The 507717-nt window shown below is 42.4% G+C and overlaps 4 protein-coding genes across 27 annotated transcripts; all 4 read left to right on the plus strand.

The window, feature by feature from the left end:
- The first annotated feature begins 27505 nt into the window (after positions 1 to 27505).
- EOMES (eomesodermin) lies at positions 27506 to 33751 on the plus strand. Its single transcript, XM_073333410.1, has 6 exons — positions 27506 to 28337; positions 29615 to 29769; positions 30314 to 30435; positions 30879 to 31037; positions 31135 to 31196; positions 31909 to 33751. The coding sequence occupies exons 1-6, from the start codon at positions 27607 to 27609 to the stop codon at positions 32642 to 32644; spliced, it is 1965 nt and encodes a 654-aa protein (XP_073189511.1). The 5' UTR covers positions 27506 to 27606; the 3' UTR covers positions 32645 to 33751.
- A 17187-nt stretch (positions 33752 to 50938) lies between these two features.
- Positions 50939 to 53641, plus strand: LOC140906029 (uncharacterized). Its single transcript, XM_073329522.1, has 2 exons — positions 50939 to 52373; positions 52963 to 53641. Exons 1-2 carry the CDS (start codon positions 51791 to 51793, stop codon positions 53502 to 53504), a joined length of 1125 nt encoding a protein of 374 aa, XP_073185623.1. The 5' UTR covers positions 50939 to 51790; the 3' UTR covers positions 53505 to 53641.
- Positions 53642 to 147465: 93824 nt separating this feature from the next.
- On the plus strand, positions 147466 to 309187 carry SLC4A7 (solute carrier family 4 member 7). Of its 11 annotated transcripts, none has more exons than XM_073333411.1 (27): positions 147466 to 147696; positions 226080 to 226161; positions 244133 to 244276; positions 247848 to 247986; positions 250091 to 250251; positions 254090 to 254278; positions 258716 to 259072; positions 270748 to 270863; positions 271646 to 271705; positions 272352 to 272509; positions 274020 to 274107; positions 277429 to 277575; positions 278925 to 279028; positions 280718 to 280892; positions 284346 to 284479; positions 285792 to 286037; positions 287682 to 287787; positions 288824 to 288985; positions 290717 to 290830; positions 292298 to 292459; positions 292782 to 293033; positions 296009 to 296077; positions 296645 to 296818; positions 297235 to 297366; positions 298177 to 298277; positions 300446 to 300553; positions 307651 to 309187. In XM_073333411.1, exons 1-27 carry the CDS (start codon positions 147649 to 147651, stop codon positions 307730 to 307732), a joined length of 3810 nt encoding a protein of 1269 aa, XP_073189512.1. In that variant the 5' UTR covers positions 147466 to 147648; the 3' UTR covers positions 307733 to 309187. The 11 variants fall into 11 exon arrangements, with proteins under 11 accessions (XP_073189512.1, XP_073189516.1, XP_073189519.1 ...); XM_073333415.1 differs by having other exon boundaries at positions 254090 to 254239; XM_073333418.1 differs by lacking the exon at positions 307651 to 309187 and adding an exon at positions 298569 to 298620 and having other exon boundaries at positions 300446 to 300535.
- A 4446-nt stretch (positions 309188 to 313633) lies between these two features.
- On the plus strand, positions 313634 to 487271 carry NEK10 (NIMA related kinase 10). Of its 14 annotated transcripts, none has more exons than XM_073333424.1 (37): positions 313634 to 313740; positions 323740 to 323851; positions 324211 to 324271; positions 327323 to 327471; positions 329216 to 329314; positions 337394 to 337478; positions 338663 to 338704; positions 345548 to 345626; positions 346032 to 346099; positions 347464 to 347543; positions 356620 to 356706; positions 358476 to 358700; positions 359529 to 359668; positions 360809 to 360870; positions 365690 to 365767; positions 369763 to 369827; positions 371405 to 371507; positions 371618 to 371746; positions 372386 to 372523; positions 373509 to 373554; positions 374231 to 374352; positions 374546 to 374648; positions 394102 to 394177; positions 425372 to 425501; positions 426093 to 426163; positions 431142 to 431355; positions 439636 to 439819; positions 439911 to 439997; positions 450919 to 450967; positions 460182 to 460219; positions 460336 to 460476; positions 466134 to 466234; positions 473001 to 473111; positions 475461 to 475569; positions 477217 to 477269; positions 477361 to 477416; positions 486529 to 487271. In XM_073333424.1, exons 2-37 carry the CDS (start codon positions 323778 to 323780, stop codon positions 486575 to 486577), a joined length of 3504 nt encoding a protein of 1167 aa, XP_073189525.1. In that variant the 5' UTR covers positions 313634 to 313740; positions 323740 to 323777; the 3' UTR covers positions 486578 to 487271. The 14 variants fall into 14 exon arrangements, with proteins under 14 accessions (XP_073189525.1, XP_073189527.1, XP_073189532.1 ...); XM_073333426.1 differs by having other exon boundaries at positions 327341 to 327471; XM_073333425.1 differs by lacking the exon at positions 313634 to 313740 and adding an exon at positions 320133 to 320274.
- Positions 487272 to 507717: the final 20446 nt, after the last annotated feature.

Below are 507717 nucleotides of genomic sequence, written 5' to 3' on the forward strand. Positions count from 1 at the left end.
CTGCAGCCAGGGACTCCAGTTAGCTGGATCTGGTGCTCATGCCACCCTCCCACCTGGTGCTCCAAGCCTGGGGGCCATGCCACCTATCCACCCGGCACTCTGGGGCTGAAGGGGGGGCTGTGCCGCCTGCCCACCCAGCACTCCTTGACTGAGGGGGGCCACGCCTCCTGCCTGGGACTCCGGGGCTGTGGGAGGGGGACATGCCACCCACCCAGCAGCCTGGCACTCCGGGGCTGGGGTGGGGGCCACCCACCCAGTGCTCCGGGGCTGGGGTGGGGGCCACACCATCCACCCGCCCAGCACTCTGGGATGGGAGGGGGGGCTGGTGGCCACAGTGGGGAGGATCTCACAGGGGTAGGGGGGTGGGAGGGGCGGAGCCTTGGACAGAAGGGATGGGACAGAAGGGTTAGCCTCCCTGAGACCGCAGTTCACCCATCACCCATGTAGTGAGGCCTAAGACTTTATTGCAGCTTATGGCCAGATGAAGTTTAAAAGAAACAGTTGTAAATTAATACTGCAAGACTTGTTCAGTTTGGGGAACATGCATTCTTGTCTTGAGGGCTGTTGGGAGTTTTCTTTCAAGCTGTTCCAATTCGCTTCTGTGACTTGTCTTCAACCGAACAACATAAAATGAGCTGCATTCGATATTTCCAGGTGCTGGATGCTTCCTTCTACTTGTGCTGGCAGAAAAGAGCAAGAATGAAAAGGATTGGTCTAAGGAGCATGGAAAAGGGGGAACAGTAAACTCCATGGCCTGTTTGCGCCCACCCCCCGCTTTCCTGAGCGTGAAAAGCTTCTCCAAAGGTAAACCCAGGGTGAAGACTATGGTGTGTTTGCAGATGTAGAAAGGAGACAAAGCTGGAGAACAGCTGCTGTCTGTGGCTGGCTTCCCTGGTGGGTTTCTGACAGGAAATCTGTGTGGGAGTTAAAGCAACTCCTAGAGCAGAATTTCCTCTACACTTTCTGTCCTGTTGCAGGGGGATGGGGAATGGAAACAGTGTGGAGAAAATCCAGTGGAGAAGGTAGGGTCAAGAGATCAAAGTGGCTCTACCTACTGACACCAAGGTTTTTGGACTTACAGCCATGTGTTCTCTAACCACTGTGAGTATGTGTACACAATGATCAAAGGGAGCCTGGGCTACGACACAACCAGCTAGCATGATTGTAAACATATTAAATTGTGTCTACACTGGAGTTGGCGCGAGGGGGAGTTCCACTTGTGTTAAGCTAACTTTGCTGAAAAAAGTACTTTTTGGTTGTTGTGTAGAGAGGGCCAGCATGACAGTATCACCAAGCTACAACCAATACAGTTGTGTCCACATAGTATGGTTTTTCTACAACTGTCTGCCAGCTGTGTTTATTTCTTCTCCTCTACCATCCTGCCTCATTGTGTTTGGGTCATTGCATTCGAGAAAATGTGGGCAGCTATCCCATACCACCTCACCAGAGAAGAGAGTGCTCAAGAACATGCATGCAAAGCTGTACCTGCAGCTTATGATGCAATGGACTCTGAGATGTCCTAACACACAGAGATCGGATAGGAGGAAGGACCGGCTGAACTGATTACAACAAAGGCATAGTTAGTTGGTCATAGATTCATAGATCATAATAGAGAAGGGACCACTGTGATCATCTTTTCTGACCTTCTGTGTAACTCAGGCCATGGGGTAATTTCTATACAAAAAATAGGGTTTCAGCCTGGTTACAGCTGCCTGCAAAGGTGACATATAGTTAGCTGCCACACTTACTAACAAAGTATTTACACACAACGTGGATGACACAAACTAAATTAAGGGTATGTTTACAGTGCCCACGTTACAGCATGGCCGCAGCAGTGCTGCAACATGGGCAGCGTAATCACGTTTTTTTCGCTCAGGGAGAGGTCTCCTGGCGATAAAAAATAAAACACTCCGAACGAGCGGTGGTAGCTTTATTGCCGGGAGATCCATCAGCTTCAGCCAGGTCTGTAATTTTCTATAAGTCAAAGAATTGGTTGATGGCAGCAATTAACACCTGCCAGCATAACAACATCTCCCATCTCAGCTCTGCCCATCCTACCAGTGGAGCTTAAAATGTTGAAACTCAAAATGACTTAGCTTCCAGACAGAAAGAAAGGAAAGAAAAAGGGCTGTTGAAAAATGGGTAGGCTAACGCCTGGTATATATTTAAAACTCAGGCTATGGCTACACTACAGATTACTTCGGTATAACGTATGTTGCTTAGGGGTGTGAATACTATAAGTTATATCAATCTAAGCGCCGGTGTGGACAGCACTATGTTGGTGGGAGAGCTTCTCCTGATGACATAGCTACCGCCTCTCGCGGAGACAGGCATTAGTAAGCCACCAGGAGAGCTCTTTCCCATTGGCTTAGAGCATTTTCATCAGAAGCGCTCCAATGGTGCAGCTGCACCGCTTCAGCTGCTGTAGTGTAGACGAAGCCTTAGACCGACGTAGCTACAGCACTCAGGAGTGGGAAAAACCCACACTCCTGAGCAACATAGTTTAACCTCTAGTTTAGACACAGCGAGGTTGACAGAAGAATGTTCCCATTGACCTAGCTACTGTCACTCAGGGAGTGATATACCTACAGCAACAGAAAAACCCCTTCCGTCAGTACAGGCTGTGACAAGTAGGGGTTAGCTATGGCACTGTAGCTATGCCACTGTAGTCCCCGTATTATAGGTATTGCCTAAGACAGGAGCAATCACAATGGAAAGGAGGGACACAGAGCCCTTAGCATGTGGTAGAGGGGCAACTGGGGAGGGGGACCCAGGGACTTCATGATACCAGTTAGCAGAGGGCACAGAGAGCACTTAAGATTTTACAGGGATCCCCTGGGATGGATATGTGCATAATAATTCATTACAGGGTGGCATGTGAGGTCTCTACTGAGAGCCAGTAGCCCATGGTCATCATATTCATTGTGAATTGTATGTACAGATCATAATATACATTTAAGGAGTTGGGTGTCTATACTGAAAATTATGCTCATAAGGCAGGTGACCAGGAGGTGACATATCTTGGACAGGTTCTTTTCACCCTGTGGGGGTCACAGACACTTATCTCCCTGTCTGGTCATTGTATATTGTGTGCCTCACAATGTATGCCTATTTGCACACTCAGACAGATGCTGATTAACAGATAGTGAAATCTACAAGAAAGGAGTATACAGGAAAAAACAATCCGCAGGGGGGCATCCTGCTTATGAATATGGACAATGGATTGTTCTGAGATATCTGGGAGTGTAGACTGGGATCTTTCATCAAGGAGACAAGTTGACTGCATGACGCATACGAAAGATCACAGCCAAGCGTGGCTGTAAAACACCGGAAGAACTTTGGGTGAACACTGCTCTCTAAGGCTATGTCTACGCTGCACTTTCATCGGTAAAACTTTTGATGGTCGGAGTGTGAAAAAACACACCCCTGCCAGGCAAAAGCTTTACTGACGGAAAGCACCGGTGTGGACAGCACTTTGTTGGTGGGAGACGGTCTCCTGCCAACCAAAGCTACCACCCCTCATTGGGGGGTGGTTTTATTTTGTCGGCAGGAGAGTTCTCTCCTGCTGACAAAGAGTGGCTACACTGCATACCTTACAGTGGCAAGGTTGTAGTGGCACAGGTGTGCCACTGTAAGGTGCGCAGTGTAGACATAGCAAAAGACAAGAAAGTATCTAAGTAAGTCTAGGTTCTAGAATGTGTGCTATGATTTTATTTTATATGTAACCATTTGTTTCCAATACTTTGACTTGCTATCACTTGAATCTCTATTCTTTGTTAAATAAATTTATATTTGATTTCTCTATAAAAATGTCTAATTGCTGTGGGTTAAACGGAGCAGTGATCTGAGGTGGAACTGGACAGCTGGGGCATACTTTTTCTTTGGAAGCAACGGATCTGTGAATACTGTGAGTGTCCAGGGGACCAGGGGCTGGACACTCTCTGGAGACCCTCAGAGCAAAGGGGTTGGAGTTTGCCAATCACTAACCTGCAGAGTTACAGCGGGGCCTGGTTTGGAGGTCAGAGAGAATGGAAAGATGCAGGGAACCCATGTGTGGGAAACATGCTTGGACTACAGAAGCAATAAAGTGTGTGACCCTCTATTTCTAGAATACGTGGGCCAAATTCCATTTTTGATGTGATTCCATTGGCGTTAGACCAGGGATTAATTTGACTCACTGTTATTGACCATATTACTGAGTTTATAAAAACTTGTTATAAAAGCCACCAAAATAAAAGTTTAGTCGTTGGTTTATTTTCCTGTGAATGATAGAAACAGTTCAGCCTGCAAAAGCTGATGTGATTGTCAACTATTTTTTTCAGCTGTCACAGTTCAAATGCCCTTTGCGTTTATGTTCTGTACAACATTGCTTTAACAGCTTTAATTCTCTGTCATACTTTGTTTATTATTTAGGGTATGTATTTAATCTTCCTCTAACTTGATTTTTTAAGAATGATATTATATTAATGAGACAATCTCCAAGATTGTTGGCACAAACTTTCTTTTATCTTTTCATATCTGATGTGTATTTGCAAAACCTATATAGTTATATTTCACAAAAGAAAACAACTATTAAAAACGTAAGTATTCTATGAAATGTTCACACTTCAGTGGCTGTAACCCTGTTCTCTCTTGCCTTTTGCTGTTTTTCACTTGTACCTTTGAGGGACTGTCTATATTAATTACACCAATTCACATTTTCCCTAATGAAAACAGGTCAATTCAGGTTTTCAGTATAGAGACCTGGCCCTGCCCAGAGGGTGGACTGAACCCATATGCAGCGAAATGGTTGACCATTACGGAGGCCACAGCAATTTCTGTAAAATTAGGACTCTTTAAAAATAGGAAATGTTTAGGTTTCATGTTTGCAAAGAAAGGCTTTAGAATATGGAACAAGTTTAAACTTATACTGTGCTCTCTGACTGAGCCTTTAATTAGTCAGACAGCTGCATTAAGCTTGATTTGCCACAATGATTGCACAAGGTGCAAGGCAGTAGATAATCAGGCCCAGAGGCTCTCAGAGGTGAATTGCCTTACTGTTTACTCTGAAACCTAATGGTGGCAACTGGCAATCAAACTTTATTAACTTTTTACTGCTGATCATTTTAGTACAAATATCCAGCAACCCTGGAAATTTGAATAGAGTTCAAATAGAATACCATCACTTAATTTGTTCCTGTTCGAGCTCTGTTGACAGCACCATATACATTTACAACATTATGGGCCTGATTCTCAAGGGTGATAAGCAAGCAACTGCAAATCTCATTTTAGTCAGGCCCTGAGAAAACAGATATCACATCAAGCATGGCAGTGCTCAAAAAGCACCTGATCCTGCAGTCCTCATGAAGACAAACCGCTCTGTGTAATCCAGGGAAGTATTTATTTCTATGCATATCACTGGGGTATATGAACATCTTACACATTTTAAAAAATATATACAGAAGGGTCTCTGTGTATCTCTCACTCCTTTCTCCTATGGGAAAGGATTTTATTGGCTTCAGTGAGAAATTGCATTAACGCGCACACAGATTTCTTGCATGCAAATCCAGAGGCTGAGAAAGAGACAGTGTGATGAATATGCTAAGCATGGAAAAAGTGGTTTATCCTTTGGCATTACGTTAGAGTGTGTTTAAAAAAGAGAAAAAAAAGATCAAATACAAGTATTATACGGTTATAACATTTAAGCAACAAGAGATAGGAGAACAAAAATGGGAGGCAGCAGGGTTTTTAAATGCCACTGAAAATAACCCATTGTAGCTTGGTCTGTATTTTAAAAGCGGTCACATAGTCCCTGGTTTGGAGGACGAGAGGTTTGATGGGGTGAATTCAAAATAAAAATGTCAGAAAGGTCAGGAAATTGTCATCCTGGTGAGATCCAGTCAGCTGGAATATTGTCTCAAAGGAACTGATGAAAAACCAGCTAAGCCACTTGAACCAGGCTGAACAAAACGCTAGGGAATATGCTATAGCCAGGCTCTCAACATGGGGGTCACAAGCAGCTGTCAAGAAGTGGCAACAATTCCCATATTACTAATTTGGAAGTGGGTCTGAGCTTAATTGTGGCTAGATAGAAGGGAGAAGCTGTGCTTGGAAAAGGTTAAAAACGATTGTACTACAGTGACCAATCCTGCACTGGCTGGAGATGGACTAGAAGGCCTCTGCCAGCTATAACTTCTGTTCTATCCAGCCACACGGGATAAACCCATTTCTGCTAAAATGATCTGCAGTGAAAGAGATATCAACATGGATATTTAAATTATCCTTTCTTCAGGTTTAACTCACCACTGAGATAAGTTGTGAAGTTCACCTCTCTGAGCACTATTATTTCCAGGCTGATTGTCTATTTACAGAATAAGTACAGTAAAGACCTGATCCAGTCCCTATGAAGTCAATGGAGATACTGCCATGGTCATTGGATCAAGCCCTTTAGGTTACATCTACACTGCAGCTGGGAGTGTGCCTCCCAGCCCAGGCAGATGGACTTGCAGCATGGGCGGCGGTTCAGGCTAGCTGACCAACTCCAAGCACATCTAACCCACTGAGTCCACACTGAGGCAGCTAGCCCAAGCTGCCTCCCATATCGCCATGACCATGCTGCTAGTCATAGCGCATTACCTCGAGCTAACCTCGTGCGAGTCTCGCTACCCAGGCTGGGAGGTGTGCTCCCAGCTGCAATATAGACATGCCCTAAGGGCCTGAAGACTCATTTTAACTGCAATAGACTTTGATTCGGGCCCTAATTACACTGCACTGGTTCTTGTCTGGAAGGGTCTATTTGCAACTGGAGACCTTGTCTTCAGTGGGACCTAGGACATTTGTAACTACGTTTCCCACCATTGCTACTCCTAATAGGAGCATTCGTAGAGACAGGGCCCACTGGCACTTGCATTTTAGGTAAACCCGCTTTGAGCAGGGCTAGATCACACAGTGCTTTAAAGTGCTTGTTGCTTCCTGGAGCACTATCTACAACAGCGCACCCACTGTTGCATTCTTCCATTGGAGCTGATGCATTAATAGCAACAGTGGAAAATTTTAACCCGAATTCCCTAAATGTCACTGTAGCCACAAAACTTATTTTCTAATCAATGCTTAAATTTTTACAGAAACTGAGGAGGCCACTAAGGAAGTGCAGGGACAGTGATTTGGACCATGCCAACTCACTGCAACCCCAGCCTGTATTGTTTTTCTTCCAGTTCCTTCCCTTCCTCCTCTAACACTTGCTTTTTTTCTTCTCCTAGCTTTTCAGTGATGCTACTGGAAAATGGAAATGAAGCTATTTTTAAAAGATCACACCAAGGAATGTAGCTTCTTTTTTAAGCATTCTTTGACATCAGTTGACTAACAGCTGGAGAGTAGCTCTTCAAGGCACAGATTGTGTTCTCTGTCAAGGGACACTCGTCTGCTTTCTCACACAAGTCCTGTCTATTTTGTAACTTTTTTGAAATTGTATTGTTAATTAAAAACACAATGAACTCAAATTAATAAAAAGAACTGTCCATCTCTCACCTCACTGTATAGTTTTCAAAAAGAGATGAATTACGGACAGGCTATTTAATTAAAAAAAGACATTTCCTTTCTCTTTTCAGTTTAATCCCTAAACATTATTTAAAAATATTTTTTTCTTCAGATTGTTTGTCTATGGATTGAATAATGAAATCAAGCCTTTCTTATTTAGGGCCTGATGTAAAGCATGTTGAAATCAATGGGCTGTGGACTAGGCCCTTACAATAGGATTTTTGCCTGAGTAAGGGCTAAAAGATTTTGCCCATATTGTATTGAAGGAGATACAATATTTATGAATGAATATATTTTGTCCATGAACATACATATTTTTCTTGGCTCCTTCCTTGTGCAATTGGGAGCTGAGATGTGGATATGCAGTGTGCTTACTAGCTCATCTTTAATGAAGAGGTGTTTCCTCTCGCTCAGCTGTCATTCTTGGCCACATCACAGATTCTTTCAGACAGAAAAATAATTGGCCATTTTCTTTGAGCTTAGAAGCAGGAAAGCCATAGGGAATTGTGCAGTGTGTACAAATCTGGGACGATTATTATAGTGGCACCCACGAGCATCTCCTCAGACATAGGGATTCAACTTTCCATTAGCCTCCCGTACCTCCCAGGCCTTGTCACTCAGCTGTAAGCACTTGCATGACGTTTGGCATACATTTTCATGAAATTTAACATACAAGGTCCAAATCCTCAAAGGAAAAACATATCCCTTTCTGAGCTGTTAAACGATGGGACAGACATGCCAGTCTCTCCCACCCCCCAGTCTTCTTTAACTGAATTATTTTGGGATATCTGTCCAGACTTTGAATTGGCTTCTTTTGCTGTTTCTTTTAAAGAAGCATTTTTAGACCTACTGGGCTGTTTTACTTAGGAGTGCCTGCACATTGTGTAACAGCCACCTTCATCAAATATCGCACAGGACTATTCACGATGCAAAAATATTCAGCATGTGTAAAATGTACCCCTTGCTAGCTCCTAAACACCCAAGCACATGTGATGTAGCTATGCTGGCAGTCTCCATAGTATAGATATACCCAAGGATGGTAGCTCAAGCCAGCCTCTCAGGTACATACCCAGGGAGTCTGGGAGGGTTTGTGCTCAGGCAGCTAACCCCAGCCGGCATCCTTGCTACCCCCAGCTACACTGCTATTTTTAGTGCACTAGTTCCAGCAGAGCTAGCACCTGTCTGTCCTCCCAGGCTGGGAAGCATGCTCCCAGCTGAAGTGTAGACATTCCAGAGTGACTATGCAGCTGTATGACCGGTGCCCAAGTTGGAGATGTATTCTGTTCTGCTTCTCGGCCCCCTTCCCCTTTATCCTATCCTCAACTTTATGTGGTCTGGACTTAATATTTTGGAAGCCATACCCTTTAACGGTCCCTTTAGGGGAGCAGTCAATTAAAACTCCATCATATGAATTTAGTTAAATATTCTGGGCTGTTTTGATGGGTTTTACAAAGGGAGAGTATGAGATGGATATTTTTAATACCCAAAAAAGTCTAGGTTAAGTTGACACATAAAGGAAAAACCTTGTCTTTTTTCGCTTCTTTAGAATGTAAAACAAAGTCTTGAAAGGTTGTTGCTGTCTCTCCCTCACTGTCTTTGTTTTTATATTAGATTAGAAATATCAGATCTTTCTCTACTCTACTGTTGCTGGAGGACAGCTGGAAAACTAGTGAGATTATAATGTCTTAAGAGACTGAAACCTGAATAGGTGAGACGGGAAGGAACATTTAATCAGACTATTTACAACCATTTTTTGGTGGGTTTTGTTTTGTATCCTCTATATAATTCAGACTCCTTCAGGGGGACAGAATTCCCACTCCAGTTATCTAGCCCTTTGAAGTTATCCAGTAACATAAAGGAAGACAAAACTTAATATTTCCAAGTTAGAAAACAAGCAGAAATAAACTTACTGTGTGGGGAGCAGAAGGACCCTTTCAGACAATCTTTCCATGTCATGGAGGAGTGAAAAATGGCACCAGCATAACAGTTGTTCCTCTGTAGGTCACATTTAAAGTGACCACTTTCTTCATAATGTAGCTCACTTCATTGTACTAGGATATTGTACCCTATATACTGCATCTACATGGGGAAAAATCAGATGTGTATTTCTTCATTGGCGGTCGCAATAACAGAAACCATAGTATTGACAGGGCTCAGATGTTTTATCACTGTGTTGCCTAATGTCTGAGGGCTTGTCTACTCTACCAGCTAGATCGATGGGCAACGATAGATCCAGCGGGGGTCAATTTATTGTGTCTTGTATAGAGGCGATAAATTGACTGCCAATTGCTCTAGCGTCGACTCCAGTACTCCACCTCAACGAGAAGCGCAAGGGGAATTGACGGGAGAGCATCTCCCATTGACACACTACAGCGAAGACACCATGGTAAGTAGATCTAAGTACATCGACTTCAGTTACATTATTCACATAGCTGAAATTGTATAACCTAGATAGATCTCCCCCACCCCTGTAGTTTAGACCAGCCCTGAGTCCTCTTGGCAGTAGAATTTCCTCCAGATGACTGACGTGTCTGATTTTTGCCAGTATAAACACGCCCGCCTTGTCTACACTAGGATGATTAGGACCCCTAATTCTCTACTAATGCATCCCCTCTGGTGGTAGCACAGTAGAATAGACAAGGCTCTTGACAAATATTTTAAAACCTGAGAGCCAAAGTTGGATTCTTAAATCTTTGTCTGGGCACTTATGTAGAGCTGACTTGATTCTGAGTGCCCACAAATGCCAGTAAAGTAAATCGGAGCTGCAGGTTCTGTGTACATTTGGAAATCAGGCCTCTTAGGTGCCTACATCTGAATTTTGAAGCTTAACTTTATGTAACCAGGTGTTTTAAAAAATGGGCCCTTGTGTTTTTTCCCATACTAGCCTCTTTTGCCTGGGTCTTGCAAATACTCACATGAGTAACTTTGGAGCTATTTATATACATAAAACTACTCTGGCGTGCAAGTGTCTAAGGAATTGGGTACTTAAAATGCATTCTTTAAATTAACAAATGAATGGCACCAGGAAAGTGCACTACCATGATCATATACAATACAGTAACTTCAAAGTCTCATGTTTAATCATCCCAACTGTCTACAAGCAGTCATTTCAAATTGTATGACCATTTCAAGGTGCTTTTTTATAACAGTCTCCTCTGTGATCTTGCTAAAAGTTTTTATTTGTTTACTTTTTACATGGTTGAACTATTTAGGAATGTATAAAACAGGAGTGAAGTATACAGAATCATTAATATAATCCTTACGTAATACAGCAATTGAATATAGTTATCTATTAATGGAGATTCTCTATGTCCTAGTAAGGAGGAGAGGATGGACGATGATAAAATGTGAGTAGACTCTGATGAGAAACAGTCAAATAAAAAAGAGTCCCGTTCAATATTATATAATGGCAGAAAGCTAAAAAGTGGCAATTTTTTGAGTGCTTATATCCAAATGCTGGATCTAAATAATAAGATGGGTGAACTAGAGTGCCTCGTATTAAATGAGAATATTGAGACAGCAGGCATCACAGAAACTTGGTGGAATGAGGATAGTCAATGGGACACAGTAATACCAGGATACAAGGTATATCGGAAGGACCAAACAGGTTGTGCTGGTGGGGGAGTGGCACTATATGTGAAAGAAAGCACAGATTCAAATGAAGTAAAATCTTAAATGAACCAAAGTGTACCATAGAATCTCTATGGATAGTAATCCCATGTTCGAACAATAAGAATATAGCAGTAGGGATATATTACTAACCACCTGACCAGGATGGTGATAGTGACTGTAAAATGTTCAGGGAGATGAGAGAGGCTATAAAAATAAAAAACTCAATAATAATGAGGGATTTCAACTATCCCCAGATTGACTGGGTACATGTCACCTCAGGACAGGATGCAGAGATGAAGTTTCTTGACACCTTAAATGACCACTTCTTGGAGAAGCTAGTCCTGGCACCCACAAGAGGATAGCCAATTCTTGATTTAGTCCTAAGTGGAGCACAGAATCTAGTCCAAGAGGTGAATATAGCTGGGCCGCTTGGTAATTGTGACCATAATATAATTAAATTTAACATCCCTGTGATGAGGAAAACACTGCAGCAGCCCAACACAGTAGCATTTAATTTCAGAAAGGGGGACAACACAAAAAAGAAGAAGCTAGTGAAACACAAATTAAAAGGTACAGCGCCAAAAGTGAAAACCCTGCAAGCTGCATGGAAACTTTTTAAAGACACCATAATAGAGGCTCAACTTAAATGTATACCCCAAATTAAAAAACCATAGTAAGAGAACTAAAAAAGTGGCACCATGGATAAACAACAAAGTAAAAGATGCAGTGAAAGGAAAAAGGCATCCTTTACAAAGTGGAAGTTAAATCCCAGTGAGGAAAATAGAAAGAAGCATAAACTCTGGCAAGTGAAGTGTAAAAACATAATTAGGAAGGCCAAAAAATAATTTGAAGAACAACTAGCCAAAGACTCAAAAAGCAATAGCAAACATTTTTTTCAGTACATCAGAAGCAGGAAGCCTGGTAAACAACCAGTGGGGCCACTGGCCGATCAAGATGCTGAAGGAGTCCTCAAGGACAATAAGGCCATTGCAGTGAAACAAAATGAATTCTTTGCATTGGTCTTCACAGCTGAGGATGTGAGGGAAATTCCCAAACCTGAGCCATTCTTTTTATGTGACAAATCCAAAGAACTGTCCCAGATTGAGGTGTCAGTAGCGGTTTTGGAACAAATTGATAAAATAAAGAGTAAGAAGTCACCAGGACCAGATGATATTCATCCAAGAGTTCTGAAGGAACTCAAATGGGAAATTGCAGAACTACTATCTTTGGTTTGTAACCTATAATTTAAATCAGCTTCTGTACCAAATGACTGTAGGATAGCTAATGTGATGCCAACTTTTAAAAAGGGCTCCAGAGGTGATCCTGGCAATTACACGCCAGTAAGCCTAACTTCAGTACAGAGCAATCTGGTTGAAACTATAGTAAAAAACAGAATTGTCAGACACATAGATGAACATAATTTGCTGGGTAAGAATCAACCTGGTTTTTGTAAAGGGAAATCATGCCTCACAATCTACTAGAATTCTTTGAGGGGGTCAACAAGCATGTGGACAAGGGGGATCCAGTGGAAAGAGTGTACTTAAGATTTTCAGAAAGCCTTTGACAAGATCACTCACCAAAGGCTCTTAAGCAAAGTAAGCTGTCATGGAATAAGCAGAATGGTCCTCTCATAGTTTAAACACAGGAAACAATGGGTAGGAATAAATGTTCAGTTTTCAGAATGGAGAGAGGTAAATAGTGGTATCCCCCCAGAGTCTGTATTGGAACCAGTTCTATTCAAAATATTCATAAATGATCTGGAAAAAGGGCTAAACAGTGAGGTGGCAAAATGTACAGTTGATATAAAACTACTCAGAATAGTTAAGTCCAAAGCAAAGAGCTACACAGGGGTCTCACAAAACTGGGTGACTGGGCAACAAAATGGCAGATGAAATTCTATGTTGTTAAGTGCAAAGTAATGCACATTGTAAAACATAATCACAACTATATATGTAAAATGATGGCATCTAATTTAGCTGTTTCCACTCAAGAAAGAGATCTTGGCTCAGTATCTGAAAACATCCACTCAGTGTGCAGCAGCAGTCAAAAAAGTGAACAGAATGTTGGGCATCATTAAGAAAGGGAAAGATAATAAGCAGAAACTATCATATTGCCACTATATAAATCCATGGTACAACCACATCTTCAATACTGTGTGCAGATGTGGTCGTCCAATCTCACAAAAGATATATTGGAATTGGAAAAGGTCCAGAAAAGGGCAACAAAATGCTTAGGGTATGGAAAGGTTTCCATATGAGGATGGATTAATAAGACTGGGACTTTTCAGCTTGGAAAAGAGACGACTAAGGGGGGTTATGATAGAGGTCTATGAAATCATGGCTGGTGTGGAGAAAGTAAATAAGAAAGTGTTATTTACTCCTTCTCATAACAAAGAATTGGGGGCCTCTTCAAATGAAATGAATAGGCAGCAGGTTTAAAATAAACAAAAGGAAGTATTTCTTCACACAACGCATCTTTGTCAACCTGTGGAACTCTTTGCCAGAGGATGCTGTGAAGGACAAGACTATAACAAAAAGAAGAAGCTAGTGAAACACAATTTAAAAGGACAAAAATTCAAAAAAGAACCAGATAAATTCATGGAGAATAGGTCCATCAGTGGACCAGGATGGGAAGGGATGATGTCCCTAGTCTCTGTTTGCCAGAAGCTCCGAATGGACGTCAGGGGATGGATCACTTGATTATTATGTTATGTTCGTTCCCTCTGGGGCACTGGCATTGGCCACTGTTAGAAGACAGGATACTGGGCTAGATGGACTTTTGGTCTGAGCCAGTATGGCCATTCTTATGTACAAATTCTGATGGAGGCTAATCATTGAGGGCCTGATCCAAAGTCCATTGAAGTTAATGGAAAGCTTTTCTGAACACACTAGCATTGACTTCTCATCAGGTCAATAGGAATCTTTCCAGTCATGGTTTTATGCTTTTAGCTAGTATCAATAAACATTGTAAATAGATTTTAAAGGTTCATTTGTTTGGCTTTCTCATTTTCTTCCGCATGATCTCTTTCAGTAGCTAATAAGCATTTTTGTGAATTTGCATAATATCTCATTTAAAAGACAGAGAACAAATGTGCTGTTCTGCTGCTATGAACTACAAATTCCTGATCTGTGCCCATTTAGTCTGCACACTGGAAATAGTCTGCGTGCATCTACTGGATTGTAAACAATGGGGAAACCTACAGAAGAGGAACCACCTGCCTCCCCAATGTGTCATACAGATCAGAAAGTTCCATCCTTCAATGTAGAGACTAACCAGTTTATTTGAGCATAAGCATAAGCATCCGATGAAGTGAGCTGTAGCTCAGGAAAGCTTATGCTCAAATAAATTGGTTAGTCTCTAAGGTGCCACAAGTCCTCCTTTTCTTTTTGCGAATACAGACTAACACGGCAGTTACTCTGAAACCTATCCTTCAATGTGAAACCCACTCAGATCTCTGAAATTTAGCAAAGAGCTCCCCATTATCAGCTGATTTACAAGAAATGCACTTGCCTGAGGCTAACAGGAACGCCTCACTCAGCTCCCCCTCCTCCTTAACACTGATCACAATACAGCACCCCAGTAAAGTGATGGTCCCTGATTCATGTCATCCCTGAGAAATAAATATGTGTCTGTGAGTAAATCTTGCAGATCATGAACTAGCTTCCGATATTTAACTATTTAAATTGTTTTCGGTGTTATACAGCTCAGTCCTTACAAGCATATTGTTTCTCACGGACACACACTGCCCGGGAATAAGACGCTTTAAAGAGGCTCGCTGCGTGATGTGAAACTGGCAGCAGATTATTGTCAGTCTTCCAGAGGGAATGCTATATAGTCTTCCAGAGGGAATATATAACATTATGCACGCACAGGGAGCCAAAGCGTATGTCTGAGTACGTCTTGAACGATATATAACATGTTCTCCCCTCAGTTCTCTCTCTATGCCCGCTACATACATGCCTTGAGAGAGCGCTAGCGAAAGGTGCGAGCACTAGGCGCCCTGTAAGAAGACGCTCTGTAGAGAAACGTGTCCAGTCAAGAGCTCCATAATCATATATCTGCTGTGAGCCACACGCCCAGCGGACTATAGCTGCGGACCCCTAGGCCGTGTGCACGGGCTGTGGGGCGGCACGGGGGCGCACACGCCCCGTGTCTGTGGCCAGTGTGGGGGGAGGTGGCGGCTGTGGGCGCAGCCCTGCGCTCCGCTCTCTCTTGTGAGACTCCTAGTCAAGTCCGTGGGCAGCAGGACAGGATCGGGCCCTTAGCCCGGAGACTTGGACACGTGCGTGGCTCAAATGAAGGCAGCCCAGGGGCTTGTCAACGCCTCGGCCGCTTGGGCTGGGGGGCGGCCGCGGCGCACGCAGCGAGCGAGGCTCCAGCAGGGCCGGGGCTTGACGCTGCCGGGGGCGCGCTGAGTGTCTGCGCTCGGCGGGGGCGGGGGGAGGAAGAGGCCCCGGGCCGCGCTGGACAGGGGGAGCCCGGGGCGCTCCCGAGCCGTGGGCGGAGCGCGGCGCCGGCCGGGCTGCGCGGGGAGAGTGAGGCGGCCGGGGCCATGGCAAGCTCTTCAGCCGGCTCCCCCCCGGGCCGCGCTGGGTGGCTCCAGCCCCAAGCCAGCTGCGGGCCCCTGGGCCGGACGCCCGTGCCCAGCCCATTGGAGCCGCTGGGTCTGTGCGGGGGCGGGCTCAGTTCCCCTCCCTCCCACCTCCTGGCCGGCTCCCCAGCTCACCTTGTAGGCCTGCCCCATGTTCCCACCCCCTGCCTTCACAAATCCGCACACACGCCCCTGGAACCCCCACCTGGGGTATTCTGTCTGCTACCCAAGATCCATAAACCTGGAAATCCTGGGCGCCCCATCATCTCAGGCATTGGCACCCTGACAGCAGGATTGTCCTGCTATGCAGACTCTCTCCTCAGGCCCTACGCTACCAGCACTCCCAGCTATCTTCGAGACACCACTGACTTCCTGAGGAAACTACAATCCATCGGTGATCTTCCTGAAAACACCATCCTGGCCACTATGGATGTAGAAGCCCTCTACACCAACATTCCACACAAAGATGGACTACAAGCCGTCAGGGACACTATCCCCAATAATGTCACGGCAAACCTGGTGGCTGAACTTTGTGACTTTGTCTTCACCCATAACTATTTCACATTTGGGGACAATGTATACCTTCAAATCAGCGGCGCTGCTATGGGTACCCGCATGGCCCCACAGTATGCCAACATTTTTATGACTGACTTAGAACAACGCTTCCTCAGCTCTCGTCCCCTAATGCCCCTACTCTACTTGCACTACATTGATGACATCTTCATCATCTGGACCCATAGCAAAGAAGCCCTTGAGGAATTCCACCATGATTTCAACAATTTCCATCCCACCATCAACCTCAGCCTGGACCAGTCCACACAAGAGATCCACTTCCTGGACACTACGGTGCTAATAAGCGATGGTCACATAAACACCACCCTATACCAGAAACCTACTGACCACTATTCCTACCTACATGCCTCCAGCTTTCACCCAGACCACACCACACGATCCATCGTCTACAGCCAAGCTCTACGATACAACTGCATTTGCTCCAACCCCTCAGACAGAGACAAACACCTACAAGATCTCTGTCAAGCATTCTTACAACTACAATACCCACCTGCTGAAGTGAAGAAACAGATTGACAGAGCCAGAAGAGTACCCAGAAGTCACCTACTACAGGACAGGCCCAACAAAGAAAATAACAGAACGCCACTAGCCATCACCTTCAGCCCCCAACTAAAACCTCTCCAACGCATCATCAAGGATCTACAACCTATCCTGAAGGACGACCCATCACTCTCACAGATCTTGGCAGACAGGCCAGTCCTTGCTTACAGACAGGCCCCCAACCTGAAGCAAATACTCACCAGCAACCACACACCACACAACAGAACCACTAACCCAGGAACCTATCCTTGCAACAAAGCCCATTGACAACTGTGTCCACATATCTATTCAGGGGACACCATCATAGGGCCTAATCACATCAGCCACAGTATCAGAGGCTCGTTCACATGCACATCTACCAATGTGATATATGTCATCATTTGCCAGCAATGCCCCTCTGCCATGTACATGGTCAAAGTGGACAGTCTCTACGTAAAAGAATAAATGGATACAAATCAGACGTCAAGAATTATAACATTCAAAAACCAATTGGAGAACACTTCAGTCTCTCTGGTCACTTGATTACAGACCTAAAAGTGGCAATACTTCAACAAAAAAACTTCAGAAAAAGTCTCCAAGGAGAAACTGCTGAATTGGAATTAATTTGCAAACTTGATACAATTAACTTAGGCTTGAATAGATACTAGGAGTGGATGGGTCATTACACAAAGTAAAACTATTTACCCATGTTTATCCCCACCCCCCACTGTTCCTCAGACGTTCTTGTCAACTGCTGGAAATGGCCCACCTTGATTATCACTACAAAAGGTGTCCCCCCCCCCCTTCCCCGGCGCTGTTCGGCTGGTAATAGCTCACCTTAAGTGATCAGTCTCGTTACAGTGTGTATGGTAACACCCATTGTTTCATCTTATCTTTGTATATAAATCTCCCCAATGTATTTTCCACTGAATGCATCCGATGAAGTGAGCTGTAGCTCACGAAATCTTATGCTCAAATAAATTTGTTAGTCTCTAAGGTGCCACAAGTACTCCTTTTCTTATTGCTGCTAAGGGATTCCACAGGCCACCAGCCTCTTCAGCTAGCTAGGTGCTTTGCGGGTATCAGACCATAAAACGGCCAGACTGGGTCAGACCAAAGGTCCATCCAGCCTAGTATCCTGTCTACCGACAGTGGCCAGTGCCAGGTGCCGCAGAGGGAATGAACAGAACAGGTAATCATCAAGTGATCCATCCCGTCACCCATTCCCAGCTTCTGGCAAACAGAGACTAGGGACATCATTCCTGTGCATCCTGGCTAATAGCCACTGATGGATCTATCCTCCAGGAATTTATCTGGTTCTTTTTTGAACCCTGTTATAATCTTGGCCTTCACAACATCCTCTGGCAAAGAGTTCAACAGGTTGACTGTGCGTTGTGTGAAAAAAATACTTCCCTTTGTTTTAAACCTGCTGCCTGTTCATTTAATTTGGTGACCCCTAGTTCTTGTGTTATGAGAAAGAGTAAATAACACTTTCTTATTTTCTTTCTCCACACCCGTCATGATTTTATAGACCTTTGTCATATGCTCCCTTAGTCATCTCTTTTCCAAGCGGAAAAGTCCCAGTCTTATTAATTCTTATTAATCTATCCTTGTATGGAAACCATTCCATACCCTAAGCATTTTGTTGCCCTTTTCTGAACCTTTTCCAGTTCCAATATATCTTTTCTGAGATGGGACAACCACATCTGCACACTATTCAAGAGGTGGATGTACCATGGATTTATATAGCGGCATATCATATTTTCTGTCTTATTATCTTTCCCTTTCTTAATGATTCCCAACATGCTGTTCACTTTTTTGACTGCCGCTGCATATTGAGTGGATGTTTTCAGAGAACTATCCACAATGACTCCAAGATCTCTTTCTTGAGTGATAACAACTATTTTAGACCCCATCATTTTATATGTATAATTGGGATTATCTTTTCCAATGTGCATTACTTTGCATTTATCAACATTGAATTTCATCTGCCATTTTGTTGCCCAGTCACGCAGTTTTGAGAGATCCTTTTGTAGCTCTTTGCAGTCTGCCTGGGGCTTAACTATCTTGAGTAGTTTTGTATCATCTGCAAATTTTGCCACCTCACTGTTTGCCCCCTTTTTGAGAGCTATGTTGAATAGAACTGGTCCCAGTAGAGACCCCTGTGGGAAACTGCTATTTACCTCTCTTCATTCTGAAAACTAACCATTTGTTCCTAACCTTTGTTTCCTATATTTTAAGTAGTTACTGATCCCTGAGCAGACCTTCCCTCTTATCCCATGACAGCTTACTTTGCTTAAGAGCCTTTGGTGAGGGACCTTGTCAAAGACTTTCTGAAAATCTAAGTACAGTCTATCCACTGGATCCCCCTTGGTCACATGCTTGTTGACCCCCTCAAAGAATTCTAGTAAATCGATGTGGCATGATTTCCCTTTACAAAAACCATGTTGACTCTTCCCCAACAAATAGCATTCAACTATGTGTCTGACAATTCTGTTCTTTACTATAGTTTCAACCAGTTCACCAGGTACTGAAGTCAGTGAATTGATCCCCACTTACAGCTGTAAGCATCATTTTGATTGTCCCCCCAATAATCTGTACTCAGCTGAGGTGCCTGCAGAAGCCTAACACAGAACAAACCGTTAAAGATGAAATCCTGACCCCACTGAAGTCAATGGTAAAATCCCGTTGATTTTAATGAAGCTGGGATTTCACCCTAAGCAGGGTCGTTCCTACCCATACGCAAAGTACCCAGCTGCGTAGGGCACCAGAAAATTTGGGGCAGCACATTTACTGGTGCCCTGAATAGCTGCGTGCTGCTCCAGCCCTGCCCCGCCTCTTCCCAATAGCCACCGCCCCTGCTCTGCCCCAGCCCTGCTCCCATTCCACCCCTTCTCCAAAACCCCTGCCCTGCTCCGCCCCACCCCTTCCCACCCCCGTCCCCTGAGGACTCCAGCAAGACCAGGCCTGCACTCACCGGCGGCAGGAAGTGCAGCGACCCGGCCCCAGCCATGCCGCTGGTGAGTGCTGGGGGGTGGTTCCCCCCTGCTGCCCAAGCCAGCCCCTGCTCTGAGGAGGCCTGCCCCCCTCCACATGGGGGGGGCTGTGTTGGGGCCCAGAATAGCTAGGGATGGCCCTGACCCTAAGTGTTTTCTCTGTGGGTTTTCCACCAGCCTTTTTCTTCCTTCACACTGCCCACCTTCATGATCATCTAATGTAGACTTGCCACTGGTCTTACAATCGGGGGGGCTTCCACCTTTCTCCATGCAGGTCTAGACCAAATGGTGAAAATGCTGGCACCTTGTCTACCTTAGCCCATTGCTACCACTGGGGGCAGTAATGTAGGAAGTGCAAAAGGAAGGGCTGATGTGAACAAGGACCAAGATGCAGTGAGGCTGACCCATCTCTATTATTTGCAAGTGCTCCTGTAGTATGTACCTAGCTTTGGTTCTAATTTCTCCATATTTCTGTAGTTGACTTACTCTTTATTGCTGCAGTTAAGTAATATCTGGGTACTCACTAAACTTTCTTGTGTGATGGTTGTCATAAGTGGTACTGGAACTTTCTTGTGTGATGGTTGTCATAAGTGAACAGTTACTGCTTCTGATATTACCATATCCCACTGTTAATTATTTTTTCAACCCACAGAGTTAATTGTTTTCCCACTGTAAGCCTCAGCTTGAGTCCACCTGGAGCAAAAATATCAAAAATGTAATATTTCTCTACTAACGTTGTCAGCAGGAAATATTTGATAGCTCTGACATGAACTCCAGTTATGCAAGCAGCTCAGCATGGGTTTTATCAGGGCCATCAGGATGAAAGTTTACTTTTTAAAGTGCTAGGGGAAAAAACAAAACATTTACAGAATTTAAACTGACAACTGCAGTAAGCAGATGGAATAAAGTCAATGATAGAAAGACAGAACAGCGGAGCTATTTCTGTTATCACAATCCAAGCATATTACAGTGAGCTTGTCAAAATTGTCTTGAAATCAAACAGAGTACTTCAAAGTGTATCCTTCTAATGGCACTGTATTCGCAACAGGGATTTGTTTTAGCTATCAGTGATTATTTAATAGAACAATATTTCCTTTTATAGTGAGACTGAGAATTTCAAAAAATCTATGTAGTAGGTAAGTTTGCCTTAAAAAAGTTTCTCCGAATTGTCTAGGCTCTCTTAATTACAGGTTATTGGAGGAAAAAAGCAAGTACTTGACGGAGTACTACTTTGGGAGCTCACAATAGGTGTATAATATATAATATGAGATGTTATATTATTTGTGGTTGAGGTTTGTTCTGTGGTTATTCAATCCTTACTCTAGTCTTTCTGCCCCTTCCTTTCAACTTATAATATTCCTTTTGGAGAAAAGAGAGCCACCAAACTGCTAATTCAACTTAATTCTGTTGTTATCCCTGTCCCAATCCTCTCTGAACCTCCCCTGATGCTTGTTGAAACTATACTGGCATCCAACTTGCAAAACCTTCTACCTTCTGCCAGTGCAATGTTTCTTGTCTGTTTTTATAGCCCAAGGTTGCTAATTAAATTTGCCTTGCCTGTACAGATGGAACCAAACTACAGCTTTATCTACATTAACCAAAGTATCTTTTGCTGACAATACAGTAGATTCAGCTGGACCTAGTTTTCTCTCTAGCTAACCCCCACTTATGCCGAGCCTGGTTTAGCCTTCTCCATTGCTTACACCTTGAACTTCCCAGAGTGGGATGTGGGATCAGACTCTGATTAGCAAAGATCATCAAAGAAATCCATAGTTTCTAGTTGCTGTGTTCCATGTAACCTTGTAGGTGCGGGGAGAAGGAAAAGTGAATGGTTGCAATTATTTTAAAGTTGTTGAGAAGATTATTTTATTTTCAGACACTGAGCACTACTCTACAATAGATTCCAGCTCTTGATTCCTTAATTTTTGCCTGTTTGTTCTTTTCATTTGAGTTATTCCTGGTAGTCACTGATTTTTCCCATCTGTTGCTGAATTTTCAGGTAAGCGTCTTTCTTTTTAGTGTATGGTTTAGTTTAATGTTTATGCCCTGCCTTCCGCTATTTAAAATGTTCATGTTCTAACCTCTGATTTAAAGGACTAAATGGCCTATTCATCCCATTCACATTTTCCATAGCTCTGGGTCCAATTTTATCTTTCAGTAATTATTATAAAAAGGTAAATCTGATGATAGCCTAGTGAATGTTAAAGACAAAAGAACTTCAGTTTGTAGGAGTATTGTTTGCTTCTCTTTAAAAATAAGTATACCCTAGTTCTGATGAAGTCCAGCTTCACCTTTTAGCCCTAAAGGAATGCAGATTTTAAACTGCTACATATGGCAGCTTTTAAAAAATGTACATTTCAAATGCTCATCGAATATATCATTGTTTAATCTGACAGATTGGCCATCTTGATTACCATATAACACCACTTTGTACTTCTTTCTCTCTGGGGATCTCAAAGCACTTTACCAACACCCAGAGGAAGTAGGTGAACAGTTTCAGAGTAACAGCCGTGTTAGTCTGTATTCGCAAAAAGAAAAGGAGTACTTGTGGCACCGTAGAGACTAACCAATTTATTTGAGCATGAGCTTTCGTGAGCTACAGCTCACTTCATCGGATGCATACCGTGGAAACTGCAGAAGACATTATATACACAGAGACCATGAAACAATACCTCCTCCCACCCCACTCTCCTGCTGGTAATAGCTTATCTATTAGCTATTACCAGCAGGAGAGTGGGGTGGGTGGAGGTATTGTTTCATGGTCTCTGTGTATATAATGTCTTCTGCAGTTTCCACGGTATGCATCCGATGAAGTGAGCTGTAGCTCACGAAAGCTCATGCTCAAATAAATTGGTTAATCTCTAAGGTGCCACAAGTACTCCTTTTCTTTTAGGTGAATAGTATCATCCCCATTTGACAGACGAGAAAATGAAAGCAGAGAGAGGTATGCAGCCAACTTTCAAAAGTAGCCATTCAATTTCAGTGCCCAACCTGGAACAGCTGGGCCTGATTTTCAGAGGTGTTGAAAGCCGACAGCTTCCTCAACTGCTGCACAGGGCAAGCTATAGATGCTCATTAATTTTGAAAGTGAGGACCAAGCTATCTGAAGCAGGGCATATGTAAATGGAAGCATCCAAAATCAGTAGCCACTTTTGAAAATCTTGGGCTTAGTCACTTAGAAAATGTCACACAGAAAGTTTAAATATAGGAAAAAAATAAGACCTAGAACTCCTGACTTGAAGTCCCCATGCATGAACCACAAGAGCATCCCTACCTCCTTTGTTTGACCAGGTTATTTTTATTTGTATGTAGTAAAACGGACAAACTAGGTGAATAGAGCACCTATGACTTCCTATTTCAAATATGTAGTATATATAAAAGCCTCCCAGCCTTTGAGATGGCATCTGTGCCAACCAGGCAGCAGGAGTTTAAAAGGGAGAGGCCAAGATACATTTAAACAAAAATAAATCCAAAGATAATTAGTCAAAGCCACAGATAATTTGCATATTTATCTAGGGTCCAAGAGAAGCCATGATTACCTGTAAATCTTGAGATGTTTCAGCAGAAAATGAACAAAGTGTCTGACCAACATAGAAAGTGATTGGATAACATTCTGTTAGTATGGATGAAAGTAAAAGTTTTCTTAAACTATTGATCTGGATCCATTGGGATGTGCATGAGAGAATCATGGAAGCTAGATATGGAAAAGACCTACTGGATCATAAGGTCTTTTCTTTAGGAGACCCGGTTCAGCAAAGCACTTAAGTATGTGCTAAAGGGCTTTGCTGAACTGGCAGCTGTATTTTGATATACAGATCTCATATGAAAGAGGTAACAGTTATTCCACTTAATCTTATCCAGAAGGCAACAAGTGTAATGTACATTAATGATACCTTACTGTAAATAAAACCGCATAAACAGGGTCTCCTTGAATAAATATTGCTTTTGATTCAGTGAGATTCATATATTTGAATTAAGTCGAACAATTCATCATTCTATGAAACAGTCTGAAACCTCAGATTTCCTTCCCCCCCCCCCAACATTTATTTTGTGGTTTGGGGATCGTTTTAGTAGCTGTACTTTTTTGACACTCTTCTTTTTCTTTCTGGAAAGTCTGCACGTACCGTAATTTTATTTGAAGAGTTCAGTGATCCAGTTACAATCCCATATGCGTTATCCAATACGCGACTAAAATATGGCTCAGGCTTGCAGTGTAGTTAGGACTGAACTGCTACAGTTCTAAATCCATCATTCAAGAACATGGTTCATTCCAGTATCCAATAGAAGGCTTAACTTTGCTTTTACTATCTCTGAGAATTACTGTCTTGTAACTGGATTCCCCTGTAATATAGATTTTTTTACAGTCTAGTTGGAATTAGAAAGTCTAGAAACAAATTGTTTTGTGTTAGCAAAGAGTTACAGAATAGATAACTCTTAATGTAGAGTGGGGCAAATTATTTTTCAACCATAGGGACTGTCTGTCGATTTCCCATGCAAAGAACAAACAAGTGTAAAAATATGTGTGTGTGCTCAAACCATCATACGGCCAGATTTCACCCGTGTGTATTGGGGGGAGGGAAATAAAATGTTAGTATATTCTTTATGCAGAGTCAAATCCTGCAGCTCTTACTCTGTCCAAAATCACATAGATTGCAATGGAAATTTTGCCTGAGTAAGCACAGAATTTGACCCATGATGAATAAGCAAGTTCCTAGCTCTCTGCTTCTTATTTCCCCAAAAGCCATATACTGTCCGTAGGTGTTTATACAACCTCCTCGGACTGCTGTGGGAGTTCCATGTCAGGATCGAGGCCAGCATATGTTTCTCGAAAGGTGATCTGAAATCTTAAAAGAATACTGAAAATGTAAAGAATCTGATTAAAATCTTAAATCATTAGCAGAATCCATGTGTAATCTTCATTACAAATATATTTGAAAAAAAACCGAAAAGCTTTACCTGTCATGGGTTTTTGTCTTCTCTACAGAAAAATCCCTAAGGGGATATGGAGTTGGAGTTGTTCCTGATTAGCTGATCCTGATAACTCCACGTGTGGTGTGGACAGAATATATTCTGGAATAACAGTGCCTTGTTCTTGCTTTTAGTTTAACTCACTTGGAAAGTTAATCAGATACAATTATTCGGGAACAACTCCATGGGTAGACAAGCCCTTTCAGGATCCTATTGAAACTCATTGGAGGCTCCAGATGAAATCAGTGGGGAACTGCAACTAGTTCGTAAAGCAGTACAAGGAGCTAAGCCTGTCCAGGTGGGATGTTCTCCGATTTTGTAGGCGAACTAAGGTCTGGGTAGATAGGTACGGGAGGACCCACTCTGCGACGCTTTGGATGACAAAGTGTACTTGTTATATAGTCTTTTAATGATTTGGCATTTAAAATACTTTTTAGAATTAAACTCAGTTCACCTAGGTTCAAGAGCATGTGAAATAGAAATGTTTGTGCAGCGCTTAGATAGTGGGGCTTATAGGCGCTATATAAAAACCTTTGCTAGCGAGACGTTTTTCAGTATCTGTCGGGTGCGCTGCAAGTTCCACACGCCGGAGGAATTTTGATCACAGTAACGCCCCCCTTTCACGAGCGGTGGTCACTTCGCTATTGAATAGTAAATGGGGTGAGGTCTGCAGATCGCTTTGCCGTCCACTACTAGTGAAGATCCGGCTGAATGGTTTGTATCTGCGCCGCTCTTCTCCCCCCAGAACAAACCCATCCCCTTGCCGAGAGAAATAGCCGCGGTCCCAGCGCTCAGGACCTCAGCGCAGGCAGGTCTCCGCTGAACGCCCGGGCTCCTGACTCGTTTGTCTTTTTCGTTCGCACCGCAAAAAGTGAGGCAAAACTTTACAAGAGCGAGACTGGACGAACCGGGGTGGCAGATAACAGTGATAACTGCAGGCTGTGAGCCGACCTGTCCTGCAGCACCAGCGGTCGCTTTACCATCTCCCCGTGCGTTTTGTTGCGCTGCAATTTAAATTTAGTGCTTAAGTATTTGCGAGCGTTTCGCTTCTTTCTTCGGCTTCTGATCATTACATACTAAGTGCACATCAGCTGCCCTTTAAACTGATCATCTAGCCTCTTTGCCTACCGTCCTTTAACCAAACCTTTGGCTAATATTTACAAACAAGCCCGGCACCAAATAGCATCGGAGTTCCTGTAACTGCAAAAGTTTTGTAAAGCTGGACAAATGTATTTTGATCCACGGGGATGCGCGGGTTTGGTTAATTCTGAGCGCCTTATCTTGGCTTCATGTGACCTTGTCAACCTGTTATGTTAAAAAAAAAGTCAAAATCCCGAAGGAGTTGCTCAAGGCAGTCAGACAAAGCGTGGCTGGAGTTTGGACTATTATGTATTAGTAACTGTTAATTCATAGTGAATATGCTTCCGTCGCTTTTTTTCAGCAACGAAATATTGGGGTTTTTTTTTATAATTTGCTTTAAAAATTGGATGTTAGGAATATTCACTCTGTTGAAGTCATGGCAGATTTAGGCATCTGCACGAAGAGAGGTCGAAGGGGTTCAGTCATGACCCCATGCTCTGACTTTTAAAAATCAGAAATCAATCTAATTCTTCTTACATTCTAGCTCTTCGTCTGTCGGGGTTAAAACAAAACTACCCGCTGTATCAGTGATGGGGAGACATATAAAATTCTCCATCTGGAATTGTTAAAACAAGGAATCTATCAGACAATTAAAATACAATTCCGTTTTGCAGCACCGGATTATTGAAGCAAATAAATTTTATTTATTTATTTTTGGGCGGGGAAGGGTAGAATTGAAATAGCAAAACAGCCCTTACAGTTGCTTGAAAGAGAAGCCCCTGATAAGGTGTAAAGAGCTCTGGGTCATCCTGATGTAAATGATGCTCTGATCTTTGGTATAAAGGCGTTTCTACCCTAGCTGGCATGGCTGCAGAAAGGCTGAATTGTTTCAGGGGCGAGACCGCTGTTGAGAGCCTTTAATCTCGCCCATCAAATTTAAATGAAATGTGGATCTCGTTTCTTGGCTGGCAACGATAATCGCAGATGTCTCGCTTGCTAAATTGTTAAACACCGTCTACGAAGGCACTGGGGAGCAAAATCCGTGGATCTTTAAGGCTATATAACTACATGGATTTCAGGTTGCATCACTGACATTTTGTCCAGATCTTCTCTCTTTCCCCTCTGAAAGTTGCTTTCTTCCCATTAAAGTCTTCCACATGCAGGGTCCTTTTCTTTATACCCAAGCAGCTGTTATCTAAGAGGCCTGCATCATCTTTATTAAGAGATCGTCATTTTGCTAACGCCTGGCGGCGGGGTAAAATCCAAAGTAGATCACCCTAGCCACCAGGAAATCCACTTCAAGTTCCTGCTTCCTCTCTCCCTTTACCAAAGCAGGACACGAAGGGATTTTGATCTCCCATCAGGAGCCAGTTAAAGGGGGGGGGGCGGGAATGGAGTCACAGGTGACTTGTTCCAATTAGTAGCTGTCTAATTAAATTAGTGTCACAGAAACCAGCCAATGGGCCAGCCAGGATGACGGGGGCTGCCACGAACTAGACCTCCCCAAGCCCCTCCCCGGCGGCCCGAGGAGCCCAGCGTGCCTATATAAATAGTCTCCGTTTAATTCAGCAGCAGAGGTGGCTTGTTTTCAGTGGGGAAGGTAGGAGTAGGGAGGGGGGGGCAGCGAGGGGGTGGGGAAGTTGCAGGGGAACTTTCCGGGCGGGGGGCCCTTGCGGCTCGGCACTTTCCCTCCCTGGGAGGAGCCGCGCTCCAGAGCAGCCCCGGGCTCCCTCCCGACTGGCGCTGGAGAGGATGCAGCTCGGGGAGCAGCTGCTGGCCAGCGCCGCGAGCCTGGCCGGGCCCCCCTTCTACCCGCCGGAGAGCGGCGGCGCCCGCGGCGGCCACCGCAGCCAGCCCAGCTCGGGCTCCCCGCAGCGCCTGGACTTGGACAAGGGGCCGAAGAAGTGCGGCAGCGCCGGGCCGGGCATGCTGAGCGAGGCGGAGGCCGGCGAGCCCTTCCCCGGCGCGGGCTCCAAGCAGGGCGCCCCGGACGGCCGCAAGGCGGCCCCTTGCGGGGAGGCCGAGCTGCCCCCGGCCGCCGCCGCCCGCTACCCGCTGGACAGCCTGAGCGCCGAGCGCTATTACCTGCAGTCCCCCGGGCCGCAGGGGGCCGAGCTGGGCGGGCCCTGCTCGCTCTTCCCCTACCCGGCGGCGCAGCACGGCTCCGTCTACCAATCGCCCGGCGGGGCGCGCTACCCCTACGGCTCCGTGCTGTCCCCGGGGGGCTTCTCGGCCGCCGTGTGCTCCCCGGGCGGCCGGGCGCAGTTCGGGGGCGGCGGCGGCGGCGGCTACCAGTACGGCCAAGGGGCGGCGGGGCCCCTGTACAGCCCCTACCCGGCGGCGGGCTCCTGCGGCGGGCTGGGCGCCTTAGCCGTGCCCGGCTCGGGGCCGGGGCTCCGGGCGCAGGTCTTCCTCTGCAACCGCCCGCTCTGGCTCAAGTTCCACCGGCACCAGACCGAGATGATCATCACCAAGCAGGGCAGGTACGGAGGGGCCCGGGCCGGGCGTGCGGGGATCCCCAAGCCCCACACCGGCTATAACCCCCACGCCACCGATTCCTTCTGGGCCCCCGGTGCCAGCCCTGGGCGTCAAGGGGGCTCCGGGTTCGCCGCCCGCTAAAGCGGCTTGTGCGGGGGGCTCGCCTGGGGGGCATCGGGCTCTTCCCGCTTCGTTTTACACGTCCCGTTTCTCGAGGGCGATCTGGAGCCCCGAGCTGCCTCTTGCTGCCCCTGAGCCGCGGGGGGGTTAATTTGTTGCCACGTTAAAAATCAAACCAAACCGACGCTCCTTTTTTTTTTTTTTTTTTTTGGCCAGCGAAACTCGACGGGAGCCGGAGAAGGGCCATTTAAACGGCGCCTCCCCGCCCGGAGCCCGCTCTGCCCCCGGGCTCGGGCTCTCAGCCCACGGGGAGGATTTGCGCTAATTCGGGGTTGCCCTGGGCTTGGGCGAGTGTGGCGGGCAGCGAAGCCCAGCAAGCGCCGCGGTTTTGCTGCTGGGCCGGTTTTCTTTTCTAAGCCGCCGACCTGGAGGACCGGAGCCCGTCCCCGTGCGGGGCAAAACCCCCGGGGCTTCGGGAAGGGTTTGGCGGAGGTGGCTGGCGGGGGAGCAGAACTCGCGGCTCCCGGGGAAGCGAATCGGATGGGGGGGGGGTCAGTAAGTGTAATTGTGTGTGTTTGGCGGGGGGGTCCCGTTAGGGTTTCGGAAGGGCCAGTCTCTTAGCCGAAAACTCGCTGTCCGCGGGGCAGTGGCGGGGGTTGGGTGGGAGGCGGATGGTTTCTTGCTGGGGGGGGAAGGAGCCAGAAATGTGGCTCTTGCTGAGGTTTTCTTCGCGCCGGGTCCTGTGAGTAGCTCGCCTGTTGTCGGTGGGAGACTGAGGGGAAGGGAGCAGCGCCGTGGGGGCTGAAATCTAGCCGACTTGATAACGAATCCCAAGTGGAAATGGCCGGGCCCTGGCGGGGCTGGTTCCCCCCCCCCCCCCGCAAAGCCGAGGTCGATTTGGACCCCAAGAGCCGCTGAGAGACCCCCTGGCCGTGACCCTCCGAAGGCAGCCGGCTGGGACAATCCAGTCCCTGCCTCAGTTCCCCCCCCCCCCCCCGCAGACTGCTTGGGCTCCAAGCGTCCCGGTGCCTGGCAGAGCGCCCCGAGCCGCGCCCCAGCGGGCAGACCCGGAGCCGGTCCCTGAGCTCTGGCTCGGAGCCCTTCCTTGGCATCCCCGGGCGCGCCGCTGACTTGCGCGGTCTCCGCTTTTTTTCCCTCGCAGGCGGATGTTTCCCTTCCTGAGCTTCAACATCACCGGCCTCAGCCCCACGGCCCATTACAACGTGTTCGTGGAGGTGGTGCTGGCCGATCCCAACCACTGGCGCTTCCAAGGGGGCAAGTGGGTGACGTGCGGGAAAGCGGACAACAACATGCAAGGTACCTTGCGGCCCGGCCCCTCCAGTCAGGCTCTGGGAAACCGGCTCCCGATCGGCCCCGGCCCTTCCCCTTCCCAAGCCAGCCCGGCCACGGGGCGTGCTCCCCCCGCTGGCTCTTCCCTGTGGCCTGTGAGCAATGGCCAGGCCCGCAGGCGCGTCCCTGGGACATTTGCAGGGCAAACCCCAAATGCTCAACCCCCTTTCAAGGGTGGTGAAGGGTTTTAACGCGCGTGAGAAACCCCTGGGCTGGAAGATGGCGCTGCCATGGCCTCCCTGCCCCTCTGCAGGCGGGGCCAGGTGCTGTCCCCAAGCCGAGCTGGGCACTAAATGAAATTTCACAGCATTTAATATACAAAGATGTACGCTTGTCCTTCCGGGAATCTAGCAGCACCCAGGGACTAACTTGCAGTGCATCTGCCTCCCCTCCCTTTGTCCCATGGCTGGTGCCAAAGATGATCCCTGTCACTCCAATATCTGCTTCCTGAATTTTGTGTACAGGACTGCTCTTGTATTTCTTACATTTGCCTCTCTTCTCTCTCTCCTAGGCAACAAAGTGTATGTTCACCCTGAGTCCCCAAACACTGGAGCTCATTGGATGAGGCAGGAGATCTCTTTTGGAAAACTAAAACTGACCAATAACAAAGGTGCTAACAATAATAATACTCAGGTAAATAACTGATAAATAGCCTCTAAATCAAAAAAGTAGCATCAGATAGTGATTGGATTTTCAGGGCTTCATGACCCTATCTTGCAGATCTATACTAGCCTCAGAAAATCGAAAATCATTTGAATCTGTTTAAGTTCAATGGTCTTAACAGATATGGGATGAAAAACTTCCCCCTTCTGTTTAGTCAGTGCATAATGTAGTCTATATGTACTCTGTTGTTCTCTCAGAGCAGTGAATTTTGTGCCACTGTACTCCTAAAGCTATTATCCAGTCTGGTTAAATTGAGGATCACACCTTGCAAACTCCTTGTGAGAGTCTGAAGGCTAAATGATCAGCTTCCAAACATCTGATTGATTTTTCTCCCCTATGGTTAGCACTTCAGTTTTAGGTGCCTTTTATCTGAACAATATCCTAGACTATACTTTATGCATTGTTTCTTCTAGATGATAGTACTTCAGTCTCTACACAAGTACCAACCTCGACTTCATATTGTGGAAGTGACTGAAGATGGGGTTGAAGATCTCAATGACTCTTCAAAGACTCAGACGTTTATTTTCCCGGAAACCCAGTTCATAGCAGTTACTGCATATCAAAACACTGATGTAAGTCATGAGGGGGTTTAAACTTGGGGAAAACTATGGTGGAAGGTGCTTGAGTTAAATTTCTAAATTGCATCAATTCCATCTTCCCCCCCCCTAGATCACTCAGCTTAAAATTGATCATAATCCTTTTGCAAAAGGCTTCAGGGACAACTATGATTCGTAAGTATAATTTTTATTCCTACCTCAGTCTAATCTGCCTCCATTTAGGAGGCATATTTCTGGCCTGTTTGTAGAAAGATTTCCATTTTTTAAAACAACTTAGAACCACTGCTTTTATTTTTGGGGATAAGCTATATCCACAACTTCAGTAGATGGTGCAACTCTTTCCTAGCTTTCATTAGATTTTTAAATGCCTTTTGTATGTGTACCATGTCTGTCTTCTGGTGGGTGACTGTAAATTTTGTCTAAAAGGAGCTGACCAAACCCTACACAGAGTAGGTAGGACCTCTTAGTTTTAAAGTCTCACCCAAAAGATCCAGGGTAGTGTGTGGTATTCATTTAATCTATCTTGGCACAAGGGAAAGGTTCATTGTTTACTTTACTCTAAAAATATTTTTAAAAAATATCTATAGATACCTCTTGAAAAGGTGCTGGTCACATTTTTGGTATGTTAAGAATTAAGATTTGTGAAAAGTTGTTTTTTCAAAGCATTGTGTATGCTATATTAAAAGGAGCTGTACTTAGAATTTAAGGCTTGGAAGTGTGTCCTGAGTTGAGGTCCAAGGTGAAACTGGACTTTGATCTTGCAGAATGTATCAAGTGTCCTAAATCCCAGATTTTTATCCTTGGCACATAGTTCAGTCCCTGTCTGTTTTTAATAGTACATGGAATTGTAAAGACCAACACTTAGCATTTCTCTTTTATATTGTAGCATGTACACAGCTTCAGAAAATGACAGATTAACTCCATCTCCCACGGATTCTCCTAGATCCCACCAGATTGTCCCAGGAGCCCGGTACAGCATGCAACCATTCTTCCAGGAACAGTTTGTCAACAACTTGCCACCAGCCAGATTTTACAATGGTGAGAGAACTGTACCTCAGACAAATGGCCTGCTCTCTCCTCAGCAGAATGAAGAGGTGGCCAATCCTCCCCAGAGATGGTTTGTTACTCCTGTACAGCAGCCTGGTACCAACAAACTGGACATGAACTCCTATGAAACAGAATATTCTCCTAGCACCTTGCTCCCCTATGGCATTAAATCTCTTCCCTTGCAGACATCCCATGCTTTGGGATATTATCCTGATCCAACATTCCCTTCCATGGCAGGGTGGGGAAGCAGAGGTTCTTATCAGAGAAAAATGGCAACTGGGTTACCTTGGACCTCCCGAACAAGTCCCCCAGGTTTCTCCGAAGACCACCTTCCCAAGGAGAAGGTGAAAGAAGAAATCAGCTCATCCTGGATAGAGACCCCACCTTCCATAAAGTCTCTAGATTCAAATGATTCTGGCGTCTACACTAGTGCTTGTAAGAGAAGACGACTCTCTCCTAGCACTTCCAGCAATGAAAATTCTCCAACAATGAAATGTGAAGACATGCATGCTGAGGACTATAGCAAAGACACTTCAAAAGGCATGGGCTACTATGCTTTCTATACTACTACTTAGAGCATTATTTCATCCCGATTTGGCTAAATTTTCAGGGTGGCTTTGAGTTTTGTTTTTCTTTCATTTTGTTTTTTCTACATAAAAGTTGCCAAAAAGGCTCTTGCCTTCCACCTTGAATTGTTTTTGTGCAGTTCTATAGAAGGTGCCAAAGCTTTTTGACTACTGGAGGTAATTGGGTGGGGAAGGAACTGTATTATAATTTGATCTTAACTTTTGGAAGGAACAGTAAGGGGGTTGTTAGCAAGATCCTGTTTTTTACAATGTGGATTATTTATTGGAGACACTAAAATGTACAGTTTGGCTGGCTCAGTGGTCTAGGGGTAAGTGCTATGCATTACCAAACAGGAGCTCTGGGTTTTTTATCCTAAACTCTCTTTGCGTCTAGGTCTCTGAGAAGTGTCTGCAACTGCTACACTGTGCTTCAGATAGAGTAGGCCTCATCAACACACTCAGCTGCCCAATCAGAAGCATCTAACTCAGTGCAGTTAGGGCTGCTTGGACAGAAGATAACACAAGAAGGGAGGATTACTTTTAAAAAAAATTTATGAATGGAAAGTTTTGACTTGAACACCCTGCTGCCCAGGCCCAGGGTTTGATCAAATCTGACTTTCTTTAACTTGGGTGGGAGAAAATGACTTAATTGTGGAGGGGGAGGGGGGGGTTATGAGAAGTGAACTTTATGGAGGTGGCCAAAAAAAGACAGTGTACAGCTGTATTTGTCTAGGTACACTGTAGAGTACTGTGGAATACATTGTATAAATAGTCTACATATAGAGGTCTGGTTGGGATCATATGAAGTTGGTGCTTTGGCGTTCTAAAAGCATTTTTGATTATTCCAGCAAATTTAGCCTCTTGGAGCATTTAAAAAATGCATTGCTGAAAGTATATCAAAAGGTATCTATATTGACTTGTAGGTAAAGTGGTTTTTTCAGCTGCCCTGTATTAACTTGAAAGTGATGTAATTTATCCACTCTTCTCGCGACTAGTTTCAGATGTTTCAAAATAATGCAAACCCTAAAGCGCTGGCACACAAATTTCTGAAAATGTTTCTCTTGGATTTTTTTGCTATGTACATAGTAGTAATTTTTAAATAAATGTGATGTGTGCTGGGGCAAGACTGGGTCTTTTTTCGCCTTTTTTTTCCCCCCCACCCTCTCCAAAGTTATTGCGGATGGAGGACTCTTGTTGAAAAATGCAGTGTAGAGTTGTTTCTCCTAGCAGCTGGGGCGGACCCTCGGGCGGGATGCTTTTTGGGGGGAGAACTAAGTCTCCTAAGGATATGGGGTCAGTCATGCTATTTTTACCAAAGGTCTTAATACCGAGGAGGGGGTAATTTTGCGTGGCCTGCCCCCTGAAGAACTTGCGGGCGGGGAATCTCGAAGGTGGACGTTCTGTCTCTTCCAGCCCAGGCAGTGGCAGTCGGAGAAGTCGAAGAAGGTGAACCAATAGCTGGATACTGCAAAGCCTACGGTTAATGCAGATGTCAAGTGTGTTTTGTTTTGTTTGTTTGCGGGGGGAGGGGTAGTTATTGTTCTTACAACTTAGCAGGGGCTGATTCTGTAGAGGCCCGATCCCCCTCCCACTCATGGGGCGGGGGAATTTTAGCGTTTCACTGACAATGCTGAGACGTGGACTGGCGGCTCAGATCTTCTCCCAGGGCCCGTAGCGCTCGTTCTCCGCACGCCTCGCCCAGGTGGCAGCCTGTGAAGCTTAACTACAATCAAGGAGCCCTTCGCGGGGGGGGAGAGACGATTCTGCTGTTGTCTCTGAAATGAACAGCTGCAGGTAGGAGCCCACCCCTTCGCCACGTGAAGGAAGGGGGGAGGCTATCCCCTTTGCAGCGCGGTGCTCTGTCACATTTCCCCCCTGCCCCGCTTGGGCTAAAAGTGCCCTCTACACCTCCAGGGCCACCCCACTGTCTCTGTGAGCGAGGTGCAAACGAGCACGCTCAGCTGCAGGCCGGGGCTGAGCAGCGCCCCCCCTTTGCGGTTGTACCCTGCTCCCTGCAAAGTTACACGCACTCAGCCGCCCGGGGTCCCTCGGGGTGGGGCTGGCCCACTAGCCCAAGCCCTGTGCGTGCTGCCTTCAAAGCCCTCTCTTCCGATAAAATGTCATGCCCTACCCACAGCGGGGGGCGGCTGAGGGGGCGGCGAGGCATTAGCTCAGGCCAGGTCCCAACTGCGGGGAGACTTGTGAATTTCACTTATCACCTTCTGTGAGCTTCTCAACGAAGAGGCGCCTTAGCAGCGAGGCTGGGTGCGAGATGAGGCAGGAGTTCCCCTGCTCAGAGCGGCCCTGTACACCAACGTGGTGACTGCAGGGGGGTATTCTCTCGCAGGGGGTGGCAGTAGGTTTGGGGGATGGTATCGAGCAGCAGCCAAGTTTCCAGCGCCCTTTGAGACCGCTTTTCAACTGTTTCTTTGGAGGGAACAGCCAGAAGCCTCCTTCCCTGATGTTGTTAGTAGAAAATCCTCTTTTCTGCAATAATTCGTAGGGAGGGAAGCCCAAAGAACAAGACAATCTAGCCCAGACTCCAAAGGCAGCACGTTTTGCATGAGATAAACTTTGAAAAGGGACGATCCCTTTCCTTAGGAAATGCAGTTAGTAATAGGATTAAACTGTTAGCAATGCCCCAGTGGAAACAAAATAAAACAAACCTTCAGAAATGGGAACCTCCCTGACTGCATTAACGCAATCAAAGGATCATTTGCATCAAGTCTTTTACATGGACCGTGCAAATGTTAGCATGTAAAAAGCGTTAACGCTTCTCGTAAAGCTTCTGAAACGGGGCCAACAGCTGTCATCAAACCTCGAGCCTGCGTTTCTTTCAGGCTAGAAAATAGGATCAAAAAGCATTGGAGAGAGATTCGTTAGTTTGGAGGTTTGAGGGCAAGTCTACGCGTTACCATGAGTGGTTCCACTCCAAAGGAAGTCGCGGTGCTCAGGTCTCTGGCCATCGTTCTCCCGAGCTGTCTTAAAGGAGTTTCACCTTCCACCGGCATGAGCCTAGGGTGATCCAATCGCGGGGGAGGGTTAGAGATGCCTGACGCTGTAGCAGATCTGGAAGAAATGATCCGGAAGGAGGGGTGGTGGTCTGATTTTTTTTTCAATGAGGTGCGTTATAAACACCATAAACCTGTGCCCGTATTTCTGCCTCTGTTTATTGACTGGCTCTGCAATGGGATTTTAACGAAATCGCTTCCATACTCTGCCTTCTCACAGTTGCAAAATGCCAAAGCTACTGACTTTAGGAGCCCGCTTCTACTGTAGTGTGGTTAAAATCTGTATATTTTTGCACTGCACAGTAAAAAGAACTTGTGAAAAGTCCTCACACTGTTTAATAGAAACATAAGTGCCTGGCTGGCCCCAATTAACACCTTGTGATTATAAGGCATTCCTAAAATGGGGTGTCAGACACCAAATTGTGAATAAATGCATCTAATTAATCTTCATAGGCTGACACGGATAAACAAGTCTATATTTAAATAAAGATCAAGGGGCTAGATGCTGCTTATTTGTTTACATTAGCAGTAGATAAAGTTAGCTACCCCAGCCTTTGCTTCGTAATGTGATTTACAAAGACAAACACAATAAATGGGTAAAGGAATTCAGTCCTCTACAGCTACACTGCTGATTATTTAACATGTGTTCCCTATTTTTTTAAAAAAAAATCTAACGATTATTTTTCCTTTCATGTAACTATCAAAACCACCCCAGGGAGGCCGTGGCATAGGGCTGCTGCGATCCATGCCGAATTAGTCCAAGATAGCTATGCTGAATCCGGAATCCAAGGTGTGATTTACAAAGAGCTCTTTTTTCCCTTCTCTCTGTCATTCCGGGGTTTGGGAGGCCATGGTATTAATATACCTTCAGCCAGTCCCTAGTACGTTTCAATCTACTAAGGTAGGGGGAGAGGGGATTTAAAACCCTTCTTAAGCTAATAGAGAATTAATGAAAGGCTCGCCCGCCGTGAGATCGCCGAATGGGAATTCGGATTAAACAGACTTTGGTGCCTCAGTGTTTGAATTCGTTTGCTGGTATTTCCTTTCGCTTCGTATAGGCTGCTGAGTTAAGAAGGAGGTGATTCGGTCTGTTGCCAATTATTGGGACATTTCCCTTTCCCACCCAAGTGATGGTGAACGATTGTTTCTTTAACGCGGCCATTCGTCAAAGAACAAGCTGCCCCCGGAGGGAGAGAGACACTAGTTTGTGTGGCCTTTTGAAACCACCTTCTAATCCTGCTGTAGGGCCACATCAATATTTAACTTTGTACCCCCTCCTCTCCCGCCACCTCTCAGGAGAAGGGTCTGGGGAGGGTCGCTGGCTGCCGTCAGCCCTAGGGGCATCACTTTTGAAAGCCATCACAGCGTCCCTGTCGGCTGGCTCGCCAGCGCTGGGAGGGGATGAGTGCAGCGATCCCAGCTGCGGCGACCAGCTTGCTGGGTGTGGGCTCGGTCCTATGCAGCCCAGAGACGCCGAGGAGGGGCGTGCTTCTTTTTGTTACCCTATTGCTTCCCTTTTCTGCTCGCAGCCGGCGGGGTTCTGGCTCGGGATGACTTCTGGCAACAAAAGGAAACGATTTATTTTGGGGCGCTGAATTTACGCTTTGTCGCTAGTATTTTTTGTCAGCTACTGTCCTGTAATGAATGAAGCCTTCCTCTGCTTGACACGCTTTCCTCCTCCTCCTCAATCTGAATAGGACAAAGATAAATCTACCGCACGTGTGAACAGGATGCATTCTTTTCAGATTAAAAGCAGCACATATGATCCTTACTATCTATTTCTTTGCAAATGAGATAATACGTGCTCCTCTGAAAAGATCTAGATTTTAAAACGCTGTAGAAAGGATCTATAATAAAGAACGTTAATGCTAAAGGTTAGCAAGTTTTAAATATTGAATCAGAGGTGTATCAAATCCAATCTGCAGGTGTACCAAAGCGTTTTCCTTTCACTCTTAATTTCTCCATTTCTTTTATTCCACAAGCAAAGCAAATACGAATTATACCAACTCCGCTTGAGCTAGGGTTTTGTTTTTGTCATTCGATTGTGTTGTGAGTTTTCTGCCCCCGAAGGGGTGCACACGTGTGTTGTGTGTCAAGCGAGCCTTGCTCCTGATATAATGAACTTCCTGTGCAAATGTTGCCTTGTTGCAACTGGGTATCCTTGTTTATTTCGATGCCACACCGGCGTAATTAAAGGCAGGATTGCGTCCCGACCCCCAAAATGCCCCTTAAAAATGGAGCAAACCCAGCGCAGGCAACTGGCAGAATGGGGAAGCTCATATTCTACTTGTTATAGATTTGGTTCGATAATAATACACAAGCCCCGAGGCATCATGGTTTTTGTTTGTTTGTTTGACCCTCTTGCCGCTTGACCCATTTCCGTCCCTTACAGAAGCAAGTCAAAGAGTTACAAATTTTCTGCTAGGTTCAGCGCTGATACACGTCTCTCTCTCTCTCTAGCTTTAAATTTCCTTGATAATTAGCAAGGACGTGACCCTTAGAAAGACCAACACTTTGTGGGCTGCTTCTGCAGCATCTCTCCCTCCGAGCTCAAGGGAGCTTTCCGAGGCACTGGTGGTTTACCTTAACTTTCGTCTGCATCGTCTGGCTCTGCCAGACAGCCCGCCCCCCCGGCCATCCCAGCCGCTGCCTGAGGCTCCCCTCCAGAGACTCACTCAGCTGGGAAGCGCTTGGTTCCCTTGTGTCTTTAGGGAAGTTGGGAATAGCCCGGAGATCTCTGTCCCCCTCCTCCCTGCTGCCTGGGCTGGGGGGGGGGATTGTCCTGGGGGAAGAGGGGGCTGCGGCGACTGTCCTGGGGGAGGAGGGGGCTCCCCCTCTCCCTAATATTCCTGCCCGCGCTGCAATCTAGTTTAGCTGAACTGCTCCCTTCCCAAACGGAGCGCCCCTGGCTCAGGGGGCAGAAGGCAACTCTCCGGCCTCCCCACGAAGCAGCAGCCCCGGGGGCCCAGCCCGGCCCTGCCCTAGGGAGGAGGCACCGCCGGCCCGACAGCTCCCTGAGCCTCCGGTCCGGCCTCTCCCGCCCGGCTGCGGTGAGGACCGTGCTCCACCTAGCGGCGGGCTGCCGCCTGCCTGGTGCAAGCCGGACCTGCGCGCCGCTCCCAGCCGCCTGACCCCGCCCCCGCTCCCGCGGGTTGGAAGCAGGCCCGCGCTGGGGCCCGCGGAGCCGGCGCGGGGCTGGGCCCGCGGCCCGACCGGCCCACTGCCCCGCCCTGCAGCCGAGGGGAGTTCAGCCCTGCCAAGTCCTCCTCGCCCTGCTGCGCGGCCTGGCGGGTCCTCTGCGAGGGACAAGGTGGGTGAGGCGATAGGCCCGGGGCTCTGTTCGAGGCGAGAGAGCCAAGCTTTGAGTTTACACACGGCTCCTCTTTTCCAGGTTGGGTTTCTTCTGAGGCGTTTTATTCCCCTTCTACCCCGTTTTCAACATTCCCTTTCCAGGCGGAGATTTATTTCTACCTGCAGCCTCCTTCCCCCCCCCAAAATAGCCACAGTACTTGATGGCTAATATAAATACTCCTCTCCCCTTTCCTGGAAGGATTTTTAGTGCCTGCTGGAGATCACAAAAATATAATCCAGAGGAGAATGACATTAGACTGAAAGTGTGGAGTGCAAAATATGATTTGAATAAAGTGAGCGGGTGGTATCTAATATTTCCTTTGGGGAGTACTAGACTCTGAGCTGTCACAACAGATTGTGTAAATAAACTAGACTGAGGGCTGTGATCCTAATCATATTGATGAAACATTCATCTGAAAGATGGAGTGCAACCAGAAGAGACTCACCAGGAATACAATTAAATCCTAATCTGGGGAGGGGAACTCCTCTAAAGACACCACCTGGCTCTCTCCCCCCTCTCCCTTCCTTCACCCCCCCACCCCAAAAAAAAAGATAGAAGAAAACTAGAAGGAGCAGTGTTTGCCTCCTTCTCATCAAAGGAAATGGAGCCTGGGTGATTTGCCCACCTGAAACTAATGAATGATCTCACTGGGTGATGTGGAGGGAGGGGAATAAAATCGATGGACCTGATCCTGCAAATATTACTTATATTCATGCCTAACTTTACTCATGTGAATAACTCTGCTGACTTAAATGGGACTCCTCACATGTGTAAAAGTATGTGCCCAAGTGTTTCCAGGATTGGGCCCTATAGGACCCTGAACTGGCAGTCAATTTAACCCTAACCATGTGAACAAGAGTCACCATTAAATGCCCTTTAGGTTCTGTCAGCAATAGGAAAATGATTTGTTGCTTGTAACAGTTATCAGCAATGGGTTTGCTCTATTTTGTGTAGGTTCTTACACTGTACTTGTCACCGTAATATCTAACTACCTTCTAGTAGTGCATTACCCGTGTTAACTGCCATCCCTTAGTTCCCCTCTGTCTTTTCCCAGCCCACTTCAAATGGTATTGCAAATGGATTAGCTACTACTGTAGATGGGGCAACCCATTTTCAACATAGTTACAAGAAGTGCGATCCATATCTGATAGAACATGACCTCTCTTATGCTTTCGCAAATGGTGCTGAAAACAGTTTTGACCTAGTTAATAGTGTCTTTCTCATCACCAGTTGAGGAGGGAGGGGGCATGAATCAGCGTTCACTTCGCACTCCCTCTCAGTACCCGGCCCAAGCCATCCAGTGGACCAAATTCTGTGATTAATCCTGGTCATGTGCCACCTGAGGCACGTTGCACATATTCTAAGAAGAAGACCAGTTGAGGGGGCCAGGTGGGACCCATTTTTTATTATTGTTAATAGAGGTCTTTTCCTCATGCAAATAAAGCTTTTTATGCCCAAAATATATATACCATATTAGCGTCTGATCTAAAATGGCAAAGATTTACAGCACAGTTCCTCTCTGAAAAGCAATCCTGTTTCAAAGGATGACTTCAGGCAAATGGCACCAGGGTTTTTCAGTGACCACATCACATGTGCTCAGTTTACAAGTATGGCCTTTATTTTCAGGAGTAACTTGCTTCTGGGTGCCTCAGGTTTTGGGGTCCCAATGTGAGACATTTTGAGGTAGCCTGATTGTCAGAGGCTGGATGCTGAGCATTTTCTGCAATTAGCCATCTTTAAGGTGTCTCGGCTGGGCATCCAAAAACTGAAGTTCCCCAGATCATGTCACTTTTGAAAATACACGACCACCCTTTCTAATTGCCAAACCAAACCTAGCTTGGGGTTTGACAGCCAAGTTGGATTGATTCCAGCTAGTGTATGCTCACCAGTAATAAAGATCCTGAAGGATAAATTCTGCCTTCATTTCACCTCTTTACACTTTCAGTGGGATTGCACAGATGTCAATGAGGGAAGAACATGTCCCTGCTATTGGAAATTAGCTCATAATTCTGTTGATGTATGAGCAAGAATAAAAACCAATGAGTTGTCTGCCACAGATATGTGGGCTCTGCAGAGCCCAATTTTGAAAAAAGTAAAACATTAATTTTTATCACAAATGTGGGCAGATCTTCAGAACAGAATGATCGTGAAAGAAGGTGCCAATTTCCAGAAGAGAACTACACTTATGGCTCATCTATGCTATAATTATTATCATGTTGTCACAAGGTCGGGGACCCACTTATAAGCTGGCTATTCCCTGACCTACTTACAGCATGGTTTGATTTTTTAGTGTAGACAGGACTTTTATTGTTAAAGTCCACAAAACAGTTAACTTACTAAATTCTGTAATAAAATATCAGGTCCACTGATATGCTTGCAATTGCAAAGCAGACGTAAACCATAATCCTCAAATGTACTTAGGCTCCTAAATTCTATTGTTTTCAATGGGAGTTAGGAACCTAAATACCTTTCAGGATCTGGGCCTTAGTCCTTCATGTCTCATCTATACTACTAAAATTAACAGGTTTCAGAGTAGCAGCCGCGTTAGTCTGTATTCGCAAAAGAAAAGGAGTACTTGTGGCACCTTAGAGACTAACCAATTTATTTGAGCATAAGCTTTTGTGAGCTACAGCTCACCTCATCGGATGCATAAAGTTAAAAATACAGTGAGGAGATTTATATACACACAGACCATGAAAAAATGGGTGTTTATCATACACATTGTAAGGAGAGTGATCACTTAAGATGAGCTATTACCAGCAGGAGAGTGGGGTGGGAGGAGAGAAAACCTTTTGAAGTGATAATCAAGGTGGGCCATTTCCAGCACATATCTATTCAGGGGACACCATCATAGGGCCTAATCACATCAGCCACATTATCAGAGCTTCTTTCACCTGCATATCTACCAATGTGATATATGCCATCATGTGCCAGCAATGCCCCTCTGCCATGTACATTGGTCAAACTGGACAGTCTCTACGTAAAAGAATAAATGGACACAGATCAGATGTCAAGAATTATAACATTCATAAACCAGTCGGAGAACACTTCAGTCTCTCTGGTCACTCGATTTCTGACCTAAAAGTGACTATTCTTCAACAAAAAAATTTCAGAAACAGACTCCAAGGAGAGACTGCTGAATTGGAATTAATTTGCAAATTGGATACAATTAACTTCAGCTTGAATAGAGACTGGGAGTGGTTGAGTCATTATACAAAGTAAAACTATTTCCCCTTGTTTATTCCTCCCCCCACTGTTCCTCAGACGTTCTTGTTAACTCCTCGAAATGAGCTGGAAATGGCTCACCTTGATTATCACTTCAAAAGGTTCTTCTCTCCCTTCTATCCCACTCTCCAGCTGGTAATAGCTCATCTTAAGTGATCACTCTCCTTACAGTGTGTATGATAAACACCCATTTTTTCATGGTCTGTGTGTATATAAATCTCCTCACTGTATTTTCCACTTTATGCATCCGATGAAGTGAGCTGTAGCTCACGAAAGCTTATGCTCAAATAAATTGGTTAGTCTCTAAGGTGCCACAAGTACTCCTTTTCTTTTTACTAAAATTAACCATGTTGTGGGATCTGTATAAAGTGAAGCTGTCTCACAGTATCAAATCATGTTTGAATGCTATCTATATGCATGCTTTAACAGTGTGTGTGTATGGGGGGGGGCACGACACATGGAAACTGGAAGCCTCAACATTGTTGTTTTTTAATAGTGTAGATAGGAATTAAAAGTTGATTACTCACAGAAGGGCAAAAGAAGGTTTGTTTTGTTTGAGTTTCCATGAGTGTCCAACACCCTTTGGTTATAATTTGATGTGTTTGCAAAACTAAAGGGGAATCACAAAAAAGAGTACTTGTGGCACCTTAGAGACTAACAAATTTATTTGATCATAAGCTTTTGTGAGCCACAAGTACTCCTTTTCTTTTTGCAGATACAGACTAACACAGCTGCTACTCTGAAACCTGACAAAAAAGAGTAAGGATCTGTTCAATCAAGCAGCAGTGCTCTGAGCCATCGGCTACTCCCGCAAGCATCTAGACATATCTAGGTGAAGTAAACTAAATACATATTCTCAGTCACAATAATTTATTCTTCTGACAAACCTCTCCTATCCCCAGTAAGGATTTAAGAAGTTGAAGAGGACATTCCTACTCTGACAAACAACATAGCCAAAGAGAGCTTTGCAATGGAGGCTAATAACTTCCGAACATGGGTAGATTGTATAATATTGACTCACAGGCACATCCAAAATCTCCTTACAGGAATATTTTATGCTTTATCTGACTGCAAACACAGCAGTTAAAGCCTCTCCTGCCTAACCTAAGGAGCCTCTGGTGGAACAACTGTACACAAAGCAGCTTACTTTGCCAGTAGCTTTCTGTTTTATGCCTTGAAGATTATTGTTCAACAAGAAATTTCTTGCTCTTAACCTTCCAGCTTCTTGATCCTGCAGCGAGTCCAAATTCTGCTCTGATGTCACTGCATTGTTAGCATTTTGACTTAATGGCAGGATCATTTGAGAGAAAAAATTGGGCAAAATCCTGTTTAACTAGAATGTCCTTGATACAAAAATGGCTAGGAAGGTCATGGAAAACCTGTGACAGTTGAATGGATCCATTTTCAAGTACAGCAGGAACTATTTTAAAATTTTCCCCAGTTCCTCTATATTCAAAAGAGAGATCTGAGCCACAAAGCTCGCATCCAAATCTGAACTTTTCTATTAATCTATTTTACCTCATACAACTGTGTATTTCTAGTTCACTAGTAAAAATCCTCACCTGGCAGGAGTGGAAGGATAGTTCAGTAGTTAGGACAGAAGTTTGGCAGTTGGTCCAATTCCTTGTTCTACCAACTTCTTATGTGGTCTTGGGCAAGTCACCTGGACCAACGTCCATGAAGGTATTTAGGCTCCTAGTGTCCATTTAAATTAATGGAAGGAGCCTAATTACCTTGGTGGGTCTGGGCTTTAATCTCTCTATATTCTGTACAATGGGAGGCTATTGCTTCCCTTGCACTCATATACGGGGGCAATGGAGGTATCTTCGTAGATGTGCTATTAATTCAAGAAACTGTTAGCTCAAGTGCTTGGCTGATCTCAGCTTGCATATTACCACATGAGGAGAGAGGCATTTTCTAGGGTATTAAAAAATGTGCATTATGTATGGATCTCCCAGTTCCTACTGTTACAACAAGTTAATCAGTAGGGTCATTTAAGAGAGTTTGTGCAATAGCCTAAATCTGACTAGCTCAAAAACAGTTAGGATCAAGTATGGTGTTCAGCTACTGTTTTTGATATCCCCCTTGAGTAGATGATTGTAAGAATACTTAGGGAATTATGATTCCTCAGAATGGGACTTAAATATTCAGAACTCCAGTGTGTAGGGTTTTTGATCCCAGAGAATATCATGGGTACTCGGCAACAGACATTTCCTCACTCTACAGAGTGGGATTCCTGTTAATGAAGGGTGTCCCACTTAGTGTTAGAAACAGCACGGTTTTGTAGGGGTTGCTTTCCCATTCCTACACAACAGTCCGTACTCGGAGAAAGATTACTCTTGGGGTGTTTCACTAGAGAATACCGCAGCTTTTTTAAAAAAACATTCTCTGGTGGTTTATTGAACTGGAGGATGACAGTGGCTAGAAAATGTTTCTGAAATTTTTTTTTAAGTGACCAATGAAGTTGCATTACCAGAGATGACACCTACATGGGGCCAGGGGAGATTTGATTTAAATCACTAGTCAGGAAGAGTCGATTTAATCATAGATTGCTACATAAAAGTGCATTCTGGGTGATTGTTATAACATTAATACATATTCTTCACAACTCAAAGATAGATGTAGGTTTCATTTTTAGAAGGTACACACTGTACATTTTTAAAATGATTTATTTTGAAAACTTTACAAATTAGTTTTACAGCTATATCAGAAAATGAATGATTGTTTGGTTATTTCATTTACCAAAGGTAATTGAAGCAGATATTTATGAAGTCATTGGGTGGTGAACTATCTCTAATTCAACAGGTTAATAATTAATATTTGGAGGATTTTCTTGCCATGCTGTATTAGGAGGAGAACATCACCAGACAGACATTTAAATTGTTTTATTTAACTAAAACAACAACACTATGTATTCTGGACTTTTTTCTTCAACATCAAACATATAATATTTTAACAAAACAAGTATATGAATTTTTGAATTTAGTTAAACATTCAAGTTTTTTAAAATCAGGTTTGTTTTTGTTAAAATTGTTTTTAACTAAAATAGTTAAATGAAATATTAAAAAAAAAAATTAAATAGACTATGTCAGCCAGGTCAACACGAGAAACTTAAATATTGACTTCTGCAGCTAATTGAGCTGTCTTTCTTCATTTTCCTGTTTGTTCATAATCTGGAAAAGAAAAACAAGCTTTCCTGTTTTTTCAGGTCCCAAACGATTTTTCAATTTGGAATGAATTAGTCCAAAGGAAGAAAATATTCTTTCTACACTGGCAGAAGAAGCTACTGCTGTTAAAAGTGAGATCATCACTTCAACAGTCTCTGAATCCAAGTGCTTAAGTGACTTCCACCAGTTCACTGGTGTGACTTTCTTTAAAACATCATCAGCAAACATATGTTTCTTGAATGGTTCTTATTCCCAAACTGGGTCTCTTTTACGGCCTGCTGCCGTTGTAGGTTTTCCCTTCTACTGAGAGAATGGTATGGTATATCTCAAATCAAGGAAGGCTACACTCAGAAAGACCTCAAGACTTCTGGAATATGCTGCCCAAACAGTTTCACTTTTGTTTCTACTGCCTGTCCCTCCCTTCTCACATTTATGTCCAGACTTTTTCTCCTTGTCCAGATCTATTCCGCCCCCAACAATCTTCTATTCATTTAACTTTTTGAAACTTTATTCTTTTAGAGAGAGGTAAGGGATTGACTCTGTACACAAATTTGCAGAGGGACAATAGGGTTGAGGTCTGTTATTTCTCACCTCTCTATATTTATTTATTTAAAAACATTTTTGCTGTTAACAAGCATGTTACCTCTGGAGACACAAATCCACAGTTTGAGAACTGCAAAACTAAGCATCTTTGATGGTATCTTCTAGACTGAGCCCCATTGGGTAGATCGAAAGATTAACCTAAATAATATATACAGAAGCCCCTGGAACCTATAAGATTGGGTCCCTAATCCATGAACTATTGGAACTCATTTACAAAACTTTTCTTAAACCTTACATGAATATATTGTCTCATACTATAGAATTAGAATTTATAATCCCTATTCCATGATGAGATATCTTTGAGCTATAATGTATCTTAATTAAAAACTATCTTTAGATAAAATGCTTTTTGAGGAAAAAAACTTATCAAAAAATCCAATTGAAATAAACAAAAAAATCGGATTTTTTTTATATCATTTATTTTCATCTACCCTGCATGGATTCCAGAGAGCGTGGATAGGGGGCAGGGTGAGTGTCCTCGGGTACCTCCATCACTGTCCTAGTGCATCACCTCTCATTCATAAACACACTTGGGCTGTTTTCCTTCCATCACATATACCTTTTATTCCTCTGCTGTTTTACATACACAACAGAACCCAGGCATCTTGTAGCAGAAGCTTTCCACACATCCTCCCTCCACAGCACAGCTCACTTGTGACTAAGTTTCCCCTTCCTTCCTGCTCCTTCTACTTCTTTCCTCCCAGTTGCATCATTAGTCCAGTGGTTACCACCCAGGTGCGCATAATCCCCGAACAGAAAGTCTTCAGTTGCTCACAGCTGAACCTGCAACCCTCTTCAGGCTGCAGCAATGCACTGATCAGGGTGCTGCTGCTAGCACTGTGTAGCTGTGGGTCACAGAGGCAGCTGAGCCCCCTTCTGCATAGTAGGAGGGGGAGCAGTGCAAGGAGGGTCTCTTGCATGTATGAATCTCAGGGGGGCATTTGGGCGATAGCAGAGACTAAGATGGGCACTTGGCCTTCCCCCACCCTGTTCACCTCAATGAGTTTTGAACTGCATTGCCCTCCAGCCCCTTCTCAATGAGGCATTAATATTGTTATGCTGAGAGCTGCTAATGGCTGGTCATTAGGGGTCATTTATGTATAGAAACAGTTAAAGATGGCATGTTACAACCGCACCCAGAGAGACTGAGTGAGACTCATTTTCTTTAGTATGAGAGACAAGGTGGGTGGGTGAGCAGAACAGTGTGTACAAATTTACTTTCTTTTGTCTAACCTTGAAAGCTTTCAGGCTTCTTTTTTTGGCACAGCTGTCCAAAGAGAGGAAGGTGGCCAGGGCAGTGTTAGGTGAGGCAGTCTCCTTGAGTTTGAGCAGTTACAGTATGTCTTCGCTTCAGACTTAACTTGGGCTCTTGCTCATGTTGCCCCTACCCTAACTTGTCTCCTGAGCACCCACAAAGCCCTCTCACCCAAGTTTAGTAGTGCTTTCAACCCAGGTTGACTGGCACAGCATGGGGTTAGAGACTGGGTTTCACTTGGGCTGGTAACATTCCCCTTTGTAGTGAGGACACAGGCTGAGTCACTTGACTGCTGATTGTCCTCGAATGCCATTGCCTACCCACAATTTCCCCCATGTGTGCAGCTGGGAAAGAATGATAGTGGCTCAGCTTACAGTACTAAAAAGAACCATGGGATATGCCCCCAGAAGTCCGAGTGACACAAATGGGGGAACACAGCACCGGTGAGAATGTGATGACTCAGGCATGGCTTTGCAGACTGGCTGCTCACTGTTGTGGTAGGGTAGCCCCAGTGTTGACCAATCACTCAAGTTAACTCTGTAGTGAAGACCTACCTAGAGGGGGTTTTCCTAGGTTAGCTGATCTCAATTTGCTTGTTACCACAGGAGGAGAGAGGCATTTTTTAAGGTATTAAAAATATGCACTATGTATGGATCTTCCTCTGAGACACATTGTGTGTGTTAAACAGTCAGATAAGTGCAGTGAAGGCACTTAAAACCACCCCTCCCTCCCCAAACCAAACAAACATTAGGTCAATCTGCACTACAAAATATGCTTACTGACTAATTGATATGGTTGGACCTATTTATTTAGAAGGTATTAAATCATGAGCCAGATACTATGATCCTTAGCTGAATAAAACTTCCATGGGCTTCACTGGGAGTTTTGCTTAAGTAAAGATCACTGACTATGGCCCTATGGTATTACCAGGTTTTTAAAATAAGCTTTTAATGGGGATAAAGCTATTGAACTCCTTTGTAAAGTGATTTCAGACCTAACAATGAATAGTGCTATGTAAGAGCTAGGTGGTATTATTATTAATTATTATTGGCTTTTACTGAACTGTAGACTGCAAGGGGCTAGAAAATGTTTCTAAAATGGTTATTTTAAAGATTTTAGGTTGAAGTTTTTAATGTTTCCCGTGGCAGCCCTCTTTCCATTGTCATTTCCAGGATCCAAGGTCTATAATATAGACAGAACACATATATACTATAGATCTATGAAGTCTGTCCTGCCCGTCACGGGACTTCTATTTATGGAGAAAGCTAAACAGCTGTTATGTGACTTAGGGTTTTCAGATTTCACAGCAGTTAAGGTAAGCTGGTGAGAGATGGAGATCATAACATGCCATCTAAGCAATCTGTTTAAAGAAATAAAAAAAAGACCGATGAATGTACAGTTTGAGCAATAGCATGGATTTCTCTGTCATCTCTTGGAAGAATATAAACCCTAACTTGGCTTCAATAAAAATGAGATAGCCATGTGCAAATGTGCCATTCCTGACAGTACATTTGCCTTTATGTGTCAAGGTATCGCTGGTGCAAAGAAGGCAAAAGACACATGAACACAAATACCGCCAGTAGGTATGGATGGAAATTAGTCCGAAGTCTGAATCCATGCTCTTTGAATAACAAAAAGTCATCACTGCTGCAATATAATGCAAAGAAAAGTGCTTGGATGAGATGGGAGACCTGTTTTTAGAAAAGAAAAAAAATGTTATGCAGCAGTTGTATAGCCTATGAAATAATTGTAAGTTTACAAACAAGTTATTTTTCTTGCTGCAAAGAGGAGATGACCAGTACAGTCACAGGCTGAGGATGTTGCCCTCACTAATGTTAAAAAGCAGTGTCATTTCTTTGTTCTTTGCTGGGTTCTGCACATTGTTGCGGCAGAATGTGACAAATACACAAGACAAAAACTCTGAAACTATTTTTGTTCTTTGTGAAGAGAGGTCTGGAACCTGCAACATCCACACACACCTCCAGCTTCTATAGAATGGCAGGGTTTCACTCAAACAGCACAATCTGCAGTGACTCAGTTGCTGACACTTAACAAGAAGTTTGTTCTTCCCAAGATGGAGAGAAAAGATTTTGACCACTGCGAACAACTTGACGCTGGGATCACTATGGGAGCAAGGAAAACGTGATTCACAGCTGTGTACTGAACTGCAGCCCATACATGGAGACGTTTCATTTAAGGATATCAGCAAGTCAAGCACCATCAGCAGTTATGCCAGCTAGAGGCAAAATTCCTACCTTCCAGTAGGCAGTGGTGTGCTGGGGAAAAGGGAGAAGATGAAAAGCCTGAGTGATGGGGCCTGGAAGTAGTAGTCTTTGAAAGGCATAAAGCTTCCTATGGCACTGGGAGAGGTGGCCTGGAAGTGGTTCTTGCTCTGCTTTTGGAAAAGTATAGCCCAGTGGTTCTCAAACTATTGTACTGGTGACCCCTTTCACATAGCAAGCCTCTGAGTGCAACCCCCCCTTTAAAAATTAAAAACACTTGTTTATATATTTAACACCATTATAAATACTGGAGGCAAAGCGAGGTTCGGGCTGGAGGCTGACAGCTCGCAACCCCTCATGTAATAACCTCGCGATCCCCTGAGGGGTCCCGACCCCCAGTTTGAGAATTCCTGGTATAGCCAGTGGACCCTATTATAAAGCTCTGTTAGGTCTCAGTCCTGCAAGATGGTGAGCACCATGGCTCCAGTCCAACAAAGCATTTAAGCATGTGCCTCACTTTAGGAATGTGGATAGTCCCATAGAAGGCAGTGGGGCTACTTTTGTGTTTATAATTAAGCACAGTTTAAGAGTGTTCCTAAATTAGGCCCAGAGTGCTGCTGAGCACCTTGCTGCATGGCGTCTGTAGTACCTGAATGGACGAGGGCCTGGTCTCTTTGCTCTCTATTTTCCTCTTCAATCACATATCCAGGGGACAGTGCAATGGAGCCTTAGATACCTGATGTTTAGGCACAAATGGTGTTAATTTATACAAAAGCTTTCATAATCCTCAATCACTTGTTTATCAAGTTCACAATCAGCAAGTTTCTTTACTGTGCTGTGAAATTTGAAAGTCATCATCATTTGTAATAACCAAGGTGCACTAGCCATTTGTTATTTTTTAGCTACAATGTGCAGTGTCTGTGTGAGGGGAAACACCACATGGCACTCTGGGGTTTGTTGTTTGTTATAAGCCATTGTCTGATATGCTTTTTGAAAATTAAGGGTTAATAAGCACGCATAATTTTAAAGGCAAATCAATGTGCAGTAATGTTGGGAAACAAAAATCTTTTTGTGCAATAATATTTAAACATGAAAAGGTACCATTATATTGAACAAAGTCACCCTTATTGAAAAATCCCATTAAGTTTAATAGGTTTCTCTAGAAATTTAACACAATTCTGTAGCAATTGCTCTAAAATGCCATTCAATATAATTCATAGTGCATGATATCCTTTCTATAGAATTGAATTATATAGAGCAGAATAGCCTTGCTTCCTGAATTCTGTAGGTTGCATTAAAATTCTTTGGAAATGTTTTCATTCTCTAGTAAATTATTCTGACTTTTCTAGAAGGGTAGGAAACATTTCAAATGGAAGAATTTTGACTAGTGGTTTGCTCCCTTGCAAAATGTTCTGACTTCTAAATGCTTAACTTCGTTAGAGCATATTTAGCTTGTTGTTGTCTCATGGCTGTGCAAATAAGCAATATGCCTTATGGGTTCAGTCCTGTTCTCACTAACAGCACAACTACCATTAATACCAAAGCTCCCAATGACTTGAGTGAGAGCAGGAACTGGGCCTCGTAGTTATATTTTTGTGCAGTGAAGAGAATGTGTTGTTCTCACTGCACTCTTTGCTCAGTATTACAGCCCCTTGGAAGGGAAATTCTGTCCTGTTTAAGTTTAGTACGATCCCTGAAGTCCTCTGCTCTCCTCAGCTTTAAACCAAACTATTTAGCAACTGAACTTTAAAGCCCTTTTATGCTTTTCCCAAAAGAGACAAATTTTATGTTCTTAATGAACTGTTTGAGTTAGCAGTTCCTGGCTGCACATTTAGGGCCAGACTGTAGAGCTCTTGCTCGCATTGGTGAGCACTTAGGCCTTTTCTACACTGACAAGTTGCTGGGCAGTAAAGCAGCTTCCTGCGGCTGTAACTCCCGAGGTGCACACACGGCCAAGCCACTTAGCCCTGGTCTACACTAGGACTTTAGGTCGAATTTAGCAGCATTAAATCGATGTAAACCTGCACCCGTCCACACGATGAAGCCCTTTATTTCGACTTAAAGGGCTCTTAAAATCGATTTCCTTACTCCACCCCTGACAAGTGGATTAGTGCTTAAATCGGCCTTGCCGGCTCGAATTTGGGGTACTGTGGACACAATTCGACGGTATTGGCCTCCGGGAGCTATCCCAGAGTGCTCCATTATGACCGCTCTGGACAGCACTCTCAACTCAGATGCACTGGCCAGGTAGACAGGAAAAGAACCGCGAACTTTTGAATCTCATTTCCTGTTTGGCCAGCGTGGCAAGCTGCAGGTGACCATGCAGAGCTCATCAGCAGAGGTGACCATGATGGAGTCCCAGAATCGCAAAAGAGCTCCAGCATGGACCGAACGGGAGGTACGGGATCTGATCGCTGTTTGGGGAGAGGAATCCGTACTATCAGAACTCTGTTCCAGTTTTCGAAATGCCAAAACCTTTGTCAAAATCTCCCAGGGCATGAAGGACAGAGGCCATAACAGGGACCCGAAGCAGTGCCGCGTGAAACTGAAGGAGCTGAGGCAAGCCTACCAGAAAACCAGAGAGGTGAACGGCCGCTCCGGGTCAGAGCCCCAAACATGCCGCTTCTATGACGAGCTGCATGCCATTTTAGGGGATTCAGCCACCACTACCCCAGCCGTGTTGTTTGACTCCTTCAATGGAGATGGAGGCAATACGGAAGCAGGTTTTGGGGACGAAGAAGATGATGATGAGGAGGAGGTTGTAGATAGCTCACAGCAAGCAAGCGGAGAAACCGGTTTTCCCGACAGCCAGGAACTGTTTCTCACCCTGGACCTGGAGCCAGTACCCCCCAAACCCACCCAAGGTTGCCTCCTGGACCCAGCAGGTGGAGAAGGGACCTCTGGTGAGTGTACCTTTTAAAATACTATACATGGTTTAAAAGCAAGCATGTGAAAGGATTACTTTGCCCTGGCATTTGCGGTTCTCCTGGATGTACTCCCAAAGCCTTTGCAAAAGGTTTCTGGGGAGGGCAGCCTTATTGCATCCTTCATGGTAGGACACTTTACCACTCCAGGCCAGTAACACGTACTCGGGAATCATTGTAGAACAAAGCATTGCAGTGTATGTTTGCTGGCATTCAAACAACATCCGTTCTTTATCTCTCTGTGTTATCCTCAGGAGAGTGAGATATAATTCATGGTCACCTGGTTGAAATAGAGTGCTTTTCTTCAGGGGACACTCAGAGGAGCCCATTCTTGCTGGGCTGTTTGCCTGTGGCTAAACAGAAATGTTCCCTGCTGTTAGCCACGGGGTGGGGGGAAGGTTGAGGGGGTAGCCACGCGGTGGGGGGAGGTAAAATGTGACCTTGTAACGAAAGCACATGTGCTATGTATGTAATGTTAACAGCAAGGTTTACCCTGAAAGAGTGTAGCCACTGTTTTATAAAATGTGTCTTTTTAAATACCGCTGTCCCTTTTTTTTTTCTCCACCAGCTGCATGTGTTTCAATGATCACAGGATCTTCTCCTTCCCAGAGGCTAGTGAAGCTTAGAAAGAAAAAAAAACGCACTCGCGATGAAATGTTCTCCGAGCTCATGCTGTCCTCCCACACTGACAGAGCACAGACGAATGCATGGAGGCAAATAATGTCAGAGTGCAGGAAAGCACAAAATGACCGGGAGGAGAGGTGGCGGGCTGAAGAGAGTAAGTGGCGGGCTGAAGAGAGTAAGTGGCGGGCTGAAGAGAGGGCTGAAGCTCAAATGTGGCGGCAGCGTGATGAGAGGAGGCAGGATTCAATGCTGAGGCTGCTGGAGGACCAAACCAGTATGCTCCAGTGTATGGTTGAGCTGCAGCAAAGGCAGCTGGAGCACAGACTGCCACTGCAGCCCCTCTGTAACCAACTGCCTTCCTCCCCAACTTCCATAGCCTCCACACCCAGATGCCCAAGAACGCAGTGGGGGGGCCTCCAGCCAACCAGCCACTCCACCACAGAGGATTGCCCAAAAAAAAGAAGGCTGGCATTCAATAAATTTTAAAGTTGTAAACTTTTAAAGTGCTGTGCTTAAAGTGCTGTGTGGCATTTTCCTTCCCTCCTCCACCATCCCTCCTGGGCTACCTTGGTAGTCATCCCCCTATTTGTGTGATGAATGAATAAAGAATGCATGAATGTGAAGCAACAATGACTTTATTGCCTCTGCAAGCGGTGATTGAAGGGAGGAGCGGCGGGTGGTTAGCTTACAGGGAAGTAGAGTGAACCAAGGGGCGGGGGGTTTCATCAAGGGAAAACAAACAGAACTTTCACACCGTAGTCTGGCCAGTCATGAAACTGGTTTTCAAAGCTTCTCTGATGTGCACCGTGCCCTCCTGTGCTCTTCTAACCGCCCTGGTGTCTGGCTGCGCGTAACCAGCAGCCAGGCGATTTGCCTCAACCTCCCACCCCGCCATAAATGTCTCCCCCTTACTCTCACAGATATTGTGGAGCGCACAGCAAGCAGTAATAACAGTGGGAATATTGGTTTCGCTGAGGTCTAAGCGAGTCAGTAAACTGCGCCAGCGCACCTTTAAACGTCCAAATGCACATTCTACCACCATTCTGCACTTGCTCAGCCTGTAGTTGAACAGCTCCTGACTACTGTCCAGGCTGCCTGTGTACGGCTTCATGAGCCAGGGCATTAAGGAGTAGGCTGGGTCCCCAAGGATACATATAGGCATTTCAACGTCCCCAACAGTTATTTTCTGGTCTGGGAATAAAGTCCCTTCCTGCAGCTTTTGAAACAGACCAGAGTTCCTGAAGATGCGAGCGTCATGTACCTTTCCCAGCCATCCCACGTTGATGTTGGTGAAACGTCCCTTGTGATCCACCAGAGCTTGCAGCACTATTGAAAAGTACCCCTTGCGTTTATGTACTCGGCGGCTTGGTGCTCCGGTGCCAAGATAGGGATATGGGTTCCGTCTATGGCCCCACCACAGTTAGGGAATCCCATTGCAGCAAAGCCATCCACTATGACCTGCACATTTCCCAGGGTCACTACCCTTGATATCAGCAGATCTTTGATTGCGTGGGCTACTTGCATCACAGCAGCCCCAACAGTAGATTTGCCCACTCCAAATTGATTCCCAACTGACCGGTAGCTGTCTGGCGTTGCAAGCTTCCACAGGGCTATTGCCACTCGCTTCTCAACTGTGAGGGCTGCTCTCATCTTGGTATTCACGCGCCTCAGGGCAAGGGAAAGCAAGTCACAAAGTTCCATGAAAGTGCCCTTACGCATACGAAAGTTTCGCAGCCACTGGGAATTGTCCCAGACCTGCAACACTATGCGGTCCCACCAGTCTGTGCTTGTTTCCCGAGCCCAGAATCGGCGTTCCACAGCATGAACCTGCCCCATTAGCACCATGATGCATGCATTGGCAGGGCCCATGCTTTCAGAGAAATCTGTGTCCATGTCCTGATCACTCACGTGACCGCGCTGACGTCGCCTCCTCGCCCGGTATCGCTTTGCCCGGTTCTGGTGCTGCATATACTGCTGGATAATGCGTGTGGTGTTTAATGTGCTCCTAATTGCCAAAGTGAGCTGAGCGCCCTCCATGCTTGCCTTGGTATGGCGTCCGCACAGAAAAAAGGCGCGGAACGATTGTCTGCCGTTGCTCTGACGGAGGGAGGGGCGACTGACGACACGGCTTACAGGGTTGGCTTCAGGGAGCTAAAATCAACAAAGGGGGTGTCTTTACATCAAGGAGTATTTCAGGCAGGACTTCACGGAGGGTTCCAATAAGAAATGGTGCACCTAAGTTATTGTTCTTATTGGAACGAGGAGGTTAGCCTGGCCTCTGATTGATACATGGCTAGATTTACCTCGCTGCACCTTCTCTGTGAGTGACTGCAGTGTGACCTAGAGGAATGAGTTCCCTAGACAGGGGAGGAGGCAAATGAGTACAAAACAAATCTGGTCTATTTCTTGTTTTGATCCACTCCATCTATCTTTTACATCTTTGGCTGGCAGCAGACGGTGCAGAAGGACTGCATGCCATCCACATCTCATGGCTGCTCAGCAGAAGATGGTACAGTACGACTGCTAGCCATCCTCATCTCTTGCCTGCCTGGCAGAAGATGGTACAATACGACTGCTAGCAATCCTCATCTCTTGCCTGCCTCTCAGAAGATGGTACAGTACGACTGCTAGCAATCCGTATCGCCTGCCTGCTCACCATAAGACGGTTCAATAGGACTGACTGCAGGACTAAAGAGAATGACCTGGTCAAGTCACTCCAAATTTAGTCCCTGCGCCCATGTCTGCCCAGGCGCTCCCAGCCGACGTAGCCAGGAGCACCTCGGACACGATGAGGACAGCTACCAGTCGTACTGCACCGTCTGCTGCCAGAAGGCAAGGGGTTGCTGCTACTGTGTAGCAAAGCCGTACCGCGTCTGCCAGCACCCAGGAGACATAGGGTGACGGTTACCTGAGCGGGCTCCATGCTTGCCGTGGATGGCGTCTGCACAGGTAACTCAGGAAAAAAGGCGCGAAACAATTGTCTGCCCTTGCTTTCACGGAGGGAGGGAGGGAACGGGGGCCTGACGATATGTACCCAGAACCACCCGCGACAATGTTTTAGCCCCATCAGGCATTGGGATCTCAACCCAGAATTCCAATGGGCAGCGGAGACTCTGGGAACTGTGGGATAGCTATCCACAGTGCAACGCTCCGGAAGTCGACTCTAGCCTCGGTATGGTGGAAGCACTCCGCCGAGTTAATGCACTTAATGCACTTAGAGCATTTTCTGTGGGGACACACACACTCGAATATATAAAACCGATTTCTAAAAAACTGACTTCTATAAATTCAACCTTATTCCATAGTGTAGACATACCCTTAGTGCGCAGAAATTGCACAGTTGCAGCACTGTAAAAGAAACCACCCCAATGAGAGGCGTAGAGTTTTCTGCGCCAGGGCTACAGCACTGCAGTGCCAGTGTAGACGCTGTGGTGACTGGCCTGCAAGTGTCCCACAATGCCTGTTCTCACCTCTTTGGCCATCGGTTTGAACTCTACTGCCCTGCCCTCAGGTGACCAACTGTCATCCCCACCCCATATATTCCTTTGCAAATTTGAAAGTCCCCCTCCTGTTTGCTCGGTGATGCGTGCAGTGGTCTCAGTGCATCTTTCCAGGTGGCCATGCCTGCTCCACGCGCCAGGCAATCCACCGTTTCGAGCAATGCCGAGCTGCTGGACCTCATCGGCATTTGGGGAGAGGAGGCTGTGCAGTCCCAGCTGTGCTCCAGCCGCAGGAGTTATGATACCTACAGACAGATTTCACTATGCATGATAGAAAGGGGCCATGACGGGAGGACACTGCAATGTAGGGTAAAAGTGAAGGAGCTGTGGAACCCCTGCCACAAGGTGCGGGAGGCAAATTGCCGCTCTGGTTCTGCGCCCACGAGCTGCCAGTTCTACAAAGAGCTGGACGCGATATTCGGTGGTGACCCCACCTCCACTGCAAAGGCTCCTGTGGATACTTTGTTGGTTCGTGTGCCAGTCAAGAGTGGACTGAGCCAGGAGGAGGAAATCTTGGATGAAGAGGGGGAGGGGGACCCAGAGGCAGAGGATGATTCGGAGGCCAGAGAGGCATGCAGCCAGGAGCTCTTTTCTACCCCGCAGGAGCACAGCCAGTCACAGCAGTTGGATCTTGGCAAAGTGTAAACAGGAGAGGAGGCCCCGGTAAGTGGATCTGATTTGGGGAATCGCTGAAGCAAGTTGTTGGGGGCAGGAGGGTTGCAGGAAGCAGGCTTGTCTCCCACCGCATGCCTCGTCTGAGTGGCTGAACAGGCTGTTGATTGACTCCCTCACTTCACGGGACTCTCCCTCAGAGATCTCCAGGAAACTCTTGTGGAGATACTGGGCAGTGTGGAGATACTGGGCAATCCGCTGTCACAGGTTTCTCGGCAGTGCTGCTTTGTTTCTTGCCCTATTAACGATAACTTTCCTGCGCCACTGTGCTGTGTCAGGGGGACAGACGGACAGGACCAATGCTGCACACAGGTGAGCCGCATAGGGGCCAGGGTGGAAGCCGAAGTCTTGGAGAAGACCCTTTCTTGATTCCCTGCTCACCCTCAGCAGCGAGATATCTTCCATAATGAACACATCCTGTGAAAAATGTGGGGACAGGAATGATTATCAGGCTCCCACTACAGTGCTGGCTCTCCCCAAGAGCCACGTGTCCAGTGTACAGTAGGGTCCGGGAAGGGTGATTTACCCTGCCCGTGTGGCTACTCACCATTTTGGGGGTCTTGTGGCTCATGTGTGCTTGCCTGGGGTCAGACAGTTAGTGACAGGTGTGAGAGTACTGGCTGGGTTTTAAAGCACTAAATCAGTGTTGTCTGTTTTGCAAACAATACTGCTTCTGTAAAATGTTGCATTTAAATTTCACAGAAATGACCTTTGGTGCCCAGCTTCCCTCTTTGTTATTGGCGGCAGAACGGCGGTGCAGAATTAGAAAGCAGCCAAGAAGAACTAAAGAGGACTTTCTCTGTGAGGTTGTGATGCACTCCGCTGCTGCTGAACAGGAATTGAAGGAGTGGCAGGACAGTGAGAAGAGGGTTCGAAAGGAGAATGTGGCACACCAGAAAGAAGCCATGGAGCGGCTTTTAAACATTATGGAGCGCCAAGTGGACATGCTCCAGGTGATATAGGTCTTTAAACTGAGCAGCTCCGTGCCCACCCTAGCTTGCAGCTGCTGTTGCAAAACTCTTTCTCATGCGCTTCCCACACACCGCCAACACAGTGTTATCAACCTCCTGGCTCCACTCTCTACCTGCAGCATTCCACTCCTCCCTCCTCACAGTCCAGCACTGTGGGCTCCCAATACTCACTGCACTCAACATCCAACCCTCTGTAGTTTGGCCCTGCTGAAGTACAGCACCCACTGCACTGCACTCCAAAAGGAGAAGGTTGGGTATGATCCCTGGATATACACAAATTAGTAGAGGTCCCAGGACCCCTCCTCCTCTTGAGACCTTCTCTTCCCCCATCCCCATCCCTGCTGATGATTTTTTTCATTTGACTCTCTCCTCTGGTTGTTGTCTTTTAATAAAAGAATTGTGTTGGTTTGAAAGCAATCTTTATTCTATGAAGTGAAAGCAAAAAGAGCACTGAAAAGCAACATACAAGTATGTTAAGCCCCCTTCTTGCATCATGTGCACCAATCACCGCCTAGCATTACAAGCACTGCAGTCCCGAGCATAGCAACGAATATTAGTGGCTTTCCGCTTGAAATTGATGCCTTAAGGCATCCCTGATCCTTATGGCCCTGCGCTGTGCCCCTCTAATAGTCCTGGTCTCTGGCTGTTCAAACTCAGCCTCCAGGCGCTGACCCTCTGCGGTCCAGCCCTAAGTGAAGCTTTTGCCCTTCCCTTCACAAAAATTATGGAGTGTACAGCATATGGCTATAAGCATAGGAATATTGTCATTGGCCAGGTCCAGCTTCCCATACAGGCATCGCCAGCAGGCTTTTAAACCGCCAGATGCACACTCAACTCATTCTGCACTTGCTCAGCCTGTTGTTGAACCACTCCTTGCTACTGTCAAGTTGCCCTGTGTATGGCAACTACGGTGATCTTCTGGTCCAGGGAGAAAGTTCCTGCTTGCAGCTTCTTGAACAGGCCAGTGTTCCGAAAGATGTGTGCATCATGCACCTCTCTGGACCAGCCTGCGTTAATGTCTGTGAAATGCCCACGGCGATTCCTCTGATGAGGTTCAATAAGGATAAGTGCAGAGTCCTGCACTTAGGACGGAAGAACCCAATGCACAGCTACAGACTAGGGACCAAATGGCTAGGCAGCAGTTCTGCGGAAAAGGACCTAGGGTGACAGTGGACAAGAAGCTGGATATGAGTCAGCAGTGTGCCCTTGTTGCCAAGAAGGCCAATGGCATTTTGGGATGTAGAAGTAGGGGCATAGCAAGCAGATCGAGGGACGTGATCGTCCCCCTCTATTCGACATTGGTGAGGCCTCATCTGGAGTACTGTGTCCAGTTTTGGGCCCCGCACTACAAGAAGGATGTGGATAAATTGGAGAGAGTCCAGCGAAGGGCAACAAAAATGATTAGGGGTCTGGAACACATGACTTATGAGGAGAGGCTGAGGGAATTGGGATTGTTTAGTCTGCAGAAGAGAAGAATGAGGGGGGATTTGATAGCTGCTTTCAACTACCTGAGAGGTGGTTCCAGAGAGGATGGTTCTAGACTATTCTCAGTGGTAGAAGACGACAGGACAAGGAGTAATGGTCTCAAGTTGCAGTGGGGGAGGTTTAGGTTGAATATTAGGAAAAACTTTTTCACTAAGAGGGTGGTGAAACACTGGAATGCGTTACCTAGGGAGGTGGTAGAATCTCCTTCCTTAGAGGTTTTTAAGGTCAGGCTTGACAAAGCCCTGGCTGGGATGATTTAGTTGGGGATTGGTCCTGCTTTGAGCAGGGGGTTGGACTAGATGACCTCCTGAGGTCCCTTCCAACCCTGATATTCTATGATTCTATGATTCACAAGCGCCTGGAGAACCATTGTGAAATACCCCTTGTGATTAATGTACTTAGTGGCTAGGTGGTCAGGTGCCAGAATTGGAATGTGCGTGCCATCTATTGTCCCGCCGCAGTTAGGGAAGCCCATTTGTGCAAAACCATCCACAATGTCATGCACGTTGCCCAGAGTCACGGTCTTTCGGAGCAGGATGCGATTAATGGCCCTGCACACTTGCATCTACGCAAGTCCAACTGTTGATTTTCCCACTCCCAACTGGTTAGTGACCGATCGCCACAGGGCAATCACCACGTGCTTCTCCAGGGGCGGGGCAGCTCTCATTCTCGTGTCCTTGTGCCGCAGGGCTGGGGCGAGCTCATCACACAGTCCCATGAATGTGCCTTTCCTCATCTGAAAGTTCTGTAGCCACTGCTCATCATCCCAGATGTGCATCATGATGTGATCCCACCATTCAGTGCTTGTTTCCTGAGCCCAAAAGCGGCGTTCCACTGTGGTCAGCAGCACCTCTGTGAATGCCACAAGCAATCTTGTGTCGTAGCTACTACGCGTGGCGAGATCAATGTTGAACTGCTCTTGCCTTTGTAGTTTAAGGAATAACTCCACTGCCACTTGTGACGTGTTGGTCAGAGCGAGCAGCACACTGGTCAGCAGTTCGGGATCCATTCCTGCAGCCCAAAGAGGCAGGGCACACAGTACACAAGCTGTTGAAAGATGGCGCCAAATGTGGATGGAAGTACAGGGATTGCTGGGATGCGAAGCAATGCATCACGGGGCACTGGAACAGGACCCAGGATGCCCCGCAACCCCCTCCGCCTCCCCACAAGTTTTAGCAGTAAAAGAGAAAGAGGTGCTCTGTGAGATAGCTGCCCAGAGTGCTCCTCTCTGAATAGCGCTGCAAGTGCCACAAGTGTGAACACGCTCTTGCACAGGCAGCTATCAGTGTGAACACGCCACAGTGGTTTTCGTTCTGCGCTCTCTGAGTGACGCTGTAACTGCCGGCTCTTAACTTTGTCAATGTATAAGTGCCCTTACTCACATGGCTAGTCCTATGTTAAGTGCTCCCCAGGGCAAATGAAGGTTCCCCCATCTAGTGCTTAGATACTATGCTTTAGTTCTGTCAGGGAGCATCAATTCTCAGCTTCAGTGTTGCAACCTATGGTGGTTTGCAAATCTGTTTTCTGGGGTGGCGGCACTTTCTCTACCAGCTCTGGCTGCAAACATAATACTTAGAATATAAATTGTTGAGGTAATAGAGGTTATGGAATATCTAGCACATTACTAATTACACACAATTAAAGGGAATTTATGAAATGACTGACACAGTGTACTATCTTATGTATAAAAATCTGAGCTAGGGGATTGAAGGAGTCTGCGTTAGGTTATCATAGGAGAAAACTTGGGCGTTTTGTGGTCATGGGCTAAAGAACTCCTGCTGTCAAAGCAGAAAATCAAAGGGGCTTTACAAATATACAGAAAGCCAGGGTTCATGTTGACAAGATATGAGAGTGACAAGGGCCAGATGTTGTAACCTTTGGACATGCAAGTGGTTTCATTGAGTAGTACTAATTCATGCGTCTTATTGAAGTCAATAGGAGCAGAAGATGCTGAATTTGGCCGTAGGTTAGTGACCTAAAAATCTAGCCTTTTAAAATGGATGTGAAATGAGAGGCTCAGGCTAATGCCACATTGGCACTGACAGTATTTTTGCTCAGTTTTCTTATGGTGCTAATACGAAAATAATCAGTTTAGAGGTGGATAAAATTAGAATTTGTTCCCTTAGATATAGTCTGAGGTACTGCCCAAGTCCTCTAACAGCTAGAGCTTTTTGTGTGTTTATAGTCAATAGCAGCCCCCCAAAAGATACATTTCTGTTGCCTGGGGTTAACAACTCCTGAGATTTCTGAACTCAGGCTAGTACATTAACACCTTAGATTTAGGTAGTGCATGGCTACAAGCAAGTGTCTTTGGATGATGGAAGCAAATCAGACACTGCTTTTGTACATCACAAGGGATTATTCCATTTTACTGCTATGCCCTTTGGCTTTACAAATGCACCTGTAATGTTCCTGAGGGTAATGGAAAAAAATGTCTTGGTAAAATTAACTTACCATAGTTGTTTTACCTCTGTCGATGACAAAATATTAGAACTGACTACATACAAGAAGTATTGCCAGACCCACGTGCATTGTTTGCTACAGTTCAGAGTACGGAATCATTTCATTAATGCCAGCAGTGCTTTAATCAATGTAGCTTTATATTAATAAAAGAAAAACCATTTTTTTCCCCAGTAAATTTGCTATGATAGCTGATGTGATGGGGTGAACTGCCCACCACAAGCCCTGAACTGGTTAATGTGGGTAAGAGCAGTATATTTCAAACTTTGGGTCGTGACCCACTATTGGTTCGAGGGATGTGAGGTGCTGGGTTGCGGCGGCTCTGGTCAGCACTACCAACCAGGACTTAAAAAGTCCAGTTGGCAGTGCTACCCAGCTAAGGCAGTCTAGTGCCTACCTTTTCCAACACTGTGCTGCACCCCGGAAGCGGCCAGCAGCGGATCCGGCTCCTAGGCGGAGGGGTCATGGGGATCCGTGCACTGCCCCCACCCCAAGCACTGGCTCTGCACTCCCATTGGCCAGCAACTGGCCAATGGGAACTAGGGGTGTGTGTGTGCCTGTGGGCAAGAATTGCGCGGAGCTGTTTGTGCGCCTCCGCCTAGGAGCCAGGGTGTTATCTACCCTGGGGGTGGGGGTGCTATTAGTGCAGCTTTGTCAGTGTAACTGCCCCACCAGTGTAAGCCCTTGTGCAGACACACTGTGCAACTGTAAGCTGTGACTTGTACCTGTGCAGCTTGGAACTGGGGTAAACTGCTCTGGTCACTCTTTGCAGCAGAGCAGCACATCTGCACTCGGGGTACCAATGCAGCTATATCGTGATGGCTACTCTGTCAGCTACTAGTCTGTGTGGACAAGGCCTCGCACTAAATTGTTCTGCTGAGTTTGCTTCTGTAGTGAGTCGCTTGCTGGGCTCTAATGCAAACTGCAGTGATAGCTGTCGCTATACTGCCACCTTGTGCAAAAGAGAGCGGAATAAAGATGGCTGACTCAGAAGTGTTGTAAGTAGTGCTGAGGCCTGGTCACAACTTAAAAATTAGATAGTCCTAGCTACATTGCTCAGGGCTGTGAAAAATTTTGAGCCCTGTGCGATGTTGTTTGGTCAGCCTACCCCACCAATGGATTTTGTCTGCTGACCTAGCTACTGCCTCTTGTGGGGGTAGAGTAACTAGAGCAGTGAAAAAACCTCTTCCATTAGTGTTGGGAGGGAGCGTCTACACTGTGGTGCTGTCGTGGCACAGCTGCAGCGCCATAGCTGTGCCATCATAGCAGGCTATAGTGTAGACCTGTCCTGAGAGTCAGAAATGAAACTAATCACCAGCAATGTGCCTGGTTTTCTGTAAGATGCAAATATAGAGACAGTTTTTGGTTTGGGGCTCTTTCAATCTAAAACTGGTCTGCTATTCAATATACTGCTAGTCATTCTGATATCAACTGGGGGAGTATTTCCGTTGTGATAGTATGCAGAGGCCCTAATACGGACTAGGGCCCCATTGTGCTAGGTGCTGTACAACCCCTAGATATTGTTCCTGCTGTACTGGAGACCTTATATCTTAGCAAGAAGGAAAGCTGGTCACCTCTGGGCAGGACTAAGAAAATGGTTTTGCCCTAAGAATCTTGTCAACTACACTTCATCTACCTCAGAAACTACAGAAGCTGAATGAATACATCTTGCTGAAAGAGAGGAAAATTCCAAAGAAGAGAGGGATCAAAACTAAGTGAGCAGGACAGACCCAGGAGGTTTTTTGACATGTTACCTTTAGAAAATGGCAAAGTGGATACATCTGCTGTGATCATCCTGTTTGAAGATTATTGCAAGGCAAGAAAAACACCATGCTTGAGCAACATGTGTTTAACAGTGACAAACAAAAATCAGGAAATATTTTCCTACTGTGTAACTGACTTTTCATCACACATCAGAAATTATATCAGTCTTTCAGAGAATATAATTTGTGATTAAAATCGTTGAGGGGTTGTAAAAGATGACCAAGGGAGATGACAATTATATTAGCAGAATTAATTTATCCCAAAGTATGTGAAACTGTGGAGAGTATCAAACATCAAAAGTAAAATCAAGACAGTAATTGTACAGTAAACTCTTAACAAGAGATCAAATAGCATCAAGTGAATAAACCACACTGTGTTAGAAGCATGTAAGGCCTGATTTTCAGAGGTGTATTCCTAATACAGCCCGTGGGAAGTTCTCTCTGCAAAATCAGGTCTATTCTAACCTAATATAAAAAATGTTGAAAGTTCAGTTTTAATGTGATTTGCTTTGTAGTCCAAGCAGGAGAGACTGGGAAGGTACAAAGTGAGGGCAGAGAGAAAAGAATCAAATAAAAATGCGAGGAGAGAGCTGGCAGAGTGGAATACAAATACCGAGAGAGACTGGGGTAGGGAGGAGCAGAGAGGGAAGAATGAGGAATTCTAACTAGAGCAGTGGCTCTCAACTTTTCCAGACTACTATATCCCTTTCAGGAGTCTGATTTGTCTTGTGCACCCCAAGTGTCACCTCACTTAAAAACTACTTGCTTACAAAATCAGACATAACAATACAAATGTCACAGCACACTATTACTGAAAAATTGCTGACTTTCTCATTTTTACATGTAATTATAAAATCAACTGGAATATTATTATTATACTTACATTTCAGTGTATACCATATAGAGCAGTATAAACAAGTCATTGTATGAAATTTTAGTTTGTATTGACTTCATTAGTGCTTTTTATGCAGCCTGTTGTAAAACTAGGCAAATATTAAGATGAGTTGATGTACCTCTTGGAAAACCTCTGCATACCCCTGGTTGGGAACCACTGAAGAATTTGGCCATTATATAGCTGCTCAACTACTCCCATCTTCAGTTCCTCTTGCTTGTCCCATTCATTCTCCCATCTGTTGTGCAGTTGGACACATGGATTGTATCTGTAAATACCACCACCTGTCCTTATGCTAGGGCAATAAGAGACTGACATGGATTTCGGATGATACTCACTGTCCTCTCGCATATTGAGACAGACAGTTCACTTAGAATAGTGCCCTTCATCTGAATGAAAGAGTGTGTCATAAACTTAGCTCATTCACTAGTTATGCCTCAATGAAGAAAGATGTAATATCCCCTGTGACAGTCAGTCCTGAGAGATATAGAGAGTCGGGGCCTAGAATGGTGAAAAGCCTGTTCCCTGTGAGCTGAAAAGGGTTACCTCAGGTTAACTAGAGACAACTGAGGCCAGTTATAGGCTGCCAGTGACCTTTTAAAAAACCCATCTTCTGGTGAGAGAGGGAGGGGAGACAAGCTTTGGAAGGCTGTTCTTCCTATGAAGCAACCATTGCTAGTAGACTGTTTGGGGAAGGACTGGCACCCAGAGGCCAGCATAACAAGGCAGTGCCCCAGATTGGGGGCAGGGAAAGTTATTCTCCTTTTTGTGTTATGAGCTTGTTTTGTATGGCTACAAAGTATCCTTGAGGCCAACCTTGTAAATATGAAGGAATAAAAAACCCAAGTGAGGAATAAAAACTCTCCACTGTGGGACTGATTTGCCCCCACCACCACAGGAGGAACTGCTGTGCCTGGCGAGGTGAAGGAGGTGCCCTGCCACGCTACCCATGGGGGAAAGTGATGTAGAGATATAAACCAAAGTAACTATTTATATTTTAAATTAGGTTAATTTTCCCTTTTCTCACATTTTTCACCTGAGGACCTTGCAATGCTTTACAAATATTACTTAACAAGTGGATGTGTAAAAAATGACATGATGGTATTTCATGCTTATTGTATCTCTTTTATTCCACAGTAGATGTGTTCACTTTACAAATACAGGCCTCAATTAAAGTCAGTGGGATTCCTTGCAGGTGCAGGGATCTGATTGCAGGACTCAGGCCATAAAGATATTTTTTCCTTTAATTGCAAATGCTGCCTAGGATCTGAGATCCAAGCTGGTTTTCTTTCCTTTTTCTGCATCATCACTAGTACTAAAGATTCTACAGGCAAAATTATGGCCTCTGTTTCCCCTGTGCAACTCCTATTTTCTGTCCAAGACTGGCTATTGGGAGTAGGAGGAGGAGGGAACAAGCAAAAAAAACATTGTATGAAAATATGATATGGAATCGGTGCAAAAAAAAACGTGGAACCCTTCAGTACTGTTTTCACAGGGTCACTTTTCAAAAGCGAGACCCCCTTTAAAACTGTCAAGATAGATCCAGTGCAAGGCCCTGATCTTCCCAAAACCTATACTTCTGCTTAACTTTGAGTACATGAGTAGTCCCACTGAACTGCTTGCAGGCTCAGAGCCCAAATTAGGGAATGGCTACACTGATAAAACCTGTGTCAGCTGACTCGGGCTTGTGGGGCAATAAAATTGCAGTGTAGATACTAGAGCCTGGTTTCTGGGATGTGGGGAGGGTCTCAGTGCCTGGACTTCAGCCCTAACCCAAATGTCTACACTGCAGTTTTATAGCCCTGCAGCTCAAGCCCCACAAGGCTGAGTCAGCTGGCAGGGGCCAGTCAGGGGTTTTATTGCTGTGTAGACACCCTGAAGGTCAAATGGGAGTAGACAGCCCTGGTGAGGCGATCAGCAGTGAAAGAGAGAGTGAGAATTAAAGGAGAAGATAGGTCACTCGGCATGCAGGAAGAGAGGCTCTTCCAAATGTAGGTGGCAACATGAAAATAGGAATGAAATGAAGATTAGGAGGAGACTGAAGAGAGAGGCCTGACTGGAAAATAAATCCTTAGGAGTACATAGGAAAGTGAGAGCTGAAATGGAAGCAGAATCTATTTGGGCCTTGCAGATGAGGATGGGGAGATAGAATTTATGCTGAAAGAGAGAGTAAACCAAGAATGGGACATAAGGACATGCTGGTAAAAGTGAATACTGCACCCCATTCACCATGCAAGGACATACGGGTTGCAGTTTTTCTAGACATAAGCACAGTAACTTTCCTTATTTCAACTTCAAATGCAGTAATACAACCTGGTTTGATCTGATATCCTTTCCTAGTGAGAGTTTGAGGTCCTGGAGTGTTGCCTCCCCAAAAGCCGTCTCTGTGATAAGAATATTTTCTTCTTCAAATAAATGAAATAGGTTAAAGTGTTTCCAGTTTCAGAATGCTCTTACTCCAGTAGATGCCGATAAACTTGTAAATTAAGATTTCTCAAAGTGCTAATTATTCCTGAGTCATCTCTTGTTTAGCAGGTTTTCAGATTGCTAATTTATGGTTACAATAATTTGAAAAATCTAGACTGTGTGTGTGTTGTGCAGGGGTGGGGGATAAAGAGAAGCCTCTGTGATTTTCCAGCTTCTAGATCCACCGATGTTTAAAGTCCCAGCTACACGGTAAAATTGTCATATTAGGGAATGTAACAGGTTAGCTGGCCCATTTAGTGCAACTGGGCTCAGAACTCCTGTTCCAGCCCAGGGGCTCCTGGTTGGGCCAATCAAGAGGGTGGGGCATCACCAGTGGAGACAGCTGAGGCCTGGTGGAAACCACTCTCAGATCTAAGCCAGCCAGGAGAAGGGTGGGAGAGAGTACTGCGAGAGAGAAGGTGGCTCCTTGGGAGAGGGCTGAAGGCAGGAGAGCAGCAAGGGGGGGTTGCTGGTTGGTGTCTCCAAGCCAGAGAGTTGCCTGCTGGCTCTAGGTCAGAGAGCTGGAACCAAGGGCCGGAAAGGGCTGAAGGAAGAGGGAGCAGTGGAGGGGCTTACCTGCTGGTGTCTCCTTGCCAAAGAGCTGGGCCCCAGAGGACCCATGAAAGGGCTGAGGAGCGAGGGATGCTGGCAAGGATGCTCCCAGCAGTGGGAATTCCTGCTGGGAAAAGCGGGTTGTACCCCAAAAGGAAGGCCTGGGGTGGCTTTCCTGGCAGAAGGCTAGAAGAGGACTGGCAGAGTCCGGGCATGGCAGAAGAAGCCAGAATGGGGTAAGTGTTATGTTAATGCCTAAGAGGATATGTGATTTTTAAGGACTACATGCAGTGGGGTAATATGGACCATGTTTTGGGACTTTTGTTATGGGTTGCTGGCACAATGCTTATCCATAAGCTGTTGTTGGACTCGAGGACAAGATCCTCTGAAGTTATTGGGGATCCAAGAGGGAAACGGAGGTGAGGGGCCACTTGCAGGTCTGCACTGAGGCCACTGCAGGGTGCCCAAGAGGAGGCTCTCGGTTACGGGGCACCAGGTTACAGCATAGTAGTCTCCCGATATGGTTACAAGCTGTCTTGTAGTCTCTGGGATCAAAGCACATTGAACCATTCTCAGTGGCTCAATTACAGTTATAGGCTATGAGTCTGCAACTGGCTCTATGCAGGCAGATCCCTGCCTCTGTGCAAGGCCCTCTGATTGCAGTGGGTTTCTGCGTGGGTGCAGGGGTCTGCCTGTGCAGAGACAGTTGCAGGACTGGGGCCGTAGTGCAGATGAGCTCTGAGCTCCTCTCTTTGCCCAGCTTTTCCTCACTCTCCCTGTCCCAGTAAATACGATACTTGTATTGTGCACTAATAAAATATCACAACGATGGCAAATTTGCTTGGCAATTCTACGGTAATAAACTGGAGGATCCGATTTTAAGAATCGGCCATAAACTAACGTTAAGGTGGAGAGTGGGCTACTTCTGGACAAATCTGCTTTTCTTATGAGTATGTGGTATCTAGTTTCTCTAATGATGAGAACAGTAGGGGCTCAGGCTTGCAAAAGTGCTGAGCACCTTCAGCTCCCATTGACTTCAGCAGAGTAGCAGACCTACGCCCTATAAAAGCAGCGATAGATTGTATGTATTTTATCTGATGAGCCTTTACATCTTTACTTGTCAGGCAAATAACTGGTTTTTTAGACAATTGAGATGAAAACAATGATAGTCTTATATGAGGAACAAGCAGATTTTATAGTGTAAGGTTACCATTTCTGGCGTATGGCCAAAATAAATATACAGATAACACTGAGGCTGAAAGGAGTACTTGTGGCACCTTAGAGACTAACCAATTTATTTGAGCATAAGCTTTCGTGAGCTACAGCTCACTTCATCGGATGCATCCGATGAAGTGAGCTGTAGCTCACGAAAGCTTATGCTTAAATTGGTTAGTCACTGAGGCTGAGCAAATACAAAAGTGTTTCTTAAAAGTGATAAGTACAGGGGAATCAGCAGAAGTAGAACTGCGTGGATGATTTCCATAAGAAGGGAGTTGTAGAGCAGCTGATTATTACTTACATGATTTAGAGAGAAGGGGGAAAAACAACAGAGGAAGAGGAAAACTTCTGGAGGACCTGATACATGGGTATAATACCATGAAGATGAGATGGAGTAGCTAATTATGTTTTGACAATGAGTGCTGCAGCCTATTGACCAGACCTTCTAAACCAGTATTTATGGACTAGAAAGGCCTTCTAAACTCGTATTGCCAGAAGCTGGGAATGGGCGACGGGATGGATCACTGGATGATTACCTGTTCTGTTCATTCCCTCTGGGGCACCTGGCATTGGCCACTGTCAGAAGACAGGATACTGGGCTAGATGAGCCACTGGTCTGATCCAGTCTGGCCGTTCTTATGTCTTTGTGTGGTTGCTGTTTAGAAATCTGAGGCCCTCTTGATTCTTTGAAGGTTAAATAATATATTAGTAGGAGAGAGATGGAAATTGTTTTTAAAGTTATGGATGAGATTTATTACTATGTGGAAATGTGAATTCATTAAGTTAATGTTAAGAAGGATAAACATCTATATAATGCATGGGTTCTCAAACTGGGGGTTGTGACTCCTTGGGGTCATGAGGTTATTATGTGGGGGGTTGTGAGCAGTCAGCGTCCACCCCCAAACCCCGCTTTGCCTCCAGCATATATAATAGTGTTAAATATAAAAAAGGGTGTTTAATTTTTAAGGGGGGTTGCACACATAGACTTGCTGTGTGAAAGGAGTCACCCATACAAAAGTTTGAGAACCACTAATATAACGTAAATGATTAAATCTTCTTTTCATGTATGTTAATGACAAAAATAACTTTAAAATCCCCTGTTTTAAAAACAAAACAAAAAACCTTAGCCTATATTTGGATTCTGGGGTCTATTTAATATTCCCTTTTATTTCCAGCAGAGGGCAGATTTGTGTCATAAACCTTCCATTTGTTCATTCTATCAGAATTGAATTCTGAAGTACATCAGTCTGTTCAACCATCGTTAGAACATCAGTCTCTTCCTTTGGTAATTTTACTGTTAGGGTATGATCTTCTCTCTAATGTACCTTGCAAGGAAAACAAACAAACAAAATCCCAGTAGCAACTTCTCATCTTGTTAAAGGATTTGGTTAGTCTGCTGTGCACAGAGGAAATGCAAAGTCTTTCATCTGATTCCGAAAATCTCCACTGGATTGTTTCTCCTGGTGATTGTTTGCGTATTTACCCCGTGCATTAGTATGGAATATTCAAAACATTTTCCACACTCATGTCAGCTGATGATGATCAAATGACACTGATCCTGTTGCAGAAACATAACTTTTAAAAAATGCTACTTATTTTATACTAGTGAAACCCAAACATAATTTACGGCCTGGAGGCTAAAAGTGGGGGAACCTCTGATATGGTTCTGTCATGCAAAATACTCTTACAACAACCTGAGCGCTTTTTTTTTTTTTATTATGGTGACAAGCCCTGACACAGTGTGCTGCATGCTCATGTTTGTATAAGTCATCTGAATGCTTAAATGCTCCCCTAGTTCCAAAGCAACGTGTTGTGGCAGTGCTGGCTGGGGAAATTCTGAAGCAAAGATGCATGCTTTGCTAATTTGCATGTCATCGCACAGAATCCTCTTTTCCCTTACGGCTATTTCATATATCAGTCATGGTGTGGGAACCAACAGGCATCAAGTTTATGCATATACTTACTGCTTTAGTGTCTCATCACAGCTTCCTTCAGCTTCGCTGTGTTTTGCGTCTCATTTCTCAGTTGTTGCATCCTGTCCTGTGGCCAAAATAAGATTATTAATGGAAATGCTCTCATTTTATAGGCATCTACACACACGTTAGCAGTTGTTGCTTTCACTTTGTTCTCTCATATGTATGCCCAACATGTCCTTGCTGTTCTAGGCTTGCTTGGCTTTTTCTATATATTCCTTTTTCCACCCTGACTTTCAGCAGTGTAAATGTTTTGTGAAATATTACATGGCACTGCAGACAATACAAGTGCAGTATTACTGTACTCCAGTAACTGTAGTATAGTCTAATGATTACAGAGAAATACACTGAGTATAGTGTAGAGTTGACAAATTTTAGCACTGCTCCATGACTCCGTGAGGGACATTTTTCATGGACGAGTATATTGCATGTTACTTGTCATGGGGGTGTGGCTGCTACTTAATACCCTCTGGTACTCCCTGCTTCAGTTTCCCTCCTCAAGGCTGGTGTCCTTTGCTTCCCAGAGACTGGTCTGTGCTAGAGATGTGGCTTTAATCCTTCAGCAAAGTCACAATAAACACAACCTTTTTCCAGGGTACCAAGGTCCAAATTAAAAAGTCCCAAACAAACAAAAAGGTTCCCCTGCCCTTCAGGGCTTTGCTTCAGCCCAGCCTTTGGGCTCTGTTCCCAGCTCCATTCTGGGCTTTGTGCCTCATGTCCTTCCCAGCTCGAGTATAGAACCCTGGGTCCCCTGGAGTAACCTTTTCCTTGCACACCTTGGCTCAGGGCCTTCCAGAGGAGAGACAGCCTGCCTACTCGCTGTAGTTTACAACCCCTCCTCCACTGATTTCACTTTGTCTTCTTATAAGGCCCAGGTATTTCTTAATCTATCACCTGGCCCTCCTTAGTCTGTCCCCCTTGGGCTGGAAGCCACTAATTAATTATGCCACAAATGTGGCTGCCCCCCGCTCAAAAAAGGGCCAGTCACCCTTTTACCTTTTCCCCCCTTTCCCTCACATTTGGGTCTGTCTTTGTCTGGTCAGATCATGCACTATTCAGGGTAGGGTCAGTCTCCTCCTCTGTACTTGAAAAGCATCTAGCACATTTTGGGCACTACCCCAATCTAAATAACAATTCATAAATCATCACTGTCCAGGGTGATGTGATGTAGTATCCAGAGAGAGCCTGAATTCATGAAAAATCAGGGAGTTTGTTTTAAGTGTCCTTCAGTTTGGTGGTCAAATTTCAACAAGGACCCCTGCATGTCTTTGGCACAGGAGTGTCCCTAGCCATTTTGCCAGCCAGGGCAGAAAATATTTTCGGTGGCCCCTACCCCTCTCCAAGCAGCTGAAGAGCAGGGAGGGGGAGGGAAGCTGAGTGGCATGGTTGACAAGTGCCTCCTGGAAGTTGGCACCTAGCCCTGCTTGCCCGCTCCTAGAAGTGGCCTTGCTCTGGCACATAACTGAGTGGGCCAGTTTTGAACCCGGGTCTCTAGAAGTGAAGGACTAGCATATGAATCCACTAGAAAACCTGCTCCCAAAGAAAAATACCTTTTCTAATTGCCATCACATTTATGATAGTTACTAGGGCAGAATGATGTTTTGTGACCTTTGGATTGTCCCATTATTACTACATAATCTTGCAGTACAAGCTTTGCAAAGGTCACTATAAGAGTTAAAAAATCAACTGTGGTATATACCCTTAAACACAGTGAAAAGTAAATATCCTGACAACTGTAGTGACATTTGCACCATAGGGCACAGTGCAAAGGTTATGAACCATTATTCAGCACTAGTAGCAATGTTATCCTTTTATTTTTGCCTGGCGGATACTGGATGACATTTGTGCTTCTGGAGGAAATTCCTGTGAATATCAATACCTTAAAACATGCTGCCTTGGGGGATCTGTCAATCTCCCACTGAAATCAATGGGAGTTTTTGCCTTTTATTTTAATGGGAGCAGGATTGGGCCTGAATTTCCCATGACACTTCATCAGAAGTGAGATGATCACATGGTTGAAAAAAACATTTTTAATGAAGAAATAGAAACTATAGCTCACCTTACCTACAATATAGGGTAAAACACAGCAAATGTAGTATTAGGAGGATGGCTTTTATCATTGGTTGTCTTGAAAGGCTTTTGGATCATACCGTTTAGCACTGATACCATGCTTTACATCTTCACTGCACAAACATTGGCTGATTTATCTTCACCACGCTCCCACGAGGTAGGTAAAAAACTATTCCCCCATTTTACAGAGAAACAGAGAGATTTGAGCCAATATTTTCTGAGTTGGATGGCTAGTATAATGCTTCTAAATCCATAGATACGTAAGCTTCTAAAACAAGTGGCCTGACTTTTTCAGAGCTGTGGGAATTCCTGAACCTCATAGACTCTGGCCCTCTGCTACTTGTTTACACATGTTCAGCAGCAGAATTTTTAAAGCAAAGGTATATGACAGTCTTCTTCACCAATCTAATCTGAGATTATAATGGAGCCCTCAGGGTGAGGGAAATTCTGTCTGCAACTGCAATACATGTTGGCCCCTGTCTAGAAACGCACCTTAGCAATCAAAATGGTGGATAAGATATACAAATCTGAAAAGAACACCACGCCTCCTCCTGTATTCCAGGACAAACCTATCTGGATACAATGAACTATATGGAAGTTAACACGCATGACTAATGATGATAGCTCCTGTTTACTCTTTACTTTCAGCCATGGTGTGCCAGTCCCTAGTGTGGGTGCATGGTCAGGGAGACATAATGAGCCGTTCCCTCTCCTCTTTTTGCTCTTGCCCAAGAATCAGGCATAATGACAGTCTTTGCACTTTGGGAAGTGCAGGGGCTGCTCCCTCCTCGCACCCCCAGAGAAAAAAAGCACCCCAGAGGGTGTCTCTGGTCCTTCTTCATGCTGACCAGAGGCGCTAGCTAACCACATGAGGAGGGGAAGGAATCAAGCTGTACTGTCTGGGAGGATGATAGTGCAGTGCACATTGTTACCCTGGGCTTCAGGAGGCTGGGGGAGATACTGGGCCTTCTGAGACACAGTCCCCCTCTGGATCTTCCTCTTGGGGGGCAGTGCCCATGCTGACTGCAATTTGGGCTAGTAACTAAAAGGCACCATCTGTCTCTTTGTTTATTTTGGTGTTGTATAGTAGGCAAAAATGTCAAGTGTGATTTTTTTTTTTTTCAATGAGTGCTTCCATTTTCTGTGGGCAGTTTTGCAGCTGGAGTGGACTGTGCCCATAATTTTGCATTCATCCTTTTCCTGGCAATTCACCTGCGGGTGTTAACTTGTGGGATCCTCATTAAAGGTGCAGAGTTGTGACCACAGAAATGGACTGATCTGAAAAGGGGACCACGAATTTGCTGTTGGCTAAAAACATACATAGTTGTCCTCTGTTAATTTTATGCATCTTATAGCTACAAAGAGGTACAGCATGTCATCATGAGGAGCTTTTCATGAATCAGTTACAGAGAATCTTGCCAATGACTGCAATGGGTCAAAGATTTCACCCTCATCATTTTTAAATTAAAAATGACGTGTTACTCAAACGCCGTACTACAAAGGACTAAACTGGTGTTAATTTCACAAATAGCAGTTTAGATTTGCATGCACATCAAGAAAGAGAAGCTAAATCCATCATATGGCTTTTCACTGATTTCTCAAAGCTGTTGAGTGACATTGATGGCAGACATAAGTGTTAGCAGGAATGGCTTGGCCATAGACTCTTTGTGAGAGCCTCTCTGACTTGCTTTCATTTTTCAGCCATAACATACTTCACAACCCACAGTGTTTGGAGGGTGGCTGTCGTGGTATATTGTTGTGGAAAGCAATTGCAAGAGTTGTTCAAATGAGTGAATAGTTACAATGGGCAACATTTTCAAAGGCACCTAAATCACTTAGCTTCCGAGTGCCATTTTCAAAAACTCACAAATCACAAGTGATTTTTGAAAATTGTACCCACTCTGTCTATAACAGTGCCCCACTAATAATCTGAGCCCTCAGCCCAGAGCTTTTGGGATCAACTTCATGAGCAAGACAAGTCAAGCTTCTGGTTGGATTATGTACTTTTAATTATGAAGGACCAGATTCTGTCACTATTCCATATAGCAGTTACCCTACACTGTAGTAGTCACATTGAAATTAATGGGATTACTCACAGAGTAAAGTATGAGTAATAGTGAATAACATTAATACTCAATATGAGTAAGAGTGGCAGAATAGAGCCCTAAATATGTAGTTAGACAAAGGAGGGTCTGCTGGGAGCCAGCATCTCATTCACATGAACTTCCTATTTTCAGTCAAGTCAGGTTGTTGCTTGATCCTCCCAAAGCACAGGCTATAGAATTAATGCACTGTTTTACCAAAGACTTCTCAACTGTATTTTGGTCTTTTTCTCAGGGTGTAGCTTACACGCTCAACAGAAAATGTGTCATGCACACAGCTGGTCCCCTGACCTCTGTTCTATTTAATTTTGGTACAGTTTATATCCTTACAGAAGCTTTTACTTGAGGTTCGTATTTCAAAAACTTTTGACAATGTCCCTCCGAGGAGGTGATTTGTAGTCACAGAGTGAGCGGTGAAATGCTGCCATGAAATCAGAAACTGGTTAAGAAATGGAAAACAAAGTGTGGAAATGGTCAAATTTCCCCATGGTTAAAGGTTTATAGAGAAGTACCTTAGGCTCTGTAGTAGCACAAGTCATGATTTTTATTTATTATATATATGCTTATTATCAGAAAGAAAGGAAAAATTGTTGATACACAATTATTTAGGCTACTGAGGAAGAATATAACAAATCTAAGCAAATGAGTAACACAATGGTAGATGAAATCATGTTCCAACGTACAAGGGAATGAACTATGGCAGGAACAATTAGAACTACGCACTACGGGTTTCTTTTACTGAGTTTTAAAGTAACTCTAATAACACAAGGCAAAAGGGCTGGGTGTCGTTGTGGACAGCTCAGTGTAAATATTTCCTCACTGGACAGTGTTGGCCGTGTCCTTCTCCCTTACTGTAGTGGCACGGATAAGGGGAGACCGTTACAATCAAAGTTTTGCTGGGGTGGGGAATGAGGAATTCAACACTCCACTCCAAATATAAAGGTTTCAGAGGAGCAGCTGTGTTAGTCTGTATCCGCAAAAAGAAAAGGAGTACTTGTGCACCTTGGAGACTAACAAATTTATTTGAGCATAAACTTTTGTGAGCTACATTGGATGCATTCAGTGGAAAATACAGTGGGGAGATTTATATAGACAGAGAACATGAAACAATAGGTGTTACCCTACACGCTGTAAGGAGAGTGATCACTTAAGGTGAGCTATTACCAGCCAGGGGCGGGGGGGGAACTTTTGTAGTGATAATCAAGGTGGGCCATTTCCAGCAGTTGACAAGAACATCTGAGGAACAGCATGGGGGGGGGAGGAGGAATAAACATGGGGAAATAGTTTTACTTTGTGTAATGACCCATCCACTCCCAGTCTTTATTCAAGCCTAAGTTAATTGTATCCAGTTTGGAAATTAATTCCCACTGTTCCTCAGATGTTCTTGTCAACTACTGGAAATGGCCCACCTTGATTATCACTACAAAAGGTCCCCGTCCCCTTCCCCGTGCTCTCCTGCTGGTAATAGCTCACCTTACCTGATCACTCTCGTTACAGTGTGTATGGTAACACCCATTGTTTCATGTTCTCTGTGTATATAAATCACCCCACTGTATTTTCCACTGAATGCATCCGATGAAGTGAGCTGTAACTCACAAAAGCTTATGCTCAAATAAATTTGTTAGTCTCTAAGGTGCCACAAGTACTCCTTTTCTTTTTCCAAATATAAAGTAAGTTCTACTCCTGCTCTAAAGTGGGTGGTGAAGAAGAGATGTGCCCTTTCCTCACTCCCCAAAGCCTCAGCTGCCTCCTCTTTGCCAACCCTCCAAAACTGATTCCTTCTTGGGTGCGAAAAGCCCCAGCTCCCTACCCAGCTGTTAAAGCTTCAAGCTTTTGTCCAGCACCCTCTGTGGTGATATTATGTGTTGCCATCTGCCGATAAAAAAAATCTGTGGAACAACCATTTGCAGGCAAAATAAACAGATTTGATTTATATACTAAAGATACTATTGATTTGGCTGGGCTGAGGGAAAGGGAATGAGAATGAGAGGGTTTGGGGAGAAGGCAGTGCCACATAATTCAGGGATCAGGCCCTGAGGCATAATTTAGGTCATCTGTGCCACACACAGCTAGTATGGCTTTGACTAGAGTAATACACTAAGGCCAGTAGGAGCTGTGGGTGCTCAGTAGCTCTGTAAATCAGGCTACTTTTATTTAGGTATCTAAATATGGACTTAGGAATCTAACTTTACGTCCCCTTAGTGGAAAATGTTGACCTGGGGACTAATGCCTGACCAGAACAATATTGAATGGTTTGACCTACTATAAGAATGGCCATACTGGGTCAGACCAAAAGTCCATCTAGCCCCGTATCTTGTCTTCCGGCAGTGGCCAATGCCAGGTGCCCCAGAGGGAATGAACAGAAGAGATAATCATCAAGTGATCCATCCCCTGTTGCCCATTCCCAGCCGCTGGCAAACAGAGGCTAGGGACACCATCCCTGCCCATCCTGGCTCATAGCCACTGATGGACCTATCCTCCATGAATTTATCTAGTTCTTTTGTAAACCCTGTTATAGTGTTGGCCTTTAAAACATCCTCTGGCAAAGAGCTCCACAGGTTGACCGTGCGTTGTGTGGAAAAATACTTCCTTTTGTTTGTTTTAAACCTGCTGCCTATTCATTTGGTAACTCCTAGTTCTTGTGTTATGAGAAGGAGTAAATAACACTTCCTTATTTACTTTCTCCACGCCAGCTATGATTTTATAGACCTCTATCATATCCCCCCTTTGTCGTCTTTTTTCCAAGCTGAAAAATCCCAGTCTTATTAATCTCTCCTCATATGGCCATTCCATACCCTTAATAATCTTTGTTGTCCTTTTCGGAACCTTTTCCAATTCCAATATATCTTTTTTGAGATGGGGCGACCACATCTGCATGCAGTATTCAACATGTGGGCGTACCATAGATTTATATGGAGGCAATATGAATTCGTTGCTTAAGAAAAATTACATGGTCCAAGGTATAAAGTGATTAGTATAGGCAGAGAATTAGTATAGGCAGACACAATTAATGTAATTATAGTTCAAGTCAGAGCAGACTCTGTTATGACCACATCAAAGGCTACAGTCAAATTTTGCTCAGTAATGATTTTGTAATGTGGATAAAAATTTACCAGCACCTCAACTAAGGTCATTAAATCCATTTTATTTTTGCTTTTAAATGTCAGTCCAGGTATTCAGCTGCAGTGGGTTACTTTGCTGCTGCCTAGCCCAAATAGAGGATTTATCATCATTTGTGTTGATAAAGAAGCTGATTTGGGTACAACAAAGTAATATAATTCCAAAGTGTTCAGAACACTTGTTTTTATTGAGAGGAGCACAACTAATCTGCTTTAAAATTTAGCCCTTGCTCAAATTCACACCCTGTAAATTACTTGTGTAAAATCAGTGTGATCTAATCAGTAAAGTCAGTGGAGTTTGACCTGTGTAAAAACTGGTGTGAGGAGAATCAGGTCCACTATGTTTCAGCTGAAGTGTCACCCATGGCTTGGTTTGGTAACTGCAGCTGTAATTTGTTTTGGTACCTACAACATATTCTATTGCATCCTGCGAGTTGGGTGCATTGAAGACAGACGTAGCCAAGCTGGCAACAGTAAGTAGCATCAGTTCCCGCAATCTGTCTCTAGTGTGATCTTGGAGTTGACGGAGTCCATTACCTCTCTCCTTACATTTCTCAATAGACTAGAGAGACAGAAAGGATTTTTAAGTTTGTTTAAAACAGACTTTTTGTTACCTAAGACAACTTAAGTGGCAAGAAAAGGGAGACATCCAAGACTGATGTCTGATCTGTGGGGCTTTTATACATGGGTCATTGAAATCAACAGGGAAGGCTCTCCCTGATTTACAAAGGCTTTGGATTGGGCCCCTGAGATTTCCAGCATGTTACAACAAACTAGAAACATCTGCTTAAAGCTGCCAGCTCTACTAAGTATTTGCATACATGTGGAATGTTCGTCAGCTTTCACCAAAATAATCAAAAGTGACTTGAGAATTCTGTATCTAATTTATACTTAAGAGAGAACTTTTCACATATCCTGGAGAGTTGATGTGAATGCTGTTTGATATGAGCTGCTCTGGATGGGCTGGGATGCCACCCATTGGAAAGGCTACATTTTATCATCACCCAAAAACGTTTAAACCATTGAAAAATCAAGGTTTCTTTACCCTGCTTTCCTTTTCAGCAATTTGAACAGGTTCAGGAATCTCCACTGGAGAAGAAAAATCTCAACCATTGACCTGCCCACCATTGGAAGCAATGGAAGACCGAAAGGGGATGTGTACAACAGTAAATGGGTACCTCCCATTGTTGAATGACAGTTCTCAGTAACAAGGTGTCATCATGACCTGAGAAAGAACTCTGTGTCATCTTTTTTCCAAGCTGAAAAATCCCAGTCTTATTAATCTCTCCTCATATGGCCATTCCATACCCTTAATAATCTTTGTTGCTGTCAAGGTTCCTCCCCCACTCTGAACTCTAGGGTACAGATGTGGGGACCTGCATGAAAAACCTCCTAAGCTTATCTTTACCAGCTTAGGTCAAAACTTCCCCAAGGTACAAAATATTACCCCCGTTATCCTTGGAATGGCCGCTACCACCACCAAACTAATACTGGTTACTGGGGAAGAGCTGTTTGGACGCGTCCTTCCCCCCAAAATACTTCCCAAAACCTTGCACCCCACTTCCTGGACAAGGTTTGGTAAAAAGCCTCACCAATTTGCCTAGGTGACTACAGACCCAGACCCTTGGATCTTAAGAACAATGAACAATCCTCCCAACACTTGCACTCCCCCTTTCCTGGGAAATGTTGGATAAAAAGCCTCACCAATTTGCATAGGTGACCACAGACCCAAACCCTTGGATCTGAGAACAATGAAAAAGCATTCAGTGTTTTACAAGAAGACTTTTAATAAAAAATAGAAGTAAATAGAAATAAAGAAATCCCCCCTGTAAAATCAGGATGGTAGATATCTTACAGGGTAATTAGATTCAAAAACATAGAGAACCCCTCTAGGCAAAACCTTAAGTTACAAAAAAGATACACAGTCAGAAATAGTTATTCTATTCAGCACAATTCTTTTCTCAGCCATTTAAAGAAATCATAATCTAACACATACCTAGCTAGATTACTTACTAAAAGTTCTAAGACTCCATTCCTGTTCTGTCCCTGGCCAAAACGACTACAGACAGACACACAAACCCTTTGTTTCTCTCCCTCCTCCCAGCTTTTGAAAGTATCTTGTCTCCTCATTGGTCATTTTGGTCAGGTGCCAGCGAGGTTACCTTTAGCTTCTTAACCCTTTACAGGTGAGAGGAGCTTTCCCCTGGCCAGGAGGGATTTCAAAGGGGTTTACCCTTCCCTTTATATTTATGACACGCCCCCCAAATCTCAGCTAGGGTGAAACACTGGCTGGGATTTCTTCCTGGAGCTCTAGGAAAACAGAGTTAATAAGACACATGCATCTCTAAATATACTACCAAGTACATAAAGACTAACAATATTTTCCACATCTCAAGGACGATTTTAACCAGTTGATTCTGGGAAACTTTCACGGGAGAGTGCATCAGCCACTTTGTTAGAAGCTCCTGAGATGTGTTGGATGTCGAAATCAAAATCTTGGAGAGCTAAACTCCACCGAAGAAGTTTTCTGTTAGTTTCTTTGACGGTGTGAAGCCACTTTAGTGCAGCATGGTCGGTTTGCAGGTGGAAACGCCGTCCCCAAACATATGGGCGTAGCTTTTCCAGAGCGTAGACAATGGCATAACATTCTTTTTCAGTGACTGACCAGTTGCTTTCCCTCTCAGACAGTTTTTTGCTGAGAAACACTACAGGGTGGAATTCTTGATCAGGTTCTTTCTGCATTAAAACTGCTCCCACACCACGCTCGGATGCATCTGTGGTTACTAGGAACGGTTTGTCAAAGTCTGGGGCCCTTAGTACAGGGTCAGACATGAGTGTCGCTTTAAGCTTGTTAAAGGCCTTCTGACACCTTCCGGTCCACTGAACAGCATTTGGCTGTTTCTTTTTGGTTAGGTCTGTCAGTGGGGCAGCGATTTGGCTGTAGTGCGGTACAAATCGTCTGTAATAACCGGCCAAGCCTAAGAAGGATTGAACCTGTTTCTTTGACTTTGGGACAGGCCACTTTTGGATAGCATCCACTTTGGCCTGTAGGGGGCTGATAGTTCCTTGACCCACCTGGTGTCCAAGGTAAGTCACTCTGTTTAGGCCTATTTGACACTTCTTAGCCTTAACAGTTAGTCCTGCCTCCCTTATGCGCTCAAGGACTTTTTGTAGATGTTCCAGGTGGTCTGCCCAGGAATCCGAAAATATGGCCACATCGTCAAGGTAGGCGACTGCATATTCTCCTAATCCCGCTAGGAGACCATCTACAAGTCTTTGGAAAGTGGCGGGTGCATTTCGCAGCCCGAAAGGGAGTACATTAAATTCATACAGCCCGAGATGTGTGATGAAGGCTGACCTTTCCTTGGCAGATTCATCTAGCGGTACCTGCCAGTACCCCTTGGTTAAGTCCAAGGTAGAGATGAACTGGGCCCTTCCCAGTTTCTCTAATAGTTCATCTGTGCGTGGCATGGGATAGTTGTCTGGGCGAGTTACAGCATTTAGCTTACGGTAGTCCACGCAAAAACGTATTTCCCCATCTGGTTTGGGAACTAGAACCACTGGAGATGCCCATGCACTTTCAGAGGGGCGGATTACACCCATCTGTAACATATCCTGGATCTCCCGTTCTATAGCAGTTTTAGCTTGAGGAGACACCCGGTAAGGTTGGACCCTAATTGGGTGAGCATTACCTGTGTCAATGGAGTGGTATGCCCGTTCAGTCAGTCCTGGGGTGGCTGAGAACGTTGGCGCGTAGCTAGTGCACAGCTCCTGGATCTGCTGTCGCTGCATACGCCCAAGGGTCATGGAGAGGTTCACCTCTTCCACACCACCAGCACATTTCCCTTCGTAGTAGACACCTTCAGGCCACTCAGCGTCGTCTCCTCCCTGGGCTGTAAACTGACAAACCTTTAATTCTCTGGAATAAAAGGGCTTTAGAGAATTAATATGATACACCTTAGGCTTTCGGTTGGAGGTGGGGAATGCTATGAGATAATTAACAGCTCCCAGGCGCTCCTGGACCACGAATGGCCCTTCCCACGATGCTTCCATTTTATGGGCCTGGAGCGCCTTTAAGACCATGACCTGGTCTCCTACTTTGAAGGAACGCTCTCTGGCATGTTTATCATACCAGGCTTTTTGCTCTTTTTGAGCATCCTGTAAGTTTTCTCTAGCAAGGGCTAAAGAGGTTCGGAGGGTGTTTTGTAGGTTGGTTACAAAGTCCAGAATGTTAGTTCCTGGAGAAGGTGTAAATCCCTCCCATTGCTGCTTCACCAACTGCAATGGCCCCTTAACCTCACGGCCATATACAAGTTCAAATGGGGAAAACCCTAAACTGGGATGTGGTACAGCTCTGTAGGCAAAGAGCAACTGCTGCAATACTAGGTCCCAATCATTGGAGTGCTCATTTACGAATTTACGTATCATGGCCCCCAAAGTTCCATTAAACTTCTCCACCATGCCATTTGTTTGATGATGGTAAGGAGTGGCAACCAAGTGATTTACCCCATGAGCTTCCCAAAGGTTTTTCATAGTTCCTGCCAGGAAACTAGTCCCTGCATCTGTGAGGATGTCGGAGGGCCAACCTACCCTGGCAAAAATGTCTGCTAGTGCCTGGCACACACTTTTAGCCCTGGTGTTGCTTAGAGCTACTGCTTCCGGCCATCGGGTGGCAAAATCCATGAAAGTCAGTATGTACTGCTTTCCTCTGGGTGTCTTTTTCGGAAAAGGACCCAGAATATCCACAGCTACTCGCTGAAATGGAACTTTAATGATGGGGAGTGGCTGGAGAGGAGCTTTGACCTGGTCTTGGGGTTTTCCCACTCTTTGGCACACCTCACAAGACTGGACATAGGTAGAAACATCCTTGCCCATTCCCTCCCAGTGGAATGACCCCCCCAAACGGTCCTTGGTCCTGTTCACCCCAGCATGGCCACTAGGGTGATCATGGGCTAAGCTCAAGAGCTTGGCCCGGTATTTAGTTGGAACTACCAACTGTCTCTGAGGATGCCAGTCTTCCTGGTGTCCCCCAGAAAGAGTTTCCTTGTATAAAAGTCCTCTTTCTACAACAAACCTGGATCGATTAGAAGATCTGAGAGGCGGTGGGTTGCTCCGTGCCGCCGTCCAAGCTCTCTGGAGGCTTTCATCTGCTTCCTGTTCGGTCTGGAACTGTTCCCTTGATCCTGGAGACATCAGTTCCTCATGGGATTGTGGACCTAGGCTTGGTCCCTCTGGAAGCGATATAGGGGATGGAGCTGTTTCTGTTGACTGTGAACCGCTCTCCGCTGGTGCACTATGTTGGGATTCAGGCTCCGGCTGAGCCTCTTGTGTAGGGTTATCGGCTGCTGCCAGTTCAGGTTCGGTGGGGCCCTCTGGTGTTGAGGTTGCAAGTACTGGATTCAGTGCTGACACGGGGTCTGGTGTTGGTTGTTCGGCTGGTTCCGGTTCTGGGACTGGTTCCGTCTGGGTCTCTGGGACTGGATCCACTACTGCTGTTGCAGACATTGGCCTGGGGTCCAGGTCCATCACCTCTGACTGGGTCCTGATAGAAGTTTCCGGAACAGAGCTAGGCCTCACGGCTTGTTTAGCCTGGTTGCGGGTGACCATTCCCACCCTCTTGGCCTGCTTCACATGATTGGCCAAGTCTTCCCCCAACAGCATGGGGATGGGATAATCATCATAGACTGCAAAAGTCCACATTCCTGACCAGCCCTTGTACTGGACAGGCAACTTGGCTGTAGGCAAATTGAAAGAGTTGGACTTGAAGGGTTGAATCGTCACTTGGATCTCTGGGTTGATTAAATTGGGGTCCACTAAGGAAGCATGGATAGCTGACACTTGTGCTCCGGTGTCCCTCCACGCGGTGACCTTCTTCCCGCCCACACTCACAGTTTCCCTCCGCTCCAAGGGTATCTGGGAGGTATCTGGGCCTGTGGACCTCTGGTGTGATTCCGGTGCAATGAACTGTAATCTGTTGGGGTTCTTGGGGCAGTTGGCCTTTACATGCCCCAGCTCGTTACACTTAAAACATCGTCCAGCTGACGGGTCACTGGGACGAGGAGGGTTGCTGGAGAACGGGGTGGTGGGACGATAAGGGGTCTGGAGGGTTCTTTGGGAGGTAGGTGGGGCTTTGGGCGGCCCCCGGTAATAGGGTGTGGTCTGGGGTGGTCCCTTCTGGTCTCCGCTCCAACTGCGACCAGTTTTCTTCTTCTCTGCCACCTCCACCCATCTGGCTCCAATCTCTCCTGCCTCGATTACAGTTTTGGGTTTCCCATCTAGGATGTATCTTTCTATTTCCTCAGGAACACCCTCTAAGAATTGTTCCATTTGCATTAGGAAGGGCAAATTTACTGGAGATTCAACACTTGCTCCTGATATCCAGGCATCCCAATGTTTCACAATGTGGTAGGCATGTCGGGTAAATGACATGTCTGGTTTCCACCTTAGGGCTCGGAACCTCCGACGAGACTGCTCGGGTGTTATCCCCATTCTGACTCTCGCCTTGGATTTAAACAGTTCATACTTGTTCATGTGTTCTTTAGGCATTTCAGCTGCCACCTCAGCTAAGGGTCCACTGAGCTGCGGCCTCAGCTCTACCATGTATTGGTCAGTAGAGATGCTGTACCCAAGGCAGGCCCTTTCGAAGTTTTCTAAGAAGGCCTCAGTATCATCACCTGCCTTGTAGGTGGGGAACTTTCTGGGATGGGAAGTGGTACCTGGAGAAGGATTGCTAGGGTTTGTTGGTATATTCTGCTGGGCCTTTATCCTCTCCATCTCCTCCACATGCTTCCTTGCCTCCATTTCCCTTTTGTGGGCAGCCTCCTGTACCTCCTTCTCCAGCCGCATGAGTTCTATCTGTCTTTCATGTTCCCTTTGTTTTTCCTCAGCCTGAAATTTGGCTAATTCCAGCTGTAGTCGAGCTGAGGATTTGGTCATTCTAACCTCTCTGTTTTTAACTAACTTTACACCCGAGGTTTAGAAATAAACAAACAAAACTTGGCTGTAAAATTTTGCTGTGCTGGAATAGAATACCTATTCTCTGATAGTGATTGTCAGCCTACAGAAAAAGACAATTCCCTTGTCTCTGCTCTGGGCCCAAATTAAAGCAAAAAACCTCCAACTACTTGGAAACCTGCTTACCCAGCCCAAAGAAAAAAAAAAATTTCTTTTCAAACCTGTGCTCCTTGTAAAACAAAAAAAAAATCAAAATCCTAAAAAAAACCCTGCCACTTTTGTCTCCAGGCAAATGGGTAGAGCACACACCCCCTATTTACTTTTAGGAAGAAAAGAAAAAAAAAACAAACCTCTGGGTTGGAAGACTGTGAATTTCCCTGCAGGAGTTAAGTACCCTGCCTCCAGGCAAATGAAACCTGCAATTCACAAGATAATCCCCTTTTGTCTCTGCTTGGCCACAAAGCAGAGAGAAACCAAGCTGCTTTCAGTTTCAAAGCTGCCTTCTGGACTTCCTAAAAATTCCTTTTTAAAATCTGTATTTCTAGTTCAAAAAATCTCAACTGGATCTCAAAATGATTTCAGGTTAATCCCACCACTGTGCCACCATGTCAAGGTTCCTCCCCCACTCTGAACTCTAGGGTACAGATGTGGGGACCTGCATGAAAAACCTCCTAAGCTTATCTTTACCAGCTTAGGTCAAAACTTCCCCAAGGTACAAAATATTACCCCCGTTATCCTTGGAATGGCCGCTACCACCACCAAACTAATACTGGTTACTGGGGAAGAGCTGTTTGGACGCGTCCTTCCCCCCAAAATACTTCCCAAAACCTTGCACCCCACTTCCTGGACAAGGTTTGGTAAAAAGCCTCACCAATTTGCCTAGGTGACTACAGACCCAGACCCTTGGATCTTAAGAACAATGAACAATCCTCCCAACACTTGCACTCCCCCTTTCCTGGGAAATGTTGGATAAAAAGCCTCACCAATTTGCATAGGTGACCACAGACCCAAACCCTTGGATCTGAGAACAATGAAAAAGCATTCAGTGTTTTACAAGAAGACTTTTAATAAAAAATAGAAGTAAATAGAAATAAAGAAATCCCCCCTGTAAAATCAGGATGGTAGATATCTTACAGGGTAATTAGATTCAAAAACATAGAGAACCCCTCTAGGCAAAACCTTAAGTTACAAAAAAGATACACAGTCAGAAATAGTTATTCTATTCAGCACAATTCTTTTCTCAGCCATTTAAAGAAATCATAATCTAACACATACCTAGCTAGATTACTTACTAAAAGTTCTAAGACTCCATTCCTGTTCTGTCCCTGGCCAAAACGACTACAGACAGACACACAAACCCTTTGTTTCTCTCCCTCCTCCCAGCTTTTGAAAGTATCTTGTCTCCTCATTGGTCATTTTGGTCAGGTGCCAGCGAGGTTACCTTTAGCTTCTTAACCCTTTACAGGTGAGAGGAGCTTTCCCCTGGCCAGGAGGGATTTCAAAGGGGTTTACCCTTCCCTTTATATTTATGACAGTTGCCCTTTTCGGAACCTTTTCCAATTCATCTTTTTTGAGATGGGGCGACCACGTCTGCATGCAGTATTCAAGATGTGGGCGTACCATGGATTTATATGGAGGCAATATGCTCAAGCTCAACAAGCTCAAAAGCTTGTCTTTCCCACCAACAGAAGTTGGTCCAATAAACTATATTATCTCACCCCCCCCACCTTATCCCTCAAATCTCCTTTTGATCCAAACTTTGCAGCACAAAGGAGCCTCATTAAGGTCTAATGGCTCAAATAAAAAGGCTTTAACCCACAGAATACCTTAAATGAGATTCTGAGGGTGATTACTGCATATGTTGTCTCCAACTCTTTCTATAGGTTTCAGAGTAACAGCCGTGTTAGTCTGTCTTCGCAAAAAGAAAAGGAGTACTTGTGGCACCTTAGAGACTAACCAATTTATTTGAGCATGAGCTTTCGTGAGCTACAGCTCACTGCATCCGATGAAGTGAGCTGTAGCTCACGAAAGCTCATGCTCAAATAAATTGGTTAGTCTCTAAGGTGCCACAAGTACTCCTTTTCTTTTTGCGAAGACAGACTAACACGGCTGTTACTCTGAAACCTATAGAAAGAAACAGCCGTGTTAGTCTGTCTTCGCAAAAAGAAAAGGAGTACTTGTGGCACCTTAGAGACTAACCAATTTATTTGAGCATGAGCTTTCGTGAGCTACAGCTCACTTCATCGGATGCAGTGAGCTGTAGCTCACGAAAGCTCATGCTCAAATAAATTGGTTAGTCTCTATGAAGTGAGCTGTAGCTCACGAAAGCTCATGCTCAAATAAATTGGTTAGTCTCTAAGGTGCCACAAGTACTCCTTTTCTTTTTGCGAACTCTTTCTATAGAGAGTTTCACCCTGGGTGCTTATGCATCAATGACATGCAATGTGCAACCATTAGCATTTTCCATCATAACATATATTGGCACTTGCACTTCCAATTCAAGCAGGAACTCAAAAGTCCAGAAGTGCATATACAGAACCAGGGGGAAATGAATTAAGAAAACATGTGTGAACTTCAAAAAGAGTTTGTTTCAGATTCAGATATGAATGATTCAGATTCAGGGTGAATGTCTGGGAGCTGGGAAGATTTATCTGAATCAGTTTTTCCATTCGTAGTAAGCACTTGTTTACTAATTCCTCTAACCTTTCTAATTCAAGCAATTTTGCACATTCCACATTCTTCATAGCCAGCTGTTTAAATCTTCTTGGCTGTAATCATCATGGTTTTTTTTTTTTTTTTTTTTGGTTTACTAGAATGAACATTTGGAGGTGGCTGCAGCAGGAATACTGAGATGTTCTTGTGTTGTTTTAATCTCAGACTCTCTGGAGCAGTAACTGCAAAGTGTGGATCTTAGACTTACACATAAAAAGAGCGCATGGCCAGATGCAGGTCAGTAACAAATACTCCTCCTTTATTGTTTTTCTGCAGAGAGACATACTTAAGATGGCTGCTGCCTGCTCAGAATTGTTAAGATTGACTGTTAAAGTGGACTCTTCTTGATACTGGGACTATGCAAAACTAGACGAGGACCATTAACTTTGGACAGGAACCAAGAAATACCTGGAATCCTCAGCATTCCTTGTTCCCTTTCCTTCTAGTGTTAGGTGCAATTGATTGAAACTTTCTGAACATTTTTTCCACCAAAATTGGCTTTTTTTAAAAAAAGAAAACTTCATTATAACAACTTTTCACTTTTTTTTAAATTACATTTTTTGACAAAAATGAAAAATATTATTTTCCACTCCCCCAAACACTTTTGTTTTTAGTTTTTCCTTCCGTACCACCTCCCCTCATCTCCAACCAATCTGTTTATATAGGTTTTTACCAAGAGGATGATTTGAGAGGCGGTTCATGGATCAAGGATTTGTGTATGTTTGTTTTTGCACACTCACCTATACGTTAAGGGTGCATTTTTAAAAAAATGATAGAAACACATTTCCATGTAGATCATAGAAAAACCACCTCACGGCAGTGACTTTCACTACTTATCTGAGTTGGAGTTGAACTGGTGGTTTAGATGTGAAAGAACCCGTGTTCAGGTACTATTCCACTGTACAATCCCTTTTTATTTACTATAAAACTGATGTAATTGGTGAAACATGAAAAAACAACATTGAGCTCACACAACTATCCATCAATAACGTGAACCAAGGTCAAATCTCCTGACCTATACATGAGAACTATCCACTTCCAGCTCTTTTGCTTTAGGCAGTAGCATTTGATTTTCCTGTAATGTTCATCACATAATTCTTCAGCTACGCTAGGTGAGCTTTACCACTATATATATATATTGGCAAAGCACTTCTAGTGTGATCGCAGCTACACCAGCAAAACTGTGGTTTGTACTGGTGTAGAACACTCCCCCTCCTCCCATGAATGAAACAAGCTATATCAATAAAAGTGCAGTTTTTCTGGTATAACTTCATCTAGTGACAGAGGATGTGGAAAAAGCTAATGTACTCAATGCTTTTTTTGCCTCTGTTTTCACTAACAAGGTCAGCTCCCAGACTGCTGCGCTGGGCATCACAAAATGCGGAAGAGATGGCCAGCCCTCTGTGGACATAGAGGCGGTTAGGGACTATTTAGAAAAGCTGGACGTGCACAAGTCCATGGGTCCGGACGAGTTGCATCCGAGAGTGCTGAAGGAATTGGCGGCTGTGATTGCAGAGCCACTGGCCATTATCTTTGAAAACTCGTGGCGAACCGGGGAAGTCCCGGATGACTGGAAAAAGGCTAATGTAGTGCCAATCTTTAAAAAAGGGAAGAAGGAAGATCCTGGGAACTACAGGCCAGTCAGCCTCACCTCAGTCCCTGGAAAAATCATGGAGCAGGTCCTCAAAGAATCAATCCTGAAGCACTTGCATGAGAGGAAAGTGATCAGGAACAGCCAGCATGGATTCACCAAGGGAAGGTCATGCCTGACTAATCTAATCGCCTTTTATGATGAGATTACTGGTTCTGTGGATGAAGGGAAAGCAGTGGATGTATTGTTTCTTGACTTTAGCAAAGCTTTTGACACGGTCTCCCATAGTATTCTTGTCAGCAAGTTAAGGAAGTATGGGCTGGATGAATGCACTATAAGGTGGGTAGAAAGCTGGCTAAATTGTCGGGCTCAACGGGTAGTGATCAATGGCTCTGTCAAGGTTCCTCCCCCACTCTGAACTCTAGGGTACAGATGTGGGGACCTGCATGAAAAACCTCCTAAGCTTATCTTTACCAGCTTAGGTCAAAACTTCCCCAAGGTACAAAATATTACCCCCGTTATCCTTGGAATGGCCGCTACCACCACCAAACTAATACTGGTTACTGGGGAAGAGCTGTTTGGACGTGTCCTTCCCCCCAAAATACTTCCCAAAACCTTGCACCCCACTTCCTGGACAAGGTTTGGTAAAAAGCCTCACCAATTTGCCTAGGTGACTACAGACCCAGACCCTTGGATCTTAAGAACAATGAACAATCCTCCCAACACTTGCACTCCCCCTTTCCTGGGAAATGTTGGATAAAAAGCCTCACCAATTTGCATAGGTGACCACAGACCCAAACCCTTGGATCTGAGAACAATGAAAAAGCATTCAGTGTTTTACAAGACTTTTAATAAAAAATAGAAGTAAATAGAAATAAAGAAATCCCCCCTGTAAAATCAGGATGGTAGATATCTTACAGGGTAATTAGATTCAAAAACATAGAGAACCCCTCTAGGCAAAACCTTAAGTTACAAAAAAGATACACAGACAGAAATAGTTATTCTATTCAGCACAATTCTTTTCTCAGCCATTTAAAGAAATCATAATCTAACACATACCTAGCTAGATTACTTACTAAAAGTTCTAAGGCTCCATTCCTGTTCTGTCCCTGGCCAAGACGACTACAGACAGACACAGACCCTTTGTTTCTCTCCCTCCTCCCAGCTTTTGAAAGTATCTTGTCTCCTCATTGGTCATTTTGGTCAGGTGCCAGCGAGGTTACCTTTAGCTTCTTAACCCTTTACAGGTGAGAGGAGCTTTCCCCTGGCCAGGAGGGATTTCAAAGGGGTTTACCCTTCCCTTTATATTTATGACAGGCTCCATGTCTAGTTGGCAGCCGGTATCAAGTGGAGTGCCCCAAGGGTCGGTCCTGGGGCCGGTTTTATTCAATATCTTCATAAATGATCTGGAGGATGGTGTGGATTGCACTCTCAGCAAATTTGTGGATGATACTAAACTGGGAGGAGTGGTAGATACGCTGGAGGGGAGGGATAGGATACAGAAGGACCTAGACCAATTGGAAGATTGGGCCAAAAGGAATCTGATGAGGTTCAATAAGGATAAGTGCAGGGTCCTGCACTTAGGACGGAAGAACCCAATGCACAGCTACAGACTAGGGACCGAATGGCTAGGCAGCAGTTCTGCGGAAAAGGACCTAGGGGTGACAGTGGACGAGAAGCTGGATATGAGTCAGCAGTGTGCCCTTGTTGCCAAGAAGGCCAATGGCATTTTGGGATGTATAAGTAGGGGCATAGCGAGCAGATCGAGGGACGTGATCGTTCCCCTCTATTTGACATTGGTGAGGCCTCATCTGGAGTACTGTGTCCAGTTTTGGGCCCCACACTTCAAGAAGGATGTGGATAAATTGGAGAGAGTCCAGCGAAGGGCAACAAAAATGATTAGGGGACTGGAACACATGAGTTATGAGGAGAGGCTGAGGGAGCTGGGATTGTTTAGCCTGCAGAAGAGAAGAATGAGGGGGGATTTGATAGCTGCTTTCAACTACCTGAAAGGGGGTTCCAAAGAGGATGGCTCTAGACTGTTCTCAATGGTAGCAGATGACAGAACGAGGAGTAATGGTCTCAAGTTGCAGTGGGGGAGGTTTAGATTGGATATTAGGAAAAACTTTTTCACTAAGAGGGTGGTGAAACACTGGAATGCGTTACCTAGGGAGGTGGTAGAATCTCCTTCCTTAGAGGTTTTTAAGGTCAGGCTTGATAAAGCCCTGGCTGGGATGATTTAACTGGGAATTGGTCCTGCTTTGAGCAGGGGGTTGGACTAGATGACCTTCTGGGGTCCCTTCCAACCCTGATATTCTATGATTCTACGCTGGGGACTTCTGCCGATACACTGTGTAGGTCAGGGATTTCATCTCTTCATAGCCCTGACTCACAGAGCTATGCCAGCAGTGTCTGTATCAGATACATAGCTTTCAAAAATAATCATTTGGGTCTGCTTGCCCATGCTGTCCATGTGGTATTGACCCATGACGACATGCTGTCCTGAATCACTATGTACGTTAGAATTTTTGTAAAAGTAAATATGCCTACAGAGGTCAGATTAACCACTACCCTTTTATTGTGCCATAAAATGTTCTTTCAGTTGCAGTATTGAAGTAATTAGCACAAGTAAAACAGGAAACCATGAAGGTTAAACTTTTGATCCCATTAAAGTAACCATTTCTAAAGAGTCAGATAAATTAAGCCTTAATGAGACATTATCCTTATCATCTGGGGACATGAACAACCTTGAACTCTTTGCAGCTAACTAATGGATTTATTTGAAATTAATGCCTATGATCTGCTATACTTCGAAGTTTAGTATGTACTGAACTGACTTTTAGTGCCAAAACCTTACCCATTTCTTGCAAAACTTGAAGTGAGTAGGATGGTGCCCGATGCTAGCTGTAGCCTGCAGTATGTAATAATCTATACCAAAAATGGACCTACAGAGAAAGCAAAACATGCTTGGAACTCCATTGCATCACTAAGATGTGGGTGAGCCCTGGAGCTTGCAACTCCAGAAGCCTATGTCCTGAAAGAGGTTCAGTGTCTCTCTGAGCTCTGTGGGGTGCAGTGTCAAATCCCTCTGTACCCGATGTCCTCTGCTGGCCAAGAGAGACAAAGCACCATGCAGACCTATGGCACTATATAAAAATGTTAATCAGCACTGTTTATATGCGTGCCTACAGGCCCCAGGCAAGATCAAAGCCCCATTGTGCTGGACACTGAAAAGAGGTGTAGTCAGAGACTGTCCCTCACCAAAGAGCTTCTAATCTAAATGTACAGGACAGGCAAAGGGTGGGACTCATGAGAGAGGAAATATCATTATCCCCATTTAACAGATGGGGAAGTGAAGCGCAGAGAGACTAAGTGAAATCTATGGCCGAGATGCAAATTGAACCCAAATCTCCTGCGTCCCAGTCCTGTGGCTTACGCATGAGACCATATTTCCTTTCTATCGTTGTTGATGAAAAGAATATTTACGCAGTATTAGATATGGGGCTGGGCTGCACATCCTGCTGGAGCTCTGCACCCTGTTCATCCAAGCCCCAGCAGCCGGCACTGACATACGCAAGCTCCCTTTCCTTAGAGGAAGCCATGGAGGATGCAGCCTATCTGTGGAGAGTTGGCATTTGTAGGTAGTGCAGACAGAGTCACGGGGTTTCTTCTCCTTCAGGGCGGCAAGTTTGTTTTTTCACTTATTTACCGTCCAATGTGTGTTCGGAAGCTTGCAGCTTCACCAGGCACTTATCTCATGGCCAAGGAAGGCAAACAGCCAGCCTCTGATGCTGTGTTAGAAGGCTACGGTTGGTGTAATGAATGAGCCTCCTATAATGATTACTCCTTGTGAGGAGAGTGGGGTAATATAGAAGGAGCAACGTAGCATGGAAGAATACACATGGTTAAATGCATTTGATTGCTAGGACTCAGGGACGTGTTGTCTGTACCAGCTGTGCACGCCAGGGTGCTTAATACAGATAGCTTAGCCGTTAACATGGTGAATTCAAGTCTTGTGGTTTTTGCTAGAAGTCTGGAGGCCAAGTGCAGTTCAGACACTTGGAAGGAATAAGTCTTTGCAAATTCGGACATGTACAATGCTTTGGCCTTTCTTCCCCTGGCCAAACTGAGAACCTAGTTATTTAAAAAAAAAAAAAAAAATGCTCCCAGCACCAATGCACCCTTTTGACCTCGTAACGTGCCAGGTATGGATGCATGCATGTCTACACACAATCAGATGAAGGGAACTGGGGCTGGGAGTAACTTCTTGCAGAGGAGAAGTGCCTACATGCTGGAGAAAGCATGCATTCCTGAATCAATCCATGATGTTGGCAGAACTCTTGTGCAAGGAAGCAAATGTTAAAATTAGTAATTAATGTTTCCCCTTTTTTGATCCAAGTGGTTAGTCAAAGTGTAGGTTGTTTCAGCTGGGAGTAGAAATTGATGATGGAGTCTGGTATCTTCTTTGATGTAGCCTTGTTTTGTTTACAAGGAACGTACAAAGTGCTGCTTGTCTGAATGCAGGAGGACACAGACACAAAAGTAGTTTCTTAGCTTACGGCTTTCAGCTGGCACCCCTGACAAAGAACCTCTCTCTTGGCTTCTCTTTGGGCCACACCAGGCTTCCACCCTACTGCTTGGTTTTCTTACTGAGACTTGTTGTTTCTGTCTGTACCCCAGCTTGTCTTTTTACACACACACTCCAGCAAAAGCCATAGTGTAGACACACAGTTATGCTGGGGAAAAATGTACAGGCTGCTCTGTCCCTTTTAAGGGCCAGGTGGCCAGGGGCCAACCCATCCAGTTGATTATCAGACCCAGCTGGGAAGAGGTCATGTGATTTTTATAAAGGGCTTGGTTGGAGGGGAAAAAAGGCTGCAGGAAAACCGTTGGCTACTGGCTTACTCGAAGGGAAAGGTTTCTGGGTCCCTGCAGCCTGTTTTAGTCATGGAATAACTTTGTTTGCATTACTTTGTGAGTAGAGGTGATCAGAGCGCTTCCAGTTTTTTGGGAAAATGCTGATGTTTTGAACTCAAAATACTCAGTGCAAAGGGATCAAGTGCAATGAATTTTTGTTGAATCTCAGGCAGAGTTTTGATGCCACCCTGTCTGCCAGGCAGGTCGCCTGGGGGATCCCAGAGCTTGCAGGTCTGTTGCTATGAGGCAACCCTGCCATGTCAGAGCTTCCAGGCTCTGAGACTTCTGAGCTGGCAGCCTCAGGAACCAGCTGGCCTGCGAGTCCAGAAGCCCTTGGGTTCCTGGCCCTGGGGCCTTCCACATGATGGTGATGCCCAGAAGCTGCAGACTTTGGGAGTCCCAGTAGCTGCTGACTGAAACTGGCACTTCTCTCAGTTTCTTGACTATTGTTCAGATAGCAGCAATAGAGCAGGTCACACACTGAGCTTGGGACACTGCAACCCTGTGGCCCATCTGTATGGCTTTGCAGGGACTGCCAGCTTTGCTTGAATAGGTCTTGGATCTTGAAGATGAAAAGTGCTATGTGAGGGCCAATAATTATAGTAACAGTAATAAGATGCACTTGGAATCAGTCTTAGAGCTAAATTATGTGTGCAGCTTCCCCAGGAGAGGCTACAAGAAACCCTGGCCCCCAGTGTTCTAATACATGGGGTAAACTTAATCTGTATCCCAGCATGGCAAGAAAGGGGGCTGACTAGTACTGTCTGTGCCACTGTCCATCCCCTGAGTATCTGCAGAATTTAATAGGACTGAGAAACCTACAGAATGAAAACCTTGCTAGGCAATCTTTAAATCAGGTTTTCTTTCTCTAGTCGCTTCTATCAGACTTTTCTCCAAGGGTGAGGAAAGTCTTGCTCCTCTATGCACCATGTCTGTGCTGAAGGTGCAGCAAGATCCACAATGCCCTGTGCTTTTCTGCAACATCTGCGAGGCCTTATTTCTTTTGATGGCAATAGTGCCTTCAGGCACTGCACCTCCACCTCCCCACAATTAGGCCTATAGTCAAATTGTTGTTTTCCTGAACGGTCAGAGTACCAACAGTTCCATTGACAAATTGATTATAGTAATTTCTCTTGCTTTCTCTATGCCAGTTGCCAGAGGACTGGTAATTTCCATTAGTCTCTTCCCAAGGATGTAGAGGTGGGATATGTTTGTTTTCCTGTGATGAATTCTGCATGAGTGCTTTGTTCCTTCACACAGAGGACATGGGGAGGAGAAATAAAAATACCCCACCAAACAAGAGAGAAATACACAGAGAAGAAGGGAAGTGCTGTAAATCGGAAGGAAGGGGGAATTTAATAAGCCCAAAGGGGTGGGAAGTAGGAAAAGAAGCAAAAAGAAAGGAAGGGGATGCATTTCCCTGGTTATATAAACATTGTTTTTTCTGTTACACATTTTGTATGTAGTTATTTACTAGTGTGGGGCATTTATGGCAGAAAATATTTATCATTGAGTTATCTGTTGAATTAGTGTCTTCCATTGCACATAACTGTATAGCAGGGAAAGCTTGAACACAGGGCTAAAGCTCAGGGCTAGGGCACGCGGGCGGCCACCCAGGGCCCCACTGGTCAAGGGAGCACCGTGCAGAGGTGCTAGTGTCAGAAACTGCGCCCTGTGGAGCGCCGCTTGGGGGCGCACCCAGAGTTCTCCCTGCTTCCTCCTGGCAGAGGAACATGGGGCAGGGTGCAAGTGGCCACACACAGATACTGCTCGCACCCCCCTCAACATTCCTCCATGCCCCTCCCATGGGGCTGTGACGGGGGGAGTGAGGAGCAGCATCAGGGTTCCCTGCATTCAGCTCGCTTTCCCTATCTGGGCTGTGCTGTGAGGCATGAGGAATTGCTGCTCTCTGCACTCCCCTTTCACAACCCAGGTGGTGAAAGTGCCCTGGCTACAGGGAGCCCTGATGTTGCTCCTTGCTTCCCCTACCACATACACAGCGTCCTGGGTGTCCACGGAGGAGCAGCAGTCAAGGTGGGGAGCGAGCAGCAATGTCAGCTGCTCCGTGCATCCAGGACAGTTTCCCCACGTGGGCGTAGGAAGGGGTGCAGGGGCTAGCGGCAAAGGGGGCACAGTGCAGGGCTTGGGGTGCAGGAGAGGGGCAGGGGTCAAGGGCACATGGGGTGCAGAAGAGGGTGCAGGGTTGAACGGGGCACAGTGCAGGGGTTGGGGGTCCAAGAGGGAGGTGAAGGGGTTGGGGTGAAGGGGAGAGTGGGGAGCCCACCTGGGCTGTGCCCATGGGGGACAGGGATACCAAAATACAAGTTTGCCCGGAATGACATTTTCCCTAAGGTTGTCCTTGCTTGAACATATGTATGTTGTAGCTCAAGGGTTCTTGATCTTTCTCATAGCCTGGACCACATCACACCTAGACTCTCTCTAGCTGTCTCACAGGCTATCCTCCCTTCCATTTACAACTGAATGGCCCACTTCTCTTCCCTTTCATGATCACATAACAACATCCTTGTGGTCAGCTGCGGCAACTGCTTATATAAGTAGTATTCAGAGTCTTTTTCCATCCATCCACCCACCCACTGTTTCATGTTACTCTGGAAAGGCAGCTCTATTGCAGGGATTGTACTTGGTGGCTAAGTCTTTACCAGCAAAAGGCAACACCGTAAGAAATGAATGTGAAAAGCATAAGAATCGGCCCAATTATACTGTAGAAACATAGCACGGTTGTTGCAGCTGGCAACAAGGAGGGACCCTGCAGCAAGTGTCCAAGCAGCTCTACACAGGCTACCAATCAGTGCTCTGCAGGCTGCCACCATCTCAGAATGTAGAAGGTAGAGAAAGGTCGGGTATCATGTGATCAGGGGTGAAAGTAACTGAGGCCACTTACTGGTACGGGGCGGCTCTGGCCCCCGGAAGGGGCGGGGCCTCAGGTGGAAGGGGTGGGGCTGGGGGGTCAGCGTCCCCCAGCCAGCCCTTCCAGTCCAGCTGGCCCACGCCGCCCAGGGCTCCCGTGTTGATTCAAAGGGCCCGGGGCTCCGGATGCCGCTGCTGCCATAGCGGCAGTGGTGTCCGGAGCCCCAGGCCCTTTTAAATCACTGGCCCCAGGGCAGTTGCTCCTTTTGTCCCCCGGTGGCGCCACAGCAAAGCGCCACGGCGGCAAAGGACCATCGTTAAAGCGCTGCCGCGGCAGTGCTTTAACTTTACTGCCCCTTCGCCACGTCAGCGGCCCTGCCGGTAGGATCCGTCCTGCCAGGGCCGCCGACGTGGCGAAGGGGCAGTGAAGTTAAAGCGCTGCCATGGCAACGCTTTAAGGATGGTCCTTTGCCGCGGCAGCGCTTTAAGGTTGCTGCCCCTTCCCCCACCCGCCCCCGTCGGTGGCCAGCAGGGCCGCCGACAGGGGAGGCAAAAGGGGCAGGGACATTAAAGCGCTGCCAGGGCAAAGGACCGTCCTGTGGGCTGGGTATGGGCTTTACTGTGGGCTGGGTATGGGGTGGTGCAGGGTCTTACCGGTACGCAGTACCGGCCCATACCGGCTAACCTTCACCCCTGCATGTGATAATCCTAGAATGCAGGACTGGAAGGGACCTCGAGAGGTCATCTAGTCCTGTCCCCTGCACTCAAGGCAGGGCTAGACCTTTCCTGATGGGTGTTTGTCTAATATGTTCTTGAAAACCTCCTGAAGACTGGGGCCATATGTTGTGTTTTGTGACACCTTACTAGGAGAATATTCCAGGTTTGCCCTGGCATCTGAAGCATATTTATAGATTAGGAACAAGACCCAAAAGGGACTTTGGCATCGCAGCACCTAACTTGTAGGCACCCTGTCACCCAGTGGCATCCTCAGCCCTGAGTTAGGTGCTCAAGCTCCCTGTACAGTGCATAGGGAGAGGTAGGAGCCTAAGACAGAGCTTAGAAGCCAGCAAGCTGAGTGGCTAGCTACCTAAGCTAGCCAGTAGGAAATGCTGAGGAGCTGGGCCTAAGCCCCACCTCTCAAAGGTAGGTAGGCACCTAACTCTGCTCAGGATTCACAGATGTGAACCCTCTCCTGGAGTTAGGGCTGACCTGGCTCAAGTGACTATCTCGCAGTAAAAACCCAGACATCCCCATCTTTTCATAGCCCATAACCCAGTAGTTGGCGCCCTCACCTGGGATACAGGAGACCTATTTTCAAATTCCTGCTCTGCTTGATTTGGAGCAGGGACTTGAAGTTGGGTCTCCCACATCCCAGGGACTGGCCACCGAGGGCTGTCTGTTGCGCAAGGTAAGCATGCTCAGAGCGTGCCTGGCAAGTTGGGCCCTTCAGGCGAGGTAGTTGGAAAATCCTGTCAGGGCTTAGGCGTGAGCTCAGGTGCCGAGCAGCTTGGTAGTATCAGAACTTAAGTGGTATTGCACATGCACACTGGTGGAAATATAGAAGCCTATGGGACTTTACAAGCAGAAACTGAGATGCCTGCTGGGTTAGGTGGCAGCTGAGCAAAGGTTTTAAGGATCTCAGTGGTGCTTAAATGGGTGGATTTAGGTGCCTCAAAGGGCAGATATGCACCTAAATCTCTTTGTGGATCTAGTCATAAGCCATACTGGGTCAGAACAAAGGTCCATCTAGCCCAGTATCCTGTTTCTGACAGTGGCCAATGCCAGGTGCCCCAGAGGGAATGAACAGAACAGGTAATCATCAAGTGATCCATCCCCAGTCACCCATTCCCAGCCTCTGACAAACAGAGGCTCGGGACACCATCCCTGCTCATCCTGGCTAATAGCCATTGCAGTTTTCAGTCTAAAAGTATATTAAAACCACATTTCATAGGCACTGATAGTGCAGAGAGTTTGCAGATGCCCTTATGCATTTCAAAATAACCCACACAGCCTTAGACTTGAGAACTGATTGCTGGTAGTGGGAGCATAACAGTTTGAAAACATGCCATATTTAACTTCTAGACTTTGGCCAGGCTAGAAGATATTTTAGACTCTGACTTGGACATGCTAAAAGAGATTGGTCCTGAATTCAGAGTTTCAGCTGAAAGTATTGCTAAAAATGCAATTAACGTGATCATATATAAAAAAGTGTGTGTGTATGTATGTATATATACACACAAGTTCAGCAAAATGTTCCCTGTTTAGTCTTAACCCTGGATTCCTGAACACCCCACAATATACCCAGAGAGCCTGCCTTGACTTCAGTGGTTTTCTGTAGGGTTACGTGTGTCTTCTAGTAGGATCAGAGACTTGTGGTGCAGTAGATCACAGGTGTAGTGTGGTGCCCAACCACAGAAGATATATTTTAGTTTTGGAATTCTCTCTGCTTACAGCACATATTTATATCTTAAGGATGTAATTTTAACTTATGATTCTCAATTCAGAAACACAGTTTTCTATCAGGTGACCTAAAGGAGCAATTCCATTAACTCAGCCACTAGAGGGAACTGTCATAAACATACAAGCCAGTTATTTAGTGTGGCTCTTTTTTAAAAAAGCACACACACAGAGACCACTGAATCACAGCATGCCTAAATCCAGAACTTTAGGGTTGAAGTCTTTTTCTTCCACACGCAGTGCCAGGTTTACAATGGCACCATGGAGCCGGGCCCGTGCTCAGAAGGGGCCCTGACCTGCTCTGCTTGCACTATGCCCTGAGACCCCGCCAGTCTGCTGACTTCCCACCCCCACCCCCACCCCACCCCACCCTGCCCACCACTTGCTCCTCTCGGCCTGCCCACTGTCCAGCCAAAGGCTCCTCTCCACCACCGGGCCCCTCACAGTGCACCTTCTCTGTGCCTCCTGGCCAGACCCCAGTGCACCTCCGGCTCCAGGCAGTCTCTGCTTCCCACCATCTGTGGGGCCCCACCTGCCTCCCTAGAGCTGAGCCACCTGGGACTGATGCAGAAGCCCGGCCAATCTTGGCCATTTGTGGGGGGCTTGGCTGGGCCCCTTCAGGCAAGTGGGTCCTGACGGGGGCAGGGCAGGCCCTGGCCTCACTGATCACACCACTTCTGAGGGGTCGGAGTGATTCCCCGCCCTGGCACCAGCTCTGGCTGCGCTGGCGGCTCAGCCCGGCAGACACAGTTGCCTTCCAGCAGGGCCAGTGAGCAGGGCCGGGAGGCAGGGTGTGGGGGAGTGAGTCTCTAGAGGGCCTGGGCTGGGTGCTGTGCTGTGAGGGGGCGTGGAAGTTCTCTGTGTGTTGGGGCACTAGGGAGTGGGAGTTCTGTGTGGGGTGCGGGGCAGGTGTGGTGTTATGCAGGGTGCTGTGCATTTGTGGCAGGGTCTGGGGGGGCTTTGGCCATAGGGAATTGGGGGTGGGCAGAAGTTCTGGTATTGGGCAGGGGGGCTATGTGGCACAGCATGGGCCCACCCACGAGTGGAAGGGGCATGCTGGCAGCACAGGGCTGGGCAGGCCATTGTGCGTCTGGCAACTACCGGTTTGTAAATAGTGCCCTTGCACTGGGCTGGGTGGAGCGGGGCCACCTCTGTCATGCCATATTGCCCCTGGCTGGCCCCTCGCTCTGGGGACCGACCTCTCCGCGCCATGCTCCATTGCCCCCATGGGGGGCCCACAAATAAGTTTGGCACCAGGCCCACAAAAGGTTAATCCGATCCTGCCCCCATGTGCTAGATCCTTGGCTGCCATGAAGAGAAAGTAAATGGAATTTTGAAAAATACATTCATGGAAAAAGCTGAAGACATTTTTAAAGTTGACGGTGTTCTAAATATACACTTAGAAGAGCAAAAGTGCATTTGCACCTGCAAAATGAGTACTTGTGTATGCATTGCATTACATGAGAATATTTTGTAGGTGCAAATTACATGGCCTATTTTTATTAATTTTTTTCTGAGAATACTGAAATAACCATTGCTACTTAATGTTAAAATCATTAATAAACTTAATGCTAATACTGTTCACTTCAGAACATGCCTATAATTAATTTTTCTGAGAAAAGAGGTATACTAATATTTTAAGGATAATATAATAACATTATAGCTGCGTAGATAAAAACACTCCCCCTGTCTATTCCTCCGCCCAGGTGCTTGGGGTGCTGTACAAATTATGTTTTAGTTACATTTTAATAAATACCTTCATAAATTCAAACACATAAAATGAATGGAGATGGTCCATGCAAAAAGAAGAAAAGAGGGATGATAGGAGATCAATGATAAATACCATGGGCTTGATTCTCTGCTGTGTTTGAGAAGAGCTCATGTGTAGTGGAGATGGGGAGCTAAGAGGGATCACAGCTCCTTGATTCTCAGCCACCTAAAGTTACAGAGGGGCAACTTTTGACTTGTGGTGCTGGTGTGAGGGACCAAAGGCTAATCTGGCACAGTAGAGTCACTCTCCCTCAGGCCACTTTCCCTGCAGTGCTCTCTTCCTGCCTGTTCTTGTGCTGGGTGGCCAGCTCCAGGGGGTGGAATTAGGTAGCAGAGCTGGTGCAGGAAGAAGCAGAGCCACCTCTGCCAGCATTGGGCCACTAGAGTTTCCCCAACACCAGGGGACATCACTACAAATCTCTAACCACTTTTGGTTCACTTTGCGCCACAATGTGGAGAATCCAGCTCTACCTGGGGCCAGTAATGGTGTCACTAATCATGGCTGATGTAAAGGTTAATTAATCTAAATAACTTTGGCTAGATTAGATCAGTTATTATTAACACACACAAAGCAAACTTTAGACCCCATTCAGATAAACCTTATCCATGGGTATGTCTACACAGGGATAAAAAACCCATGGCTGGCCCAGGTCAGCCAACTTGGGCTCGCAGGGCTTGGTCTCTGAGGCTGAAAAATTGTTGTGTAGGCATTCGGGCTCAGGCTAGAGCCCAAGTTCTGTGACTCTTCTCCCTCACAAGGTCACAGAGCTCGGCTGCAACTGGAGTCCGAATATCTACACAGCAACGTTTAGCCCTGCAGCCTGAGCCTCGTGGGCCTAAGTCAGATGACCTGGGCCAGCCATGGCCATGCTGGAAGGTTTTGATCCCTGTATAGATGTACCCAATGCAGCGTGACTGACTTACTAATGCATGGGTTTTATGGACTGTAAGTACGCTCATTGCATTCACGTTTGAAAATGCAGCCCTCGATTTCTGCCTAATTTTCTAGTGCTATTTAAATTTGGAGTGTTTTATGGTTCAGTTCTTGAGTAGTGATTTATGGCTCTCTCTTTTCCAAAGGAAATAAATAGGAAAACGGTCAAGTACTGCCTGCCTTAAGCAAAACCCCCTTTGATCTTGGTCAGAGCTCTGCCTGAGTAAAGACTGCAGTATATGGCCCTTCATCATTATATTTTGTCCTAAACATTCCTGCTTCTGTGTTGATTAAATTAAAAGGTTTGTCTTTGGGTGTCTTAGAATTTTTTCCTTTGTCTTGTAGATTGTTGTATGCCAACTTAGTTCAGCAAAATTATCACAGTGGGAAATGTCTGTATGTAGAAGTCTGGCAATTAGATTTCAGCAGTTCCCACACCAACTCTCAATCCTACACAGTTACTATATATATTTTGTCCTCATGTTGGCAATGTTGGATCATATTAAAGAAGTTCTGTATTAAAATCACAAATGAGTTTGATTCCCTATAGTTTAAATTCCAGGGTATTACTAATTAAGAGGTCTCTTGGTTTTTGGTACTGTTTCTCTCCCTCTATGTGTGAAACTTGCAAGCTGCTAATTGTGTTAGTACATTCTAAGACAGAGTCTGTTCTCAAAGCAATTCTTTGTAACACAACTACTCCCACAGAGAGAGACTCAAAGCAATACTCTGTAACAATAGAAACAGCACCCAGAGACTCCCCGCCCTTTTGTTGTATTCATCTCGCTTTGTTAACAATTGTGATTAAAATAGAGATAGAGGATGTATGTGGATGGATGCTTGGTGTGGATAATAACTGAATGATCAGGGAGGTGCCAGCCTAAGAATGCAGTGTCCATCAGCTGAAGAAGGCGTCAAGTGGAAATAACCAGAGGATCCCCAGAGGGTAGACTGGAATCCACCTAACAGCCTCAAGAATGGGAGAACCAAAGAACAAGATAACATCTAGCAGCACGGAGCCGTCAGGAACGTGCTATCTGCTGATTGATTCAGCAACAGCATGATGAAGCAATTCCCATAGACTGGCATAGGAAGAAATTCCTATAAAAATGGACTCTAGAAAGTGAGAACTTTGGTTCTGCAAACTGATTCTGCAAACGAACTTTCAGGAGCATCAGATGTGCATCTGACAAGGCCCTGCTCCCTCCTCATGTCCAGGCCACCTGGCCAGTGGCTTGGCATGAGCGACTCTAAGGCTGGTAACTATGATAACAACCTTGCAGAAACTGTGTGTGTGTGTATGAACGAATGTATGAATAAATATGAGATTGAATGGAATGTTATAGCTAAAACTTACTAAAGCTTACTATGATTCTGTATTCACAATAAATGTGGTATTTTGCCTTTTCCTCTTTAATAAGATCCTGCTGGTTTTTATTTTATTGGTAACAGCAAAAAAAAAAAAAAAACTTGATTGTTTTCCCATTATGACTAGATTGAAACCTTCTGCTTGTTTTTGTTTCATGTGGAAATGGTGGATTCTGGCTACCACAGGGTAGAGGGACGTGTCTGCTTGTACATGGGATCCTTACCCTTATTAGAGGACATTATCCAGCTCAGTTTAAACAAAGTTCAAACACAAGGTAAATGAGACCCTGTGGCCTGACTTTCAAAACCCTGTTGGAAGCCAGTAGGCACTGCAGGTCCTTGGCACCTCTGGAAATCAGGGCCTTTGAAGTGTGCAAAACTCTCTATTATGTTGCACTGGCAAGGGCTTGGATTGATGGGGAGCTAAAAGAAAACAACTTGTCACCGCAAAATGAGAGGATCGTTAACTTATTTCCCTCCTGAAGTCCATTCACTTGGTCTTTTTCTTTTTCTGCATGAAGTTCAAGCTCCTCATCCTGTTTTGTATTCTTTCAAGGCCCTGCACAAATCCATCCCTGCCCGCACAGTGCTCTCCTTTTTCTCTCATGTCCCTCGTGCTCCACTTTGCTTTCTTCTGTGGCAGTCAGACCTGGCAGCTAAGAGAACAGAGGCGCTGATTTTCTGAGTTCCCAGAAGGTGCTTGACCCCCGCTCCGCCCCAGGCCCTACCCTCGCTCTGCCTCTTCCTGCCCCTGATCCTCCCATTCCCTGCCAGCGCTTCCTGCATGCCGCTGAACAGCTGATCACCAGTGGGCAGAAGACATTGGGAGGGAGGGGGAAGAGCTGATCAGTGGGGCTCCAGTGAGTGCTGAGCACCCACTGTTTGTTTTTTTTTCCAGGGGTGCTCCAGCCCAGGAGTTGGCACCTATGTAGGAGAGAGAGGGAAGGTAGGTATATCAGTCCTAGAATGGTGAAGGCCCTTTTCCCTATGAACTGAAAACCGGTTACCTCAGGTTAAGTAGAACCACCTGAGTCCAATTAAAGGCTGCTGGTGACCTTTAAAAAGCCACCTCCTTGTGAGAAAGAGGGAGGAGAAAGAAGAGGTAGCAGGGAGAAAAGACTTCTAGGTGGAAGGCTGTTCTCCCTATAGGAGAAACAGTAACATTTTCTTGTATTTGTGGAAGGACTGCAACCAGAAGCCAGCATAATGAGTCCATGCCTTCCTCCAAACTGCCCCCTTTGAGCTTGATCCAACTGCCATTGACCTTTATGGGAGCTGGATCAGGCCCCTTCTCTCGTCACTCTGTTTCATGTTGTCTTTTATGTCTCCTCTCCATCTGGAACTGTCTGTGAATTCTCATCACATCAGTGACATTCCTGGCTCCCTTCAAATTTCTCCTTAAAATACACTTCACTCAGGAAACCTTAGTAACAGCTACACTAGAGAGTTTACAGTGGTGCAGCTGTTCTGCTGTAAACTGTCTTTGTCTTTGGAGCTGTTCTATGCTGACAGGGGAGAGCTATCCTGTTGGCTTAACTACTCTAGCCCCCGTGAGAGGCAGTAGCTATGTTGGCAGGAGAACCTCTCCCGCTGACATAGCGCTGTCCACACTGGCACTGATGTCAATTTATGTGTAAAGTGTAATTTATGTCGCTTGGGGGTGATTTATTCCCCATCCCCACCGCCCCGAGCAACATAAGTTGCTGACATAAGCTGTAGTGTAGACATAGTCTAAGGAGATCTCAGTTTTGCCAGCAAGCACCATGTGCATGGAATAACCCAAGTCCCAGACCTGTGCACTGTGCGGTTTAAGATTTTGTTGACATTCATTTGGGAGGACCTATATGAGTCAATCATGATTGAATCACTTGTGAATAATGCAAATCATCCCCCACTCAGAGGAACATAGGACTTGCCAGACTGGATCAGATCTGAGGGCCATCTGTCTGTGCCAGATGCTTCAGAGGAAGATGCAAGAAACCCTGCAGTACATACATGTGGACTAATCTGCTCCCCAGCGGAGTCTCCACTTTACCCCATAAGAGTTAGAGATTGGCTTAAATTCGGAAGCATGTGGTGCCATATCCCTCCTCTTTTACAAGTATTTACTATGATGCTTCTGAATATTTCTGATAGCCATATAAATGTCCAGTCCCTCTCTGAATCTTGCTAAGTTCTTGGATTCAGTGATATCCTATGGCAATTAGAGACACAAGATGGGTGAGGCAATATCTTTTATTGGACCAACTTCTGCTGGGGAGAGAAACAGGCTTTCGAGACATACAGAGCTCTTTTTCAGTTCAAATCAAAATAACTGTGGGGCTTGAAAGGTTGTCTCTCTCCCCAGCAGAAGTTGGTCCAATAAAAGATATTACCTCACCCATCTTGTCCCTCTAATACAGTGGTCTCCAAACTTTTTAGATCACGCACCCCCAGGGCCAGCTCTAGGGAAGCAAAAAAAGAGAGCTGCCACTGGTGTGCCACCGAAGACGGAGCAGGGAAGGTCTTGCACACCCCACTTTGGAGACCACTGCTCTAATATCCTGGGACTGACACGGCTACTGCTACACTACATACATCCTATGGCAATGATATTCAAAGCGTGATTATGTATTGTGTGAAGAAGAATTTCCTCTTATCAGCTTTGAATTTGCCACCTTTCAGTTTCATTGAATGTCCCCTTGCTCTTGTGTTACGAGTCAAGGAGTACAGAAGTTCTTGATCTATCTTCTCTATACCGTTAATTATTTTACTTTTATCATGTCTCCTCACTTATCTCCTCTCCAAAGCAAATAATCTTTATCTTTTCAGGTTTCAGAGTAGCAGCCGTGTTAGTCTGTATTCGCAAAAAGAAAAGGAGTACTTGTGGCACCTTAGAGACTAACATTTATTTGAGCATAAGCTTTCGTGAGCTACAGCCCACTTCATCAGACGCATTCAGTGGAAAATACAGTGGGGAGATTTATATACAGAGAGAACATGAAACAATGGGTGTTACCATACACACTGTAACCAGAGTGATCAGGTAAGGTGAGCTATTACCAGCAGGAGAGCAGGGTGGGGGAGAACCTTTTGTGATGATAATCAAGGTGGGCCATTTGTCAACTGCTGGAAGAACGTCTGAGGAACAATGGGGGAGGGGGAATAAACATGGGGAAATAGTTTTACTTTGTGTAATGACCCATTCACTCCCAGTCTCTATTCAAGCCTAAGTTAATTGTATCCAGCTTGCAAATTAATTCCAATTCAGCAATCTCTCATTGGAGTCTGTTTTTGAAGGTTTTTTTGTTGAAGTATTGCCACTTTTAGGTCTGTAATTGAGTGACCAGAGAGATTGAAGTGTTCTCCGACTGGTTTTTGAATGTTATAATTCTTGACGTCTGATTTGTGTCCATTTATTCTTTTACGTACAGACTGTCCAGTTTCACCAATGTACATGGCAGAGGGGCATTGTTGGCACATGATGGCATATATCACATTGGTGGATGTGCAGGTGAATGAGCCTCTGATATTGTGGCTGATATGATTAGGCCCTATGATGGTGTCCCCTAAATAGATATGTGGACACAGTTGGCAACGGGCTTTGTTGCAGGGATAGGTTCCTGGGTTAGTGGTTCTGTTGTGTGGTGTGTGGTTGCTGGTGAGTATTTGCTTCAGGTTGGGGGGCTGTCTGTAAGCAAGGACTGGCCTGTCTCCCAAGATCTGTGAGAGTGATGGGTTGTCCTTCAGGATAGGTTGTAGATCCTTGATGATGCGTTGGAGAGGTTTTATTTGGGGGCTGAAGGTGATGGCTAGTGGCATTCTGTTATTTCCTTTGTTGGGCCTGTCCTGTAGTAGGTGACTTCTGGGTACTTTTCTGGCTCTGTCAATCTGTGACCCACATAAACACCACCCTATACCAGAAACCTACTGACTGCTATACTTACCTACGTGCCTCCAGCTTTCATCCAGACCACACCACACGATCCATTGTCTACAGCCAAGCTCTACGATACAACCGCATTTGCTCCATCCCCTCAGACAGAGACACACACCTACAAGATCTCTATGAAGCATTCTTACAACTACAATACCCACCTGCTGAAGTGAAGAAACAGATTGACAGAGCCAGAAGAGTACCCAGAACTCACCTACTACAGGACAGGCCCAACAAAGAAAATAGCATTAATGCCAACAGCTGAACAGCTCATTATTCTGAGATGGATTTAGGCATTGCCACCAAGTGAAACAAAGGCCACGGACAGCAATCAAGAATGTGCCATGTCAGAAACAGTTGCTTTATTGAATTGATGTTCTTGGACTACTTTGGCACGTGTGCCCAGAAAAAAGACAGTTTCTCTGACAATACAGCGCTAAGAGTCATGAGATGTGCCCTCAGATGTCCTATCACCTCACGCTACTGAGTGCAGCACCAGTGTGAATGCTGTAATAATAGCTTTGAAGAGTGGTTTATGGAGGCCAGATCAACTCAAGGGGTCACACTTGAGCATCAGTCACTCAAATGAGTTGTGAACTGAAGACTAGGCCTTAAAAACAGGCCCTTGTGCCTTTCTTTTTTCACAGAATGGCAGGCTTTTGTTGGTATATGTCACACCTCAGCATTATTCAATGATAATTCATTTAAACAGGCCTCCCAGTTTCTTTTTTCTGTAAAGCTCCCACCAGCAAATAGTTTGAAGTCCTGGTGGCTGAAATAAGTTCTCGATTCTGAAATGAAGCCTGTGATACAAATAAGTTATCATATGACAGTGTAATCTTACCTAACAATGCACTGAGCTGGTACATTATGTACATGCCTGTCAGCACAAAGAGTCTATCCTTATAATTGTGATTGCTTAGAGGTTGACAGGATTTGTCTTCACCCAGTTTTAGTACCAATTTAACTAAACCAGTTTAACTTTGTGTAGAAAAGCCTTTACAAGTACATTATCTGAGCACTGATCCTTTGATTAATCTCTTTGAAGTTCCTTAGGAGGAGAGGGCAGAAAGAAAGGAGAACCATACCATCCAATAACAGCAATAGTTTTGTCTAAACATAAAATTGAACCACTTTAACTATGGGTGTAGATAAAGCAGGACTTATCAGTATCCCAGATTTACAAATGTGGAAGGTGAGGTCTACATGTGATTTATTATTATTATTATTATTATTTATTATTACTATTTTTTTAAGTGCCTCACATGTTGGTTGCCCCACTAAAGATTCAATTAAAAGAGCTTTCTGAAAACCAGTCCCTTTTAGAGTGTCATAAGTGAGGCACCCAAAATCATGAGTCACTGTGACCCTTAGAGCATCCCCATGCCAGAAAAGCAATGGGCTTCCTGGTATCTAGCAGTGAGTTTCAGATAGGGTTGCCAACTCTCCAGGATTGTCCTGGAGTCTCCAGGAATTAAAAATTATGCCATGTGATGAAACCCCCAGAAATATGTCCAACCAAAATTGGCAACCCTAGTTTCAGCTGGCCTGGCCAGCTCAGTGAACCCCAACTCACTATTTTTATAATCTGTATTTAAAAGGTGTCATGTAATATGTCATTGGAAAACTAATAACCCATTGATGATTAATATTCTGGTGTGATGTATGTACGATCAACCCACAAAAATTATACAGATGTGCTGGAATTTCAACTAAAATGTGTTTAAACCAGGCATGACGGGGGGGTTGATAAAGTTTTTTGTCCAGACAAAGGAGTGTGGTTCTCCCTGCTTGAATGTGTCTCCCATGTAAACTGAGCAAGGTGTGACCAAAGACACACACAAGCACATTTGCGTGTGAGGCAAACAAAGTCATCAGGAACGTAAGTGTGGAGAAAGTGCTCATTTAACAATCTCAACAGGCGTGGAGACTGCAAACCCAGGAAGTCTTCCTGCTGCTTGAATCGGGGTCAATGAACTTTGAGAGAGAGACCTTTCGAAAGATTTATTGGTCTGTAAAGAGAGGGCAGAGAATCCCTAAATTATCTTTCACCTGAGGAAACAAGGAAAACCAGTACCTTGGACTCTGTGGGGATCCTGACTAAGGGCATGGCTACACTTGCGAGTGCTTAAAGCAGCCCCATGCGCTCTAACTCATGACGCGTCCACACTGGCAAGGCACGTAGAGCACCCTGACTCTGCGGCTAGAGCGCTCTGGTAATCCACCTCCGCAAGAGGCATAATGCTTGGTGTGCCCTGGCTGGAGTGCTATGGCGCTAGTGTAGATGCCCTGGCCTGTTAATGCACTCTGATCAGCCTCCAGACGTGTCCCACAATGCCTGTTCTAGCCACTCTTGTCATCACTTTGAACTCTACTGCCCTGTCCTCAGGTGACCAACCGTCAGACCCGCCCTTTAAATTCTCTGGGAATTTTGAAAATCCCCTTCCTGTTTGCTCAGCAAGGCACGGAGTGCTCTTAGCACATCTTTCCAGGTGACCATGTCTCCACACGCCAGGCGATCCCCAGTATGGAGCAATGGCAAGGTGCTGGATCTCATCAGTGTTTGCGGGGAGGAAGCTGTCCAGTCCCAGCTGCGCTCCAGCCGTAGGAATGATACCTTCGGGCAGATATCAAGGGACATGATGGAAAGGGATCATGACCAGGATGAACTGCAGTGCAGGGAGCTTAAAGTGAAGGAGCTGCGGAATGCCTACCACAAAGCGCGGGAAGCAAACTGCTGCTCCAGTGCTGCCCCTGCAACATGCCGTTTCTACAAAGAGCTGGATGCGATACTTGGGGGTGACCCCACCTCCACTCCGAGTACCACCATGGACACTTCAGAGCCCAGTTCAACAAAGCAGGAGGAAGAGGCGGAAAGCGGGAGTGAAGGTGCTGAGGAGGAGGAAGACACCCCGGCATCCCTAGATGCATGCAGCCAGGAGCTGTTCTCAAGCCAGGAGGAAGGTAGCTAGTCATGGCGGCCAGTGCTTGGGGAAGGACAAACACCAGAGGAGGTTCCTGGTAAGCGGCTTTTATTTTGGGAATGAAGTTATTCGGTGCGGGCTCTTGGGGCGAGGAGAGTTAGGGCTGCATGCATGCTTAGATGCGGAACAGGGTGTTGATGTGCTCTCTCACATCGCAGAAATCGGCCTCAGTGATTTCTTCAAAGGTCTCATGCAGAAGCTGTGCAATGCGCTTGTGGAGGTTCCTTGGGAGCGCTACTGTACTCCTTGTCCCAGTTAGGCTAACATGTCCATGCCACTGTGCCGTGAGGGGCAGGGGGACCATTGCTGCACACAGGCAAGCTGGATATGGGCCAAGGCAGAAGCTGCATTGTAGTAGAAGACCCTCCCTTGCTTCCCAGGTCACCCTCAGGAGCGAGATATCTTCCAGGACAAACTCCTATGGAAAATGTGGGGACAGTGTTCAGTATAGGGGCCTCCTGCAACTGTTGGCTCTCCCCAAGGCACAGAACCCCAGAGGGGACAGTACAGCAGTCCCCCTCGACTGTGCTTACTCACCATTTTGGAGCTCCTGTGGGTTATGTGTGCTCGCTTTGGGATGGCCAAACTCTGCTGTTTAGACTATGCTCATCTTTAAGTACGGGCGAATCATTGCTCTGTCTGTCTGGTGTGAACAATGCTGCGTCTGTTAAGTGTTGCATCTGTAAAGGCAAAATGCAACCTTGAGATCTCAGCCATCCGTGTTATCACTGGCCGAAAGACTCCAAAGAATTAGGAAGAGGCCACGTAAAAGCAAAGAAGGCATGCTGCATGAAGTCATGCAGCAGTTCCTTAATGAAAATCAGAAAGTGCAGGAGCGGAGGGAGAGTGAAAGGAGGATCCACCAGCAGAATGTGGAGTGCCAGCACCAATGTGCGGAGCGGCTGCTAAGCATCATGGAGCGCTAAGTACCCACTGCACTCAACCCCCGTCACCATGGATTTTAGCGAGCCTGAAGTGCAGCATTCTTTGCACAGCACCCCAGACAGGAAGGCTGAGTATGAGAACAGGACATACGGAAATCTGTGATTGAACCATTCCCCACCCCACCCCCTTGCCCTTTCTGTTTCCCTGTTTTTCTTTTCAGTAAATGAATTTTATTTTAAATAAATGGCTTTTTTTTGGCTTTGAAAACATTCTTTATTATTGCATTAAGTAAAAGATACCTTAGCTCAGGAAAGCAACAGGCACTGCAAGTCAGTGTAGCAAACAGATTCTTACTAACACTGGCACCACTGTACTTCACTCCCGTTCAGGGCACCAAACATTACTGGTGGCTTTCAGCCTCAAATTGCTCCCTCAAGGCATCCCTAATCCTTGCAGCCCCGCGCTGGGCCCCTCTAATAGCCCTGCTCTCTGGCTGTTGAAATTCAGCCTCCAGGTGTTGAACCTCCGAGTTCCATGCCTGAGTGAATCTTTTTCACCCTTCCCTTCACAAATGTTATGGAGGGTACAACACGCAGATATAATCGCGGGGATGCTGTCATCGGCCAGGTCCAGCTTCCCATACAGAGTGCGCCAGCGGCTCTTTAAACGGCCAAAAGCACACTCCACAGTCATTCTGCACTGGCTCAGCCTGTTGAACCGCTCCTTGCTGCTGTCAAGGCTCCCTGTGTAGGGTTTCATGAGCCACGGCATTAAAGGGTAAGCAGGGTCTCCAAGGATCACAATGGGCATTTCAACTTCCCCTACAGTGATCTTCTGGTCTGGGAAAAAAGTCCTGGCTTGCAGCTTCCTGAACAGGCCAGTGTTCCGAAAGATGCGGGTGTCATTCACTTTTCCGGGCCAGCCTGCGTTAATTACCATGAAACACCCACGGTGATCCGCAAGCGCCTGGAGAACCATAGAGAAATAGCCATTTTGATTAACGTACTTGGAGGCTAGGTGGGCTGGTGCCAGATTTGGAATATGCGTCCCATCTATCTCCCCTCCGCAGTTAGGGAAACCCATCTGTGCAAAGCCAGACACAATGTCTTGCACGTTACCCAGAGTCATGGTTCTTCTGAGCAGGATGCGATTAATGGCCCTGCAAACTTGCATCAACACGATTCCAACGGTCGACTTTCCCACTCCAAACTGGTTAGCGACTGATCAGTAGCTATCTGGAGTTGCCAGCTTCCAGATTGCAATAGCCACCCGCTTCTCCACCGGCAGGGCAGTTCTCAATCTCGTGTCCTTGCGCCGTTGCGAGCTCCTCACACAGCCCCATGAAAGTGGCTTTTCTCATCTGAAAGTTCTGCAGCCATTGCTCGTCAACCCAGATTTGCAGGATGATGTGATCCCACCACTCATTGCTGGTTTTTGAGCCCAAAAGCGACATTCCATGGTGGTGAGCATGTCCGTGAATGCCACAAGCAAACTCATCTCATATGTGTTACGAGAGTCTATCTCATCCTCTGACTCCTCACTATCAGTTTGTAGCTTAAGGAGCAACTCGACTGCCAAACGTGACATGCTAACGAGACCCATCAGCATATTCCTCAGCACTTCGGGATCTATTCCCATAGACTGAAAGGGAAGATAGAGCGCGCAGTACAAAAAACATTGAAAGATGGCGCCAAATGTGGATGGAAGCACAGGGACTACTGGGATGTGAAGTGATGCATCACAGGGCGTTGGGACAGGACCCAGAATGCCCCGCACCCCCCACGCCTTTCCACAAGCCACAGCGCCAGAATGGGAAGAGGTGCTCTGTGGGATAGCTGCCCATAATGCACTGCTCCAAATGCCGCTACAAGTGCCGCAAATGTGGCCACGCCAGTGCGCTGGCAGCTGATAATGTGGACAGACTGCAGCGCTTTTCATACTGCGCTCTCAGAGGGCTGGTTTTACTCACAGTGCTCTACATCTGCAAGTGTAGCCATTCCCTAAGAGCTAGTCATTTATTGCTGGAAAGAGAAGATTGGTGAGGTAACTACGTGGAACAAAGACTGTAGCTTGTTAAGTTAGGCCTTAGCCATTAGAAAGCATATTCTTACTTTGCTTTGTTTGTAACCCTTTCTAGCTTTATTCCTTGTACTTGAACTCATTTAAAACCTCTCTTCAATAACCTTTTTACTTTTTATCTAAACCAACCCAGTGGTTTGATTGAATTGAAGTGATTGTTAACTCCAGTCAAGATAACAAGCTGTGGTTTCTGTCTTTTGAAAGGAGCAGCAAACTTATTATCTGCTGTGAATGCACAATGAGGGGGCTGTGCATTGCAGAGAGAGATCTCTGAGGAACTCAAGGACTGGAGTTCACGGATTGTTACCTGCTAGGCAAAGTTTAGGCTGGGAGAGCCCTGAGGAGTTTGCTGGCATGGCAAACAAGCTGGTGGGTTAGGGAGTTATCACACAGTTTAGCAGGAGCAAAGCTCCCATTTGCTGAGGTTGAGAGGGTAGCACAGTGTCTCACAGCTCTAAGTATCCCTAGCAGCTTGTTGCAATCACTATTGAACATTTAGGCCAAATTAATAGGTCAACATCTCGCAGCATATTTGCAGCAGAGTCAATAATAAAACTCCTATCTAAGTACCAGTCCTACTCTATAACCACGAGCTCACCCCTCCTCAGATCCAGCAAATTAAAGAGCAGAACATGCACTCAGTCAGATTTATTTTGAATTTCCCAGTCAGAAATCTGTTTTGGAATATATGGTTCAGTCACCTTTAGAATTTGATGCGTCACTTCATGTTATAAAATAATAAAGAAAACCAACAGCTGATCTTAATAAATTGTGACAAAGAGCCTGTGAATGGGAGAGGCCCCACAATTTGGAGCCTAGCCCTTCCGAGACTGCAGACCTAGCTATTCATTTGGCTGGAGGGCTGGAAAATACTAGTATTGTAAGGGTTAAACGGTTAGTTAAAGCCTCTGTGATTTTATTCTCAGCATGTGTTTTCATTGTCCATGAAAACACAGCATAATATTTAGTGTCTCTGAACTGAGCAAATGACTTTCAAAAAGCCAATAGATTTATGATGAGCACCAAATGCAAGAGTGCTACACGCACCCAGGAAAGACCTAAAAGCAGCTTAAAAGCTGTGTGCTGGCTGCACAGGTGCGGGGGCAGCAACAACAGAGACTGACACAGTGGAACTCTGCCCCACCTGTGCTATGACGATTTCTAAAGTGGGTGTTACAGAGTGGGAGATTCCAGGCAAAGCCAGTGAGCGCATGTATTTCACAGACCTATTGGACTAAAACCCACTTTAGATGGGGGAACATCTGCTACATCCTTTACTTCATCCAGTGTCCAAATTAGGCCCCAGCCCTACAAACGTGCATGCACATGCTTAACTCTACTACTGTGAATAATCTCATTGAAAACAAAGAGATTACTCATGGTAAAAATGCTAAACAGATGCGTAAGTGTTTGCAGAATGAGTGGCTGCAGCCTGGTTGCTGTGCCATTGAGGGCTGAGAATTCTGTCCCTTAGCTCCACAATGTTTTTGTGTGGAATAAACCTATTTTATGTGGGCTTTGCTCCATTTCCCAAGTTTTGGGCCTTAGTATTTGTACTACATTAACACTATTTACCAGAGGTGCTGACTCTGTAAAAAAAAAAAAAAAAAAAAAAAAAAAATTTAGCTGGTGCTTAGCACCCACTGGCAGCCCAGCTCCCGTACCTCCCTTCTGTCGGTGGCCTTGCTGATCAACTCCTCCCCCTCCCTCGCAGCGCCTCCCACCCACCACGGATCAGCTGTTCCACAGCATACAGGAGGCGCTGGGAAGGTGGGAGAGGAGTGGGGACAGGGCGCACTTGTTGGAGGAGGCAGAAAGAGGGGGGGAAGAGGTGGGGGTGGGGCCTTGGGTGGATGGGGGCGGGGGTGGTGTGGGGGCGGGAAGAGGCAGGGCAGGGGTTTGGGGGAAGGAGTGGTGTGTGGGCGGGGCCTGGGGCAGAGAGGGGGTTGAGCGCCCCCTGGGTAAAGAGGAAGTCAGCACCTATGCCATTGACCACTGATATTTGTGAGGTACTGCACCAAATCAACACAACTTTTCTTTATTTAAAAAACAAAAAAAATCAAACTAAAAAACCCACAAATTCCTATACATTATGGTCAAAAGTATTCAGCACATTTTAATCCCGAATAACCCTGTCTTCTGCTTGGCCTGTGCCTAACAGGAGAGACCTGCCTGTTGTTAATTTGTAATACGGTAGCACCTATAGACCCCAACCAGGGATTGGGGCCCTACTGCATTAGGTGATATCCAAACTTGAGGTAAAAAGACAGTCCCTGCCCCAAAGAACTTACAATATAGATTAATGACAAGATGCACCTGCTGGCTGAGACAAACGTGGGAGTTTGTCACGTTGGGGGAGGAAGAGGTAAGGCCCATAGGAGCATAATGTAGGTAGAACAGCCTTCCAAGGGGACCAGTGGGGGCAAAAAAAAAAAACCTAACTGGCTTCAAGACTGAGCTTGATAAGTTTATGGAGGGGATGGCATGATGAGAATGCCTAGAATGGCATATAGCCAATCTGCAACTGCTAGAAGCAAATTTCTCCATTGGCCAGTGATGGGACACGAGCTGGGGAGGGCTCTGAGTTACTTCAGAGAATTCCGTCCCAGGCGTCTGGCTCACATGCCCAGGGTCTAACTGATTGCCATATTTGGAGTCAGGAAGGAATTTTCTCCCAGATCAGATTGACAGAGACCCTGGGGTTTTTCGCCTTCCTTTTCAGTATGGGACACAGTTCGCTTACAGATTTAAACTAGCGCAAATGGTGGATTCTCTGTAACTTGAAGTCTTTAAATCATGATTTGACGACTTCAGTAATTCAGCCAGAGGTTATGGGTCTATTACAGGATTGGGTGGGTGAAGTTCTGTGGCCTGCAACGTGCCCTAGGTCAGACTAGATGATCATGATGGTCCCTTCTGCCCTTAAAGTCTATCTGAGTCTTATGACCTGTTTATCAGTTGGCAGTGTACTGCCTAGCAAAAGTGAAACTTAAGGCGGGATCTGAAGACGGATAAGATAGTGGAGTTGGTGCTATGCATAAGTGGTTGCATGGAAGTGTTGACCGAAACAGGAGCTAGAATTAACAATGGCCAGGAGTCTTGGTCTCAGGTTCGCCTCCTTTCCCGTATCTATCACCGGGGGTTTATGTTCCCAATCTATCACCGGTGGTTTATGTTCCCAGATATGACTTAGATAGGATAAAGGTACAACACGTTTATTAATGGGGTGGCAAGGACTCCCCAAGTAACAAGGTGAGACAAATAAAACTAGGCAGGCTGTATCCATAAGGATTTGTATACAGGATTTAAAATGACAATGACTCTACTTCTCTAGCAGCTTGATCTGACGATGTCTTCTCCTTTTCAAGATGGATGCAGCACAGCAGGGCAGCTGGATCCTTCAGATGGGAATAGGACCTCAGGGCAGGAACAGATGAGCGTCTTCTCAGGTAAGATGAGAGTATTCGGGTAATTGAATCGTTCCCCCTCCCTTCACCTGCGTTGTTGTGCGTGGAGCAAGCGATCACTATAGGAGATGAAATAGGTGCATATAGGTGAGTATATCCCCTGCTAAGATGACCCTGGTGGGGTGAATGGCCTACCCTCAGTCACGTACTTTATCTCAAACAGACAGCAACAAGACTCCGCCACTCAGGCGGGCAGCCCCGATCTAATCTGAGCACCGCTTTATAAAGATTGGGTTGCTAGGCAAATTAGCTGATTGACAGTAACTACCTTTTCCCGCCTAAACATAAAAAGGCGCCAGACTTGGAGTGAGGGGGGGGACAAGAAGGGTTTACAAAATGGATGCCTAGTTGTCCTTTAGAGGATCCAAGATGGCCTTAGGATTTTTACCTCTACAGAAGTGCTCCTTGACAAAGTAGACTAAAGAGCAGTTAAACCCTGACAATGTTGGGAGAACAAAGGCAGCAATCAATGACATAAGAAACTAGGAGATCTGATGGATAGGGCACAGAAAAGTTGCGAAGGGCCTTAGGAGTAAAGACAAGGAACAATGAAGATACTATGTGATGTGGTAGGGAAAGGGGAACCATTGGAGGGACTCAGTTACGGGGTTGTCATGATCAAAGTGACAAGCTCAGAAGATTATTTGGCCAGCCATATTTTGAATGGAACTGAAGGCATGAAGGCCAAAGAAGAGTAGAAGGCACTTGTAATTGATATGATGAAACTTTTGGCCATCTATACAGAGAGGAAAGGCAGTATTTAGGAGAGGTTATTAAAACAGCGGCAAGATTTGGATATGGCCCAGTGTGAAGGTTCATAGAGACAGTTGCATCAAAAAATGATACCCATGTTAAAGGCTGAAAGACTCGGGCCATGTCTTGCATAGAAATATGAGTCTCATATACCCTAGGTAAGCGCCAGTGATTGACCATGACCAGTTAACATGTTTGTAGAGTAGTTAAGTCATGTCTACACTAATGATAAAATTGTGTTAAAATACGTTAGCTAACACATTATATACATGACCTGTTTTCCCAGTTTAGATATAGCCTGAGCAGATAGTGGTGGTAAACAGTGGTGACTGAGAATGGGGGAAAGGGAAAGAACTGGTACAAAGAGCGCTATATAAATGCACACACTATTAGGCATGAAATTATTCTTACCACATTTTCTTCTGTCCAGTGTAGAAAAAAAAAGTTAACAATCCTATGGTTCAGACCTGCAAATTCTGCCTCATTATGAATAGTCCTTACTCACATAAGTGGAAATGAAAGAGATTTCTCCTGTGGAGAAGGGTTTGAAGGATCAGGCTTTCAGGATCATTTATTATGTGTTTAACCAGTTTAGCTGTATGAAGCCTTATTTATCCAGATTATCTTTTTGCCTAATATAATTTTACATGAAGTAAAATTATTTTCAAGTAAGATCCTCTCTGTTTCTCTAGTTGCTCATTGCCTTAGTAAAGGGATACAGTTACAGATTAATTAGAGGTCTATATCTAACCCACTGACAAGAATAAATTCAGCTTTGAACTTGTTCTCTTCAGAAAGAATGATCACAGACAACTTGGAAAGCTAACCCCCTATAACCCAAATATATTCAGAATCTAGGTACTTCTGCATATGTAATTTTTAAGATGAATAATGTATTGCTCTCTCTGTACCAGGTTTCAGCTGTCTGGGGTATGGACATTTTTGCTAATTTTTTATAAAGCAGTCTAAGGTGGCAGGTGTAGGGAAATAGGCACACAGTTTATTATTATTCAAGGACAAAGGCAAAGTGTAACCTACACACAAAAGATTTCCTGCTAAGAGAAAATATTACAGATATTGACAGAGTTAAAAAGAATGTTTTCTCAACATTAATAGTTTTAAAAAGGGTAGATTCTATTATGCTTTGGTGCCCAGAATGCTCAGACTAAATTGTATTCTCAAACTAGTGTCACTGACCTCATTGAGAGAGATTCTCTGTGTTGATTACCTCCTGCATGCTCAATATATTGGATTAATCAGAGAGGTCACTAATTGTTGTTCTCAGGCTCCCAAAAAAAGAATGGAAGGCTTAAGATTAGATCCGCAGCAGCTGAAAGACATCTGGCAGCTAATTGGTTTTCTAGTGAAGATCTTCCTAGACTGTAACAGCTAGCCAAGGTTAAAGAGAGTATTTCGATAGGCCAGCGGAATACTTAGATTTTAATCTCTAGCAGTGAGAAATATTTAAGTAGTTACTATATAAACTTTTAAAATCTTCTGCATCCAACGCCCAAGGTATCTAAAGGTAGGACTGCACACTTCTCTCAGTGGCACGTAGCAGCCATAGGTAGCTATCCCATTCCCCAACATGGGTATAAATAGCAGCATAGCTGGTGAGACATGGCTTAGGCAGGTAGGGTAAAGACCCACCTGAAGGGTGTGGGTATGTACATCAGTACATATCCCACATGTGTCTCTACTCGCCCAAGCCGTGCATCTCCATTTATGCTGCTATTTGTAGCAGGGCAGTGTCCTGGGGAAAGGCTCTGACAGGGCGGTTTCCTCACTGCCTCCCCCTTGCCAGAGCCTTTCCTCCCCACAGTGATAGGCTCCGCCAGGGGAAGCTGCTGAAGCCTGTCCTTGGTGCCAGAGTCTTTCATTGACACACATAGCTACATACCACAGTGTAGATGCAATCTGCATTTCATTATATACTGTTGCCAGTGGTGTGTAATGATGACATAGCCGAAGGGTACGTCTATACTGCAATTAGACAACTGCAGTTGGCCCATGCCAGTTGACTCAGGCTTGTGGGGCTTGGGTAAAGGGGCTGTTTAATTGTCGTGTAGATGTTCAGGCTTGGCCTGCAGGACCCTCATACCACACAGGGTACTAGAACCCAGGCTCCAGCCCTAACCCATACAATTAAACAGAACCTTAGCCTGAGCACCATGGGCCCAAGTCAGCTGGCATGGACCAGCCGTGGTTTTTCAATTGTAGTGTAGCCATACACTAGATGTCTTAACCAACGGTAATTAGAAGCAACAAGCTCTTTTATCCCCTCTACTTTGGGGATACAGTGAGGGTGAAAAAAAGGCAGAAAACCTACTGAAATGGTGCAAAATATGGTGAGGGGAAGGGAGCCAATGTCTCATCTTTCCAATTTTCACCTCTCAGAAGACCATGTGAAGAAGCATGGCGCACTTGGAATTCCATGAGCAGGAGGCTTTACTATTCCGTGTCCAGTCTACATAGCATCATCTCCTGAGAAACCCACAGAGAAACAATATATGAGAACTGATGCTGACACCATCAGCCTAAATTCTTGCGGGTTCCCACCATATGCTATGAACTCCTTTCAGAGAAGCACGGGCAGCTCTACTCCAGATAGAGCCACGCTGGTTGCATCCACTTTACACTTCCCGCAGCCTCCCCCAGTACACTTTATGCCACCAAGAGCTCCGTCCTTTGTCCTCCTTTACTCCAGCAGAAGCCAGAGTAAACCAGGGGCGAATTTGGGTGTCAATTACAGACCAGGAGATGGCTGCAGTTAGAATGTTGTTTGCTAGGGGTAAACTTTTCAAAAGTCTCTGAGTCCCATTGTCACTTAGGCTAAGTCACTTGACTTTCAGTGGAACTTTAGACTCTCAAAGGCCAGATCTTCAAAGGTATTTTGGTGCCTAACTCCCATTGATTTAAATGGGAGTTAGATGCATAAATACCTTTGAGGATCTGGGCCCAAGTGACCTAGGTGTTTTTAAAAATGGGACTTAGGGTCCTAAATTATTTAGGGACTCCTTAAAATTTTGACCTTGGTGTCTGATAATTGGCTTACAGCAGAAATTCACTGGGAGGGTGAAAACAGAGTGACACCTGTTTGTCTTGGCCAGTGGTATTTGAATGTGGTGTGTTTTCTTTGTATAAGAGGTGTATTCTTTCACCTGCTGTCTCTTGCAGTACAAGTATTACTGTACTTGGCTCTGCTCATTTTTTGTCTGTGGGATGACTATTACGTGACATGGTGAAGGTAGGGTAGTTTTGCAATGTATGTTAGGGAGGTAATTGAGGGCATTCCATGATTTCTACCAAAGTAATACCAGCCAGAGGCATCTTTTCTTAATGCCAGTCATTAGACTCTGAGCCAGAATTTTAATATTGCAGACTAGGGAATAATCAGGTAATCCCATCTCCTTTAGACACTACAAGGACTTAAAAAGTCAGTAAAGCCCAACAAAAAAGGCATACGGATGAAATTTAAATTTAAGAGACAAATCACGCTTCTGTTCTGCAGGTAGAACTCTGACTGGTAGCGATGAGAATTTGATGTAAAAACAGAGGGACAAATTCTACTTTCAGTTTACACCTGTGTAAATTTGCAGTAACTCCATTGATGTCATTAGAGTTATTTTGGTGTGAATGCAGAATTTGGCCCAGATTGTAAAATATGTCCCACAAAGCCACTCAAGCTGTCACAGATAGCTGTAGTTCATTATTATAAATTAGTAAATTGTAAATGTACCACATTTAAATGTTTTAGGTAGTATAAAATATAGAAAATATTAACTATATCTATATATCGGTAGGATGAAATTTTCAAAGAGCCATCCCATTGAAATTCAATGAGACTTGTGCTTCTGAGTTACTTAGGCACTTTTGCAAATTCCACTCTTAGCTAATGTTTTTTTTCTCTAGTTAATATCAAGTTAGCATCCTTCTGTCCTATTTAATAGTCTTAAATTAAGAACCCTTCAGATTATCTCTGATTGTTGCATAAGTCTAAGTTAGAGAGCCCAAGGTACTGGAAGACTAACCTTTTCTCTTTTCCCGGTCCAGGACTAAAAATATTGTCTTTGGCTTTCTCCATTTACAGTAGGAGGTAAAAACTTGCTCCTCCGAATCCCTGTAGGATACTGGTGCCTGATTTGGCAAAAAGAAAACATTTCAAGTATATGCAAGAGCACTGGACCCACTGTATCCAGCAAAGGACACAGTGCATTTGTTCATGGAGCTATCCTCAGGCAATAACTGAATACACAACTGAACCAAATGAAAATTTACGCAGAAATATTTTATGTAAAGTCATCCGAGTTGCTTCCCTCTTGCTATTGTGACTGCCAGATTTTGCTCCTCATTTACTGTTGCTGTGGGCCTTCACCCATCTGTCTCGTAGGTAAACACAGCATTGCCAAATATATTTTTAGAAAGAAGTCGTAATCACAGATTCATGGATAATATTCTATCTCTGTCACACATTGGAAACATTTTGTTATGAGAATCTAAATGTTTATAGTGTGATTGCAGAGCACATAGGTCTGCTATGTTTGCTTGCTCTAGCAGTATGTAAGGTGTTCAATATTTAAAGTGTATTGGGATCTCTTAAGTGTGAAGGTGCTATATAAAATCATTCTTTACAAATACTAATAATGCTGGCATTTAATCATGGGATAGGAGGGAATATATTCTAGTTATATGGTGGCTTAGTTAGGAAATCATTAAACTTACAGAAATCAATTGTAGAGACTTTCATGGGTGTAGGAACAAAGAAACAAACAAAACATCCATTGTGAGTCAGATTTGTGTTTCACAAATAATATCTTTTGCTAGAGCAACAGGAAGATTGGATTGAACCTAGCAACAATGGTTTGTGTCCCACAGGTTTATGCTGTCATCATTAAACCAACTGACATGGATTTTGGTACAATGCAAAACATAATTAAATAGCAAATGCAAGATAGGAGAACCAAAGTGAGAGGCTACAGTAGCTTTGCTAATCCTCAAAGCAATGGAAAAGATCAGTTGTTTATATTGATTCTTTTCGATTTGTTGGCAGTTTTGGATACCACTAATCATGAAGTTTTGTCACCTTGACTATTGACAAAAGACCCTGGCAGGAGTGGACAGGACTGCATTTGGGTGCTTCCACTCCTGTTACTTGGAAAGATTCCAGAGGGTATTGTTGTGTCATCTCTTATCTATCCTGATAAGCTTTCTTGTGCAGTGTTCTGTAGGGATCTCTTTTGTCACCTATCTTGTTCAAAATGTATGTGAAGCTACTGGGGAGGAGATGGAAGCAGTTTTGGCTGTGGTGCCATCAGTATGCAGATGACATACAGCACTCTTTCACCAAAGCTGGGAAGTGAGGCATTTGCTTTTTCAGTGCTTGGTTGAGATTGGAACCAGGGTGAGAACAAGTTTGTTGAAACATAATCGAGATAAAACAGAAATGGTTAGCTGGAGCTTAAGAATCATGGTAAGAATGGTTTCTGCTCCCTTTATGGAGGGGGTTTGCTCACTCTATGGGGTTTTTTTTTTGTTCTTTTAGTTGTAGCCAGCATTATTAGTCAGTTGACTTTCGTATTTATTAATGTCTGTGCATATGCCCTGAAAACATGTGGTGCACGTTCCCAGTGGGCCTGATCATCAGCTGGTGTAAATTCGTAACTCCCATTGAGCCCATGATGATACTACCCAGAGTGTGTCAGAACAGAATCTGATGTTGCGAAATGGAGTGGTTAGGACTAAAACCATGGTGCTATCGTATTGAACAATCATGTTACAAAAGCCAACTGAAACCGAGCAGTCACATATGCCAGTGCAGTTCACACACTTTACAATTTCTTGTACCATATACTTTATCATATCATTTATTATTATTTATTTATCATTTATATTGTAATAGCACCTAGAGGATCAACCAGGTCAGGGCCACATTGTGCTAGACACTGTACAAACATATAGAAAATGCAGTTAACAATGAAGCAGTCTGAAGGATGAGATGCTGCCTGGTGTTGGACTCTGAATGGTACCCTCCTAATAGAATCCACCACTCCAGTTCAAACCAGCAAGTGACCATCTCCTCATGCAGGTGAACTGATAGAGGCCCAGAGATCATATGATAGATTTAAATGGTGAAAGCCTGGCCTACTGAAGTCAAGGTCCAAAGTTCCATTGAGTTCAATGGGGTCAGGTTTTCACCTAGTTTTTAATTTCCTCCAAAGTCTCACTTGTTCTGTCTATAGGAGCAGTGGCCATCAAAAAGGCAATTTTTCAATCTTCTCCTGGACACTTCGAAGAGTCCAGAACTCTTCAGCCAAGGTGTTTCAACAAAGACTACTGCCTGTCAGTAGCACTTCAGTAATCAAGCAGATCACAACTTGCCACTGGCTTAGCCATTTTGAGATGGCAGTAATATGGCAAAACAAAAATCACCAATGGTAGCTTTTAAGGAAAAGATCAAATTCTCAAAAAAAATAAAAGCAGTAGGAAGCAAATCCTCCCCTAAACACACAGTCCAAGTATGTGACTTGTGCTCTCAGGTACAGTGGCTTACTTAGAGGAAGGAATCCTTTTCCTCAGGGCATAGAGTAGTGATGGAGCTGCTCAAAAGCTGCTATTGCAGCCCTGAGACTTTTGTAACTACCATGGCTCCTTTTGAATCCATTCTGTGGGAGAAAATGACTGGTAGATTTATCATCTTCACCCCACCTCTGCCATATCTCCATACCCATTCTGCATCAGCTCCTCAAATGTATTGTCTGGTCCTATCTTGTGCAATGGAATCACATAAAGAAAAGGAGTACTTGTGGCACCTTAGAGACTAACCAATTTATTTGAGCATGAGCTTTCGTGAGCTACAGCTCACTTCATCGGATGCATACCGTGGAAACTGCAGCAGACTTTATATACACACAGAGAATATGAAACAATACCTCCTCCCACCCCACTGTCCTGCTGGTAATAGCTTATCTAAAGTGATCATCAGGTTGGGCCATTTCCAGCACAAATCCAGGTTTTCTCACCCTCCACCCCCCCCACACAAATTCACTCTCCTGCTGGTGATAGAATCACATAGTTTCCCCTTCATTTGAGAACCTCTACATCTAAAAATGGGGAAGTGGCAGAGCACTATTTACCCTTAAAAACTAAGCATTCTAGTTCTAGCAGAAGAAAATAACTAAATTCCTTGGAATTGTGTTAGTGCTAGAGTTCTTTACTGAACTTTTTTCTAAGATCCAGTCCATAGCAAATTATGCTTTCTAAAGCTAAGTAATAGGGTTAATCTTTAAGCTTAATTTTTATCTACCGTTTCTTAGCAAATTATGAAGCTTGAGATTTGGGTCTTATTACTATCTACAATCTTCTATCTTTGTTCTGTATTAAGCTTTACAGAGTTTAAAGTTTATACAGGGTTTAGAGTGGGTGCTATAAATTTTAACAAGTTTCTATATAACCTAATTTATAAGATTAAAAAAAAACCCCATATCATCTATTAAAGGCTTGTGAGACTCTGTGCTGGGCTGATTTTAGTGACAAATAAAAACTTTTATTGAGGTTTTTTGTTTGTTTTTTTTTAAATGAAACGGTGGTAGCGAGGGGCTTATGGAACAACGGCTATAGAATGCTTAGTTCTTTCATTATTGTAGATTTTTTTTCTTTAAAACAACTCCAGCAATATTTATTTTGCAATAAGCAGATTCTTGCTTCAGAATGCTTGCTCTCTCCGTTGCAATACCAGTGGTTTTATCCTACAAAGATGAGGTAATGAGCTGGTGTAGTGAATTATAGTAATACTCTGTACTGCTATAGTGCCTTCCAACTAAGGATCCAAAAGCACTTTACGAACATTAATGAATTAGGGTGGGATTTTCAAAAGTGGACAGTGTTGGCCTAACTTTGCTTCCACTGATTTCAATGGGAGCAGGGCTGGGTCAGTGCTGAGTGCTTCTGAAAATCCCATCCATTAACCACACAACACTCTTGCCAGGTAGGGAAATATTGTCTATGTACTTTTGTTTTAGTTTTTTAAAGTAATACAAATAAAGGTTTAAGGTAAGCGTTTCAATGTAGAGGAGATAACGTGGACATCAAGCCATGGCAACTGACTGTTGCCACAATCAATTTCCCAAAATAACAACACTCACCAGGTGCTTAACAGAGTTTAATTGGAAAGGTTCCCTCAAACTTGAGTTGAATATATTTATGGAATTACTTTCTGAACAGATTCAGAAAATTAGGAAGAAACAAAATAAGGGTCAGATTATGGCTGTTCACTTCTGTTGGAGGCAGTGAAGAGCTGCATCACCACAGTGGTCACACCTGTAGTCTTTGTGCTTAAGCTTCCTTTGACTCCCTGCACACTTCGGCTAATCAAGTGCTGCTGCGCTAGACGTGCACAGACCAGACCATTGAAGTCAAAGGACTTTATGCCAGCTGAAAATCCAGACTGCACAGTCCTTGTGCTCAGAGATAGTGTCTAGCCCAAAGGAGAGGTGCAAGGGAAGAGGAAAGGCCTCCTTCATCCTTCTGTCCCCTTTACATATCTGGGCCAAAATGTTTCTCTGTCAGCACTTAAATGTGGACCTTTAATTTCAAGCGTAGAAGTGCCAGAACTAGGGAAATAATACATGAGAGGGACCAAAACAAGAAACGGAGAACTCAGTAAAGGGGTAACTAGGTGAAATTTAAGGGCCTGTGATATACAAGAGGTCAGACTAGATGAACCCTGCTGGCTTTGAATCTATGAATATGAATCAAAACAGTCAGTGTTTAAGTTCCTTTTCAAATTCAGAAAACAGAATATATTGTTGCAAGATAGTCACAATTTGTAAATAATGAGGTATTTACTGTGTATGTACATGATCGTAAGCTTAAACATTCATTCTAGATCACTGGGAAATCGAACCGGACGCCATTCTGGGAAATCACCCTAGAATGTTTGAAAAAACTCTAATGAATGTTGTGGTCTTCCAATAGATTGTATTGGTTGCAACAGAAGTACAAGAGCTTCTGTTGGTCCTGAAAATGGTGAATTGTCCTTCAGAGATGCTTTTTCATCAGTTGATGAAACCTTTAGATCTTTATAAGGAGAAGATAAAGTCAGGCTTTTTTTACATCTTTACTTTTATATTGTATTATTTACAGGCATTCCAAACACTCAACCCAAACTGAAGTCATTCAACATGCCATACACCATACAAAGTTTCATCAAACCCTGAGTGCCCAACGGTGGAATCCTTATTCACTTGGAAGTTAATGGGAATACTCATGTAAGAGCTCATCTAAGTAAGCACGAGTTCCACAGCTGGGTAATGAATGAATAAAATGAATTAGGTTCACATGTTAATTTTAAAGTTTGTCTAGGGCCCTACCAAATTCTCAGCTATGAAAATCGTGACACGGACTGTGAAATCTGGTCTTTTTTGTGCTTTTACCCTATTCTATACAGATTTCATGGGGGAAACCAGTGTTTCTCAAATTGGTGGTCCTTATCAAAAGAGAGTTGCAGGGAGGGCCACAAGGTTATTTTAGGGAGTATTACCACCCTTACTTCTGCTCTGACTTCAGAGCTGGGCGGCTGGAGAGCGGTGGCTGTTGGCCGGGCACCCAGCTCTGAAGGTAGCGCCCTGCTAGCAGCAGTGTAGAAGTAAGAGTGGCAATACCATACTATGCCTAGCTGATATCATGACATTTATTATTTTAAAAATCCTATGACTGTGAAATTGACCAAAATGGACTGTGAATTTGGTAGGGTCCTATTTATGTCAATTGGCCAATTTTTTTTTTTTTTTTTCAAACATGGGTACCTAAAGATTGGCACTTAAACTCATATTTAGGCACTAAGTAAACAGCCTGATTTTCGGAGGTGCTGAGTACCCGCAGCTCCTATTCAACACATTTGAAAGTCAGGTTATTTAAATAGGTATCTAATTATGGATTTAGATAATGAACCTTTAGATAGTGTAACTTTAGGTATCCAAGTTTGAAAATGATGTACTCTGTACATAGTACATCTATTTTCTGAGTCATCTATTCTCCTAAATCCTACCCTTTTTGCTCCCTCCCTGCCTCCTTCCCTTCTCATTCATTTCTTTTCTTCTTGCTATCCTCTTTCTGTTGCTCCTGTGTTAAGCTTTATAAAGGAAGGAAACTCACCAGTATATTGGGCTTTTCACATATGTATTGTGTGGAGCATACTCAGTAAGTGGTAATTAGTTCCTAAAATATTCTATAAAGTATCTTTCTAATGAATGGATTTCACTGAATCCACTCTGGATGTATTACTAAATTAATATAACAGATGAGATTTTCTGGTATTGCCCAGATGCAACATGAACATGACTAGAATTGTTTTGTGCTAATACTTAAAAGAACAAGCCTTTTAAGAATCTGTGACATCTCCAATATCAAACCCAAATGTAGAACCTCTTCCATCCACATGCAACCTCAAAATAGGCAGTATTAAGGAAATATTCTTATTCAGGATGTGAAAGATCATGTTGGCAGATGAAGGATAGAACAGCCTATCTAGTGTTTCCCTAGGAAGACAATTTTTGGGGATGACGAATGGCTGATTTATACCTAGTTAGACAGAAACCCAAGATGCACCTACCTTCAGAGGTGAATGGGATGATGTGAATATAACCATCAGATTTTGAGATGCCAGATAATATTTTATGAGAGTGAGATTTGGTGAAATTTTAACCCACACCCTCAACCCCAAGTGGCTTATTTGTGTTGTGGCTGTCTTTATTGGCTAAATTTTGACACCGAGCTCAAGCTTGTAAATTTTCTGTGTAACCAAACTTGAACAACCATTAAAGAAAGAATACAAAAATTACTAGTCTACTCTAAATTACTAGTCTACACTACCGTGCTACATTGGTGCAGCTGCAGCGCATCTGGTTAAGATGTGCTATGCCAACAGGACAGTACTCTCCTATCGGCATAATTACTCCATCTCAACAAAAGGCGGAGGCTATGTCAGCAGGAGGGTGTCTCCTGCTGACATAAAGCGCTGTGGACACAGCTTTAAATCAATGTAACTTACATGGCTCGGGGGGGGGGGGGAGTTTACACCCCTGAGCAACATAACTTATATTGACTTAAGTGGTAGTGTAGACAAGCTAAGTTTGTGCTATTTAACTAAGAAGTTGTCCTATCTTTTTAAAATAAGATCCATGTGTTCTAATTGTAGCATTAAACCCTTCATTAAACAAGTGGTAACTGCTTTGTAATAAAGTCTGTCTGTTTTAAACTATAGCTCATAAATCAAATTTTAAACTCTTCAAGGGAATTCCTCCATAACTGAAGTGCAGTGCCTGTGGTGGTGCACAGCTGTCTATCAGGGTCACAGCTATTTGTATCTCCTCAAAACCCTCACAAACAACTTGGTTGATTGTGCAGTCACAAGGGAAAACGTAGCTCCTCATTTGGCTCTTGGGATGTAATCCGATTCCATGCTAGACACTTGTGCTACAGAAGCAGCATGTTCACTTTGTTGATAGAAATTTGTTCTTGGTAGCATTTAATTTCAGGTTAGCAACTTATTCTTCATAAATATTAAAAGAATTATAATACTTCTACTTCAAGTGTAGATAACAGTTTTAATTTTCACTATGGTGGAGTAAGCAAACTGCCAGCTGAACCTGTAACTCCCATGAACAAGGAACGTGGGTGCCTTAGGAAACCAAGTAGAGAGTGCATACTGTACCTAACCTTTCCTTTTGTTAGCTAGCCATTTCCATTTCTGGCTGTTCCTCCCTGCCCCTCCCCACACCTTTGTCCATCACAGTTTCTAAATAGGAAGGGTTAGTTCCATATTTGGATAGCTGGGAGCTAGAGAGCCACCACTGGAATAAAGAAGTATAGGTGGGTGTATTCTTACTGATATAAGGACACATGCAAGTGCACATTTTGATAATGGATTGGGAAAGTTTTTCTTAACTGGGATCTGGTTCTCTTGATATTTGGGAGACCTCCTGACTTCTCAGAAGAAACATGTTAATAAATTCTTCATTCATTGTCTTGTTTTTAATTATTTCAGGCCCTGATCACTATTGTTAGTGCGCAAACTTAATAGAAAAGGAGTACTTGTGGCACCTTAGAGACTAACCAATTTATTAGAGCATAAGCTTTCGTGAGCTACAGCTCACTTCATCAGATGCATATCGTGGAAACTGCAGCAGACTTTATATATACACAGAGAATATGAACCAATACCTCCTCCCACCCCACTGTCCTGCTGGTAATAGCTTATCTAAAGTGATCATCAGGTGGGCCATTTCCAGCACAAATCCAGGTTTTCTCACCCTCCACCCCCCCACACAAATTCACTCTCCTGCTGGTGATAGCCCATCCAAAGTGACAACTCTTTACACAATGTGCATGACAATCAAGTTGGGCTATTTCCTGCACAAATCCAGGTTTTCTCACATCCCCCCCACCCCCATACACACACAAACTCACTCTCCTGCTGGTAATAGCTCATCCAAACTAACCACTCTTCAAGTTTAAATCCAAGTTAAACCAGAACATCTGGGGGGGGGGGGTAGGAAAAAACAAGAGGAAACAGGCTACCTTGCATAATGACTTAGCCACTCCAAGTCTCTATTTAAGCCTAAATTAATAGTATCCAATTTGCAAATGAATTCCAATTCAGCAGTTTCTCGCTGGAGTCTGAATTTGAAGCTTTTTTGTTTTAAGATAGCGACCTTCATGTCTGTGATTGCGTGACCAGAGAGATTGAAGTGTTCTCCGACTGGTTTATGAATGTTATAATTCTTGACATCTGATTTGTGTCCATTTATTCTTTTACGTAGAGACTGTCCAGTTTGACCAATGTATATGGCAGAGGGGCATTGCTGGCACATGATGGCATATATCACATTGGTGGATGTGCACGTGAACGAGCCTCTGATAGTGTGGCTGATGTTATTAGGCCCTGTGATGGTGTCCCCTGAATAGATATGTGGGCACAATTGGCAACGGGCTTTGTTGCAAGGATAAGTTCCTGGGTTAGTGGTTCTGTTGTGTGGTATGTGGTTGTTGGTGAGTATTTGCTTCAGGTTGCGGGGCTGTCTGTAGGCAAGGACTGGCCTGTCTCCCAAGATTTGTGAGAGTGTTGGGTCATCCTTTAGGATAGGTTGTAGATCCTTAATAATGCGTTGGAGGGGTTTTAGTTGGGGGCTGAAGGTGATGGCTAGTGGCGTTCTGTTATTTTCTTTGTTAGGCCTGTCCTGTAGTAGGTAACTTCTGGGAACTCTTCTGGCTCTATCAATCTGTTTCTTTACTTCTGCAGGTGGGTATTGTAGTTGTAAGAAAGCTTGACAGAGATCTTGTAGGTGTTTGTCTCTGTCTGAGGGGTTGGAGCAAATGCGGTTGTATCGCAGAGCTTGGCTGTAGACGATGGATCGTGTGGTGTGGTCAGGGTGAAAGCTGGAGGCATGCAGGTAGGAATAGCGGTCAGTAGGTTTCCGGTATAGGGTGGTGTTTATGTGACCATTGTTTATTAGCACTGTAGTGTCCAGGAAGTGGATCTCTTGTGTGGACTGGACCAGGCTGAGGTTGGTGGTGGGATGGAAATTGTTGAAATCATGGTGGAATTCCTCAAGGGCTTCTTTTCCATGGGTCCAGATGATGAAGATGTCATCAATATAGCGCAAGTAGAGTAGGGGCTTTAGGGGACGAGAGCTGAGGAAGCGTTGTTCTAAATCAGCCATAAAAATGTTGGCATACTGTGGGGCCATGCGGGTACCCATAGCAGTGCCGCTGATCTGAAGGTATACATTGTCCCCAAATGTGAAGTAGTTATGGGTAAGGACAAAGTCACAAAGTTCAGCCACCAGGTTAGCCGTGACATTATCAGGGATAGTGTTCTTGACGGCTTGTGTGGGGGGGTGGAGGGTGAGAAAACCTGGATTTGTGCTGGAAATGGCCCACTTGATGATCACTTTAGATAAGCTATTACCAGCAGGACAGTGGGGTCGGAGGAGGTATTGGTTCATATTCTCTGTGTATATATAAAGTCTGCTGCAGTTTCCACGATATGCATCTGATGAAGTGAGCTGTAGCTCACGAAAGCTTATGCTCTAATAAATTGGTTAGTCTCTAAGGTGCCACAAGTACTCCTTTTCTTTTTGCGAATACAGACTAACACGGCTGTTACTCTGAAACTTAATAGAAACTCACAAGAACAGAGTACTAACAAGAATCTACTACCAATGTGTGCATTAATGGTAACCTGAAAAGGAAAAAAAAATTGGGTCCGTGCCCTATTTTTGCATCTTTATGATAAGCACCTTATAGCAAGTAGGTAGGAGACATACTCACATAAACACTTCAACTGCTTAGATTTTCATTGAGTATGTTAGGAAAGATTGAAACCTTGAACCAAAAATAACACTTTGGGCACTAAGCTGAGTCAGTAACAATCCCCTCTCCCTTCCATGTGTTATCTTATCATTGCACTTATATCATCTTGTGGTATTTGCTCTGCTCATTACAAGTCTCAAAAGAAAGTCTTGAACTTTCTAGAAGTTAGACTCACATAAGGGATTTTGACAACAACAATCCCCTTGTGAGGAGGTGATAGCCTCAGTAATTCCTAGCCTGATATCCTTCGGGGAATACAGGCTGTTCATTAGAGGTGCTATCTTCTTAAGTTTATTATAATACAACAAAACTTGGGGTAATCATCTGTGAGTTTTAAATAAGTGATCCTCACACCCATTCTTTTCTGCCAATGCTGTGTTTTCTCAGTTAGCCTCCCTGCTGGTCCTCTCTTTGCTATTTAATGTAAAGCGGTGAAATTATCTTTTGTTCTTACCTCTAGAACAAGGGCACATTTACATCCTGGACAATCTCCATGTTGCTCTTAAAGGAGAGACTAAAACTAATTCTCCTTCAAACTTATTTTTTAATGTACAAAAGTTTGTTTGTTTGTTTGTTCCTCTGTTCTAAGAGTGTATTGGTGTACAATTTCCTCGCAGATTGGATGAAATTGTGAATTTACTTGCATGCTATGCCTACTCGGTGTGGTACTTTATCCCCCGATAGTGGTGGCTCAACCCACTAGAGATTGATGAATCTGCCTCAGCCTTGACTGAGAGAGGTCCTTCAGGTCAGGCAACAGAGGCTCATGCATTAAAATCCAGAGGTCAAAGATTTGATCTCTGCTGCTGCTGACCCACCCAAGGGCGTCTGCATTACATATTCACTGCCACTTACATTACTTCTTGGACACGCTGTCCTTATGGCGTGCTTCTGAGAACATGGGCTACCTGTATAATAAGAAGTGAAAGCATTCACAGAGGTGCATTCAAACCTAATTCAATAGGATAATTTATGCGACTCTGAAAATACAACCTCTGGTGGTTGTTATGAAAGCTGACAGTAATTAATGAGAACCTTTATTTATCAGCTCTGATGGAATATGGACTTTGATAAATGCCACTTGTATGCAGCCATAATTTGGGTACTTAGTCCCCTGTAGGTTATGGTAAGCAGGTGGTTATTGGCAATATTTAAGATATGTTATCACTAATAATTAAATACTTCCAAAAGCTATCTTCTACCTTTATATTTCTTGTTGTCTCTGAGATACACAAAGTGGAATTGTTGTTATGATTTCCATTAGTGCTCTAATATACCTTGTGGCATTCAGTGATCATAAAGGAAATTAGATCCTGGCTCTGAACTGAGTCTGAGGTGCAGCTCAGGAGTAGTGGCAGGGTGACTGTAAGCCACCTTTACAGACCCAGCACTCCAGGGCTGCCCACGGACTGGTCTAGTCCCTAACTTAAGTTAGGCCTGGTCTACACTAGTAAATTAGGTTGGCTTAACTGCATCATTCAGGGGTGTCAAAAATCCACATTCCTGTGCACTGTAGGTAAGCCGACATAAGTCCCTGTGTAGACAGCGCTAGGTCAACAGAAGAAATCTTGTAGATTATATACACAAACAGAAGAACCTCCAGCATAGGGAGTGTCTACACTTGAGCGCTGCAGCTATGCTGCTCTAGTGTTTCAATGTAGACAAACCCTTCAAGTAACCCATCCCTTTCTCCAGACTCCATTGTTGGGGAGGGGTTGGGTTGTTGGCGAGGAGATGAAAAGAGGGTGGTCCTGTTGTGGGTGGATGGGGCAATGTTGGGTGGAGGCCGATCAACCCTGTGAAGATTATTTTATAAAGGTATTACAGCTTGAGCTTATTACTTTCCCTTAGCGCTCCCTTGCAGTGGAGAAAGTCCCTTTAAGGGGGAGTACTAGAGCAATTGCAGCCAGGAAGATTATATCAGGGCTCCAAAGAGAACAGGGGCACAGGGACTCCCCATAGATACCCTTGGCATCAATCTCCTGTCCATTAGTCATAGGACGAGCTATGTCTCTGTGTGCTTATTAAGTTGAGGGTTAGGCCTCATGATCTGTATAATGGTGCAATTCACTGGCCAGTGCTCCACAATGCCTCTTGCAGAGAGAAAATATGTAGTAACGTTCTGTGGAGTGCTGGGGATGTAAAGTCCATCTGCACAGCATTTTCATAGTTTTATTCCCCTAATACAGCCACACAATTTCCACTGTCCTTGGGGATTTTAATGCCTTTAAAGGGGCAGAATGCCACTCTAGGCCCTCAGTATGGGAGAAGGATTAAGCTGATTGAGGTCTCCCCTTCTGTGTGTGCACTTTGGTGTGGGTGAGGGAATTGATTCTGAATGTTCCTTCTTTCAGTCTTGCTTTTCCTTATGACTGTGTATGTGATGTATTTATGCTGAGAGAATAATCTTCTTCTGTATGAGTGGAGAAGAACAGACCTGGGAATGACAGCATGGTGGGACTACATTTTTTGGGGAGGGGCCATAGAAGTTGGGCGCACATGACACTTAGATGCCACAATAAGAGGTGTTTTAGCAAAACCTCAGGTAATGTGGGAGGCAGCATACTTAGCAGGTATTTCCAAGGAAGATGTGGGAGGAGGGTAAGCTGCCAGCCAGCATTCTCCCCCAAAATATCAAATAAAGAAGAGCCTGACGGTGCATGTAACCTCATGTGTATCAGTCATGTCCTTCATTTGCAGACAAGTTTTTAATTATTCATTCTCTGCTCATCAAGGAAACAACATTCAAATCGGTTCCCTATGAGCTGGCCTCAAGCTAAGGAGCTACCTTCCTGGCTGTCAGTTTGTCAGTTCCTTTGTCAGTTCCCTTTTCACCCTCTTTTCCAAATCTCCCTTTCGAAGTTAAGTTTTCCTAGTTCTTTCAAACACAGAATGCCAATGTACAGTTTGTTCCTCAAACACACACACACGAGAGAGAGAAGGCAATGTATAATCATAGAATCATAGAATATCAGGGTTGGAAGGGACCTCAGGAGGTCATCTAGTCCAACCCCCTGCTCAAAGCAGGACCAATCCCCAACTAAATCATCCCAGCCAGGGCTTTGTCAAGCCTGACCTTAAAAACTTCTAAGGAAGGAGATTCCACCACCTCCCTAGGTAACGCGTTCCAGTGTTTCACCACCCTCCTAGTGAAAACGTTTTTCCTAATATCCAACCTAAACCTCCCCCCCTGCAACTTGAGACCATTACTCCTCGTTCTGTCATCTGCTACCACTGAGAACAGTCTAGAGCCATCCTCTTTGGAACCCCCTTTCAGGTAGTTGAAAGCAGCTATCAAATCCCCCCTCATTCTTCTCTTCTGCAGACTAAACAATCCCAGTTCCCTCAGCCTCTCCTCATAAGTCACATGTTCCAGTCCCCTAATCATTTTTATTGTCCTCCGCTGGACCCTTTCCAATTTTTCCACATCCTTTTTGTAGCGTGGGGCCCAAAACTGGACACAGTACTCCAGATGAGGCCTCACCAATGTCGAATAGAGGGGAACGATCACATCCCTTGATCTGCTGGCAAGGCCCCGACGTATACATCCCAAAATGCCATTGGCCTTGGTAAACCATAAGAAAAACAATATATTTTAAACTGTCACTAAATAATAATTTAGGATTAATGGTCAATTTAACTCTTGCATGGTTAAAAGAATACAATCAAGGTATTTTTAATACAGATCTCCTACCCAACACACACATTTTTCCAGAGACTGAAATTTCACAAACACTTAAGAATAGATTTTGGAAATGAAGTATGTGGTTTTTACCCTTGTGTCACCCATTGACTTTAATGGTCAAAGCTCCCACGTAGGGTATTGGAAAATGTTGGTTTTAGTCAGTGTTCCCTCTAATTTTTCCCATGCATGTGCGGAATGAATTTTGTGATGTGCACCAATATGAAGGTGATGTGTGACACACCACCTCCATATTGGTACATGTAACAAAATTCATGTGGCGGGGGTGGGGCCTGAGGGGTTTGGAGTGTGGGAGGGGGCTCAGGGCTGGGGCAGAGGGGTGTGGTACGGGGGTGAGGACTCCGGCTGGGGGTGCGGACTCTGGGGTGGGGCCAAGGATGAAGGGCTCAGGGCTGGGGCAGAGGGTTGGGTGTGTGTGTGTGTGGGGGGGTGAAGGCTCCAGCTGGGGGTGCAGGCTCTGGGGTGGGGCTGGGGATGAGGAGTTTGGGGTGTAGGCTACCCCGGCGCTACAACAGGGGAGAGAGGACTCCCCCCCGCTCTCTCTCCCCACAGCAGCACCTGGGCTGGAGGGGAGAGGTGCCTTTCCCCGCCACGGCAGCTTCAGGGCTAGGACTGTGGGATAGGCGCTTCACCCTGGCTGCGACAGGTCCAGGCCAGGGCTGGGTTAGGGCGAGAGGTGGGGCACCTCTCCCCTGGCCACAGTAGGTCCGGGGCTGGGGGAGAGGCATCTCTCCCCGCCGCAGCCTTGAGCACCTTCACGGAGCTTAATAGGCTGCTGCGCAGCCACGCAGCTTAAAGGGCACTTAGGTTTTAGTACCTACTCAAAACTGGTGCCTTTGTTATTTTAAAAAAGATATTTAATTTGGAAACATGGTGGTTGCACAAGTAGAATGGCTACTTTTAAATATTTTTAATTTATTTTTACTATGTATATAACACAGAAAAAATAATTAAGCTATTAATCATGTATTGCAAATGAAGGAATTATTCATCTGATGTAAAGTTCATGGCAGTATTGCAAGCATTTACATTAATACTGAACAACTGAGAGTGAAATTAATGAAAATGAGATTATGATGACTGTTACAGATTACGAGTTCTAACTATGTGCTGGAAACCTTTAGAGGTTAACTCACCCTGGAAATACTAACTCTGAAGGCATTTTTCTTTTATATTTAGAAAATTGACACACACTTAATTGGGAGTTTGGCAATGAGCCCAGAGGGTGACCGAACACATTGCAGCAACAGGGTGTGATCTAATTCCCTGGGGTAGGGGAAGGAGATTGTGTGGGAAGAATATGATCTGCCAAAACAGCCTTATTGGAAAGGATTAAAGCTCAAGTTGCACAGTTCCTTTCAGATACCCTATATCTTTCCTTTATGGATCTACAGACACTTTACAAATGGAGCTCAGATTTATTATTCCTATTTTACAGATGACGATATTGAGGCATAAAGGGATTACGTTATTTGCCCAGAATTTTATGATAGGGCTGTAATGTAGAGGATTAATGACTTAAGTGCAGAGAGCTGAAGGTGGAAGCCACCCACTGGAAGTGTTTGGTTAAATGTTAATTGGATGGCAGATGTATATAATCAGGGAGCACAGATGTTAGGTGGTTGGGGTGAGAGTGAAGGACTCAGCAACATGAAGGTGAGACTTGACGATCACTTCCTGTGATGAGTTGGGGGTCAATCATGATCCAGCAAAGCACTTAAGTCTATGTTTAAAGTTAATCATAGGCTTAAATTCTTTGGTGGATTGAGGCATAGCAGACAGCAAGTGGAAAAAACAGAAATGACAGTTTATATTAAAGCACTGTTACAGTTAAAGAAATCTCTACTGATCATGTGCAAACCTCAACTTTTCAAATGCTTATAAATTGGTCAAGTTTGGGCAAATTTTCATAGGGATGGCAAAAGGCACATGCTTGACACAAACACCACCCCCTTGTAAAATTTCAAATTTCTGCTCCAAACAATGGGAGCACTAAAGCTGTTCAAACAAAAGATTGTCAGAATTTTTTAAAGTGGGCAAAACATCGTATTTTTTCCTGCCCTTTTCTTGGAAATGGCTGAATCATTTTGGCTGAAATTTTCTCCAAAAAAATTCAGCCTGAAGCAGATATCTGATACAGAAAATTTCAGCTCAGATTGCTGCTCAGATATAATGTTGGAAAAATTATAAGCAACTGAAAATAGTTTATTATAATGGAGGGGGTCAAGCAACCTTAATAATTGATAGAACTACCAGCCCACCTAAAACAATGTCTTTTCAGTGCTTTAATGCATGCTGGTGTGAATGCTCACTTATCTCATTTGCATTCCTCTAGATCTTTTTATCACCCTTGTTAAAGGAACACTAATGTCACAAATTATAGTGGCTCTGAGAATGACCATATTTGAAGGAAATTTTCAAAATTTGAAGTACAGTGCACACACAGACCATCTAATGGATTTTGGATCACAAAGGTAGGGAACATTAGAACCCTTGTTATGAAGATGGTTAATAGTCTGTGGGCCCACATGGAAAACCCTGCCTAAATTTGAAATTTGTAGCAACCCTCCTACAGAAAAGGCTTCATGCATTTCAGTTAAGGGATTTACCTCCAAGAGTGATTTTTGTTGGGAGGGAGAGCATTATGCAGTGGTAAATATGAGAATGATGGATGCCTTTGTAAATCATGTCAAATTTGCCTTCACAACTTTCTTGAAAAAGTTAAAGTAATGATTTTCCTTTAACGTGTACAATTATAGATTTAATTTTATATTGATTTCATTATGGCAAATTTACTTTAAATATGTTATCTGCTTGTTTTGTACATACGTGTAATTTATTATTTGCTTATCTCATTTCTTAAAAAAAAAGCTATAAAACATGAGGTTAAAATAAGCCATAAAACATGGACAAAAGGTGTTTTCATTTTAGCTCGATGTTGAGGCTTGTCAACAAGCCACCAACCTTGATCTGCAGTGCAAAATTCTAGGATGTTGCACACCCAAGCTATTTGAGGTTGAATTTGAAATTGGGAATGCTCAGCAAGTACCAGGATGGACAGTTTTTAATGTGATGATTTCGTCTACCATACCAACAGTAACATCTATTGGGTATTTCTAATGCTGCCAGCATCATCTACTGAATGGAGTATAGATTTCACTGTAATAAAGAATGTCCACAATATATCTAAGACACTTTGCCAAGATTATAGCATCTTGACATTTGATGAGACTATCTATTGTAAGGCCAAAGAGATTCAGTGGAGATGCCCAGGTGAATTTCAGAAAACAGTCCTGAGAATGGGTGGTTTCCACATGGAACAGACATTTCTGGCTGTAATTGGAAAGAAGTATAAATAGAGTGGTCTGGAAGACCTCTTCAGAGAATTGCAGGTGTATGGTAGCAACACATCAAGCAATCTACGTAAAGGCAACTCATAAAACTGTGGGCCCACAAGCTTGTAATGGAGGGTCTGTGCATATTACGGTGGCAGACATTTTGTAAACGGGTACAAGACAAGGAGATTGACTGTGATGTAGACCTCGCCAACAACAAGCTCCAGGAATGTCCAAATGCAGTATCAAACAATGATGCAACAAATCTAACGGCAACACTCTTCCCAACTCTGATACCCTCAAGCATGTACAGGATGTATTGCACAGATTCCACAATTTTGGGACAGCAACTTTCCAAACCTCTCTATTATGGGATGATTACATTAAAACAGTTAACACCCTAATATGTGTCATTACAGCAGAAAATAAAAGCAACTGGGACCTGCATCCTGTGACAGTTGTAGAGATGCTACCACTGGTTTTTTTACTACATCTGTTGTGTACCTCTGTACGAGAGTGATATGAAGCTTCTGCCTGATTATGCCCCTGTAATTCATGAGCATGTAATTCAATGCTGTGGGTAGAAATAAATTCAGCAAAGTCTCCACAGACATGGCACTTGAACACATGGTAATAGTAAAATAAAAGGGAGTATAGTGAGTTTCACTTTGAAACCAGGAGCCTTGGCCAACTAGTTTCACTGCTTATGAGCGCTCAGCATCACAACTTCCGTGAAGGTAATGTGTGATATGGTAGATTCGGATGTTTCACAAGGAAAACAGAAGGAGGCTACACCACGTTCACATCATCACTGTCTCCATGACAAATCCATTCGATTTGAATGCTGATTTGATAGCAACTGGCATTGTTGTCCCCGCAGAGGTTACTGCCAAGGTTGTTACTGAGAATGATATAAGAATAAAACAAATGAAACAGTTTGTGGAAGACAGATTAAATTCAACTACCACTGGATTCTTTGAACCACTGCACAAGTTCAACCTCATGACATTTGCAACTCTATGCAAGAGGTTCAAATCAAAAGTTGTCAGTGATAAGACAGTGACTATCAATGTAGTTGTTCCGCTGTCTTGTAGCAGAACAGATGAGAGATTGATCCGAAGGAAGTTTTAACACCTGAGCTTTCCACAGTTCCATATGCTCTAGCACACTCTAATGGTACACATTTTGGGGTGCAATCCAGACAGTGAGGGGTTGCCCTGTAACCCCAACTGCTTCAAATGCTCTGTTGCTGCAGCTTCTAGCCAGGGAAGCTCACCTTCAGCAACAAGCATGCATGTCTGTATGCTGTGCAACCCTGATCCAGTACTCTGACATCTGCGATTTGCCTCCTGCAGCAACACAGTCACTCTTTGGTTTCCACCAGCGTTGGTTACAGCTGGCAAGATGACCCCAACACCCTGCTTTCCTGAATTTTCCCAAAACCGTGTGCTCTCCACGGTCCTGCCCTTTCCTGGACTATTCAGATGTTGGTTGTTTGCTCCTCTAAAGAGACACTAAAGAGACAAAATGCACAGCTTACCACTTTAACTGGAGTTAACAATCACTCCAATTCAGACACAGCAGTGGATGGGTTTAGATTAAAAGTAAAACAAGTTTATTTTATTACAAAAAGAGAGGTTTTAAGTGAGATCAAGTGTAAGGGATAAAGATTGAAATGGTTACAAACAAATAAGTGAAAACACTTTCTAATGCCAAGACTTTAACAAGCTATTGTCTAGGTATTGGGTAAGATTCTTACCACACCCTTCTTTCATCAAGATGGCTGACCACACCTCTGGTCAGGAACCCCCCCCCCAAAGACAAAGTGCTTAGTTTCTTTGTCTCTTAGGTGAAAAGATAACTTGTTTGCCCCTCTCTTTTATAGTCCAGTGGACCTTTGAAATGGATTCTTCTAAAGCTTATCCCCCAAAATAAAGTTCATTCAAGCTATGATGAGGGAGACAGAGTGTCTGGTGATGGAGGAAGTGCTATGCTGGTGCCTGCTATAATGCAAATTGATCTGTTCTTGTCCCCTCTGATGCAAATTAATGGCCACTTAACATGTGATTGCCAACTGACTCTGACACCTGGCTGGAGGCATTTGCTTGTCCTTTGCATGGGGAAACCTGTTTACCCGCTCCTCAGACTTGTTTGGTAAACTCTCATTTTAGTTCCACATTTCCTTCACATTTGTATGGCTCCTTGGATGTTTACCATACATACACCACACAGTAATATTAATGATCACTGTGTTGTTATTTTCCCAGTGATACCTTATATGACACATATCACATGTAGTTTGACAATGAATAAAGGTATACTGAAGTGGTCAGGCCAGCTGAAACTCTCTACCAATTATCATGGAGCCCTTGCCCTCTGGCATTGAGATGCTCTTAGGTTACAGATGGTACCCTGAATAAAACTAAGATGAATAAGATTTTGCCTCAATTAGAAAAAGAAACAGAGTCAATATATCAGCCTCCAGCATCGAACATGACCACAGTTTGAACAGTAGGTCAGGCAAGGAGGTGCAACCAGATTTGCAGAACTTGCTGAACTGGGCTTCAGAATAGTATGCCAGCCTCTACAAAGCTAGGAGAGTGGCAAAAGAGTGGATATTATCTTTGATCGATATGATGTCAAGGATTTAATTAAAGCTTTTGAGCGTGCATGAAGGCAATTCTCACAAAGCAATTAAGTCAGATTCCATGGTCCCAATACACCCATCTCAATGCAGTGGAATAAGTTCACTGGAAATTCCAAGAATAAACCACATCTGGTAATTTGTTTTGGTCAGAATCGTAGTGTGATATAGAAGAAATATTACTAGGCCCAGATCAGAAATTGGGTATTGCGGGTGGCTTCATGGATGGCCTCATTGCTTAATGGTCACTTCAGCTGGAGTTATAGGCCAAGAAGATCCATTATCATCACATGAAGCAGATACCCAGCTTGTATTTCATGTTGCACATACTTTACAAGAATACCCTCATGTAGTGGTGTGGTCTGCAGACACTAATGTTCCAGTTCTCTGTGTACGTGTTATTCACAAGTTGGAAACAACTCCAGAGTTTTGGTTTTGTACTGGTGTGAAAGATAAAATCAGGTTCATACCAACCCACACCATAGCAACTGAACTTGGCCAACAACTATGAAGAATGTTGCCAGCAGTACAGAATCATAGACTTTAAGGTCAGAAGGGACCGTTATGATCATGTAGTCTGACCTCCTGCACAACGCAGGCCACAGAATCTCACCCACCCACTCCTTTAACAAACCCCTAACCTATGTCAGAGCTAATGAAGTCCTCAAATCATGGTTTAAAAACCTCAAGGTGCAGAGAATCCTCCAGCAAGCGACTCATGCCCTACGCTGCAGAGGAAGGCGAAAAACCCCCAGGAAAAACTTCTGCCAATCTGTCCTAGAGGAAAATTCCTTCCCGACCCCAAATATGGAGATCAGCTAAATCCTGAGCATGTGGGCAAGACTCACCAGCCAGACACCCAGGAAAGAATTCTCTGTAGTAACTCAGATCCCACCCCATCTAACGTATACACACTGACTGGGCGTCATTTAACCAGCAGTCTGGCAAGGGTTGACAAATTGGGCCATGGAAGCTTGTCAGGAAGAACACCACAAATCTAGAAACCTTGCTAATTTTGGCAGTATGATGAATAGGTCATCTGCACAGTTGAAATCAGTAGAACTTTTTATGACCCTTTTCTCAGACCCAATGGCTAACTCAGTGGCTGTAAATGGTGTGTGATATAAGCTTTTCTGTTGCAAGCAGGCCCGGAACGAGGCCCTCACCACAACTTATGATAGTCTTGTGCAGCATGATGATGATATCTCCAGCTGATTTCAATGGAGGAGCTATAGTAATTTTATTGTGGGACCTGAGATGAGATCAATGACCAATTTTGGACCTGTAGCCCCATCTGCAAGTGCCTCAGGTGAACACAACTGTGGATGAATGTGTGCTGCTTCTGGCTTCAATCTCTCCTTGATTGCAGCAATCCACAAGCTCTCAATCTTTGTCTGAGGTGGCAGAGCTGCTCCCATTGGATCCTGTGTGGAGCTAAGAGCTCCTAGGTGTTGAGGTCAAGACTGGAGGTTGGCCTTGAAAGTATCTCTGTAACGTTTTCTTGGTCTGCCCCTAAAATGAGTTCCAATCTGCAATTCTCCGTAAATGACAACTGTAGTGGGGCGGCTTCCCCACTCCTGGAGAAGGTGTTAAAAGCAGCCCTGGAGAGGGATGTGGCTGGGAAAAGCTAGGCTGATTGGGGGAAGCAGTCACAGCTGTGGCCAGCTCAATTAGGGCCCAGCTGGCCCTGATAAGAGGGCTGGGGGGCTAGAAGCTGAAGAAGTCTCACTCTAGCCCTGGAGTGGGAAGGGCTAGCTGCCTAAGAGGAAAGTATCTGAAGCTCAGGAAGGGTAAAGGGAGCTCGGGAGCTCCAGCCTAGTAAACTCCCAGGCTTGATGAAGGCTTATGAAAAGGTACTGGGGCTGCAGAGGGGCAGCCTGGGCATAGATAAAGGCAGCAGGTCCTAACCCCTTGCCAATGATGAGTGGCCATTACAGACTGCAGTCTGCCCCAGTGAGTGGGTGCTAGATGATGACTGGCAGTAGCCACTGAGGCAAGGTGGGTGTAGAGGGTTGGGGGTTCCCCTGGGAGGGGAGACCCAGAGTGTGGGGGTACTGCTGGGGCAGAACCCCAAGATAAAGGGCACTGGGGTCTAGGAGGGGCACGGGGGCCTGAGGCTGGTGAGACACCGGCGGGCAGAGGGCGCGCCGTACGCTGGAAAAGAGCTAATTCTCAGATGACCAGCAGGAGGGGCTGCGGATGTGAGTCTCAACTTCATTACACAACCTTTGGTATTCTGTTGTCAGACGTATGGACCACATGACTGCACCATCTCAGCTGTGCTCTCACTATAAAAGCTTCAATGCCTGTGATGTTGCAGCACTCAAGAACCTTGGTGTTTGGAACCAAATTTTGCCATTTAATTTCCATTATCCACCGCAGATGTCGTAGGTAGAATTGATCCAGTTGTTTTATGTGGTGTCAATAAGTAGTGTGGTGATGACAACAGTATGGTAAACATCAGATTTTGTTTGCAGTCTGAAACCCTGTTTGTTCCGGAGATGATGCTGAAGTGTTCTGAAGGCATTGCTGGCTGCAACAATGTGCTTTGTAATGTTGTCCTTGATCATTGCATTTTGTGACATGACACGACCTTGGTAGCAAAATTTATCAATGGCCTTGAGTGGTAAACTGTTGATGGACACATCTGAAGTAGTTGCATTACTTTCCAATCAAGGTTGTGCCATGACTTCTGTCTTCTTTAGGCTCATTAAGCCAAAATGTTTTGCTGCATGTGCAAAGCAGTCAGTGAGCTACTGAATGTCCCAGAGGTTATGGGTCAATAAAGCACTATGAAGCATAAGCATCGTGAGCAATAATTTGCAAGTAATTGTCTCAATAACTTTTGTCTTTGCATGCAGGTGATGCAGAGGCAGGACCTCCATGCATATGTACTGCATATAAATGCCACACTCAAAGGTATGCGAGTCACTTCAGAGTGCCAGAGTCTGAGAGCATCTACTAGAACAGCTGCAAACATGATGCTTGATAATGTTGGAGCATGAACATAGCTCCCTTTGTTGTCACCAGTGGAGTAAAAGTAGGCTAAGAATGCAGGACATGAACTTGCATTCCTGCATGAAAAGATTGAATAATGTTGACAAAATTATGGGGGCAATTGAACTTGCGGATGACTGTCTACAGGCCATCTCGATTTACAGAGTCAAAGGCTTTAGTAAGATTGACACAACTACATATAGGTTTTGATTCTGGTCACATTTCTCCTGAATTTGCTGCAGTGCAAAGATCATGTCTGAAGTACCACTCCTAAAACAGAAGCCACAGTGGCTTTCAGGCAATATCTTCTCTGCAAGTTGATTGGTTAGCAGTGGCAAGGAGCAAGATGCCATGATGGTTATTGCTAGAAGTGTGTCTGCCTTTCCTTTTCTAAAGGTGAATAATTTTGGTATCTTTAAATTCCTCCTGTTCCCAAAACCTCGTATAGAGGCGCGAGAGCTTCCTGATTAGTTCATGGCCCCACATTTGAAGATCTCTGCAGGAATGCCATAAGGATTTGCTGCTTTGCTGTTTGACATTGCCTTGACAGCTTTCCATACTTCAGAACTGAGAGCTAGAAGTTGTTCATGATCATTAGGTGTTGATGCTGATGTGGTGGAGGGGCAGGTCAGAACCTTATTGAAGTGTTTACCCTATCTTTTCAGAATTTTGTCCTTGATCAGTCAGCAGCAATGACACATGCACATTCTAGATAAAGGTGGTACCGTTAGATTGCAGGCTGTACATGGTCTTCAGCTCATTAAAAGACCATTTGGAGTCGCTTTGGTCTGCCACTGATTGAAACTGCTTGGCTTTTATTTTCTACCCACTATCCTTGATGTGGCAAAGCTTAGTTTGCACATTACCCTTTGAATGTGAATAGGACATCTTTTTAATAGACGAGTTTTTATAGTTTATCCAAAACATGTGAAGAGGCAGGCATGACAACAAGGATGGACACATTTCTCCAACACTGATGACACAGGCACTTGCCCTTGAAGTACTGCTGGAACTTATTACATGCAGGTGTAAAAAGACAAGTGTGAGCTCGACTACAGTTGTTCAAGACAGATCAGGGCATGCACACAGTCTTGCTTGTGCAATGGTGGTGAGTACTCTTCTCATCATATAGTTGCCCATGTGGATCCAGATGAGTGTGAGACTACAGACGGTTCAGATTTTTACATGTAGCATATAGCAAATGTATTGGAAAAAGCCTAGACACACATGTACATGGCCATATTTCCCATAGCTGAGAAGGAGTCCATTGGCTATTAGTGTTTTGCTCTTACCATGCAACAGTATACCTGACCTCTATTATAATGAATACTTTATTTAAAACTTTTATCCCAATGAATAATATGTGCATTTATCAATACAAAATACAAGGCCCACATTCTGTAAGTAATGAGCCTTATTAGTAATTTGTATCGAACAAATCATTCGTATGCGTAAAATTTATTTTTTTCTTGAAATAAATTGATGACACTGCATCAAACCTTTTGCATGACTAAAATTTGCTTTTGTCCTTAAACAATTTATTTTAAAATCCCACTTCATTAGTCATTTTTTCTTTCAAATTTGTATTGACAATTTAAGTACAATTTTTGTGCTCTTTTCACTCGCACAAAAGGGTGTTTTGACATGGATGCAAAAATCTTGCATTGACATACCTTGCTACCTCTTTACAACTCCACACCCACCCAGGATAAGTATGTAAGCGATGTGTCTATCAAAATAACATACTTGTTTTTTTCTGTATGGGGTGGGGGTGGAGATACTACATCACCTAAACTGTCCAGCCTAGGGCTCCAGGCTATAAAGTAAAACACAAAATATAGCTTGTGCAGTTCTGCCATTGTCTCTCTGATTGCGCTCATTAGGGAGCCATAGCCTGCAGAAATCTTAGGTTATAGCATAATGTAATGAGTCCATCTTGCTCCCTTTTGCATGTACCCTTCCTGCCAATGTGTGCAGAGGTAGTGCGAGCCTATTACGGACCCTAAGATGGAATATTTTGGTGGCCCTCCCAAGCAACATATACTAAAAAAGCAAACGGGCCTTAAGCCCTTGCTTAAGTCCGCTTATGCCTAGCGCCGACTCTGAACGTCTGCCTCCTTCGCATCCTTCTCAACTTGCAGCGGCCCCAATGGGCATGCGATGCCAACCGTGACACAGTCTCACTATGCGGGGGGCAATGGGCAGGACCCTTCCAATGCTTTAGTGCAAAGTGCTGCCTCTCCCATCCCAGCTTTGTGCCGCTGCTTCTCCGCTGTGAATGGCTTTCAGCGGGGGAGGGGAGAAGGGGCCCTGACCTGGGAGCTGAGCTCTCTCCTCAGGAGAGGTCGGTAGGTCCCCGCCTGCCCGTGGCCTGGGTCGTCGTCGTCTTCTCCTCCTCCTCCTCCTGTTGCTTTGGGACAGGGGGGCGGAGCTGCCTTCTCGCTCCGATTAGCTGGAGACGCTGCCAATCGGATTGGCGGGGCGGGGCTCTGCTGGAGCAGCGAGGCGGGGGGGGGGGAGGGGGGAGCGAGCGTGTGGCGGAGGATTAATGTAGCCTCGTCCTGGGCCCGGCAGCGGCGCTTCCTTCGTCTGGCTCGGTCGCCCACAGCGAGCCCCTTTCCGCGCGCTCCTCTCTGCCGGCGGGCGGGTGGGCGCGCGTGCGGGCGGGCGCCGCCGGGGCGCCATGGAGGAGGAGCGGGCGGGCGAGCAGATGAGACCGCTACTCACCACGGTAACGCCACGCGCCGAGCCCTGCCCGCTTTGTGTGAGCAGAGCAGCCGGCCCGGCTGGGGAGGGGGCGCGGGCCCGGCCCTTTGTCAGCAACGGCCGGCCGGCCGGCCGGGGAGGATGTTGTTGCCCCCCCCGCACCCCCGCAGCCGCCGGGCAGGAACACGGAAGCGGCGCCGCCGGGTACCCGCGTGCCTGAGGCTGCAGAATCGCTTTCCTCTTCCCCTCCCCCCTCCTCCCCTTGCCGGTAACGGCCGTGGGGTGAGGGCTCCTCTCGCACAAGTGCCAACCCCCCCCGCGCCCCGGGGCTGCGCGTTCGCGCGGTGCCCTCCTGGCCTCAGCCCGCCCCGGCTCCGCGGCCGGCGCAACTGGTGTGCGCGCTGGGGGGCTCTCGGCTGGCAGCCGATGCCCCCCTCCCGTAGCTCTGCCTGCGCCGTGTGCGGCAGGCTGCTCCCTCCCCTGTGCTCCCCGCTGGCTTTGGTGCGGACGGCGGCGTGGGACGGGGGAGGCTGGTTCCTTTGTTCCAGCCTTGTCTCTGTAATACCCGCTTCAGGCCCCTGCAGCCCATGCTCTTGTATAAGAGAGAGGGTAAGGAACAGGCTCAGTAGTTCCCATCCTTCACTTTGGTGAAACCATGGCTGGGCTAATGTACCCGTTGGGCGGGCAAGGGGTGATCCGCTCTTCCCTTTTCTTAAGGCGGCTGCTGCCCCTCTGCCGGGGGGCGAGAAGGGAAGTGTGCACACATGGTAGCTAAAGATTTTTATTTTTCCTCTTGTTCTCATGTTGCACAGCCTTATACTCCGGTCAGGTGGATATGATTCCCAATCAGGTGTGTCTCGCCAATATCTGTGAGGGAAGGATTAAACTACATTGATTTGGTTCATTTCCTTTCATGCTTGGTGGTGAAGGGAGGCAGACATGTGTTCCCTTACTTCCTGTGCTACTGAAAAATACATGTGGCTCCATAGTTGTAATTTCCTCTCTCTTTACCCCTCCCTCCCTTTTAGATGACTCAAATTCAGGGTTTTATTAATAAGCCTCTCTGACCTTATTCTGATGTCCCTTTTTAATGCCTTCTCTAAGTAGGTGCTGCATAGTAATATATTCTTAGTATCAAAAGAGGAGGGATGTGTGGTTTCCAACCTATGTAGTATTCTGATTGCCAAAAGAAACTTGGACATCTTTATTTTGTTTTACTCAAGACTGTTCAGGTATTTTTCCTTACTCCTTAAGAACTAACTTTAGTCATTAACGTGTTAGAATCAGTGATGTGCTAATTTGCTGTTGATATACCTACCTGTTTCTCATGGTATTACAACAGTGTCAATAACTTGATATGGTTCAGAGGTCTATGAATGTTGTATTTTCTCTGGATCCTGTCATTTGTGTTGCAGGTCCGCTTCGGTTTAAGAAATTGGTTTAATATCTCCCCCGTAAGAGTTCAGCATAAAAAAAGTGCATCACTTTTCTATGGCCTTGTCTTCTTCAATTAAGAAAAAAGATGTTCTTAACTCCTGTTAGCTAATATGTAGTGACTAACATGAGGCTCATATCAGTCACTACATATTAGCTAACAGGAGTTAACACAACTTTTTCTTAGGATATGTCTACACTACAAGTTCTACAGTGGCACAGGTTAGTGCTAAACCATATGGATTGAGAAGCTTTGTAGGTTGCAAATGTATTGGGCTACAATACTGGAGACAGAAAACCAGGAGGGGGGCTTGTGAACGTGACCTGGAGAGGAAGCAGAAAGACAGCGCTTCCTGGGCACAGAGCTTGCTAGTAGTAGACTTGAGGATTTCTCAGTAAGGAGACTGCCTGGTGTTTTTTTTTTTTTCTTCTTCTGTGAGATGGAGTAAAGAAGGGATTCCAGACATATGGGGCTGCGGGGAGAGAAGAGTATGCAGAGGATGTTTGTGTAAATTAAGCAGAGTGAAAAGGGGTGGGATTATGTGAAAGAGACCAGCAAAAAGGTAGGCAGAAGCTAAATTATACATGTCCTTAAAGGCAAGAACAAGTAGCCGTGGTGAAGTAAGTGACAAGTAAGCAGGTGAGCATCGATGATGTGCTGATGCACAGGCAAGCTTAATGGCTCTTGGACCAGGTGTACGCTAGAAACTTTTGCTGGTACAGGTTGGTTAGGGATATGTCTCTTCTTGAGATAATTCTGTACCAGCAAAAGTCATAGTATAAACTTAATAATGCTAGTATAAAAGTGCTTTAGCTGGTATAGCTTATTTTGGTCAGTGAAATGGTGTAAGCTATACCAGCAAAAACACTTTTTTTTGTTTTTTCCAGTATCAGCTGTGGCCATGTCTAAACTACAGTAGTACAGCTACAGTGGTGTAGCTGTGCCACTGTAGCATGGTAGTGTAGACACTTCCTGCCTCATGGAGGGTTTTTTTCTATTCATATATAGTACATCCTCCTGTCTGGGGGGGTAGCTAGGTTTAATGGAAGAATTCTTCTGTCAGCCTAGCTGCATCTACAGTGGGGGGTTAAGTTAACCTAACTATTGCACAGGGTGCAAAAGTATAAAGTTATAGAAAAGTATGTCATAGCATGGAAAAGGTTGAGAATTACTAGTATAATTCATTTTCCTGTTGAGAGGCTTTCCACTTATTTCCTCTGTGTGATGGCAGAAAATGGGGAGTCTTGTCTGAATTGTCACAGCTGGCTTCCCAAAGAAACTTATTTGGGCTGTCAGGTAGGCATCCTTCTGATATACTGTTCTCCTGCAGGGAATCTTAACTAGCAGATTTCCTGTCTCTTTAAGGAACTGTAGGCTATATAAAAGTTCAGATCACAAAGGTTTATTATAAGGTGGACACCCTTCCTCTTTTGCTACTGGCAAATGTACTGCTGAAGAATGTTCTCTTGGAGAGGTTTCAGAGTAGCAGCCATGTTAGCCTGTATCTGCAAAAAGAAAAGGAGTACTTGTGGCACCTTAGAGACTAACAAATTTATTTGAGCATAAGCTTTCATGAGCTATAGCTCACTTCATCGGATGCATGCAGTGGAAAGGGATGCCTTTCCTTCAGCATTCTAATATGCTTAGATTCCACCCGCGTGAATGCTGAGTGAGACTCAGGTGGAAAACTGAATAAGAGTTCTAGAAATCTGTGCAGAATTTTCTTTCTTTACAGGTTGGAATATCTACTGTTATTGGAGAATCTGTTAGTGAGATAGGAGGTGAAGTCTGTTTATGTTCGAGGCCAGAGTGGCAGGGAGTATCTACAAAGAGAATTTGTGGAAGGGAGGAAAATACCTGTCTTGCATTCTTGCCCCTTTATTTTAGTGTATCTGCCTTCTAAAGGAGCGGTCTCTATTGCACCATAAGGTGCCTGAGAGGAATACTTCTCTGAGTGCAAGAATTACCCTACTGGGTCTGATCAATATCCTGGTTTTGGTATACATGCTGTCTGATGTACTCTTGTATACTGGAAGAGCAAATCCCTCCTTTCTGAGGACAGTTTTAGATTCTCTGGGTAGTAAAAACAAATATCACTCAACTCAGATATACATGTGCATTTTCTCATTTTTTTTTTTTTTGGCAGCAGTTACTAGTAAGCGTTCCTTTGGTGGTTGGACCAACTTGAGGCCAAAGTTAATCTGTACGGTTTCCTAGCATTTGAGGGCTGAGACCATGTTCATCTTGCTGATTTAAACTAACAACTCTTCTTCATACCCATTCACTGCCTCATTTTATGTGTTGGGGTGGCTTATATTTCTATATCAATAACTTTTGATCATGGCCCATAGCTGGGCAGCCGCTAGCAGTCCAAGTGGGATCCTCACAAGAGTTTCATGTGCCTTGATGTTATGTCAAAATCTGGGGAAAATGAACTCTGTAACATTCTGCTTAAAGGTGCTTGCAGTTATTTAGGTGATGTCTTAATCACATCTCCTAGGACTCAGCAGTGTGGCTTCATTATGGGGGCTACTTGAGTTTGAATATCTTCTGCATTAGTTAGGGGGTGACCTTCTGGTCTTTTAAGTCTCTAAGAATGTAGGAGGCATAGAGTCCAGTGGCTTTGTTTCCTCTCCCACTCCCTGTAAACTATTGAATTTATTTTTGTGTTTGCTGAATCTGTTCCCTTCCCGTACGCTGCTGTGGAAGATGTTGGGTTTGAAAGTGTTCTTGTTGGGGCACAGAGAGAGTGAGTTTGAGGATTCTCTGGCTGGTTTACTTGATTTAAAAGACTGCAGTAACATGCCTCACCTGATTTTATTGGAGTATGTGTCTGCAGCTTTTCTGTAGTGGCTGCATGGGTGGTTACTACTCTTTTTGAATAATAGCTTTGGAGGTGACATGGGGGGCAGGGTGGGTGAGTCCTTTTTCAGTGTTGGATCCTGTTGCTAGAATAACTCCAAATTTTTGAAAGCTATGTTTATGTTGGACACAGGCTCATAGATTATTTCACTGACACCTCTAATATGGACAGATATTTTTCAAGACTTCCTTTTCTTTTTCATCAAAAATATGTAAATAAAAATAAAAAACGAAATCACTAGGATTACAAGTCTTGAAGCCTGTGACAAAGATTTTAAGGGCTTGGGAGGGTACAATATTCATACAATAACAGTGAAAACTGGGTAGTTGACCAATATAACTATACATGTGACAAAAATGCTACCTAGAAATGACATAACTATTTAATATCATTGTCTGTCTGAACTAATCAAATATACTTTCTTTGGTTGTTCTTCCTTCCTCAATCATCTTCATCAGTCTCTATTCTAGAAAGTAACTTCTATTGGTATGTCTAACTGCATATCTTGATTGTTCTTGGAAAGTGATTCTGATACTAGGTTTATTGGGATATATGAGCTCAGACTCAAGCTTTCAGCCGGATTATCTCATTTTGAAACCGTTCTGGCAACCTTGTATCACCGGTTTTGATACATAATGTTGATTTATAGTATTTAGTTACTGAAACAGTTACCTTTTAAAATAATTTATGGCTTTTGGGGGTGGAGGGTTAGTTTCCTTTTTTGGGATTTAGTTTTGGCAATTTGAGTTCTAGGCAGATGTCAAAGAATTGGGGGTTTTGGATGGCCTTCCCTTTTGTATATACTGTAGTGCAGTGGTTCTCAACTGGGGGTCTGTGGCCGCCCAGGGCTCTGCAAGCCCTTTCAGGGGGGCCGCGGGACACTGTGGCTGAAACCCAGAGCCTGAGCTCCGGCACCCCATTGCCGCAGGGCTGAAATACTGAGCCCCAGTGTCACCTCGCTGTGGGGCTGAAACCCCGAGCACTGGTTTTCTCCCCCACCCTTCCACTGAAGTGCCAAAGTGGGGCAATTCTGGGGGCAGCTCCACACACTCCCAGCCCCCGAGCAGGGTGGATTTGATTTAAATCACTTGTCAGGAAGACTCCATTTAATCATGGATTTCTACATAAAAGCGCATTCTTGTTGGTTGTTATAACCTTAATACATATTCTGCACAATTCAGGGATAGATGTAGGTTTCATTTTTTAGAAGGTACACACTACACATTTTTAAAGTGATTTATTTTGAAAACTTTTCAGATTATTTTTAAAGCTCTATCAGACAATGAATGATTGGTTATTTCATTTAGCAAAGGTAATTGAAGCAGTTCACCTTCCAGTGACTTCATAAATCTATCTCCAATTCAACAGGTTAATCTTTAATATTTGGAGGATTTTCTTGCCATGCTGTATTAGGAGGAGAACATCACCAAACGGACATTTAAATGGTTTTATTTAACTAAAACAACAACGTTATGTATTCTGGATTTTTTTCTTCCACAGCAAACATATATTTAAATGAAGCATATGAATTTTTGAGTTTAGTTAAACATTCAAGTTTTTTAAAACTTTTTTATTTTAAAATCAGATTTGTTTTTGTTAAAATTGTTTTTAACTACACTAGTTAAAATATTTAAAGAACAAAAATTAAATAGACTGTCAGCCAGGTCAACATGAGAAACTTAAAATATTGGCTTCTGCAGCTAACTCAGTCATCTTCACCTTCATTTTCCTGTTTGTTCATAATCTGGAAAAGAAAAACAAGCTTTCCTGCTTTTTCAGGTCCCGAACAATTTCTCAATTTGGAATGAATTAGTCCAAAGGAAGAAAATATTATTTCTACACTGGTGAAGAAGCTACTGCTGTGTAGTGAGATTATCACTTCAACAGTCTCTGAATCCAAGCGATTAAGTGACTTCCACCGGTTCACTGGTGTGACTTTCTTTAAATCATCGTCAGCAAACATATATTTCTTGAATGGTTCACCCATAGCTCTGAAGTTTGTTATAGTTGGCATTCTGGGGGGATGATTATTAGATGTCCATGTCAAAGCCAGCCCCTCTTCTTCAACAGTTAAGCTTTGACCCTGGTACCGAGTATTAAGAATATTTGCAAGAAAATGAGCTGGAAATTGTTTGTCCCATTCATTTTTGTAATGCTTGTAATTTAACTCTGTCATTGCGTATTTCTCTTTTTAAGATCTCACTCAGTTCCTTCCAAATTTCAATAGCGTCAGCAATAAAACAGCTATTACCCTGCATTTCATAGAATATCAGGGTTGGAAGGGACCTCAGGAGATCATCTAGTCCAACCCCCTGCTCAAAGCAGGACCAATCCCCAATTAAATCATCCCAGCCAGGGCTTTGTCAAGCCTGACCTTAAAAACTTCTAGGGAAGGAGATTCTACCACCTCCCTAGGTAACGCATTCCAGTGTTTCACCACCCTCCTAGTGAAAAAGTTTTTCCTAATATCCAACCTAAACCTCCCCCACTGCAACTTGAGACCATTACTCCTTGTCCTGTCGTCTTCTACCACTGAGAATAGTCTAGAACCATCCTCTCTGGAACCCCCTTTCAGGTAGTTGAAAGCAGCTATCAAATCCCCCCTCATTCTTCTCTTCTGCAGACTAAACAATCCCAATTCCCTCAGCCCCTCCTCATAACTCATGTGTTCCAGACCCCTAATCATTTTTGTTGCCCTTCGCTGGACTCTCTCCAATTTATCCACATCCTTCTTGTAGTGTGGGGCCCAAAACTGGACACAGTACTCCAGATGAGGCCTCACCAATGTCGAATAGAGGGGAACGATCACGTCCCTCGATCTGCTCGCTATGCCCCTACTTATACATCCCAAAATGCCATTGGCCTTCTTGGCAACAAGGGCACACTGCTGACTCATATCCAGCTTCTCGTCCACTGTCACCCCTAGGTTCTTTTCTGCAGAACTGCTGCCTAGCCATTCGGTCCCTAGTCTGTAGCTGTGCATTGGGTTCTTCCGTCCTAAGTGCAGGACCCTGCACTTATCCTTATTGAACCTCATCAGATTTCTTTTGGCCCAATCCTCCAATTTGTCTAGGTCCCTCTGTATTCTATCCCTGCCCTCCAGCGTATCTACCACTCCTCCCAGTTTAGTATCATCCGCAAGTATCATTTAGTATCATTTTGTTCAAGGCTACAGAAATAGGCTTCAGGGTATGCAGCATGTGTTCAACATTTCTCTTAAGCTCAATGTGGATAACTTTGGCTGTGACAGTGCCATCTATTTTGTTCACAAACTGTCACCAGATTAGGCCAGTTCTTGATATAGTGCTCAAAACAGTCCACTACTGAGTTCCATCGCACGTATTGTCGGGGAGTTACCTTGGTTCCTCCCACTTTTTTCAGAGCAGCTGCTGCAAAGTGGTTATTACAGAAGTATTTTGCAATTTCAACAACATTAGCCTTTATTTCTGGACCACTGAAGTCTTTGGCTAGGAGGTACATCAAATGAGCACTGCAACTGTATGTTAGCTTGGGACTCTTTTTTCCACCGTATTCTAAATTTCTTCTCATCTTGGGTACATTTGCAGCATTGTCTGTGACCAGGCTGCGTACTAGACATTTGAATATTTTTCACAGTTTGTTATAGCTTTTACTGCTGCTACTTGTAAGTATTCTGTTGTGTGTGCATTTCCCGATGTATCAATTGGCTGTGTAAGGAAGACATTCCCTTCATCTGTTTTCACACAAGCACATACAACAGGATCATTGTGGACATTGCACCCATCAAGACTCAAGTTAACAATTTTACCCTCTAGACCCTTTGCACACTGCTCAATTTCTCTTTCATACACTTTATCCAGCAATTTGCCTGCAATATCTGCTGTGTTGGGTGGACTGTATCCTGGTCTTAACATGGTTCAGTCATTAATGAAGTGTGGGTTCTCAATCATACGGAAAGGAGAGTTTGTTGTATAAACAAACGACAATTTTTTCATCAATTACCTCTTTGTGTAATCTGCTGGTTCTTATCACAAATTTATCTATGGTTGTTTCTGGATGATGGAGATTTTTCTTTCTTTTTGCTCCATGTGATCTACTGTGGCTATATGACATACATAATGTGAGTGAAACACTATCATTGGCAGATAACTGAAACTGTAGAAAATGATGGTGATCTTGAAGGTGGAGAGTCTTCAGAATCCTGTATGTTGAGGATGGATTCTCCTAAACAGAATAAGTCAATGCAGTTATTTAATTATTATTACCATACTGTTCATTTTAGTATTACTCATTGCGTTCATTGACACTCGGTACTACTTTAAAGGTGAAATTGTAAAAGGAAGATCTGCCTATTTCACCTATTTTATTTTTTTTATCACAACTGCATCTGAGCCAAATATATATATATATTTTTTTTTTTTTTGCTCAAATGTGAAAATTCAAGAATAGTCCAGACGGAAGATAGGCAGTGTCCTTAAGAAAGAAGTATGAAATAAAGAAGTTTACCAACCTGAAGATGCTGCATGTTCAGACATGTTCCTTTCATCATCTTCAACACAGCTTCCTCCTGAGATGAAACACTTCTCATGATGTTGTTTCATTTGGGCAACCAGGCCTTGCATTTCTTTGTTGCACTGTTTTTGCATTTTGCACGCATGCACAAGTAGAGGAACTTCATTAAAATATTCCCAAACTGGGCCTCTCTTATGGCCTGCTGCCATTATAGGTTTCCCTTGTTATGAGAGAATGGTATGGTATATCTCAAATCAATGAAGGCTATACTCAGAAAGACCTCAAGACTTCTGGAATACGCTACTCAAATAGTTTCACTTTTGTTTCTACTGCCTGTCCTTCCCTTCTCACATGTATGTCCAGACTTCTTCTCCTTGTCTAGATCTATTCCACGCCCAACAATCTTTTATTCACTGAACTTTTTGAAACTTTGTTCTTTTAGAGAGAGTGTAAGGGATTGACTCTGTACACAAATTTGCAGAGGGACAATAGGGTTGGGGTCTGTCATCTCACCTCTATTTATTTATTTATTAATTTAATTAAAAACACTTTTGCTGTTAACAAGAACGTTATCTCTGGAGACACAAATCCACAGTTTGAGAATTGCAAAACTAAGCATCTCTGATGGTTTCTTCTAGTCTGAGCACTGAGTCCCATTGGGTAGATAGAAAAATTATCCTAAATAATATATACAGAAGCCCCTGGAACCCATAAGATTGGGTTCCTAGTCCATGAACTATTGGAACTCATTCACAAAACTTTTCTTAAACTTTACATGAATATATTGTCTCATACTATAGAATTAGAATTTATAATCCCTTATCTTTGAGCTATAATGTATTTTTAGATAGCTTTTTTCCTCAAAAAGCATTTTATCAAAAAAAAATCAATTTTAAATAAAAACTTTTTTTTAAAATTTTATTTTAAAATAATTGATTTTTAGCCACCCAGGGTGAGGTATCTCTCCCCTACGCAGCCCTGAGCACCTGTGCGGTGCTTAACAGGTGGATGTGCAGATTAGAGGGAACTCAGCTTGTTTTTGCTGATTTTTATCTTGCTTGGTTTAAATTGGGTTGTGATAATAGCAACTCAAATGAGAGGCCTCTGGATCAAAAATTATTCCATGCTACCTCTTGAGAAACATGTCAATACTTTCAAATTCTCCCTAATTAACATTTCCGTAATATTTGTGCTTGTCCACTTTATGGAAGAATAAGGATTCTTTGGTCTCTTCTGGACTTGATTTACTGTAATTTACTTCTGTAGAATTTGTCCCAAACTATCTCAGGGACTAACTACAATGTCTTGGCTTATTACTTGATAATTTTTATTAGTTAGGTGTTCTTAAACATATAGTTTCATTTTCTCTCTAAAAGGTATTGCATGACATAAGTCTTGATTAACTCGAACTATATGTCTACACTGCAGCTGGGAGTGTGTCTCCCAGCCTGAGTAGCACATGAATGCTGGCGAGCTTGAGGTAGCATGCTAAGCAAAGCAGTGTGAATGTTGCTGCTCTGGCGGAGATTTGGGCTAGCCACCTAGGCTCAAGGCCACCCAGCCTCCCAGACTTGAGCTTGGGTGGCTAGCCCGAGTCTCCGCCAGAGCTACAATGTCCACTCAGCTATTTTTATACTGCTAGCTTGAGCCCATCTATCATGAATCTGTCTACCCAGGCTGGGAGGTTTAACTCTGTATTAACTAAGGGGTTTGGGGGTGTGTGTGTGTGTGTGGTGGTTCCCCCCCCCCCCCCCCCCGATTTAATTGTTACTAAGTACTAGCTTGGTTTCAACATAGTTGTCTGTCTGTGTTGTTGTAACATACTATGAGTTACTATGCAAAATAAATGACTGGTACAGCCTAGATATATAGGGTTTTTTTTTTTAATGTTAGGGTTTGTTTTTAATAGGTCTTTCAAAAATACAGCGATATGTAAGTATACTATTGTATAGTTATGCAAGTTTGGAAATAATTCTTAATCTGCTTCTTCAAAATAAGCTAGGACTCAAGCTAATGTTTTGAGATAGCAATATGAGCTCAACTGTTAAAAACAGCTTGATCCATATGAGGCTCCTAGTAATCTGTTGGTTTATAAAAGCACTACAAACAGGCAAAGTTGCTGATCCACGTGGCTTGGTAGGGTGAACATCTGAATCACATAACTGGTGCTTAACTTGGAGCTTTGGAGTGCATAGGACCTTTAATAACTGAGTTTGCAAACTGCCAATGTGCTGACCCACCTCTTGCTTTGAGTTACTGTCCATCCAGGGATTTAGATGGAAAAGTGAGAATATCGTTTGTTCATAAGTGAACATTTCACTATTTTTTGCTACTCAGTTACTTTATTACTGTGGTATATTTTAAACTTAACTTTACACCTCTCTATATTACTTCTGCCTAATTTGGCAGAATCTAGAAAGTCTGGGGTTTCTCTACCTAAAGACTAAGGAAAATCTTAAAACTTTTCTTAAATGCGAATTCAGTGCTTACAAAAATTGTCAAATTCTTAGCGTATGTCTAAACTACAGGTGCTACCGTGGCAGAGCTTCAGTGTTGCAGTTAGGCTCTTGATACAGTGATGGAAGGTGTGTGTTTTTTTTCTTTTTTTTTTCCCCCCAAATTGTAGTAAATCCATTGCCTTGAGATGTGATCGCTAAATCTACAGGAGGATTATTTCATTGACCTAGCTGTGTCTACTGTGGGGGTTAGATTGACCTAAGTATGAATTTTTTTTCATAGCCCTGAATGACGTAGCTATTTTGGCCTAAGTTTTAGATGTAGACTCCAGCTTCTGGGATGGAGTTCTGTATTAATTTACAGAAGAGATGAGGAGCAGTAGCAGTGAAAGATTCTCAGATCTACTCTGCCAATCTGTACAGCTGATTTACTTTGCTCTCTATGCCTGTTCAGTACTTTGCCTCATTTTAAGATGGCATGTAAGAGAATGCATTACCTTTCTTGAAGCTTCTGAGTTATCCTGTTTGGCTTCATTTCATTGCTGATTGCTTTTGTAGTGTTAAAAATCTTCCTACAAAAACAACCATATAAAGTTATTGCAGTTAATATTGTACTTGTGCTGTCATTACAGTTGTAGCATCATTATTGCTGAGGTTTAAAAAAATCTTCAGTGCAGATGCAACATTACACAACTTATCAAATGTCTCTCATATACTTGTGAGAGTGTAATGGAAGCATTATGAACAAGAGTAAATATTCAGATTTAAAAAGTCAGTAATTATGGAATTTATAATCTCTATACAGATGTCTCAAATTATTGTGTAAATATGCAATCATATCTGATCCGATAGATGGAGCCGTTTTGGTACTTTTGTCAACGCACACTTGTGTAATGGATTTTTAAAAAATCAGTTTTCTTTTTAGTTCAACTTTTTTTCTTTGGTGGCATACTCCATCACTACTTAGTCTCTTCCATAGGTAAGGAGAAGATGAAATGTCCTATAAGCTCCATAGCAGTGTAGATATACTTAGGGTTATACTGTGGGAAAACTGTGTCTGTCAAGCAAGCTAACTGCCCAAAAGAGCTTTCATATTATGAGCACCTACTGGTTTATGCTACAGAAATGTTAGGATTCAAATATGCTGCTGCTACTGTTAATTAGTATATTAACTTGGGATTCTTTCTAGAACTGCAGTCTCTTCTATGAAGAATAAAGTAGAACCTCAGAACTGACCAGTCAACCACACACCCCATTTGGAACCGGAAGTACACAATCAGGCAGCAGCAGAGGGCCCCCCGGCCTTCCCCCCAAAACAAAAACAAGAAAAGCAAATATAGTACTGTGTTAAACGTAAACTGCTAAAAAAAGGGAAAGCAGCTTTTGTCTTCTGCATAGTAAAGTTTCAAAGCTGAATTAAATCAATGATCAGTTGTAAACTTTTGAAAGAACAACCATAATGATTTGTTCAGAGTTATGAACAACCTCCACTCCCAAGGTGTTTGTAACTCTGAGATTCTATTATACTCCTAACTGTGATTTCGTAAGTGTTCAGGCACCCCCCATCTTTCCATATTTTGCACTTGAGCATAATTTTTTCCCATTAGGAGGACAGAATTCTGCTCTATTTGGAGCCTACCAGTGTCTAATATAGTGGCTTCCAAGATTTTCTTTTAGGATGTTGTAGTCTTATTTCCATCCTTTGAATGACCATCTTCATTTGGGAGATTGCTTATACTAGAACACTTAGATTTGTTTACATGTATAGGTATAAAATGTGTGCTTTTTAAAACCAACAAAGACACAAGATTACAGTATTTCTAAGGAATTGACCTGAAATCACACAAACAAGGTAATTCAGAATGAAGTGTTAGACTGGACTTTTTTAATTCAAATCATTCTATATATTTTTAGAAAGTTATGGTGTTTGTCTGAATTGAAAGCCAGCTCTACATGGATTTAAAATTCCATTCCACAGTGGGTATGGCTACACTGCAGTTGAAGGTGTAATTTCCAGCTTAGGTAGAGATATATGCGCTACACCAACATTCCACACAAAGATGGACTACAAGCCATCAGGAACAGTATCCCCGATACTGTCATGGCAAACCTGGTGGCTGGACTTTGTCCTCACCCACAACTATTTCACATTTGGGGACAATGTATACCTTCAAGTTGGAGGCACTGCTATGAGTACCCGCATGGTCCCACAGTATGCCAACATTTTTATGGCTGACTTAGAACAACGCTTCCTCAGCTCTCGTCCCCTAATGCCCCTACTCTACTTGCGCTACATTGATGACATCTTCATCATCTGGACCCATGGAAAAGAAGCCCTTGAGGAATTCCATCATGATTTCAACAATTTCCATCCCACCATCAACCTCAGCCTGGTCCAGTCCACACAAGAGATCCACTTCCTGGACACTACAATGCCAATAAATGATGGTCACGTAAACACCACCCTATACCGGAAACCTACTGACCGTTATACTTACCTACATGCCTCCAGCTTTCATCCAGACCACACCACATGGCCCATTGTCTACAGCCAAGCTCTGCGATACAACCGCATTTGCTCCAACCCCTCAGACAGAGACAAACACCTACAAGATCTCTGTCAAGCATTCTTACAACTACAGTACCCACCTGCTGAAGTGAAGAAACAGATTGATAGAGCCAGAAGAGTCCTTAGAAGTCCCCTACTGCTGGACAGGCCCAACAGAGAAAGTAAAAGAATGGCACTAGTTGTCACCTTCAGCCCCCAAATAAAACCTCTCCAGTGCATCATCAAAGATCTACAACCTATTCTGAAGGATGATCCCTCACACTCACATATCTTGAGAGACAGGCCAGTCCTCGCTTACAGACAGCTCCCCAACCTGAAGCAAATACTCACCAGCAACCACACAACAGAACCACTAACCCAGGAACGTATCCTTGCAACAAAATCCATTCATAGAATCATAGAATATCAGGGTTGGAAGGGACCTCAGGAGGTCATCTAGTCCAACCCCCTGCTCAAAGCAGGACCAATCCCCAATTAAATCATCCATTGCTAACTCTGTCCACATACCTATTCAAGGGACACCATCATAGGACCTAATCACATCAGCCACACTATCAGAGGCTTGTTCAGCTGCACGTCTGCCAATGATATAAACCATCACGTGCCTGCAATGCCCCTCTGCCATGTTCATTGGCCAAACCGGACAGTCTCTATGCAAAAGAATAAATGGACACAAATCAGAAGTCAAGTATTATAATATTCAAAAACCAGTTGGTGAACACTTCAGCCTCCCTGGACACTCAATTACACACCTAAAAGTGGCAATTCTTCAACCAAAAAAAACTTCAAAAACCGACTCCAACGAGAAACTGCAGAACTGGAATTAATCTGCAAACTAGACACCATTAAATTAGGCTTGAATAAAGACTGGGAGTGGATGAGTCATTACACTAACTAAAAACTATTTCCCCATGCTAATTTTCCCCCTACTGTTACTTGCACCTTCTTGTCAACTGTTTGAAATGGAACATCCTGATTATCACTACAAAAGTGTGTGGGGTTTTTTTGTGTGTTTTTCCTTTTTCTCCTGCTGATAACCTGTCTTAATCATTTGGTCTCGTTAAGAGTTGGTATGGCAACCCCCATTTTTTCATGGTGTGTGTGTGTATCTTCCTACTGTATTTTCCAATGTATGCATCTGATGACGTGGGCTTTAGCCCACGAAAGCTTATGCACAAATCAATTTGTTAGTCTCTAAGGTGCCACAAGTACTCCTTGTTCTTTCTGCTGATACAGACTAATATGGCTAGCACTCTGAAACATACCTCCCTCAGAGAGTGACCGAGAGGGACCACAACACGCCCCTGGTGGACCGAACCAGGAGAGCCATGTCTGCCCCACTGGAAGTGGAAGGGACAGGAAGGGGAAGTACAAAAGGCGGGCCCTGCAGCTCAGTGGTGATAGAGCCACCACAAGAGACAAGCACATCCTGCCTATTGTTGGAGTCTGCAGAGGAGCTGCCGGGACGGCCGACTAAGATGCTGAAGAGTTGCTGGGACTGCCACCTGAGGACTAGATGGATCTCCGTGGGCTGCCGGCTGACCGAGATGCTGAGGAGCTGCTGGTGCTGCTGCCTGCAGACTGGCTAGAGCTCCCCGAGATGACAGACGTAGATACACCCGAGGGGGATATTAAGAAGAAGCCCAGGGAAAACAGACAACAGTCTGTTTGGGATACAAGGTCAGCGTGTTGTGGGTAGATCCCCACTGACCCAATTGTGGACCACTCTGCCACTGTTAGTGCCCTGGGCTGGGATGCGGTGGAGTTGGATGGGTCCACATCCCACCTGCCTCCCCACCCCTGAGGTGGTAATACTCTCCCTCCTTAGGCCAGGAGGCCTTGTGCTCATCAGGCAACCCTTACCTGAGCCTCTAAGCTTTATGGTGCTCACCCCTTATGGGGCTCCTAGACTGAGCTGCTCAGCTTGGAGTGCAGGTCGGAGCTTACCCATTGCTTTGCTGCCCCGCCCTGTTTGGGCCTAGGGCTCATAGACTGCTGTACTGTTCTGCCTGGCTGGAGGACCAGAGCACGAGAGAAAGCTCATTCCCCCGTTTGAGCTCCTTTATAGGTACGTGACAACAAGGAGGCGTGGCCTCCCTCAGAGACTGACAAAGAGGGATGGCCACGCAACCTACAGTACGAAAAAGAGCAGTGTTGCTCTGGTGGCTCAGACTAGCTGCCTGTGTACGAACTTAGGATCTCAGACAGGATTGTAATTGGGTGCCTAGCCTGAGTTGCCATGTGTGCCACTGTGGCTATACTGCCATTTTGAGCATGCTAGTTTGATCAAAGGTAACGTGTGCACATCTGCCTGAACTGGCGTGTGGACAGTGGCTGCTCCAAAACTGCTGATCATGCACTGCATCTCACCAATTCTGTAATAGCTTCAGCTGGTATGCAATGGTAGGTTGGGATGGAGTGGGTTAAAGCACTTTTTCCAAGTCTCATTTTTGCAGTCAGATTTTCTAGTATAAAGTTCCTTCAAAACCGTTAGACTGTTTGTCTAGAATGTGAAATTTGGTTGTATTTTACCTGGAAATCAAGCTAACTAACGCAATTGTAAATGTTAATGCAGGCACTCAAAACTTTGCTCTTTGAGGATTGTTCATGTGGATTCCACTTTTGGTGGGAATGTGTCCCAGGCGCTTGAAATCAGATTCTTGTGTCCATTGAGGCTGTGCCTGCACCCTCGAGGTCCTATGAGGGCGCAAAGGGTGCAGTGATCCTAGCTGTACCTCAGTTGTTTCTTACCATCTGGTGGCAGTGGGACAGAACCGTTGCTGATGTCTGCCTGCTTCTGTACAACTCTGCAGTTCATGTTAGTGACAAGTTAATTTTTAGGTTACCATTTGGTTTTATAAGAGAATATTTTTACTAATTGCTGCAATGGGCCTCAAAGACAACCGAGAAATCCACACTTATTCCAACTCATAGCAGAGAGTTCATGGTAGCTCTATTAGATTCCAGGTCAGCGATTGCTTATCTTCCACAAGAAAGATTCCAAACTATAGTGGATTTCACCATCCAGCTTTAAACTCACCCAGAGATATAAAGAGCATGCTTCAGACACCTGTGACATATGTTCTCATGCACTGTTGATTCAGTTTGTCAGATTTTGCTTATCCTTATTGCAAGGGTGGTTGAAGTCAGTGTCTGCAAACACTGTTTGGTCATGGTCCTGCAAGAAGTCCTCTCATCATTAAACTGGTGGAAAACCTACCACTTGATGGGTACCCTTCTCTGTAGCTTTACTAGCAACCTCTGGTGACAGATGCCTCCACTAAGGGATATTGTGTGCATGTGTCATCTAGTTCACCCTCAGACACAGGGCTAATGGTCACCTCAAGAAATTCATGGGCACATAAATATCTTGAAACTGGGAGCCATCCATTTGGCATGCAAAAGGATTCCTGCCTCTACTCCAGGGCTCCATAATCCAAATTTTGATGGGCACCCTCCCAGTTATGTATTATGACAAGCCAGGTCATCCCAGGTCTGTCAGGAAGCCATTTGGCTCTGGGCTTAGTGTATTTGTCACTGGAGCACACAGCTGGCTCTGCATCTTTTGAGCTTTCAGAGCTTGCTAGCAGATAATCTCAGATGACCATGAGTGGTAGATCAAGGATGCAGTATTGCAGAGTATCTTATGCAAGTGGGGATATCCATCCACTCTATTTCCCACAGCCTAGAACAGAGATGGGCAAACTACAGCCCGCAGGCCACATCCAGCCCATGGGACCGTCCTTCCTGGCCAGGGAGGCTGGTCCCCGGCCCCTCCCCCGCAGTCTCAGCGTGATGCAGCGCCAGCGCTCTGGTTCGCTGCTCCTGCCGGGCAGTGTGGGTGGTGTGGCTGGCTCTGGCATGGTAAGGGGGCGGGGCGTACTGGGAGGGCAGACAGGGAGCAGGTGGTTGGATGGGGCGGAGGTTCGGGGAAGGGGGCAGTCAGGGAACAGGGGGGTCGAGGGGGAGCGTGGATAGGGCATGGGAGTCCCAGGGGGCCTGTCAGGGGGTGGGAGTTTGGATAGGGGTCGGGGCAGTTGGGACAGGGAGAAGGGGGGGGGTTTGAAGAGGGGGCAGGTTCCGGGGTGGGCAGTTAAGGGACAAGGAGCGGATGGGTTGGGAGTTCTGGGGGGGCAGTTGAGGGTTGGATGGGGAACGGGGGTGGGGGTGGATAGGCGTGGGAGTCCCAGGGGGCCAGTTGGGGGGTGGATAGGGGTCGGGGCCTTCAGGGACAAGGAGCAGGGGGATTGGATGGGTCGGGGATTCTGAGGGGGGGCAGATAGGATGTGGGGGCCAGGCTGTTGGCGGAGGCACAGCTTTCCCTACCCGGCCCTCCATATAGTTTTGCAATCCTCATGTGGCCCTCGGGCCAAAAAGTTTGCCCACCCCTGGCCTAGAACAAGAAATGCCCAGTGTTTTTGTTCTAGGGTGGATGCCAGTTAGTGTTCCTTGTCAGCTGTGGTTTATCCCCTGGACACTGGGACTGATGTATGCCTCTTCTCCCCCTCCCCCCAGTTTCCATAATGCTGAGGGTCCTGATAAAATCGAGGTGAGATGTTGGATTGATCGTAATTATGCTAGTGTGGACTAGACCGTTCTGGCATTTGGATCTGGTGACACACTGAACACAGCCCCCAGTTTCTTTGCCTACCCTGCTCCACATTGTGTCACAGAATACAGTTGCAGCCTACAGCCAGACCCGATATTGTTACTTCTGACATCCTGAATGGTGGCTGGCTGATCTCCATGGAGAGAAGCCATTCAGCTGAAGTTCAGAATATTTTGCTCCAAGGCAAGAAAGTCTCAGCTAGATTGAAATCACTCGAGGAAATGGTTTCTCGAGATGTGGTGTCCACATGGATTCCATGGCCTGCCCTCCTTCCCTAATACTAGAGTGTCCTACTTCTCCAGGATTCTTTGTTGATGAAAACTAAGTGACAGCTGGGCCTGCTCCCTTTAACCCTAGAGTAGGGGTGGCCAACCTGAGCCTGAGAAGGAGCCAGAAATTGCCAAAGAGCCACAGTAATATGCCATTAGCTCCCCCCATGCCTCCTGCCCGCTGGCAGCCTTGCTGATCAGTGCCTCCCTCTCTCTCCCCGCACCTCTCGATCTGCTGTTTCATGGTGTACAGGAGGCTCTGGGGGGGTGAGGGGGGGAAGAGCAGTGAGGGCATGGCAGGCTCAGGGGAGGGGGTGAGAACAGGTGGCGTGGGGGCAGGGACTGTGGCAGAGCCAGAGGTTGAGCAGTGAGCACCCCCAGCACATTGAAAAGTTAGCGCCTGTACAAGGAGCCGCATATTGACTTCTGAAGAGACGCATGTGGCTCTGGAGCCACAGGTTGGCCACCCCTGCCCTAGAGCGTGTGTTGCGTGTATGTAGCTGAGGGGCATGAGGATGTGTAGGACATAGGCCTGGCCCCAATGGATACTTCAGGCTAAAATTATTCCGAGTTGCTGTGCACATGTAACATGAGTGGAATCTATACGGGCACATCTCTAAGAACCATATTTATTGATGTGGTGCCTATATAGAGTAGGGCACATTAGTATCAGGGAAAGAGGGTGGTGTGTGGATTGTTTTCCTAGCTGTGGTTCTCCTTCAACTGAGCCCTAGTGTTGACCACAACTAGAAGTGTTTGAGTGTCTACGTCAGGGACGGGCAACTTTAAGGTAGTAGAGGGACAAAAAAAATCCACTAAAATCCTTTGGCGGGTCATACAGAAAAATTTGTTTTTTAAAGATTTGAGCTGGATTCCTAAGGGGTGCAGTCTTTCAGTAAAGCTGCTGCTGCCTCATACTGCTCATCTCCACTTCCACATTAACGCAGGCTCTAACTCCCCCCAGCTCCAGTTACTGCCTCTCTATTGGCTGATTGGGAACTGAGAGCTAATCTGGTTATGGCTGTGTTGCCTAGGTAGTGCCTGGGGACAGGGCACACTTCCACCAATGGGGTAGTAGTAATCGGAGCTGGTTGGACCGGAAGGAGCTGAAGCCTGTGTTGATGTGGAGCCTGGCACAGGGACTCCACACATGGCAGAGCCTGCCTCCATGGAGGAGCAGAGGCAGAGATTAGGAGCAGCAGGACCCCATGCACCAGGTTACATTGCTTCTCAGATTTGACCCAGCCGCCCCTCTGTCTTTCCAGCAGGGAAGACTGCAATGGCAGAGGTTCACACACCTACCCAGGGAGAAGGTAGTGGTGCTGACCACATTCAGATTGGCTGTGGAAGCTTGGAGCCAATGGGCAGGCAGTAGCCAGAGCTGGGTGGTGTGGGGTAGAGGAGCCCTTCCCCCTGTACAAGTGACAGAGAGGTGATTGGGCCAAAGAGTGGCATTGTGACCTGGTGCATCGTCTTCTGCTCAGTCCCAGGCTCCAATCCATATCCCCTGCAATCCCCCTTACTTTAAACGCTGCCTGGTGCTCAGGCATTACCATGGCTACACTCCTCCTCAGTCCTCCCCAAAGACTCTTCACCAGCTGCTCATGGATGCATGTAATTAAATGATCTTGGGGGCCAGATGTCCATTCTTGGCCTGCCTTTATAAATGCCAAAAATGTTTTTGAGCAGAATAATTTTCATGATAAAAAATAAGGTGGTGTGGTGATAGAGGAGTGAGGATATTGGTCAGTGTAGGAATGGTGGTGGTGTCCAAAACTTTGTCAAGCTGCAAAACACTTGAAAAAAAAATGCTGAGAAGGGGGCGCGGACTTTGCCTCAACAAAAGTGCCTAATCAAAGCAGCTGATATTAAGATGCTTATTATATCAACACACCACAATCTTGAAAATCTCTGCAGAAGCTTTGAAAACCTCTGATCAACAGCTCTTGCTCAAACAAGCTCCGCTCACATGAGTTTTGATACTTCCTGTACTTCAACTATTTAATACCTTGTTTTAAAAAGTTGTAATATAACAACCAAATCTCCCTTGATGTCCATTCTGTAGTGATGGTTTCTCCCTGATCCTAGAGATTGACCCAGTGTGCTAAGATGGGTGCCAAAACAATTGCTAGAAATAAAATTAGTGTCTGCTTCATCTCCTCAGACCTGATCATGCATAAAAATACAGCTATATCAATTAAACTTATTTCTGGTTGATCTATTATTACTTCTCAGTGGAAAAAGTCATCCATCAAGTAGTCTCTCGGTCTGGTATAAATTCAGCTTGCATTCCAAGGAATCTCTTGATCTGTTTTGTTCTGTGATCTCAAATGGGCACTTCACACACACATTCCGTATTTGTACACAGTCTCACAAGGTGATGTAAAGGCAAAGAATCATTTGCCAAAATCAATGATTTGGACTGTGCACTTCCTACCATGATTTGGGCAGGGGAAGGAACAGTGCTGCTCCAGAGCACTACTGTCATCTCCTGACCCTGTGGAAATTCCCAGAGAAATTAATACAGCCCTGGTTTAATCAGTTTTTCTTTTTCTCTCTCCACCAGACCTTTACCTCTTGATCCCAGAGGCAGTCACTGCTATGTTAAGCTCCTGGTAGCAAGGCTTCTGTAGTGCTTTGCTCATGAATCCCTGGGAATTTGGTGGGTATGGGAACAGGCGTTGTGGCTGATTCAAAAGGGACGTAGAAACTAACTCTGTTTCTGAATAGGTGTGTGTATGGTTGAGATTTCCTTTCCCTGGAGCTGCCTCTGGTAGGTTTTACCATGGGAGGGGATGATTCTGAACCAAGTTCCAGAGCCAGAGTTGTTGCTAGTTCCTGAACTCTTCATTTAAAGCAGGGGTGGGCAAACTTTTTGGCCTGAGGGGCACATTGGGCAATATAAATTGTACGGTGCGCAATGAATGCTCACAAAGTTGGGTTTGGGGTGCAGGAGGGGGTGAGGGCTCGGGGTGGGGAAGGGGATGAGGAGTTTGTGGTGTATGAGGGTGCTCCGGGCTGGGATTGAGAGGTTTAGAGAGTGGGACGGGGATCAGGGCTGGGGCAGGGGGTTGGGGCATAGGGTGAGGCTCAGGGGTGCAGGCTCCAAGTGGCGCTTGCCAGTGCTTCTGGGTATTTCCCTTCTCCAGCTCCTATGTGGAGGCGCGGCCAGGTGGCTCTGCACGCCTGCCCCATCCACAGGCACTGGCCCTGCAGCTCCCATTGGAGTGTGTAGGAGCCAGAGCGGTGCTGTGCTGCAGCTTCTGGGAGCCACGTGGTCTGGCCCTTGACCCAGTGCCCCGGGCTGGAGGGGGGCCGAGCCGTGGGGTGCGGCCCCTGACCCAGCACCCTGGCTGCAGCGCCGGAGCAGGGCTGAGTCACGTGGTGCTGCCCCCGACCCAGCGCCCCGGCTGGAGTGGGGCAAGCCCCAGATCCCGCTCCCTAGCGGGAGCTCGGAAGCCAGTTTAAAACTGCTCATGGGCTGTATCGGGCGCACGGGCTGTAGTTTGCACACCCTGATTTAAAGCTTAACTAATTCTGTTGCCTGACTTTAGGTCGTCTTAGCTTGAGCTAGTACTATATTTCACTTTCTTCTACGTAAACTCAAAATTGCTGGTCTAAAACTATGAATAATTCTCCTGTTTGGAAGGAAAAGCATACGAAATTTAAGACTAATAAACCCTGAATTTATAATGGTGAAAAATCAAAGTCAATAATGGCAGGTACTAGTTAAATGAGCACCGTAAAACTTTCTTATCCAGCACTACAGATAGTTATTTGTGACATCTGGCATTCTTGCTATTCAAATCCCTGTTTTATTTTGTGGTGAAATGAAGAATTACACTAAATTGTCTCAGATTACGTGACTGTTTTATGAAGTGCACAAATGAAAAATCTGATCTCATTTTTGTCATATATAACCAAAGACAGGATGTTGGCCCTTGTCAGTCTAAATCCTAGTCAGTTAACTCTCTGTAGCATCTAGTTTTTTTTTCATAATCTACACTAAAAATCTGCAGGTATGTAAATATTCTGTTATACAAAAAAAGTAACTATTTCCTTTTTGCCTTGCATATTGTGTATGTAAATATTAGATTTGGACATACAGATGTCTGCAAACAGACAGTAGGAAATACTGTGATGACTGATACTGTCCATGTGAGTTGGTACATTACTGGCTATTACTTGTTGGTGTATCAAGATCAGGAGTAGCTCTAGGTATACCAAATATAGCACAATTCAGGTTCCGTGTTTTGGGAAGAGGGAGGCATCCATAATGACTTACAGTATCTTTCTTCAGGGCTTGAAATATTCCACCAGATATCTACTAGTCAGATGCACTAGTATAGGTGGGGGAGGGTGCCACTCTGTTGGGGGAAATGTTCTTGTGAAAAGTCAAATCCTCTGCCCCCGGTTCCTGGGAATCAGGAATGTACTGAGATTTCTGCATGGGTATGCTATCTATGGAGTGTGGTCAGGCTAATGTAAGATGATGGAACCCCATCTATAGTAGTTTCCCCCTTCTAGGTGCTAGAGGGAGTATTTTGCAATCTATAGTGCATGTGCATCCCTTCAGTCTCAACCAGAGAGTGTATTCTGGGAGGGAAAACAAATTCTTCCTATTATCCCATCTCCCAGTTTGCTGCTGATGTGGTTTGTTACTCTGTCCTTCTTCTTTCCAAGCTTCTTTTGATCATTCTCTCTAATGAATTGGTTTCCTTTGTTGTTGCTATTGATACCTTTCAGAAGCTGTATCAGAATGAAATTAATGCCATTCTTTGTCCATTTCACTGCTGCTCACAAAGTTCTGAATAGTAGCCATGAAACTGAGAAATCTATTCAGTTTTCACACTTGCAGACTAGAAAATGTCTTAGAAGAAAGTCACTGGGTTCATCTACACATGTAGAAAAACAGCACTACACATCAGTTTACATTCATTTCACATTCAGGAGTTTATTTTTGCAACCATAAAGGATGGAAGTGCAATAATAAATGGTTTTTCAAAATTAATGGTGCTGATTTTCCCTCTCATCCAAGAAAGCTGCATATGCCTCACGAGTAAGTAGGCAAATTTAATTTTCAAATCTTGCATTAAATTATCAGATACTATTTTAATAAAAATCTCAAGATACAAGTATTATGTACCATAAATCTGGGATGGAAGTCTGACCTTCATTTTTCTTTCGTGTAGAGTTCTTCGGCTCCTCAGGCCTCTTCCCTAATTTCGGTTTTTCAGCAGCCTGTGAATTCTAAGCTGGGACTTGAGAGATCTAGGTTTGGTGCTTGGCATTTTTTTGCACCTTCCTATCTGGCCTTGGGCATGTCGCTTTCTCTCTGTTTCCCTATTTGTAAAAAAATAGCTTTTGTTCATTAAATGCTGCAGTAGTGCTTAGAAGCCACTTTTTTGACTTCATAGGAGTGTCATGATATGTGGAATGCAGAGGCCAATAATGTTTTTTTTTAAAGCTGTAGTTTATAAAGTAACCCTTTTTATGTCTTGCAACATTAAATCTGACTGATAAACATATTTTTCATTTGAAGTTTAGCTATTATGGTGTTTTCCTGTGCTGACCTATTTCTTTATTATTCTGTTAAAGATTTTATTAATATGCCTCTCTTAGAAATTCATGTACCCTTTACTTTGAAGCAGGTTCTGTAGGTTTGAGTGTTTCACAAATGCTACCCAAATTATTTTCCATTGTTGACGTACTGAAATGCTCTCTGATTTACCCCCCGACCCCCCCCCAAAACAAACACACCCCTTCCAACCCCTCTCCCCCATTTCATCCTATTGGTTTGGTGTGTTGTCTTTGCAAGAGCATTTAAAGCCACTTGCAGCTGTGCATTGAGCATTTCTTAATTATTTAATCCTGTCAAAACATATTTAGAAGCAAATGGCTGACAATATAAAGTACTGGAACCATTTCAGTTGTATAAGAAAAGAGTACCTGAAGGCTAGTCTGTAGGGTCATAAAGCATGGCTCATTGATGTCCTCTTCTTGTAACTGCTGGCTGAGGACAAAGCTGACTAATTGCGTCTGAATTTCAGACAAGCTGCTTCTTTTTTACAAAGGAACATATAAATGTTCATTTAAAAAAAAAATCCTATATTACAGATGGGGAAATAGAAGCTACGATGTGCCTAAGGCCACAGAGGAAGTCAGTGTCAGAGTGCTCTGTCCGTGCTCAGGTGTCTAGTAAGTTAGGAATATCTGTTTTCTAAAGTGTTCGTTTTTACGGCTAACTAAAAATAATTCTATAATTGTTTTGATCCATCCACGTTATAAACAACAATAAAAAAAGTTGCAACATGGATGCCCTTGGTTAGTATGTACATATTTATAATTTGTTTGGTGCTTTGGACAGGTGGACTTCTGCCATCCTGCTAGTAATGCCCTCTTTGTCACCCTGGTAGAACACACATAACTAAAATATTGTTGGAAATTTTAATATGAAGATTCATTCTTAACCATAAGTTAGAAGTAATGGGCCACTTGAACTGAGAAATCCTAACACTTGTGTAGTTATGTTTTGAACTCTGTATGGCTATACAGCTGTATAAAGACTGATATCACTTTCCTTGTTTTGGCCAAAGGAGGAATATCAAGTTTCACAAAAACTCCGGGTTATTAAAGCAATTTTAAAAATCTAAATAAAACAAAATCAGTGCTTGTGTTTCAAAACAAATGCTTAGATGTTTTTGTACTTGACTAACTAAAAATTTCATTTTGAAAGTTATTTTAACCACCCCAATGTTCCCAATAGGTGAATGGGTGATTCTTTAGCCTGATAGTGCTCTGTATTGTCTCCATGCTAATGGCTCTAAACTGGGAGCACAGGATTTAGGGGTATTGGCCCGATCAGATAGATGCAGGAATGAAAGTCTGCCCAGATTTAACATGTACACAAGCAGTTTTGGGATGTAGAAATGTTGCTATTTGTGGCAACCTGTGGCTGTCATTTTTGATAAGTTTTCCATACCTTTCATTTATATTCATCTTTCTTCAAGAAACCTTCCTGATACACGCAGGGCATGCAGAGTATGCCTACCATATCTAAACTGTACTCCATTGATATACAATGATCATGAAAGGTGTTTGGATTTACAACTCTGAACAACAAAGTCTTTTATCAACAGTATAAATATGACCACCTCCATGCTACTGAAAAGTGTCAGCCATTTAATGGAAGGATCACCTCTTGCAGTGAGTTCAGTCATCTGTCTCGCTGATGAGTATGAAGGTGGTGTGGTTCTCATTAAGAATTAGACCATGATCACCAGTTTGTCACAGGCCACTGAACAGCTTTGACAGTGATGATTTTTGGTCACTATTAATCGAAACCAGACTTGAAGAGGTTTCCTAGCAGTGAAAGGTTTCTTATCCAGCTATCCCTGACCCATCCAATCCCTCTTCTTGAGGAAAGTGGCTTCCTTTTAGACTCATTAGCTTCAAAGAAGAAAATCCTTTGTTGGAGAAAAGCTAGCAACTGAAGAGCATGTATACATTGTGTCCTCTGCATAGTTCCCTTAAACTACTTCGTTCCTGACCACAGTAATTTATTTGATGCTTATAAAAATTCAAAAGTGCTTCAGAATTCTGTTTTTGACATTTAGACGTTTTGTTTATATCTGTAATGTGAAACCACGAGCAGGATGAGTTAGTTGTATGCTTTACTTTGGTAGCTTTAAAATGTTTCATCATAATATTCTGGAAAAAATTGAAGTTGAACCATTTCCATAAAAGTACAGTCACAAAAATGTTAACAAAGACTGGTCTTGTGGTGGCCCTTGAAAGCAACAATTTAAGCCAGAAGAAACGGGGAAGATTGGAGAGTTATCATGGTGAAAAGCAGCAAAACTTTTGTAATAAGCTTAAGTTACTGCCAGTGTTCGGTGCAGTTGATTATGAATTTCTTCATAAAAGAAGGGAAAGCTGTTCTTTGTTAGCTTCATCAGCTGATTATGTAACTTAAACTCATTAGAAACAAGTAATTTGGCAGAAGCCTTAAAGAGAGGAAATGGTTTACGTCAAAGTTGTTCAGAGACTAGATGAAAAGATTTTGGAGGGGTAGCCGTGTTAGTCTGTATCAGCAAAATCAACGAGGAGTCCTTGTGGCACCTTAGAGACTAACAAATTTATTTGGGCATAAGCTTTTGTGGCTATAACGCACTTCATCAGATGCATGGAGTGAAAAATACAGTAGGGAGGTATAAATATATAGCCCATGAAAAGATGGGAGTTGCCTTACCAAGTGTGTGTGGGGGGTCAGTGCTAATGAGGCCAATTCAATCAGGGTGGGTGTGGCCTATTCCCAACAGTTGACAAGAAGGGGTGAATATCAACAGAGGCAAAATTACTTTTTATAGTGACCCAGCCACTCCCAGTCTTTATTCAGGCCTAATTTGATGGTGTCAAGTTTGCAAATTAATTCCAGTTCTGCAGTTTCTTTCTGAAGTCTGTTTTTAAGTGTTTTTTGTTGAAGAATGTGTAGAAGCTCTCTACACCAACATTCCACACAAAGATGGACTACAAGCCATCAGGAACAGTATTCCCGACAATATCACGGCAGACCTGGTGGCTGAGCTTTGTGACTTTGTCTTCACCCACAACTACTTCACATTTGGGGATGATTTATACTTTCAAGTCAGCGGCACTGCTATGGGCACCCGCATGGCCCCACAGTATGCCAACATTTTTATGGCTGACTTAGAACAACGCTTCCTCAGCTCTCGTCCCCTAATGCCCCTACTCCACTTGCGCTACATTGATGACATCGTCATCATCTGGACCCATGGGAAGGAGGCTCTTGAAGAATTTCACCATGATTTCAACCATTTCCACCACACCATCAACCGCAGCCTGGACCAGTCCACACAAGAGATTCACTTCCTGGACACTACAGTGCTAATAAGCGATGGTCACATAAACACCACCCTATATTGCAAACCTACTGACCGCTATACTTACCTACATGCCTCCAGCTTTCATCCAGACCACATCACACGATCCACTGTCTACAGCCAAGCCCTAAGATATAACCACTTTTGCTCCAACCCCTCAGACAGAAACAAACACCTACAAGATCTCTGTCAAGCGTTCTTACAACTACAGTACCCACCTACTGAAGTGAAAAAACAGATTGTCAGAGCCAGAAGGGTACCCAGAAGTCACCTGCTACTGGACAGGCCCAAAAAAGAAAGTAACAGAATACCACTAGCCATCACCTACAGCTCCCCACTAAAACCTCTCCAGTGCCTCATCAAGGATCTACAACCTATCCTGAAGGACGACCCATCACTCTCACAGATCTTGGGAGACGGGCCAGTCCTTGCTTACACACAGCCCCCCAACCTGAAGCAAATACTCCCCAGCAACTATACACCACACAACAGAAACACTAACCCAGGAACCAATCCCTGCAACAAATCCCGTTGCCAACTCTATCCGCATATCTATTCAAGAGACATCATCATAGGACCTGATCACATCAGCCACACCATTAGGGGCTCGTTCAGCTGCACATCTGCCAATGTGATATAGCCTATCATGTGCCAGCAGTCCCCTCTGCCACGTACATTGGCCAAACCGGACAGTCTCGAGACAAATCAGACATCAAGAATTGTAACATTCAAAAACCACTAGGAGAGCACTTCAATCTCCCTGAACACTCAATAGCAGACTTAAAAGTGGCCATTCTTCAACAAAAAAACCCTTCAAAAACAGACTTCAGTGAGAAACTGCAGAACTGGAATTAATTTGCAAACTGGATACAATTAATTTAGGCTTGAATAAAGACTGGGAGTGGCTGAAAATTACAAAAAAGTAATTTTACCTCTGATATTCACCCCTTCTTGTCAACTGTTGGGAATGGGCCACATCCACCCTGATTGAATTGGCCTAGTTTGTGCTGACCCTCCCAGTTTCTAAGGCAACTCCCATCTTTTCATCTGGTGTATATTTATACCTGTCTACTCTATTTTTCACTCCATGCCATCGGCGCCAACTTTTGTTGGCGCTGGTGGGTGCTCGTGCCCCCTGGCCCTGCCCCGAATCCGCCCCCTCCTTGCTCCTATTGGACCCCTCCCCAAATCCATGCCCCGGCCCTGCCTCCGCCTCTTCCCCAAGTGTGCTGCGTTCCTCCCCTTCACTCCCCCGAGTGCTTGCCACGCAAAACAGCTGTTTCACGGTGCAAGCACTGGGAGGGAGGGAGGAGAAGCAGGACGTGGCAGTGTGCTCAGGGGAGGAGGCAGAGTGGAGGCTGAGGTGAGCTGGGGCATGGCGGGGAGCTGCTGCACCCACCAATTTTTCCCCATGGGTGCTCCAGCCCTGGAGCACCTATGGAGTCGGGGCCTATGCTCCATGTATCTGATAAAGTGGGTTATAGCCCATGAAAGCTTATGCCTAGATAAACTTGTTAGTCTCCAAGGTGCCACAAGGAGTCCTTGTTTGTTTTAATTTTAATTTTTTTAATAGATAAAAAGAAACACTGCCAGAATATTTTGATTTTCAAATTGAGTCACTGGGACATGGTCTCTTTACAGTAGTCTAGTACCCTATCTAAGGCATTGAACAGTATGCAAAATCATGGGAAAATGCCATTGATCACTTTAGATAAGCTATTACCAACAGGAGAGTGGGTTGGGGGGGGGGGGAGAACCTGGATTTGTGTTGGAAATGGCCCAACTTGATTATCATACACATTGTAAGGAGAGTGATCACTTTAGATAAGCTATTACCAGCAGGAGAGTGGGGTGGGGGGAGAGAGAACCTTTTGTAGTGGTTAACACCCATTTTTTTCATGGTTTGTGTGTATAAAAATGTCTCCTGTACTTTCCACAGTATACATCCGATGAAGTGAGCTGTAGCTCACGAAAGCTTATGCTCAAATAAATTGGTTAGTCTCTAAGGTGCCACAAGTACTCCTTTTCTTTTTGCAAATACAGACTAAGACGGCTGTTACTCTGAAACCTGGTAGATTGTCGTACTAACACAGAAGAGCATGGAATTAGGCATTTAAGACATTTTAAGGCATTCATTTAACATTCATTTAATAGCTGAAGGCTTGTGAATTGTCTGGTTATAACTTCTCGCAGGTGATCTCTGACTTAGACAAGATAGGTGAGGTAATATCGCGCTGCTTCTTTTTTTTTTTTTTTTTTTCTTCTTTTTGGGCAACTTCTGCTGGTGGAAAGGACAAGGTTTTGAGTTTATCAGAGCTCTTCAGGTCTGGAGACACTGGTTACCTTTCCCAGACTTGAAGGGCTCTGACACGGCAAAAGCTTGTCCCTTCCACCAGTAAGAGTACTTCACTTGCTTTGTGTGTCTCCTCCTGAGACCAGCCTGGCTACATCAAGGTTGCAAATATCTCACTGAGCAGTTAAGCCCTTTAATCTAAATACAAAAGCACCTGATTCTGCAGCCTCTATTTGGGCAAAGCACCTATTGAAGCCAATGAGAATTCTTCTAAGGATTACAGAATTGGGCATCTAACTGTGATCTGCTTTTTTTTAAAAAAGATTACATCTTTCTTCTCAGTACATGAATTTAAGAGGTGGTCAGTAATGCTTTAATGAATGGACTCTTTTATATTGTATCTACTAGCAAAGGACTCAACACTTTAAACCTCTGCCCCGTCTGTAAAAAGGTTCTCTTTGAGACTTCTGAATGTTGTGAGCCTTTCTAATTTCTATTGCTGTGTGATAAAATTAATACAAATAAAATTTTACAAGTAAATGTGCAGACATTTCTGTTCTGAGACAATGTAGAATCATCTAGAGGAATATTAGTCTCTGTTCCACTGTTTTAACCTGATTTCACAGTTCACTTACTATTTTCATATTTTCTCATTATTTATGAATCTTTCCAAAATCCCAAAGAAAACTTGTCAATATTTTCCTATATTGCTTCTCTATCTTTCTCAGGGCTTTTTTAAGTTCAGGCAAGTTGATGAGTCAGTAATTGACTTAAGCGTTACATTTCATCTCAGTGTGTGTGTGTGTGTATATAAGGACACTTCCATTCTTCTAATGTTATGGTGTGATCACAGATATACTTCCTATACACTTTTTTGGTGCTGTCTATTTTCTTCGTTACATTTGACAACTGTATTAATAAGTATGAGCAAGAACATCACATGTGAGGTGCATTTAGCTTGGGGTATTTTTTAACATTCAGTGAGGAGTGGTGTGTTTGATTTTTAGATGTAATTTATCAATTGCCTACAAAACATGGAGTGATTTCCACATTACAGAGAAGAGAGGACTTTAAATCCTTTCAAAAACTTAAGTCTCTGATTCAAAAATCAGTTATGAAATTAATACTACTTGTCATTCACTTAAAATGTGAATAAATATAAATATGGTATTTAAAGTTTGATTCCAGAGGGGAATTTTCGGCAAAGTACTGGACTGGACATATTTGGACTCCTCTCGCCACTATTATAAAACTGCTTGGCAGGTATGAGTTGCTATGGCATCTTTCTAAATCTACGCAGTCTATCTTTGTCTTTTAATGCCACTTAATTCTTCTAGAGCTTTCAGCCATATGGGCTTAGTAGGTTCTGAGTAAGACCTAGCATAGGGTGAAGCCTGCTGTCCCAAATAACTAGAAGAATCTGGTATTTTGATACTGCACCTTTTCTATATGAAGACGTTAACCTCATTACTTTGCAAAGACCCCCTTTTTAAAGTTTCTAACTGTAGCAATTTGTTATAAATTGCATGTTCTAGTTTTGTTAAGGAGGGTGGGGATTGTTCAAATTCTCTCCAGTTTATACCATTTTTGTTTACCGCATAGGTTTTTTGTTCTTGGCCCACTTTCACTTTTTTCTGGATTTGCAAAAATAGAAAACAGTTATGACTATCTCAACATTTAATTTTTAAATAATTTAAGTGTAACTGTGCTTGGACTGGTCTCAAAACATTAAACTTTGTTATACAGTAAACAACTTTGATTTGAAATCTTCCTCAGATTAATAGCCTAGCCATTCAGCTTTTTTTTTCCTTGAAAAGAAAAGTAAAGGGATCCAGGAATACTGGACATGTTGGCTGTAGTGTATACTAACATGTTCTGAGTACTGTGTACTCTTCTCCTCCTCCCCCGCCCCCGCTTGTCAAATGACATGTTTTTTCCTATTAAGTAATTAGTGTGTTCTTGTGAATACAAACAGATTTATTGTAGGCTTTAGCTTTTATTCCACTTCTGTTTGCCGCAACTGATGGATTTACTTTTGGGATTTGGATTTACAGGTGTGTGTGTGTGTATATCTGAGTTAGTGTTAGTTACTCCACTTGCTTGTTTCGTGTGCCTCTGAATCAGAATACTCCAGTAGTGTACTGTTGTATGTATTGCCTCTGGAGGGGGGGAAAAATCTTTTTAAAAAATTTAATTGGGTGTTAATTGCTGTATCTTACACTGCAGTTTTTCTGGGTCTTCTGAGAGGTGGCTGTTGTCCTTCATTGTGGTCCCAAGAATCCTGCTGTTCCTTCCCCTCTCCCCAGTCCTTGGTTTTTATGCTTCCTATCATTCTGGGAAGGGACAGTAAATTGACTGTAAAGGCTTTTAATTGGAATAATCATGAGTATGTTGACCTTTTGGTGAGCTGGTGACCACATGAAAGTATTCAAATAAAAGGCTCTTGCTTGGAAGAGCAACGAATCTACTGGGCCGTGGACTCGCAACTGGCTCTGCTGTTTTAGAAAGCTGGATGCTTCTAATGGAGACTCATGAATACAGCAACAATACTTCAGGTTTATATCCTTTAATGTGGTGGTTGTATATTGTCTGTGTATGATTACAGATAGGCTTGATAGAATTTGATTTTTTTTCATCTTATTATTTTGACAGATAATATTGACTATTTTAAAGCATTTTTTTATTTTTCAGTTGTGGGAAATTATGGAGGTGGGGGTCAGGCAACATGGGGGGTCAGACAATTTTTTAATGACAATAGACATTGGTTCAAAAAGTTAAAGCTTCATATTAGTTAAAATATAAATTATCGTTATGTCAAGATATACACAATGAATATCCTTAACTCAGACTCTTAAGGTCTTAGGCAAAGCAAGAAAAATGTTGTTTATCTGTAAATTTCAGTTATCAGTGGAAATACTGTTCAGTTGGTTTGCGTGTGCACGATGAAATCAAGTTTTACTGACATTTACCAATAAAAATCAAATCCTCCCAAGTCTAATTATAGAAGGCTGGTTCACTGGATGAGTGAGTTGTACCCATCCATACTGAACTTTTTGATGTAGTGCAAGGTGTATCTTCAGATATTGTGTGCCAAGGAAGCTTAGTGTTTTAACTTTTTCTTAATCTTGTTACTTGAGATGCTTCTGCTCTTGCTACTTTATTGGTGTTTCATTGGTAGCAGTTTCTTTTGTCACTTATAGACAGGAGAATGAACTGGGAGAGGAGACGGTGACTATTCGGCTACAGTAGGACTGGCGATTTAAAAACTTTAAATTAAAAAACTGCACTTGAGACTGTCTCATTTTTACTCTCTGAAATGTACCATTGTGTTGCTTGGAAAGTCTGTAAGTGTGATAGCTGTGTGACTTTGTCACCAATGTTTAATCGTATATATTGGAGGACATAATTGGGGCCTTAAGATGATTGAGAAGAACTAAGGACTGGAAATTTTCAAGTCTTTTGATATGGTTTATAGGAATGCTGGCAAAGACAGAAATTGTGTGTTAAATTTTGCTTACAGGTGTCTTAATACCATGGTTCGTGGGAATGAGTTTGTGACTCAGATTGACTTTTCTAGGGAATCCAAGTTAGAGTTGTGATACAGTATATCTAGCCTGCTTTGGAATGAGTTGAGGTTTTTGCTGCATAAAGAATTGTTTCAGATGCTGCTCCACTTAGTATACAACCAGATGTGCCCTTAGTGTTGTATGTAACATCTAGCTCAGACATAGGTGAGAGGTTTATTGCAGGAGTGGGTGGGTATGATTCTGTGGCCTGCACTGTGCAGGAGGTCAGACTAGATGATCATAATGGTCCATTCTGACCTTAAAGTCTGAGTCTGAGTGCACTGAAAATGTACAACTGCAACAAACTGTCAGGAGCTCTTAAGTTCTATTTTTAATTGTCTTAGTCACAAGGCAGACTTGTAATAGTGTTAACCACGAATATACAAAATGGGCCAGGTTCATAAAGTTGCCTGAGGCCAACATTTAGAGACCAGCTGTTCTTAAAACCTCTGCTCAGCTGCTGTCTAAACTTGAGTCAAGTTAAGCTCTTACGTTTCCACTGTTAGAAATCTGCAAAGCCCCACTAAGTCCTGATTCCATCCCCAAAATAATGGGTTGCTTGAAGGCTTTACTTGAGCCGAAGGCCCAGTGGGATTCTCAAATTTAAGCATCCTTGGTCTGTCTTGGCAGTGGGGCCTGATTTTGCCTGATTTGGAGCAGGGACTTGAAGCCTGGTCTCCCACAGATCAGGTGAATGCCCTAACCGTCACTCTGTTGGCTGTAATGGAGTTGGTGGTGATCTAAATTTTTGTTTTGCAAGAAAGGTCTGACCTGGCTTAGGCTCCTGACTGACTGGTCATAGGGAGGTGCTTATCTGTTTTTGGGATTCTCCGCCATGAACCTGGAAATTAGGTGCCTAAAGCCCAGATTAATAGGAGTTAGGCACCTAACTACTTTTAGAGGATCTGGGACCTAAGCCCCATTCCTTTCCTCTGAATTCCACTCTTGACTAGCATAGCTGGCTCCCTGCTCAGCTTGTCTGCTTCTGAGGATCCCTTTTTTTTAGTCACCTAACTTTCCCTGTACAGGGGGAGGCCGGGTAAGGAACCTGGATCTGAGAATTTCACTAAGTAGCAGGCTACTGGGGGGTTAAGCTTTGCAGCGCTCAGTTTTGCAATGCCTAAGTACCTTTGTGAATGTCTAGACTTGCTTGCTGGAGACACTGTCCACTCAGTTTTTAAAAAACTATATATCTAATTTTAGAAGAAACAAATTTCTGATTGCCCTTTAAACAGCATGTAGTGACACTGCTGAAACTCTTAAAAAAAATAAGTGTTCTGCTTTCTTGTTTTTATGAGGATCTATTCAGTGAGGGAGAAAGTTTAGTGACTTTATTTTGTTCGTTTTTCAGTTTGTTCTATAAAGAAATTATTTATTTTTAACTAGTTTTGTTTAGGAGCTGTAACAATAGTAGGTACAATTTTTTTTCCCAACACAAGTCATTTTTTTTCCAAGTTAGTGTCCCAATAAGATAACATAAAGGGTACTACTGAAATAGAAGTAAATATTCAAAGGAAAAATATTTACTATATCTTGATTTTAACCACACATGTAGGAGTACAGGATGAATTCTGGATTTTTTGAAAGACTTCTTTGTAGAACAGTGGTTTCTTCTATATAACACGGGTTCTCAAACTGGGCGTCATGACACCTCAGGGTGTTGCAAGGTTATTACATGGGGGGGTCATGAGCTGTCAGCCTCCACCTCCAAACCCCGCTTTGCCTCCTTCATTTATAATAGTGTTAAATATATAAAAAAATGTGTTTTTAATTTATAAGGGGGGGGGTCACACTCAAAGGTTTGCTGTGTGAAAGGGGTCGCCAATACTAAAGTTTGAGAACTACTGACACAACATTTATAACATGGGCTACAGTGTGTGTATATTTTATTGCCCTATGTGGTTCTTTACAAAAATAAATATTTTAGTAGACTGTCTTCACAGGAATTATTTTCCCCCTCCTCTCCAACTTTAGTAGTGCAATACTGCTTTGTTCCTTTGTATGATGGAATATGTCATGTCTAGGTCATTTAGCTTTCTGTGCCCACAAGTTTCCCCCATGGTATCTTTTCTCATTGCAGAGAACCACAGCCTCTCTGTTACTCTGTGGCAGAGGCTGTCACTCCTACTGTGTTATCTGAGTACAAAGAGAATCTTTTTGAAAGGCCCCACACACCTACCTTTCACCTTCTGGATGAACTATATCAGCCATTTTTGGTGTTCTTTAACAAATTAGGGGGAAACTTTCAAATGGGAATTGGATATCCAAGACCAACTGATTCTCAGTGGAAATTGCATGCCTCTCTTCCCTTTCTGTCTCTTGAAAAATCTCCCTGTTGGCTTTTTACAATGACATTTCTGGTCCTAGAAAGATCTGGTGAAGCTTTGTGGTTTTTTGTGTGTGTTTTTTGGTTCGTTTAAAAAAAAAATCCCACAAAAAATAGTAGTTCACTTCATCCTTGCTCAGTAAGACTGTCCATGAGTAAGCTTGTCAAATCTTGGCCTGTCCAGCAGGAGCCTTCAGCAAGGGATTAATAGCAAGGTGGATTTGATTTAAATCAAATTGATTGATTTAAATCACTAGTCAGGAAGACTCTGTTTAATCATGGTTTTCTATATAAAAGTGCATTCTTGTTGGTTGTTATAACCTTTAAAACATATTCTTCACAACTCGGAGATGTAGGTTTCATTTTTAGAAGGTACACACTATACATTTTTAAAGTGATTTATTTTGAAAACTTTTCAGATCAGTTTATAGCTATATCAGAAAATGAATGATTGGTTATTTCATTTACCAAAGGTAATTGAAGCAGATAGTTCACCTCCCAATGACTAAATATCTCCAGTTCAACAGGTTAATCATTCATATTTGGAGTATTTTCTTGCCATGCTGTATTAGGAGGCGAACATCACCAGAGAGACATTTAAATTGCTTTATTTAACTAAAACAACAACGTTAAGTATTCTGGAGTTTTTTCTTCAACAGCAAACATATAATAATTTAACAAAACAAGCATATGTCCCTCCCTTCTCACATTTATCTCCAGACTTCTTCTCCTTGTCCAGATCGATTCCGCCCCCAACAATTTTCTGTTCATTGAACTTTTTGAAACTTTGGCCTTTTAGAGAGAGGTAAGGGATTGACTCTATGTACACAAATGTTCAGAGGGATAATAGAGTTGAGGTCTGTTATTTCTCACCTCTATATATTTATTATTTATTTTAAAACATTTTTGCTGTTAACAAGCCTGTTACTTCTGGGGAGACAAATCCACTGTTTGAGAACTGCAAAACTAAGCATCTCTGATGGTATCTTCTACTGAGCACTGAGTCCCATTGGGTAGATAGAAAAATTAACCTAAATAATCTATACAGAAGCCCCTGGAACCCTATAAGATTGGGTCCCTAATCCATGAACTCTTGGAACTCATTTACAAAACTTTTCTTAAACGTTACATGAATATATTGTCATACTATAGAATTAGAATTTCTAATTCCTATTCCATGATGAGATATCTTTGAGCTATAATGTATCTTAATTAAAACTATAAAAAAATCCCATTTAAATAAACTATTTTTTAAAATTATTTTTTTAAATCATTGATTTTTATCCACCCTGATTAATAGTGAAAGTGGGAAACACTTACTTTATGGTGCCTCAAGGCCTTTGTTTTTAAGGACTCTTCCCGCGTACGAGGTCCTCTAATTGTCCTTTTTCCTCTTTCTGACTATGGAGTTTGTAGAAGTTATATCTGTTCTGTTTGTCATCTCCCCTCACTTGTGCATCTCATGTGTGGTGGCCCCCACAGAAAGAATCTTCTCCCCTGAATACTTGAAAAATCTGTGGGTGAGTTACGAGAATCTTGATTCTGCATCCAAGAAGAGAAAAAGACAGACAAGTGGAGGGAAATTCTCTTTGTGGAGAGACTATGGAGGATAGAGAATTGACTGGGGAAAGTGGAGAAAGATAGGGACATGCAGAAATGACTGCAGGAGTTGATGCAGAGGCACACAGTCCTGCTGAAGAACACTTCGGTGCAATGTTCCCTCCCAGCATCCTGGAAAACGCATATTGAGAGCAGCACTACATTTCCCCCACATTTTAGCTACAGTCACTCGCCTCCCTCGCCCCACAAGATAATGTGAATAGGGGATACTAGGACTCCACTGGCACTCTTACAACTAAAAGTGATGGCTTCTTCCCTCATCCTTCTGTACCTGAGGAAAGAGCAACAGTCAGAAACCCCCACCTACACACTTGTGACCAGAATAGCATAACTAAGTATGCACTGTTATGACCCCTAAACATTGCACTGTCTTTTGTTGTGTTTATGTTCAATAAAATATTTTTGTTTGTCAATATACGCTCTAGTGAAGATAAAATAGTGCAAAATTCAATACCCTTTCATAAAAGTACATGCGAGAGGAGAATAATGAAATATGTTCTTATGCTTTTTTGTTTTGTGCAACGATTTTATAATAAAACTTAATGAAATCCTTACTTAACACACAATAAAATTTCATTTCAATTTTAGTTTGTAGCCTCAGCCTGGGATCACAAGGCATCCCTGACTGTGGCTGTAAGGATTTGCTGCAGTTTGTGAAGTCTGTTCATAATATTAAGAAACTCGTTATGTCTCCTTTCCACCCATTAGTGAGATGCTCTCCCTTGATTTTGCAGATGCAAGCAGTTGTCGCATAAGGCAGGTATTGCTCAGCAGCCTCCACATTAGGCACCTGCACCTCCCTTTTTGGCCTTTCGATATGCACTCCAGTGCCATTCTGCAGCTATTTGGGATATAATTAAACAGCTCCTTTCTCCTCTTCACATGTCCAGTAAATGGCTTCATACATCAGGGGAGCTGAGGGTAAGATGGGTCTCCTAAAATGACAGAGGAAATCATGGTGCCATTGATGTCCATAGTAGTCCTGGGGGAGAGAGTCCCCCTTTTCAGTGTAGAAAATGCTGGGTCTTAGTTTCTAAAGATCCTAGCATCATGGGTCTTTCCAGATCATCCCACACAAATATTGGTGAACCTTCCACGGTGGTAAGCCAGGCCTTGGAGAACCATGGAACAATACCCCTGCCTGTTGAACTCTGAGGCTTGCTCTGTGGGTGGGTGGGTGGTAGGGTGAGGAGAGAATAGGTTTATGGAAACGATCAGCGGAACCCCTACCAAGCAGATCCATCATTAACCTCCTGTGGATTGCCAGGGTTTATGCCCCCATCCTCTTGGTTTCAGGGAGGTGTGTGCTGCTAATAGCCCCAACAGTTGATTTATCTATACCAAACTGTTTAGCTATTGACCAGTAGCAGTTGGTGAATTTCAGATGGTAGTGGCCCATATTTCTCTATGCTGAAGAGAACTCTCATGTTGATGATCTGCTGCTGCATCTCCAGGGTGAGCACTGTGTAGATCTCTGGCAGAGCAGCCTTTGTAATCCTGAAATTTTGCTGCCACTACTGGCCATCCCAGTCTGCATCACTATCTTTTCCTGACAGTCAGTGCTAGCTTCCCATGTCCAGAAATGGTGCTCCAAGTGAAGCTGCTCCAGGAAAAGTTCATCCAGAAGAAGATGCTTGATTTCATCTGCTGCCCACTGCCTCTGTTACCCAAAGGGAGAAGCGGCTCACTCCTGACGTCATCTGCCTGTGTGAGTGCAAATAAAAGTGCAGCAGCCTCTGTGTATTAACAGCTTTCAGGGATGTGGAATACAGCAGTGTTCCCTTCATGCTGACTGCCAGCAGATTGGAAAAATGTAGGAATCAGGTGAATCATGGGATACTAGGAGAGGAATCATGGGAATTTTCCAGTTTGACCCCCAGGTCACAGAGTGCATAGCGCTCAGTAGCAGAACAGTGCACTATGGGATATCTTCCAGAATGCTATGTGCTTTTTAAAAAATAAACAAACAAAAAACCCAGCCAAACAAACTCAGTGCTGTGTGGCTGCATTATTCAAAAGGAAGTAGGTTAAATCATGTGGACAGAAGTATTTTGTGTGTTCCGCAGAAGTTCATATGCAAAAACATATTCTGCAAAAACCTCCATATGTAGACAAGCATTTACTCTTCTTGTGGACAACTCTATTTTATATGTAAATGGTAGGTAACTTACCAAATTCTCTATCTTTTGGTGAGGTAAAATGAGTGGAAGAGTTAAATATATTTGGGAAAGAATAGCCTCCTGTTGTAACGTGTGTCTACAGCTTCCAATTCAATAGAAACACAACACAAATGCCTTCTTACTCAGTATATGGTACTTGTTAAGAATCTGTATGCTTATGTGCTTCTTTTCCTCCTCGTATCTTGATGATGTTTTTTGGTGGGAAAAGATGAAAAATATTGGAGGAGCTTCTTTTGAAAATTATTTTACTATTTTGAGTACTTTTATCTACTCTGGATAGATGCTCTGGCAACAAAAACTTTAATATTTATTACTTGAAGCATGGTATGTTTGAAAATAAACGTTGCTGCATAACCTACTCAAGAAGAAAGGAAGCAGTGAGCTTGGCTCTTTGTTGTGTTCCTGAAAAGGAAAAATAGCTTTAACTTAGGAGTTATAGCCAATTTGAGACAATGCATGTGTTGTATTACTGGTTTGCAAAGGACATAAAATGTGATGCTGTTCATTTTATGTACACGGCTGATGTATTGACAGTGATGTATGTTTCTGTAGGCTGAAGTATAATCCACTTTTTATATTTTTAGTAGTCTAGTAATAAAAATTAACATGAAAGCTATTTTTTCTAATGTATTGGATCAGCATAGAACCCCTTTCTATCCTGATATTTGTTTGTGAAGAGAATGGGATTGCTGCTATACTAAGGTCCAAATGAAATGGAAGTTCTGGTGTCAAGGTTCCTTCCCCACTCTGAACTCTAGGGTACAGATGTGGGGACCTGCATGAAAATCCCCTAAGCTTATTTTTACCAGCTTAGGTTAAAACTTTCCCAAGGTAGAAACTATTTTATGTTTTGCCCTTGGACCTTTTTTGCTGCCACCACCAAGCGTCTAACAAATATATAATCAGGAAAGAGCCCGCTTGGAAATGTCTTTCCCCCACAAAATCCTCCCCAAACCCTACACCCCCTTTCCTGGGGAAGGCTTGATAAAAATCCTCACCAATTTGGATAGGTGAACACAGACCCAAACCCTTGGATCTTAAGAACAATGAAAAAAGCATTCAGCTTCTTAAAAGAAGAATTTTAATAGAAGAAAAGTAAAAAGAATCACCTCTGTAAAATCAGGATGGTAAATATCTTACAGGGTAATCAGATTCAAAACCTAGAGAATCCGTCTAGGCAAAACCTTAAGTTACAGAAAGACACACAGACAGGAATATCCTTTCTATTCAGCACAGCTTATTTTCTCAGCCATTTAAAGAAATCAGAATCTAACGCATATCTAGCTAGATTACTTACTAAATTCTAAGACTCTATTCCTGTTCTGTTCCTGGCAAAAGCATCACACAGACAGAGAGCCTTTGTTTCTCTGCCCCCACCCCAGCTTTTGAAAGTATCTTGTCTCCTCATTGGTCATTTTGGTCAGGTGCCAGTGAGGTTATCCTAGCTTCATAACCCTTTACAGGTGAAAGGGTTTTTCCTCTGGCCAGGAGGGATTTTAAAGGTGTTTACCCTTCCCTTTATATTTATGACAACTGGTTTCTCAGCTGACTTTTGGAAAACCTCCTCTGTGAAAGCTAGTACTGCATGCACGAAGGTCATGTATGATGTATTTCTTACCAAAGTATTCAGTCACATGTGAAGTACTGAAAGCCAAATATGTGTCTGTCTCTTCCATTTGCCAAAAGTTTTGCTGCAGTTAAAATTTCTTCTTAAGATTATTATCCTCTCTTGAACATGCTTTCCAAGAAAATACCACTTCTGTGACTAGGGGTTAGTTGAAATTTAATCGTGTTTTGGTGGGAGGAGGAGGAAGAAAGATTGGCTAGACTGAAATGCATGTGTTATGTGGAAACTAATTCCTGTGGTTGATTTTTCAAAAATAAAAAAAGCACAGTTTTGTGAGAATGCTGGATAGTATTACTACATGTGGTTAAAATGTTGCTACTGCACAAGATGTAGTAGACTTTTTGTTTTGCTCGGAGTTCTCACAATGTTCTCACACACACATCAAAAACCTTTAGAAAAATTTTGAAGATATTTGCTGGACTTCGTTTTACAAAGTCAAGGGTAGTGACCTCAATAGTTAAGGGTGAATCGGTTGCCATTTTGAACTTGATACTTCATTCCCATCTAATGTTCTTGAAAAAGCTTTTTCCTCTGAAATTTATCATGCCCACCTTTAGGCAAGAGTAGACTTTCTCCAAAAGTTTGAGGTTCATTTTTTTTTTAATCAGACCAGCCATTTTATGATGTCTGAAAAACTGGAATTTCTTTTACTGTTTGAAATGTCTTCTGTGGTGTTCTTTGCAACATGGGATCTCAAGTTTGGCATAGCTTCAGAAATTCACTGTTTTTTTGTTTTGATCTACCTTGAAATCTAGTGAATATTCCCTACAAATATTTCAACCTCGGCAGGCTCAAAGATTTCAGCAGAGTTGTTGAGAGCTTGGAGTTTACAAACTCAGCAAGAGTAGTTTCTGAAGCTTATAAAAATCCATAAACTGTTTGTTCAGAGGCTAAAATGTCATCAGGATCAAAAAGTCCGATGCAGGGACTTATCATTGCAAACATGCCAGATGGACTTTATAAACTAGAAGAGTCAAACAGCTCCTATTGAAAATATTGTCATAACCAGCCTGCTGTTGACTTCTCTAGCTCAGCTTGCCAGCAGTTCCCTCAGGTCATGAGAGTTTGCATGGGTTTACCAAAACAGACCAAATGTTAATTTATATAAAACGTACCAGGATGCTTGGACAGGTGATAAGCGTCTGACTTTCTGGGACACATTGGTTATATGTACTACAGTGTATAACTATAGGCAGTGTAGATGGGCAGCCTTAACTGTAAGTGGCACTAACACTTTCCATTATAAGATCCTGTTAGTTGCTTATTAAACTGTTTCAGGCTAAAACTTTCCATGTTGGGTGTCTCTCTCAGGCTGAAATTTGGGGGGGGGTGGGGAGACAGGTCAGACATTTCTCAGAATGAAGTTAGGGGAAAAATGCATTCATTTAAAAAAGAATTGACAACCGTTTCACTGAAAAACTCTAGTGTTTCTATTTTTTGGGGGAGGGACTGGAAATTTTGCAGGGTGTTGTCTTTGTGTCAGTGAAGTATCTTTTGCCACCCCCATGAAAATGCACCCTGATTTCGCCTTGTATTGCTGTCAGTTACACTGTTAACTCAAGTGGTAGAAAACTGTGCCGTGGATCTAACGATCTGAGCCAGTGTGTGTGGGGGTGTCAATATGGTTCTGCAGGATAAAATTGTTTTTTAATATTAAAGCTGTTTAAAAACATAGTTTTAAAAATGTAACTTGCTATGTTAACTTTTGAGTGCTTGACTTTGCAAATTTATGGATTGACAGAATTAAGATTGTATGGGCAACCTTAATTCAGCCTCTTTGAGTATTTATTATGATCGTAGTACTCATGTAATTAATAATATTTTTTCCAGGGAGACTCTGCCTCATTCAGTGCTCTGGGAATGAATCAAAGATGTGTAGTGAAAGAGATTTGTAAGATCCTTTCCTCATTTGTTGCAGGAGTTGGAAGATGTATAGTGAATGATGTGGGATGACAAGATAGTACAGGCAAGTGAATTCCCTCTTGGAGAACTGGAATCTATTCTTGCCTCTACCACAGGATTTTTTTTTTTTTTAATGAGAAAAGCAAACTTTTCACAGGTGGCCGTGGTGTTCCTCAGTTTCTGGGTGCCTGCTTTACACCTCAGGTATGATTAGCACTGAGCACTAACAACAGTTCTGAACATATAAATACTCTAAAATGCCAAGTACTTTGAAGAATCAGGCCCTAGACTTCTCATATTGGGCACCCAAAGTTAGTTGACACTGAAAATTTAATTGGAAGGAGGGGGGTGGATGGACCAAACATGAGTGGCATTGCAATTCCTGTGCTAGGTCACAAAGCCATTCAGATTTGGTCAATCTGCTTTTCTGAACATGGAGTGGCAGATGGGCCAAACCTGAGTGTCTCTACAACCCTATCAGGTTGCAATGACCCACTCAGTTTGGAGGCTCCATCAAATGTATTTTTATGGCCACTTCCAAGATTTAACATATTTTTTTTTTTTAAATTCATGATTTCTGTGACCTCCATGATAAAATCATGGCCCTAGAGATAGGTGGGTGATGAATCATGAAGCTTGTGGCTGATAGTTGGAAAGGTGGGAAGGTGGGGTTTGGATTTATATGATTAAATTGGGGAGGGGAATTTAAGAACAAATTTTCTCACTTTCAGATATTTTTGTTTCAATAATATGAATGAATTAGTTATTGTTATAGATATCTTGCTTAAAGGTTTGTCTGGCTATTAATTTATAGCCTGTAAACAAGACCAAATTAGTTACTGCTAATGAAGTGTGCTTTTTTATTTTTTTTTACTCCAACTAAACAACGTCAGTTACTTTTAAATTCACCTACACTAAGGAACAAAATATAAAGATAATTATTTTAGAAATCCTTGGTTTATGTTCCCTAACAAGAATGTTTGATTTCTGAATTTTATGTATGTGGAAAAAGGAACAGTCTTAAAAATGAATATGCATTGAAAAGGTCAATAAGAGGAGTATAAACACACTTAGATGATGATTAATATCTGAGTTTCTCAGCTTTCATTTTATAATGTTATTGAAGACTTGAATCTGAGCAAAAATAATAACCTTGCAGTCTGAGAGCTGTTTTTAGCAGTTGCTTTTACAGAAAACGTTAAGTCTCAAATTGCATAGTTTCAGTTCCTTTTTTGGTGTTCTCTCTGTTGGAATTGAAGGCATGCTATGTTCCCTAATTCTCCTATTCTGTGACCCTGTGGTAGTTGCAGTTATTGGCTTGGGAGTTTAAGTAGTCTTTCATGATAGTGATTGGCTCTGGACTAGAGAACAATTTGAAGGAGTACATATGTGTAAAGCCCAGTGTTCTAAATCAGTCATGTGTACACAGTCTGAGTCAAAAGACTCATTACATTACAGTGTCTTGCACAAGGACGTTCACTGCTTCTGCACATCAATATGGAAATAGCTCACCCAGAGAAGAAGCTGCTACCTGTATGTAAAATGCTATGGTATAACTTTTTTTTAAAAACAAACACTTTTTTGAATGTATTTTGATAACAGGCTAAGGGAAAGCTGGGGATATTTATCAGCACTGTCTTAGAACAGTATCATATCCTTGTGTCTTTGGTTGTGCAAGTAATTTCCTTTGAAAGAACCACGGCTGGAAATAAACTTTTCTAGCATAGATATCTGTTCAGAAGTTTCTGTGTAACTGGAAGTTTTTTTGATTGAATTGTTAGTTGGCCTAATCTGGTAAAAGTAAATCCTTTTGGTTTGAGATAATCTGTTTATAATTTTGAGTAAGATTTTTAATCTATTGTTAACAACTCAGTTTTTCTTCACGGAAGGCTGTTTTGACTATGGAGTAAAAATAAGTAATTCTGTGTAACTGTGTGGTAGGCAGTTTCTGGTGAGGGATCTTAGGAGCTTGATTATATCCTACCAATCAAACTACTTTTTCAGCAGTGTTCTGCCTATATTGTGATTATCATAGAAAGTTCAGCATCTTTGTAAGTAAATTGTTCCTTTGGGATTATTTTAAAAAAAATTCTTTAAGTCTTTAATAGTATGTTTATAAATTCCCTCTGGAGTCTCTACATTGAAGTAATGAACTTATGCCATTAGGGGCTCTTGCTTTTTGTCTGTAGATGTGTAGCATTTATCTCCGTGACGTGTTCAACAGGGATTACAGTTTAATTAGAACCCGATGGAAACAAAAGATGATGGGTGAAATTTCCCTGAGATTTAAGTTAAAAGCCCCCTGGAGCATTTAGCAGGTTTAGTGGACTTTTTGATTTTAATTGCATTAATCCATTACTACTGACACTACAATACAGTTTAAATGAATCTGTTTAAAAAAAAAACACACACACACACACTCACATATCGTAAAATGTACTAGTTGCAGTGGTCTTATTTGCTATGGGAGCTGTATAGTAGAGTAATTAATTTTTTTTGGGGGGGGGGGCGGGGAATGCCGTTATGCAGTTGCCTTTAACTCTGGATGCAGAATTTGTATCAGCTTTAATTATCTCAGTCATCCAAATATAATTGGGGACTGTTACTTTTGGTTAAAGCTGATTTGATTTTTGAAGGGAATCTGCTTTAACTTTAAATGTCCAGGCATAGATTTGTTTCCTGCATGTTTAACTATAATCTAGATTTGCCTCTCCAGCTGAAGAGATCTCTAAAAGATCATGTATTAAAACTCCCATGATATTGTCGAATAACTAGCATTGAAAAGGTCAAGGATGATCCCATAAGTTAAAATATTACAAAACGTTTGTGAGTAATATATTGAGGGCTGTTTGCCCTGAAGGCCTACAAATCACTTGGTGTTGGTTAGGGCCAGTGACCACCTGTGTCCAATTCTCTGTGTGCCAGCTTACTGCACCTGTGTATCATGTTATCTTATCCTCCTCCTTTCCTCCCTCACTTCTCTTCAGATTGTTTTACGGCTTATCCACCTGTTGCATATTGTCTAAATTCTAGATTGTAATCTCTCTGAAGTGTGGGCTGTCATTTTGTTTGTATGATAGCGCCCTGATTGGGATCCAGAGGTGCTGCCAAAGTAGTAGTAATACATTACTTAAAAGTAGTGTATATCCTGCAGGGTGGGTGGGTGGGTGGGTGTGTATGTGAAAATGACCTGTTTTTTAAACCTTTCTAAAAATTATTATACATCTCCTTATAAAAACAAGTATTTTTTCTCTTTTAGTGTTCTTACTCTGCTTCTGTAAAAAAATAATGATCTAAGATGCTGCTCTGGAGTCTTCATTGAAGTACTGCTGCAGTCGTTCTAAACTAAGTGAAGGATTTTAAAGTGTGAATCCTATTGGAGCAAGATAGTAGTTTGAGCTGCTGGATTTTGCTGGGACAAACGGAGTCAGAATTAAGGGATTGTCTGGTCAGAGAAATCTCTTAAATATTCCTAATGTCTTTTGTGTATCTGGAGTCAAATTAATGGGGATGAGCCTTAAAACTCAAGTCTTAGAATCATAGAATATCAGGGTTGGAAGGGACCCCAGAAGGTCATCTAGTCCAACCCCCTGTTCGAAGCAGGACCAATTCCCAGTTAAATCATCCCAGCCGGGGCTTTGTCAAGCCTGACCTTAAAAACCTCTAAGGAAGGAGATTCTACCACCTCCCTAGGTAACGCATTCCAGTGTTTCACCACCCTCTTAGTGAAAAAGTTTTTCCTAATATCCAATCTAAACCTCCCCCACTGCAACTTGAGACCATTACTCCTCGTTCTGTCATCTGCTACCATTGAGAACAGTCTAGAGCCATCCTCTTTGGAATCCCCTTTCAGGTAGTTGAAAGCAGCTATCAAATTCCCCCTCATTCTTCTCTTCTGCAGGCTAAACAATCCCAGCTCCCTCAGCCTCTCCTCATAAGTCATGTGTTCCAGACCCCTAATCATTTTTGTTGCCCTTCGCTGGACTCTCTCCAATTTATCCACATCCTTCTTGAAGTGTGGGGCCCAAAACTGGACACAGTACTCCAGATGAGGCCTCACCAATGTCGAATAGAGGGGAACGATCACGTCCCTCGATCTGCTCGCTATGCCCCTACTTCTACATCCCAAAATGCCATTGGCCTTCTTGGCAACAAGGGCACACTGCTGACTCATATCCAGCTTCTCGTCCACTGTCACCCCTAGGTCCTTTTCTGCAGAACTGCTGCCTAGCCATTTGGTCCCTAGTCTGTAGCTGTGCATTGGGTTCTTCCGTCCTAAGTGCTGGTCTTCCTTCCAGTCTCTCCCATTATACTCTTAAGGTGGTTGTGATTAGCAAGAAGTTTCTAAATATAAAGATAGTTATGTGACCACAGGATTCTTATATACCCACAGGTAGAATTCCTAAATAAATAAATAAATAAATTTTGGTATACCGTAGACTTTTCTCTAACTCTTGGAATATTGCCTATTGCAGTGTTAGTGAGGTCTTCTGCGTGTTTGGAAATAGCAAGTGGGATAGAGAGGAGAGGAGGTCTGAAGTAAGTATATTGTCTTGATAATTTGAAAATGGAAAATTTAGTATGCAGGTCTGTGGAATTGTAGTGCATTTTATTCTCAGTAGGTATGCTTACTAGAGTTCTAAAGGTTGAAAATGAAGGTCTGTGTTGAAAAGTGATAAAGTATAATAAGTGCCTTATTACTCCCAGTTATCCATTTGTGTATTTAGTTACATCTGCTCACTTTGGTATAAACAAGGTGTTTCGTGTTTTTACTACTGCTAGTCCTGCAGAAACAGTGCTACTACACTGAGTGAACCGGACTCTCTTGGTCAAAGTTGAAGCACCTGACTTATGCATCAACAAACTAGTTAAGTATATTCCTCTTGCAGGACCTCCTTTGCACCCCTGTTTAAGCTGAAAAGGTTGTACAGGTGTGAGGACAGTAAAACGTACTGGTGACAGTACACTTGCCAGAAAGAACTTATTTTTGCTTTTCAGGTCCAGGCTTAGTTGTACAGGGCTAGTTCCAGAAAAAAATCTTTCTACTTATAAACTGAGCAACATTAATATTTAAATGAGTAAATAAATGTGGAACCCCACAATGCCATTATTACCTAGGCACTCTGAGAATAGAACCTTACCTAAAGGGTATGTCTACTTTAGGTTTTCTTACCTAAAATTTCTTTCTTGTAAAACTCCACTGGTGGTAATGGTAGAGTTCTAATGTAGACTTAGTGCTGATGGCTGCCAGTGGTATAACTGCCATGACATCAAACCCTGCTTCAGTCTGTCCTGTAATTAGGACACTGTAATTAATAAAGCAAAAAAACTCCAAACCACTAGTGGTTGCTGGACCCTGATCTATCCTAGAGCTCCCACGGATGCTACCACTGGTGGAGCAGTACCAGTAGTAAGTTGGGAAATTATGGAGGAAGAAGTCTTGGGATAGACAAGGCCTGGGGTAATATCTGATGTTTGTACCTACATGACGGTTCTGGGAGACTGGTTTCCTAAACTGCATGATTCTTGAAAATGAAAGGAGAGGGGGAAAAAAAAGAAGCCTGAGCATTTATTACAATAATTGGTATCATTTTTTGACTTACGGGCATCTCCGCATATGCGGGATATGGTGTGTACATTGATGGATGTTTTGATTCAGATATCTAGCTTTCTGAAGGTTAAAGATTTTAGGAAATGGAGGGAAAGTGCATTGTAAATGATGCTACTAATTAAAAAAACAGTAGTAGCTGTCTGAAGAGCACATGAAGCAAATGAGACATTTTTAAAAGGTAGCTGAAAATAGCTTAGTTGTGAGTTCAGTTTTCTTGACTTCCTCTTACGGTTTTTAGTCTTGTGAATTGTGCAGTCAAAATGAAAGTTCAGATAATGTCAAAACTTGCACTTTTTTCAAAATAGGGGATATTGTATGTAATGTTCAGCTGTCTGCTGGATTCTTTCTCCTTTTGTATTCTGCTACCAAACTGTATTGATTAAAACAAAAAGGTTTTAGAGATATGCCTAAAGGGCCATTTTCTCTGTTCTTTATAGTACCAAGCACATTATCAACACTCTACAAACACAGATAGTAAACAGGGTGACTGAATTAATTACATATTCTCGTTTGAGGTATGAAATATACTGTTTAGGAAACACGAACTGACTGTTCTGCTCTTCCTGGTGATCACATATCAGTGGAAACTAGGGTGACCAGACAGCAAGTGTGAAAAATCATAAGAAAAAGACCCAAAAATCGGGACTGTTCCTATAAAATCGGGGCTTCTTGTCGCCCTAGTTCAAACAGCCTGAAACTATGAACAATTTACATTTATAAGGAACAATTTACATTTATAAGGAACAATTAATGAGGAGGAGGTCCTAAACGCATATATTTTTAATTATTTATATATGCACCCATGAGCTGTTCTGAGTGTTTCAAATTATTAAAGATCAGTGTTAATCAGTGTCAGCATTATAAAAAATCATGATGTAGAAGATGAAGAAAAGATAAATGTCACTCAACTCACACTAGGAAAGGAATGATGAAAATAAGGCCTTTCAGCATATCCTAAAGGTCAGGAACAAATTTGAGTTCTGTCAGAGTAAGGGGAAGGAGACAAATTCCAGAGTTAAGTTAAGGACTTTTCATTGAAAAAATCTTGCCACCTACCACCACCTTCCCTGTAAGGTAGCAAGGACTGAGATCTTACAGCTATTTAGTAGAGCTGGCTGAAAAAAATGAATTTCCATGAAATTTTTAAAAATATTTGTTTTTTTAACAATGTGTATTTTGTTGGGAGTGGGATGGAGGGAAGTTTTCAACATTTTATCAACTAAAGTAGTGATTTTTTTTTCCTAACAAAAATTTCCATGTAGTCAAAAAGCCATTTTTGTGTTAGAATTCATCTAAAAGATTTTATCTTTTAAGTCAAAGCCAACATCTTGAATTATACTGAATAACTTACTAGAAAATAGAGAGTTCAGGACACAAGAACAGTATTCTCTGTAGTAAGCAAATGGTTGCATTCTGCACCAGCTGAATTGTCAGATTGGTCTATGTCAGATCCCAAATGTAGAGTATGACATTAGTCCAGTCTAGAGGTGATAAAGGCATGAACTATTGTAGTGAAGTCACTACATCCAAAAGGAAAAGTTATAAACTCCTTGCAAGTGCAGATGGTAACTGCTGCTGCCTGAATATCTGCAGGCAGCTCAGGATCCAGTGAGCTCAGAAAGCTGTGAACCTGAATTGACTAAAGGTAAGCAAAGTCCCTCTCTGGGAGGGGATGGTCTGATATTTTGTCTAGCTTTCTCTTCCTCAACCATACTAATATTACCTTTTGCTTGGTTTGAGCCTCAGTTGCCCAACTCTTATACAGGCCCTGAATCTGTGCTGTAGGGAAAGGAAGTCAAACACACTGCCTGTGCCTGATTAAAATGTAGATGTAAATCTGTGTCATGCAAATACTGAAAGCACTGCAGCCCAAACCAAGTCCCTTTTGGCTTTGTGGAATCATATAGGGCGCAGATGAGCATTGGTTCAAATTTAAAATGGGGGGGTGGAGGTTGCTCAAGCAACTGAGTTTGTCTCTGCCAGGGTCCACAGTTATGTAACGAATAACTCAAGGTTAACGGTTTCGAAAGCAGGTGATGATAATTGTCAACCAGAATGAGATATTGATTTATTATATTTCATTAGATATAATTGGAATGTTGGAATAATACTTTTTTGTGAGTTGCTGCTGGCAATATGTATTATTGCTGGCAAGTTGTTACTCTGCAATGTGGTTTGGGCAATAAGCCCACTTGAAATCGGTCCTGAGTATGAGACTGCATAACATTAGACCAGTTACACGGTGAGAAGAGATTGTACAGATGACAGACTGGAAAAGTTCACTTCAGATTTAATATTCTGTGCGTCATTATTGTCTGTTGGGCCAGGGTATGTATTAATACATGTTGGCTGTGGATAGCTGAGCTTGTTTAGGAAATGGCTAAAGTCTGCCAAGATGCATGCTACTCTGGATTAGTTATTTTTAATCACTGTGTAAATATAACATGTACAAACACTATATCTGAAATATTCTTTAGATAGAAAAGTATATAATGTTTAGGTAGAATTAATCTTGGTTTAGTGACTACTTCGTTAAGTGTTTAGTTTTAAGAAGACGAGTACATTGAAAAATCAAAAAAAAAAAATCCTGGTTATAGTCTAAACATTAAGCCCTGGTCTACACTACGAGTTTAGGTTGAATTTAGCAGCATTAGATAATTTAACCCTGCACCCATCCACACGACGAAGCCATTTTTGTTGACTTAATTGGCTCTTAAAATTAATTTCTGTACTCCTCCTTGACGAGGGGATTAGTGCTGAAATCGATATTGCAGGGTCGAATTTGGGGTCGTGTGAATGCAATTGGCTGGTATTGGCCTCCGGGAGCTATCCCAGAGTGCTCCATTGTGACTGCTCTGGACAGCACTTTCAACTCAGATGCACTAGCCAGGTACACAGGAAAGCACCGGGAACTTTTGAATTTCATTTCCTGTTTGGCCAGTGTGGCGAGCTCATCAGCAGAGGTGACCATGCAGAGCTCATCAGCACAGGTGACCATGCAGTCCCAGAATCGCCGAAGAGCTCCAGCATGGACCAAACGGGAGGTACTAGATCTGATCACCATAGGGGGAGATGAATCTGTGCTATCAGAACTCTGTTCCAAAAGACGAAATGCCAAAATATTTGAAAAAAGTCCAAGGGCATGATGGACAGAGGCTATAACAGGGACCTGCAGCAGTGCGGGGCGTGAAAATTAAGGAGTTCAGGCAAACTTCCCAAAGAGGCAAATGGCTGCTCGGGGTCACAGCCCCAGACATGCTGCTTCTATGATGAGCTGCATGCAGTTCTAGGCGGTGCCCCTACCACTACCGCACCTCTGTCTGTGAACACCTGCAAGGGGGAAGTCTCATGTAACAGGGATGAGGATTTTGGGGATGAGGAAGATAGCGCACAACAGGCAAGCGGAGAAACCTGTTCTCCTGGACAGCCAGGAACCGTTTATCATCCTGGAGCCAATACCCTCCCAAGATGGGCTCCTGGGCCATGAACGTGGAGAAGGCACCTCTGGTGAGTGTACCTTTTGTAAATATAATACATGGTTTAAAAGCAAGCATGTTTAGTGATTGATTTGCCCTGAAGACTTGGGATGCATTCGAGGCCAGTACAGCTACTGGAAAAGTCTGTTAACGTGTCTGGGGATGGAGTGGAAATCCTCCAGGGACATTATTAAGGGGACATTCAGAGGTGACTATTCCTGCTGGGCAGTTTGCCTGTGTCTGAAAAGAAATCATCCCTGCTTTTAGCCATGCGGGGTGGGTGGGTGGGTGCATTCACGCTGGGCTGTTCACGTTTGGCTGGATCTTCCCTGTTACTAGTCACGCGGTGGGAGGAGAGGTGAAGTGATCCACCCAGAGAATTGGGTGGCGGGGGGTGGGGGAGGTTAGTTGGGTTTGTGCTGCACATTAACCCGAAAACCACAGCCCCTCCTTTTAAATGGCCAACCCAACAGGTGCTTGGTATGGGAAAGGGGGCCCTGCTGTTTGAAACCATTCCCAAATGTTACGAAGGTTGAAGAAGCCAAAAGACTCTGGCTTACCATGGCTGCCTGCAAGCCGAATTCTGTTGCCTCGCCCTGCCTGTGTGATCTCTCACACCAAACCGGCAGGCCCTCAATATAAGAGGCAAAATGCGACCTTGTACCAAAAGCACGTGTTAAGCTTGGTTCACTGTGAAAGAGTCTACCCATTGTTCTCTAAAATGTCTCTTTAAATACTACTCTCCCCTTTTTTCCCCTCCCGCAGCTGCAAATGTTTCAACGCTCTCCCTATCGTCTCCGTCCCAGAGGCTAGGGCAGATAAGAAGGCGAAAAAAACGCCCTTGCAATAAAATGTTCTCTGAGCTCATGCGGTCCTCCCGCACTGAAAGAGCTCAGCAGAATGCGTGGAGGCAAACAATGGCTGAGTCCAGGGAAGCAGAAAATGAACGCAAGGACAGGAGGGACGAGCAAGAGGAGAGGTGGCGGCAGTGTGATGAGAGGAGGCAGGATGCAATGCTGAGGCTACTGGGGGATCAAACTGATATTCTCCAGTGTCTGGTGGAGCTGCAGGAAAGGCAGCAGGAGCACAGACTGCAGCTGCAGCCCCTGTCTAACCGCCTGCCTTCCTCACCCAGATGCCCAAGAATGCATGAGAGTGGGGGGGCTCGGGGCACCCAACCACTCCACCCCAGAGGACTGCCCAAGCAACAGAAGGCTGGCATTCAATAAGTTTTGAGGTGCAGTGTGGCCTTGTCCTTCCTTCCTCCCCGCATCCACCATCGCAGCCGGTGCTTCCCTCCTCCCACACCCCTCCCCGGCTACCTTGGCAGTTATCCCCCTATTTGTGTGATGAATTAATAAGGAATGCATGATTTTGAAGCAACAATGACTTTATTGCCTCTGCAAGCGGTGATCTAAGGGGGGAGGGCGGTTGGCTCACAAGGAAGTAGACTGAACCAAGAGGGCGGGTTTTCATCAAGGAGAAACAAACAGAACTGTCGTGCCATAGCCTGGCCAGTCATGAAACTGGTTTTCAAAGCTTCTCCAATGCACGGGGCGCCCTGCTGTGCTCTTTTAATCGCCCTGGTGTCTGGATGTCCATAATCAGCGGCCAAGCGATTTGCCTCAACCTCCCACCCTGCCATAAGCGTCTCTCCACTGACTCACAGATATTGTTGAACAGACAGCAGGCAGCAATAACAATAGGAATATTGGTTTCACTGAGGTCTAAGCAAGTCAGTAAACTGCACCAGCGTGCTTTTAAATGTCCAAATGTACATTCTACCACCATTCTGCATTTGCTCAGCCTATAGTAGAGCAGCTCATTGCTACTGTCCAGGGTGCCTGTGTATGGCTTCACGAGCCATGGCATTAAGGGGTAGGCTGTGTCCCCAAGGATAACTATAGGCATTTCAACATCCCCAGTGGTTATTTTCTGGTCTCGAAAGTAAGTCCCTTCCTGCAGCTGTTCAAACAGACCAGAGTTCCTGAGGATGCGAGTGTCATGTACCTTTCCCGGCCATCCCACGTTGATGTTGGTGAAACATCCTTTGTGATCCACCAGTGCTTGCAGCACCTTTGAAAAGTAGCCCTTGCAGTTTACATACTGGCTGCCAAGGTGGTCCAGTCCCAAGATAGGGATATGCATTCCGTCTATCGCCCCACCACAGTTAGGAAATCCCACTGCAGCAAAGCCATTCACTATGACGTGCACATTTCCCAGAGTCACTACTCTTGATAGCAGCAGCTCAGTGATCACGTTGGCTACTTGGATCACAGCAGCCCCCACAGTAGATTTGCCTGCTCCAAATTGATTCCCAACTGACTGATAGCTGTCTGGAGTTGCAAGCTTCCAGAGGGCTATCACCACTCACTTTTGAACTGTGAGGGCTGCTGTCATCTTGGTATTTTTGTGCTTCGCGGGAGGGGAAAGCAATTCACAAAGTTCCATGAAAGTGCCCTTGTGCATGAGAGAGCTTCGCAGCCACTGGGAATCATCTCAGACCTACAACACTATGCGGTCCCACCAGTCTGTGCTTGTTTCCCTGGCCCAGAACCCGCGTTCCATGGCCTGAGCCTGCCCCATTGCCACCAGGATGTCCAATTTGCCGGGGCCCGTACTTTGAGAGAAGTCTGTGCCCATGTCCTCATCACTCTCCTCACCGCACTGCCGTCGCCTCCTCGCCTGCTTTTGCAGGTTCTGGTTCTGCACATTCTGCAGGATAATGCATGAGGTGTTTAAAATGCTCATAACTGCTACAGTGATCTAAGCGGGCTCCATGCTTGCCATGGTATGGCGTCTGCAGGAGAGCAGAATTGCAGCGGAAGCGGTGGTTGACGACGGATGCCATGAGAATACATATTTATTCACTAATTTCGTAGTGTAGACATACCCCAAGTGTGAGAGGAGATTCAAAGAGTAAATGTCATTATTACCATAGTACCTAGGAGCCCTAGTTACGGGTGAGGACGCCATTTTGCTAGGGACTGTACGAACAGAAGGACAAGATAGTGACTGTCCTAAGAATCTTAGTCTAAGTATAAGACAAGAGGTGTATGTAGACACACTGGGGAGTACAAGTGAACAATGAATTAGTATTGGTTAGTAAAATAGGCTTTGGTCTCTACAAACCAGAAGCCTAATAGTTGTAAAGTTTCGTCTTCGTCTTCATGTTCCTGTTCTTTTTTGGTAGGCATCATGCAAAGTAGAATTTTGAGGCAGGATTTGAAGGTGAATAATGAGGTAGCTTTGTGGATATGTACAGGGAGCACCCAAGCATGAGGCAGCTTGAAAGAAAGCATAAATGTGTGTGTGTGTTTGAAAATTTAACAAGTAGGGAATCGGTGCCGTTGTACGAGAAGTGTGAAATTAAAGAATTAGGGTTCGTTTAAGTTTGACTAAGGAATTATATATGTGTTGTAAAGAAAGGCCTAACTAGCAAATGGAAGAAAGGGTCTTGAAAATAATGTCATGTATTGGATGTCTGTTTCAAGGAATAACTAACAAAATAAGGGGAAGTTTCTGAAAAGAAGGCCGCTCCGATTGATAGCGGTGACTAGTCTTAAATAAGACGGAGAATCTGTCTTCAACTAAGCCAACATGTTCCTTTTCACCTTGTATACAAGTGTTATTTCAAAAATTAGGGCCTATGTGAACCCAGGTACAAAGGAAAAACTGTTGGTCAGCAAGAAGAGGAGGAAGAGGTAGGGAGGAAAGGCCGTGGGAAGAAAGATTGTAAATCCTAAGGGGGAATTGCCTCATTGTTTTTTAGCTGAAGTCAATTAGCAATGACCTCATTTGTTGAAGGGTATAAAAAGAGTTATGAATTTGAGTGTTCTTTTTCAGACCTTACCTGATCATGCTATAGCATGCCAGCAGGGGACTATTTTCCCTACGTGTCGCCTATTTGTGAGTACACTGACCATACGCTTTATAAATATTTTGTTACTGTATTGGATATAGTGACTACTATTTTTAGGCTGTCAGGCATGTTTCGAGTAACTGTATAAAATACCATTTCGTCTTTCGACTCAATAAAGAAATTTATGGTTAAATTAGTGTCTCCCATATTAATATTAATTTCAATAGCTGGTGTCATGGGCCAATTGGAGGTGAGCATCAACAGCTCGATAGTGAATGAGAAATGATAGGTGGGGTGGGTAGGCCATAAAGGGCCTTGGAAGTGAATACAAGCAGTTTATGGTTGATGCAAAAGAGGAGGAGGGAGCCAGTGGAGGGAATTAAAAAGAGGGATAAATGGTCAAAGTGACAGGTTAGGAAAATGATCTAATCAGCAAAATTCTGAATGGATATGAGCTGGGCAAACTGCATTTGTTAAGACCAGAGAGAAGGATGGTGAGAGTTTTAGCTGTATGGATGGATAAGGAAAGGCCATATCTTGGAGACGTTATATAGAAATAATTGGCAAGATTTAGCCCTGGCCTGAATATGAGAACCAAGAGAGTTACGAGTCAAAGATGATGCCCAGGTTACTGGCTTGAGTGACAGGCAGGATGGTGGCCTTGTTCACAGCAGTTGAGAGAGGAGGTGAAAGTGAGGAGGATATGGGGAGGGAGGGGGGAAGATTTGGAGCTCTGTTAAGCCATGTTTACCTTGAGCTTGATGGTTAAACATCCACAAGGAGATGGCAGAAGAGACAGGCCAAGATTTTAGTTTTGACAGAAGGAGATAGGTTTGGTGTAGAAAGGTAGATCTGAGAGTCATCGGCATAGAGATCTTGTCACAGGGTCTGGTCTATGCCCCAGCCTGTAACCAGTCTCCTGGGGTGACTTGGATAGTGTGTTGAGCCCCAAAGACCAACTCAGTTCCATAGGGGCAGTACCATGGCCTCCAAGGCTCTTAAGATTGCATCCTTCGGCACCAATGATTTTGTCTCTCTCCATGGCTCCCTGCAGTGAATCCAGCCAAGCCAGAGTCCTATGGGAGGCTTGTACTGTTCCCTCTGAGGGCTCAGGGCTCTCAATGAGTATTTGCTGTGACGCAAGGCAGCTTTTTTTCAAAACAAGTTAACTATTAATCACCTGGCATACAGAATCTAAAGGTGCATAAGTTAACAGAGAGAGGTGGAAGTTAAGCCAAAGTTCCTCCAGTGCCATCAGCTAAACCATGATGGACTCCATTCCTGGCTCCCTTCTTTGTCCCTCTTTGTCTCCACAGGTCAGAGCTTCCTAGTCCCTCCAAAAGTGCCCATCTTATTCCAGTCACCAGATGTTTTTGTATTCTCCAGCTCAGTGCAAATGTCATGTATGCTGGGGTTTCCTGCTGTTAGGTGTTTGTGTTCAGTCATTGGGGCATTTTTAACTTGTTGGATCCTCTGTTGATAATGAGGTTAGTTTCAACCAGTTCTTTAATGATGTTGTTTGTTCCTCTCAGACAGCTAAGTCACATGCATACCTCATGCCTTCTATGCTGTTCTAGGAGCAGATTAAAACCTTATAACAATGCAAAATGCAAAGGGAAGCTGAGGCACACAAGGGTCATAAAAATATTAAAGAAAATTCCTGATTTGACACACATGGTAGTTGAATTTGTGTTTGTAGATAAGATTACCCAGATACAAGGTATAGCCGGAGAAGAGAATGGGCCCAAGGATAGAGCCCTGTGGAATCCCCACAGAAAGTTGAAGTGGGGATAAGGAGGGCCCTCCAAAGGGTATGCTGAACAAGTGATTAGAGAGGTAGGAAAACCAGGAGAGGACATACCATCTCAGTATTCAAAGTGGGTGGGTATCCTAAACTTTTTCATCTTTATTTACTTGTGTTCTGATACAGTGCCTAGGAGGCCCAGTCATGGACCAAGATCCCGTTATGCTGCTACAAGCCACTCATTCTGCTACAGAATGTCTCTACTAGCCTGCAGTACTGGGTTGTCTCCTTGCTGCAGTGCTTCTGGGGTCATTGCAAGCTGTGGCCTAAAATCAATCTTCGTGCTGCCTCTTTTCCGTGCTGCCTCTTTTCCATGCTGCCTAGATATCCTGCCTACAGCAGAAATACCAGACGGCCCTGGCTTCCTTTCTAGAAGATAATTTTCCTAGCATTAGTTAGCAAGTAGTGAGCTTGTAAGGGTTAAACCTCCTTTCTTCTAAGCTTTCCGCCTTGGGGAAGGAAGTGTGTTTGGTGCATTTGGTCTGTGCAGACACCTTTCTTATGTGCACTCTGAGACTTTCCATTCCTCCTCTAAGTGGGAGTATTGTTGAGCAGGCAAATAAGTGCTCCGAATTTAAGGTATGCACAGTTTGTGGGCAGCAGAATGGGACTTGTACCTTGCCTATTCTCATCCACAGTCTGCTGGAGAAAAGAGCTCTGTATCTTAAAGGCAAGAAGGTGTCTCAGTCCTACTCCTCACAGCCTGGATTCCACCATTGAGAGCAAAGAGCTCTGGGAAGTCCATACTGTCCAGAACAGAGAGATAGTAGGACTCAGTTTCTCATAGTCATATCATTGGAACATACTTTGGGGAAGGAGAGATTAAGTCTTTCTGGGTGTACCAAATGCCATCTGTCTTTAATGAATACAGATCTAAGGGGTACCTCCTACAATACTCATATGGGTGCTCAGCAGTCTCGGAAAGCAGGTAAGCATTCTTTCAGTTTTCTAGGGCTCACCAGCAGAATCTTCCCACGACTACAGGAATTCATCCTAGGGTCTGTCCTAGGTCATAGTATCCACAGATAAAAAACATGCTGATCCCCTTTTAGAAATAGCTGGTAAGAAACATGTCAGAAGAGCACTAGACCACCCTGCTGCTCTCCCCTCCCTCCTTTTTTTGGGACAGCATAGTCATTGCTTATTTAAAAAAAAAAAACAAAAACAAAAAGAGTAAAAAGACTAATAAAATACAAAGGAAGAAAAAAATCTCCAAAGCATTTAATTCCTATTCCTTAACAAAAACAAAAACAACCTGAAATTTTAGTCTATTGAATTTGTCCAGAATGAGTTTTAACTTTTGCTTTTGTTTTCTACCCCCACTGCTCTTTCTTCCTTTCTTTTTATGTGTCTGTAGGATCAGCGCAAGTAATATTTCACACATGGAAACCACTGGAGACTGCAAAGGGACAGTTGGTAACACTAATCAGTTTATTCTGCGCTGTTTACATGGGATTGCCAGAGAAGGGAAACTACATAGGTTCACACAATCCTAGTTAGTTTATTCTTTATCCATGTAAATGAAAAGAGAAACCAACTAGAATGCAGGCTTATGCCTCGTAACTTTTTTTTTAAAAAAATGTGAAGCTATAACAGCTGCCTCTTTATCTTTATGCCTAAAACTGGTCTGGCAGATTTTATATGATTATTGAAAGCCTATACCCTATATATCTATCTTTAGCAAGAGAGATGCTTGAAGTTAGTATTATAGTTTAACTGATCAGTTAGTTACCTTATGTCTGACCTAGGTTTAAAGTATCTGTTTTTTGGTTCTAACTGTATTTTACAAATGATATGAAAAAATGGTGCCCCTAGTGTAGTATTGTCTTTCCAAAGAATGAAGGTTATGAATGATGTGCTTTTTGGATGTAGGATGTTTGTGGTTGCTAGTAGTTTATTCTTGGAAGAGTCTCTGCATAAATTGGATACACTGCTATCTCAGTGTAACAGGAGGGTTTACAAGGGCATGCATGCCTTTCGGTAATCTAATCTCAGTAGATGTGCCGCTTTCACATGATGGAGATTTAAAGGCCACTTCTGTATGTGCAGAATTGGCAATGTACCTCTTTCATTTGTCCATTAAGAGCAAAGGATGGTAAATAGTAATGTCAGCTTAAGTGAACCTGCAAAATACAGGTTCAAAATGTGGTGGTAAAAATAACCTAAAAGTGGAATAAGTTTCTCAACTTGTTCTATCTGCCATTACACCAGGGGTGGCCAACCTGAGCCTGAGAAGGAGCCAGAATTTACCAATGTTCGTTGCCAAAGAGCTACAGTAATACACCAGCAGCCCCCCATTAGCTCCCCGCCCCCCCGCTCCCAGTGCCTCCTGCCCACCGGCAGCCCTGCTGATCAGCGCCTCCCTCTCCCTCTCCATGCCTGCCAATCAGCTGTTTCATGGTGTGTAGGAAGCTTTGGGGTGGGAGGGGGAGGGGACAGGAAGGGGTGGAGTGGGGGCAGGGCTTGTAGCAGAGCCAGGGGTTGAGCAGTGAACACCCCCTGGCACATTGGAAAGTTGGCGCCTGTAGCTCCAGCCCCGGAGTCTGTGCCTATACAAAGAGCCACATATTAACTTCTGAAGCGACGCATATGGCTCTGGAACCACAGGTTGGTCACTCCTGCAATACACTGTGGACTTTCACAATAGTTTTGGCAAAACTCTATTTAATTGGTTCTCTAAAACTTTTCCTTTAGGACAGTTGACACAAGCACCATATTAAAGCAATGTAGCTGACTTGAAAATCAGTTTTCTCTGAAAATCTTATACCCAATATAGTTAAAAGTAACAGCTCAAATACTGTAACTGAAAGAAGTTAATAGGGGGAGATTTATTTTCAGTTTAATTTGTGTTTTTTGATACCGTAGCGTCACATACTGGACTGTTGTGTCCTTAAGCATACTCAAGAGGCATAATTTAAATTTTTATTCATTTGTAATACTTCCTTTATTCCTTCCTTCTAATAATTTTTCTTTCAACTTGTCTGTCTTTCTGATAATGGGTTGCCCAGGATTTAATTAATATGATGTGGTTGCACCAGAGTCATGTAAACCCTGATCCTGCATCATGAAAGTCAGTGGGAGCTTTGCCATTGACTTCAATGGGTTTGTATGATGAAGTTCATAGATAATTACTGTACTTGTCTCCATGCTTTTGTGATGTTATACCATTGTCTGTTTAGCTCAATATTACATTGGGCTAATTTGCAGCCATATTGAATTGCAAACGTGTCTTCACATGATCCTGTAGGTCTTTTTCAACACTACTCTTTCCAGGCTTTTCCTTCCTGTTGGATCAATGCATTACATTGTTCTTTCCCCTAGATATATTACCAGGGTGCACTTTTTTACACTACATTCACTAACAGTGCAGGTTACATCACAAAATGAAATGAAATAAAAATGAAAGCCCCCCCCCCCGATATTTCCCCTGGGAATTGTGGGAGGAAGGCGAGAGTGTACACATGACAGATAGCAATCACATGGTTAAGTGTACTTCTGGAATCTGCTTAGCTATCATATGGATGGGAACAGTATGAGAACTTGAATGGAACAAGTTATTTAACCTTTTTTCAAAGTTGAACTTCTTTAACTATGGCATTTTCTTGACTCTGAACTTCTGCCACGTCTCTTATGTTAATAAATGGCTGTTGTCATTTCCACAACTTTGCCCGTTAGATGCTACTTTGCCTAAACCTCCTCAAATCTTTAATCTATGCCATCGTAATTATACTTCCTTTTCTCTCTATCTTCCCCAAGACCATGCTGTCCAGACTAGTATGTACAGAAAACTGTACATCCAGAAATGCCCTTGAATACCACAGTCTTCAGGATCCTATTCTGAATTGCCTTTTGTTTATAAACCCATCATGCATTTGCACCAGCCTGCATTGCAGTTCTTTCTACCTCTACTTTTCTCTCTGCATAACTAGCACTACCTCTTTCCCCTTTGTGTATTAACAGTGGTCAGGTTTCAGAGTAGCAGCCGTGTTAGTCTGTGTTCGCAAAAAGAACAGGAGGACTTGTGGCACCTTAGAGACTAACCCATTTATTTGAGCATAAGCTTTCGTGAGCTACAGCTCACTTCATCGGATGCATACTGTGCAAAGTGTAGAAGATCTTTTTATACACACAAAGCATGAAAAAATACCTCCCTCTACCCCACTCTCCTGCTCGTAATAGCTTATCTAAAGTGATCACTCTCCTTACAGTGTGTATGATAATCAAGTTGGGCCATTTCCAGCACAAATCCAGGATTTAACAAGAACGTTTGGGGGGGGGGGTAGGAAAAAACAAGGGGAAATAGGTTACCTTGCATAATGACTTAGCCACTCCCAGTCTCTATTCAAGCCTAAGTTAATTGTGTCCAATTTGCAAATGAATTCCAATTCAGCAGTCTCTTGCTGGAGTCTGGATTTGAAGTTTTTTTGTTGTAATATCGCAACTTTCATAACTTTCATTTTTCTCCCCTGCATATACTTCATAATTTTTCTCCCACTGTTAGTTAATGTGCATTTCTTTTATTATCCATAACTATACAGCAGTTTGGAACACTGTTAATATGAAATATACTATACAAAAATGTGTCCTGTCTGCGGTAGAAAGAGGTGCAAGTTTACTTGGTATAGTTTCTCTGTGTGTGTGTGTGTGGTGTTGAACAAGAAATTAAAGTTATTGTAAATGCTATAGTTGGTGTGTAGCTATGGAAACTTGGGATGACTAGCTTGGCCCTTGTTTACAGGAAAGGAATTTGATGTTGAACAGTGGTTGCAAATTGAAATCTGATTTGGGTAAACTTGTATGTTGGGAACAATTAATTCTGAGATTCTAAAGAATCAGAAGAAGATCCTGAAATAGAATCAGATACAACCCAAAAACTAGAACTAACTTGGCTCTGAATTGGATTGTATTCTCTAACTAAATCTGCAGTCAAGCAGGTTGTGCACTTCTTGCAGGGCAGAGGTAGCTTCCTGATTCAATGGACGCATTATACTAAACTGCAGAGGGCACTGGCCACCTACAATAGAACTGTCTGCCCTGGCACAGCAACCCTAATTTTAGACCGGATGAGAGGGCTGGTGGGATGGGGGAGGGAGAATTCACCTGATCTTAGTTTCTTGGGTATGTCTAACAGGGGACTTACCACAAAGGTTTAAAAAGTGGATGAAAACTTGTTTCTTCAAAAGAAGGTGAATATACCATTTTCACTCACTCCTGTTCCTCAAATGTTCCAAAAATGAATGCTTAGATTACTTGACTGCTAAACAGAGGGCTTGGTTTGCACTAAATGTCTAGGAAACCCATTAATACATTGAATGTCAAAACGTGACATAAGAGTAGCAGCTGTCATCTCTTAAGATGGTAGTGCACAACAAATATAGCGTTAAAAGGCTGGTCAGAAGGAAGTCAAGGTTACAGGGCCCAAAACACAAGTGGTATAATCTGAGAACTAGGGACTATTTGAAGTTGTCTAACCCTAACAGATAGTTTTGACTTTCACCACAGTTTTGATCTTAGCATTTTCAGATAGCAGAATGCTGTCAAATAAATGTAAGATATAAAACATAAAATTAGTATTCCCTCTGAGTGAGAGGATTGTGGGGTTTTTTTGTTTTAATTTTTTTAAATTTTGCCTTAGCCATGTGTTCTCTCCCTTAATATGTTGTAAAGAGGAGGCATGTTCTGTAGGTATGCATTTCTATGGCAGTGTGTAAATCAGCGTTTTTCTTCAATACTATGAACAGTATGAAATTTGAGGTAGCATTAGCAGTGGTAGAGAGTATGGGTGTAGACCCTTGATGGCCTTGTAACCACTGTGTGACAAGGTGGACTGTCCCCTTAAGGGCTTAGGCATTACCCCATCCCTTTCACATGGCATGGCCTCTTTAAGGTTTGTTACCCAAGAGTCTAGGAAAATGACAAAGGCAGATATGGGGAGAGAGGAAGCCTCCCTGAGGGCGTAGTCTGTGTTTTTGGAAGACCTGTGCTTCTATTCCTCTAAGGGCCCAGAACCAGCAGCCTTGTAAAGAGGGTTAGGCTCCTCTCACTCCCAGCCAGCCAGAATCAGCTCTGGGAAGGAAGGCTGTATATATTTTTCCTCTTCCCTCAGAATAGAGCAGAGGTCCCCAAACTGTGGGGTGCGCTCCCCCAAGGGGGCACAGAGGAACGTTCGGGGGAGGGATGGGGAGGGAACGTCACCCAGCTCTGCTCCTGGCCACGGCTGATGCTCCCAGCCCTGGCCACGTCCACTACTCTTCCCCTGGAGCCGCGGTCCCACTCCTGGCCCTGGGAGGGGACGGACAGAAGTAAGAGGGCACATGACCCTGGAATAGAGAGAGACCAGTGAAGGAAGATTGCTGTCTGCTGGAAAAGGGGCCAGCTGGAGGAAAAGCTGGTTGGAAGCCACAGCTGGCCTGAGGTCATGAGCACAGACCAACAAGGCGTGCTCTGGGCCTCCTTGGCCAGATAGGGAGAAGCTTGACAGGAAGTCCCATTGTTCCCAAGAAGGAGGGTTGGAAAGACCCTGGAACATGATTGGAGAGTGTGTGGGCAGCAACACCAGGACTGAAATTCGCCAGCCCCAAGAAGGGCTGTTAAGACCCCTGAACTTCAAGGAGGGCTCTTCTGGGGAAGTTGTATAAGCTTCTCTAGAAGAAATTAAAGTATAATTTATCTGTATAATAAATTAGACCCCTGTAGGGAAAACATTGTTTAAAGACTCTGGAAGTGAGTGTTTGTTGCTGAACCCCACTAGAGGGAGGTGAGGTCAGTGTACCTAAAGGGGCCTTGCTGTGTGACAAGGGGATGATCTGTGATGGCATCCTGCCATACACGGTTATCTAATTCTGCTCAGAACACGTCTGGCCAACATGGTGGTAAAAAGTCAAAAGCCCATCTACAGTTGTGGTCCCAATTATTGATATTAAGATGGATGTTCAGTTTTTGGAAATTCAAAGCCCATTGCTGGTCTAGAGAAGGCCTTGATGTAGTTGTCATCAGTGATCTCTCGATTCGAGGATGATCTCTACCATGGATTTACATATGGGTCCTGAGATGACTCAGGAATCTGATCCTGGAACCACAGATCCGCCTGCAGTAGGTATGGACATTTCTTCTTCTTCAGGTCCTTGTTCATGTCCATTCCAATCTGAGGTGTGTGCGTGCAAGTGCATGGCAGCCGGAAGATTTTTCCCATAGCAGCCTGTCATGTTGGCCTGGATGCCCCCGCTCAGTTTAGAGCCCTGCCGACCCATCACCCCCTCAGTTTCTTCTTGCCGCCAGTGACAGTTAGCTGGAACGTCCCATAGCCCTTGCTTAGCAAGTGTCTTTATCTCCGTTTTTGTATATATAGTTTTTCTTTAGTTAGTATTGTATAGTAGTTAGTTGGGGGTTCTCCACCCCTTCACCTTTCCAACTCCCTGGAACCAGGGTATGCTGCGGTCCCTGGGGGTTCAAAACCTGTGAGGTGGGCGCTAAGCACATGCCAAAGAATGACCCCCACGCTTCTTGTTTAAGGTGCCTAGGGGAAGGTTACCGAAAGGAACGGTGTAGGATCTGCCACAAGTTCCATCCCAGAACTATTAAAGAAAGGGAACAGCAGCTTCAGGTTCTCCTAATGGAGGCAGCTCTTTGCCCCCACTCAGACCCTGGGTCAGGGAATCCCACACCCAGCACGTCCTTGTCGGCACAGTGTGTCCCAACACTGTTATCCTGGGAACTGGTGCCGAAAAAGGTCTCCTCCTGAGACGCTTGGCATCGGCATGGCTTCTCCCGTGGCCAATTGGTGGACAGGCACCAGTTGCTGGAGAGGGGGTGTTCTCCCCTGGCTAAATCTAAGGAGCTGGTGGCTGAGAGACCCCAGTTGGGCCACAGCACCAGGTCCCTGGTCAGGGCTGTCGACTCCTGCCCAGGTGAGGCAGTTGAGTCTGGGCCCACCGTGATCGCTGGAGCCTACTGGCCAGCAGCTGCCGCTCCCCTCAACATCAGAGGCTTTCAAGGCAGCTCAAGACTTGCTGTATCTCATGGCGTCATTCTCGCCCCCTAGGACAGGGGTGACTTCGGCCCTGTCTGCCCTACTGCGGCCATAGGTGCAATCAAGAGGGAAGCTGGCGATGATGTCCTGGCACCCTCCAGCACCAACAGCTCCGGAGAGAGAACCTAGTCAGTCCCCAAGTTCCTGACACTCTGTGCCCCGAACCATAATTCTTCTGTCGTCTTCCTCTTGGGAGACCTCAGAGTTGGAGTCAGACTCCTACCGCTCCAATAAGAGTAGGAGGTCCAGGTTGCGGCGGGAGAGTCAGGCTTGTCCGGTGCCGTGGCCACCATTGTGGCAGAACCTTTCTGAGTGGCCCTTCTGGACTCCCTGGGCCTTTCACCAGAGCCAGGGAGGGAACTAAGGGTCTGGCTCAGCGGCAACTTTGGTGGCTTTGGCCTCCTTTCTCCCACCAGCTGAGCGACCAGCCACTGAACCACTGACATGAACACCATCGGCTGCGGCACTGTCGCCGGCACTGGCTTTGGCACCAGCTGTGGCTTTAGCACCGGCGCCAGCAGCACTGCTATTGCCGGCACAGGCTTTGACAGCAGCTCCTGCGGCACCAACAGCGACCTTGGCTCTGACAGCGCCACCGGTGGTGCCACCAATGCTGATCCTGGCACTGAGTTTGGTGCCGACAGCCCCAGCACTAAGCACCACACCATCTGTGTCTGCTCCTGCATGGGATCCCCGAGAGTCACAGAATACTTTGGGTGCTGATGGCCAGGAGCAGCTTCCGTTCTTTGGGGCTTCCTCCTTGTCATTGCTGGAGGAGGTGCTGGCTGGCACTGCCATAGTCCCAGCACTCAAAGACAATCTGGTGTTGCAGCAGTTGCTGTGCTGCGTTGCCCAGAGACTGGGCACTAAGGCAGAGGTGGTGGTGGAGGACTCCGATCTCATGGTGGATATCCTCGCGCCCTCTGGACCTTCCCGTATTTGCCATACTGCTTATAAAAACTATTGCGGACACCACCAAAACCCTGTGGCAGATGCCAGCATCATTGCCGCCCGCTGCCAAGCGCAATGAATGGTGATATTTTGTGCCCTCTAAGGGTTATGAACGTCTTTATTCCCACCCGCAGCCTGAGTCCCTTGTTGTGGAAGCTGCTCATCAACGCGAGCAGCAAGGTTTTCGAGGCCCCTCTGGGCCCCCCCCCCCTTCCAAAACAGGGAGGCTAAAAAACTTTACCTTTTTGGGAGGAAGGTCTATTCCATGGGTGGATTGCAGCTCCACATTTCCAGCCAATAGGCCATTGTCAGCCGGTACTCTTTTAATACCTCTATGGCAATGGCAAAATTTGTGGAGCTGCTCGCCCCTAAACTCCTGTGCCGAGTTTTCGGTCTTGGTTGAGGAGGATAAGCTAATTTCCCGAGCTTCACTCCAGGCTGTGCTGGACAGTGCTGATGCAGCCACAAGAGTCATGGCTACAGAGGTGGCCATGAAAAGGGGCTCCAGTTCCAGCAGACCATACAGTACTTCCCCTTTGACGATGTGATTCTGTTGTCAGAAAAGACAGATAAAAGGCTACACAGCCTAAAAGACTCTAGAGCCACCCTCAAATCCTTGGGCCTACACACTCCCGCCATGCAGCAGAAGCATTTTAGGCCTCAATCTCCTTTTGCGGTTCTACCGACAGGACAGCTCCTGGAGGAGGAATAGGAACATCAGAAAAAGGCTGTACCTGTCCTCAGGCCAGGACTCTGGCAATCCTAAACCAACTTCCAGCCCCAAACCAGCCTTTTGAAGTAGAGGATGGTGCACCAGAACAAAAACTGGATCTACCCCGCTTTTCCTTTTCCTCCCGACTGTCCCCTTTCTATCATGCGTGGTCCTGTATCACTTTGGACCGCTCTGTGCTCCTCACAGTAAAGAGGGGATATTCCATCCAATTCTGTGTCCTGCCCCGTCCCTCTTCAGGGACCCCTCTCAAGAGCAACTCCTGATACAGGAGGTGCACTCACTCCTTTCGCTAGGGGCAGTGGAATAGGTTCCTCAGGAGCAGAAGGGCAAGGGTTTCTAGAAGCTCAAGTTCTGCATGGTCTCTTTGGCCTCCATCATCCCTTCATCAGATCCAGGAGACTAGTATGCTGTACTCGACTTGAGGGATGCGTACTTTCACATAGCAATAACTCTGTCCCACAAAAAATACCTCAGGTTTGTGGTGAACACCCACTACAGTTCATAGTCCTCCCTTTTGGCCTGTCAGCAGTGCAACGTGTTTTTACCAAGTGCATGGTAGTCATGGCTGCATTCCTGCGCAGATGGCAGGTACAGGTGTTCTTGTGCCTCCACTTGAGACCTGGAGCAGCCCTTGATGAGCCAGTCGTCAAGGTACAAGTTGACTTCATAAGAGCAACGTTCAACGAACTGGGCCTCTTCTGAACGAGGGGAAATCAATGCTGTCCCTGGTTCAGAGGATAGACTTTATAGGGGTAGTACTGGACTTGACACAAGCCAGGGCATACCTCCTGGAAGCAAGGTTTTGGTCCCTCAGCAGCAGCGATGTATGTGGTCTCAGGCAGTTCACCACCACAGCAAGGAATTGCCTGAAACTCATGGGACACATGGCGGCTTGTACCTACGTAGTACAGCATGCCAGACTCTGACTTCGACGTCTTCAGTTGTGGCTAGTGTTAGTGTATTGGCCAGTCCTGCCTCACAGGGTACTTGACTCCCTCCAGTGGTGGCTCGACCCACAAATAGTATGTGCAGGGGTTCCCTTCACCAGCCCTCAGCTGTCCCTCTTGCCAGTGACCGATATGTCAGCTCTGGGCTGAGGGGGAGCACATTTGGGAGCTGAGAGTGGTACATCTGGCGTGCCAGGCTTTCCAAGCCACTTGATAAGGAGATGTGTTCTGTATCAACAAATGTGGGTGCACATTCCTCTCCCCTGTGCCAGGAAGCGCTCATGTTGTGGGACTTTTGTGTAGAACACTTGATATATCTGCAAGTATCATACCTCCCCAGAGTACAGAACGAATTGGCGGACTGTCTCAGCAGGTCATTCCACAGCCACAAGTGGTCCCTTCGCCCGGATGCAGCGAACTCAATCTTCCATCAGTGGGGCTTTCCCCAGAAAGACCTGTTGACACTTCCTGTTGCGTTGCGAACAGTTTTGCTCCTTCCTCAATCACAGTCTGGGTTCCATCATGGATGCATTCTTCCTCCCATTGGGAGACCATCTCTTTTATGCGTTTCTGCCCATTCCACTTATTTACAATGTACTCAAGATTCGGAGGGATGAACTTTGGTGATATTGATAGCTCCAGCACATATCACTCCTGGAAATGTCTGTGGAAGCTCCAGTCACCTTGCCGCTCTTCCTGGACTTAGTCTCCAACACCCAAACCTCAAGTTGCTGTACCTCACAGCCTGGAAGCTCTGTGGCTGAATCTGATGGAGCTTTCTTGCTCAGAACTGGTTAGACAAGTCCTCCTTGGCAGTAGGCAGCCTTCCACCAAGGCTACCTACCTTGCCAAGTGGAAGAGATTTTCAGTCTGGTTGGCGCAGCACTGTTTGCCCCCGACACTCACCTTCGTGCCACTTATATTGGACTATCTCCTCCATCTCAAGCAGCAGGGGCTGTCCATGTAGTCAGTAAGGGTTCATTTGGCTGCCATCTCTGCCTTTCACCCAGGAGCAGACGGCCACTCGGTTTTTGCTAACCTTATGCTCAGTCACTTCCTTAACGGTCGCGACAGACTATACCTGCAGGTCTGGCACTTGGTCCCAGACTGGACCTCAGTATGGTCCTTTCCAGACTCATGGGTCCACCCTCTGAACCTTTGGCAACATGCTCCCTGCTCTATCTCTCATACAAAGTAGTGTTTCTGGTAGTGATAACCTCGGCCAGAGGGTATCTGAGCTCAAGGCCCTGACATCAGAGCCCCCTTACACTGTGTTCTGTAAGGGCAAGTTTCGGCTCAGACCCCACCTGGCTTTTGTCCTGAAGGTGGTCTCCCAGTTTCACATTAACCAGGACATCTTCCTCCCAGTATTCCATCCTAAGTCTCCTTGGAGTGGCAGGGAGCAAAGGGATTCACTCATTGGATGTCTGCAGAACACTAGCTTTCTACACTGAGGGAATGAAGCCATTCTAAGAGTCGGTCCAGTTATTTGTGGTGGACAGGATGAAAGGTCTTCCTGCCTCTTCAAAGTGAATTTCATCATGGATCACGTCCTGCATCAGGGAGTGCTATAACCTGGCGAAGATGCCTGCTCCTCCAATTACTGCACACTCCACCATCATGGAGAAGCCTTAGGACATTAATACATTTGGGAGGGCAGCCAAATCTGGCCAGCACCTTCTACAGGGCTTCCCGGTTCATGGAGTCGAAGGCCTTTGTCAAATCCGTGAAGGCCATGTACAGGTCCTTATTTTGCTCCCAAGACTTTTTTTCTGGATTTGGCAGGCAACGAAGATCCTGTTGGTTGTCCTGCAGGATGGTCTAAAACCACACTGAGATTCTGGCAATATTTCCTCAGCAAGAGGAAGTAATCAGTTTAAGAGGATATGAGCAAGAATTTTCACTGCTGTAGATAGCAAAAGTTGGAGTGTGAAAGTTATCTCCTTTCTTAAAGATTGTTACAATATTGGCATTTCTCGGTCTTCTGGAATCTTCTCACTATAGCAAATATGAAGTAGTAGTTTTGTGGAGCTTCCTTAACAGTTCTTCACCTCAAAACTTGTAGACTTCAGGTGATATGCCATCTGGCCCTGCTGCCTTGTGGTTCTTGGTTTGTGTAATGGGGCCGGGGGGTCGGCAAGAGATTCTCCATCCTTGAGGTATAGATAAAGAGAATTGACTCCTGAGAATGCTCCTTCCACCTGGCTTTGCTGTCCTTAAAATACATTGACTCGTCTTGGGCTCGGAGTGGTGTGGGGCCATGGATGATAAATGGCTCTTATTGTCTGAAAAATGTTCCTTATGTCATGTTTATCAGCAAAAAGGTCAATCTCCTTGGCCTTTTCTCGACACCACTTATTTTTGATGTCATGAATTTTCTTTGGGCTTTAGCCTTGAGTTGCTTGTATGACTCTTCCCCGCTGGCCTGCTCATGTAATACATCATTTTGCCATTTGCAATCAGCTTTTCTTTTCTGGTCGAGCAGACCCTGAATCTCAGCATCATTTTCATCCAACTAATCTTGGTGATGGCGGGTGACATAGCCAATGGACTCCGCATATGCTGAGAGAATGGCAGTTTTTAATCCTTTTCAGAAATTTTCATTATCGTCAGCTCTAGGCATAGCGGCAAACCTCTCTTGGAGACACTACTGAAGTTTCTCCTGAGTCACTGTATTTTCGAGGGACTTGACGTTGAATTTCTTTTGTACTGATTTTGCCTGCTTGCAATGCCTTGAGGTGATTGGGATTTTCATGGTAGCTCTAACAAGGCAATGGTCTGTCCAACAGTCATCGGTTCCAGGCATGGCCCTTGTGATGCAGACATCCTTCCAATCTCGAGCCTAACAATAGCATAGTCAAGAAGGCGCTAATGCCTGGAGCGGGAATATCTCCAGGTGGTCTTATATTTGTCATTTTGTCTAAAGAGGATGTTCGTGATGACCAGGGCATGTTCTACATATTTGCTCAGGAGGAGGATGCCGTTGGAGTTGGCCTTTCCTACTCTTCCTTTTCCAATAGTGCCATTCCAGAGATCTGACTCATGTCTGACTCTAGTGTTAAAATCTCGGAGGAGAATGATCCTTGGGAGTGTTGGTCAGGACTCTGTCAAGATCCATATGGAATTGTTCCTTGGTATCCTCGACAGCATCAAGTGTTGGAGCATATGCACCGATGACAACAGCAGACTGGTTGTTTCTGAGCTTAAGGCAAAGAGTCATAAGACGTTCTTTGATTTCCACAGGAAATTCTGTAAGCTGACTGACAAACTTTATTCCTACTTGCAAAAGTGATACCATGAATATGCCTGTCCTCTGACCTTCCAGAAAAAGGTCTAGCTTCCACCTTCTTCTCTCAGTTGACTTTCATTTGGGCATGTTGTCTCTCTCAGGGGAGCGATGTCTGTGTTATCTTGCAAGTTCCTTGGCGATGATAGCAGTTCTTCTTTCCAGTTGTACATTATCTTTGTTCTCCATCAGGGTGCGAACATTCCATGTAGCAAAAGTCACTGTCTTATAGCTTTGACTGCAGGCAGAGTGATCCCATTGAACCAGGTAATCCAGCCAGGAGTGGGTGAGAGAGCCTAGGTTTGGGGCACCTTTTCTAGCCCTCTCCCTGTGCAGGGTGAGCAGAAGGGGTCCTAAAGAGGACTGCTCAGTGATGATAGTAGCTGCTGATTTACATCTCTGTCTCAATCCAGGTGCCAGACGACCATCTAACAATTGCCACCTATGTGCAGATTTGTGGCTAGGGACTGCTAGATTCACTAATCCTGTCCCCGTCACCACTAGTCTATTGCCACAGGATTTGGAAGGTTGGAAAGATGTTATCTCCCATGGTAGAAGTTTGCGCGTGATTTCTTTTGAAGTGGGCAAGCTGGTGCCTCTACAAAGACCACATGATCATGACAAGCTGGAGGTCTGGGGCCCAGTGGCAGGGAAAGTCCGAGACAGCTAGAGATCTCCACCTTGCTGCAGCCTTCATCTGCTTTCAGAGCCGTTGAGATCCAAAGAACCTCTGCTGCCTGATCCGCTGTTGAGGACTTGGGAGATTGGACTGTGCTTTGCCTGGGACCTCCCCTCACACCTATTCACGTTGGGAGACCCTACCAGGAGCATGAAGCTCCCAAAAACATAGCTCTGAGGATCACTGGAATATGCAAGCCCCTTCACCACAACAATCTGAAAAGGGCCTTGATGTAGCATAATTTAAGTTGTACAGATCAATTGCAGAGAGACTTTGACTCTCAAATACTATTTGTTCATGCTGGAGTAGCTTACATAGATGCTGTCTACAAAAGTATGCTGTTAAGAATATTTTTCCACAGTTTTTGGATGAATTTTAGTTCTTAAAGGTATGTCTACACTACGAAATTAGGTTGATTTTATAAAAGTCGATTTTTAGAAATTGATTTTATACAGTTGATTGTATATGTCCCCACTAAGCACATTAGGTCAGCGGAGTGTGTCCCCACTACCGTGGCTAGCATCGACTCTCAGAGCGGTGCACTGAGGGAAGCTATCCTGCAGTTCCCGCAGTCTCTGCTGCCCATTGGAATTCTGGGTTAAGCTCCCAATGCCTGATCCATTGTCGTGGATGGCTTTGGGTACATGTCAGTCTCCCCTCCCTCCCTCACTCCGTGAAAGCAACTGCAGACAATCATTTTGTGCCTTTTTTCCTGGGTTACCCATGCAGATACCATAGCACGGCAAGCATGGAGCCCACTCAGCTCACCGCTGCTGTTTCGAGCATTGTAAACACTTTGTGCATTATACTGCAGTCTGTGCAGAACCTGGCCAAGAGACGGCAGCACGAGGACAATTGTGAGGAGGACATGGACAGAGACGTTCCTGAAAGTACGGGATGTGGCAATTGGGACATCATAGTAGCAGTGGGGCTGGTGATACAGTGGAACACTGATTCTGGGCTTGACAAACAAGCACAGACTGGTGGGACCACATAGTCTTGCAGGTATGGGATGATTCCCAGTGGCTGCAAAACTTTTGCATGCATAATGCCACTTTCCTGGAACTGTGAGAGTTGCTTTCCCCTGCCCTGAAGCGCAGGAATACCAAGATGAGAGCTGCCCTGACAGTTGAAAAGCGAGTGGCCATAGCCCTATGGAAGCTTGCAACGCCTGACTGCTACCAGTCAGTCTGGCATCAGTTTGGAGTGGGCAAATCTACTGTGGGGACTGCTGTGATTCAGGTAGTCAGTACAGTGACTGATCTGCTATCAAGGGTAATGACTCTGGGAAATGTGCAGGTCATAGTGGATGGCTTTGCTGTAATGGGTTTCCATAACTGTGGTGGGGTGATAGATGGAATGCATATCCCTACCTTGGCACCGGACCACTTAGCCTACCAGTACATAAACTGCAAGGGGTACTTCTCAGTGGAGCTGCAAGCACTGGTGGATCACAAGGGACGTTTCACCGACATCAACGTGGGATGGCCGGGAAAGGTGCATGACACTTGCATCTTTAGGAACTCCAGGCTGTTTGAGCAATTGCAAGAAGGGACTTACTTCCCAGACCAGAAAATTGCTGTTGGGGATGTTGAAATGCCAGTAGTTATCTTTGGAGACCCAGCCTAGCCTTTGCTCCCATGACTCATGAATCCATACACAGGCACCCTGGATAGTAGTAAGGAGCAGCTCAGTTATAGGCTGAGCAAGTGCAGAATGCTGGTAGAATGGGCCTTTGGATGTTGAAAAGCTCGCTGGCGCTGTTTGCTGACTAGGTTAGATATCAGCATGAACAATATTCCAATTATTATTACTGCTTGCTGTGTGCTCCATAATATCTGTGAGAGTAAGGTGGAGACGTTTATGGCTGGGTGGGAGGTTGAGGCAAATCGCCTGGCTGGCAATTTTGAACATCCAGACACCAGGGCGATTAGAAGAGCACAGGTAGGCGCACTGCGCATCAGAGAGGCTTTGAAAACCAGTTTCATGACTGGCCAGACTACGGTGTGAAAGTTGTGTGTGTTTCTCCTTGATCCAAACCCAGATCCTTTGTTGATTTTAATTCCCTGTAAGCCAACCACACTCCCCCCTTCAATCACAGCTGGCAAAGGAAATAAAGTCGCTGTTGTTTTGAAACATGCATTCATTCTTTCTTAATTAAAAAAAAAAAAACAAGCAAGATAACTGATAAGGTAAACCAGGTGGGGTGGGGGAGGAGGGAAGGACAGGGGCACATTGCTTATTGTAGCCACACTACAAATGAGAACTGTTTGAATGCCAGCCTTCTGTTGCTTGGGCCATCCTCTGAAGTGGAGTGGCTGGGTGCCCAGAGCCTCCCTCTCCCCCGTATTCTTGGGCGTCTGGGTGAGGAGGCTATGGAACTTGGGGAGGAGGGCAGGTGGTTGTACAGTAGATGCTGTGCTCTCGTTGCCTTTCCTGCAGCTCCACCAGACGCATGAGCATGTCCATTTGCTCCCCCATTAGCCTCAGCATTGCATCCTGCCTCTTCTCATCACGCTCACTTAGTGCTTTCCTGGACTCTGCCACTGAATACCTCCATGCATTCAGCTGTGCCCTATCAGTGCGGGAGGGCTGCATGAGCTCAGAAAACATGTAATTGCAAGTGCATTTTTTTCGTATTCTAATCTGCGATAACCTCAGGGATGGAGATGATGGGGGAGCACAGAAACATTTGCACCTGCAGGGGGATAAAAGGGAGAGTAAAATTTAAGATGATACATTTCTGAGAACAAAGGGAGACTCTTTCTCACAGTGAATCAAGCAATTCACAGCGGACAGCACATGTGCTTTTGGTACAAGGTCACATTTTGCCTTTTATATTGAGCGCCTGCTGGTATGGTGACACAATACACATGGCTGGGCAACAGAATTCGGTTTCCAGGCAGCCATGGTAAGCCAAAGGGTACACGAGTTTGGCTTCTAACGCCTTCATAACATGTGGGAATGTTTTCAAACTGCAGCGTCCTCCTTTCCTACAGCAAGCAATGCCGGTTGGGTTTGCCATTTAAAAGGAGGGGCTGCGGTTTTCGGGTGGAGGTGATCTTTTTTTGGAGGTGATCTCCGGGTGGCTATTTGAGATGATCCCTTCACCCCTCCCCCCCGCCGCGTGGCTAAGGGATGATCCTTTTTAGCCAAGCGCAAACAGCCCAGCAGGAATGGGGCTTTTTACTGTTCCCTTACAAAAATTTCTCTGTTTTAACCAGGTGACCATGAATGATAGATATCACTCTCCTGAGGCTAACACAGAAATATAAAGACTGAATGTTGCTTGAATGGGACCAAAACCCAGGAGCATTCGTTGCCATGCTTTGTGCTGCAATGATTCCAGACTACTTGTTACTGGCTTGGTGTTGTAAAGTGTCCTACCATGGAGGAAGAAATAAGGCAGCCCTCCCCAGAAACCTTCTGCAAAGCCTTTCAGAGTACTTCTAGGAGAGCGTCATGGAGATGTCCCTGGAGGATTCCCGCTCCATCCCCAGACACATTAAGACTTTTCCAGTAGCTGTACTGGCCACAAATGCATCCCAAGTTGTCAGGGCAAATCAGACATTAAACACTATTGCTTTTAAACTCTGTACTGTAGTTACAAGTGTGCAATCACCAGAGGTGCCTTCTCTGCCTTCAGGGTCGGGGGTCCCGCCTTGGGAGGGTATTGGCTCCAGGGTGATGAAAAGGTCCTGGCTGCCGGGGAGAACAGATTCACTGCTTCATTTTCCTTCTCCTCCTTTTCCTCATCCACAAAATCCTCCTCTGTGCTGCATGAGACTCCCCCCTTGCAGGTGTCCACGGACAGTGGTGGGGTAGTGGTAGGAGTCCCCCCTAGAATGCCATGCAGCTGATCATAGAAGCGGCATGTTTGGGGCTCTGACCCAGAGCGACAGTTTGCCTCCTTTGTCTTTTGGTAGGCTTGCCTGAGCTCCTTGACTTTCACGCGGCACTGCTGTGTGTCCCTGTTGTAGCCTCTGTTCATCGTGCCCTGTGCGATTTTGGCATATATATTAGCATTTCTTCTTTGATTGGAGTTCTGCCTGCACAGCTTCTTCTCTCCATACAGGAATCTGATCCATTGTCTCCTGTTTGCTCCATGCTCGAGCTCTTTTGCGATTCTAGGGGGACTGCCTGGTCACCTGTGCTGCTGAATTCTCCACGCTGACCAAACAGGAAATGAAATTCAAAATTTCCCAGGGCTTTTCCTGTGTACCTGGCTAGTGCATCGGAGTTGAAAGTGCTGTCCAGAGCGGTCACATTGGAGCACTCTGGGATAGCTCACGGAGGCCAATAACATCAATTTGCGTCTGCACTACCCCAAATTCGACCCAGCAAGGTCGATTTTAGTGCCACTCCCCTTGCCGGGGAGGAGTACAGAAGTAGATTTTAAGAGTCCTTTAGGTCGACCGAATGGGGTTGGTTGTGTAGACACGTTCATTATAAAATTGATTTAACACGGCTAAATTCGACCTTACCCTGTAGTGTAGACCAGGGCTAAGTCTTTTAATAAACCAGCACAGGTTATCTTATTTAGGTGGGCTTCTTCCACTGTTGAATGTAAACTTCTTGTCAGTATCTTTTATCCTTAAACTTTAATGTTTATTTCTTGAGGAGGAGCAATCTAGAACCTTGAAAAAAATCCAGTTATTCTGTGAATTTGAACACTTCCCATGTTACCTCCCTCCCAGCTCCACCCCCCCAGTTGTCTGGAGAATTTAAACTCTTTCTGAACTATTTTAAGTTTTTTTGGCCTAGCGTTTTATGAAGACAGTCTGATATTTCTGCCTGCCAGCTCAACAATATTGCAATGCGTTTATTTAGAGGCACTGTGACCTGGAAGCATAAGCTATTTGCCTTCCCATTTAAGGCCTTAACACCCTATACCTTCTCTACCTGTCTTTTGTTCAACAGCAAAAGGCCGACTCCTGCCTCTGATTAGCCACATGTCAGCTGTCATCACTCACTTGTTTGAAATTTTAACAAGCACCTTTATATATTCTCCTTCATGCTTACGAGAAGCTCCCCATAAACATCTGCAAAGCTACCTCATTATCTACCTTCAAATCCCTCCTTAAAACTCTCCTTGGTTATGATACTTACAGAAAACTTGACAACGGTTAGTCTGTTGGTGTGCTGAGACCACTGCCTAGTATGTTGATCACTACAATCTCATTGTTTCCTTGTACCGCCCCCATCTATCCGTATCTAACTCTTCTTGTTTTCTACTTAGATTGTAAATTCTTCGTACCAATGACTGTCGTCTTGTTTTGTGTTTGTACAGCACGTAGTGCAATGGCCTTCTGGTCACGGAGTGGAGCTCCTAGGAGCTACTATAATACAAATAAGTCACCTGTGCTGCATCCCTAATCTATCCTATTTAATTTAACGTGGCGTTCGCCAATACTGGGCTCTAAAGTTTTTTGTGCTGTTGTCAGGACAGCTGGATCCATTTTTGTTTTGTCATGAGAAACGCATTCAGCCAAAGGATAAATGTATATGTACAAAAGGTACAGGGTATGGGTCCTCTCAATCTAAATTAAATGTTTTGTAAGCTCCCCTTTACTACTAGATAACTTCAGTTGTTTTAATGATGAATAGGATTCCTAGTTTTCATCATAGTGATACTTCCTACAAGCAGAATAATTTTCTTCAGTAGTAAAAGGATTTTTTTCACAGAAAATGAAAAGATATTTCTACATATAACTCCTCTTCCTCCTCCAAGAGTTGGACTCTTTTATTTTATTATTATATCAGAAAATGGATGTAAAACAACTTCTGAAGCAGGAATTTGATATCAGCTGTCTTTATAAATTGTATGTATGAGTGTAACCTGTTATGATAGAAATGAGTTTGGATTTCTGGTTGGGTTATCGAAAGTGAATCATATCCATATTGTGTTTTTGTTTCTTTAGGGTCATGATGAAGAAGCTGTTGTGGATATGGGCAAAACTAGCTCTACTGTCAACACAAACTTTGAGAAAGAAGAACTAGAGAGTAAGTGGTTTTTAAAATCTTAATATAACTTTACAGCATGAGAGGTCTATTTCCCTTCACTGCACGGCTCTCGTTAACATGCACGTATATGGAGAGCAATGAACAGCAGCACTAAGCAATTTCCTTTATTTTTTTTTAAACGAAATCTTTCTTTACAACTGCCATAATACATATATTTAAAACATTTCTGGAAATTGCACTTTTTTGGTTAAGAAAACAGCCTTAGTGTTGAAATAATTTATTAGATTGAGTCCTCTAGGCTAGCTTGGATGTCAGGGTTCTGTTTTTTACCTCTGCCACAGACTCTGTCTATGACCTTTAGAAAATTGTTTAACATCTGATTCTTTCTTCATCGCAAAACGGGAATAATACTTGCCCATCTCATAAGGCATTATGAGGCTTAATAAATGTTTGCAAGGTGCTTTTGGATCCTTATAGAGGTGAAAGTAGTAGTATTTTCCCAGAATGGGTCACCTGTTACTACTTCGCTGCCTTTGCAGAACTGCTAGAGTAGCTGACTTGCCACCACCCTTTGTGGAGGAAACAGATTTCAAGTTGCTCTTTTCCTTTTCTCTGTGTTTGGCTTAGTTGGCAAAAAAATTTAACGGGGCAGAGTTCAGGCCAATGTGGAGCAAGACTTCTATCCTTCAATAGGGACAGTAATGTTCAGTGACCACAGCAATGCTGTGGTAGGCCAAAGACAAAAGGGCTGAGCAGGGATAGAGCAGTCCCCCTCACAACACTGAGTATAGTCCTATATCTTGGAGCAGGTTTTCCTTCCTTGTGGAAGAGGGGACGGGATTGAAGCGAATTTTGAAAACTGCAAAATCACAGGGATTACCTTTAAAGCTTTATCTTTTTTCTTTTATATAACATATTGTCAGCTGTAAGTAAATGGCAGCTGACTAAATCTTCACATCTAGATGGAGATATGCTGCATCTCAATATACATGGCTAGGTTTCTTTTTTTCAAATGACTTAAATATCTGAAAGCAAATAAATTATTTTAAAAGGTGGAATGGGGAGAGAAGCTACGTATGTTTTACTTTGACATTGAAAAATCTTCAAGAGGGTTTTCTTCTGACAAGCAGCTTCCTTAATGTGGGAGAGGAGAAAATATCTGTAAATAACTACCAGTATGACCTATTCAGTGCACAATTTACAGAAGGCCTGCTTTCTGCAAGTGTAAAAACTCAGCAGCAAGAGTTTCTTTCGATGCCAGCTGTTTTTACTTTAAACTCAGGTGAACCTGCAGACACTGATCAACTACAGTGGATTAGGGAGATGAGTAAATTCCTATAGTTTAATGTGGTAAAATATTAAATGGGCGTCAGTGGAATTGTCAGTGGTAAATGGGCAACACCCTTAGAAAATATTGGGTATTAAATCTTTCATTACTTTTTCTTGCTGGAGAAATTTATTTCTGTAGCTATAATAAGTACTATCCTTAATGCAAGTACAGAACATCCCGAAAATAAATGTTTTAAATTCTGTTACTATTTCTTCGTTCTTCCTGTACCAACTATTTTTCCTGCTTACTGAGGGGTCAAGTATGGAGTTCAAGGAATTTGGAACTTCTCCAGAAAAGTGTTAATTCACTTGCTGTATTATAGCCTTCATCTCTCTCTCTATGTCAACAAGCATCCAGTGCTCTTGTGTACACAGGTTACTGCTAGTGCCCTCTGAGACCCCTTTCATTTTGATATTTAAGCACTGAAGGAGGCCTAAACAAAGTAAAGTCTGTGGGGCTGATACTTATTCTTTGGTGTCAGCACAGTGTCTTCTACACTGTAGGTTACTCCGTGCTCTTGGTACCACAGATTTGTATGCAGCTTGATATTAGTTTTGTTACTCTGTGATAAGATGCTCACGGGGAGAAAAAGCAATAGAAAATGAGGTCTTGGATGAAGTGGGGAAGCAGATATGGACGGCTTGTATACGGTGGCTGAGTAAACCACATTGGCATCTTTTAAGTGATAGCAATGATCAGGTTAGAAAGTTGCTAAAACAGTTTATGCATTCTGTAACAATGTCTATACTAATATTTTAAAGAATCTCCACTGGTACAATTTACCAGTGGTAGCAATTGTGTAAGCACTAGTGCTCACACAGGGCACAAACAGGGCACAGATCTACAGTGTCCTAGATCTGCTCAGACTGGGGTTAAACAACATAATGGCAAAATCAAAAGCCAAGTTTTATCTTTACAAGATTTTTGAGACTGATGCAATATCTACATATATACCAGCACAATAATACCCTGCTCCTAACTGGTGCTGTTGTGCACTACCTCAATAAAATAAGTGTGTGTGTGGTTTTTTTTTTGCTTTTTTTGGAGTAGTGTCCTGATGGGTGCTCCACTGTAGGTGTGTGCGCCCCCCCACATTGCGGATCAGAGAATTTCAATAGCGGTCTGTCCCTCCCTCGAACTTATGGCTCCCGCCTGCCATGAGGCTAGCCAGTGTGAGTAGGCATTTCCTCCTCAGTTCCTTCTCAACCACCCCTGATTAGAGCCTGAGCTAAGAGCTGTCCAGTCATGAATTGTTAACTCCCTATATTTTGCAAATTTTAGCTTCCCTTGCAACCTTTTTCTTTTAGTACCTTGTTTGTTTTTAGTTGCCCAGTGCCAAAAAAAGAAAAGTGGGGGCGGGGGGGAAGTAGAAAATGGTTGCCTCCTGCCAACCCCGGTGTGGGGAGTGAGAGAGAGCGACCCAGTTGGACAAGGATATGCTTGGCTTTTCAGGCTTCAAAAAGTGCCATAGCTGAAAAGAATCCACCCCAGTGAGAGATGGACATTTGCAGTGCGTTCGTTGCCTGGGGGAAAAAGCACAATCCAAAGAAGTGTGGTTGGTGACTGCAGTTAAAAGCAGATCCAGGAAGGACAGAGTTAATGCTTAAACTCCTGCTCCTGGAATCAGCCCTTCAGCCCCCAGAGTCCTGATGAAAGCCATCACCGCAACGTTCTATGTTGAAGGCGAGAGATCCCAAGGAGATGAGTCACTCATTCAAGACCGCTAAGAAAATGTCTGAGTCCTCGTAATGAGCCCTGATCGAGCCAGAAATGATTTCTGGCTCCATTGGTGTCATTGGTACCAACAGCACTGAAGCCATCTAGAGGGCAGGCGCGGTACTGAGCCAACAGAGCAAATCAGTCTGTTCAAAGACCCGATGGGCATTGGCAAAGAAGTACCAGTACCGCGGGGGGCATGAAAAGCATGGAAGATTTGCCCTGGGGAAGGCTACATTGATGCTGTCACCGGCACCAACCCAAATGTGCGTGCCACCAACCATATGACTAGGTCCACATCTCTGACTCAGTCAGTACAAGCCTCTTGGCACCAACAACCAGTGGCATTAACGTTGTCCGCGCCATCGGATTTCCACTGCACAACTGATCTCTTGGTGTCCAACGTGCTGGACTCGCCACTACTCAGTACCAGGGTTCCGGTGCCAAGTTCTCCCAGAGCATTAGACTCCATGAGATATCCATGCCATGCACCACTTTTCTTCTCATCAGACCAGAGTCAGTGAGTGAGTGAGAGGATATAGGTTCCCACCGCTCGTCCTACCCGCCATATGGGTCCCAATTTCATTATGGATACCAGGCTTACGTCATCCCGCCTCTCAATCTCTATGGTTTGGGCAACCATGATACGACTGCCAGCCACATATTCTCAATGGCTGTACTGGGGCCCCAGGCAGGCTCAAAGGCAACAAGCCTCCCAGGCCCCTAGTGTGGCAAGGACACACCCTCTTTCAGCTGCGGCATCAAAGAGTTCAGAACCTCCGAAGCAACTGGGGGAGGAAGTTGAAGTTGAGGCGGAAAGGGAAGGCACCCCTCAAGCTCATCTCTCATCATCCTAACCTGATGATGCGGTGATGCCCTCTCCACTATCCATAGTCGATGATTTTAAATAATTTAGGACTCAGCTCAGAGAGTGGCAGATGCCCTGCAAATACAGCTGAACGAAGTGACTGAGCCTTACCACAAACTGGTGGATGTTCTTCCCGTTAATGAGGCACTGTTGGATCTTGCCAGAGTTATATGGCAGACTCCTGCATCCATCCCGCTGACATGCGAGTGGGCAGACTAAAAATTCCATGCCCTTCTCCTGCACAAAATGCGTTTTATTTCCCACCCACCTCTAAATTCTATCATTGTGGATGTGGTTAATTCTAGGGACTTGCAAATACCAGTTTAAATCCACCCCATATGACCGAAAAATGCTTGGACCTGTTCAGCAGAAAAGTGTATTAATCAGCCACTCTTCAGTTCTGATTGGCTAATTTTGGCCAATAAGGCCTGGTATATGACTACCAGAACAATGTTAAGCTAGGTTCCTTTATTGATCAGCTCCCAGACTCCCACAGAGACCAGTTTATGGCCACAATTAATGAGGACCAGTTGGTGAAAAAGCCTCTCCAGTCTGAATTAGATGTGGCAGACATGGCGGCACATTCAATTTCCATGGTTGTGTTATGAGAAGGGCTTAGTGGCTACAGTTGTCCGACTTCTCTAAAGAGATCCAAACCATGGTGGAGGACTTTCCCTTTGAGGGAACGAAGCTGTTTGCCAAAAAGGTGTGTCCCTTCACACATTTGAAAGATTCTCGGGTGACCCTTCATTCCCTAGGGATATACATGCCAGCCTACAAGATAAAAATACAGCCCTCAACTGCTGTTCAGCCCCGGTCATCACAGTACATACCTCAATACTCATCACAGAGATCTAATGAGACACAGAGAAAGAAATCAAGGTTCCCTAAGCGAAAGCAAACAAAGTAAGAAGGCAAATAAGATAGGGGATTTACATTCACATAATGAGGAGTCTGGTGGCACCTTAAAGACTGACAGATTTATTTGGGCATAAGCTTTCGTGGGTAAAAAAAACCCCACTTCTTAACTGTAGCTCACAAAAGCTAATGCTCAAATAAACTGGTTAGTCTCTAAGGTGCCACTAGTACTCCTTTTCTTTTTGCGAATACAGACTATCACGGCTGCTACTCTGAAACCTGAGGTCTTACAGTAATTCTTGAGGATGACTCCTGAGGAACTCTGGCAGACATCTCTAAGAGGAGGCTCTATACATGAAGATCTCTGAACTGAGAAGGCCTGGCCACAGGCCCAATTCCCATGAAATAGAGAAGAACAGCAATGTGGCTGAGACTGACTTGCCTGGAGGCACTATGATCACTCAGGTGTTTTGGGCCTAGATTAAGAGTTTTGTAGAACTTCAGCAAAACATTGATTTGTATCTATGATCATACTAGCAGCCTGTGCACATTAGAATTCTTCACACTTAAAGCAAATGAGACTGATAGCTATGCTTAGCAACCTTTTTAGCGTCTGTATAAATTAGACAAAAAATAATTTAAAACTTTTAAGGTTGCAAAATCAAGGACTTAAAAGTTAATGAAAGTTAGAAATAAGGCATGCTTGTATGTATGCATTATGATAGTCTTGAATTACATGACTGCACACTATTTTTCCCCACTTGAGCTCTGCCTCTTTTAGTGTACAGAATGGCCAGTGCTCACTTAGTGAGCAGCTATTCGATATTTTTGTCTGATCTTCATATCCTCCTATTCAGATTCTGCTCTGAAGTCAGAATTAATAATTTCCTCATGGGCTTTCTATGGCACTTGAAGCAGCTGAGTGCTTCACAAACATTATCAGCTTTATTTTCACAACACCCATGTGAAATTAGGGGGTGGCACTAACTCCAATTTTACAGATGGAGAACTAAGGCACAGAGTAGGGTCAAAAGTATCCACTAACTGTGGATGCCCAATTTGAGGCACTTAGGGACTCATTTTTCAGAGTACTTAGCATTTCATATTTTTAAAGCACAACTCCCATTGACTTCAACTGGAGCTCTGAATGCTCAGGACCAGGTACTGGCCACCTGTGAAAAGTTTGTTTTAAGGGACTTGCTTAGAATCACATAGGAACTCTGTTTCAGGGATAGAAATCAAGTCTCCAGGGCAGCGCTCAGCTGCTTTAACCATGAGACCATCCCTCTTCTTCCTGCAATCCCCTGCCTCATTAATTATACACCTTCAAACTTCTCCATCAAATGAGTCGGGTACTGCAGACAACAGCCTCCTTCACTACACAGCCCTGATTAATCCGATGCACAGGGCCCATCCTCTGCACTGAATGAAACAAGATTTCCATGGAAAAAATAGTATGTGATAATGTGACTAAAGACATTATCAGTACATACAACTTGAGGGGCTGAGTTAAGGTTGCACAGGTCACTTAGTTTTGGCATTTCATTTTAGTGCTTTGCTTTAACTTATGTACTACTTAATATAGTTTTCTTTTTTGTCAATGTATAACTTCCTAACCTTAAAAAAACAACAACAACAAAACCAACCCAAACCCCACCCTGGAAAAAACATATAATGGCATAGGCAATCATGCTGTCCCCTACGTGGTTCATCAGCAAGGTTGGAACCTTTATATCCACTACACCACCTCTGCTATTTCACCTAAGATGATAGTGATGTTGGTAGCAGTTTATCCTATGTGGACCTGCCACTAGAGGGGAAATGACACAATTTGCCAGTGGGTTTCACAAATGCTTGCTAAGAGCAGAGGAAAGTTGCAGGTCAGGAATCTTGGGTTCAGTTCTATGTTCTTGAGAGGGTATGACTTAAGGGTGGCTAGAGTCATTTACCACTGTTCCCCCAAGGCCTGACCCCTTCTGCCTGTGTCCTCTCTGGATAGTCCATGTGCTAGTCCTGTCTCTTTTCAGTACCATTCCCCCATCTTTCTGGCTCCTTGTCAAAGTCTCCATGTGCTTTTTCTCTCCTTGCCCAGCCTCTGTCTTTCTCTCCAGGCTCCTTAACAAGTCCCAGTCTGTTTATTGAGGTTCCTTGTCCCATTCACTCCATGACACTCAGTTTCCTTGTTCAGATAGTTCCAATCTTTTAATCTCCCTCCTCCAAATTCCTTCTCTAATCTGACTTCTCCACCCCCCCCCCCCCGCCATTCCATTTCTTCCCCAGCCTTGTCCAGCCAGTACAAGTGTCATCCTTACCCAGTCCCTTCCTCCAAAGGCTAGTCTTAGTCTACTCCTTCTACCTACCCCACCCCCCAGTTCCTCAGCTCAAAGCATCTGAATCAGGTGACTTCCTCTAGGGTGCCAGAGTAGCTTTGTGTGTCATGTGTTCTCAGTCTCCCCACTCTCAGTTCCAGTTCCCAGCACCACAGTGTCCCTAGGCAGCAGCAATTGCAGGAACAGTCCTGTTCAAGCCTTGTAGCACTGGGTTGGATGTGCCCAGGACAGATGGTATTTTCAAAAAATTTAGCAGCCACGGTTGAAGTCTGAGTATATATTGTAACACACAGTACCCCATGTTACAACCTGTACCCCAGATTCACCACTTTATATTTTGGTTATATTTTGTACAACGTATGCCTTGTGAGGTATCATTTGAAACTCATAATCTACTGACCATCATTGTCCTGTTAAAAATGTGTGTATCAACATTGTATATGGAGCTATGAGATTTACTATATGATTGTTAGTCAGAGCTACAGCATATTTCAGTAAAGCCCTCACACCATTTTCTCAAAGATAAAGGCACGCTGGCATGTGAGTTAGGTGCTAACAGGCATTACCTGCTTAATTGGAGATTCACCAACGGCAGGGTTGTAAAAAAGAAATTTACAATTCACCTTAAGGGCAGTTGTTAGCTCACATATGCCATAGATTTTTCCTGACCCCCATGACCCAGCAAAAACTTTTCTAGTAAAAAGGGTCAAAGTATAAAAAGGAGGGACAATGACCTACTCATCATCTCTTTCCCCCCCCTGCTCCCATCTCTGCTTAAGTTAGAAAGAACAAAGGAAGCTTTTGGAACCAGGGGAGGGGTCAAGGACTGCTTTTGGGCAAGAAAAGCCTTTTTTGCTTATTGGCCTTGGTAAAGTTTAGGAATTAACTTGCATGTTTATATTTTTTTTCTTTTGTAACCAGCTCTGATTTTTATGCCTTATGACTTATCACTTAAAAATCTATCTTTCTCTATTTAATAAACTTGTTTTACTGTTTTATCTAAACTAGTGTGTGTGTTTGAAGTCTATGGGAAGCCTCCACTTGAGACAATAAGTCTGGTGCATATTCATTTCCCTGTGTTGAAATGATGAGCTAATTATGAGCTTGTACAGTCCAGTGGGCTACTGAACAGTACAAGACGCATGCACATTTCTGTGGGGCAAGCCTGGGACTGAGGGATATGCGGGTGTCGCCCTGTTCATGAATGGCTGGGACAGTATTCATGTAAACATCTGGGAGTGATGTTTGTGCTAGTGGCTGTGCATGAGCAGGCCAGGAGTGTTTTTTTCTGAAAGCATTGTAAAAGGCACCTCAGGCTAGATTGTTAGGGGACACAGCAGTTCAGGTTGCACCCAAGGGACTGTTACATGTGAACAGAGATTTTTTTTTTTAAGAAATGTTTATAACTTGACCAAATATGGAATTTTTTACATGGAATGTCAAAGCACATCTGACAGTAGGCTGGTCCTCTGCCAGATTTCAAGTCCTTACGCCAAAGCATGGAGATGCTAGAGCTTCTAACTTAACTACACAGTTGTAAGAATTTAAAAATTCAGGCTGAGGCACACATCCTGCATGGAGAACTTTATCCTAAATGGCTAAAGTTTGGCAGAGTTTTAAAAGTTTTATAAGTAGCTGCAGTACAGGGTCTTATAATGGGAAGCGTTAGCCAACCTTAACTACAATATTCAAGGAAGCCCAAGGAGTCAGTGGGAGCTAGCTTAGGCAGAACCTGAATACTGATACTAAATTGACTAAGGCATAAATGACTGACAGGATTAATGCTAAAGGATGGATTTTCCAGATATGATTGTCACATCAGTGTAATATTGGAACGCCATATTTCAGAGAGTTATCCATAGTTACTGCTAAATTTCAGAACTATCTCATGAGGTGACCTCAGCTCTTGAAAAACAAAGTTTTATATTACTCAAATTGGCTAAAATTCCATGTTTTGAACTTCTAGCAAATGTAGCCTTATTAGAAGTGAGCTGAAGCAAACTCTTCCTCATTTAAAATTAAGAAAAACAAGTTTTCCAGATATCTCGATTTCTCCTAGTTAGAGGCTCAAAAGTAACGTAGCCATCAAGGCAAATGTCAGTCAGTATTCTGGTTGTGTCAGTTCATGCCCTTTTTTTATAAGCCCTAGAAATCTTTTGTACATGTTTTGTTCCCTGATTTTCAAAATAAATCTTTGCAACACTCTGTAAGGGAGACTTCTCCATGATAATAAAAAGTGCTCTTCCTGACCTTGAGAACCCTGTCGTTAAAGAACGAGCTCAACAGCTAAGGAACAGTTTGGAATATCAAAAACTGTGACTAACCATATCAATAGCTGGTGACCTGTGTAACATGATAGAGTGGCAGATCACTTTTGTCTGTTGCTGGGAATTGCACCCTTAGCTTGTAGTGTAGACATAGCCTAAAGAACTGGTACACAGATTGGGGCTATAAATGCTACAAACACTTTGAAAATGGAATCCTTGGCTAGATAAAAAGGTATAAACATACTTTCATTGCACTCCTTTCACTTGTAAAAACCAGTCCTGCATAATATACAGGAATTCATGTGATACTTAAGTCCCTTGTTTGGAGAGGAAAATACACTTCTAAAGTGGAGAGAAGGGACTTGTTGCAATTATTTCAGTTCACATAAAATTACATTCTGTTTCTGGGTTGTAGTTGTTAGTTTTATACTTCAGTGAGTTTGACCTGCAAACACGAACTTATAAGTACTTCTTCCTTTCCTTTCTCTAATTAATTTTAAGATAGGAGGCCTGCTCATAAACCATCTTTTTTTCCAAGCAGAAGATTCTTTTAACAGGACAGGAGATGAATAGAGACAGAATAAACATTTCCTTAACATCTGTCACTACTGTTTGTATAGAGCTAGAAGTCAAACCTGTGCTGAACTGAACACCAACTTCTATGAGTTAAGATGTTTTAAGAGCAAGGAAGTTTATTCTATTACAAGAAACAAAGCGTGACTCACTACAGTGTAGGCATAGAGAGAAAATAAGTTAGTTGAGATGTTGAACTCCTATTAGAATCATTGCACGAGCATATCTGTGGCAGATGATAACTTAGACCAGTCTCCAAAAATCCATTTTGGGAAATTTCTATGCCAGCTATATCACAGTCAGTGGTTCTTCGTAATTCTTAAGGCAAAGTTGATTTTAAAACTTAAAAGCAAATAACACTTTAAGTACGGCAGATTAAAGCCAAAAGATTTAATGCAAAATAAAACCATGAGGCAGAAGCTATGCTTGAGAGAGATGAAAATCTTTCAGAGTTGTTTTAAGGTAAATTACTGCTATTAACATAGTGCGTAGGAGGTCTAGTCATGGGCAAGTCATAGCACATTGTACTAGGCACTGTACAAAGAAAGAAAGAAAAGAAGGTCCCTGCTCCAAGGAGTTTACAATCTACGAATAAGACAAGAGGCAACCGATGCATAGAGAGAGACCAGCGGGCGTACAAGGAAACAATGAGATAGTCATGATAAGCAGTAGTCTTAGCACACCAGCTGCCTAACTGTTGTCAAGTTCTTTATAGGCATCCCTGCAAAGGAGAGTTTTAAGTAAGGATTTGAAGGTGAATAATGAGGTAGCTTTGTGGATGTTTACAGGGAGGTCCCCCCAAGCCTGTGGGGCATCATGGGAGAAAGTATGAAGATGCTTGTTTGAACATTTTAAAAAGTGGATGATCAGAGGCAAGTATCAACAGCTCAATAGTAGAATGAGAAAGGATAGGTGAGGTTGAGGATTGACTGTGAAAGGCCTTGAAAGTGGATACAAGCAGCTCAGGTTGTATACAATAGAGGAGGAGCGAGTGGAGGGATGCAAAGAGAGGTATGGAATGGTTAAAGCGATGGGCTAGGAAAATGATCTTAGCAGCAGCATTCTGAATGGATTTGTTTGGGACAAGATTACATTTGTCAAGGCCAAAGAGAAGGATGTTGCAATAATCGAGACATGAGAAGCTTGAAAAGCTTTTTTTGGCTAAAGTGGCTGACGTACTTGTCTTTTTATAATATTGAAACCTTTGGCCAATAAATACAAGTCATACCTATTGTGAAAGAGAACTGGCTGTAACTTAATACACCAAAACTACCTTTAACAATTACTCAAGTTATTTGGCCACAAACAGAGGTTGAAAATGCTGACCTGTAGGACCCCAGCCAAAGTGCAATGATATTAATAGGCAGCAGATTTAAAACCAAACAAAAGAGGAAGTATTTCTTCACACAATACACAGTTGACCTGTGGAAGTCTCTGTCAGAGGATGATGTGAAGGCCAAAAGTATAACAGTGTTCCAAAAAGAAATTAGATAAGTTTGTGAAGGATAGGTCCAACAATGGTTATAAGCCAAGATGGTCAGGGATGCAACCCCATTGTCTGTGTGCCCCTAGTCTCTGATAGCTAGAGGCTGGGAGTGGATGACAGGATGGATCATTCAATGATTGCCTTTCTGTTGATTCCATGTGAAGCACCTGCCATTGGCTGCTGTCAGAAGACAGCATATTGGGCTAGATGGACCATTGCTCTGATCCAGTATGACTGTTCTTATGTAAGACTTAAAACTCAGTTTTATAACTAGAGTTTCATGGCATGAGATCACCGTTCCCAATGCTACTGTTGCAGGAAAAAATTGGACATCTGTACTTGGAGCTCAGTATTTACTTTTCTGTCCACTTTTTTGCCTATCTTCTTATTCTGTCTCCATCTAGTTTCCTTTCTCTCCTTGTTTTTGACTCTTTCCCCCCGTTTTTATTCACTTTTGTTGTAGTTTTTTGCTGCATCCCCTGTCTGTTCCTTCTAGCTGCTCAAAGTTGTGTTGTCAGAGAAGTGCCCCAAAGCCTAGGTTGGTGAGCCTGTAGTCATCCTGCATGTATGAGCGTCTCCTGTGATTAGATGTACTGGGGACCACCAGTGAAAGAGCATGAAGTGAAAGGTAGGTTTCAAAAACTTCCCATGCTAGCATATTTGTAGTGGTGAGTTGGAGTGCATCAGAGGGCCTGCAGCTTTCCTTACCCTGACTCCAACTTGTGCCTACTCTGTGCCTCTCTAGATTAGTGTAGTACCTCCCCAGGGGATCCATCGGCTATTTTGGGGAGCACTGTGTTAGTTGAATTGAATATTCATCTAGTTTCTTAAATAAATGTACATCATATAAAATACTACATTAGTTCAAAATCAGCCTTGTAATACTATTCTTTCATACTGCTAAGTGCTTTTAATGGTAATATTTCTTTTTGTATGTATACCAACTTCAGTGTAAAACTGCCTATTTTTTTTAACCATACCATGCTAACTTTTTTAGTATCAGGGTATTTGGGCCTAATATGCGATGTGTGAAACTCTTAGTTATCAAACTAATTGCTCGAGGAAAGCACATATTTTCTATTACAACTTTAAGCTTTTCTCTGCTAGTGGCTTTGGACAACACCACAAATAGATTAGTTTATTTTTTTGCCATGACTTTTGTGTTATGTATGTATTAGTAATTGAACTGTGAGATTTTTATTTTATGCAAACTGATTTTTTTAGCCTATGAGAAGCATGTGATAACATTTAGCAAACTTCTGAAATATGTTTGAATTGATTCATACTAATAATGACCGTAAGTACTCAATACCACTGGAAGATTTCAGCATCTAAGCTTGGATAAAGTCATGTTAGATTAAAATGAACAATTATCTCTGGAGTTTTGGATACTAAATTTAGTGTCATGCGCTCTACTAATTCTGTTGATTATTGGTTTAAGCTAATTCCTTAACAAGCTTGGATGGGATCAGCAATACTGTGTACAGGTGTATGTATGAGTGGAGGTTTGAAGGTCATATAATAATTCAATTATATCTTTGTACTCCTACCTGAACTGTTGGTTTTAAATTTGTAATTGCCTATAGGTGAATGTATTCATGCAAGTAATTTAACTTCAGACTCTTAAATTCTTCACAGTTACTCCTATTTCTCCCCCTTCTGAGCTGTTGTAATAAATTACTTTCCAACATCTCTTTGAGGAGATACAGGTAAGTGTGTCCCTCCTTATTCAATTGGTTGGAGGAGATAATACTGAGCAACCAATTTTTTTTTTCTTGTTGGAAACTGAGTTTATCACATGCATTGAAACTTTACCTTTTCATCTTTAATCATTCTCCATTTATCTTTGGGTAGGGAAGAAGCTGGGAGTAGGATGCTACTTGATATAATCAGCTGTCTACATATTTTTTAAACAGTTTTCTCAGTGCTGTTCTCTACCTAGAACTGAACTCACTGAATCACTTTGCTTTACTTTGTGGCTTTAACAGACTTTTGGGTTTGAACATACTTGCAGCAGGTTCTTACAAAGATTTTGTAGTAAATAAAATAAGCAACGTATTTTCTAAAGAATGGAAGAGTGTCTTCTGTATATGTCATTGACTTTTTTTTTTTTTTTGCTAAGAAGAAGTCACTTCATTCATTCATAAAACAGTCTTTCTAAAGACTTTGGGTTGCTGGTTGCAACAATCAACTTCATTATCATTATGACATGAAGGAGTTCTTTTCTCTGGCTATACCGAAAGGAGGCCAGGAGACTCTTGACATGGGTTTAATCAGGCCGCAACTTTATTATTAGATGTCTGGGACTACCTGGCAGATAAAATTGTACAGTGCAGGTAACCCCATGTTTTTTCTGTAATTACCTGGGGGGCTTTTATCAGCTCCCACACTTTTTCCATCCATGTCCCTCCAGCAAATCCATTGCCAGGACCTTACCATCCACCTCCCTCGTAGGAGGGTTAAGGTGGGCTATAGGAATGGGGGGTTGGCTCCCTGCTGTACCAATCATAGGAGTCCCCAACTGCCCCCATTAATTCCTTTAATGAATACCTCTTTTAAAGTCCTTTTCCAAGCCATTTATCTGGTCACTGTATACCTTTCCTATGGAGTACCTGCACTGGACATCCGCTCGACACTTAAATAATGAGTTGCGAAATATAGCCTTCTGCCCTTCATGCCATGCATGAACAGAGCACTAACTGAACTCACTGTGGGGAAGGTGAAAAAACCCCAACTGCACCCAAGCCAATATGGTGGTAAGGGAAAAATTCTTTCCCAGCCCCCCTAAAAAGGGGTGGCTAGCGTAATGCCCACAGCAGGTCTTGACCAAACCTGGTATTTTACCACATGAAGGGTAGGGAGGATGGATCCTGCTTTGTACTACTCCATGTAAAAGGGAGGCTTCAGGTCCAGTGCTGCCCCTTTTAAACCCTGCATTCCTAGGGGATGAGTCAGCAACCCTGCTGACCCTATTGCAGCACATTTCATCTCGCTCTTCCTTTCCTTCCTCCACCCAGCCATAAAGCACGGTTGCCTTCATTTTGCCAGCCCACCAAACACCCCCCTGCTTAAAGGTGCAGGGCGGTCATTGGCCATACAACTCAGTCTTGTAAAACCCCCATAGCCATATCCCTTTGGATGTTGTGTTTAGCCAACACTGCTGCTTTTTGGCTTCTCCTCTTTGTGTCTATCCCAAAAGAGCCAGGTAGAATTGCTATCAGTGGAACATAAGGACTGCTTGCTCTGTGTGCATCTTCCCAAAGGGTATGGGAGAAGGTGGCCATTGACCAGCCCCATTTCTGCACCAGCCTACAGAATAGACAGTGCATACTGCTAGTAGCTTCCACACACAGGCTGCATCTATACTTGGAGCTAGGGCTGTGATTTCCATCTTGCGTAAACGTACTCTTGCTAGCTCTCATTGAGCTAGCATTCTAAAAACAGTAGTGCAGCTGTAGTGGCACAGACAGCGGTGAGCGGTGGGATGGGTTAGCTCTCCAGACTACAGACCTGCCTGGGCCCTGTGAGTAATTACTCGGGGTGGCTAACCTGTGCCACCACTTCCCATGCTACTGCAGCTACACTATTATTTTTAGCATGCTAGCTAAATGAAAGCTAGAGTGAATGTGTCCACACGAGCTGGGAATTGCACCTCTAGCTCCAAGTGTAGATGTAGCCAAAGGTAGTATAGTTATTTACTCCAGATGGCCTGAGCATTTCCCCCAGCACTGGAGAGCTCTTGGGTAGCCCAGCACTGCCCTCTTCTGAAGGCAATGGCTAAAGGACAAAGCCTGCCCCGTAACTAGGGCTGTTTGAAATTTTTTCATAGAAACTTTTTTTGAAGGAAAATTAGGTTTTTTCATCTAAATGAAAATTATAGTAGAAAGTATCTGCTCCTCTCAATTTTTTTTTCATATTTAACGCCCCCCCCCCAAATACTTTACATCCAAAAGTTTAAATTTTCTTTAAAGCTCACTTTCCAACCAGCTCTTCCTATAAGTTTTATGGCAACACATTATGCTATCATTAAAGTTATCATGTTGCTACAAATATTCAAGATGACAGTACTGAAATAATTTGTTTGGGTGGGAAAAAATCTTTAGAAAAATGGGACTGGTTGATAGTTAAATATTTTGTTTTTTATTGGGGCTGGCAATATTTGGGAGCCACACATTTAAAAGCATTTTACTATATGTCTTTAAATATTTTTTAAACCTTTTTTAAAAAATTCTTCCAAGGAAAGTGCAAATGCACACAAACCTTTTCAATGAAATGAACAAGATATTTTAAATTAATACAATCATTATTACCAGCATCAGGACAAATGATTTTTTTTGTGTATATAAAAAGCCACTAGCTGAGGCAACAAATTTGCTTTCACATGGATGCATTAATATGGCTCATATGTAATGTCATTATGAAAACCTTAGTTTACATTTTTAAATAGTATACACTGATCCTATGATTGTGTGCTGGCCATCTCCTGTGTCAAAGGTTTTTTTTTTAAAAAAAGACAACTGAACTAAAAGCATAAAGCAATAATAAATTTTACTTTATTAGTTCTGTTGTCTTTTTAACTTTGACACAGAAGAGGGCCAGCTCACAATCATAGGATCAGTATATACTGTTTAAAAATGTAAACTAAAAGTTTTCATAATGACATTACATATGAGCCATGTTGTATCAAGCTGCATTAATACATCCACATGAAAGCAAATTTGTTGCCTCATTATGTTGCCAATAGTTATTTTCCCATCAGAGCCAGCTGACACTTCAATCATTCTGAATAAACTTCATGTGTTTAGAATTTCATTTTCTGCAGATGCCTGTCTGCATGTTCAAAACCCTGCATTTGTGTATATGAATAGATATTTGCACACTTCGATGCCTGTGCTCAGTGATTGTGACTGCAGTTTAGAAGGCTGCAGTTGGTGTAGAACATAGAAGATAAATACTTCTGGAAGTAGGAAAAATAGTGGATGATCTTAATAGCGTGTACCCATAAAATAATTTGCTAAATAGTCTATAACTAATGCTCCAGGGTTTAAAAGGCAGACCAACACCTTTTTCCTGGTTTCTAGACTTCCAGCTTGTGTATACAATGAGTTACTGTGTGGCAAGCTAAGATGTGAATCTACCGTGCATTACTTTGCCATGTGGTAACTCACTGTGTGGACACTGCTATAGCACAGTGAAAATCTCCATGTATGGCTCTTAGTCCCTAGTTTTTGTAGCTCAAAGGTGGTGTGTTCCTGTAAAATAAGAACATGTAAAAAGAAAAGGTTAAAAATGTTTGTCTTCAGATTTTTTTTTACGATGGATTTGATATTTATAGCACTTTTTTAGCTCCTGCTAATCTGCTGAGTTTACATATCTTCAACAACAGAATAGTCACTTCCTGTTTCTGTTGTAAAGGCAATCTTCTGTAGTACCTTTTATAGTAAGACCTGAAACATTGTGTGAACACCCATGCGTTTAGCTACATTTCACTATTTTCATTAGATTGTTTCAAAAGGAGTTCAAAATATTATTACATATGGTTAATATTCCATTATAGTCTCATATCAAGAGTGTATTCATAACATTTTTTTAGAGTTCCATCTTTCGTCAAGGCTGCCTGTATTGTCTTGATACGTAGGGCTTTGAGTCAGGAAAAAAGAAAAGATGAAGAAAAATTTCCAGTTGTTTGAAAATAACTTGCTATTGGCAATGAATGCTATAGCAGTGCATTTATTTTTTTCCTCCTTTGCTTCCTCATTCCTTTTAAGGCCAATATGCTTTGATATGAGGATACTTTGTTTAAATTTCATTAAGTTTTTGGAATAAGAAAAAGTAGTTTTTGTATTGACTGTTTGATATTGCAGGATATTGTCAAACCTGGTTGCCTAAAGTTAGTCTCCCAAAACCTTATTTCGGTAACTAATTTAAATGATACTTCTGAAAGTTAGACCAGCAGTGCTATACTGTAAATGGGGCTCAGAATTCCAGGGCATTGACACAATCAGAGAAGATTAACTACAAAATCTGAGTAGTGGATGGAACTACCTTTTGTACAGTGTATCTTGAATGGGAAAATAGATACCTGGTGAAGTGCTCTCAGTATGCTTGTTCAGGAACATTGCCAATAGTCCTTGCACTAGCCCTGCCTCAGGAGTGTTGTGGCCAGGATTCTAGTGTGATGCATCCCAACTGGCAAAATGAGGGCACCATGACATTCTCTGACTTTTCTGCCCCACCACTGGCATATTGCACAGTGACCTCAGCTGTGTAAAGCACTGCATCCCAATGTTGAGAATCAAGATTGAGTTTTCTGACATGAAAGGCTGATGTGTTCTGTAACTGGATCTTCTGTATTATGGCAAGAAAGAGCAGAGACTGCTATATGTGACCCATTCTGGGGAAGATTCTAAGTCACGGATTCTTTGAGCCCTGCAACAGACAGAAGGAAAATGAAGAGTGGTGTTACTGATGTAAAGATTCTATGTATTTGTATGTTTCTTGGGTTTTTGACATAGTATTGTAAGGCTGGGTGGGATAGTTCTTCTTACATTTTTATTGCTCCCTTTTATACTTACTTGATAGGCCACAGAGCTGTGTACATTGGTGTACATGTCCCATTTGGAAAGGAGGGCCGTCGACGTCATAGGCATCGTGGACATAGGCATCACAGAAGAAGAAAAGAGAAAGAAACTGATAGAGAAGATGGGCGAGAATCTCCATCATATGGTAAGAAAATTCTGCCTTATGGGGCTTTTTCATGTTGATTAAAGAAAAACCCCCAAACAATAGCTAATCTAGATTATTAAACCTCACTCTGTTTTCTTCACTATGAAAATATCTGGGATCAATTTAAGAGTAATTACTGTTAATAGCAGGCAGAGGTTTTGTGGCTGTGCTCTATTTAAATCACAAGTTATTTGGCTCTGTATAGGTATCTCTGGGTGAAGATCTATTTCCTTTGGTATACAGGAAGTCAGACTATATGATTCCAATGGTCCTTTTTGACATAAAAATCTATAGATTGTTTACATGTCAAGAGTCCTCTTTAGGTTTTGTGATCTTGTGTTGTTCTTCCTTGTTGCATCATTCAATGCCACCAGTAGTGTGCTGGAAGCCACATTGTGCTGTGGGCCACATTGTGCTGTATTCTCCACAGATGTATTACAGTGAGTACTTCAGCCTGTCTGCTGCTTGGGGTGACCTGAGAGTGATCAAAAGCAAGGGAGTGTCCCACCTCCTGAAGTTTTTTCTACCCCCAAAGTGGCCAGTGGCTCAATCCAAATTTCCTACTGCAAATTTCTGAAGGAAATTCCAAACTTAATTTAAAAATGTTAGACTAACAGTTTGACCCAGTTTCTCTAATCCCTGATCCAGGGCCAAATTTGACTTTGGTGGAGATTATTCCTTCTGCTCCACCCCTCTTCTGAAGAGTTTGCCACTTCGGGCTTCTAAGAGAGAGCTAGGACGGGGAAACATCAAAGCCAAAAGGAAAGGCCTGTGACTCCTGCTTTTCCTCCTTTTCCCCAGTTATATTGAATACCCTGTTAGGGAGCTCAGCAAGCTCTGTGGGTAGAACCTTGTAGCCCAATCTGGGCAGGAAAGGGAGCCAAGCAAGATTGAATAGGCCAGCTCTGATCCCCAGGCTGGATGGGGTTGCTTCAGCAGGAAAAGAGGCAGGCATGACGAGAAAAGAACTGAGTATGGAACAAGCAGTTTCCTCCTCATCTCCATGAAGGGAGTGACGCCAGAAGGGTAGAGCGCCAGATGGAGGTCATGCCTGTGTCCCTAAAGCCCGCACCAGCAGCCACTCCTTTGCGGTGTTCTCACCTCCTTCTCTTCCGCTTCCTTGTGGGTTGCAGGTAGAGGCACCAAACCAAGGTGGATTAAAAAAAACCCTTTATTTAAAAAAAACTATGGATTTTTTTATTTAAATTTGATTTTTTTTAATGATTTTTTTCTTTTTAAAAATCTATTTAAAATGAAATCCGAATTTAGGCCGTAGCATATTTTGTATTAAACGTCTTATAATTTTTAAAACATTTAAATAAAAAATAAATATGTTGAATCCATGACTCTCTCAAAAAACTCCTTTGCGGTGTTCTCACCTCCTTCTCTTCCGCTTCCTTGTGGGTTGCAGGTAGAGGCACCAAACCAAGGTGGATTAAAAAAACCCCTTTATTTAAAAAAAACTATGGATTTTTTTATTTAAATTTGATTTTTTTTAATGATTTTTTCTTTTTAAAAATCTATTTAAAATGAAATCCGAATTTAGGCCGTAGCATATTTTGTATTAAACGTCTTATAATTTTTAAAACATTTAAATAAAAAATAAATATGTTGAATCCATGACTCTCTCAAAAAACTAAAGACTGCTTTTCTATGTAAAGAATGAATCAAGTCGAAAAAAAATCTAACTTCTGTGTGTTTAATTAAATTCTCATTACCATCCTAATGCAGCTTGACACCAGTCATGAACCAGAAGTCAACTATCTAGTAAATAAGCAATATATTTTTCACCATTTTCTAATGTACTAAAATGTAAAATTAATAAAAATACTAAGCTATATAATTGCTTAAATAGATCTATATAGTTATAGTGTATCATCCTAGGTAGCAAAAAGATATACCAAATCTATTATTATGGCTCTATTTAGTTGTAAATCAGCAGATTTTAATGGTTATATCAATAAATGAGTGTGATGTTATTGACATGAACTGTAACCATATAGATTATTGTTGCAACCAAGGTCCGATAGAGCGGACCCTCACTAGAGCGCACATCGCTAGAGCACGGATACGCATGTAGCGCGGTTGCAGCGATGGACACAAATTTAAATGTTTAAATTGGGATACATGGTAACGCGGCCCCCGCTTTAACACAATACCGCACATGGATCCCGAACCCCGTGTTCTAGCGAGGGTCTGTGTAGTTCCACTAAATCTTGTACAAAGGAGGTCAAATAAGGTGTCTATGGAAAGCTTGTAATTTGCTGGTTATGATTATGCTGTCTATATGTGTGTATCATTTTTGTATTTGTATTTGAAGGTATGAATATTGCCTCTGTACTTGTATCATGGAATCATAGAATATCCAGATTGGAAGGGACCTCAGGAGATCATCTAGTCCAACCCCCTGCTCAAAGCAGGACCAATCCCCAATTTTTGCCCCAGATCCTTAAATGGCCCCCTCAACGATTGAACTCTCAACCCTGGGTCTCAATGTGTTTGATTCTAAGTAGCATCAGTGAAGCACTTGGTCAGCTTCTTGAGAAAGGAGTATTCTGAGTAAGTGCCCAATCCTTTCTCTGTGACGTTTTGTTCCTTCCCTAGGAATTTTCACTTTGAGAAAATCTTGCACTGAAGATCTGTGGACATAACCCTGAGAGAGGATGGGAGAATTTGTGATTGCTTACCTGAAAATGTTCTTTTCATTGGAGAGAGGTCCGCAAATCTGGCCCTCCCTGAAAAAGGCAGATCTGTTTACCTTGCGGTTAAACTTTTCTTGTTCACCTCATGTTGAATATTATTTTTGCAAGGTGCAGGATGAGAGATTTATTTTTTTTGTTTTATGGTCCAGAGGGGCTAGTTTTGGCAGCATCTTGAAACTAAGGGGAGTCACCAGAAGGGGGGGACTAGTCCCCAGCCTTCCAGTCAGCTTTGATTTTGCCCCCTAGAGCTGCAGACTGGTGATGACCCCCACTGAGCATCTGTGGACTTATCCCTTCAAAGAAGGGAAAATTTTCACGTAAGCAACCAAAGTTCTCCCACGTGCAACCTTACCTCTGTCTGTTGAAATGGACAACCATTATAATAGTTCCATGATTTATTGTCTGGGGCTTATTTTCCTTTTTAATGTCTATAGTCGAATTGTGCTTCTCTTTGAAGAGAAAAAAATAGATATGATCTATTTTGCTTTCAAGTATGAGACTAAGATGTCTTGCCCTTTGAGTTTGTGTTGACTTTTTTCATGTTACCAATTTTGTTGTTGATGTTTGTTTTGAGGTGTGAAATTATGGCAAGAGTTTAAATATTTTTAAGCTCTTGTCATAATTTCACAAGTGTGTTAACTAGAGTATAGAAGTAGCTTATTTTCATCCTCCTCCTTTTGTTTTTAGAAACCCATTACAGGAAACCTGTATTTGGCAAACTATTCCCATCTTCTTCTGATGAGAGATTTTCAACACTCCATGTTCCAACACTCGCTCCACTGTGAGAGGGAGGATAACGTTTTAATTATTGCAAGGTGTTAACATTTCAATAGAAATATTACCTTTTAAATCATTTTTTTTCCATCAAGACACCCCATCCCAACGAGTGCAGTTTATTCTGGGTACTGAGGATGATGATGAAGAACACATTCCCCATGATCTCTTCACTGAAATGGATGAACTGTACTTCAAGGATGGGGAAGAATATGAATGGAAAGAAACTGCCAGGTGAACCAAACATAGATCTGTTTCATGTAACCTTTTCCACTGATCTTGTTTACTTTGTCCTCAGAAATCAATTTTAGGTTAGAATTTTCAAGTCAATGAGCAGGAAATTTGCCTCCCAGTTAACATTAACACCAATGAAAATTGAAAGTTTGATTCTCTGGGCCCCTCCTTGAAAATATACCCAGACCTCTGGAGGAAATTTCTTGAAGGTCTTTATTATTGCTGTGCTGACTTTATTTCCTAAAGTTGATTGAGTGTAGTGTTGCAAACAGTATAGGGATAACTGACAGTGAGTACAGATGTTCTAGTTACATAGTATTGTTTTTGCTGTGACAAAAAGTAAACAAAAATGGAAGGACAGGAAGTCATTGATACTAATTTATTGTCTTTTTCTTTTAAGAAACAAAAGAACCCCAAGCTAGGTAATAACACACACTAAACTACATTAAAAAAATGTTAATTAGGTTGCAAAGTCAAGTACTTGAAAGTTAGCATATGCCAGATTTATGGTTCTCCTGTGCAACCTTAATTTTCCCCTCCTTGTGCATATGCATTGTGATAGTCTTTTGTATCTGATATCTTTAATTACGTGATCGCATACTATCTTTTCCACAACGCACAGTTTGGACACCCAAGAGGCAGAACTAAGATTGCATGAGCATCTGTAAATCTGGCATTTCCTAACTTTTGAGTGCTTGACTTTGCAGTTTATGTATCATTTATTAGTATAGTACCATAGATATGCATAGTGATTTATAAACTAAATATTTTCGACATGTTTCTGACTCCAAAAGCCTACAATCTCTGTTTGATGGATATAAATCATACACTTAAAAGATTAACTGAGTGTGGGAATGCTCTGTCTTGGTTGATCATGCTTGGTACCTGGGCAGAGAGATGTTGGGCCACGAAAGTACTTAGGCACCTAGATTAAGGTACTTAAGCACCTGGATTTAGGTGCTGCTGCAATCCACAAAACCCCTGCTCAGCTGCTGCTTAACTCTATAGGTATCTAAACTCACTTGGCACCTAAATTCTCAGGGTGAAATTTCCTTAAGCACCTAAGTTTCCACCTCTGGGTGCCCGGCTGACTATCTCATACCCAAACCTAAGCGTGATCCATAAAGCAGAATACGTAAACATTCATTCCCTCATCTCTCATTACTGTGGGACTTGATCCAGTAGGTGTGGTCTGAGTTTGCCTACCACATTGTGCCCCATTCTGAATTCAGCTGGTGGTAGTACCTGCCTTATAACTGTTAACCCAGTGGTTAGAGCACTCACCTGGAATGTGGGAGACCCTAATCGCTGGGCTACGGGGAATTCTGACGTGGGTCTTCCGCAGTCTCTCCTATTGAAAGAGTTTCACTTTTTAGAGAAAGATGAGAGAGAGAGAGAGAGAGACTCTATATTGTGATGATCAGGGCACCCATCTGGTAACTGGAAGACGCAGGGTCCAGTCCTCCTGCTCCATGACTGCTTATCCAAAATGAAAAAGCTTCAGCAGGAGAGGTTGAGGGGGCCCCACATGAGAATACCCCATAGCTCTATGGTTAATGTACTGAGAGATGGGAGACTCCTGTTCAAATCCTTTATTCGCCTCAGGCTGAGCGGGGACTTGAACCTGGGTCTCCCACTATTTCCCATTGGCTAGCTTAAGCAGCTTCCTGTCTAGCAGGCTGGCTTTTGTGAATTCCAATTTTAGGCCCCTCTCTCTCCCCAAACATTGTGTGGGGAGACTAGGCACCAAACTCAGGCTGTGTGAATCCCATTGTTATTCCAGTGACTTTCTACACACCTAGCAGTTAGGCGTTGGGGTATTCAGTGTTGTGACACCTACATCCTTTTGTGGATCTGGGCTGTTGTTTCAAACATAAGAAGTGGCATGAAAAAAAGCAGAGTCAAGTATGGGAATGGATGATAGAGGATGCATTAAGGTAGAAGGATTGAGCATGGAGCATAGGGGCTGAAAGGGGGTGTAGACAGAAATAAAAGATGATATATGCAGGTGGATATAGTTTTTGTTTTGCAGCCTACTGCAAACAGAAAAAAGTCTCTTCAGTAGTAATCTGTACATATGCCATAATGTATATTTATATTTCAGGTGGCTAAAATTTGAGGAGGATGTTGAAGATGGTGGTGATCGATGGAGCAAACCTTATGTGGCAACTCTGTCTCTGCACAGTCTCTTTGAACTGAGAAGCTGTATTCTAAATGGGACAGTCATGTTGGACATGAGAGCAAACACACTAGATGAGATAGCAGGTTGTAACAAAAGTTTTTTTGAAAGACTTAATCTTTGCTAGTTTACACTAGTTTGTGACTTAAAAACACAAAAGCAGTTTACATTTAGTCTTTATATTCAGTTACAATTTTCTTTGTCTTTAAGATTTGTTTCTGCAAACTTCACTCACATGAGGAGTCCCATTGGGACATACTGTGTATGTCTACACAGTAATTAGACACCTGTGACTGGCCCATGCCAGTCAACTTTGGCTCGTAGGGTTTGGACTGTGGGGCTGTTTCGTTGCTGTGTAGACTTCCAGGCTCAGGCTGGAGCCCGAGCTATCGGTGCCTCTCACCTCACAGGGTCTTAGAGCCCAGGCTGCAGCCCAAGCCAGGAAATATACACAACAATGAAACAGCTCTGCAATCTAAGCCCCACGAGCCCTAGTCAGCAGGCATGGGCCAGCCGTGGGTTTTTCTTTCTGTTTAGACATACCCTAAATTGTCTTTGTTCTAATCTTTGGTTGGACAACAAATGTATCTTCTTGTCTCTACAGGTGAAATGTAAATATGTATCAGGATACTTGAGGGATAATTTGTACTGTGCTGTAAACTATTAAGCACTATTCAGCTGATGTTAGCTATTGCTATTAGTGCAGTTCATTGTTGCACAGCTTGATTTAAACTTTCACTTTATCAATGGTAAGAGGTGAGCTGAAACAAAACTTATGTTATTTAACTTAACATGTTGAATGTCCTCAATGGTCTCTAATTAATTCTGAGTATGTAAAAGCAGCTTTCAAAACGTTTTGCATATATATATATATACACTTAGAATAGCAAGTGGCTTTTATTTTAAGATCCTTTGGGCTAGTTTCATTCCATTTTCCTGGTATCTGTGATTTCACTGAGTGATGCATTTGTGTGACTCATAGTGGTCCTATTGCTGACCAGCAGGATCATGGGGTACCAAAAGAGGGAGGGACAAAGAGTTTTCAGTAGAATTCTCAAAATCTCCTAAGTGACTTAGGAGCTTCTGAAAATTTTACTCTTTAGCTCCTTGTATTGAGTTCTTTTCTTAGCTTATTTAGTGGGAGCATTTAGTACACACTTTTGAAGTAAATAAAACCTACAGATTTTGTTTTGTCAGATTATATTTGTCAGTGATGTTAGCGCAAAAGAACTTTCCAAGTCATCTTCAGTATTTGTTATGTTTCTAAAAAGTTCGTAAATACTGAAAGAAGCTGAGCTAGAAGATATTGAAAGACATGCATAATACTATCAATATTTGGACACACAGGTCTATTTTCCAGTTCCAGTGCAGGGTCTCAGTGACTGGATATCAATCTTTGACTTGTTGTGGAGGTGTAAAACTGTTCTGTTTTCTCATGTTGCAGACAGATTTAGTAGGTCTCGTTGGTTCCTATTCAAAACTATGAAAGGCTGAGAATCTCTCTGAGGCTGCAGAGCCATAGGGAGGGGCAGGACATCTTGCCAAGAGAAACCCTAACAACCACCACCTCAAACTAAAATTTATGTTTCTAAATACAGTCCTGTCTCAGGACTTCATTACATATATTAAGAATAAAGCCAAAGGATGGGGGATAACTTTGGCTTATAAACTATTTTGTGTGCATGTGGTGTGTGTACAGTATGTAGATCAGAGTGAGGGTTGTTCCTGTTTGCAGATCTGTAATTGAAGTGCAGACCATTGCTCATTCTTTCATACCCTTCATCTAAGTTTGAAGTACCTTTTAAAATTGGTCATGCCACTCTCACTCTATCTAACACGTGCACACAAAACCTAATGTTTCCTGTGTTAGGGGCATTCTGGTTGGGCAGATTTAGATGAATAAAACTAAGACCAAGATATATCAGATCACAAATAGGTTCACAAGAATTGCCATACTGGATCATACCCGCGGTCCATCTAGTCCAGTTTCTTGTCTCTGACAGTGGTCGGCACCCGATGCTTTGGAAAAAGGTACAAAAAAACTTATTAATCCCTAGTAGTTAGAGATTGGCTTAAACTCTGAATCATGAGGTTTAATCTCTTCCAATTTTTTTCATCATTATCTATTATAATGCTGGCTGGATATTCTTGTTGTTCATATAAATGTCCAATCTCCCTTTGAACCTTGCTAATTTTTCATCCGTAGTGCCATCCTGTTACAATGAGTTCCACAGTTTATATGTATAAATAAATAAATCTTAAAATGAATTACTTGTCTAATCTAGATTTGCTAAAACAGACTTATTTAATAGGATATTCAGGGCAATATTCTATGGCAGTGGATTTTCCTGTAAGAATAATATATTAGTTAATCTCTCTTTCCTCTGAAAGAGGAACAGATGCATATATAGTATATCCTAAAGACTATTTTTTAAAAAAATTAACATTATAGGACTCACTTCATTTGAGTATCAGAGCATCACACTATTACTAAAATTTCAGACATTGTGGGCATTTTAAAGATCCCAGGGAACTTTCTTATAAAAGCTATAATGTTAACGAAGTGTCTTCTGTAATTATATTTGGCCTACCTCAATTCCTTTTCATTTTCAGTTAGATACATATCTTAACCAGAAAAGGAGTACTTGTGGCACCTTAGAGACTAACCAATTTATTTGAGCATAAGCTTTCTTTTTGCGAATACAGACTAACACGGCTGTTACTCTGAAACATATCTTAACCAGTATAGATTGCTGTGTGTGGTGGTATGTGCTGTAATCGTGTTTATCTTCAGAGGAGACTGTGTTGCTGTGGTAGATAGTGATCCCTGCATAGTTTATTTTGTTTATAAAACATTATATCATCTTTCAATACAACAGGTACTATATAAATGTAAGTTCTTAACCTTACTAGGGATCTCAATATAAGTATTAGAAATGGTAAAATGTAACAAAAAGGTCTTTGTATTTTGCTCAAAACAGATTCATACAAATTTCTTCCAGATAAGGCTTGTGTTACTGAGTTTGTGCAACTTAAGGTGTCGGCCTAGAAATCTTTCAAGATTCTTTAAACTAGTCAGTAAAAGAAAATGCTGGTTGCTGTTTTACACAGCCATATAGGCAGATTTTCTTTCCTCAGTTTATATTTGAGGTATTTTGGAAACATGGCTGATCATATATTTTCATGTGATTAAAAATATCGAAAAACCCACCCAAATTTTGCAAATTGACCAGTTTTGCGACACTTTACATGTCATTCTCACTCTTTTGTAAAAATGTGAAATGGAAAGTCCGGTAAGGAATCTTGAAGGTTAGGGCAACTTAAAAAAAGAAAGTTTAGACATTTGAAGGATTAGGTTAGTCATTTCAACTATGTTGAAAGAACACTGAAGTTGAAAAATCAAGCACTCAGACATTAGGAAATTCCAGAATTAAGGTTGCTATGCAGAGATTTCTATCCAGTTTGTACATCAAGCCCTTGCTTGTGGTAGTTTTTGCAACTGCACTGTTTTCCAGTGAAGAGTGGTGTTTATTTGATGTATCATTGAATACACACCTGCTTTTTGTAATGAAGGCTGTAGTAAGTAGGAAGTTGAAATAAAGATGAATGACAATATTTTGTTAAGTGGTTAACAAATCTATTTATTCCTGTAGGCCTTGTATTTTAAAGTGCTGTGTGCTTTGGAAAGAATACTGTTGAATGATCCAGAGAAACATTTGCTCAAAGTGCGTAGATTTGAAGTGTTGGCCCACAATATTCTTGGCTATTTCTTTTCAGTGGATCTAGATGCACAGTTTGCCAAAGAAAATAAACATGATTCTTCATGAATTAATTTTACTGATTTTTCAGATGTGAGTTGATGTGGTGGTCTTGGGTATGCATATATTTAACTTAGATTTGATTTTAGTATTTTTCTCATGATAGATATGGTGTTGGACAACATGATTGCTTCAGGTCAGCTGGATGAGTCCATAAGAGAGCATGTCAGAGAAGCTCTCCTCAAGAGACACCATCACCAGAACGAGAAGAAATTCAGCAGTCGGATTCCCCTGGTTCGGTCCTTTGCAGATATAGGCAAGAAACATTCTGACCCTCACTTGCTTGAACGAAATGGTGAGATAAGTTGTAGCATCTAATTTATTCTAACCTGATACAAATATATATTAACACGGGAGAGGCGGGAGAAGACAGCAGATAATAGTGGATACATTTTCTGAGTCCTCCTTGGTATGTAAAAGTTGTGTGGTGGTTCTTTTGTGGAGTTGGGACATTTACCTATATTTTGCATGTATAAAGTCTTGTTTTGCTCCTTGTAACCACTATGATGTCTTGACTTACTGTCTTTATTTATGCTATAGTATGGTTTAGTTGTCTGTTATGAGTAAGGCTATGATTTAGTCATGGGTATTTTTAGTAAGTCATGGACAGGTCATGGGCAATCAACAAAAATTCACAGCCTGAGACCTGTTCATGATTTATACTATAAATACACTTGACTAAATCTTGGGGGAATCACTGCTGAGGGGCTGCTGGTGGTGGGGAGGGGGAGTGTGTGCTGCGTGGGGGGGTGGCCCAGCAATATATTCAGTTGGTCATAACACTTTCACAGGATATGTTTCAATTAATTCTATATTTTTGGAAGGTTTAAAGTCATCCTATTACCTCAGCCAGGCAAAGCTTCATGTGCATCAAGGAGTCTGACTACCGGATTATAGCTTCCAATTCAGTCTCTTTTATTTATTGTTTTAGAGACTTAATCAAGGTCTTAATGGTCAGTGAAATTTTTAATTTTTATTTTATATTAATTGTGTTCATCTTACCTGAGTGTTGCTTTCATATAGTTGTCCAAAAAGGGAGTTCATATTTTTAAATTCAAAATAATAAACTACCTCTAGCTAAGGTTTGTTTAGTATAGTAGAACCTAGGTAAAAAACATCTTCACAGGATGTACCATGTCTCCTGCTGATAACTAATTTCTGACCACACTCTGGCATCCTGATGCATTTTTTCCAGGTACTCAATTCCTAAATTCAAACATTACCACTCCAGGACAGCTTATCTTACCTTTTATTCTTCCTTTGTGGCCTCTGCCATCCCCCCAGAGTTCTCCATCTTCTGTTTTGGATTTCCAGTCACATCCGCCTCGACATCTACTGGTTGACTTGAGAGCTTTGGCCTCATAGGGATTGAAGTATTGGGCCTGTCCGAGCCTGATTAATGTCTCTCCTTAAAATAAAGTACTTGGGTTCTTGACCATTCTGGTGCAAGATGTGTTATGTCTGCTGCCTTGGAACATGTACTTACTTGGGTTGTTCTAAGTGCTAGTGTGTGCTGAGTTTGATCTGTGCCATAGAGATATTCTAGCTCTTTTCCTAATGTACACTGAGGATTAGAAAAACTGGACAGTATCTGATGTTGGCACATACTGAAAACAGTTTTTTTGCCAGGATGTTTCACACGTCTTGGTTTCTAAAAGGAAGAAAATGGTCCTAAACTTTGAACTGATTGTGCAGACTTCAGTTGCAGTGAATAACTGATGCTTTATTCAGTATGTGTGTTGAAACTTGCAAGAAAACTGCAGAGTTCCCACTCTAAATAACACATGCCTAATCCATACATCTGCATCCCTAGAAAATAGTATTCAGAGAATTTAATACCCATGTAAGATATCTTCCTGGTCTTGAAAACAAATTAAGTTGCTTTTCACATTATGGACTACATTGGATTCTTAATTACAACATGCAAAATAGAACATTGTGCTTTATCAGTCTAATTTGCTACCGAAGCAGCAGTTCACTAGAGACTAATTTCAAATCTCTAATACTGAAAATGAAATAATTTTAAATAAGATTCAGTCTGTAGAATGCACTCTTCAGGTAAACCCTCTAAATTTGAGTTTTTTCTGTATACTTAGGGACACTACTTCTCCATTGCTCAAAAGAATGTTAGGATTGTTCCGTATGTTGGTCCTCCTTATACATTGTATACTGCACATGATAATACTGAATGTGTCTGTGTTTTTTGGTACCTGCCTGATGGTGTAATATTTGAGAGAGAGCGATACCTTCACCTCCAGATCTTTAGCAAAATTCATCATATTCTTGCTCTGCCTGAGATGGAACACCAGTCATTGTGCATGTACTCATGTACGTTTGGGGAGTTGCAGTCAGTGTTCTCTAGACATGCTCTTCCCACCTTCCCCAGGGAACCTTCCCCAACCCCACCTTCCCCAGGGAAAGGGTGGGATGAAGATAGAGAACTCTTTAGAATCTTCTTCCCTGGTAGGGAAGAACAGGCACCTACCAGAAACTTGTCTCTGAGGGAAGGATGGTGACTCTATTCTCCATCTTAGAATAATGGGGAAACAAGAAGATAAAGAGAGACTGCATTGTGTGGCAAGGGTGAGAGAGAGAGAGAGAGATTTGGAGAAACCTGAGGTTAAGTAGATGAATGAGATTGTAATAAAATAGATCAAGGAGTAGTATAGTTTGACACTTGTACATTTCACTCCAGCGCAAACAGGAGACACTTTGATCTAGAACGTAATACTCCCAAGGGAGTTCTGTACACCTGTGCAATGCAGAATTTGTGCAGAATTAATGTTCCCCCACCACCACCACCAAAATGGGCTGCAGAGCTGCTGGATCCAGCAGAGCCCAGCTCCCTAGCTTGCAAATAAGACACTGCCAGGGGGACGGGGAGGTAGCTGAAGGTTTCCTGGCAGCTGCATTTCCTGGCACACCCTGAAGGAAGGAGGCGGCGGCATGCAGGAAACTCCATACAAACCTGGGACCCAGCATCAGGCTGTTTCTCCCTCTGGATTCCTGGGCTCTGAGAGGGAGGGGGTGTGAGTGTTTGTTTGGAATGGAGCGGGGGCCCCATGGCTGAGCTCGGAGGTCAGGGGAGGGTACGAGTGTCTGGACTGGGGTGTGTGGCTGAGCTCGGGGGGGGGGGGGGAGGGTGTCAGTGTCTGGACTGGGGGGTGTGACTTGGCTCTGTGGGGTGAGGGTGCGAGTGTCTGAGCTGGGTGGTGCCCCATGGCTGGGCCCTGGGTGGGGAGGGGAAGGGTGCGGGTATCTGGGCTGAGAGGGGGCACCCTGCAGCTGAGCTCGGGGGAGGTGGCAGAGAAACAGGAACTGGGTTGTCGTAGGGGTTCTTTAATTCTCTACTTCTGGGCAAATTTTTTTTGTCTGTGTTACAGACATAATTTTTGACAGGTATTTTGAAATAAATTACCAAAATAATTGAAACTGGCATGATTATGTAGTGTTATTTTGACAAATGAAATATGCAGAATTTTGCAGAATTTTTAATTTTTTGGCACAGAATTCCCCGAGGAGTAACATAAAATAGGCTGCTGCAACCTATATTAAGTAGCAGCTACCCTTAATTTTTTTTAAAAAATGGAGTATTTCAACTATTATATTGTTATATGATGATGTGTTATGACTTGACATGGTGTCATATCATGCACCACCACTACTACAAAGGTGTAATGAAATAATGCAAAAATTATAAACGTAAAAATAATGTTGAAACTTTTGTTTTTAAATGAAGATTTTGAATTTTTTTCCCCCAAATAAAACTTTGGGGAACTTCCATTTCATGGAAAATTCTGAAAATGTGTTTTCATTCTGATATGTAATGAAAACGAATTGTAAAATGTCAACATTAAGTTTTGGCCGGCTCTAAATATGATAGCATCTTATGCTATGAACAAACAACTGACAGGAGTGATGTCAGTTGCACTACACCTTTTAGTGCTAATAGATTGAAATTTGGTCCCTGACCAAATGTTAGTGAATGCAAATGATTTAAGATATTCTGCTTCAGGTTAGATTTAGTAGGTTATTTTTAACTTGGAAACCTGTTGCCTGCCTTTGTCCTCGACAATAAGTTTTACTGAAATATCAAATATTAACTATTTCCTTCCTTCCCTGTACAAGCTTTTATGTAGTGCTTTACAAAGAGTTTCATTATCCCCATTTCACAGATGGGGAGACTGAGGCATAGAGAAGTAAAATGACTTGAACAAGCTGTCCCAGCAGGCCAAGTAATTATATTTAATTTGTGGTACAAATGCTTCAAAATCTCCTGACCTGACCTTGTCACAGTAGCATTATGTCTTAGCCTAGTAAAAAAGCTTCCAGTACAAATGGTATATAGTAATATCTGAATTTGAATTTTTTTCCTTTTTAACATCTAGTGAAACAATTATTTTAGATGTCAATATTTTAGGATCATATACTAAATTCTTATTGGACCTTTTTTAAGCAATTACTGGTCATATCCTTTTCTCCTAAATCCCCATTATGTGCTAATTGGTACTTGTCAGTAAGGTATCTGCTGACTTTTCTAATATCTAAAAATCTTATTCACTCTTGCATCTTGCTTAACTCTTATCTCACCTGCATGAATGTGACACTTTTTGCTCTTAAAGGTTGTATTTTACTGTGTAAATTGTACATGCATAATTTGTCTTTTTTAAGAAAAAGCTTGTTTCCCTGCTGTAAACTTCATTTTGTGTTTCATTTATTTGTTTTATCTCAGGGGAAGGCCTTTCAGCCTCCCACCACTCTTTGCGAACAGGTCTCTCTGCTTCAAATATTTCCCTGAAAGGAGAAAACCGTTTGTCCCTTCTTCTCCATTATCTTCTTCCTTCTTCAAGAGCTGGAACCCCGGCAGATTCAAGGTGTACAACCCCACTACCTACCCCTCAAAACACACCACCCTCCAGTCCTAGCAGCGGCCGCCTGGCAACCACAAGTTCCCAGCCGAGTCAGCTTCAGGGCAAGGAACTGCTGGTGTCACCTGCCAGTGATGATATTCCCACAGTAATAATCCATCCACCTGAGGAGGATTTAGAAGTTCAGGAAAAGAAGACAGAGGATAATATTAACATACCAGGCAATTATCCAAACTTAAACTGTCCATGTGTGATGCTCTCTGAATCCGGATCACTTGCATTGCAATGTTGAGCACATAGCTTGAGCATAAATGAGTAGTATTTACAACTGTTACCTCTGTCTGCATGTTTTATTTCTTCTGAAGTGTGATTGTTTCTTATACAGCATAATAGATCTATTCCAAAGGTTTTTACTCCTAAAAAGAATTAACACAAACATTGTTGAAGTTCACTTATTTATAATGCATTTTAACTCCTTGAACCAATGAAAAATAGAATTTTTCATACTTAACCTTTTTTATTTGTCTGATTAACAAGGAATGTTTGTGTTTTTGTTTCAAAAATAAGCAATTTTTAAATAAAATTGACTTTTAAATAGGGAAGATGTCAAAAATGGTGGCCTTTTCCTTTCACTCACCTTGAATCCATGTAAATGAAGATATTAATTTAGTCCTTAAGTGTGGTGTGTGGTTTAAAGACATGGAACATGCTCTGAAGTATTTATAGTCTAAATCAGACATGTTACAACATGTGGATAAGTAATGAGCGAAGGTAGGTGATAGGAAGAAACAAGGGTTACAGTTACAGAGTTAGGGTAGTAATTTAGTCAGTTGTGTTTTTGTGCCATGATGGATTTTGTTTTTAAATAGGTTTCAGAGGAACAGCCGTGTTAGTCTGTATTCGCAAAAAGAAAAGGAGTACTTGTGGCACCTTAGAGACTAACCAATTTATTTGAGTTACTTTCTCTTAGGCTTTAGCTTAAGTTTATATTATAAAAATCTCAAACTGTTATGAACAGAAGTAGTCAACCTTAAAACTGGCATATCCAGCATTTCTACAATTGGTGCCAGTGAATTTTCCAGTGGTGCATTATCATGGTGTCAAATGCTTAATGACTGTTGGGGGAGAACAGGTGGAGTGTTGTTTTGTTTGTATTTTTAATTTGCAGAGTATTGTAAATTAGCTATCAGTAGCAGATCCTGTGATGTTATTGGTCTGTGAAACACTTCGAAGCTGTTTAGCGCGTGTAAAAAGCATAATACATATGACAACACTGGATATAAGAGAAAAATATTCCTTTGAAAATGCCTCATATGTTGAGTAAGCGTTTGTTTTTTATCCCAGAAATCGATTAATAATATTTGAGTTTTTCTATCATGTCTTAGCATTAGAGCCAATTGGAGGCTGAAGATTTTGGCAGTTCTTGTAGTTAACTTGTAACTGTTTGAAGAGGTCACTTTTCTCTTTGCCTCCAAGTGCCTTCGGGTTTTTTTCTTTGAAAATGACTGAACACCTTACCAGGAAAACAGAAAATGTTCAAAACGTGAAACTGTTTATGCTCACCATTCTGAAACTGATCTCCATTTGCGTGGATTTGGACTGCTGTAACTCAAATATTTGACCAGGCACAATCTCCTTGATGATCTTCCTTATTATCTAGTAAGAGAAAATTGGGAGACAGATATGACTCTCCAACCAGACTGGCTATCTAGCACAAACCCTTTGTCTCTGGGCATCTTGAAAAAACAGATCCGTCCCATTACCTGGCCAGACCTGAGGTGAGTGATCCTGGCCCAGCCAACCCTATCTATCCATTTCTAATACAGGCCCAGGTTCAGGGTAACAAGGAGAAGGAAGTTGAAGAGGCATGTGCTGGAGGGAGTAATCAGTGTCAAATTTCCTGGTTATCTGCTTTTCCTCTTTTTTCCACTGAAGGGTAGTGAATATATTAAGCTTCAGAGAGTAAACAGAGCTAAATCTGTCCTAACACCAGTGCTCTGAGTCACTGAACAAGGCCTTTCCTCCCTTCATAAACAAAAAGAAATCTTGTCCTCTGCCTCCTTAATACAGAAAAACACTTCTAATGAACAGAATGTTCATATAAAGATCATTCTCCCCCTCAAATCCAAGGATGATTTTATATTTTTCGTGGAGAAGGAGGAGGATGACTCTGCCAGCATTAAACAACTGGATATGGTTAATGGCTCTGCACTAAAGACCACAGCCTTCACTTTGGCATCTCTTCTCTAATGAGACAAAATGCCATACGCAGTCCTGTAGAACCTGAGAGAGACAAGTGAAGATAAAGCTGTCCAGCTGAATCCAAGTCCATCTTAAATTGATTCTAAGCCTCAAGGAGATGTATTCCCATATTTATAAAGGAGAAATATGAAGAGGATGATCTCCCAGTTCCTCTGGCTGTATATACTCTGGTCTCTCTTTGTCTGATCCACTGTTTAGAAGTGGATTATTTGTTTTTCTGGACCCACCAAAAATCCAATATTAACATAGAGATGCCCTCGAGAAGAGTCTCTCAAACTCTGGTCCATGGGCTACTGCTGGTCTGGAGCCTTTCTTAAGAACATAAGAATGGCCATACCGGCTCTGACCAAGGGTCACTCTAGCCCTGTATCCTGTCTTCTGACAATGGTCAATGCTAGATGCATCAGAGGGAATGAACAGAACAGGGCAATTGAGTGATTGATCTCCTGTTGTCCAGTCCCAGCATCTGGCAGTCAGAGACTTAGGGACACCCAGGACGTGGGGTTGTGTCCCTGACCATCTCGGCTAATAACCATTGATGCACCTATCCTCCATCAACTTATCTGATTCTTTTTTGGACTCAGTTATAGTTTTGGCCTTCCCAACATCCCCTGGCAACGAGTTCCACAGGTTGACTGTAAGTTGTGCGTGTACTTCCTTCTGTTTGTTTTAAACCTGCTGCCTATTAATTTATTTGGGTGACCCATGATTCGTGTGTTATATGAAGGGGTAAATGACACTTCCTTGTTCACTTTCTCCACACAATTCATGATTTTACAGACCTCTATCAGACTAGCTCCAAACAACTCAATCAGGCATCAAAGCATTCTTTCAAAAATTAAATATTACAGTTAATTTCTTAAGTTTGATATTTAGCTTTTCAATTTTTCTTATACGATCAATGTTTCTCCTATGAAAAGGCAATTCAGAATCAGTGTTTCAGAAATGACCATGCTTTGGAACTACTGAATACCGAGTTCCACAGATTGGGGGCAGAAATAGCCAAAATAAATACCAAAATCATTGTCTTTGGCTCTGCTGCCATCTGTGCTGGTAAATGAGAGGGGAATGCAAACTTTTCATGAGTGGCTGTGGACAACAAAAATAAGAGAACAGGCAAATATTTGTATTTCCTTGTTTCCGAGGCTTTGAAGTGTGTTCTGCTCTATATTCATTTTATTTTAAATTTAATTGATAAAAACATAAATTGTAACACTTAGCTAATTTAGAATAGCTTTGTCCTGCAATTCCATAGCATCCGATTAATTTACTAAAATTTTTATAATTGCAAACCTACAAGTATTTCTTCTAGAAAAACTCATCTAGTTCTTTGCTTCTTTAACAGGCTGTGTAGTGCTAGGAAAACACACTCCCTATAGATATCTTGAATGTTTAATTTCTTTAAGAAGTCTAGAATTTAACTCTATTTAAAAACAAATAATTCACCTTGTAGTATTCAATATATGCGCATGCAGTTATGGTAGGACAGTTAGCATGGAAGATTTGGATGAGTCCAACTCAGTGCCTAAAGCAGGTCCAGTTTACACTGTGATGTCAATGTATGTCTTGTCTTGATGTTGATCTCCTCTCTCACTGAGGCAGAGGTTGAGGTGGAAGGCTTCTTGGATCTAGTTCTTGATTAACAAATGGGACCTCCTTTTTCCACCAGCAGTCTGAGTCTAGTACTGGATTAAGTCCAATAATGAATGAAGTCTAAATAAGGAAAAAGTTTTTAAAAAATACTTTAATTTGATATTTCTTTTAGATGGATTTTGTAAGAAGACAGAGAAGAATCACTATATAGGGCTTTATCCAACCTCAAATTGCCTGTGTCACAGAGCCTGTGGAACCTCTATAGAAGCTGCTCCATATTTTGTGGGATTCTTCCCCATTGGAAGTACCTTACTTAGCTATACTAGGAATCCCCTTCCACAGAGTGGAAGTGGTGCAGCTGCTTTTCATGATGACATCTAGAAAGGGGCTGGGCATGCACAGTGTTTTCCTCAATATTCCAGCATGGGGATAAATGAATTTTTCTGTGTCTGACAGCCTGGAAAACAAAGGACAAGTGTCTTCTATGTGGGAGAGCTGTTATTGGGCTAGAGCTAATAGATCGGGGAAGAGAGAGACAGGAATTGTTCCCTCACAAATGGAGATTGCATGGGAGAAAGCCCTCGTTCTGGTGATGGAAGGGGGCTGGAAAACAATTTAAGGCAGGACAGTGACCTGCTTCAACAGTGTGATGCAATTTTTGAGAAGCCCTATCAACAGGGTTTTTTATTCAATGTTTTTGATTGTCTGTGTGCCCCAGAATCCAAGATGGTCTTGTAGGCTGGATAGAGTATATATAGATATGATATATTTATATATGTAGATAGATATATAACTAGCATGTAGAGTGTTCAGTGTGTCAAAGTATGGCTGAGCTGCATCGTATCTCTGTCTTTTCACAGACGCATTAAGAACTTATACTCGTCATTTACTTTAACTTGGTAAAAGTAAATCAATCTGACATTAAAACAAAACCACAATAAAGTAACAAACTACTAAACCTATTGGGAATCTTGCCTGAGTAAGGAGTACAGGCTAACTCCTAAGTGAGCAATTTAAACCATGAAACAAAGGGAATTCAAAATTAAGCATTGTGAGGAATTAATTTTCAGCTTTGAGTTAAACTCTTTAAATAAAGAGAATGAAGATGGTTGCTGAAAGGAAAACCTTATCCGTTAGGGAGGTTAGTTGAGCTTATCGTATCAAAAGTCTGAGAAATAGGATCCATAGGAAAATAGGATCCATAGGAAAATAACCAATGAGATACAACAGATGTCACCCTTACAAATATAATTACAGTGCAGTAAATGTCTACCAAGAGGATCATATTTATGCCATGAGTGAAAGGACTGTTTTCTATCATGATTTCTACTAGAGTCCTTTTGAATTGGAAATACAGAATTACCTCAGAATTACAAACACCAGAGTAACGAACTGACCAGTCAATCGCACGCTTCATTTGGAACTGGAAGTACACAAAAGGGAAAGCAGTATTTTTCTTCTGCATAGTAATATTTCAAAGCTGTATTAAGTAAGTGTTCAGCTGTCAAGTTTTGAAAGAACAACCATAAGGTTTTGTTCAGAGTTATGAACATTTCAGAGTTACTAACAACCTCCATTCCCGAGGTGTTCGTAACACTGAGGTTCTACTGTATGCAAAATATAAATTAAACTTAAGCGAAACACTTGGTCCTAGGCAAATAATTTGAGACATTTGAGCCCAAACTATTTTTTTTTTTAAATGGAGGAAAATGTATGTAGACATGCTGATGGACTCTTCAATATTGAGCTTGTGATATAGTTTGTGAATGCAGCATAATTTAATTATGTTGCTTAAGCCACAAGAAACCAATTTATTTTTATTATGTGTTTTCTAGCACTGGTTGATTTTAAAAACAGCAGAAAAACTATGAAAAATTTTATGGAAATGCTTCCATTTTTGTTGCCACTTTAGAATGCTGGAATCTTTCTGACAGTATTTTTAAATTGAGTTTGCTTCTGTACTTTTAGTAAGATTGTGAAAAAGCAAAATCTAATAATCCTTTGTATTTGAACGGGATAGGGATTTCTGTATTAGCACTAAGACTTTTTGAACCTGGGCTGTAAATAATTGGAGAAATTCTGACTTCAAATCATAAAAAGATCAATATTATCCTAATGCCAAAACTGAGAAATGGGCAAAATGGCAATTTACAGTTACTGTTTATGTGTGCACCTCAGTGAATCAAATTCAGAGTACCAGTTCTGTGAACTTGGGAAGGTTGCAGTCAAGTAACTTTTGTCCCTTGCTCTGGCCCTGAACACCCACAGAATTTACATATTACAGATACTCTGGATAGGACAAGGGAGTGTGGGCTGTGAGATTATTTCCCCACCTTCCTCCTACTCTGCTATGTATCAGTTTTAGGGATTAATTGATTTCTTGCCATGAAAAATCTGCATTGGGGCATTGATGAAAAAGAGAAGAGGGCATGAATTTGGCCTTTCTGTATTTACCTGAACAGGTTTTGTTTTTTCCTCTCATGTACTAAGATGTAGACTTCCTATTTTCTCCACATAGCAGGTATATTGCATCCCTGTTTCAGTTTTATAAACCCTCCCTAAAAAATTGAGTTTTTTCTACTAAATGTGATTCATGGGTTGGATTGATGGGTTATGAGTTGTCTCCTTTTTGGTGAATAATATATATTGCAGAACAAAAGGGAAGAATGTGATTTTGCCATTTTAGTTGGCTGAGATTGGCATTTATAGTAGTAGTTAATTGCTAGCACAGTACAGGTTTCACAAAGAAAATTAAAGCCTATTTAATATCATTGTTTTTGTTTTATTAGAATGTCTTAAATGTTTATAAAATGGAAGAATGAGAATTTGCAGTCTTACCGCTAAATGATGATAGAACTTTTGGTTCTGACTCTTCTTTGGAATAGCTATATAGGATCAGATTTTTAGAATTCGGCTGTCTCTGGAAAAAAAGTGAAACAGGTAAAAATGCCAAATGATAAACTTATAAGGAGTTTAGGCCTGAATTGACTAGGCAAATGGTTGTGTTTAGATCAGGCTTAGCTAACATGAACTATTTATACTCCAAAGCTTTTTCTAGTTTAGTCAAAGTCTTAGGCCTTGGCTAGACTGAGACTTAAAGGTGTGATGTTAGAACATATTAGCTAACGAATTCTAATGTGTTTATTGTATAGGCAGGGCAATGTATTCTTTAATGTGTGGCATAAGATGGTTGAGTTAAAGCCTAGAGGGAAGGCTCAGCTTTAACTCATTCAGTTTAGCATATGTTAAAATATTAGGGCTGTCAAGCGATTAAAAAAATTAATCGCGCAATTAAAAAAAATTGTGCAATTCATTTTTTGTTTAAACAACAATAGAATACCATTTATTTAAATAGTTTAGGATGATTACTACATTTTCAAATATATTAATTACAACACAATATAAGGTGTAGAGTACTCACTTTATATTTATTTTTGATTACAAATATTTGCACTGTAAAAAACAAAACAATTATTTTTCAATTCACCTCCTACAAGTACTGTAGTGCAATTTCTTTACCATGGAAGTTGAACTTATAATGTAGAATTATGTAAAAAGAAAAAGGGTGGGGCATTCAAAAATAAAACAATCTAAAACTTTAGCGCCTACAAGTCCCTTCAGTGCTACTTCTTGGTCAGCCAATCACTCAGACAAACAAGATTGGTTACAATTTGCAGGAGATAATGCTGCCTGCTTCTTGTTTACAGTGTCACCTGAGAGTGAGAACAGGTGTTCACATGGCACCGTTGTAGCTGGCGTTGCAAGATATTTACATGCAAGATGCGCTAAAGATTCATATGTCCCTTCATGCTTCAACCACCATTCCCGAGGACATGCTTCCATGCTGATGATTGGTTCTGCTTGATAACAATCCAAAGCAGTGCGGACTGACACATGTTCATTTTCATCATCTGAGCCAGATGCCACCAGCAGAAGGTTGATTTTCTTTTTTGTGGTTTGGGTTCTGCAGTTTCCGCATCAGAGTTTTGCTCTTTTAAGACTTCTAAAAGCATGCTCCACACCTTGTCCCTCTCAGATTTTAGACGGCACTACAGATTCTTAAACCTTGAGTTGAGTGCTGTAGCTATCTTTAGAAATCTTACATTGGTAGCTTCTTTGCATTTTGTCAAATCTGCTGTGAAAGTGTTCTTAAAACAAACATGTGCTGGGTCATCATCCAAGAGTTCTATAACATGAAATATATGCAGAATGTGGGTAAAACAGAGCAGGAGACATAATGCTCCCCCCAAGGAGTAAAGACACAAATTTAATTGACACATTATTTTATTAACGAGCATCATCAGCGTGGAAGCATGTCCTTTGGAATGGTGGCCGAAGCATGAAGGAGCATACGAATGTTTAGCATATCTGGTACGTAAATACCTTGCAATGCTGGCTACAAAAGTGCCATGCGAACACCTGTTCTCACTTCCAGATGAGATTGTAAATAAGAAGCAGGCAGCAGTATCTCCCGTCAATGTAAACCAACTTGTTTGTCTTAGCGATTGACAGAATAAGAGGTAGGACTCAGTGGACTTGTAGGCTCTAAAGCTTTACAGTGTTTTGTTTTTGAGAACAGTTATGTAACCAAAAAAAAATCTACATTTTTTATTTACACTTTCATGATAGAGACTGCACTTCAGTACTTGTATGAGGTGAATTGAAAAATACCATTGTTTTTATCATTTTTACAGTGCATATGTTTGTAATAAGAAAATAAAGTGAGCACTGTGCACTTAGTATTCTGTGTTGTAATTTAAATCAATATTGAAAATGTAGAAAAATATCCACAAATATTTAATATATTTCATTTGGTATTCTGTTATAAGCGCGATTGATCGCGATTAATTTTTTTGAGTTAATTGCGTGAGTTAACTATGATTAATAGTTAATAGAGGAGGCCTGGGATTATTTTAAATTAAAGCTGCAGAAGCTATCGGAAGCCTGCATCCCAAGAAAGGGGAAAAAATTCATAGGCAGGAGTTGTAGACCAAGCTGGATGAGCAAGCATCTTAGAGAGGTAATTAAGAAAAAGCAGAAAGCATATAGGGAGTGGAAGAAGGGAGGGATCAGTAAGGAAAGCTACCTTATTGAGGTCAGAATATGTAGGGATAAAGTGAGACAGGCTAAAAGTCAAGTAGAGTTGGACCTTGCAAAGGGAATTAAAACCAATAGTAAAAGGTTCTATAGTCATATAAATAGGAAGAAAACAAAGAAAGAAGAAGTGGGACCGCTAAAAACTGAGGATGGAGTGGAGGTCAAGGATAATCTAGGCATGGCCCAATATCTAAACAAATACTTTGCCTCAGTCTTTAATAAGACTAAAGAGGATCTTAGGGATAATGGTAGCATGATAAATGGGAATGAGGATATGGAGGTAGACATCACCATATCTGAGGTAGAAGCGAAACTCAAACAGCTTAATGGGGCTAAATCGGGGGGCCCAGATAATCTTCATCCAAGAATATTAAAAGAATTGGCACAAGAAATTGCAAGCCCATTAGCAAGAATTTTTAATGAATCTGTAAATTCAGGGGTTGTACCATATGATTGGAGAATTGCTAACATAGTTCCTATTTTTAAGAAAGGGAAAAAAAGTGATCCAAGTAATTATAGGCCTGTTAGTTTGACATCTGTAGTATGCAAGGTCTTGGAAAAAATTTTGAAGGAGAAGGTAGTTAAGGACATTGAAGTCAATGGTAAATGGGACAAAATACAACATGGTTTTACAAAAGGTAGATCGTGCCAAACCAACCTGATTTCCTTCTTTGAGAGAGTAACAGATCTTTTAGATAAAGGAAACGCAGTGGATCTAATTTATTTAGATTTTAGTAAGGCGTTTGATACTGTGCCACATGGGGAATTATTAGTTAAATTGGATAAGATGGGCATCAATAGGAAAATTGAAAGGTGGATAGGGAATTGGTTAAAGGGGAGACTACAACGGGTCCTACTGAAAGGTGAACTGTCAAGTTGGAGGGAGGTTACCAGTGGAGTTCCTCAAGGATCAGTTTTGGGACCAATCTTATTTAATCTTTTTATTACTGACCTGGGCACAAAAAGTGGGAGTGTGCTAATAAAGTTTGCAGATGATACAAAGCTGGGAGGTATTGCTAATTTAGAGAAGGACAGGGATACCCTACAGGAGGATCTGGATGACCTTGTAAACTGGAGTAATAGGAATAGGATGAAATTTAATAGTGAGAAGTGTAAGGTCATGCATTTAGGGATTAATAACAAGAATTTTAGTTATAAGCTAGGGACGCATCAACTAGAAGTAACGGAGGAGGAAAAGGACCTTGGAGTATTGGTTGATCATAGGTTGACTATGAGCTGCCAATGTGATATGGCTGTGAAAAAAGCTAATGTCGTCTTGGGATGCATCAGGAGAGGTATTTCCAGTAGGGATAAGGAGGTTTTAGTACCGTTATATAAGGCACTGGTGAGACCTCACCTGGAATACTGTGTGCAGTTCTGGTCTCCCATGTTTAAGAAGGATGAATTCAAACTGGAACAGGTACAGAGAAGGGCTACTAGGATGATCCGAGGAATGGAAAACTTGTCTTATGAAAGGAGACTCAGGGAGCTTGGCTTGTTTAGCCTAACTAAAAGAAGGTTGAGGGGAGATATGATTGCTCTCTATAAATATATCAGAGGGATAAATACCAGAGAGGGAGAGGAATTATTTAAACTCAATACCAATGTGGACACAAGAACAAATGGATATAAACTGGCCACTAGGAAATTTAGATTAGAAATTAGACGAAGGTTTCTAACCATCAGAGGAGTGAAGTTTTGGAATAGCCTTCCGAGGGAAGTAGTGGGGGCAAAAGATCTATCTTGCTTTAAGATTAAACTCGATAAGTTTATGGAGGAGATGGTATGATGGGATAACATGGTTTTGGTAATTAAATATTCATGGTAAATAGGCCCAATGGCCTGTGATGGGTTTTTAGATGGGGTAAGATCCAAGTTACCCGGGAAAGAATTTTCTGTAGTATCTGGCTGATGAATCTTGCCCATATGCTCAGGGTTTAGCTGATCGCCATATTTGGGGTCGGGAAGGAATTTTCCTCCAGGGCAGATTGGAAGGCCCTGGAGGTTTTTCGCCTTCCTCTGTAGCATGGGGCACGGGTCACTTGCTGGAGGATTCTCTGCTCCTTGAGGTCTTCAAACTACAATTTGAGGACTTCAATAGCACAGATATAGGTGTGAGGTCTTTTTTAGGAGTGGTGGGTGAAATTCTGTGGCCTGCATTGTGCAGGAGGTCGGACTAGATGATCATAATGGTCCCTTCTGACCTAAATATCTATGAATCTATGAATTGACAGCCCTATAAAAATATATGTTGCTGTGTCTTTACTAGATTATTTCAAACATGTTAGAATCCATTAGCTAACGTGGTTTAACATCACACTCCTAAATCATAGTCTAACCAGGGCCATAGTATACATAGGGTAAACTGCTTCAAACCAAGTTAAGCTTCACTGATGTGTATGATCATTTACATAAGTTTACCCAGAGAGTTGCACTAGTTTGGCTGACCGCTAGTGTCTTAACCCTGATATGGTCAAAACCTGAGTCTCATTTTTTTAAGTCAAATATCAACTTCTGATAATGCACTAAAGTGTGTGGTGGGTGTGTGTTTGTTTTTTTGTTTTTGTTTTAATTCAGATGTATGAGTGTGGAACCTTTGTCATGTAGGTTCTGTCCACAAAGCACTGGTGGTGAGGATTAAAATTTTTACATTTGTCCTCTTCCCCCAAAAGTCACTCTTGTTTTCTTTTCTTGACTGTTTTGCAAATGGCCACCATTTAGGCAACAGCTGTTTTTAACTATTTTAAACAAACTTTAATTGTTTTCCAAAATAAAATAACTTGTTTATGTTGAATTTGAGGTACTAATATGGGGCACTTTTGTTTATTAACTTGCACATTCGCTTTTAGCAAGCTGCCACATTGAGTTCTTGCATAGTGTGTGTCTTGGTTGGTCCATTTTCTGTGAACTCCATTTTCAAAGTGTGTATTTTGTTTAAATCTAGGGCTTCTAGCATCTCCACAGTCAGCACCTGGAAATCTGGATGCTGGAAAAAGTGGAGATGTTAAAGGTAATGGAACAGGAGGAAGCAGAGAAAATAGCACTGTTGATTTCAGTAAGGTAAATGACATTACATATTTTCTCAATGATTAGTAAGTAGGGCTATGTAACAGTATGGTAGCCAAACTGGTTGCTATTTCTACCTTAATTTGGGTTAACTACAGCAGTATCAGAATCCAGTATAGATTAAAATTAATTAGCCATTAAATGTTTTGGCTACTTTTGCAGTACATCTGGGCTTACTATTGTTAGATAATTTTGCCACTTCACATGTGCAGTATTTCATGTAACTTGACATAAGAAGCCACTGTACTTGCTGATTGAGCAATACATAATATTTTCAGGTCTGATACACTGCAAAAGTTTTTACAAAACATGAGTGTTATGGGTGTTTTTGCATATAAAGTGGCTTAAATTTTTCAATTTCTGTTTTTCTTACTTTAGAGACTTAAGGCCCCTTTTCAGAAAAGGGCTTTTATGCATTGTTCTGTAAAAGCCATGGAAATCTTAAGGATAAAGAGCATCAGTTGTGTTACTTCTGGAAGTAAACCTTGTGTACTTCTGTTAACCTCTCCCATCTTTTGTAACTTAAATGTTTTGGGTTATAAGAATCACTATGGATTCTTACTATAAAATTCACCTGTTCAGTCTAATCTGTACAGTAAAAGATAGTTATAAACTGTTTGCAAAATTAAATTTAATAATTGTGCTGAAGCAAAGCTAATTTACATAGTAGTTCTCATCTGATCATGGCAGGTGCCATTTATTCCTACTCTGTCACAGTTTTTACATTTTTGCTTGGCCTGTCCTTCTGTACACCTGCCTTGTCTCCTGTTGGGCAGGAGTCAGCCTCCTGGCACTGTAGTTGTGGCACACTTGGTGTGGGACTCAAGAGGCCAGCTGTAAGTTTTCTAGATAACAACGTAACTAGTGTTAGTTTCTTGTGCCTTTTGTGTATCTGTTTGTAAACTAAAGAGTCAATGTGCTGTACAGTTTTGTAATGTTCCTCTGTAATTATATGCAGAAATGTAAGTTTCTTTAGTCTATTTCAGCTGTTTGTTTTTTGTGGATGATAATTATATTAAAGCTATTAATTCCTTTAAAAATATTTAAAATACCATTTATAAAATGTAAAATAACTACATTCTGGAAACTACATATAATTACATGAACTCTCCTTAGTTATTGTTTTGTCTATTTGATGTCAAGTAATGTCACCTACCATAGAGAAAATATTTCTGTCCTGAGAAGTTACTGTGAAAAAGTGATTATGTAGCTGAAAGTTTTTAGAATATAATAAATAATAGTAGTTCTAACTTGTAACAATAAAAACAATATACTAATAAAATACCGCTGACAGACATATTTTATACACATCATATGCTTGTCTTTTCTGTTCCTGTACATGTGAAATATTTCTTTTGCATTTATATTGTTTTCATCAAAACAAGAGTTGATCAATACTCTTTTTAGTTTTTAAAAATTATTTGTAGAATTATCAATAAGAATTGTAAAGAAATAAGCAATTGTTTAATCTCTATATTATAGGTTGATATGAACTTCATGAGGAAAATTCCCACAGGAGCGGAAGCATCAAACGTGTTGGTGGGAGAAGTAGATTTTTTGGAAAGACCAATTATTGCTTTTGTGAGACTGTCCCCTGCTGTGCTTCTCTCAGGTCTCACAGAGGTTCCTGTTCCTACACGGTAAAGAAATCCTTGAATAACATGCATTTACTCACACAATGAAGTAACAGCACTTCAGTGTTAAAGCAGAGCATAGATCAGAGTTTAGATTGTGAACTCATTGGGACAGGAACTGTCTTTCTGTCTTAAATCTCTGACTTGCACGGCAAGCAATTGTTGCAGTTTTGTGTAATGAGGGACATCTAAACCTCCTCCCAAAACTTGAAAAAATGATGATATTTTGACGATATCTTTAGAACTATTTACGAAGTTTGAAACTGACAATACAGGTGGGTGTGGGAAGGGTGGATCTCAGAGCTGCTGGTCCTCTTCTTACACCATTTTAACTGTGTGACTAAGAAGACTTACACCCAATGTTAACATGACAATGGACGTAGTCCATTGAGTCTTGAAGTATGAGTACTCTGTGTAGAGTGCGGTATTGTGAAAACACAGCTAGAGTGTGGAAAACTTATTTGCTTGTGTGATCTCTAGAGTGTATATTCTAATGTGTCTTTACTTGTGAATACGGATGTTAGTTTTTGCAAATCTGTTGCCAAAATGAAATACATTTACACCTTTCTTTTTCTAGTGGCTAGGAAATGCAAAGTGAAGGATGGGTATAATCCTTCTCTTCTCCAGTCCCTACCAATGGTATGGCTTTAAGGGAAAAATTTTCAGTACTTTGGTGTTTATCACTGAGGATGAAATTCAGCTCCACTGGCACAGGAAGTGTGTGTTGGATCTACCTGTATTAGTATTTTGAGGTCCGCCAGGGGAGGGCAGGTTACTATTTTTGTTGTAATAGGATGTGTCTGCTGGGACTTAATGTTGAAAGCAGTTTGATAAATTGCAAATTAAATACATTTGGTAGACAAAAATGTGACTAATCTGATGTTGGGATTATGTGAAATGGTTTTCATGATAATTTTTTATGAACTAATTTATACAGCACACTGCCAGACACAATAGAACTAAATCGTTTGATGCATGTTTTCATCAGATTCATTTAGAGCTGCCATCAGAAAAAAAATATGTGCATTGGGTTATTGTTGGAGAAGGGTAAAACCTGTGAATGTTTGGTTTAGTTTTTATATCTAAAATGCAATTGCAGTTTCTTCAAAGAACTTGTCTGGAAATTTTCTTACAAGGACAGCATGGAAAATTGAACTTAATGGTTTTCAATATAATTATTGCATAATAGTATTGGCCTACTAATCTTTGCAATATGATTCTAACTGAATTACCTGGTTTTGAAAATTCTTTTTAAAAAATGGCAACACTGCTTTAATTTTTCACAGGAAATAGTTCCAAAATTACAGTAATTTAAATCTTTGTGTTCTATTTGTGTAGCTAAAACATCATCCATTTTATCAGTACCAAAATTATGAGCCTACAAATTATGAATTCTAATATATGATTTGAACAAGTAGCCTCAGATTTGGTTTGAGCAGCTGGCTTTTTACAAAAGGCTTAAGCTGAAATAACTCAGCTCTCCTGGTCTCCTCTCCTGTCTTAATTTTTCCTACAGGTTCTTGTTTCTGTTACTGGGTCCAGCTGGCAAGGCACCACAATACCATGAAATCGGAAGATCAATAGCAACGCTTATGACTGATGATGCAAGTAGTATATATTTACAATCCATTGAAAGCAAACCTGAGTGTTGAATAAAAATTTGCATTGCAGAAGTCTAAAATCATGTTCTCACAGACTGTGCTTAATGAACTCTTTACAACCTATAATTCACAGATACATGGCACAACCAAACTAACTTTATATAAAGAACAATGAAGACACAATCCACAGAAACAAGGAATGGATGTATAATAGCAATTTAAATTTATTCCTTGCCTTTCTTGTACAACGATTCCAAAAGTACTTGCGAAAAGATATACAAGCTATATATATATCTTTAACCTACCTCTTAAATACAGCCACTTTTGCCATGAAAGATGGCAACTATTAAATAATACATTGTAATGTGACACAGTAGTACAGGACAGAAAATTAAGAATGTTGTATAAAACTCAAACACCGAATGGGTATTTTTAGATGGGCAGAATATAATGGCCAAAGTTGAAATTTTGCCAGACACTTGAATTAATACTTCTAGTCTTCTGTGCAGTGCTGTGAGGTCTTTAAAGAGAACTGGGGATCAGGATCTCATTTATTTTTCATTCAAAAGAAGACACCTCCCACAGCATATTTGGATATTGTTTCAATACTGAATTCTCACTACTATTAGAGTAAGTTAACTGAAATGTTAGCATCTCTTTGGGTAACAGCAATTTTAACTTTTGAATTTTAATCCAGAAATATTTCTAAAGTTAAGGTATTTAATTAGGGCTTCTGGTTTTAGGTGTGTATTTTTAGGAACATAAAGGCTTATTGGGAATAAAAATTGACTTGATCGGTGTTTAGCAAAGGAATTATATAAAACATTTAATAATATAGAATATTTAAAAATTCCAGAATTATATAATTTCTTTCTCCCTCTGAAGACCTGCATTTCTAGGGATTAACTTCCAGTACATACGGCAGCTCTTTAGGAACTGCCTCTGCAAACAATTTCTAATACTGACTAAACTTACCATTTTTAATGGGTAAAACTCCACCAAAGGAAAAGTGTGATTAGGTTTTTTTAAATTAAGCCGTATTGGTTTAACTTGAAACCAGAAACCCCAAGTTAAAATAGTCACTCACTGGTTTGTGAAACTGAATATAGTCTGAGATTCTTTTGCAAAAGCAAAAGTTCCATTAACCTTAAAGAGAGGGTGATTTGGCTCTGTACTTTCTACTTTTGTAAGACGCCACCCAGAATACATGAAATTTAAGGATATATATATATAGTGGATGAATATAAAGTTCCTGATTTAATCAGTATGTATATTTTGACATTGAGTTAGTTTTAAATAGCTTGAATGTATTAATTCAGGGGTGGCATACACAACTGACTGTGGTGCATTGAACTGTTACTGAATCAGAGTTCAGTAGTTGTAAATCTAATTCATTTATTGAATGTTGTGAGGATGAGGTATTTTAATATTTACAAACATTTAATGAATTAATCCTCACAATATCCCGGTGACGTCTAAAATGTATAATCCCTATTTTGTACATAGGGAAACTGTTTGAAAGGGGATCTGGACCCACACCATGAGTCAGTGGCAGAGCAGGGACTAAACTAAGGAGGTTCTGATTCTCCATGGAGAGATCTGACTGTGCAGTAAAATGCTGAGAGAAATGCAAAAAGTAATCAGCACAACTATTGTTTTGTATTGTATGAGAGGAAAGTGATCAGGAACAGTCAGCATGGATTCACCAAGGGAAGGTCATACCTGACTAATCTAATCGCCTTCTATGATGAGATTACTGGTTCTGTGGATGAAGGGAAAGCAGTGGATGTATTGTATCTTGACTTTAGCAAAGCTTTTGACACGGTCTCCCACAGTATTCTTGTCAGCAAGTTAAGGAAGTATGGGCTGGATGAATGCACTGTAAGGTGGGTAGAAAGTTGGCTAGATTGTCGGGCTCAACGGGTAGTGATCAATGGCTCCATGTCTAGTTGGCAGCCGGTGTCAAGTGGAGTGCCCCAAGGGTCGGTCCTGGGGCCGGTTTTGTTCAATATCTTCATAAATGATCTGGAGGATGGTGTGGATTGCACTCTCAGCAAATTTGCGGATGATACTAAACTGGGAGGAGTGGTAGATACGCTGGAGGGCAGGGATAGGATACAGAGGGACCTAGACAAATTGGAGGATTGGGCCAAAAGAAATCTGATGAGGTTCAATAAGGATAAGTGCAGGGTCCTGCACTTAGGACGGAAGAACCCAATGCACCGCTACAGACTAGGGACCGAATGGCTAGGCAGCAGTTCTGCGGAAAAAGACCTAGGGGTGACAGTGAACGAGAAGCTGGATATGAGTCAGCAGTGTGCCCTTGTTGCCAAGACGGCCAATGGCATTTTGGGATGTATAAGTAGGGGCATAGCAAGCAGATCGAGGGACGTGATCGTCCCCCTCTATTCGACATTGGTGAGGCCTCATCTGGAGTACTGTGTCCAGTTTTGGGCCCCACACTACAAGAAGGATGTGGATAAATTGGAGAGAGTCCAGCGAAGGGCAACAAAAATGATTAGGGGTCTGGAACACATGAGTTATGAGGAGAGGCTGAGGGAACTGGGATTGTTTAGTCTGCAGAAGAGAAGAATGAGGGGGGATTTGATAGCTGCTTTCAACTACCTGAGAGGTAGTTCCAGAGAGGATGGTTCTAGACTATTCTCAGTGGTGGAAGAGAGGACAGGACAAGGAGTAATGGTCTCAAGTTGCAGTGGGGAGGTTTAGGTTGGATATTAGGAAAAACTTTTTTACTAGGAGGGTGGTGAAACACTGGAATGCGTTGCCTAGGGAGGTGGTGGAATCTCCTTCCTTAGAAGTTTTTAAGGTCAGGCTTGACAAAGCCGTGGCTGGGATGATTTAATTGGGTATGGGTCCTGCTTTTGAGCAGGGGGTTGGACTAGATGACCTCCTGAGGTCCCTTCCAACCCTGATATTCTATTCTATGATTCTATTGTAAAGAAAAGATGGATTTTTCGAAGTATTGATTGTTATAAACAAGACTGTATATTATTTAGTCAAGAACACTTCAAAAATATTTGGAACCACAGTTACATATATATATGCACAAGATTATGAATGGAAGCACTTGTGCACATATATGAAAGAATTTGCATGTGCAAAACCCACCAACAACACACACAGTTGTTAATATTTGAAAAAGGCTTATACAAACCTGTTTACATGCAAAATTGCAAGTGCACAAGTAAAAGCCGAGTTGAGACCCATGGAAGATTTGCCTATGACTTTTTTACTCAAGTGTCCCTCTAAGGGGTTGCTCTTACCCAGCATTCATTTGTGTGTGTATTTTTTTTCCCAATAAAGGTTTTCCACGATGTTGCTTATAAAGCTAAAGACCGTAATGATCTGTTATCAGGAATTGATGAATTTTTAGACCAAGTGACTGTCCTGCCTCCAGGAGAGTGGGATCCATCTATACGCATTGAGCCACCAAAAAGTGTTCCTTCCCAGGTAAGACCTTTTTCAGTATTGTGGTCTGTGATATGTTTCTAAAATACATTTCCAAATGCAATGCAAAACTTATAATAATAATTAACATTTATTAGAGCAGCAGTACCCTCCTTCCCCTTTCAATTTGGGAGAAAGATTAGAACCTCTGTAAAATAACACTAGCTATATTACGTTAACTTGTTTATCTCCTCTCCTCTGTTTTTGCTTGAAATCAATCTTATTAATTTCTCTAATCTTGAATACTCTGAAATTGTATTTTGGAATTTTTATAATAAAAAGTTCTGTTATGTGAATCTAATGATTATAAACTAGACTATTGCAGTTTTTCCAAAGGAAAATGGAAACAAAAATTAAATACAAATTTAGGTAGGGAAAATCTGGGTTAGAAAATGAAAACACTGTAAATTATATGTGAAAAATAAAAATGGATAATATTAATGCATTCTGCTATTTTTGGAATGAGAATCTGAATCCCAAACATGGTCTTCTGCTTGTTGCTCTAAAGAGTGTTTTGTGCTGCTATTATGCTGCACCCCACAGGCGTGTTAGGGTGGGAAATTGTGCTCTAAAGAAAACCTGATTAGTTCTCATAGTTGAGGGAAATTGCTGCAGCAAGGGTCTGGTACAGTGAGGGACAGGGGCTCCCCTTTTGGGGGGCTGGTCATATACTCTGTCAGGTAGTAACAATCTTGGAGAGGTTTAAAGAGAAGACAAAATTTAAAAGGGGGAAATGTAGCTTGTTTATCAAGAAATGTGAAGTTAAAACCTTGGGCTCCTTACAGCCTGGGCTTTGGTTTCCAAAGAAAGTAGGTGAGTTGATGTTGTGGGATATGAGTTAGACAAAGGAAGCCTGTGGTATTTGTGTGCTGTTGGTGGACCTTGCTGAGTACAAGGAGCAAAGTTTTTACATGTCCATATAAAAAGCAAAGCTGTCTGCATAATGAGGTGGAGTGTGTGCATTTGTGTTTACATTACCATGTGTATGCACACATGATATAGCATATATGTAATCAGTATATAATACATACATAATTTTTAGATATAACTATTATACCTGAATCGTGTGTATCTTGCCATTAAAATGTATTGTTAATTGAGCTATGAATTCACTCCTCAGAAGCCATGTGTATTCAAAGTGTATTCATAGATACTGTTGCCTTTTGGGAACTTTATTTACAAGTATCATCCATATCATGTTGTACATTTGTATTGTAAATATTTATCAAATACCTTGTATTAAAATATTTTATTTTGGAAGTATTGGGTCTTTGCAAACTTTTCCTGATCAGAGGCTTATTAATAAAAGGTGACCCTAAAGTAAAATGTTTTAATGTACTTTCCTTACCTAGGAGAAAAGGAAGATACCTAAATTTCCAAATGGATCTACTTCTACAGGAGAGATTCTCAAACAGGAGAGCCATCATGCTGGACCTGAGCTACGGAGGACTGGAAGGTGGGTTTGCTTACCTAAATACTAGTTATCACAAAGAAATACAAGCAATAAATCATTAATACTGATTACCATTTTGTAGAATGATACATTTAAATCTTTTAAATTCATGGTAAAACACATCCTTTTTCCTTTTCAAGTGATTGGTTCTGGCCTATGATTGTTGTCCTCCTTAAAACATTATCAACCCTGTGGCAATGTTCCTCAACACACTTGTGAAGGATTTCATAGTATGAGGATGCCTCCTTTAACTGACTAAATTTTCAAAATACATTTTTAATTTTTAAACTATTATAAAGCATGCATTTATCATGAGTGTAGCAGCAACTTGGAAATTGTCTATATTGGGCTAGATATTTAAAATATTGCATAGGTACAAATCAATGTCTAAACTATTTTCTAGACCCCACAGAAGAAACTTTAAAAGAAGAGGTCAGTATTATATGCAGCATCATATAACAAGATTCATACCAATGGAATATGGACAAAGTAGTGATTTTTAGACCTGCAAAAAATTCAAAGAAAATTCTTGTAGATGAGTTGCATTTCTTGTCTGGAAATTTTAGTAAACTCAAATCCTTGGCTAAAAAATTGGATTGCCTACAAATTAGAAAAACAACTGATAAGACTTAACCAATCTTAATCTTCACTAAAATTTTATTGCAGGTTTGGATCAGCTGGAAAAAAACTATAGAGGTTCAAGAGTTAATATCCTACAGGCAAATAAATTTTCAACAGCATGAATTTAGTGATACTTTTCCATAGAGAACCTGTCACCATATGAACTGACTTTGGTTTCAGCTCCAGTATTATGTCCTATACCAGGGGTGGGCAAAATATGGCTCGCGGGCTGTTTTAAGCCAGCCTGCGAGCTCCCGCTAGGGAACAGGGTCTGGGGCTTGCCCTGCTCCGGCGCTCCAGCCGGGGAGCAGGGTCGGGGGCCGCAGCACGTGGCTCCCCGGAAGCTGCAGCATGGCCCCACTCCGGCTCCAATGGCCCCCTCCAGTGCTCCAATGGGAGCTGCAGGGGCAGTGCCTGCAGATGGGGCAGCGTGCAGAGCCACCTGGCCGCGCCTCCACGTAGGAGCAGGAGAAGGGACATACCACTGCTTCCAGGAGCCACTTGAGGTAAGTGCCGCTGGGAGCCTGAACTCCTAATTTCTGGCCCCACCCCGGAACTAGCACCCCCAACCAGAGCCCTCATCCCCTCCCGTACCCCAAACCCAATTTTGTGAGCATTCATGACCTGCCGTACAATTTCTATTCCCAGATGTGGCCCTCAGGCCAAAAAATTTGCCCACCCCTGTCCTAAAAGCTGGATTTTAAATATCCTTTTTGTGCTTATTACGTGTTTTGATGACCACTTCGTTCAGATCTGGGCCTCTTAAAACATTGTTTGGGCAGAGTGATTTGCCAGGGTCTTTTCAGTGTCTAGCCCATTATATGCAAAATAGCTAAACAGCATTTTAAAATATATAGTTAAGTATAAACCACGTAACTTTTTTATACAATTAACTGGATTGGAATTGACTAAATTAGTTTACATTTTAATCTGTGTTGTATTTTAAATTGGATTATGAAATTGTTAACTTTGTGCTGGCAGTCGGCATTGGCAATCTTGTGTAGCCCATAGTTTTAAACTAGCTAGAATCCTTTAGTGTACAGTTTGACGAGTTTCATCTCACCTATTTAGGCTTTTTGGTGGTTTGATACTTGACATCAAAAGGAAAGCACCTTTTTTCTTGAGTGACTTCAAGGATGCATTAAGCCTGCAGTGCCTGGCCTCGATTCTTTTCCTATACTGTGCCTGTATGTCTCCTGTAATCACTTTTGGAGGGCTCCTGGGAGAAGCTACAGAAGGCAGAATAGTGAGTACAAAGAATGGTAGTGGCCAGGCTTTTAGATCTTCAGAGGCAAGTGACTGTGTGCATTTGTCTCATTTATTCATACTTTTATTTGAAGAGTTTATCCACAGCACTTGATTAGCCTGCCCCAAGGCAGACATTCCCCAAAAGGTAATTGCTGTGGAAAATGTGAACAGGAGAGGATGCACAGTTAAGGTAAAAATGTTTATCCTGCCTTACTGGGTGAATGGCTTCATGAATTGAAAAAGAGCTTTCATTGCCTTTTTGGAAAGGGACAATAGAATTGGCTCAAAAAATGTAAGCACTAAAGCTGCACCATCCCAGTAGGCCTACTTAGGATAAGTCAGAGGCTCAAGGTGGATAGCTAACCAAGCTTAATGGCCTTGAGTAGTAGGCCTGTGTGGATGATAATGCTGATGATGCATTGGCAGAGGAAGCAGAATTGTATATTTAAACCATGGACAAAATATAAATGTTTTTTCACTAATTGTGTACTACTTTATATTCTTAATAAGAGGAGATAACCAAGGTTTATAAACAGAAAATACTCTTCATTTTAAACCTTAACAAATTTGGCTATAGAGAAATATCTTTTTAATCTTGGTAATGCCATATTGGATAGTTTGCAGACTATAGCCATTTTAACTAAATTACTAACTAGGGCTTCGCAATTTTCTTAAAGGGGGAAATGGTCACATCCACTATTGTATAAAGTCAGTGTTTCAATGTGAATTAGCTAATGACTGTTAATTAAAATAATTTATTAAATGTATTTTCTATTTTTAATTTTGTTGTGAAAATGACTTTTTTTCTTTTAGGGAAAATATAAGGATGTATTTAAATTTTTCCTTAAAACATCTTAGGATTTTGATTATACAAAATACAAAAAAACTCCATACTGCTTTTCAGAGCACACCTTTAAACTTGAATTGTAGTACTTGTTTACACTTGTACTTATTTAACTGGACTTTATTTTTTGCAAAGAAGGCCTGTGACTTGAATATTTCCTTATTAACAGGAGAATTTTAACAAGCCGTTGGCTGGTACAAAATCTGCTTCCAGAAATAAATTACATTCTTGTACTGTGCCATAATTTTATTACTCCAGAGTTAGGAAGTATGTTTTCAGGCAGTTGGCATAAAAACATTAACGTGATTTGTACATGTACCTCTTATGCATAACTTTGAAAATGTGTTCCTTTTTAAGATTTGATTTTAAATACCTTCTTTTTTTTAGCTGTCTGGGACTATTTGCGGGCTTGTTCCTGCCTTCAGATACTTTGGTGTGCATCAATGAATATAATAAATTAGTTACTGTGCACGTATGTTGAAGCACAGTAGCTGACTTTGTAAGGTACAAAGTTTGTGTTCAAACCCCTCCCTCACATTCCCAGAGAATGTCACCTTCACAGTACTCCCTGTCCCTGCCACCATCCTGATTCAGAGCCCAAAGTTAATGCATTGATTGAACTAAAATACTAGTTTGAGGTTAACACTTGAACAACAGGCGAAATTAATACATCATCTTTTTATGTGTAGCATGCAAAACTCCTTTTATTGCCCCAATTCAGCAATTCACAGCCCAGGTTTAAGTGCCTTATTGAATTAGGGCTTAAATCATGTTTGCTTAGTTTTAGCTTTCTCGGGCATGAATAATTACAGAAGAGCATTTTTTTAAAAATTGCAAGTCAAGAATGTTCTTGTCAAACTCATGTCTTTTCATATTTTATTTTTTAACTGGCTTAGGTAATTTTTTAAAACTTAAACAGTGTTTTAGGTCCAAAGCTCTGCTTTTTCTCTCTTGTAGTGGTTTATAACATTTTATTTATTTATTTTAAGAGGAAAGTGTTTTAGTAAAGCATGTAATTCTAGGACAAAAACAAATAAATAGTTTACCCTAACAAAGAGAAATGCATTACCAGGTGGGATGCTGGCTTACTACTCCATCTTTTCATTAAAAAGAAAAGGAGTACTTGTGGCACCTTAGAGACTAACCAATTTATTTGAGTATGAGCTTTCGTGAGCTACAGCTCACTTCATCAGATGTTTACCGTGGAAACTGCAGCAGACTTTATATACACACAGAAATCATGAAACAATACCTCCTCCCACCCCACTGTCCTGCTGGTAATAGCTTATCTAAAGTGATCAACAGGTGGGCCATTTCCAGCACAAATCCAGGTTTTCTCACCCTCCACCCCCCCACACAAATTCACTCTCCTGCTGGTGCTAGCTCATCCAAAGTGACAACTCTTTACATAATCAAGTCTTAAAACTTAAATCATAATCTTAAAACAAAAAAACTTCAAATCCAGACTCCAGTGAGAAACTGCTGAATTGGAATTCATTTGCAAATTGGATACTATTAATTTAGGCTTAAATAGAGACTGGGAGTGGCTAAGTCATTATGCAAGGTAGCCTGTTTCCTCTTGTTTTTTCCTACCCCCCCCCCCCCAGATGTTCTGGTTTAACTTGGATTTAAACCTGGAGAATGGTCAGTTTAGATGAGCTATTACCAGCAGGAGAGTGAGTTTGTGTGTGTATGGGGGTGGGGGGGATGTGAGAAAACCTTGATCTATGCAGGAAATAGCCCGACTTGATTATGTAAAGAGTTGTCACTTTGGATGGGCTAGCACCAGCAGGAGAGTGAATTTGTGTGGGGGGGTGGAGGGTGAGAAAACCTGGATTTGTGCTGGAAATGGCCCACCTGTTGATCACTTTAGATAAGCTATTACCAGCAGGACAGTGGGGTGGGAGGAGGTATTGTTTCATGATTTCTGTGTGTATATAAAGTCTGCTGCAGTTTCCACGGTAAACATCTGATGAAGTGAGCTGTAGCTCACGAAAGCTCATACTCAAATAAATTGGTTAGTCTCTAAGGTGCCACAAGTACTCCTTTTCTTTTTGCGAATACAGACTAACACGGCTGTTCCTCTGAAACCCATCTTTTCATTGTCATGTATATGTAAACCATTATTGTTCAGTAACACCCATTCACATTTTTTCTTTTGTAATGCTTGGTTGCCTGGTGCAGGTTTGATACAGCACACTGTATCAAGTTTTCATACAGATATGCTGCAATATCTTCTTTCTTCCAGAGAAAGACAGTTTTTCTTTTTCTTTAACCACATTTGGTAGACCTTGTGTTTGTTAAAATTGTTGGTGTGTGCTTTCCTCCTTAGCCTTCAGAATTAATAACTTGTTCTTATGGGTATGGATAGCTTTACAGTTGTTCAAGAGTGAGGCATTCCAAATCTTTTGACCATGGTACTGTTATTTCAGTGCTGTGTTAAGTTACTTATGTGTATAAAGCATCAATATCAATATTGGTTTTACTGTTTTCATTCCTAACTTTATTTCTAAGATGGTGGTTTATAAAATCATAAGTGTGAAAACATGGTGATAAATGTTAACCATAAAGGCAATGTGTCACAGCAATTTTTTTCCCTCCAAACAGAGTGCAATAGAATCTCTCTTTGGAGCCTCATTAACTGGGATTGCCTATTCTCTGTTTGCTGGGCAACCTCTTACGATACTGGGGAGCACTGGACCAGTTCTAGTATTTGAAAAAATATTATTTAAATTCTGCAAGTAAGTAATATTTACATTGACTTGATACGTTTTCTGAACTTAAGGATAACTCAGACTTCCTGATAGATTTGTAATACTGAAAGTGGAAATCTGCAAGTCGGCATGGACTAAAACCCGACTTTACATTTTAGTTGGGCTGCATTTTAATTCTCAGATGCAAACCTGGTTTTGTGACTTTGTGTTGGGGTTGGATCAAAAGCCAGAAGATATCTGCCTTTCGCTCTGGTGACCATGATTTTGCAAGAATAGCCTGCAAGATCTTGGCAATGTCAAATGTCAGTTGAACCCTAGTCTTGATTTGGCCACAAATCTAAACCTTGTACCCTTGCCTTGAATTTTATCTAGATCCAGATACTGTTTCTATCCAATCTCTAGTTACAAATTTAAATAGATTAAATCTTGCTTTTGGAATTATAAATAATTTGATACATAATCTATATCAGACTTATAAATATAATGTTTTAAAACTACTTTTATGTTTAAAAATTGTAACAATCTTACACAGATGAAAGAAAAAAGGAGGATCAACATTTCCTTGTGGAAGTCTTTTATTGTGTTTTTTTTATATATTTCCTTGATGGTGTATCTGTATAAGTTATCGTTCACTTTCAGCCATAGTGTTTGTCAGTATTCGTTTTCTCTTTGATCTTCTAGAATAGTTCAGATATGTGGATTGTGGTTCCTCCCAACCAGCAAATTAAGAAAGCATACTTAAGACTTTAGATCTTAGTCTTGACATTTAGCTGTTAAATTCCAGCATGTAGAGACCGCTGGCCCTAGCATGCTGCAGCTAGAGGAGAAAACAGGACTTGGAGTATATAAAGAAACTCTGTGCCACTTGGATGTGAGGCACTGGTTGATTTCAGCAAGGAAACCAGGATTCCAGTCCTGTGCCAGAAAAGGTCAGACAAAGCAAAGAATTACCACACCTTTCTGCCTAAACTGCAATAGTGACTTTGACCCTGACAGGGAACCCTGAGGCTGAAAAGGTAGACAGCCTTAAAGTATACCCCACACCCTTTAGGTGGAGAGTGGGTTCATACGCCCCCTACCTACGTAACTGCTCATTGGATCCCAGCACCCTCTCTCCATAGTAACAGCTCCAGCCCTCAGGATGAGGAAAGAAGTAGAGTCCCAGATGTTTCTGCCTCAAACAAAGGCTGCCCTCACGTCAGGATAAGCAAGGCACAAGAGAGTACAAGTACAGGGACAAAAATTTGTGCCTTACCTTTTTTTTTACAAGGTTGAATGGTTTACTGTTTCAGGTAGCCTTAAAATTTTACTGAACACCTGTATTTTCTTTTTCAAACAGGGACTATGGGCTTTCCTATCTTTCCCTGCGAACCAGCATTGGTCTGTGGACTTCATTTTTATGCATAGTATTAGTAGCAACTGACGCAAGCAGCCTTGTGTGTTACATCACTCGATTTACTGAGGAAGCTTTTGCAGCACTCATTTGCATCATATTTATCTATGAAGCATTGGAAAAGCTTTTTCATTTGGGAGAACTTTATGCCTTCAATATGCACAATGACCTGGATAAATTGACTTCATATTCGTAAGTGTCAGGTTTTTTACATTTTTTTACACCAGGATAATACTAATGGAACACCTTACAGTCCATTAGTAAAATTTCTGAATGTATAAATGGAAGTTTAAATGAACATATATAATAATATGCTTTCAAGAATTCTTTTTAAAAAAAAAAGCCTAATAATTTGAATGCTTGAATTTTTGCATCTTGAATGTTTTTATTACATAGTCATAAAATTGCAGCTTTGCATATAGATAGCCCAATGTCAGGTACATATAAGAGAAAGCATGGTAGGTATGGTATAAATTTCATATAATCTCTACTAAATGTTTAAACATGTTGGGCCAAGTCCTGCTGTGTTATACCAGTCTGAATAGTTACGCTGACGTAAATCTCCACTAGCTGAAGATCGGTTTGTTTTGCTATGTAAAATCAATTTGTTTTGCTGTACACCTGATATGGTGTAGTAATTCTTAAAACTTTAAAATAATATATGTACATATATGAGAAAAGAGTTTTGTCAACTGAAATAGTTAGTACTGTAAAAAGTTTTCAATAATGTAAATAATGATATAGACTAAATTTATACAATAAGGATGGAAATTTTGTACCTTCAGATTTTTTTTATTCACCTTCTATCTTTAGATGCAGTCACAAGATGTATATATTTTTTAGTTTTACTTGTTATGTTTGATTTTCAGGCTCGGGTTCATTGGAAAACCGTTTCTCTAAGCCTAGCAAATAGTTCAACTATCTTCTTGCCTGTCTCTGGTTATTTGAAATAACTTGTCTTTATTTCTCTGGCCACCCATTAAAACCCACAATAGCTACATGAGCAGGTTCTTTTGTGGAGTGCCAGTATCCCAAAATGCATTTCACTTGCAAACAAATTTGCTAATGTGAAGTGCAATTCAAGCATAAAATTCAGGTTCATAACCTCAGATTTTTTAATTCTGTTAAAGGGATGCTGTTAGCCTGAATGTTTTAAGATAATTTTCTGTTCAGATTGAGTGCCCTGTGATGTCTTACTTTTTTAAAAATTGTTTTGGGGTTTTTCTGCTCCCTACTTAATGTTTATAAGGATCTTTTCAACAATGGTGAAACTTAATAACTGAACAGGTTCAAAAGTGAAACTGACTCTACCCAAAGTCTGTCAAATGTACAGTATAAACCAGATAAGAAAAACAGTTGTTTTTTGTCAACTGTTCAGTTATATTCATTATAGTAGGCACCAAGTTCTAGAAATAAATGTGATTTCCCCCCCTCAAGTTTATGTCCCTTTTATAAGGAATTTTTTTTATAAGTACCTGCTACCTGTTTCTGGAGAGAGACCTTTGCTTTATGCAATTTTGAAAGAATTTAATGTGTTAGAATTTGAGAGGAAAATGTATGGAACACTTTTTCCTGGAACTCTTCAGAAAATATTTCTAATAGTTCTTTTTAATAAAGCCACTTTCTTATCTCATGTATTTCACTGCACATAATGAGGAGCCTTGTACTCTGTCATCTTTATGTAGTAGTTTGGGATCGAAGTTATTGTAGCCACTTTAACTTTTTACAAATGTAAATAGCTTAAAATTGCAACATTGTGTTAAGAGTTTAAAAGTTCAAAAGCAAACTGAAACTAGAATGAAAAGCTCTTTACTGATACTTAATTTTACTTTTCAGATGTGTGTGTTCTGAGCCTCAGAACCCTAGCAATGAAACTTTACAGATGTGGCTGAAGACCAATACATCTGTGGATACTGTAACATGGACTAACCTCACAGTTTCTGTGAGTAACTCAAAAATTAAAACATGGGGTTACTTATTTTTCATCTTGTTTCATCCCCCCAGTTGAATCTGGATCAGCTTCTTTAGAATTCTGTATATGCAGAACACTTTTAGAACACTAGGGGAGAATTGAAAAGATGAAAGAATATTTTCTCCCTTTTGAGTAGGTGGATGCCTTCTTTTTTGTGTTATGATCCATGCCAATAATTTTCAATTTCACAGTAAGGGCTTGATCTAAATCTTAAACATTTATCTATGCATGCTTCTGTATTTGACAGGTAGGGCCAAGTTCTTTCAGAGGCTTGGTGATTATTTTGATATTAATTGGTAATTGTTTTGCTGTATTAATATATTATCATAGAAACATTCATTTTTAATAAGATATGAGGCCTCAATTCAGCAAAAGATTTGTGTATGTGCTTAAAATTCATTGACTTCAGTGGACTTAAGTACATGTGTAAAGTTAAGCATGTACTTAAGTGCTTTGCTAAATTAGAGTCTGAAAATTGTATAAAGTACATTTGAGGATCATTTTTTGGTTCGGGAGTGAGGGAGATGTAAAGATAAGTCTTCAATTGTAATACTCTATGCTAGGACCAAAAGTAAATACAAGTGAAAAAAATTTTTTTAGGTATTATCCACAGTCCTAAACGGTAGTATCAGAATGTTTGTCTGGTTTTCTACTACGTAAGCAACAAACTCTGAAATTTCTCCCTTGATCCTCCCTAGACACCTTTGGTCTAGGATAGAAACAAAATTAACAATTTAAGATTTGCTTCCAAACTTCTCCAACTTTAGGAGCATATGCTGAGAGCATTTGATGCATGGTCCCTACCTCCCTTAAGTCTTGGGGTAATTAGTCTATGTAGAAAGCTTCAGTATAGACTTTGCGCTTTAAAAAATAAAAACTGATTGCCCTTTTCAGTGCAAATTTTTTGTTTTGGTGAGTTTAAGGGGGAGGCCTCAAGTTATAATGCTCCTTTGAATGACCTTTATTTTAAAGAGTGTAACTTGTTTTTTGTTGTTTTTGTTTGTAGGAATGCAAAAAGTTTCATGGTGTGTTTCTTGGATCAGCTTGCGGTCATCATGGCCCATATATTCCAGATGTTCTGTTTTGGTCCGTGATATTATTCTTTACAACATTTTTCCTCTCCTCTTTTCTCAAGCAGTTTAAGACCAAACGTTATTTCCCTACTAAGGTAATTAGGGTTCACTGCTATTTTGCTTTGAAATGACAGCCTTTCCTTCTTGCATACAATGATGTAATTCACTCCAGTTTTGCTTTTACTTAATGTGTTTCCAAAGGTTCAGAACACGGTATTGAGAATATTAGTTTGCTGCTATCATTCTCCCGGTGAGACAGAAATAAGTGATTGATTGATAATTGGCTGATAATGCTGTAAATTTAGGAGTTAAAACTAAAAATATAGACACTGAGACAGAGGTACTGGAAATGGTTAAAAGTTCTTGAAATTATGATAACTGAACTGTCATTTTCTTAAATTCTTTACTGTATTCACAAAAATGAGTAACTTAAACATTCACAGACCTAAGGAGGCCCCCAAATCCACATTGGGATATAGTCAGATCTCACAAAGTGATTAGACATCCACACGGTTTGTCACATCCATTGGCACAGGATGATGGGTTGATACCTAACCTGGGGGGAAAAAGTATATCGCCAAACACAAGAGTGTTGGGAGCAACATCCCTTCACTCAGCCTCTGTTAGGGGGCTGATCTAATCCTTGCTGCTTGGATCAAGTGCCAGAAGATAATTCCTTTTAGCCAAAAGAAAGTGGGGAAGATGCTTGTGAAATTTAAACCCATACCCACATATGCACATTAACTTTTACCAGTCCATCTTCCACACCTTGAAACTGTCCTACAGTATAACCCAAATTAGCTGAAGTATAAACATCCAGATCTCAGTAAAACTGTAAATTCTAAAGTGTGCTCTTGGAAATAAGAGTGACAGTGTAAAAACAAGATATTAGAAAGGAAGGGATGAGCAGCCAGCCAACTCCCAAGTGAGAGGAGATCCGTGAGATTAGTCAATAGCACTGTTGGCTGGCTGGTGCTACAGCTCTGTTATATGGGGAGGCGTCCTGTGGGGTAGCCTCTACAATGTTTTGCAAGTTGAAAAAGTCATCACTATTTGTGCAGGCATCTTGCAGAAAAGCATCATGGCTATTGTTTCATAGTGAAATCATACCTTATCATATATGGAATGCAGCTATACCAGGTATGTAGTGTTTAGGATGGGATTGGAAGTTTAAGCATAGAAATTAGACTCTGCAGCGTGGGGCATGGGTCACTTGCTGGAGGATTCTCTGCACCTTGAAGTCTTTAAACCACGATTTGAGGACTTCAGTAGCTCAGATGTAAGCTAGGGGTTTGTTACAGGAGTTGGTGGGTGAGATTCCGTGGTCTGTGTTATGCAGGAGGTCAGACTAGACGATCATAATAGTCCCTTTTGACCTTTGTCTATGATTCTATGACTTTTGCTATGGGATGGCCATTGTATTTTATATTTTGAGGTAGAGGCACATGCATCTTGTTGGGCTGAGGGACCTGTTTTAATGGTCTGGTCCTTCTTTTAAGGCTAATGGAACCCAATCATTTCCAAAGGCCTTTAAAGGAATTTGTTTCCTCCAACAGATCACTTCTTCGAGGCTAGGATTTAAGATAATATTTTATCCTCCATTAATAGGGTGGGCAATAAGACAATAGGGTTATGGTCACAGGTCACTTTAATTTACAGATAAAGTATGACAGAAGATAGTGCCAGGAATTGTGGGCTAAATCTGATCTGTTCGATCATTTAAAAAATTGAACTAATTTAAAGTTGCAAAAATTATCCATTTTGACAGGCATTAAATATAGCAGTGAAAATAGCTTGTATTTTAAGATACCTTTTTTCCCTTCTAGGTGCGCTCTACAATCAGTGACTTCGCTGTATTTCTGACCATAGTGATCATGGTTCTGATTGACTGGCTTGTTGGAGTTCCTTCTGCTAAATTACATGTTCCTGAGAAATTTGAAGTAAGAAACAAAAACCTTGTCCATTTAAAAAGGTTTAAATGATCTGCAATTTCATGGATAGTTGAACAGTGGAAAAATGAAAAAATTGCTTTTAAATATGGAAAAAGAAATTGACTTTTTTTGTGTTTGCAAAGAAATACACTGTAATATGCGTGTTTTTTCCATGCTAATTTTTTTTCTGGATTGATATGTTTTTAATTTCTTGGCATTTTCTGTTCTGGGTCTAATTTTCATCTGATAAAGGAAGTTCCTGGAGATCCTTGCTATTCCATCTCACAGAGTAGCATGAACCCTTGTTCAGGAGAGCTGTGTAGAAGCCAAGGAAAATGGAAAGGATTATGTTTGTTTTGTCTTGCTAAATTTTTTTCACGTAAACCACACCCTCATATGACTTAATGTTATAATAATGCACACCTAGCAGCTAATTGCACCACTCCTTCAGTCCACCAACTAAATGCGTTTTAGGCATAAGCCCTTGGTAAGACCCTCGCCTACGCCAGTTTTGCTGAGGACGTAGCGCTAGTTATCAAATCAATGGATGAGCTACTTGTGGCACCTAAATCCGTGAAAGCTCAGCAGCAAAAGTTGGCCTGAAAATTAATTGGGGTAGAACCAAACCTCTTACAATTGGCAGTTTTGATCATCCTGCAGGCTTTAGCATCTTAAGTGGGTAATCACCCCAATTGAGATTGATGATGATTTCATCTAGGTCTGCTCTGTCGTTGATAACATTGGAAGCATCAAGAAACAACTTGACGCCCAAACTGCAAAAGCATAGTCAGTAAAGGGGCACCTGATCAAGAATGTTCTTCATAAACTCAATATGCTGATAAGTAGAGAGACAAACTGAGGATTTATAATGCTTTGGTGGCCAGTATTTTGACCTGTGGGATTGAAACATGACCTCTCGGTGTCAAAATTGAAAAGAAGTTGGATATCATTCAGATGAAGCATGTACAAAAGATTGAAACTCTCAAATGGACAAATTCAAGTTGAATGAAGAGATCCATTTTTCTAACTAAACATGTCCCACTACCTCAAACTGTCGCCCAACGCTCTAAAATGGTATGGTCATCTGCTCCGAAGCATACCAGCTTCTTTATGGGAAAAATCTTAGACTTTCCATCAATAAAGAAGGATCAAAAAGGCCCCCAGAAGACCTAAAACATGGCTGGTCAGCATCAACAGATGCCTGTCGCTCACATGCATCCTATCCTGTAACACCCAGACTCAGGACAGAACATGATGTTGGTGACCTCTATGCTGTCCAAGTGACAGCATGAGAACAAACATAACATAATCTAACTTCACTCCAAGACATTTTCATTAGTTTAAAAACTTGAATATGATTCTTTTAAAAGGCATTTTTAAAAAAAGTATTTAGTCTAAACTGAGTTTGACCTGTTTATTATAGCAGGCATTTACAGTTATAGACTTTCATTCCTATTACTCAAATTTGTTTTCCAGCCCACTCAAAAAGACAGGGGATGGCTCATAGATCCTCTTGGAGGTAATCCTTGGTGGACACTACTGGTAGCTGCTTTTCCTGCATTACTCTGTACCATTCTCATTTTCATGGACCAGCAAATCACAGCAGTAATCATAAACAGAAAGGAGCATAAGTTGAAGGTAATAGTTAGCTTTTTTTCATTTTTCGAATATATTCTGAACTCAATTGTAAGCATGTAAGACAACTTATTGCAAAAGAAACTTGTTCAGTGTTCTCTAAATAGGCTACATAACCGTAAATAGTGTAGGTCTTTGAAACATAAAACTAAATTGCAGCTACTTAAATGACCTGTTCATATCTAGTAACAAAACACATGGCTACTAGTGTGGTGAGCATTCTAGAAATCTATCTAGAGAATTTTTTTTAGTCATTTAGTGTATAAATCTTTTATGTACTGCAAATCTTTTTGCAGGTAACTCATTTCTTTACTTGACTTTACAGAAAGGCTGTGGCTATCATCTTGATCTGCTCATGGTTGGTGTTATGCTGGGGATATGTTCAATAATGGGCTTGCCTTGGTTTGTGGCTGCAACTGTCCTGTCTATAAGTCACGTCAATAGCCTAAAAGTAGAATCTGAATGCTCTGCCCCAGGAGAGCAACCTAAGTTCTTGGGAATCCGGGAGCAGCGCGTGACAGGGTTAATGATATTTGTTCTGATGGGCCTTTCTGTGTTCATGACCTCTGTTTTGAAGGTAAGAGATAATGGTTGTTCTAAAACATAGCATGTTTTATATTTTAATATCATTATTTACTATTGGATAATATAAGCAAGTTTAATATACGAATTAAAAGAAATCCACTTTCATTTTACAGTTGTCATTTTAGAGTTAATAGAAATGATGGCATAGATGAGAGTAAAAGACATCTGAGAAGATAGAGGTTATGATAAACACTCGTTCCTTATCTCAAATGCTTGATTACTTAAGACTCTTTTCTGACTAGTTATTTTACAGTTTTCCGGGCTCGGGGTTAACTTGTGGCAGGTCTGTACTCTAATGCATCTAAGGCAGAGGTGGGCAAACTACAGCCCATGGGCCACATCCGGCCCGTGGGACCGTCCTGCCTGGCCCCTGAACTCCTGGCCAGGGAGGCTAGACCCTCGCCCCTCCCCCGCTGTCCCCCTGCCCTGCAGTTATGCCACTGTGTGGGCAGCATGGCTTGCACCCGCCCACCTCCCAGGCTTTCCAATAAGCTTGTCCTGCTGCTGGCATGGTAAGGGGGCAGCGGTGTTGGATAAGGGGCAGGAGGTCCTGGGGGGCAGAGAGAGGGCGGTTGGATGGGAGGGGGTGGTCAGGAGACCGGGGAGAAGGGAGCGGGGGGGTTGGATAGGGGGTGGGGGTCCCGGGGGGACAGTTAGGGACAGGGGTCCCAGAAGGGAGCCGTCAGGGGACAAGGAGTGTGGGGGGGGTTGGATGGGTCAGGGGTTCTGAGGGGGGCAGTCAGGGGGCGGGAAGTGGGAGGGGGCGGATAGGGGGCGGGGGCCAGGCTGTTTGCAGAGGCACAGCCTTCCCTACCCAGTCCTCCGTACTGTTTCGCAACCCCGATGTGGCCCTCAGGCCAAAAAGTTTGCCCACCCCTGAGCTAAGGGAGTGAAGGAAGAGGAAAGATACGATAGCTCTGTACACCTGCTTGAGTGGCAATAATATAGAATAGGAGAAAGATTAAATGTACACTTCTCAAGGAAATGATTCTATAAAAATGGCATTGTGGTATTTCATGTTTGTCTCAGTTACTTACATATACTGTGTTCTCACTATTCACACAATATTGTGTTTTGTCTATTTAGCAGTCTTGCAACTCACTTTGGTATTGGAGCATCAACCTCAATCCTCTCTGTTCTATGCATTGCTATGCATAATAAAGGTTCTGCAGGTTATATTAGGGCCTCAGTTCACATCTGCATTATCTCTAAATTATTCTTTCAGTGCTTACAGAGATAGAGATGGCCAGGAATTTTTCATTGAAACCAAAACTTTTCCCTGAAATCTATCAGTTTTGATGAAAATGCGAGCGAGAAAGAGACCTCCCCACAGACTAGGTAATAGCTTGGTGTATAGGAAACTTGCTTGGAATATGGGAGACCCTGAATCAGGCAGAGAAGGGACTTGAACCTGAGTCTCCCACATCCCAGGTGAGCTCCCTAACTACTGGTGTGTGTGAGGGCGTCTGTTTTTTTCCACAAATTTTTTTGAACATGTCAAAACCTCAACATTTTTCATGAAACAGAATTCTTGTTTTCTGACCAACCCTATTCATATGGCTTTAAAGTATTAGAGGTTGACCATGGGTGTTACAGTAAACAATGATCTTAAAGAAGAAGTTTTGATTAGATTGTAGGAAATATCCAAACAAAGCAATCTAATAATGGGAAAGCCACCAAGAGGTCACTAAGGCACTATCAATGGAAACATTCAAAAACTGATCCTCTAATACTCTTAACAGAGTATTGTAGAGAAGTAAAGATGCAGAAGATTGGTATCTGACCTATATTGTTTCTTTCACATTTCACAAATTCTAAACGTTTAATGCTTGATTTTTATGAAACTCAGTTGTTCAGTTTCCATGGAGCCAAAGGCAGCTGGAAACTAATAATGAATGTCTACTCCTTGTGCAATACTCCATCTAATTTTCTTTTTAATTTAAATGGCTATTGCCTTTCCCTTTTGCTTCCAACTACCCCCTCTCCCCGTTATGCTTGGCTGTAAGCTGTTGTGCTGTTGTTCAATATATTGATGAAAAGCACGTATTTTATTTCTTCGTACCTGATTAAATGTAGTTGTCGTTCAACCCCAATGAAATTTCTTAGTATGCCTATTTAATAGGAAAATGTCCTCACTGTGAGCCACCCCACCATATGTAATGAACATGGCTTGGGCACGGTTCATGATTCTGTCTCTCTGTCAAGTTTCAGTAAAGGCCTGTGTTCAAGATTAGTTGTAAGATGCACATGTATATCCTGGTTGTCTTCAAAGCATTTAGAACTTTTCAGTATAGTCAACTGGAAGGGAAAGTCAACCTTGACCTATATCCTATAAAATACTCTTCATTAGAATATATGGGTTATAAAGACCTGATCCAAGGCCCATTAAGTCAATGGAAAGATTCCCATTGACTTTTGTAAGCTTTAAAGCAATCCTTTATCAGAGCAAAATATGGCGTTGCAGAATTTGAGGAATGGATAGTTCAGGAGATTTTAGAGACCTTTCATTTCACTTGTGTTAGCTGGATTAGTGACCGAAAAGCAAATATCATATGATAGCATATTATGTGAAATAAACTGGTGGTCTCAATCCATTTCTTAGCAGATGGCTGTCTGTATTATATAAACCAAATTATTTGGTACTAACTGGCACTCAGGTTGCAGTGTCAGACAGGCCAAGGATTGATTGGACATGCAGACTTTTCTTAATCCTAGAGGCAGTCCCTTTCGAACATGGTTGAAGCACAGTGGCAAAACTGCCCTCTTCCTTGTTGCTGCCATGTTCTGTATTTATTCTCTGGTTAAATAAGGGACTTCGGACTCTACATATGTCAACCTAACACTGAAAAAAAAAGAAAAGGAAAAATTAGATCCCTTCCTTTAAGCACCTTCCATTAACCTGGACTGCCATATTTTACTATGTAATTTTATAAGTGCAAACTTTTAACTTTGTTTTTCCCCCCCTAGTTTATTCCAATGCCAGTTTTGTATGGTGTCTTTCTTTACATGGGAGTATCTTCACTAAGGGGCATCCAGGCAAGTTCCATTTTTATTAAACAAGCTGATTGCTTTTTTTAGAAAACATTTTGTACTTGATAAGGCTACTAAAAAACCTATTAAATTTAAATTGTCTTTGCCTGGAATATCCTTTCTATGAATAGAAACATACCACGTGCTCAGGGTAAAATTGCAAATATGATCTGAAATCAGTTGCTTTACATCAAATGAAATGGAAACTTTAAAATGTCGTTTTATTGAAATGTAAGTAAAGGTACAATGTATTGTCAGATTAGGATGTAGAAACGGGTACTGAGCATTATGTCTGGATAATTGCTCTTATTTCTGGGACACTTAAATTCTGGCATGTGTTCTTTCACTGGGCACTTGTTGAACAATATGAAATCCTTAAATATTGACACCCATTTTCTAAAATACAAAACAAGTAGTGACTTAAATCAAATATACACTACATTAATGCATTTCATATATCGGCTGTAAAATGAAGGAATCTTATTTTTAATATTCCCAGTGTCTTTAATTATCCTGTCCACTTCTACGCGGATAAAATCATTAACTGAGGATGACTTTCTTCTCAATATATAGTTTTTTGACCGTATAAAATTGTTTGGAATGCCTGCCAAACATCAACCTGATTTGATCTACCTCCGTTATGTGCCACTCTGGAAGGTCCACGTCTTCACAGTTGTTCAGCTCACCTGTCTAGTTCTTTTATGGGTGATTAAAGCCTCTGCAGCTGCTGTTGTTTTCCCTATGATGGTAAGTTCTTTCCCAGCATCTTTGGGAATCTATTCATTTTCCAAAAGGGTCTGTGGATTAATGTATCTCTTCAAGGTTTATTTGCTGACTGAAAAAAGGTTATAGTAAAAATCCTCCTTTTTGGAAGCCAGTTATGATTTCTTTCTTTTCTTTAAAATAAACATCAGATTTAATTGAAAAGCTGTAGACTTGGTAAAAATTTATGTTTTGTGGTAGTTATCTCAATGGTCCATCTGTTCTTTTAGTAGTGAGTCAGATCTATTTGTTTGAAGTTATGATGTGATAACCTTTGTATGAGTAGAAAAAATATTCTGTCCTTGGTTTAAGAAGCTGATAACGTATTAGCATATACATATTTTTATTTTTCTGACATTCATATAAATATATTCTAAAGGATTCTTCTTATTTCCTGAAAGGTGCTAGCATTAGTTTTCATTCGTAAGCTCATGGACTTATGTTTCACCAAACGAGAGCTTAGTTGGCTGGATGACCTTATGCCAGAAAGTAAGAAGAAGAAAGAAGATGATAAAAAGAAAAAGGCAAAAGAGGTAAGTGTATAAAAGGCCAAAAGTGAGTTGAAAATTGCGAGAGGAAACTGCTACAGAAAACCTAAGCAAATACCCTAGTATTTAGAAGGCAATGTAATTGGCATGAAATTTAAAAAAAAAAAAAAAAAAAGTAGTTTACATTAAATAAACATTAGGTTTTTATATCTAAGGTAATTAACCTTTGGAATTCTCTGCCTTAGGAGTTACTGCCAGAATCTCTGTTAGGATTCAGGGAAAGAATAGGACAACTATAAAAATATTAATGGTATGGAATTTGATACCTAACTGTGGTTCAGTGGATTTTTCAAATTTAGCATCAGAAGCAATGTCTACCATGACATACTGGTTGTGTTGGGATTTTCACCAGTCTCTAAAGAAATAAGGTGACACCCTGTCCCCAGTGAAGTTAATGACAGAACTCCGTTGACTTCATTAGGGCTAGGATTTCATCCACTGCATGTGACAGGGCTGTAGTTAAAACTGAATAATAGATACTTATTTACCAATAATTTTGCCTGTATAATTTTCCCCATTAAAATTTCAGATAAACTAACCCTCTCATCGCCAGTTCCCTAACAAACCTTTTAAATACATCATTAGAGGTTCTTATTTACCTTAAACATTATTTAGCCGAGGGGAGGGAGAGAAAACTATCTCGGGGAAGTTCCCCCTGCCACCACAATATTCAAAGGTAAATGGGTAATTTTTCCTACTGAATTGATGAAAATGTGTAATACTCAATCTCCTTGGCTTGGGCTAATTGTTCTTTCTGCTTCTTGAGTAATTTTATGTCATGCATGTGACCTGCAGGAAGCAGAGCGAATGCTTCAGACAGTGGACAGTGAAACTGTACATCTTCCATATGAAGGAGGAAATCTCTTACAGATTCCTGTAAAGGCCCTAAAATACAGGTATGATACAACTTACTGCTTTTTGAAATTTGGGTTTTTTAAATCGCTTTGTATTACTTGCAGTATTTATATTTTTTGCTTTAATTAAATAAACATAATTGACATATTTGAGTGAACAAATTTACATTTAAGCTTGTGACTCAGATAGGTAGCTGGGGAGGGCTTGGGGAATGGGAAAGAATTGAAGCAAATCTTGCCTTTTATGATATAGGGGCTTGTGTGTCCCCTTTTTTTTTTTTTTTTTTAAATAATTGCATTTTAATAATTAATTTACATAACCATCTTGAACAGATCAGATGACTCAGTTTCGACCAGCTGTTCACAGGGTGAAGAAGCTGTTTTGGTCAGTTCTTGTCTATAGAATATTTGTGTGTTACTATGCATGGCTAATGATATGAAATGTTAGGTTTCGTTTAAGTATAGTTAACTAATGGCATTAGTTGAGCCATATGTTTACCAGCTGCTTTGATTTATAAAGTTGAGGTCTAAAACTGTCTTTTGCAGATCATAATTTTTACACCTTTTTAATTATAAGTTTGCACACATAAAATAGTTTTCAGATTATTAACTGGAACCAGAGCAATTAAAAATAACATGCTTACTATTTGGATAAATTATCTCAGTTTTTCTCTTGCTGAGAATGAGCCTTATTCCCCACTGTCTTACATGTTGTGGAGTCATAGCTGAAGAAAATTTGAAATACTACTGTCCTGATAAGATAGAGTTTCAAGCCTACTTTGCATAGGTATGAATAGATCCATAGGTGCATGTTAGTGGAGAATCAGGCAGTGTCTAATCATTCCTGTAAAGGGACTGCATTTGTGGGAGGGATTGAAGAGGGGGGGAAGAGTGGCAAAAATGACTTGACTGAGACACTGTGTGCTATCTGTATAAATACTTGTTCAGGGGTGTGGGGCAGGTAAAAAGTAGATTTGAGCAACATCTAGATTATTGGCAATCTAGCAAATATCACCCGATTTCAAATGCTGGATCAGCAGGAAAAGTTGACAGTTTAGGTCTTCATACTTCATGATATAGGTCACTTGAACCTCAGTTCTTTTTATCAAATTCAGAATAATAGTGCCTTTATGCTTTCTTCCCTGATTATTTCCTGGGTACTGGTCAGAACAATTCTGATCTCTGAAAGATGTCAGCCTTTATTAAAAAAAACAAAAAGTACGACGTAGTTTTATAATTCCTAAACAACCCATAATGGATTTTTGAAAGATTAAAGGAAAAGATATTTGAGAAAATGAAGTATCTAATTCATATTACAGTGGGAGGGGGTCACGCACTTCAGAGCTTCTGTAGGCCAGACTCATTGTATACAGCAGGGGTTCTTTGCATTCCACCCCACAACCTCTCTGTGTGCCACACTGCCATCCCCCTCTGTTTCAAGGACTCCCTGCAACTCCTCCCAGTCTTCCCCATGCCAGGGGTTCTGTGTGCTCTCCATACCCCCCCATGCCAGGGGCTTTGCACCCCTTTTCCCAATGCCAGGGGCTGTATCTGCCTCTCCTTCCCCCATGCTAAGGACTATGTGCTTCCCTAACCATACCATGGTCCCTCATTCTGCCCCAAGCCAGGGGCTGTGTGCTCACCATCGTGCCCCATATCTCCCCCTATCCCCCCCAACATTAGTCTGGGAGATAAGTCTGTCAGGGTGTCATCATGTCAAACTCCACTGGGAGGCTGAGTGGAGATGAGGTATGGGATTGTTATGCTAGAAGGGCATTAAAGATGGTGCAGTTGTTTGATCTATAGAGAATTGCAGAGGTGCATGAAGCTATGGGTGTGTTAATCAGATGCCAGGGGCTCCGTGTGTCCCATGTTCCCCCTTTTGATTTTCTGATTCTTCCCACAAATCAGTAGGGTTCTGGCAATTGATGCCTAGAACATTCCTTGAATTTTTGGAATTGATGGGATGCTGTGTTCAAAAGTTACTATGTTACATACAAACAGTCCTAAGCTGCTACGACATGGGAGACCACCCAGGATTTGGTGTTCTAAATTTCTGTTTAACTGCATTAGGGTGATTTTTACTTAAAATGTCACTTGTGGCTATGTAAGTGATAACAGAAGGCACTACTGATGTGAACGGTATGGGTGACAAAGTTAATGCTTTGCAAGGTATTGAGTACTAACCAAAAAGTATGTTTGTTCTTCAGCATTGATCCCTCAGTTGTAAACATATCAGACGAAATGGCCAAAACTGCACAATGGAAGGCTCTTGCCATGAATACTGAGAATGCCAAAGTAACCAGAGCTAACCTGAGGTAGCTATAATTACCCACTTACACATTTTCTAACTGCAGTTTTGTTTGTGTTTAGCAGCTGTTGGCTGTGAAAATAGTTTGTTTTAAGAATGTATTTTCTATACCTTGAAAATATATGGGAGAATATATATTGACATCTTACTTTCAAGAGACACTTGAGATTCTGAAAACCTTCTTTTTTTGGTGATCTTTACCAAGAGGTTATACAGTAACGAGTGTCATACCTGCTATGAACCCTTTTAATTAAAATGTAAAAAGTATTGTCTCATAATTAGAAGACCTTTCCAGTTTGCTTGAGATATGTATGCTAATCTGAAAGGGATTTAGATTACGAAAAGTTTTATTGGCATGTGTTCATAAAGGATCTGAGTATCAGAAGGGCCTGGGAGCTGCAGGTGCTCAGTACATCTGAAAATCAGACGCTAAAGCTAGTGTCCCATCCCCAGCAAAACAGCCTCTGCGTGGCTTCCTGCCATCCCATCTTCATAGGTGTCCCTTTTCGCTGGCCCTATCTCCTGCACTCAGAAAGGATAGAATTAGGAATTGATGGGTGAGGTGTTGCATCATCTGTATACTCCCCATGGATTTGCCCATTGAGGAGATGGAGGGGGTGGAGAGATCCTCAGAAGGATGAATTCACTGGCTTTCTGACTGCTTTGTGTTGTCCGAGGACCTTGTCCTGTTTTTTGCTTTCTGATTTTTTAATCCCTCCCTGTCTTCACTAACCAAAACTTGTGTCTAATTTTAAAGTTTCAGTGGAAAAAAAGTTTTATTTCAATGGAGATAAAACCATTGAAATGGTATACTGGAATGTTAGGGCTCTATGCAGCCATGAATTCTCTGTGACTGGACTTGCATGCTCCATGATGGCCAACAGCCTCTTTCTCATATGGAGTTAGTTTTCATCCCTAGGAGCAATCACCTAATACAAACTACATTCTGAGTGATTCCTCCCGGTATTCTATTGGAGGTTCTTCCTTGGTTGGCTGAATCTCAGTCAAGCCAAAGGGAGATAAAAACCCAGCGACTGCTTATAGGAAAAATGGGAGCTAACACAGCACACTCCATTTAGATTGCTAGTGGGAGGCATTTTAAAATTCTTGTGTTGTTCTGCCTCTGCCCTTGTCAGCAACTCTGTAAGGGAGTTATCTCTCTCTAGGGAGTAACTCTTCAAGTTTCATGCTCTGTAAAAGGATGACTCCTGAGAATTAATAGTTGACCATCTCTCAGGGGAGAGGAGATTACTTACACACAAACTCTCCTCCTCTTTTTCTCCTCCGATCTTATCTGCAGTTCCCAGGCAAACAGCTAAAATATATTTTGTTGTTGTTTACCACCACCATTATCATATCAGCTAGGACTTCATTGTGCTAGGCGCTATACAAACACAGAATAAAAAGATGCAATCTAAGTATAAGACGAGACAAAACATGGAGACTGACAGATAGAAGAGGGAGTATAAGGAAACAAGGAGACCAATATCGGTCAGTGTGATAGGCAGTAGGCTCAGTATAACAGCAACCTGACTATTGTCAAGTTTATTGTAGGCATGGCTTCAAAGGAGAATTTGAAGGAGAGATTTGAAGGAGGGTAATGAGGTAGCTTTGCAGGTGTTTGTAGGGAGCTCCTCCCAGATGTGAGGTGCTATCTGGGGAAAAAGAACACAGGTGCTTGTTTGAAAATTTAACAAGTGGATGATAGAAGTTGTCTTTGGCTGATGTCTCCCTGTCAATACTGAATGAGATGACATGTTGACCATGAAGGGCTTTAAAATTGAAGACAAGTAGCTTATGTTTGATGCAATAGAAAAGCAGGGGAGCCAATGGAGAGTTGCAAAGAGAAGGGTGACATGGTCAAAGTGATGGGCCAACAGTGTTTTAAATGGATACAAGTGGGTTAAGATTGCATTTTTCAAGGCTGGAGAAAATGATGATGTAGTAACTAAGATGAAGAGAGTAAAGATGTGTGCATGGATAGGAAATGCCACATCTTCGAGAAGTCATGCAAAAGAATCTGCAAGATTTAGATGTAGCCTGGATGTGAAGACCTAGATGGGGGTCAGTTGAAGATGATGTCCAAGTTACTGGCCTCAGTGACTGGTATTATGATGATGATGTCCACAGTGGTTGAGAGGGATATAATGGGAAGGGTTTGGGGGAGAAGATTGAGCTCTGTTTTAGCCACGTTGAGTTTGAGCTGACAGCTAGATGTCCATGAGGAGACATCATACAGGCTGTAATTTTAGTTTGGGTAGAAGGAGACAGATCTGAGTCATAAGCCTACAGATGGTAGTTGAATATGTGTCTGTGGATGAGATTATCCAGAGATATGATGTAGAGGGAGAAGAAAAGGGACCAAGGACAGAGCCCTGTGAAACTCCCACAGGAAGTTAAATGGGGGATGAGGAAAAGGAGTGATTAGAGAGGTAGGAGGAAAACCAGGAGAGGACAGCCACAGAAGCCAGGTGAGGACAAGATTTCAAGAAGAGCATGGGCTACTGTTGAAGGTGGCTGAAAGGTCAAGGAGGATGAAGATGGAGTAATGGTTCTGGCATTTGGCTAGAAGGAGGTCTTTGATCAGAATGGTTTCAGTGGAGTGCAAGAGGTGGAAGCTGGATTGGGAGAGGGTCTATAATGGAATTGGAGGAGTAGAACTCCAGACTGTAATTGCAAACAGAGTTTAGAGATGAAATGGAGATGGGGAAGTGGTGGGAGAGACAAGCTGGGGTCTAGGATGGGTTTTTCAAGGTAGGAAGGACTGAAGCATGCTTGTATTGAGGGGAAAGAGCGAGAGAAGAGAGAGAGGTTAAGGAGAAGAGTAAGGAAGGAGATGAGTGAGTGTGAGTCATATCAGGAAAGGAATGAGGTCACTGGGCAAGGGGAAGGATTAGAGGAGGAGAGTAGATAAGCTTCTCATGCTGTCGAGTATCTCTGGCAGAAATCCCATGAGGGGACTGACTTCTTCCACTACACATTCGTGTTCTCCTCCTTCAGGTTTCTTATCTTCCCTACTAAACAACTCTAATTCTCCAATTTAATTCAGCCCCACTCCAAAAATTCTGGTTGCCTTTTCACAATCTTAGACTCACTCCTCAAACTCTCCCCTCCCCTGCTCCTCTTTTCTCCCCCCACAGAATCTTGCCAATTTCTTCCAAGAGAAAAATAATAAAATATTATATGGCCTTCCCCTCCTATAACTTTGTCTTCCTTCTCTCCCTGTCACAGATGCAGAATGTAAAGTTTTATACATCCAAGCATTTGATTCATTTATTTTTCCCTTTGTTGGTATCACTGGATTGGTTGGTCTGCTGCGGAACCATCTTTCTTCCCCACCAGTCCATATAGATATTTTCAGATTAATAAGGCTCTTATAGGATGTATTCTACAGTCTTTCATTCAGCTCTGTGGTGCACTGTAGGCCAGTCTGCTGCTCACCTAAAGGACTGATATTAGGAGGCTCATTCTTAATTGAGTTAATGCCTGTTCACCACATTTACACCAAAGCTCTTTGATTTTTATTTTTTCCAGTTACCCTTCTCTCAAATCTTTTGAGGAGCTGGTCTGTCTTTTTTCTTTAGGAGTCTAGACAATTCTTCTTTTCTTTAAAGATGCTATCCTCAGAGTAGTCTTACTCATGCTCACAATCCAGAACTACCAAAGCTTTCAAACTCTTAATATTCAAAGCTTTCTGGACCTCTCAGGTAGTGGCAGATGTGAGACACTCCCTTTATTGGTCATATGTTGTTTCCCGTCAATGCCTCAATAAACTTCCAGCCAGTTCCTTGATCATGGTCAGGCAAGAAGTTCTCGGAGAAGAGATGCTTGAGATCTCCCACCATAGTCACTCTGGCACTGCTTGACAAACAGCTCTACTTTCGGGATGAATGATTTCTTCCTTTCATCCCTGACCCTCCAATCAGCTTCCATTTAAATTAGTTTGTTTCTGTTTTTTGATTCTCCAAGCTATATGGCTCCTTTATGCAATAATTATAAAAGTGTCATTGGCCTTTTTTTTGGTGCTGTCTATTGTAATGTTTTTCTATTGTGAGATAACATTTGATGTCCAAGAATAAATATCTTGTGCAGATGGTGTCTTTAAAGAAGGAAAAATACTTATTGTACTTCTGCATCAAAGATCTCATGAGATTGTCACTCAGACACTTGTTTACCTTTGAGTTCGATGGTCCTGTTCTTGATGTTATGGGTTTCTCCTTTTGATAGTTACAGCTCTTCATGCATCACTTTGGATGTTGTTACACTTACATTTCAAAAGAAAATATATTAATTTTTATGGTACAAGTTACTGCAACATCCTTTCCTTTGGCTTTGACAAACGTATTCTTGCCCAGTCTCATCCATTCAGAATGCTGCTGCAAAGATCCTTTTCCCTTTTCCTTTGACCATATCACCCCTCTCTCTGCATCCTCTCTCTTCTGTACGTGTTAATGTGAAAATCCAGTCACTGTAGAATGGCGCAGTTAGCCATCTGTAGTTTTTCGTATTGTAATTCAACTAGCGAGCAGGTAGAGTGGCTGTTGCTCTTGTGGGAGACATGCACATAAAGTTAGTGCCTGAAGATACTGAATAACCAGGAAATCAAAATAAATTAGTTTTTTTGATTTAATATCTTATTACATGCAAAGTATAAAGAATTTAAAAAAAAACCTTTAAAATGTAGCAAACAAATCAAATATGAAGCTAAGATTACAGACCAATTCTGTGTATCATACATAACAATAAATGAGTCGGGTATCAATCCAAATAAGGACAGGCTCAAAGGAGCAGCTGTAAATTAATTAATTAGTAGAATAAGAAAAGAGGCTAGCCTAAAATTCAGCAAGTGCATTAAGGACTTGTAAAGCATTGCAACTTTGCACTGTGCTCATGCCAAATCAGTTAAATCCAGAGGTGTAAATGAGGTGTTCCCTTCCAAAATCATCTCTGCGCATGCCTGGTTTCCTGATTCAGATGACTATCAAGCATACATCTCATATTTTTAATCCAAAGATCTCTGCACTTGCCAGTCTGTGTCTGTAATAAAGGAGCAGAAGAGTTAGATGTCCTGAGAATGCTCTGGCCACATTCTTACCCATAAAATTGAGAATGCTTGTTGCTAATTTTAGTTTGCTCTCCTTGCTTTTCCTGAATTAATTTGAAATCAGCAGTAACTCCCTTTTCCTGCTGCATATAGGTATCTCTAAATTACAATCCCTTTCCAACTCTAGTTAAAATATTTCCAAGAAGTTTATTCTAATTGCTAAAAAAAAAAAAAACCCAATATCTATTACAATTAGGCTGCAATAGTAATTAGGCAACTAATTAACTAATAGCAATTAGGCAACAATAATCTCACAGTAACATTTAAGAACTGTTTGGATAAGCTTGGAAAGACTGGTCAAAAGGCAGCACATCAGAGTTCAGGTCTTTGATATTGCATACCTGAGGTCAACTGTTCCTCCCAAAAGGAATGAGATTGGAGGAGGTTGAGATGTACCTTGTATTGCTCATCAGTGACCCTTCCTTTCCAATTACCTGATATTTGGAACAGTATAGGTAGTAATCATGCCATCTTTTCCTGTTGCATCAAATCCTAGATTTCTCCTTTCCATTGAAAAGGGATAATTTTCCCATTGGGTAGTCTAAAGTTTAGAATATGTTTTTGGTAAATAAATGTTACAATCATCTGATCCCATTGCATCCTCCTTCCCCGCCACCGGTGGATGCTGTTTGGACTCAACCGCTGGATCCCACATGCTCAAGGCTTGCTGGGTCTGATTAGAGATTAGGCATTGTCTGTCCCTTTGTCCCTGGGCACACTCTTGGGGTACAGATCCTTTGTCTAGCACCCCTCCTTAGAAATGGGACTTCACAATCCAACTGCATAGACATAGAAACTAGTGCCAGCCCTCCCAAGCTTACTAAGTAGGCTTGCATACTCTGAGTTCCATTGAAGCTGAGGACCATACAGTTTAACCCTTTACAGTTTCCTTCCTCATGCACAATGTGACAGTGAAAGCAAGTAACCCAGAGACTTTTCAAAGTAACTTCCAAACCAATCACATTTCACTCACAGACCAAGCACAAGAGAGATACTGATTTAAGAAAAAATAAAAGTACCTGCATTCAAAACCCTGCCTCAGTTTCCTTACCACTCTGAGAGCCCTTTGGGCTTTGTTCAGTGTCTTCTAGGGAACCCAAGATCCTTCCTTTTCTTCCTGCACAGTTTGCCTTCTGGTTCTTGTTGATTATAAAAAGGCCATTGAAAAGACTTCTTTTATAAAATTCTAGTTCCCCTTGCTAAATGACTGCTGTGAGCTGCTTGAAGTTCTTGTCAGGTAAAGAGTTGCTTAGTTATGACCCACCTGAGAAAGGACTACTTTGGGTGGCAGCCATCTCATTGTTCATGGGGTCTTTTATTTGAATAAAAGACAGTTCAGGTGAACAACTCCTGATTGTTCTCCTTTGCTAACCCTCCGCTAGGCACAAGCATTTCTCCAGACATCTGCTGGAATCCCAGTCCAATATGGAGGTTAAAAAGCAAAAGTTTAGGCACAGTACAGTTTTACAATCAAGATGGTGTTCACAAAATAAATGGAGTTTGCAGATTGATATAGATAAATGCAGACATATACTAATCCATCACAAAATTTCTGTGATATAAATGGAATTTATGACAAATGTTTCTCCCTCAACCCCCACACCTCCAAAAAACCAAAACACTTGTTCCATTTCCATATAATTAACAAAACTGAATTTCCCTGAAAATAATTATATGATGTAGATACTATTGTTTGGTACACATTTTACTGTTGATACATTTAAATGGCCAAAAACATCATTTTCTGATAGGGCATATCACAGTTCACAAGAATCTTACGGTCAGGGTTGGAATGCAAGAGCAGAATGGTATGCAAGATTTTACTTTTAGGTTTGCTGCCTTTTCAAACTAGTACTGTGTGTATGAGATTTTTATTATAAATGTATCCATCTATAAAAATCCCAAACTTTAGCATGCAAGCATCCAAAGTTTGAAGTGCTTGGCTTAATCTTTTTGTCAGTTTTTTGGAGACCATAAACCTTTGTCTTTGCTTTCAACAGCCCTGAGAAACCAGAAAGTGTGAAAATAAGCATGGAAGATTCACCTGTAATGAAGTATGTGGATGCTGAAACATCATTATAGAACGAAATCAAGGGGAATTATATATGTGTGTGTTTGTATATGTATATATGATTGTAGGATATCAGACCATTGAATGGTGATTTCCATGTTTCTTTAAGAAGTATCACGTGGACTGCAGTTATTAGCACTGTAGATACTATACGTGTATAATGAGATGTTCATACAAGTAAGATGGGTGGTGATCACGCCTCAAATATTTATTTTATTGGAAATTTTATTTTCATTTTTTAAATAGGAAGATTGAAATGAATGCATATTCTTTTTAGTAATCAATATGTGCATAAATGTCAAATCAGCTTTTGCTGATAATTATTGGTCCACATTACTTAGTATGTTGTAATACGTCTCTGTTGTAACTTCTTCTGCTACAGAATTTTGTTTTCAGTGCAGGCAATTACATTTGAGATTTTTTGCAGGGAAAGTACAGATTGTCAGTTTCCATAGAACAAATGTTAATGTGCCATTACATAAACTGCATATTTGACTTTTCTCCACTATATGATGATGATATTTCTGGATTCTTTGATTCATATTTCATGGCATTGGCCGTTCAGCCATAAATTGATACGTGACGTAGTCCTTAAAATATATATAATGCTGTACCATCCCCTTGTAAAAAAAAAATCTATTCTTCAAATCCTATTATATTACTCAATAGCAATACGGGTCCTCTTTAAATGTAGTTTTAATCTCAAATCAGTATTTGATATTTCTGGAACCTCAATGTTTAAGTAATGTAAAATGGATCTCCAACAGAAATAATTTAGTATGTATTTGATTTGGTTGATAACTATTTATTAGAGCTCATTACATTATCGTCTTGAACTCTTAGAGAGATGTTTTCCTCTCCCTGTGCATGCATAACTTCTGTTGACTTTAATGGAAGACGCCACATTCTCAGGAGACTGGAGCCTTTCCAGCATCTCTTGTCCTCATCAGAATGTCTTTTTCTTGAATCAGGCTTAATTCTTTTTTTTAATTTATAAAGTATTTGACTAACTTATCAGCAGTTGGTTAGAATTCTGAAATAGCTTTATGACCAGTATTTTATGGATTACAAATTAGCTTGGGTTTTTTGTTTACAGTTATGATCCTTTCCATTGTAAAGGGCATATTTGGTAGCATATTAACCTTAATTTTTAAAAAAAAGTTTTATTTATTTTAATTGGTATGAATCTTAATGCTGTGTAAAATAAATATGAAAAAGTTAATATTTGTATACTAAAGTAAATTTGATTTATTGGGGCCCTTGGACATTTAGATATTTCACTGAGAATGCAGTTGTTGTGTTCCAAGTTATTGTACTGGTATCTCCAATCCCTGCAATGTTCAGTGTGAGGATTTGTATTTGAGGAAATGTTAAAATTTTATGTCAAGATCAAAATCTCGATCACTTACCTGTTTTCACTGTTGATGTTATTTGCCTTATTCTTTGGGTTTTTTGGTGTTACTTTATTTTCTCAAATGATTTATCTAAATTTTGAGCTGCTAACAGCATTTGTTAGGCTCCTAATAGTTTTAAGTACAAACTACATATATTAAAAATAGAGGGCACTATTTTCAAAAGCACTCACCTTTGGCTTAATTCTGCTGCTCCCTTTGAAGTTAATGAGAGTTTTATGCTTAAACTCTCATTAACTTCAAAGAGAGCAAAGTTAAGCCAAGGCAATGTTTTTGAAAGTACCACTCAACATGGAGTTGGGTGCTGTCAATTTGGGGTGAGGATCATTTTGCAATAAAACTAAAAACAGTAATTGGGTATGGTGGAAATATTGCTAGTGGCATTAAAGTTATATTAAAAAGTTAAACTTGACATACATTACCATCCCCTTTAATTGTAATCATGATATAGTAAAATGGTGCTGATGTGGTTAGGCTGAATTCCAGGGGAAAAAATAAGTTTTTTGACCCAAACAACAATACAAAGCAGTATGAGTAACGCTGTGGAAACTGACATCACAACAATGGCTGAAGTCTGAGCAAAATCAAATAAGGTCTGCACTATCAATTTGACTAATGTTGAGTCAGACACAGTATAGGTATTGCTTCATTCCTGGGTGTTTGTATGGCCTGTTTCTTAGCCTGAAGATATGCTCCTTCAAGGAATATGTTTTTTCCTCTGGTTGAAATAAGATGTACACTAGAATTATGGCTGTCTCTCCCAAATACTCCTCAAACCTCACAAACAATGAAGTCCATGTCTGCAAGTCAACTCTTGACTGTTAAGTATCTTCTTTCTGATACAGTCAAGAAAGAGAATAAAAACTCCTCTGCCCGTGTATGTAGCATTATCCACAGTGCTTTTTTACTTACTGGTCATCCTTTAGCATTTTATTCTTCCATGTCCACAGCTGCACAACAATTTCCAAAGACCCAAAACCAACATCACAGATTTTGAGATTTTTAACCCTTTAATGCCAGAGTTTAGGGTCTCATGACACTGAACATTTTGCATCTGGTTTCCATTGCCAAAGGGTTAATAAGTTTTGGCTACTTTACAGGAATTGGGTATTTTTCTATTTAAAGTAAAAATTTGAAATCCTCTTAGAATCACAGTATTCCATGGATTCTGTTGAATAATGTAAATTAATCAGTGCCAGAATTACCATAACTTGCAAAGTTGTTTACATTTTGTTCCAATGTTCTTGGTTAATAATGTGTTATATTCTCACTTCTTTTTAACCACTGGACATCAGAATCCGACCTGGTTTTACGTGCATAAAAACACAGTGGTAACTTGTGTTTACGTAATTTACTGCTTATTTTTTACTTTGTATAAATGTTTCCTTCTCTGCATTAAAAAAAAATCATGTATACGGTTAAAGTAAAATAGTGAACGACATAGTTTCCTGTACGTATATATATATATAAAATTGTTCCCTTAATAGGTATAAATGAGCAGTGATAATTACTGTACACTGATTTACCTTGGGGTAAAATGTAAAATTAAGCCAATATTTTTCCATTCTAACAGAATAAAATAAAACAGCCCTGCACTTTTTTAGATGCCTTGTTTGCCGGGGATGGAGCTTAATGCTACTGTGTATCTGGCTGCAGAGCCACCTCAGGAAATTCCTTGTGATCCTTTTTAATTTATTTATAAAGATGTATGTTTACATAAATATAGGTCTTAATTTTGACCACTCAATTCAAATATCTCCTGAAAGGTCTCATTTACAAAGCAGTCATTTTTAAATATTAACTTTACAAAAACTCATTTTTAGTATTTTCTTATGTATTACAAGAAACACATTTCTAATTCTGTTTTAGACGTGCCCAAGTTAATTATACTTTCCTCTTTGTTTTAATGTATATGTTTTTTAAGTAAAAAATGCAAAATGTTCCAGTTTGCCAAGTTCATCGTTACAAAACTTGTAGGATGGAATTCAGAGCACTAGTGTTTTTGGTTTTTTTCAGCCAAACGTATTAACTATTTCTCTTACATTTAATAAAACCTCTCCCAGTATCTTTCATTTCAAATGCATTTATCTGTGTAAACAGTAGTTTTCTAACATTTGCCCTTTGCAAAGGCAGATTCAAAGTGCTATCAAATATAATAAATAGGTATAATGTAACAGAGCCTGTAGCATTATAAAGGGTTATATATTGTACATAAATTCTGTAAATGCGTAAAGTAACTTAATTGGTTCATACTGTTTTAAATTCACAAACGTAGAATTTGTAAACCATTAACACCACATGTTGATTCTAATTTGCTTTTGTTTCATATGATTAGTAATTTAATGTTTTAAAATTACTCCTCTAAGTCCCATCTGTTATCTAGCATAGTACTAGTGTGTGAAGGGTGGCTTGTTTATATCAACAGTAATTTATTTTATAGAAAATAAATGTAAGACTAAAAGCACACAGTTTTGAGTCTATGAAAAAGTAGTGTTCAACATGCAAAACAAATTTGCCTAGTGATTTTAATTAAAAATGAATTTTATTTTGTAACTTTTTTAGTAAAATTGTCAACTATAGGAAAAACTTTTAGTTGGAATTGATATTAATCTAAAGACTTTTTCATATTGAATTTAGTACATATTGACACTTATTTGGAGTTCTTGGAGTAATGTGTCAGACATCCAGGGTTTTTCTAAATAATGACTTATTTATTGGTAAGAGACGACATGGCATTTATAACCATGTTTTTCCCTTCTGTTGTTGATACGTGATTCACATTGTTTTTCTGTGTCTTCCAGTGTTCAGCACATTTAACTGAACAAAATTTTTAATTTTGTTATTCATTATATTTGGTCACTTGAGATGTAATTACATACAGTACAATTCCAGCTTTTTATGACTGCTTTTCTAAATAAAACAGTAATGCTTTTACTTTTCTAATAAAACCCAAAGCAAGTTAAACATTATTCCAAATGGAGAAACAATGTTTTAAGTTTATATAAAGTACACAAAATTCTCTGACGTCTCTAATGTAAAAGATCCAGCCTTTGTAATTTGTTTAATTGTGATTAGAAGAAAGTTATTTTTTGTAATGTTTCAAAAAGTTGGCAAAAGCAATAAAAATCTACTGAACTGAATTAAATGTTTTAATTTTTACTTCAATGCAAATATCAAGTACAGGATTAATGGCACTGGTATAAAGCTGTTCCAGTCTCTCTCTTGCTCTCTGGTAAGGGACAGACAACCTTGAAAAATCATTTATTGCATTTGCTAACATTTGCAGACTTTTATGATTTATGGGATGATGTGTGCTCTATTTGTCTACACATGAAAGTTATTCTGGAATAGCTGTTCCTGAATAGCTATTATGGAATAACTCCATGTGTAGACAGGTGCAAGTATCTGAGCAAATGATCTGTATTTGTTGTGCTGTAAATGTGACAGAATGATTTTGTAAGTATTAAATGTATCAATCAAAACTGGACTAGGTATGTTAAAAGGAAATAACCAAAATTTCCAACCAAATAACCAAAGACTATGGCTTCCAGGGAAGGCAAGTTTCTTCTGCTTTACAGTGTAGGTTAAATTTCAATACAGTTATTAAAAGCATGCCTCCACATACCACCACCTTCCATTATAAAGACTTATTTTAATTTTAGCCTCTTTATGAGTTGGAAAACTGGTGTGGATTGAAAACCTATGTAGATGCTGAAGGGAAATAATGTTTCCTCAAGTTTTCTTTTGTTTGAGTTGCAGGTCCTGTACCTAATCATTTCAACTCAAGTTGTTTTTGGTTTTTTTTAACATTTGTCTCATTTTTTACGATTTGTCTTAACTGCTTGAACTAACTGTATGGAAGTTTTAAAGACGGTTAATGCCTGGTAGGCCCGGAGATGGCTGTATTTAAAGGCAATAAGTTGCAAGTAACAATAATTATTAGTGTTTTAGAGCGGACCCCTTTGGGGCACAGTCCCGCTCTGAGTGGGATTTTTGTGCCTTGGTTTAGCGGGAGCGGGTCAGAGCGCTTCCAGAGCTGCGGGGAGCCGAGTGTCGGAGAGGGCGAGGGGCTGTGGTGGGAAGGGGACGCAGCCCTTGCTGCTCCCAACACCCTGCAGTCCCAGTGCATGCCGCCCCCGCAGCGCTGAGGCGGCCGGAGCAGACGGGGCTGCCTCCCTCCCCTTTCCGAGCTCCCCCAGGGGCAGGGCCGCTTCGCTCCTGGGCCCCACCTGGGGGAAGCCGCTGCCCCGTCTGGTTGGGGGAGACCTTGATCCCCCTGCTTGGAGGCCCTGGCCCCAATACAGTGACCCCCATTCTACCGAGTTACTTGGCCAAGCTCCACCCCGGAGCGTTGTTGTGACCATGGCAACAGCGGCGGCGTTTAGCCGTCTCTATGGTGCCCGCACCTTGTAGCATGGAGGACAGCGATTGGCCGGGGAACTCGGCGTCCCTGAAGGACGAGTGATCTGATTGGCTGTGAGGCTGTCAGTTGATCAAAAACAAATTCGGGGGCTGCGGCGAGAAGAGCGGGGCCCGGGGAGCGCCGGAGCGTAGCGAACAGGGGCTTCCCCAAGGGCTAGACCCTCGCCACCTCCCACCGCCGCGCAGTGAGTAGGCGGGAGCCCGCTGCCAGGTTGGGTAGGGTGAGGGGCTCCGGGGCCGGCCTCAGAGCGGAGCGGGCCCCCCTCCCCCGAGAGAGGTCGGGAAATAACTCGCCGGCGAGAGGCCGGGCAAAGCGGCCGCCGCTGGCAGCGGGGCTGACGCGGGGTGCGGGTCTGCAGGAACCGGTGTGTCTTGGATCGCAGGGAAGGTGGCGGGTCCCAAAACAGGGAGGTTGCTGCCCCTGTCCCTGCTATTTGCGAGTCCTGGGACGGGGATCGAGGCCCCCTGAAATTGGGCTGGGGGAAGAGCCATCAGACCCAGTCCACAACTGAACACCGGGGGCAGCCTATGAAACGACAGGGACGGCGGTGAGATCAAAGGAAAATTAGGGATCCGGAGGGGACACCCAGCAGAGAACCCCTGACAGCATCAGCTGCTTCTCCCAGGTCTCTGAGGCGTCAGACGTCTGCCCAGAGGTCTGGTAGGATAAGGGATGACCCTGTCCCCGTTGATGGGGGAGGGGGCACCCGAGGGATTCCCTTCAGTTCTGAGCCCCACCTCACCAGAAATGTATTAACAAGTTTGGAGGAATGAGAGGGACTTGGAGAGTTTAAGGTTAAATACACAGTTTCTGTATAGCATTTCAAACTGGGTTCGAATCGCTGTACAGCAGGGGGGGGGAAAGCAGCAGGGGAAAAAAAGCAATCTGATAACTTTTTGCAATTAACCCCTTGAGAATATGTACAAACTCAGTCTGAACAGTCTAAAAAAGTAAAGTAACATCAGCAAACTCAAGGGAGGATATCTCCGAGGTGAGGCAGACCAGCTAATAGAAGATAACACTGCTAAAATAGAGATTCCATAATACTTTTACCTTCTAAACAGTCTAGTTACGTAGTTCTGCCCCCATGCGACCCCAAATCCCCGTTGTGGAAATTGAAAAGGGACCAAATCATTGATGCTTTAATTTACCATCATAATTTCCAAAACCTGCCAGTCACCAACAGCATTCCCAAAAGGTCTGTCTAATAGTTAAAGCACAGAAAATGGACTTAAGAGAGTTGGATTGTTATCCCTTCTGTCACAGACTTGCTCTATAACTTTCTCCAACCACTTAACCTCTTTGTATCTGTTGCCACATCTGTAAGCAGTGGTTTACCAGGATAGACTCAGGCAGGATCTGGGTCTTTAGCTGGATAAATGTGCACGTAAACCCCCAGTGCTTGGATTGAATTATTTGTATGGAGGGACACTGTCAGAGAATGTTGGATTCCACCGTAGGAACTGGGGAGATTGCTTTGGAAGAGCAGAGAATCAGCAGTGTCATGAGCATATTGATTTGTTATGGGAAATCTAGGCCTGTTTAGGCTTAGTCCTTAGCTGGATTTAAAATTAAAAAGGTTATAGAGCAGTTTTTAAACTAAGGGCCGGGGGAAAGCCAACAGGTGCGGAGGAGCATGTGGTTTGGACAGAGGCATCCCATAGGGAAGGATCTATTAATGGAGATTCTCTATGTCCCTGTTAGGAGGAGAGAGTGGAAGATGATAAAATACAGGTAGGATCTGATGAGAAACAGTCAAATGAAAAAAGTCCCATTCAGTTACATCATGTAATGGCAGACAGCTAAAAAGTGACAAGTTTTTAAAGTGCTTATATACAAATGCTAAAGTCTAAATAATAAGATGGGTGACCTAGAGTGCCTCATATTAAATGAGAATATTGATACAATAGGCATCACAGAAACTTGGTGGAATGAGGATAATCAATAGGACACAGTAATACCAGGGTACAAAATATATCAGAAGGACAGAACAGGTTGTGCTGGTGGGGGAGTGCCACTATATGTGAAAGAAAGAGTAGAATCAAATGAAGTAAAAATCTTAAATGAACCAAAGCGTACCATAGAATCTCTATGGATAGTAATTCTATGCTCTAATAATAAGAATATAGCAGTAGGGATATATTACCGACCAACTGACCAGGATGGCGATAGTGACTCTGCAATGGTCAGGAGATTACAGAGGCTATTAAAATAAAAAACTCATAATAATGGGGGATTTCAACTATCCCCATACTGACTGGGTACATGTCACCTCAGAACGGGATGCAGAGATAGTTTCTTGACATCTTAAATGACTGCTTCTTGGAGCAGCTAGTCCTGAAACCCACCAGAGGAGAGGCAATTCTTGATTTAGTCCTAAGTAGAGCACAGAATCTGGACTGCTTGGTAATAGTGACTATAATATAATTAAATTTAACATCCCTGTGGTGGGGAAAACATCACAGCAGACCAACATGGTAGCATTTAATTTCAGAAAATGGAACTACACAAAAATGAGGAATTCATTTAAACAAAAATTAAATGGCACAGCGCAAAAAGTGAAATCCCTGCAAGCTGCATGGAAACTTCTTAAAGGTACCATAATAGAGGCTTAACTTAAATGTATACCCCAAATTAAAAAACGTAGTAAGAGAACCAAAAAGGTACCACTGTGGCTAAACAACAAAGTAAAAAAATCAGTGAGAGACAAAAAGGCAGCCTTTAAAACGTGGAAGTTAAATCCTAGTGAGGAAAATAGAAAGGAGCATAAACTCTGGCAAATGAAGTGTAAAGAGTGTAAAAATTGGAAGGCCAAAAAAGAATTTGAAGAACAGCTAGCCAAAGACTTAAAAAAGTAATACCAAAAACATTTTTAAGTACATCAGAAGCAGGAAGCCTGCTAAACAACTAGTGGGGCCACTGAACGATCAAGATGCTAAAGGAGCTTTCAAGGATGATAAGGCCATTGCGGAGAAACTAAAAGAATTCTTTGTATTGGTCTTCACTACTGAGGATGTGAGAGAGATTCCCCAACCCGAGCCATTCTTTTTAGGTGACAAATCTGAGCAACTGTCCCAGATTGAGGTGTCATTAGAGGAGGTTTTGGAACAAATTGACAAGCTAAACAGTAATAAGTCACCAGGTTCAGATGGTATTCACCCAAGAGTTCTGAAGGAACTTAAATGTTAAATTACAGAACTACTAACTCTAGTGTGTAACCTATAATTTAAATCAGCTTCTGTACCAATGACTGGAGGATAGCTAATGTGATGCCAATTTTTTAAAAGAGCTCCAGAGGTGATCCCAGGAATTACAGGCCAGTAAACCTGATTTCAGTACCAGGCAAACGGGTTGAAACTATAGTAAAGAACAGAATTGTCAGACACATAGATGAACGTAATTTGTTGGGGAAGAGTCAACATGGTTTTTATAAAGGGAAATCATGCCTCACAATCTACTAGAATTCTTTGAGGGGTCAACAAGAATGTGGACAAGGGGGATCCAGTGCAGTGTACTTAGATTTTCAGAAATCCTTTAACAAGGTCCCTCACCAAAGGCTCTTAAGCAACGTAAGCTGTCATGGGATAAGAGGGAAGGTCCTCTCATGGATTGGTAACTATTTAAAAGATAGGAAACAAAGGGTAGGAATAAATGGTCAGTTTTCAGAATGGAGAGAGGTATATAGTGGTGTCCCCCCCAGGGGTTTGAAATGGGACCAGTCCTATTCAACATATTCATAAATGATCTGGAAAAAGGGGTAAACAGTGAGGTGGCAAAATTTGCAGATGATACAAAACTACTCAAGATTGTTAAGTCCCAGGCAGACTGTGAAGAGTTACAAAAGGATCTCTCAAAACTGGGTGACCGGGCAACAAAATGGAAGATGAAATTCAGTGTTGATAAATGCAAAGTAATGTACATTGGAAAACATAATCCCAACTATACATATAAAGTGATGGGGTCTAAATTGGCTGTTACCACTCAAGAAAGAGATCTTGGAGTCATTGTGGATAGTTATCTGAAAACATCCACACAATGTGCAGCGGCAGTCAAAAACAGAATGTTGGGAATCATTAAGAAAGGGTTTCAGAGTAACAGCCGTGTTAGTCTGTATTCGCAAAAAGAACAGGAGTACTTGTGGCACTTTAGAGACTAACCAATTTATCTGAGCATAAGCTTTCGTGAGCTACAGCTCACTTCATCGGATGCATCTGAAAGCTTATGCTTATGCTCAAATAAATTGGTTAGTCTCTAAGGTGCCACAAGTACTCCTTTTCTTTTTATTAAGAAAGGGATAGATAATAAGACAGAAAATATCATATTGCCTCTATACAAATCCGCAGGACGCCCACATCTTGAATACTGCATGCAGATGTGGTTGCCCCATCTCAAAAAAGATATATTGGAACTGGAAAGGGTTCAGAAAAGGGCAACAAAAATTATTAGAGGTATGGAATGGCTTCTGTATGAGGAGAGATTAATAAGACTGAAACTTTTCAGCTTGGAAAAGAGACAACTAAGGGGAGATACGATTGAATTCTATAAAATCATGACTGGTGCAGAGAAAGTAAATAAGGAAGTGTTATTTACTCCTTCTCATAACACAAGAACTGGGGGTCACCAAATGAAATTAATGGCAGCAGGTTTAAAACAAACAAAAGGAAGTCTTTTTTTCACACAACGCACAGTCAACCTGTGGAGCTCTTTGCCAGAGGATGTTGTGAAGGCCAAGTCTATAACAGGGTTAAAAAAAGAACTATATAAGTCCAGGGAGGATACATCCATCAATGGCTATTGGCAAGGATGGTGTCCCTAGCCTTTGTTTGCCAGAAGCTGGGAATGGGTGACAGGGGATGGATCACTTGATTACCTGTTCTGTTCATTCCCTGCTGGGGCACCTGACGTTGGCCAGTGTTAGAAGACAGGATACTGGGCTAGATGGACCTTTAGTCTGACCCAGTAGGGCTGCTCTTATGTTCTTATGTTAATATTTCCATATCTCATAGGAGTGTTGTGAGACTTCAGCAATGTTTGTAAAACACTTTGGAGACTTCTGACCAAAGAAGTGCTAAGTGTTGTTTATTAGTATCAGGTTTGCTCTAATATACAATATCAAAACAACTCTAAATAAATGATTAATCCAAATTAAATATTAATACAATTATACATGCTGATCTGTAAAAATACTTGACGTAGATGAATGTGAAGACTTCTAGATTGATACAGTTTGCAAAACTCATTGAAAATAGATGAGTTGCTCTTGAAGAATGCCTAAATGTATACATGAGCTTGGAATCTTTTGGCAAACATTGTCCACAGGGCCCACAGTTTAACTTCCTTTCTCTGGGTATTATAGAAGAAGTGGCCCCAACCATTCTAACTGGAAAAGAAGCAGAGAGCTCAGAGTGCAGAGCAGTATCTTTGATACTTCCCATGTCAGGGTTCATCCTTTTTTTCTAACCTTTGGGCATTATATTGGTATATAGCTAGTTTGTCACTTTTTAAGAAAAGTATATTGATTGCTATACATTTAAAATGCCAACCATACCATCACTTTGTCTTTTTGTTTGCATTTAATAACTAATTCAAAGTTAAGGTTCTTTTGTTTACTAGCTTGTCACTGTGATAATTCATATTGTCAAAGCTCTGTGATGCCTACCCCATGGTGCATGCCATCTGTTAATATAAAAGGAAAATATGTACATGTATCAAGTTTTCAAGGAAGAAAAATAAATCCTTTTGTGATCAATATTAGCTATAGGAGATGGCAGAAAAAATAATCTGTCCTGTATATTTTGAAGTAGTGACTTACTGGCAGGCAGCCATGACCACAAAAGAAAAATAAAAGCAATGAAATAACAAAGGCAAATAAATAAGCGACTCTCAGGACTTTCTCAAATCAGCTGTTCAGTTCTCTTCTAATTTCCACTCCTTCCTGTCCTTGGGCCCAATCCTATAAAGTGCCGACAACCTCCTGACATGCGCTGACCACGCTCATCTAGTAGGATTGGGCCTGTACATTTATTGCCAAGGTTCATATCTCTGTGAACTGGGCAGAAAGCTTGACTTTTATTCAGAGCTCAATTGGGCATTCCCTTAATGACCCCTTTTTTGTAGTCCCTGACTTTCTGACACTCTCAATTTAAAAATTTGTATGTTGCAGTGAACACATTGCTATACGTATGTTACTAAAAAACATCTTGGATTCTCTTTCCAGAACCTCACCCACCTCCTCCTGTAATAGACCTATAACTTCTGACTGAATTACTGAAGTCCTCATACCATGATTTAAAGACTTAAAGTTACAGAGAATCTGCCGTTTACTCTAGTTTAAACCAGCAAGTGACCTGTGTCCCATGGTGCAGAGGAAAGCGACCTCTCCTCCATGGTCTCTGCCAATCTGACCTGGGGGAAAATTCTTTCCCAACCCAAAATATGGTGATCAGTTAGACCCTTGAACATGTTGCAAAACTCACCAGCCAGACAGCTGGGAAATAATTCTCTGTAGTAACTCAGAGCCCTCCCTATCTAGCGCCCCATCTCCATCCATTGGGGATATTTGCTACTAGTAGTCGAAGATGGGCCATATGCCATTGTAGGCAATCTCAGCATACCACCCTCTCTATAAACTTATAAAGCTCAGTCTTGAAGCCAGTTAGATTTTTTTGCCCCCACTGGTCCTCTTGGAAGACTGTTCTAGGACTTCACTCCTCCGATGGTAAGAAACATTCATTTAATTTCAAGCCTAAACTTGTTGATGGCCAGTTTATATCCATTTATTCTTGTGGTAACATTGGCACATAACTTAAATAATTATTCTCCTTCCCTGGTATTTATCCCTTTGATTTATGTCTGGAGAGCAGTCATATCTTCTCTCAGCCTTCTTTTTGTCAGGCTAAACAAGCCAAGCTCCTTGTGTCTCCTCTCATAAGGTTTACCTCATCCTAGTAGCCATTCTCTGCATCTGTTCCAGTTTGAATTAATGTTTCTTAAGTTTCTGGGAGACCAGAACTGCACACACTATTCCAGATGAGGTTTCAGCAGTGGCTTGCATAATGGCAATAACACTTCACAATCTCTACTGGAAATACCTCACCTGATGCATCCTAGGATTGCATTAGCCTTTTTCACATCTGCATCTCATTGGTGGCTCATAGTCATCCTGTGATCAGCCAATACACCCAGGTCCTTCGCCTCCTCTGTCACTTCCAACTGTTTATAGCAGTTCGTAGCAAAAATTCTTGTTGATAGTCCCTAAGTGCATCACTTTGTACTATTAAATTTCATCCCATTTCATTAAAAATCCTTGCTATAGGGCTTGCAATTTCACGTTCCAGTTCCTTTAATATTCTTGGATGGGGATTATCCAGCCCCCCCCCCCCCCATTTGGTCCATTAAACTGTTTGAGTTTGACTTCCACCTCAGATGAGGTTATTTCTACTTCTTTAGCCTCATGTCCATTAGCCACCCTGCCACTACCCGTAAACTCCTCATTACCTTATCAAAAACTGAGGCAAAGTATTCATTTAGGTGTTGGGCCATACCTAGATTATCTTTAATCTCTACCCCATCCTCAGTGCTTAGCGGTCCCACTTCTTCTTTCCTTATTTTCTTTTTATTTATTTGGTTATGTCATAAATATAAAGGGAAGGGTAAACCCCTTTAAAATCCCTCCTTGCCAGAGAAAAAAATCCTCTCACCTGTAAAGGATTAAGAAGCTAAAGGTAACCTCGCTGGCACCTGACCAAAATGACCAATGAGGAGACAAGATACTTTCAAAAGCTGGGAGGAGGGAGAGAATCAAAGGGTCTGGTCTATCTGTCTATATGCTGCTTTGCCGGGGATAGACCAGGAATGGAGTCTACTTACTAAAAGTTCTAAATCTAGCTAGGTATGCGTTAGATTATGATTTCTTTAAATGGCTGAGAAAAGAATTGTGCTGAATAGAATAACTATTTCTGTCTGTGTATCTTTTTATAACTTAAGGTTTTGCCTAGAGGGGTTCTCTATGTTTTGAATCTAATTACCCTGTAAGGTATCTACCATCCTGATGTTACAGGGGGGATTTCTTTACTTCTATTTACTTCTATCTCTATTAAAAGTCTTCTTGTAAGAAAACTGAATGCTTTTTCATTGTTCTCAGATCCAAGGATTTGGGTCTGTGGTCACCTATGCAAATTAGTGAGGCTTTTTATCCAACATTTCCCAGGAAAGGGGGGGTGCAAGTGTTGGGAGGATTGTTCATTGTTCTTAAGATCCAAGGATCTGAGTCTGTAGTCACCTAGGCAAATTGGTGTGGCTTTTTACCAAACCTTGTCCAGGAAGTGGGGGCAAGGTTTTGGGAAGTATTTTGGGGGGAAAGACGTTTCCAAACAGCTCTTCCCCAGTAACCAGTATTTGTTTGGTGGTGGTAGCGGCCAATCCAAGGACAAAGGGTGGAATATTTTGTACTTTGGGGAAGTTTTGACCTAAGCTGGTAAAGATAAGCTTAGGAGGTTTTTCATGCAGGTCCCCACATCTGTACCCTATCATTCAGAGTGGGGAAGGAACCTTGACAGGTTATATAATCTTTTACTGTTGTTCTTAATTTCCTTTGCAAGGTCCAACTTTGCTTTGCTTTTGGCAGTTCTCACTTTTCCTCTGCACTTTCTGACTTCCAAGAGGTAGCTTTCCTTGCTGATTCTTCCAATCTTCAGTTCCTTGTAGGCTTTCTGCTTTCTCTTAATAACCTGTTTGAGATGTATGTTTGTCCACTTTGGCCTGCAACCCTTCACTGAGAATTGTTTCCCCTTGTTTGAGATCCAAGCTTCAGATAGCTTCTGCAACTTTGCCTAAAAATAGTTCTAAGCCTCCTCCACATTCGGACGCTTGAGTTCTTCAATCCAATCCACTACCTTAGCTAATTCCCTTAAGTTTTTAAAGACTGTGCTTTTGAAATCAAGGACCCTTGTTGCAGACCTGTTTTTGTTTCCTTCCATTTAGTTTAACCTGGATTAATTCATTATTACTCCAAGATAATGTACATGCGCAGCTTCCACATCGAGTCATTTTCATTGTTTCTTCCATTCTTGGGCCACTACCACTGCTGCCTCTGAAGCTGTCATAGCCTCCCTCTCATTTGTAAGGTTTTCGTATCACCCATAAAGGCTAAAAGTGAGGGTGAAATCCTGGTCCCAATGGGAGTTTCGCCATTGACTTCAGTTGGGCCAGGATTTCACCCCTAGATTTTTTTTTGAGAGAGAGTTTAGAGAGTTTAGGGATCTGTAGAAACTGATGGCACTAGCTTTGGAAAACTTCCTACTCTCGTTGGCAAGTTGATATTTTTTCTAGTCTTGACTATGTCATTATGGCATAGCACAGTGGTTTCCAAACTGTTAGTAAGGCCAACGACCAACAGCATTTTGTCTTTTTTTTGTGACCCATCATTACATATACACACCCCCAGCCCCAGCCCCACAACCCTAATCCCGGCCCAGTGGGAGGGGCGGTGGCCCAGTGAAAGGGGGTTGGAGAATGAGCTCATCCTGCAGCAGTGAGTGCTGTCCTGTGGGGCTGGTCTTGGCTCCCTTTTCCAGGAGTTGCAACCTGGCTCATGGGGTCACAGCACCACTCAGGTTTGGCCCAACCACCCTATCATCATGCGGAGGAGCAGCCAGTCTAACCTGCAGTGGTGCTGCAACCCTGAGTTCCCGGTCGTAATACCTGGAGTTGGAGAGCCAATCCCGCAGGACAGGCGCCACCACTGTAGGGTTTGCTTGGTTTCCAACTGCCTTCATCTACCTCCCCCAGCATCACTTAGCATAGCAGGGTCCACAACGGGGAGGGCGGCCTCCTGGCACTACCATAATGTAAACAGCCAAATCCACAGCAAGAAATAATAATATGCTGGAGGAGGGAACAAGCCAGTAAAAATGGATGGTGGTAGCAAGTTACTTGGGATCCCTCTTCGTCCTCTCTATCCTCTTCCCAAAAAACAGGTGTTTAAGAGCCAGGACTTACTTATCTTGTCTTTTATGTCCTGTATTTTAAGGGATGTCCTCTGTTTAAAACCTAGTGTCTCAGGTTGGGCATACAGTGCATCTATTCTTTTTCACACCTTGGTTTCTCAAGTTGGTTCTACTGTGTGCTATTACTTGCTGCCATTATAGCACAATCATATTCTGTCGTCCACTTTATTTTTAAGGGAATGAGATGTTAATTCTGCAGTATTGATGTTTTACAATGCCTGATCAAGACAAAAAGGTGAAGAACACAGAAAAAGGAACCGATAAAAAACCTCAAGGGATCACTGCAAGGTATAGTATCTGATAATGGTTTAGTTTGTTTGAACCTCAACAGTGACTTTCTGGAATTTGTACCATTTGTCAAAGTTAAATGCTTTATACACATGGCAACTGTTACTCTGGTCAGAGAGTTTATTTAGACCTTTGGTATTTCAGGCCTTCTGGAGAAACAAATCAATGGTTATGAAACTTCTGTATGCAAAAATAAAACAATAGACTACTAAGGCAATGCCAGAGAATTGCCTTTTCTCTCACCAATGTTGATCACACAAATTGACCTTGTTTATATTGAGCAGACTACTTGTTGACATGGTTATAAATAACTTTGTCTAATGAGTTATTAATAGATACATTATTATGTTTTATCCTAGGGATTACTCTGATCTTAAAAGACTTCAGTCTCTTTTAAATGTCCAGTCAAGCAAACAGCAGGTATTTTTAGTAGTCATTATTCAACATGCTGAACAGTTGTATGATCATGCAAAATAATAATTGTGGTAGTCAGTGTGAATTTTGTGCATTGTCAGAAATAGTCAAAGAAGTTTTAGTGAGCTCATGTGCAGTTCAATTCACTAGAAACTTTCTTTTTTTTGGCAATAGCAGAGTTTTTCTCTAGGAAAAATCCCATTTACACAGTGTAAAGGAATTAAATCAATCAGCTTTTTATGCTGGTATGTCATATTCATTTTTTTAAATAACAGCAAAATGATCTTCATTTGGTTTGCTGTGTCAACATATCTAGCAGAGTTTATGCTGTCACAGTTATTTATAGTTAAACAGTTTACCAGCTTTGTCTTTTTCCACACCCTTTGATAATGTCATGAGGAAGTAGTCTCCATTTTCAGCAAGAGGCAGGTTAATTATAACATGATGAAAGGAAGTGAAGGATGCAAAACCACAAGTAAACAATTCCATCATGTATAAATAGTGTTTAGAGAATGAAAACTTGAGGTTAAAACTGTGTCAAGAAAATTGATTACACTGGTAGTTATTTGCTTATAAGTTTTCTAGTGTTTGTAGCAAAGTCTTCTTTCCCCCCACTCCCTGTTGGGACTTCTCTCTACCGTTTGAAAAATTATATATATATTTTTAAATTGGGAAAATCATGTTAATCCCTACTTCAAGTGAATCCACATAATTGTGGGTGTTACTCTGTGGTCTAGCTGGATGGCCCATTTCTCTTGTTCTACATTCTATTCAACATGATTTTCATGGGATTGACTGCTGTGACATGGCTGAAAGTACTGACATTTTGGAGGCAGTGCTGAGAAATCCATCCAAAGCACAATGTAGCTAGATATGTAACATAGCAAGGAGCATCCTTACTGCTTGTAAATCCATTGCCAATGCTGTACAAAGGTATGGAGAACTGATCCAGAGAATTCTTTGTAACATACAGGGCTATGTATTTGCTTTACTGAGGCTGAAGTTTGCAAGCTATGAGGCAGCTAGCTGTATCTCTCAGATTTCTAAAATGTGAAAAATTACTCTCCAGGATACTATCACAATGGATAGCAGTGATTGGAGGGAGTGTTGTGTGTGGATGCACTGCACCTGTTTACACAAATCAAGCTAGTAGGTGTAGATATCCTTACAGTAACTAAGTGTGGTAGAAAGAAAAGGAGTACTAGTGGCACCTTAAAGCCTAACCAATTTATTTGAGCATAAGCTTTTGTGAGCTACAGCTCACTTCATCAGATGCATTCAGTGGAAAATACAGTAAGGAGATTTATATGCACACAGAACATGAAAAAATGGGTGTTATCATACACACTGTAAGGAGAGTGATCACTTAAGATGAGCTATTACCAGCAAGAGAGTGGCGGGGGGGGGACCTTTTGTAGTGATAATCAAGGTGGGCCATTTCCAGCAGTTAATAGGAATGTTTGAGGAGCGGTGGGGGTGGGGAAATAAACATGGGGAAATAGTTTTACTTTGTGTAATGACACATCCACTCCCAGTCTCTATTCAAGCCTAAGTTAATTGTATCCAGCTTGCAAATTAATTCCAATTCAGCCGTCTCTCCTTGGAGTCTGTTTCTGAAGTTTTTTTGTTGAAGAATTGCCACTTTTAGGTCTGTAATCGAGTGACCAGAGAGATTGAAGTGTTCTTCGACTGGTTTATGAATATTATAATTCTTGACATCTGATTTGTGTCCATTTATTCTTTTACGTAGAGACTGTCCAGTTTGACCAATGTACATGGCAGAGGGGCATTGCTGGCACATGATGGCATATATCACATTGGTAGATGTGCAGGTGAACGAGCCTCTGATAGTGTGGCTGATATGATTAGGCTCTATGATGGTGTCCCCTGAATAGAGATGTGGACACAGTTATCAATGGGCTTTGTTGCAGGGATAGGTTCCTGGGTTAGTGGTTCTGTTGTGTGGTGTGTGGTTGCTAGTGAGTATTTGCTTCAGGTTAGGGGGCTGTCTGTAGGCAAGGACTGGCCTGTCTCCCAAGATTTGTGAGAGTGATGGGTCATCCTTCAGGATAGGTTGTAGATCCTTGATGATGTGTTGGAGAGGTTTTAGTTGGGGGCTGAAGGTGATGACTAGTGGCGTTCTGCTTTATCTTTGTTGGGCCTGTCCAGTAGTAGGTAACTTCTGGGTACTCTTCTGGCTCTGTCAATCTGTTTCTTCACTTCAGCAGGTGGGTATTGTAGTTGTAAGAATGCTTGATAGAGATCTTGTAGGTGTTTGTCTCTGTCTGAGGGGTTGGAGCAAATGCAGTTGTATCGTAGAGCTTGGCTGTAGACAATGGATCGTGTGGTGTGATCTGGGTGAAAGCTTGAGGCATGTAGGTAGGAATAGCGGTCAGTAGGTTTCCGGTATAGGGTGATATTTATGTGACCATCACTTATTAGCACTGTAGTGTCCAGGAAGTGTATCTCTTGTGTGGACTGGTCCAGGCTGAGGTTGGTGGTGGGATGGAAATTGTTGAAATCATGGTGGAATTCCTCAAGGGCTTCTTTTCCATGGGTCCAGATGATGAAGATGTCATCAATGTAGCGTAAGTAGAGTAGGGGCTTTAGGGGACGAGAGCTGAGGAAGCGTTGTTCTAAGGGTGGTAGAAATACTTAGCATTTAAAGTTGAAATGGCTGAGTCACCTAATACAGATAGACCTCTAAAGTGACAGGAAATATTGTACCTCTGTACAGCTGTGTAAGTGGGATTGACAGTAACATTTCTGAAACAGTGTATAATGTCAGTGGTTTAATACAACCTGTAGCAGGCTGGCCTGGAGGGTCACTGATCTCAAAATTTGTTATATTTGTTCATCTACCAGTTTGATCCAGCACTGCGTTGGATCAGAGCATTAAAATAGCTTTGTTTGTATTGTGTGATGTATGCATTACCTTTATAATGGCAATTGTTGGATCTTAAGTTAGACAGTATCTGAAATCCCAATAAGAATTTGAGAAGACAAAAGCTTTTCTCTGCTTGATTACTTTCTATATACTGTTTGCCTTATGCACAGCCTCCCTTGCATTTGCAGCTGCCAGCCATTAATTTTGAAACTGCTCAAAATACTATGACCAAGTCAGAACAATACACCAAGACTAATGGACAAAGAAGCCGAGGTCAATGGCAAGAATCAACTGAAGCTGTTGAGCTTGAAAACTTTAGGTAAAGATTGTACCTTTCTTTTAATCAAATATGCAAAGTATGGATGGAGCATGAACTTGGAGTTCTAATCCTAACTCTGCTTCCGTGGGTTTAAATCACACCTTTAAATTTTCAACAGTTTTTCTTCTTATTTTATTAATGAGGGATTTTTAAAAAATAGCAAAGGTGAGGTTAACAGTGCTAAAGATATAATTGATACTTGCAACCCCAGAATCTCATGCTTTTTAAGTGGTAAATGTTTGAAGGACATATTAAATCATACATATTCACTTCTAAAGGAAAGAATAGATGTGTGGTTTGCAAAATGCAATAGATAATCAGATTAAAGGTTTCCCAAGGGCAGTTTGGCAGTTCAGATTGCTGTTCCATTAAGGATTTTTTTATTTGCATTGTTATAAACACAGGAAGGAATCATAAGATACCTAAGGTAGAATCTGATGTGTTCTTCTGATGTTGTGTGTTCTTAGGGGCACCCATTATTTAAATGTATATGGTTAAGAAAGTTCTGCCAGCCATGCTAGCTGAAAAGTTGAACATATTGCATTTAAGTGGTTGAAATGCTTTGCTATATCATCAGGGTTGTACTGTGTAGAAGTGTCGTGGCTGTGCAAGAGAACGAGCACACACAACATCAGGAAAATCAGGAGGTTGGATAATCAGGGGATCCTGAGCACATTCTTCAAAGTCTGTTGGGCTTCCTCTTCAAAGGATAGAAGACGTGCAGCTGCTAAGATTTGGAGGACAGAAGCACCAATCTTTCAGAGTTTAGAAGCTTTGTTCAAACCTTGGCAGACACATCGGACCTCTTAGCTAAATGAGAGTTGAATAATTGAGATCTCACTGTTTTCATTTTAATTAATTTTTAAAACATCATATAAAATATTAAAACATCTCTAAATCTAACATCATTAGGAAATGTCAGAAAGATGAAATATGGCTTTTTTTAACCTTCAAAAAACCCCGTTATGTCAGATTAATTCTGCTTCTGCTAAAAAGTGCTACATCTTCTAAACATTTAGGTTAATAGCATGTGTGTTTAATTATTATGAATTATTGTCCTTCAAGACCTTTTCTTCATGACTGTCTGGTCCCTGTCACTGGCCCAAAATGGTTCCGTGCCACTTCACTCTCGTTTGTCATTGTTATTTATGTAACACTTCAAGCGTGCATCATGCTTTCCAGACAGAAGGCACTGTTGCTGCCCCATAAAGCTTACACCATACATTCAACATTACATAACAAAAAGTGATGGTAGACAATAGGGTGGGAACTGGAGTAAGATTAGGACCATGCGACTTAGGATCATGCATTAAGTCAGCAGTTCAGAATCACGTGTTTAGCTTTTTCTGTATGCATTTTGCGATTGGTGTTTCTTTTAAGTAATTTGGTTTTACCTTATGAGTATTTTTTAATACTGTTAATACATCTGAAAGTGTTATCTTTCAGTGAGTAAAAAAAGAGGGGCAGAGCTGGAGCCACAATACCAGTAGTGACAGTGTATGAAGGCAGTTACCGAATGGCTGCTCCCACTTGCTGCTGCATAGGCTGTTGAGATCTGCTAAATGCTAATTTAAATAAAAGTAGTAGTCATGATAGTCAAACAGTTTGTTATCATACACTATTATAATCTCAACAATTAACTGCTAATAAAGTCTGTTTTCTCCTCATTGACTTTCAGTAATCTAAACTTATCTTACTACAATGTAATTAACAAAACTTCATTTTTCTTCCCCGGCCCCCGCAGTATGAACTACAGGAATGAGAGACATTTTAGCAAGCACGCTCAACACAAACAGTTTCAAGAGATCTTTACAGCTTTGGTTAAGAACAGACTTATCTGCAGGTAAGACCATGTGATACATGTAGGTCTGTAATAGAGGAGACTACTCATTTGCTTGGATTACGCAGGGATCCAAGAAGAGAGAGTAAGGTGTGGCTTGTACATGCCAGCAACAGTCCCTGTGGTATAGAAACTGTTGGTTTCACAATATGGGGCTGGGAGATCTTTAATATAAAAAAACCTGGGTCTCCCAATCTAAATCTGGGCAGATGATGATAATACTTCTCTGCTTCCTGAGTTCATTTACACACTGCGAACCTGTTGTCTTAAAATTCTGTAATTTTTTTGTTGGAAGTTGATTCTTTGATTTCCCCTGTTATTGATGGCATGCCCATCTACAGAAAAAACAGGCTCCAATGACATTTTACTCATTTCAATTGCATCAGCACTGTAAAACTACTCATACTTACTTGACCATTGAAGGCTGATAGAGGGGAAACCCTTTTCATACCATTTCTCATAGAATTATATCAAAACTTCACATGAAATTGTAAGGACTGGCCTAACGGTCACAGCTAGGCTCGTGTCCAGAGGTAAGGATGGCCAAGGTAGGGATCAGAGTAATTGCTAGAGCCATGATCAATAAGCAAGAGTGAGAGTCAAGCTGGGGTCTGAGACTGGATGTTAGAGTTAATTACCAGGATGGAATCAGGAGACAAGAGCCAGGGTCAGAGTCAGGCTGGGGTTAGAGATTTGAGATCAGAAGCAAGATGCAGTCTGGAGTTGCCAAAGGCCAGAAGTCTCTGTGTTTTGTCCAGGAAACTTCCTGGAGTGCCCTCCAGGATTAAATATTGCATTTGGCCAATCAGAGGGCTGCAGGGTGCTGTCACTCTAGACCCTTTGAGCAGTACTTCCTGCAGTGCCTAACCGTCACTGTGCTCAATAGATGTAGCTCTGCATGTCCCCCACCATCCTCTCCAGTGGCAATATGGGAATGTCAGCCATCCCAGGCTCCACAGACCTGGGTTCTAGTCTCACAGATCTTTACAGAAATAAGTGAAAGATATTCAAGAAAATATAGGCACTGAGATTTATTTTCTGAAAGAAATGTATATTTTATATTTAAACAAAATTTTCTATTTAAACCCCAGGCAAAACTTTCAAAAAACACCCAAGTGATTTAGGAGTTTTAAGGCCAGATTTATAAAGGTATTTAGGCACCTAAAGCTCCAGTTAGATGTCTAGAGGGATTTTCAAAGAACCTAACCAAGTTAGTCACCCATCTTCCGTTGAAAATCATGAAAGTCAGTGGGAGTTTAGGACCCTAACTTGCTTGGAACCTTCTGTAAATTCCACTAGATGCCTATCTGCATCTTTAGACATGTAAATACCTTTGTAAGTCTGGTCCTACTTTTCATTTTCAGCAGTGTTTTATGCACTTAGGAGGCTAAGTCTCCTTGCAATGGGACTTTGGCCATTTCTGCACTGCAGACTTCTGGGCTGACATAGCTCTTCCAGGAGTCATTCCTGACCAACACAGCTGTATTGACAGAAACCCCTAGCGCAGAGGCAGTTATACTGGCAAAACTACACTTTTGCCAGTATATCTTATTTTGCTCAGGGCAGTGTGTGGAATAAACTATGGCAGTAAAAGTGCAGCTTTGCTGGTATAGCTGCACCCACACAAGGAGCACTTTGCTGGTAGATACAGAGGTATAGCTATACCAGGAAAAACTCTCCTAGTGTAGACATAGGCTTAGGTTCCTATGTGCCTAAGTCACTTTTGAAAATGGGACTTGGGCCATGTCTATACTATGAAAGTACTCCGATTTTACGAAGTTGATTTTTGGGAACAGATTGTAAAAAGCCGAGTGCATGCGTCCACACTAAGCACATTAATTCGGTGGTGTGAGTCCACAGTACCGTGGCAGGCGTCGACATTCCGAGTGGTGCACTGTGAGTAGCTATCCCACAGTTCCCGCAGTCCCCGCTGCCCATTGGAATTCTGGGCTGAGCTCCCAATGCCTGATGGGGCCAAAAATTTGTCGTGGGTGGTTATGGGTAAATGTCATCAGTCAACTCTCCTTCCCACCATGAAAGCAACAGCAGACAATCATTTCACGCCCTTTTCCCTGGATTGCCCGAGCAGACGCCATAGCACAGCAAGCATGGAGCCCATTCAGCTCACCGCAGCAATTATGACAATTGTAAACACCTCGCGCATTATCGTGCAGTTTATGCAGAACCAGCACCTGAAAAACCAGGCGAGGAGGCGACAGCAGCGCGGTGATGAGGACATGAACACAGATTTCTCTAAAACCGCGGTCCCCAGCAATCTGGAGATCATGGTGTTACTGGGGCAGGCTCATGCTGTGGAACCCGGGAAACAAGCACAGAGTGGTGGGACCACATAGTGTTGTAGGTTTGGGATGATTCCCAGTGGCTATGAAACTTTCGCATACGTAAGGGCACTTTCATGGAACTTTGTGGCTTGCTTTCCCCTGCCCTCTGGCTTCTGAGAGGCAGAGCTAGGATGGAACTCTTCCTTAGACTGCGATTCAGTGGGCTTCCTCACTGCCAGGAACCTTCCAGCTCTCCCCACCCTGAGTACATGTGGTCTGCTCCCACCTGCCAAGAATACCAAGATGAGAGCAGCCCTCACAGTTCACAAGCAAGTGGCAATAGCCCCATGGAAGCTTGCAACGCCAGACAGCTACCGGTCAGTCGGTAATCAATTTGGAGTGGGCAAATCTACTGTGGGAGTTGCTGTGATGCAAGTAGCCAACGCAATCACTGAGTTGCTGCTATCAAGGGTAGTGACCCTGGGAAATGTGCAGGTCATAGTGGATGGCTTTGCTGCAATGGGATTCCCTAACTGTGGTGGGGCTATATATGGAACGCGTATCCTTATCTTGGGACTGGACCTCCAGGACAGCCAGTACATAAACCGCAAGGGGTACTTTTCAATAGTGCTGCAAGCACTGGTGGATCACAAGGGACCATCAACATCAACGTGGGGTGGCCAGGAAAGGTTCATGATGCTTCCATCTTCAGGAACTCTGGTCTGTTTAAACGGCTGCAGGAAGGGATTTACTTCTCAGACCAGAAAATAACTGTTGGGGTTGTTGAAATGCCTTTAGTTATCCTGGGGGACCCAGTCTACCCCTTAATGCCCTGGCTCATGAAGCCGTACACAGGCACCTGAACAGTAGGAAGGAGCTGTTCAACTAGAGGCTGAGCAATTGCAGAATGGTGGTAGAGTGTGCATTTGGACTTTTAAAGGGTCACTGGCGCAGTTTACTGACTCACTCAGACGTCAGCGAAACCAGTATTCCCACTGTTATTGCTGCTTGCTGTGTGCTCCACAATCTCTGTGAGAGTAAGGGGGAGACGTTTATGGCGGGGTGGGAGGTTGAGGCAAATCACCTGGCCGCTGAATATGTGCAGCAGACACCAGGGCAGTTAGAAGAGCACAGCAGGAAGCGCTACGCATCAGAGAAGCTTTGAAAACCAGTTTCATGACTGGCCAGGGTACTGTGTGACACTTCTTTTTGTTTCTCCTTGATGAAAACCCGCCCCCTTGGTTGACTCTAAATTCCCTGAAAGCCACCCGCCCTTCCCCCTTCGGTCACAGCTTGCTTGCAAAGGAAATGAAGTCGCTATCGTTTAAAAAACATATATTCTTTATTAATTGATTATAAAAATAGGGAGATAACTCGCAAGGTAGCCCGGGTGGGGGGTGGGAGGAGGGTAGGATGGAAGGAAAAGGCCGCTTTAAAACGTGTTGAATGACAGCCTTCTGTTGCTTGGACTGTCCACTGGGGTGGAGTGTTTGGGTGCCCGGAGCCTCCCCCCACCCCGTGTTCTTGGGCATCTGGGTGAGGAGGTTATGGAACTTGGGGAGGAGGGAGGGCAGTTAAACAGGGGCTGCAGTGGCAGTCTGTGATCCTGCTGCCGTTCATGAACCTCCACCAGACGCCGGAGCATGTCCGTTTGATCCCGCAGTAGCCCCAGCGTTGCCTCATGCCTCTTCTGATCTTCCTGCCGCCACCTCTCCTCACGTTCATCGGCCACTTTCCTGTACTCTGCCATTGTGTCCTTCCACACATTCTGCTGAGCTCTGTCAGTGCCAGACAACTGCATGAGCTCAGAGAACATTTCATTGCGCTTGCGTTTTTTTCGCCACCTTATCTGAGATAGCCTTTGGGACGGAGGAGGGAGGCTTGAAACATTTGCAGCTGCTGAAGGAAAAAAAGGGAGTGAAGTATTTAAAAAAATACAGTTTACAGAACAATGGCTATCCTCTTTCACGGTGAGCAACACTATTCACATTACATAGTACATGTGATTTTGGTACAAGGTCGCATTTTGCATCTTATATTGAGTGCCTGCAGCTTTGGTGTTAAAGATCACACACGCAGTGCCAGGCAACAGAATTCGGCTTAGAGGCTGCCATGGTAAGCCATAGTCTTTTGGCTTCTGCAAACTTCATAACAGCAGCGCCCTCCTCTCCCATACCAAGCAAAGCACGTTGAGTTGGCCATTCAGTGAGCTGTAGCTCACGAAAGCTTATGCTCAAATAAATTTGTTAGTCTCTAAGGTACCACAAGTACTCCTTTTCCATTTAGTGCTGCGGTTTTCTGCAGCAGCAGAAAGCAAACTAACCCCCCATCCCTACTCCAATTCTATGGGATGATTGCTTTACCCCTCACCCCACTGCGTGGCTGGTATCAGGGAAGATCCCTGGTAGCCAAACGCGAACAGCTCAGTGCCAATGGCCCCCCCCCACCACGTGGCTAACTGCGGAGAGGATTTCTTTTCAGCCATAAGCAAACAGCCCAGTAGGAACGGCCACTTCTGAATGTCCCCTTAATTAAATTTCCCTATTTCAACCAGGTTACCATGAACGATATCGCTCTCCTGAGGATAGCATAGTGAGATAAAGAACGGATGTTGCTTGAATGCCAGCAAACACTGGGACCACACGCTGCCAGTCTTTGTCATGCAATGATACCAGATTACTTGCTACTAGCATGGCATGGTAAAGTGTCCTACCATGGAGGATGGAGTAAGGCTGCTCTCCCCAGAAACCTTCTGCAAAGGCTTTTAGAGAACCTCCAGGACAGCTTCATGGAGATGTCCCTGGAGGATTTCCGCTCCATCCCCAAACACACTAATGGACTTTTCCAGTAGCTGTACTGGCCACGAATGCATCCCAAGTCCTCAGGGCTACTTAATCATTAAAAAACACTTGCTTTTATAACATGTATTATATTTTAAAAGGTACACTCACCAGAGGTCCCTTCTCAGACTTCGTTGGGTTGGGAGGGTACTTCAGTCAGGGTGATAAAAAGATCCTGGCTGTCAGAGAGAATGGTGTGCTGTGTGCTCTCCTCAAGCTCGTCCTCCTCCTAGGACCTCATCTTCCCTATCTGCAAAATCCTCAGGTATGGCAGAGAGTACCCCATCATTGGAGTCCACGGACAGGGGTAGGGGAGTGGTGGCAGCCCCCCTTAGAGTTGCATGCAGCTCAGCATAGAAGCGGCATGTCTGGGGCTCTGTCCCGGAGCGTCCATTTGATTCTTTGGTTTTCTGGTACAGTTGTCTGAGCACCTTAAGTTTCACGCGGTACTGTGTTGCGTCCCTGCTATAGCCTCTGTCCCTCATGGCCTTGGAGATTTTTTGAAATGTTTTGGCATTTCGTCTTTTGGAACGTAGTTCTGATAGCATGGATTCTTTTCCCCATACAGCGATCAGATCCAATACCTCCCGTTTGGTCCATGCTGGAGCTCTTTTGCGATTCTGGGACTGCATGGTCACCTGTGCTGATGAGCTCGCCTGGCCAATCAGGAAATGAGATTCAAAAGTTCCCGGGGCTTTTCCTGTACACCTGGCCAGTGCATCCGAGTTCAGAGCACTGTCCAGAGCGGTCACAATAGTGCACTGTGGGTTAGCTCCCGGAGGCCAATACCTTCGAATTGCGTCCACGCTAACCCTAATTTGAAATGGCGATGTCAATTTCAGCGCTAATTCCCTCGTTGGGGAGGAGTACAGAAATCAGTTTTAAGAGCCCTTTATGTCAAAAAAAAAATGCCTTCGTTGGGTGGACGGATGCAGGGTTAATTTGATTTAACGCTGCTAAATCCAACATAAACTCGTAGTGTAGACCAGGCCTTATATTCTCAATTCACTTAGCCACTTTTGAAAATTTTAGCCCCCTTCTATTTTGGGTACAGTGCAATGTGTCATTGTATTCCTGTAGAGGAACTCTAATGAGACAACTTCATTTGCTGATAATTCAAGGAAACCGTATGTTATCTCTTTCCAAACACTATTTATGCATTGCGACATACCTAATTATTTCTGACTTTTTTTGTTTTTCCATCCCTTTGATGATGCTATAATGAAGTAAGTACCTTGTATTGAAAATGAAAGACCTGGATAAGGTTAATAATACTAGCATATATTAATAGCCCTGTGAAACCAGTAACACAAGTGCAGTCACAAGGGGATTACATGCTCTTTTATAAGTACATTGCTACTCATATGTTGACAGCCTCTCTTTAGAACAACTGCCATTGCAGAAGGTCAAAGCCTCTAGATCAGTGGTTCTTAACCTTTACTACAGCCTGCACCCCTTTGGTTTTCAAAATACGTTCTCGCACCCCTTATCAAAAATCAAAATATGTTCTCGCACCCCTTTTCAAAAATCGTCAAGTACTCCTTTTCTTTTTGAAATAGGTCAGTTCTTTAAACCTAGATATATATTTTGTTTGTATATTACAGTAATCATTAAAAAATGTATAATGTTAACAGATACATAGGTTTGATGAAACAAAGTAGTTGTATTTACCTGCCTGTGCTTAATTTGTGTTTTCGATGATTTACCTTCGAAAAAAATCTCGCACCCCCAGAAAGGGCATCTTGCACCCCCAGGGGATGAGTGCACCCCAGGTGAAGAACCACTGCTCTAGAGGCTGCATCGGATAATTACTACCCCTGCAGGGGAACATGAGAGACAGATTGCCCTCTTAAAGCCTATGGATTCTGTCAGGGATCTGGGCCTCCTGAAAAACTGAGACTTTAAGGAATCACTTCTTAAGGCATGCTGAAGAGCACTCCTCTTCTATTCCACACACTATTGCCAAACAGAGAATAGAGGTCATTTTACAGCATATAATAATATTTTTTATTTACAAAGCACAACCCCCACACACATACACACACCTTGCAAAAGCATTCTGTGCAAGCTATCAATTCTCCTTGAAAGCAAAGCACCATTTTTCTGGGGAGGCAAGTGTGAAAACCTAGGATAGAGCCACTACTCTTAACAGAGCTGGGATGCAAAGAGGCTGTCCCAAATAAGTTGATGCTGGAGTTCTATTTGCATCTATTACAGCACAGCCTGTTATTGTTATCAAAATATTTTTAGCCATTGGCTTAATTCCCAACAGCAAATGATAACAAGGGAAGAGAACTGCCATATCACGTAGGCTTCTTCTGTTTCTGGATAACTTGTCCAGAGAAATACAGATACACATCCCTTTATAGAGAGAGATAGATAGATACTCACCCCTTATATATATGGAGTGTGTATCTGTCTATAAAAAGGTGTGTGTGTGTGGAGGGGGGGTGTCTAAAGATTTTTTTTATAAGAATGTAGAATATATAACTTTCATAGACAATGGAAAACCATTTGTTTGTATCCTATCTTGAAAAGTTATAGCTCAGTGATACTCAGTCCTGGAACTTGGTCATACTGTTGTGTCGAGGTGCTTCACTTTAAGCACACAAGCAGTCCTATTGAAATCAGGGGGACTACTTGCGCTTAAAGATCAGCATGTGCTTTTCTGGATTAGGGCCTGAGTGAATATTGTGTCTGTTAGGTGTAACAAGTGATAGTTAGTAATGTGCAGTTTAATGAAATCTAATGTGTTCACAGGGAATTCATATTGTGTCAGCTAAGTTGTATTTATCGTGCTTGAATACAAGTAGTATTAAAATATGCTGTTTTGTTAAAATATGCTTAATCTCATAATGACTCATGACCAAAATTGAAAAACTGTATTATGTATGTTCACTGTTACGCATTTGTTATTGTCTCGGGTTTATAACTGGATATTTTTGATGTTTCTGCTACAGGGAGTGGGTTAATCGAGCCCCATCCATCCATTTCCTGAGAGTACTAATCTGTCTGAGATTATTAATGAGGGATCCATGCTATCAGGTTGGTTTGCCAAAATATCGTTTCTTATTGAAAGACAGAACACATATAAACTATATATGTAATATGAAAACATAACAGTAAACTACAAACATTCAACAAAACTCCAGTTGTGAAAGTTTAACCAAGTAAGAGTACTGAAACTGCAAAACCGTTGCAGTTGATACAAACATTTTGCTGTATACATGTGCCTTTTGCAGAATGCATTTATTCAACTTCTGATATTTCCTGTACAGTATCTGTAGTCATTAAGTCTTAATAAGAACATAGGAATTGCTATAGCAGAAGAGATGAACAGTCGAGTCTAAGAATCCTGTTCCTGATACTGGCCAACTCTGTAGAGAGACATATAGAACCCTCACAATGCAAATGCATTACTTGTAGAAACCTATAAAATTGGGGGAAATACCATCCTGTTCCCACTGGTGATCATCTGGTATTCTGAAATATAATGACTGGGTGCCATTAATAGTATCATACCTGTTATGATTATAGATTGTTCTTCATATGGGTTAAAAAGGTTTAAAAAAACTGGGCATGTTTAGTCTTGAAAAAAGAAGACTGAGGGTGGATCTGATAACAGTCTTCAAATACGTTAAGGACTTTGATATAAAGAGGACTGTGATCAATTGTTCTTCATGTCCACTGAAGGTAGGACAAGAAGTAGTGGACTTATCTCCAGCAAGGGAGATTCAGGTTAGCTATTAAGAAAAACTTACTCTAAGGGTAGGTAAACTCTGGAATAGGCTTCCAAGGAGATTAGGAAATCCCCATCACTGGAGGTTTTTAAACAGATTGGTCAAACACTGGTGAAGGATAGTCTAGGTTTACTTGATCCTGCCACAGTGCAATGTGCCTGGACTTGATGACTTCTTGAGGTCCCTTCCAGTCTTACATTTCTATGGTTCCATATCTCTAATCCTCTTTAGAAACTTAAGCTATTTGCTTCAGTTCCATGCATTCTGTAGCTTAATCATACATTATTGTCCCAATTTTCAGATGTTCAAAATTAAATGTAAGCAGCCTGATTTTTGAAGGTGCCAAACACCCACAAATTCCATTAACTCCATTGTGCTATGGGAAAGCTCAGCACTGCCAAAAATAGGCCATTTATATTAAAGTACTGATTTGTCCCAGTGTTTGTGTTATGACAAACTTAATTAGTTTTCTTCTTTATTTTTGTTCAGGAAGTGCTCCATAACCTGGGTGGGATTGAAAACCTAGCCCAGGTAAAATATTCTTTATTGTTTTTGTCTCTTATCTTACACAATAGTTTGTTTTTGCAAAGGAAAGAATGAAATGTGTTGTAAAAGTGTTATTCTGTTGGCACATGGAGAGAAATAAATTTGTTCTCCGATTAGCACCTGGATAAGTACATGTGGTTACCCATTATGCCCAAAGCAACTGTACATGTAATTTAGTAGGGTGCACCAATGACATTTTCTTCCAGCTAATTGGATTAGCCAGTAGCTAGTTTGCTAAAGTGAAAAAGACTATTAAAGGTCAACACACGTTTGGCTCAGTCATGAGAATAAGTTCTAGGATTTTGAGGGAAGGGTGTGTAAAGTCCCCAACTGACTTCTCTGAAGGAATAACAAAAGTGACAGAAACACTATTAGTCTGAAATAAAAGCACACTGAAAGGACTGTTTTTCACAGATTGCTGTGCTTTAATTAATGAAGTCTGTCAGGTTTTGGTTTTTTTTATATTGTTGCTTCCTTTGCATAGCATTCCATGTTGCTGGATGTGACTTTGGTCATGGCAAATTAAAAGAAAAGTCTCTGGGCAGTTGTTGTGAAAAGGACAAAATAAACAGAAATATAATTTTGAAAAAAATCAAAATGCATAACATTAGTTTTGTTCTGCACAAAATAGTTTTTATTTGTCCAGGTTTAATTCTTGCAGACAAAAAGGGTAGCACATATTATGTGATGATAGAACTGTTTGGAACACAGAAGCTAGCATTCTGGAATACAGCGTTGATTAATTTAATCTGATGATCCAGGGAAGCCAAAAAGCCTTTGTAATGCGTCTTATGTTAAAAGTTTTCATTTTCCATTTTGTGGGAAGTAAAAATGGAATCCTGGTAAAAAAGCTAAAATTGTTTGACTGTTGGTCATGGGTGCATGTCCGTTGCTCCCACTGTGCCCGCATTGGCTCTCCGAATCTAAACAAAATCAATTTCAAAGAGTAAAGCTCTCACTTGAGAGTACACTTGTGCGTCCCACTCGTGCTATCTTGGTGTTGGTATTGAATCCTTCCTCTCGATTAGACTCCCTTTATGCTCAGGGTTTAAAATATTCAGCTCTTAAGATTCACAGTGAAGTTTGCTCAGGTGTTTACTGTCACATCAAATTGCCCACATACAGATATCTCCAAATGTCAGAAGTTATTGCTATTTTTTTTACACCATTAAATCCATTAGTCTAATGGCAACAGTGCGGCTATGTACTGTGTGTTGTATTATAGGGGCAGCAGTTGCACTGCTTATAGTTAAAATTACATAATAGTTTTCATTCTAGCCCGTTTTCACTTGCTCATAGCTTTCTGAAACTTTCACCTTCTGTGCTGAATATTTCAGGCTTGGTCTCTGCCTGAAGGTGAATTATTTTTAGAAATGAAATCTTAGCAGTATGATATTTCACTACAGCACTCAGTTACTAAGTTGTTGCTGAGAGGTTAGTAGAGGCTCAGAGGTTTTGTGTATGAAGTATGGGTGTGCAGATTAGTAAACTGGTATTTGTGAGGGTCCATTCTATGTTAATTTTGCTTCTAGAGAGAAGAAATCATAAGTGATTGTGAACTTCCAGCACAGATTGTGAAAGACTGACACCCTAGGATATGCTGTTTTGGGTTATATGTTTATAGCCCCCATATTTCCTCCCAATAGCTTTCATAAAAGTCATGTGGAGACCTGTCTAAAACTTTGGATTCTGAAATCATTACTATGTGCTGCCTCATCAATATTCTATGACATTTAAATTGCATAGCTAGCTGGTTGTTTGAAAGAAAATTGCACTCATCTTACTTCAGGCAACAGTCTAAAAGAGTAAACTTATGGCAGAGATTCTTCTTAAAACAGACAATGATTGGTAATAGTCTTACCAGATACTGGTACACACCACAGAAACACTGCACATTTCAACATGGTTTGTAGCATAACCCTTGACTGTGTCTCATTATGAGAAATTTGCTCATTTTAGATGCAAATATGCCTTTGTCCAGGAAACATCTGGTATGCTATGAGTGTCACTAAATTATTGATATCAGAAATGCTGAGCCTTAAAATGAAGTTTCTCATTAATTCAAGCTCTCTCCTCTACTATATGTTCTTGTTGTGTTCCTCATTGTAGTTATTTGCTGTATGATTTAAAAGCTTTTAAAGTCACTTTGGCTTTGGCAGTCTGAACAATGTGATCTGGCAGTCTCTGCTAAATGGTGATACAAGAGTTCAGTTCTTCACCTTTGGAAACCTGATGTCAAGCCCCAGTCTAAGATCAGAAGTAAAATTGCTCAGTTTACCTGAAATAGTCATCATACAGTTTGCAGTACAGAATATCAGGGTTGGAAGGGACCTCAGAAGGTCATTTAAGTCCATCCCCCTGCTCAAAGCAGGACCAATCCCCAGTTTTTGACCCAGATCCCTAAATGGCCCCCTCAAGGATTGAACTCACAACCCTGGGTTTAGCCTGCCAATGCTCAAACCACTGAGCTATCCCTCCCTTCTGTAGCTGCTCATAGGAACCCAACACTGTACTAACAGAATAGTTTCAGGGAAGTTTGAATAGCATTATGTGCCAAATGAAACACAAATGCACCCAAAAGTACACCTGCTATTGCAGACTGTACCATGATCGGATTCATTTTTCCCCAGCATAACCCCTGTTGGCAGTTAGTCCACATGAAATAGGATTGCAAGTTGCCAACAACCCCACCTGTGCCTTCAAGGGGCTTGGAATGAGCTAGCTTACTCCCAAAAGAGGGTGGTGCAGAGCTGGGAATACATCCTGGATATTTAATATAAAAGAGCCATGTTTCATCTACTTAGCCTCAGTCTTTTAGAAAGAACATGCCAAATTAGTCGCTTATGTAATCCACACTAATATAGTAAGGTTTTGTGTCACTCTCCAGTGGCTAGCTAGACCACATGTAGAAATTTATGATTCTGCTGTGTCTTCTGTGCTAGGGTGTCTGGTGTGTTAGCTCAGGTGTTGTGGCTCATGTTGTTAGATCCAGAGGTTGCCCAGTTCAGTTGCTGGAGATGACCCAAATGGGCATTAGTACATTTATAAAGCTCTGCACGGATACAAAATTTGTATCCACATCTGATCCACAGCTATCTGCATCCATGGATGTGGATATCTGCGATTATAATGCGGCTATCCACAGATTTGTAGGGCTCTAGATATAAAATGTGGCTCTGCATCCATGCGTGATCCACAAACATGGTCCATGGATATTTGCAGGGCTCTATACATTTAACTAAGCTATCGGTCACAACTAAGCCATATTCCGCTCTTCTAATGTGGAACAGAAGCAAAAAATCTGATGCTTAGCATTTGATTGCTGTCTCACAAATATTTGTGCAGCCCAGCGGACAAGTAAGTGTGTGTTGAGTCTCTCTGGCTGTTCCATACAGAGGATAATATAAGCTCTCCCCACTATTTACTCCTGTGACTGAAGTGGAAGAAGCTTGTGCTATGGACCTGGAGACTGTAGTTCTTTCTCTGCGGCTGACCCACATTCGATGTGTGTTTCGGAACTATATATGTATGTAATATAAAAATTGGTTTAAGCAGTCTGGAATCAATGTTCGAGTGATTTTGTATTACAAAACATTGTATTTAGAAGTGAATGTAGATGTTATGTTAACACTGTTTTATTGTTGCATTTTTAGTGTTTCTGCTTTGATTAATGGGAACTATCCCATTAACCATAAAGTATGGCACTTCATGAATGTTTGTGAGTCTGAGAGAAATGTGTAGGAGATTTTGCTCCAAAAATCAGAACTTAATTTAATACACTTATCTTTCAAGAAAGCAATCCTTATTCTGGGTGGTGTAACGTTAGCATTTACGAGGGACTGGATGCCTTGGGGCACTGCTAATACATTATAGAGCTTTTCACTTATAGGTCACTGGTTTGTTTGACACCTGTCCAATTCAGCAGGAATTAAAAATTGTTCCCATCTAATGGATGTTTGGTGGCTCCCATATGAGATGAGTTTAGTGGGTTCCAGTTCCAGCTCCCACATCATATATGTGATGATGTGCTTTGCACTAGATTTCAGTGTCTTCTGGGCAGTAGCTCTCTTACTATGTGTTTGTACAATGGTTAGCACAATGGGACCACTGATGTTGGAAGGTCTGTTAGTGAAATCTCCTACATCAGGAGTCAAAATCATGTTACTGATAAATTTGTGAACTGGCGGCACTGTACCTGTCACACATACATTGGAGGAGGCCTGGGGAAGTTCAAGAATCAGCAAACCAAAAAACATAATTTATTGTAAAATTTTCAAAACCATCTACGTGACTTAGGAGCCTAAGTCCTGTTTTCAAAAGTGGTATAGGCACTTACGAGCCCAAGTCCCACTGACTTTCAGTGAGAGTTAGGCTTCTAAGTACTTAGGTCTGTAGTGAAAAGGGGACTTGGGCTCCTAAGTCATTTAGGAGTTCTGGAAAATTTTATCCTTAATTTAAAAAAACTCATATTTTTTGGACCAATCTCATAATTTTTTGTGGTCTGATTTACTATTTTTGAACTTTTGGGGTTCTCAGTATGGCAGTGTACTGTGGGGGGTGGCTTTGGATTGGAGGGGTGAATGGTTTTTCCATGCTTTGAAATTGTCTTGGAAAAATATTAAACAGTAAGGCTCAAACTTTCAAAGTTGTCATGGGAATTTAAGCAATGACCTCCTTTTGTAGTGCACTTTGAGATCTACTGATGAAAAACAGTACATAAGAGCTAGGTGGTACTATTATTACACATATCATTGCATATTCTTGATGTGATGTGCTTCGCCTCATGTGAATTTGCTGAACAAAACAGGTGCTAGAATATCAGCCATAGTCCATCCACACCAAGTTTTTGGAACCTCCTCTTCAATGTATAGAGAAGTTGAAGAGATCCCACTGTCTGCCAGGCTAATGTTTAAGTGATGCAGGGGATTTGTGAGGCCTTCTGTACTGAGGTGAATTTTATCCTTATAAAAGAGTACTTCTGTTGCAGTGTTTGATTATGTATGGTGCGTAGTACAGTTTTCAAATATGCAGTTCCTAAACTTACTGTAGAACTTTAACTATACTTCAGGTATATGTCAAGGTTTTCGAATAATCACCTCTGATATAGTAAGGTGCCTTTGGAACTTTCTTCTCTTCTTGGTACATAACAGCCAAAGTTTGTTAATCTTCGGCTTGTACTATATAGCAGGGACGACGGATTCTTCCTAAAAGTGTGGCGGGGAGGCACAAGGTCCTGTCCACTCGGTGGCCCTGCCCTTCCTCTTCCCTGAGGCCCCGCCCCCTGGCCAAGCCAGGAGCCGGAGGTTGAGGGGGCCCAAGAGCAGCCCCTGGCCTCTATCCCTGCCTCCCAGCCCCCCCACCCAGGACAGATGGAAGGTCCGCAGATCCCCAGAGCTGTCTGTGTGGCTCTGACTCTGACCTGATTCCGGCTTCTGGCCTGGCATGGGGGCGGGTCCTTGGGGGCCGAAGAGTCTCAGCCAGGCCATAGTAAGAGCCACCCACAGCTGCCTGGGCTCCCTGGGCCACTCTTACCCAGGCCAGGATCCAGCTGCTTGCCTGGCCAGGGGGCAGGGCCTTGGGGAGAAGAGGAGAGGCGGGGGCAAAAAGTGAACGGGGTCCTGTTCTGATGTCCCTGCTACACCGTCCGTCTTTTGTCCTTTGCACCTAAGGAGATAGGAGCTGGGTGATGGGTAGAGCTGGGTAATAATGGTGTGGGATTCTGGAGAGGAGGTTAGTTAATTCCTGTTAGGTTATTGCTGGATTATTTGAACAGTCAATTCAGTAACTGATGGGTCTGTTTATTTACAAATATATTTTAAAAACTAGTCCAGAATCTCCAGAGCATTGACTGAGCTCTCTTTCATCATAAAGTAGTAAACAGGAAGACGGCAATTAACTCAGGTAGGTATTGTTAATTAGCAATGACTATTATAATCAGACTTGTAATGGAAAAAACTAGTTTCTACCATAACTGTGGAGAGTGTAATATCTCTTCCTAATGGTGTAGTGCGGTGGCTCTCAACCTTTCCAGGCTACTGTACCCCTTTCAGGAGTCTGATTTGTCTTGTGTTCCCCCAGGGTTCACTTCACTTAAAAACTACTTGCTTACAAAATCAGACATAAAAATAAAAAAGTGTCACAGCACGCCAACACTGAAAAATTACGTAGTGTCTCATTTTTACCATATAATTATAAAATAAACCAATTGGAATATAAATATTGTACTTATATTTCAGTGTATAAGTATATAGAACAGTATAAACAAGTCATTGTCTGTATTAAATTTTAGTTTGTACTGACTTCGCTAGTGTTTTTCCCTGGAAGATCTGTGTTTACCCCCAGGGCCAGTGGTACATGTACCCCTGGATGAGAAGCACTGCTGTAGTGTCCTGCAGTCGTAGCAGTTTATAGTCTATTGTGAATCTGGTGCACCACCTAAAGGCAATGCTTGTGAATAGCACTTTCAGATCTATACAGTAGAACCTCCATTTTACAAACACCAATCTTACAAATGACCAGTTATAGAAACCATTTTTCTCTATGGAAAAATAAAAATCACATAATGAAAGTAATATTGATGAAGAACAAGTTGGCATCCTTTCACATTCAGATGCCTTCAGTTCATTGCAAATCATTTTGCAGTAGTTTGAAGGACAAGAAAAAGTGATAGATTGCAGCATACTGTGACGTATGCACCCTACCAACTGTAATTTTGAGATGTTAAATTTTATGAACTTTTCCATATATGAACTTGTCAATCCCCAATTAGTTTGTAAAATAGAGGTTCTACTATATATATGTTAACGTTGTATTTTGTCCCACTTACAGTATATGGAAACAGTAGCAAATGGATATCTTGGCTATGGAGAAGAGCAGCATAATGTAGACAAATTGGTCAACATGACTTGTGAGTGTTGTAACTGACATATGCACTTATAACCTTAATATGGATGAGGAGAAAAGTTGATATGACAGACTTAGGGATGCTTAAAATATTTGCAAATGGTTTAGCAATTGTGGTGTTCCTGGACACTTTCCAGTCATGGTCATGCAAAAGAGAACAGTGCTTGAGTAGACGAAAGCACAGCGCATTAGCAGATCTTACTCTTGTACATCTGTAATATTGCTTCTGAAGAAATTAACACTTCTTTGTACATTCAAATATTGAATAACATAAATTGTCATGTCAAGAACATAAGCAATTTCAGAGTGTAAGTCAATGGTTTAGACCTGTTATTTTATTACTCTATTAACAAAATGAAAAATCTTAAATTTGAGACACTCAGTTTATGTGATTTCCTTCATTTCACAGATATTTTTCAAAAACTCTCTGCTGTTAAAGATCAAAGAGAATGGGTTATAGGCAGTGGAGCACATAAAGTAAGTGGTTTAAATCACAATCAGCTACTGTGTGAATGATTTATGCTTCCCAAATTTGATCAAGCTGGGATCAAACTCCCTCCATTTTCCAAATGATTGTAACATAAGCTAACATCAGTTCTTTGACTTGTCAGTCTGGCCTAAGATCATCTGAACTGTCTCTTTTTATGTCATCTGAACTGTCTCTTTTTATGTCAGCTGCTGAGATGTTTGTGTTGGCCGTATGCACAAATTGTGGATCATTTCATTGAGTTAATTTAGCCCTTTAAACATTTTGGTAAAGCTTATTCCTATAAAGGCAACATCAAATTTACTTTGTTAAACTATATATTATTAAGGTTTAAATAGTCTTGAAATATCTGCTGTAAACAAAAGTCTTGATCCTACAGTTGGGTCTCTAAGGGTATGTCTCAGGTTGCAGCACAAACTCTGGAACTCTCCCATGTCACAGGGCCCTAGGGCCTGGGCTCCAGCGTGAGCCCAAACATCTACACTGCAATTAAACAGACCCTTAGCCCAAGCCCCACAAGCCTGAGTCGGCTGGCACAGGCAACCTGCGGATTTTTAATTGCAGTATAGACATACCCTCCCACAGGCGTGTGTGGAACACTATTGACCTCATTTGGGCTCATCATGATGGCAGGGATGTGCATTTAGTGGATCTGTTTGTAGATTTGGGTCTAAAATTAGAAACAGTTGAGATCAGTAATAGTGCAACTAGAGGTTCATGGTATAAGTTTGCTGCTGCAAAATGAAGGCAATTTTATTTATATCAGATGGTTCAGGAGAGAAAAAAGCAGATCATGAAGTAGGCCAAGCTTGCAACAAGTAAAAATGGAAAACTGGTTATATTTTAGAAAACCACAACTGCATTTATAAAAATATTAAATACATACATCACTTTAAGATATGAGTTATTAACAGAATACATGTGAGGCCTTAAAATTACAAACATAATTATTTTAAATATAAACTAAAAAACTTTTTACTTGGTAGGACCTAAGTTCAGGGTTCTCAGTGTCTTGCAGCAGCAGATGCCACCCTTAGTACTTTAAGTAGGACGGATGCTTTATCCTGCTTGAGTTGTTTCAGATACTATGTTGACTATTGGAGGAGAAACACACATTCCTGTCCTTAAAACTTGGCAAGTATGGAAAAGACCAGAATTCTTTTCTGATATATTTATTTGAAATCTCTAAGGTTAGTCATGCATTCTGTATTGATTTAGTGTCTTTGTTAGATTTGTATATTTATTTATTTTAATGGCATTTAAATTTTACTGAACAAATATGGATGTTTAGGGTCCTAATTGAAAAACACATCATTTATATAGATTTATCTTTTTAAAATCTCTAATTTTCCAGACTTTAGTAAATTTGCTAGGAGCCAGAGACAGTAATGTGCTGTTGGGCGCACTCCTTGCTCTTACTAGCTTAGCAGAAAGGTAAGTTCATTTTAATAATTGTTGTTTGCAATTAATCTCAGCTCTTGCCAAAATATTGAAGCTGACATTTACTGGGGGATAAGTGTTGCTGTACAAGCTAAAGTCTCTGTCCTGAAGAGACGTATGCATATGCTTATGTTAGTCTGTCTGGAGTGGCTCACAACCGTGAGTGCCTACCTCAGGGTAGATTGTCAAAAACAGGGCATACACCCAAAACAGGTGGTAAATTCTATAATTAGATTTCACCAAGCCAATGACAAATATGAACTCCTAGATCATTGTAACAAGTCTTACCACGGAGTCACAGACAGTCCCCTTAGACTCTCCAGTCTATCTTGTCACCTATGGAAGCAGGACTTAGTGATGAATGGTCACTTTCGCCAAAAAAAACATGAAATATTCAGGTTGTTTCCAGTCATTTACCCCAGAGCAATTGGTACCCAAGATTTTACACTAAGGACAACACTTGTAGCCAATCGCATAATAAACCATCTAAAGGTTTAGTAACTAGGAAAAATAAATGAGTTATTTACAGGTTAAAGTAAGCAAACAAATACGCCCAAGTGAGTTACAATCTAAATTCTAAGAGTGACAGAGCTGTAGTGAAAAGGAGTCTGGTAACACCTTAAAGTCTAAGCCCTGGTCTACACTAGGACTTTAGGTCGAATTTAGCAGCATTAAATCGATGTAAACCTGCACCCGTCCACACGATGAAGCCCTTTATTTCGACTTAAAGGGCTCTTAAAATCGATTTCCTTACTCCACCCCTGACAAGTGGATTAGCGCTTAAATCGGCCTTGCCGGCTCGAATTTGGGGTACTGTGGACACAATTCGACGGTATTGGCCTCTGGGAGCTATCCCAGAGTGCTCCATTCTGACCGCTCTGGACAGCACTCTCAACTCAGATGCACTGGCCAGGTAGACAGGAAAAGAACCGCGAACTTTTGAATCTCATTTCCTGTTTGGCCAGCGTGGCAAGCTGCAGGTGACCATGCAGAGCTCATCAGCACAGGTGACCATGATGGAGTCCCAGAATCGCAAAAGAGCTCCAGCATGAACCGAACGGGAGGTACAGGATCTGATCGCTGTTTGGGGAGAGGAATCCGTGCTATCAGAACTCCATTCCAGTTTTCGAAATGCCAAAACCTTTGTTAAAATCTCCCAGGGCATGAAGGACAGAGGCCATAACAGGGACCCAAAGCAGTGCCGCATGAAACTGAAGGAGCTGAGGCAAGCCTACCAGAAAACCAGAGAGGCGAACGGCCGCTCCGGGTCAGAGCCCCAAACGTGCCGCTTCTATGATGAGCGGCATGCCATTTTAGGGGGTTCAGCCACCACTACCCCAGCCGTGTTGTTTGACTCCTTCAATGGAGATGGAGGCAATACGGAAGCAGGTTTTGGGGACGAAGAAGATGATGATGATGATGAGGTTGTATATAGCTCATAGCAAGCAAGCGGAGAAACCGGTTTTCCCGACAGCCAGGAACTGTTTCTTACCCTGGACCTGGAGCCAGTACCCCCCGAACCCACCCAAGGCTGCCTCCTGGACCCAGCAGGTGGAGAAGGGACCTCTGGTGAGTGTACCTTTCAAAATACTATACATGGTTTAAAAGCAAGCATGAGAAAGGATTACTTTGCCCTGGCATTCGCGGTTCTCCTAGATGTACTCCTAAAGCCTTTGCAAAAGTTTTCTGGGGAGGGCAGCCTTATTGCATCCTTCATGGTAGGACACTTTACCACTCCAGGCCAGTAACACGTACTCGGGAATCATTGTAGAACAAAGCATTGCAGTGTATGTTTGCTGGCATTCAAACAACATCCGTTCTTTATCTCTCTGTGTTATCCTCAGGAGAGTGAGATATAATTCATGGTCACCCGGTTGAAATAGAGTGCTTTTCTTCAGGGGACACTCAGAGGAGCCCATTCCTGCTGGGCTGTTTGCCTGTTACTAAACAGAAATGTTCCCCGCTGTTAGCCACAGGGAGGGGGGAAGGTTGAGGGGGTAGCCACGCGGTGTGGGGAGGCAAAATGCGACCTTGTAACGAAAGCACATGTGCTATGTATGTAATGTTAACAGCAAGGTTTACCCTGAAAGAGTGTAGCCACTGTTTTATAAAATGTGTCTTTTTAAATACCGCTGTCCCTTTTTTTTTCTCCACCAGCTGCATGTGTTTCAATGATCACAGGATCTTCTCCTTCCCAGAGGCTAGTGAAGCTTAGAAAGAAAGAAAAACGCACTCGCGATGAAATGTTCTCCAAGCTCATGCTGTCCTCCCACACTGACAGAGCACAGACGAATGCGTGGAGGCAAATAATGTCAGAATGCAGGAAAGCACAAAATGACCGGGAGGAGAGGTGGCGGGCTGAAGAGAGTAAGTGGCAGGCTGAAGAGAGGTCTGAAGCTCAAACGTGGCAGCAGCGTGATGAGAGGAGGCAGGATTCAATGCTGAGGCTGCTGGAGGACCAAACCAGTATGCTCCAGTGCATGGTTGAGCTGCAGCAAAGGCAGCTGGAGCACAGACTGCCACTGCAGCCCCTCTGTAACCAACCGCCCTCCTCCCCAAGTTCCATAGCCTCCACACCCAGACGCCCAAGAATGCGTTGGGGGGGCCTCTGGCCAACCAGCCACTCCACCACAGAGGATTGCCCAAAAAAAAGAAGGCTGTCATTCAATACATTTTAAAGTTGTAAACTTTTAAAGTGCTGTGCGGCATTTTCCTTCCCTCCTCCACCATCCCTCCTGGGCTACCTTGGTAGTCATCCCCCTATTTGTGTGATGAATGAATAAAGAATGCATGAATGTGAAGCAACAATGACTTTATTGCCTCTGACAGCGGTGATTGAAGGGAGAAGGGGCGGGTGGTTAGCTTACAGGGAAGTAGAGTGAACCAAGGGGCGGGGGGTTTCATCAAGGAGAAACAAACAGAACTTTCACACCGTAGCCTGGCCAGTCATGAAACTGGATTCAAAGCTTCTCTGATGCGTACCGTGCCCTCCTGTGCTCTTCTAACCGCCCTGGTGTCTGGCTGCGCGTAACCAGCAGCCAGGCGATTTGCCTCAACCTCCCACCCCGCCATAAACGTCTCCCCCTTACTCTCACAGATATTGTGGAGCACACAGCAAGCAGTAATAACAGTGGGAATATTGGTTTCGCTGAGGTCTAAGTGAGTCAGTAAACTGCGCCAGCGCGCCTTTAAACATCCAAATGCACATTCTACCACCATTCTGCACTTGCTCAGCCTGTAGTTGAACAGCTCCTGACTACTGTCCAGGCTGCCTGTGTACGGCTTCATGAGCCATGGCATTAAGGGGTAGGCTGGGTCCCCAAGATACATATAGGCATTTCAACATCCCCAACAGTTATTTTCTGGTCTGGGAATAAAGTCCCTTCCTGCAGCTTTTGAAACAGACCAGAGTTCCTGAAGATGCGAGCGTCATGTACCTTTCCCGGCCATCCCACGTTGATGTTGGTGGAACGTCCCTTGTGATCCACCAGAGCTTGCAGCACTATTGAAAAGTACCCCTTGCAGTTTATGTACTCAGCGGCTTGGTGCTCCGGTGCCAAAATAGGGATATGGGTTCCGTCTATGGCCCCACCACAGTTAGGGAATCCCATTGCAGCAAAGCCATCCACTATGACCTGCACATTTCCTAGGGTCACTACCCTTGATATCAGCAGATCTTTGATTGCGTGGGCTACTTGCATCACAGCAGCTCCCACAGTAGATTTGCCCACTCCAAATTGATTCCCAACTGACCGGTAGCTGTCTGGTGTTGCAAGCTTCCACAGGGCTATCGCCACTCGCTTCTCAACTGTGAGGGCTGCTCTCATCTTGGTATTCATGCGCCTCAGGGCAGGGGAAAGCAAGTCACGAAGTTCCATGAAAGTGCTCTTACGCATGCGAAAGTTTCGCAGCCACTGGGAATCGTCCCAGACCTGCAACACTATGTGGTCCCACCAGTCTGTGCTTGTTTCCTGAGCCCAGAATCGGCGTTCCACAGCATGAACCTGCCCCATTAGCACCATGATGCATGCATTGGCAGGGCCCATGCTTTCAGAGAAATCTGTGTCCATGTCCTGATCACTCACGTGACCGCGCTGACGTCGCCTCCTCGCCTGGTATCGCTTTGCCAGGTTCTGGTGCTGCATATACTGCTGGATAATGCCTGTGATGTTTAATGTGCTCCTAATTGCCAAAGTGAGCTGAACGGCCTCCATGCTTGCCTTGGTATGGTGTCCACACAGAAAAAAGGCGCGGAACGATTGTCTGCCGTTGCTCTGACGGAGGGAGGTGCGACTGACGACACGGCTTACAGGGTTGGCTTCAGGGAGCTAAAATCAACAAAGGGGGTGTCTTTACATCAAGGAGTATTTCAGGCAGGACTTCACGGAGGGTTCCAATAAGAAATGGTGCACCTAAGTTATTGTTCTTATTGGAACAAGGAGGTTAGCCTGGCCTCTGATTGATACATGGCTAGATTTACCTCGCTGCACCTTCTCTGTGAGTGACTGCAGTGTGACCTAGAGGAATGAGTCCCCTAGACAGGGGAGGTGGCAAATGAGTACAAAACAAATCTGGTCTATTTCTTGTTTTGATCCACTCCATCTATCTTTTACATCTTTGGCTGGCAGCAGACGGTGCAGAGGGACTGCATGCCATCCACATCTCATGGCTGCTCGGCAGAAGATGGTACAGTACGACTGCTAGCCATTCTCATCTCTTGCCTGCCTGGCAGAAGATGGTACAATACGGCTGCTAGCAATCCGTATCGCCTGCCTGCTCACCATAAGACGGTTCAATAGGACTGACTGCAGGACTAAAGAGAATGACCTGGTCAAGTCATTCCAAATTTAGTCCCTGCTCCCATGTCTGCCCAGGCGCTCCCAGCCGACGTGGCCAGGAGCACCTCGGACACGACGAGGACGACTACCAGTCATACTGCACCATCTGCTGCCAGAAGGCAAGGGGTTGCTGCTACTGTGTAGCAAAGCCGTACCGCGTCTGCCAGCACCCAGGAGACATAGGGTGACGGTTACCTGAGCGGGCTCCATGCTTGCCGTGGTATGGCGTCTGCACAGAGAACTCAGGAAAAAAGGCGTGAAACGATTGTCTGCCCTTGCTTTCACGGAGGGAGGGAGGGAACGGGGGCCTGACGATACGTACCCGGAACCACCCGCGACAATGTTTTAGCCCCATCAGAGTGCTCTATTGTGACTGCTCTGGACAGCACTCCCAGATGCACGATTGTTTGCCGTTGCTCTGACGCAGGGAGGGGCGACTGAGGACACGGCTTACAGGGTTGGCTTCAGGGAGCTAAAATCAACAAAGGGGGTGTCTTTACATCAAGGAGTATTTCAGGCAGGACTTCACGGAGGGTTCCAATAAGAAATGGTGCACCTAAGTTATTGTTCTTATTGGAACAAGAAGGTTAGCCTGGCCTCTGATTGATACATGGCTAGATTTACCTCGCTGCACCTTCTCTGTGAGTGACTGCAGTGTGACCTAGAAGAATGAGTCCCCTAGACGGGGGAGGGGGGGAAGCAAATGAATACAGAACAAATCTGGTCTATTTCTTGTTTTGATCCACTCCATCTATCTTTTACATCTTTGGCTGGCAGCAGTCGGTGCAGAAGGACTGCATGCCATCCACATCTCATGGCTGCTCGGCAGAAGATGGTACAGTACGACTGCTAGCCATCCTCATCTCTTGCCTGCCCGGCAGAAGATGGTATAGTACGACTGCTAGCAATCTGTATCGCCTCCCTGCTCACCATAAGATGGTTCAATAGGACTGACTGCAGGACTAAAGAGAATGACCTGGTCAAGTCACTCCAAATTAAGTCCCTGCGCCCATGTCTGTCCAGGCGCTCCCAGCCGACGTGGCCAGGAGCACCTCGGACATGACGATGACAGCTACCAGTCGTACTGTACCGTCTGCTGCCACAAGGCAAGGGGTTGCTGCTACTGTGTAGCAAAGCCGTACCGCGTCTGCCAGCACCCAGGAGACATACGGTGACGGTTACCTGAGCGGGCTCCATGCTTGCCGTGGTATGGCGTCTGCACAGGTAACTCAGGAAAAAAGGCGCGAAACGATTGTCTGCCCTTGCTTTCACGGAGGGAGGCAGGGAACGGGGGCCTGACGATATGTACCCAGAACCACCCGCGACAATGTTTTAGCCCCATCAGGCATTGGGATCTCAACCCAGAATTCCAATGGGCAGCGGAGACTGTGGGAACTGTGGGATAGCTATCCACAGTGCAACGCTCCGGAAGTCGACTCTAGCCTCAGTACTGTGGAAGCGCTCCGCCGAGTTAATGCACTTAATGCACTTAGAGCATTTTCTGTGGGGACACACACACTCGAATATATAAAACCGATTTCTAAAAAAACGACTTCTATAAATTCGACCTTATTCCGTAGTGTAGACATACCCTAACAGATTTATTTGGGCATAAGCTCTCATTGGTAAAACACACTTTTTCAGATGCATGGAGTGAAAATTACAGATGCAGGCATTATATAATGACACATGAAGGAAAGGGAGTTACCTCACAAGTGGACAACCAGTGTCATCAGGGCCAATTCAGTCAGGGTGGATGCAGTCCACTCCCAATAATAGATGAGGAGGTGTCAATTCCAGGAGAGGCAAAGCTGCTTTTGTAATGAGCCAGCCACTCCCAGTCCTTATTCAAGCCCAAATTAATTTTGATTGTTCTTCTGGATGGGCGGGAGAAACACTCTTCCCATCTGATTTCATATGTTTAGAGCAAACATTTTCAAAGTCCTAAAGCAAAACTTATATATTTCCTTTATAGCATTGAATACAGAAATTACAAATAAGATAAATGCATGCAGCAATTTACAAATATTCCATAGAGTCTAAACACTAAATAGTCTTATAAGACTAATACCTATTTTGAGCAACACTAACACATAAGTCAACTGGTCTGCTCTGCTGCTATGAGTTTGTCAGTTCATATCTAATGCCTACAGCGTTGGTCAGAGCTGGCACTTGGTTTACCAGCATTACAGTTTAACTTTACATTGAAGCCAGTGGGACTGCTCACAGTTTGAAAAGTACGTGTATAAGCCTTTTCAGGATCAGGACCTTACTCTTTCCAGTTGTTTAAATACACATAGCCCCTGATCCTTCAAGACAGATCCTATACCCATGTTGGAGCACTTTGCAAGATTGGGGCCATACAATCCCATCCCGCAGTCTCTGTGCAGGCCTTGGAGTTGATGTTCTCCATTATTAGTCTATTGACTTCCAAACATGGAGAGCAACTTTATGCTTTAGAGATTTTACACAGAGAGAGACAAAAGTGAAAAGAGGAGAAAGTTGATATTGTGAGAAGTCCTCATTGAGACTTCTCTATAATCTCTCTTCTCTTCTGTCAAAACAGAAGGCATTTGAAAAGTATTTTAGTTTGCATTCTCTCTTAACCCTCCCCCCGCCCCCGAGATAATCAGAATAATAATCTATAGATATTTTGGTCTTCCATTTAATTTTACACTAGGAGTGAAATAAGTTTATCTTGCCTGAATATCTTTAACCTGATGTTGAAAGGTTGTTCGTTTTCAAATACCATTGAACAAATCACACCTGTAAAGACCAGTTTTTTTCACCCCCAAAAGAATACGTAAGTTCTCCGGTTTACTTAGGCCATGTCTACACTTACAAGCTTACAGTGGCACAGCTGTACCGATACAACTGTGCTGCTGTAAGAGCATTCATGTAGCCGCATTAGGCTGACAGGAAGAGAGCTTTCCTGTTGACATAATAAAACCAGCTCAACGAGTGGTGGTAGCTATGTTGGCGGAAGAGCTTCTCCCACTGACATAGCACTTATGCTAGCAAAATTTATGTCCCTTAGGGGTGTGTTTTTTCACACCCCTTAGCGACAAAAGTTTTGCCAACATAAGTGCTAGTGTTGACATCACTTAAATGTAAAATCCACTCTCAAATCAGAAGAATGCTTATTCAAATCCCTACTAGTGAAGATAAGGGCTGAATTTATAATCTATGCTTTTCTTAAATCCATTATTGTCTTCAGCATCTCTCCAGAATTGCTGTTATCTTTGTCAGAATAATTCGGCCACTTTCAGTTAACTCTGCTTCTTTTAGTACATTTGAATGTTTTTCTTTTCCTTGTAGTAATTTAAAACTGATTTTCCCTCACTTGAGTACTCTTTAATACTCTCTTTTAAATGATTTTTAAGGATTCTTAATTTTATCTGAGAAGAACATCCTATATAATGGGTAAGCAGTTATTTCAAATTAGGGCACTGTCAGGAGAGAAGTAAGTTCTTAACTTTAAGCAAAAAGTCGGTGAGACTTAAGCACATATTTAAGTGTTGTTCTGAATATGGATATTTTCTCAAATCAGGGTGTAGATTATTATAATCTTCTAGAGTTAAAGAATTTGGTAAAAAGAAAAGGAGGACTTGTGGCACCTTAGAGACTAACCAAGCTGTAGCTCACGAAAGCTCATGCTCAAATAAATTGGTTAGTCTCTAAGGTGCCACAAGTCCTCCTTTTCTTTTTGCGAATACAGACTAACACGGCTGTTCCTCTGAAAAGAATTTGGTGATTATGATGCCCTGTAAATTCAGTTATTCACTTGTAAGTTGCAGCTTCCATTGAGTATTCCTCATATAAACTACTTTTATTTACACTTACATGGGATAAGCAAAATAGTAATAGAATATAATAAAAATATGAAGACATATTTGCATAATAAAAAATTAAACCTCAGCTTTTGTAGTCAGTTTTTTCAAAGTTAGTTTTCTAAGCATATTAAATATTTCAGCTTTTTTCCTCATTTACCATGTTAATGTTTCACTAAAACAATCTGTATTATAAAAAAATAAGAGTAAACTTCTGCAGTTTCAGTGTGGAACCAACTTATTTTTGTATTTTTAAACCTTCATATACAATATGACATCAATACTTGAGCCGTAAGGAAAGACAGCGAGCCAAAGCAATGGATGATGAAGTTAAATAGAAATAACACTTGTTTTTCATATAATTTTAGTTTATGTAAATAGCCAAAATTTTTCCATTTGTAGCCCAGAATGTAGGGAGAAGATCAGTGAGCTCGCCATTGTAGAACACTTGCTGGTGATATTACATGAATATGACTTGCTATCTAAAAGGTAGGACCTTATTTATAGACTAATTATGTTAAATACTTTTCTGTTTTAAAATTTATTTTGATATACAGACATACTTCATTTATTTAATTAGAGTATTAAAGTTTCAAAGCTGTGGCATTTAAAATCAGATACTGATGCAGTAAAATGTTCTTTGGTGGTTATCTGGTACATGTTAATTGTCTTTCTTCCCATTGATAGGTTATATCCTAGCCTACAATTCAACATAAATGGACTGTAAAGCTGCCCTAAAGGATAACTGAGAATTCCCTGGGCACTAGACCACAAGAGCATGCTGGACTGTGGTATTTCATTTGGGGGCCATTATAACCTGGCATAAATTACAGCAGCCTTGAGATTGCCTTAGTTTATATCTGGGACTGGTTCAGATCCCAACAGTCTTGTGGATCAGAGGTGCACAAAGATATTCCCACCTACATTAAAGTCATCACAGCTCAGTTGGACTTGACGATTGGGGCTGATAAGTCCATATTTGGAAGAAACTGGTGGTAAAGTGGTCTCTGGGTATTAAGTACAAAACATCAAGAAGACAAAAACACTCTCTCAAACGTGATTCCATTCCAGTCACCAAAGAATATCATACATTTTAAAACAGAGGTTTTATTGCTTATTTAACTTATAATTAGGGACAGGGAAACCAAATAAAAGGAACAAACTGAATCTTCTGGCATATTTGAAAAAAGTTCTGGTTAACTTTAAAAAAAAATACTACTTTATTATGAAAAAAAAAAAGTGTGACCATAACAGAAAAGGTTCTCTGCTGAATATTGCTATGTGACTACAGTAGTCTTAAGTTTCAAATTCAAGGAAGAAGTAATTGAAGTTGAAAAATTAGCTAAGTTTGAAAGTTCAAAATATGGGTTTTCATTTTTGAACACTTCAGCGCTTTGTGATTCCAGATGGAAGTAGAAGAGCCAAAACAAAGTGAGATACCCTTTTCTTGTGGTCTCTCTAGCCATATTGTGGAGGGAGGAATTAATGGAAATCTTGTGAGAACTTTTTCTTGTGACACTTCCAGCCAATTCTGTGATCATAAGTGTGGAGAAAGATCCACATTCTACCATAGGTTATTCTACCATAACCTATGAACCTTCTGAAGTTCACCCGCCACTACTTGTAATCCATTAAAAACAAAGAAGTAATTCAAAAAAACAACAGCAGTGGTTGACAAGTTCACCTGGAAAGCATTATCGACGGAACCACAGTCAAGCTTCGTTGAATATTAACACAATAATGCAAAGGGCTGGTGCTGCCAGCCCTGCAACTGCAGGGACCCCTAAGACATGGGTCCCCACCTATTCATGGGCTGCGTATACTGTATTAGCTGCAGTGTCACAGGGTCTGGAGTATGAATTGCTTCATGCTAAGTGCCCTATAGCACCATCTTTGATTTCAGAGCCCCATCTGAAGTGAATTCAGAGAGGCTTACAGACATGTTTGAACAGACACAGATAATACAGTGCAGGAAAGTGATACAAACTTATTAGTGTTATGAATTACTGCACACCAAAAATGTGACAGGCTTCATTTAATAAAATTTAGGGCCATTTTAATGGGTGAATAAAATATGACACTTTATTGAATGTAACTTAACAGAAAATGTATTATAGATTACTTGGGCATCTTTGTATATACAGTAGCACTAAGTAACAAGAGTGTAATAGGAATTGCAATAATAACTAACTGTCTGGGTGATTTAACACAGGTGAACTGTATGGTGTGGTTATAATTTGTTGCTGATCTCTTTCTAGGCTGACCGCAGAGCTGCTACGCCTCCTCTGTGCTGAGTCACAAGTCAAAGAGCAAGTGAAACTGTATGAAGGAGTTCCTGTCCTGCTCAGTTTGCTCCATTCAGATCATCTAAAGCTTTTGTGGAGTGTAGTTTGGATTCTGGTACAGATTTGTGAAGACCCTGAGACTAGTGTGGAAATCCGTATTTGGGGCGGTATCAAGCAACTCCTTCATATATTACAGGGGTAGGTCTTCAGTCTTCAGGATCATTATAATTGTCAATGAATTTGCCTCATATTTTAAGGTTATCACACAACCATTTGACCTTATATCAATGTGTAATAAAAGCTTTCATCCTCTGCTTCTGATGGTATTTGCAGACCTTGCGTACTGCAGAAATTACAAGAAATTCAGGTGGATAGTTCAAACATTAATGGCTATAAAGTGTATTTTTTTCAAATATACTATGCTTTTCAAAAGTATAACATGGCTTTGCTGTGTTAAATAAATTAAATAGAGATAAAATATATAGTTAGTGTCCATATAATTTCCATGTTGATTAGGCAGGTAAAAAGGGACATCTATTTCGTTATTTGGATTTATGAATTTTTTTATAGTATCTTAAATTTTTAGTCTAGTGATAAGACCATGGGCCTAAATTTTCAACAGTGACTAATGATTTTGGATACCTGAGTTTGCGGATGCCCAAGTTTTTTCAAGGGGTCTAATTTTCAGAAAATCCTCCAAAAATCAGGCCCCATTAAAATATTTGTAGTTGGGCACCCTAAATCAGTACTTGCTTTAGTAAATGTAGGTTACAGTTTAAAGTCTTCCCAACAATGTCTTATTTGAAACTATAAAGGGGGCTAAACTGTTTACCCATTCACTGTGTGGTTTATATCTGATGCTTTTGATGCTAATTTGAAATTTGTACGTGCTTTTTAAATTTTTCATTGTGGAATGTATGTAGATATAGAGAATAGAGGCAGAAATAGGAATCCAGGCAAATTTCAGAAATGACTAACACAGATATTTATTAAATATTTATTTTACGCTGTGATTTGTTTTTCCAGAGATAGAAATCTAGTTTCTGATCATTCTTCTATTGGGAGTTTATCTAGTGCAAATGCAGCAGGGAGAATCCAACACCTTTGTTTGTCAGAAGATTTAAGTCCTCAAGAAATACAAGAAAATACTTTCTCCCTTCAAGCAGGTACGTATATGGGGCCTGATATTCCACAGCTTTGCACTTTGTATAGTTATTTATACCTGTGCAAAGTGGGGCACAATGTTATCAGATCAGAATGGTATCATTTTACACTCACTCTGCAGAGGGGGAGAATCAGGTCAATTGTGGTGTTTTTTTAGGTGTGCAATATCAATGTATTTTTCATCACAAAATGAAGGAAGAAGTATTCAGGAGCTCAACTGGTGTTTCTGTTTTAAACTCCTGCTTTAACTCAAGAACATTTTAATTCAGTTATTAAAGTTTTACATCATATCCAGCTTCAGTGTACCAGATCACTCATAAATAGCCTTGAAAGGATTCGATTTTTATCCGGAAATTTTGGTAAATATTGATTCCACCATACGTACACAAACTGACAACACATATTTCCATCAATAATAATCAAAATTTACAGATAAGCAAAGTAAGAAAAATGCTGCTTGAGAACTTATTAGAATTTGATTTAAAGATATATACGTTGTATATTTGGACGTCATGTTGACAATTTGTGTTTTAACTGTTATAAAGGTTTAACTTTTAAAATCTCAACATCTACTGTCATTAAATAATTGTCTGACTCCCCCCCACATTTGTGACCCTTCCCCCATGGTTCCTGCAGCTATGAAAATGTAAATAGCTAAAAACTGAAAAAAAGTTTAAAACCCATAATTTTACACAACTGTGACAATTTAAATTGATAAAAATTTTAAAAATGCTTAAAATAAACATTGATAATATCTGTCAAAATTATTAAATACAAATTGAGTTCTGCCAAGCCTACTCATAATGTGCTTATCCTAAGGATAATACATTAGAACTCGTTTAGACGTTCAGTTTCACTCTCAGATCCCAGTAGTGCTGAGGTGACATTGCTTAGTAGGTCTCAGTATCACGGTCCTCTCAAAGAAATAGCATGCACTTAACATCAGAGTCTGTCTGGAACATATTTCTGGTGTACTTTTTATGACTGCTTCCTTAATATTCCTAGTGTAAATCAGTGGGAGGTAGGCACCTAACTTGCTTAGTACTTTTGTAAATCCTGTGAAGCACCTATCTGCATCTTTAGGCACCTAAGTACCTTTATGAATCTGGCCCTGAATATTTATATATGACTTTTCATTCTAGCGTGTTGTGCTGCAATTACAGAACTAGTGCTCAATGACACTAATGCTCACCAAGTAGTACAGGTAGGAAGACTTTATTCAGTTAAGATAAGGCATTTAAGTGTATCACTGGTATCACTTTCATATCTCTGGTTTATTTACTTGTGTCTCCTTGTGCATTTTTACTGGTGGTTTATAACTCTTGTAAACTCATAGACAGTAAAGCCAGGCGGGACCATCATGATCATCTAGTCTGACCTCTTGTACATCACAGGCCCCATAACCTCTGGCATTGTCTTTCACCCCTAGAGCTCTTCTTCCATCCTGGTATGATCTCCCAGCCAGTCCTCCAAGGTCTCCGTCACTGGGGCTCTGATGTCCAGTCCCAAACACAGGCAAGGTTTCCCACCCCTACATCAGCCTCCTAGTCACACTGAGCTTTATTCACCAAGCTCACGTCCTGCAGGAGCCTTTTTGGCCCAGAAGCGTCCACCAGCAAAGCTGCAGCTCCCTGGGCTTCCCCTTCTTAATGCAGCCACCTTCTGCTATGTATAGGGAATTGCCTAATTCTCCGTAGGTGGGTCTCATTCCGTAATCAGGGTTGACTTAGCCTCAGGCTCTCCAGCCCACAGGGCAAGCCACTTTATTACATTCACCTTTTGCAAATTCCTGATTTTGTCCAAGGGAGTCATGTGGAGGTGGGAATAAAGCATTTCCAGCTGTACATCTGGCTTAGAAGTCACCCTGGCCTGCAGTTGCAGGGGAGGACAACCAAAGGCATGCAGCCACAATGTATAGCTTATTGCCCTTATGAAAGTAGTACAGTATATGAAGGGTGACTATATTTCCCAAGGAGAAAATGGGACACCCTCAGCTGCTCACCCAAGGCGCCCCCCCACCATGCTGTTGCCTGGTCACTGGAGCCCTCCTCCTCCTCCTCCCCGCCCCGCATGAGGCTGTTGCCTGGGTGCTGGAAACCTGCCGGGGGCTGGCATCTCCACTTGCCCCCTCCACACCGCACCCCACTTTTTTGACAAAAGTGGACATTTGTCCTGTTTGCACTTGCCAACTGATCAAGTCGGCAAGGGCAAATGGAACAAATGCCTCCTTTTAGAAAAAAAACGTCAGGACAGACTGGACAGGGCTTAAAAAAGGGACTGTCCCGGCCAAAACGGGAGGTATCGTCACCCTAAATATATGGCCCCAGCAAGTGTGTGTTGCTGACTTCAGGATACATACTAGTTTGGACGTGCCCATAACTGGCAGGCTATACCTTCTTGGGGGATAACAATGCCTAGATGTTATATAGTGCTTTTCATCCATAGGTCTCAAAGCGCTGGACAGGGCACACTGATGTGCATGCCATCCACTTAAATATTATGGGTCTGCTTCTGCTGAAGTCAAGTGCAAAACTCTCAGGAGCAGGATAATACCTTATGAAGGGACCCCACTTTGATGTTAGTGTGGTTACCAGTATTGAACAAAGATGCAAAATGCCTATTTGTAGACATTTGGCTTATTAACTCTTATTAGTCACTATCATATAATTAGTTTTATATGAGCTCATTAAAAACTGGCTGGGCAATATGGCCAATATTACTGTATTTTAGAGTATAGGTAGCATTGCTCAGATATGAGTTTCTTTTGGTTAACAACTGTCAACTCATAAATCTGTTTCCTTCTTTTTGACATATTCAGGATAGAAAATTTTTTTCGTGGAATTGACGGACAAACATAAATTCTAAGGCTCGTGAACGCTCTGGCATTTCATCGCTGGGCTTGTGGATTTTAACAAGTGACATCATTTTAATTGGCTAGAATTTATGGTTCTAAAATGGTTTTAATTAGTGGACTCTTGTATGGATCCTATGTACACTCCAAGATGCTCCAACTCAGTAATTAACGCCAAATAAAAAAATCATAGCCATCTGTTATATACTAAATTTTAAGTCAAGACCATAAATGATACATGAGTGAAATCATCAGTACATTCATTTTAAACCCAGAGTCATAGCTAAAGGGAGTAGAGCAGGGGTTCTCAAATTTCATTGCATTGCAACCCCCTTCTGACAACAAATTATTTCACAACCCCAGGAGGGGAGACCAAAGCATGAGTCTGCCCAAGCCTCGCTGCCCCAAAGCCGAAGAGCTTCATCGCAAAGCATGGAGCTTGTAACCTGAGCCCTGCCACCCCAAGCTGAAGCCAAAGCCTGAGCACTGGGCAGTGGGGCTGGGCTTTGGCCCTGGGTAGTGGGGCTCGGGCTTCAGCTTTGTGCCCGGGCGGTGGGGCTCGGGCTTCAGCTTTGTGCCCGGGCGGTGGGGCTCGGGCTTCGGGCCTGGGGGCTCGGGCTTCGGCTTTGGGCCTGGGCGTGGGGCTCGGGCTTCGGCTTTGGGCCTGGGCGTGGGGCTCGGGCTTCGGCTTTGGGCCTGGGCGTGGGGCTCGGGCTTCGGCTTTGGGCCTGGGTGTGGGGCTCGGGCTTCGGCTTCGGGCCTGTGTCCCAGCCAGTCTAACGCCAGCCCTTGCAACCTCATTAAAACAGGGTTTCGACCCACTTTGGGGTCCTGACCCACAGTTTGAGAACCGCTGGAGTAAAGGAAAGGAAAGTTCTTAGATAGAATAGGCACAGGGTGTTGAAATACTTTAGGTGCCTACTGGGCAAGAAGAGAAGTGGAAAAAATTAACTCCTTGTATAGCTTAAGCACTCAGAGGCAGATGAAGATTTATTGGGACCCTGGGCACAAAGAGGTTTTAGGCCTCCCACAACCCATTGCTATGGGACCCCACACCCTGCTCTTCCTCCCCCCTCCAAGGTCCTGCCCCCAGCCAGGCTAGAAGCCAGAGCCATGGCTACCCAGGGAGTCCGGGCCATTGTGATGAGCCCTGGACTCTCCACCTGCCCTGGGTGGTGTGCCCCTGGCAGCTGGAGGGTTCAGGGCTCCCCGCAGCACCTAGGGCTCACATGGTGGCTCTTACCATGGCCCGGCTCTGGCTTCTGGCCTGGCCAGGGAGTGGGGCCCCAGGGGGAAGAGGAGGAGTGGGGATCGGGGCCTCAGGGGAAGAATAGAAGCAGGGTGTGGGGTCACTTGGCATTGGTGGCCCATCCACTTCTATCCAGGTTTTAGCACTCCTGCGGGGGACCCCAAATTGGGCAGGGCCCCTGGATATAAGCTCTCTGAGTCCGTAAATTAATCTGCCACTGTAAACACTAGAATTATAGAAACCATATAGGTTTAGGGAACCATTTTTATCTGAAGCTCATGTTTTCTTAAGTGGAATCTATTTTTTTTGTTTTTGTATTTAAGTCAGATTAAATGTTAAAAACAGTACATCTCTTTTTGTTGTTAGTTTTTTTTTTTACTGAACTGCAACATGATTTTCGGACATAGACATATATCCAGTGGTGAGCTGGAGCCGGTTCGCACCAGTTCACTAGAACCAGTGGTTAAATTTAGAAGCCCTTTTAGAACCGGTTGGGCTTCTAAATTGAACCGGCCAAAAGTGGTGCCTTAAGCGCTGATTCTACAGGTGCTCCAGCCCTGGAGCACCCAAAGGGAAAATTTGGTGAGTGCAGAGCACCCACTGGCAGCTCCCCGCCCCAGCCCCAGCTCACTTCCGCCTCCTCCCCTGAACGTGCCGCCCTGCTCTGCTTCTCCACCCCGCCCCCACTTCCCACGAATCAGCTGTTCACCCGGGAAGCCAGGGCAGGCTGAGAAGCAAGCGGCGGCTTCCCGCTCAGGCCCAGGGAGGTGGAGCGGAGGTAAGCTCGGACGGGGGTGGGGCACAAGGAGGGCTGCCCGCACCGCAGCAGGTAACCCGAGGAGGGGGGTGCACGCAGGGGAACTGCTCCCTGCCCCAGCTCACCTCCGCCACCCTCGGCCTGAGTGTGAAGCCGTGGCCTGCTTCTCAGCCCTCCCCGGCTTCCTGCAGAACAGCTGATTTGCGGGAAGCCGGGGGGGGGGCGGGGTGCGCGGAGAAGCAGAGCAGGGCGGTGCGTTCAGGGGAGGAGGCGGAGTGGAGGTGAGCTGGGGCCGGGCGCGGGGTGGGGAGCTGCCAATTTTCCCCATGGGTGCTCCAGCCCCGGAGCACCCAGGGAGTCGGCACCTAAGGCGCCACTTTTGATGTGATCAGTGGGGGGACAGGCTGCTCCCCCTGCTCCCCCCCAGCTACGCTCCCCCGCCCCTAGGAGCCAGAGGGACCTGCCGGATGCTTCCTGGGAGCTGCCCCAGGTAAGCACCGCTGGGACTCCCCATCTTGCCCCCCGGCAGGTGCCTCTGGCTCTTAGGGGTAGGGTGGGCACCCACTACGGTGGCCCATGAGACCCTCCTGCCCAGTTTTGGGGGTAGTCAGGGGACAGGGGAGCAGGGTGGATGAGGCAGGGGTCCTGGGGGGGGGCGTCAAGGAATGCAGGGGGGTTGGATGTGGCAGGAGTCCTGGGGGGCGGGGGTGGGCAACGACCCCTTCGTGGGGTAAGGAGGGAACCCATTGTTAACATTTTGGCAGCTCATCACTGGATATATCAAAACGATCACACAGGGTTTTATTCTAGTTCAGGGCTTTTTTGGTGCATAAATCTCTGATCATGATGTTCCAAAATACACAGTGGATGATGGCAGCTCCAGTGGTGCAATCCTTTTGACTTCAGTGCAGCTCAACACGGCTTCAGGGTCCATCTGCAAAGGTTCAAGTGCAGGATCAGTTTACAGTGAATGTAATGATGGTTTTGCTCTTATGCACATTTCACTGATACTACCTTAAAACTTAGTGTATAATAGATGGCTAAGAACTTTTCAAATTGATATTAACTTCTGAATTGTTTACATGAAGTAACATTTAATGTTGTTTGCACTTTCTGTCCTAAAGCAGCACCTACATTGATGACTTTCCTTTATGTTTCTTTTCCAGGAAAATGGGGTATATACAATAGCAAAACTGATTTTACCAAACAAACAAAGGAATGCAGTAAAAGCTAATTTATTACAGGTAATTCTCTTTCACGCTGAAAGCTTTACACAGTCTTTGGAAATTTATCTTATGATTTTTGGTATTTTAATATACAGTAGCAACTTTGTTAACCACTTTATTAAAAAATACATGAAACGAATGGCAGATTGCTACACCACAGGAAAGTAAAAGTCAAATCATGACCTTGTGTGTGGTGTTCTGCTATAAAACACTTTATGCTTCTTGTACCCTACCTAACATAGAAGAACATGGATATTGAGGCTATGTCTACACTGGCAAGTGAAAGACCAAACTTTTGTCGTTCAGAGGTGTTAACCCCCCACGCCCCCGAATGACAAAAGTTTGGTCAATGATAGGCGCCAGTGCTACGAGTGCTTTGTCAGCAGGAGCGCTCTCCTGCTGACAACGCTACCACCGCTCATTGGGGGTGGAAGCTTTTTGTCGGCAGGAGAGCCGACAACAGCGGCTACGCTGCGCGCCTTTTGACTTCGTTTCTTTTGGGGTGGAGCACCTTGCTGTGATTGTTAAATAAAGCATAGCAAAACATAACATAAAGTAATGTAAATTAAATGCAGGATGATCAATCTTTGTTTGCTAAAGATCGGGTGGCTTCTGTGTTTGTTATGAAATTTTATGTAAATTTATTGGTTAGAGTCAACCCAGGTTGGTAGTGACCAGTACAGTAGTTGTTAACTATCTGACAGCTATTCTGTGGCGTCTGAGAAATGAGTTTGGTGTCTTTCTGATTTCTAGTGAGTAGCTGTCCATGTCACTAAAATCATCACCATAACTGTCACCTAATGGGCACTCTTAGTAGAGAGGGAAAGATGGCCATTCTTATTGCCTTTTACCACAGTAGTCCTTCCAGATCAGGCTTGAGACACACTGGAGAAGTGGTTTGGGGATCTTGCACTGCTGATGTATGCTGCATGCTCTCTTTATGGATTAACAGATCAGACTGCAATCTCAAATGTTAGCTAGTGCCTATCATCTGCACTAAAGTTTTTTTTTATAATACTTAAATTAATTTAAAACTTTTTGTAACATTATCCTTTGAAGGAAATTAAAGAGGGAGTAAATTTATAAAATCTTTTTATGAAACTAATTTAATGCAGTTAGGCATCTGTTTAACAGTAGCTTCAAATATATACATATTTTTAATTAGATTAATTTACCAAGTGTGTTGTTAACTCCAATTCAGCATAAAGTTACAAGAGATTATATTTTACAATAGATCATGAGTGAATGTAGTATGGTTTAAATATAAGGTGACATCAGTTATTAGTAACAAAGGTTTGATTATGACATTGCTGATACACTTAACAGAAATCCCACCACATCCAGGAAAATGATAAGAAATCTATCTTTAATCCAAACCATGTTTAACATCTCATGCTGCTTTTCTATTGTTCCTGTCAAGGTTCCTCCCCCACTCTGAACTCTAGGGTACAGATGTGGGGACCTGGATGAAAAACCTCCTAAGCTTATCTTTACCAGCTTAGGTCAAAACTTCCCCAAGGTACAAAATATTCCACCCGTTGTCCTTGGACTGGCCGCTACCACCACCAAACTAATACTGGTTACTGGGGAAGAGCTGTTTGGACGCGTCCTTCCCCCCAAAATACTTCCCAAAACCTTGCACCCCACTTCCTGGACAAGGTTTGGTAAAAAAGCCTCACCAATTTGCCTAGGTGACTACAGACCCAGACCCTTGGATCTTAAGAACAATGAACAATCCTCCCAACACTTGCACCCCCCTTTCCTGGGAAATGTTGGATAAAAAGCCTCACCAATTTGCATAGGTGACCACAGACCCAAACCCTTGGATCTGAGAACAATGAAAAAGCATTCAGTTTTTTTACAAGAAGACTTTTAATAAAAAATAGAAGTAAATAGAAATAAAGAAATCCCCCCTGTAAAATCAGGATGGTAGATACCTTACAAGGTAATTAGATTCAAAAACATAGAGAACCCCTCTAGGCAAAACCTTAAGTTACAAAAAAGATACACAGACAGAAATAGTTATTCTATTCAGCACAATTCTTTTCTCAGCCATTTAAAGAAATCATAATCTAACACATACCTAGCTAGATTACTTACTAAAAGTTCTAAGACTCCATTCCTGGTCTATCCCCGGTAAAGACCAGCATATAGACAGACCCAGACCCTTTGTTTCTCTCCCTCCTCCCAGCTTTTGAAAGTATCTTGTCTCCTCATTGGTCATTTTGGTCAGGTGCCAGCGAGGTTACCTTTAGCTTCTTAACCCTTTACAGGTGAGAGGAGCTTCCCCCTGGCCAGGAGGGATTTCAAAGGGGTTTACCCTTCCCTTTATATTTATGACAGTTCCTTTCTCATAATTATTGATTTCTAGGATATTTGTGAATTTTATGAATTTCATGGGTTTATTTCTTACATTTTGGCCCAGTATCTTTATCTTGCTAATCAGTCTCTTCATTCTTTCTATTTCTTTAGGAATCACAATTCATTATTTGGGGAGTAGTTATGATATCACAATCATTATTTCCCCATTCATTCAGTATGTAAAGAATATGCTGCCCTTAAATCTGAAGCTTTTTACAGACATAAAAGTGTTAAGCTCAGAATATTGCTGTGAGGAAGGAAAGTAGTAGTATTCTCATTTTACAGGTAGGAAATAGATGAATAGGGAGGTAACTAGAAAAGGAGTACTTGTGGCACCTTAGAGACTAACCAATTTATTTGAGCATGAGCTTTCGTGAGCTACAGCTGTGGGAGAGCTGTGAACAGAGGACAGATCTCTTAATTTTTAGTCCTGTGTTTCAGTCATATAACCCTGATTCCTTCCTACATTAGGGACTAGGCACAGTCACTAAAAAGGGAAACCTTCAAAGTAATAACTATGGCTCCAATCCTGCAAGTTATTCCACACTGACAGACCCCTCTGACTGTGCCGGTCTCAGAAGAATATTGGAACGACAACACCGGATGTTTATCCTGTGTTCAAAGGGCAATTATTTTGGAATAAGAAAAAACAATTCTCTTTAAAGAAGACTGTTTCCTAGCAGTATTGGTGACTGATGTCCTGCTTCCCTCAAAAATAGTGGTTAGCTTTTATCTCCTTCATTATTTTGCAGTCATTACTCCAGCAAAACTCCTACCGTCTGAGTAAGGACCACTGGATTGGACCCATAATAGGATTTTTAGTCACGAATGTAATCTAACAGTTTGAATATTATTTAGATCTATATTATTGTTTCCACTGTTTTAGAGTCTTGGTAACTCATTTTCCTTTGGCTTACACATTGCAGCCATCTTTGTTTGGTAAGCTAGTTTTTGCATTGGCTTGGATAGATGGATATAGTTGGAGAGAACTCAAGATGAGTTACCTAAAAATCTCTGTATTAACTAAGAGACTCTAATTTCACCCATGGCTGTCATGATTATTTTTTTAATGTTTATTTTCTCTAATAGTGATTATATAGAAACTCAGCTATATGGATAATTTTCTGAAAACTAGATCAAGTGTATTCTTATGGCTGATCTTCAGATTCTTGTAAACTTAGGGCTTTTTGTTGGTTTGTTTTTGTTTTTGTCTCCTGTTGACATTTTTAGGGCTCTACACTTCATTTTCCAGAAAAAAGGGCCAAATTCTGCTCCCTGTTACCTAAGTGTAACCCCATTGACTTCCATTGGACTGCACTGGAATCATCGAGCAGAATGTGGCTCAAAGACTTCAGCAGTGCAGAAATAAAATTATTCGGTGTCTAATGTAGCTATGCTGATCCGTAGTTTTTTTTAAAGAGGGCCTGCCCGCATTGGAAATACAGCATGCACTGAAGCAGATGGCTTGTGACTAAAGTGTAGAAATGTTTAATTTTGGTTTATTGAGGATGATTACCATGCTAATAGCCTGGCCTACTTAGTTACTTAAATATGAAGGTTAAAAAAATATGTTTAGGGTCCTTGCTGTTTTATGAACAGCGTTTTAATTTGTACATAATTTGTTATTAATTGAAGCATTTCTGTCACCCCAGTGTTATGCTTTCAGAGCCTTGCGGTTTCTCTTCAGTATGGAAAGAAATAGACATCTCTTTAAAAGGTATGGTAATAAAATGCTACATGGGACTGCATTTGTAGCATTTACAAACCATCATTCAGGTAAATTCTCAATTAATGTCACGCTCAGTTTTCAAATGTAGTAATTGATTTCCAGAGAACAAGAAAAAACAAACAAACAAAATCTAAGAGTGCATATCCTCCACTCTTCTCCACAGCTGCAAATGGCTGGCTGTGCCTGCAGTTGAACGATTTGCAGTACTGCTGTATGAGGCAGGATTTAGAGAGTTAGTGGAGGGGGCCTGCCTCATAGGAACTCTACTGAACTCAACAGAATCCAGCCCTACAGAGGCTGCTCTTGTGTTTCCATGTAGCAAGCTTTGGAGCAAGCTGGAGGTAGAGTGAAGTTAGGACTGTTGCATCTGCCATTGTGTAGGTCCATCAGCCTTTTCCCAGAAGATTAGCGTAACTGTATGAGAAGCAACATGGAACCTCAGAACTACAGTACCAGATATGGAGCAGTTGGGGAGGAGTGGATTCTTTCTTTACCCACCCCTTTTGAGAACTGATCCTACATCAAGCCTGTTTACTTGGGCTGGGTGCTGGGATATATGACCCTACATGAAGAAAAATGTCTGCCACCAATAACCATCTCTACTAGAAATGTGTTGCCAGAGTTTTAACAGAAGGTTAGAATATGAAGTTCATGTGTAACCAAATGCCTAACTGTGAAATAAGAATGACAATCAAACTGCAAATTGGCTGTAACTTTTGGTAGTTCTTACCTATCCATCACTTGTTATCAAAAGACTTAAACTGATAGAATTATGAACATACACACACACCTTTCATCTTACTTTTATTTTAATAAAGCTGACCTGACCAGTTTTCCTTTTCCTGGAAGGGCTCCAGCCTATAAAGATTGTACGGTACTACTAGGGCTTGAGTTGTGATTGAGCCATTTCCTCATCCTTCGTTTTGCAACTCCTTTACAGTTCCTGATTTCCATTCCTGCCATTCCTCACCCTACCTATAGCTCCTGTTGAAAAAAGGAAACAACAAAACACCAACCAAACATGTAACTAATGAGGCTTTGCCAATTCTTCACTATTTTAATTGGCTTGTTTGTTGTAAATCCGTTCCCTACCCTTTGTCTGTTTTGTGTCTTTTTGATTGTAAATTGTGGGAAAAGGATTATAGCCCCAATCCTGCACGTAAACAGGTATTAGTCACATCACTGAATGCTCTACTGGAAGTTGCAGAGATAATACAGTGATGGGGCAATATAAGAACCTATACAGAATTGCATAGATACACCATTGCATCCAAGGGGAGCTCCATTGACTTCAGTGAATCTCCACCTTTCAATGGAGTAGGATCTGTGTTTATGCAGTGGGCAGCAAAATGATGTCCCAATCCCAGCTGGGACCTTTGGAAGTTCCTTGTAGTCCCACATGGTGACTATTTGTGATTAGGAACATTTGAATGGCTGGTCAAAAATAATAATTATTTAGAAGGTTATAAAATAAGGAGTAGCAATACATTAGTTAAAAAAGTCTTCACGGTGTGTAATCTGTTATGAACACTCCCTAAATTTATAAAAATGTTAAATGTTTTTAGACTCTTCCCGACTGATTTGTTTGAGAACTTCATTGATATTGGACATTATGTTCGTAATATCAGTGCTTATGAAGAGCTGGTATCAAAGCTAAATTCATTACTGGTAAGCACAAAGTTTCCAATTTTTTCATCATGTTAATAAATAACTATTGTTTTCAGTTTGCTGTACATGTAAATCATCAAAATTGCATATTTTTTAAATATTATCATTAGGAGGAGGAACTCAAGCAAATTGCTGAAAGTATTGAAAGCATTAATCAAAATAAAGCACCATCAAAATACATAGGCAATTATGCGATTTTAGATCATCTTGGCAGTGGAGCTTTTGGAAGTGTTTATAAGGTAAACTTGCTTTTTGATATTAACCAACAATTTTCTGTTGACATTTGTCTGTTTTTTCCACCATTTTTTAGGTTTATTCTGAATCTGTCTGACAACATTTTTGCCTGTAAAAATGGCCAATATGTTTCTCAGAACAACAGTGATCTTTATTACTACTCTTTTTTCTTTGTACTACTTTTCACAGACAGCAGTTCTGTCTGCTAGAAAGTGTGATAAATCTGTATAATCTGAAGGGATTCACACCACTGTTTCTGCAAAGCCCCATACAGAGCATCTATGAAGTTCTTTAAAACATCTAAGCAAACCCTGCAGGACACTGCTAACTGCATCATTGGTCTCCAACACTTTTCAGCTGATATCACACTAACTACAGAAAGAATAGTTACTTTAGAATTTAAGGTTTCAGAGTGGTAGCCATGTTAGTATGTATCAGCAAAAACAACGAGGAGTCCTTGTGGCACCTTAGAGACTAACCAACATATTTGGGCATAAGCTTTCGTGGGCTAAAACCCACTTCATCAGATGCAACTGAATTGAAGAGAAAGATTTAGACTCAGTTAACTCACCACATCTATATGATTAATGTCCTTTCTGCCCCCATCCTTTTTTGTTAATTTTTACACGGTTTTTCCCCTGTAGGTTAGAAAACATAGTGTCCAAAATCTACTAGCAATGAAAGAAGTCAATTTACATAATCCAGCATTTGGAAAGGACAAAAAAGACAGAGACAGCAGTGTAAAGAACATTGTCTCTGAATTAACAATCATTAAAGAACAGGTAAGTGTCATAAACCCTTCACTAGGGGACATTTTCTAAAAATTTCTCACCATTAGTAAAAGCAGCTCAGCTGTGTTTTTGGGAGCCCTACTGTATATAGGCTGCCAGCTGCTGGTGGTGGTTTTAGTCTGATCAACACAATATAAAAAATGCCAGTGGCCCATCTACACCACTCTAAACATTGCAAACATTTCAGTTTTAGCAGCACTGTAAACAAGACCTTATTGTTACTTGGAAACTCTGAGATTGTTAACTGATGTATTCAACAATTTAAAAAAATTCCTTTAATAAAGAATAATCTGTTAGCAACAGTCTAATGAAAAGTTGGTCAGTGTTTCTATTCCATATTAAGTTTTCATGGCTTTGAAATCGTCAGATTTTAGTCCGAAAAAGTCACTGCTGTGACTTACAAGTTCTCAAAGTGTGATTTTTAAATTAAAAACAATATTGAATGCAAATTGGATTTAGGGTTGTCTGCTGAAGCAAAGGGGACTTTGTGCAGGCTTACTAGCTTTGCCCCTCTATTTCTTTGCTCCATTCCTTCCACTGTTAGGGGTTAAGTCAGAATCATCTTGTTTGGTCTCCCACTTCCTGGTTTTGCTGGGGAAGGAGAGTAATCTTCAACACCATTTTTTGGAATATACCTTCCCTCCAAGTTTGAAATTGGGAGAAGGGGCAACAATGGCTCATCCTACCCTGTCAGCTCCTAGAGTGACTGCAATTAGGGAGTCCTTATGCCATCTGTACAAATGGCGGGAGGAAATCCTGTGTGCTATGCCCCATATAAGGCAAGGGCACATTTATCAGACAGAATTAGTTACAACCCTCTGAAATCCAGAAATTTTTTGGAATACAAGTTTCGGAAACTTTCATAATATTTGTATAAAACTATTGCTATTCCGCTCAATTTATAGATTGATGTTATCAATATTGTGCCCCCAATCTAACATTAATTCCAACTGTCTATTTTTTTTTCGTATTGTAGCTTTCTCATCCCAATGTTGTACGATATTACAGAACCTTCCTGGAAAGTAAGTAAAAACTTAGCGACTAAAAACCATGTTGTTTGTCATGAAGAAATAATAGCATAATAAAAGTACTTAGTAGATCCAGGAAAGATCCTATCCAACTTGAACAGTAGGAACTAATTTTCTCTTAAGAATAGCACTATAGCTCCAACAGATTTAGACCTAAGTGTTGGTTTAAATATTGGCTACAGCAGACTGTAAATAACAATAGCTATTATTTACATTGATTTACATTGCAGTAGCACCCATAATGTGCTAGGCCCTGTCCAAACATATAAGACACACCCTGCTCTAAAGAATTTACAGTCTGAAAAACAAAATTCAGATGCTGGGGAAAGATATATCATGATACAGGGTGGTGACTGATACGTGAATTATTCATTCCATCCCCCTCCCCCTTTTTGTATGCATGCACTATAGGCAGCTGTCCTCCCTGGCTGTTGTTATTAGCGATCTAATTTCTTGTAGGTGTTGCAGCAAATGTGATTCTGAAGAACGCATTTGAATGACAAGAACAAGAGTAGTCATTAAAATATATTTGCACATACAGATAATTTAAGCAGAGTAATAAACTAACAATCATATGTATATTTTGACTAAGATCATGTTTTCTGAGGATATGCTGGATATATGAATGTAATATTTTTTTGGGATTGCCATTTCCTTTTGTTGTGCATAGATGACAGGCTGTACATAGTAATGGAGCTCATAGAAGGGGCACCGCTGGGAGAACACTTTCATTCTTTGAAGGAAAAGCAACAACAGTTTACAGAAGATAGAATATGGAATATATTTATACAAGTAAGGACCTGCATTTTAATTTGTAACCTTTCTTTATGAAATTTGTAGAGCCATTTGTATATGCTGGACTAATAAATTTATAAAATAATACTTATAGTGCCAAAGCACTAAATGTCATAAAATGTGAACATAATTTTATCTGATTTTATTTGGGTTGCAGTTAAAATTCTTTATATGTCTTTTTGTTTTGAAGCTGTGTCTAGCTCTTCGTTACTTGCATAAGGAGAAGAGGATTGTCCATAGAGATCTCACTCCAAACAATATCATGCTGGGGGATAAAGACAAAGTAACAGTTAGTAAGTGGAATTTCTGTGGCCACAGTGGGTTTCAGCCCAGTTCACCTTGTTCACCAGCCTTGTTCACCAAACTTCAAGAGTAGACAAATTAGAGGAATGGGCCAAAAGAAATCTGATGGGGTTCAACAAGGACAAGTGCAGAGTCCTGCACTTAGGAAGGAAGAATCCCATGCACTGCTACAGACTAGGGATCAAGTGGCCAGGCAGCAGTTCTCCAGAAAAGGGCCTAGGGATTACGGTGGACGAGAATATGGATATGAGTCAACAGTGTGCCCTTGTTGCCAAGAAGGCTAACGGCATTTTGGGCTGTATAAGTAGGAGATTTGCCAGCAGATTGAGGGACGTGATCATTCCCCTCTATTCGGCATTGGTGAGGCCTCATCTGGAGTTCTGTGTCCAGTTTTGGGCCCCACATTACAAGAAGGATGTGGAAAAATTGGAAAGAATCCAGCGGAGGGCAACAAATATGATTGGGGGCTGGAGCACATGACTTATGAGGAGAGGCTGAGGGAACTGGGATTATTTAGTCTGCAGAAGAAGAGAATGAGGGGGGATTTGATAGCTGCTTTCAACTACCTGAAAGGGGGTTCCAAAGAGGATTGATCTAGACTGTTCTCAGTGGCACCAGATGATAGAACAAGGAGTAATGGTCTCAAGTTGCAGTGGAGTAAGTTTAGGTTGGATATTAGGAAAATCTTTTTCGCTAGGAGGGTGGTGAAGCACTGGAATGGGTTATCTAGGGAGGTGGTGGATATGAGTCAAGAGTGTGCCCTTGTTGCCAAGAAGGCTAACGGCATATTGGACTCTATTAGTAGGAGTATTGCCAGCAGATCGAGGGAAGTGATTATTCCCCTCTATTCAGCCCTGGTGAGACCACATCTGGAGTATTGTGTCCAGTTTTGGGCACCCACACACACCCACTACAGAAAGGATGTGGGCAAATTGGAGAGAGTCCAGCAGAGGGCCAGGAAAATGATTAAGGGACTGGGGCACGTGACTTACCAGGAGAGGCTGAGGGAACTGGTCTTATTTAGTATGCAGAAGAGTAAGGGGGGATTTGATAGCAGCCTTCAACTACCTGAAGGGGGGGTTCCAAAGAGGATGAAGCTAGGCTGTTCTGAATGGTGGCAGATGACAGAACAAGGAGCAATGGTCTCAAGTCCTGTGTCTAGTGCTGTATATGGCTGGCATGCATCTCTCCAGTCTCCCCAAAGTGGTCAGAAGGAAACCCGTCACAGGTAGGGTTTTATGATTGGATTTGAAAGCAGCCTCTGAGCATGAAAAATATTCCAAGAACTGCAGGGTTTTAATGCAGTGTCTTCTCTGACTGAACTAAAATGCAATGTGGAACATTCAGCTGGCCTACCAGGCACTTCAGAGTCCTCTATTTTTTTTTTAAATACAGATTCATAATAGCAAATGGCCTGCTACATTATTTTTATTGCTTAAGATGCAAAACTAAATATAGATTCGGAGTAACAGAGAATAGCGACAGTAAACCTGGCTACAAAAGTCAACCTCCCTTGTTTAAACACCCCCCCCCAACCAACCATTCCACTGTAGTAGATAAAAACGTAGTAATATTAGAATACTGTAATTTTCTAGCAGGAGTCAGTTATGTCAAATAATATGCAGAGGAGAGTTCCTTCATTGGTATTAAATCTAATGTACTAAAAAGTATTGATTCCTAATAATTGTGTCATTTTAAAAGAAGATGATTTAATGGTGCTTTACCTCTGAATTATGAAACTACACATTCAGAATATTTTCTAACAAAAATATTGATATGTAGTCATAGTGTGTAAAAGCATACTACCACTGAGAGGCAGTCTTGCCTTGAGTTTACTGCTTTGTCTTTCAGCCTGCCTACTTGTTTATATAGAAAAATGCAAAGCAACTTTAAAACATATGCCCAAAATTGTACTTGAGGAACAGTAGAATTCTGACAGAAAAATTGGAGTTACTGAAACTCTGTCGTTAACCCTCTGTATTGTGATTGGTTATTGCATATTTGAACCCCATGTTATTTTAGCTAGTGTATAAAATAATAATATGTTGCACTACATATATGCAGTGGTGGGAGGGGACATGATGGCCTTTTCTCTATTATTTTTGAATATCACTGAAATTGTTGTCTCATAATCTTAATGGTAATAGAGTTCCATTCCTTTCCTCCTAGCAATAGTTAAAACATTCTCTATCTGTGAATTGACATAGCATCCTGCAGTAACTCATACAATCCATACAGACCAAGGATTGGATTATTTATAGTTTTGGTAATTATATTCTACAGCATAATAGGTATTTGTGGAGGAGGTGTATTATTTATCTGACCAAGTATAATGTCTCCATATAAAGGTAGATACATAGGGCCTGATGTAGTTGAAAATACATGCACAAGTCCTGGAAAGTCATAAATCCCGACTCTTCAGCAGATTTGAAATATTTAGATATTATAAATGTAAACATAAATAAAACGAAAAGGTTCTGCTCCATGAATTTAACCAAAACTCAACCACAGCTCAATGGTGTCAAGTCGTAGAGCAACACCAGAGAAGAACAGTTCCATGTTCTTTTGTCTTTCAAACCCTCAACCTGGGGAGGTAAGTGAAAGTTATGCTTGTCTAAAACTGGAGTAACTCTCCCATGGGCTGCCACGGAGGTGACGGTTGGATTAATGAATAATATGGATACATCCTCTAGTGGTTTTGTAAGCAGGGGAATGCTCCCACTATTGTGGGGAACTTTCCTGGTTTATATACTACCCTGGTGAAGTGGGCTAGCAAAAGGATCTGAGTCCTCGCTCCCACTTCCTTTTCCCAGAGGCCTGCCTGACCTCAGGGGCTCCCCTTCCACTCTCCAGTGTGGCAGAGTCCTCGTAAACCCAACAAGGCTGGGCCCAGGATTCCTGGGGGGCTCAACCCCTAACCTTGTTATGGTCACTTAGGGCAGGGGCTAGGGTGTCCCCACTCTGGGGTGCTCTATCTGCACTGGATGCTTCCCTGACCCACTGATAATTACATGCAGTTCAAAGCAAATACAATTTATTAAACAGAACTCAATTAAAAAAATAAGGGAAAAATGGGAAAGTTAAAGGAAAACACATAACTCCGCTCTGTGGCATGGAGATATCACAACCAGCATCTTTGGAATGTAAGGGAAGTTCAGTCTGTTCCTCACAAGTCCCAGGCCTCCTTCTCAGGCCCTGGCTGTGCTGCAGGGATGCTGTGGGTCGGACACTTGCTCTGGCAGTTGGCCACACACCCTCAGGCTTTAGGTGGCAGGACCCCCAGCGTCACCCCCACCCCATCGGGGTTACAATCCCCCTCCAAGTCTGGCCTGCAAGGCGTCTTGGCTGGGGGCATCTCCCTGTGCTGGGCCCGCTTCCCAGGGTCCCCCTCACTCTCTCCAGCTGCTCACCACACCCGGCTCCAGACTGCTCCAGCTCCAGCTCCACTCTGCCTCAGTGCTGCTGCTACTCTGCCTCCAGTTCCCTGGGCTGCTTCTTGGGCCCCTCTGCCTCTGGTCGCTACAGCTCTCCTCCCAGCACAGGTCTGCTCCCAGCACTAACCTGCTTCCTGGGCTGCTTTTCTGGCCCCCTGGATCTGGCACACCTCTGCTCTCCAGCTCAGCTTGAGCCCCTGCTTTTTCCTTAGCTCAGCCCCACTCTATCTGACCCAGGCAATCCAGCTCACATGGAGGAAGATGGGTCACCCCTGATTAGCCTTTCCCTCCCCCCCCATCAATCAGGCTGACCTGGAGCATTGGCCTCTCCCCATTTTTTCTGGGGACTGTCAGTCTCAAGGTTCCGATTTCCCATGGACCCTTCCACTTTCTTGTGGTACTGGGAGCTAGCCAACCAAAACACCCGCACTGAGTTTTAGTAAGAGGACAACAGTCCCCTTAGACTTCAAAAATAACATGTTTTTACTTGTAGTGCTCCCCTCACCTCCCCAGTTATCCTTCCTGCAGTGAGAATCTGTGTGGCAATAGCATAATGGAGAAAGTTTACTCACCTGTAACTGGTGTTCTCCAAATATATTGTCATTGTGAACTACAGTGACCCTTCCTCTTTCCCTCTCTTTTTTGAATCCTATATTAGGTTTTGATCAATGAAAAAGAATGAAGCTGAAGGATAGTTGGGGCCATGAGATCCAACAGATTTAAAACTGCATTGAGTACACTGTGCGACCTCAACAATAAACTGCTATTAAACAGTTCTGGTATTCATCTGACACACACATGGAAGGGGGCTCAGTTACCTCAGTAGTAACATCTCCCTGCTTCCAGACACCATGGGGGCCTCCCCTGAAGACCAGAATTTTGTGCTGGAGGAGGAAGCAAAGATTGGACATGCTTTGAGAGGGGGACCTCATTGTTTCTGCTACCCCAACTGCAGAATTTACCCAGAAAAGATCATACAGCCTGATGTTGTATTATTTTTTCCACAGAACCCTCCAAGGAGTCCTGGGGGCAGCTGCAGCTAGGGGAAGTCTCTTGTAGTGCAATTCCAGTGGACATGTGTTGTCAGTGAGCCAAGGAGATGGCTGAGAGCCACAACTAGGGCAGACATAGAGAACCTCTCTATGATGACACTGGCTGCAGGTGGGAGAATCTCTGTGAGGATGAGGAGACGCCTGCAGAGATGATCTCCTGTAAATGTCCCTCATGTCACTCCCATGGGGCCTACTGAAGTAGGGGATACCTGGGGCACTAATAGGTACAATTTTTCAATCTCTATATCCACAATTTATTATTATTTTTTAAATTCCAAGAACGATTAGACCATATCATTGTCTGTCCCTTTGCCCAGTAGTTTTCTGCAATTGATGGAAATAAAAATAAACATCCTATGCCCAGTGAACCTCTGCATTTTAAATATTCCCACAGTGAAACTGTATAATTTTCTCAGCTTCTCCCTCAAATGCATTCTTGCACTTTCTCCCATGCTGTCCCTTACAACTGAGAAAACAGCCCCCCATCAAAAACTGCAAAGGCACCATCGTATCCTCTTACCAGTCACTCCTCAAAAATGGCCTCTTCTAAAATGCATACTGAAAACTGCAATCTGGTCATAGCTAGGGAGATAGTGAGATCTGATCACTACTCCTGATTGACTAAGAGCTGTATATATCCCGTTAGTTTTGTTACACTGTCTCCTCTACCTTCTGCCCCGGCCCACTTGTTGGTCTCATCCATGTATTGTCTTTCAGACTGTCAGCAATTTGGGGAGGAACTGTCATTTACTTTATATTTATTATTTTCTATTAGATAATATGATTATTATGGTAGTGTCTAAGGGCTGACCAAGAGTGTGGCCCCACTGTGCTAAGCAGTGTACAAAGTAGTAGACAGTCCCTGGCCCAAACAGCTAACAATCCAAATAGACAGGACAGGCACAGGGTGTGAGAAAGTGTGTTAGGCACAAGCACGGTGAATAATGAGATGGCAGCAATGTCCTATTAGTTATACAGTTTGTTTGAGGGTGAGAGGAAGTTGGTTTTCTTAATAGGGGATCAGCTAAATAGAAAGGAAAGGGAAGGGAGTTGGAGTGAGAGGGACAGGAGCAGGTGTGGAGTGAAGTCAAGATGAAGAGACTGTGAGGGAGGGTGAGGGGTAGCAGGAGTGTTGGAGCAAGCAGCCAATCAGCACAGGACCGAGAGTCCAGACAAGACTGTTGAAAGTTCTCCAAATGTCCAAAGGACTAAACATAATAATGGGAACCAGCCTGGTTGGCCTATGGGTGCTACCACGATATCAATGTTACAAAATAGTAATTTTTAAATGATTAAACTTTTTATTTTAAATTGGTGAAAAAGTGTCACTGAAATGATGCACTCCTGATCAGTGTGAGTGTCTGAGTTATAAATTTCTCATAAACAGAGTTTACGTTGAAATTGCAGGCATAGCATGGCACCCCCACTGCAATAATAAAAATTATTCAGTCTGCTGTTTTAGCCATACCTTGGACCGCTATTGTCCCTGGCTAGTTTTCATCTGCTTAGGTTTTTTTGTATGTATATAGACAGTGAGAACTAATGGTTTTCTGAATTTAAAATGAGTATGCTTTCTTTTTTTTCATTGTAGCATGTTGTACCTTGGGGTGCTTATTTCAATATACACCCACATATGTTGTTCTGCTTATATCAGGGGTGGGGAACCTATGGTCCATGGGCTGGATTCAGCCTTTGCTTAATTTGATCCGGCCTGTGCATGGGTGGTGGGTCCCATAGGCTGTGGGAGGCTGTGCCTCCCCAAACAGCCAGGTATGGGCCCTGCCCAGGCTCTCCCCATTGTTTACTGCTGCACAGCGTATGGCTCCTCCAGTCTCCCTGTGCTCCAGCTGGGACTGGGGAGGCTGCGGCCACACGCCGACTGCCTTCCCAGCACTCCGAGGCTGTTGGGGCTGGGGCCATGCACTGCCTGCCCTCCCGGCACTCCTCTGGGGCTGCAGAGGCTACCCTGGGGCAGGGCTGGGGCCAGTGGCTTTGGGTGAGGCCATAAGAGGCGGGGCTGGGGGCTTTGGATCAGACCCTTGGTTTTTACTTGTGTGTGGCCCACGATTTATTTTTTCTGTGGTCAATGGCCCGTGATAGAAAAAAGGTTCCCCACCCTGACTTACATGATAAAACATACGATTCCATGCAGCAGCAGTAGCAAAATGTATTTAACATTGGATATGAAAATCCATGTACCTGTTGTGTTCTCAATGGACTTCTTTCCCAACCTGCCCTGGTTCAGTGATGCAAAGACCTTTGAGAGTCAAGTCTGCCCGGGACCCTCTCATAGGGCCAGCTGGCCTGGAGCACCCTTCAGCAGCAGGCTGCAGCACGACATATGCGCCAGTCTCCATTTCCCTCCTTCAGAGTCCTGAGAAATAGTCCAAATAGTCCTTAGTGCAAATGGCACTTGTAGGATTAATTTATTACAAAAGAAAGCCCTGTGCACGTGACAAGTCCCAACACTGTAATCCATGGAATACATCAATACATCTCTTGCATCCTGCACCATGCCCCTGGACCATGCCCCAGCTCTTCAGCACAGCCAGCAGGCACCGTCCTCTGCTGTGTTCAGGCTTCAGCCCTCTCCAGTCTTCTCTGGCTTTGGCTCTCCATGGCTCAGGAAGGACAACCAGCTCACCCCTCCATGGGTTCCCTAGCCCTCAGCCCTTTTCATTCGGTCACCACTGCCTGGCTTTGACTCAGGAAAGTCAGAAAGCTAGTCCCTTTCCTGGTTCCTAGCTGTCTGCCCTTTTCCCACCACTGCCTCACTGGCTCTTCAGCTCAGAAAGGTCACCCAGCTAGCCCCTCTAGTAGCTCCTAGCTCTCATTCCTTTTCAACCTCTCAGCACTAGCATTGACTCAGAAAGGCCAGCAGACTTCCTGATAATTCCTCTTTCTTTCTAGGAAGGGCCTGAAAAGAGTTTTCCCCAGAGACCTCCTTCAGTTTTCAGACTGACACTCACCAGACCTTCCTGATCCTTTATAGGCCCCAAGTGCTGCCACCCTCTTAATTGGCCAATGGGAGCACTTGCTTTGGCACAGAGACACTGGACCTGTTTCTTTTATTTTATGCCCCTGTAACAGAGCCACTCCAAAGCCCTTCAGATTTGCTGCCTCTAAGAGAACTGATTCTATGGGGATTGCTGCAGGGTCCTGTCTAACCTTGAGTCTGTCTACACTGCATCTGGGAGTGAGCCTTCCAGCCCTGGTTTACAGTCTTATGCTAGCGGTGCTTATGCTAGTGCTCTAAAAATAGCTGTGTAGACATTGCTTGGATGTTATGGATTGGCTTGCAGCCCATCCCTCCACTTCAAGGCATCAGAGCCTGAGCTGCAATGTCTACACAGCAATTTTTAGAAAGCTAGCACTAACCCCGCTACCACAAATTTCTGGATCCAGACTGGGAGGCTCACTTCCAGATTCAGTGTAGACATGCCCTTAGGGGCTGAATATTCTGCTTCTGCAATACTCCTATTTCCTGCCAGTTGGGATATGAGAGATCTGTCTGTAATTCGAACCCAGATTTCTTGTGTAGCAGCAAAGAGTTAAGCCTTAGACCAGCCTTCCAATTCCCACTTTAATGTACGATATAATTCATGGTTTCAGAGTAACAGCCGTGTTAGTCTGTATTCGCAAAAAGAAAAGGAGTACTTGTGGCACCTTAGAGACTAACCAATTTATTTGAGCATAAGCTTTCGTGAGCTAGTAGCTCACGAAAGCTTATGCTCAAATAAATTGCTCACGAAAGCTTATGCTCAAATAAATTGGTTAGTCTCTAAGGTGCCACAAGTACTCCTTTTCTTTTTGCGATATAATTCATATCACGATGGACAGCTGTGAATTATGGGCTATAATTATGGTCAAAGTAGGAGAATGAAGCTCAAATGGTCTGTGTGATTACCAGGCCTGTAAAGTGAAACTTTAGCTCTGTAATTTAAAATGCTTGGTTGTTGGTGTACTTTTATTAAGAATTTCTTGTGTTCTGGCTCCATATCCTGCACAGGTGCTTATCCTATGAGATATGGTCATGTAACCCAATGCTAGCAGATTGCTTGTTGGTCAATAGTTTTGGGTCCCAATTAGAAGGACAACAACAATGCTAAACTCTTGCAAGTCACATGACCTCACAACCAATCCTCGCGGTAAGGATCACTATGTTTGATACAAGGCTACTGAACTGTCTCCCAGTCCATTTTAAAGAAGGCTTCCATAAGGTATTGAGTGGTATCTTCCATCCTTTTTGTGTAATGATACACTGTAAAATTAGTGTTTTAAAACATTATTGATCACTTAATTGCACCATCACAGATCTCTCCACAAATCCTGGCTCTCAGTCTGGACAATGATGCTGTCATAAATATAAAGGGAAGGGTAACCACCTTTCTGTATACAGTGCTATAAAATCCCTCCTGGCCAGAGGCAAAACCCATTCACCTGTAAAGGGTTAAGAAGCTAAGATAACCTTGCTGGCACCTGACCCAAAATGACCAATGAGGGGACAAGATACTTTCAAATCTGGAGGGCGGGGGGGACAAAGGGTTTGTCTGTCTGTGTGATGCTTTTGCCGGGAACAGATCAGGAATGCAGCCTTACAAGTCCTGTTAAGTTAGTAAGTAATCTAGCTAGAAATGTGTTAGATTTCCTTTTGTTTAATGGCTGGTAAAATAAGCTGTGCTGGATGGAATATATATTCCTGTTTTTGTGTCTTTTTGTAACTTAAGGTTTTGCCTAGAGGGATTCTCTATGTTTTGAATCTGATTACCCTGTAAGGTATTTACCATCCTGATTTTACAGAGGTGATTCTTTTACCTTTTATTTAATTAAAATTCTTCTTTTAAGAACCTGATTGATTTTTCATTGTTCTTAAGATCCAAGGGTTTGGGTCTGTGTTCACCTGTACAAATTGGTGAGGATTCTTATCAAGCCTTCCCCAGGAAAGGGGGTGTAGGGCTTGGGCGGATATTTTGGGGAAAGACGTCTCCAAGTGGTCTCTTTCCCTGTTCTTTGTTTAAAACGCTTGGTGGTGGCAGCATACAGTTCAAGGACAAGGCAAAGTTTGTACCTTGGGGAAGTTTTTAACCTAAGCTGATAAGAATAAGCTTTAGGGGGTCTTTCATGCAGGTCCCACATCTGTACCCTAGAGTTCAGAGTGGGGAAGGAACCTTGACAGATGCCTACTATAAAATTGACTAGCTTCACAAAACTGATGAATCGTGTGTGGAGTTTGGGAAACACTGCTATCAGTGTCCAGTATTTTTAGGTGGGTGGTTGGATGGGCAATGTGATAGCTCTGGGAGTCAGGAGAATTAGGTTGTATTCTCAAGAATCCCAATGTAGAGACTAAAAGCACTATATATTAGTTAAGTGCCCTTGTCATTAAAATGTACAAATAAAGCTTTAATTTTAACATATTCTTTTATGGATAATCTAATTAAAACTACTCTTTCTTTATGATCCAAATCATTTAAACACAATAGTCTGGGTTCTCTAGAAAGGTCCTAAGGGAGATATAGGTTCTTATTTGTTTATGAGGCCCAATTTTACTCATATTTACTTCCAAGCATAAGTCTTACTGCTTTCAGTATTCCCACAGCAGTTAATGGTACTGCTTTTGGTAGTAAGAACTGTGTTTAGTGGTAAATGTTTTGTAGGATTGAAATAAAAAATCATAAAATGTATTCATTCTGATTCCAAAGAATTCCTTTTACTTTTACTAAGTAATTTACAATACTAAGTGTGGGAGTATATATCTTCTAGGGCTGCCTCAGGGCATGGAAAATGAAAGAAGTTGAGTGTCACTTAATCATAGAATCATAGAATATCAGGGTTGGAAGGGACCTCAAAAGATCATCTAGTCCAACCCCCTGCTCAAAGCAGGACCAATCCCCAATTAAATCATCCCAGCCAGGGCTTTGTCAAGCCTGACCTTAAAAACTTCTAAGGAAGGAGATTCTACCACCTCCCTAGGTAACGCATTCCAGTGTTTCACCACCCTCCTAGTGAAAAAGTTTTTCCTAATATCCAACCTAAACCTCCCCCACTGCAACTTGAGACCATTACTCCTTGTCCTGTCCTCTTCTACCACTGAGAATAGTCTAGAACCATCCTCTCTGGAACCACCTCTCAGGTAGCTGAAAGCAGCTATCAAATCCCCCCTCATTCTTCTCTTCTGCAGACCAAACAATCCCAGTTCCCTCAGCCTCTCCTCATAAGTCATGTGTTCCAGACCCCTAATCATTTTTGTTGCCCTTCGCTGGACTCTCTCCAATTTATCCACATCCTTCTTGTAGTGTGGGGCCCAAAACTGGACACAGTACTCCAGATGAGGAGTCACTTAGAGTTCCATATTCTAAAACATATAAAGGTAAATAACAAAGAGGTAATATAGCGATGTAATTATGGATCAACATCCTGATGTCTCTTTACACCGTAAATCAACTTCCTTCTATTGGTAATATATCAATTAGTACATGTACTTGTTTTGTTCAGAAATGTTTGTTGTATATCTCATGTCAAAATATAGTAATACAAATACGAGTAGTATTTATTATTTGTATTACTACAGCACTCAAAGGGTTCAATCAGGTTCAAGTCTTATTGAGTTGTGTAATGTACAGATATGGCTCCAATCCTGCAAAAACTTATAATGTGTTTAACTTTCCATATAGCATTAATCCCACTGAAATTAATGGAACTACTCACAAGACTAAAGTTAAGCGTTTGCAAAAGGCTTTGCAGGATCAGGAACTATACACCTGAAATATACGACAGTGATATTCACATATATAGGATTAATTCTTACAATGGTACATATTCTTGCAGGAGTATAATTCTAGATATTGGTATCAATCAACATTGTATATGCAAATTCAAACGTACTAAATAAATTACAGTGGATTTTTTTTAAAGATGTATACTGGTTTCTGCTTAATTGTCAGGTGTATCTTTAAAAACAACAACCCAAAATACAAACCCTTTCCAAAGGTGTTTCTTTGTGATAAGTGAATAACACAACTAATCAGATAAAATAGATTTTACAGAGTTCTATTGTCTGGATGATATTCAGACTCCTTATCTAAAAAGCACCTGCTCCTGGCACCTGTTTCCTTGGTACTCTCTCCACTTCTACAGTCCTATTCTTCTCTGCCTCCCCCGTCCCTCTTCTTGAGCTGCCTTCTAATTTTTGTGGGTGGGAGCACCCTCCACCCCGGGCCTCCCTAGAGTCTTCAGAAGGTGGTTTCTTCACCTATTATCTAACTACTCTGCCTTCTACTACCATTGTTTTCCTGGGCTAATCGGAAAGGAGCCAGCTGGACTGTTTCCCTCTTTCAGCTTTTCTGAGGGCAAAGGGACTGCATCTTAGTCGTGCTCCCCCTTTAATCTTCTTGTGAATAAACTTCTCAATAACAATGTGGTCTACTGACCCCCAACACTGATCCTGCAGCAGTGGGAACTGGGATATTGCTCTTGGTCTCGTTACTGCTTCATCTTGCCATTTTAAACACTCTACACTTTAAAACATCTATTTTGAATCAGAGGTAAGAGCATCTTCCCTGGTCAAGGCTGGGGACCAGATGAAAAGAGACATAGTCTTGTCATCTTGGCTGTATCTAGGGGAAGAGGAGCAATTGTTCAGGGATAGGTGAAATAAATGTTCTCGTCTGAATAGGATGGAAGCTCACACTATTTGGCAAATTTAATATTCTGTTCACCCCTCCCTACTTTGTGTGTGTGAAATATGCAATGTCTTTCACCCTTTTTGTAGATTTTACAAAATCTCCCCAGTGGTTACTGCATTATGAAATATAAATTATGTAGATAAATGTGTAGGCATAGGGATGGTTTTGTGGTAAATATGCAATGACCAGAATCTTAATTTTTCTCATTCTTAACACAGAGAATCAATTCACTAGATACAATCTGTAGATAACAAAAACAGCAAAAGGAAGAAGATACAAATTCATCCATTGCAGATCATCTAGACAAGCCTACAATTCTATTGCTAAGAATGAGAACTTGGGTTATTTAGGGTTTATGAGCATGAAAGATATTCTTCTGTAAGAATTTGTTTTTGTTCGTCTTTTTCTCATAATAGTTTTCCCCCTTACTGCTTCTCTATAATGTCAATATCAGATATGCTTCTTTCTGGAATAATCTTACATTTTGGACATTATTAACATCATTAGATGTTGCTGCACTGAAAACAATGTAAACTTCCAGAAAACAATCATTTCCCCACACAAACGAGCATGTCCTAGATTGCAAAAGATTATGCTTGTCTATTTTTATTGTAATGTTTCCTTGCTGTTTGAGTGTCATCTGTTACATGTTGCTTGGCTTCCAATGTCATGAAATCCTGTTTTTATAATTTTCTAAAAATAAAATATTACTTAGTTTCTTTGATTTCATATATGTATATAAAATAAAAAGAGAGACTGAAGCTAAATGTTCAGATGGAACAAAGTATGATATTAGTCAAGTATAATAATACCTTAGAGAAATGGCTATATCAGCGAGACATTATTGGACAAGTTGCAAATCTATTCATAATGTATAAAAATCATTCTAATGGTTAAATGCCTGGTTGTTATTTACTGTCTCTGAATAGACTTTAAAATAACTTTTGTTTTTGTACAAGTATGCCAAATTTCCTGCCATTATCTAAATTAGCTGCCACCAGTGTAGGTCACAGAGAACAAAGCATCAACAGGGTATTACTATGGAAGATGTGTTCTACAAAAATTGACTTCTGAAGACTAGTGCACACATTGTTCTCTTCAGCTTACTTGATGTCAGATGTTATGACAGCACAATAAATTGTTAAATCTGAACGTAATCCACACATATTTGAAAAATTTCAAGAGGATGCTTTTAAAAATACAGTTCTGTAGATTAACTGGAATATTATTGTACTGCCAAAATCATATTCTCTTTATAAGATTGCCTCACTCTTGCAGAAATAGTCTGCTCCTTCTCCTCTTCTTCAACCAGGTAGATAGATAGATCTTTTCACTGGCTGTATTTAAATGCCAGGATTTCGCCTTTATGGGAATAATCCATTCACCAACACTTCATTTTACCTTCAACCTCATAGCAAACTAAACATTGTTTCTCTTGCTGTTGATCAAAAAAAGGATAATTTCTCTTTCCTAGGAAGGATGAGAGGTAAGAAAATGGTGAGACGTTGGCACTGGGCTGGGCACCCAGTCATACGGAGCTATTTTGCCATTTGTACTATGAATTTCTTTCCCTGCTTGGTATACGAGAAGGGCCACCTAGATTCCTCTTACCCAGTACTTCAAGACAGCTCTGAGATCATGGGCCTGCACCATTAGAACTGGGACCAGACTTCATTTTAATCCAGTCATGCGTGGCCGATCTGGATGGCAAGATTACCCGGATCATGGACCTCCCCACTCCTAGCGAAACAAAAAGGATTATGAGTGATACAGTATCCAGGCATTTCTGCTTTCCCCTGCCTCCTTTAAAGGATTCTTTCCAGCCTCCACTCTTGCCTCCCCTCTTCTTTGGTCCGCCTGGCCTAGTGGTTACAGAGTCTTTCACTGAGATTTGTAGATCCTAAGCCCAGAAGGGACCACTGGTCATCTGATCTGACCTCTTGTGTAGCACAGGCCATAGAACTTCCTCAAAAGAATTCCATTTGAAATAGAGATGTGCAGTATGATTCTCTGGGGCCTTTCCGTTCCTTATCTCCTCTTGTCATCTTTATTTTCCCTTATCTACATGGCCTCTGTCACTTGTTTTATCTGAATACTTCTTTACTCCTTCCCAGCCAGAAGGAGCAATACCTTGGTTGGTTTATAGAATTCTTTTCTGTGTTTGTGTCCGTGGGTGTTGTGGGTGGATGGAAAATGTATTGAGGAAAGCTAAGTTGGAAATACAAGTTGTGTATTTCCTTCTGAAAGTGGGGAGGTTTGTGCTCACTCTCATCTCTTGCAGGAGTGAGTTGTACAGTCTAGGTCTAGCTCCTGTTAAAGTTCTGTCTCAGTCTCTGCACTCATGAGCCTATCTTTATTGGTTGACAATGCCATTGTTCTGGCAGAATGTACCTGTTGGATGGTCTGATTGTTTAGGAAGAGCAATTTCTCAGGTTTTTTCTTAGGGCTTTTAATATCAGGAGATTTTGAAGTCGACTCTGTATTTATTGGAGATCCAGTACAGAGAGTGGATTATTGAGCTGATGTAACCCTGGTCCTATGAACACTAAGCCGAGGGGTGCAGTGTGGAGCTTTTTTAAGGAATGTAGTTTCATTCCTAGATATGAATTGCTAGAATCATGACTGAAGGTCTACCTCAGTTAACAATGGTCTGCTGACCTTTGTGGCTGGATCTTTACCCAATAGGATGGGAACAATTTTCTAGCCAGTCGCAGATAGAAGTGGGCATTTTTTGTTGCCATAGCTATTTTGGCATTCAGTACCAGTTCAGGAATCCAGAAGGACCCAAAAGATGCAGACCAATTTAATAATCAGAGAGCAAATGCCCCTGATAGTTGTATGTATTATTGGGGAGACAAGTTCCTTGAAGCTTTTCAGTATTTCTTGGGTTCAGTTTTCACCAATTGCTCTTCATCCAGGTACCTATTTTGGTTTGAGAAAGCTGCGAAGTGGTGTTTAGTTGATGTAAAGATGGTTGTCATCTGCTTGCACTTCAGGCCATGTGGTCTAATTAGCTTTCTTAATAGAAAAGGATAAGCCTTGTGGGATTCTGCAAGTGAAGGTTCTCAAGGTGGGGGAACATTTGCTCATAATAACCTTCTGGATTTGATATGTGAATAAGAATTGGTACCATTTCAGGGTGTTTATTTTTAGCCCTTATAGCTTCTGGGGAGTGGAATAGGAGTATTTGATTATCAACATTATCAAGTGTACAGAGGCCCAGAAGGATCTGTATGGATGTACTTTTCTTGTTGTCTACAGGCAGTAGGAGGTTGTCCAACAACAACAAATGGTTTCTCAGTACCATGCTCTGGCCTGAAGTCAGACTGAGAGAGCTGACAGTATCCTGCTTATAACAGGTGGCTTCCAAGTCTGTTTTTGCTAGATTCTAGATTTGTGTGAGATTAGACACTGGAAAATAGTTTGTGAGGTCTGATGGGAGGAAGTTCTGACCAACCACAAGGTCTTTCCATCCTTGAGGTTCTTCATTGCTGTCTTTAGGACTAGCAGGATGCACAAGACTTCAAGAATGTGGATATATCCAGATCTGCCAGCATCACCGCTCCCTGTATGGGTCCTGCTGGGCTTTGTGGTGAGTGAGACACAGGTGGCTAGACTAACCAGCATCCCTGCTGTCTCATCCAGTTGGTCTTGAGGAGTGCCCAAGTAAATGAAGGGAGGCTTTGTGGACCACCCTTTTCCCGTTCCCTAATAGGGCCCTTGTGTGAAGCTAAGATAGAAAGCAGAACTTCCAGACCATGTTGCAGCCTGTTCTTTCCAAGATGCCTTGCAGGATGACCTCTTATGAGTGAAGTGGAGTCCCCAAGACCTCCCTCTCTTAGCCAAGAATGCTGGGGGGGAAGCTTGTACTATAGCCACCTGTGATCTACAGAAAGCCTCCCACTTGCTGGCCTAGCTGTTCTATCCTGCCTCTGGCTCCTTGACTTTGGCAGAAACAATTGGAGACTTGACTACAGCTTGCCGGTGTAGGGCTTACTCAGCAGCATATGGAACAGATCATTATGTCTGTGATGCAGACATTTGTCCCCAAATTCTTGTGACTTCAATCCACAAAGCAAGAGAAATAACTGCCCTAACCCTAATGCGTACTATCCTGTAAAGCTAAAATAGATTAATTCTTTTAGAACCAGGCTATCTATCTCACTTCCTTCTGTCCTTCTTTCAAGCAAAGGGCACTGAATTCACTGGATGTTATAAGGGCTTAAAATTCTTTCTCCATGGAACCTATCTTCTTTGAAGGGCTCAAGAGGAGGGAAAGGGCATCTTGCTAGGCTTCACTGAAGTTAATTCAGAAAGCTGTCAACACTGCAGAAGTCTCCTGCCTCATGGGGATTAATCACTCTTGGGGTTAACTACTTGAGGAGTATCCGCCTTATAGGCAAAAAAGGGATTTGTCACCTACCTTAGAGATCTGCCAGACAGCTACCTGGCGCATGTGCTACATATCTTTTCCACACACTACAGAGTCAATGTCCTTGCTTCTTTGGACATTCTATTGTCAGCTCAGTAATCCAAGAGTACCTAAACCTTGGATTTCTCATCAAAGGACCTTCTGGGGAGGGTGGGGGTGGGTGGGAGGGGGAGAAAGCTACTGCTAGGCAGAGCCCTGAGTATCAGACTGGGTAAAAGTCACCAGAAATTTGTCTAACCTATAAATGCATTTCTGTGAGTGCCTCTCCTGTTCTGGGACACCTCACCCAAGACAACCATTTCCAACTATCATACATATTTTTGTTTTTATAATAGCATAAACAGAGTTGACACAAAAATGTTGGTGGGTGGGCTCTCACAGTTACTGGGCTAGCTCCACCTGAGACCCCTCTCTTGTGTTTCCCAGTGCACCCTATCCCCCAGGTGACAGCTTTCCAGTCTTTGCCTCTTGAGGTACAATATCATGATTCTCCCACTCTAGGAGTAGGTCCTCGGGCTACATTCCTTGATTTTTCAGCAGGCCTGACTGTGATCAGGGCTGTGACCAGAGGTTAGTGCACAGTGACCAAATATTGCTTATTGTAACAGTAGGAACAGAGCTGCACAGAAGAGAGCAAGATAATTTGAGCCCACTAAACAACCCATATGCATGTCTAGCTTACTGTTTCCCTGATGAGAGTGGACCTGACTTAGTCACACTGTCTTGCAGGGTCTGTTTCTCTTTCTCTCTTCCAGAGGGCAGCAGCCCCTGACAACTGATCTTCCCTGTGTAGAACATCACTTTGGAGAACCTGTGTCCTTTTGGTCTTTAGGTTGCAGGCATGACAGCTATGTAACTCTTGGGTGGAAGTGGGATCTAGGCAGTCAATTGCTCAGCCTTGTCTCTTGCTGTGTTCGTCAGGCAGTGGCTTATGTGCGCCCATAGTCATGGTTGTTTTACCAACAGCCAGCTAGTAAATTGAGATAACCTATGTATTTAACTATGTATTTAACTCCCAATAACCCAATATAGCTACCCAGTACCTGTCCTTTACAACAACTAGATAATCATGTACAATATGTAGCATTCATAAATTAATGCACAGCAACCCCACTTACATTCTCACAGTAAGAGTTGTGGTTTCGGTTCCAAAACTCCAGCCAGTGGGGATGATCCATCTTCTTGGAGATGAGTAGGGCCATACCAAATTCATGGTCCATTTTGGTCAATTTCAGGGTCATAGGATTTTAAAAATCATAATTTTTATGATTTCAACTATTTAAATCTGAAATTTCATGGTGTTGTAATTGTAGGGGTCCTGACCCAAAAAGGAGTTGCGGGGGGAGGAGAGGGGAGGAATTGCAAAGGGGGGTTATTGTAGAGGGGGTTGTGGTACTGCTACCCTTACTTTTTTCAGAGCTGGGCAACTGGAGAGTGGCAGCTGCTGGCCGGGTGACCAGCTCTGAAGGCAGAGCCACCACCAGCAGCACCGCAGAAGTAAGGATGGCATCGTATGGTATTGCCACCCTTACTTCTGCACTGCTGCTGGCGGGGCCAACAGCCGTCGCTCTCCAGCCACCTAGCTGCGAAGGCAGCACAGAAGTAAGGGTGGCAATACCATAAATCCCCTAAAATAACACAGTATGCATCCGATGAAGTGAGCTGTAGCTCACGAAAGCTTATGCTCAAATAAATTGGTTAGTCTCTAAGGTGCCACAAGTCCTCCTTTTCTTTTTGCGAATACAGATTAACATGGCTGTTACTCTGAAACCTAAAATAACATTGCGACCCTCCTGCAACTCCCTTTTGGGTCAAGACCCCCAATTTGAGAAATGTTGGTCTCCCCCGTGAAATCTGTATAGCATAGGGTAAAAGCACACAAAAGACCAGATTTCACAGAGGAAGACCAGATTTGACAGTCCACGACACGTTTTTCATGGTCATAAATTTGGTAGAGCCCTAGAGATGAGGAAGAGCAGCTGTTATTCCCATACAGGGTCCACTGTCCGCAGAAGAGGGGAAAAAAGAGCAAAATGTAACACTAAAGTTTAACAGCTTTACACATGGCAGGGCCCAATCCTGCTTCAAGTGAAGAGCAGTTAAGTCTTATAAATGCTGTTGTATCACAATAGTTCGATAGCTTCTGATGAATGAGATTACAAGTTTATGATGTGGAACTTCGGTGAGAAAGTAGGGATTCTTAATGATGTATGTGTCTTGATTGTATGAACAACATACACTTGATAATTTCACAGTGGCTAGGGGTATTTGCATAACTATATGATAACATTAAATCAACTATTTTTGTCATGTGATAAGGCTAAAGTTTCTTCATCATTGACTTCTGAAAAATTTTGTACGTCAGCTGCTGCTGAATCATTTACTACGGTTTAGAATAAAGCAAGAGTTGCTAAATAATTGCCGCCATTGTTAATTTATTTTTCTGTTAGTTTAGAGATTTATCCACCGCTGCTTTTACATATACTTTATTAGATTATTTTTAATATATATTTCATGTTCATAGCAACTGAATGAGACACTGATGGAAATCTGAAAAATGAGAATTGGTATTACATTTTGTATCAGCAGTCACCAGAAATATTTTTCTGATTTTTTTTAATCTGGTATATCTGATTAAAATGTGTGTCACTAATTAGTGCAGAGATAGGTGTGGAAGATCAGCAGATGGTATGGTACATTGCAGCAAAGTATAAAAGAGAAAAAACTTTCCAGCTGTTTGAACGTACATTAATTGTCACCCTAATAGGCAAGATTTAAGGAGCTATACTTCTCCCAGGAAAATTTTAATTACTTGTAAATCTTTTTTTTCTGTATTGTAGCTGACTTTGGTCTTGCAAAGCAGAAGCAAGAAAACAGCAAACTCACATCAATTGTGGGAACTATTCTCTACTCCTGGTAAGAATAAAATAATTATAGAACCTTCAAGTACAATGACTTCTCTCTTCATGGTTATTTTTCTTTGACTGAAATACGAAAAGTTTTTGAATGGAACAGTATGTGTTCCAAAACAGAATTTGGTTTTAGTGATTGTTACGTGTAGTGATCAGTTACATTATACAGATAAAAAAGTTAAGTTCCAAAAGGCATTTCCAGTTGGTGCTGATGGATTTGATTTGTGCTGATCAGTCAGTATTTGGTTGTAAGATCAGCTTGGAAGTTGTTGTTGTTTTAAATGTTCTTTGATCCTTCCAAAGATAGGAAAGAATGACACACCTTTTAGTTGTCCACTCAGTTGCATGTAAATAGTGGTATAGCATGTGGGGGTACCACTTTGAGCTAATTACCTTGACTGGCATTAAAATACTAGTAGAACTTGCTCTCTCATTGCAGGATGGACATTTTTGCTTCACTGCATGTGTGCATTTGGGAATTTCACTGTTTGATAGACTGGTTGTAGTGATCCCCCTTTGGCTGTGATCAAAACATGGATTACCCTTGTCAGTCCCTATGGTGGGATTGTATTGTATTTCACACAAGGATATCTTGACACTTAGAGGTTAAGAAACCAATTAGAAATTTCTTCCTTTATGTTTTCTTAGCTGTATGATTTTCAGTAATTTCACAGTTTTGCTATAAAAGTTTGTTGCCTTAGTCAATGCACTCTCTCTGACAAATGAGCTGCTTCTTCTTTTGACATCTGTATTTGAGGGCAAATCAAAATTACGAACCATTTTATGTTAATTTACAATACCAAACCGATTACCGAAATTTCAACAAGATTATGTTGCCTTACTGACTAGCATTTTAATATCTCCAGCTAATGGAATGGTGAGTGGATCCTGTCCAAAAAGTTCAACTCAAAATGTGAAGAGTACATGTAACTGAGATGATCAGATGCATGTCAGATCTCTCTAATAGAAGTAAATGCTTGCAATGCAGAGTATTAAAAGATTTTTCTCTTTCATGATGTACATCACAAATCACAAATATACCCATTCTCAAAAGCTGTTGTATTTTGAACAAAAGGGAGCAGGTTTTAGTGTCATTCTACATTACAGAAGATATTACAGAAAGCACAAACGCAGTTTTCAGCAAGTAGTAGTTGACGTACTGTGGACTGATTTCCAAGGCTGCCAATTAAATTAGGAATTGCTGCTAGTATTGCTAGAAAAGCGAGCTTCAAGAATTAGTTAAAGAATTGTTCATCTTCCTAATATTGATATATCATTTCTGGATTGGAGATTCCATGTTTTGCAATCTGACTTCTGATGAAAACTTTTACTAAGATTTGTTTAGCTCATTTCCCTATGTTTTTTATTAATGAAATATGTTTATAGTAACTGGAGTGGGAATTTTGCACTTTCCAAACATTCCGTATTCCCACACTGGCCTATTTTGGCTTTGTTGCAATACCCTTTTGGTGTAGGCCCTGCTATGCCCTCACTTGTGACCTGATGCTCATGCATCCGACTTCCTTAATGTCAGAAATTGGTTTCCTTCCCTTGGGAACTTCCAGCAAATCTTATTATGACTAGTGTAAATTACCACTTACAACTATTGTAAATAAAGCAAAGTTTATTTGACACAGGAGATAAACAAAAGAAAATGTGGGTAAATGACAGATAAGCAGGCTATAAATACCGCACACTGTAAGTTCTGAAGTCTAACGCTGTGATACGCTTAGCTACCTGTATCGGACCTTTTCGGGTATGTTTACATAGCAATAAAACATCCGCAGCTGGCCTGTGTCAGCTGACTAGAGCTCAGATTGTGGGGCTTTAAAATTGCAGTGTAGACATTTGGGCTCTGGCACCATGGGAGGCTTGTGGCTGCTGTTGACTTCTGTTCCTGGTACCACTTTGACTTGTGAATCCTTTTGCAGCAGTAATGGTAATTGTGATTCATTCTTCAGAAACCCCCAAATTTAAAATGGCATCCAGGAGTGAGTCCCTATGACTGATTTTAAACATCATTAAACATTCAGGTTGATATCCTGATCTCCAGTACAGCTGCTCTGTGTGTGTGTGTCATGGATAGCTGGCTCTACACCAGTTCTTTCCATCTTTTATAGAAGGTATGTAGGGTCATGGTTGGACAAAGGAGGTGTTGCTGAAGAGCTATAGGGCTCCAGCAACCCTCAGTTTCTGGAACAGCCTGTTTGGGGCAGTTGCAGCCAGTCACAAGTGAGAGCAGTTCTTAGGCTGTTCTAATTTATGCCTAGAACCAAACCCCCAGTTGGCTCCAGGATCATTGAGGTATAATGGTGTAGGGCTGCCTTCAGCCTTTCCTTTCCTCTCCCAAACATAGCTGAGCTAGATCTGACAATTGGACCTTTAACAATTCATCTTAAATTCCTATTTGAGCATCCTCTGTGAGTTTCTTTTTACTCATTTGAAGCTTTAAAGATATTGCCCTTAGTTTTAAAATATTGATTGTTCCTAGGTTTTTATGCCTGTCTCTCCTCACCTTGTTACCCCCAAACACAAATCAGTGTTTGGACTCTGGTGGTCCTCTCCCATCTGGATCTTTAGAAAGAGGCAGCAGGGTGAAATTCCACTTTCCTATTGCAGTGTCCCAGCATGTGGTCTTCTGGGACACCATTTGTCAGCTCCTCTTCTGCTCTTCACCAGAAATCATTGCTGCAATGGTCCTTGCCTTGTCTTCAATCAAGAAGAGAAGGCAGGAACTGGTGACTGATAGCCTCATATTGAAGTTATAGTAGTGTAGTTATATAATAATCCCCTTTTAAAAGGGCATTGAACTCTTTACAACCTGGGATTATGTATGAATGTTAGTAGGACTTGCAAGGAGATGAAGGCACTGGATGCTTCAAAGGAACCAGTTAGTGCCAACTGTTATAGTCATCTTTTTTATATGGAAACCTATCCATGAGGAACTAGATGAGCTCCTCAAGTTATTTCACATAAGTCACTAAACAGCACTCCCAAAGACTCTATGAGTACTAGGACTGGATTGTTTTTGATGACTTATAAGAAAGGTGAAAGGCTTTAATATAACCCGAATCCTGGCAATGCATATAGCAGCATCAGCATCAGTATAGTCCCCGCAGAAAAAGAGAGAGAGGGAAGAGAAATACAGCAGTGTCATTTTAGAGTGGCAGAAATTGCTTTCTTCTGAATTGGTAGGATAATAGTTTTGGGTAGTTTGAAATACAATGGACTTCTGGGATGAATCCAGTACAGAAACAAATTAATACATGTCAAAATAAGTTGTATCTGATGCAAATTTGTTAAATATGGATTATATGTAGCAGCTGAGGTGATATGAAAAACATACCGCTGTATGTACTAAGCATGTTTGTATTCAGGTCTGACTTGTGAGAGGAAGTACTGGATCAGTTTGTTCGGGGAATTGTAAAAGCACTTTTTTTTAGCATCATGAAACAACAGCAGACATTGTTTTATATGTGACCCTATGTCTAGAGAGTGAGCTTATATAATTATGTTCTGTAATTGTTATGTTTTTCTATTCTGGTTCTTTGAGCAATCATGCTAATTAAATTCCTTTAAATTGGTTATGTCCTTGAATTCAAATCTCCAGCAATATTATGTTTTGAATACAAAATATATTAAACTAATGTGTTTGTATTTAATGTATTAAAAATCGAGGAACTGAATGCCTTTGAGGACTGATAATGAGCTATGGAGCCTTTCACTAGACTAAGTTACTAGAAACAATCTGGCCCAAGTTAGTACTGATAGAATCTTTATTATCTGTATCTCTTGAGGGCATTCTTAGAAGAGGTGATAAAAACTGAATGGGTATGGAAAATGATTTTTCCTTTTCTATATGCTAGCCATCTCTCTATTTCAAACACACACACATAAAGATATTGATTTTATGATGACAGCAAATCAAGTGTAGACCAGTCGGCCTCAACATAAGTTAAATATTTAATGTGTATGTGTTAATCATGGATCTGACAGCTACTTCTGACCACCAGATCTCCACATGAAAAGACAAGACAACATCTGAGCAGAAATTGAAATAGGTTCTGATGTTATGATTGAATGTAGAGATCCTGATCCTTTCAGTGACACTTTATTGGTATGGTTAGCTGTATAAATGTTGCCAAACTGACAAAGAGATAGGCCTCTCAAACACCCATCAAAGGTAGATATGCTCTACCTGTGATAAGGCCACACTCCGTCTTTGGGGTTTTAACCGTATGTCCATTTGTCATTACTGTCTATTCCTGATCTGTTGGCAAGTTGATGCGCTCTGTCATCTCCTGCCTTTTAGCCACCATCAAACATTTTTTCCTTTTCAGCTTTTGAGGAGACATCTTTTATGATTCCTGATGATTCGAGGAAATGCCTTTCTTGCTCTCCCTCACATTTTGGACCATGACGCAGAAAGTGCCTTTCTCAGGGGGTCTACAGTTGTTTAGCTGAGGGAGTAATAATGAAGAGGAGTAGATTGTATTTCCATTTGGATTTAATTTTTGATCTGGTTTGACTGAAATGGCACCAAAAGTTTAATAATTGTTTCTGAATGTTGATTAACAAAAGAAGAAGTTTTGCATGAGTGCTGTCAGAAAAATAGAACTGAACACATACACACACAAAAGAAAAAAATCAAGCTAAAAATTCCTTGCTTTGCTATGACTTAGGGTACATTATTTAACTTTGCTGTTACCCCCCTCTGTAAAATAAATGTAATAGTGTTTACCAGTCTTTGTAAAGCACTTTGAAACTTATGGATGAAGAAGCTCTTTGCAAATGCAAATTCTTCTTCTACTTTATACTTTAATTTTCCATTTGTGTTTTATGAGCAGCAGCTTTTTGTTGTTTGTTTTTGTTTTTAGATAATCCTTTTGTTAGAATAATACTACAAAGTTAATGGAAGATTGATGGAAAAACACATGTATTATTAATCTTGTGAAAGAGGAAGAAAAGTGATCCTGTCTTTTCAATGTAACCTCTAACCCCAGGGAAACAACAGAATAAATGTAGATAGAAAAAAATCACTAAACATCTGAAAGAAAAGGGAGCCATCAACAATTTGCATGAATATTGGATCTTACTAAACCAATTGGATTTCATTCTTATTTTGAATGTAATTACAAAATAAGTGGATGAAAAAAAGTGGTAAATAAAACATATTTGGATGTTAGTGAAACCTTAGATGCAGTAGCTAAGGAAACAGTGCAATCAAAATTAATTCAGATCACCTTTGCTACGAATACTATCACATGGATTGAAACCTGCTGTCTGGAAGACCAGACTGTGATACAGTAAATGACAAAACATTCCGTTTTGGGGATGTGCTTACAGGGGTGCTACTGGGCCCTGTGTGACATCCTATCCCTTTTTAAAAAAATATATTCAGTAATGATTCAGATGGTAGAGTAAACTGCACATTAATGAAACTTTCAAATAAAACTAAACTGACTCTAGTCATAAACACCAGTGAGGGTAAAGGAATAATACAAGTAAATCTATCCAAGGTACTTATCTGGCCCCCAGCAGTGAAGCATCTGAGTGTATCTTGACTGTATTTATCCTGACAACATCCCTCTAAAGTGGGGAAGTGCTATTTATTCCCACTACAAGTGTGGAATACAGGCACAGAGAGGTGAAGTGACTTGCTCAAGATCACGCAGGATGTTGTAGTGGAGCAGGGAATTGAACCCAATTCTCATAAGTCCTGTACTAGTACCCTACCCATTGGACCATCCTTCCTTTCACGTGGGTAGAGTATAATAAAATAAGATTCAGCTTAAACCAAGAAAACATTTATACTGGGGGAAAATAATTGAAAATACAGCTATTCCCTTGGAGGGAGAAACCTTCAAAGCTGTGATACCAAATGAAATGTAATAGTGAAAGTGAATGGTAACTTCATCATGAGTGTGATATGGTAGCCAAAAGGCCAATGCAGCTTGAGGTACAATAAACAAAGCCAGCATATCTCAAAATAGGGAGGTAATAGTCTTTCTCATTACATCTCTGATGCAACCACACCTGGAACTTTGTCTTTCATTATGGGCATGACATTACCAGAAAGATACTGACAAATTGACAAAGTTCAGAGAAGAGTATTAAAAACAAGGAACTAGAGGGATCGATTTATGAGAAAAGATTAAATGAGTTAAATATATACAGCTTGTCTTAATAATAATAAGGTGGGAGAATAATAATCTGACAATATTTGAAGGATGCAAATATCATACATAGAAATGTATTATTTAGATCAGGGATTCTCAAACTGTGGGTTGGGACCCCAAAGTGGGTCGTGACCCCATTTTAATGGGGTCACTAGGGGTGGCATTAGACTTGCTGGGGCCTGGGGCTGAAGGTGAAGTCTAGGCCCCACCACCTGGGGCCAAAGCCAGAGGGCTTCAGCCTGGGTGGCAGGGCTCAGGTTACAGTTCTCAATCGATGAAAGGATCTTCCCTCTTATCCCATGACAACTTAATTTATGTAAGAGCCTTTGGTGAGGGACCTTGTCAAAGGCTTTCTGGAAATCTAAGTACACTATGTCCACTGGATCCTCCTTCTCCACGTGTTGTTGACTCCCTCAAAGACCTCTAATAGATTAGTAAGACATGTTCTCCCTTTACAGAAACCATGTTGACTTTTGTGTAACAATTTCTATGTGTCTGACAATTTTATTCTTTACTATTGTTTCAACTAATTTGCCCAGTACTGACGTTAGACTTACCGGTCTGTAATTGCCAGGATCACCTCTAGAGCCCTTCTTAAATATTGGCGTTACATTAGCTATTTTCCAGTCATTGGGTACAGTAGCTAATTTAAAGGACAGATTACAAACCATAGTTAATAGTTCCGCAATTTCACATTTGTGTTCTTTCAGAACTCTTGGGTGAATTCCATCTGGTCCCGGTGACTTGTTACTGTTAAGTTTCTCAATTAATTCGAAAACCTCCTCCAGTGTCACTTCAATATGTGACAATTCCTCAGATTTGTCACCTACAAAAGACAGCTCAGGCTTGGGAATCTCCCTAACATCCTCAGCCGGGAAGACTGAAGCAAAGAATTCATTTAGTTTCTCTGCAGTGACTTTATCATCTTTAAGTGCTCCTTTTGTATCTCGATTGTCCAGGGGTCTGTCAAGGTTCCTCCCCCACTCTGAACTCTAGGGTACAGATGTGGGGACCTGCATGAAAACCTCCTAAGTTTACTTTTACCAGCTTAGGTTAAAACTTCCCCAAGGTACAAATTAATTTTATCCTTTGTCCCTGAACCTCCACTGCCACCACCAAACTCTAACTGGGTTTACTGGGAAACGTAGTTTGGACACGTCTTTCCTCCCAAAATCCTCCGAACCCTTGCACCCCACTTCCTGGGAAAGGTTTGGTAAAAATCCTCACCAATTTGCATAGGTGACCACAGACCCAAACCCTTCGATTTGAGAACAATGAAAAAGCATTCAGTTTTCTTACAAGAAGACTTTTAATAAAAGTAGAAGTAAATAGAAATAAAGGAATCACCTCTGTAAAATCAGGATGGTAGATACCTTACAGGGTAATTAGATTCAAAACATAGAGCATCCCTCTAGGCAAAACCTTAGGTTACAAAAAAGATACACAGACAGGAATAGTCATTCTATTCAGCACAATTCTTTTCTCAGCCATTTAAAGAAATCATAATCTAACACATACCTAGCTAGATTACTTACTAAAAGTTCTAAGACTCCATTCCTGGTCTATCCCCAGCAAAAGCAGCATACCAACAGACACAGACCTTTTGTTTCTCTCCCTCCTCCCAGCTTTTGAAAGTATCTTGTCTCCTCATTGGTCATTTTGGTCAGGTGCCAGCGAGGTTACCTTTAGCTTCTTAACCCTTTACAGGTGAGAGGATTTTTCCTCTGGCCAGGAGGGATTTTAAAGGGGTTTACCCTTCCCTTTATATTTATGACAGGGTCCCACTGGTTGTTTAGCAGGCTTCCTGCTTCTGATGTACTTTAAAAACATTTTGTTATTACCTTTTGAGTTTTTGGCTAGCTGTTCTTCAAACTCCTTTTTGGCTTTTTTTATTACATTTTTACATTTAATTTGGCAGTGTTTATGCTCTTTTCTATTTACCTCACTCGGGTTTGATTTCCACTTCTTAAAAGATGCCTTTTTATCTCTCATTGCTTCTTTTACATGGTTGTTAAGCCATGGTGGCTCTTTTTTAGTTCTTTTACTGTGTTTTTTAATTTGGGGTATACATTTAAGTTGGGCCTCTATTATGGTGTCTTTGAAAAGTGTCCATGCAGCTTGCAGGGATTTCACTCTAGTCATTGTACTTTTTAATTTCTGTTTAAGTAACCTCCTCATTTTTGCATAGTTCCTTTTGCTAAAATTAAATGCCACAGTATTGGGCTGTTGAGGTGTTCTTCCCACCACAGGAATGTTAAATGTTATTATATTATGGTCACTATTTCCAAGCGGTCCTGTTATAGTTACCTCTTGGACCAGATCCTGTGCTCCACTCATCAAGAGTAGATCAAGAGTTGCCTCTCCCCTTGTGGGATCCTGTACCAGCTGCTCCAAGAAGCAGTCATTTAAAGGATCGAGAAATTTTGTCTCTGCATTTTGTCTTGAGGTGACATGTACCCAGTCAATATGGGGATAATTGAAATCCCCCACTATTATTGAGTTTTTTATTTTGATAGCCTCTCTAATCTCCCTTAGCATTTCATCGTCACTATCACTATCCTGGTCAGGTGGTCGATTATAGATCGCTACTGTTATATTCTTATTAGAGCATGGAATTACTATCCATAGAGATTCTATGGAACATGTGGATTCATTTAAGATTTTTATTTCATTTGATTCTACATTTTCTTTCACATATAGTGCTACTCCCTCCCCCCACTGCATGACCTGTTCTGTCCTTCAGATATATTTTGTACTCCAGAATGATTGTGTCCCATTGGTTGTCCTCACTCCACCAGGTTTCTGTGATGCCTATTATATCAATATCTTCCTTTAACACGAGGCACTCTAGTTCACCCATCTTATTATTTAGACTTCTAGCATTTGTGCACAAGCACTTTAAAAACTTGTCACTATTTATTTGTCTGCCCTTTTCTGATGTGTCGGATTCTTTCTGTGAATGTTTCTCATTGGATCTGGCCCATACTTTATCCTCTTCCATCCTCTCCTCCTGACTAAAACCTAGAGAATCTCTATCAATAGACTCTCCTCTAAGAGAAGTCTCTGTCCGATCCACATGCACCTCTGCAGCAATCGGCTTTCCCCCATCTCTTAGTTTAAAACCTGCTCTGCAACCTTTTTAATGTTAAGTGCCAGCAGTCTGGATCCACTTTGGTTTAGGTGGAGCCCATCCTTCCTGTATAGGCTCCCCCTATCCCAAAAGTTTCCCCAGTTCCTAATAAATCTAAACACCTCCTCTCTACACCATCGTCTCATCCACACATTGAGATTCTGAAGCTCTGGCTGCCTACCTGGCCCTATGTGTGTAACTGGAAGCATTTCTGAGAATACCACTATAGAGGTCCTGGTTTTCAGTCTCTTTCCTAGCAGCCTAAATTTGGCCTCCAGGACGTCTCTCCTACTCTTCCCTATATCATTGGTACTGTCAAGGTTCCTCCCCCACGCTGAACTCTAGGGTACAGATGTGGGGACCTGCATGAAAAACCTCCTAAGCTTATCTTTACCAGCTTAGGTCAAAACTTCCCCAAGGTACAAAATATTCCACCCTTTGTCCTTGGATTGGCCGCTACCACCACCAAACTAATACTGGTTACTGGGGAAGAGCTGTTTAGACACATCTTTCCCCCCAAAATACTTCCCAAAACTTTGCACCCCACTTCCTGGACAAGGTTTGGTAAAAAGCCTCACCAATTTGCCTAGGTGACTACAGACCCAGACCCTTGGATCTTAAGAACAATGAACAATCCTCCCAACACTTGCACCCCCCCTTTCCTGGGAAATGTTGGATAAAAAGCCTCACCAATTTGCATAGGTGACCACAGACCCAAACCCTTGGATCTGAGAACAATGAAAAAGCATTCAGTTTTCTTACAAGAAGACTTTTAATAAAAATAGAAGTAAATAGAAATAAAGAAATCCCCCCTGTAAAATCAGGATGGTAGATACCTTACAAGGTAATTAGATTCAAAAACATAGAGAACCCCTCTAGGCAAAACCTTAAGTTACAAAAAAGATACACAGACAGAAATAGTTATTCTATTCAGCACAGTTCTTTTCTCAGCCATTTAAAGAAATCATAATCTAACACGTACATAGCTAGATTTCTTACTAAAAGTTCTAAGACTCTATTCCTGGTCTATCCCCGGCAAAGACAGAATATAGACAGACACACAGACCCTTTGTTTCTCTCCCTCCTCCCAGCTTTTGAAAGTATCTTGTCTCCTCATTGGTCATTTTGGTCAGGTGCCAGCGAGGTTACCTTTAGCTTCTTAACCCTTTACAGGTGAGAGGAGCTTTCCCCTGGCCAGGAGGGATTTCAAAGGGGTTTACCCTTCCCTTTATATTTATGACAGGTACCTACATGTACCACGACCACCGGCTCCTCCCCAGCACTACACATAAGTCTATCTAGATGCCTTGAGAGATCCGCAACCTTCGCACCAGGCAGGCAAGTCACCATATGGTTCTCACAGTCATCATAAACTCAGCTATCTATGTTTCTAATGATTGAATCTCCCATTAATAACACCTGCCTTTTCCTAATGACTGGAGTTCCCTCCCCCGGAGAGGTAACCTCAGTGTGAGAGGATACCCCAACATCATCTGGAAGGAGGGTCACAACTGTGGGAAGGTTTCCCTCTGTTCCCGTTGACTGCTCTCCTTCTCTGGGCCTTTTATCCTCCTTAAGAGCGCAGGGACTATCTGACCGGAGGTGGGACAAATCTAGTGTCCCGGAAAGCCTCATCAACATACCTCTCCTTTCATAGACTTCTATCATATTGCCCTTTAGTCATCTGTTTTCCAAGCTAAACAGTCCCAGTCTTTTTAATTTTTTCTCATATGGAAACTGTTCCATGACCGAATCATTTCTGTTGCCCTTCTCTGTATCTTTTTGAATTCTAATGTATCTTTTTTTGGTTGGAGTGGCCAAAACTGAACCCAGTATTCAATGTGTGGGCATACCAAGGATTTATATAGCAGCATTATGATATTTAGATCTCTTTCTTGAGTGGTAACAGCTAATTTAGACCCCATCATTTTGTATGCATGTTGGAATTGTGTTTTCCAATGTGTATTACTTTGCATTTCTCAACATTGAATTTCATCTACCATCACCCGGTTTTGTGAGATCCCTTTGTAACTCTTCTGAATCATCTTTGGACTTTACTATCTTGAGTAATTTTATATTGTCAGCAAACTTTGTCAACTCACTGTTTATCCCTTTTTCCTGTTCATTTATGAATATGTTGAACAGAAGTGGTCCCAATACAGATCCTTGGGGGAGTCTGCTATTTACTTCTCTCCATTCTGAAAATTGCCCATTTATTCCTACCCCTTGTTTCCTGTCTTTTAACCAGTTACTGATCTATACGAGGATCTTCCCTCTTATCCCATTACTGCTTACTTTACTAAAGAGCCTTTGATGGGGGGCATTGTCAAATACTTTCTGAAAGTCCAAGTACACTATATGCACTGGATCACCCTTATCCATGTTTGTTGACCTCCTCAAAGAATTCTAATAGACTGATGAGGCATGATTTTTCTTCACAATAGCAGCGTTGACTCTTCCCCAACAAACAATGCTCATTTGTGTGTCTGATAATTCTATTCTTTACTATAGTTTCAACCAATTTGCCTGGTTCTGAAGTTAGGCTTACCAGCATGCAATTGCCAGGATCACCCTGGAGCCTTTTTTAAAATCAGCGTTACATTAGATATCTTCCAGTCATCTGGTACAGAGGCTGATTTACATGAGAAGTTACATATCACAGTTAGTAGTTCTCTAATTTCATATTTGAGTTCCTTCTTGGGGGAATACCCCCAGGACCCACATCTGAAAGAATCCCAGTTACTGCACAAGGTGAGTAACCTTCTCTTACTGTTTAATTTATTAATTTGTTCCAAAACACCCTCTATCAATACCTCAGTCTGGGACAGTACCTCAGATTTATCGCCTAAAAAGAATGGTTCATGCATGGGAATCTCCTTCACAATCTCTGCAGTGAAGGACTGATACAAAGAATTAATTTAGCTTCTTTGCAATTGTCTTGTCTTCCTTGAGTGCTCCTTTAGCACCTCAATCATCCAGTGGACCCGCTGACTGTTTGGCAGCTTGCTGTTTCCAATGTACTTAACATTCTGTTTGTTTATTTTGCCCTCTGTTGCCACTGAGCTTCAGAGAAAAACAGTGCCTGTTGGAGCCACACAAGTACCCTCTCTGTCAATGTTATAAAAGAGCCATATTGCCCTAACCTAACGAGACAACCAGAGATATAGAGACCATCTATTTATGTCTGGAGCTACTTCTGGGGTGTTTGATACAAAAGCCCCTTAATTTCTACAGATAAACTGTTAGTTAGATAGTAACTGGCAGGTAATTTGTGTTGTTGGACTTTTTTTTTTTTCTGGACCTAAAGTCATCAGACCTTTTGGTGCTTGCCAACCATGCCTCCAAGTCTCGGATAAGAAGGGGAGAATCAAGTGGTGTCTAATCTTGCTCCATGTTCTCAGATGTATGTGTGTATCTACTGTTTGTTCTGCTTGGGGGAAGCTCCTTCCTGTGGTTGCTGGTCAGTGTGTAGGGCCTTCACAACCTGAACCTGCACCAACAACAGATATTCCTTGCCTTCATCATCAAGGAGTCCTAATATGTCTAGACCAACATCAGATCAGCAATCTAACCCTGTGAATGTACAGAGCCTTCTTAATTTCTAAAGATGGGCACTCAAGGATGACTTCAGCACTGGAAAAAATTGGTGCCAAATAAGGTCCATGGATGTAGTGAGGATGTGGGAGGGGTCACATCCCAACTCTTGAAGAACCATAGTTAGAATGGAAAGTAACCTTTCTTTCCCATGTGGTCCAGATACATATGAGGGAGATATAAGGTAGGTATATTCTCCATATTTTATTTTAATAGTAGAAGTGGTATCAGGATTTTCAAAGTTTTTATGCTTAAGTTATGTTTAACATTACAGGATGCATTATTAGGTTCTACCAGGACAATTTTCAAGGCAACTGATGTTTATTTAGAGGGCAAATATTTCAAAGATCTTTTTGCTAAGTAATTCTGGTTAAGCTTTGTTGGATTATAAATTTATCATGTGGAGTATAATTTTTGAGCAACTGAGCCTATTTCAAAATCAGAATGCATATTTGCATGTAAAATATAAATTGTACCCATTGCCATTTGAAAAAAAAAAAAGAAATTTAAAACTTGTGTTGAAATGATCTTACTAAATTTAAAGTCACGCATATATATGAAACAAATATATTTTCATACAAATCTAGGTGCCTGGTCATTGAAATGGTGGATGTAGAATCATGTGGAAAAGTGAAATATTAAAATCTGTGTGGTTGCTTTGGCTGATTACTGTATATAAATATGCATGCAGAGCAGAGTCTCTCCCCTTCATGTCTGACAAAAAGTTGATGGTGTCACTAATTTATTCCCCTGGAGAAGGAAGAATTCTACTAAGAGATTAAAAAAAATGCCATCTTCATCATAAGGTCACATGAGAATCCAATTTGGGCATTTATCCAGTTTTGTCCCTTGCCAATTAGGATGTTTAAAACAATTTCTTCCTACTCTGAAGTTTGATGTTTACTGTGTTCAGAGGTCAGATTGTGGGGTACAAAGCTGATACTCTGCTCCTAAACCTTATCCGCCCGACCCTGAGTCCCAACTTAAACCGATTTGTCATACATACCTGTCTGCCTTTTCCATATTTTGTCATGGCATGTCATGAAACATGTGAGTCTATACTGTAAGTATTGTACTAAAATGCTCATTGAAATATTTATTCTTTATTATATTTTCAGTACTTTTAAATAAGTCCTGATCCTGTGCTCTGTGAAGAGCTCCCCCCCACGACCTCATATGAACCTTGTTGCAGATTTGGGGATCTTAGTTTGTGTTTAAAAGTAAAGTGGCCATCTGCTTTAAAAAATCAGAGATAATTGGGACCACCTTCACCTATATCTGCAATGAAGATAGGAATCTCTAGAAATATGAGTTTAGTGAGTGACTCACATTTTGGATTTTGATAATTTGAATTCATGGAAGAAAAAGCAAGGCAGCCAATTTTTTCTTACAATTAAGGAAAGAATTATTCAGCATGGAAACAAAGTTAACTTTGTGGCCTCTTATCCTCTTATCTTTAACTTACTTAAACTTATCATGTATGCTAAAACAGAAGACAAATTGACTATAGAATTATAAATAACCTGATTTGCTATTGTTGATACTCCCCCTCCACCATATTGTTATTTCCACATCTTCTGTTTCCATTTTATATAAGCATCTGCTGTTTAGTGGACTGGCTCAGCAGGTGCATTATTTGCACAGAGAATCTGTGTGAAATTCATTTTGAAAGATATGCGACTCAACAAGTGAAAACTTTTGGTACTTTTGAAGTGATAGGGGTCTTGTTCCATAAAAGAAGGAAAGCCTATTATGAAAAATTGCAGTTGATTCATTGCAAAACATTTATGGTAAAAAGGAATCAGTTCTTAAATGTGCCTTTCAAATACATGCAAGGAGCACCCTTAGAATATTTTTAAAAGCTTGGATAGCACTTTGCCAGAAATTACAAATATAATTTATCTTTAATATTTCATTTTAAACTGACAGCTTGACAGTTTGCAATATTTGTTGTTGCATAAAAAGAAACATACTTCTGATCGTTGAACTAAATAGTGACCATTGTTTTATATAATATTTAAGCAGAAGTCACGTTGAAATTAAGTTTTCCACTTCAAATTTTAGCATCTGGTGTATATTGTCTGTTGCGGTTGTCTTAGATGTGTTCTAACATGTGTCTGAAGGAATAATAAGTGTAAATTAGAATTTTAATGCACATTTTCTGTTTCTTGTCTCCCAAAGGCTCTTTATGTGATATTGGAACTCTTGTGTTGATGCTTGCATTTGTTCTTATAATTAGTCAGAACTGCAGATGATAATTCTGAAAATCCAGAGGCATGAAACCAGTTTAGATAACTATGCACATGAGAACTTGAGCTTAATTAGATAACTTTAACGTTTTCTTTATAATGTGAAAAGTGGTACTTGATGACATTCTTCAGGAATAATGAGACAGTGAAGCAGGGAGAAGCTTGCTACAAAAATCAGCTTTTGTATTCGAGTCTATAAGTCTCATTAGATTGTTCCTGAAACAAGTATTAAAAAATAAAAAATAATTCAGTGCAATTTATAAAGCATTTGGTATGCCCCAAAATGTATAATAGGCTATACTCACAGCAAGTTTTTTCCTAATTAGCATAAAAAGATGTATAAAAAGAACAAATCCTAAATGCATTATATCTTTATGTAAAATGCTCTCAATGTGATTACACAATGTAATGTTTGTAATTGTATCCTGCTGAGTGGGGGAAAGAAAATTGTGACTATGATCTAACATTTATTTTTACAGTTTATATAACCCATCAATTGAAAGTTGCGGCTTCTAATAATCTGTGAAGCTCTAATAATTGCAGTCCACTTATAAATGACAACGAGTAGTTACAGCGAAAGCCCCAGGCATTCTGCAGAGTGTTAGTGTCAATCTCTATGGCAAAAATGAGTGAATTCTGCTGAAAATTTGTATGCTGTAGGTGCCACAGGATAGCTGTGTTACTATAATTGAAGATTCTTAAAGTCCTTTTCTGACTGCAGAATTCAAGAGACCCTGAATAGATCTTTGAATTGGGATATATGTATTTAAACAACCACATGTACATATTTCCTGTGAGACTAGTCCACTTTAGTGCGTAATTAGAGACAGATATCACACAACATACACTTTCTGTTGAATGTAATATTCCTGTGATGAAGGAATTAGCTAAATTGTTAAAAAATCAACCAGTATGATGGCTGGTTTTATAAATATTTTTCCAGGGGATAATTTTATAAAGTTTTTAAGTCTCTTTATACTATACATATTTTCCCCCAATACTTTTCAGACGTTCATTTCAGTCGACATTTTACACTCATTTTAATTAATTTAATAAAAAGCTCTGTTAGCTCTAAGACTCTAGGGTCCCTTTGGGACCTATCTAAACTACAGCTTTTGAACTTAGTACTGTCCATAATTGTGCCAGAACCATATTCTTTCCAACACCTTATTTCTCAGGTACCCATTAAATTATATTTAAACTGTGTTCTAACATGATGGAAGCAAGCACAGGTTGGTACATCCACCTAGCAACACTGTTTGTGGCATAGGCATCTTGAAATTAGTTGGCATATTCATATCTTCCATGCTTTCAACTCCATATGACCCTGTGCATTTTGAGAATTCTTGGCAGCTATCCCATAGTGCCCTCCACAGTTGGTGCTTGGAACAGGGGATTGTGAAAAGGTCGATATAGCATTCTGAGAGCTTTGCTAAGATATTTCTGGAAATTTTTAGAGCACATTCACCTTTTCATTTATCAGCAATGTTAGACCTTTTGGATATGGTTTATATTGCATAGCACTTTTGGTGAACATCAATTACAAATTAAAACTTTACCCATTAGTTTTAAAAAGTGCTCCTTAAAAAAATTACATATTCAATGAAACGCTTATTTACAACTGTTCCATGAGCTTTCATAAAGAATAGATTCACTTTATTGACACTTTTCCTAACACCTACAGCTCCCTGGCGGTAAAAGTAATTTAGATAAATATGCAGTAAAGCTGTAATGTGTAAGGTACAATACATGTGTATTCTCTAACAACTACCAGAGATACACACAGATAGAACGAGAATACAGTGGACAAATATGGGAGTGAAAATACAGTAATGTTCTCACCAGCATGTACTGTCCTATGCCTGTAAATGGAAAATTCCTCTCATAGTAAAATGATCATCTGCAGTTTTCCCAAAAGATCTGTAGATAATGATGGCATTTGAAATGCTAAACATTTCCCATGTGACATTTGTATTATGAAAAGACACTGACAAAAGTTAATCTGAAACTTTTTGTTACCTTCTTTAATTTAATAAAACTGTGATTGACCTAGCTGTGGTTGCCCACTCAAAAAAGACAAGAAAAGATACAATTCGTCATTATGAAGTAAGAATAAAATTGTAAGTCATTTTGCTTCAGTGGAAGCTGCCTTTGTACATAAATGGCTGACATCCTAATAGTTTTCAGAGTAACAGCCGTGTTAGTCTGTATTTGCAAAATGGAAAAGGAGTACTTGTGGCACCTTAGAGACTAACCAATTTATTTGAGCAGAAGCTTTCATGAGCTACAGCTCACTTCATCGGATGCATACTGTGGAAAGTACAGAAGACGTTTTTATACACACAAACCATGAAAAAATGGGTGATTATCACTACAAAAGGTTTTCTCTCCCCCCACCCCACTCTCCTGCTGGTAATAGCTTATATAAAGTGATCACTCTCCTTTCAATGTGTATGATAATCAAGGTGGGCCATTTCCAGCACAAATCCAGGGTTTAACAAGAACGTCTGAGGAGGGGGGGGGTAGGAAAAAACAAGGGGAAATAGGTTACCTTGAATAATGACTTAGCCACTCCCAGTCTCTATTCAAGCCTAAGTTAATTGTATCCAATTTGCAAATGAATCCCAGTTCAGCAGTCTCTCTCTGGAGTCTGGATTTGAAGTTTTTCCGTTGTAATATCACAACTTTCATGTCTGTAATAGCGTGACCAGAGAGATTGAAGTGTTCTCCGACTGGTTTATGAATGTTATAATTCTTGACATCTGATTTGTGTCCATTTATTCTTTTACATAGAGACTGTCCAGTTTGACCAATGTACATGGCAGAGGGCCATTGCTGGCACATGATGGCATATATCACATTGGTAGATGTGCAGGTGAACGAGCCTCTGATAGTGTGGCTGATGTTATTAGGCCCTGTGATGGTGTCCCCTGAATAGATATGTGGTCACAGACGGCAACGGGCTTTGTTGCAAGGATAGGTTCCTGGGTTAGTGGTTCTGTTGTGTGGTATGTGGTTGCTGGTAAGTATTCGCTTCAGGTTGGGGGCTGTCTGTAGGCAAGGACTGGCCTGTCTCCCAAGATTTGTGAGAGTGTTGGGTCGTCCTTCAGGATAGGTTGTAGATCCTTGATAATGCGTTGGAGGGGTTTTAGTTGGGGGCTGAAGGTGACGGCTAGTGGCGTTCTGTTATTTTCTTTGTTAGGTCTGTCCTGTAGTAGGTGACTTCTGGGAACTCTTCTGGCTCTATCAATCTGTTTCTTCACTTCTGCCGGTGGGTATTGTAGTTGTAAGAATGCTTGATAGAGATATTGTAGGTGTTTGTCTCTGTCTGAGGGGTTGGAGCAAATACAGTTGTATCTCAGAGCTTGGCTGTAGACAATGGATCATGTGGTGTGGTCAGGGTGAAAGCTGGAGGCATGTAGGTAGGAATAGCGGCCAGTAGGTTTCCGGTATAGGGTGGTGTTTATGTGACCATCGTTTATTAGCACTGTAGTGTCCAGGAATTGGACCTCTTGTGTGGACTGGACCAGGCTGAGGTTGATGGTGGGATGGAAATTGTTGAAATCATGGTGGAATTCCTCAAGGGCTTCTTTTCCATGGGTCCAGATGATGAAGATGTCATCAATATAGCGCAAGTAGTGTAGGGGCGTTAGGGGACGAGAGCTGAGGAAGCGTTGTTCTAAGTCAGCCATAAAAATGTTGGCATACTGTGGGGCCATGCGGGTGCCCATAGCAGTGCCGCTGATTTGAAGGTATCCATTGTCCCCAAATGTAAAATAGTTATGGGTGAAGACAAAGTCACAAAATTCAGCCACCAGGTTAGCCGTGACATTATCGGGGATAGTGTTTTTGACAGCTTGTAGTCCATCTTTGTGTGGAATGTTGGTGTAAAGGGCTTCTACATCCATAGTGGCCAGGATGGTGTTATCAGGAAGATCACTGATGGATTGTAGTTTCCTCAGGAAGTCAGTGGTGTCTCGAAGGTAGCTGGAGTTCTGGTAGCGTAGCGTAGTCTACATAGCCAGACAATCCTGCTGTCAGGGTGCCAATGCCTGAGATGATGGGGTGCCCAGGATTTCCAAGTTTATGGATCTTCGGTAGTAGATAGAATATCCCAGGTCGGGGTTCCAGGGGTGTGTCTGTGCGGATTTGATCTTATGCTTTTTCAGGGAGTTTCTTGAGCAAATGCTTTAGTTTCTTTTGGTAACTCTCAGTGGGATCAGAGGGTAATGGCTTGTAGAAAGTGGTGTTGGACAGCTGCCGAGCAGCCTCTTGTTCATATTCCGACCTATTCATGATAACAACAGCACCTCGTTTGTCACCCTTTTTGATTATGATGTCAGAGTTGTGTTTGTTTCTGAGGCTGTGGATGGCATTGTGTTCTGCACAGCTGAGGTTGTGGGGCAAGTGATACTGCTTTTCCACAATTTCAGCCTGTGCACGTCGGCGGAAGCACTCTATGTAGAAGTCCAGTCTGCTGTCTCGACCTTCAGGAGGAGTCCACCTGGAATCCTTCTTTTTGTAGTGTTGGTAGGGAGGTCTCTGTGGATTAGTATGTTGTTCAGAGGTGTGTTGCAAATATTCCTTGAGTCGGAGATGTCGAAAATAGGATTCTACGTCACCACAGAATTGTATCATGTTCGTGGGGGTGGAGGGGCAGAAGGAGAGGCCCCGAGATAGGACAGCTGCTTCTGCTGGGCTAAGAGTATAGTTGGATAGGTTAACAATATTGCTGGGTGGGTTGAGGGACCCATTGCTGTGGCCCCTCGTGGCGTGTAGTAGTTTAGAAAGTTTAGTGTCCTTTTTCTTTTGTAGAGAAGCAAAGTGTGTGTTGTAAATGGCTTGTCTAGTTTTAGTAAAGTCCAGCCACGAGGAAGTTTGTGTGGAAGGTTGTTTTTTTATGAGAGTATCCATTTTTGAGAGCTCATTCTTTATCTTTCCCTGTTTGCTGTAGAGGATGTTGATCAGGTGGTTCTGCAGTTTCTTTGAGAGCGTGTGACACAAGCTGTCAGCATAGTCTGTGTGGTATGTAGATTGTAATGGATTTTTTACCTTCAGTCCTTTTGGTACGATGTCCATCTGTTTGCATTTGGAAAGGAAGATGATGTCTGTCTGTATCTGTACAAGTTTTTTCATGCAGTTGATAGATTTCCACTCCATACGGCTAAATGCAGTGCCTTGCATAATGACAGGTTTCAGAGTAACAGCCGTGTTAGTCTGTATTCGCAAAAAGAAAAGGAGTACTTGTGGCACCTTAGAGACTAACCAATTTATTTGAGCATCAGCTTTCATGAGCTACAGCTCACTTCATTGGACGCATACTGTGGAAAGTACAGAAGATGTTTTTATACACACAAACCATGAAAAAATGGGTGATTATCACTACAAAAGGTTTTCTCTCCCCACACCCCTCTTCTGGTAATAGCTTATGTAAAGTGATCACTCTCCTTACAATGTGTATGATAATCAAGGTGGGCCATTTCCAGCACAAATCCAGGCACGAATCAGATGTCAAGAATTATAACATTCATAAACCAGTCGGAGAACACTTCAATCTCTCTGCTCACACGATTACAGACGTGAAAGTTGCGATATTACAACAGAAAAACTTCAAATCCAGACTCCAGAGAGAGACTGCTGAATTGGAATTCATTTGCAAATTGGATACAATTAACTTAGGCTTGAATAGAGACTGGGAGTGGCTAAGTCATTATGCAAGGTAACCTATTTCCCCTTGTTTTTTCCTACCCCCTGCCCCCTCAGACGTTCTTGTTAAACCCTGGATTTGTGCTGGAAATGGCCCACCTTGATTATCATACACATTGTAAGGAGAGTGATCACTTTACATAAGCTATTACCAGCAGGAGAGTGGGGTGGGGGGAGAGAAAACCTTTTGTAGTGATGATCACCCATTTTTTCATGGTTTGTGTGTATAAAAACGTCTTCTGTACTTTCCACAGTATGCATCCGATGAAGTGAGCTGTAGCTCACGATAGCTTATGCTCAAATAAATTGGTTAGTCTCTAAGGTGCCACAAGTACTCCTTTTCTTTTTATCCTAATAGTTATGATTAGCACTACCATTCATCTAAAAAGGGTCCTGTGACAGGTTCCCCCCGGGTGCCACCTGGAACTGGAGTACCATTGAGCCCGCCTGACTCACCAGCCTGGGCTGCCTTTACACTGTACTGCTGTGATAGGCACTCAAGCCCCCTTCAGCACACATACAGGTAGGGACATACCCAGCCACAGCTACACACAGATGCTGAAATCAGCTCTGCATGGGAAGGCTCAGCTAAGGCTTCTCACACTTCCTTAAGCATGCACCCCACTTTGGAGGGTAAACCCAAAATTATTCTATTTTGCGGTGCACTGGGAACTGTACAGCCTAAGCTCATTACATTCACCCCCTCCCTCAATGTGGAGGAAGATATGCAACAGCTTTCTGCCCCCCAGTTATGATTTCCACACAATGGTTTTAGACAAAACAAAAACAAGTTTATTAACTACAAAAGATAGATTTTAAGTGATTATAAGGGATAGCAAACAGATCAAAGCAGATTCCTAGCAAATCTTAATATACTAAAGAGATTGGATATGAATAGCAAATTCTCACCCTAATTGTTGTTTTAGGCAGTTTGCAGAGATTCCTGAAGGTAAGCTGCACTTGCTTGCAGCTTAAAACTGCAGGTATTCTTTTCACAGGGTAGAAATCCCTCTAGCCTGGGTTCAGCCCTTCTCCCCAAGTCCAGTCTTTGTTCCTCAGGTATTTCCAGCAATCTTCTTGGGTGTGGAGTCAGTGAAGAACCACGATGATGTCACTTCCCTGCCTTAAATAGCTTTGCATATGGCGGGAACCCTTTGTCTCCCCTCTTGGTTCCCATGCCCAGTCGGTGGAAAAACACTGGTATTCCAAGATGGAGTCCAGTACCAGGTGATCTGGTCACATGCCCCTGTGTAAAGCAGCCATAACTCAGAGGCTGTTTCTAATGTCCTCAGGAAGGCTCCCCAGTAGGCGATTAGCTGCTTCGAAGACCTATTTTTCTCCCTAATGGCCCTTCCCAGCCATCAAATTTGCGGATGATACTAAACTGGGAGGAGTGGTAGATACGCTGGAGGGGAGGGATAGGATACAGAAGGACCTAGACAAATTGGAGGATTGGGCCAAAAGAAATCTGATGAGGTTCAATAAGGATAAGTGCAGGGTCCTGCACTTAGGATGGAAGAATCCAATGCACCGCTACAGACTAGGGACCGAATGGCTAGGCAGCAGTTCTGCGGAAAAGGACCTAGGGGTGACAGTGGACAAGAAGCTGGATATGAGTCAGCAGTGTGCCCTTGTTGCCCAGAAGGCCAATGGCATTTTGGGATGTATAAGTAGGGGCATAGCGAGCAGATCGAGGGACGTGATCGTTCCCCTCTATTCGACATTGGTGAGGCCTCATCTGGAGTACTGTGTCCAGTTTTGGGCCCCACACTACAAGAAGGATGTGGATAAATTGGAGAGAGTCCAGCGAAGGGCAACAAAAATTATTAGGGGTCTAGAACACATGACTTATGAGGAGAGGCTGAGGGAGCTGGGATTGTTTAGCCTGCAGAAGAGAAGAATGAGGGGGGATTTGATAGCTGCTTTCAACTACCTGAAAAGGGGTTCCAAAGAGGATGGCTCTAGACTGTTCTCAATGGTAGCAGATGACAGAACGAGGAGTAATGGTCTCAAGTTGCAATGGGGGAGGTTTAGATTGGATATTAGGAAAAACTTTTTCACTAAGAGGGTGGTGAAACACTGGAATGCGTTACCTAGGGAGGTGGTAGAATCTCCTTCCTTAGAGGTTTTTAAGGTCAGGCTTGACAAAGCCCTGGCTGGGATGATTTAACTGGGAATTGGTCCTGCTTTGAGCAGGGGGTTGGACTAGATGACCTTCAGGGGTCCCTTCCAACCCTGATATTCTATGATTCTATGATCTATCTAGATTGATTGCATTCTGCCTAGTGGGCATTCCCCAGGTGTAATCATATTTGTCATACAGATTTATAGTCAATATTCCTAGCTTCAGATACAAAAATGATACACACATATAAATAGGATAATCATATTTAGTAAATCATAACCTTTTAATGATATCTCACATGACCTATCTTGTATAAAATACATCGTAGTTATGCCATAATCATATCATAACAATATCTCTTTCAAGAATATGGGGCATAGTGTCACAGTCCTCTTCAAATAAATCATTTGATGGGTTTGCAGATTTTTTTGGGCAAAGAAAACCATAGTCTTAAAACGTGTCCCAATGTTATCTCAATATTTTCTTAGTTCCCAAGCAAGTGCTTGTTGCCTTTCTGTGTAAAAACAACTTTTACAGTTTCAGTAATCTTTACTAATCTAATGTCCTATTCTATGAAGAGAGTATCTTCTTCCATTATTCATTTTTATTGACAGTTATCCTTTATGGCCTGTAAGTTTTGTATTTTTCTTAAGTAATTGAAAAGTTTTGCCCCCTCTCTACCATTTTTTAAAAAAGAAAGTACTAAAAATGTCCTCAGATACAGACTTTAATCTTTTGTTTGTTGAGCCCAGATGTGCCCAATTTTCAAACTTGGCTGACTGTCAGATTTCTCTCAGGGAATGTCTGCACTTCAAATTGTGAGTATGAATTTCAGCTTGAGGAGACATACCTGTGCTAGCTCTGATCTAGCTAACGCACTAAAAATAGTATATAGCCACAGCAATGCAAGCAGCAGGAGGGGCTACCTGCCCCAAGTGTGCCCAGCAGAGACACTAGGTACAAATTCAAGCCAGCTAGCCCCTCCCATTTGTGTTGTCATGGCTACACTCTATTTTTAGTGCACTAGCTCGATAGGAGCTAACTCAAGTATGTCCACTCAAGCTGGGGACACCCCCAACTCAAAGTATACAGCAGTGGTTCTTAACCTGGGGTGCATGCACCCCCTATGGGTGCAAGATGCCCTTTCTGGGGTTGCGAGACATGCTAGATTTTTTTAGAAGGTAAATCATTGAAAACACAAATTAAGACAGGCAGGTAAGTATAACTACTTTGTTTCCTCAAACCTATGTATTTATTAACATTATACATTTTTAATGATTACTGTATTATACAAACAAAAGTATATCTTGGTTTAAAGAACTGACCTACTTCAGTGATTTTTGATAAGGGGTGCGAGAACATATTTTGAGAACCAAAGGGGTGCAAGCTGCAGTAAAGGTTAAGAACCACTGGTATAGAGATACCCACAGTTGTTTCAATCCCACGTCTATTCTGTGTTCACCCTTGTGATATGTCCAGAAACCTTCAACGAATATCTGTGGTTACACCATGCTAGTGCAAACTCCCTAGCTTGATATAAATTAAAAGAAGGGCACCACTTTGGCACTGGAGCTGCAATTCTAACCTCTCCTGTTTGTCGGAGCTGATGAGGAATAATTTCTTTCTTAATGGAAAGCTTTGGTAATCTTGAAGAGGCAACTGAACAAAGTAGCACAGGCTTGCAAAATGACTGCACCACCATAGTTAGGGTTTCATTGAGATTTTTCACTTAAAACAAGGATTCAGCCTCTTTGTTCTGTACGAAGAATACATTGGCAGGGGGAAAGATTCTCAGCTAGGCTGACCTCATACTCAGTGCAGCGGAGGAGAGGAAGGGTAAAAGTGCCTCTAAGCAACCTTTCTGTTCTCCCAGCCTGGGACCACTGGAGGTCATTTTGGCCCGTACTATAAATAGACCAGTCTAAAGTCTGTTCTAAGTCTGCTAGCAGGGACAGCCCTACAGGGATGACTCCTCAAGTGAAGGATTGGAAGGAGTGCTATATGCTCTGGTCTGCACACATACCCTAAATGGAGACCACCATCTGTAACAATTCTTTCAAAAAAGTGTGCAGAGGCTTTGGGTTCTTTAGAGCAATAAAAGTAAACAGTAATAGCAGTAAAACAAACAAAAAACCCACACCAATTAATTTGTGTTAAAAATTGTGTTGTTGAAATATATTGTGAAATAATCAATTAAAAATAAATTACTGGGACATTTTCTCAGCTCCTGGGACACTTTCTAATACCACTTTAAACCTATAAATTATTTTTCAAAGTTGATATTTTGGCATATGTAAATATTGGTGTTTAATATTAATTAGTTATTTGTCAGGTCATTTGTCAGTAAGAACAATTTAATATTACATTTACATATTTTATTTTCTCAGTCAAATGAAACAAAAATAGATTTCAAAGTTTAAATTGGTGTTTCTGTAATTATTTATTCCATAATTGTATAGTGTAACACTTCAAAAAAAAAAAACCACAACCGCAACCATGAAAAATCACTCACAAAAACCCTGTCATTTTTGAGGGCTCCTGTTTATGATTGTGATGGACAATCCATATGTGTTAAATGATGTCAGGTGAAGATTGTACTTCCTCTAAATTGTTGTTGATTGGTTGCTGTGTAGCTGTGAACTGTAAAAAATGTAGCCTGTTATCGGTGGGATCTTCTTTTACACAGAGGGAGATGCTCAGTGCCCATCAAGAAGAGTCAGGAGATCCTTTAACCTTTTGGTTTTGCACACTGTTCAGTTTTACTCATTTGCAAAATGTAAACGTGCATAATTTGCATAGTAAACAGGGTTCCCCCCCAAGATATTAATAAAATGTTGAGGGGAGTAAATGTCAAATAGTCTCAATGTGAATCCTGCATTGATTGGAGGCCTGCTAAAATTTGATCTCAAATAATTGTTGCTGTCCATAGACTAAGTTAAATGTGTGGAAAGAAGCTTTCTGGGAAGGGAATGCACGGGGTAGAAAATGAAAATGTGGAGAATACACCCTTTGGAGTTTTGATGGAAACCATGATAATAGGAGCTACCTGTATCAAATGATTTAGTCAATTTTAGAATTACACCTCCCTCATGGTGGCAAAGGATTTATTACATTGTAAAGTTGCAAACTAAAGGTAATAATAGTGCTCTCCCCCGCCTGTCCCACATATGGTGTATACAGTCTCTTGGAAGTGAGGTAATTAATTTTTTATAGACTCTTGAGGTATGGTGTGTCTGTAAGTGTTCTGTTTTAAGAAGCAATAAGAAGAACACACACACGCACTTTACCAAAAAACCACAATCACATGAGAAGTTTGAAATTAATTAAAGTATTGGATTTCTTGGTGATCAATTTTAAAATAAAAAACTGTAAGAGCAAAGGTTCCAATTACTGATTGATAATCCTATTTCAGCTCCAGCTAGGGGTAGAGAGAGTATCCCCAAAAAGCTTGTGGGGTGAGAAATGGAAAGGGCTGTCATCAAGGTTCACAGTGCCTCTTTATTTAACCTGTCAGTTTTGTGGGTCCCGTTCCTTCTCCTTCATGGCTTTTAATAGTCATTATGAAGCTGTAATTCCGTCTGGGTATTTGTAGCTTACAGTTATACTATAACAAGAAAAATATGATGCTGCAACTGCTTTTCTGTTTTTCCTTTTCCTTCTGTGGGATGGTGCTAATGGCAAAAAGATGTATTTTCATTGTTTCATGTGTCTTTCCCTTCTGAGAGTCAAACAGAAAACTGAATGTAAACTAGCTGTTTCTCTTAATATTGCTCTCCATCCACTCAATAAACATCACAACAGCTTAGTAAAGTTCAGGGATTGGTCATTTGAATACAAATGGGGCCATCTGGCTCATATAAAATTAGAGATGGAGCCCAAACTGGAACAGCACATCAGAATCCCCTCAGACTTTGAGAATGCTTGTGTCCAGAAATGAACTTCATGGCTTCTACTCATCTCTATATTGAAAAAGAGTCAACTGGGAGATGAATTAACTCTTTTTGTTGATATGGTTCAAGATTGAAAGGGTTTCCCCCCTTCGTCTCCAGCCAGCTTCTCCTGAAAACAGGAAATGAAATTGGTCCCACTGTCCCTGTGGACTGCCTATGGTGCTGGTTCAGAATTTAGAAAACAGGCAAAAATTCAATGGATTGAGCAGTGTCCAAGTGATCACAGAACAATGACAGTGGTTCATAGCTGAGCACAGAGCTCAGTCAAAGCAAAATAAAAATTTAAACATTTTAAGAAAAATTGTGTCCATCTTTTGTCTTTCTTTTGTTCACTAGATGCTGCTCCTTATTTTCCATTGCCCAGGACTTTGGTTTACTGAGCTCATAGCTTGCCAGATTACTGGAGCCAATCTGAAATTTTGCCCAAAACAAGAAAGAAACCTGTAGTAAGATTTCTAATCTATCTGTCTAGGTTCTTATATAGCATGCATCACTGTGGTGCCTGAGGGTGAAATTCACCCCAGTACAGAGACTGCATAAGGCCTATGCAACACTTAAATTCCTGACTTATTTTGAGGGTTTTAAGTGATGCACAAGAATGAATTTCATCTTGAGTTAATCATGAATTTTGCACATACATATCTCTCATTCCTCCAATCAGCAGAGCTTAGGGTTTGGTTGGAGTTTTTCTTTTGTTTTTTGTTGTTTTGTTGTGGGAAGACTTAAGTCTAAGAAGTGAGTTTGGCAGTTTACTCTAAAGATGCTGATATTCTGGTTATCCTAACATTTTTTGGGAGTGAGTTTTGGATTGGTAGGGTAGTTATTGAGAAAGCTCCATCTTCCACATTAGGTTAATGCTTGATATTCCAGTGTTCAGTGGAGCATAGCTGTTGTAGAAGATCACTTGGTTTTCACTTTTCAAATTCTAGTGTGTCTTTGGTCAAAGTTGATAGTGGTAGAACCTTCAGCAGTCTTCAAAACTTCCAAACAATCTGTCTACTAGTCATGAGTAAGGTTACGTTTATGTCACGGTATCCGTGATTTCCAGAGACACCCAGGACATTTTTAGCTTCAGCCCATGGGGCTGCAGGACTGGAGCTTGCAGCTAGTTGCTTCAATAAGTGTATTATATGATGTCCTGGGTCTCAAACCCAGTGCTATGACTTCCCACACAGCCACCGCATCCTGGCCTCCACCCAGTGTCTGATAAAACCTGGTGGGTTGAGGAGTTAGTAGGACTACAGCGTCAGCCAAGGCACCACCCTGATCTGAGGAGCACCTGGCTCCAGCAATTGGTCCAAGCAGGTTATTTAAGCCAGAAGGAGGCACAGAAAGTTGTCTGAGCAACAAGGTGATATACAAAATATAAAGAATGTAAACTGTGCAAAGTAAATCAGATGTTTAAAATTCAGTTTGAGCAGCTTTTTAAAAACCATGAGTCAGGCCTGAAAAAATCATAAGATTGACTTAAAACCCATGAGATCTCAAATATTTTGGCTGTTCGTTTTATTTGCCTTCTGGTTTGTGTTTTTAGGAGTCACAAAAGCTAGAAACTTTTTTTTTTAAATGCAAGCTGAAATTCTCATGTACTCCTGTGATTCCAGGAGCTGGGGCTTTAAAATAAAACACTAAATCTGGTGATAATTGTGATAAAAATGTGAGAACTGGCAACTCTGTTTTTTCTAATATAAGCTAGGCATTTAAAAAAATAATTTATAACCTAGTATCTCTTTTCCACTATAATGGAAGATTGTAGCACTCATACAATAGGTTTATTTTTATTGGGTGCCAACAACGTGCTTAGCATTGTACAAGCAGAGTAAGGCAAGGTTTTTTCCTTCAAGAAGCTCACTGTCCAATTATGTTGCCAGATTCATGTTTGTCTCTGTGAACAGATCCAAGTTAATGCACAGAATGACCATTTACCAAAAGCCTCATAATGAATTGAAAGTCACAGTGAGGAATAACTAAAAGCCATTTATAAAAAAAGAGTGTTATGTTCTAACACTGTTTTTTGGTCCGTGATTATGCAGAGATGGCAACAGTTGAAAGAAAGTTGCCAGCTAACCCTCACCCACAAATTTGTACCTTCGCTAATCAATTTGATCAGAAAACTAATAACCAATCAACCCTACTCACTTCCCCACTGCATGCCCACAAGTCCAGTTTCCTGTTGTTGTGGTTACATTATTAAGGTACCCCCTTTCACTTCATTTGAAAACCAATCTTGTTTCTTTTATTTTATACATACCAGCATGCCTTCTAGCATTTAACTTCATCTTGACTTGCAACAATAACTTCAACTTACACAGTGCCTTTTCGTGCCAAAATATCTCATTTTACTAAAGATGTCAGTAACTTAATCTTACAGTCGGCAGTTCCAAGTTCTACATTATTAGCTGAAAACAAAGGGAAAAACAAGTGAGTTCAGGCTGATTTTAAGAATGAAAGAATGGAAGCATCCTTGACATCTCTGGTTTGCAGAGAAAAGGTGCTAAATGAAAGAAACTACCATGTAATTTGACAGTTAGTTAATGATGAGATATGAAGCCCAGAATCAGGTTACCTTGATTGGCGTAAATTGTGACCACATCACAGCAAGAGCATAGTCCAAAATTCAACTGAGACAGCACCTGGAATAGCAACCGGTTTAAATGAGCCAAAACTGAAATTATCTACTTCCTCCATCTACTGTAAATAGAATCTTAGTAGCAGAACTATTTTTTATCAGTTTTAGTCTGTTAATTGTGCAAGCAGCAATATCAGAAAAAGCGCATTACTGAAGTCTAAAAAAGAGATCAAAGGTATTGTTTTATCACAAGAGTAGCAAAATCACATACTGTCATGTTCCTAATGTAGTACAGTAGAACCTCAGAATTACAACCATCTCAGGAATGGAGGTTGTTCATAACTCTGAAATGTTCATAACTCTGAACAAAATATTATTATTTCAGAAGTTTACAACTGAACATTGGTTTAATACAGCTTTGAAACTTTACTATGCAGAAGAAAAATGCTGCTTTAACCATCTTAATGTAAATGAAACAAGCACAGAAACAGTTTCCTTACCTTCTCAAATCTTTTTTTAAATTTTCCCTTTATTCTTTTAGTACTTTATGTTTAACACAATACTGTACTTTATTTGCTTTTTTTTTTGGTCTCTGCTGCTGCCTGGTTGTGTACTTCCAGTTCCAAATGAGGTGTCTGGTTGACTGGTCAGTTCATAACTCTGTGTTCGTAACTAAGAAGTTCTACTACAGTAGTTTTGTCACAGTAGACCTGTAATTCAAATATTGGAGCAGCACAGCATTTGACAATGCATGTGTTAATAACACTGGTACTTCATATATCACACAAGCAACGTAGTTTAGTTTAATCCATTAAACCAACAGTTATTATGAAGGGACAACTGAACAAACCTTTACACCACTAGTGTCATGAGCAGAAATGTTACAGAAATGAAATAGCTATCAGTTACACTTGTACCTACAGTGTTTAGGCAATGAGCAAGTAAATGCTTCCATTTGCAAGTAATTATCTGATCTATCAAAATTCATTGTAGAGCACAGTGAATAACTAGCAACAAATAATTTATTCAGATTTAACCTATTTTTGCTTGATTAATATCAACAAACAGGGATTTCTCCAAAAGCATTCATTATTCAAATTTATTAACAAATATCTTTGATTTTTTTAATTATTGTGAATATTCAAAATTTGAACTGTGTGGCTTTAATATAATTAGTCAGTTAAGTTGTATGGTATTGATTCCCAGCTGGATGAAAAGCAAGCACTCCTGGAATGAATAAGTGCCTGCTTGTGCAAAATTTAAATCCTGTTTCCACAAATACTCCCACGTGTAACCTGAAAGTTGCTTTCTGCAATGTTTGCCAGTAAAACTTGATTGTGAAAAGTGACCACCTTAGAGGAGTAAGAACTTAGTAAATCAGATCTATTTAAAATTCAAACTAATAGATTTTTAGTTTAGTTTAGTTTAGTTTGCATTATTCCGTGAGCTCTGGTATGTTGTATTTCCGTAAGATTGTGGAATTATAACCAGGTATCATTAGATAAAGTGATGACATTTCTTGATGCACGAGTACTATTGCATCACAAACTTAAAGTGGCATTAGCTTTTAAAGAAATGGTAACTGATTGCTTTTGTTTTCTGTGTTTACATATTGATATCAATAACTCAGTATTTTCTACACCTGATCTTTTCTCCTACCTTCAGTGAGTATTAAATTGTATTTATTTTTATTTAGTCCTGAAGTTGTAAAGAGTGAACCATATGGCGAGAAGGCTGATGTCTGGGCTGCGGGGTGCATCCTTTATCAGATGGCAACTCTGAAGCCACCTTTTTACAGCACCAACATGCTCTCCTTGGCAACTAAAGTACGCAGGTTTGCTAGATCAAACTGCAGTTATTTTTGCATGCACCTTCTGGGTCTCCCAGGGTTCAAATATACGATTGCAGAAGACAAGCTACTTTGCACTACAAAAGTGTGAATGAGTAGAAGTAAAATCTGGGTGTGTATTGCAATGTTGCCATTGTAACCACTAGAATTTACACATGGAATCATCTTACAGTTTAATTACCAATACATTTTTACCCTATCATTTGATGGTAGGATCTTTCGATTCTAAAGGTTTCTGATGGTACTATAGGGTTGGATTTACAATAGGGTGTGCACTACTAGCAGTCTAGAACATTATCATAGATAAAAGATATTTCAATTTTTGTGTAAATTTCACCCTGACTTAAATGCTGTAGCTCTTTAGCCTACAGTTACCTAATATTATATTAATCTGTTTATCTGATAACAAGTTCTGCATTAGAAGATATGCTCCAAAGTTTCTTTATGCACGTATACTGGTGATGCAATGTCTGTCATGTTGTTCCAAGGAAAAACATTAACCACACAGACTTCCATATGTATAATGGAATATCTTTATTTTCTTCACTCTCAACTATTTATTTTGCAGATAGTAGAGGCTATGTATGAACCAGTGCCAGAAGGAGTCTACTCTGAAAAATTGTCAGTTACTATTAAAAGGTAGGTTTCAGAGTAGCCGCTGTGTTAGTCTGTATCCGCAAAAAGAACAGGAGTACTTGTGGCACATTAGAGACTAACAAATTTATTAGAGCATAAGCTTTCATGGGCTACAGCCCACTTCATTGGATGCATAGAATGGAACATATAGTAAGAAGAGATATATATACACATACAGAGAAGGTGGACATTGCCATACAAACTGTGAGAGGCTAATTAATTAAGATGCGCTATTATCAGCAAGAGAAAAAAACTTTTGTAGTGATAATCAAGATGGCCCATTTAGACAGTTGACAAGAAGGTGTGAGGATACTTAACATAGGGAAATAGAGTCAATATGTGTAATGACCCAGCCACTCCCAGTCTCTGTTCAAACCCAAGTTAATGGTATCTAGTTTGTATATTAATTCAAACTCAGCAATAGAAAAGCTTCAAAAACGGACTCCAATGAGAAACAGGATACTTATATCCTCACACCTTCTTGTCAACTGTCTAAATGGGCCATCTTGATTATCACTACAAAAGTTTTTTCTCCTGCTGATAATAGCTCATCTTAATTAATTAGCCTCTTACAGTTTGTATGGCAACTTCCATCTTCTCTGTATGTATATATATCTCTTCTTACTATATGTTCCATTCTATGCATCTGATGAAGTGGGCTGTAGCCCACGAAAGCTTATGGTCTAATGAATTTGTTAGTCTCCAAGGTGCCACAAGTACTCCTGTTCTTTTTATTAAAAGGTAATTACTCATGTCGTTTTATTTCTCAATCTTTCCAGAAAGGTGCTTTGTTTTGTACATTTTCATTAATACAGATGGCAATGTAACAATGTACTGACTTTAATAATCTTCAGCTTTTGTCTCTGAATATAGAAGGGCTTCAAGGTTAAAGGAAAAAGGAGAGATGTGCTCACACTGCTAATAATACATATAAGACATGCCACTATCATCAGCATGTCTAGCCTTGTAATAATGGTTCCTCTTGTAAATGGTTTATTGGTTGCATGTTTCCTTCTTTATCATTAAAAAGTACCTGATAAGTTGAGTCGTGCAATAAAATGAGTCTCCCAGTGCCTCTTTTTAAGATATTGCATGTTTCCATATCCTGCAAATTATAATAGAATGTTCATTTGTTTCTATTGATACAGGAGTTTCTTTAGAAATTTTTTAAATTCAGGATGTTTCTCTTGTATTTATCTTCATGTAATGAGAAGCATTGATGAATGTACAGTTTGTAAGCATAAATCTATAGCTCAGAGTTACCTCTGTTGTATCCCTTGTTTTTCTTTTTCTCTCTCTATGTTTTATATAATTTGGGGATTCGGAGTGTGTATGAATGATCAGATGTGAATTAATTTTAGACTTCCAGATGCTGAAGGCTCTGTCCTTTATTATTGGAAATGAAGCAAGGAATTTGATTTGCTCTCTCATCTTGGCATTACTCTGACATGAAGTAAGCACTCAGGAGACAAGTTTTTTGGAGAGAAGAAATGGTCTAGGCTTATAAAAATGTAGAATTGTAGGATTGGAAGGGACCTCGAGAGGTCTTCTAGTTCAGTTGCCTGCACTCAAGACAGGGCAAAGTATTCTAAGACCATCCCTAACAGGTGTTTGTCTAACCTGCTCTTTAAAAATCTCCAATGATGGAGATTCCACAACCTCCCTAGACAATTTATTCCAGTGCTTAACTACCCTGACAGTTAAGAAGTTTTTCCTAATGTCCAACCTAAACCTCCCTTGCTGCAATTTAATCCCATTCCTTCTTGTCCTGGCCTCAGAGGTTAAATAGAACAATTTTTCTCCCTCCTTATAACAACCTTTTATGTACTTGAAAACTGTTATCATGTCCCCTCTCAGTCTTCTCTTCTCCAGACTAAACAAACCATTTTTTTTCAATCTTCCCTCATGGAAGGTCATGTTTTCTAGAACTTTAATAATTTTTGTTGCTCTTCTCTGGACTCTCTCCAGTTCACCCACATCTTTCCCAAAATGTGGCACCCAGAACTGGACATAATACTCCAGCTGAGGCCTAATCAGTGAGAGTAGAGCAGAAGAATTACTTCTTGTTGCTTACAACACCCTTGCTAATACATCTCAGAATGATGTTTACTCTTTTTGCCACAGTGTTACACTGTTGACTCATATTTAGCTTGTGGTCCACTATGACTGGTGATAATGGGCAAGGCAAAAAGTACACAGTTTTAGTTTGTGCACTTCTGAGTAGCTTCAGCTCCCTCTACCTCCCTTTACAAAAAATCAACCTGAAACAAAAATGCTTCTGCTTTCTTCCTGAAATGTGGGATTCTGCCTCCAAAAAAGTCAAACTAACCCCACAAAAGGAAGACTTGGGTCCTATATCAACATCATTTCTATATAGAGAGTTCCTGTTCTCTCATGGCCCTGAACAGTGAGAAATTCTAGCTTATGTCTAGGCTTAGCAGAATTCAATTTTTATTTTTTTTATAATTTTGACAGATACTATTGATGTTTATTTTTAAGTGGTGTTTTAGATTTTTATTGATTTACATTTTCACAGTTGTGGAAAATTATGGCGGGGTCAGGCAATAAGGGTCAGACAATAATGATATAATGACAGGAGATGTTGACATTCAAAGAGCTAAAGATTTATAACTGTTAAAACACAAATTGTCAACATCACATGTCAAAACATAGCTAGTAAATAGCCCTAAATCAAACTCTGAGTTCTCAAGCAGCACTTTTCTTACTTTGCCTGTCTGTACATTTAGATTATTATCAATGGAAGTATTTTTTGGCAGTTTCTGTGTGTATAGTGAAATTGATATCTACCAACATTTACCAATAAAAATCTAATCTTTCCAAGCCTATTGATGTATTGGAAAGGTTAGAATCCCAGCTTTCCAGTAGGATTCAACCTCAAGCTTGAAACAGTCCTGACATAAATTACTTTCAAGTCATGCCACTTTTAGGCATAAAAAACATATTTTTGGTTGTTTTCAAAAGGTTTTATGGCTCCCTCCTGATCCGTGAACAGTTAGTTTCACAGTAACTAAGGAAGCCTGGCTATACAAGTGAAAGAAGTAAAAAACCAATAACATTTCTAAAATAGGTATGGGGTTTTGTAGCATATGTGGCACATTCTGTGTTACTGGCACTCATTTGGAATGAATGGCATTACTCACTTACTTCTCACCACTTAACAATTATGCTGTCATCTCAAATGTATCCTGATAATACCTTCATGCCTCATCGTGCCGTAATCATGTATTCATTCTGTCTCTTTCTGACTGGATCAGATCCTCATGGTGACTTCATGGGAGCTATCCTTTTTCACAGTGCTGAGGATCTGTCCCTCTGTGTCTTTCTTCCTCCCTCCTATTCATAAATACATAATAATACTTCCTTTTACAATTTTTAAAGTATCTGATTGGTTGAGGGCCCACTATTCAGTTACCTTTTATAACTATACACACAGTGACTACTGTAACCTGTTCACTGATAATCCCATATAATTATCAGTATAACTGAACTTTTCATCACTTTATCCACATTCTAATAAGTTGTAATAGATGTAACAGATAATTATATGAAAGAAGCTGGGAATAAGGTGTCACTAGCACAAATACTCTATTTGGGTGATATTAACAGTTGTGGCAAGCATAAGATAAACCAGATAAATATTCTGCATTCCTTAGTATTGATCAATTGAAGTATTATGTTCAGTTTTTGGTTCATACTTTCAAAGAGATTTAGACAAAATGAAAAGAGTTCAAGGAAAACAGCAAAAATAAGATATGGAAAATAAGATCCATGGGTAAAAGTTAAGAGAGCTGGACATGTTCACTCCAGGTGATTGAGATGCGATACCTGCCCATAATAGGGATGCTATAAATAAGTCAGGTATCAGTTTTTCAGCCAATGAGGAGCAAAGAAACAATGGCTTTATGTTGCAACTGGTAATTTATGTTCAATATTTCAGGTAAAATTTGTAAATGTAAGAACTTGTTGCCAGAGAAAGTTGTGAAATCACAGTCATGATTATATTCATGGTTAAATATCCATCTCTTAGATATTCAGTAGTAAATAAATCAGTTCTGCCATGATTCAGGGGAAATGGATTAATGACCCACTAGAGGTCCTTTCCAGCTCACATGATTCTTGGAAATTCTCACAAATTTCAGTGGATTGAAGTGAAGAAAATAAACTTCCCTTTGATTGCCATTTTTTAAAACAGAAAACAAACCTGCATCTGTTAAAAGGAAAAGAATACAAAAGTTTGAGTAAAGCCAGGGAGGAACAAAATGTTCCTAAATTGACCATAAAGATCTTGAACAATTGGCACAGAGAGAGATTTAAATAGACTTGTTTTCTCAAGTACTGCATAAAACCTCTTATAAGGTATTACTATGAATGTAGGATATGTTTATTAAAATAGTACTCTTTTAGGAATAACAAAACTATTTTCTGAAATTTTCCCTTCAAGAAGTGTGTTTGATTCATGTACACACATACCTGAACTCAGCTGGTTGAAAGAACTTTGGGGGTAGATCCTCGGCTGCTGTCAATTGTCCTCTGCTCTGCCCCTCTCCTTTCGAATCAGATGTTGACCTTGTCATATATTATTAACGTATAATGCTGCCCAATACTTAACTGCAGTATATGAGTCAATACTGAATGTGAGAACACTGCTTAAAATTTACCATTACAAAGACTTTCACAATTATCTTTGTATAAACTAGTTAGCAGATGTTCTCACTTTGTACCAAAGTGCTCTGTATCAGTCAAACACTGTATGCACTTGTTTGTTTGGTTTTTATTCATTTTTGGAATTTCAAGCTGTTGACCTACTAGATTTCAGTTTTATCCTAGCTGCTGCCCAAGGTGACCACTGATAATTACCAGTGAATATGTGTTAGTGATATTAAGCAGATATCCAGAAACAGGTAAATAAAACTGTGGTGTTATGAATAGATTTTTCATTAGGTAATGGATCTTTCAATAGGTGCTTGACTCCTGATGCAGAGACTCGTCCAGACATAGTAGGAGTCAGTTCAATTATATCTGATGTGATGATGAAGTATTTAGATGGCTTGTCCACCTCCCAGTTTGCTTTGGAGAAGAAGCTAGAGCGCGAGAGGAGACGTACCCAGAGATATTTCATGGAGGCTAATAGGAATGCAGTGACATGTCACCAGCAGCTTGCCATCTTATCTCACGTAAGTAAATGACTTAGCGTTGTGTTTTTTCTTTAACACTGTGCTATGCCTGGACATTTTGTGGACTAATAAAATATATGTATTTCTCAATTAAAGGGCCTATTGTTTTATAAAATTAAAGTTGAAATCCATGTAGATTTTAAAATTTATTTTAAACTTAATATTTATTAATTTTCCCATGTGCACACAAATACAAGTAACAGTTACAATATCTTACAAACTACCTTAATCCAATATTGAAAATGGCATGAATCAGACTGAAATATACTGGCTCTTGCATTTTTAATAGAATCTTCTAACATTTAATTATGTATGCACATTTTAAAATGGTTAGTGAATAGCAAAATGTACACTTGGCTGCAATGGAATAATTCTGTGCATGATTCACAAACGATGGCACCTACACATATTTAATTTTTAATTACAGGTTGGTAGATAAAGAGCAGTGAGCTGATAACGTGTTTGCTAAGCTTGTCTTGCTATCTGATATAGTTCTTCAGAAACATCTTTTGCAGTTCTTTCATTTTGCTTCAAGCTTTGTTTTGTGAGCTTGTGTTCTGTGAGCTTAGTCAAGGATTTCAGTGTTTTACTTAATGAAGGTCAGCTCATATGTATTCTTGGAGAATTTACTGAAAAAAATGACAGAAAAAAGTTTTCCACAGTAAAAACTCATAGTATAAATTATTATAAACTCAAGAAAAAAGTAAAGTTATGGTAATTTGTACAGCTATACTGGTAGAGTCAGTAATCACATCTCTCTGAAGAGGGCACTTTTTATCACTTCTGTTATTTGAGCTCACCCTTATATCTCTCACTGAAAATTCTCTGTCTTATAGAAAAAGATTGACAGTAGCTCCCAGTCCCCAGTCAGTGGATTTCTTAAAGATGCTTCCTTGTCTTCATCACAGATCAGTATAACATTTCATGGAACAAGTAACTTATTTTAGCATTGCCTAGTTTTGCCTTAATTTTCCAAACCTCCCACTCCCATAAAACAATCTTTATTAAATTATTCCAATTCAGATTTTCTTTTCAATTTAAAGGGACACCAACACACATCACATTGGTGTGAAATTTTTGTGCTATGGTTAAAAAGTCAATTGTGATTATTATAACTGAAAGAAGGTATTGGGGAAAATACCCCCCCAGTTTGCTTACTTTCCACATATGAAAGCTCACTTTGTTTATAGTCATTTTCAGTATCTTTGGGTGGTCAGTTTTACTTCCTGTCTCATGCACTAAAAGGATAACATCAATGTTGTCGTGCACAGCTGTGGAAGAGCTCAAGAAAGTGCTTGCCAGGTTTTGGAAGATGGTATTTAAATAGGCAATTAAAAAAAATCTTACTGTAGGTTAAAAACTAAAAATGTATTTACTTGTATACACATACATTATGCAACAGTATAAAACCAAGCAAATATGCAATAGTATGAAACCAAGCAATTTATATTTAAACATTCTCCTAACAACTGTAATAACTTGAGTTCACTGTGCTTTACTTTAACAAAACTAGCATATAAAATACAAATTTTCTTAGTGTTAAATCCTGGTTCTGGTTCTGTGATACTGAGGGGTACCTAGGAGCCTTACTGCCATGTATGCTTGCCTTTTGCCCAGATGACCAATCTGGAGGACCTTCAGGCCTCAGTCCATGGCCAGGGTCTATAATGCTGCTTAGTAAGAAGCTCCTGCAAATGATTTCCCCATCTTCCTGAGGATCCTGATCCTATTTGTGTTCAACACACAGGATGCAGAAGCTGCTGCATGGATTTCCTGTCTTGGCTAGGGAGAAGCTCAAAAGAGGAATTTGTTGCCATTTTCGTTTTAGAAAATTGATACTTTGTAGGGGTTGCATGGGAGAGGTTGTAATCTCGCTGCCCTTCAATTGTCTTGTGGCATGTGGAGTTCTTTGACATTATGGCCCTTAAACACTGCCCTGGGCTGAAAGTTCCATTGTGAAGTATGTGACTGTAGCAACATACATTATATGTAGAGTAATTCACCCCATTGCCATAGAACTGTGCTTCAGAATCTGAGCTGCCTCTTTGAGTGGTTGCAGACGTATACCACTCAGGTTTGTGCGTTCACAGAACACTGAAGCCAGAAAGCTTTGCCTAGAAGTATCCCTAGGAACAATGCTTATGCTGTCTGGTCCCATAGCCCTGCCTATGGCTATTTAAAGGCGGTGCCATGCCAACGCCCTCAGTTCCTTCTCACCATCCACAGCTTGAGTCAGAACATTCTATGTTGTGTCTCACCTCATACTTTTCTATCAGTATTTCTATGATTTTGTTGTATATAGTGAGCTATTTATTGTTAGCTATAGCAAGTACCTTTAGGTTTTAGGTAGTTGTTAGTTAAGTAGGATTTAGCCTGGTGGGCTGCCCTTGTCAGGTTTTAAACACTGCCCATTGTGTAGGGTAGCTATCCTTAATACTAACCTCCACACACTCGGAGTTTATTGTACCTAGAAAAGAAGGGCACATTATGGAAAGATGCTCCATCTGTAAGTCAACTAAGATGAGAATGTAGGTGTCAAGAGCTTTGTGCATCAAGTGGCACCTTGTGGAGCAGGCCATGCGGCTTTCTTTGGTGCTGGGAAGTTTAACTTTGGACACCCATGTTTTAAAAACTTGGCCTTTGTATGTCACGCATCTAACATTTAATAGAATCTGTACAATACATTTAAAGTAAGTTACTTTTATTCAATTACTGTAGAAATACCTATTGGATTACATAGTCAGCATCCGTTATCTTTTCATGATTACATATGATCTCAAGAGTTGGCTACCTTAGCTGTAATGCTTAGAAGTTCTGAGGAAGCAAACATATTCACATACCCTGGTTGGGGCATAAAAATGGGATGTAATTTCTCTAACTGCCAGTTTTTTCCAATTAAAATATCAAAATTCAAAAACCAATTCAGGCTAAATTTGACATTTGGCTGAAAGTTCTGCAGGAAATTCCAACATTTAAAAATTTCTTTACATTCTGAATCAGAATGAGAAGTTGAAATTTCAGAATTTCTCTGAGTAGAAATTCCAAAAAAAAAAAAAAAAAAAAAATTGATTTGGAAGCATTCCAAACCTTTTATTTTATTAATGTCAAAACATTTTGTTTTGATTAGGTAAAATTGTTTCATTTTGAAAATGTCAAAACATAATACAAAATATTGCATATTATACACAGAAGTAAAATATAAGCTATAATATTAAAATTAAATTATAAAAATCAAAATGAAATAAAACAATAGTCAAAATGCTACATTTTTACCTGATTGAAATGAAACATTGACACTGAAATTAAATGTTTTTATTAAACAAAAAATGAAAATGACTTTTTCCCATAGAAAATTTCATCAAAAGCGACACATTCCTGAAAACATTTCAAAGACATTTTCGTCTCTCAAATTTTTTTGATCAGTTCTACTTCAATTGCTGTCTAAAATTATGTAGAGAGAAGTATTGAGTGAGGTCTTTTACATGCTTTGATTGCGGGGGCGAGGAGTCTGGTGTGCCCTTTTCATCTTAACGAGGCCCCCTTTGTAGTCATAGACAGGCAGTTGAAAAAAATACAGACTTGAAGCTTTTTGTATTTCCCAGTAACCTGAATAAGTAGATATTCCTTCAGCGTTCCCAATTTTCAGTGCCTTCTTGGAAGGATTGTCACTTTTGTCCCATTCTGCAGTTGTGATTTGGGCATTTTGGTGCTTATCTTTTATATCACTATTCCATTGGGAGCTGAACTTCTGTTTATTTTTACATGAATAAACTCTATTTTTAACTTGACAAGTTCAAATATTATGCCATTTTGGATAGGTTCAAATATCTCTGTGTAACCTGAATATTAGAGCTCCCTTCCTGAAATGCATTGGGATCTCTTTGCACTGTTTCACCAACACAAAGCAGCTCTACAGTCAGTGCAGTTGGCTGGAATCCTGGAAAAAACCTGGAAGAGGTTGTTTGCTTAATTATAGTATAGTATAATCAGTAAACTTTTACAGGATTTGGGAGAATAAGATACGTCTGTTGTGAAAAATGTTTTGGTGGTATTATTTTTTCAAGAGTTGCTGAATGTGGTAAATTAGCCATTTCTTGTATGATTTATTTCCTAAATTGTCAGCTGTGAAAATATATGATCAACATATCAAGGACATTAGAAAGACAAGGACAAGTGTATTAATTAATTTCGTTTAGTTGCAGTTCATTAATGTGTTCAAGTGTTTTTATGCCATTTATTATAGTGGTATCATCACTGCTCTGCAATTAAGAGCGATAATTATAACCCTCTATGCTCACCCCACCGTCCTTTTATTTTAGGGTTTTATATTTCTATAAATGTATTTAATATTTATAATATTTTACAATATTTTATATTATATAATATAAAAACACTTTGAGCTGAAATGTGGCAAAAAAGACCCAAGTCAAAGATCAATAACTTTCTTTTTATTACTTTTTTTAAAACGTTCAATCATTTCTGAAAGTTTGTGTTGCGAATAGGTCAGAAAGAAATTTAACAGTATAAGGTTTTTTGTTTTTCATAATCATAGGTTCCTAGAAGTTAGCAATGGAAGAGATTTATTATATACAGAGTCCAGCCCTTTGAAAGTGGAAGATACAATCTTCTGATAGTGCTCATATCCTTGGTGATGAGGGCCATATAAGTACATGGACGGGGAGAGAGTGTTTGTGTGTGTGTGTCAAATATTGCACTGATACACCAATGTCGGGAAGGTGGTGATTATAGAGAGGAATAGGAGTAGGGAGTGCACTCAACAGGTTAACTCCACAGAACACTTGGAAAGGAAGCAGAAGTATGGTTCATGTATAGCAATAGTTTTTTAAAGAACAGTAAGAGGTGAGAGACAATTTATTTAGCTTACATACTTAAAAATAAGAAAGGGCTTTTGCTCAAGATGGGGAAGATTGGAGCAAGATTTTCTATTATGCCTTCCCTCCTCTTATCAAGGGCCATCAGAAAGTTCAGGCAAGGCAGGACATTGAAAATCTGATTCTTGGGCCTTCAGAGCACAATGAAAAAAAATCTACATATCAACTTCTAATTCTCTCAGATCTTCTGTCTCAGACAGATCTTACACCCAGATCTGAAATCACTGCACTTGGTGGCTGGGATTATAGCATTTTGCTAAAATACAGACTTCAGCTGCTCTTAAGAAATGCATCGAATCGTGCACAGAAGTCATTTGTCCTGCACAGTTAAGACTTATGCTTTACAATGGAAAATAGAAGGATTCTGAGACTTGCAGTCCAACAATCATGAAAACAGTGGGCTGCTGACACAACATGCTGGTTATATAAAGGTCTGCTTTCCTCATTCTCAGAGAAGTCATGGAAATAGTAGGACCAGTTGTGAGTCTCTCTGGCATGGAGGAGACCAGGAAGGGGTAGGGGAAAGGGATTGAGGAAGAAGCCTGCATTAGAAATCTGGCAGGAAGTTTTGAGAAGAGCTGGGCAAAGACAGGAACTCAGTATAAGGAGGGCTGAACCCCTGAGAAAAAGGGACACAATTCACCTGGACCCTCATGAGGGGTGTGAAGGGGTTGACTAACCACTGGTGCCTGTAAGGCAGGAGGGGCAACATTGCTTCCTTGTTAGGTGGCCTTTCTGGGTGGGTCTCAATTTCCAGCTCCCTGGAAGTATTTCTACCCAGCTCCCTGGAAGTATTTCTACCCAGCTCCCTGGAAGAATTTCTGGCTGGAAGTAGTTCATGATTTCTACCCACAGAGCCTGTTTCGGATGTCAAGATAGTCAAGTATAGCCACTTTCACCCAGCCATAGTCTTGGGCAGAGACTGTGTCCAGTCCCTGGTATGCAGGTGCTGGCCTCGTGGCATACCAGCTCCTGTCAGGTAAGGTGAGAACAGGGTGGCCCACGATCAGGTGGCACTGGGTTGCCTTCTGCCACTTACTCAGACATTACCAAGAAAGCCTCTCGGTTGTCCCCAGGGCCTGTCTTTGTGAGTTTTACTGCCACAGGTGGGGCCACTTGGCCTGGGTTACAGCCACTGGAGGGGGAACCGTGTGGAGACCCGAAGACTCCATCAGGGCCATTACTTATTGGAACAGCCTTTGCTGCTGTTCCTGCTGTTCTGCCCATAAGACCCAGACCAGCTGATGCTGGTGGGCAGCTATTTGCTGCAGGAGTTGCTGCTGCTGGTTTTCAGTCATCCATTTGAGAAGACACTCTATGTTCATGTGGTCTGTCCTATCAACCCATTCCTTTAAGTCTAGGGTATTTGCCTGTCTGGGTCAGTCAGTCCCCCTGCTCTCTAGGGGTGGGAAGGATGCCTGCATTCTCCAACCGTTGTGAAGGGGTTGACTCACCACTGGCACCTCCTTGTGGCTGGGCATGGTGTAGCATGTCTCCCCCTGCTGGGTGGCTCCTGCCAACAGCTGCTCCACCTCTGCAATGACCTGCCTCTTCCTGTGATTTAGCCCTTCAGCCAGTTTACTTAAAATGTCTCCCCTTCTGGGGTAGTCCAGAAACAAAAAGCAAGGGGAATTAACACCATTAAGCTGAGCTAGTAAGAGATAGATAAAAATGATGTTGCTTTTAGGATGAATTTTTAGATTGCTACAATTTTATCTTCAGGTGCACACTGAAAATTAAGTTTTCCATGTTACTACCTTATTGTAATGTGGTAACGCTGGAATCTACAGTCCTAAAACATTCCAAAAATAGTACCTTTTTATATAATAATAAGTTTTACTATTGTAGTCAGCAGTCTGGTATATGAGTACCTCATCTGCATTAATAAATGTATCCTCTACACACTTTGAGACAGGAAAGTATTGCTATCCCCGTTTTACAGATGGAAAAATTGAGGAACAGAAAATTGTGAAATACATTAGATCCCTTGTGAAGCCTTTGACAGAATTTCCTAAATCCTAGTCCAGTACTGAGCCATAAACTTATCCTTCCTGTTAGGTGTTGCCGTGAAAATTCCTGAGGATTCATTTATTTAGTCTTCTGGGTTGAGTTGTAGAATTGGGAATGGGGGAGAGAATGGAGGGAATAATTGGCTTAAACTGTTGGGCAGTTAGCACTACAGTCAGTATTTAGGAGTTTGACTAAGTGACCTTCAAAGGAGTGGAGGAGTTGGAATTATATTCATTTTGCTAAGCCACGGTGAGATGACAGTCACCTTACGGGAGGTGTATGGAGAAGGTCTGAGAATCAGTTAATATCCAGAAGATTAAGTACCTAACAGAGCACCCTTCGTAAATGCAGACTGTTTGGGAGAAACTTTATTGTCCCCTGAAATTACTGAATATTAAAGTACAATAATACAAATAAATAATAATAATAAAATTAATGATCTGTTTTATGTTCTTTTTATATATTGTTCCTATTTTTACGTATAATAACTATTGTTTGTAAGTAAATTCATCCTTTGTTTTACATTATCCTGTTGGAGTGTTGTATGATAAAAGGGAAAAGGAGATAAATAATATAAACTGGTCTGCCTTCAAAACATGTCTCATTAAAATAGAGGCATAAGAGGGATCAGAGAGCTTTACCGTGTCCTGAAAAGCTATAAACAGAGTGGTGGTTGGAGCATTTTATATTCATTAAAGACCTCCTTATTATGGACAGATTCAGCACATACAGGAGACACTTACGACAGCAGGATAATTTGTATGCCAGTTTTTGATTTTCTTAGCTTTATGTCAGCAATAATAGCCAGCATCAGGTTGGTTCCACTTCATGAGGTCTCTGACGCATATACATCAAGCTTACTTTAGTTTTTATTTTTTTAACTAAACTTGATTGCCTTACACTTTATGATGTCAGGAAACCTGTCTGCTTTTAATTGTCCAAGCTGAAAGAGGTTAAATCTCTCATCTTGGTTGTCTGTGGGACCTGTCTATGTCTTTGTTCAATATTTCTATCTTTAAATCCAATATTTGTTCATATTTTCATATTGTTTCCCTTTTAGTTGTAGAGAACACACATGGTGAAAAAGAACTTTGTCAGTACTCTTTGCAACCTATTTTTGGAGTTGAAATAGAATTTCTAGGACATCTTTTATATGAAAAGTAAAAATCATTTCAGTTAAGTAAAGGGCTCTTCCATAAATGCAGAATGACTGGTAGAATGAGAGAGCAGGACAAGCAGCCGAGTAAGAACTATAATTTTTTTAAATGAATTATGGCTTTTTAATATCAGATTTTATAATGAGCCTCGGACATTGTTGTGAAAAGGAAAATTGGTAATATTTCCTTCACTAGTTCTCCTCTTTGTTCTTCATTGTCAGGAGCATTCTGAGAAGTCGAGCCTCAGCAGCAGCAGCAACGGAGCAGCCAGTTTCAAAAGTGAATTTTCAGAAAGCACTGATATTCCAACCGAAAACTTTCATCCAACATGTGGAAAAGATGAAGACAGAACATGTGATGAAATCCTATCAGATGACAACTACACTTTAGAAAACTCTGAGAAAGGTAGTCAATAGCAGAAGAAACACCAGGAATGATAGCACTGTGCTCAGAGCTTAGTTAAAAGCTTCCTTTCTGCTTTTGTTTTTATGCACAGATGTCTTCTCTGAATTAGATGATGAGCTGGACATATCAGATAATTCCAGCAGCTCCAGTTCAAGTCCTTTGAAAGAGTCTGCATTTGGTGAGTTTCTTTGCACACAAAGCAATACACTGATTTCTAACAGTAAGACATCTGAGTTGTTCTGAAATATTTGGGGACTTTCTGATTAATTGCAACTTCTCCATCTGTTGGAAGAGAAAAGGCCCCCAGAAAAAGAAAACTAAGAGAAACGTTCCCTAGTGTTGCCATTTTTTCACTGCAATATAATGCTGTTTTATTTTGTATAGCATCTTTCTTATGAGATTATCCCAATATTCTAATCACTTTTAAAAAGCAGATGGATAGAGAAATTGAGATGCTGTTTAGGCAAAGGAGAAAAGATAAGTTTTCAGATTTGAAAAATAAGAGAGCTGATGAGATAGAGAGGTAGAAGAAGGCTGCTCCATATGGAGCTGCAGAGGAGGAGGCTCTTGCATCAACAATGGTGAGATTATGTGAAAGAATAAAAAGGTGGCCTATGTTAGATAAACAGAGGGAGTGGAGAGAGATACAGTCTGGATATGCATTTGAGTGTGATTGTATGGAATCAGATTATGCAGTGTGGTTAGATGTTGGAATTAAAAGGGAGTTTACTATACAGTGTAGTCATCTGTGTGCCCATGCTTGGTTATTATGGTTGAAAGACAGGTGGAGTTTAGTTTGGTGTGCATGTAAATGCTGGCTTACTGGGGATTTCCTGGATTTTTAGCAATTTTATTACTAAATGGGCTCTTAATCTGTGGGTCAGAAGCAGGTGTCAGAAGGTTGCCACCCCCTTGCCCTGGTTAAATGGGAAGAGATCCTACAGGCATCTTGGTGTGGAAAAGGGGATCATGGTATTGAAAAGCTGAATAACTCTACTGAGCCAAAATCAGAAATTCCATCTCACAGGGAATTTGAATATTTCAGCATTTGTTTTTGTCCTGAATCAGGATGAAAAACTGAAACAATTTTTTTTTTCATGGAGTGAAAAGTTCCAAAAAGTTTTGCTTCAGAAATGTCAAACTATTTGGTTTTGTCATTTCTGATCTAAACAAAATATTTCAATATTTACCATTTTTTTTCATTTTGGTTTGTTGAACTGACTCTAATTATTTCGTTTCAGTTCAATTCAACATTAAACTGTGTTTCCCTATGGCAGCGCATTGTCTCATAGGAGTTACAGCTGATAACCCTTTTCTCTCCTATGGGCTGGGCCAACTTGCTGGACTACATCTTCCATGATGCACCTGCAAACAAATGATTCCCATATACCATTCTGCTCAGTCAGAGGGGAGACTGTGTTACATTGGGAGATGCAGTCTGGCCAGGCAATTCAGTCCATAGGAGAGAATGAGGCCATGAGTCATCCAAACTACCATTCCCATGAGACAATTTCCCACCATAGGGAAATGCAGTTTTGTGTTAAACTGACTCAAAATTAAACATTTCAGGTTTGTTCAGCAAACCAAAATATTTCAGTTTTGGTTAAACCTTCCAAAAATGACATTTTGTTTTGGTTTTCCGAACAGAAAATCAAATTATTTGGGTAAAATCTCAAGTTTCCTGCAGAATATTTTAATTTTGTGGAAACTGCATGTACCATCAAAATATCATTCAGATAGAAAATTCCTGACCACCTGTTTAAGAAGTTCGAAAGGTGGAAGAAATGCAGTTGACTGAAGATTTTTTGTGGGGTTTTATTCCAAACTTCAAGAACCATTCAGAATGTTGCTGTTTTGGTAAGGTTGTTACAATGCAGTGCTAATTACTAGATGGTTTTCCTTCTTCCGTCACACGTACTGACTGATATGTCTTCTTGTTGATTTAAGTGTCTAGCCAGTAGAGGGGGAAAACACAGAATAACTGGATAATGCTCTTTAAAGTCCCTTAATAATTTTTGGAGAAGGTAGCAGCCTATATTTGAAGTTGTTATTTGTACAGCTCTTTCAAATGACTCATCATTTATTATCAGTTCTGGCCTATAAGTGGCATCCCATCCCAAAAATGTCATTAGTTGTATAATAAATAAATTTCTAACCATCAGAGGAGTGAAGTTTTGGAATTGCCTTCCAAGGGAAGCAGTGGGGGCAAAAGACCTATCTGACTTTAAGATTAAACTCGATAAGTTTGTGGAGGAGATGGTATGATGGGATAACATGGTTTTGGTAATTAAATATTCATGGTAAATAGGCCCAATGGCCTGTGATGGGATATTAGATGGGGTGGGATCCAAGTTACCCAGGAAAGAATTTTCTGTAGTATCTGGCTGATGAATCTTGCCCATATGCTCAGGGTTTAGCTGATCGCCATATTTGGGGTCGGGAAGGAATTTTCCTGCAGGGCAGATTGGAAGAGGCCCTGGAGGTTTTTCGCCTTCCTCTGTAGCATGGGGCATGGGTCACTTGCTGGAGGATTCTCTGCTCCTTGAAGTCTTTAAACTACGATTTGAGGACTTCAATAACACAGATATAGGTGTGAGGTTTTTTGCGGGAGTGATGGGTGAAATTCTGTGGCCTGCATTGTGCAGGATCATCAGACTAGATGATCATAATGGTCCCTTCTGACCTAAATATCTATGAATCAGTGAATCTAAATTGCTTGTCATTCATTTTTCTTGGGCTGTGATTTGCACACCAACAAAGCATCTTCATTTACTAATGGCTAAATAGCTCTTTGCCAAGTTTCAGCTCATCCACTGAAGTGCCTAAAGGGGAAAGAATCCATCAGTTCCTCTTACACCCATTAATTTTAGTCAGAAATTCCAGAATTTGTCACATTTCCCCACCCAGAAAGTTTGTAACTGGTACAAAACCACTGCTGGGTTACATTTAAGAAAAATAATTACATAAATCACAGATTTTAGATCACCAGGCTGTGGTTTCTACTTAATGCTGAATATTTTCAGTGTTGGGTATAAAAAGTTGTCAAAAGTTATTTTCTTCTAGGAAAAATAAAAGACAACTTTATGAAAAATATTCGTTTTTTAAAATTTTTAAAGTTCCCTGATATTTGTAGCATCTTTATTAGAGCTGTAAGGGATTTTTGACAACATATTTTTCAGCAGAAAATGCAACATCTAAACTGAAACTTTTCTTGGAAAAGGGTTGGTTTTGATGAATTTTTCAACTTGAAAAAAAGTTTTCAAAACAGTTTTGAAATTGTTGAAACATTTTGCTTTGACATTTTCTAAATGAAAAACTCTGGTTTTTGTTTTTTCTGGATCAAAATGACTTTTTGTTTCTCTCTCTCTCTCTCTCTCTCTCTCTCTCTCTGTATATATTTATTTTAAAAAATAGGACATGGTCAAAATTGAAACAAAATATTTAAATTGATCCAAGCCAGTTATTTTCTCCCAGAATTTTGTTTTTGTGAACATTTTTGAGATTTTGACTTTTTGCCTGATTTGGGAAGGGGAATTTTTCACACAACAGGTAAAACTCTTTCCCATCCAGCTCTAATGATTGTGATATGGTGTATCATTCCTATGAATATGTTTTTTCAGCATGCACCCCTGCTTTACAAGTGAATAACAGCACCCAGGAATTCTAGACATCACTCACTCTCTTTCTCTGTAGGATTCCCCCTCTCCTCCCTATTTGAAACTTCCTGATCTTTTGCAAAAAGGCATTCATTCCGTGCCAAAATGTTCTATGGGACAGAAACTGGTGTGCAGGATAAGGTATAATACAGAAGTATTTGGCCCGATTATGGGCCAGGAGATGCTGTGATATGTTTAATTATATACTTTCTGCCCTTTTTAAAAAAAAATCGGTAAAGGTAGAACTGTATTTAACAGTTAGAAGAAGAAGGGGACGGAGCTTGTAGTGCAGTCATTTTTAACTTCACAAGACCGATTCCCTTAACAGCTTCAAGTTTGCCCTATGCAAAAAACCTCATATGCTGTCGCAATTGTTCATGCTTCTTGACAATGACTTGTATCTGATCTTACTGGGTGTACTGAGTCAGGAGTTGACTTCGTACCCTGTCACACAAATCTCCACCCTCAATTGATTGAGGGTGCCAATTAACTCAGTCGAGATATAGCGGAGGGGATAATTGGATGAAAGTAACCCCAGCAGCTGGAACGCTATGAGGATACTTAACATGGGGAAAGAGATTCAATATGTGTTCTGACCCAGCCACTCCCAGTCTCTATTCAAGCCCAAGTTAATGGTATCTAGTCTGCATATTAATTCAAGATCAGCAGTTTCTCATTGGAATCTGTTTTGAAGCTTTTCTGTTGCAGACAAAATAGTGCTATATGAAATTGTTGTTAAAATCATTTTAAAAAAATAGTTTCCTTGAAAGATATTTTGTAGGTTAGACAAGAGCGTAGTTAATTATTTATGATCTTCCCTGTGTGTCTATTGCAGTGGGGATATTGTGTCTTTTGGTCACAGTTCATATAGGAACGAATCCATTTAATTGTCTTAAGATTATTAATAAAGAACAGAGATTAATGTGATACTAAGCAAAGAGAACAGAAACAGAAAATGGTTACAAGCAAATAAAATAACATGCTTTATAGGCCTAAAACGTAATTCTAGCAAATTGTGTCTTCTTAAATGGCTTTCTCGTTTACAGCATCCCCATCCCTTCCTGGTAGGAGGATCCAATGTTCAGAGAATCAGAGGGTGTTGTCCTTTTTGTTACCAAAGTGATGAACAACTAGAATGCCTTTTTACTCTCCTTATATTTCCCCAAATCCATTGTCTATGCCTTGAGAGCCAGGTAGATTCCCCAGGGTACAGACTCTGTCCTCCAGTGTGCTTAGTACACTGTTTCCTCCATCACTTGTAGCTTGATTGTTTACCTTATATGTTAATATTCTTTCATGGTCAATCCATATTCCATTATCTGTGTCAGGCTTGATTTATGCACTGCCTCCAAAACACATTTTAAGAATATATATCTGGCACATATACATAACTTTATACACAGTCCATACACACATCATGGTGTTCCTGACCAGCATGTCACCAGTTTACGTATGATACCTTACAAGAAACACTTTTATAGTACAATATGTGTGCAGTTGATTCAGTATAGGCCAAGACTATAGCAGGGTTAAAAAAGAACTAGATAAATTCATGGAGGATAGGTCCATCAATGGCTATTAACCACAAAGGACAGGGATGGTATCCCTAGCCTCCGTTTGCCAGAGGCTGGTAGTGGGCACATTCAGCACCCATGGAGTCAATGCCTATGCAGGATGTAGTTGCTGAAATTGCAGCTACTGCCCAGGATCAACTAAAATAACTTTTAAAAAGCTTATAAAAACTATTATATATAATTTGGTTAATTTGACCTTGCTACTGAGAAGATGTTAGAAAAAGCATTTAAAAAAAACAAATACTATTATTGTTTTCCCCTCCCTCAGGCACACCAATGATTCTTATATGAGCGCTGATTTAATTTTCCTTTCAGTCCAGTTAGTTTTAGGAGGCATTTTTTTAAAGACACTACCAGACAGAAAAGCAAAGCAAAGCAAAACATTCTCTCTCCCTATTTTTTATAGCCTTCTCTCCTTGTCACAATATCTTCACTTAATATTACATGTTGTAAGCAGAGGCAAGAAGATGGTCAGACTACTGCAAGGGGAAAATTTTAAAAACTGTGCACTAGAATTTATTTATATGATTTTTACCGATGTTCATGTGAGTCCTGAAACTAAATCCTTAAATATTCCTTTGAATTAAGTCTCCAATTAAAGATGGCAATCATAGTAACTTTCCTGGTGCCCCACTGATTTTCTTAAAAGACCTCACAGAATTAATAGAAATTTTCATAGTAGAGGGACTGGTAAAGATCAAAGGATCTGGCCTAGACACTTCCCCTAAAAGTTATGAGGGAGTCCTCTTCCCAGCTCCAACCATTTTGTGCAAGCTCATTTATAGGGGCCCAATCCAGTAGGTGAACTCTGAGTAGGCTTTTCAGATTGGATCCTGCAGGCAAGTTTGGCAGAGCAACTCTTATTTTCCATGGTTCATGAATCACTCTGGGACTTAGGCTCTGGACCCCTTGGTTGGGGCAGCAGCAGATACCCAGAAGCAGAAACATAGGTGCCTATGGAACATTTACTGCAAAAATTTAGATGCCAAACTAGTTTAGGCACTAGCAGGTTCAGGGGCACACTTACTAGACTTCTGTGAAACCCAGTGGAGCCTGATTCTGGGGTTTAGGCATGTAAAGTGGTAGTTAGGTACCTACATTCTTCTGCGAATCTAGTCTCTGGATGATATTTATTTATTTTGCCTTCAGACTACCATAAACTAACGGCTGGTCTACACTGTAGACAAATCCATACCCGTAAAAGATGTAGCTATACTGACCTAACCCCTGGTGTAGACAGTGCTAGGTTGATGGAAAAATTCTTCCATTACTCTAGCTCTACTGCCTCTTGGGAAAGTGGATTACCTACACCGACAAGATAACCCCTTCCATCGGTATAGGTAGAGTCTACACTGAAGTGTTACAGCAGCTGCAGCTGTGCTGCTGTAGTATTTCAAATGTGGACAGGCCCTAAGAAATGTGTCTCAACACTCATGGCTTGTCTACCTGGGGACACTAGGGAAGTTAAGACAAATTAACTAAAGGTCAGAAGTCAACGTGCATAAATTAAAGCACATTACCTCCCACCCAGGTGGATGTTCTGTTTCAGGAGTAAAGTAGCCTTAGTTACCTGTGCCTTAATCCTCCTCCAAGGAGGATTAATATATAGCAAACAAGTAAGACCACTTTACTTCTGATTAAGAGCTTCAACACGGGTGGAGGTGGGGTTAACACACTTTAATTTGTGCCCATTGACTTTTCACTTTTAGTTGATTCTCCTTAACTTCTCCGAGCGTCCCTGTGGAGACGTGCCCTCAATTTACAAGCCATTTGGACTAAACCATATTTTCCCCACACAACACCATTGTCCCCATTCAAACTGTAGCCTGATCTACAGATTATGTATAAATTATTTTGATTACTTAAGAATTCCCAGTTATCACTTTGAGGGTTGACAGATTCTTGACCCAAGATCAGGCCCAGTATTACTAAAATTACAGTATAGTTGTGCACACTCCGATGTGCACAGTTGCAACGCTCACACTATAGGAACTCTTCTGTATTTACAATAAATTTATTAATACATTTAGCACAGTCACAAACACTCTAACCAATAAGGTGGACAGAGATAATAAATGTACATCTGAACATTCATATGCTCTCACCATCACTTGCAGATGAACTTAAATTGTTAGCCATTATCTTCCTTATCATTACCAGTTGCAATCATTCTGGCACCTCCCAAGGGCTACATCTCTCCCTCCCTCCCTCTCCCACCCCCCCCCAGCTGGGATACAGCTTTTATAAAATGTTACACGGATACCACTATGTCTAATGCATATTCAGTAGGGGGTTCTGCCCTCTTCCTTATTTGTATTTCCTCATGCTACTAATGTTAGGGGTCATTCTCCTATAGATTAGTTTATTAATGATCTCAACTTATTTTCAAGTACTTCAACTTGTTGCCATGTCCTGTGTTCAGACATTTGCAGGCATTCTATCCAAAAGCTGGTATTGGCTGAAGTCATTATGGGCAAAATTCCCCCTCACACTCTGTTCCGCAAAACTTAGGGGTGACCATTAGGTCATTTATCTGTGTCAAAGTTCATAGGCCTCAAGGCTTATGCTAACTGCTGAAGCCAATGTGTTATAGGATACAGGCCTGTAGATTCCTTGCATTACTGCTGAGTATAATGAAGGCAAGGCAGTAAATATAATAAAGCCAAGCTTGCCCTAGGGGCTACAAAATCCAAGGAGACTTCTATGGGAAAGAGAAAGTATGGCCTTATCAGGGAATCTGAGTTCCATTCCTGCTGTGTAACCTTGGGCAAGTCCTTCACCTGTCTGTGCTTCTGTTTCCTCTCTCATCCTTTGTCTGGCTTGTCTGTTTGAGACAGTTCCTCCTCTGGAGAGCTTACAATCTGTTACTGCTAGTATTATTATTAGTAGTATTTATTTATTTGTATTATTGTTGTGCCTAAATGTGAGGTGCCTCCTTGTGCTAATCACTGTATAAACACTTACTGTGCGTTTATACAGTGTCTATCACAAAGGGACCCCAGTCTCGGCTGAGGACTTTATGTGGTACTCTAATTCAAATTATTATTGTTAACCACAACAGGGCCACTGGATAATAGCTATTGTTTAGTGATCTGCATCACTACTTCTGTTTCTTTGGTACTAAAAAGTATTTCCCCAATCTTGGTATGTGATTCAGGAACTGTCTCTATTACATGTATGCTAGGTACTTATGAGTGTATAGAGACAGGCTCTTTGGTGTGAAATATCATGCAACAGTATATTCATAAGTCACAAGATTGGCAGGTCAAATATGATGAGTCAGCTTCTGGTTTGACTATGGAAGGAAGCTATTTCCTGTTTGGGAGACAATGTATTTGACACAGGGATAGGAGTCTGTATATATAGTATAATTTAGAAGTATGTACGTTCTTGAGAAGGGGCAGCTGGCTCCTCTGAGTTAACACTGCTCTTTCAGAACTCCATCAAGCAGCTCTGTGTTCAAAACGAGGTCTCTAGCCAAATGGTGTCTGATACTGCTCTAGGAGCTTATTTGTTCTTCTATATTCCTCAAACCCATTATACTCTGTTACAACCATGTCTTGAAGCTATTATCCAAAATCCTTATCCAAGCTATGTGATCCCAGTGTCAATTAAAACTACACTACCACCCTTGGATTGATATTATTGTATTTGCTTCCATAAACAAAAAGGGAGCCATTTGCAACTCCAAAGAGCCCCACTCAAAATTTTTACATTTCACAAGGATGTGTTTGAGACAGTGAGCACTCTAAACTCCCTAATCAGGAGCCATGATATAATGATCGTCAAAATGTCCTGTAAACATCACGTGATACTGAGTTTCATGGCTCTCCTGTTGATGTTATTTGTACGTCAGTAGTGCCCAAAGGCCTAAATCAAAATCAGGGCCCAGGGGATGTTGATTTGTTCTGTGGAAACTCTCTTCTCTGTCTTAAATCTCACTATTAAATCCATTTGCAGCCAAAATATTCTATATTTTATTTCTTGACTCATCAAAGAGAATCTAGCCCATTTGTAGTTGCATCGTTTACCTATTCTTTGAGCCAAGTGCCATGCAGTAGGTGTACCTGTTTTGCTGTACAACAGTAACAGGGAAAACAAGAGAGAGGTATGACTTTTTTATCGTCAGCTCTGACCTAAATAAAAGATGAATGGTTTCTTTTATAATTTATCTTAAACTGAGCTCCACATGATAGATGACAATCTCCTTCACGATCTTTTCATTATTGCCAGGGAATCTTGAAAAGGGAAGAAAACTGTAGAGACTATAATGTAGCACATTTTGAGGGTATGTCTTCACGAGTAACATTAAAGCACTGCTGCGGCAGTGCAGGAACGTGGCTGTGTAGTTGCAGCACCAGCGCCGGGAGAGAGCTCTCCCAGCACTGTAAAAAAACCCACCCTCACGAGGGGAGTAGCTACCAGTGCTGGTGCACTGTCTACCCTGCACTTCAGTGCTGAAGCTTGCATCGCTCAGAGGGCTGGGTTTTTTTCCACACCCCTGAGTGAGAAAGTTTCAGCGCTGTAAAGTGGCAGTGTAGACAAGGCCTCACGTCTTGACATGTGCTTGAGCCTCATAGAAAAGGATTCAAGTCACTTGGAAATTTATTCAGATTTGAAGGATGGGCCTTTTCTGAAATCTCAGATTTTTGCTCTCATACTGATGCAGCTCCACCAGCACTGGCAATGGTGGGAAAACTAGTGTCAGATCTGGCACAATAAGTTTTAGTACAGTGTTGTCCAATTCTGAGTAATTAAACACTGCTGTTCCCAGGCTACGATAATACTTTCATTGTTACTACCAATAGTGGAAAGAGAGGTACCACAGACAAGGGTAGAATATACTATGAATATGCAAAGGAAAAATGGTGAAGACCTGCTTAGTTTCTGCTATTAAGATGACCTTTGATAGGATGAAATATTTCTTTGTTCTGAATGTACAGACACATTCTGCCTTCCCACACAAAATGGGGGCAAGAGGCAGTGGTCTAAACACAATTAGAATTAAAATGGTTTGCGGAGCAGTCGGTAAGTTATCATCAATAGAACAGTTGTACAGAAATCTTTTCTGTCATGGCTTATAAGTGAATAAATAGTAAAGATTATGAAGGATCCCCCCCCAATGCATTGGGGAACTATGTGAATGAATGTCCTAGCGTTGATTAGGAGACTGCTCGGTCCAGTGGTTAGAGAACAGATCCACTGGGTTCTGTTCTAGCTCTCCTACTGATTCACTGCATAATTGTGAGCAAGTCAGTTAACTTCATTGCAGCTTAGCTGCTATGTCTTTAAATCAGTGGGACTATTTGAGAAGTAAGGTACTATTCACATACACAAGAGTGAGAGAATTTGGCCCAAAGTAAAAAGCTAAAAATTAGTGGCAATTTTTAAGTTTTGTATTTATTTTCTGCTGTTGTGTACTAAGACATTTCTAGAATTATATAGAGCATTAAATATATGTTTATGATATTTTATATTGTGCCATGAAAACTCAAAATTTTATCTCTGAAAAATAGTACTCTTTCTGCAGGGAAAAAGATACATTAAGGCCCCAGTCTTGCAAAGCCTTTCATACATGCTTAGTTTTAAGCAAGTGAGTGATCCAACATATACATCAATCTTTGTGGTAGTAAGATCTTGGTTATGATGCAGGCAGATCCTTGGTGCATCACAAGGGGACTCAGCACTTAAATGTGTTATTCAAGATCACTGACTCTTTGTACAATGCTTGCAATTTTGAAGTTTAGATTTAGTTCTTAAGGGATGGTGGGGTTTAAGATTTTGGCACAATATACCTGCTGGGAAATTGACTATATTTCTATAAGATTCTTTCACTACAGAGAATATAGCCGTTGTGCATTTGTTTCAGGTATAATTAAACGAAGTTTCAGTGCTTCTGAAAGACAACCTCAGACAAGGTATGTACAATTTTAGGTTTCAAAAATCAGATTTGGTGATCCTTATTTTGAATTCCAGTGTGGATATTCCACAAATAATTTTTCCTAGTTGTCCTGGATGAAACGTTTGTGGAGTGTCTGCAAATGTTTTAATTACCTCAAGCTAATTGAGGATCAATTAACTTGAGGTAAAAACTCTGTCAACATACTGTTATGGATTGTCTATGCACAGAAGTTGCACCAGTTTAACGAAAGGTATGACATTAAATTGATTTAGTTAAACAAGTGCAGTTTTATGACTGGACACCTTTATGTCAGTGCTAACTAGAGCTGGTAGAAAAATACATTTTTTTATTTCTGCAAAATATTTTGAACAAAGCATATTTTTGGTGGGAAAAATATGCATGTATGTATTTAGCTGTGCACACAAATGTCTTGTCCTTTGAACTACTCTAAACTAGCTAGTGCTTCTTTACAAAATTAGATAAATGTTTTGGGAAATCCATGATCTGGTTAAATAGATTCTCCGGTTGCTGTCAACATATAAATGCCTTCTTGGTCTAGGGAGGAATGAGCACCAGGAGGGGTACCAAGAGGTCTTGAATACTATTCCCCCATCTTTGTTAACCGACCTTAATAGTACATAGACCTTCACAGTCCTTTTTAGTGAGGCATCACACCACTCTTAGGCCAACATTGTTACCACCCTTTTACAATGGAATAACTGAGGTTATGCAATTTGCTCAAGATCACATACGAAGTCTTTGTTAGAACCTGGAGTAGATTCAGATCAGCTAATACCTTTTATCCACTAGAGAAGAAAGCCATCAATGCAAATTTTCTGTTCCTTATAGTCACCATGGGTAAAGTGGGGCTAATAATACTTACCCGCCTTTATAAAGTGTGTTGACCTATACTGAGGAAAAAGGTTTCGATAGTTTAGTGGATTAGGGAAGGTTTTATACACTGAAGATCTGGATCCTTTGCTGTATGTTGAAGGCAAATAAATAGAACCTTAAATGTATTATTGTATAAAAACACTCATGCTTTTTAAACCAGTCTCATGATTATTTTGGAACCTGACTCATGATTTTGGTTGTCAGTCCTGTCTACTACTTGCCAGAAACTTTGTAAATTAAGGATTGTTGTTTTTTCACCCTGCTGAAGCAAGTCAACCTCTGTTTGTGGTTTTGTGGGTCTTTTTTTGTTTTGGACCAGATCAGAGAAAAGCTCTGCACAGTGGTGCATGCACCTTACAGAGGCAGGTGCAATATGTTGTTTCTTTTAACATTGTGTGGCAAATTGCCGGCACTACTATGGTGGGTCTCATGCTTTCTCTTTTTGGGGAGTGGGGGTGGGGGTGACACCCCCCAAGACCGGGAGAGAAGAGAGCTGACAGAGACATCGCCTGGGGAAGCTACAAATCATCGTGGAGGGGGCCGTAAGACTGAGTAACTTTTGAACTGTACTCTCGTGTGGGGGGAGTTTGACTGTGTCTTAACTGCGTTTGTAGGGGCACAGGGGGTGTTGCACGAAGCTGCCCCCCAATCCATCGGTGCCCCCCCAACACTATTACAACCGTCACGGCCCCCCGCCGTCCGTCCCTGCTGGCAACCTGCCATCTGTCTCTAGCCTCAACTGCTTGCTTTGAATTCCATCATCTGGACCAGACACAAGAGCCGACCAAACGAGACTCTTTGGATAAACGCGCGTGGGTCCGTGTTCCCTCCCCCACCCCCGGACTGCCCACCCCACAGTTTGCCCCTACTACCTGACCCCAACTCCTGTTTCCTTTCCCCTGTCCAGTCCGACCCATTTGCCCGCCCCCCGCCTGCAGCCCAACAGGGAAAAGTGATTAATCTGCTTCCCCCCCTCCTTCTGGTGTCTCCCCGTCTCTCCCTGCTCACGATGGCGGGGAATGAGAGGGGTGAGGCCCCTCTAACAACCTCAGTTGCCCCTCCCCCACCTACCCCCCTGCCCAACCCCCAAGCCCCCCTCCCCACCACTGCTGCCAAAACACCTGCCACCGTCCCTGCTGGGGCATCAGCAGCCAGAGGCACTGGGGCGACTATTACCGCTGCTATGCCCACCGCCCCCCCAGATTCTAGGAAAGCCCCCCCATTTAGCCGGAAAGGCCAGGGTGCGAAGAAGGGGAAGGGCCCAGCCACAACCATCAAGCCCTCCATGGCAGAGGCTGCCCCCACCGCTGTGGCCTCGTCATCGACCATGGCGTCCCTCCCCGCTGTTCCCTCCACCAGCTCTGCGAGCATCCCTCCCCCGGCCCCCAGGGCGTATGCCCAGGCGGTGGCAGCCCCCCCCCCCGCCTGCCGCCTCGTCCTCTCACCCACCCACCGCCTCCGCTACCATCAATAGCGGCCGGGGCCCCTTTCCCACCATGACCAGGAAGCACGGCGTCCGTTGCCTCCTGGTGCCCGCCTCGCCCCACGTGGAGACATACGTGCAGGCGTTGGCGAGAGTGGTAGGACCCACGGCTATTGTGGTGGCCTCCAAAATGTACGGGAAGGTCGTCTTTTTCTTAGCATCAGAGGCTGCCGCCCAGGAGGCGGTGGAGAAGGGCCTGGCGGTGGGGGGGGGGTGTTTGTCCCCCTGGAGCCGCTAGAAGACCTGGGCGTCTGCCTAGTTGTGACCTCTGTCCCTCCTTTTCTACCCAATGCCACCCTGTTACCCGCTCTCTCCACCCTGGGGAAACCCGTTTCTGTCATCAGCCCTCTCCCGTTGGGCTGCAAGGACCCCACCCTCCATCACATCCTTTCATTTCGCCGGCAAGTGCAGCTTCTACCGCTGCCGCCGGCATGTGACGAAGAGGCGCTCGAGGCGTCCTTCCTAGTCCCCTACCAGGGAGCCTGCTATCAGGTCTACTATTCCACAGGAGAGGCCCGGTGCTACCTCTGCCGATCAGCGGGGCATGTCCGAAGAGACTGCCCCTGGCCCGGCGGGGAGGGGCATCCAAGACCCCCAAGACCCGGCAGGACATCGGCTCCGTCATTGCCGGCGCCCCTGGCTGCCCAGCACCTGAAACCACCTCTCCTCCTGCTCAATCCACCGCTGCTCCTGCCCGGGCCCAAGAGACACCTCCCCTACAACGCCCAGACGAGCGAGGGAGCCCCGCCCTTGCTGTTAACAATCCAGCAGAGCCTATGGAGGAGGGTGCAGCAAAGATATTACTGGGCATAGGAGAGGGCCCGCCCCAAGGAGAACCGCCCCCCCATGTTGTCTCACCGTTACCCCACCGAGCCTCTGAACCATCGCCTCTGCCCCCCGACACGACCCCTGCTAACCAGCCCCCAGACGATGCTATGGAGGGCTGGACCCTAGTCCAGGGGAAGTGAGGCAAGCGGAAGGCTCGAGTTCCGCTGCACCCATCCGATGCGGAGGCCCCCCGGAAGACCAGGAAGGGAGGCACTGACACTGAGCTTTCCGCTATGCCCACGAGAGAGATCCATCCGCCGGTGTCAGGAGGGGAAGACAAAATAGCACTGGAAGGTAGAATCTCCCCTTCATGGGAGACCCTCCCCTCCGAGACCCCTGAGGAAGCCCCTTCTGCCCGAATATCATCCGAACCCCCCGCGAACCCCGAAGTGACCGTCGTAGCGGGCGCCAGAGTGGAGTCCCCCGGGGTGGCAGAAGACGACCTTTCCTCCATGTATGAGGAGATCAAGACCCTAAGTTTGACCCCGGTCACCCAGGGAGAGAATGACCTACTGCCGGCTGGCCTCGATCTGGGCAGCCTTACCCCAGTCCCCCTTTCCCCATGCTCCCTCCCCCAACCGCCTTCCCGGGCGAGCACCCTGCAGAAGGTGGTCCACCACCTGAAGCCATGGCTGCCAAATCCACCACAGAGCCTGCGCCTAGCATCAGTGGGAGCACCCCCTTAACCCTCGAATCTGTTCAGAAGGCACCACCTCTCAGCTGCTTGCCTCCCGAAGCCCAGAGCCTCGCCTCTGCCCCCGCCCCCACCCCCATCCCTGTCCCTGCCCAATCCACCTCCTCCTGCAATGCTATTGCCGCCCCTGGGGTTATTCTTTCCCATTTTTTGCAGATCCCCCCCAAGGAGCAGTCTTCGCATTTTCCTGCTGTGACCCATTAGGAGCTGCAATTTTCCCTCCGCCATCCTCTTCTACCCCAAGGCTTGAGATGGACCTAATAACTCTAGCCTGTCAGATGCCCCGTCAGTAGTCTGCACCCTGCCTGCCTGCCTCACCATGAGGCTGCACCAGGAGCCCCACCAGGGAATAACCCGGAAATCGCAACCCCCCCCGATGAGCTGCGAAAAGCATTGCGACAGTTTTTAGAAGACATCGGTGGCTCCCGCAACAGGGCACAGCTAGCTCTCCAGCTATGGGGGGACTTTGATCACATCCTCCAGCCCACAAGGGCCCTTATAAAGGAGGGTAAAGGGAAAGGAAGGCACGGTGCCGCGGCCTACGGGCGGGCCCGCAGCTTCCGTGACGATTTACTCACTTACGGGATGGGTCACGGATTGTTGCATGACCCGCCGGGGGCTGTGAACACCCCCGCCAACAAGGAACCCCCACCCCCCCAGCCCTCTGCATGATGCCCCTCATTATTGCAACTTTGAACACCAGGGGCTGTAGGATGGCTCTCCGCAGGTCCCAGGTGCTCTCTTACCTTCGGGAAGGGGGGTACTCTGTGGTTTTCCTGCAGGAGACCCATACGGATCCGACCGCCGAGGACACCTGGCGGCTGGAGTGGGGGGATGGGGTCTACTTCAGCCACTTCACGATTCGACAAGCTGGAGTGGCGACCCTGTTCTTCCCCAACCTACGGCCCGAGGTGCTAGGGGTCACTTAGGCCATGCTGGGCCACCTGCTGCATCTCCGAGTCCATATGGAGGGGCTCGTGGTCAACCTCGTTAACATCTATGCCCTGACAACAAGCCCGAAGCGGCTGCAATTCTATCAGCGGGTGTCCGACTTCCTCGGCACCCTAGATTCTCACGAGTGCTTAGTCCTGGGAGGGGAATTTAACACCACTCTCGAGGAACAGGACCGCTCAGGGGCCGAGCTGAGCCCGGCCGCTGCGAACATTCTCCGAGAAATAGTCGAACATCACTCCCTAGTAGACGTCTGGCATAACCACCACCCAGATGACACTTCTACGTTCACTTTTGTCCGGGTGGAGGCCCATCGGTCACACCACTCTCGGTTGGACCATATTTATTTATCCTGTTCCCATCTTTCACAGGCCCACTCCTCCAACATTCGGCCGGCCCCATTCTCTGACCATCATCTAGCCACCATAACAGCCTCCCTCCGTGCAGAGAGGCCGGGACCGACCAATTGGCACTTTAACAACAGCCTGTTGGAGGATGAGGGCTTCGTGACGTCCTTCCGGGAGTTTTGGCTGGCCTGGCGAGAGCAGCGGCATGCCTTTCCCTCGGTGCGGCGATGGTGGGATCTAGGGAAGGTGCGCGCCAAGCTCTTCTGCCGTGACCACACCTGGGGCACCAGCCGACGGAGAAATGCGGCGATAGAACAGTTGGAAAGGGAGGTCTTAGAGATGGAGAGGCATCTGGCCGCCAGCCCCGAGGACCCGTTCCTCTGCGGAGCATGCTGGGAGAAGCGGGAGGAGCTCCGGACTCTCGAGGACCATCGGGCCCGAGGTGCCTTTGTTCAATCCCGCATCCGCCTCCTTCGGGAGATGGATCGCGGTTCCCGTTTCTTCTACGCCCTGGAGAAAATGAGGGGGGCCAAGAAACACGTCACCTGCCTTCTAGCAGAAGACGGCGCCCCCCTCACAGATCCGGTGGAGATGTGTGGGAGGGTCCATGACTTCTACACAAGCCTTTTCTCCCTGGATCCGACTGATCCTGGCGCTTGCAGGGTGCTCTGGGAGGAACTCCCCACGGTCAGCGTGGGCGATCGAGACCAACTAGAGCTGCCTCTCACCCTGGCCGAGTTCTTGGAAGCCCTCCGTCGCATGCCCACCAATAAATCTCCGGGCATGGACGGGCTGACCGTGGAGATCTACTGTGCGTTCTGGGACATTCTTGGCCCAGACCTAGCCACTGTCTGGGCTGAGTCTTTGCAGGGCGGGGTCCTCCCTCTTTCGTGCAGGCGAGCGGTGCTCGCCTTGTTGCTCCGCGATTTACGAAATTGGCGTCCCGCCTCGCTCCTTAGCACAGATTACAAAATCGTAGCGAAAGCAGTCTCGCTGCGGCTAGGGTCCGTGATTGCGGACGTGATCCACCCAGACCAGACCTATACTGTCTCAGGTCACAGCATTTTTGACAACCTATTTCTAATCCGAGATCTTTTGGAACTTGGGCGTAGAGATGGTCTGTCGTTTGCCCTCCTGTCTCTCGATCAGGAGAAGGCGTTCGATAGAGTGGACCATGGGTACCTCCTGGGCACTCTGCAAGCGTTTGGTTTCAGACCTCAGTTTGTGAGTTTTCTCCAGGTGCTGCACGCTTCCGCGGAGTGTCTGGTTAGGCTCAACTGGACCCTGACCAAACCGGTCAGCTTCGGGCGAGGAGTACGGCAGGGGTGCCCCCTCTCAGGCCAGCTGTACGCTCTGGCGATCAAGCCCTTCCTCTGTCTCCTCCGCAGGAGGTTGACGGGGTTGGTGCTGCGGGAGCCGGAGCTGCGGCTGGTCCTGTCGGCGTACGCCGATGACGTGCTCCTCGTGGTCCAGGAGCCGGGTGACTTGGCGCGGGTGGAGGCTTGCCAGGCCATCTATTCGGCAGCCTCCTCTGCCCGAGTCAACTGGGTCAAGAGCTCTGGCTTGGCAGTGGGGGACTGGCGGCGGGTGAGTTCTCTCCCACCCGCACTTCAGACCATCCAGTGGAGCGCGGGTCCACTGCTCTACCTAGGCATTCACCTTTCTGCCACGCACCCTTCTCCGCCGGAGAACTGGCAAAATTTAGAAGGCGGGGTGATAGAGCGGCTCCGGAAATGGACGATGCTACTCCGATGTCTCTCCCTCCGAGGGAGAGCACTGGTGCTTAACCAACTAGTCCTGTCCACGCTCTGGTACCGGCTCAACACCCTGGTCCCGGCCCCGGGTTTCCTGACTGACCTCCGGACATCAATTCTAGAGTTCTTTTGGTCAGGAATGCACTGGGCCCCTGTTGGGGTTCTTCATCTACCCCTGAAGGAAGGAGGGCAGGGCCTGAAGTGTCTGCACACTCAGGTCCGTGTCTTCCGCCTCCAGGCCCTGCAGAGGCTCCTTTATAGTGCAGGTAGTTCGACGTGGAGCATATTGGCGCACACCTTCCTGCGCCGCTTCCAAGGGCTCCGATATGACTGGCAGCTCTTTTATCTCTGTCTGAGCGGTTTTCCGCAAGACCTCTCCGGGCTGCCAGTCTTCTACCAGGACCTCCTCCGGACCTGGAAACTGTTTTCAACGACCAGGTCCGTAGCGGCCACCGTGGGAGCAGATCTCCTCGCGGAGCCCCTGCTACACAACCTCCAGCTTCGTCTGCAAGCAGCGGAGTCCCGTTCGGTGCGCCAGAGTTTGGTCCTGGCGGAAGTCACGAGAATCGGAGACCTCCTGGACTACGACCGGGGAGACTGGCTGGATCCCCTGACGCTCGCTGGGCACATGGGGCTCTCCAGACCTAGTACTCCCCGGCGCGTACTTCAGGAGGTGAAGGCCGCCTTGACGCCTGCTGCTCAGGCTTATCTCAACCGAGCCCTGCGCGAGGGCGCACCCCGCCCACCCTCTACCCCAGGCCGTCTGGATCTTTCAATTGGGCCTCTACCCCGTAGATCCCAACAAACCCCTCACCCTTTCACTGCGAGCCGGCTTCATGAACTGTAGCCAGTCAGCTTCCAAATCGCGCCACGGAAATATTTATACACACTCACGCTTCACACCCTCCACGCTCACACCCTGGTGTCCCGCCCCGATACAAAGTGGCGGGACCTCCTGCCACCTTTGGAGGGTGAGCAACCCTGGTGGGCCAGCCTGTATTCCACCTTGGTCCCGAGGGCCGTCGGGGACATTAGTTGGCGGCTCCTTCACGGAGCTGTGAGCACGGGCGTGTTTTTGACACGGTTCACCCCCATCCCGGATACTTGCCCTTTTTGCAACATGAGGGAAACCCTGGCGCACGTATATTTAGAGTGTGCCAGGCTGCAGCCCCTTTTCCGGCTCCTCACGAATATTTTATTACACTTTTGGCTACACTTTTCCCCTCACCTTTTTATTTACACGCTCCCCATCCGTGGCCCCACAAAATCGCGAGATCTCCTGGTTAACCTCCTCCTGGCCCTAGCTAAAACAGCCATTTATAAAACCAGAGAGAGGAGGTTGGCTAATGAAGCGTCCTGCGATTGTAGGGCCGTTTTCCGATCCTCAGTACATTCATGTATCCAGGCGGAGTTCCTCTGGGCGGCGTCCACCGACTCCCTTGACGCCTTCGAGGAGCGGTGGGCGCTGTCCGAGGTTCTCTGCTTGGTGACCTCGTCCGGTTCCCTCCATCTGACACTTTGATTGAGGGGAAGAGCGAGAGACCCCAGCCCCAGCCGTTGCCGCTGTGAATACCATCATTACTGTCACCTAGGAGGGTACATCCCCGTCCACCCCGCAGCCGTGCCCATCTTGTCGGGCACTCTCAGGAGAGGAATAATCAGTGACACTGGGCGTGGCACTAGGTACCTCGAGGGAGTGGAAGACCATGAGTGTCGAGGAAGCCCCCCCGCTCTAGGCCACCAGGTAACTCAGGAGGGTGGAAGACCATGAGTGTCGAGGAAGCCCCCCCGTTCTGGGCCCAGGCTAGCCTGAACACTTCTCCCTCCTGAAGGCTGCTGTGTTATACCTTGTGTTTGCTTTTGTTGCATAGTTTTGCTTTATCCTTTTTGGTGATTCCTTGTAAGTGTTACACAAATAAAATTCTTTTCTGCTTAAAAAAAAACCAAAAACACTCTCCTGCTGCCCTCTGGCCATGCTGTATCACAATTGTTTAATCTTGTGCCCCTCACAACCCTAATTTTCTTTACCTATGACTATGGCCAGGGTCATTTGCAGAGAGATATTTTCATATGTATACAGTGCAGAGTTCAAAATTATTTTAAAATGTTGATTCTGGGTTATGTAGCTGAAGCTGCTGGACTGTGCCAAATATTGGGGCAAAGGGATGGGAGGTAGGAGATCATGAGGGGGCATGTGATGGGAGCAAGGGACATTTTATTTCCCCTGGAATCTTTATGATTTGAAACAAGACAATATCAAACCTACTTCTGTTTTATAGAGATCATATTGGATGCCTAGGATCAAGACCAAGGCCAGGTAATTACATGTTTATGACAACCAGACGTGCACTGAAATTAAATCTTACCATTTCCAAGTTCTTTTAAAGTTTGTTTTAGTTGCATATACAGTAACTCCCTCTTTTATTTCTTCAGCTTTGCTGCCTCTTGATCTGCTTCTGAAAGTACCTACGCTCATGTTCAGGGCCAACGTTAAGAAAATAGAGGCATCGTTAGTGACAGGGTGGCAGTCTTATGGCCTTCCAGCTGTGGTTCTTCGCAACCTAAAAGATCATGGTAGTACTCAACAGTAACATTTTGAAGTCAAACAAATGATAGGAGAGCACAAAATTCTGTATGAGACAGAAACACAGTATGTGAGTGATCCTTAAGGAAACACTTTAAAAATATGAATTCCAAGAAAATTCTTCAGGGCTCTATTTTGGCATGCCTTTACCAGCGCAAATTTCCATTTCATGCAGTGAGAATTTCTCCTGAGTAGGTCGTGCTGCATACAGTCTTTTAAGTTACAGTATGTTTGCACATATATCATCGTTGGTGAAGCAGTCTTGTAGTTTCAGGTGCTTTTTATTCTCATTGATATGATTTAAATACTCTGTGCTTCAGTGCTGATACTTCATAATGTACATTGTCACCTAAATTCAGTTTTATTTGAAAGAGAATTATTTTGAGCAATTGGAATACTGCTCTTCATAGAAACTCTTTCATGTACATATAGTAACTGTTGTTTCATAGCTTTTTGGTTATTATGTCTGTTTTGGGAATTTTAATTATGCAATACAAAACACAAACTATTGCCCAATTATAACAGTTACTATTGTTTTCCTGAAAGTGTTGTAATTAGAGATATACAAACTCTGTGAATGCACCCTGTATCCAGCCAGAATGTCTCAAAATCATAATGGTCTGTGAGGCAACACAACTGCCCTCAGGGTAAATTAAAGAGAACACTGATATCTCCCATTATGTTTTAGGGCATAGGTCTAAAGTAGACTCTAAAGCATGTCTTAGAAATACCTGCATTGCAGAGATATATGTCTGCTCCCTGGATTTCAATATATGTATTTATGCTCTTGAGTTGGTTTCCAGATCAGATGCCCAATCTGGGAGAGCAGTTGTATAATCTTATTTAATAAATTTTCCTCAGAATTTTGCTACTATTATCTAATCTCCTGAGAGTATGGATCCATACTGACAATCTGCTGATGACTAAGCTCTTTATTTAAGATCCAGAAGTGATAATGTGTATGACTTGTAAATGTGCAACATTAGAAAGTCAGAAGTTGAAATTGATTTGTCATGTAGGAATTATAGAACATTAAATCTGATGTATATTAAACCCCCTTTATACTATTCTGGCAGGCAGAACAGTGTAGAGAGGCCTATGTGAAAATAAGAATTGTGCCAGTGTTAAATCAATTGTATCTTCTGACTTTCTGTGAATCAATTTTTGTTTGCAGAAGACATAATATATAGTTGTGTGCTTTAGTCTTTTAAAATGGTCTAAAGCTTGGTCAGCAATATTTTTTCTACCGATCCTTAAAGTTTGAATTAATATTTTTCCATGGAGCACAAATAAATTATTATGCCACTACGGTTCAAAAGGTAGATGTATAGTACTCTTTAATTAATGAAAGACAGTTAACTTTTCATTGTGGAGTCCAGAAATCAGGGGTTTAGTATACTCTGCTTAGTTCATAGCTCAGCAATACTAGTTCATTTAAGAAGGCTAGTAAATGTATTTCCTCTCAAGCTGCCTGTGGCTAATCTGTATTTGATATCTCATTGAGGAAGGGAGGGAACAAATCACATAAGAGTTTGAGATTACTTGCTGACTAGCAAATGAATGTTTTTGCTTCAAAACAAGTGAACAGCCTTTTAACTGTTATTCTTGAGGGAAAAATATTAAGAACATTTAGTTACTTACATATGGGCACCAAGAGAAAAAAATGTATCACTGCACCAGGCAATTTTGGCTACTACATCAAATTCCTATGACATACATATATAATATATTACAGCCTATAGACTATCACAAGAATAATGTTAGAGTTGTCTATGTTGTAATGACTTTTTTTGAGCAGAAGGCATAACACTGTTCACCCTTTGGCTATCATGTCTGTTTTAGGATATCTCTAGGCTTTTTTGCATTACTATTATTATTTTTTCTAAGTTGGTTAAGTTATTCTTACTCTATCATCCTGCTTGCCTTCTGTCAAATTCCAGTTCTTCCTCAGTCTTATCTCAGGGTGAATGTTACTTCCTGATTTCCAAGAGTGTGGTTCTTTCTCTCCATTGGTCTTTTCCACAGTTCCAAACTCTCCCCCTCCCAGCTTGTCTTCAGATTCTTACCAAGCAGTGTCTTGAAATGCCCTCGTCATCTTTGGGTACATATATAGAGGGCAAAACTTACCATACATACCAATCCATAAGTGATTTAATGAGTATTCATGACACAGCTCAAAAATCCAAGACAGTAGCTTTGGGAGGAGATACATTCATAAGCTCCAATTTCCTGTTAGTACCTCTTTATGCTGAAAGCAATATACTTTAGTATAATCTATACACATCCTCTTATCGGATGGTTTCACAAAGCTGTAAATGAAAAAATGTACAATACAGTTGTAATATAAATAAATGTACCGTAGAACCTCAGAGTTACAAACTGACTGGTCAACCACACACCTCATTTGGAACCAGAAGTACGCAATCAGGCAGCAGCAGAGACAAAAATAAATAAGCAAATACACTACAGTATTTTGTCAAATGTAAAGTACTAAAAAACAAAGGTAAAGTTTAAAAAAAAGATTTGATAAGGTAAGGAAACTGTTTCTGTGTGTGTTCATTTAAATTAAGATGGTTAAAGCAGCATTTTTCTTCTGCATAGTAAGGTGCCAAAGCTGTATTAAGTCAATGTTCAGTTGTAAACTTTTGAAAGATCAACCATAACGTTTTGTTCAGAGTTACAAGCATTTCAGAGTTACGAACAACCTCCATTCCTGAGGCGTTCATAACTCTGAGGTTCTACTGTATTTTGATTTTCATACACATTGTAAGGAGAGTGGTCACTTTGGACAAGCTATTACCAGCAGGAGAGTGAGTTTGTGTGTGTGGTTTTTGGAAAAGGGGGGAGGGGTGAGAAAACCTGGATTTGTGCTGGAAATGGCCCACCTTGATTATCATACACATTGTAAAGAGAGTGGTCACTTTGGATGGGCTATTACCATCAGGAGAGTGAGTTTGGGGGTGGGGGGAGGGTGAGAAAACCTGGATTTGTGCTGGAAATGGCCCAACTTGATTATCATACACATTGTAAGGAGAGTGATCACTTTAGATAAGCTATTACCAGCAGGAGAGTGGGGTGGGAGGAGGTATTGTTTCATGGTCTCTGTGTATATAATGTCTTCTGCAGTTTCCACAGTATGCATCCGATGAAGTGAGCTGTAGCTCACGAAAGCTCATGCTCAAATAAATTGGTTAGTCTCTAAGGTGCCACAAGTACTCCTTTTCTTTTTATCAATATTCAATTAATCTGGCATCTGGAAGTTTGAGGTTTTATAGCCAACTATCCCTGCATATTCATAGATGAAGGTAGCTCTGCTTGTATGAATCTCCACTCATGTATATGTAGCATGATGGACTGAAACAGAGTAAATTCATGCTACTAAATCTACAGAAAATGTTAATTTTATTGATAAAGTGCCCCATGGCAAGGTGATCAATCACTGCACAGTTAAAATATATAACAAAACAATAACAAAACACAATTAACAGACAATACAAAAAAACAAATAAAACACTAAAAAGACATAATGATGTCATTAAACAGGAGTCATACACAGGAGCCGAAAGGGATTTCAGCTGGAAACACCTGGTGTGTCTTCAAATGTTTTTTAAAAATCGGGGCAGGGATTGGCTGAGGTGGATGTCAAGAGAAGTAAGTTCCATATCTCTAGGGCCACCACACAAAGGTGGTGCAAGTCATTATTATCAGAGCCACTTGTACTCCATGGCACGAATGGAACCAATTTTATAGCAACAACTGGAATTTCACACAACATCTATCTTAGAAAAGCAAGAAATATCGATCCCTTGGCACCACACACACACACACTCAAATCTGGCTCATAGTTTAAAATACTGAGATGTAAAATTCAACAATAATTAATTTTTACATTGATTATTTTTGAGATTTTTTTTGCTGTGCTTTCCAGGCCTTGATTCCTTTGACGTTGTCTAGCCTGTTTCAAAACCTCCTTCTCCACAAGGGTGCCAAAGAAGGGAGCCCTTTTAGCTGGCTTCAGGGGCTCCCCTCTCTAGTTTCTGGCTCACAGCTGCTGCCCTATAGATTAATTAAAAGCACCTGAAGCCAATTAGAGCACCTGAAGCTAGTCACCTGATAAAAGCCCCCTGCTTCAATCAGCCAGGGGAAGGAGTTGGAGTAAAGTGGTTTGGAGTTGGAGCAGAGGAGAGTTTGGAGAAGTGCCGTGGCTGGCTAGAAGACCAAGACCCTAGGTAAAGAGACACCTGGCTTGTGCAGAGAGAGAGGGCAGGAAGCCCCACAAGCTGAAAGCAGGAAAGCGAAGTAGCCCAGGGGAAGGAAGCACTAGTTCAAATGGTTTACCACTATCCCTAGGGGCCCTGGGCTGGGACCCGGAGTAGAGGTCGGTCCCGGGTCCCTCCCTCTCCGGGTTACTAGTGGGACAGTAGATACCCTAGTTCAGGGGCAGGAAACTGTGCCCTGAACCGCCCCAAGAAGAGGAAGCGTGGGACACATCATAATCGTACTGGCAATTTGCCACAGTGTACATACAGACAAATTGTATGTGTGTATATGTATACATACAGAATATGTAGAGCAACAACACTAACACCATATAATACATAATTCTGCTTATGTGCTAGGACGCTGAGATACACTTGCCATGGGGACTATAGATTTGAAATCTCAATTATAACATTGCATTAACACTTCTTTGGGCAGAGGATAGGGGAGTGGAATGATGGGCTTCATTTACAGCATTGCATTTTGATTAGCATCTATGGCCTTTTCCATTATGCATGATATATGCCAATTATTCAGTAATATCCTTACTATGATGATATTTAGAAGGCCTTTAACAAGTTCCTCCATAGCCTGTCCTGAATTTTTTTTTTTTTTTTTTTTTTTGGGTCTGTCAGCCAAAATGGTATCTGGCAGGAACAGGGAATTCTGACAAATAACTACCATTTTCATTGAGTTAGGCAATGAACAGAAAACATGAGGCAATCCATTGTCTCACATTCTCATTGAGGTGTTCTCAAAAGCTGATGCGGCTAGATATTGGAAAGAAAAGTTAACAAGGAACATATGGTACAATAAGTGGGAGTAAAACTATTTTGTGAAAATAATACTTCCATACTATCTTCATAAAACATATTATAATCTCTAAGGTAAAAGAGATACTTGTTAATAGTAATAAAATATTTGAAAGCAAAGGAGCATGTGTTAATCTGTGTGCAAAATAAATGATAGTTTGCCACAATTAAAATCAGAGGATCGTGTTTATTATATTGTTAGGTAACCCTACACATAAAATTGAAAAGGCTTTTATGAGTAGCAAAATATATTTACGCCTCTTCTCTCCCAAATAATCTATTTTAGTTTGAATGAAGCAGAGAAAGTGATTTTACCTTTTGAATTTATGATTAATAAGGCGATCTAACTTGTAAGGTTTTTAGTTTAACCTTTTTATCCTTTTGTAATATTAGAACTGATCTCAGACTTGGACATTATTGGGGAAAAAGTCAGAGATTAAAAGGCAAAGGACTATTTTTGTCTAGATTCCATATAGAAACAATAATTTTAAAAAATAATCTGCACACACTAGTGATATGTCCTGGAAAAACAACAAAATGGGCTCTCCTCCTGATTGTAGCATTATCATCTGCAGCATCTGCAGGAATTGCTGTGTCACAAAGGAAGGTGCGCCAGATCAGTGACCCTATTCAGCAGATTCTAATTCAGCTGCACAAAATAATCTACATCACTCAGGTATGCATTTCTGCTCCTTCAGAACACTCCATCCTCTTGTTTGCTTGTTGATGTCAAAATGATTGTACTACAGTGTTGCTATTTTAGTTGCTATTCTTTAAAAACAACAGAACTTGACATTTTTACAGATGGCATGATATTTTTAAAAAATATTATTTTTTAAAATAAAAACTAACCTTGAATATTAGTATATGAAGGATGGTAATAAGTGAGTCATATTAAGAAATGCCATTGGCTCACCTCATTAAAATGGATTTTATACAGAAACTTATTTTAATAACATTCTGACATGCCAGTAATATGAGTATTGTATTTCAAATGACTTAATATAAAACACTGACACAAAGATTTCATGAAATTCTTTTATTCGTTTAGTCATTTTTTACAGTTTCCTGTTATTTCTAACACAGTACTTCAATTGCTGAATGCATTAGTTAGCTTAAATATTTTGAATTTAAATACAGTTTCTATTCTGACTTAATGCTATTTGAAGAAATTCAATGTTTAATATTTAAAGGAGTAGCAGCTCTGATTTCAAACTGGTACTAAAGCAAAACTGTAACTAGTATAAATCTCTTAGGCTGTACTCTCAAACTGTTAGTATAACAAATGATTTCATTCTCCAGCAGCATGGCTTCAACTCAGTAGTAGAGGTCACAATTACTAATTTTAAATGAATGCCAATTTACCCTCCAAAATTCACAGTTTATACTTGGCAAGACGTGCTTATTACCACTGGAGCTTTCAGATTGCTGAGCAAAGTTGGTTCAATTTTCTTTTAAAGTAGAACAGCCAAACTGAATTTGTATATCACACATAATAGGACTCGTTAACCTATTTTACATCCTTGAAATTATTATACCTGTCAAAGGTGAAAAATGCTGGAAGTGAATCCCCTAGGCGAAAGAAAAGAAACTTCTCTTTAATTTAAAAGAAAATGAAATGATTGAATTTAATGCCAGTGTGGCAAATCCTCTGTCTGTGCAATCTTCCCTACCCTGCCCTGCCCTATCAGTGTGCCTTAGTTGTGTGTTGGGGGGCCCACCTGGAGAGATAAGCAAGTATTTCAGGCTCCACACCCATTCAATCCCAGCCTCTCTTCTCAGATGGCCCTCAGAGACATTAATTAAAACCATTTGTGGTTATCATAGCATGGACACCTGATAACTAAGAATGGGCAGCAGCCACCAGGCTCACTTCACGCAGTCCACTGAACAGACAGTAAAAATGTTGATACTGTTGCCTCTGTTCTACCCACGTGGCTAGTCAGAGTTTGGGGCGCTGGGGATATTCTAGTTGGAAGTACAACTCGGTGATAGGTATTTCTTTGATGCAGTTTTGTTTATTTATAGAAAATGTATAAACATCCTGTGTCTGTGAACACAGAGGGAACCAAATAGCAGGAAACAGCTTCTTTTGCTCACAGGACCAAGAATACTCTTTTCAATCTGCACCCCTGACCCAAAAACCACACCCCAGGTTGCTGCTGGAATCAGACACCATGCTTTGAAATGCCTTTCCGGCTGTCACTCTGTTTCTCAGGCTATGTCTAAACTAGAGAGTTTACAGTGGCACAACTGTACCCATGCAACTGCGCTGCTGTAAGATCACTTGTGTAGCCGCTCTGTGCCCCTGGGAAAGTGCTCTCCTGTCGACGTAATCCACCCCAACGAGACGCTCTCCCACCGGCATAACACTGTGCACACTAGTGCTTATGTTGTTCAGAGGGGTGGAATATTCACAGCCCTGAGCGATGTACGTGTTGCCGACATAACGGTAGTATAGCCATAGTCTCAAGCTTTGTCTACACTACAGACTTTAGAACGGCAAGCTGTACTGCTATAAGGTCTCCCGTGTAGCCGTTCCATGCCGGCGGAAGAGAGCTCTCCTGCCAGTATAATTGAACCACCCCCAACCAGCAGCGGTAGCTATGTTGGTGGGAGAGCATCTCCCCCCAACATAGTGCTGTCCACATTGGTGCTTTTGTCCGTGAAACTTCTGTTGGTCAGGGTGTTTTTTCATACCCCTGACTGACAAAAGTTTTTCCAACAAAAATCTGGGGTAGACAAAGCCTCAGTCTCTCCGATGTTTTTATTTGTTCTGCCTTCTCCTGACATACCCACCCACTGTGGTCACAATACCCCATGAAACCCTCCCACCCACATAGTGCTAGTTTCTGGCCAGACAGGTCTTGGTTTAGGTGTGCCACCCTAAGTGTTTGTTACAGCTATCGGAAGTGAAGGGTACATTCACACCCAGTCTCAAAATGCTTTGTAATCCAAGCAGTCCCCAGTATCTCTCAGCAGCAACAACGCTTTCAATTTGGGCTAGATTTGAAATGGTGACCTATGGATGAAAGGCTCCATGCCTTGTAACCAGATCACTTGAGAGTTCCAATTATTTGTTTATTTTTTTACAGATCTGAGGAAGAACAGACGTTAAACATGTAGCTGGCTTTTAAAATGCTCAATTGCAGATCTCAGCTGACAACTAGAAGCTGAGGTTTACAAGGGAGAGTTCTTATTGCTGGTTCTTGGCTGCCAGCAGTCTTTCCAATCCAGTTTCCAAGGAAACAGGTTTTGGTCTGATCTCTGAAAAATAATGTAAGAATAAGTTTTTTAAAAACCATTATGTAAAACCTTGGCCTTATTTTCACTGATCTAACATCCGATTTCATGGAAACAGAATCTGGAATCAGACAGCAGCTGCTGAGACAACTCTGTTTAATTTCAGTTGCAGTTCCCTAAACCCCTGTACCTCACAATGCCCCCAACATATGCAGGTATTTGGTATTAATTCACACGGTATCACGTGCTTCTGTTTACTGATAGGATTAGAAACATTCATCATCTGATTGGCTGAAAGTTCTTAAGGGTTTACAATACAACATATGAAAGACATTGTCTACGTGAAAAGAAAGCAGCATATCTCTGGATGTAACTGGTTCTGATGAAGCCCACAGGTCCTGATCTCAATTTGGCCTGTGTACATCAGGAATAACTCCATTAAAGTCAGTATAATTGTTCTGGATTTATACTAGTGTAATAACCACAGTTATTCCCAGAAAAATAAAAAAAACAAAGAAACAAAAAACACCAAGTAGACTTTATAGCAAGATATGTGGAGATGGTCTGAATAGTGGTCAAACCTTTCATGTGTCAAAAAGTTTCCATTTAGTTATAAATGGCATTTGTTCATATAAATTTATGAAGTGTAACATGGGTTAAATCACATCTATGAATGTAATCCTGGTCCAGACCATTTGAACACAAGGATCCTGATTCTCCACTGAGTTATACCCTGTGTAGCTATTTGCACCAGTGCACTGTGATTGTGTCAAGTGCTACCAAATCAGAAAGGTAGTTTTACACCCTCTGTGCACAGGGGTAAATGATTATGCAAAGTACCAGGCAGTGGAGAATCAAGCCCAAAGTGTAATGTGTGTTATAGGATGACTACATCCTCCATATTGGAATGATGACCGATATAAGTAGTTTTTGGAAAGTGTAGGGGACAATTTCCTGGTGCAAGTGCTGGAGGAACCAACTAGGGGCAGAGCTCTTCTTGAACTGCTGCTCACAAACCGAGAAGAATTAGTAGGGGAAGCAAAAGTGGATGGGAACCTTGGAGGCAGTGACCATGAGATGGTCAAGTTCAGGATCCTGACACAAGGAAGAAAGGAAAGCAGCAGAATACGGACCCTGGACTTCAGAAAAGCAGACTTTGACAACCTCAGGGAACTGATGGGCAGGATCCCCTGGGAGAATAACATGAGGGGGAAAGGAGTCCAGGAGAGCTGGCTGTGTTTTAAAGAATCCTTATTGAGGTTACAGGGACAAACCATCCCAATGTATAGAAAGAATAGTAAATATGGCAGGTGACATAACACCTGGCTTAACAGTGAAATCCTTGCTGATCTTAAACACAAAAAAGAAGCTTACAAGAAGTGGAAGATTGGACAAATGACCAGGGAAGAGTATAAAAATATTGCTTGGGCATGCAGGAGTGAAATCAGGAAGGCCAAATCACACCTGGAGTTGCAGCTAGCAAGAGATGTTAAGAGTAACAAGAAGGGTTTCTTCAGGTATGTTGGCAACAAGAAGAAAGCCAAAGAAAGTGTGGGCCCCTTACTGAATGAGGGAGGCAACCTAGTGACAGAGGATGTGGAAAAAGCTAATGTACTCAATGCTTTTTTTGCCTCTGTCTTCACGAACAAGGTCAGCTTCCAGACTACTGCACTGGGCAGCACAGCATGGGGAGGAGTTGACCAGCCCTCTGTGGAGAAAGAAGTGGTTCAGGACTATTTAAAAAAACTGGATGAGCACAAGTCCATGGGGCCGGATGCGCTGCATCCGAGACTGCTAAAGGAGTTGGCGGATGTGATTGCAGAGCCATTGGCCATTATCTTTGAAAACTCATGGCGATCGGGGGAGGTCCCGGACGACTGGAAAAAGGCTACTGTAGTGCCCATCTTAAAAAAGGGAAGAAGGAGGATCCTGGGAACTACAGGCCAGTCAGCCTCACCTCAGTCCCTGGAAAAATCATGGAGCAGGTCCTCAAGGAATCAATTCTGAAGCACTTAGAGGAGAGGAAAGTGATCAGGAACAGTCAGCATGGATTCACCAAGGGCAAGTCATGCCTGACTAATCTAATTGCCTTCTATGATGAGATAACTGGCTCTGTGGATGAGGGAAAAGCAGCGGACGTGTTGTTCCTTGACCTTAGCAAAGCTTTTGACACTGTCTCCCACAGTATTCTTGCCAGCAAGTTAAAGAAGTATGAGCTGGATGAATGGACTATAAGGTGGATAGAAAGCTGGCTAGATTGTCGGGCTCAACGGGTAGTGACTAATGGCTCCATGTCTAGTTGGAAGCCGATATCAAGAGGAGTGCCCCAAGGGTCGGTCCTGGGGCCGGTTTTGTTCAATATCTTCATTAATGATCTGGAGGATGGTATGGATTGCACCCTCAGCAAGTTTGCAGATGACACTAAACTGGGAGGAGAGGTAGATACGCTGGAGGGTAGGGATAGGATATAGAGGGACCTAGACAAATTAGAGGATTGGGTCAAAAGAAATCTGAGGTTCAACAAGGACAAGTGCAGAGTCCTGCACTTAGGATGGAAGAATCCCATGCACTGCTACAGACTAGGGACTGAATGGCTAGGCAGCAGTTCTGCAGAAAAGGACCTAGGGGTTACAGTGGATGAGAAGCTGGATATGAGTCAACAGTGTGCCCTTGTTGCCAAGAAGGCCAATGGCATTTTGGGCTGTATAAGTAGGGGCACTGCCAGCAGATCGAGAGACGTGATCATTCCCCCCTATTCGACATTGTTGAGGCCTCATCTGGAGTACTGTGTCCAGTTTTGGGCCCCACACTACAAGAAGGATGTGGAAAAATTGGAAAATGTCCAGCGGAGGGCAATAAAATTTATTAGGGGACTGGAACACATGAGTTATGAGGAGAGGCTGAGGGAACTGGGATTGTTTAGTCTGCAGAAGAGAAGAATGAGGGGGGATTTGATAGCTGCTTTCAACTACCTGAAAGGGGGTTCCAGAGAGGATGGATCTAGACTGTTCTCAGTGGTAGCAGATGACAGAACGAGGAGTAATGGTCTCAAGTTGCAGGGGGGGAGGTTTAGGTTGGATATTAGGAAAAACTTTTTCACTAGGAGGGTGGTGAAACACTGGAATGCGTTACCTAGGGAGGTGGTGGAATCTCCTTCCTTAGAAGTTTTTAAGGTCAGGCTTGACAAAGCCCTGGCTGGGATGATTTAGTTGGGGATTGGTCCTGCTTTGAGCAGGGGGTTGGACTAGATGACCTCCTGAGGTCCCTTCCAACCCTGATATTGTATGATTCTATAAGTAAAAAGCTGCCCTGACAATAGGGCCTGACTAACAATTGGGACATTACATTTATTTTTAGAGCGGAAAGGTGATTTAAAAATTCAAACACAAAAGATTTCATCTTTCATAAAGAAGAGAGTTCAGAGGATTCTCCTATAAGAGACCTTTTTCACCATCTGCAATCTGCTGCATGTTTTTCTTTGTTAAACAGAGAAAAAGAGGGGAATGGATTTTGATGCACAAGAACATAGATGGAAAATTTTCCTGTATTGGTATAAAGTCAAAACCTTTCTGGATGCTTTACAGACAAGTAAAATATAAAGTTCCTGTCCTGGAAAGCTTACAATAGAAGGGCCAGATTCAGCCACACTTTGTCGTATTGAGTAGTGTATTACAGCCTTAAGCAAAGCCCATTGAAATCAAGGGGAAGATTCCCATTCACTTTATTTTGCATTGTATCAAGCCCTTATCCTTATATATAGTTCCACTGATTTCAATCCTGGTAATTCAAGATAACCAACACAAAATCCAGCCCAAGCCTTCTCCTCAGGATCTGTTCTTCCTAGGGTTCCTCCCTTAAGACTACCTAGTCCCAGATGTTAGATTACTTTGACCAGTGGGGCCAGTCCTACCCCCTCTATATCCACAATCAATATAACAAGCTACACCTGTCAGAGTGAGCTGGGCCCAGTTACCATCTCTTCAGGTTTCAACACTTCTAACAGGGTGGGTGAACAAAAGAACATTATTACAATATGCATTGTTTCAGATTCAATACAGTAGTTTATTACTTGGGCTATTAAATATCAGTGTCTATATATACAGTGTAACTACCATTTTCAAAAATAACACTGTAGGAAATGTGGTCTGTAGAAGAGTCAAAATTGAGCAGTGATAACAGCTGTTTCTCTGTCCCTATAGCTTCCTCCAGCTTTGCATTGCCACTTGAAAAGAAGAGTTATTGAGAGATTCAAGAAATCTCTCTTCAGCCAACAGAGCAATCCTTGTAACTTGAAATTGGAAGTTAAAAAGGTGCAGTATTGTGAGACGTACCATCCATTGTGGTCTTCATCTCTTTTCTATTTGAATTATGCTATATGAATTAATCAAGGGGAGGGGGAGAAGAATTTTATAAAGGTTAATTAAGATGCTCTGAAATGTTCTTCATGTTCATCTTCTAGTTTAGTCATGAAAAATAAGTGTCTGATTCAACAAAAACTTACTTATGTTTTCAAATAATTAAATTTTTGGCATTATCCCCACACTCTGATTCCAGTAAACGATTTTTAGTTAGTATCACAAAAACTTTGATTAATTTGAAGTTGTTTAGAATTTTTGTGGAAAATGTTTAGGCAAATGCTTTAGCCACCTTTTAGTTGATAAGTCTGAAGGTCTAGATAAGCAGTGGTACAGATTGGTTTTAGATTTTGTCTTTGATCAGAGGCACACACATTGTAAATGGAAAGATCCAGCCAGCTGCTAATAAACAAAACATAAAATCCACCTCCTCAGAGATCAGAGAACTTGTTTTTCCTTTCATGGATCAGATCAGGATAGTAGCAGGGAGCAATTTAAAATAAAACAGCAGAAGATCAAAACAGTCACATAGACGTTTTCTGAAATTTATTTTATAACATAATATGATGATTCTCATATCTTTATCTTATAAATATGAAATAGAATTTTTTTTCAGTTCAAGGCATAATGCTGAAAGGAAAATTAATGCTTGCTATTTTTTTTAAAATGCAAATGCCTCCCTCGCTCAATAGTCTCAAAAATGGGCCTCTGTTAGCATAATATTTTATTAATTATTTACCAAGAAATGTTTCACAATACAGAACAAACAGGGTTGCATTTTTTTTTTATCATTTAACCTTTCCTTTTCTTGTCCTAGGATCAAATTGCAACTGTGTTTAAACTGGGGGGGGGGGAAGGGCTAACTTTTTGTGTTAAAGGCTAATAGAGCTGATTATGTCAACTCCTGTTATGTTATCATTACCAACATTTTGGTATTTTGGAACAACCTCTTTCTACTCAAAGCATGAATTCTTAGAAAGCACTGAAACTGCCCAATGCTCTTGAAGCCAAATTATTCGTCCTAATTGTTGACTAGTCTGTTAGCAATAATTCAGTGTCACCACTTGAAAATTACTGAAGACTTGCAAGCATTAAAGTATATTTTTTCTGGTCAGATATAGATTCAGCCTCTGTGATTCTGGGCCATGTACACAGAAGCATTGTGGTACAAGAAGGTGATAATCCCTTTCTGTGGGGAGACTGTATTTGGAAGACTGAATTCAGTTCCAAATATCTCCCTACCAGAAAAATGCAGGCAAGTTGGAAGCAGTTAATAGAACAATGAAAAACGTTCAGGGGGCTGGGAGGATTGATGGATGAGGAAGAAGTAAAAGCTAAATATTTGAAAGTCAGTGGGAGTTGGGTGGCAAATTTCAGAATCTCAGCCAAGGGCCACCAACGTGAAGGGTAGTTTGTAGTAAAACTAGAAGTTAATGGGATGCAATTAAGTAGAGAAAAGTTTAGGATGAGCCCTGGAAGACCCTCCCGGACAATGATATTGTACAATCATTTTCAGTGGGAAATGGTGGAAGGCCTATTGCCTGAAACATCTAAAATTAGTGTGAGCAGGTGATTGGATTAGAAGAACAGACTGTTAGAAAGATTCCTGCATTGCCAGAGGTGAGGGTGGAGTACAGGACCTCCCATAATAGGTTTTGTCTGTGTCTAACCAGTGTGATTCTACAGCATTAAAATGAGAAGAGTGTTGATTATGCTGGAGATACTGTAGAGTATGGGGACAGACATTTCTTTCTTATTTATCTACAAAGATGACATTGTAATGTCAAAATGATACTGGATCCTACATCCCTATGTAGACACCCCAAAATGATTTGATTCTCAATTTTCATATGTTCACAGCAGTCAGTTGAAATCAAAAGTGATGAGAGCCCACTGATAGAAAATCAGGCAATTTAAATATGAATTTAGGAACTTAACTTTACGTACCAAACTTTGAAAGTCTCAAACTATTGACTATTTCTCCCCTAGTTTTGAGAACACATTTTTTCTTTTTTGTTTTCATACAAATTTGCACTTTAATATTTCTTTCACATGTACCACATAGCTGTGAGGCTTATACTGAGTGCAGTTTGGCTGCCTTCAGTGTTTGATAAATACCTCTGAAGGGAAGAAAGTAGAGCATTCATGACAGAATTGACCAGTTCTTTATTCATTTCAAATGTATTGAAAGCCCTTTTCTCCTCTAACTCTGGATTTTAGGAGAGTGAAAAACTACTTATGTTCTGTGATGGAAGTTTTTGGTGTAAAAAATGTAGTTTTAATATGATTTTTGCTTTTTTCCAGCTGCTTCAGGGTTCTCCTGAACTGATTGAGCCCAACTTTTTTATAGCAGATTGCCATTTGTTACTTCACTCCTCAGGGGGAAATATATTGGCCCCAGATGATAGAACAGGTAAGGAAAGCAAACAAAAACCCATGATCTGAAATACACTTTTCAAGTCGGATACATGGTATTGAGATGGAAGCTTTCAGTAAAGAGAAATTAACTCTTTGTTATCAGTTACTGTCTTTACTGACAATTAAGTCGTATTTGCGCAACTGATTTAAAAGACAGAATACTTTGTGATTGTGAACCAGACATAAGCATTTAAAAGAATATGTTCTTGAGTTTGGGGGAGGATTTTTTCAAAGAGACAAATTGCAGTTAGGTGCCTAACTGCCATTGAAAGGCGGTGGGAATTTGGTGCCTCTTATTTGTGTCTTTGAAAATCTTCCACTTGGGTCTTAAGCAAAGCCATATTTTAAACACTGTGCAAGAAAGAACTCTTCTTATACCATGTTTTAAAGTGGTTGCACTAACATGACTTAATTGCCTCTCTGGATGGGGTCTCAGAGAGCTGGAGAGGAAACAGTAAAACATAGTTCATCTGCTCCAGCACTCTCCATACAAGGGCTTGTAAACATGTATACTTTTCATACATAGTTATCATCAAATGTGGTTTGCACCTAAGTTGAACACTCCTGCAGACAATGAGCTCCATCCTTAGCAACACCCAATAAACACAAGTGCAAAGTACTACACTTAGGAAAGAAAAATCAAATGCACAACTACAAAATGGGTAATAACTGGCTAGGCAGTGGTACTGCTAAAAAAGACCTGGGGTTATAGTGGATCACAAATGGAATATGAGAACACAGTTGCAAAAAAGGCTAATATTCTGGGGTGTATTAACAAGAGTGTAGGAGGTAACTGTCCAGCTCTACTCAGCACTAGTGAGGCCTCAGCTGGAGTACTATGTCCAATTCTGGATGGCACACTTTAGGAAAGATGTGGACAAATTGGAGAGAGTCCAGAAGAGAGCAACAAAAATGATAAAAGGTTTAGAAAGCCTGGTCTATGAGGAAAGGTGAAAAAACTGGGCATATTTAGTCTTGGGACAAAAGATTGAGGGGGGACCTGATAACAGTCTTCAAATATGTTAAGGGCTGTTATAAAGAGGATGGGGATCAATTGTTCTCCATGTCCACTGAAGATAGGACAAGAAGTAATGGTCTTAATCTGAAGCAAGGGAGATTTAGGTTAGATATTAGGAAAAACTTTCTAACTATAAGGATAGAATCATAGAACTGGAAGGGACTCTTGGCAGATCTAATTATCTAGACTATTCCTGTTAAGCTCTGAAATAGACTTCCAAGGGAGATTGTGGAGTCCCCATTACTGGAGGTTTTTAAGAACAGATTGGATAAACACCTGTGAGGGATGGTCTAGGTTTACTTGGTCCTGCCTCAGAGCAGAAGGCTGGCCTGATGGCCTGTCGAGGCCCCTTCCAGCCTTACATTTCTATGACTCTATGATCACAACCACATACAAATGTCCAGAAGATCACATCATACTGTAAGAATTTCCTCCTCCCACCAGTTTCCATGATCACAGTGGTCAATGCAGCAAAAACAGATGAAGATCAAGATTAGCTATTTCTCTTGTTAATAAACTGTTCTGTTATCATTCTGGCTATGCTGTGATTGCTAAGAAACGCTGATGAGGCACATGTAAGCCAAAAATTCAGTGATTTAACATTGCCTGATATTTGCCTTATAGGCTTTCCTGGTAGTTTTGACATGGAGGAAGGAATGACATATGAACAGATGCAGGTCAGCTTTTCACGTTCTTCATGAACAATGTTTTCTTACTTCTAACCAGGATATATATTTTTTACTAACCAGAATTTGCTTTAATCTGTAGTCTGTGATTGAAGAGGTTCTGGAGGAAAGTGGTTATTACAATTTCACTTCTAACAGGTGAGTTTCAAAGTTCAGTTTCAAAAGGAAACATTAAATTATGATGTGGTAAGCCAATGATACATTATCTTTTATTTCCTAATTGTAGCTTTCTCTTTCAGTTTTAATGTAACACATAATGTTATGGCATATAGACCTGGACTGGATAGAACTGTTTTAGGACATTTTAGCCAGTCTTCTAGATCAGCCACCGCTGCTGTATTCTTTGCTAACAGAGAAGAATGGTGTTTGCTTGGTAGCAATTTCCTCTCATTATTCCATGTGAAAACTCAGTTGAAACAAAAGGCACCTCTATCCCATTCATTTTAATGGGAGTTTATTTTGTCATAGAATCATAGAATGTCAGGGTTGGAAGGGACCCCAGAAGGTCATCTAGTCCAACCCCCATCTAGTCATAAACCCCTACGGCTACAAGACTGAACCTAGCACAGTCAGTATAATGTTTGGATGCAGTACAAAAAGGAAGAAATGTAGGTGCTAACAAAAAAGAGCAGGAGGAAGTGAAATGAAGATGTGTTTGAAACTGCAGGCAGCAGTCTCTCTCTCTCTCTCTCTCTGACACACACACACATTACATAAAGAGGGTTATGCGTGGAAATACTTCATGGAATATAGAATAACACAAGCCTGGTATTTCTAGTTCTGTTTACCCATCTAGTCCTAAAGCCCCTTCAGCAGATTTTTAATAATTCATGTTTCCCCTGTTGAAGAAGTGGTTCATCTTTGCTTCTTTCCTTGGTCTTCCCCAGCAGTCTGCTCCTGTTGCCAATGACCAACATTTTCAAATGTGGGGACCTAAAATTAAAGCTCCTAAATGCATGCTTAGGGGCCTTAAATAAAAGTGGCCTCATTTTCAGAGGTGAGAAGCACCTGCAGCTCCTGATGTTTCAGTGGTATTTGCATAGGTCTAACAAGGCTATTATATAAATGTACCACAGTTTTATAGGCATTTTCCTCATGCTTACTGACTGGCACAAAACATCGTACAAAGACTAAATATAACTAGGCAGGTGTTCGGTGCATGTGGGCAGGAGTCTTTTACACACATTAGTATAAAAAAGAATCTGTTGCTTAGTGGAACTATACATAGATGTTAGCATTGCTGCAAAGTATGTGTGTATGTCAGCATATTGCATAGGAATTGGGTATTAATGTACATTATACCATCAGCTCCAAAATGGTTCATATTCGCAGTCTTCTAGTTCCGATACCTATTTCTCAGCTCTGGTCCCATGTGTGTTGTGGATTCCCTAACGTATCTTGTTCTTTGGTATCTACATTTTAAAATGTTTTTCTAAATGTCTGGAAATCCCACATTATGGGAGAGATTGTGACTCTTCCTACACAGCCATGCAGGGGAACAATGGGGCATAAATCACTGTCTTACTTCCCTACGCTGTCTGCTTGTGCTGTTGGTAGGAGCGCCGAAGGAAGAGCAACCACTGCTAGGTCATTACACCCCCCCCAATGTATGTGGGCAGGGAATGCATGGAGTCTTGGCTCCACCTTCTCCACACAGTGGGGGACAGCTGTCCCAGGGTAGTCCCCCTGGAGCAAAGGGGAACTGGAAGTCAAATTGACTCTGAGTCAGACTGTGCTTCCTGGCCTGATCCTAGGGCAGCATGTGGCAAAACGGGAATTGACCCCCATAGTTAAATACATTTTTTGGGAGGGTGTGGAATGGGACCCTTTCACACTCATTTGTTGGAAGTGTATTATTTGAATTTGAAGTTTAACTATTTCTTACTCTTAGAGAATGTGTATTTAGACAGTACACATGGTTAGATTTTTGAAATGTCACTGCCTACAGTACATTCTCTTGCTGTTATTCCAGGAGTTACTCTTCAACATACATCCTCTTATCTGCTGTCTTGCATAGTTATGCTTGGCTCCCTTGCCACTACAATACCCTTCCTTCCCCAGTCCCCTTCACCACTACCAAGTAGCCCACATATTTCTCCCTGTCTTTCAGAAAATGCATTTACCTTCAAAGTCTGCCATCTGCATTTCCTGACAAATGACCATGTTTCCTACACTATGCTCTGCTCAATTCTATTTTGAGCCCTCTGAATCCTGCACATTTGTTTCTCCGCACTCACTGTCTTGGTACCCAAACAGTGCAATTTTGATAGCTATCCAGTACAGGATGATTCATGTAGCCAGCAGACAGACATCATTAGGTTTTACTGTATCTCTAAATCTCCAAACAGTTCAAGCTGACTGAAAGGACAAATCACCCTCCTCAAACTGCAATCCGTGCTGCTTGTCAGTGTCCACCGTTATTTGGCCTTATTGTACTAACCATAAATGGGACTGCAGACCTCACAGCTGCATCCCATCAGCCTTGCCTTGCCTAAGGGAGTCTTGATCTCCTACTTCTACATACACTGTGGACTGTCTCAGGAATAACTACAACCTTTCCAACACTAATCCAGCATATCATGTGACTCCTTGCAATCCTCAATTATCTCCTTTTCTTAGGCAATAGTTAATAAATAACAAGGCTTTGAAAAAAGTTATTAATCATAGAATACTAGCAGGAGTCTGTGTGCATTTTTCTTCTAGCAATCTGCTGAACCTTCCTTCGACTTTTAACTCTCCTGGCTGTTTAAAATGCTGTGTTCTAGATCTAGCTCTGGAGTTTCTAAAGTGAGCAGCAGGAGTGTTGCAGGGCTTATGGCATGGAACCACTTAAAGCTGTTGCTTCTGGGAGGAGATGGAGTGGTCAGAGTCTGTGCACTTTCTTCCATGGAATTTTGGTGCTCCAGCTGCTGCGCTGGGCTTACTTCATCCTTCCAATAGTGCAGCACAGGTGCCTGTCATGCTGCCAGTTCTCATCACAAGCCTGGCAATATTTGTTTTCTTATAAAGTCCTAGCTCCTGGGGATGAGTGATTATGTGAGAACCACAGCTTTTCTCCCTCTTTTTAAAAATAAGTTTCCAGCCTTCGTTGTTCAGGAAAAAAGCCTGAAAACGTGAACTCTAGAGGCTAAAAAAGATTGCCAAATGTAATCTCATGATTTGTAAGCCAATCTTTTTTCATTTCTGGGGCCTGACTCATGATATTTGAACACTTGGAATTGACAGTACTTACTCCTAGGGGAATTCTGTGCCACTGTACACGTGCAGAATTCATGTCCCCCTGCAGATTTTTTTCCCTCTGCAGAAAATTCATTCTGCTGGGGAGGCGCTGCAGTTATACCTTTTGACCACCAGGGGCTGCTGTGGTGCCAGAAGAGAGGGCAGCCAACTCTGGGCTGGAGCAGCCAGCCACGGAGAGGGAGGGTGCAAAGGCTTTCTTCCTCACAGTGCCCTGCCCATGGGGCTGGGTGAGAAGGCACAGGATATGTGGGGGAGGGACAGAGTACGGCACACAGAGCTGCTGGAGGATCACATAGACTGGGGTTCAGAAGGGATAGTGGGGGAACAGACTGGGGCAGGGCACTGGAGCTAGTGAGGTGATAGCATTGAGCCAGGTGCTGAATCGGTGTGGGGGTTTAGGGCCACATGATGACGGGGGGGCGGGGGTGGAACTGAATGGGGGTGCTGAGACACATGGGGGCAGAGGGATGCAGGGACACATGGGGACAGTGGGGGAGAGGGTGGCAGAATGGGGGTGCAGGGATACATGGGTGATTGGTGTTCCAGGGACACACAGGGACAGGGCGGATGTGCCTGACTGAATGGGAGAGGCTAGGGGTCAGCCAGGATATGCATGGAGGAGGCTCCCCAACTCCCTAAAAATCACCCCCCAAAAATGTCCATGCTTCTTCCCCCACACCCAACAACCCTGCAGGTTCACTCCCAAGATCCTTCCCAGCAATTAATTCCCTCTCCCTCAGCTTCTCTGTTACCCCTGACTTCCCCAAGCCTTTGTACTGCTTCTGAGGGGTGCAAAAATACATTTCTGTATTGTAGTTTAAATGAGTTATTACTCAAAGTTCTGTATTAATATGTGCAGGTTTGTACTTGGGTGGCTTAGCCCAAGCTGCAACCCGTGGTGCTGTGGCCACACTGCTGTCTACATGCTCCCAGCTGCTTTGTGGATGTATCCTGTATTTGATAGCGAATGCAAAATCTACAGTTTGACTGCATACAGCACAATAATACAGGTCCCCAGTTCTTCCAGGAACACATTTCTTCTGGAAAATCCTTTTCTTTTCAGCTTTTTTCTATGTTATGTATATTTTCTGCTCCCTTAGCACCTCTACCCTAACTTTCTGCCTGCAAGAAGCTGGGACTGGATGACAAGGGGTGGATCACTCAGTGAAATGCCCTGTTCTGTTCACTCCCTCTGAAGCATCTGAAATGTATCTTGAAAGGGCTTTCAGTTCATCACCTAAATCACTTGCATCAGTATCGCATCATCATGTGTCAACACTGTCTCTAGTGCCCTGCCCTGCTGGTGTAGGTCTTCTTCAGGTTTAGTGAGGAGTTTTGGAATATCATACAACATCCCAAATGTACTGCTGTTTTCCTTGAGCTGCTTGAAACGTTCTTCAACTGACTGTATTGCACAATCTAGCACCTGGTTCAAGGATTCGACTTTGAATTGTTGTTTGGGGTCTCTTATGGGATTATCCCGTGCCTCATAATCAAAATGTCTTCTTCTTCGGTGACTCTTGTATTCTTGAATGGGTGGGGAAATAGCTTCAGTGTGAAGTTCCTCTGCCAACTTCTGTGCACTCTTCAGAATGTTTTGAAATCCTTCATCTGACCGGTAAGACTGTAGGTATGACTTTGCTTTGTCCAGTTGTTCCATTGCTCCAGATATATCAAGGTCAACACCTTGGAGTCTCTTGCTTACAACATTTATTTCAAACAGGATGTCATGCCACAACACTAAGCCACGCAAAAATTTGCAGTTGTGTATGTTTGTGGTGATTCCATTTACCTCTGCCACTGTTCTCCCACAAACAGTTCCTGTCATAGCATTACCCTCCATAATGGCAACTATGGCATCATCTATCTTCCCAATTCGGTGTTTGATAGGTTTTATCGCCTCCACTCAACTTTGCCGTTGTGTGGCACTCAGTGGTTTGAGTGTCAGAGAGGATGTTCCCAAATGTTGCTTCAAAATTTGCCATCGATGAGTTGATTTAGAGAAAAATACATAGATGCTTTGAATTACATAAAAAAAATTCAGCAGCCTCACTAAAAGTTGATGCTGCATCACTGACCACCAAGCTCAATGAATGAGAACTGCATGGGACAAAAAAAGCTCGAGGGTTTAACTCTCGGATCCGTGTCTGCACTCCTCTGTTCTTTCCTCTCATGTTGGCACCATTATCGTAGCCCTGACCTCTCAAGTCAGCTATCGCAATTCCCGTATCTTCCAGCTTTTTAAGAAGCACATTTGTCATACCAGCTCCTGTAGTATCATCAATGTCAATAAATTCTAGAAAATGCTCTCTGACAGTCACCATTGCAGGGACATTTTCACTAGGTTCTGTTGTTGTTACAAAATACACCATTAAACTCATTTGTTCTGTATGGCTGATGTCAGGTGTGCAGTCCAGAAAAGCAGAGTAATATCTTGCTGACTTCAAATCTGCCACAATCTTCTGTTTGACTTTTGTTGCTAGTAACCGTATGATCTCATTTTGAATTGTTTTTCCAAGGTAGTGGTGTGTGTACATTTCTTGGGTGTCAGAGTAACAGCCGTGTTAGTCTGTATTCGCAAAAAGAAAAGGAGTACTTGTGGCACCTTAGAGACTAACCAATTTATTAGAGCATAAGCTTTCGTGAGCTACAGCTCACTTCATCAGGGTGGTGACTCTTCTTAGATGCTCCTGGAGTACAGCATCAAACTCAGCCATCACCTCATGGTAAGGTGATGGTAAGGCCAGCCCTGGGTCTGATCCAGTGCGGCCATTCTTATTTTCTTATGCTCCGCACTATACGTTCCCCCCCACATCTGTAATAATGGTGGTGTCACTCAGTGTTACATAGGGAAATGACAGAAAAAAGATATGCAAAATTATAAACTGTGTGGAGTGCTGAGAAATGATTCCAACACCTAATTGGGTGACGTGTAGGGTGTTAAATTGTTAGAAACTGAGAAGCTGAACCCCATAAGATGGCCACACACATTTTTTTTTATTACAGTAATTGTTTTTCATTTTCATTATAATAGTAATTGCAGCCTCAGTGCAGGCCATTTCTTGAGGATTAATGACCATCTGGGGATAATGACCCTCAGCTGTGTCCTGAATAATCAATTCCTGCCCATCTATCATTAATCCCCATGAAATACTCAGTGCTTCAATTAGTGTCACTTGTTTGTACAGAAATTTATAAAAAAAATTAGCTGAATATTTCAAAATGAGTTTCATCCCAATGACTCTTCCCCTCTCTTTCTTTTCTCCTGATTTAACGTTACACCACGTATGGTTGCGGCTTACCCACATAAGTCAGATGTGTATGTGACTGTTTTTACTTGTGAGATCATTTACAGATAGGACAATGTATGCCTTCTGCAAACTTTCAGCATTGAGGTGGTCACACAGTATCCACGTTGAAAGATCTGATTTTAAATAACTATATTTCCTTTATATTTGCAGTCTGTTGCCTCATTATTTCATGTAAAGCTCCATAAAGTGTGTTAAGGGGCTTAATCCTAGAGCAGCTCAATTTATATGAAGGAGGATAGGTGTGTTACAAATGAACAGAACCTGCAGAAATGAAGGTCAGAGACTCTAGTGGTCTTCAGCTGAGTGCTGTAGTTCACCGAGACTCCAAATGAATTATTATATTGTATGTGCTGTCAGAGGTCCTCTTATGGTAGAGAAGTGCTGTTTCAAGAGTGGTACTGAGTGGTAACTGAGAGAACATTTCTAGCCCCACTATAATCAAGTGAGAAGACACTCATCTAATCAACAGTATACATTGCTATATGTATTGTCATAAATCATTCTTTTTCACAGCTTTTATTCACTGCATTTTTTCATTTCTGTAAATATTTTACACATAGGGAATGTCCAGTCAAATAGTTACAGGTAGCTTACTGTGTTTTTAGCAAATATGAAATAAAAAACAACATATAAATTGAAATAAAACAAAAGTAGTTACCCCACAACAGCGGCTCTTGTAGCTCCTCTCCTGCAGGACTGGTTCCCTCCTCCTGGCATTGCGACCTGGTGCATGGGCATAGAGCCACTCAGCATTGGCCTGGCCTCCCGTCTGTCATGATGGGAGGAGAGCTGGGCCAAATTTCAGTGAGTGGCATTGCAATCTGGTCAGAGTACCACTCACTCAAATTTGGCCCAGTCACCCCTCTGTCATCATGACGGAGGGGCAGCCGGATCAAACCTGAGCGTCACTGCCACCCCGTGCACCAGCTCTGGGCTGTACTGGGTCTGGGTTCAGGAACCAGAGGAACTGAAGCAGGAAGGCTGTCTCAGGCAATGTGGAGGAGGAAGCTGCCTGATTGATATGTAGAAGGGACAAGAGATGGACCTGGGCAGGGGTGGCAGGTTTGTAGAAATTTTGGTGGTGCCCAGAACCCGCCCCCCCCAAATTCCTTCCCCTACCTGCCTAAGGCTCTGGGATGGAGTTTGGGTGTTGGGTGCAGGCTCTGGGGTGGGGGTGCAGGAGGGGATGAGGGGTGCAGGCTCTGGGGCGGAGTTTGGGTGTAGGTTCTGGGCTGGGGCAGGGGGAGGGGGTGCAGGAGGGGGTGAGGTGTGCAGGCTCTGGGCTGGGGTGGGGGTGTAAGAGGGGTGAGGGGGTGCAGGCTCTGGGCGGGAGTTTGGGGATAGGAGGGGGTGCAGGGGTGAGGGCTGTGGGGCTGAGGATGAGAGGTTTGGGGTGTGGGAGGGGATTTAGGGCTGGGGCAGAGGATTGGGGTGCGGGGGGATGAGGACTTTGGCAGGGGGTGAGGGGCTCTGGGCTGGGACAGAGGATTAGGCTGTGGGGGGGATGAGGGCTCTGTCTGGGCCTGGGGTTGAGGGGTTTGGGCATTGGAGAGGCTCAGGGCTTGGGCGGAAGGGCAGGGTCAGGGCAGCCTGCCCTGCCACTAGTGGTTGGGTGGCACTAGGATGCTGTGGCAGCAGTTGATGCAGGGAGCCAGCAGAGCAGAGTCAGCGTGAGCTGCAGGCTCCCGGGCCGGGGCGGTGAGTGGGGGCAGCAAATCAGGCCGGGGAACAGTCGGGGGAGGTGCGGGAAGGCGGCAGGAGGGGCTGGGGGAGAGACCCGGCCCCAAACATTGGTGGAGCCCAGCCCCGGGCCCTGAATATTGCTGGAGCCCGGGCACCATGAGCGTATATAACTTGCTGCCCCTGGACCTGGGGGATGAGGGAGGGGAGTAGATTGGGACAAGGAGCCTGAGGCTAGGAAGACTGGGACTGGGGGGGAGAGGAAAACTGTGCGTTGGGGTTGGAGGAGACTGGGACTTGGTAGGCGAGGAGACTAGAACTGGAAGCTGGGTAGCACTCAAAATGACAGTGCTCACTTAATGAGCAACTACGGGTGCTGCTCCAGCAATGGGAAGCTTTGTAGGGTGGCAGATTCCGCCTAGGGTGGATGGGGGCAGACCGACCAAACCTGTGTGGTGCTGCAACTCGCTCAGATTTGGCCTGGCTTCCCCACCATCCATCATTAAATACTAAAAATCTTCAAATACTTGAAAGGATGTCAAAAAAAGATGGATAAAGATTGTTCTCTTTTGTCACAGAGGGCATGACAAGAGGCAATGGGTTCAAACTGCAGCATAGCCCATTTAGATTCAATCTCAGGAAAAACTTCCTAACTGTAAGAACAGTAGAATAATGGAACAGACTGCCTAGGGATACTTGTGGCACCTTAGAGACTAACCAATTTATTTGAGCATGAGCTTTCGTGAGCTACAGCTCACTTCATCGGATGCATACTGTGGAAAGTGTAGAAGATCTTATTTCATGAAAGCTCATGCTCAAATAAATTGGTTAGTCTCTAAGGTGCCACAAGTACTCCTTTTCTTTTTGCGAATACAGACTAACACGGCTGTTACTCTGAAATGTATCTATCATAGTAACTTGCCTGCTGATAGCACAGATATCCATTCTGATGTTGGTGAACACGAGTAGTAAAGATTTCCTAGGGCCAACGAACACTTACTACCACTTTATCTTTGCAGGTACCTCTACTATCCGTGGGGAACAAAGAACCATCCAACCAAAAGATGAGCACCTGCAAATCTGAACAGACTGGGTTTTTTTCTGATGAAGTCAACTGCCCTTACTTCAGCTAATATTGTGTGATCACCAAAGGGATAATAAGCTTTGCTCAAAGTATATTGATGGGAAGGGATTCCAATGCTGAAACAAAGGGGAGACAGCTTTCAAAAGACCTCGCGACTGATGAACTTCAGTATGATACTTTTGTGGCAGCTCTGTTTTACAGCATAAACTTCTTGCACTGTATGGGGGGAGTTCTGTACATACTATTTGGGAAAATGCTTCAAAGTGTGTGCATTAGGAGAAAAACATAATTCCTGACAATGAGTGAATATGTTCTATTTTTTTATTTTATTTTTTTAAAGAATTGTTGAATACTCAGGTTTGCTGGAACTATATTTTAAGGCTCATAGCCAGGCTATTTTTTATAGCAAGAGAAAGAAATCAAAAAGAGCACCGGGCAGGAAATATCTTTAGGTTCACTGCACCAGAATTAGAAATTGATTCAATTATTAAATATTTAAATGTAGCCATTTGGATAGTAGCAATTTCAAATGCTGGTATAGCACATTAATAGTATTTACAACTTGCACAGCTTCTGAGAATAATTGTCATTTTTTAAATTGCAACTTTGAATACAATATTAGAATGTGGGTGTATATATGTACATGTGTTGTGTGTGTGTGTGTGTGTATACCATATATATAGACATGCATATATTGTATAGATACATATATGTAAAATATGTATACAGTGTAATATACACACACATTTACTGTTTAACAGAAAATAAATAAGTAAATGAAACCAATGCTTTGCTGCTAATCAAATTTGTAGTACTTAATGCACTTTGAGGATCTCTCTCTATATGTACCTTATATGTTAGAGATGCAGAGTCTCTCAACTCAAGATTACTGAAGCTATTATTTTCATCTTTAGAGTTTTGACTAAGTGTGAGACCCATTCTCTACAGTCTGATTATACTATAACTAACATAACTACTGTAAAAATCAGAATACATATGGTGACATATACCTAGACTGTTGAAACTTATTTATTTTATGCTTATCATATAGTTACTTGTGACTGATTGGATGCATAAGTGTGTCTTATTTACTGTGAATACACTGGCAAAGTACTTCTGCTATAGTTTGCTTGAAACATATGTAAATAACTAGACATTATTTCTTAACAATGTACAGAATATTATTTCCCCCGTCATTTGGGATTTCACTAGCCCAGATTCTAAACTGGTGAGAGTTAGCAGCGGTGGGCCTAAGTTACGGTGAGGGTACAAAAGGCATCCACCCCCTTCCGAGACACCTTCACTGGAGAGGTTTGAGGTGGTGTAAAATGCACAGAAATTCAGAGATTGAGTGAGTGAGAGGGAGGAATACAAAGCCAAAAAGGGCATGTTTAAATCACAAGGAGGCATGCTGTTTAGAACGTGGGTTTATCCTTATGATGTGATGACCCACCCAGGAAACAAGCATGTGACAGCCCAGTCTAACATAACACATTTGCCCCAGCAAGTCGAAATGTAGCGCAGAAGGCCACCATGCCCGATTTTGGCATCTGGGTAATGACAGACTCATAGCAGCTAAGGTCCATTATGGAGCTGCTTTGGAAAGCAAACAAGGCTCTTACATGCCATCCTATGGAAAATGTTATCAGCAGGAACATCAGAGATGAATACATCTGCATTAGAAAGATAGGATTAGAAAAGATACTGTATTTTGTTTTCTAACATAATATTTTCACACATGATTGTCACCTATGCATATCCCCCTAATATCTACTGTCGACTGTTTTTCTGCTTTCCTACTACCTAAGTGCTATAGTTAATATCAATCCATTTTTAGATATATCTGTTACGACTTCAAGGAGAGGCATACCTATTGGTTTCCCTCTCACCTGTTAAAAATTGACTGTCTTGCTGTGCAATTCTCTAACATCTTGTTATCATCACTGCAGGTTGCACCTTACTGGATGCATAATCCTTGCCCTGATTTATAACCTTCCTGGGTGTCATTTTATCTCACAACTCCTAAAATACCATGTATGTTAAAGCCATAGAATAAGTCCCCCTATGTGTTACCAGTGAACTAAAAGTGGTAATCTGTCATGCCGTATGAAATGTGTATCTCCTTAAAATGTAAATGCACATTTTTGAAAATGTAAATACAGGTGACCTGGAATTAGTATGTTTACACTAAGCATTCACATCATCTCTGGAACATGAAGCAAGCATGGTATCTCCCTATATTTAAAATAGCAGATACCACAATCATTGAAAATGTTGAGTTTGTAATGGCTCCTGCTGTACATATTATTTGAAAACCAAACCAAACCCTATTATGTTTTGCAATTAGAAGACTATCAAAATGCTTCTTCAACTAAGGTACCTGTTCCTCCAAAGAGTTCCACTGAATGGTTCCAGTTTACAAAGTGATATGAATATTAGAACAGTTGCCTTGCAAATACAACATAATTAGCAATGGCCGATGTATTATTTACAATGCAATCACGAAAAGTTAGCCCAAATTGTGGTTAAATATTAATGTGATTTTGATAGTCGCAGTGAACATCTTTCTTAGTACAGGAGAAAGGCAACAAGGTGTGGTTAATATCTGAGGTTTTATAAAGTAAGCCTGTACTGTATGTAACAAGAAAATCAGAATTTCTATGACATTTTGCATGCATTTCATACACAAAAGACCTCATTTAAACTAAGTCTTGATATATCGTCCCCACTCAATCTGAATACATATTTCCACAATTATTTTTTTTCAGAATAGCATAAAATTATCCTTACTTATATAGTGGGTATAAGTCAAAAATGTCTATTTACAATGTTCTTCCTCCACATGTGTTTTTTAATAATTAATTGTCAGACTGGAGTAAATAGAAACAGGGGCACTGCATCAACCACGGATTGGACCTTATTTTCAGGCATGTATTAAAGCGATGAGATTTGTGTTTAGGCTGGGTTTGTGTGATATTACTAAGTGTCTATTGATACTTGATGGCATAGTTTTCATTGGAAAACAGACTGTAGTTAGTGACTCTTGCGTTTATCCATAATAAATTTGTAGCGCTATCAAAAATGGGATAAATATTGTGTGGGCCCAATAATGGGCCCAAAGCACGGAAAGATGGTGTTTCAGCTGTGCTTGGTTGTGGCAGGCAGTGCAGAGCAGACTTAGGGGAACTCTGCAGCAGCTGTCAGTGGAATGCAGAATTAGGAAGTGAGCCTGGCTGGGGCATTGGCAGTACGCATGAGTACAGCATGGCTTCACTAGGCTAAAAGTCCATGCTAGGGAATTAGCGGGCCTCATCTGGTACTCTCCCTGTGTTCTGCAAGAACAGCTGGCACTCTCCAGCATGCTGGATATAGGAGATTAGAGTTGAGGATACAGTTTCTGGTTCCCTGCCCCTTATCCGCCCCCACCACCTTTACACAGTTGTCCTACTTACAGTTGACATTAAAAACTGGACATTTCCCACTGTGGGGTTGCCCATTCTAAGAGCAGACAATACAATAAAATTCCTGTTATATGCTACGATGAGGGAAATAACAATTTTGCAAGTGCACCTAGCTTGTGTGCCATTTCCCAAATGCTGGCCCTATGTGACTGTGTATGACAAGGGCCATCTACAGCATCAAGAATAATCAGTATTGAACACGGAATTGTTTTCGATTTCAACAATGTTAAATATGAATCAAATATTCTGTTTGGTTGACTTACACGTATTTTATTTTTTAAATGCTGGTATATTGCTTGTCTGTGTCTTTGGTGAGAGATCGTCACTGGTTCACTGATCTGAGCTGTATGTTATTTGTCCGTGGTTTTTTTAACCTAATTTCCTGTGGGAATTTTTTGCCTCTTGTGTAATCTATAGGAAGGCAGTCCCACTGCTCTGATGGTCCATTGTTTTGTGGGATTTCAGGGAAAAAACAACACAAAACACTTTTCCAAAGCTATCTTATATTGTACTTGGCTGCTCTTACAAAATTGCATGCAAGTTATAATTTGTTTTCTTCTGGATTGTTAGTGCAATTTTTTTTTAAAAGGGAGACCTCTGTAAGCAAATATAATTTGCTGAAAGTAAATATGCATATTACTGATTGTTGGTATATTTTGTCTTTCAAATGAATTGCTGTTACAGAGTATGTCTATTCTTTTATAGTCTTTTTCATATGAGTTAGAATTTGCAAATGTCCCATAGGCAACATTCTGTGATAGAGAAGTTCTGTCCATCATTAGAGTTAAATTACATACTGTAGGTATGATTGCTGTAGTTGTCTTCAATATCGTCTTCAGAGAGCTACAAGTAAGTTTGAAACCAAATCCTTCCCACTTCTAAATGACTTATAGGCCTTCCAAATAGTACACCATGGACACATACAGATTATAAATTGTAGATTATCCATGCATTTGTAATACTGTAGCTTCTGTGTTTAGATTTGTAAATGTAAAATGAGGTGCAATTAACTACAACAATGCACATTTTAAAGAAATATTCTCATCTCCGTTATTTTTATTAATTATTATGATGTTGGTACTTATCGGTCCCAGCTGAGATCAGGGCCCAATTGTGCTTGGCATTCTACAAACGAATAGAAAAAGTCCCTGCCCTGGAGAACTTACTGTCTAAATGGACAAGAAAAAAGGTAGGAAGGAAAACGCAGCTCTGAAGTGAGTTGCCCAAAGTCACACAGCAGGTCAGCAGCAGAACTGGAAGTCGAATCCAAATCTCCAGAGTCCTAGTCCAGAGCTTTATCCACTGGCCCATGCTGCATTGCAAAACTGTTGTTAGAGATGGACCCAAGCTGAAAAACTGAGATCTTTGATCACTACTGTCACAAAGCCTTAGGCATGGATGGGTCTGTTTTTTATTTTATTTGGGTCCACTACCACTGAAAATGAATTCACATTTGTTTTGAAGAATATTTTGCAGTTTATCCTCATGGCTAGAATTGGCTGCCAGTTACCCCAGCATATTTCCAGAAGAACACCACCGAAGTCAATGGAGGTACCCTGGGTTTACGCATGGGTAACAGAGATCAGAATTAACCTGAAATGTCTAGAAATGAAAGAAAGAAATTACCCATGGGATGTGAAAAATACATGGTTACTTTAAAAGCTTTCCTATTAGACTGCACGGTGATAACTGAGCAAAACAACAGCCTGAAACAAATGTAGGATTTGAGCTTGATTTCAGATATGAGGATATGCATCACTCGGCATCTTTCAAGATAAATATTCACACGAGTGTGGTAACTGTTCCTGTAAACTATGCAGGAATTTGTGATTATATATCTGAAATCAGGACCAGCCGCTTCAGTTAAATAATGAAAAAGATCCAGCTAAAAGGTCTGGTACAGGCCACTGTTGGAGACAGGATACTGAACTAGATGGACCCACGGATCTTATTTCTATATTTCCCCACGGAAATATTTCTATATTTCTATATTTCCACATGTGCTTAAAGTGTCTACCTTTTATAGTCCAGTTATGACTAACTTTTGAAAGAGGAATTTGGAAAAGTGCACTGGCTCATCATTTCAATTGTGTTTTCAATTAGGAGATTTGACAATGAATAAAAGGGGTTATAAAATGCTGTTAATAATGTAGCGAGACCTGGATGAACATGTCTCACATTTCCCTCCAACTTAAGATCATTCTTGTATTCCAAGAGCAATGTTTAGAGCACTGCACTCCAAAAAACCCCAAACCTATTCAAATTGTAGCCTGATTCCAGGAAGAACTGGCAGTTTGAAGTGAGCGTGCATTTAGGTAGAGACAAAACAAGAAATCACTTTGGAATGTTATTTCTTTTCAGTGGATGAACTGGCAGTTGATTTTGGATACCAAAGTCTGAGCTGAAGGTTCCATCATTCAGTTTGTCCAAATAGACAGCAGCAATCAGAAAACAAAATCCTTGAGTCCATTTCAACTATTGGCTTTCAGTAAATTAAAACGAGGCTGTCAAGTGATTAAAAATTAATCTCAATTAATCACACTATTAATTGCGCTGCTAAACAATAATAGAATATCATTTATTTAAATAGTTTTGGATTTTCTTTACATGTTCAAATATATTGATTTCAATTACAACACAACACAAAGTGTACAATGCTCACTTTGTTTATTTTTATTACAAATATTTGCATTGTAAAAAACAAAAAAGAAATAGTATTTTTCAGTTCACAAGTACTGTAGTGCAATCGCTTTATCATGAAAGCTGAATTTACAAATGTAGAATTATGTACAAAAAATAACTGCACTCAAAAATACAACAATATAAAATATATGAATCCACTCAGTCCTACTCTTGTTCAGCCAATAGCTCAGACAAAAAGTTTATTTAACTTGCAGGAGATAATACTGCCTGCTTCTTGTTTATAATGTTAACTGAAAGTGAGAACAGGCATTCACGTGGCACTGCTGTAGCCAGCATCACAAGATATTTACATGTCAGATGTGCCAAAGATTCATAGGTCCCTTCGTGCTTCAACCACCATTCCAGAGGACGTGTGTCCATCCTGATGACGAGTTTTGCTTGATAACGATCCAAAAAACATGTACCGACACATGTTCATTTTCATCATCTGAGTCAGATGCCACCAGCAGAAGGCTGATTTTCGTTTTGGTGGTTCGGGTTCTGTAGTTTCCACATTGGAGTGTTGCTTGTTGCTCTTTTAAGACTTCTGAAAGCAAGCTCCACACCTCATCTCTCTCAGATTTTGGAAGGCACTTCAGATTCGTAAACTTTGGGTTGAGTGCTGTAGCTGTCTTTAGAAATCTCACATTGGAGCCTTCCTTGCGTTTTGTCAAATCTGCGGTGAAGATGTTCTTAAAACGAATATGTGCTGGGTCATCATCCGAGACTGCTATACCATGAAAGATATGGCAGAATGCAAGTAAAACAAAGCAGGAGAAACACAATTCTCCCCCAAGGAGTTCAGTCACAAATTTAATTAACACATTTTTTTAACTAGCGTCATCAGCATGGAAGCATGTCCTCTGGAATGGTGACCGAAGCATGAAGGGGAATACAAATGTTTAGCATATCTGGCACATAAATACCTTGCAATGCTGGCTACAAAATTGCCATGTGAACGCCTGTTCTCACTTTCAGGTGACATCGTAAATAAGAAGAGGGCAGCAGTATCTCCTGTAAATGTAAACAAACTTGTTTGTCTTAGCAATTGACTGAACAAGAAGTAGGACTGAGTGGTCTTGTACGCTCTGAAGTTTTACATTGTTTTGTTTTTGAGTGCAGTTATGTAACAAAAAAAATCTACATTTGTAAGCTGCACTTTCATGATAGAGATTGTACTACAGTACTTGTCTGAGGTGAATTGAAAAATACTATTTCTTTTGTTTATCATTTTACAGTGCAAATATTTGTAATAAAAATAAAGTGAGCACTGTACATTTTGTATTCTGTGTTGTAATTGAAATCAATATATTTGAAATGTAGAAAAAAATAAAAAGATTTCATAAATTTCAATTGGTATTCTATTGTTTAACAGTGATTAAAACTGCCAATGAAAGGAGAATTAATTTTTTAATCACGCTTAATTTTTTTGAGCTAATCGTGTGAGTTAACTGCAATTAATCGACCACCCTAATTAAAACTGAATTATACAAGGCTTTCTGTACTTTAGTGTTCTCAATAGGAGATGGTGAGGCTCACAACAAGAAAATTAGTAATTAAAAAAAAAACAAATGGAACCAATTGAAATCCACAGGTAATGTCAGCGGCACCATGATACGCTTTGGGGACAGTCCTAAAACTTTGCAGTGCAATCTGTTGTTCTTAATTTACACCAGGCTGAATTGATCGTCTCTGTAATTAGGTTTATATTGCAGACAATAGGAATTAAATAAATGAGGGAGGTGAGTAGCTGCAGACAGCAATTTTTAAAGATGCCTTGTGGTATCAGGTTAAATAAATTTTTTCCTACCTGCCATTTCCCTCCTGTGAGACAGACATTTCCATTGATCCTTATGCAAAGTTTAGATCCCCTCTCATTATTCAAATGAGGAAGCTAGACAGTCAGGGGACAGCCTTGTATCTGGTGCGCTGCCCACTAACTTCCTCTAGAAGGAGCTATTTCCAAGAGTCTATGATTAGTATTGTGTCTCTATGGGGACAGGCATTTCCTGGCCTGGAGGACTAATAAACCATGGAACATAATGTGCTCCTGAATGGTAGAACCAGCTTTGAGATGATTCTCATATCCGTACTCTCAAAAGGATAAGCTGCCTGTCTTGGAGAACAGAAATCAGCAGAAAAGATCCTTGTTTTCATTTTCCTTTCATTGGTAAGTTCACTGATCCCTACATATGGGACTTGACCACTGGTCAGACTGTTTTAGCAGGGCACAGCAGAATTATCACAGGTTTGTAGAAAAGTACAGTAAAAGGAGAGGTACCACGCTGCGGCATGTCTCTGTTGACTGCTGTTTGTAGAGATCATCTGATTCAATCTGTGGTGCTTCCTGAATATTTGATCAGGTAGCTGCTCTACAAATTCTCTCTGCTGAGGCATACCACTCCCCTGCCCACTGAGTCAGCATTTATTGTGAGGAGCAAGTTGCAGTTCCTACCTGAAATGAGAATTATTTAGCCTCCTTTATGTAGTTTCTGAGTCACGTGGCTTTCATACCCCGGCATCTAACAGTGAAGCACAACAAAAGAGATGGGATACAATGTTTGGGATACAATGTTCAAAAATCTATGGGACATATGGAGGATGAATTCCTGAAATGTTCTCACTACCACCCTGCTCCTTGAAGAACATGTAATGTGGGGAGGGTGTGTGTGTGGCTTCTGGGCTCAGAACACTTGGTAACTCCCACTGGGTACTTTGGGAAGCTGCAGGTTCTGGACTTCCTTCCTTCACTCTGCTGCTTCCTCACTGGAGCATGAAGGAATGGATCCTTTTACAGGCCACTTTGGTGGCTTTTGCAGCTTCTGCTTAAGAGGAGCATTCACAGGAGAGTTCCTTATTGAGAGAGTTACCATCTTCATCGGCCTATCTTGTACCCAACATAGGGGTATCCAAACACCAGCCATGGTAGCTAGCTTCCATTTGGTACTGGCATTTCATTTATTTCTGCTATTTTATTAAATAAATGTGTGTGTTATGATGGTGCATGTCCTCCAGCTGGTTTCCACTGGCTTTCTTTGATTAAATAGTTCTCCACAGTTGCTGTACCATTCTGCACATCCCAGGAAGGAGAGAGAGTTTCTTCCTCCACTTTGGGCATCATCCCAGGTCCTCAATGAGATCTCAGCAGCCTTGCACTTTGATTGAAGGAAGAGTGGTGCCTCATCCTTTAGAAACCTCTATGTGATTTACCATACCCAGTCGAGTTCCTATTTGTCAATGTTGCACCAAGAATGTCCACCATTGTTCAGTACCAGGTTTACCATGGCGCCGGGCCCACAACCAGAAGGGTCCCCGGCCATCCCGATTCCCCGGCTGGCTGAGCTGGCCAGGAAACCTGCCCCCACCCGGCTCTGTCCCTGCCGTGCCTCTTTCCCATGCCCCTCCTCTGCCCCCACCCCGCCTCTTCCCACCCCTGCTCCGCCCCAGCCCTGCCTCCACTCCACGTCTTCCCCCCACCCAAGCTCCCTTCCCTGAGCTAAGCATCCTGCGGGACTGCAGCGGGGTCGGGCACGCCCTGCATTCACCATGCAGCAGGAAATGGAGCGACCCAGCCCCAACCCGCTCCACTCTGCCGATGAGTGCTGGGGGGCGATTGCCCCCCAAGCCTGGGAAGGAGATGGAGCGGTGGGGAAGGGGCATGGGATGGGGAAGAGAAGGGGATGAGGGATGCGGGGGTAGGGGGGAAGCCAGAGCCCAGCATGTGGCATCCCCTTGGCAGAAGCTGGGGCTCCCCTGTTAACCAGGCCCATTGAAACCTCACCCTGACAAGCTCCACCTCCCCTGCATCTGTGCCACCCCGATGAGCCCCCCCAGACACCCTCCCCACTGAAACCCAATCACCTGCACCTGGACCCCCCCACCCAAATGAACCCCACCTCCCCTGCACCTAGACCCCCCCTGCTGAGCCCAAACACCTTCACCTGGATCCCCTGCAGAGTCCCATTGCCCCGCATCTGGAATCCCCTAATGAGCTTCTGTACATCCAGATCCGCCACTGAGCCGCCCACACCCAGACTGCCCCACAGAGAACTCTCTTACCCCCACCTGGATCCCCCCACACTAAGTCCCTCTATACTTGGATCCTGCTGCCAGGCTGCGCCTGCTCACCCAAACCTGGTGCACCTGGCACAAGGGCAGGGAGCCTGGCCCAGGGGGGCAGGGCCCCGGGATGTTTTTGGGGCAGGCCTGGTCCTTGCGCTGTGTCAGGGTCGGGTGCAGCCTCACTGCTGAGTCCCTGTCCCGGGGTGGGGTGGGAGGAGGCTGCAGGGTGATCTCCCACCTCCATGCAACCAGTGGCCTGTGCTCCCCACTGCCATGTTGGAGCCGCTGCATTTATTTATTGACAAATAAAATTTAAAGAATTTTAAAATATTGTGCTCAGAATTTTTAATTTTTTGGTGCAGAATCCCCCCAGGAATATGGGGTGCAGCTGTGATGGTGGGACTGTGAAGAAGGTGGTGGGCAGTGGGGAGGTCTATGGGCTGGAGACGAGCGGTGTGGTGTGCAGGGTGTGGTGGGAGGCCAATGGGGGAGGTCTCTGGGAGGGGTGAAGGCTGGGCATAGAGATCTGTGGTGGAGGTCTCTGGGCGAGGGGGCGCTGGGTATAAAGGTGGGGCGCTGGGCAGGGGGTGGTGAGGTGCGGGCCCGCCCTCAAGGGGAAGGGGCATGCTGGCATTACAGGGCTGGGCAGGCCATTGTGCGTCTGGCAGCTGTAGGTTCGTAAACAGTGCCCTCCTGCTGGGCTGCGCAGAGCAGGGCTGCTCCCGCCGCACTGTGCCTCATTGCGCCCAGCCCGCCCTTCACTCTGGAGACTGACCATCCTGCCCCCCTGCACCTTGCCCCATGGGGGCCCACATATATGTTTGGCGCCGGGCCCACAAAAAGTTAATCCGGCCCTGCCACTGTTTACTGCTTAGAGACAGGCAAATAATTCAAGTAAACATTCAAACAAAAATAAATCCTCCATGTACAGCCTGAAATAGATTTTATCATAATCTGGCCTGCCCATAAGAAAAAAACATGGGCTGTTTTCAAATGCATTTCTCTACAAATCCCTGTATCTAATACCATTTTTTGTTAAGCAAATGATAAATTTTGTCGTGACTCAAATGTGTTAATGGCTTGGCAATAATTGTTCTGTACACGCTGAGTTCATTACTGAGGAAAATATTAAAGCTCAAATATTCCTAATGGGAGAAACTAACACCCTGTGGCTTTGCTTTATTCTTGTGCTATTCACAAGCCCATGGGTTTCTTAAACGATTTAATATTCTGCTTGCAAGTTTGGACAAATTTTCTGGAAGAAAAAATTCTTTCAATTGTGACAGGAGTTCAGAATTATTACTGCGTGTATCATTGGTTTCACTGAGGCAGGTGAAAGGGGAAGGGAAAAAAGCTAGGGATCATTCGAAATGTTGTGAATTCATGTTTCATTCTGACATCTGAGGGCTTCACAATACCTTGTTAGATTTAGGTTAGAGAAGCAAACCATCTTTCACTTGTGTGACATGCTAGAGAACATCATAATTTGTGCTTCAGTAGGGCCTTACATTTGATGATCTCAAGAGCTTTAATGAACTAAACCGCACAATACCTCTGAAAGGTAAATCCTGAGTCGATCTTACAGATGCTGAAGATCCACAGAAAGACTAAGGGCTGTATTTTGATAGCCTTACTCATGATACCCTTAGTTCATGACATCAGGGACAATATTTGTAGCATCAGGTAATACCTACCATAAGTAAAGGTATCAGCAGCTCGAGTGATTTGCTCAATGTCACAAATCTGTTGTAGACCATGGCATAGAATCCAGGTCGCTCAATTCCTACTCCTGTGCTTCAACCACTGCATCGTTCCTCCTCCCCCGGAAGGGACACTCACTGCCTGCTCTTGTAAAAGGCACACGTGATCTCTTCATTATTTCGGAAATGGAGCGTCTTCTTCGAGTGAGTGTTCATGTCCATTCTAAGCAGGTGTGTGCACGCCAGCCAGGAGATTCCCCCCAGCAGTGTCTGTAGGGTCGGCCTGGGCGCCCCCTGGAGTGACGCCTTCATGGTGCCTAGTATAGGGGCCTGCTGACCCTCCAGCCCCCCTCAGTTCCTTCTTACTGCCCGCAATGGCTAGCTGGAACTTTGCTCGCTGCCTACAGCAAGCGCCTAAGCAGTGTCTTTTGTTCCTAGTGCACAGAGTTCATAGTTGTTCTCTATAGTTATAGTTTTCTCATATAGTTAGTAGTGGTTTGTTAGATCGTTCGTTTTCCCCTTCAGGGGTATGCCCAGGTCTCCAGGGTTTAAACTCTGTGAGTTCTGTGGAAAATTTATGCCCAAGAGTGATCCTCATTCGTCTTGCTTGTGGTGCCTTGGTGAGACTCACCAAAAGGACAAGTGCCGCATTTGCAAGGGTTTCCGCCCAAGAACCCTTAAGGACAGACTCTAAAACTCCTGCTCTTGGAGACGGCATTGAGACCGCAATCTGACGCAGGACCCGATGACCTGGCACCGAGCACGTCCTCTTCGGTGAGTAGTGCGCCGGCACCAACGGCGCGCAGAACGGGCCCGGCAAAAGACTGGAAAGCCCACCGGCACGGCTGTGGCTCGGGCCATAGGGTGTCGGCCTCAGTTCGGCACCGCTCTCCATCTCCGGTGCCGGTAAAAAAGAAAAGGCCGATGAGGAACCACTCACCCCCCTTGAAACCTAAGGGGCGTCCACGAGTGGCTTGGGACAGACCGCCTCTGCCTTGCTTCTGCCCAGGGTTTTGTCGACTCCTGCCCTGGCCAGGGTCCAGTCGAGCCCGAACCCTCCTCGGTCCCCGGACCATCTGGTGGACATACAGCCACCGTCAATGCCAGAGGCGTTAGAGGTGGCAACGGACCTGATGTGCCTCTTGGTGCCGTCCTCCCCCCAAAGGAGGGACAATTCGCCAGTGACCGCATGCCCTCTGTTTCACTCCAGAGGTAAGCCAACCATGATGGCCCATCGGTCTCCATCTCCGGCACTGCCCACGCAACCTCCCGCACTTTGGCCACAGTGGTGGTCATGAGAAGAGGCTCCTGGCTACAGGTCTCTGGTCTCCACCATGAGGTCCAGCAGACCATTCAAGGCCTTCCCTTGAAGGTGTAGCTCTTTCTCTGAAAAGACAGATAAGAGACTTCACAGCTTGAAGGACTCGAGGACTACCCATCATTCGCTGGGGCTTCATACGCCTGCTACCCAGCGCAGGCATTTTAGGCCTCATCCGGCCCCTCATCCTTATCAACCCCAAAACCACCAGGATGCTCCATATATGTGAAACAGGAGCACTCGGAGGAGGCAACACCCACCCTCTAGACAAAGCTCTGGCCAGCCCAGGGCCCCACTGGGTTCTAGATCACCCTTTTGAGGGTACGGTTGAGGACAGCTTGCCAGTACGACCTTTGGATCCTTCCCATCTTACTTTCTCGTCCCATCTATCCCTTTTCTACCGTGCCTGGTCCTGAATTACTTCAGACCAATGGGTGCTCCGCACGGTAGAGAGGGGATATTCCATCCCATTCTGTACCCTCCCCCCCACCCCTTCCCCGTCCCTCTTCAGGGATCCCTCTCATGAGCAATTTCTAATTCAAGAGGTGCAGTCCCTCCTCTTGGTAGGGGCAGTTGAGGAGGTTCCTCAGGAGCTAAGGGGCAAGGGTTTCTACTCCCAGTATTTCCTAATACCAAAGGCCAAGGGGGGGCCCTCAGACCCATACTGGACCTGCGACAGCTCAACAAGTATGTAAAGAAACTCAAGTTTCGCATGGTCTCACGAACCTCCATTATCACCTCACTGGATCCAGGAGACTGGTATGCCGCCCTCGACTTGAAGGATACATATTTTCATATCGCAATAGTCTCACATCACAGACACTACCTCAGATTCGTGGTGAACAGAGGCCACTACCAGTTTGCCATCCTCCTGTTCGGACTGTTGACTGCCCCCCGAGTATTCACAAAATGCATGGCAGTCGTTGTGGTGTTTCTGCGCAAGTGCCAGATACAGGTTTTTCCATACCTCGATGACTGGCTGATCAAGGGTCGCTCGAGAGCCCAGGCGGAGGCTCAGGTCGAATTTATAAGGAGGACCTTCCTTGACTTAGGTTTCCTCCTGAATGAGGAAAAGTCTACTCTGTCCCAGGTGCAGAGGATAGAGTTTATAGGTATGGTCCTGGACTCTACCCAAGCCAGGGCGTACCTCCCGGCAGCCAGGTTTCGCTCACTTCAAGACATCATACAGAGCCTCAGACGGTTCCCCATAATGTTGGCAAGAAACTGTTTAAAGTTGCTGGGGGACATGGCCTCATGCATGTACGTGATGCAGCATGCCAGGCTCAGGCTGTGCCCACTCCAGTCTTGGCTGGCATCGGTGTACCGACCAGCCAGAGATGCGTTGGACAGGATCGTAACCCTGCCCCGCCTGGTGCTGGACTCCCTCTTATGGTGGCTCGACCCGTGAGTAGTTTGCACAGGGGTGCCTTTTGCCAACCCTCAGCCCTCGCTGTCCTTGGTGACAGGCGCCTCAGATCTGGGTTGGGGGGCTCACCTACGGGACCTCAAGACCCAAGGCCTCTGGTCTCCAGTCTCCAATGGAGCTCGCTCTTCACATCAATGTCAAAAAGCTGAGGGCAGTGCGTCTGGCATGCTACGCTTTCAAAACACACATAATGAGCAGATGTGTTTCAATCCTCACGGACAACACCTCAGCGATGTTTTATATCAACAAAGAGGAGGGTGCATGCTCCTCTCCCCTGTGCCGAGAAGCCCTTGAGCTGTGGGACTTCTGCATAAAGCACTCGATCCACCTGCAGGCTTCACCCTCCCGGGGTGCAAAACACTCTGGCGGACAGCCTCAGTCAGACCTTCAATGGCCACAAGTGGTCCCTTCGGCCAGACGTGGTGAGCTCAATCTTATGGTTCTGGGGCTCTTCCCAGATAGACCTGTTCACCACTCTGGGCAACAGGAAATGTCAGACATTTTGCTTCCTTGGGAGCCACGGCTTGGGGTCCATCAGGGACGCCTTCTTTCTCTCTTGGGAGGGCCGCCTGCTATATGCTTTCCCACCCATTCCTCTAGTCCACAGGGTGCTCCTCAAGATCCACAGGGAGTGGGACCGAGTCATACCAATAGCGCCGGCGTGGCCGCATCAGCACTGGTTCACCTCGCTCCTGGAAATGTCCATAGCGGCCCCACTCACCTTACCGCTAGTCCCCGACCTGATCACGCAGGACCAGGGCCAACTCCGGAACCCGAATCTGGAGTCACTCCACCTTACGGCCTGGATGCTCCATGGCTAAGTGCCGCAGAGCTGTTTTGTTCGGACCAGGTCAGACAAGTCCTCCTGGGTAGTAGAAAGCCCTCCACCAGGGCTGCTTACCTGGCCAAGTGGAAAAGGTTCTCCATCTGGGCGAAGCAACACAATCAGTCGCCGCTCCTTGCCCCCATACCATTTATACTGGACTACCTCCTTCACCTAAACCATCAAGATCTGTCCCAGTCATCAATAAGGGTCCACTAAGCCACTATCTTCACCTTTCATCTGGGTGCAGATGGTCTCTTGGTCTTTGCAAACCCTTTAGTCAGTTGTTTTCTCAAGGGTTTGGGCAGGCTCTTCCCACACACACTTCAGCCTGTCCATGCCTGGGACCTCAATTTAGTCCTCTTCAGGCTTACAGGCCCACCATTCGAACCTCTGGCCACCTGCTCCTTGTTATATCTTTTGTTCAAGGTCACGTTACTCGTGGCAATTACCTCGGCTCAACGGGTCTTGGAGCTCAGGACCCTCACGTCTGAGCCCCCTTACATAGTTTTTCATAAGGATAAGGTCCAGCTCAGGCCTCATCCGGCTTTTCTCCCAAAGGTCATCTCCCATTTTCACATGACCCAGGACATCTTCCTCCCAGTGTTTTATCCCAAGCCGCACTCCCCTGATAGGGAGCACAGGCTACACTCACTGAATGTGCATAGGGCCTTAGCCTTCTACATAGAGAGAACTAAGTCATTCTGGAAGTCTGTCCAACTCTTTGTAGCTGTGGCGGACAGAATGAAGTGCCTCCCGGTATCCTCTCAGCACATCTCGTCGTGGATCACGTCCTGCATTAGGGAGTGCTACACCCTGGCAAAGGAGCCCGCTCCGCAGATCACAACCCACTCTACCAGGGCCCAGGCCTCCTCTGCAGCATTCTTGGCACAAGTCCCTATTCAGAAAATTTGCAGGGCAGCCATGTGGTCCTCGATACATACATTTACATCTCACTATGCAATTTATACAACAGTCCAGGGATGATGTGGCTTTTGGGCGAGCTGTGCTCTTTTCTGTGGATAACTCCGACCCTGCCTCCTGAGCTCTAGCTTGTGAATCACCTGCTTGGAATGGACATGAACAATCACTTGAAGAAGAAAAAATGGTTAGTCACTTTCTCGTAACTGTTGTTCTTCGAGATGTGTTGTTCATGTCCATGCCAATACCCACCCTCCTACCCCTCTGTCGGAATAGTCGGCAAGAAGGAACTGAGGGGGTGGAGGGTCGGCAGGCCCCTATACTAGATGCCATGAAGGTGCCACTCCAGGGGGCACCCAGGACACTGCTAGGGGAAAAAATCTTCCGGCTGGCATGCACATGGCGCGCACACGCCTGCTTGGAATGGACATGAACAACACATCTCGAAGAACAACCATTATGAGAAAGTGAGTAACCGTTTTATTTCAGTGTGTTTCTAGAGATGCTGTAGGAAATAGTTTCCAAGAATCTGACTCACTCACTTTATGCCTTCCAGTTCTCATCACATGCACCACAGTTACTCACTTATTTTAAAAATCACAGCCAGAAAGAAGAAATGCAACGAAACAATGTTCTGGTTTCTTATCTTTCCTGGCCATGCTGGGCACTGTTGCTTCACATGTGCTCCAGTGCCGACACTACCAAGTAAGACAAAAATGTACAAAGATTGAGGGGCGGGAATGTCCACCATAAGTTTTTGTCTGTAAAGCCTCGTTTCTAATTACTGCTGTGGACAATCAACTATCCAGGTTCTAATCACAAAATATATCTATGCATAACAGAAGTGAATGAACAACAGCAATCCATGCATGATAATGTTAGGGCTATTTGGACGGTATGTTTTAGTTGTGAAAACATTAACTATTGTGCAATGCTTATTTTAACAATCTAAAAATCTTTCTCAATGGTATGGCTAGATGTCTGAAAACATCCATTATTCATCATCCAAAACTATTGGGGAAAAATACTACCTTGACATATACAAGGATGTAATATAAGTGTTTATGTTATAAATACGTGTTTGTGATGTTGAGTTAGGCCCTAGGGTGCATTGTTTTTTTAAATTTGTGTGTGTTTGCCAAATTCTTCAGCTTGTTGCATTCCAACGAATCCTTTGTACAAATACATGGTAGAAAGAAAAAGATCCATCAAATGATGACATTCCAAATCAACAGAGGACTTTAAGAATGAAGACACATGTTAAAGTAAAAGAACTCAGTGACGAGATCTGGTTGAACAGATCTACAGTGTGGGATAATCTTAAATTTGTATACCATTCTTCAAAATAATCCTGAAATAGATGTACTAGAGATTGATACTATTTCAATGTGTCAGATGAGTGAACTGCATAAAACCTGCTAATACAGTGAGCACACTTGAAAGCCTGCCAGTTCTCTTAGACAACCATAGCCATTTGCAGTAAGCACAGGGAAGTACAAAAAATATTGCAAGTACCAAGGTAAGAGTATCTGCCCACTATATTTATGTAATTTTTTCTAGAGTGTCCTAATGGCCTTTCTTCTTTTAAAAAACTCTTTTATTCCTTTTTAGAGCTTTGCCTATGCTAGGAACATTTGTAAATAATTTTCAGCACTGGTGCTGTTCCAGCAGGGCTGCCAACGGTGGACATTGCCATGTAGACAGGGTGCAGGTTTTTATACCACTTTCCCTTCTTAATCATATGACCTGAGTGGAAAACAAGATGCTCTATTACTGGGCCATGCTGCCTGTTTCTCTTATTGCTGCATTCTCCATTATTTGATCGATCTGTAGCTCTATCGTAGATGCAGACTTATTTTCCCCTGAATATGCACTCCCCCCACCCCAAGGTCCGCCCCCACTCCACTTCTTGCCCTAAGTCCCTGCCTTCGCTCTGCCTCTTCCCGCCCTGCTCTGCCCCCTCCCCCGAGGCCCTGCCCCCGCTCTGCCTCTTCCTGCCCCCACCTCCACCCACCCGTTGTTCACTGCTCTCTGCCCTCCCCCGGCTGCCAAACAACTGTTTGGCGGCGCCACAGATCAGCTGTTCAGTGTGGTTGCCAAACAGCTGTGGCTGATGGGTGCTGAGCACTCCCTATTTTTTTTTCCGTGGGCGCTTGAGCCCAGAGCGCCTATGGAGTGGGCACCTATGGTCCCTATACTTGGTGTCAGAGAGTGGAGAATTTACATCAGCACTGTCCCTTTCAATTGTGGTGCCCCAAAAAGCCATTTGTTTTACTTGGCCCTAAGGATGGCTTTCATCATCCCGGCAGGATGATCTCTCCTGCTATAGAACTTCAGGAACTCCCCACTTTGGCTAGAGGCTGCCCCTCCATCTGTTAGTGGCTCCTTTCCTTTCTGTTCAGACTTTTCTCACGTAGGCAGTAAAACTCTTCCTTTGTTTTCTGCTTTCTAAAGATTGGGTTTTTTTTTTTTTTTTACCTTCAGCAAATATGTTGCTACTTGAGGGAATACTGATGTTTGATCATAGGTAACCTAGAATGCCAGTTCAGTGTTCCAAACAGGCACGGTATGTTTAAGAGAACCCCAGACCACCACACACACTCACCACTAGTCAGCTTGCTAAAATGGGAGTCTCATAACTTTGTGATGTAAGATGAGTATATAGTCGTCTATCAGAACTTGCTTGTTAAGATATGAAAAGCCATATGCATTACTTAATGCTGAATACAAGCTACATACGACTGTTTTGAGCTAGATCCTGCTGGAGATAAATTGTAAGCCCCAATCTGTTTTTTTGCAAAATGCTAGCAATTTTTTTTCCTAAGCAGAACTGGAAGCACCATCATTTAAATCACAGCATGAGGCCTTTTACAAAGTCTGGGCTTTATAAAAATTCCTATTAGCTACTAGCCCGGACTCTCAGGCACAAATTAACTAATTTTGTCTTGCCCATTTGGATTTTTGTGGCTCCATCTGGCCTCCAGATAGAGTAACTGCATCCACAGTTACATCTTTATTGGGATAAGACTTTCTATTTTAAATAGCTATTTGCCAGAGATATAGACATTCCAAAGAATGCATTGAAAATGAGTTTTATTAGATTTCAAGGGCTAACAAGCATTAATAGTCCAGTAATATTATAGTAACAGTCAAAAACAGGCTTTGCAGTTTGACAGCTTGTAAATTACATCCAGCGTACTGAAGGCAAAGAGCATTAAGAGAACACCATTTGAACATTAAAGAAATTGTGTTCTGCAAACAATATGTCTGCCAAAAGCCAAGCCAAAGATGCAGAGGTCCCTCACACTGTTCTCTTCCAACATGGATTTATACCACAACTGACATCATCCGTCTCCTTCAATTAAGGATATTACAACATGACCAAAAGGACAATTACCACAGGAATACTATTTAAAAATAAATGTGAAGTGAATGTACTGTCTGCAAAATGTGCTGTATTGACAGCCTTGGATACAGAAGTCTCCTATCCAGAGAAGAGATGCAGCATGGGCAGTAGCAAGAAGTTCACCTCTCGACTCAGTCACTGGATGACCACAATGGTCCCTTCTGGCCTTGGAACCTATGAAAAAAACCTGTCAAAGCTGGTAGAGAGAAGCCACTGTAGAGGCAAGAGGACAGCTCAGTCTCACTGTTTATCTTCTCTTTATCCAGAAAGATTTTCTACTTATAACTACACTAGCCCAAACCAAGCACCCAGAGCTGAACGTCCTTCAGCTCCATGGTGTTTGATGTCCAGGTGTGACCTTTGCTGTGTGGTCCTGGGCTTTCTGCAAATCAGAAGGGGATGCTCATTGGTTTCTTCTTTTTCCATCTTTATCACAGTCTAGAAATCCCATTTTTTCTCGACTTCTGTCCTAAGATGGTTTCTGCTAAGCAAGGCTCGCCTCCTTTCCCCAGCCCTGTGAAGAACTGCCTGCACAGGCCACAAGCCCAACTCCAATAGCAGCAGAAAACATGCACTAACAAAAGAACAAATGTTGTGCTGGTGAAAGATGCTGGATCAACAAGAGTGAGACTGAAATGTTACCTTCCGTGTCTGGCCAATGGGCCCAAACCCCATCCAAGAGAAACTACCTGCAGTCACGAGAGACACTATGGTAATTTCCACCAGGATTTCAACAATTTCCACCCCATCATCAACCTCAGCCTGGACCAGTCCACACAAGAGGTCCAATTCCTAGACACTACAGTGCTGATAAGCGATGGTCACATAAACACCACCCTATACCGTAAACCTACTGATCACTATACTTACCTACATGCCTCCAGCTTTCATCCAGACCACACCACACGATCCATCATCTACAGCCAAGCTCTAAGATACAACCGCATTTGCTTCGATCCCTCAGACAGAGACAAACACCTATAGGATCTCTATCAAGCATTCTTAAAACTACAATACTCACCAGGTGAAGTGAAGAAACGGATTGACAGAGCCAGAAGAGTACCCAGAAGTCACCTACTACAGGACAGGCCCCAACAAAGAAAATAACAGAACGCCACTAGCCGTCACCTATAGCCCCCAACTGAAACCTCTCCAGCGCATCATCAAGGATCTACAACCTATCCTGAAGGATGATCCCTCACTCACAGACCTTGGGAGACAGGCCAGTCCTTGTTTACAGACAGCCCCACAACCTGAAGCAAATACTCACCAACAACTACATACCACACAACAAAAACACCAGCCCAGGAACCAAACCCTGCAAC

The sequence above is a fragment of the Lepidochelys kempii genome, chromosome 2 (assembly GCF_965140265.1).
Source record: "Lepidochelys kempii isolate rLepKem1 chromosome 2, rLepKem1.hap2, whole genome shotgun sequence".
Lineage (NCBI taxonomy): Eukaryota > Metazoa > Chordata > Testudines > Cheloniidae > Lepidochelys > Lepidochelys kempii.

Coding starts and splice junctions, on each gene's coding strand:
- NEK10 (XM_073333424.1), top strand. CDS start 323,778: ATGCCTGATCAAGACAAAAAGGTGAAGAACACAGAAAAAGGAACCGAT. Junction 337,479..338,662: donor TGAGGGATCCATGCTATCAG/GTTGGTTTGCCA, acceptor ATTTTTGTTCAG/GAAGTGCTCCATAACCTGGG. Junction 460,220..460,335: donor AGGATCAAGACCAAGGCCAG/GTAATTACATGT, acceptor TTATTTCTTCAG/CTTTGCTGCCTCTTGATCTG.
- EOMES (XM_073333410.1), top strand. CDS start 27,607: ATGCAGCTCGGGGAGCAGCTGCTGGCCAGCGCCGCGAGCCTGGCCGGG. Junction 28,338..29,614: donor ATCATCACCAAGCAGGGCAG/GTACGGAGGGGC, acceptor TTTCCCTCGCAG/GCGGATGTTTCCCTTCCTGA. Junction 31,038..31,134: donor CTGCATATCAAAACACTGAT/GTAAGTCATGAG, acceptor CCCCCCCCCTAG/ATCACTCAGCTTAAAATTGA.
- LOC140906029 (XM_073329522.1), top strand. CDS start 51,791: ATGCAGAGCTCATCAGCAGAGGTGACCATGATGGAGTCCCAGAATCGC. Junction 52,374..52,962: donor AGGTGGAGAAGGGACCTCTG/GTGAGTGTACCT, acceptor TTTCTCCACCAG/CTGCATGTGTTTCAATGATC.
- SLC4A7 (XM_073333411.1), top strand. CDS start 147,649: ATGGAGGAGGAGCGGGCGGGCGAGCAGATGAGACCGCTACTCACCACG. Junction 277,576..278,924: donor CAAAAAGTGTTCCTTCCCAG/GTAAGACCTTTT, acceptor TTCCTTACCTAG/GAGAAAAGGAAGATACCTAA. Junction 290,831..292,297: donor ATGTTCCTGAGAAATTTGAA/GTAAGAAACAAA, acceptor TTTGTTTTCCAG/CCCACTCAAAAAGACAGGGG.